At 44.3% G+C, this 555,450-nt stretch overlaps 6 protein-coding genes and 2 long non-coding RNA genes across 16 annotated transcripts; 5 read left to right on the forward strand and 3 right to left on the reverse strand.

Moving 5' to 3' along the window:
- Positions 1–458: 458 nt before the first annotated feature.
- On the reverse strand, positions 459–62,983 carry USP32 (ubiquitin specific peptidase 32). Of its 6 annotated transcripts, none has more exons than XM_048324440.1 (34): positions 62,864–62,983; positions 43,233–43,360; positions 39,537–39,642; positions 38,895–39,013; positions 35,899–36,058; positions 28,359–28,490; positions 26,921–27,028; positions 26,007–26,122; positions 25,544–25,606; positions 23,931–24,014; positions 21,522–21,583; positions 21,309–21,411; positions 19,973–20,018; positions 18,560–18,735; positions 17,730–17,870; positions 15,873–16,032; positions 13,555–13,709; positions 13,226–13,307; positions 12,657–12,731; positions 11,967–12,105; positions 11,605–11,710; positions 11,027–11,200; positions 10,356–10,530; positions 9,577–9,728; positions 8,863–9,046; positions 8,465–8,661; positions 7,949–8,133; positions 7,502–7,588; positions 6,449–6,569; positions 5,593–5,784; positions 4,741–5,032; positions 3,899–4,302; positions 3,515–3,607; positions 459–2,858 (listed from the first exon to the last, which is right to left on the reverse strand). In XM_048324440.1, the coding sequence occupies exons 1-34, from the start codon at positions 62,919–62,921 to the stop codon at positions 2,685–2,687; spliced, it is 4,749 nt and encodes a 1,582-aa protein (XP_048180397.1). In that variant the 5' UTR covers positions 62,922–62,983; the 3' UTR covers positions 459–2,684. The 6 variants fall into 6 exon arrangements, with proteins under 6 accessions (XP_048180397.1, XP_048180394.1, XP_048180395.1 ...); XM_048324437.1 differs by having other exon boundaries at positions 15,915–16,032; positions 19,826–20,018; XM_048324438.1 differs by having other exon boundaries at positions 8,863–8,974; positions 19,826–20,018.
- Positions 62,984–83,854: 20,871 nt separating this feature from the next.
- APPBP2 (amyloid beta precursor protein binding protein 2) lies at positions 83,855–107,176 on the reverse strand. Its single transcript, XM_048324503.1, has 13 exons — positions 107,012–107,176; positions 98,134–98,222; positions 97,257–97,408; positions 96,605–96,728; positions 92,258–92,426; positions 91,487–91,576; positions 90,971–91,038; positions 90,787–90,892; positions 90,388–90,512; positions 90,124–90,209; positions 89,593–89,783; positions 89,036–89,201; positions 83,855–88,838 (listed from the first exon to the last, which is right to left on the reverse strand). The coding sequence occupies exons 1-13, from the start codon at positions 107,150–107,152 to the stop codon at positions 88,585–88,587; spliced, it is 1,761 nt and encodes a 586-aa protein (XP_048180460.1). The 5' UTR covers positions 107,153–107,176; the 3' UTR covers positions 83,855–88,584.
- Positions 107,177–115,114: 7,938 nt separating this feature from the next.
- PPM1D (protein phosphatase, Mg2+/Mn2+ dependent 1D) lies at positions 115,115–133,952 on the forward strand. Its single transcript, XM_048324754.1, has 6 exons — positions 115,115–115,703; positions 119,980–120,208; positions 122,428–122,552; positions 128,122–128,312; positions 129,173–129,412; positions 132,551–133,952. Exons 1-6 carry the CDS (start codon positions 115,265–115,267, stop codon positions 133,094–133,096), a joined length of 1,770 nt encoding a protein of 589 aa, XP_048180711.1. The 5' UTR covers positions 115,115–115,264; the 3' UTR covers positions 133,097–133,952.
- A 2,703-nt stretch (positions 133,953–136,655) lies between these two features.
- On the forward strand, positions 136,656–436,337 carry BCAS3 (BCAS3 microtubule associated cell migration factor). The gene is given in 27 exon segments (XM_048324409.1): positions 136,656–137,487; positions 137,490–137,591; positions 137,694–137,781; positions 140,527–140,581; positions 141,937–142,009; positions 142,821–142,927; positions 150,303–150,384; positions 156,716–156,788; positions 169,808–169,915; positions 172,492–172,568; positions 183,159–183,235; positions 184,897–184,980; positions 189,903–190,073; positions 199,011–199,104; positions 209,993–210,126; positions 217,617–217,881; positions 233,126–233,276; positions 240,204–240,248; positions 245,938–246,062; positions 246,644–246,809; positions 247,939–248,039; positions 259,954–260,054; positions 263,126–263,322; positions 264,551–264,648; positions 414,892–415,059; positions 420,501–420,566; positions 435,458–436,337. Coding segments are annotated over 27 exon segments (3,075 nt in total). The 5' UTR covers positions 136,656–137,369; the 3' UTR covers positions 435,607–436,337.
- Positions 436,338–449,924: 13,587 nt separating this feature from the next.
- TBX2 (T-box transcription factor 2) lies at positions 449,925–459,931 on the forward strand. The gene is made up of 7 exons (XM_048324829.1): positions 449,925–450,385; positions 451,119–451,386; positions 453,931–454,077; positions 455,217–455,293; positions 455,371–455,540; positions 456,838–457,451; positions 458,323–459,931. The coding sequence occupies exons 1-7, from the start codon at positions 450,021–450,023 to the stop codon at positions 458,767–458,769; spliced, it is 2,088 nt and encodes a 695-aa protein (XP_048180786.1). The 5' UTR covers positions 449,925–450,020; the 3' UTR covers positions 458,770–459,931.
- Positions 459,932–460,060: 129 nt separating this feature from the next.
- On the forward strand, positions 460,061–481,871 carry LOC125336266. Of its 2 annotated transcripts, XR_007207716.1 has the most exons (5): positions 460,061–460,131; positions 461,498–461,741; positions 475,647–475,768; positions 478,994–479,285; positions 481,223–481,871. It is a non-coding gene; the product is annotated as an uncharacterized LOC125336266 (long non-coding RNA). The 2 variants fall into 2 exon arrangements; XR_007207715.1 differs by lacking the exon at positions 478,994–479,285.
- Positions 481,872–482,817: 946 nt separating this feature from the next.
- On the forward strand, positions 482,818–520,577 carry TBX4 (T-box transcription factor 4). 3 transcript variants are annotated; one of them, XM_048324624.1, is made up of 9 exons: positions 482,818–482,935; positions 487,712–487,870; positions 488,710–488,804; positions 500,514–500,633; positions 502,242–502,389; positions 513,246–513,398; positions 515,947–516,035; positions 516,370–516,611; positions 517,876–520,577. In XM_048324624.1, exons 2-9 carry the CDS (start codon positions 487,715–487,717, stop codon positions 518,496–518,498), a joined length of 1,626 nt encoding a protein of 541 aa, XP_048180581.1. In that variant the 5' UTR covers positions 482,818–482,935; positions 487,712–487,714; the 3' UTR covers positions 518,499–520,577. The 3 variants fall into 3 exon arrangements, with proteins under 3 accessions (XP_048180581.1, XP_048180580.1, XP_048180582.1); XM_048324623.1 differs by lacking the exon at positions 482,818–482,935 and adding an exon at positions 486,100–486,251; XM_048324625.1 differs by lacking the exon at positions 482,818–482,935 and adding an exon at positions 487,608–487,625.
- Positions 520,578–520,633: 56 nt separating this feature from the next.
- On the reverse strand, positions 520,634–529,972 carry LOC125336267. Its single transcript, XR_007207717.1, has 4 exons — positions 528,321–529,972; positions 526,600–526,731; positions 526,213–526,284; positions 520,634–523,639 (listed from the first exon to the last, which is right to left on the reverse strand). It is a non-coding gene; the product is annotated as an uncharacterized LOC125336267 (long non-coding RNA).
- Between the last annotated feature and the right edge of the window lie 25,478 nt (positions 529,973–555,450).

Genomic DNA, 555,450 nt, shown 5'->3' on the forward strand with positions numbered 1-555,450 from the left:
CTTTGGTCTGGTTGCCAACTCAACCAGATCCACTTCCTCCTTGGAGAAAAGCAGGGCTGTAACTGCAGCAGGGCTCTCCCATCACTGTCTGCTCAGGGGAAGGGTCTCTCACTGTCTGCAATCACCAACTACGTGAGCAAACAGCCCTGGCTGCAGCAGGGACACCTCAGGACTGGACATCAGGTACCTGCAGATCCTTTCCAAAGACACCAGAGCAAAACCTTCCTGTACTTAGGGATCACTTCACTGCTGGCACGGATTGTTTTCAAGTAATAAGTGTTATTATCATCAACAAAATACCCAATTTACCTTTTGTAAACAATGCAGAAGCTGCAAAGAATTGCTGGATGCACGTCCACACTTCAGCTTTTGGATTGACAAAGGCATTTAAGCTTCATGGAAGCAGCACAGACACTTCAAAGCAGGAAAACAGTTATTAAAAATTATCTGACAAGAAGTGACACTTCATCTGCATCCACAGTATTTAATTTGTTGGAATAATATAGTTACAGATAAACAGGTTCACTCCATATACAATTACCAATACCTTTGTTTTAATACAGCTCATATTCCAGTACATCAACACTATTTTATTTACAAGGCATTTATGTACATTAACATCTTTCTAAAGTCAGTGCATTGTCAATAAGTTTTATACAATAATTTACAAAGTGAATGTAGTTAATAGTTAACTTAATAAATTTACTACTAATTCTTGAATTAATTTAATTTAAAAAATTAATTACAACCAATGTAACAAACACAGAAGATCAAATAACATTAGTAGATTGTGCTACCTGCTTAAATAAAACATTTTAAAGTAAATCAGTTGAAAATCTTTCACTTTTCATGGAGTTTGCGGAGGGAGGAGTAGACAAGTGGGTGTTGAAAAAGCTTCTAACCTAGGAATTCACAAGTCATCTTTGCTTTTCTTTAGGCTCAATGTTCAGACCACTTTAAAGATAAAAGACCATAGAGGATAAGGAGCAACACCTGACATGTAAGACGAGACTCATTTTTGGAACAGATCTGCTGTCCCCAAAGAGGCACAACCTCCAAAGGCAGGGAGGGCTCTGCCTGGGCAAAGACAGCCAGACCAGCTGATATAAATTCTTAAATGGATAAACCCCAGATCCTCCTGGAAATGAGAAACTCACTGAAGGTTTGGCATTCTTGTCAAACACCCCAAAATGAACCCAAACATTAATTGCAGAGAACCACGTAAGTAACAGTTTTGTTAGTGAAGGTACAAAAATCTAGAGAACTGGGAAGATGATGTATGACAAAATTAATAAGCTGCTTAAACTCAGCTGAAGAACAAAAGGCCAAAAGAGTGAAAATTTTTATCTTCATTCAGATATGCAAACAATTTAACACTGAAAACGTCTGAAGAAATGCCTGCTCAAAAAAAAACAACCCTCTTTTTTCCAGTCTCTGCTAAGACTCAGTCACACTTCCCCTCATGCAAGAAGCCCCTTGAATTACAGAGCACGTTGCAAGGGCATGGAAAGCAAGTGTGGTTTAATTTCAAGTATTTGCATAACCTGCTGTAACAAAAAAAAGGAAAAAAAAAAAAAAGATAATTTGAAAAGGCAACCAAATTTTGAAAACAAGAAACTGAATTAGGAAACCAATAAAAAAACCCCTCCATCCACGAATGCTACAACAGCTACCCGACAGCCACAGCTTCTTCCTTTGAAATACACAGTGGATATTCACAGCCATTCACTCCAGAGCCCTTACAGCAACAACAACAAAAAACCAAACAAACTGTGGGTTTGAATTGAATCAGATGCATTTTCAAAAGTGCAAATTTCAAAAGCAACACCAGTCATGAAACATAAGCTCAAGCATCTCTCCTTCCAAAAGCTGGGAACGTTTTGTGCAATGTGCACGTTTTAAGACACCGTGAGTGTAATCACAACTACTCTCTCCAACCTGAAGTTTCTTCTTGAGGCAGCTCAAAAAAGTTTGAGCCAGCACTCTTCAGGCAGAAAAGCCATTCCTGAAACATGTTGATCTGCACAGCCAACACGTGGAGAAAACACAAGTATAATAAACCATTCAAGTGTAGAAATTAATCTCTTCTCAAATGATGATTTGGTTGTGCTCCCAACATACAGAAAGAAAGCAACTGACACACATTAGTGGTGGCAAAACTGGAAACTTCTCTTCCCCATGACAATAATTGTTTCCATTTGTGCACTTTTCCTTCTCTTGCCTTCCCTGTTTTGCCAATAAAATGCAATAAAACTGCAGGAAAAAGGAGGTAGCAATATCATGTTGTCCAAAGACAACACTACAAATTGTTTTTCCCCATTACCTTAAACCTAACAAGAGCCTCAGGGGGGTGTTAGAACAGTTGGTGAACTCTACACTACTCTGTTTAGCTCTTTTTTGGATGTTTAATTTAGCTCTTATTTGGTCCTAGTCAGCTTTTCTCAAACCATTGGATTTAAAGGCCAGTGGCAGTCTCAGATGTCCAACATCAGAAACGTTTCGAGCATGTAGTGAGAAAACAGAACAAAACGATACTACTGGGTATTAACTGCTTAACCAGGGGGTTCTTCTTGTGCTTTCAGCTCACAGGGGACAACCACAACCACAAGCTCTTATGGGTCTCAGTCCCACCTTCCCCAAGGGCACACCCCAGGGTTTCTCCCTCAGTCCATGGCAGCCCAGGCTCACTGCAGCACACAGTACTTCTTGTAGTCGGACTCGAAGTCCTCGTCCATGCTGCTCGTGTCTGCCATCTTCTTGCCATCGATCTTGGGCAGGAACTGGGCATAGTCCACCCCCTGCTGCTCGTAGAACAGAATGTAGGCAGAATCCGTGTCGATCTCATCCGGGTGCAACTCCTGACACAGGGAAAACACCCGGAAAACCACCATGGGATAATTGTGTCACTGTGCTTCAAACACACAACTGTTGCCCCAAAAAGTGTATTTTTAACTGGGTGTAACACAAGGAATCCCAATTTCTGTCTCCCTTCTTTGTTAGCTGGCTCCATGAATTACTTGAGAAGTCTGACAATTTTATAGTGATGAATGCAAATACTTAGAAGTGTCAGAACTGAGTTATTCACCAATTGAATACAAACTGCTGCCATCATGGAAATATATTCCTGGCTTTCCATTCTTAGTCATTTTCCCATCTTTGTACGAAACAAGCATCTTCCCTTAACTGTGGGAGCAGCTGATGAACAGATGTTACCTTGGAAAAAACCTCATGTACAATTTCAGTTAATAATTTTAGTATTTATCTGATGCAGCTTCGCAGGTGCTCATGATTTCAAACAGCAGCTCTCCACAAATGTCTGGTTTAATGGATGCTGTGAGGGGTGGAATGGGATGAGCTTTACGGTCCCTTCCAACCCAAACCATTCTGTGATTCTAAGACTTCTTTAGCCAGAATTTCTGATTCTGAATTTCTTTAGCTCTGGGTAACCAAAGCAAAAATTGTTTGAAATAATTAGAATAATTATGTGAAATAATGAGGAAAAGAAGTGCTTTACCTTGCAGCTGCTGTCATTGTAGCAGTACCACTTGTTGTTTGGGTTTTTGGCATAAGTGACATAATGACCCCCTCCCATAATTCCTGAATGGCACTGAAGAAAAACAAAGAAGAAAAGAAATCCTGGATCAAACATCAAATAAATGATTCCCAAATTCATTATCTCTGAGTGACAATGGCTCATGACAATCTAGACAGCTGGAGCTAACTTTATACACAGAAAGAGAACAAACTAGAGAGACTTAATTCGTACTCAGTTTTACAGCGAATTTATTGTGCTGACTTTTGCTCTCCTTCCCTACAGATCCCTGTGCTGGCACGAACACAACATTTGGTTAAACCAGAGTCCCAAAAAGGCAGTTTTGGCAGAGGAGCAGCCACCTACCGAGATTGCATATAGGTTGTAGATGGGGTTGACCCAGACGTCGTCTCTTTGGTCGTCGGCGGTGTCGTCCTCGCTGTGGTTGTCCCCCTGCCCGTTGCCGAGCGAGCTCTGCTCCCACAGGTACCCGTTGGCCAGAGCCCCCTCGCTGTCCTGCCCGGGGTACAGCTCGCCCTGGCTGCCCCCCAAAGCCTGTCCTTTAGTCAGAGCATCCCCCTGCTCGTGCTCAGCACCATTCTCTCTGTTTGCAGCCAGATTTTCCTTGCTGCTGGACAGTTTGTTTTTCCCCAGCTGGGGCAGCCGCAGGCGCCCTTTACCTCTCCCCAAAGTCCTTGGGCTGCTGTTGGGGCTGCTGTTTTTACTTGAAGGGCAGCTGGTTCCACTTTTCCTCCCCAAGGATGGAGATGCTAGGACAGAAAACATAGAGATTACTAAGACAGCACAAACACAGTCTGAATTTCTTTTCAAAGTGATTCTTTATAAAACCAACCATTAAACCCCACTCCTTCACTGCAGCTCACGAGTAAGATACAGAAGTAAAAACCCATCTTTGTGCACACACATCCATACACCTAGAAACTGAAATTTAACTCTTTTATGCAGGAGCACATCCCTCACTCTCACCCCAGCCCACTTACACAAGTACCAATATCTGTTGTCACTGAGCAACTTTTTAAATTTTCTTTCATTTTTTATGCTAAAACTTCACTAAGAAATGTTTCAAAGTGTAGTGCTTTGGCAAAGAATACCCTAAACATTAAAATTTTGTACATAATAACATTTTCCCTCTCCAAACACCAGCACTGAGTGGAATTTTCTCTAATCATTCCCTACCCATTCCCTACCTTTGACATTATTGAGGACAGTAGTGTTTAGGGAGGAGGGACTCCTGTTCAGTGTGTCCCCTTCTCCTGGTGTGCCACTGATCTGCACATCTGTTTTCCTGGTGTCCCCTTGGCCGGCCCGTGGTTCAGGAAGGCTGTCAACCTGCAGGGTGAGCTGCTTCCTTTGGAAATGACTCGGATCCCTTTGTACCAAAAAGGCACTTGGGTCAAAATTTTCTCTGGGAAATTTAACGATTTTCTGGGATTTTATCCAGCGGCCGTTGACAAACTGAAATCTTTTCAGGTGAATGATCTAAAGGGAAACATTATAGAGAAAATTATTAAAGGAAGGCAATGACATCCCAGTGAGCAATATCACTGTTTAAAGGGAGTTTTTCCTAAAACATACACATTTTATTCTTTGCTAGCAAAAATAATGCTCTGTGTGACAATTTGGATTTTGGGATCGAGCTGGTAAAATATGAAACTAATATTTTCATGTGGAAATGATGGCAAAGGTTGCTTCAATCCAGTGATTAGCACCGTCTGTTTTGAATAAGCTACCAAATATGAAAAATAAGAACTGCAGGTGTCCACAACCAGAGAGGAGATCGTGTCACCAGCTGAGCATGAGCTGTGTCAGAGCAGCTGACACTGAGCACAAACCACCACCATTTCCTGCAAGGCAGCAGCTAAAAACATTCAAAAGGATTTGAGGTTTCCTTTATTTGCCTGCACGAAGCAAACTCAGTCAGTGCCCCTCCTGAGAGCGTGAACAAAGCAAATCATCTTACTCAGAGCAAGGCAGCCTCAGATTTGGGAACAACGTGCTTTGGGTTTGCTGCTGAGGAGGAAAATTACCCAAGATCGTACCAAAATAGGGGGAAGTCTCCAAAGATCCAGTTTTTTGGTGGCCAAACAGTGGGTCTTGCACTTGGAGCAGTAGTACATCTCATCCTCCCCCAGTTCCTCCTCACTGGTGAAGGCTCTCAGACAACTGTCCAGGTTGATGGGCTCTGCTTGGGCTCGGCGGCTTTGTTCAACACTTTCATGTTCTTCCACGATCTGAAGGGAGAGAAAACTGTCTCTGACTTGGAAATGTAACACACTGCTCAGAGGAAGGCCCTCCTCACAGTATCACACAAATAACTTTACAGGGTTGAACAGAATTAAAGATAAAAATGAGACGTGCTAAGTTTTAGCAGGAATTTTATTTCAGTTATGAAGAGGCAGATAAAATAATTCACTGTTCTTATACTTGGGCTCTGTTTATAAATTATCCATAAAGCACAACTTTATAGATAAAACTCACAAACTGTACCAGTTATTCCAGATTAACCCAGCTACAGCCTTACCTTCAGATGTGTTTTGTTGACTCAATGAGGAAATAGGTTTACTCACATGCACAAATGTTTATAGTTACAGAAAATTTATCCAATTAAGATATTTTGTAATGTATTATGATATATTTTGACTAGCCTAAAAGCATCTCACAACAGACAGCAAATGCACTGCTGTGGCTCTTTAAAAGCCTCCCTTCCACACCATTAGACCACATAAGAGGCCGAACATCAAGACATCGATTTATCCAGAACACACTGCTCCACGATTACTGCCTTTTGGTTTAACAGAAAATAGAAAAAAGCAGCATCAAATAAATAAAAAGGCTGAAATGGGTGGTGTTTCAGAGGTGCTAACAAAGAACAAAGAGTTTCTGTTGGTATTTTACCCGTTCCTGCGAGGTTTGGTAGCGCAGGTGGAGCGCGGTGGGGTCCCAGTCTACGGCGATGTAGGCATTGCCCACACAAGCCCTGTCCTCTGTGCACTCAATCTTACAGCCCCGGCAGAATCTGAATCAAAAGGTTGGATGTGGTCAGTAAAGCGTCCAATCACTTCTCCATTAATTCAGTTCTGCTCCTTGCTCTGTAGCACCTGCACCCTCCAAGCTCCAGGCCTCGCCTTGAGTGTCAGACACGTTTTTACACAGCAATGCTCAGGGTAATTTGCATTTTTACTGCAGGACTTTAACAGAGTGAGAGATGGAAGCAGTTGGGTGAGCTCAACCATCTACCTGCACATGATCCAGTGGAAGGTGGTCCTGCCCATGGAAGGGGGCTGGAATGGGATGAGCTTTAAGGTTCCTTCCATTCCATTATGATCCAGCGCTGACCAAACCCAGCTATGACCCCAAAACCTCCACTGCTCTGTCTCCACAAGTTATTTGCACCATGATAACTAATTCTAAGAGGTATAAAACACTTTTTAAAAAAAACAGTTTATGGCCTGAATACCTTCCAGCAAGGGTCTGGAATTTTCCTTAGCAAGTCTTTGTTTATGGAAAATTCCAAGCGTTCTTCCAGGGTGAATTTCTTATTGCCCATTTTAGTTCTTACCCTTCAAATGGCACAGGAACTCACAGGGGTTGATGAATTACATCTAAAAATTCAGATTTGTGTGAATCCCCCACCAAACCATGCAAGTCTGTGGACATACAAGGCTGCACACAGACACAGAGTATTCTAAGGGGTTAACAGGTTTTGGATAATCTCATTTCTGTCTCCTAATTTAAAGTTTCTGTGGCAGCAGAACTTTCAGCTCTGCAAGTCATAAAAGCTGTGCTGCAGTACAAGTCTACCTGGAGAGAGTTCTGGTGAAATTACATTCCAGATTCTCATTGTTTGATATTACCTCTGAAGTCTGAAATGTACCACAGACCCATTACCATAAATTACCTTTCTGCTGGCGTGATTCCCTGCTGTAAATGGAAAAAAGGACAATTTACCTGTACCATGGACACCAAGCACAAGAATTTCCATCCTTCTGAACTACCCTGAGGGTGAAGGGGTACTGGTACCCCATGCTGTCATCACTGAAATAGAGGAGAACACAACATCAAACAGCAGCACTCTCACTGCAATTGTCTTCCTTCACTGGGCTTGTTATGATTACTTAAAAAAAAAAAAACCCTTAAAATGATAGTTTTGGTTACAATAAACTATTAAAAGCTGCGTTTCAATGGCTTAAATATGTCAGATATAAATAATCATCAATCTCTGGATAAGAACAAAGCCAACCTTTAAGTGCAGCTACATTTATCTGTACTAAAAAGGATTTAATTTTAATTATTGCCATTATTATGAGAAATCAAATTAATACAATTTTATATCTTGCAAGCAAGTCTAAGGCACTACATTCTAATTCAAATCCAAGGCTGAGGTGCCCAACTCACCAGTCCTGTGCATGGTTACTGGCTTCCTGAGGAGGGAGGGGGCTGGCCAGCCTGGAAACCTGGATCCACACAGCATCATAGAGGTCTCTTTTCCGTGTGTGAACTGTGCAGGGAACAATTAATGGCATTCCAAAGAGACTGGGCCGATTCTTCTGAGATGAGAGGAAATACAACTCTGTCCTCATCTGTGGGAAGCAGAAGGAGGAGTCAGACAGAAAGGTGCATTGACTCCCAGTACAATAATCACCTGCATTGCTGGCCTTGTGACTTATTTCAGGCCTTGGCAAGAATCCTTAATTGTATTAAAACTGCTCAAATTCCAATACCAAATACTGTAAATTTTGATCACTGACTTGAAAAATGTCTGTATTTTATGAAGTTATGGCGAGGTTATTTGACCACGTCAAACATAAACGTGTATAATTATCATGTGGACATTTAAAAACCCCTTGCTTTTTAGCAATTTCTTTCCAAGAGTGTAGCACAAGCACTGGATAACCGTGCAAGCCCACTGACCATTTTCCTGTGCACTGCAATGATGTACCCTGTGCAGGGGCTGTCACACAGCGAGGGCACGTGGCCGTTGAGGGTCCAGCTGGGCGGGCTGCGCTCGGTCCCACATGGCACCACAGTGTTTGGCATCCCGTTGGGAATGAGGCTTGGCTTGGGAACATCCCCGTTCATCAGGATGGTGGGAGCTCCAGTTGAGATGTCTGGAGGCAGACAATTAAATGATCAATTATCTACAGCAACCACAGCTGATCCCAGGACTTTTATCCCTTCCATTCCGTGTGGATACTGAGCACAACCCTCACTTGTCCTTTCTTTAATCCTCACTTAATAATAAAGTTTTGTCCCGAGTTGCTCAACACTCTGCAGTTTAGCTAAGCAGGAAAAGCAGAGTTTTCTCTCACCTGTCTGCACAGGGCTGGATGCTGACGTGGGGGAGCCTGGGATGGGGATCTCAAACGCGCACAGGAAGCCGCTCACGGACAGCCGGACCTTCTGGTTGTCCTGAGGGAAGTTCTTCAGGAGAGAGGGAAGGCTGGTCAGGCACTTGGATACCTTCATCTGGGACTCCAACCGTGTTCTGTTCTTCTGAAAACTGCATTTATCAGCTCCTCTCTCCCTCCCATCTGCCTTCTTACACCTTTCCAGAAGAATAAAGGAACCCAACCCCTCTGCAGCAGTTCTCAGTGGTTCTCTGAACACACCAAGAGCACCTCATTTAAGCACTTTTAATCTACAGCAACAAAATCTATCTGGAAATATCCATACACACTGTAGAGAACTAAGCCAGTCTTTACTTATGCCCCTGATGTCTCGACAGTGTTAAACTCACAACAGCACTTTGAGATTTATTATTGCCTCAAGGTGATTTTATACTTTTTTTTCCCTAAAAATATCATTAGCAATCAATTCTAATCTATTTACAGCAAGCCAAATTACTGTTTAAGAATGAAATAAAAGTTCGTATAGAGAGATAACTAAGCTGATTTTTTAATCATATTTTTAGTTAAATTATTTCACAGTTCTTGTAAGTAAAGTTTAAATGTTAAAAACAATAAAGAAGTAACAAAAATCCCCAAAGCATGTTGCAGCAATGATTAATCTTTTTTTCTTTTTACCTTTATATTGGAGCTGTGCACCTCTGCAAGCAGAATCTGCTCTGGTTTGAGGCCACAGAGTTCACTCAGCTGTTTTTTCAAGCCTGTGTACTTCTCATCCATGTTCAACCTCAGCCCGTATCGAACAGGAGTGGTACCATCTAATTTAATTACTTTAAAGGGGAAAAGAAACACACTGGTCAGCAACCCAGGCAAGTCTTAATGACAACAATGCATTACAGCTCCCCACTTAGTGGAGAATATTTTTCCCCCACTTCAATGGATGATTTATTTTATTTTCCCAGTCAATTTTTAAGGTCTGCAGGCAATGTCACAATGTCAGAAAAATCTCTTGCTGCACATAGGCAGTAGAAAATGCTTTCAAAATTCCTTTCACTTTTTCACCATCTTTTCTTTTGCCTCTTTTCCAGCAATCCACAGGTCCTTCAGAGCACAGTTCATGACCCATATCGTATTTTCCCCCAACCCTGGTTTTTCCTCTGGGCAGATTTAGGACAACCTCCACAAGAGGGGGAACAGAAGGAAAGTTCTCCAAATCCCCATTTTACACGTTTCTGTATTAAATCCTTCAATCAAGACTGAAAATGGGCCATCCATGTTCTGTTTCTAAAGGTTTTACCTTAGTTTCACCGTGTTCCAATGAAAATTCTTGCACTCTATTATATTAAAATGACTTAATTAAAATTCTTCTTAATAAGTAGTAACACAAAATTTGATCTTTTATAGCTTTTCCACTTCTACAAATTTTATTTTATAAATGTCAAGTTTACACTACTCACCTGTAATTTCTAGGTGCATGTAGCTGTCCATCGGCAAGGGCAAGGATAAAAAATTAAAAGGGTCAAACCTAACACTTATATGCCCACAAGTTTTACATTTCACTTGTGACTTCAGCTGCCCATGAAATAAATCTACAACAATGGATCTGTTTCTTCTCAGATGGTTTTCCCAGGCCTGAAATGAAGCACAAAAAAAATATAATACAAAGTTAGAAACTGAAGACTACTTCATTGGTGTCCAAAGTTTCCCTGGCCTATGGGAGTCAAATTACTCCCACAGAAGTTATTTGCTAATTTGTAATAAATAGGAAGTATTTAGTTACAGCACAAGTAAAGTTCTCAATTAACACAATAATCAAGGTATGACACAATTTAAAATATTTCTGATGGGATCATCAGGCATCTTGAAATATTTTGATACTCCCTAATTTTGAGGAGTTGTTCAAAATAGTTGTGAAATACCTTTATAATTTTATTACAACAATTAAAATTAGTTTTCAGCTCAAAGGTGAAACTGCCTCTGTAAATCACAGCTCTGACAAGATCCAAAAGGTGCTACAGTCCCAAAAATGTTGCCACAGGCAGCCTCATCAACAATTTCTCACCTTAGTACTATAAGGAAAAGAAAAAACACGCCAAAAAAGCCCAAAGGCAAAGATTTGAAGCCCTACCTCTGCTGCTACTTCCCAGTCTGGCCGACCATCACTGTCCTTCAGTTCCACATATGGCTTATCATGAACTCTGTTCAAATCCTCATGAAGCCCATCCAGAAGAAAAGCAAGAAGCTCCTGTGAGTCTTGCTGTTGAAAGCCATTAAATCTTGGAGCATATTTTGCTATTGTCCACTATAAAAAAACCACCAGAAAGTCATTTATAATCATGTAACAAATGTAAAAATAAAGCAAAATATTGTAGATGAGACATGTGCTGTCAATGAACACAAATTCTACTGCCAAGAGCTGAAGGGAACCCCTTTGCTTTCAGAACAAAAGCTCATTTACAGGTAAATGCATCATCTTTTGTCCCCAAAAAGGGCTGTAAAAGCCACTTCCTACAGCACAACCCCAGTCACACCAGGTAACTCCTCTGGCCTTACAACCACTAATTCCACCAGGACTGATGAACACTGGCCCCTTCTAGGGAAGACTCTGAGTCTCCAAACTGCTCCAACACAGGTAACATCAGGAAGAAGTGCATTGAATTTCTGCTTTTCCAAGAAATCCTTGTTTTCCACCTTGGAATAACTCACCCGCAGCTTTAAGGGGGCTATGTTCTTCTGGGTGCCACTCCACAGCTCCTGAACCAAATCCCCATAGCACTTGGCCATGTGTCCTTTCATTCCTATGGGATTTGTCCTAGAAATTACAAAAGAATTAATACCACATTAAAATTTAAACACAGCTCAAGCCTGGAGATGAAGAAGGAAGCAGAAAAGCTTCCTGCTCTCAGAAACAAGAGGCTGCATTTCCATGCCTCTAACGTAGTATCTGCTGCAGAGCTGGTAACACTGAATTTAAATGATTCCTTTACACTGAATTTCAGCTTTCAGAAGCAGCCAGCCTGAATAAATGTTCCAGCACCCAAAATGCCACTGTTCTCACACAGAATTACCTGTTCAGCTCATAGAGATGCCTTCCTGAGATGAAGTAGCGTGTCAGGGGCTGGGTGTTGCTGACACACTGGATGCTGGAGTTCATGAAGCACGTGTTCCCCAGATTGCTCAGGCCTGTAGCACCCTTCTCAGTAGGAACTGAATGAAAAAACATCATTAGAGCAGTTGTGCAGATGAGAAAATTCAGAATGTTTTAGCAGTGTCTCCTAACAGTAACCAGTTTAATTTAACCTGCTCCCAATTGTGACACTACACAGATGCAGCAGATGTTTAAAATATCTGCTCTCTCAACTCTGCTTCACAGAAATTGAGGCATTTTGTTGATGTGATCCACCACAGGCAGCAGTACAATCCATACAGAATACTTTCAGGTCATTATGATACTGAAAATTCTGGATTCACTTGTTAAAATCTTAAATATTCCTCGCCTTAACAAAATCCAAGGTAATAAACACAAAGTCCAAAATCTGCTGTGTACCATTTACTAAAGCTGTGTCTGAACATCTACAGATTTATCTTTACATCCCACATTCCCAGCATTTAAGTTAATATAAAGACCCAGCAAAGCAGCATAAAAGACCTCACCCAGTGTTAAAGGGACTTGTGTTAAAAAGAATTGTTTTAACATCTCAGTTGTTTCCTTGGGTTTTTCTTCTCATCATAATCCAGCGACTCTGTGAAAGACTCACCTTTGTGTCTGTCTATTTTACTGCTGTTTGCTATAAAAGACATCTCTTCTGGCCAGCTCATGTCTTTGTTTCGAACTAGAAAGGGACATGAAAAGGGGTTTTTAAAAATTGTTACTTACTCCAGAGAGCTTACACAGCTGAAGAGCTTTAATTAAAATTTTCTAATACTTGGGATTAGAAATTTGCTTACTTTTAGCTATTATTTTTGCTAGTTTTCATTTCAATGTTTCTAATCATTATTGGAACTCATTCTAACACTGGCATCCCTCCAAGCACACCAGTAACATCTTTAGAGAGCAGCCTTGGGATTGCTTTTGCTGTTGAATAGCAAATTTTTCAGTGCTTATTCTAATTCTCAATAAGGATCCACCAGGTCTGAACAAATCAGTTCATGAGCCATCACTAATATTTTTTGTTGTTGCCAACCAACAAAAGATCCTAAAGTACTTCAAAATAGGGACAAAATACATGCAAACTTTGCTAAATTAGCTTTGCCACCACCTGCCCATAGGTTCCCTCTGTAAATTTCTATTTTTAGTGCATAAACCAAATATAGCCCCTTTTTATACCTTCTATTACTAAATGCTGCTCATCTTGGATTTTAAGATATTCCAGTCTGTGATCTTCATCATCCAGCAAAGTGAGATAGTTCTGCAGGAGAAAAAACACCTCACAGAATTAGAGTTCTACACGTACAACACTCTGAGGATCCTTTCACCTCAAAGCAAGGGAATTAAAGCACAGAAAACTCTGAAAAATAAATAGCAAGAGTCTTTAACTGTAAAGGATATTTATGGCCACTCTTAATTTTTCTGTGCACATGTATTTAATAGTTTCTGGAAAGGACTAAAACACATCATGTCCAATAAAAAAAAGGAAGGCAAAGGAGCAAGATTACCTCACTGTTGTAGAGCCAGAGGCGCATGTCCTCCTCCTTGATCCGTAACCTCTGGGACAGATACTCGTGGATCTCTTTGATGGTTTGCATCCGACTGAAGCAGCCAGTGTAAGCCAGCACCCTTTTTAAAGGGGCATTTGGGGAAGGGACATTCCCTGGATTCACAGGGAGAGAAGGGGAGAAGAGAATGGATTTACCCCGAGGTCAGATCAATAACAACTTATACACTAAATACACTCTCTGCAAAAAGTAGTAGACACTTCTAGTGCTTGTGTTTATGGGTTAGGTGGAAACCCAGTTGTTATTGACCCTTTGGGACAACAAATTTGCTATCACAAAGCAGATAAAATACCTCCCTTCTTAGTAAAACCTATTAGAAAATGCTCCCCTGAGATTCTCATAGGAAATACAAAAAAATTTCAATGAAGTTTTATAAGTTTTCACAGTTCTTTTTGTCTCTTAAAGACACGGCAGGAGAGGCAAAGGGGATTTTCAAAATAAAGGGCTTCAAAATTTCATACAGATTTCCTTTTTGAGAGAACATTGTAAGTAAAAAATAAGGTAAAAAAAATCAGTTTGACTATTTTTGGAAGTAGCATGACTTTGCTTCAGCTCTTCTGTGAGGATGAATGTTGATCTGTGAACATGAAATCAGCCTGGCAGCTCACAATAAAAGTACTCTTAATAACTAAATTTCTTAATAACTAAATTCCTGACAGCTGACACCTGAAATTTCCACCAAAATTCTCAACAACCCCACATTTGCCACACAAATTAATTAATTGGTCAAGATTGTTGCTCTTCATAATGTGAGCTCATCTTTAAATAAAACATTTGCACTAGAGATGAGACCATGAGGGGGGTTTTTTTGAGTTTTTTTTAGTTTAAGCTTCAGAAGTTCCCCCCACTCCTTACAGAGACATGAAAAGCTTTTATTATCCAGCCAAACCCAAACTGGGCAACTGCAAAACTTAAGTAGCCTGAGAAGTGACACAATTCTATTTTCACTGTTAAAAGGTTACAGTAAAATAAACAGTACAGCATGAAAAGGTGCAGTGTTATATTATCACATGCAATTTGACAAGAGAGTAAATGATACCTTATAAATCAGCAAAGCATCAGTCTGGCTTCAGTGTACCAAGCAAAGTACTCAGGTTTTTTAAAAGAAAACAAACCAACATTTTCTGTGATTAGGGATCAGAGGATTAGTAGTAAGATTACAGCAAGAAAGCACATCTGAGAACTCCACAGGATTAATAACTGATTGGACAATCAAATTAGTGCAGTACAAAGTAATTCCAAATCAAGATCAAATTTGGCACATGAGAAGATTCTCTTCATTGGAATTTGGGCATTTTAGGATGTCCAAACAAAGCAGTTTCCATTTGATTAGGTCAGGCAGGAAAGCTGAATTTGGGCAGAGGCAGTTTGTGCAGAACTCGATGGCACAGGCAGCTGCTGACTACACAGAGGGTTTAGATCCTACCAAAGCAGTGAAAAATTGAGCATCTGCATGAGGGTTTTAACCACATTGTGACACAGCAAGGCTGAAGGATTGAATTTTCAGCAGTCAGGTGAGCCCATTTCCAGACATGTTGCTGTGGATGCAAATGTGTATCTGTGTGTGTCCAGATGTGAACAGCAGGGAGTCCTTCCAGCCTCTTGTGCGAGGCAAACTGCAAACTGGAGACAAATCCTGCAACACTGCCCAGCTGAAATGTGAAGCCACAACCTAAAGATTACTCTTGGCATAATCTTTTGGTGAGCACTACCACCACAGTTATGACAAAGAGATTTTAGCTGGGTGTTTATACTTTGTATTTAATTGTCTTTTTGAACTATGTCAAATAATAGTCTTCATATTCCATTCATTTAATCTCTCTCTAAAGAGCATTAAATAATTTTGGGCATCAAAGCCCAGCTGCCCAAGTAACTCAGAAGCAGTTGGCTGAGCATTAACTGAATTTATTGTGCCACTGCACTATCAGAGGCACAGAGGCACCTATTCCATGGCTACAGGAATCACTCCCAACGGGAATGCCCAGCTCTGGCTCTTCTGATCAGTTCAGCTTCTGCAGTGCTCATTTCTCACTCCCAACTCACCCATAACCATGGGAATTAACTGATTTCCCTGCAAATGCTCCCTGCTGCCTCTTCCCTTGAGGAGAGGGCAGGGAAAGCCCCTGGATGCTCCCGAGCGCCGGCTGTGCCGCAGGGCGATTGAGCTGGAGCACAAGCGCAGCGCAGGAAGCTCCCCCAGCCTGGGCTGGCCTAGAAACTGCACAGGGGTGGTGGTTCTTGCTGCATTCTTAAGTTACCTCTGGGCAAATGCTGAGGGAACATTCTGAGGCTCATCATACCCATATTGACCCAGACGTTGGACTGCTGGGTGCGCGTGGCCGGCTGCTGCCGCAGGAACAGCAGGTACCGAGGGAACAGCTCCAGCTCGGGCACGTTCGTCTTGCTGTTCTTGATCACCTGCAAAACATGTTTGCAACATCCTGGAGACTCACCTTGCAAGTGTGGAGGGAATACTAATAGAAACAGGAATGATTAAATCATTAAAAAATGACTGAATTATTAAAAATCCAAACTCTTTTATGAGGAGACAAAAAAATCCGAACTTCTCGTGGGGTTTTAGGCTAACATCCCCAGGAATGACAATTTCCTGATTCCTAAGCACTTTTTGAAGCTTATTAGCTGCAGGTTGTCAAAAGCAAACACCTTCTTTAGTGCAGCATCACCCTCTGCACCGCACCACAGAAGGAACGTTTTTATAATTCCTGGAATATATATGTGGATCCACAATGAGCCTCATTAATTCCACTCACTGTATACTTCCACATGAAAGTTTCACAGCTGTTGAAAAAACTGACAAATGCAGGATAAGACATTTGGTTTGAACTTTGTGAACCACAGGATTGACTTAAAACCTTCATACTGTACAAACAGGCTGCAACCTACTTTTGTTGCATCTTGCTGTGTTGACAGAAAAAGCTGAAATTACCCCCAAAACATGTTTTGCAGCTTTTCAGCCACCATTTCTACAAAGATTTTTGCCACCTAGATCTGCCCAAATATGCAAACAGAAATGGAAGGAATGTTCACTCTTTTTGTGACCATGTGAAGCAGAAGAAAACAGCTCAAGCTGTGGGAAGGAACATACCACACTGAAGTGCCACAGTATTAAACTGCAGCTACAACAAAAACATTGGTGATGACATTTTCTGAGAAAAAAAAGCACATTACTTTGTGTATAAAGTGATGTGGCCTTTTCTGGATCATGAAAGGTGTTTGTTTCCATGGAGAATGTGTGGGAGGAGGTAAGAAGCCAGTGATTTTTCCCATTAAAATAATTGTCTGCACTAGAGCCAACAGACCAAATTGTTAAAAATCATAGAAATAATCCTCTCCCATCTGTGACATGAATGTTTGTGACACCAACCACCAAGTATCTATTGCTACCATCACAAAACTCCCCTCATATCCATTTTTTGTAAGTGCATCTCCTACAAGAGACTACCTGACACAGAACAAACCAACCACTCTGTGGAATAAATACACTCAAGAGAAACAGAAGAAAAAGTTCCCAATGTTTCCAAGTGAGCAGACTCCTGCAGCTCCAGCTCCCAAGAGCTCCTGAGCAGCCATTCTGACAGAGAACAGTCTTAGCCTGTTCTCTTCCCTGGACTCACCCTATTGCCATCTGCTTTTGAGCTCTTCCCCCCGTTTTGCACATTGTGTTTCTGTGATGCTGAATCTGAAGCAGCAATTGTTGCCTTCCCCCCACTTCATGGAATTGCCAGAGAGCAGGGACAGGTTTTCAGAGCTGCACGTGTCCCACTTTTCATTTTATAGCTTTTAAACTTTCTCTCAGTTTTTAAAGGTGAGCGTTTTGATGCCAGGCCTTTTAAACTGACCTCAGGTTTACTTTTGTGTGCTTTAGCAAACACCAGCAGCTAAGCAGCACTTCTGCCCTGCCACGAGATCCCCTGGGATTGTGCTGCAAACCTCCTGCTGAACAGCCACAGCTTTCCATCCAGCACCAGTCTGGAGGCTGCTTTTTCCCAGTTTGCTCTTCTAGACACAGGCTGAAGTGGAAGATGACTCTAAGAGGTTACCTTGTACCACTGGACCAATCTGGTTGTTAAAAAGTGTCTAAAATCACAACTTACCGGCCTGGGCAAGGACAGGTTTGCTCCATACCAGTGGTAAAGTGCTCTCCAAACTGGTTCTGGCACCATGACATAGTCCTTTCCTTCCACCAGCTGTGGAGATCTCTTTAACCTTCCACCCTCCATTGTTAATGATGCAGCCTTTAAAAAGAAAGGAGTTTTGTCACATCTCAAGTGGAAAAATTAGTACACGGGCACAGAACTCTCTTTAATTATTAAAAGACTTCTAAGTAACAATTAGCAGCTGCTTTTCACACAGAGATGGTAGTTCAGTGTAACAGCAATTAACGTTCAAGTTTCATTATTTACTATTTCTCTAAAAGCTTGTGCAGTATAAAATTCATGTGTTTTGCTCTTGTGTCACCGACTCCAACAACTTTGGATGGAAAAATCCCATCTCTACTCAACATTGATGCTGCTGCTCTGTGTTCCATGTTTTATTTGCATTCATAGTGCAAAACCTGTCAGTTTTGTTTTACTATATTGTTATACAGCAGCAGTAAATTCCTATTTAGATGGAAACACTGAAGTGTTTGATTAACAAAGTATTTTACATTTAATGCTGCAAGCTGCCTTTTCATAAAAACCTTTCCCTTTGGTAAATTTTGTGTAAGAACATTTTGAATGTTTCTTTTCTCACAAAACACAAGAGTAGCCTTAGAAGCAGAACACAATTTTTCCTTAAAATAAGAGTAAGAAACCTAAATTTTGCTCTTTGACAGAGCAGTGTTAATTCAGAATTAAGCTCAAAAAGACCAACATAAAAAAGGTGTGACAAGAGAGAGCTAAAATATCCTTTTCCTCTATTCCCATGCCTTGGGTGCCTCTACCTTCACTGGCTCCTGGGTCACCAAGGGCTGGTTATCAATAGCTCCCGGTTTCTGGGGATTCAGCTGGAGCAGAGCATTCCCATTGGATCCAAGGAAACACTGGTTGTTATTGTCTGAAGTGTTGTGCTGCCTTGCAAAGCACACCTCAGAGCCTGGGGTGCCAGGGTACAGAGTGTCTGAGCACAAAGCAAGAGAAAAAAACAGAAATAATTCAGTTCCTGATCCCATAAACCAGAAAGGAACGAGTTACAATCTTGTATCCTTGCTTTAAAAAAGGTTGTTTAAGTTTGCTGTCCTTCGCCCTGCAGTGAAACATGCAACTCTTCCAACCCCAGGGGTAAATATATTATCTCTCAGAATGGGATTTCTGATTTGATATTATATTTTCTGTATTTTATATCATGATTACACAAACTCAGCTCTGAAACAGCCTAACCAGCTTTGCATGAGCAAATGTGGTGAGCAGTTAGTTGTCTGGATGTTTGAACATCAAACTGCTGAAAAACTCATCGACACAACTGAAGATATATCCAATAATGCATTATTTTATTTTTCCTTGAAAAGGCAATGCTTTTATTCTCATAGAAGCTGCTTTGGTCATGCAGAACTAAATGGAAATTTCAATTAAAATAAAAAGAAAGAACCTTTAAGCTAAAACTTGTCTCTCTTTCTGTCCTTTGTTTCCTCCAACCCCTATACCCAAAAAATATCACAGTAATTTATCTAATTTCAACTGAAGTTATGATTTTAAAATATCAGATGCAACCTTCAGCTGCCTTACAAGAAAAAAATCTCCAATTCTCACAAGAACTCATTGAAAATCAGGACTAAAATCACTTTGTTTGCCAGGATGGCTCTCAAGATCTGCACAAACTCATTCAAATTTAAATCACATGCCCTGTAAAACTACAACTCTGCTTTTCCTCATGGTTTTTAGCTGTTTCTTCCCTCTTTTATTGCATAGCAGAGTATAGGATCAACCAGATATGAGCTTAAAACAACTTAATGTGAAAGTAGGGGGAAAAATCCACTCAGAAAATAAATGATAGGACAAAAATAACTAACCCCAGCATAACAGATAAACTGCTGTTAAACATGACTTTGTGTTTAGCCACCACGCACTAAAAAATCCTAAAAAAAATCCTGGCAATCCTAAAAATCCTGCAATCCAAACTGTGTTATCTCTCTGGCTGGAGGGGTCCATGCAGTGTGCAGTTTTCCCAAAAGCTGTTCTACATTAAACCTCCAAGGAAATAAGATGCTTACTGCTGCTGGTGGACTCTGAGGCTTCTGAGGCAGTGGAAATATTATCTGAAAACTTTTCTTCTGGTGCACTGAAGTCATTAAGACCTCCCATTTTGTCTTCTCCCTGTTCTGGGGTATTGGCTGCAGCAGCTACGAGGGAATTCTTACCTCCACTCAAGACAGATGAAGGCTCTATCACAACAGGGTTTGCATCCTAGAGCAGGTAATAAATAGAGAAGTTAATTATGAGCCAAGATCAAAGATATGTCAGTCAAACCAGCCACCAAAAATTCAACTCTGTGACTACTTCTGCACATCACAAGATTTGCTGACGAAAAAACACTTTCTACATGTACCAGTGAAACATCAGCAGAAATAAACACCCCAAATTGTTAAAATAATCTAATAAACCATTCTGCACAGGATCCGAATTCCACACTTATTTTCCCTATCTAGCTACATAAAAATACACCTGGTTTTAAACAGCTATAATTACAGACTATAAATATTTGAAGATTTGTCCCTGTTGAATTTCATATGGTTAACTGAGAACAGCAAGCACAACAACAAAAACCACATTTTTTTCCTCAAACCTGCAACATTTTCACAGAAATTCTGAGGTTTTTTTTCTTAGCTTGAGAGGTGCAGTGAGTAATGGCCTTGTGCCATCATGCAAAGGATTAGGGATGAAATCCTGTGCACATCTGAGCACTTACACCAGGGTAAGGATCAAATTACCTGGCATTTCAGCCCTCATTTGTCCAATTCATTGTGCACAAAGAATACGGTCATTACATGGTTAGTTAATGCACACACTGCAGTTTTCTGAGTACTTCCAGCTATTTGTTTTTATAAAAAAAATCAAGTACTTATATGATTACTTATGAGGATATAAAAACTTTAGGTTTATTTCACTTGTTTAGCCTGTAACTAATATTTATTTCCAATTAAATTTTATTAAATTTATTAAGCATTCTGTGTTTTGTACAATTCAGTGGTGCTTTAGCTTAAATATTTTAGTTAAGGGGTGTTACAGAGCACCCTGTATCTATAAAGTTCTAGCAGGACTCCTTTTATTGGGTATCAGACTACATTTTGTCATTGCCTCTGAAGTAAGTTATACCAATTCCTCCTTTGTCCAGAAAATTCAGAGTGTATTTGTGGCCCAAGCCAAGTCAAACCCAAAGAGGGCAGCTTTATTATCAAAGGGCTCAGAAGACTGGAAAGAAATGCTCCTGTGAGCATGTTTTTATTCAAAAAATATTGTGAGCTGCAGGAATGATGAAAGAGATGAGAGTTTAATGAAATTACAGTGAAAAGCTCCCCACATAACAATGATTCAGCAGAAGAATTATCTTCCACCAAGAGACAGGAGCTGCTCAATTCTGAGCATTATTGGTTCAGCAGTCATTTCCTCCACACTGTTTTTTCCATCAACACATTCAGAAATACAAGAAATCACTTATTCAGTAGAGATTATTATTATTATTATTATGCTACTTACATATTTGACATATTCTTTCCACTGGTGCCACCAGGGCATAGCAATGAGGAACCAGTTGTGCCCTGGCTGGAGGCCATACCTGCTCTCTCTTTCCAACCAGCCTCTGCACAGAGAGAATATGAATCTTTAGCTGAAACAGGGAACTTCCAGTCCTTATGGAAATACTAAAAGGTGGATCTGAAAGCCATTGAAGCTTCTGAGCAAAGCACACACCTAATAATCTGTCCTTCCTCCTCTGGGGTGGCAGGTCGCAGTCCCAAAACTATGTGACACACCTGGAAAAAGAAAGTAATTCTTATTAACAGGCAAATAAAAGCAAAAAGCAACTCAAATGAGACTTTTCATCATTTAAAAATGGAGCGAGATTACTTAAATGTGAATAAATCACTAATAAAAAAGTTTTTTGAGCTATGAGATTCACAACCTGTTCCCACTGTTAAGATAAAAGCACCAAGAATCTCAAATGCCCCAAGACAAACATTAAGGTGAAGAGAAAAGCAGTTTTCATTATTTTCAGGCTGTGATATCACAGGACTGACATGGATCAGATACCCAGGTCAGGATGTCTGGGTGTGCTGGAGAGAGGGAAAGAGGAACTGGGAGAGTGCAAGTGGTTGGAAGAGGATGAACTAAAAGTTAAAAAGAATTGAAAGGGAAAAAACTGGGGAAGAGTGGTTCTAGATGGGATTGAAAGGGAAACAAGCCCTGGAGAGGCTGAGGGAGAAGCTCAAAGCAGAGCAACCAAACCAAACCACACCACAACCAAAACCACTCTGCAAAGTGCAGAGCATTCTCTGAATGTCTGCTGATGTTTTTCTTTCTCTTTTTATTTAGTTTTGAACTGAACCCAGAAGGAAGAGGCTCCATCTCCTGGACAGCTGCCTGGCCTGGGTGGGGTTTTATTCCCAGTACAAGCCAGTGTCAGATGGCTCCTATTTTACTCCTTTCCCAGTAAAGCTGGACAGGGAGTGAGGAGACTCCACAGGAACATTCCAGGCAGCAGGGGCAGCTCTCGACTCCCCCAGACGGTTTTGCTGCTCACACCATGATTTACAGTCTTCTCCTTATGTCTCTTTTGAGGCCATCAATTTGTATCTCAGCTGGAGATTTCTAATCACTGCTAAGATGTCTTATTTAAATTTATATTACAGTGAGAGAGACCATTTCACATTCTGAACGAAACAAAGGCCATTAGCCAAGGGGAAGCAACAGATTTTCCAGCACATACAACACAGCTGGGTCTGGTGTTTCTTTTTAAATTTCAGTAGCATTGAGCTCAAATGAGATTCTTCAGATAAACTAACCCCTCTGCAAACAAACCCATTTGTTGACAAGTTTTCCACTCAGAATATTTGGCTTTTCTGTCTGCAGATGAGGCACAGGACACCTCAAATAAATGCCCAGATAAATCAGTGGCAGACTCTGCCCTGTGCTTTACATGAGAAAGTTATTAAAAAAAAAAAAAAAAAGATTAAATTAAAATCTAAAATGAAAATACAGCAGCTATGCCAGGAGGAAAAAAATATTGTAAATGAGACTTCCAATGAGCAATGGGCAACACTGGTGATGTGCAATCAGCATTAAGACAGATTTATTACATCTTCATTCATTCTTTGCCAAGATTGCAGAGATATTGGTTAGTTCATCAATACTTAGTTATGAGGAGATATTTGATGCTAGACAGGGCAAAAATAAATACAGCCCTTCTTGAGAAGGTTGCAACTTCAGCAAACCTGATGTAATTACAGAGATAAAATGAATTTGAAGAACTTTCCGGTGTTATTCTTTCCAGCTGTGGTGTAGCTGATGGCCTCAGGATACTCTCACTCAGTCACCCTGAAGCTCTTGGGGAAGTATCATTCAAAATGCAATTTATAAAGGAGTCACAGGTCAATTATTATTATTATTATTATTATTATTATTATTATTATTTAAACTCCAAGTATCAGCCTCAATGGAAAACAGGTAAGGAACAAACTGCAGTGGATGAAAATACTCTTTGAGGGTTATTTTCTGCACCAAGTGAGCCAGAGCTAAAATACGGCTTTCAAGGATTTAGAAAAATCCAATTCAAGCTCAATTAAAACCCAATTCAGCACATACTTAATCCTCAGCTTTCTGCAAGTGAACAGTGATAGGACACCCCAGCTTTCAAGGACTGCCTCATTAAGGAAGCAATGAGAGGTACCTTAGAGGGCCTTAACAGAAAATGTAAAGGGAAACTGGTTGCAAAACGTAACAGTAAAGAATTAGAGATTTTTTTCTCATTCCCTGTGTTACTTTCTTGGCAAAGATTTGCCACAAAACCCATTTAAAACACAGCCTTTGTCTAATGGAAAATAGAACTGCTGATACACTCGACATTTCTGTTCATTTTCTGAACAGTGCACCAGGTTCTCTTGAACAGATGAGGCTTTAGGCATCTCCATGCACTGCAAGGAACAATAATCAAAGACAGAATCATTCTGCCAAGGCAGCCCAGAGCTGCAAACCCACATCCCCTCCTGCACAGCCCGAGCTGGAGTGTGTGCACACAGATGCTGATGCTGCACTTCGTGGCCATGCAGAAAGCTCAGCAGTTAATTACTGTAAATTACAACCTAAGATTTCCCCTAAACATACCTGAAAAAGCAGATTTAAAAATTCATTGGCAAGAGCACTCTTCACACTCCAGATCTGGTAGTCCTCCAGAGTGAGATGTCCGAGCTGGAACGGAGGAGAAGCAAAGGGGAAGGAAAAACCATCAAAACATGAACCTGGTTCTGGTAAGATGCTCATTACATGTTTCATACAAGGCATGACAAAACCAGGGATTTGATAAAAATTGGCATCTACTTTAAATAAAATTTGATCCAATGAAAAGAAACAAAATCCAGTTTTAGCATAACACAGGCAACCTAGAGAATTAAACAGCTCTGAGAGTACAGAGGGTGAGCCACTCCAGAGTGTGGAACCTCTGCTCCTGCTCTCCATCACTCACATCCAGTGTCCACCACCTGCACCCACTCACACACCCATCACCCTCCTCTGAGGGCTGGGAAAAACCAGTTTGGATCACCAAGCCCTTGTGATCTCACCTAACAACACAAATCCCATTAATTCTTAATCACCTGCCAGGTCACAGTGGTGTAACACTGACCATGGCAGAGGGATCTTCGATTCAGTGAAGGGATCAATCTGATTTTTTTATCTGGCAATATAATTCAGAGCCAATTTTACAGCACCGGCAGTTACTCTGCCTCTCCTTACAGACCATTTTCTCCAGAGTTCACCCAGGTCAAAGCTAGCACACGAAAAGAGGTTAAATAATTTATGTAATTACTGCACCATCAGCTCTTTCCAGCACTACACTGATGACGCAACTACAAAAACATTCTGAAGACTGAAGTCTTCTTTTTTAACTCTTTGTGGAATCAAGACTGCTGTACACAACCCTTTTTTCAGGAAGCCAAACAATAAAAACCTCAAAGGATGAAACAGAGAGAAGCCACAATTTCCACTGCTTTGGCAATTAAAGAATTACAATAACTATTTGCCCACCACTTTGTTGGCGTACAAGCAGGCAAGACAACTATTCAAACAAGTAATTAAGCATTTCTAGACATTCTTTATAGTTTTTCATAAATTATTTATCATTTCCAGACACTCTTCCCAATTAGTGAAGCAAAGGATGAAATAATGGAAGCAACTTCCACAATATTGTTTGTGGATATCTCCAAAGAGCAGAATTACAGATAATTCCAGATTTACACCCAGCTAAATTTAAAGCACAATATAAACTACCAAGACTTTTTGTTGTGTCATGACAGATGCCTCCATGAGAGGATAATGTCTTGAGACAGCATAAAATATAAGATAAACTTATGCACTCTCTCTTCAGATCAGTTTTAACAGGAAACAACAGTTTCTCCAAAACAGAAGTCAAGCAGCAGATTTAAAACTCGTGTTAGTTATGCACAGCAGAGCCTTGCAAACAGTGTAGGCTTCCACTTAATTTCATCTGGTTATGCATTTTGGGTTTAGCTTCATGTATTAAAATGGCTTATAAAATTCAAACATGTTCTTCCTTTCACAGAACAACGTGGTAAATTTTAATGGAAAACTGACATTTCTTGAAAAAAATTCTTTTATTGACACATCTCTGCTCTGAAGAAAGCACAAGGCTTTACTTCCTTATAAATCAACTGAAGATACTGGGCTATAAAAATGACAAGGGAAGAACAGCAAATTCCTACCTTTGTGTTATCATGCATATGCAAAATATCTTCTACGATTTCAGACAAACTCATGTCCAACTCCTTCAACAAAAGGATTAGAAAACAGAGTTACAGTCTCCCAGCAGAATGTGCTCAGAATAAAAATAAAACTGTAAGAGATGCTCAAAACTCTCAGTAATTCAACCAAGGGCTCCCAGACAAAAAGGCTGTGCTTTTGTACCTTTCTTTAGATGAAAGAACACACATTATAGACAAACCCTGGAGCTTTGGGCAGGTCAGGGACACACATTATAATCAAACCTTGTGCTTTGGGCAGGTCACAGCTCTGCAAGGCAGGGGACAGTTCCTTGTCCCCATCCCCAGCTGAGGGGCTCAGGGAAGCCTGTACCTCACTGACCCCCACCCAAATATCATGCACATTCCTCCTGTGGAAGGATGGCTTAAGGAAACAGAAGGAAATCAACCCCCAGACACCACTCACAGGTATTTTGTCCGTCCTGTTGTCCTTCCAGACCTCTAAGAGAGCCACCACCATGTCCTTGAGCTCGGTGCGAGACAAGACCCCATCCCGGTCCACGTCAAACACCTTGAAGCAAACTGAGGGAAAAGGGAATGACTTTGCTGTTAGAACCACTCCACAACGATTTCCTTTATTCCTTGCAGCCCTCTAAGCCTGCAGAGTCCCGAGCAGCTGATTTAGTGCTGACAGTTCTGAGGAGGGGATGCAGGTGTGGAGGTGAGGAAATGGAGCAGCTGTGTTTAATAAACTCAAATCCAGATTCCTGCAATCCTCTGCTGTGTTTGCTGATGGGACATAGCAGGGAACATATGTGCATCCAGAAATTTCCAGGGAATTACAGCTTGGAAGTTGCAACAATATGGCTTTGGAGAAGTAGGGAACAAAAAGTGTTTCAAAACACAGGAACCTTGCAGGGAGCCAGCTGGGAACTCGGCAGTGAGAAGCCACAACATGCTATTTACCACAAGACAATCAAATAGGACATTTGTTTTCTATTACAGATAATGAGTAGCTAAGTGTTTGCACTTTCTATATTGAGATACACACTTCTGCATCAAAATGCAGAACACTGCAAAAATAACTTCTGAAATGTAGTTTTTCCCAGTTAGATAATTTATATGAAACTACTGTAAAATACATAGAATATGTATAATAGATAAGCTGTAAAATACATAGAATTAGATTTAATTCTCCTTTATAAAAGGAAACCTTGGTATTTAAAATTCCTCTATTTTTTTTTTTACCTTCCAAAGTCACCTTTCACAGACATATACTTGTTTAGTGGGAAAAGAATCTCAAAAGGTGAAAACAACTAAACCTCATTGTTCAAACTGAAAAACTCCTCCCAAATTAACAGTTAAATTTTGCATACTTACACTTCTGTCTCTCTGCCAAGGGTCCCCTGCAACATGCTGAGAGCCCACAGGAAATTTCTTTAAAATCTATGTGATTGTCTCGGTTTTCATCAAAAGCATTAAACAAACCTGCAAACCACAAAAGCATCTCCTGTTACAGCACCTGAGAGACCCACCCAGCACCTCCACGAGGGGTCAATGGGGAACACGGGCAAGGAGAAGTACAAACACTTGTCATTTATTCTTATTAAGTGTAATAAAGGTAATTAAGCACTACTAAGTCCATTTAAAGGTGAATTAGATCTCTCAGGGATGGCTGATCCAGCCAGGGGTGGGGAGGGAATCAAGAATCCTGAACAGCTGCCTGATCCTCACACCCTTCTTGTCATGACGGATTTACAGTGGAGCTGAACCAGTATGGCCAGAATTTCCAACGTGCTTGATGGAAATTCCTATGGAAATCACTGAATTTCACTGCAAATTTGGCCCTGAGTTAAGAGCTGTAGTCACCAGCCTTCAAAGCATTTAAGAGTTCCAATCATTCAGCATTATTTACCCCATAATTTATTTTTTTTAGCAACAATGACTCCACAGAAGGCAAACAATGACCAGAGACCATTCAAGTTCCACCACAGCAGCTCTGTAACTTTAAACCACTGAGCAGATAAAACACACTTAGGAACAAAAGGATGTAGGGATACATCCCTAGAGAACTGGACATAAATTCTGATTTTTTACCATTGCAGATGAATTTCCCATTTGTCACTTACTGCTGCCACTTGTCACTAAAGCCAACCTTTTGGTAATAAAAAAATGGTCACTTCAGGACTGCAGACCAGAACTGGTGTGCAAGTGGAATGTCCCTGAATGTCCCCATGTCATGCAGCAAATGGCAATTAGACAACTGCAACCTCCAGTTATTACCAGAGTGGCCTCAGCTGGACAGACCAGTTTGGTTGTCAGTAGAAATAACAACCTACAAATCTCTTGACTGAGTCTCTTGAATAAAACCTTCCTTAATCTACATTATTAGGGAGGAGTGTTTCATTGGCTGCATGATACAACAGCTGACTTGCACACTAAGTTGCCATTTAATAGCTGAAAGTCACATTTTTCAGCTTAAAAATGGTCGATTTTCTCTCATTCAGGGCCAGCAGCTTATTTTGTCTTTACAGAATCTTAAGAAAAAAATTTAAGCAACTACGGGGCAACTTCTACAGAAAATCTGACATATTTCCTGCCAACTGATAGGAATGCAACACCTCCTTCAGCATTCCAGACTTCCCAACCAACAGAGATTTCTCAGGCCTCTTTTCCCATTTTTCAGAACTCAGTGAAGTTATTCTGTCATTCAAGCTTCAGAACAGAAGCTGTTCAGAACAGACACTTTTAAAGCTGTAACAGTTGTAAGTCAGCAGAGCAGCAGCAGTTCCTCACCCAGCTGACCCTCATTCCATACCTTCACTCAGGGATGGATGGATTGGAGGGGACACTAAGGGGGCAAACGTTTCCAAATCAAAGCGTCCAGTTCTCGATTGAGCTTTTAGCAGCCAGTATCGCTTTTCCAGGTCGATGATGTCCGATTCTTCCACTGTATCATCGAGAAAAATAAAACAAAATTACCTTCTTTGTCCACAGAACCTTCTTACCTATTCACCATCGAGGAGTTTGCCATCAGTAACATCACCAGAAGTGTGCAGAAGCACAGACATTAACTTCTCCCATCACTTTTCACCTATTTCTTTTTGGTGATTTGAACAGGCAGATTATATGTGCAGTGTCTTATTTTCTCAGGGTATTCAGCATTTAAATCCTCCAAAAAGATGTGAAGTAGCATTAAAAAAAGGTCTTTTATGGAAAAAATTATGCAGTACTTGGTTGCCCTTGAAAAACTCCTGTTGGAAATTTTTGGCTTTTTGATACAGTAATAAGGCTAAATTAATACAGCTAAATTTTAATGTGGCATTTAAACATTGTATGTCAGCATTTATTTTTTTCCAAATATAAAACAGTTTGTTTCATGTTATTATTTATACTTTAGAATTATTTACAATCCCAGTAAACACTGGGGAGTGGTTATACAAACCTACAAGACACTTTATGCAGAGGAACTTAAAAGGCAATTTAAAAAGGGGGGGAAAAAACCCCAAATCCCAAACCCAAGAAATAAAACAAGGTGCTAAGCAAGGATAGATAAAAATAGCCAGAGGAAGAATTTGTGTTTTCCCTCAAAACATTATATACAAACACTGGTCTCTTTATGCTTTATCCTTGAAATTAAATATATATATATATATATATATATATATATATAACAAGATTAAGTTTCTGCCCAACAATACTTTTAACCTTTTTACATATGCAAGTGTGTCACAACAGTGCTTTAGGTCAGTGCCAATTAATTGGTTCTCAAATAGATCTGTAATGACAAAGCTGTCTATATTAAGAACCACGATGTGTGATCTCATTCCCAGATGGTTCTGAGCCTTTAAATCCACGCCAGTTTTCTAATAGGTTTAACTTGAGCTATTTGGCCTGGTTTAGTGCACAGAAACAATAATAATCCTGTAAGGCTTAAGAACAGAAGGGCTCCACCTAAAAAGTTGTATGTCAAATTGAAATTTTATTGATTTCTTTCCCCATTTCTGTCATTAGTGGCAGTAATTTACTTAAAATAGTAACTTAGGTAACCTGCAATGAGTATGAAGTAGTTGTAACTACCCAGCAGGAACATCACATGATGCACCAAACCTTACACAACTCCTTACCCTCAGCAGCGGAAAGAGTGGAAAAATCTGAATCAAATATCTGGAGTTGGAGGAGTGGAAGGGGTTTGCATTTTCCTGTAAGGTGCTTTTAGACAGTCCAGCTGGAGAAGTGACACCAGTGACAACTGTCCCTTTCCTGTGTGCCTTCAGTGCAGTCACAGAGGTGACAACCCCAGCCCTGCCTCCCCAGCCCCAGCTCCCCAGGGCATCATTCCCAGCTCTTGTGCATTCACACAGTGAGAGAAGAGCTGATCCAGAAGAAAAACTCATTTCCTTTCTCGTCTCCCCCTCCTTCCTGGACAGATCAATCCCCTGATCTGTTCTACTATCCCGTGGCTCTTGGCTGGGTTGCAATCACAAAGTTATTTGCGTTGGAAGGGGCTTTAAAGGTCACCCCAACATCCTCCATGGACACCTTCCACTGGATCAGGATGCTCCATCCAACCCGGCCTGGAATGTTTCCAGGGATGGAGAATCCACCACATCATCACAAAAACTTTCTCCCTCACATCTACTCTTATTTTAAACCCATTACCCCATATCCTATCACTACAGGCCCTACTAAAAGTCTGTCCCCAATACATGAGGAAGCAGCAATCCCAATTTATAAAGGAATATTATTCTATTGGAAATCAAGAAAGAGGAACAGAGGAGTTCTTTGAAGATCAGCAGATAGAAATATCACAGATGTGAGAGCCCACAAGGAGTGAGGAGAATCCCAGGGCTCTTCCCCTTCCCAAACAATGGGAGAGGGGAGGTTGTGCTGCCATTTACAGGAACTGCACTTCCACATTACTGCTCTCATTAGCAAACACAAAAGCATTATTTATGTTCTCTTGTGCATGACCATGTAAATCACTTTGCTTCCCTTTAATCCACCTCTGCAAGTAGGAAGAATAACAAATGTGCGAGTTGCACTTCATTCTTCAAGTGATGCAACACTGAGAATATTTAAAAGCCAGCAGGAAGCTCAAATTGTCCTCACTGAAGAGTAAATCTGCAGAAACCTTTCCCTGGCAGGTGTAATATTTATCTTTAGTAATTAAGAACTGAAAGAATGTTTTATTTTACCAAAGAACCTCTCTCAAATATCTATAGTAGAAGTTAGTTGTATTCTGATTTTTTTTTGATTGTACTTCACAGATGTTTCTCCATCGTTTCATTATTTCATCTCAGAAAAGAAAGGCTATCACAAAGCATCTTGTCTGTATTTCTGTTCACAGGGGTTGAGTTGGCATGATCATTTAAAAGATACAGAATTTTCAAATAATCACCTTTAAAAGAATAGCTGATAAAAATGTAACACTCGTGCTGATACTTATCTGAGCCCCAGTGCACTGACTTTCTGCACAAGAGCCAAGCACTTTAGAAAGTAAAACTAAATAGAAAATAACATTCTTAGCACTGATTAGGCTTACACAAATCAGGTTAACCACAGGTAAAAATGTGACAAAAGAATACTTCTCATTCACAGTTATAACAAATTGTAGCTCAGTGCAACAGTTCCAGTGAATAAAAGGGAGCAGGATTTATTGGATTGCAGCACACGGGAAGTTTAACTGCAGCTGAGCAGCAGCTGTTGCACAATTTGATTTCTCCAGAGTGATTTTTTGCACATAATCTTGTAAATCAGTCTCAGGATATGCAGGGCACCATCTATTCCTCCATGAGTGCAAGCTAAAAGAAATCTCTGGCAATTTATGGTTATACACATAATCATATTTGTTACTGAAGTTAAATGAAGCATGGGAAAGGCACACTACACTTAATACCCAACCATATCAATGTGCATGACAAAACATCATATTTCACAGAGGTTTTGCAGAGATAAAGGATTTTATCTTTTCAAAATATAAACATTTTTCCTTAATGTCTGTTCAAATCACATCAAAGTGTAAACTGGGTTTTCATTCAGATTACTTAAAAAGATGTATATTATATACACAATACAGGCCAAAACCTCAGAACAGACAGGCTTTCTAGGCCAAGTAATTATTCATTTTGGTAACTAAATACATGATATGATTATTTGTGGTCACATGGACATGACACACCTGAGAAATTTAACCAGTTTACTACCACATGCTGATTTATGTCTCCCTCATCACTTGCCCATTAGAAATACGAAAAGCTTTCAGATCTGTAAAATTATGAATAATATTTTTTGTTTCAATTCTCTAAGAATTAGATTAATATAATCACAGGGATGATAATAAGTACAACTGAAGCACAGTCTTCTTCTTGTAAAGGAAGAACAAATAAACACTTTCAAGTCAAAATACCATCTAAAACTGTAAAACTACTAGAAATGAGTTAATTTAGAACATTGCCCAACAGGCAGGTGCATGACAGTGATAAACACTAAACCCCCATGCTACATCTTAATGCCATTCCCACAAAACATCCTTCTAAAGTATTCCATAGACAGCAAGCCATGAATAATCTTCTGCCTTCTGCAAATTTAAAAGCATGCTTTCATTTCAGCCACTGCTTATTACAATTCTTTATACGACCAGAACTCACCGAGTATTCCAATATATGAGGAAACTTCAATATTTACCCACCTATTGGTACAATCCTCTCTGGTTCACAGCAGCAGAAACATACCATATTCCCAACATTTTACCAAGCCTTGGATTGTCCCTCTGTTCACCATGAAGTGCTCCAGGCAGACCCCAGGCCCTGCTGGCAGGGAGGGCTCTTCATGGCGAGGCAGGAGCCCAAACAACTGACACCAAACACTGGTTCTGACTAAGAACTCTTGTTTGTGGCTTTCAAATTAACATCCAGAAGACTCTGGGACTGAGAGCTGCTTTGCAAGACATAAAATAGCCTGGGAACTAAGAGGATAACAAGTGGCAAAATACAGATTAAGTGACACTGAGGCTTTTACTTATTGGCCAGGGCTGCTGTCAGACTTTCATCTTTCTGCTTTTCCTAATTAAAAACAAACAAACAGAAAGGGGGATATAACCTCGACCAAGAGAGATCCGTGTGTGTGTCAGACATGACTATCCAGGTGTTCATGCTGCAGAACATGGATTATCAGCACCTTAAGGGGGGAACAGGGAGGTGTAAACAGGCACAGCTCCTCTCACAGCACAAGTGTTCACTCTTGGGAAAAGCAGCACAGAATGAAACGTGCCCTTAAAAGCAGCTTTAATAAAACCAAAATCTTCACAATTGGCTTCTAGTGGCTTCCACACATCCCTGTTCCCAGAGTGGGTGCCCCAGCTCCAGAACGTGGATTTAACACCCAGCCAGCCCTTTAATGTTCCCCTCACTGCTCTTCCCTTTCAGCCTCCCATCTTCATCCTCCCACAAAGTTGACAAACCCAGCTCTGACAGAAGTTGCTCCTTCCACAACATTCAGCTTCCATTTTGCTCTGTTTCAAAAACTGCCTCTTCCATTTCAACCACCCTGCCTGGTAATCCAGGGCTTCTCTCATTTATTGTACTAAACAAATGATAAATGTATATTCTAAAATATAATTATTTATACTGATTGCAGTCATAACTGCACCTCAGCAGGTGAGAGCTGTCAGAAAGAACAGAATGAATTTTTCTGACAACAGAGGAGTCTCTTCCATTGAAAGGGGAATTTGGCTGTTATTTAATCAGAACTCAGTGACACAAGAACTGTGTGACAAAGAAGTACAAATTAAACATTCTGTCAGTTCAAAAGCAGCAACCCCTCTGATGAGTGGAATTATTTTCCCCATGGAAAAGGGCTGAAAACCTGACTATCTAAGCCCATTACATGACACTGAGTCACACCAAAATGACACATAAAAAAGGCAACCAGCACCTATGTTGCAGCAGAAAAAATATTTCCAGCTAAATGAAGGAAATCAATGAGGTGTTCCCTGAGTCAGTGTGACAGAAATGTGAGATTTACAGGCTCCACTACAGTGCTGTTCAATATGATGGCTTAAAATATACATATTAAAAAAATGAATTTAAATGCATATGATTGTACTACAAAACTGAGAAAATCCAAACTACTGCTACTTGGTCATCCTCAGGTGTAAGACAAACTCATATCCCTGAAACAGCTTTTGTAGGAACAAAGGCCAGTTATTTTGGCAGCTTTCAAATAAAATTATTCATATTTCTGATTTAAGTGAAACGGAACAAAATTTGATTAAAAGCAGCAAGTGTGTGCAACTTCCTGTAACTTTAAAATTTCATTTCTAATTATGTGTTGAGAAATGTAATTAAAGTCATCTGCACACCAAAATAAATGTTATTTACAAATGAAAAATTAGTATTCCTTTGTTTCCCTGATAGCCTGGCTCATTAAGCAAATTTAAATGGAGTCACTGATGCTTTGCAGTGAAATGGTGGCTGTTTCTAAATCAATGGGAATAACTTTGCCTGTTTTTATCACTGCCATTTTTCATGGCTCTGACATATTGTTCAAGAAGCTGGATGGGAAGCACAGTGTGAGGTAAGGCTGAGGAGGGGGGTTTGAGGCTTGTGCCAGGAGATCCAGCGGGAATGAGAAGTTCCTGATTGCACCAGCGAGTGTCATGAATTACTTTGCATTTTACAGAAGAAAGTGAAAACCTTTCCCTCTTTCTCTGTATTATGGTGTTTGCCTCAGTTTACCAAACATTATCTCACTTCCTGGTCGTTCCAAAGGGAACCATTCTCCCAGGAAAAATATTAAGAACAAGCCTTCATTTAGAGCAAAGGAACTGTCACAACAGCTCTCAGTGTTTTACACATTCAGCTGTGTTAAAAATACTTCTGTACTGGATTTCTTACTCTTTGGAGTGACCTGATTAGGCTGAAATTACTTCCAAATGCTCAAGCACTTATATTTTCCTTAGTTTTGCATCTGTTGGATGAAATTCCTACACTGTTGTAAATCACATGGAAATTTAGTAAAATTTAATTTTATCTAGAGGTCCAAACATAACTGTCACATGAGCTTTCCAAATCTGTGGACAATAACCACATCACCTACATGGATTTCTGGAATTCACTAAAAAGCTCAATCCCAGCTCTGACACGATGGTAACAGTGACAGGGATATCAAAACCAGAAGTGAGAACAACATTAAACATGAAATAAAATCTATTAAAACAGCAGCTGTTAAATTTAATTCTTTTTTTAATTCCAAACCTCAGTTTCAGTAAAAATAAACTTTCTGTGAAAAGCTCAGTAAAAACTGTTCTGAAAGTTTCAATTTCAAAGCATACAAAAGAGCAGATCTCAGTTTGATACAGGTCAAGATCTTTCCCAGAACACTCAGAGGGTTGGGGTTTTTTCCATACACCTCTTTCTCTACCTTGTCTACGAGACCTCAGAATATTCGTGGTTTTCTGTAACCTCAATGTCTCCTGCAGCCTCTCATGTAATGTAAATAAATTACCTGTTCATAAACTCCCAACTTAATCATGCATTTTCATTTCAGATGGTCAGAAAATAGTTTGAATGCCCATATTTAAAACCAAGAGGATAAAAAAGGGCACACTGCTTTATTCAAGCAACCCACCCATTAGAGGATTAAATGCCACACTGACACCAAGGAGGAAAATCCGTGAGAGGACACAAAACACAACCAGACTGCTCAAATCCCTGACATCTCCACAACCAACTCCCTTCTCCCAGGGATCCTCAGGGATGGAATGGATGCTTGCATTACACTGGTACATGAAGTGTCATTTATCAGCCTTTTGTTTTTAGATTCAATTTAAAAACCAGCTGTTCCTTCTTTTACGTTAACACAGACATAAGGAAGCACTTCTCCTCTGGAGACAGTTCCTGAGGATGCTTCTCTTTAGTTAATTCAGTTCCCTGCCTCTACCACATGCCAGGAATATTATTTATTTTACTGGAGAAGCAAATTAAGAGGTAACACTTATTTTTGAAACAAATATTATTTTCTCAACTCTCTCAGTAGTTTTACAACCCACTATAAAGACCAAAAGTAAACCCAGTATTACCAGTCAGCCACTTCAGAAGATACTTTTTTTTTTAGCTTGCTTGGTAGCAAACTTCTATAGAAGTGTGGTAGCCTCAGCATTATTATCTCTTAAAAATAACAACCCAGTGTCCTTGTACACAACATTTTACACCACAGCATGGAAAGCAGAGAACAAATGAGCTCAGAGAAGGAATTTCTCTCGCCGAACCGAACGTAGCGGAGCAGGGAGATTGAATGAACAATGATTCTGCCTGTGAACTCTGGCAGGTTTTTTTAAGATGTGCACCTTTACTCACAGTGTGTGACCCCAGCCAGGGTCTGGTAGAAGGTTGGGGTGTCACTGTCATCAGTGAGGGTCACATACACCCCTCCCGAGAGCAGCCACCGCGAGAAGGTGAAAGCGTCTTTGTTGTGCAGCAGCCAAACCCTGAACTTCTCATAGTTCACCTTCTCACCCTGCAAGAAAAACCAGAAAATGGGAGCTGTTTTTCTCACAGCCAGTAAACAGGAACCATCCAGCTACATGAACAAAAACTGGGACAATCTCCTAGAAAAATAAGTGCTAATGTAATTTTTCTGCTTGGAGCCATGCCTGTTTTTCCCTTTCCTTTTGAAACGGCAATGGGAGGGAAATTAACTTTCAGTTCTCTCTGCATTTCAGCCACCTACTCAATGTGGCCTTTGGAAACTCATTTACCCTGAACCTCAGGTGAAAGGGATGAAAAGAAAAATGGTTACTTGCAATTCAAAACAGCAGAGGTTATTTTGATGAATTTAAATGTATTATTATAGATACCAGCTCTGCTGTACCAAAAAACAGGTGCTATAAAATCACAAACGTTCTGTTCTATCTGTGCAGGTATATCAACAACACAGAAAAATCAGATTTGGGAATAACTAATGCTGTGATTAATCACTGGAGGAACTTGTGGATTTTTTTGACGTGACATTCCCAGGATCTGCTCACTCTGTGCCTCTTGGAGCTCCCTGTTCAGGAATACATAAAATCTGCACACTCACAGAATTTCTGTGCTGTTTAAACCATTTATTTGAATCCTTGCCAAGCTGTGGCCATGAAACCATAGGGATCAGCAGACTAATTTTTACAGAACCTACAAAACTACCTCAAATAAAAGCAAACCCATTATCAGTAGACAAACTCATTATATGGAGAGTCTCATCTCCAGGGGAAATAAACAGGGGTCTGGAAAGTGGAAGAGGTTTCAAGTCATTGATTATTTAAACTCCCCTCATATCACAGACCATTAAACTTCACTGAATTACATCTCTACAGAATCCAACCATTTGCATTTGGCCACGGACTATCTGCAACTGCCAAATGCAGAAAATTGAAAATTCACTATATTCCCTTTGCCAGGCTGCTCCAATGGTTCATCACCAGCACTGCTAAAACATTTGCTTCCTATTCCCATTGCAGGGGATTGTTTCAGGTCCAGATACTCATTCTTTTTATGCCTCTTTTTCTAGACTAAAGAGTTTTATACTTTCATCCAACAAATCACAGAATGGTTTGGGTAGGAAAAGACATTAAAGCTCATCCAGTTCCACCCCCTGCCACAGGCAGGGACACCTCCCACTGTCCCAGGCTGCTCCAAGCCCCATCCAACCTGGCCTTGGACACTGCTAGGGATGGGGCAGCCCCAGCTGCTCTGGGCACCCTGTGCCAGGGCCTCCCCACCCTCACTTTTATTTCTTATTCTTTCATTTCTCCAACAGTTTGGATCAAGAGACAAGAACGTTTTCTCACTCCCTTTTCCACCCTTTCCCTCTACTTTTTGCACTGCTCTTTGTAAAGGCAGCGAGAGCTGTGTCATTAGAACTCCAATTTTCCCTGGAAGGACAATGAAGAGGGACAGAAAAACTTCAGACAGGAGGAAGAAAGCATTTGAAGCAAGCAATGATTACAGCTGAACTATGATGGAACTTGAGAAACAAAAGGAAAACTCAGATATATTCCAAAGCTTCTATTTCTAGCTGAGTACACGCAATGATTCTGATGAACAGAAGTACCTATAAACATTATGCTTGAAATCAAACCCATCCTCTCTCTATAAGGCAGGCAGGAAGGCCCACAGCAGGAACATTAAACTTTCTCACTCTCCAGCAATGACCGTGGATGATTAAGAGCCCAGTAAATCCTGCTGAGTGGGTTATTACACTATTTTCATTTTAAAAGAAAAATCAATATGCAGCATTTTCTTGAACAGGAAAATGCTCTGAAGCCCAGATTGATACTCATCTTCCTGCAAGTCTTCATAAAGTATTTCTGGATTTCTTGGACAGCGTGCAATTAACTTGCAGGGTGCAATTCATCACACCACACTGATGGGAAATTATAAATAGGAAATGGCACCGTGGGTCAGGTCCAGAAGCTGGACTGCAGTGGACACAGGATTTATGATTCCAGCCAGGACTGAGGAATGCAATCACTGCCTCCAAAGCCAACAGGACACCAGGGCCAGATCAGAGTCTGGCTCAGGCAGTGCCCACAGCCAGAGTTATCTCCAACACAGACCAATAAAATCTGAAGTAACTAAGTAACCTGACAGCCACAAATAAAGCTTCCAGTCAATCTGCTCAATGCTTTCGCCAGAGGAAGGTACAATGATGTCTCCATTCTGCTGATCTTAGTCCTCTGATAACAAACCAAGCAAAAACCACTGAAAATTCATCAGGATTCCTGGAGCCCAAGAATCACCTATGAATACAGGGAAGTACTAATTCCCTGGTTTAGAGGAAGACCTCAGCAAGCTCCATAAAGATTACATTTCTCAAACAACCTAAAGAATAATTAAATGTTGTAGCTCCTGGCAGGAACAGTGATACAAAAGCAATAATATAAAACTATTATTTTTAAGCAACCACTGCTGTCAGGCATTTTTAAATCCAGGGTGCAGATTTTCTTTCTTCTCAGCTCTGTATTCTAGATTTCTTCCCTGATTACAAAAAAATGTTCACATTAATGACTTAAGTTCCCACCAGCAATATTAGTATTTAAATTTACCTGATGACATGACTACCCTTGGGAAATGATCTCTTTCCAAGCAGCACAGTAAGTACAGGAGCACAGAGAATGCCTGCATTTATACACCAAATGCTGTTCACATCAATACAAATTACATGTAATACCACAACACAAAAAACCATGAGCTTTTACCCAATTTAAACAAGGTCAATTTGTTCCCATACGTGCACGAGTATGAAAAAGAAGCCACTTAATGTAATCTTGACTTTTTTGTAAATGCAACAGGAGAAGAGCTGCATGAAATACCTCAGAGAAGCATTTCTTGAGTGACTCTGGGACCTTCCCATCAACCACATGCAGCATCTTCTCCATCTCTTCACGGACAACATAACTCCCAGATTCATTAGAGAAGAGGCTGAAAATATCTGAGGAAATAGAGATTTGTGTAAACATCTCATGGCAGTGACATTTTTCAAATTTAAAGTTTACAACTGGCTGAGAATGTCAAAGGCTATGCAACAACTAAACGACTAAAAATTTAGGTTGCTCCAGTTTCAATACAGGTCCACAAGGTTTAGGTCAAGATCTCCCTTTTCTTTTACCATTGTAATCAAAGGGAAAATGAGTGTTATCAAGTCAGATTAACAGAGAAGACAAAACAACAGAAGTCAGTAGGCAGATGCTTTTATTTGTTTTGAAAAATATCAATGCCATCCTCCTTCCTCTGCCCACATACAGAGAGCATCAGGCTTTCTGCAGGATCCCAACACTGACATTTCATGATGACTTAGCAAATATTTCATTTTGAATGAATATAGAAAACAAAAATGCACTTAATTAAAAAAATACAGACAAAAATGTTTCCAAAAATCCTGTCTTTTATTGTAAAATGTGTGCTCATTTTACACTCACAGTCTTGTTGTTACTGTTTTAAGTTACATCACTTACATTTTGTTTTCTCCTCCTCTCTGCCTCTTGTAAGTAGAACTAATCCAACTATCAAGTTATTGAAGTGCAGCCCTTTGGATATTCCTCCAAATGAACAGTAGATAACCTAGAAGAATAAATTAGAGAAGTTAACCAAAAATAGAGAAGTTAACCAGAAACAGGGCAAACATGTCAGAAATAAGAAGAGCAGCTTGTACTGAGGCTCCATCTTATGTGGTTTTTAGGCTCATCACCTCACATTCAGCTAAACACACTTCAATTATTAATTCTGTTACACTTTTGTAGCTCTTCTGGTACCTATAAACAGCCTTTACTTAGGGAAACACAGGTACCAGTCATAAAGAGCAATATAAAAATCCCATGTTAGAACCCTCCAGTGAAGACACTTCTCACTTGCTCATGGTGTTGTTTCCCCACACTTCTTTATCAGGGCTGAAATCTCCTCCAGGCTGAGCTCTGATAATCTCAAAGGCATCAAGGAGATGCAGCAGGAATCCCCAAGCCCAGGCTGGTAGCAGAGAGGGGAACTCCAGAGCCCTGTGAGTCACGACACCATCACAGGGGTGGTTTCCACCACAGATCAAAATTAAGTCAGGACTGGGAGTGCTCAAACAAAACCAGTCCTGGGCCTGGCAAGGTTAGACCTGGCCAAGCCACACAGTGCTGTGGTGGCAAGAAGGTGATAAAGGAACACCTGACACAGAGTGGCTACACCAGATCTACTGCTGCTCCTGCAGACTGGCTGGAGACACCTCGACAGTGACCTGCAGAAATCCTCTCCTTGTCCACACGTCCATCTGTCCATCCATCCATCCATCCATCCATCCCTTCAGATTACTAAAATCTGTCTGCAGGCAGGGCAATGTAAATCAATGTACAGCAGGCTTTAATTCTCCAGAAAACATCCTGCAGAACCTCACTTCCATCCCACAGCATTACCCAAATTTAATTTCCACAGGGGGCCCAGACCAGCCTCTTCTGTTACTCCAACTTGAATCCATTTACGAATGCTTGAAGGGCTAAATTATTAAAGCTGAATTTGTGCTTTATTTGGACACAACAACTGCGCAGGCTTCAAGGCAGAGACTTGAATTCCACACTTTTTATGCCTAATCCTTCTGTCTTCACCAGATGCCTTCAAGGCTACACAGCCCATGTGGGCAATTTACCTTCATATTACGCTGGACTCATTACTTCTTTAAAATATGCAGCTAAAATATCCACTCACTTCTGCTGAACTTTGTACATCTCAGCTGCGATATCAGATGAGCACCAAATATTACATTTATACATTATTTCAACACAACACAAGAATTGCTCATGAGATAAACAGAGAAAAGGAATTCTATGGATAATATCCAAGGTATCAGTATTTAATATATGTAATTACAACCACGGGCAGCTGGCATTGCTTGGAGTTTAGCTGCTTAATCATTCCTTGGGAAAAGTTTATAAACACTGAGTAGTCACGTAACACATCAGTTTGCATTCCTAAGGAAGGAACTCCACATTTTTTCACATTGGTGTGGCACTTGGAAAACTCCTAACATGCACCATCAAAATGTGATGCAATTCTGTATTTTCCAAAATTACTTAATGCTGTTGCAGCTTTACTTAAAACAGCCACACCCAGAGAGAATCACAGCGATTTACACTTCAGGATGTAAAATTTACTGTAAGTATATGGCACATAGTCATTTTTTTCATAAAATTTAAGCCTGACATGTTCTGTTGCATGGGCAACTGAAGAGTATAACAAGATTTAAAAACAAAAGCTGTGCTCATGCTTGCCACCACCGGACCAGCTTTCTTGCACTTTAACAACACAGACACATCTCTAAATTTCCTTTTATTAACATCTTCAACTCCATTTTCCCAAGAGATCCTCCCAAGAACATTATTGTCCTGAACATTTAAAAAACGTTTTGTGTGCAGGACAATCACACAAACTGTTTGACCCAAGTTCCACTGGTTTCAGTCCTGTTTTATGTCCTAGTTAAAACTCCTGTGTTTTTAATTTAATAAATTCCTGAAGGCCTCTCACTCCTCAGGTATGAAAAACCATTATTCACAACATGCAGAGCACCCAGCCCAGCAACCTGAGGCTCCAAATGATCGGTTTTAATGAGTGAAAGGCAGAAAACTCAGGGGTTTTAGCTGCCTAATGACTTTGCCTGCCTCTCCCAAACCTGAATCCAGGATTTACAAAGCATCCCTTGACTCAAATCCCAATTTTGGCCCAATTTACAGTTTTCAAGTTCACAGATTTGATACTGCACTGCCTGAGTATGAATGCTACGAGTACATCATAATTTGTACTCGAATTTTGAGATGAGTTCTGATGAGAAGCCATCAAAAACCAATTATGAGTCTTCCATTAATTTTATTTCACCACCTGGAAACCAAGAACTGCTCTATAACCATAACGAGTGTTGAAAGAGACAATCTGTGTCTTTAAGGACAGATTTTTTAAAAAAATAAAATAGAAACTAGCCAGCAGACATTTGAAGCCCCAGAATTTCTGTTTGTGACCAAATCAGTAATTTAATCCTTAATACTGACATAAAAGGGATATAAAAGTACAAGTTAACTCGTACCATAAAATTCTCAGTATGTTACACTATTTCAAACCAACCATGCATTGTGAAAGATACATTTTTTGTTTCATCTTAGGGGTTATCAACTCTCAAAGCATCCAGAAAACACTCAAAAATTAATACTGAAGATAGGCTTTAAACTCCGGGAAAATCAGGCCCCTCTTTTTCCACTGCAAATTTTCCTGCTAAGCCTTAAACACCCACATAAAAAGCAAACTGTTTACAGAAGTAAGTAGTATCATCCTCTTTGCCAACACTTAGGAAAAACGGGGGAAAAAAAAGAATGGAGAAAAGACTAAGCTTAGGAAAAGGAACTCTGGCAGAGTGTAAAACCTTCAGCAATGCACACTTCAGCACTCACATTATCTAAATAAAACTGGGAGCTTGCACGCTGCCTCTGAGGTCAACAGCTCTGAGCATGCCAAAAATAGAAGCTGTGACTAGAAATGACATGAAGCAAGAGATCATTTGAAAGGTCTGCCTAATCTTTGTCTCTCTACCAATAATATTTTCATATCTCTCTCAAGAAAGGGGTAACTTCATACAAGACAATAACTTTGTAAACATGCAGGCGTGCAGGTTGGTATTACTATTTTTTTTTAGACATATACACAGGGATATATGTTTATATCCATGTAGTAAATTTTGATTCTGGCTATTTGTCAGTTCTTTTATACATTTGTTATGAACAAATTTATTTTTAAGAGCTCGTAAAGATTCATCTTCAGAAAATGAAGCAACAGCTACTGGAATCTCAGAGAAACCAACAGCAAGTGTTGTTGGAGTAAATAAAATCTGTTACAATGGTCTTGTTACAAATTCCCAATCTTTTAATTGCCCAACTTTCCATCTGGATATTCAGGTTTACTTCAAAGTCATCTACCAGGCATTAATATGGTTGGGAGCAGTAGCTCAGCTCATGCTGATTCCATGATCCAAGTCTGGAATATCATTTTCAGGCAGAGAAGGTGCATTGTGATGTTGCATAAAAAATGGGAGGCAATTCAATCAACTCCATAAACGTTTGTGTGTGCACCATCCAGCTGCCCATTATCCACTGCATTTGGCTTCCCAGGAAAACAGCAAGTTCACAGCTCACCTCAGCAACTTTGGGAGGGACCCCATCACCGAGAACTTCCCTGATGAAGCACTGCTGGGTCATATAATAGGAGAGGCCACAAGTTCTCTTGAAAGCATCTTTGAGCCGCTTCAGTTCTATGTCTGTAACTGAGAACAGAGCAAAGAAAAGAAGATTTGGTCAATAAAGATGTTACAGAAAGGTAATAGCTTAAGGAATCTCCAAATCCTCCCCTCCTTACATTTACCTTTACAATAAAAAGAGATGAAGAAATTAAATGCGTGATTTCCCCTAAAGAGTGGGAAAATGGAACTGGAGAAAATGAGATCTAATAAACTACTCTTGCTTGAAAAGAGAGAAGGGAAGCAGACCTACAGTTACCATCAATGTGAACAACAGCTCACTGCCTAAGTTTTCTGACTACAATAGTGGATTGTAATTTGTTCTAAATTCAGCACCATTCTTGTCGCACAAAGGAAAATAAGGCAGCTTTATGATCAATTTTGCATTGCATGTAAGCCAGAGAAATTATCTGCAACCAGCAGTGGTGAATATTATTAAGAGCAGCTCCAACAGCATCTTTCAGGCAGTTTCATCTGTTAATCAGCCTGCTTTTCTAAATTAAAACAAAGAGAGTACTTCACCACCACTACAAGTTCATGAGACAGTGCAGTGAGGTGTGATTTAATAGGAATAAAATGTTGGACTACATGTAATTCTTCACCCAAGATTCCCTTGCACATCCAAAATCTGCTTGCCAGCTATACCTGTTCAAGCTTGTTCACAACTGTAAAGGTGGAAAATGTGATGACATCCCGCTCATCCTGGGCTGGGAGCTCCCTGGAAAGCAGTGCTGCCTTCAGATTTTACAAGCACAAAGCAACTTTCTAAGAAAGTGTTTAAGAAAGGAAGGATCTCGTGGAACAAAACAAGCCCTCTGTCTAAAGCCAAGCTGCAGGGAATGGCACACGATGCCCTGGAAGTTCCTGTGGGGTGCAGGAGGAGTATTTACCATGCAGAAGCCCAGAGAAATGATGCTGCACATGGGAGCTGTGTCACTGTATTTATAGCAAGGCATTTTCTTTACCCTGCTATCACACGCCAGACAGAAACAACACTGCCACGGCCAAAGACTTGTGGAGCTTCTTGTCAGCCAAAAAAACCCAGAGCACCTGAGGGCTTCATCCAGCACTCAGTAAAACTTCTACTTTTCAATTAATTAATTCATTCATCAAAAGCAAAAATCAATCCTTAGAAGTAAATCACATTAAAACATTTCTCCCTAATTTTAATCCGAGTCAACACCGAAACAGATCTTGGCTTCACTTAGCAATTGTGTGTGGAAACAGAAATTGGGTTATGTTTCCTCTCAAATTTTATTACAGATTCTAGGTACTTCTGGCCATAAAGAAAAAATTCCAAGTATCTAAGGGATAAACCTCAATTGTGACCCACACAGCACCAGAGCTATCAATTAGCACAGTGGTGATTATCATTATCACACATCTTGTTTTACTAAAACGAGCCTGCTTTAATTACATGGCAGAAGAATGTTGGTTTCATACTGTTACCTGGCTTACGAGGTTTTTAAATTCCATTATTTCATATTAACATCTACCCAGAGTCACTGTGTGCCTTTCCATGTGATGCTTTAATGAACACTCAGGGAGGAAATGAAGAGAAGTGCTTCACCTCCTCTCACCTCTAAGCACAACGTCACTACAGCAAATCTTCAGCCAGCAGGGACAACTCCCCACACTTAATGAGTGGTGGGATTGCTTGGGGAACATGGATAGGAGAAGCTACTGGCTTTGTAATTTTGGCAAAGCAAAGCAAACAACCTGGATCCTAGACTAAATCAAGCAACAGTTCTTGGATGAAAATATTCTCATTTATTGCAGTTTTTAAATGCCTGCACACACACACACATTTTTAACAAAAATAGACTCTGTGTTCTGTTTTTTTCTCCCCCTCTGTTAATTTTTTGATCTCCTCACCATTTAATCCAATCTGGTTTGGGGTTATTTGGCAAAAGTTTCTATACAAACAAAGCATTTGCTAAGCTGATGCTTACAGCATCCATGACTGCCCAGTGTGCACCCCAGGCAGTGCTCAGGAGTAGGAAAATCCCATATAAATGTATTTCCCATAATCCATGGGAGTGATTGGAGCGTCAGTCAAGGTGAGGAGAAGGTTAGGCACAAGACTTGTCAAGCAATACTCCCAAGACTTTCAAAAAGAACCACACTATCAGTATATTTAACAGGCATGGTAAGTGGATGCTGCCAATCCATGTTACATTTCAAAAGCAAGTTATTATTGCCAGAGCCCACTCAGTATTATTGTTTGCAGGCAGAAACTACAAAAAAGGTCATAGAATAGCAGGAAAGGTAATTACTTCCATTCCTTCCCCAGGAGCCATTAAAATGACTGATGCTGGCCATTTAAAATCATCTGCAAAGCTTTGTAAAGGTAAGTTCATTATACATTTAGATCCATGCACATGAAAGTACAACTGAAATGAGAAGAGCATAAATCAAAAATATTATCAATGTTTACTACGAGTCTGGAAGGCAAAATATTTGAATACAAAATCCCAACACGAAAGCACCAATTATTCAACAGAGATAGAACACGATAGCGTGTTGAGAGGAAATAAAACTAAGTCTTCAATTATTAAAGGAACATTTCTAGAAGCAATACATCTATTACTATAATAATATTAGAAATTGGAGCACTCACATCCCCAGAAGCTGCCTTTTTTCTCTCAATTCCACAAGCCCAACACAGGAAGCACCACAGAACACAGAGGCGTTTTTCATCCTGCCTTTAGACACCAGGGTAGTTGACAAACCTGCCTCCTACACTGACTGAAGTTCTTTCATTAGCAATATTCACTTTTTCCAAAGGCACAGACTCCCCAAACACTTCCAGGAGCCAGTTGTCTACGAACACCTCTGAGAAGAGCATTCACAAGCTGCTGTCATTAGACACACGAGACAGACACTACACTATGGGGTGCACCCTTGTTGTATTCACAGCCTGACAGGGAAAAACAGACACTGACAACTTCCCAGAATAAGCTCATGGTAGCAAACACAGCAAAAACCATCTTTGCATCCCACCTGCCAATAACAGGTGGCACAACCTCAATATTGCTGCAGGGAAAGTGACTCAATTGGAAATGCACATTTAATTCTTTACACCTTGAGACCACACAAGCGACCTTTTGACTGTAAGGTTGATTCAAGGTAACAAAACCAAGTTTCACTAATTAGATATTGTGTGATAATTCTTTAAAAAAAAAAAAAAAAAAAATCTATCCGCCCACTTCCAAAAACCACCAATGAAGCAAAGTCCCAGACTGTCACTGTGTCTATGTTAACTTTGCTAACACAAACCTCCTGTGCCACCTCAGCTGAAGGGTTTCCAGTAAAGCTGCAGACAGTTTAACAGGAGATTAGTGCTGCATCCAACTCTCCAGGGAATATTCCAGCTCCAGTTTGTTTAATAAAGTTTAAATGAAACCACGCAACCTCAGCTAAAAATGTCACCCAGCTTAAAGTAATTGTAACAAACCTTCAGCTCACCAGCTGCCGAGGGTATTTTTAGTTTCCTAGTGTTACTTAAACTTCAGGCTGTTTATATGGATGTACTACTCCACATTTTTGTTTTAATGCCCATCTATCCAGATAACAAAATGCACAGTGCCTTCCAAAACTGGCCCATGCTGGAAAGCAACCACCTGGTTCTGCTCTGCCTTTACTCCATGTATTTATCACCAAATCACCCTGGAGTCTTCCTTTTGGGCTGAAACCATATCTGAAGCTCAGACTATGCAAGTCCAACTCTAGACTTAAACCTTGTTTTGCCACCCCTATAAAACTGTTCAAACCAAGCTGGAGGAAATCAACCCTTCCAGTGGAGCTTTGCAAGTTTTGCAGCCACATTCTCCATTCATTTTAGAATCTCTATTCACTTGAGACACTTCTTTCTTTCCACATCCTACAGCTCTAATCCCACTCCCACCTTCTTGACTTTTATCTGGGAAGGTTCTAAAATACCCTGTGGGCAGTGTATGGCTTGGGCTATGGCACCACCTCTGTCCCCTCCAAAGATCACACTGAAAGGACAATTTTAGACAACAAAAACTGGACAGCAAAATACCTGCCTCAGCAAAAGCTGCCCTGCTGTTACCAGGCTCCTAGTGAAAAATATTAAGAGTCATCATAAAAATATAACTTCATGACTAAATACACATAATATTGATATTTTTGCTCGTTCACGTCCTGTTTTGGAAAAAGAGAGAGAAGAAAATTGTTACATCAAAGCCAATTCCTCACTAAGCGAAGTACCTACACTGCACATTCTGTGATACTTCCTTAGAGGCTGCTGGATCTGAGCTAAGGTTTGCAAAAATTACCTCAATAAAGTGTTCTATTCAAATATCATAAGAAAGAACTTAAAATCTTCCTTAATTTTATATATATTTGATGATGTAACTATTGAATATAAGGAATATAAGAACTGCCACACACTACAGTCTCTGCTTAAAGGTTAAAAGAAGTGGCTGGACAGGCCTAGTGGAGTTATTACAATTTAAATAAAAATTATTATACACCTCACCTGTGATATATGCATCAAAAGCAAACACAATAAGTGTATTTTAAATTCCTATTTAATATTTATTTGCAAAGTCAGATCAGCCCCATAAACACCTTCCCTTATAATGCTTTTCCCCCCATCCTTCAAAATTGAAGCACACTGATGTAAAATGCTGAGAAATACAGGATGAGACCCCAACCACAGCTTTCCAAAGCAGCCACTTGTCTGATGGAGCAAAGGTGAAGAATAAAAGCATTTGAACTCTTAACACTGCCTGAGACACACAGGCAAGAGACACTTAACCTCTCCATGTCTTCTCTCAGCACTAAAATGGATATAAATTCCAGCCTGCATCAGACAGATGTGTGATAAATGAGCTAAGGTATTGTATAAAACCACTACAAGCTACTACTGAAATGCTGATTTAATCAGTGAAAAGGGCAGAATTCCAAGTGTTTAACTGAAGGAAGGTGGAATTAATCTGTCCTGGCTACTATAAACTGACCAATTAACATCAGGTAGAACTAATTGGACATGGAAACACCTCCAGAATCACAAAAGCTCCACACAAATCATCACTGCCATTAGGAGGAGTAGCAGTAACCACAACCAAAAAGCTGATTTCTGTCTCAAAAGCCTGAAATACTTCATTTGACTGCATGAAAAGAAAGGATTTATTCTGGTTCACAGGTTCCCAGCACAAAACCCAGACCAGCCCAACCAAGGCAGAAAACCACAATGTATCGACATCGCTGAAAGTCAAAACAGGAACAAAGTACTGCATACACAGGAAAAGAAAACACAGGATAAAAAGGTCAGTCAAGGTGAAGGGTCAAGAATCTTTCGAGCTCATCTGACTGAAGTACTGGTATTTTCCCCCAGAAATGGAAGCATCAAAATGCCCCTAATACTCTCCAAACACACCCCCAAAATCTGAATTTCTAATGTCACTACTGAACGAAAAGCAGCTTGCTAAGTCAGTGTCTTAAAAAACAAAATCCCACCAGCCCTGCACATCACAAGTACACAAAGCAAGCAGTAATTTGCAACTATCAGCATAACATTGCATTTATTCTTTACTAAAAATAACCAAATTTGAATTCTAATAAAACTAACAACTTGCTCATCCTTCAGAAAGCAAGAAAAAAAATCACCTGTCTCACATTCTTCCTCACTTCCAGCTCACGTTTTCATAATTCTAATATTTTGATTTTTAAGTGACAGTTTTAGAGGTTCAATATCAAACTCGCAGGGCATATAATTCTCTAACCAGACAATTATCTTCCCTGTAATCACTTGCTCAATATTTCCCTTAGGAATCTTCATCCTAGTTATACATGGAAATTTTATTACTTTTTTCATTAGTCTTTATTGTGACTTAATGGCTGTGGTTATGAAGTTGTCAAGAACCAAAGCAATTACTAAAAAGCTTCAAAGAGGTAAAATGTGCAAGTGAAAGTAAAGCGTGTTTGGGAACAACCCCAAATTGGAGGAACCAACTGCAAAACACAATTGAGATAAATGAACCAGCTATGACTAAAAAGTCAACCTCCACACCCACACACTCCTGCTAAAAAGGAATCCACTTGGGAATATTTTGGGAGAAAACACAGACAAAAAATTCCTGCCTTCCCTAATGGAAAAATGAATTCTCTCTTAAGGAATCTTTTGTAACTGGAACATCAGAAATTCAGTTGACAAAGGGCACCTCCATAAAGGCTTCATAGTCTTTAACATATTTACCAATAACAAGAATTAGAGGATAACAACACCACGGTTTGGGTATTTTAAAAAAAATGGAATTATTCAATCCAGCTGTATTTTTTCCTCCCACCTATTCTTTGCTTTTGGTAGCAGTGGCTCATCCTGTGCATAAAGCTTTCCCTGGTTCTATCAGACCTTCCCCTAATGCATATCAAAGGTTTAACATCTCTGTGCAGGGAGTGGAAGGAGATTTAGTCATTACAATAGGATTTGCCAATTTTCTGTAACACGAATACTTAGCATTTAGTGATGCTTTTAATCTTCAAAGAGCTTACTCCTCACAGTCCCCATCCCCAAAAGAATGCCAGCATTTCCAGCCTGTTTTATCCCCCTCTATCTCCATCAGGGCACGTTGCTGTTTGGATTAACTCTCCCAGTAAGCTCAGTGTGGAGAGGAACTGGTACATAACAGCCAGTGGGGGGGGGGGGGAAGGGGGGGAAGAAAAAAAAAAAAATAACAACAGTGAAATAATCCTCCCACCATCTGAGCTTGGAAATCTTATTGGCTATATTTTAGATCCTCAGGAATTAAAGGAGCTCCCTGGTCCAACCCTGTGAGCCACGGGATAAAAAGAACCTGAAAAGAACCTGAAAAGTCACAAAACTTTGCAGATCAGCAAAATCAAATTTACCATTTTTACAACTGCAAATTTAAGCAGAATCAACTGCAATATTAGGGACAAAAGTGGTTCCTGTTATCAAGTAAAGAACTGGTAAACTCATTCTCCAGGAGCAATTTCCAGCCATGGTTCATCCCAGGATGTCACCTTTCCCACCCATGGCCCCTGTCCTCTGCTGGCTGGGAAAAGGGGGACAAGTTTTAAAGAGCACAAACCATTCTGAGCAGCAGTACTGAGAACCCTGAACTCCCCTCCAAAATACAACATGGACTAAAAAATAATCAGGAGTCTGGGATGCCCATCTTCACCTGAGTTCCTCATCTTTTCCTTCCTTAACTTGCTTTCCCCTTCCACTGCTATTTTCCTCTGATGCACCTTCATAGTTGTGGTTTGTCCATGATTTCCCAGGTGAATGTTTCAGCCCTCAATCTTTTCAGCGTTTAGAATTAATATTTAGCCCTGTTTAGATTAGAAACTAAACTGTTTTTCCGAGCTGTCCCTTCCTTAATTTTCCTGGCAAATACACTGAAAGTTTGTATTGTTATAGGTGAGCAGAGCAGCTTCTGTCACAACTCAAAAAAGCTGCTTCTGCTTTATTACCACCATGAAAATCATCTAGACATTTATGCTTGTTAAGATTCACAAAATTACAATATATAACTCGTTTCCAAGAAATAAACACCCTGTTAAAATGAAAGGCAAGTGCCAACTATGTAAATGCAAACACCACATAAGGACTGGGCTACAAAATAAATTGTAATGTAACAAATATTTCATATCCTGTCTCCCAAGAGTGCCAAACATACTAAATGCAGCTGTAATATGAATTTTCTTTAAATAAAAAATAGAGTCTAAGCCTGAAAGTTAAACACAAGCTACAACTTCTACATAGGAAGGCAGAGTTTCCTATCACCTTCAGTGAGGATGAGAGGCAAGGAAGAAGCTCTAATTTGGGATTGCTGGTATATTTTGATCAAATATTCACTCCAGTCTTGGCCTCTGGCAGCTAGAAGAGCCAACTCTAGTAAAGCACAGTACTTACATACTATGACACGAATAATAAAAGATTCAGATAATATTTATACATTGCTACATCTTAATTTCTAAAGTCAGAGGAAAAACATGACTCACTTGCAAGTCAAGTGTTCTGGCACAAACACTCCACGTGTGTGTATTCATATGGCCAACAAAAGGCTCTCTGCTTCCAGCCTTCCTATTCCCAATTCTTGGGGACACATCTGTCTAAAATATAATCTCAAACTCAGATGTAAAGGGAATATTTTAGTGTCAGGTCCCAAATTTCTGTCTCCTGTCACACAGTTACAAACACGTAATGAAAAGTTTGCTACACGACCTGTGAATGGCTGAAAAATACCAGCAGAATCACAAATACAGACACTGGACTAGTGAGTGAAGAAATAAAATAAAAACCACCATGTGCTTAGTTCTGAGACCCCATTACATGTTTGGTAGAACACCAAGAACTGAATCAGAGCTTTATTTTCTAACAGACAATAGCAAACAACTAGCATTATTATTATTTCCAAACTCCATTTCCACTGCTGCATCTCCTGTTAAGAGAATCCTCAATTAACATCCTAGGATTCGTATTTAGGATTATCCTGAAAGATGCCATACTAGTTTTACATTATAGAATTTCTCACTGAAGATATTCAGCATTAGATGTACATTATTCCGAAGGCCCTCCATTGGGAAGGATGAAACAGCATATTTAGATCCACCCTGGAACAGCTGCATGGGAAAGCAGCTCCAAGTCATTCCAGTGCCACTGAGCAGCTCGGATGGATGGGATGACTCCAATTCCAGAGATTCATATGAACACACTGCCCATTGTTCCACAGAAACAGAAAAGGCACCAGAACGACTTTACACCAAAGAGCCCCAGTGCCCTGAACGGAGGCAGCAGCTGGAACCTCTCCCTGAATCCCTGAAGAGACTCACAAGATATCCTCAAGGACATTACAGTCTCTATTAGCAGCAGTACATTTACATAATAAATTATGAACATTCTGTGAGTCTATATTTATCAAATATTTTCTATTCTGCTTTTTAACCTCTATCCCTGTAACACTCTGGCCTCTGCAGATATTTATCCCGTGTTCTGCACTGGAATTAGTGCGTGTTGTGGTTCCTTCCTTCTCTGCCCTATCAACATTGCAATCTACTCATTATTTAAAGAATAACATTCGTTCTCACAACACATTTACACCACAATTCTTTATCCAAGGTGATCAGAAGACAATGCTAAATTGCAGGCAACAAAAAACCCGGGGAATTTATTAATGGCAAAAAGATCAATTATAATTCTTTAGGCAAAGACAAATCATGTTGTCAGCTGCAGGATTGGAAAACAGGGACCAAAACGTTCTCACATTACTCTACCACTGATAACAACCTTCCCTAAGATCCTGGCAAAACACAGACCAGGTTGCCCTGACTGCACCAACTGCTCATTTGTCCTAAAGCACTGCTGCTTCAGTGCAAATCCACTTTTTCAATTTTTAAACTAAAATCCAGGATTTAACTTATCACATCACGAGGGAAAACGTGCTAGAAATCTTGACAAGACTAGGAAATTTCCAGAGTAAGATTTGTGTTCTGGATAACACCTAACAGCTAGAAATGGGGATTGAAAAGAACTGCTTCTTCAGCCCAAAATACATTCATGATGCCACATTCAAGTTCATTTTTAGAACAAATTCAATCTGCAAAACTCAAGTTCTCATAATTACTATCCCAATACTTTCAGTTCTTTTTCCCCACATCCACAGACTTATTCAATCTGGTACTTCCTGTTCTGTTTAGGGCTCTGTGTTTCTTCCACTTTTTTATTTCATTCAAGGTCTCAGAATTTTAAAAGAACAAATTTTGCAAACTAATGGAGCAAAATTAATTATGTGAAACAATTCCAGCATCTGAAGGGAAGGACCCTTCATCAGGAACCGTAGTGGTAGCAATGGGTTCACACTGGAAGAGGGCAAGCTTAGATCAGAGAGAAATTCCTGTTAAAATATTTCAGCTCAGGAGAGTGTCACAAACCCTGAGCACTGCCATTATCATCATATATGAGATAAGGAACATCCATTCAAAACACAAAAGAAACATCAGCATCCATTCTATACTAAATACTTAACATGAAATTAAACTGTGAGTAGATGACAACTGAAAGACCAGCTAACAAAAAGATAGCTACAATGTGAATAAAATCACTGGTTTTGAGGAAAAATTCCAAAAGGCTTGCAGTAGATTTTATTTTGAAAGGATGAAGCCTACATTTTTATACAGAATGCAATTATCTCTTATTTTGGCCCAGTGACATTGCCTCTCATAGCTTGTGGGCCCAATTCAGATTCTAAACTAAGTGAAACAGCTTCAAAGGATTTGGACATTAAAAAAAAAAAAAAAAATCATCAAAATAAGTGTTAGAGATTCCTTTTGCCTTTGTAGCTGCTGGTTGGAAGCTCTGGCTCCGAGCAGCTCCCACTGCCTGGCCCTGCGGCTGCAGAGCCTGACCAGAAGGAAGTCAGATCTCTTTTTACAGTACAGACTGTCTCAGTGACTATTTAAAACCACTCTAAAAGTCAGAACTGCAGTGTCTGACAAAGCCAGACATTATTTCTGCCCATCCCATCACAGTTTGTCCAGTGCTTCCCATCACGAGGGAGGGGTGGCCCTGCTGGTTCCAAGAGCATCCCTGTCTCAGGAACTCTGGTTTGCAGAGAACTCCTCCTTGGTGGGCACATGAACCTGTGCAGTTTATTAACACCACCATTAATACCATGTTTTGCCCCAAACACACCCCATGGAAAGCACAGGTTGCCTCCAAATCACATTTCCATGAGATGAGAGAGGCTTGTCCTGGGTTGTGACACGTTGAAAGGAGAAGGAAAGGGAGGATTTGAACACCCTGGAGATCAGGGCATGTCACTCGATCTGCCAAGTCACCCTACCTGTGACAGCTGATCACTCCAGGGGAGGCAATGATTCAGTGAGGAACTGTTTCAGGGCTTGCACCAGTCCTGCATTAAGTAACATTTATACAGTGGGAAATAAACCCTGGTCATTACAAACTGCCTGATTATCCCTTGTCCAAACCTTTCTCAGCCACAGCCTCTTTTACACCACCAAATAAGGGCCTTGTAGCAAATGTCACCAGATTTTTATAAGAACAGTGGTTTTGTTAAACTATTGGATTATTTAACCAAGAATCTCACATCTCTAGAACTTAGGCACATGTCAGAAAAACACTAAAATAATTAAGGAATTTTCTTTAATTGACATTCTAATGAATGAATTAATGGGCTACATAGAAAAATTCTGATTGATAACTTGCATCAGTTTTTAAGCAGATTTGGTGAGCTACTACAAAACCCACATGCAGACACATTTTGTGCCAAACCAAGATCTGAACTCAGTTTATAGCCATTAAAAATCAGAAATACAGAAGGGCTTTTACACCAGTTTAATAAAACAGCATTTCAAAGCCATGCACTTTCCAAACACGCTCCACCTGTAGGGACCATGTCAGCCCTGCTCAACTGTAAACACAACCTCATAAAAACCCCACCTCTCAGAGGTGTTAAAATTCATTATGTAAAAAAGAAATGCCAACTACTATTACACAGCCCAGCTGAAAACACTAAAGCTACACAGCCTATGAGATATGGAGTCATCACTAACAAAAGGTAAGGTGTCCCTGAAGAAATCACAAAAGAAAATGTGCATTAGGATTTTGCCACTCTTTTTAGGCAAGCAGGGAATTTTATTCCAGTAAGTGCTAGCAATAATCCAGCATTCAAAAGTTTGGTGAATTAGGCCCTTTCAAACTCTTAGGCAGAATCTACCTTAATGGATTTTTCTTCTACATTCATCTTTGCCCAAAGGCTTCATTGTCTCATTATGTAAATGACCTTTTCATATGAAAATTAAATGTTAAAGATGCTTTTTTGTAGTTCTTCAATACTGCAAATATCACATGGACATTCACAATAATTCAGACTAAGTATAACTTATAGAAAAAGCACCTGCTTCAAGGAATGGAACAAATTAAGAAATAACTTGCTTTTAAATGCCTAAAAATTGAAAGTCTTAATTAGAATTAACCCACGGAACTTTCTTTTCTATACAGAAACTCAAACTAGGAAAGCATCAGGCAAAGAAGAGCCCTAAAGGAGGCCTGTAGGAGGCCCTAAAACCCCAACTGGGCAGTTCTGGTTTACATCAGGCTTGGAAATAACTAAAGTCAGTGGACAGAAACAATTCTGCTATTTGAAAATGCAACACTTGTCCTACCCCTCCTCCATCAGTCTTCCGTAAGCTCACAGCACTTGAAACTTCTTCTTGGACCAAAACAGAGCAGGATTATTTTAGTAATAGTTAACAACTAAGTCATACAGATGTCCTAAGAGCTCAAGACTCATTAGACCTCCTTGTATACCAAATGATTTATATCAATGTACGAATTCACAACCTAACCAAGATACACTCAATTTTCAGAAGATAGTGACACTTTTTGAATGACAGATATTAGTAACATCTGGGTTTTTAAATACAGACAAATCCTAAGCAGTCCTACCTCAAGGCAGGAGTCATACAATAATCTTAATTTACAGAATTCAATAGACACTTCATGCCTCACCTCATCACACTACTTCTTAATGCTATGTTCTTTTTCATTCTCACAAGGCTTGTTATCCCTTCAGAGGCCCATTTTTTGAATCTGATTTCATTTTCTTGAGTACTAAAGAACTGAATGCCTTACTTATTTTATGAAAGGAGACAGTGGGCCGAGTTCCCTTGAGCAGAGGAAAGGGGTGAGGGTTGTTGTACTCATTCCTGCCATAGTGCCAGCAGCCAGAAAGCCTGAGACTGTTATAAGTCAAGTAAACAGTATTCAAAGTAGCCCACTCTTATTTTTTTTTCTTTCACATTTCATTAGAGATGCTTCATCTCACTCTGAACAACTTCCTAGTTTCTATTTCTGTCTTCCCCCCCCCACCCCCCCCACCCCGTAAGACACTGTCAGGTAGATTTAGGACTTCATCAAAACAAGGCTTTCCAAAATTCAAGATGAACAGAAATATTTTATAGAATCTATCAGGTTGGAAAGTATCTCAGGAGGTCACTTGGTTCACCCTTGTGCTTGAAACTAGGTCAAGGCTGAATTCAAACCAGCTTCCGGAGGGTTTTGTCTAGGCAGAGCTTGGAAACCTCTAAGGATGAAAATTCAACAACTTTCTCCAGGCATGTATATTAAAAAAAAAAAACCAAAAGAAAAAAAAAAAGGCCTGGTGTTACAGGAGTAAAAACTAGAAACTGATTAGAAACCATGAAAATAACTGATGTCATTGATTAAAATACAAGAAATAAAGCTCAGTTTTATGACCCATGAGATATATAGGCATATAATCTATAATCCAAATAAATGTTTTGAGGACTCAGTTTTAGTCTACATCAAGGTAAGAAAATGTATTACACACAGAATAGCCTGATAGTGGTCTTTTCACTTATATCAAGATATTTAACACTCAAAATAAGGATTTGTTCAGCTTATCCTGTGACCTCCAGCCCCATGGCTGGAATGATATCTATTTAAACTCCCCTGGCAGCTTTCCTGACTGCTTTGATTGGAATCTCCAGTAACACGCTGACAGGACAAAACTGCAGCTAATATTGTGAGCCTGCTCATATTTAGAGACATGATTCACCTGAGAAGTGAGAAACCAGAGAATTCCCAACACTTACTGAATCATAATTCAACTTTTTGAGGGTTTTTGCCTTTAAGATGATCAACTTCTTCTTATTTATGGAACACCTACATTCTTAAATCCTCTTTTCTCAGACTTGCATCACTCTCTGCACATCCAGCATTTGAGCAATCACCAAGTTTCTACTGTGCTTGGGAACCATCTAAGAATTACTAAAAACCTACTAAAAGGATGCAATCATCTCCCACAGAACCACAGCATGCCCAGAAGCCCAAGCAGGTGGCAATATTTACCCCTAATTTATAAGTTTTCAACTGGCATTTCGTAAAGAGCCTCTAAAGACCACAAAAGGTATCTCAGGAAAGGAAAGTTACCGTTAGCTGAGTTTACTACACCATGTTCCTCATTTCCAATAGGAAATAACTTGGGTAGTTCTAAGCAAGAGGTTGAAACCCACTGAGTTCACTTCTCTAAACTTGGAACCTGAGGTAAAGGAGAAAGTGGTGGCTGCAATTTAGCAGCTGAAGAATTACAGATTAAAAACCAACTCTCTTCCAACAGATCAAGTGCAGTTGTAGGGAGAAAGGTTTGGGGGTGCTGGTGCAAGGGAGAGGCTGGACATGTGCTGTGTCCTGGGCTGATCCCACAGTGTGGGCAGCAGGAAAGGGGGCATTGTGCCCCTCTGCCCTCTCAGGTGAGACCCCACCTGCAGAGCTGCCTCCACCCTGACGTGCAACTCCAGAAGGAGGTGCAGCTCCACTTGGAGCTGCTGGAGTCCAGAGGAGGAGGCGGCACGGGGATGATCAGAGGGATGGAGCAGCTCTGCTGGGAGGAAAAGATGAGAGAATTGGAGTTGTTCAGCCTGGAAAAGAGAAGCTTTGGAGTGACCTAATTGCAGCCCTCCAGTACCTGAAGGAGCTGATAAGAAACACAGAGAGAGACTTTTTTCAAGAGCTCAGAGTGCCAGGACAAGGAGGAATGGCTTCACACTGACAGAGAGTGGGCTTATACTCAATATGAGGAAGAAATTCCTCCCTGTGAGAGTGGGGCAGCCCTGGCACAGGGTGCCCAGAGAAGCTGTGGCTGTCCCATCCCTGGAAGTGTCCAAGGCCAGGCTGGAGCAACCTGGTGTCACGGAAGGTGCCCATGGCAGGAGGGTGGAACAAGACGATCTTTGAGGCCCCTTCCAACCCAAACCACTCTGTGATTCTAAGAAGCATCTTCTCATCAGTTCGTGGAAGTTTCAGTGGAATTCCCCAAGTCACTCCTGCCTTGTAGTACATGCTCAGCAGAGACTACTGAGGTGCCCTCCCAAAACAAGCACCACAAATGAATGCCAGAGTTGTGAAATAATTACTGCTCTGTGAATTTGAGTGGCCACTTGTAGCTCTGCAGCTTTATAAACAGGAAGTGTGAAGCTCTGCATTCATACCTGCTTTCATCATATGACAGAGCCCTGAAGCCATCAAATACTGGCTGATATAACAAGCCTCGCTATAGAATCTAGACAGTCTCCACAGTGGATTCTATTCATTCTGGTAGCTAAAAAAAAGGCTATGAGACTTCTAGGCACTTTCACCACATGCCTCTGAAACTCAAGGCTCAGAAAGACACAGGTTTATACCCTTAGAAAACAACATATCCTGAAGAACCTTCACCTCCCTATCGTGGTCAAGCTCTGGTTTTCAGATATGGGAGAAAACAAAGCAGAGCAATCGCCTTTGTGGAATATAGAAAGAAGAGAATAAACCACTAAAATGGTTCCCTGATCGTTTTTCCTAAAAAGATGTCTGGGATTTAAAAAGTTAATTTCATAATCTGGAGTAATAAAAAGCAGTTTTCCATGGGCTCAAGGGCTGAGTCCATGGATTTGTCACCAGGCTGAGATCGACAGCCTCAAATAGATGATTATATATTTGCACAAGTTTTCCATCATCCTTTTGTCAGATTTATGACATCTGTACGCTTGAGGATGTTAATGATCAGACACCAGATATATTTGCCTTGATTTAAATAAAACAAATGTAGCTATTTTTCAAATTCAATCAAGACACAAAAGGTCATTAGCAAGATTTATCCTCTGCCCATCACACAACATTAGTCATTACTGGCACACGCTAACCAACCTTCTTGTGCATTAGAGTGGGTTTTTGTTACTTTGATGGGCTTGGTGTTGGTACCATCTCAGAGACGGACAACCAGGGGAGAAAACTGCCTTCAAAAACCACTATTCCATGAGCTCTCCAGAGGCAAAACCTGTGCAATTGATACACCTGAAAGTTTTGCTTCACTGTTAGCTGGCATTTTAACTGCATGTACATTTTCCAACAACAGCACTCTTTTTGTGCTTTCATTTTGCTCTTTTTCTCAGAGATCACTGTGCACAAGACCAAACACAATGAAATGGATTTATCAGCAGTCACCCATTTCTCCAAATTCTATGCTCACCGACCATGCTGATGTTGTGGCAGCTCCTCTTCTTCCACCCTGCACATATGAAACAAAAATTTTATCTTGCTTTGAGCAGAAGGAAAACTCTTCCTTCCTCTCCGGCCCAAATTTGACAGATTTGTGACTATTAACTGACATTTCTTTTAAGTGGTTCCCTGACTCAATAGTTAGCATAGATAATTTAGCTGGAAATGGCCTGAATTACACCTGCTCTAAGTAGCATTCACAGAAACTTTGACTACAGATTCTACGGTTTCATAATTCACAAGTACATACATAAATTTATGCTCAGTCTACGATTATCCTCTGAAAGTTACTGAAGCAGAACACATTAACAGCCACTGGAAAATACAGTCCTTAGGGATTTGAAATAAACTGGCCACCAATACCATGTAGGCATCTCTTTCCTGGAGAATTCTTATTAAAATATTCCATACACAACAGTGCATACACAGTACAGGAGCTGCTGTGCTGGAGCTAATACAATAGTGATAAAAAGTTCTTCCTTCTATAAAGTTTTATCGGCCCGAAGACAGCCCTTTAAGGAATTGGGTGTCAACACTGGCAGCAGGAGAACTAAAAGATAAGGCAGGCTTTAGAGCACCATCTCCTTGGCATAAGGCAAGGCCAGAGCACCCAGACAGCCTGATGGACAAGGAGGTAGGAGAAGAGTGGGAAATCAGAGGCAAACATTGGAAAAGGCACCAAAACTGACTGACTTGCAGCACTGCCCTAGGAAGAAAATTGTTGTTGGAGCTTAGGTCTAGGAAAAAAAGCAACAAGCGCAAGAGCCACAGTACCAGTTCATGCCATCACAAATTTAGTTTGATAAAATAACCAACAGTTTTATGCTCAGTTTGGAACAAAGCACTTCCTACTTCACCTCTAACAACCTGCCCAAGAATTTAATCTCCTCACAAAGAATCCATCCTCAGAAGGAGGTCCATGGGGTCAGGAATAGCTCTCCTCACTTCTCATCTCATACCTTTTCCACAGCAACATTACTTTGTGCCTCTGGCTACTATAAATAAGATGACCACAATTGGCAAAATTCATAAAAAGAGATGTCTAAAATAGCATCCCTTGCTTTCCATTGCCAAGCTGCACAGGCAGACACAGATCTCAGGGAGGCTGATGAGAGTCCTGTGACCTGCACTGGTGGACACAGGACAACTTCACTGTCCCCATCCACACGGCCACGTCACCACAGCAGTGTCAGCTGCCTGTGCCAAGGAGCAGGAAGAAAATAAAACAGCAGGACCATCTCCTGCTCAGGGGTGGAAAAGGCCATCAGCACCAGCCTGCTCTGGCACTTTCATCTCCTTGAACAGAAGTTACATTTTAGCTACAGTTATTTATATTGTGAGCCTTTAACTGCAATTCCCCTCACCTTCACAACCTTTGGCTACTACCAAAATGGAATTGCAATAAATGAAATTGCTTAAAAGTCGGCCTTATTTTCTGAAGCTTACAGAAGCACTGTTTTTCCAGATACTCTGAACAACTGAAATTCAAATTGGTGACTCAAAAATATGATCACAGCATTCTGAATGATTACCACAAGTACAGGTAACCACTACTGATTACTCATGAAGAATTTCCAGTTGAAAAATTTGAACAATATCACCTAATACAAAACTTTCTCAGCATTTAACAACCAGGAAACAATGCTAGAGAAGGTGGATCTAACTGGAAATAAATATATTTGGCTTTCTTTTTTTAACGTTTGCATTTATCTGTTATCTCTGTTTGTGTCCACAGAAATGCCACAAGTACCAGCAAGGTTCTGTGGAAGTAAGAATGGTCTAACAAATAACGTTTTGATAACTGGCCTGTTTTATACATACAGTGGTTCACTGGTTAAGTAAACAACATAGTTATTTAGCAAAACATTAATTTATAACAGAGTGCCTAAAACAACCTTTCTGGTCTCCTACAGAAAAACAGTATTGAATGTCTCATATAGAGAAGAAAAACATCCAAAAAATGACAAAGAAAAGTATTATATCCACTGCACCGAAATAATTTCAAATAACTTTTTCAGAAACCAATCTTATTAATTATGAAACATCCAGATCAACTCCCTTGATTTTGAAGCAGTGTGAGAGTTTAAATCTAACTTTAAAATTCAAAACACTTGTTTTTTCTTATTTAGGAACTTTGGAATATACATCGTGACCAAATGACTGTATTTTCCACCAAACAGCTTATTTCAAACGCCTCCTGATATATTTAACTTCACACCTCTACCAAGCTGCATTTTTAACTCCAGCTCTTCTAAAAATACATGCACCAAAGCTTTCAAAGACTTCCTATACTTTCACTAGCAGTGAAAATTCTTCAGGGCTGTTATGTTTAAAATCTGTAACACAAGTGACTTTGAATCATACATTTGTTTCTCCTGCTTGACACTACACTGCTCCATTTCCTATCTGACATGGCATCCCTCAGAGGCTCCACCAGAAAAAAACCAAAAAAACAAAAAAACCAACTAGAAGATATTTAACAAAAACCCAATTTCACATCAATTTGTTTCTCTTTCAGTTAACACGCAGTGGATTCCTCCTAGTTTTCCCTAATCCCTCCTGACATGCCTCTCACATGTAAGCAGGAATAAAAAGGGCAGCCATAGATTGGCTTGAGCTCATGAATTCTATCAGGGCTTTAAATATCAAACAGGTGAGCTGCTTTACCTGCACTGCATCACGTGAACGCACAATAGGGCAACAATTACAAACACCTGTCCTCCCTGCAAGCCATTTACTGCTGAAAATTCCTGTCCCTCTTTGTCCTTGGACTTGGCTATCAGTTCCAGAGTCAGGCAGCTTCTAGGGTGTAGCTTGCTGTCGCCTTGGAGCCCTGCAGCTGCAAGCATTCACCATTCAGCTTGTTTATGTTTTCCTTTCGCTAGTTCCTCTTTAAATTCTCCGGGAGGACCCTAAACCGGGCTAAAACAGCGACATCAACCCCGAACCACGCACGCCACATCCATCTTTCCATGCGGAGCTGCAGATGCGTGATCCCCGAGCACGGGGAAGTAAACACGAGGAGCGGGAGGGACGGCAGAGCCGGGAGCTGACAGCCCTGTCACACCGGGATGGCAGCGTTTCCCGATTTATCCCGGCTGCCCGCGAAGAGCCGGCCAGCGACAGGCGAAGGCCGGGCCGAGGCCGGCGGGAGGGGACGGCACCGGCGGCGGGGACCGGGCCCTGCCGGGGCCGCGTTAAATAAGGGGAGAGAGACAAATAAATAAATAGATAAGATAAATAAATAAATAAATAGCAGGGTGGGGGGCGAAGGGTGCGGGGAAGGAGCCCGAGGGAGCGCCCGTACGGCGCCAAGTGCCTCCGCGCGGAGTCCGTCATGGTGGTGCCGCCTCACCGCCCGCTGGCGGGGGGCAGCGCGGGGTGGCCCCCCCCCCCCCCCGCTCCTCCACCGCGCCAACCTCCACCCACCCTCCCGTCCTTCCCCGCCGCTCCCTCACCCCTCCGCAGGGCCTCGTCGTAGCCGAGGAAGCCGATGCGGGACTCCTTGGTGCCCATGGTGCCGCTCAGTCCATGGCCGCGGCGGCGCCCGCCGGAGCCGCTACCGACGGGGGGGGGGGCGGAGCCGCCCGGGGGGGGCAGGGGGAGGAGGAGGCGGCGGCCGCGCGCCCGCCCCGCCGCAGCAGCCTCCATCGCGGGTCACGTGGGGCGCGCGCGCCGCGTCACGTGGGGCGCGGGGACGAGGGGGCGGGGCTGTGATTGGCCATCGCCGCCTCCCCCCCGGTGCTCCCCCCGCCCCCTCCCGGCGCCGTCGCGCGTCCCCTCAGGGGCGGCTGAGCGGGAAGCGCAGCGGCGGCCGGGGCTCACGGTGCCTCGGCTCCGGGTTCGCCCATCGGCCGCAGAAGAAGGAGCTGTGAGGAGGAAGGACAAGGCTCTGCCCCGGCACGGGCTCTTCGGAATGTGTCGCTTGCGAAAGCTGTCAGCGCTTCCCGTAGCGTGCGCCGGGGAGAGGAGAAAGGCTGTGGTGCGGTGGGGCCCCCGGCGGAACAGCCCCAGTCTCCTGTGGGAGGGTGAGAGTTGCAGCGCCCTCAAACCGCAGAGGGAACGGCCCGTCAATCCCCTCGATCCTCGCAGGGAACAGCCCCTCAGCCCCCCAAACCTCACAGGGATCATCCCCTCAATGCCCTTAAACAGGGAATCAGCTCCTCAACCCCCAAAAAACTCATAGGGGATCAGCGTCTCAAACCTTACAGGATGAGCCCGTCAACCCCCTCGAACCTCTCAGAGGGAACAGCCCCTCAACCGCCTCAAACCTCTCAGGGCACGGTGGTTCTCCTCAAAAAGTCCTCTAAGTCGCAGGGCTGCAGGCCTGGGGTGACAGTAGGAGGTTCCTGTTCCATTAAAATGTCTTTTCACTGTCTGAAACAGAAACACGCGCTGAATTGTAAAAGGATCAAAACCACCACTGCCCTTTGCTGTTCTCCAGCGTGTTTGCTTTTAGTATTCAGCCCAGGACTGACACAGAATGGGAGGATTTCCCAAATGGCTTTGTTACAACATTAAGCCTGGTAACCTACCCTGGGTCACTCCCGAGCAGAAAATAAGGAGTTTGAAAGAAAACACTGATTTCTAAGGGCAGCTTGTTCCAAGGATTGTTCCTGCGCTGAAACAAAGCCTGTGAAAACACGAGTTGCGAGTCATTCCCTAAGTTACTGTTTCCGCACGGAATGATCTTGCCACATCAGAGCTGCAGAAAGGTCAAGCCGAAGTTTCTTTCTCGCTGATGTAAGTTCATGCGTAGGTATTTTTATAGCAAACATTCCAAACAAATTTCATATCTGATATGCAAAGCCAGGAATGCTGCTTACAGAGACGTGGGCTCGAAGGCCAAATTTCTCCTCATGTAACCCAAGTGCAAACACACTACAAATGAAATAAGCTTCATAAAGCCTCCTTATATCTTTTCTGAATCGGTTTTATCTTAGATTTGTGGCATATCAAAAAAACATGTAATTTTCAAGCATAAAAATCAGCCATGAGGGACTTTTTACCTCCCTGGAATATAGACTGTAAGGATGATAGGGAGAACTTAAGTGATTTTTTTTAAAATATAAATGAAATTGATGGAAATATACTTTCCCCCATCAGCCACTTGTTATGTATTTATCATTTAAAGAGTAAAGGTAAATGTAAAGGTAGCAGGGGAATAAGAGGATATAAGCTCCCTTGATACATGTCCTCCTATTCCTACCCTACTTTTACATATATCTTCTCAACATAGTCCCTCACCAAGCAGCTTTCAATTTAGATACAAAATAAACTTTCTAAAACATTTAAGAATTAATTCAACAAACATGACAACGTGTCAATCAAACGCCCAAGTTGGCAATACCAGAAACAGCTGGAGAAATCTGTTTTATGTTGTGATTAAGTGAAATATTCCATGACATTCCAAGAGTCATGCTCTGTTTGTGATGGATCCCATTCTTAAAGTATTAACTCTCAGCTGAGGAGATGGGGTATAATTCCTGACTGTGCTGTTGTGTTCCTCTGTGACCTCACGTCCAGTAACAATATTTTAATGTTTTGGTTTCTCCTCTGAATTACAAAGATAGTGATAGAGTCCCATTTTGCCTGGAACAAGCAGCACTGGGACACAGCCAGCCCCAAACTGGCAGAGCAGTTAGAGAAAGCAGTTAGAGCAGGAAGCAGCTACAGTGGTGGGGTAAGACAGCTCCACACCAATTCCTTCTGGTTTTCAGGCCAATTTCTCCATGACTATTTGTCCTAAGGCTCTTACTAGAGAGCAACAACAAACCCCTGAATACCAAGGCTCACCAGAGACCTGACACAACACTGCCAGGCCTGGCTCATCTGCACCCTGCAGTGAGGGGCCCTGCCAGGACAACTCTGACCTGGTGCCGCTACAGCCACCACAGTTTGCAAAATTATTCCATTTTTATCTGTTATGTCATGACAGAACCTCTACTTTTAGTTCACACAGACCCTGCTCTCAGGCAGCAGAGATTATCAGACAGTATAGGGGGTTTAATGACAGCTAAATCATGGAAAAAAAAGAGTGTCTGAAAATATAATTACAAATCAGATCCTGCCACCAGCTTAAAGTCACAGAGAGCTGACTGGGTATTTGGTGCAAATTAAGAAGCAGAACCCTCTAGTGAGGAGTTCCTTCCACTGTGGGAAGAAAAAGGGATTGGAGTGATGGTTCATAATAATGGTTAGCATTTCATATTAACCAAAAAACCCAGACCTCTTTCCAAAGAAAATGTATGACACTTCAAAGAAACCCCAACTAAAGTGGCATCCCTCATGTCCCAGAGGCACAGACGGTGTCCAAGAACCAGCAGAATTTTGTTTAAAGAGCGCTTCAAAATCATTTACTGGATGCCTTGTACACACCATGGCCTGCACTAAATTTAATCACAAAGATACTCTGGATTGGAAAGCCAGGCTGGAGGCTCCCGATGGCAGGCTTTGTTCAGATTAAATTAAGCATGTTCTCAAAGGCACTGAAGCAGGAACCCAGAGATAAGGCTGTGTGTGCTAACCGTGGATTAGATCTGGCAGTAAGTTTTTAGTGAAGCCTTGTTGGGGAGTACAAGATTATAGATGTTGCTGCTATTTAAATGCTGTGTCAAAGGTAAATCAAATTAAGATACAGCAAATTTAGACTTGCATTAGAGGAACTGAGCTCCTCTCTTGTCACAGAGAAGTGCTACGTATGCAAATTGAACTGGGCACGTGGCCTTTGGATTGCTAGAATTTATTTAATTATTCGCTAATCAAAAACTAATTCACAAGCACTTAGCCAATATCTTTAAGTGTCTCTGCATCGCTGTCTAGGATCTGAGGCAAAGCAGGTATTTACTGCTGCTCAGGAGCTGCGGGAGCCTCGCAGCACAGCAGCTGTTGGGCTCCAGGAGGGCTGCTGCAGTCCAAGGCTACAGGAACAGGCAAAAATCCACACACTCCAGCTCCAGCTCAGCCTGCAGCGGGCATCTGCAAGGAGAAGGTGTTCGGAGTCACAGTGGAAAGGCCTGAACTCAAAAGGGATGAGCCGAACAACAGTGGAACTGCTGCAGTGACTCAAAAACAGTTCTGAGAAGAGCAGTGTAAGGCCTTAGGATTTCCTGACTCACATTCACTAAAACAGAAGCCAAAAACGCAACTTTGAGGCCCTGCTCTGTTGTTGGCTTCTAAATCTGTGCCTCTTTCCCCAATACCTGTCTCCCCACCCTGGGATATTGTTAATTTTGTAAGGACTGTTCTGGGCACTGGACAAACACATGACAAGTTTTACCCCTTCCTGCTTCAGACAGCCTGACAGGAGTGCAGTAGAGCACACTCTAAGAAGAGCAGAAAGTGCAAGGTGCAATAAAAGCACTCAGTCACTGCAGGTCTGCAGTAGTCAGAGCTAAATGGTTTCATATCGAATTACAGTGAACTGGTGAATGAGCAAAATACCCCGAATCATCATCTGCCAGTCTGATTCTGATGTTATCAGGGGGAGAGGGGAAATACAAAATGCTTCCTCAAAGAACAACAGAACTACATATGCAAATTGAAACTTCTATCACATCCCACATTTTCTAGGAAACAAGTGGTTTAGAGTGGAAGCAGAGGGTGACATTTGCTACAGATTTATATGAACTAGGGGGGAAATAAAAGGAACAGATTCTTACCAGGTCCCTCCTATTATTGTCATATAAGTTGTACTCCCACACTATTGCCAGCATGAACTTTGTAGTGGAATACTGCAGGGGGAAATGAAAAATATAATTTAAAAAAATTTAAATTAAATTAAAATCATCCCCCTTGTTGAAGGGACATGTCAGTGAAGGCAGTGGTCACCAGAGCTGCAGTGTGGTGTAGCCAGGGGACTCTTGAAATGAATTGATTGGGATTTTCCCCCTCATTTCCAGTTTGAGGGCACTTCTCTTTTCACACTTGCCCTAGAGATCCTCTCTTCCCAGAACTCTCGTGACTTGTTGGAGCAGCTGCCCATCTCCACCCCCCGACACAGCTGCCCCTGCCCCAACAGCCAGGCCCTTGCCCTGGCATCATTCTCTGCTGCTTCCCGGCAGCAGCGGACACCTCATCCCCTCCTTTTCCTGCTGAGGTGCAAGCGGGGAGGGGACACGGGAGAGAACAGCGCGTCCCTCTGTCCCAGAGGGCTGAGCTCTGGTGACAGTACAGCGTGGGGGTGACAGCCACGGCTGTGCAGGCAGGAGTGACAGCCCTGCTCTGCACACCCACGCGTGCCGAACGCCAGACCTGTATATCAGGTTGTGGCAGATACGGGAACAGGGTTTGGGCAGCACTGCCCAGGCTCTGGAAAAGGCAGCAAGGGAAGTGGAAGCATCCCTCAGATCTCATTTGAGCTGGGGGCTACCTCTGTTTAATTCTCCCACCCCTTTATGAGGGAATTAACAAATGTTTCTGCTGAGCCACTTACCCCGGATGTTTTTGTTCAGGGAGCCCGTGACATGTTTAAAGCACTCAAAGTGCTGCTCACATTACTGCTCAATCCATGATTCCAGCTCCTGTTATTAATAGTGGGATCTACACAACCCAGGAAAGTGAGGCACGTCACACACGTTCACAGCTATTTTAAGGTTTGTGGGTAAGTGATCCCCCACTTTTCCTGCAGTTGCTTTGAAAGAGAAGAAAACACCATAAGGCACTCTCCGCTCTTGATATTTTCCTAAGTAAGGCTTCCCTGTGTGTGGAAGGGTGGCACAATCACGCTTGAGGCCCACAAACTCTTTTTTTCCTGGCAGACTTTGCTGATGCTCCTCCAACCCAGGAGCAACAAGGTGCCGCAGCTAATAGCAGTCACGAGGTAAGTGTAATGCACTGGATATTTATAAAAATATCACATCCTTCACGATTTTCTATCAACCTGTTTGATTATGCCTTATACAGGGAAAGTGTGACAGAATTAATCAGCCTGCTGGAGTGCACACTAAGAGAACAGATGAGCTTTGGCAAGGCTGTTGTTAGCACTGAAAAACTGTGACAAAAAAGAGGCAGATTGTAATCCAGACGTGTCATTCAGAAAGCGAGACATGCTATGATTTATCAGCGTACCAACAATTGATGGGAACAGAGATCTCCCATTTCAAAGTGTTGTCTCTGTGTAGATTAAGAGTAGTATCTGTCATCAGGAAACAATGGGAAAAGAAATATGTTTGATAAAAGCAATTCTGTGCTCTCTTGTAGACAGAAACCACTGCGGCGTTGGAATGGAGGTAAAGGATCTCTCTGCAGTTCCATCCAGGGCAGTTAAAAAAAAAAAAAGTGTTGTGACAAGAGGAAGTGCAAATAATTAATACCAGAAGATCAAATGAAAGGAGTGGCTTTGCAAGAAGTGACTAATGTTGACTCTGCTCCAGGAAGGTCCAGATTGCATTGTGGAAAGAGGAGCTTGCGTGGCCCCCGGAGCATGGTGCACAGCGGGCAGGGACCTGCCACAGTGGCACCACAGGGCACCTCTCCCCTTCAAAGAAAGGGCTGCTTTCTTCTCAGCTCAAAGGCTGCTGCTCACAGGGTCCCCAGCACCACAGCAGTTTGATTGTTGTGTACAGAGAAAGCAACACCAAACCATCAAACACGGACCAACTTGGGGAACATTCTGCCAGCAGCTGATACAGTGGGAAGCGCATCTCAAAACAGCGGGGCAGCAGAGTAAAACAAAAGCCACGGAGCCAGGACTGTTGTGTCATTTGATACATCCTGGCACTTCCCTTAATTCTGCTTCAGAACTTGGAAGGGAAGGCCAAAGCTTCTTATTTGCTAATTAAGGTTTCACCCGATTCAAACATTGAACAAAGGACATCCCCAAACAGAGAAACTTGCCAGCCTTCATGCCCCTGCCAACAGGCTGATGTCTCAGTTCAGTGCTCTCCCAACGTGGAGTAAAAGAGCTCTGGACAATGGCATATCCAAATGTGCACACACACACACATTTTTATGCTGGCAAGCACACATTACCTCTGATCAGGTTCCAGAAGTTCCACCTCCCTGTTTTTGTTAAGGACCCTCCAGACACCCTACAGACACGGGTGAAACAGGCATTAAAACAGCAGACCTCTATTTTATGGTGTCAAATGGCTAATAATAGTAATTAAGGATCTTAAAGTCCTTTATCAAGAGGCATTATCTAAGATGGCATCATGCCTGTAATCAGTCAGTGAAAAACTGCCTGATCAAGCCAAGAAGGCAACTAAAAGAGTCTGATGGGTTGCCATCTGCTCCAGCCACCTCACCCCCTGCATACAGCAGTGAGCCACTGCAGGACACCAATAACCAGGTTGTTTTGCTGTCGTTTCAGCTGAACACTCAGTGCCTGTTGATGTGTTCCGGAGGACTCCCAAACCCAAACGTGACAGATCGCTGCTGGATGCATGGGTCCAACATTTTACCTTGCCACTTCGGTGGATCGATTGTGCCCTTGCAGCAAGGTAAAGCATTTGGGGTTAATCAGAATTTTGCCTACTATATTAAGTATTTGCTTGTATATTTATTTTATAAAACATATGGTTAATTGATCCATAAAAGCCTTTGGCACTCACTCAGCCTCTGGGTAAAAATCCAGCTACTCCTAGAAAAGCTTTTGACCCAGCCATTGTAATAAAATTTAGGCCTGGAGTATGGAGTAGACTCTTGAGCAGATTCTTAGCAATAGAAGATAAGTTCAGGGTAGATGGAGGTTGCCAAATTGTCACAGTTTGAAAAAGAAAATTGGTACATTCAAGGAAGGAGCAATTTGAAGTTCTTTTAAAGCACTTGGACACCACAATGATGGGCAAGAGTTTCTTCACTCATTTCACTTTCTCTTATCACTTCCCAGCTGTTTCTTCCACTTTCAGGTAGTTGCAATTTATCCTTCTATTTTTACCCACACAGTTCACTAACAGCCTTTGAGTTGAGATTCTGCTGGCTTTAGTGATGAGGTGCCAGCTGTGCATCCCTGCAAGCTGGTGCATGTACGACCTTGAAATTTTCTGGGAAACCAATCAGGAGATGCTTTTAAACAGTTTCCTATTGCCCAGAGAGCATCTCTCTGTTTTTAGCTTTAGTTATATATCACATTATAACATCCAGATCATTGTGCAGACATTAGCCAGCTAACGCCAACCCAAATCCCTCCCAGCCTGTACCCTGTTATTGCCTAAGTAACAGCTCCTCCATTCCACTGAAGCCAGCCTAGGGAGTTCTTTCTGCTTCCTTCTCTGCAGGAATATTAAGTCAGAATGAGAATGAAGAGAGCTGTTAATTTTATGTCATGGTGAGGAAACTGAAGGTCTTCAGATCACACTTTCTCCCCAGTCTTTTAATTGCAAAATTATACTTCAAGATTTGACACAAGTTTCTCACCTCCCTGTTTTCAAGCTACTAGCAAGCAAAACCAGACAAAAGTAGCTCTTTTTTTTTTCTACTCTGCAGAGCTTGTTAATTTCAAATAGGTGAAATATTGCTAATTACTAGCATATTCTAACAGAACTTGTGATTTTACAGAGAGCTATGTCAAACTAAACCAAATTATGGGTCAGAATGTGCCAATCGTTGTCACTTTGTGGTTTATGTCCCTCCTCAACATGTGCCTTCCCAGGCTCTTGGAGCCTTTGGCTAGCACTGCTCAGCTGCTCCACAGTTATTCCTCACACCAGATCCAGCAACAAGATATTCACAGCACGCTCTTCTCACATTTTCTCTAAACATTAGGTACAATAGCAGAAATAGAAATTGGAGATTTAGAAGCAAGAGACACGGGAGCCTGGGTGGAAACAGATGACTAACAGAATTTTTACTAAATAAAAACATGAAAAGGGGTAAAAAAAAGATTCCTAAGCAGACATAATACCTTTCTTTTTCTGGATAAGTACTAATCTGGACCCTGGAATACTCCCACCTCTAGATAGGATGCTTACTAACCTGTTTCCAATTTCAAATTAAATTTTAATTAAAACAATGGGAATACTCCTTAAATAAGTTAGAATGTGACTGCCTGTGGTCCTCCTTCAGGCCTCACACTTTTTACCTTCACCATGAGACTTACATTAACTCCACAATGCTTGACCAGCAGTGTCCCATGACCCTTCTCTGTCATCCCTGCAGCCATCACAGTCTTTCCCTTTGATTAAACCTCACCTTCCAAGATGGAAATTCACGCCCTGCCTCTGGAGAACACCCTGCACAACGGAACCTGAGCATCTAGAGACCCCACTGGGAGTTACACAAGCAATAAAACATCAAACCCCATTTTTTGTGCAGATTAATGTTCTCTAAGTTACTCCTGCCATAAACAGCAGAAAATGCACTTCTTTGCATTCCAGCATGTTGTGGGAGATCATAAAGGCACTTAATATATTATTTAAGCCATTTAAGCGAGATAGCACAACTGCTGTAATTAGCAACAGTTCTCCAAATCCCCATATGCCAGACAAAGGCTCTCACTCAGCATTTCCAGGCTGGTAGGAGGGAATCAGAACACCATAGAAATGAAATGGCATGCTCTGCTTTTTTCTCCTCCTGCCAATCTCAGCAGAGCCTATGTTTCACTACAGCTACTCCCCTGCACCATCATACAAGAGACTCAAAGCATCACATAAAGAAGACTGCCCATTTTTGGTCTTAAGTATAACAGGCTACTCAAGGCTTTAAGAAAGAGAAATGAAGCCACTTCTCTTGACAGCTACATTCTGCAGGCTGGACAGGAATTTCCTTGCTTTTTCCTTTTAATAAAACCAAAATAGAAAGAAAATGAAAACAAAAACATTAGTTCCTCTAGAAAACCCACGAAGTGAAGTCAGTGTTAAGTGGGAATTTAGAAGCACTCCAAGCAGCAGCCACCCTTTGTGCATCCAGGGTCAGGCACGGGGCAGTGTGATGGGAGGCACAGGTATGGGCAGGAGAGAGGCAGGATGTGCACGCAAAGGGCAGCAGTGACAGCAGAGGGATGAGACCTGAATGCTGCCATGAGCCTGAACTGCATTACCCCATGGAACCCCAGGACACATCACATGCCCAAAGCCTCATCCCACCATGTGCTCCCTGGGAATTGCAGCCAGTCGGACACTCCTGTGCAAAGAACATTGCTGGGGGCAGATACCAAAATCTTCTAAAGGAGCAGGGAAAGGAGATACAGAACTGAGAGCCTCTGCCACCAAGGGAGGCTGTGAAATTGGGGGTGCCATGGCTCTGAGAGGGGAGATGCCATCCGCTGCCCCAGGCAGCACCAACTGGAAAATGTGTTATCAGTCTCATAATTTTCCAGACTTCTCTGATTCATTGGGGAGAGGAAGTGACCAAGGCTGGTATCACCCAGAGAGCTCATATTTCATTATCCAAAAGATTAACAAAAGATGTCAAATTTATTTTCAATACAAAGAGATACCCAACTCATTATAGATTTGATTTTATAAGCAGTACCTAAGGGATGGGCTCATTAACATCTTATTAATAATGCCTATTTTAATTTGCATAAACCCCTAAAAACTTATGAATCACAATAAAAAGAAAAGCCTTTAACTATCCTGTTTCTCACAGGCTGCAAGTTGAAGAAGTGTGGAGGAAGCTGATAATGCTCTTTCAGTTCCTGAGGACTTCAAGCAGCTATAAAAGTTATAGGACATTAGCAAACACCAACAATCAGCTCACAAACAGCTGGCTGAGAAGCTGAAGACAAACATCTACAGAACTGCTGAAGCATAAAATAGTGCAGGAACCCCTGAAGATACATCTATTGAGAGGGAACACCAGCACCAGCAGTGAGTCACTGGTACCTTTGGGCACTCTGGAAGGTTTGGCTGCCTTTGTCTGCCAGTCTGGGAACACTCAGAACACACCTGACTGGATTTTGCCAGAGGTGGATAAAAGAGATGCAGATGTGTTTATGGTTTCCCCGTGCCACTGGTCACCAATCACACTTGTGTTTATACCACATGAATTGCAAACAAGTGGTTAAATGAGCAGCTCCCCACAGGTACCAGAAAGGAACTCCTCTGGCCGTTCAGATCTCTCTAATGCCACACAGAAACAGTAACTGGCCCAAAATCTCTTTCAGATCCCTTCCCCTGACATAAGATTTGTTAACTGCAGGGAGAAGATCATCTTCATTACCCTTAAGCACCAGGAAAGGAATTTCCAGATGGAATTAGCAAAGCCTCCACCCCTACCGTCCGAGCAGTTGCTGAGTATCATTAATCACTCCATCAAAGGGAGCACTCACCACCCTCCTGGTAAGAACAGGTTGCTGGAAAACATTCCTCATTACAATTCGTATTTGGCATTACTGCAATACATCTGGCAATGGTGTTTGGGGTTTATGTTTAACTAAACCACATGTACAGTACAATGCAGAATACCTGTACATTTATCTGTGTTTATCAGCTCTCCTTCCTGTGACCTATCAGAACATAAATACCATATCAGATGCCTGCATATATTATATGCACCAGACTCATCACATCACACGTGGTAATCATGTTAAATCTGCCCAAAGCAGCAAATAACAACCAGCAGCAGACACAGAACATCTCCACAACTGCTTCCTTTTTGGCTCCATGCCTGCTCTGCACTGCAAGAGCTGCTGCACCAGAGGAGTTGGTTAATGTTTGCACTTGCACAGCTCCTGGAAGATGAAGGCACTCAAAGAGAGAAATTAATATTCACAGGAGAGCTGTCAGGGGAAAAGGAAGAGTTTTCCCCAAGGTGCACTGTTTCAGTACAATGTGTTTGACTGGCACTTGGGCTCCTTTCCTACACAGGCAGAAATAGGAGAAGCATAATCTGTTTGTACTCTGACTTTTCCCCATCCAATTAGAACATCCTTTCAAAGGATTCCTGTCGTAGGTAGGCAAGATAATCTGATAGATTTCTAGAGATGTGGTCTGCATTATGCCACCTTGCAGCAGGAGAAGATTCCAAGGAGAAGGCAGCGTTGTCTTCCAGAGGAGGGGGAAGGACACAGCCACAGGCTTCTCTCATGCCTGATCTCGCAGGAGTGAACCAGGTTGATGGACAACTTCTAAATACAGCGAGATCCTCACATGAAGGCTGGCCAGAGAAGTCCATCTGTGCCTCCCACTTGCATATCCCTGGCTTTGGCTGAGCTCCGAGTGCAGCGAACACTGAAAGGGAGAACAAAGACTTGGATTTGCAAGGGGAGCTCAAGGCCTTCTCAATCCTCTGCAAAGCAAAGTGTACTCATGATAAGCCAGGAGAACCATTCCATGCTGCAGTCACATGCCACGTGGAAGCTGTAATCTCACAAGGACACAGATATGGCCATGCAAATATGGGTTATGCCTGTGCTAACAACCAGTTTATGCCTCTGGAGCTCCTAAATGGCTTTAATCTGGCTGCTAATGCAGGTGAAAGCTTGTGCTGGGGAAGCTTCATTTCTCCTGGCTCTGATGAGCCAGGAACATGCTACCCTTTGGCACTTTGACTTGAGAGGTGAGGACATAAGCTGGCAACTCCTTGGTTTAAATCTTTGCAGGTGAGGAGGAGAGGAGCTGCCTGTCACAGTGGGGACAGGTGTCAGGACTGCAGGCAGCAGGCACAGCAAGAGGGCGGTTGGGAACAGGCGTTGAGAAACCAGCTGCATTTTCAACATCCCCTTCAACCAAACCACTTCTAACAGCGTCCTTACAACAACCAGGCTGAGGCAGCACAGCTACACTCACAGCTATCACCTCTGCTTCCCTCTGCAGAGCTTATCTTGTGTAAAGTAACACCTAACACCGTAAAATCCTGGTGTGGGTTAAACAATTGTAATGTACTTCAAATGGTCCAAGCAAACCTAGCTGCAAAGTTAGCAAGTAATTGCCTTTGCATCTGCTCAGCACCTGCCTGTGAAAGGCTCCTGCATCCAGAGCTGACAGCAAAATTCAGACGTGGGGGAGGAAGAAAGCAGACACAGGAGGGAAAATACCGGAGACGTCTTAAGGGGAGGGCTTGTCTTAATGGATTTTTGTCATTATTTCATTCAGCCATGGGTAAAAGCCAAACTTCCCTAAGACAGCCTGAAAACAAGGACCTGTCTCTATTTCAACACCCATCCATTGGTGCCTTCCCAAGGTGTTACCTGCACTGGGCATTTGGCTCAGTGGGAGCTCAGCACTGCCAGCTGCACGAGGAATTCCTGACCAAGATCATCCCAACTTCTACCAAGAGCAGCGCTGGGCCCTCAGCACAGCCGGGCCCGCAGAGCCCTCAGAGAGAGGGGCCTTTGTGCAGCCCTCGGGATGACTGAGGGTGCCAGAAGCAACCTGGCACAGGAGCACAGCTGAGTCACAGCTGCAGCAATTGCACCAATTGTCCCAGGGACACAACAATTGCACTTGTCTGACTGGTCAGGCCATGACAGCAGCACAGCGCAGTTCTCTGTGAAAGCATTTCGCCTGGAAGTAAATGTCCAAAACAAAATCCCTTTGACTCCAAGCCTTTCCAGACTTCTCCCTGGCAAGGGTAGTTTATTGAGAGATGTCATGCAGGAGAGAGAGACCTCACTGCTGTTAGCTTTCACCATCACCTGTGAAGGAGGTAACCCTGAGTTCCCATTACACTGGGATGGGAATTGAAGTCTCAACTCCAGCCAGCTCCCAAAGAACACCCAGGGCGCAGCCCAAGGTCCCCGTTCCCCACCAAATGGGACTGTCTGTTATGGAGATCACCCCCAGCTCAGGGCCAGTGCTTGCCCACAGCATGGCTCAGCATGGTCAGAGAAAGGCCCACCTTGGACTTGCTGGTGCCCAATCCTTAGAGGGAGCTGTGACTGCCCACACCGGGAGCTGTGCCCATGCTCACCAATAGCCAGAGTGGCACAGCCAAAGGTGTGACTCTGAGCTGCCCTTTGCACCTTCAGAGGCCAAAATAACCCTGAGTGATACATGCTTCCAGTGCTGGACTCACTGCAAGTACAAAACCAGCCCCAGCCAAGAGCCCCAGAGCTCCCCCCAAGCTCCCACAGGTGCAAACAGAGCAAAGTAAGGGACATTGCCACTGTCTGCTCCCAGCAAAGGGAAAATCCAGGGGTTTCTGCCTATTGTTTAGGACAACAAATCAGTGGCAAAACTGATGGGGAGAGGTGACTGCCCCAGAGGGCCGCAGTGCTGTGGGGCTGGGAGCCCCAGCTGCCCCCATTGTTCACAGAGTGTGGAGCTGGTGTCCAGACACCCGAGTTCCTGTGGTGACACCAGAACATTTTGGTCCAAACACGGCCCTGAGGCAGTTGTCCCTTACTACGTGGTGCAAGTGAGACCCCCTGGAATGGGAGAGGGGATCTGTGTCCCGTGGAGGAAATGGGATGAAGTGGATGGAGCCAGGACAAGGGACAGCAGTGGGGATGGCACAGCCAGGCAGGGAGATTGGGTCAAGTGAGAGCAAACCAGGGTCCAGCTACAATATCATCTCTAAAATATGTTTTAAATCAAATTTGCAGGGAAACAATTGTCCAAGGGACCAAAGCAAGGCAGGGAGAAGGACTTCTCTTCCTACACACTTGTGCATGTTTTAAGAGGCAACACAAGCTCGAGTTGAAGTCAGTTATGTAAGTGATGCTTTCCAAACGATGTGTGGAGGAGTTACCTACACAAACCTTGACAGAGGGAAAACAGCCCTTGCCTTTTGCAAGAGAAAACATCCCCCTCCCCAGCCCAGGGAGTTGCAGGCCCAGTGGCTGAGCATTTGGGGTTGTTTTGGCTTTGCAGCAGAGGTCAACCACAGTCCCTTTGCCCTCAATAAAAGCTGTGGACAGAGCAGAGTGGTGCTACAGTGAGCCCATCCTAACCACACAGTTCCACTTCCCAAGTGACTGCCAGCTCATGTGTGATTGATGCCATTAGGAACTGGTGGCCATTGTTTACTTTGTAATTTATTAGAGGCAGGATTTCCAAAAGGGAACTAAAGTAGGCACCTAATTCTTATGGACTTTTAATGATAATTGAATGCCTACTTCATTAAACAGCTCCGAAAACCCAATCTGAGATGACTTGGCAGGGACAGAAATGTTTCTGAGCCTTAGGACAGGGTTTGTCTTAAACAGTTTTTAAAGAGGGGATGAAAGATTTGCTTGAACTGGAAGAATAAGCTATGGCTTTGGCTATTTGAAGGATCTGGGCAGCACAGCAGAGGAGGCAGCTCTTGTATAGGGCAGTGAGAGTTCCACTGCAGGACCCTGATCATCTGCACAGACACCCTCAATCAGGAGACCTTAAAATTGTGAGGTACTGAGCAGAATTTAGCAGCAGAAAAATTGAGGGAGGGAGGAGAAAATAAATCCCTGGAATCTGGGGGAAGGGGAGAAGATAAAAAGCTGTGAAAAGGGCCTGTCAGTGGTTACACCCCCAAGCCAGACCTGGGGAGCAGAATGAGGAGGAGGAGGATGAAGTTTGTACCCACACGCACAATCCCCATCTTCTCTTCTGGTCTTTGGGGGGAGTTTGTCTCCCTCTTCTCAGGATGGACACAAAGCAACTGCACAATCTGTGTAAGCACATCAAGAGCAAGCAAATGGGTAATGCCTGGTGAGAAAATGGGCAAGTTAATCCCCAAAAGGGGTTCCTGCTGTACTTTTAGATGACAACCATACCCTGCAGCATCCGTGGCTGGATCCACGTCGAAGGAGAAGCCTCTTACTGAGAAATCTGCTTATCAGAAGTACTTTCCCCAGTGCTTTTTACAATCTTTGGAGCTGTTTGCTTATCCCATGCTTCCAGTCATGCTTTACAGATCCAATCTGACCCATAGCTTTATCTGATTCTATAGGAATTAAACTTTGAAACAGGCCACAAGTCCAGGTACAGCCTGGGTTTGCCAACAATGATCTCTGTGCCTGAGCAGCATCTCTACAAGGGAAGGAAATTGCATCAGGTTCCCTGAGAACACAAACTCCAGAGGGTTAACACCCAGAGCCAACCATATCTCCTGAGCAAAGACTGGGTGCACCAGGAAGTTCAAAGGTCCACAAGAAACATGTACTTTAGGGAGTTTATTAAAAAATAATTACAATCAGATCCACCCAAAAAAAAAAAAAAAAGATAGAAGAAGAAAAATAAAGAAAAAAGTGTCAACTAAGAAATTGTTTCAAGGAAATTAGAAAACAGGGATAACTTTGTTGGGTTACTGGGACATTTGCCTGCTTCAGGTTAAGAAGGGAGCTGTGGTCATTTGATAGCTGGCAGTGATAAGGCCACAAATAAGTGTGAGGCCGCAGGTAAACAGCTCTGTCCTCCAATTAGAGAGAAAGGGGAAGCCAGCCAGCTTTTGCTTTTAGCTCATGAGGAAACAAAACCATTTATTTCTTTTTAAGGGTCCAAAAAGATATTCCGCTCAGGAGGGAATCAAAGCTACTGTAAAGAAAACCCCAAAACAAATTCCTGCTGGCAGCACGAGACACCCGAGATTAACGGAGAGGCATGAAAAAAGCAACTGGCAGCCCAGGGAGGCAGGGGGTGACAGGTGTTCCTGCTCCCTGACACTTGTGAGGGCTGCAGAGATGGAATTCAGCTCCATTTCCAGCACAGCCCTTCCCGGAGGCCTGGGACACGACCTCAGCTAAGGACAAATCCCACTGCTCCCACAGGCCAAAGGCAGCTCCCCACTGCCCCTCAGACTAGTATTAAAAAGCAAATAACCCCTCAAACACCCTCCCATCCTTTTGCTCCCCTAAAAAACCACCACCAAACCACACAGCTCCACATCTTCCCGTACAAGGAGGTGAAAAAAAGGCCAGGCCTAGGTGCTGGGTGCAGGCATCAGTCACAGTGTGCCTTGGGGATACCCCGGCATGCTGAGGAGCCAGGACCAAGGAGGCTGTGCTGGGGATGGGAAAGGCCGGGAGAAGTGACAAATCCCGCCGTTATGTAACGGGTGACAAATGCCTTTTGTTATGCAAGACAAGTGGGAGAAAAATCAGCATCTTTGCGACTCCCTGCTCGAGCACAAACAACAGGCTGCGGCTCCGGGGGGCAGCGGCACGCTCCGAGCGGCAGAAATAGACTCCTTGGAAACGCCTCCTGATTTGGATGAGTCAACAGAAAAATACAGAGTTAATATTTAATTTTAAGGGATTGAGGTTGTCAGCACGGTAATTTGATAATTTTGGGGGTTTTGTTAAGAAGAGAGGCCAGTGGGCAGCCATCCACCAGCCTTGCTCATCAGACGTCTAAAATGAGGGATCTACATCCCCTTTGCTCAGCATTTGGGATTCTAGGAATTTTTAAGATTAAAAATCTAAATTAGTATAAGTATAATTTAATAATAAAACTAGTAAACCAAGAAGCCACACACATTTGAATTTAAGCACTGGTCCCAACTGTTCTTAGACTCGGTGAAAATCCCAGATCCAATTCTCAGCTTCGAGCTAGAACAGAGAATCCTCTGCCCTCTCCTGGCTCCTGTACGTGGCTGAAAGCTGCAGAAATCAGCCTCTGAGAAAGAAATTAAGCTCCTGGGCTCTCAGGCTCTGAAAGTGTTTGGTTTAAAAACAAAAATTCCAAGCAGCGACCTCTGGCGACACGAAGGTTCTTTTTCCCTAGGGATTGCCCGAGGGATGCGCAGCAGGCGCTGCTCCCCGTCCAACCTCCCTTGGGCTGCTCAGCGCAGGGACCCAGCGCCACCCCCTCTCCTCCCAGTGCCACACGGCGACAGTGACATCCAGTGGCAGCGCACACCCATCCACATCCCCCCGCCTGAGCCTCCCTGCAAGCGCAGAGCCCGGCAAATGCCAGTTCCCTGCGCCGGGAAAGGTCTGGATTTAAACCACGGGTGCAGAGCGGGCTGAGTGGCACACAGCGAGCAGGGACAGCAGGGACACACGGCTGGCACAGGCAGCAGCTCTGCCGGCACGGGATGGAGCCCCGGGTCCCCTCCGCAGGACAAACACAGCGGAGGTGAGGACGGGATCAGCCATCCCTCAGCTCAGTGCTGCTGCCACCCCACAGGGCCGAGGCCAGGCAAGAGTTATTGCCCAAGTGTGAGTCAGCCTGTGGCTCTCGCTCACAGAAATACCTCCAAAAGTGGTTTTATGTTCTTTTTTTTGTTTGTTTAAGCAATTCTGCTGTCCTTCAGAAAACCCTGAGTCAGTTCCAGAACTCTCAGGAAAGACTCTGAAACCGCTTTAAATCAGCTGTACCTTCAGGAACAGCCGGGTCAAAGAGAGCGTCACCTCCAGCAAGGTGCCCACCCAGCAGCGACAGGTAAGGCACTGTCACTGTCACACAGTCACTGTCACTTTGTCACCGAGCAGGACAAGCTTTTTCCTGCTCACACAGAGCCTTTACACCTAGAATTTTTGCAGAAAGATGAGCAGGTGAAGATGTGACCAGTGCTGGAGGAGCTGGGCAGGTTGAGCTGCTGTCCCAGACATGGGAGCAGGGAAAACAGCAGCTCCTACAGCCCAGGAGGGAGTGAGGAATGAGCCATCTCTTTGTTGTCAGCTGCTGGTAATTAGGGTGTCCCTACCTTGCAATCTGGATGCTCCAACATAGTTGTGGTTTGCTCTGCCCACCCCACCCCAGCCACACTTTTGTCTTCCCGAGCAAAAATGCAGCCCGACCTGTAGCAGGGGTGTTTGTGCCTCCCAGGCCCTGCACTGGTTACTCCTGCACCTGCACACCCCAAAGGTGGAATGAGACAGGGACGGGAGAGGCAACTGCTGACAGCATCAGCTCTGCCACAAACAGGTGCCACAGGCGGCCCGGGAAGGAGGATTTGTCCCACATAAGCCTCTTTTCAAGCTGCTAAAACACAGCCACCATGTCCTGTGGGAGTTCTCATGCACTCAGAACCAGCTCGCTTCTCATCGCTTTTCTCCCCAGTCTCTCTCTTTCCCTCTGAAATGTCCAATCTGGTCTGTAACAGCTCGGAGGGAGCACTTCAAATCTAAATTGGTAAACTAAAAGTCAAAACCCAAGAGCTGCCAGACAACGTGATCCGGGAGGCTGAGTAGGAGTCCCACAGTGCCCTGCCGGCTGCGCGGCTCCAGGCGATCCTCCCCCACCTGGCTGCTTCCCGCAGGGACGGGGAAAACACCAGGCAGCCAATTCCTACGGAGATAAAGGCACCAGAGACACAAAACGCGTGAAACGCCCCAAATCAGTGCCTTTGAAATGCAAGGGACATCCCAAGGGGTTGGGACTGTTCACTGCCCAGAGCCTGGGGATGGGCCAGCAGAACCGCCTGCAGTTCCTGCTGCTCCCGTGGATTTCTGGTGACAAGGTATCTGTGGGATGGAGCCACATGCAGAAGCCACCCAGTCAAATCCCCAGAGGACAGACTGGGCTCACCAGGATCAGTTCTGCCTTCCAGTTACTTTGAGGGGTTTTTAAGGTTTCCAGACCCCATTAGAGGTCAATGGACATTGATCAGTGCAGTATCCTCAGAACAAACAGCAGGGAATCCAGACTGTCTCCATGGTTTCCCGAAACCACAAACTCCTGCAATACTTGCAGTGTCATAGCAACAAGCTCCAGCCCAGCTAAACCAAAATTCTGTTATTTTAAACCATGGGATCTTACTCATGATGATCCTGGAGATCCCTAAGAGTTGTGCATCAACACCAAGACTGGATTAAGGCTCTGGAAGTACCAGACCTACCTTCAGTACATCATTCCTCTTGTATAAACCCCAATCATGGAAGAGCAGTGTTTGGAGGAAGCAGCAGCTGTGCTCCTTTCCTTGCTGGGGCAGAAACTCCTCTTCCAAGGAGTTGGCAGGGCTGGGTCACCATTGGGCTTGATGATCCCAAAGGTCTTGGGATTCTGAATGACTCTGGCTGGGCTTTGGGGTTGGCCACATTTGATTTATGGTTCAATCTAGGTTTCAAGAAACATCAGAAATATCAATAATTTGGCACAGAAATCTTTCAGTCTGACCAGTAAAAACCCCTAAGATCCTTCACTCCCACATGCTGGGAATGGGACAGCTGGGTGGGGGCTCAGTTACTGCCTTCAGCTCTGAACCCAAGCAAGAGAAACCCCTCCTAGATCCCTTTGGGACACCATTCTTAGAATCAGGACAACAGATTTCCTTTTTAAATGTGGATCCCATCCCCTGACCTGGGCAGGGGCCTGGGATCCCTGCCTGTGCAGGCCCTGGACACAGCCCTGTCCTCCAGAGGCTGTGGGAAGATGTTTTGTCTCACCCTCCTCCCAGGGCAGCAGAGCAGACACTTGTGTGGCGCAGACCTGGATCATGAGGAATTTTCTTTGGATGACAGAATAATTCCTCCAGCTAAAGGTAAAAGCCCAGTGTAGGAGTGTCTGTGGCTGCAGCAGGAAAACGCTGTCTGCCCTCAAAGTGTCACACTGGTTTAAGAGAGAACTTAGCAAGATTAAAGGCTGCTCAGGACTTGGATTATCCCACAATTTTTCCAGTAGGACTTGAGGTGACTTAGAAGTGACAGGAAAGCTCTCAAGGAAAACTGAGCTGTGCCAGAAATAACCTCCGTTTCCTGACCAGGTGACGTGGGCAAAGAGGAAGGATTTCACCTTCGAGGGTTCCTGCTCCAAGCAGGATCAGAAAATCTTTGGAATAAACTACAGGATGCAATGTTACAGGGACTGCCTTTCGTGCTGCTGCATTTTAGAAGACGGCAGAGGCAGCTGGACTTGCTCTCCCCAAAAATCAGCAGAACGGCCTCATTCATACCTCAGCTTTCCCTTCACCTGGGCAGAAGTTTCAGGGTTGCTGCTGTTAATTCTTCCTTCACACCAGCAAACAGAATTTTTTTGGAGTCTCCTGTTGTTGGCTTTTCTCGACAGTCTGGCTCTAGCACTCCCCAGTTGTCATTTCCCTGAGGAAAAGGGCAAGAATTGAGAAAGCTGCAGGGGCACACACAGACACCCAGGGATATCCACCTCCATTCATGGATTTCAGGCTACAGGACCAGAGCTGGCACTGCCACAACCCCAGGGACTCCAGGGTCACCCTCGGCCAAGGAGGTGAGCCTGGCTAAGGCCTGACCCGGGCTCTCAGAGCCAGGTGAGTGTTCCAGGGCATTTTGCCTTTGAAAATGGAAATCTCAGCCCTGTGAGATGAGGAGAGGCCTCTGCCTGAGCTCCACACACAGCTGGGGGGCTGCAGGTCACTCAAATGTCACAAACCTGATGGTTTAAAAATAAAACCCCAGAAATGCTGATTTTTAACCCACTGTGCTCAGGCAGCCACATGAGATGCTTTTGTGCTGCCACTGTTCACTTGCAGGAGACTTTGTGTTCCCATGGCTACTTTAGGGAGAAAAAAGACCAAGAAGCAGGGAAGGATCTGGGAAGGATCCGCATCTTGCGGGTACCATGGGCTCCCCCCTCCCACTGTTCACATTCCACAGGTATCCAACACAAGCCCCATCCCTAAGGATTTGCAGGATTTGCCCCCAAAGGCAGGGATGCCCTCCTTCTCCTGGCAAGGACAGGCACTGTGGGAACGGAAGTTGTAACCAATTCACTGCAGATACTCCAGGCTGCGGGAACACTCTATTTATTAGGTCAATATTTCATTTTAGCAATACAGTTACAGAATATCACAATGCTGGTTACAAACATAGGATGGCTCCATGGGTACAGAGGATGTCGGGCACTGCAGCTGGGGAGAGGTGGGGTACGAAAGTTCGTCCTGACACGACAGGGAGGGGGCTGCAAGGTCTAGTAATGATCAAGATACTTTTATATAAATGAACGTGGCACTACAGGTGGAGATTCTGGTTTAGAGGTGGGTTTGTGTAAGTAGTTCCATTTATACAGTTATACAGTTCAAGCAACATCTTTTTTTTTTTTTTAATGCTATTAAATTAAAATCCCCTGTAGTTCAATAAAGTATAAAAATAGTACTGAACCCGGTAATATTCAATAAAATGTAGAATTCATTCACATCATTAAGTAGTAAAGAAATTGTAAAGTTGTAGTTACCATGGCAACATTGCTTCCCAGAAAGGAATATACAGAAAAGAAAAGTTACACATATGGTACCTGCGACGAGTATTTAGCGATCCAACACTGAACTTGTGCACCACAAACCAAGTTTCTAAATATCTCTATATATTTATATAGTATATATCTTTTTCATCTTAAAATTTACTTCTGAAAAGAAAAAAAATGTGCACTTCAACAAACTCACTAAGGCCACTCATGCTATAGATACCGAGGATTGCAAGGAGAAGTGGAATACGAGACCCTAGAGCACACACTTTACATCACCCAGGGACACCTGTGTCACTGCCCAAAACGTTCCTGAGATTTAGGGACAAAAGCATTCCCACTGCTGCCAATTCTTTGTAGGTTTTTGAATTTACATCTAGATAAAGGAAATTTTCCCCACTTCTCCCCAAAGCCCTCCTGGGGCCCAGTGTCTTAAGAGCCCCAGGCCACGAGTGTCACACACACCCCCCACAATGCAGAAGAGGCTTTGCAGCTGACACTGGCCAGGAGTTTTCTTGTAAGGGAACGAGGACTTCTAGATGAAATCAGGCTCTGCACAGGCAGCAGAAGGAAGGATCTGCTGAAAGGTTGGTAACAGCAACACCTGCCCTGCACTGCCTGCTGCCAGCCTGAGTCACAGCCCAGCCACATCACCCCAGGGAGGTTTTGCCAACAGCTTCCCCCCTGTTCGAGGCACGGTGAGTTGTCCTTTTTGTGCTCTCCCACGTTTAGGACTGAAAAAGGGAATCGACTTCAATGTGCATTTTGTACCATGAGAAGCAGCAATGGCACCTTGAGCAAACTCGCCCCTCACTGATCCAAACAACCTCACGCTGAAAGTAAAATATTGAGGGTTTAACTTAATCAATAGTGAAAATAATTTACCTTGAGGTGACACCCGTCCTCACCACCTGCACCCAGTGGCTCTGGGGTGATTGCTTTACTCACCTTCAAGGAAAAGATGCATTTCACAGGATTTCCACTGCCAGCACCAAACAGCCCCCGCGTGGGCACGTTGTGCATCTAAAAATGCCAATCATTCATTCCTGGATCGATGTCCCACCGTGCTAGGCCCCACCCCAGTACTGACCCGGTTGTGCATGGAAAAGCTGCCCTGGGCTAGGGCAGGAGGGGAGAGAGGAGCCACGGGGCACTGGAAAACCCCACAGGAGGAGAACAGAGGGGACTGAAGCCCCTGCTTTCAGCTCTGCCCGGGACAGAGCGAGGGAGGACTGGAGTCGTGCTACAAGATCCACTCCAACGAGTCCTTTACCTCCATCCCAGCAGGGTCCCACTCCTCAAAAGCACCAAACAAACTGTAACAGCAGAGAGAGCAACAGAAACAGCAGCAGCACAGCATCCCAGACAGGCGCCAGGGGCCAACACAGAACCTGCCAACAGCTCCCTTTGGGAGACATGGAACCAAACCCCCATGGGGTCAGTTCTGTGCTGTCCCAGCCACGAGTGCAGGTCCCAAGCAGGGGCAGCAGAGCTGTCCCAGGCAGCTGCAGCATCATCCTGCCAACCCCCCGTGCTCCCCCAGTACCAGCAATCAGCCACAGCCACCCCGATCCAGAAGGGACCTGCCCCAGCACGATGGAGCTGCAGGGATGCTGCAGGAGCAGCTCAGCCCCACTCAGGATTCCCGGCAGGCACAGGAGGAACACACCAGAGCCCTCAAGGATCACAACGGCCCTTGGCCAAGTCCTCTACCAAAGGGAATTCCCAGAGAGCTTTAGGACCTTCCTTCCTCCCAGCCAAGCCAATGCACCGAGCAGGCAACGCGCTGAAGCAGCTTTAGGAAAGGACAAAGAGTAGCAGCCACCAGAGCTCAGACTGAAGCCACCAACAAACAAACAGAAGGGATGCATTTGGTTACGGAAGCGCAGCTCCTCCCCAAGCTGCCCACACCAGAAGCTCCCCTGGCTGCCCTGACCTGAGGGCAAGCCATGAACAGGGACACAACAAGGGCTGGAACAAGAGCAGTGGTTCCTGCAGGCCACTGACTGCTGTCGGTCAAACAATGCTCCTCATCCCAAACACAACCTCGACACTTTGGGATTCCTTAGTCAAAAGCTGGCGACCCAAGACTGGGAACACAGAGTGGATAAATGATCTCCAGACAAAGTCAGTGTAAATCCATGCACCCAGCTGGGAGCTTTAAACACTTCTGCAGTACAGAATCATCTTTAGGACAGCTTTAAGCCACTTCCCTGCCCAAATTCTGGCACCACTGTTACGTACTTTGTTTAACTTTAAATAACTTTTAATAGGACATTAAAATTCATAAGAAATTTATAACTTGTCAGTGCCATGGGCATTCAGGGAGAAGAAGGTTTTGCCTTGTATAGCTGAATTTGTCTGTAGCTCCTACACAGTCATAAACAAAAACTGCTATAAATAAATCACATTTTAAATCCACACATAAGTAAGTTGGATTTTCACTGAGCAGCTGTTGCAGACACACTGCAGTTAAGTCCTAATACCACAGGGGGTTTTATGCAAATACATCTTTTCACCTCAGTGAAGATATTCTAAATATGCAATCATTAATCTGCATCCACTAATTATGTCATTGCATTTTAAAGGTGATATTACTCAGCCTTTCCCCCCCAAAAAACACTTGAAGGCACCAAAATACAAACTATTGGCCTGTAAAATTTCACTTCTTAGAAGAGCCATTAAGCTCCACATCATGTCCAAAACCTCTATTTCCTCCCTGAAGATCATCCAGCACCTTTCCCTGCCACAAACCCCATAAAAACCAATGAAAAACCAGACCCCCAACAGAACATCCAGCCCCAGTCCTGCTGGAAGAGCCGGCTGAGCCCCGGCTGTGACTGGCCAAGGTACAAACCCCTGAAAAGAGGGGGAGAGAACCCCCAGACTGACAGAATCCACAGAATCCCAGATCCAGGGCACTGCTGGTGCCGCTGGCAGAGCTGAGGTAACAGCAGCGAGTCGCTTCTGGTTTGCGTTACACAGACTTTCAATATTACCCAACACCAGGAAATCAAACAAACCCCAGAACAACACCCGAACCCAAACCCACACAACCAAGCAGCCCCCAGCAGAAGAATTAAGACAAGCAAGTGAGAGAGGCATTCTCAGAGGGTCTGTACAGCTGAGCTCTGCTTCATAAATTAACATAAGGAATCGGTTTCTGGTTGTACTCTTGTTTAATGTAGAAATGAAGCATCACAAAAAAAAAGACCTGTTGTGCTTTTTGGCATTTTCCACTGACCCCTGCGAACTGTACAGTAAGTTGTGTTCTCCAGAAACAGAAAATGGAACTGGATTGGAATACAAAACTCTTCACTGGTATAAACAAGGTATGGCCTCTGTTAGCAGAGTAAGAGCCCGTGGGAAAGGAAAGGAGGAGTGGCTGCAGCAGAGTGGAGCGTGTGGAGCTGTGGCACTGCCAGGAATCTCTGCAGAAGCTCGCTGGGTACAGACAAACCATCATTTCACTTCCTAGCTCTGGATCTATTACATGGATATCATTTGCACTGATCAGACATCTAAATGAGAGTTCTACTGTCAAAGTGAATGCAGGGGCAGAAATACTAAATTAAAGCCACTGGTCCAAAACCGGTTTCTAGCAGGCTGGTCCACTGTGGTGTCCTGGTCCTGCTCAGGTGAGCACTGGTGGTGGCACCGAGGACACTGTGGTTGCTGGTCTATGGGATCTGTACTGGTCCAGTTCAGGGCATCCACAACAGCACAGGCAGCACTCAACGAGCGGATGGTGCTCTCCAAAGTGGGTCTTTGCCACTTTTCTTGGTAAGGCAGCAGCCAAGGCCAGCACATCCTCCCTTTGCTGGCTATTTACCATGAACTTTGCTACAGTGATACAGCAGAAAGACCTTTCTCTATAGCTCCTCAGAGTACAGCTTTTGTTCTCTCTGTGAATCAGCAGAAAGCTCTCGATGAAACCTTCCATCTGTAATAAGAATGCAACTCTTTTGAACTCAAACAGTTTTATTTAATGTTTTCTTGCAGACTTTCTGCAAAGTAGCTTCTTTTGAAACAAGAGAGAAAGAAGGGGGTTTTTTTGGGAATACCAAGTTAAAAATGTGAGCCGAACTAAACATGCCATACACATGCTGAGAGGAATTTAACACACATTCATCCGTATGGGCACTCTTCAGTAGACTGGACCAGTGTTTCAATGCAAATTCCAGCCCCCAGAGAACTACATGGTTTAGATTTCACAGTATGACTTTTCCCCCTGCAACCTGGGGAAAAAAACCTTAACTGGTTAATTGACCAAGTTCTTAGCTGCTCTGTCCATCGAGGTTCTGAGACATCAGAAAAGACTGGACCACTTCTTCTGTGGACTGGGGGCTGGTGCTGACGTCCTCCAGCGCATCCGTGACCGAGAACTGCCGGTCCCGCAACCGGTTCCAATTGGCCAAAATGTTGTGGTACTCAAACACCTTCTCATAATTGCCAATGGAATTGTACAGTTTAATGAGACCTCTGTAATCGTATTCAAGTCCACTGTATCCTTCACCAAAAAGCTTCTTTCCTAAAGAAACCCAAGAGAAAAACCAAATTGAGAGGTAAAATATCCATGTGCTGCATCTGAGTTCTCAGGTTATTTTTACCAACAAAGTTTGCCTACGTTCTCCATTTATGTTCTAGCCACAAAATGTTGTCTAAAGACTAACAGCCAAGTTATTTTCTAAAAACTTTAACACATTTAAGTTTCCTGTGGTCACTTACCAATTGCTATGGATCTCAGATAAAGCTTTTCAGCATTTTCATACTGGTTCATGTCATAGTTGTAGAGGGATGCGAGATGGCCCACGGAGAGGGCAACTTCGTAATCCTCCTGCCCCAGGAGCTGCTCCTTAATCTGGATGGCCTTGATGTGCATTTCCTCTGCTTCCTGTCAGGGCCAGATTCACACAGGTCAGTCAGACACCACTCACCAGCCCACAAAAAGAGGGGAAAGTTTAAACAAACTTAAGTATGTAGCAGCTTAAACAGTAGCATTTTGTAACAGGCAAAAAGGAACAAAGCCAAATATAAACCAAGTTCTCCAATTCTTTAGTTAAGTGGATCAGCAGATTGTAGCACCAAGCTCTGTCACCCTCTGAGAGCATCATCCATCTCCATGGATTATTTTTGCACAAAGCTTTTGAGGTGAATGATAAAGCACAAGTTTTCCAAGCACAGAACTACCAACTGAAGTTAGGAATTGTGGACACTGAAACCCATCATTTGCAGTGACAGATTTCAGCTGTCTTGCAGATTTTGGGTCACAAGTAAAGTCTTACCTTAAACTTCCTCATGGACTGATACAGTCTGCCCAGGTTGCCGTAGTGTTTGGCTGTTTGCACGTTGAACTCCCCAAAGGCTTTTTTAGCCAACTGGAGCGAGGAGAGGTGTAGGTCATGAGCCTCCTGCAGCAGCCTCTGCTCTGTCTCCTTGTTGTGACAGTCTATGGCAATCTCCTCCAGGATAAGTGCTGGGGGCAGGAGAGAGGAGCTGTTACTGTGTCCACACACAGCTCAAAGCCACAGACCCCAGACACCTCGGGACACAGCTCACCAGGCTTTGTGCCTGTCACAAACTGCTTTCACACTGCTGTCTCAAGCTCCCAACACTATTTTTATACTCTGTAATTTTACTGCCCCACACCAACTCTTCTGGCTAAGTCCTGAAGTTGGGATTTTTTTGTATTTACAAGTGTGCTGTAAACACCAAGGACTACAAACACCTCCACTGAAAAAGACCGCTCAAGCTACATTGCCTGGTAGGGACCAGGATGAACACATCCAAATGGTTCAAACAACAAAGGGAACTACCTTTAACTCTCTTTGAAGAGGCCAAGAGAAGATGGTCTTCTGGGAGAATGTGAGTGATAATGCCAATAGCACGTTCAGCATGGAATCTGAGAGAGTTGAAATAAAAAATTCAAGATACATTTATGTACATCAGCAGCTGACTGATAAAATATTAGAAATATTAATGCAATGAACATGCATTTAAATGATAGTCAAAGTCTGGGTCATTTCAGAACATTTTTCTCCATGTACAGCACTAACTGTGCTGCTGTGTGTTGTACTCACAGTGCATTGTCAAATTTCCCAGAGCTGTACTGGTGAACATACGAGGAATAAGCCAAGTCTTCATGAGCTGTAGCTACGTGGATGTTTTTACCTCCAAACACTGACTGCCGGATATCGAGCGCTGTCTGCAAGGGTTCCAAAAATACAATTTCATCAGTTAACACAGAAAAAAACCCCAATCTACTGGCTCTGAAATTCTCTTTTCTCTATTTGAGACACTAAATACATAAAACGAGTCAGAGGAAGACAAAGAAAGCAAAAACCCCATAGCTGGCGGTGTTCAGGGTTTTTGTAAACATCATCATTGCAGTCATTAAATCAACTATTCTCTACTTCCATGAATTAACTACAACATCTGAGAGATTAAAAATATCAAGAGAAACAAGTCCTGCTGCCTACCTGATAGATGGCAACAGATTGGCAGATATTGTCTACGTTGAGCAAGTAAAATCCGTAGTCTAGTAGCGTGTCAGAGTATTTGGGGTGCTTGGCTCCAAAATGCTCCCTGCACAAACACACTTCCATTAGAAATTGAGGCACGTTGAGTATAATTTTAAAAGGTTTTTTCTGGAATGCCCCTTACCTGGCAAGGTACACAGCGTGCTTTATGAGCTGCTCAGCCTTCTTGAACTCCCGTTTCACCACGCAGGCCTGGGCAGGGGAAGGGAAGCACGTGAGGAGCTGGGCACTCACAGCTCAGCCCCTCCAGACACTGCCACACTTACTGATGTTTTTAATTTCAAAATATCATTGTGGTTATTAAAGGACTTTTCAATTATTTAAGAAAAGGAGCACAGCATTAATAAACTGATTTTATCCTGCCTGACTGAAGGGACTGTGCTTGTACCTAGTCCAGATCAAAGAGGGAACAGAGCCCTTCTCAGGGAAGTTCGCAGGTTAACATTGTCACAAGGGTCACTTGTGCAGCTCTAACTCAGTCTCAGAGAGAAAGAAATAGAAACAAAACCCCCCACCCATTCTGAGACAAACACAAACAAGCCTTAGGGCTCCTGAGGAGAATTCTGGAGTTAACAACCTCTCTTCAGCCATTCTTGGCAGCAATTTAGTACCCAAAACAACAGGGAGATTTTAGATTCACCTTTGATGCTTGTCGTAGCACATCCACCACTACTTTTACAGGCAGCCCAACTGTGATCTCCTTCATGGCTTCTATGCACCACTTATAGGCCTGTGGGACAGAAAGGCACCAACACAATGAAGCTGGAACTTCACAGTGTTGTAACATTAAGAAAAAACATTACCTGCCTCTGAAAAGCTGGTCATTTACACTCCAAAATTTAAAATATGCTGTTTGATTGCTTATGTGTAATGAACTGTCCAGTTATGTCTTCAAAGACAGACTTAAAACCCACTTTTAAGGTTAACAGTGAATATGTAAGTATTTTATATTAATCTAAGGTTTATATTATTACAATTACATTTACAGACAGAACAGGGTATTTTATAATCTTTAAGCAATCCTCACAATTCCCAGTGTGCAGGACAACACCCTGTCAGTGAACTTAGGGGCTAAAGGAAAACCAGTTTATAGAGTAGTTTCACTTAAGACATAGTTTTACAAAACAGGTGCAAAGACTGACTTCTGCTATTCATTTTTACCCATTAAAATAAGCTTTTATAATATTTCATTGACAGATGACTAACAGGTACAGGCAAGGTAACACATATATCTTCATGTTGGTCAAAGTGCTGCAAAGAGCTTACAGACTAACACAGAACGATACATAGAAACAGCAGTGGATAAATGAATCGTTGCTCTGGCAGTGCCACACAGCTCCCAGGGAGAACAGAACCAGGACTAAGGAGGAGCACCCAGGCAGGTGCCAGTGCCCCCCCCAGGCCCCCTCACCTCGTCGTAGTGGCTCTTGGCGAAGAGCAGGGCGCACAGCTCCCCGTACAGCGCTGCCTTGTTGGCCTGCTGCCCGTGCTTGGCCAGCTTGTCCATGTAGGACTGTGCCAGCTTGAACGTCTCCTCTCCCAGGTGGTACTTGCAGTTCCCGTTCCGAACGTGCAGCAACCTTGGGGGATGCAGAGAGAGCTGCTGAGGGCGGCTGCAGGAACCGCTGCACGCACAGCGCCAGGGACCTGGTGGGGGACGCGCACACGGCTGGAGCTCTGCCAGCCCAGCACAACTGCCCTGCCTGGGGTCGGTCACACACCACAACAGGGCACAGGGCAGCTTCAGCAGAAATTTTTCCTGCTGGAAATGTCACAGGATTTTACCTATTGATGCAGTTTTGCATATCCAATGCACACTCTGGTGTGGTGTCTTTGTGTGTTAATTTTCATAAAATCCATTCTTCTCAATACTGATGCAATTCCTCTCCCAAAGCCCTGCCCTACACAGTCTGAAATCTCTCCCACCTCCTTCCCAAAGGGTGGTAACCCCAAACAGCCACAGTAAGTACAACACAGCTCATTTTCTGCACCCCTATGCTTTCCCCCCAAACTCTGAGTAGCTCCAAGTGGGCATTTTTGTGCTTTGGGCCTTGGGGGAGGTCTTCACAAAAGATTTAGTCACATCTATTCCACACACGTTCCAGCACCACCAGGAGAGACTATCTTATTGACCAAGTCCACAACAACTCCAACACCCCCTGCTCTTCCCTCTCCTACCCTGCTGCCTTCCCATCTCAAGGATCAACACCCAAATACAGCCAATAACACCACACACTGCTGAAACCTATTCCTGCTTCCCTAGAGAAGTAACAGTTCTAGCTGCTGGCACTTATTTAAAGTAAAAGTAAAGAATTTGCTCATTAACATAGGCTGATGCTCACTGGCTTTAACGAGGTGCATTTGGAATGGGTGTGTTAGGCTATTCCAAGCCCAAAGGGCAGAGCTGGATTCCCAGCCAGGGCAGCTGCTCCTGCTCCATGGCAAACACCTGCCAGTAAGCAGACGTGGAATTTTGGTGAATTAACCTCCACTGTCCCTGCTGGAAATGTGTCATTAGACAGTGAGTAACAGACTGAAAACACCAGGCAAGGCTGGGGAAATCAGGACAACACAGCACAGGGAGAGACCTGCACAGAGGGAAGGGAAGCAGAATGTGAAGCTGCATTGCAAAGAGGCTCAAACTCTGACCATGTGGGTTAATGTACAGGAACAGCATTTTAGTCCTGATATGATACATTAGGATAAAACTTCCAACCAATTGTTAAAGGGGAAGGAGTGAACAGTGAAGGTTTTGCTAATTTTTTTTTCTTTTCTAAACCTGTTTCCACTTGCTCCAAGTGGAGATTTAAGCTACTGCAGCCATGCCCCCTGTAATACAGCTCAGTTCACCCTAAAAACTCAGCCTGTCCAACACTGTCCCTCTGTTTCCCACCCAAATGCCTCACCAAACTCAAACAGTAATGAGAAAAGAAATAGAGTTTCCATTTTCCTAAGCAGGGCATGAAGGCAAGCACATGACAGATGTGTATTTGCTGCACAAAGAGAACATCAAAAGAAAAGCCCTTCAAAACCCTGCAAAAGCTACACAAGCTCCAGCTCTCCAGTGGGAAACAGCACCACGGCTCAAGAACAGACAGCAAAAAGCAACACCCACATTTTTCCTTAAATAAAGTCTCGGAACCAAACACAATGTACAAGTGCATTGTGTGCCTGGTCACAGGAACATTCCAGCAACAAGAGACAGGAATTATAATGAGACGAGAGAAGAATTAAGTAAACACTTTCCCGAAAGAGAAAAAAACATTTTGCCAACACCATTCAGTTGGGAGCTGCTCTGCAGCATCAAAACCACGGAGCCCAAATCCCATGTAATGGAATAAGCCAGTGGGGATAGCACTGCAATTTAGATAAGCTCCTGGGAAAGATCATATCCAATGTCTGGATGCTTCAGTGATAGTGTCTAGAAACAAAGAAATCTCCAAAAAAACCCAAGCTAAACCTAAGCCAATCCTCTAGGATAAGCAGAGTTTATGTGATCCAGTTCTGAGTAACAAAAAAATCCTTTATTAATCCAAAGGAATCTTAGGAGATAAAGCCAAGAGGAAGAGAGAAGGCCTCAAGACATTTATGCTAATAGCTCTGAACCTCTTTTGATGTCTGCAATAACAGCTTTTGGGGACTAACCTCCCCCAACAAACTCAGTCTCTCAGAGCCAACACAGCAGCTTAGGAAGTCTAAAACCACCAGAAGAAAACAACCTAAGAATCAGCCAAACGTGCAACAATGAAGTGGGAGAACCACGTATTTGTGTTATGCATTTGTACCTTACTGTTAACACAGAATAATGAGAGAAGGCAAACCAAAAGGAGCACCACACATGCAGGAAAGCAGTGTACAAGCTCAGAGGAACCTCCCACCTTCCCAGCTTCTCCACAGAATTTACTACTGCCAGGACAAGGAAACACCAAGTTGTGCTCAAATAACACAAAACTTCACACATTTTAAAAGTGTGTTCTATTAATAACACTGTGTATTAATTCAACCCCCAGAGAGTTGACTTGTTAGCTTTAGAGCAAGAGCTGCCACTTTAAAATAGTGTCATACTTTGAAAAGCTGGACTTGAATTTTGTTTCCTTAAAACTCCCCCTCACTCCAGTGCAAGCTCAGTGCACAAACATCACACCCTGCAGTGGGGATCAAGTGGTCACAACAGGAAGTTTATTCTCAAGTTGAGAGGCAGTAAGCTGAGTATAACGACTGCTCTCTTGCCACAGAAAGGTGTTCAGATTTTACAGATTTAGCCCTTCTCAAAGTGTTTGACATTCTTTCAGATTGGTACAACCCCAAACCAACGATGCCAAGTGTTTGGGAGATGCCAGAACATTTCCCACTCCCCCTGCTGCGCGGAGGGGTGATGTCCCACACAGGCCAGCAGCGTTCCCTAGAGAACAATGAATGTCTCTACCAAACAGAGCCAACACCTCCAGGTCAGAAGGGTTCATTCTAACACAGGATGCTTTCTTCTAGCAGGGAGTGAAAATCTCCTTTCCACAACTATTGTCCAGCAGAGACAGTTCCCTTTTTTCCCCTGCCTTTCTTTCCCTTCTTTTCATTTCTATTTGGAGAAGGTGACAGAGTTATTTTTAAGCAACTTCTCCAGCTTGCCAAAGAGCCTGATACAACAAGAAAACTTTTTTTAGATTAATTAGAAGGCAAAGGACCAAGCACTAACTGTGGCTCTATATCCATCACTCCCCAGTTCTAGGAAGCTGGATACGTGTGCCCAGGCTCCTGGCATCATTTCTGGAATGCCAGCCAGCAGAACCAGGCAGAGCAGCATTGCCATGGCCCTGGGGCTGGCACAGGACATCAGCAGCTCTTGGCAAAGCCTCTTTACTCTTCGTGTTTGCCCAACCATAAACAAGATGCAGGGCTTTTTTTGGAGCAGCTTTCCAAACAAGTTTTGCTCTATATTCAGATAAATACAGCACATGCTTTATTATTTGTTACAGCAGCCAAAAAAAAAAAAAAAAAAAAAAAAATCCTAATTTAAGTCTGCCCAGCAGCCTCCAGGTGCCCAAGGGCACATCTGGAGTGTGCAAAAACAGGTTGGTCATGGTGAGAGCAACAAAACCCAGCCAGCTCCTGCCTGCAGTTCATCACACCTCAACACACAGGAGGAAGAGCAACAGAGGCCTCTGTCAAGGGAATGTGAACCTCTGCAGGCCCTGAGAAACAAGGCAGCTTCAAGACTCTAGTAGCAAAAAATACCCTTTCCCAAATGTTTTCAGCTGTGGCTGGAGGTGCCCACAAGAATTGGACATCCAGATCTTTCTTTACCCAGGCCCAGAGCTAAGTACTCAGCATGGAACAAGAGAACTCGCTGGATGTGGAATCAGGAAAGGCAAGTTCTGATTTTATTTCTGCTCAACTGTATCTATTATTGCTTGCATTTGGATTTGGCAAATTCTACTTGTCATAAAAAGAACTTCAGCAAAGTCCAACACAGAACATTCCTTCACATGCAAAAATCCTTGAGAAAACAAGGACTCTGGACCACTCTTGTTATCCAGCAGTGTTCCCCATGAGAGATTACAAAGGACAGCAAAACATTGGGTTTTTTAATCCATTGTACTATGCTGCCAACTTAGAAGCTGAAAATCCAGGGATTAGTGTAAAACAAGCACCTCTTGATCTTCAGCTCTAGCCAGGAAAGTGTTTTGGTGCAGCAGAACACCAAAGGAGCATCTGGAGCTGGATGGCTCCAAGGTTTCCCAGGAATTCAAGGTGAGCTCACCTCACACAACACTCCACAGCACGGAACCAGTGAAGGATTTCATCGTGGAGGGTGCACAGCTGAAGGCAGGAAAGGAACACCTTCTCAGCATCACTGTACCAGCCTGCATCTGATAGGAACCCCCCTGGAAAAAAATCAGCAACAAACAGCAAAGTGAAGAGCAAAACACATCAGCAAGAGAAAAAAGGGTTTGCTCAAGTCTTGCAAAACGATCACCTATTTCATAGACCTGCTTCTACAGACAGAAATCCTGTCAAGGTCAAACCCTCCTGACCTGTAAAGGATGAAATGTAAGAGGAGAATTCTCCTACAGCTGAAGGAAATAATACTTTGGTTTAGGATGGCTTTTTGGTATTACAGAGTTTTCCTACAGATTTCTGTCAAGAAAAGCTTACCAACACCAAAATCATGCAAACTCCTCATCACATCTGCAAACCAATTTTAAACCTAAACTATTTGAACTAAAAAAAGTCTATATATTCTTAGATATTAAATCCAATATATTTCTTTTAAGACACCAAGTAGCTTTCCAAAAATTCCATTACAAAACACACGTTCTTTAAAAGGCCAATCTTTAACGGGGAAAAAAATTAATGTTAGATTAACTGAAGCTTGCAAGAGAGAAAGCAAAGAGCCCATGAGCAGCAGTTACCTAAAACAAACCCAATCTGGATTGCTTTTTCTTTCACAGCAGCATCTGACTCTGCAATGTAGGAGCACCGTCTGCTGAAGGAATAGGCCAGGACAGAAGCAACCTTGACTCCATGGTCCATCAGAGCCTGGAAACAGTGATGGAGCAGATGTCTGCAACAAAAGGAAGCACAGCTCGGTTACACGTGCAGGTTTGAAAGCAGTCAGTTGGCTCTCATGAATTCAGAGGAGACAAGTCAAGCCCAAGCCTCCCTCAAAACCCAAAGCAGATGAGTACAAGCCCCACTGTGAGGCTGCAGCTGATGGATCCCAGGTGCTGGGTGATCCAACACAAAGCGAGTGCACACCAAGTTCTTTGCAAGGACACCCTCCCGTGGGAGCCAAACACAAGCTGCCCACACAGGATTAAAACCGGGAAACAACAGTTTCCAGCTCAAACTCACCAGGGAGGAGGGCTCCAATCCCCCCTCCCCCAGCACTCGCAGACAAATGAGCAGTGATGGCTTCATTAACATCACACATGCTATGGGAGGAACCGGTGCCTGAAGACTCAAAGCTCATCCCGGTTAGAATGAAAGAATCTGATCTAAAACAGTCAAGTTCTGGAACACCACGAATTGGAATATTTAATGACAGGAAAACTCTTCAAACTGGGGCGATCCCTCAGGATTTGCTAAATCAGCAGGAAATGGGTGCTGTGACTGCCACTGCTCAGGGACTGTCTGAGCACCGACTTCTCTGTGTTGAGCATCTTGGGGGGGGGGGGGGGGGGGGGGGAGGTTTGCATTTTTTCTTGTTTGCACCTTTTTTAAATCTCTCTTCCTAGATGGAGAGATTAAGAGCTGAAATGAGAATTATTGATCTATTAAGATACTCACCTTTTATCTAAAGCTCGTAGCACCTTTGCAAAAACTTCTAGTTCACAAAATTCACTACCCAGCTGGCACAAGCGGCCCTGTTGGTAAAGCTGGGAAAAAAAAAAAAAACCAGGTAAGTTAATCTTAAAATTTAAGATCTGGGAAGTTCAGCTTACTAGCAAGGATAATTTACAATGAAATCTAGACCTTAAAGCATTGAAATAGAGCAGGCTAAAAAGTTCCAGTATCAGAAGATTTCACCACAGGAGTACAACTTCAATGTTTAAAAAAACTGAGCTATGAGAGGTCCATAGGTGGTTTCAAGGGGTTTTTTTTAAATCTACAGATGTATTTCCAGGTGTTTGTGTCCTCCTGCATCACCAAAACACTGCCACGTGTAAGCTACAAACCCAAGACAAAACCAAGAAACGACTGAAATCAGCAAAAAATACAACTGACAGCTGTGATACCAAGTACTTTCAAAACGTATTTAAATGGCACATAATCTAGGACACAGCAATGCAAATATATCAGATACAAATAAACCCAAACCCACAAGTTCTGCAAGGAGTGACTCACCAATACCCAGCACAAAGACAGGCACAAGCCCCGTCCCCATTTACACCTGAGCTTACACAGGTAATTCCCCCATCAGTCACTGGGAAAACTGGAGTCTGTTCGTGCATTTATTAAGAGCGCTGGCTTGTTTTATGCCCAAAGTGATTTGGGCCTACAGATAAACAAATTTATCAGCTGTGTTACTCATAACAAACCACTGACAGTTGTCCATGCAGTGCATGGTTAAGCTCTGCCACATCAGGCTATAAATGCTATGGATTTACACAAGTACAAAGGGACTGTGCAAATAAATGTCAGAGAAATCCACTGTGAACTATTAATTCCCATTATCTTGAAGGCCCTGACCCACAGATGAGCATAGGAGGGTACAGGACCTAAGGAAGCACCACTCCACACCTGCCACAGGCACCATCAGCGCTTAAATGAAAACATTAATATTCCTCCCACTTTTAATAATGCCTTAAAATGCTTCCAGTGATAAGCATCTGGTTCACCTTTTTCTCCACAAACACTGGGAGCTGATGAATTAATATTCCAAACACGGCACATGAGAACATCTCCAGCCTGATATTTAGTTTTAGTCAACTCTTCTTGTAAAAGCACACGACACTGGCTCTAGAGCACAGCAAATTTGTTATTTTAACAACACAACCTACAAAAAAACTTCAAAAATACTTTGACCTAATAATGTCAATTGCCAGAAATGAATGTTTTCCTTTTTGTTATCTATTTTTCTGGGGGAACATTAAAAAAAAAAAAAAAAAAGCAACTCTTTTAAAAACCAGAGCAAGTTTGCATGCAAAGTAACTGCTCAGATAAAGCAGCGTGTCCCTGCAGTTCAAAGGGATCAGAGCTCCTGCTGGAGCTGGATTCTCTCTGGCACTGAAGGAAGAGCCAGTCTGCTGTATTTAAAAGCTACAGTCATGGTTAAATGTTCTCATTTCTTCAGCACAGCTGTCTCACAGTAAATGTTCTATAAAACCTAAAATGTATCTTCTGCAGTAAAAAAAAAAAAAAAAAAAAAAGGGCTGTTTAAATTGCCTGGTATTCCATGCCCAAAGTGAAGGTGGGCATCCCATCAATAATTGGTGAGCTCATTTCTGGAGGAAGCTTAGACATCCCCAAGCTACTGTAGCAGGATTTAAGGCAACCAAAATTACTATCACATTTCACAGCTCTGAAGTACAGTATCACTCCCTCCTATCACCTTGCACTGCTAGCCAAAAATCCCAGAGATTCCTGGTTTATCAAATATTAACCATAATAAGACTTTTAATAATTTATATATTTATGAGGTTACATAAACATCTTGTAAGGAGAGAATCCCTCTTACATGAGATTCTGAAACTGCCAAGGAGTAAATGGCCTGGTGGGGTGGGAGGGAGGGGGAAGGTCCCACAGGACCCTCAGTTTTAGAACATCAATAATGTCGGGCACATGTCAAGTTTGGCTTGGGCCCCAAAGTCCAAGCTGCAATTTTTCACTGCTCTAACCTGAAATACAACATCTTTGAGACTTTTACTATCCCTGTAACCCCTTCCCTCAACATACTGGCAAACATTTTGAAGAATTAACTCAGCTGGAAGCCTCTTGGAACTGTTATGGTGGTTACAGCAATATTTTCAAACTAAATTTGACATGGAAATAGTGAGTATACATCAAACTGTGAAGTAATTCCAGGAGATCCAGTAACACTCATTGAGAAGCAGCTGGGAGGACTGAAGAAATGATTCTTGTGTCAAAGCTCCAGAGAGACAGAATCCCTGACCACAGCCTTGCTACATAACATGAAAACAAAACAGCGATTCAAGAAAAACATGCCCTGGCATGAACACAGAGCTGGGGACTTCTAAAGAACTATTCTGTTCTGAAGAGAGAAAAGTCCTTTAGACACCAGCTTAACCTATTTGGAACCTACCAGGGATTTATTTTTCTTTAACTATGGAAAAATGACTCAAAAACTGCAAGATGACTCCCAACTCCATCAGCTCACACTGACACATGAGTTCTGGCACTGAGGACAGCTATACATTTAATATATAGGTGGATTACCACACACATGCCCAATCCAGCTGTTGTGCACAGCTGTGAGAAACTCACCACGATCCTTCTTCAGGATCTAAGGCTGAATGTTGTAAAATAGAGTATAAAGCTGAGGTACAGGGGAATGTTTATAACACACCCACATCCAGGTGGGTGTGTTATAAAAGCTGCACGTTGTGGTGTCCCAAATTAAACATATTAATGACATTAACTTGTAACTTTAATATTATATTATAATTCTATTGAAGTTCTTGTCTTTCCCTGGGTAGATTAAGCTTAAAAAAACAACCAAACTTTCTATAAACATAATATTTTAAAAATCATTTTTCAAAGCAGATGGGGGTTAATTCCAGCCAGCTGTACAAAGATCCTCTAAAAGAGGAACTGAAGAAGACGCAATTTGAAAAATATGCTCCTGTTGCTCCAGTTTGGAAGAGGATTGAAAAGCATGGATAGTTCAGTAAGAATTACAGAGGAAATCCAAGAAGCACCCCAGCATATTTTGTAATGCCTAATAATGTAACATGGAGTATCAAGCCAGATTAGGGAAGGACAGTGTACTTAAAAAACAGCAGTATTTGGGAAAAAAGTTGGGCTGAAAGCACCATGTTCCTTCCCCACTCAACAAGGAAGGAAAAAGTTTTCCTGAGTCAACAGTTCACTGAAATCTCTTGACAAATGACTCATTACAGAAAATAAACAGTTCAAAATTTAGGTACATTCCATGCTTTTAAATCAATTTCAAAATCATCTACAAACCCTCTGCACAAGCACTGCTTCTACTGGATGCTGTTTAAGGCATTAAAAAAGAGGAAAATTCAGCTCTCCTTGGAAAGCACAATGCCAGCTACCAGGCTGATCTGTACAAACCTCAATCAAATAAATAACCAAGAAAGAAACCAATGTTACTGAACTAGCCTGACTTCAGAGACATCTTTTAGAGCCCAGTGCTTGCACAGCCCAAACATTCCCACCTGCTCTGCTCTCTGGGCCAGAGCAGCACAGTTTGTGTTTCACAGAGTCCAGCACAAGGGATACAAAGTCTGAGCCTCACAGTCACACATGTGTGAGATTCTCCTCAGGAACTGGGAAAACCCAGCCTGCTTTGAAGTTCAATCAGCCCAGAGGAAATGAAGTGGAAATAGGAATTATTGTTCAGCAGGAGCTCAACACCTCTGTTCATGATGTGACCTCATTATCTCAATTATGATGAGTTCTGGTGTCTCAGACTCAACAAGGATACTGAAAAGGAAGGGAAGTTGGAGGATATTGGGATGAGAAAACATGCCCACAGTTAGAGATTAAAAAAAAAAAGCAATCTGAGTAGCACAAGTTAGAAGACAAGAAGTTTCAAACTAGTAAAGACATAAGGAAAGACAGCTCAGTTCACATCTAAATTTAGACTACAGAAATAAGGCATGTGTTAATAATAACTGGCAAAAACTAACGAGGTAATGATTCTCCTCCACTGTGAGGCTTTAATTTGAAGAGGTGATAGAAGGCTCTGATTTAAGCCCAGCAGCATTCAGTGCAGTCCTGCTGCACACTGTGCCCCAGCCAGGTGACAGGAGAGGTTGTACACTGTGTGTGCGCACAGGCAGAAATCATCACTGCTTCCCACACACACATTTCAGTTCTGACCCCAGAAACAGCAGCACCAGGGGAGTTCAGTCTCTGTGAGCTCACCCTGGGGGTCACAGCAGAAGCCCTTCTTCAGAAGAAGGCTCTGGGATGCTCTGCCTCCCTCACACTCTGTGCTTGTGACCTTGATTGTGCTTCCCTGGGCAGGGAAGCTCAGAACTGAAGCAGCAGCACAGCCACACTTCATTTCAGGGGGAGCTCATCTTTCTCACTCTCATCAAATACCCTGCAGACTGAAGCCTTGGGACAAGCTTGTTTTATTCTGATGGACAGAAATTACACTTATAATGATTCTCCATCAGTAAACTCAACCTCTGCTGCAATGCAGAGAACGGACGTTCTACTTCTTGTTTTCAACTGTCAGCAAATTCCTGTTTGTTCATTTTCTTTGGTTCAAAGAATACCTAAACGTGACAGAAACCAAATGAATGTCCTCTCCAACTGTTCCTGTGGTTAATGATCTCACCAGAAAACATTCCAAGAACAAATTATTTTCAAGAAAAATCAATTGTAAGAAAAGAGAAACACACAATCCAGGAAAGACATTCCAAAAGGAAAATAAACATGGGATGAAACTCCTCATTAACCAATACAAGTCCAAGATGAGGCTGCCACTGTGTAACTGCAACAGATAGATGGGGCAGAGAACACTAAAGCAGTGAAGCACCTTGGGAATCAAAGTCATGAGATAATTATGTAAAATAGAGTATAAAGCTGAGGTACAGAGGGAGAGAACCAAAGTCTACATAAGACACTGACTTCTGCCAACAAAAACTTGATTCTCTATACAAACACCCTCCCCTCAAAACATTATCCTCACTGCAACAAACTACAAAATACAGTAAGTTGATTTTTTCACGTAGTTTTTTTTTTGTTGTTGATTTGGTTGTTTTGTTTTGGGTTCAGGGCTTTTCCTTTTTTTTTTTTTTTTTGAGGACTTGCAGTTTATTCCAGCTGTCACTACTTTTTAATATACAATTTTGGCATTTTGCTCATATGCTGAATCTCAGTTAAATGAGATCCAGCATATTTCTTTCTTTGGCTTCTAAAAACTACACACCCTCTCTCTCATCCTCCCCCCCAGAAAAACAAGCAAGAGAACCTAACTAGTTTAACTAGGAAAAAACCCAACCAGGATATACACAAACCTGGCAAACACCCAAAGGAAACAAAGTATGATATGTGTGCACATTTTTATTTCCCCCCCCAGAGGCAGGTGTTACTTGTAACAATACTAGTTATCAAGCTCCTCAAAATACAGCTGTGATTAATAAGACATTTAAATAATTTTTAGCTCAAATGTAGGCTTGGAAATTTCCAGGATATCCTCACAAGCATCCTGCTCTGCCTCTTATTTTTCTACTGGTTGCAAGGAAAAGTCAAACAGTGCTTGAAAAAAGAGATATGCACTGATACCCTGCTGAAGCAGTGCAGGTTTGTTGTTTTACCACAGTCATGATTATTTGATAGTACCTTGTTTTGAGTTTTAGTCACTGTTTGAGAATGCTCCAGAAAGATAAATATGCTCAGTATGAGGAACCTGCCTGTTCCTGTCACCTTGCAGCAGAACCCATTCCTTATCAAACCCACAAGAACATCCTGCAGCTATCCCAGATCGATTCCTCACCCAGGTTTATAAGGCACGTTCCAAAAGTTAACAATTCTGGAAGATGTAGAGGTAAAACAAATCAGATTTGTTAAGGAGTGGGAAATAAGGCAGTATGTTATGACAATAGAGCCAAACACTGGATTAGAGGGTACCCTGGGGAACAAAACCAAGACACTGCTGGCATCTTCTTCCCTTTTAAATAGCAGCACATTGACCATCTCTGCTATTGTATCTCACCTACAACTTCTGAATCAACCTGGACATGTTGGTTAAACTGGGCAAACCTGGTAAACATTAAGTTTGAGTGTTTATACCAATGAATATGATAAAAACATTTTTGTATAGCCACAGACAATTAACATCCATAGATCAAAACAAAATCTGACTGGTACCAGCTTTTACTTTTTTCAAAAATCAATGGCAAATCTCAAGTACCACAAACCATGATTAACATCTAGATAAAAAACTATTACTTACAAGTTATATGTGAAAGATTTGAAACATTTTTTATTCCTTTTCATCATCACAGAATGAAAGTGATATAGGATACTAACAACTAATTGACACCCCCCCAACACAGCAGCAACAAACACCACATAGTCAAACAAATACTTAGAGGTCTTCTAGTCTGTCTTACTCCAAAGACTGTTAATGGCTTTGGAAATTCTACTTCTGCTTTAAAGAACTCAATGGTCAGGACATATGGAATAGGCCTCACCATGATAAAATGGTATTTAATATCCACCTGACATTCAAAATAACTGCCCAAAAGCAAAACAAGCACCACACACACCGTGAGAGGGATGTTGTCCCCAGCTGAACCTAATTCAGCTGCCCCTGAATGATACCTTTGACATATTTGATGCTGTCATCATCCAAATAGAGACTCAAGAACCAGTAACCAAGTGTTTATAGGTGCACAGAGAATCACACAATGGTCTGAGAGGGAAGGGACCTTGAAGTAATTCCAACCCCTGCCAAGGGCAGGGATGCCATTCTCTAGACCGCGTTATTCCAGGCCCCATCCAAGTTGGTTGTCCTACACAGAAAAGATGACACTGAGGACATGGAAGCCCAGTCTACCCTTGCAGCCATGGAACACTCACTGCAGGTATGGCCCAGTTTGGTTTATTCTGAATGAGGACATCCCATAGATGCGGGTTGGTGAGAGGAATATCAGCTCACCTTACACAGTTCAAGAACTCCTGTTGTGAAACACAGAAATTACAGGAACAGCTTCAAAATGACAGAGAATAGAGAATAGGAAAAAATATCTACGGTGGGTGAGGCCCTGGCACAGGGTGCCCAGAGCAGCTGTGGCTGCCCCTGGATCCCTGGAGTGTCCAAGGCCAGGTTGGATGGGCTTGGAGCAGCCTGGGACAGTGGAAGGTGTCCCTGCCCATGGCAGGGGTGGAATGAGATGATCTTTAAAGTCCCTTCCAACCCAAACCAGTCTGTGATTCTATGCAGTCACTGTCATTAACAACAGCTGTACTGTCAGTACAACAGAAACACTGTTTTGGGGATAGGCACTTATCACCTTTATTATTGTCTGCCCAGCAAGATGACAAACCCATGTACACAAGCAGAAGAAAGAGAGTAAGAGAGTCTCCTCAGAAATCAGACATGCTGCTGGATCTTCTTCATCATGGAACAACTCCACGTGAACCTGATTCAAAGCAACCACTCAGGAGCACTAATAAAAGCATAAAAAGTCAATGATCTTAGCAAGCTCTCCTACAGACAAGTTTTTAAACAGCTAGGAATAACACATACTTGGATATTTCTATCATTAGAAGGAGGTTTTGTTTTATACTTTTAAAATTCACAGAGCACCATCCTCTCACCTGATTGAACATGAGGACCAGCAAGGCCAAGGAAGTTTATTTGCCAATGGTCATATTTACTAACACCTGAACGTAACCTCCCAAGTATTCTTCCACATTGTGATTTTTGTATCTTTAGTCTTTAGCTGATGACTACTATGTGTCAATCACATAGTTATCTGTGAGCATGCTCATATGTCATAAAAATAGGTTTCCATCCTTCTCAGCACCTAAGGCAGACATGAAATAACCAGGACGTGGAAAATGCACATGTCTGCTTCGATGCTAGAGAAGCAATTTCCCTGTCCCCTGTAAATACTACCAGTCTCCATGTATACCATGGGTCACTAACCCTGGTTCATAACGATCAGGCTAAAGAATTACTTCATTTAAAAACTCCTAAATTTTTAGAAATTCACTGGAAGAGGAAAGAAGGGTTATCCCTCATCTTACGTTTTTATAGACATTGTTTCTCCCCATGAATGCTCATTTACAGCTGTTCCTGCACATGAATGAAATGCCTGTTTAGGGGACAATAAGAAATTAATGGACCGTCTCAGTGCACCTTTTACACCAAATCCGTATATTCCAGGGGCAGCTGAACGAAGAACAGCCCTTGCACCAAAGAATGATTTAATACAAATAAACCACAGCATTAAACAACACTCGGTTCTTTCCATCTGGTTCCTACCAGATCATTAATACTAGACCACGGCAAACTGCTCTCTCAACCACTGACATCACCGTCTCCAATACATTATTAAAAAAATAAAGGGGAAAAAGAAAAAAAACATACTCCACCACAGCCAGCTCGGCCTCATCCTGCCCGCACCGCTCCCCAGTGGCGAGAGGCACCTTCCCCCGCGACCCCCACGGCCAGGCCCCGTCCCCGCGTCGCCCCCGGGGGCTCCCCAGCCCCTCACCGCGGCCTCGGGGCGGGTCCCGGGGGCAGCCACAAGGCCCCGGCACGGCCCGAGCCCGGAGCCGCCGCTCCTCCAGCCGCAGCTCGGGCGGCCCCACAGGCCCTGGGCCCCCGGCCCGTCCTTCGGGCCGTGCCCCGCGCCGGCGAGACCCCGCAGCCCCTCAGCCCCGCGCCCCCGACCAGGCCAGGGCAGGGCGGGCCCGGGCCGCCCCCCGGCCGCTTCTCCTTCCACGTCCCGCAGGCCCAGCCGGGCCCGGCCCCGCTCGGCCGCCGCCGTACCTTGTAGTACACGTCGAACTGGATGTTCTCGGGCAGCGAGCGGATGTCGCGGCGCCGCGCCCGCCCGTAGCTGTCCACGACGGCCGAGATGGCCGTGTTGTAGAGCGTCTCGGGGACCCACTCCAGCTCCACCGCCGCCATCTTGGCTGTGCGGAGCCGCCTTCCCCTCCCTCCCTCCGCCCCACCGCCGCCCGCCCGCTCCGCCTCACGGGGCTCCCGCCGCCCGCTCCGCCTTATGCCCCGGGGCTGCCGCGGCTCTCGCAGCCCTGCCCGCTCCGCCTCACGCCCCGCGGCTCCCTTAACGCTGCCCGCTCCGCCTCACGCCCCGCAGCTCTCGTCCCCCTGCCCGCCCGCTCTCCATCACGCCCCAGGGCTCTCGGGGCTCTTCATCTCCCTGCCCGCTCGCTCCCCTCACGGCCCGCGGCTCCCCGGGGTCCCGCAGCCCTGCCCGGACGGGCGGCAGCAGCGAGAACGGGGCATTATGAGGGAGGCACGAGGGAACCGACTTAAGGGGAAGTAGCGCAGCGCTGTGGGGTGGGGTTTTATGGAGGGTCTGGAGCATCTCTCTGATGAGGAGAAACTGCGGCAGCTGGGCCCGGTTAGTCTGGAGAAGACGGCGAGGGGATCTCGTTAACGCATATAAACATCTCAAAGGTGTCAGAGGATGGTGCTAGACTCCCTCCGGTGATGCCCAGCGACAGGATGAGGAGCAATGGCCATAAACTAGAACAGGAGAAGTTCTACCCCAAGATGAGGAAGAACTTTGCATGAGGGAGGTAAAGCTCTGGAACAGCTGCCCAGGGAGGGAGCGGAATCCCCCTCTCTGGAAACATCCCAAACCCACCTGGACACATTCCTGCTCCAGGTGATCCTGCCTTGGACTGGATGGTCTTTAAGGTCCCTTCTAAACCTATGGATTCTGTGAATCCCTGCAGGTAGCCATAGGGAGTGAGGTTGGATTGACCACCACGGCCCACACCAACCCGAGGGGCTTTATCTGCACAGGGAGAAGCGGCTGAGCACCAAATAACCAAATATCACCCCTCACACTCTGAGCCCCACCCAGCCCAAACCTCTCATAGAGCGTAAATATCATTTACAGCTCACCTGTGCTAACAGCCAGCTGATATTGGGCCACCTGTGACCTCCAGGTGTGTTGGCAGCTCGTGTGAGCACCATTTGGGCACCCAGAGTTTGCTATTACAGGACATCATGATCCTAAATATTAAAGGAGTTTCATTATTGTATGAATTTTCTGTTGCTGATGTTTTCTTAGTTAGTGTAGGATTGCTACTCTTTTTTGCTTTAAAAATTATAGGTGGCAGAGCTCCTGCTGTTTTGCTTTGGGCACATTACTTTTAATAACCCAAATTGTTGCTATTCCTCCCATTTTTGTGAGAGGACATTATTCTTTGTCCTTTACTTGCAGAAAGAAATGTTATGGGGTGGGAAGAAAGGAACGTGACATAAACAGACCATGGAAAATTGTTTTGTCCCTTTTTTTTTTTTTCTTTTCCTATTGGTGGCTTCAGATTTTTCTTTTATTTTCTGAAATGATGAGGATTTATTTCAGTTGAGGGAATACAGCTGGTTTCTGTTGGCAATTAGCCCCCCGGGGTAGAGGCTATTTAGCTCAGTTACTTTTAGAAGCCTGGTTTGGGAAGGTTGGAGGTTTGTAGAGAGCAGGACAGAGCTGGTTTCCAGGGCATGAAGTAAAAGGTTATTGATAACATATTGAAAAGAGTAACTTTTGAACTTACAATGCTCTTTTTTTTTTTGCTTTAAAGTATCTACTAAATTTGCTTTTAAAAATGGTGAAGGTAAATATACTTTTCAAGCACTGTAGCAATGGACTTTATCTTCTTGACAAATTACTATGTCTTGAAAAATGAGCTAGGCTGCACTTTCTACTGCCTGGTAATTTTTTTGCAGACAAATGTAGAGTGTGCCTATTTAGAAGAAGAAATAAATGTATCTGTGAAAGAAGAGCATTGTATAAGGCCTCTCTGGAGCATGTTACTCAATCTGTAACTTATTTTGGTGGAGCCTGAAAAATAATCTTCATAGCAAAGGCAATTTAATCTCAAAGTAGAATTTAAATATGCAAGAACTTGTTTTTTATTAATACTGTCTAACTTGATATATTTCTATACTGACCTACCTAGTGATTTTTTTATCATAAATAGCTACTTTGTTGTTAAAGGTGTTAGAGAGAGTTGGGGGAGTCCTCAGTCACTGTGCTGAGATAGTAGGTAAGCAGCAAAACTGACTTACAACAGACTTTTATTAAATAATTGGTTACTCCTTAGTTATCACATTTGTTTAATTCTTTTTTTTTTTCTTTTGTTCCCCCTTAAACCATATTGGGAGCTTATTAATAAAATGTCTTCATTCAATATTGTGCTTTTAAAAAATTTTTTTTAACATAATCACTCATTAATCATTGCAGATGTTGGAAAATCCTTCTGACTCCAGTCCTTGTTGGCAGAGCTTCTGATGGATATTCTTATCTTTGTTGGTATCTTTCTCTTTTTTTTTTTTTCTTTAATATGGGGAAATAGTTAAAGGACTTATACAAACTCTGCCAGTGCCTGAAAGCAGAATGGGGATGGATGTTGTTTGGGGAAAAGCCTTTAGTCAGTCTGGCTGCTGCAATCTGAGCTTTTGAAGATGCAGCTGGGTGTCTGAACCCCTCACATGTATGGCGTCTGGAACGTGGGACATCTGGGTGTCATTGGAGGGAAAGGGGATGCAGACAAGCCTCACAAGGGGTAAATGTAGAAAGAAAATCTAATCATGGTCTTCTATTGTCAAAAAAACCCCCGAAGTGCCCCCAGAGATCAAACAGCCTCTGGGTTGTCAGAGCTCGCTGTGTGGAAGGAGTTCGTATGGAAGAGATTTTATATCTGCAGACATGGCTGTGCGATTTCAGGAGAAAATAGATGGAGCCTGGTGATGTTCTGCCTCCCCCAAAAAAGCTCAAACCCTTAAAAAACCCCAAATCTCAACCAGATATTGGTACTGAGTTACTATTTCTGGACAGCAGTAAATTGCTGAAGTTCCCCTCTGCTAGAAGAGGCTGTTCCCATGAAAAGCTGAGAGTTGGGATTGCTCAGCCTGGAAAAGAGAAGCTTTAGGATGACCCAGCTTCAGCCTTCTAGCACCTGAAGGTGCCTGCAAGGAAGATGGGAGAGGGACTATTTACAAGGGCATGGAGGGAAAGGGCACAGGGAATGGCCTCACGCTGACAGAGGGTGGGTTTAGGTTAGATTTTAGGAAGAAATTCTTCTCTGTGGGGCTCATGAGGCCCTGGCAGGGATTGCCCTGAGAAGCTGGATGCCTGAAAATGTCCAAGGCCAGGTTGGACAGAGCTTGGAGCAACCTGGGCTAGTGGAAGGTGTCCCTGCCCACGGCAGGGGGTGAGAATGAGATGTTCTTTAAAGTCCCTTCCAATCCAAGCCATTCCATGATTTCTTTCCAAATCTGGATAGGTGACTAACAAGTCAATTTGGTCTGAAAATTACTGCAGAAAGTAGCAGTGTTGTCTTTCTCTCACAATTTTTGTTTCTGTGACTGAGCTGCAAACTGAAAAGAGGGGTTTGGTTGTTATTTTTTTTCCTGTTGTGCTCGTAGATTTATATCACGGCCAAATGAGGAGCTGTGTGTTCATTACAGATCATGCAGGAAGCAACAGAATTGCCTCTCCTACTGCTGCTTTTTTCTTACTGCTGTGTCCTCAGGTCAGGTTAAGTCACCTGCAGTTTCACCTGACTCATTTTTAACTGAAACCAATTAGGAAGCACTCACATAATGAGCATTTCTGGTGGGTAGATTTGAATGGTAATTTTTGTAAGGGAAGTGGTGATTAGTGTTTGGGAGCCCTCTCACTGACCCTCTGAGGACCTGAGAGGGGAGGCCTGTAGATGCTCTGCCTTTTATATGCCTGTCTCAAATGATTTTGTAAATAAATAAGTACTATTTTTTTTTTTCAGGAGTATAGTTCTAGAAAGCCTGGATGAAAAATATGGAATCTGTTTCATGTGTTGCTAGTAAGAGAATGTCACTTGCATGCTTTCCTCAAAGGTAAGAGACTTGTCAGAGAGTAAAAAAGCGTTTGTGAAATTTTGAAGAGGAAGTTCAATATGGATGTAGTTGAAAATTTGAGCAAATTCATCAATGGGAAATTAAGATTTGGATCATTATCTGGCACAGTTTAGGCTTTTCAGATTGGACCAGCAGTTCTTGTTTTGTCATGGGTTAAATGTGAGCTCTATTTTTTTAATTATTATAGCTGGGCATAGTTAGTGGAAAAAAGGGTTCTAAGAAAACAATAAAAACCTGCTGAATTTCCTTGCAATATGCTTATTTTGAAGTGGGAAGGAAGTGAACTGACGTGGATAACATATGAACCTACTATATCTCCTTGATGTGGATATTAAAGGAACCTTGAAAATAGTTTATGGGGAAGTTGTTGGAGGCTTCTAATTTTAAATTCTTAACAGGAAATCATTAAACTGTAGAGGAGCCAACATAACAGACTGTTGCTCTAAAACAAGAGCTAAATGCAGAGCATCCACATGAACTTGTCAGATCTTTTTTTAATGTTGGTTTTTTTCCCTTTCCTTTCATGTTTACTGCAACCCAGATAAATACATTTTCATTTCTGTTTTTCATATACATCAGTTCAGGGTCCCATTCTGAATGAGATGTGAAACCAGTGCCCTTATGGTCAGGCCTCAGGGCAAGTGCAGAAATTGTGATTATCCATCAGAGCCAGGGGTGTTAACTCCTTGTGTGGTCAGGTCCCACCTTCCTTCACTGACGGGGAAAAACCTTTAAAAATGTGGATGTTGCTCACTTTTAGTTTGTTCTTTTACATGAGATTTTCATGCTTTAGCTGAGCCCCTTGCTGAGATGATTGGCACGTTTCACTTCGGCTATGCAAGAGGTGTAACAACCTTTGGTCACTGTCAGCTGGGCTGATGAAGCTTAATTAGGGGCTTAATTAGGGGCTGGAGGAAGGAGAAACATTCTGAGGTGTCTGTAAGAGCTAAGACATGAAGGTGAGTCCCCAAATGCAGCTGGGAGATTATTTGCAAGTGAAGAAGGTTTTAAGAATGTGGATTTGCCAAAGCCAGGTGGGCACTGCTGCTTTCTGCTGTCCTATAGTTCATAAGTTGGTACCTAAATGATGAGCTTTTCTATAGCTGACATGAATTGTCGTGTGTTGATAATGATATATATTTAATCTGTCAGACAAAATGAGTCATGGCTTTTGCAAAATATAACTTGGAGTAACTTTAAAGCTTCTGGGGAAGAGAGGGCAGGGTGCTGCTCACCCAGCACCAGATTGTGATGTGGAATTAGGATGAAATTAAATGTACCTGTCTTGTTTCTTTTGATTGTCTGATGCAGCTGAGGAGAAGGAATTCTGTGGTAAAAATATGTAACTAATTTCTTTTAAGCCTATTTAAGTTTTTTTTTAAAGCCCCAGTTAAAAAAAAAACTAAACTTTTCATCACAAAAGAAATCAGGGCCTTTAATTTTGAGAAATTACTCGAGTCAGTTGAACCAGAGCATTCTGAGGTGGATTTATTTCAGTAACTGTTAGACAAAATGAGGATAAGCTATCATTAAGGTCAAGTAAATATCTGATTGTGTTTGGGTTAGAAACATTTCATGTGAAATGAATTTAACTATTACGTAAAAAAGCTTTTAACTGTGAGTGGTTTAACCTGCCTTCTGCATCTGAAATAAATAGCTGAGGAACCATGGGCAGTTTCTGCTTAGTGTTTGCTTCCTTTAAGCAGAAACCAAGAAAAGCACTCCCATTTTTATAAATGCATGAGAAGTGCATAAAAAATGCTAAATTGCCCTTCAGTTATTGCCTGTTCCTTAGGTCCTGGGCTGTGGAAACTGCAGTGGTACTTTCTGTCAAGCTCCATCTTTATTCAAAGTTTTTCTCCTTGCATCAAATTCATCTTTATTAGAAGTTTTTCTCCCTGCATCTTCAACTTTTATATGTTCCTATTTCTGCGAGGGTCTGGTTTAGCTGAAGGGGTTTTTTGTGAGCTGTAGGACTTCAGAAGAAAATGAGGAAATATGGTTTGAGTTGCCACAGGATCTGCTGGTTTTGTGCCCTGTAAATCTTGAAGCACTTTGCTGTTCCAGCAGCAGTTTGGAGAGTGTAGTTGTTGCAGGGAAAAACATCTTTAATGTATTGTAATTAGATTAAATTTGTGAGTGTAGGTATGATTTATATGGGTTGTTGTCTTGATTGTAGAAGTATTGACAGAAATAAGGCACTTTTTCACTTGAAAAGGCAAAAGCAATACTTGGATATAAAAAGACAGAAATACCTTGGGGTTTGAAAAGGAGTTTCTTCCATCATAACTGGTTTTTTCCTTTGTTTCCTTATTTTTACCAGATTACCTAGAGTATGTTTACATAAAGTGTAGGGGTGTAGGAGCCAATCTGTGTGGTTCTGTTCCTGGAGTAGCTTGTGATTTTCCACTCTAAATTGTTTAGGAAAGCATTACCTATATTGAATGGAATTAATCCTCACATGACAACATCTCTGGCTACATTTACCCAGCTACGAAATAGGGATATTGAACTCTTTTTGGAATAATGGGCTTTAGTTGTCCCTGTGATGACACAGGTCTGACAAAGTTATTTTGTCTTTTTTTTGTTGTTGTTGATAGTTTTAAGTCAGTTTGTTTGCTTTCTGGCTACTTTGTAATTAAAAATGTGCTGCAATGTGGGTGGCAGTGGATCTGCTGCAGGCCTGGCAATTGATGTGTCATGTCCATGGTTTTTATGTTAATTAAGAGGGAAATAGTGATACATTGTGATGTTTGGGATTGCATAAAGCTCAAATTAGTCTTTGTCTCCTTTACACACGGTTGAAATGCCCAATATACTTATATAAAATACTGTTATGAAACTTAATGGTCAGATTTTTAAAAGCAATTCTATATTGGGGCTGATGATCTGGTGGTTGATCTGATGGTATAAACACCTGTAAAGTAGGAAGGGATCATTACCTGATTGGATTAGTGTGGATTAATTCATTAATGGTTGGCAAATCCCTCAGCCCTCCAGGAATCCAAAGCTTTGTTGATATAGTTTTTATTTCTTAAATAATGCTGACTTTTATGTGGTTGATGGGAGGAAATCCAAAGGGCTTGCAGTCCTTAAGCCAAACAATTATCTCCAGGGAAGTATTTTTGCAAAATTCCATGGTGGTTTTTGCTATAGTGGGAAGGGGATCTGGGAGCTGGCAGTAAAACAATGTCTGGAATTTCAGCTATAAAAATGAAAGGCACAAACCCCTCCAGAGTGAAGGGAATGTCTTAAATAGTTACGGGCATAAAACGGTGCAGGGATGCGTAATTCCAGAGGGGTCATTGGTGGGAATCAAGTGGGAAAACAGGGATGAAAGTAAGGACCAGGGTTTGAGTAACAGTGGAGTTCCTGGAGCAGGGAAGGACGCAAGGGCTGAGTAACACCCAGGGGATTCCTGGAGCAAAGCGGAGAGAACCTTTTCTGGTTCTGCATCCTACTTGTAGTTACCGAATTCCGTGTGAAGCCTTTTTGGCGTGCCTGTCGTGGGGGACCCAGGGGACACTCATCGCTCTCTACAGCTTCCTGGGGAGGGCGAGAGGAGGGGCAGACACGGATCTCTCTGCTGAGCAGTGACAGCACCCGAGGGAACGGCCTGAAGCTGGGTCAGGGGAGGTTTAGGCGGGAGAGCAGGGAAAGGCGCTTCCCCCCAGAGGCTGCTGGGCACTGCCCAGGCTCCCCAGGGAATGGGCACGGCCCCGAGGCTGCCAGAGCTCCAGGAGCGTTCGGACAGCGCTGCCAGGGACGCCCAGCGGCGGGACGGTCGGGGTGTCGGTGCAGGGCCGGCGGTGGGACCGGATGGATCCCGGTGGGTCCCGTCCCGCCCGGGCTCCGGGGCGTTTCGGGGACCGCGGGCGCCTCTGCGCTCCCTCCCGCCGGCCGCAGGGGGCGCCGCGGAGCCCCGGCCGCGCCCGCCGCCCCTTCCCTTCCGCCGCGGCGGGGCCGGCAGGGGGCGCTGGGCGCGGCCGGGCCGGGCCCGTTCCCGTTCCGGCGGGCGCAGGGAGCGGCAGCGGGAGCGGCCCGGGGCCGCCGCGGACATGCCCGAGCGCCGCCGCCTGCTCCAGCAATAGTCGTCGGCGGGCGGGCAGCGGCGGGTGCCGCCGCGCGGAGCCGCCCCCCCTTCTCCCCATGGAGGGGCCGTACGCGCTCGGGGTGAGCGTGTTCTCCGACCAGGGCGGCAGGAAATACATGGAGGACGTGACCCACATCGTGGTGGAGCCCGAGCTACCGCCGGCCGGGGCGCACAAAGGCGGAGCGGCGCCCGCAGGCCCGAGCGGCGCCGAGCCCCCGGCCGAGAGCGGGCGGCGGCGGGGGGGGACCCCGCGGGCGGCCGAGGACGGGGCGCAGCCCCCCGGCACCGGCCCCGGGCGGCGGCCGCGCCGCTCCGTCGCCTTCTTCGCCGTTTGCGACGGGCACGGCGGGCGGGAGGCGGCCCAGTTCGCCCGGGAGAACCTGTGGGGCTTCATCAAGAAGCAGAAGGGCTTCTCCTCGGCGGAGCCGGCCGAGGTGTGCGCGGCCCTGCGCAAGGGCTTCATCGCCTGCCACCGCGCCATGTGGAAAAAGCTGCGTAAGTCCCAGCGCCCGCCGCGGACCCTCCGCGCCCTCCCGCGGGCTCCGCTCCCCCCCTGCCCGCCCCCGCTCCGCCCGCGCTGCGCCGCTTCCCAGCCGCCTTTTCCTCCCCCTCTCCCGCACTATTGTGAGCGCCTCCCTCCCTCCATCGCTGCCGTCCCCGCGCCGGGAATCGCGGCGGAGCGCGGGAGGGGATCCCAGCCGTTGAGTCGAGTAATTCGGCAAAACAAGAAAAACTGGAGGGCACGCTGGGAGAAGAAAGATGTAAACACAGGGCGAGGACACGCTGTTGTGTTACGTAGCTGGGAATGGTGCGATGGTAGGGCTGCAGTTTGTTTTCAGGGTGTTAGTACACGTCGATCTCCAAATTCGATTCATTGGGGAGGTCTTCATCTTGTTGCCTTGGAGAATCGGACTGAATTCCCCCTTAGATTTCCCTTGCATTATGAGAAGAAAAAAAAAAAAGTAATTTTAACAAACTGAAATGGGCCGGGAACGGGGTTTTTCCCTAACGGTGCTTCCAACTGTTTTTGTGAGTCCCGATGGAAGGATTGAAATGTGGCTGGTTTATAACTCGCTCACGTTGTGTGAGCATGGGGGAATACGCAGTGTCCCTGACAAAATAGAAAACACAGTTAGTATCCTGAGGATGATTTTGATGTATAAATATGTCATCGTTATGTATTTGTGCCTGTATTAGTTGTTTAACTGCAGTAGCATAGAAGTTGTGGTCGTAAATAAGTAAGTGTTAAGGAGAGGAGCATGCCCAGACAAGTGACAGTCATCGTTCCTATACTCATCCTTCTCCCCGAGGTCTTGTGAGGCTGCAGTTTGAGTTTCTGAAAGGGTTTTTTTCTTCGTAAGATGAAGGTTCTGACTTAGAGCGTGGTTGTTTATATAGAATGTGTAGAATGTGTGTGTATTGTTTAGGCATTTAGGCATTCAAAAACCTCAGAGAAAAAGCAAGAGCAGTGTACAGTGTGTGAGGAGAGGTGTGGAACACAGTAAAACTGGATCCAAAATAGTGACAGTGACAGTTTGGCTTGGGAGGGAAACCTGAAAAGCAAGAATTGCACTCAGAGTACCTCGGGCTTTCAACGAAGTGATTCAGGAGGGTGGGGGGAAATTATACTTTCAAAACAGTTTCATTTTCCTTTTTCTTGAATAGCAAAATAGAGAAGTTGTGCAAATGTCAGATACTTGAGGAGATAGAGGGGAAGGAACAGTGAGTTTGAGGGTGTACTGGTACTGAGCACAGAGGGAAGGGTGTGAATTTTAGAAGCCCCAGAACCTGACCACAGCCTTGGCAATGGGGTGTGGGACCTCCTGGGCTGCAGGGCTGGATGATAAGGAGCAAAATGTGTGAACAGGGGGCGATGGCATGGAGGGGGGAAGATAAGGAGTTCAGTTTTCTGGCTGCTGTGTCCCTGGTGTGGTATTTGTCACTGGAATTCTGGGTGAGCACCGAAGGCAGGGAGGAGAAGTGCCCGAGTGCAGGAAGCTCTGTTTAGTAATGAGTGTTTAGCAAACAGCACCGGGGTTGTGGAAGCAATTTAAATTGTTGTGAGAAACAACACAGCTCTGGCTGGGAGCCCTTGATGGCACTTCGAGGTGGGCTGTTTAGTAAACTCCAGAGCATGTTTGCTCCTCCTGATTCCTGCTGCACGTGCTTAATAGCCTGAGTTTTGTGGGACAAACCCATTATTATCTCTAGTTTATAACTTCATCCTGTGTTGCAGATTCCCAGCGTGAATTCTACTGACAGGCAATAATTTTCCATATTACCATGTGTAAAGCAGCTCTTTAGCTGTGTGTTGGTGACACTGTGGACATGAAATGGAGACTGGGTATGTTGGTATCTTGAAGTGTGTGGGAGAATGGTTTGGAATTTTGGGGTGGAGGACGGAGTCTTTATTGCTTGCAGTTGGCTGTTGGAAGGGAAGCTTGTACTCGACTGCTCTCTTGGTTGTTGGAAGTGCTGGTGTCATCCCGTCTATCCCTGATAGACACAAACCACAGGGATCATGACAGTAGCAGAAAAAGCAGAAAAACACCCCTTTACAGCTGGTGATCATTTTTGGTATTAATTCTATAGTAATAAAATTCTCTGAATTCTAAAGAGCTTCTAGAGTCAGAGTTCATTTTGGAGGCTACAGAATCAGTTGAGTTTATGAGTTCAAAGTTACAAAGCTGAGTGTGAAGGCCAGTGGTTTTCAAGTAGAGGGGAGAAAAATGTTTTAGAAAGATGTTCTGTTGATGCTCCTGATCCGTGGAGGACTTGGGTACATGGATTTGATTTTATTTAATACTTGAGCTCAGAAGAAAACCCAGCAGTTTTGACACTTTTGCTGGTTTCTGGTGAGACACAATCTCTAAAGAGAGAACTGAGCTGTATCTAATACTTATCTCTGAACAGGAGCAAGGCATGAACTACAGTCCCTGGATGACAGGCAGATAATTCCTGGTTTTGTTGAGCCTAAAATCTGAGGCTGCTGCATCAACTTTTCTCCCACAAGTGGGTGATTTCCTTCTCTCTGCTCCCCATCCCCATAACGACTGATTTGACTCTCTAATATATTTTATTGCTGTTCAGGGCTTGTTACACTGACAGAAACTCATTAGTTGCAGCTTGTTTTCTGTTAAGTGCATGGTTGAAGTCCTCATTACCACTTGGCTTCCTCCCTTGTTTGCTTTCCATTTGGAATGTGTTAGATTTAATATCCACAGTTAAAACTGCCAGACAAAGTACTTCCAATAAGCTGATTGAATGTTTGTGTTCTTGAAATAAAGCTGTTCCTAGGGAGAAAGTGTGTTTTAGTATTTAGAACACAAAGCTAGAACTGCTGGAACTTAAATGTTTAAATGATGCTGGATGTCTTGGTAGCTCACGCTGAGGAAATGCAGCTTTTGTCTTCATACTGCCTGTGAATTCTGCTTCTCCAAATTCTCCTTCTCCATCAGTTGTCTTCAGTGTCTTCTTCCCTCAGGCACCTGAACATCATTCAGTAGCACTAGAACTTTAATTCCTCTTTTTTTTTTTTTGATTCCGTTTAAAGCTTTAGAAGGTTAAAATACCTGTTTTCACAGAGGGTAAGGTGTAACTGTGTTTTTCTTTTCTTTCCTCGTGTGTTTATTTGCTGTGTGTTTGTTGTGCCACAGGCACAAGTAGAGAAATCAGTGCTTTGGCAGCCCGAGTTAGGTGTTTCCTGCAAACAGCTTGTGTCACAGTGGAATTTTTGTGTTGTGCTGTGTGAGCCTGACTTGTGAAGCGCAGGAGATAGAATGTGACAGGGAGATGAGGCTCCCTTTGGAGTTTGTCTGAAGACGTGAGTGGGTGCAGTGAAGAAGAAACATGAGGTTGCTGTTGACAGTTGGAATCAACTGATAACTGGGAGCTGAGCCTGGTTTTTGTGGGTGCTGAGGTGGGGAGGAGGATGGTGTGGCTGGGCTGGCTCAATGGGGGTGTTGATTCACCCAATTTGTGCAGTTTTGGGAGAAGATAAGTTTGAGTGTGTAGATAAAAAATAGGAAAGGCATGAAAGAGAAATTTGGATTGGATGTAACCGGGGAGAGTAATTTAACAGTGAGTTCATAGAAGTGGTTTGAGGACAAAGCAGTTGAGAGAGATTTCCCTGACCACGTGTAGTTGACACCAGTGTAGGTATGTTATTACTCTGAATTCCAGGGATATCTCCTGTAGAACTTAAGGAGAGCATACTTGAAGTAGCCTGAATTATTCAGCTCTCCAAAGGGAAATGTGAATAAAACATTTGAGACATTATTCAGCCTAAAATGCTGTTGTTCAGCCTATGAAAATAAAATAGCAGCTTTTCTCCCAGGGGAATCAGGAATGTCCACAAATCCTGACTGCCAATCAAATATCCAGGCAAATAACTGAATTTATGACGTTTCTACTACTTCAGACAGGGAAGTGGAGAGTAAATCTCAATGAAACACTTGGTTGATCCTGTTCAGCCCCCAAAGAGCACGTCTTCCCCTGTGTTCTTCTAGTGATGCTTGGGATATCAAACCAGAAGAAACAGCTTTTTGAACCCTATCGTGGTGCTTTGATGCTTGTGTCAGTTTAAGCTGAGGCTTGGGAGGGATGTTAAGGGAGTGGGGGGACCTGGGGACACTGCTTGGCCTGGCTGTGGTTAAGCTCAGGCTGTGTTGTAACATCCCACAAGCCTTTGAAACACCTTTCAAGGCACTCCCAGTTCCACAGAACTAAACCCACGGTTTTTGTTTGTTCCTTGCCTCGTTTCTCCTTGCAGCAGAGTGGCCCAAGACCATGACAGGCCTGCCCAGCACGTCGGGGACCACGGCCAGCGTGGTGATCATCCGCGGCTCCAAGATGTACGTGGCCCACGTGGGCGACTCGGGAGTGGTGCTGGGGGTCCAGGATGACCCCAAGGATGACTTTGTGAGAGCTGTGGAGGTCACACAGGACCACAAGCCAGAACTTCCCAAAGAAAGGGAGAGAATTGAAGGCCTTGGGGGCAGGTAAGTGTGTCTGCTTTCACTGAACTAAGCTTGAGCTTGTTTTGGGAGGGCACACGAGGAGCTGAATCTCAGCTGTTTCTCTTTTGTCCTCTTATTTTTTTGTTTTTAACAGCTTATTGGGGAATAAATTACAGGGATCCATTGTTAGACAGTTGTGGTTTTTGCTAGTGGTTTATAGTACACTCAGAATTTTAATTTCCTGGTGGATCATGCAGCTGAGGGGTGGTTACAATTCTAAATGTTCACCAACAGCTTTTTGCAAGTGGAGATGGTAATTTTTGGCCTATATCCCTTTAAATTCTGAGGAACTGGCGGGTTGGGCAAATTACCTTTCCCCACAGGTAAAATGATACGAGGTCTGGAATATCCAGTTTGTCACAACACTATAATTTCTCATTGTCCCTGAGATGACAATGGCAGCTGTTGAGTAAGCTTCTCAAAGCTTCTACTTAGGGAACATAAGAAAAATCCTGGATTTGAAACAAAACCCTGCCTTTGCTGTGTTTAAGGCCGTGGTTTAGCACCTGTCTTTCCAGGGGCCATTCCTTCCCTGGCGGGAACTGGCAGATGTTGGAACATCTGAGCTGGGGTGGGTACGTGTTCCCTGGGAGTGAGGGGAAGCAGGCAGGGCTCTGTCAGGTGGCACAAATATTTGGAGACAGCCCCCAGGGCTCAGATCTGGGAGCTCTGCGTCCTCCTGGTGCTGCACCACCAGGGTGCATGGATGGGCACGGTTTCCTCCTCGGAGCAGGGATCACTGAAGGTTTTCCTGTTGACATCATTCATCTGGGAACCCTGTCAGCCCATTAACCTTCAGATATTTGTGTCTGTGGCAGGTGGGAGTTGATCAGAGGCTGTTTTGCAGGAGGGATAACCTGCAGTTTTGCTGTAGGTTTCCAAGGTATTTCTTAGAGATTGGAGATCTCTGAAGGTTCAAAGAAAGCATTCCCCTGAAACTAGTATCTACAGGAATGGTTAATTTTAATTTTTTTTTTTTTCCCCTGGTGCCCCTCCTGATTTTTCCAGACTGGCTGTGAGGCACATGGTGGGAATGAGGTGGAACTGTGCAGCTGTGCTTGGGAATGTCTGGTCTTTCATGAGAGCAAACTGGGAGCAGTTAATGGGAGAGCATGATGGAATCTACCATTAAAATGATATTTCTCCCTGTAACGGTCTTAGTGTGGGATGAGGTTTTTTTTCCAATAGTGACTGAAGTGAGCTTTGTGTGGTCATTAGTTGTTCAAGTGGATGAGATCAAGTTTTAGGATGTGGTGTTTGTGACTTTGCCGTGCTCTGGATGGAGCTGAACATGCCCTTGTTGTTAATGCCTTTGAAGTGTCAGGAAGTACATCTTGAATGGCTTCAGCATGAGCAATCTTGAGGCTGTTCCAGAGCTGCTCAGTTTCTAATTACCAGTGGCTGTTTCTTGGATGAAAGGAACTTTCAAGTATCTAGTTCCTAGTTTGGTTGGGACCAAGCTTTGCTAGTTCCTGGTTTCATTAGCTCTTATTCCTTGATGGTTCATGCTCCATTCTTCTTTCTTCCCTGCCTGACACAGCTGCCCCAGTTATTTGCTCTGTAGCTGTTTTGACCCTCCAGTGCCATCTGGGAGAGCTAAACCAGTGCTCAGTGTCTCAGGGCAGGTGTTCACATGCAAATGCAGAGCTGTTCTCCCTATCTCCTGCTTCCTGCAGACACCAACTGGAGACAATTCCTCTTTTGTGCCTGCCTCCTGTTGGTGTTCCTTCCATTAAGCAAATCCTTTCAGGAGGCTGCTCCTTTCTTTTCTGTTGTTTCAACTATTCTGTGCTGCCCTGTACTGCCAAATTTGGGGAGATGGAGAAGACTGGAGCAGGAACTGTGTGATATTTAAGCCTGAGGTAGCTGGTGTTAACAGTCCTCATCTGAGGGAGGCAAATCCAGTTCTGCTCTGTCTCTGATAGATTAAAGACACTCTTGCATATGTTGTAACCAGCCAGAATTTCTTCCGGGTCTTCATTCCTTTGTTTTTTATTTTCCTCTGTCCTTCTCACTCTCCCCCTTGGCTTTATATGGAACTATTGAAGTGCTCTCGTGTGATTTGAAATACTTCATTGTGCTGTGGGCTTCCCTGAGGGTGCCATCTCTATTGCCTCCACTTTTGCATGTTTAACTGTTTTTGCCTCATTGATGCCAACTTCCTCATTCCTGTCTAACCTCTGCCTCTGTGGTGCTTTCAGTGTGATCAATAAGTCTGGTGTGAACCGCGTGGTGTGGAAGAGGCCGCGCTTGACCCACAACGGCCCCGTGCGCCGCAGCACCGTCATCGACCAGATCCCCTTCCTGGCTGTGGCCAGGGCCCTCGGTGAGTCCCCTGAGCTCAATTTATCCCCTGGCTTGCCAAAACAGGGAGTTTACAGGGGTTTCCTCACTTGCCTTCTGAAATTCTGGGCTTTTTAAGTGTATTTTAAATACGATGATTTATTTTTTGAATAAAGCTGTAAAAGGTGGCATTGGGGAGAGAAGAACGCGCCTTACAACTTGCAGGGTTTTCAGCCCCAGCCCTACAAAGGATGGGACTTAATTTTACCACCAAGTAATCAAAAATTACAGTCCCAAGAGAAAGAGACCAAAGTGCTCTCCCTCCTGGAGACACACAGGGCTTGTACGTTTTCATTTGTGTCAGAAATTCAGTTTTACTGGGTGGTGTATGAATTCCTTCAGTCTTTCTTTTGTGGAGAATTTTTTTTTAAAGACTTGGTGTAGAATGGGATGAAAGTCAAATCTGTTTAACTTGCCTTTATGGGAGCACTAGAAATGAGAAACTGTCTTTGAGGAGCATCTCATTCCGAGGACATAAAGGGATATTGCAGTACTAGAAAACTTGAGATGAATGGTTTTTGGGAAGTACTTCTTAAGTGAATTATTGGATGTATTTTACCCGTGAATGTTAGTGTTTCTGGTAATTTTTCCCCTTAAATTGCGTTGCAAAATGCCAATCTTTGGCTGTTCATTTTTTTTCTCTTTGTGCAGTGAAGAATCTTCTATGCAGATATACCCAGAATAGGTTTGATTTTATGGGATTGTGGTTTTTACCTGTAAGAGCTGTGCTGTGATGTAACTCCTTGCTGGCAGCTTGGCAGAGCCGTGGCAGTGCTGTCAGTGCTCCTGGGTCAGCTGGCAGTGCCCATGGGGACAGGCTGTCCTGGGACCAGGGTCTGGATCATTCCAGAGCCTTGCTGTGTCTGATTTCACGGGCAGGAATAGCTGTGCCACAGGGATTCGTCCAGGGTTAAGGAGAATTTTGCAGTGATAACACGGAAAAGACAGCTGCGTGTCAAGCAAAGAGTTATAGGTGCCTGAAAATTTAAAAGTTTAAAATTAAAGACTTTTTCTCAGTATCTGAAAGTCTCTTTATGTCCAATTTTAGATAGGATAGAGTTTATTTTGTGGTTAGGAAAACTTGAGAGTTTGAGTAAATCCTTTGGAGTTAATAGGTGAGTAGCAAACAAATCTTCGTCCCCTGAGCAGCATATCCTTGTTGTTCCCTCCTGCAGGACAGGGGAGTTGTTCCTCCTGGATTGCAAAAAGTGGACTCTTAATTTTGATGCATCTTTTGTTGCTGTGATTGCAACTGGGAGCCAGGCAGGAGGGGAGGCTGGCCCCAGCACTGTGGAAAAGTTGCATTGGTCAAATATTCAGCCAGCAGAAAATCCTGGTGCAGAAGAAATCCTTCTGGCCAGATTAATTCTGTTGACATCCCCTTTCCCATTCTGATTGTCAGAAGTGTCCTTCTGCCCTAAAATAAACATTTGTGGTATGCACAGTGGCTGTATTTAAGTATTTAAATAATGCTTAATTTATTTATAGCCCCATAACAAGTCAGAAATATTTAGGCTTTGTGCTGTCTCTGTAAGGCATCTGTAAGCTGCTTTAATGTACACAGCAGGTTTCTGTGGCTTCCAATGAAACATTTTAAGCTGTAGCAGAGTTCTGTATTTTCACAGCTACTTCTGCTGATCTTTTCTGGGCAATGAGAACATCTGGGTTTTTTATACTAATTTGCTTTGTAATAGATACTCATGAGTCTGTAGTGAGGGATCACCTGGCAGTGTTTGGGAGGTGTTTAAATGAATGAATGATGAAACCTGAGCCAGGAACCCGTTAGTTCAACCACTCCCTCCTGCAGGAACATGAACTCTGCTTTCCCTGTTTTTTCTGTAGGAATATAATAGACTCACCCCTGTGTTTTAGGTGGAGCAGCCTCCACCGTACAGGTGTGACTCTTCCTAAGAACAGGAATTTCCTGCTGCCCTCTAGGAGGAGTTCTGCACCAGAACAGGGACTCCATGTGGAGCTGCGGCAGGAATCTTTGACAGGGATAGGGAAGCTGTTTTCCAGAACAACTGACTGGGTGCCAGCACTGTTTTGTGATGCTCTCTGAATGCACATACCATGAAATCCTGCAGAAGAGGCTATGGCTGACCTCAAATGATCTGAGGAAATCCCTGTATAAGTTTTTAGGGGTTTTTTACATGCATTTAACTATTTTTTTTTTAAATTACCAAACAGAGTAGACACAGCTGCCACTCAGTTTTTCCTTCCTGCTCCATTGTAGGCCCCACCATGAAGATCAATCACATGGAATTCTATAAGTTGTATTTAAGTACTGCACAGCAATTTCCAGCTGCTGTTGCTAATTGCCTTTCTGTTTTATCTCTATAAAACCAGACAAACTTGGGGTGCATTTGGGATTCTTTTCCTGTCCATAGGATGTCTTGCCTTAGCTTGTACAATTTTCTTCAGCCCTGAGACAAAATAGTAAGTGTGCTGTGCTCTGGGGTTCTCTGTGTTGCACACATCCTATGAAGGCACCTGTGGCTCTTTGTGGAGAAAAACTTTGATTTTAAAAGCTCTGGGATTAATCAAACTGGGGTTTTGTTTTGGACTGAGTTATAAAAGTAGTTTTCTTTCCTCTATTAAAACCAAAAGCTGTTTTTATATGCAAAACAGCATCACCAGAAACAAAAGACTTGATTTATGTGATTTCTGGACATGCTTTTGCTCTAAGAAAGCTTTGGGCTTAATCCAATCCAGCCCACTTGTGTGATGGGTGCTTTTGTTTGTAACTTCAATTACTTCCCTGGCAGCAGTTGACTTAGAAGTAGGTTTGTTGTTGTATTTATAAGGTAACAGTAAGCAGATAAGAGAGACTGTAGAGTTTGATATATTCTTACAGGCAGCTGAATTAGTTTCCTGCTCCTTTAGTATCTGATTTCAAACATCTATTTCATTTTGTAGGATGTAGTGTAGATCTCTGTATGTTATTCTGGTTTGAGTCAGGACTAAGAAACAGGTTTTTCTGGAAGATATGGAAGGAACTACATTAATAATTTTTTTTTTTTGGAAAAGAAACGTGCAAACCTCACACTGAAAGAAATGCTCCCGGTGTGTAAGTTTTAAAAGAACAAGATTGTCAAGAGTTTTGTAAATGTTTGGGTTTTAATTGAGAACAAAAATAGTCTGGCTCCCAAATAGCAGCCTGAGAGCCTGGCATTCCAGCCCTGTAACACCAGCCTTTGGCACATCCCAGCTTCCCAGGCTGCCAGAGGGTCACTGCTCTGTCTGCTTGCTTTGGAACAGAATTAAAGACTTCAGAGCACTTTGAAATGCTCAGGGAAACGTGTTCTCTGCTTTCTGGCTGCTCTCCTCTGCCTTTTCCCTTCCCAGAGTTGTGACAGAGGCTGCCATGGAAAGCACCTCTCCAGGCTTGTGTTCCTGGGCTGCTGGGGACGCTGAGCTCTCCAGCTGGCCAGGGAGGGGACACAGCTGGCCACAGCTCCAGGAGGCTCTGGTTTAGGCTGGGGAGCTCTGCCCTTCGGAGGGGGAAAGAGAATGTCCCCCACCCTGTGAGATGGGTTGGCCTTGGTGGGCTCAGAGTGGACGGATCTGTGAGAGTCACTCTGTGCCTTCAGCAAGTTTATGACCCTCGGAGTCGGCCTTGTGGCCACTGTGATATTCCCAGTTATCCTTGCAAGGAGCCCTCTTCCTCTTGGAGCAGATCCCCTGAAATCAGTGCCATGGTTGCTTGGCTGCCTTCTCGGGAAGGGCAGCAGATGGACATGATGACGTGTGTGTAGATGAACCCAAATGAATGAACATCAGGTTATTTTTATCACCCAGCACAGTATTTTTAATTAAAAACCGATTCGCCTAATAACATGTTGTCATTTCTCCTACGTGAATATGAACAAAGTGGGAAATGGACGTGTAAAAATATTATGTACATTGGAAATAGATGCTGCTCCTGTTTATTTTACCTGCTGTGGCCGTGACAGAGCGATCGATGTGAGAAACTCTGAGTGCAGGAGGACTTTCCGTGGCAATTCACATCCAATAATTGCCGTGCCGGAGCTCAGCTCTCGTGTTACAGTATTTATTTTGATCTTGCTGCCAGCTGGCTTTGTTGGGAGCCTGTGGCAGCCGAGTGCACCTCTGTAGGAGCAGGCTTGGCTTTTAATTAGCTCTCATTAGCAGCATGTGCTTGCGGGGCTGCTGCTGCTGCAGCCGGGGAGAATCGGGGCTTTAATGAGGATGGGCCGGCCCTGCTGGCTGCGGTGGAGTGGGGTAATTGAGTTGAAGTATTCCCTTTCCTGATTCTGGAAAAGTCTTTTCAACTGGTTGATAGCTTAAGGCAAAGCTAATGGAGGCAAGGAGGAAGACAAAAAGCTTATTTATTGTCTTTAAAAGGGTGCTGATGGATGTGGAAGAAGCTTCAGGCTTTGTCCAGCAAAGGAAGAGCCTGACAAAACCTTACTCTTGAGTTTGAGTTGTTGAGCTTCTGTTTGCTGCTCAACTCTGACATTTTAATTAATTTCTGCTTTTAAAGCTGTGTGTTCTGCACAGAAAAATGTAGTCAGTGCTTGCAAGTAATAATAATAATAATAATGTTACTTTTTGTTGCTTATCACTATAGGAAGCTGTTTGTGAACATGGAAATAAATAAAAAGGAATTGTTAGGGCAAATAATTACCATTCTTGATTTGAAGGCCCAGCCTTAGAAAAGGTTTTTAATTTTTCAAGTATACTTGATAAATAGAATTGAAATAAATTGATGTGGAAATGCATTTTTCTGCTGGAGTGGTTTTTACTTGAGGATGGTTTGGAGGGAGCTCTTGAACCAGCGGATGATTTGACTCAGATGTGTTGTTCAGCTTTGTTTCTGGTGAGGTGACCCCAAACTCATTCACACAGTGAGAGAGATTTAAAAATAGAAATGTTCCCTGCATGAGGCCGTCCTAGGGAGAGGCTTGAGCTCTGATTTTCTGCCTTCCTGCTGGAGCTCAGGCAATGCCCGTGTTCCTGTGGCTTCTCTCCAGCTCCCAAACTTGGCACATGGTGTTCAGCTGCAGAGAGCCCTGTGTGGCTTTGCAAGTGATGCTCGTGCTGTGGGAGGAAAAGGAATGGCAAAGGGAATTTAACAGGGAAAAGGCTTCAGTCTCCTCCTCTGCTTTTTCCTTTGTCCCTTCCCTGTGGCACCTGCACACAAAAATATTTGCACATTTGGTGTGGGATCAACAAATCAAGGTTTTACTTTGGTTTAAGGAGAACTTGATTAATTCAAATAGGTTTTAGTTTGGACAGTGACTGAGATTTCACCATTTTTCTAGGTATTACTCTGTTCCATTTCTCCTTTTCCCACAAATACTTGTTTTAAGAGAGTAGAAGACCTCTGAATACAGCTTGGTTTAAGTTAAATATGATTGGAAGGTGGCAGCAGCTGAGCCGTGACTGGGCTGGAATATCTTTGTGTTCCTGCTGATGACTCAAGGCTGGTGGGGGATGGTTTTCCTGGGAACATTTTTCTCTATTTTCCAAGAGTGAGATGTCTCATGTGTTATGTAACAATTCCAACCCATTTTCTGCTTTGCCAGGTGATCTTTGGAGCTACGACTTCTACAGTGGGGAATTTGTTGTGTCCCCTGAGCCCGACACCAGCGTGCACACCATCGACCCCCAGAAGCACAAGTACATCATCCTTGGCAGTGACGGGCTCTGGAACATGATCCCACCTCAGGATGCCATCTCCATGTGCCAGGATCATGAGGAGAAGAAGTATTTCATGGTGAGAGCAGTGGCCAGAAGTCAGTGCGGAAATTTCATACTTGTTACCTCTAAAAATTGCTCAGTCTGGTAGGGATGAAAAGTACCCCACAGAGTTGGTGGGGTTTAGGCGTAGTGACGGTTTTGCCACATGATAAAAGTTGTTACAATGTGGCTGATGTTAAATACCAGGGATCTTAAGGTATTTGCTTTTTGTTTTGGGGAAATTTGACTAGCAGGGTGTTGTCTATGAGTAATAAAGGAGAGAATGAGTTTCTTCTCTAAGGAAGTTACTCAAAATGCTGTCTGAATATTAAATTTATTTTGCATTATTACATTAAGGCGCACGTTATAATGCAGACAGTTGTTTAGACTGAATTAAATTATTCTCTGATTTATTTTACAAAACAGTTGACAATTCATATGGAGCAACAGAGCGTAAACGCTCTGCAAACCCCGTGAGGGACTTTGGAAAGACTGTAGGTTGTGTTCCAACCTATTACAAGCTACTGATGAGTTACAAACTATTTACACTGTTTAAAGCACTGTATATATGTGGATTATACCACAAACCAATTTAAAAGGTGTATTTTGTTACGAAGGAAGATGTGTTTTGATTCGGATTTCTGAATGGAGGCACTTTGGGGCGTGGTTTATAGGAATGGTGGGTCTGTGTGGCATGAGGTGCCTCGCGGCTGTGTGTGTGGGTTGCCCTGTGTTGGTTGCCCCGTGTGTGGGTTGCCCCGTGTCCCGGGGCAGGTGCTGGTGGCTCTGTGTGACTCCCCGTGTCCCGGGGCAGGTGCTGGTGGCTCTGTGTGACTCCCCGTGTCCCGGGGCAGGTGCTGGTGGCTCTGTGTGACCCCCGTGTCCCCGTGTCCCCAGGGCGAGGCGCGGCAGTCGTGTGCGCGGATGCTGGTGGGGCGGGCGCTGGGCCGCTGGAGGCAGCGGATGCTGCGGGCGGACAACACGAGCGCCATCGTCATCTGCATCGCCCCCCTTCGCGAGCGCGGCCGCTGGGACGGCGACGAGGAGCTGGTGCTCAACCTGGCCGAGGGGCCCAGCTACAGCAGCCCCGATGCCTGCAGCCTCACCCCCTCCCGCTGCTGCACGCCCCCGCTCAAGGTAAGGGCTCTCTGTGGTCCCTTTCTGCCTTCCCCCAGCTCCCTGGAGCAATCAGAGCATTGCCAGAGATGAAGCAATACTTGTAGAAACTTTCCTGACCTGTCAGTTTACATCACCTTTTAATGTTGCTTTGTTTTAATTTTGAATGTTTACTGTGTATGTCTAGATAATCTATTGCTGAGGTTGGCTCAGTTGGCTAAAACATGGTGTCGCCATTCGATGACCCTTGTGGGTCTCCTCCAGCTCTGGATATTCTGTGAAAGCTACAGTTGTAATCCAGGAATTTAACATATCCTCAATAGTTCCACGTGCAAAGGTTTGGAGGAATGGACCAACTTTTAACAATGTTTCTTAAAAGACATTAACACTCGGCCTTCAGTGTTCCAATGTATGAATTTTCAGAATTGCTGATGGTTGTTTATTGGTAGTTGTTGATCTGTGCTCCCTCCCTAATGTGGGAGAAATTAGTACTGTAACTTCACAAACCTTGAAATGTATTGTTTCTTACAAGTAAGTTTTCTGAGATCCTCCCCAAAATCCAAGGCAGCCTTTTGAGAGAGAGAGGAACCAGAGTGGGGACCAGAGGTTCAGAAGAGCAAGAACCCAACACATCCCCTTAATTTTTAGGCTGGGCTGCAGTTTTTCATTCTGTCTTGCTTGTGTAGCTTGCCCAGCCCAGGGATTGCAGATTGTGAATGTGTTCCTGACAGGGGGTGCTTTGATTTGGGCTTGTTTGGTTGTGGTTGGGCTTTTATTTTATTTTTTAAGGTTAATTTGTTCCAACACATGTTGCTGTAAAGAACATTTTCTTCCTGTTCTGGGAGATCTCGTTATCATCCTTTGGTTGATTTGATGTTCTTTGTTGGAGGAAGAGACATTGTAACATAAGGTCTTTCTGGAGTTTAAGCCATTAACATAAAGCAGAGCTCTTCAGAGGGTTTTTGTTTTGCTGTTTTGTGGCTTTTTCCCCCCCTCTAAGAACTGGAGTGTAGTTCTGAGTGGCTGTTTGTTTCAGTAATTACCAGCTGCTCCTGATTTAAGTTACTGTCCTTTGATGTTCTGCAGTATCTTCAGATACTTTTCCTTTGGGCAAAGGAAAAGAAAGCAGAAATTAGAAAGGGAGTTTTGAACATTCCCTTGGGAGAAACAAGCCGCTAATAAAATGGCAAGCTTCAACTTTGTCTCCTCCCCTTTCATCTAGTGGAGCAAAAGCCATGAAAAGAGCTTTAAACCTAGCAAAATCTTGAAGAAAAAAATTAAATTGTAAATGCTCCTAAAATTTTCAGTCACAGTTTCTGTGAAGGAAGCAGGGATGGCCTTGATTCCTGACAGCTGCTACCTGCCAAAACAATTAATTTGGAAAGAGTTGGAGACCAAAGTTTCTTAATTAAACAAAAGTATTTCTTAATTGCTTATCCTTCTGGCAGCAATTACTAATACCAAATTAATTCCAGTATTCCTGAGGCCAGTGAGAAAGATAGATTGATTGGATTGTTGAGAAATTAAATTGGTGATTTGTGGGTTATTTTTCCTGTTTTGTTACATCACTCTCCAGCAGTCCATCCTCTGCCTTTCCTTGGCCTTCCCAAAGCCTTGTTCAGTCTCAGCTGTTTGCACCAGCAGGAGATGTTGGGGAAAAGAGCCACAACATTAAATGTCTTGCACAATAAAAAACATAAAACTGAGTTTTATGTGACACAATGTCAAAAATTACATTGAGCAGCTGAGGCAGCAGTGTTGCCAGAGCTGCTCTGCGTGTGTGATCTGGTGTCCTTCTGGGTTCTGCAGGAACTGAAATGAAGAGTAGCCTTTAAAATACCATTCTTAAAGGTCTTCCCTCTTGTGTTGCTAAATGTAGTAAAGGAATATTATCTAAATGGTTTTGTTGACACATGGGGAGCAACAGAGGAGTAGAGAGGAGTAGAAAACCAGTGTAGATGCTGGGAACAATCCCGATTATCTTTTCTTTTGGAGTGCATTTTATTAAACCTGGAGTTGTTCTGGGCTGTGACTTCAGAAGTGTCTGTTTATTCACCTGAGGTGTTGCCCTGACTGGTTCAGCTGTGTGCATTTCAGTTTCCAGCACATGATTTTCTTAAAATAATAGCTGCCATTTGCCTTCCACTGAGGGTGTGTAGTGTGGCCTTGAAATTTACTTTTGAAGGGCTCACTGAGTAACCAGGGATTTCTTCACAATTAAATCTTTAATAAGGTCAGAATTCCTATCTTCAGAGCACTGCATCAACACTAATTTTCATAATCCCCCCGTGGATAGTGAGAGCAAGTATTGTCCCCGTTTTCCTGTTGGTAAAACTGAGAATGAGGCAAAAACACTTCTCAGAGGCTGCAGAAGAGATGAGGGTCAGAGTTGAGGAAGTGCCTGGTTCTCAGGACATCTCTGTGACTGTGCTTCCCGGGGAGAGGCTGCGAGGGATGGAGCTGGAGGAATCCCTAGGCAATAAGAAGTGTAACTTTGCATAGTGAACAGGAACTGTTTTTAGATGGCTGTGTCTGACATTGCCCCTCTCTGTGGGCAGCGGGGAGAGCTGTGAGGAGGAGTTTGTCCAGCCCCTGCTAACCTGGTTGTGCAGAAACTGAGAGTGCTGAACGTAACGAAGGTCAGGAGCCTGTTCCTGCTGTTTGCCCTGATGGTGCTTGGCCAGGGACCGTGCAGAAATCAGAGGGCAGTGCAGTGCCTCTGTCGGTGTCTGATGGAGGGGAGTCCTGTCTGAGGGTTGGAAATGCTGCTGCTGAAAATTGCAGAGATTACAGGCACTGCTTCTTTCCTGAATTCCCAGCAGCTGCCTGCAGATCTGTGTTCTACAGCTGCAGTTCACCTCTCCCTCCACCTCTCAACAGGGAGAGGAATGAGTCTGCTTTGGAGTAGGATTCTTCTGCCTTTGATAAGGTTTAGGGAAATTCTAAAAGTGTCACACTTCTAAACACTGTCTCCACCCTCAAAGGATAAAGTCTGTCCCAAGGCCAGGTGGGACGGGGCTTGGAGCAAGCTGGGATAGCAGAAGGTGTCCCTGCTCATGACAGAGTTTGGAACTAAGAGATCTTTAAGGTCCCTTCCCAAATCATTCTGTGAGCCTGTGATTGTATTTATGCCTAAATATTTTGTTTCTTTTCCCTCAGCTTTTAGAAGATGACCCCTGGCCACGACTGAACGCTGCTGAGCCCATTCCTCCCCTCCTGCACAGCAACATGCTCTCAGAACAATACCTGGAGCTGCCAAACGAGATTGCCAAAAGCAATTTACCTTCCTCAGGAGGAACCCCGAAGGATTCAGGCCCCCAGGAGGAGAAGTGCAGCAAAGCCCTGGCTTTGAGGCTACAGGAATCCTACAGCAATGGTTTGTCAGTCAGCCTCTCCCCTTCCAACTCGGCCAATTCAGGCACGGACCAAAAAGGCTTCAAGGTGTCCCCTAACGGCCAAACAAAGGCGCAGGACGCGGAGCGGACGCCGCCGGCCAACTTTAAGCGGACATTGGAGGAATCCAACTCGGGCCCGGCGGTGAAGAAGCCGCGGCGGGGGCTGGGCCGGGGCCCGGGCGAGGGCGCGGCCGCCACCCCGCAGCGCAGGACGCCGTCCAAGCTGGCGATGCGGCGCAGCCTCCGCGGGCAGAAGAAGCTCGGCAGCTCCCTGTTCCACCCGCCCAGGAAAGCCGTGTGCGTCTGCTGAGCCAGCTTGCAAGTGGGTGCACAAGTTTGAAGCTCTTCCCGTTGATCTTTTTTTAAAGTAGGAACATTTTTTGGTATCCGACAGCTTTATCCCAGCCTTGTGCTTGCTTGTATTATAACTGTGAATTTTGTAGATGTGTAGGGTATAAGTCACTGTAAAATGTGTGTAAATTTGTATTCCTTCATATAAATGTAGTCTCTTTTCTTCCTTGTATAATTGTTACGGCGGGGCTAAGCCTTGTTTTAAAAAAACAAAAACAAAAAGTAAAATAATCCTTTTTGTTAATTTACTAAAGTCATCAATTTGTATACACTTCTTGTGAGGAGAATTTCACAACTTTTTAACTAAAGTAAATTATTAAACAGAATGGAAGATATGTATTTTCGTAGTCTGATACGTTCCACCTAAAGTGTGTCTTTTAGAGAATACACTAGGTCTATATTTTGGTTTTAAATTTTAGATTTCTCTACTCAGAAATGAAATGTATGTGGAAGCAGAGATTTGAGTCTTGCTTTACACACCTCAGTGTCGATTTTATGTTAATTAAAATACTATGCAGTATCTTATTTAGTTGTATTTTTTGTAACAATAATCGTCAAAAGTATTTAGCAAAAAAAGTGTGTTTTAAAAACTCCAACTCCCCAGAGCATCTGACAAAGTCATTCTCATCCCCTGTTCCAAACGATGGCATTTTATCCAGGCATAACCGCCCTTCTGAGATGTGTTTTCTGCTATTCCAATACCGATGGTGCTGCTAATACCTTTCAACACAAGTTCTTAAATTATTTTATGACTATTTTCATTGACTATGTGGACCATGTGTATGTTCACCTCAATAAAACACATGAAAATTTGATGGGGATGCTTTTTATTTTTTAATTTTTATTTCAAGCTTAAGGTCTGTTATTTATTCAGCAGTGAAATATGAATTTATTATTACAAAAAAATTCATATTTATCTGGTATTCATTAAAAATCTGAATACTCTCCCCTTTCTTACTGAGGCTTAGGAAACAAGACATCCCACTTAGATCTATCACAGAACTGATCTTGGCACTTTATCCTGAATGTTTAACTGTAGCAGTATATTAACTTTTAAAATTTTATTTTGATGGGAAAGCAAAAGGCCAGTACTTTATTCCAGTGGCCAGGATGGTTATTTATAGAACCCAGTTCTTTACTGCTGGAACAATAAAACACGGGTTAGAACCAGGCCTGCTATCTATACGTGTTACCATGGTTACAGAAATCCCAGGGGATTTTATTCCTGAAAATATTCTCTTTCATCCATGCTGAGAACACAGCGCTGCCTTAGGAGATGAAAGTAATAGCCTGTCCAAATTGCATCCTGCAAGAATTTATTTCTGTGTATGTGGGAAGTAACTTCAGTTAATAAAGTTTTGCTGTGATGTTGAAATTCTACCCCAGATGGGGAGGAAAGGCTACAGCGGCCACAACTGTGTGTGGCAACTACCTGGCAACAACCTTTGCAATGAACTAAGGTAATAATTACCTATTTGCAATTAATTTGCACTGAACCTTCTAAAGGTGAGTGTAACACCTTGATTAGATGACTGTACTATTGCTTATAAGGGAAATATGCGAAAGAAAAAAGATTTGTAGTGAATTTCTCAGGTTTTTTGCTCTACACAGAAGCAAAATTTAAATGTTCATAGAGCTCTGCTGCACTCAGAAATGGACCTCATTATCTGAAGTTTCCTCAAGCAGTTCTAAACTTGGGCTTCTCCAACTTTTGGCTTTTTTAACATTTAATAAATTATCCTAATCTTACAATTTTTGCTGGGAAAGCTGCTGGATGATGGTCAGAGTTAAACATTCAGATCTCCTCTGGACTGGACAGAAACTGGCAGCAGTTTGCTCCTGGGTGTACTGTGCCCACCTCTTTATCATTTGACTTCTCTGGAATTAATCTTCAAAGCTGAGACAGGGACTTTACACCTAGTAACTTTAACAGAGGCTCCTTTGGTGAAATCAAACCTGAGTTACAACTTTTTCTTGCGAAATAAAGCTCTGATCTGTGCAAACCTGGTAACAGCCACTTTGTGAATGCTTGCTGGGTTACTCTTCAGTAATTGTTTCATTCTTTTGGTATGTGGATGATGGTGTCACAGAAGTCAGGTGCATTACCAGAGCAGGTCAACCCCTCCTGACCTGGTGGTGCTGCTGTCTAGAAACCTGAACCAGGACCGAATGTGTCACCCTGAGGGCTCTGTGCAGGGCTGGACACCTGTAAACATAAATCACAGGCTGCTCTGGGCTGGAGGAGAGCTTAGAGGTCACCCATGGGCAGGGACACCTTCCACTGGCCCAGGCTGCTCCGAGCCCTGTCCATCCTGGCCTTGGGCACTTCCAGCGATCCAGGGGCAGCCACAGCTTCTCTTGTGGGGCAGCTTGTGCCAGGGCCTCCCCACCCCCACAGGGAACAATTTATTTCTATAATCAAAATCCACCCTCTATCAGTGTGAAGCCATTCCTTGTGTCGTGTCACTCCACGCCCTTGTCCAAAGTCTCTCTCCATGGCGCTTGGAGCCCCTTTGAGCACTGGAAGGCGCTCTAAGGCCCCTCCTCAGCCGCAGCAGCTCCTTCTCCTCACGAACCTGAGCTGTCCATGAGCGCTCCGGCCTGGAGACGCTCCAGCTGAGGGACGCCTCGGTCCTGCGGCCTCTCCCCCTGCGAGGACTCTCTGCCTGCAGCGTTCTGCTCGTCCCCCACCTTTTCCCGGCCCCGCTCACCCGCCCCGGGCCTGTCCCGGGCCCGTCCCGCCCCGAGCCGCCCTCAGCGCCCGCCCGCCCTCACGGCCCCCCACGGCCCCGCCCTCCACGTGACGTCACCGCGCACGGCCGCGCGCGGGCGGGGCCGCGCGCCCCCTCCCCGCCAATCCGGCGCGCGCGGCCCCGGGCGCGCGGCCCCGCCCCCCGCCCCTCCCCGCCCCACGTGCGCGGGGCCGGCCCCGGCGCGCGGCGGCTCTCGCGAGATCTCCGATGTAAACAAAGCCGCGGGGCGCGCGGCGGGCGGGGGGGGGCAGCACCGCCCGCCTTTCGCCGCCCCGGCCGCGTCCCGCCCACCGCCGGGCACCGCGGCCGCCCATTGGCTGAGAACGGCGCGCGGCCCGCCCTCGGCGCGCCCTGATTGGCTGCGGGCGCGGAGCGCTGGGTGTCATTGCCCGGGGGGTCCCAAACAGTGTCAGTGGCGCCGGCAGCCCGGCAGGTGAGGGGCGGCCCGGGCCGGGGCCGCGCTCGGGGCCGCGCTGCGGCGGCTCGGAGGGGCCGCGCGGGGAGCCCAGGCCGGGAAGCGGCCGGAGCGGGGGGCGGCGGGCAGGGCGGGCCCGGCCGCGAGGCCTGGGGGACCCCCGGCAGCTGCGGCCGGAAGGCGCGGGGTGTAAAGCGAGGGGCGGCCGGCGGGGTGGGCGCGCTCCGGGAGGCCGCGGCCCCGCTCACCGGGCGGCGGCGGGAGAGAGGCCGGGTAGGTCGGAGTGTTTGGGTGTGGAGTTTCTCAATAGCGGCGGCGGAGGGTGCCCAGGCCGGCCCGGCCGCTGTCAGGGCTCCGGAGGGGCCGCTCAGCCCCGCCGTGGCAGCTCCGCGGGTGTCCCGAGCTGAGGCGCGGCTGTGCCGAGGCCCAGATCAGGAGCTAAAATCTGCTCCGGTGCTCCCTTCCCTCAGGGTGGGGTGTCACAGGGTGTTGGTACTCAGGGCACGGCAGGCGCAGGTGTCCGTGGGGTGATTTCATCCTTTCCGTGATATTTCGGCTTTCAAGGTTCCTCGGCGTGTGTGTCAGGCTGCTGTTGTGTTGATGAACGTTCTGTTGTTAATTATTATTTCGTTACTAATTTCTGAGTGGTTATCCTGCCTCTCTTAATGAGCTGGCCCAGGCAAAGTCTGCCCTGACGTGAAATGATGGTGATAACCCATACCACGTTTGGGATTTGGGTTTTTCTTTTACTTTATGAACAGGTTTGGGGTGGGGGGACCCAACAGAGCAGCCGAGGGGTTCACTGAAGAGCTGGCTGGGATCTGTGGTGCTCCTCAAGTGCCTGCTGCCTTTAGGAATGTTACACAGCATTTTCCCCTGGAGAACAGAAGTGTGAAGGAAAGCTTGAGGATGGCACAAAAAGCTGACATCAAACAGTAGAATGTGTGAGCTGCAGTGTAACCCCCACTTTCAAGAGTACAGTACACTGCAATTGTGATTGCACGTTATTTTTATATAATTATTTTCCAAGACAGCAGCCCATTAGTAAATAGTGGGTTTATGTAATGGCGATGACAATTGTGTACCTGTACCACTATCATAGAATGGTTTGGGTTGGAGGGCTCCTTAAAGATCACCTGCTGCAGTTTGAGATAATTCTGCACTTTATCATGCAGATCTGTGGTTGGTTGTTTTCACAAACATTCCAGTGATTGAAGTTGCCACTTTGGTGCATGATTTTCTTTTCCTTATTAAAAAAAGTGCTGTAAAGAGGCCTACAGGTCTGTGTAAGTGGAGTTTCTCTCTTACTGCCTTGAAGAATACATCAAGAAGTAATGTAATCAATAATGCTGTGGGGATTTTATTCAAAGTGCCTGTGTTTGTTGCAGGTGTGTGCCCAGGAACGATGGCCACAGAGTCCCCGCGCCGCCCCAGTCGCTGCACTGGAGGAGTGGTGGTTCGCCCACAAGCTGCCACGTAAGAATCTTCTAGAAGAACAGCCTTTACTGAAATGGGTTTGATTTCCTTGTAGAAGAGCCCAGACTGAGCTGGTTTGGGGCTTTTTCCCCCCAAAGCCGGCTTGTGTTGACACTGCAGTTTTGTTGCGTTGAGTGTTGTTGTCCAATAAAGTCAACACACGTGGCATTTCTGTCTCCTGGGTGCCAGCTGGCTCCCTAAGTGGGATGCTTTGCACTTGTATACCAAAGCTGTATGTTTAAAAGCTAATATACTGCGAAGTTGTGTTGGTGTTTGCACCATTTTGCTGTACAAACATTGCAATGTAGAAAAGTGATGCCAACCTCTTCCTTAGGCCAGAGAGATGTGCCACACATGATCCTTTCTTGCTATTCTTTTTAATAACACCTTGTCCCAGGAGTGGATATATTAAAACATACAAAATTTGTCATTAAAATTCTCCAGGCAGGAGAATTTGGATTCTTTTTCTTTTTTTTTTTTTTACTTAAAAGAACAAAACCAAGCAAAAAGGAAGAAGCTCCATCCTTTTGGTCAGAGCACCTGACAGACAATTTTTGTGCTTGGGTATCCTGATTTTCACTGTGTTCTCATGGGGGTGCTCTCATGGCAGAGGAGCTTTTTGGCTGTAAGACAGCCTAGAAGATTTATGGTCTTTTCTCTGTCTATTAAAGGAGTTTTGTAGCAGTTTTTCTTTCTTCCTTGGGATGCTGATGCTGCTGCAAAATGGCACCGTATGGAAATGTCCACTTCAGGAGGTGTTGCTGTGCTCTTGGAGATAACTCTGTATTTCCAGAAACAAGACTCACTTTATTTTTATTGGAGAGCACAAGAAACTGATTGTTGTAGCACAAAAAGTTGTGTTAGAGGTTTGTCTTGCAGCCGTTTTTTTAATGTGGCAGAATTCCTCAACAGATGCATTTCTCTCTGTAATAACATTTTCTTCAAAATATGCTTAAAATATTATAATAGAAAAACACTGTAAAAAGATGATTATCTGCTTTTATTTTTTTTTAACTGTGGTGTCTTGTTCTTGAGGTACCTGTTCGTGCCTCAGAAATGTCACTCTTTGATGGATCTGTGTGTGCTCAGCACTCAGCAGCATTCATGTTAAGTTTCTATATCATTATTAAAAGAAGATTGGGCCTTTTTGTGGGTTATGTTGTTTTTAACCACTTTAAAGACATCTCCCTGGCAGTTTTTCAACTTCAGGAGAGATTTAGAGCACACACTCTGAATAAAACACCTCCTAAACATCAACTTTGGTTCAAGATGTGCTTGGGGAGAGGGGAAAAAAGTGCATTCCGTGAGCTGAACCATGAAGGCAGCATGACTCTGGCTGGTTGGCATTCCCAGGACAGCTTCAGACTCTGTGTTTAATACTCTACCTGTGGCCAGGCATTTTAATAAAGGTCTGCAGGGGCGGTGTGGGTGACCTACATAAATCAGAGAAGAATCAGCACAGAAGAAACCACAGCTTGTTTGTAAGGCCTCAGCCTAAAGCAGTGGGACAAACTGGGATGCAGAAGTCTTGGGATTGCTGAGCAAAATCTGGTTTGGTTGTGGGCTGGAGTAGGCTTTTGTGAGTGTAAAACTTTATCTTTTAGATTTATCTCTGTTCTCAAAGAGTTGTTGCAGCATTTGGGTTCAAGTATCTTTTGTATAGTTGTGTGTAGTGCTAAATTCTCCAGAGTGCTTCATTTTTCAGTGCTAAACACTCCTGTTTTTATTAAAACAATCTTGCACAGCTTCAGAAAAAAAGCACCTTTGGGCATTCAGAGTTCCTAATTTTCAGTTCTCCTTTGTTGCTATGAGAAATCTTGAGTTAGCACAGGAAAAATTGTGACAGCATAAAAATTAATTTCAGGGCTGCCAAAGCTGTTGCCTAAAGAAAACCTAAAGCCTTTCCTTAGATAGTTTCAGACTTTCTGAAGATAGTTCTTGTTGCCAGTGTCTCTCAGTGCTCCTCATGACACAAAGCACCAACTTTCTGCATGGTTTCAACACCATCTGTGTGTGCTGTGCTCAGCCCACGCTGTGGTTACTCAGCAGTTACACAAGGGACTCACCACTCGTGTAAGCTACTCAAAGCATTAGTTCAAAGCTGCCCCAACAAATGTATCTTGCACTATAAACTATCCTCAATCGATGCTGCTAATGAACTTCCAAGAAGGAATAAGCTTCCCAAGCTATAAAATCTCATCTGAAAATACCCCTCCTTGCTATTCTTAGGGAGGGTTTTGTTCCATCCCCTGCCCCTGAGCACTGCCACGTACTCCAGCATTGTCCATCGTGCACAGGAGCTCTGGAAGTTTGTTTGTCCCACCAGGAGAGCTCCAGTCGTCGTTTAAATCCTCATTTTCATGTTGTAAGAGCCAAATCAAGTAGAAAAATACTGAGGAATCATTTCCAAATCCCTGTACCACTTCAGGCCCCTCTGATGTGGAGAACATGGCTTATTCCTTGAACTTAGATTTTATACTTTGCCCCCAAGCAGTTATTCCATCAGCAGGTATCACTTAGCTTTTTTTACAAACTTTTATTACTTTTACTTAGTCCTTTCATTACTTACAAGCCACAATTTATATTATCAGAATTTGGCAGTAAAATTAAGTGCCTGCATTGCATACTTAGTATTTTGCTATGTGCTAAAGGTTGCCCATGTTTCCTTTTGCTGATCTGTCTAATTTAATGTATTCATGACCATTTCTGAACTTCTTTGGCTGAAATTCTCCTTCTGTTTTGCAGGGAACAGTCATACATGGAAAGTGTTGTTACCTTCCTGCAAGATGTTGTGCCACAGGTAGGGTGTGGATCTTTAAAACTGCTTCTTTCAGTGCACAAAGCAGTGTCGGGAATCCTCACTCTGCTTTGTAGATTTATTATTTCATCAAATAAATAAATTTATTATTTTAAAAGATATATATTTATATATTTGTTTATACTTATATATAATAAATATGGCACTGGAATGGTCCCTTCATGGTTGCCCACGGGCCTCCCAGTAGCAGAAGGGAACTGATTTTGTTTAACTCTTTGGGAAAGCTGCAGTCCATGGTAGAGGAGCACTGCAGCTGATTGTACCTTCAGGAAATAATCTTGATTCTGATTCCAAGGATTATCTTGGTTAGTTAGTGTCTTGTTTCCTCATTAATTTCCTCTTAGGAATTCTCAGTGCATTTATTCTGTAATAATATAAAAACAATGCCCTCACTAATATCAATTTGTGAAATGAATTTTGGGCTCAGGGTTAAAATTAAACATGTTTAAAGTTTCAATTAAGAGGTTGCTGCATTCAACAGCCTCCCATTCCCCCTCTCTGGTTAAAGGATACGGTCTGTGTTTTATTTTACATATCAGTTTGCCTTGGAAGGGTGGAATGTGATTTGTTTTGAAAAGTAAACCCCACATTTATTTTTTACATTTGTATTTTTAGTTCGTGTTATTGCTTTTCTGGCATGTATAAAGTGATTATACAAGATCTGTTCATATTTAATCCCAAATAGTGCTCAGTATTTTGTTATAATTCATTTGGCAGTGATGGTATTTCTGCTGTAGCTCACATTCCTGCTACCACAGCTTCTCCTGAGGACTGTAAAACCTCCAGTTTGGAAACACTGCAAGTCTCACTCCACAATTTCTTTTTGTATCTCATCTTTTTATGGGAATCTGTAGAACACAGGACTGAAACATGGATCTGTTCTCCTGGAATTGCAGTTTATTCTCTATTAAAAGACTATATTAAAGTTGTCACAAATAGAACTGAAAGGTGTCAGTAACATAAACTGTGTAGTAAAGGTTTCTTTCTTTCCTCAGTCTGGCTTGCAGTGCTTTTAAGTGAATTAAAGAGAATTTTAATGATAAAACACCTCATGTGAGAACGTCCAACACTGCTGAAGTTAAAGATTGTAGAAGCCACTGTGTTTAATTTTATTAACTCACTGTGAGTCATGTGGCATTTCTTACCTGCCCCAGAAGATTGATTGTGATAAATATTCCTACATCAGTGACTGATTTTCAGCATGCTTATGTTGTATGAATACTGGTGACAATAAGATCCATGAATCATGTTTGTGGTTTTTAATTAAATTCCTTCTTACAGGGGGAGAAAAAACAGTGTTAAACTTCCTTATTTCAACCCTTTTGCTTTTTGTCCAGGCCTACAGTGGAACCCCACCAGAAGAAAAGGAGAAAATCGTCTGGGTTAGATTTGAAAATGCAGATTTAAATGGTATGGCTTCTTTGTCTCTCACTCGTTTTTGTGAGTGTTGGGTCCCTGTGCAATAATTCCAGTCAGCTTTCTCTGTAATAAAAGAATCATAAACATAATGATTTTCTTGAGTAAAACTCCTCTTAAATGACATTTTCAACCATAAGAGAATGAACAAAGCTCAATGAAAGCATGGAAGCATCAGAGACAGAGAAGATTATTTGGGGTGATAAAAGAGGATGTTTCCAGGCCCAGTCAGAACAGGCTGCATAAAATAAAACACAACATGAAGGATTCTGAAGAACATGCTAAAGAGTTTGGTTATATAAACCTGAAAATGGTTTGAGATTTTTTTAAAAATAGAAAGAAAACAAACCCAGAAGCAAACAAACCTTAACTGGCCTAAAACTGGCCTAAAGATGGCCATAAAGCCATGTACAGATTATAGGTAATTTCGAGTTCTAATAACCCTGATTTAGGTCCTCTCTCAGTCCATCCCTAACCTTCCTTTTAAAAAAAAGGGAGCAGGGATAAACAGGTGGAAGAGCTCAGGGCTGAATGGGGAATCAATCACCCTTTTCTCTTAGACCATGTTGCTATCCAGAAAATTTTTCTCTGCCATTTTAAATGTTAAAGCTTTCTCTTTGTGAAACTTTAACAATTGATGTTTGCATGAAAGAATATATTCCAGTATTGGTCCAGCATAAAAATGTAAAGCACCTTGGTTGCTTTTAGTTCTAACAACTGAGGAAACACCATCTGGTGTTGCTGAGAGCAGCTGGGCTTGATCCTGACCTGCTAATAATGGCTCTGCTATTGAACCCCAATTCAGATACATCCAGGAATATGGAATTCCATGAAATCCACAGCACTGGGAATGAGCCCCCGTTGCTGCTGATGATTGGATACAGTGATGGGATGCAAGTCTGGAGCGTACCTGTGAGTACAGAGCTCACCTCACTCCTTCCTTCTCCTTTTTTTGGTCTATGTTCTGTTATAACTTTAATATTTTACCTTTAATTTTTCCCACTGGAGTGGAAAGAGCCAACACTTCCCATCAGTGTCATATGGATTGTGTGTACTGTGCTTATCTTCAGATAATCCTGAACACAGCTCAGACACTTCAGTTCGTGTGCCTTCAGATTTCTCAGGGCTTTTGACACATTATTCCTGCTAAGTACACTTCCAGACTCAAACTGGGAGCAGTGTTTGCCTTTCTGGAATAGTTTGTAGCCCCAAAAAAAGACAGATTTGTTCTTTAACAGGAAGGAATAAGGGTGGAAAAACACCCACAGGATTTGTTTGTCCCAGGAATTCAAGTATGACAGTATTAACAGCATTTTACAATCACGTGTTTGTCATGGACCTGATTTGCAATTTTAATTTTATGAAGGGCTCTGTGTACATGTGGGTTTGATTTCGTGTTGTCATCCCCACCCCCTGGTTTGTGTTGCAGAGTGGTTTATGAGCACATGGTCTTCATTTGGGGAATTTCCCCCAAATTTCTTGAAATGAGAGAATGAAGCTGAATACAGTAGGTCATAAAATTCTGAACTTAGAAAAAGCAAAACGGTTCACAACACCTTGTCCTTCAGAATAAAGCAGAGAGGATGGAGTTCTTTCCCTTTGTAAAATACACCGTTTTTTCCAGAAATGTGTGCATTTTACAACTTCTTGGGTAGCTATGTAGAACATGTGTTTATATACCAGTAGCTTAGGAAATAATGTTAATTTATACAGCAAAATTTCAGTTAAATTGAGTTTTATGGGTGTGGTAGAGCTTCCCCCCCTCTTTATTGCATCTTGTTATCCTCTTGATTGCGTCTCATTAGCTGGAATGAGGAAATAAGAAAGCTCCTGAACTTTGGCGTTTGAAAGAATGTTTAATAGAAATGGAGGGAGACCTAATATACTTCACTAAATTTCAGTATTTTGTAACCGTTTGCTAAAATTTAGGAACTTTTGACTGAAACTTGGGAACATTTCAGCCAAAATAGAGGGAATTTTCTCTCGCGTGCGTTACACAAACCGCCCACACGGTGGCGCTGGGACACCGAGCTAAGAGCGGCAGCACAACCTCATCAATCAATTAATTAATTAATTAATTAGGATACCCTGAGTATCACATCGGCTTGAGCGCAAGAATCCTTACAAAACACCCTGTTTTATCCAGCTGGAATGTTCTTATCCAAATGAACGCGTGTTTTCTAAAGAAAAAAAAAGACGTGTTGCCATGGGTGGAGTTTTTTCCTTTTTCTTTCTTTTTCTTTTCTTTTTTTTCTCTCTTTCTCCTTGTGTCTGGATGAGCCACAAGTTAGGCCACGGAATACCTGGTTTTGCCTTCTTTTCAGTAGGATCATACAAGCAGGCTGTCCTTTTTTTTTTCCCCCCCGAAGTATTTCACTTCTTCATAATTCCTAGCTTTTGATAGTATTTGCTATTTCAGGAAAACTAACAAAAATGAAATTGCAGGACAGCTTCTCTTAGTATTGTTCAACTTCTGCAGAAGTATGAGTTGAGGGGCAGTGCAGTGAAATGGAGAAAATGCCAAATGTGGAAACATTTTACCATCCGCCTTCAGAATGTCAGCTGTGGAGATATTGTATCACTTTGCCAGCCCTTCGTTTGTGTGTTCCGTGAAATTCTCAGAGCACAGCCAGGGAGGTGCAGCTTGGACCTGGGCACTTCGTGTTAGTCCAACCTCAGCGTTGGAGTGGCTCCTCTGTTAGTGGAGATTTTCACAGAACAATCATCTTTAACATCAGTTTTAAATATCTTTACAGAGCAGCGTTTGTATATCCAACAAATTTGGAGAGAACATAAACTGGAGGGTTTTTTTCACATTGTTGTCTCTTCTTTGCATTTTTTCCCTTGCTTAGCCTGAGCACAATAAAACCTGGCAGTTATGTGATTGACTAAATATTTAAGAGCTTATTTGGCAACACTTTTTTGTGTCCTTTACTATTACACAAACCTTTCTTCTTGGCCCTGCTGACTATTTAGCTTGTAATTAAGCAATATTATTCCAGCTAAGAAAAGAAAACCCCAACCCTGCCTTCTCCAGCATAATCTGCAAAAGCAACAATCTGACATTTATGTGCAAATCTCCTCAGGAAGGCTATTATCTGTAGCATTGTGCTTTTTTATTCCTACAATTGGCCCTCTATTCAGCACTTAATAATGTGTTGCAGGCAGCAGGGTTTGTGTGTGAGTGATTATGAAGTGTTTATGACAGCTCCTAAGCCGACACTCGGGCTAATGGTGTTACATTGACTTGCCCACACCTCGCAGCCTTTCCCCAGCGCTGTGTCTCTCGCAGGCTGAGTGCTTTCACATTAACATCTCCTTGGAGGAAGATCTTTTGACTGCACGAGTGTGGCTCGCAAATGGGAGATACCATTAGGGCGCCTTCAAAGGGCTGGGGTGGTGTTTGGGGGAGCCTGGCCTTGGAAGTGCAGCCGGAGGTGCACAAGGAGCGGAAGGTGTCCGTGCGAAGGGCTCTGCTTTGATCTCTGCTCTCAAACGGGGGTGGGAAGGTTAAAAGTGGGCTTAAAATATGCCTGGCTAAGTGGGGAGGAATCTGGGAATATGACTAGGAGTTCCTATTTGATAATGGTGCAGCGGAGCTTTGTGTTTTGTTTGGAATTTGTTTTCGCTTCGCTCCCAGTTTCATGTTTCAGAGACGATTGGAACTGGTTTCTGCCTGATGTGGTTTCCAAGTATCTGTTCTAGATGTTCCTGTTCAGGGAATGCACGTTGGCTGCTTTTTTTATTTTTTTCGTTGTAGGCTGGGAATTTCAGAGGTAGAAAAATCATCTTAATTTAATGGTTCTTGTTACAATTAAAAAAGAAACTTATCTCATCCCAAGCTGCAATCCAAACCTCTTTCTAGAGGGAACCACTTCCATTTATCACTCGGAAAAATGGAGCAATGGCCTGACTTAGTGAACCTGAAAAATGCCTGAGGACTTTGCAAAACATCTATGCAAATCATTTTCTGAGGCTCTGGGTTTTCTACACTTGAAGATGCACCAGCGTGCGAGAAATACGGTTTTATAAAACTTCTGATTCCATTAGCACTGCCATAATTTAAAGTACTACGTGCAACTTCATCCTCAATCCAGTCGCTAGAGTAACATTCTTTGAGCATTAGATTCTTACAATCTCTAGATAATTACAGAGATTTGGATTGAATGGAAAAGCTGAGTGAATTTCTAAACTAAAGTGATAAAATGTGTTCATTTTCTTCCAGTCCTTCATTGCTTTCTCAGAAGCACCATGACTGGAAGTTGTCTTTAACCCCTACACAGCAATATTTGGTGGTGGTGTCTATCAATTGCTTATTATCATATTTTAACATCATATCATGATATCTTCATGTTTAAAACATACAGCAGAATATTTAAAAACAGCCTTCTGATCGTTCCCTTTTCCTGTTACACATTCCCCAGTTTCCATTTCTAGAGTGGCACAGTAGGTCAAGCATTGAGTTCTAAACTCAAATTTCTGGTGTGTTTGGCTTTAGTTTTTTTTCACCATGTGAAAACCATTTTCTCTGGTTGGAAACTATTAGTTATCCTTGGTGTGAACAAAACTTTCTTTGTTCAGCTTTTTTTTTGTGGGTGCAAACTGGTGTGCTCCAAACAATACAGCTCTGTCATCAAAAATTAACCAGTGCTGCAGATTCCTGGGCTGTCATGTTTTAAGCAATAGCTCAAGATGTCTTAAGTGGAGGAGAGAGCTCTTCTTCCTCCTCCTTTAATTGGAAGAGAGCAATGAAAACTTTGTTGGGGGATTTGAATCCTTTGCTTCCAGCCCTCCCTGTAGGTCTGGGAGTTGTGGTCAATCCCATGTTTTGGGAAAGCTGAGATGTTCTACCAGACCAGCTTGGAGCCGTCATTTTGGATTCACTCTTCCCTACAACGAGTACCTGGTGCTGCTTTTACAGCTTAATATCCAATTCTTGAAACCTGTTTGGAAATATTCTTGGCTTTTGGAATGGGAAAGAAAAACTTTTAAGAGCTCTGAGAGCTGCCACGGGGGCTTGCTACTTAGCTGGATCCAATCCAAAATGGCAGCCACAGCCTCGTTTCTCACAGGTGCTTTTTGAAGAATTTAGAGCTCTGTTTTCAATTCATGAGCTCTATTTATATTTTGTCTGTGCATGTGAGACTGTGGAGCTCGAGGGACTGGTAATGGGATGTGGAGCCTTTGGCTGAGAGTTGCCAGCCCACATCTGATCCAGGCTGGCCGTTCTTCCCTCAGTGTGCAATTCCTTGTCCCACTTGAGTTCCTAGTGGGATAAGTGTCCCATTCACAGGGAGGATTGGCTGCCTGAGCAGTGAGATAAGGGCTGGAGTGGCAGGAAGATCAGGCCACACAATCTCTGTCCCCTGAAGATGGTGCTTGCAGGCAGATTGGATCTGTGTGGCCTCAGCAATGAAGTTTTATGTTGTCCACAGATAAATGAAGGGCATTAGCATTAACCACAGTTCATTCAGGGATTTATAAGACTGCAGATAGCAGAAGCTTCTGCTGGTGGTGGTGTTTGAAAGAAGTTCATTGGAATTCAAAGAAAATCTTGAACTCAAAGCCCTAATGCATTTTTCAGTGCCAAGCAAACCAAGGAACAACCAAGTTCTTACTAATTCATGACAGACAACAACAGGCAATGCCTTCTATGAGTCCCTGTCTCTACAGAACAGTTAAGGACACACAACTTAAATCCCCTAAAAAAGCTGTTACTTTATGAAACTATGCTAGATTAAATATTAGTGTTTTAATGTGATCCATGTTGTAGTGTCACATCAAGATTTTTTGGAAACTTTATTTGTGCCTGTTAGAGAATTTTGAATTTTCTTTACAAACGAGCTGCTGGTGGTTGGGTGGCATCTTGTATTTTCATTGCAAAGTCTCCAGTGGGGGTGTATCTTAAAATTTGCTCCTTTTTAGCTCCCAGGAGTCAGCAAGTGAGCTGTAGAGGCTGAACCCAAACCATTCCATGATTGAGAGTCCTACAGGGACTGAGCAAAGGACCTGTTAACCTACAGTGGTCTCAAAACAGGGGCTAAATACCTGTAATCTCATCTTTGTCACTGTTGGATCCTGTGGCTTTTGTTACTCCACTTAACCTTTCTGTAATTTTCCCCCAGTATAAAATAATAAATTATCTTTTACATAATGAATATTAATTATTCAAAAGTTAGTGCATTATATGCATGAGAAGAGCTGGGCTGGGATTTCCATGTTAAATGCTTCACTACAAACAAACTTCATTTGTACTTGGACATTTTAGGCTTTTCTTTGCAAGTCTCCAGTTTAAGCTCTACCAGGTCTTGGCACCCCAGGCTGGATAAACATGCTCCTGGAGTTCAGGATATTTAAGAGCAGAGCCTGAGTTAAGAAGGTTTGGCCTTCTCTGTGTATCTTCCTTTGGGGACTGGAACTTTGTTTGAAGTAGATTGGAGTTGGGGCTCGTGTGCTGGCAGATTTAGAAAGGAGAAGGAGGTGTCTGAGCTGGGCTGGGACATTTTATGGGGATCACTCCTTCCGTACCTTTGTTGTGCTGGTTCCTTTCCCTCTTGTTTTCATTCATAGCCAGAGATGTGCACACACGTGTGAAACAGCATGTTCATGATTTGGGGGAAAAAATCTTTAATTGCCAATAATAATAGTTCCAAACCCTTCTATTTTCCTTCTTTTCCATTTCCTCCTTTGCCTTTTCATAGAGCTGCTGTGTTCCAATGGACAGAAAACGTGCTGCTGTCTTAATTTTTTTAATCTCTTTATTACTCTGTCCCTCTTTAATTTTCCTCATTTTCTGCTTAGCTGTGCTTTACATTTTCCCAAGCTGTTTTTTCTGGATACAGATGTTTTCATCCAGAGGCTTTTTTTTTTTCTCCACTGCACTCCAAGCTCACGATCAGTTAAAAGCCATCAGCAAACCTTTGCTGAGTTGATTTCTGATCATCATTTCTGTGTCTTGTATAGAATCTGGTCAAGATGCTGCTCCTGAGGGAGAATTAAACTTGTTTTGCAAAAGCTGGAGTACTGCAGGGTTGTGTGTGCAGAGGGAAGAGAAGAATCTGCTGTGATTGGAACATCTGCCTCATAAAATAAGAGCAGGGTAGACCCAGGGATTAATTCTCATTTTGATTGCAGTTTGAAAAGTGTTGTGTTCATCAGGAATAATTCTGATACTGTCAGTAAAAGTGATATTAATTGATAAACTGCTGGGCTAAAACGGGTTAGAATGTTATTTCACCACATTTGTGTAGCTTGTGTGTAATTCCAGGCTTAACAGGGAAAAGCAGTACTTCTCTATATTGTGTGCAGGATGGTGGGTTAGCTCTGTAGTAAATGGTATTTTCAAAGTAATTTTATTTATAATTGTGCTTCATGGGGTGGGTTTCATTCTCCCCGATGACTTAGAGCAGTGATAATAAATAACCAGGCAGGACTGGATGTAAGCTGAGAGCCTGGAGTACTGTACTTGGGATTTGCTGGTCAAACAGTAGGAGTATTTTAACTTTTTGGACGTGTGAGCTGAAGTGCAGAAAGAAATGGAAACAGCCCTAAAATGACATTTCCAAAAGTTCACTTGAATTTATAGTTTATTGATTCCTAGGAACCTTATTCCAAATCATGTTCTGTTCTGATATTGTAAGCTGCTTGTTTGGCAAAACTTTATGCCAGCCTTGGCTGTGTTCTGAGGCTCATTACATCTGTTTTAAGTTGTTGGTTATTTGGAAATGAGCTTCATAATGTTTGCCATTTTCCTGGAGCTTGACGTTCCGTATCGGATCCATTACCAGGCAGTTATGAAAATACATTGAGTGACCATTGCAGGAAGTCTGGGAATTCATCTTGACTGCTTCTGGTTTAATCTTTTCAGCATTGCCATCAGTGGCAGGCTTAAGTAGCTTGACCACCTATTTTTAAACATGGTTTTCACACATGGTGAGTGTGAAATGAACCAATATATGAAATTCTCCCATCTTTTTCCACCCATGTTTGCCACTCTTGATCTCTGTTGAGTTGGCATTTTTCTTTAGAACCATGTGAAACGTGGGATAAATTTGTGTAAATTTTAGTCAGCTTCAAGTCTTGCTTCTTCCAAAACCTGGGTGGTCATGAACAATTAATTCGAGACTTCTAAGGCCTGTTCTCATTTACAGAAATGCCAGTGGTTGCTTAGGCAGAGTCTTACCAGTGTACTTCCCTACAATGCCTCTCTACCTACCTTCTTAGCTCCTAAATGTATATGTATTTGAAAGTATATATCTGCTTTTTGCATTGCTGTTGACATTTGCAGATCAGTGGAGAAGCCCAGGAGCTGTTCTCGGTGCGCCATGGGCCGGTTCGAGCCGCACGGATCCTCCCAGCCCCTCAGATCAGTGAGTACACAGTTCAAGAGATCATCATTCACCAGAGCTTTTCAAAAAGGCTGCTTTTCCACTCCAGTAAAACTAACAAGACAACAGAATTTGGTTTTTGGGGTGGCACTGGCTTCTGGTTTGTTCAATTTCTCCTTATTTTACATTAACTTTACTCACTTTGACCCTTTCAGTGGCTGAACTTTTATCATCCCTTGAGTGCAGCTCCTCTGTCACTGCTTAAATACTATTTTATCAAATTCTGAACCAAGCTGCTTAATTTAACAGGATTCTTCCAGAAGCTGAATTAACCCCCAGAAGAACTTGCTGCAAAATCTGAGCAACTGTGCATAAATGAGCAAATTCCACTGAAAAAATTACCCTGTTTCATCCAAACCCAATCTAATTGTAGACTTCTGCAAGAACTGTTGAGGTCTAAATTAAATGAGTTGTTTTACTTTGTGGATGAAAACAATGTCTTTCTAGTATGACCAAGGTGTTTGGGGATTATGCTGGGTTAGAATTTCTAGTAATATTTAATGAATTAATTAATGAACTCAAAAAACACAGCCTCAAATCTTATTTAAATTATTCATAGTAAATTATACTAATTTTGTGTGTTTCAAAGAAAGCAAACGAAGAAAGTTAAAGGTTTCATGGATGTATTATACATTGTTTTGGTGATTTCCTGAGCAGAGGAATATACAAAGTGTATGTGGCTGTGTAATTGTTACAGGTTAAACTAACTTACAGTAAAATACTTCCCAGGCCTGTTGTTCCTTTATTCCATTTACTGGAACACGGCATAATTCCCAACAAGCTGCTCTTCTGCTATTATGTGTGTCACTGAGTAATGGATGTCTGTGCCCCTTCCTCTCTCAAAGGAAAAAAAAAAAAGGAGGAAGAAAAGTGTAAATGGAAATGAAAATGAAGTAAATTAATTGAAGAACGTGGAAGTTCTGTTTTTTTCTGGTATTAAAACAGGTTTTTGATTTTTCAATCGAGTAAATTACACTCATGAACTCCTTCAAGCAGTTACTGTCCTTCTGCCCCTAAATTCCATATATTAGCATCTGACAATGATAGTTGTTACATTAGAAAACTATTCAAATTAGCTCATATTAAATTAAACCAAACCTTTTAAAAACATGTTTTGGTCTCTTTTTACATGGCTTGGTTTAAATAAATCTTTGATTAAAAGTACATGAATGTATCATTGACCAGTATCTGGAATCAGATAAAAGTAAAGCTGTAATAAGAGGCCTTAGATAACTAACTCATGAGCTTTAATGATTCTGAACAAAATAAAAGGAATTTGTAAAGGAGAAGCTGATTACCATCAGCAGGCTCAAACACTGTTTTACTGTAAAGCTGTAAAAAGGGAATTATTGAAAATAGGAGTCTCTTGGTGGATGGATTTGGCACGTTCCTAGAAACAGATCTTAGCTGGTGATAAGCAGCTCATTCCCAGGTGTGAAAGGAAAGCTCATGGCTTTAACTTGGTGACTTTACGGGAGCAGAACTTAATAGTTTGTCAACTATTTTGTTAAAAAACTGCAGTCCTTTGATGTTAGATCCTCTGCCTCATAGTGTGCCTCATGGCATAATGAAGCCTTGTTTCAGGGGGGTTAATTCATGCAGAGGATCTCCTTCAGCAGGTCCTGGGTGCTGCTGGCAGCAGGAGCCTGGGCAGGCTCTGGAGCTGCCCTGGGGCACTGCCAGCTGGGAGCTGGGCAGGTTTGTGAGCTCAGGAGCTGGGCCAGCTCTGGAACTGCTCGGACCTGGCAGCTCTGCTCTGCTCTGAGCCAACAGCCCTGGCCTGGCCCAGCTCTGCAGCATCACTTTGATGTCCTGGTGGCCGTGGCAGGGCTGCTCTGCAGCCTGCTGGAGATGTCCTTAAAACCCTGAGGGATTTCTGTAAATAATGCTAAACCCCACAGATACCAGCTCTTCTCTGTGGTCAGGTCATACCTACCTTCAATAAACAGGGCTTTAATTGTTCTGTACAGTTTACAATATAAACGCCCTTTTTGGAGACTGAAGGTTTGCACTGGGACCAGATTTTGGGCTTGCAGAGCTAATTTTTAGACTATGAGAACATCTCAGTCTGGACTCTGGCAGTGTTAGGGACAAGAATTCTGAGCTGTGCTATCTGCTGAGCCATCCTTGGCACAGCTGCTGGGCTGGCCTGGCTCTTCACTTCCAGACCTGGGTGCTGGGCTGGATTGAGGGGTGTTTCCATGTGCCCAGGTGTGCTGGGGGCTGGATTTTTGCTGTCAGTGCACTTATTTCAGTTACCTCTGCTGTTCTTTTACCTACAAAATCAGAATATTGATGCTTTCTGAGGTAAGCCAGTGCTACAGTCTCCCATTTTTTATTACTTCTCCCAGGTCATTTTACAAGCCCCTGGCCAAATACCTGCTTTGCCTTCTGCTGGCCCATTTGTTAAGGTGGAGCTGCATAGTTTAAAAATCAATCAAGAAACTCAGAAAGCCAGAGGAGCAGCTCTGTGTGTGGCAATTCCTGCTCAAAGAGACACGGTGACAGGCTGGTGTGGTGAAGTTTAGATCAGTGGTTGGCTGTAAAACCTATTTCCATGTCTCAGCATTATGAAAATAAATTCCTCCAGCAAGCTGAATTAATTTATTGCCATTTTCTAGATTATGTTGCTTGCAGAAAAGATGGTGTAATAGCCTTACATCTCTCAGTGAATTTGACTGTTCACTCAGATTGACTTATAAGGGGAAAAAAAGCAAATTAAAAATAAGTTAGAGGTACTAAAACCCATTGAGAGTTGAAATATTGCAGCAGATTTATCCCTGTTATCCACTGCTCCTATCTTTGATGTTGGTAAAATGCAGAGTTGAACCTCAAAAGCTGACTCAGGTTTATGTGCAGGTACACTTAAAGAGCTCTAATATTTAGGTTGCTCCCTAAAGGAAGGCAGATGGGAGGTTTGTGTATGTTCAGCCACTTGGGTGGCTCAGTGGTTTTCAATCCCCAGAGGCCAAAATAATCACAGGGGCTGTGTGGTGGAGAAACTGGCCCTGCACGATGGACAGGCGAGGTTTGGGGTGGTGTAGGTGGGTTTTGCAGGTGTGTGTTTGACTTTTGGTGTTCTCCCACTGTTCTGTGGGGTTTTTGGGGTAATGAATGGTAATGTCTGTGGATTACAGAAATTACAGACTGGAATTCTCCAAGTAAGGCTCTTAGAGATATTACAGGGGAGAATTTTGGAGTGCAACACTGTAAAATACTAATTTCTTTGAAGCTTTGGACTGACCTGTATTCCATCATCACATCACATCAGTGCTTTAGGCCAGTGCACCTGAAACTTTCACCCAGTTGGGCTGAGAGGGAATTCCAGCCTGGGGCATTCCCGGGTACTGCTTGGCTGCTGCACTGACGTGGGGCAGGACCCCAGATGCAACATGATTTCTAAGGAAAAGATGGAAATAAGAGGGGTTTAGTGGAGCAGGAGCTGCACTCCATTATTAGATGGGACTGATCAGTGGATTTACACACCAGAAAAATCCACTCCATTGTGCCTCTATGCCACTGCTAAATAGGTCAGAGTGTGAAATTCATCCAGTGTGTTTCCCCCCATGGGAAACCAGGGTGATTTCCATAGTTCTGAGCAGCTTTTGAGTTCCTGTGAAAATCACTGGGTTTCATTTTTATTCTGCATAAAGATGTGCTGCTGTTATTGTTGTTGTTGCTCTTTTATTATTGGCATTATTGAGAGGCCTTAGCAGGCCCGAGGTCTCTATTCACAGTTTCATCAGCAGGACAGGGCCTAAGCTGCTTTGAGCTTACATGTGGGTAACCTTTTGACTTCATCAACTTCTAAATGTTGATTTGTATGAAATTTCATTTAGCCACAGAGAGATATTTTTTTTCTTTTTTTTTTTTTCAATGTTAAGCACACCAACTGAAGTTAGGTTTTTAAAAAACCAAATGTATCATTTAGCTAAATGGAGCTGTAGATAAGGTGGTGCCTTGTTGGCAGGAAGGGCAGTTTTCATTACTTTAATTGTGTGATTTGTCAGGATTTCCAGCATTTTATAAATGCTGTAGTGTTATATGACAGAATTAAAAGGATTTAGAATAAAAGGAGTTTAAGAAAAAGACTTTGCAACAGGATTTCAATACTTTTTGTATTTGGGGGATTTAGGGAGCTGTTTTTCATTTCAATTTTGTTAAACACTGTGTGTGCAGCAGGTGTGTGCAACGTCAGCGCCTCGCACATGCAAATAAACACAATTTTACAAATGAAAATTAATCCAGCAGAACTTGGGGGATTAAATCCCACCCCAGAACTGGGAGAGGCTCCTGCTTCCATTAGAGCATGGCAGAGCCCAACACATGTCGCTCTGTGCAATCTCATGAATGGGACAGCTATTAACCTGATTTAATGCCCTCAGAGGCCTCCCAATAATGATCCTTTCCTGCAGTATTAATATTTACATTCTGAAAGTATTGAAATAGAAAATGGATTTTTTAAAATTGAGGGACTGGAGTTATTACAGACTGAAATCAGAAGTTTAAGCACCTGTTGCAGAATCTGTGCTGTGGGTATTAAAACTGGCATTCCTTTTTATTTTGGGCACTTGATTCCCTGGACTCCCCTCCACCTTTTTACTCCTTCTTTCCCCTTCCTTTCGTTAAACTGAGAGCTAGACCATAAAGAAACATCTGAATTCATGTCTCTAATACATCTTAGTGAAAAAAGAAGAAAAAAAGTAGAGTTAAATACTTCAGGTAAAGTCCTGGCTGCACTTAAATCAGTGTCAGAACTGCTGGTAGTCAGCATTTCCCCCTCAGTGCTGGGAACAGAACAAATGGAATTCATCTGTTACCTGGGTTGAAGGAAACAAATCGGTTGCCAGACTCTTAAGGAGACTTTATGTTTCATTTATCAATTTACAGGTCAGTACATACAGTACAGGTTTGACTCACCAAAGAGCTTGAAATAATAGGAATAAAAGGGAAATCCATCTGGCTGGTTTAGGTTCTTTGTAAAGCTATTGTTGATGGTGGAGTTATTGATGTGACCCATTTGACTTTATAAATACCCAAAGGTGTAGGAGGGAAGACTTATCCTTGTACAGATGAGAGGACTGAACAGTGTTTGTTACAAATTAAGTGCATGTACCTGAGTTATTAATAATTAACAGAGTCTGCTGTGTCAAAATGAATATTGTTAATTGTTGTGCCTTTCTGAATAAATGATTCAGGGCTGTACAGCAGTATTTGAGATTTAAATTTTGAGCAGGCTCTATCACTAATATTCTTTAGAGATCAAAGGGTTTAGTGTATAATGGAGAAAAAAAAAATTCCATTATTCACCACACACGTGCAGACCTATAGATAGATCATTAAAAAGGCAAAGGTTGAAAGAAAATGGAGGAAACTTCATAGTGGTGGTGTTGGTTGTTACTCAGTTATTTAAGTTGGGTAGAAACATACCCTGGAATTCAGTTAAACATTGTTCACAAGCAGAAATGAGATTTTTTGCTGTTGTTGTTTTTCCTTAAACTCAATTTTAGTTTTATTTCTGTTTATGCAGCAGTAAAGCAAAGTTCTCCAAACTCTTTAAAACCCCATTTTGAGAAGTGTGGCGTCTTTAACAATCTGCCTGTGCTGGGGTGAAGGTGTTACTGAGCCTGGGGGGACGACAGGCTGGGTTCTAGTGCCAGGGCTGGTGCCACTGGTGTGGGAATGGATCCCAGGGCAGGGACAACTGGCCCAGTTGTCACCTGGTGAAACCACCCCTAAATGTGGCTGGGGTGTGGTGTAGGAGTTGTGTTTTCACTTGGAGTCCCACTGGAGGTTGTTTTCTCTTAAAGGCTGGAATCTCCTGATGGTGGAACAGATGGATCTGGTTTGAATTTCATCTCCTGTTTGCTTGGGCACAGGGCAGGGGCTGCAGAGGCTGCTCTGAGGTTGGCACTCGTGTGTTCCACTTGCACAAACTGGAAGCCAAGGTGTGAACCCCAGGCAGAGCTGCTGAGGGCCTTAGTGCAGACAGCTTTATAAGGAACAATGAAAAGTGAGCAAGAATCACTTGTTACAGTCCCAGAATCCCAACCCCAAATGGGATGAACAGAAAATCACTCCCAAAGCCTGGCCACGTTTTGCTGCTTGTGTTGTTTCTCATTTTCACTCTGTCAAGAGCAGTTCTTCAGTGGTCACAGCTCTGCCTGGGATTTGAATTTCTGTCCCTCACCTTGCACAAGCTGTGAGTTTTGGGTTATATATTCAATATATTGGGCCCCAACCTGAACTTAGAAACTGTACAAACAGTGCATAGTAACTTCCTTTTGCTTTTCTCTTGTTTCCCTCTTCTCAGGTGCTCAGAAATGTGATAATTTTGCTGAGAAGCGGCCTCTGCTTGGTGTGTGCAAAAGCATTGGATCTTCTGGGTAAGAATATTTTTGTGTATGAAGTAATACATAAATTGTAATGTCATCTAAAAAGCCCAGTAGATGACATTGTTAAAGCTCTGCTCCTTTTTTCCTCATGGGATAACACTAAGATGTGGTTTTAAACTTTTTTTTGGTGCATCAACATACATTTTCCTATGACTTAAGCTTTTGGAAAGGAATAAAAAAGAGACTCTTGATATAAAATAAATAAAGGGGTATTTTAAGTTTATTTTATTCTCAGTGGAATCACAACTTTATAATTAACCTTTTCTGATATTAAACTGGGTCAGAATTATTACTGTGAAGTGTCTAAAGCAATCTCTATGTCTTAAAAAGTAATTTTTCAAGCAGCAAATGAATTACAAATACCAAGCATTTAATTGTTGCAGCCACACAGTGTTTATTAGCAAAATACATGTTAAACCTCCTTCTCTGAGTTAGAAAAATCAGTTTGCAGTCTTGTTTTGTGCTCTCTGGCCAAAATTGTTGTATCACTGCTCTTATAAAAGAGGCCCTTAAGACATTTTACGTTTGATTCAGACAATGCACAGGATTTATATCTCTACCTACAGGAAAATATTTGCTTTTCAGGAGTAATTCTCTACACAGCCATTTAATGGCTGAACAGTTGAAGTAAATCTTCTTACAGTTGTAAGGCTAATTCTGTGCCACACCTTTTTCAATTAAGAGTTTAATCACTGTGTGTGTGAAGGAAGAACTGTCAAATCTTTAACTTTCTCTGTTATTACTGTGTTAAATTGCAATATTAATGTTACCTGCCTTAAATGTTGAAATTAGAATCCACATAAGGCAGAGAAGTGATTTTTTTTTTCTTTATGTGTTTACAACTTGCAAAACCCAGTTTATGGTGATTTTTCTCCTTTTCTTCCCTGCCCCGTAAGTTTAACTATTTATAAATTAGAAATGCAAATACTGCTCTCATAGGAGTTTCAGCCTTTATCCAAACAGTGTATTTTAATATGTAAGGGATATGTTGGTTTGGTAAAAATCTTCCTTCAAACCCTTCTTTTAGAAGCTGAGATACCTGGGAAATGAACAGACCCTGAGGATCATTATTTTCATTGTGTTATTGTATTCCTCAGTTAATAGAAAATAATTCAGAGATTATGGGCAGTTTCTGCTTTCCTCAAAAAAAGCCCCTCATATGTTTTCAACGCCATAATATCATTTCCAAATAATTTTTTGTTGTTACCATTATTAATTAATTCCCAGATGAATTTGCTGATAATGGTTTTTGTTTTCTGTTCTCGTGTGTCATCATTTTATACTCATCAACAAGGTGGAATTTTTGCCTCATATCTGATTTTCTGGCTGGCTTTTGGTATGCACATTTTTGTCTTTTAAAAGTCACATTTTTCCAGCTAGTAAAGTGACTGAGATGTTTCACAGGGGGCTTGGACTGGATGATCTTTAAGGGTCCCCTTCCAACCCAAACTAGTCCGTGATTCACTAAATAATCTTTTCAAAATAATTGTTTTCACAGCCCCCCAAAACGGTGCAGTCCTGACACATAAATGGGAAACAGATTGTGGTTTTTGGCTGGTATTTCTCTGCTGCTTTAGAGGTTGGTTCAGGCAACTTCAGTCTTATATTACAAGATTTTCAAATTAAAAGGAAAACCAAAAAAGAAAGAATATCTGCCTAAATTTTGGGGTTGTGGAGGTTTGCAAAGACATGCCTGCTTGTTCCTGGTGATAAGACAAACAAATCTTTATACATACACAGAATTAATTGATGGGTTTGGTGCATATTAATGCATTTTCTTGGTGGTGAAACATTAAAATATCCTTGTTTTCCGCACATGGGTCATTGAAGCCATAGTTTGGAACATACTGGATCTGTAAAAACACTTTCAAATACGCCAGAGAGGTCCAAAATCCATTACTTTTGTTCTCTTCATAAGTAAATGTACCAATCTCTTTAAATTAAATAAACACTTCATTTTAACTAATGGAGAAATTTAAAGAGAAACTGAGCAGGATAATTTAGTTTTATTTTAGATTTTTAAAAACATAGTTGAGAATAGATGGAGACATTGCAAATTTGCCCTTCAGTAGATGATATAGGTAACAAGAAAGCTTAAAAAAACCCAGAAATAAACATTCCAGGAGGGAAATAAAGCACGTGAAGTAGCAGGGACAGGGAGGAGGGGCAGGGAAGCCTGAGCCCTTGTCCTGTCACTGCCTGCTCTTATAAATAGCCTTTGTCCATCTTTCTCCAGGTACTGGACCTCTAAGCCCTCCTTACAAAACATATTTGATATTTTGGTTCCCTTGTCCTGTGTCCAAATAGGCAAATTATTTTGCTGAAAGATCAGCAGATTATGCCAGAATCTTACATAGGCAAGTATGATAATCAGCTAATGATGCAAGCGTAACTAATTGAACAATCAGTACTAGAAGATTAAAAAGTAAGAGTTTGAAGCCAGTAGCCTTTAGGGAGAGTGCAGGAGCTCAGGCAGTGGCCCCTGCAGCAGCCTGTGTTGGCTTTCCAGCTTGTATTTTTAGAAAGATGAATTAATTTAATGATATCAAGTGGTGGAAAATTTTGGATGACTTGAAGAATTGGATAGAGGTCATTCAAGGGCATGAGAAGCAAGAGGTAATGTAATCTTTATTAATCATGGGAGGAGAGAGGAAATTAGGGTAAATTAAAGAAGGAGGAGTAGTTGGAGCAAAGAAAATGTGTAACTTTGGCTAGCCAGCATTTTTTTTCCCCTGCTGATCTGTTTACAAGGCAAATCAATTGGCAGCAGATTTTCAGGAAGCGTGTGCTTTATTCTCATGGCTACTGTAGATTAAATCCTGCTAACCTTAACCCAACTTCAACTCAGGAATGTGTTTATGGGAGTGCTCAGGTTTAGGGAGCAGCTTCACATGAGTAACAGCACAATTAAAGTATTAATATTTTCTCAGTGTTTCAGAGTTTCCCGAGCCTGTTCTGGGTCTGGCAAAGTCACTGGGCAGTGCTAAAATCCAGTGTCCACTTCTAAGTGTCCGTGGCTTTTAATGCTTAAAATGAGCTGGTTGGGAAATGATTTCTCAGACACAAACAGCAAAGCTCCTGGAAGGATCTCCCAAGAGGAGGAAACGAGCTCTGGTGAATGAAGTTCTTGTTCCCAGTCCTCACACTGCTCAGGGGAACTCTCCCTGGAATATTTCTCCTGGAATGCCCTTGCAAAGACAGTGGTGATGGCGAGGACTCACCTGGCTCAGTCCTGCCAGGGGGTGTGCAAAGGGTGTAGCCACTCCAGGTATAAAATGCAGTTTGCTTTCTGAAATCACTCAGAAAAACGGCTGGGCCAGATGGTTGTGATTTTCAATTGTATTGGGCACCATGAAATAGATTTCATGAAGTTTGTGAAATATTTGTGGGCTTTTATTGAGGACTGCGCAAAACTCAGATTTTGTGAAGACTCTCAAGCCTAGAGAGCAAACTTAATTTAGTGGGTTTTATTCTAAGAAGTACAGTAGGACCTCTAAAGTTGGGCAAAACTCTCCTGTTTCTCTGTTACCTTTGAGGATTTGAGTCCCAAAGGTTCTTGAGCTGCTGAATAACTGCAAAGCTTCACTTAACTGCAGAGTTGTGTGGTGTCAGCTGCCTTGCAAAGATTTCCTTCCCTTCCAGCAGATGAAAAACGTGTTCCTCTCTGATTTCTTTCAGGAAAATTCGGTTTAGCCTCAGCAGGTTGTCTGGTAGCTTTTAAGAGCCTGAGAGAGATCTCTGAATAAAGTAGTTTAAATTCCTTTTAGCAGTGCTGGTTGGGGTTGTTACGTGCTAAAGATGGAATATTCTCCATCTTAAAAAGAGCTTTCCAGATCCCAGTGTTTTTTCCTTGTAAGTTGATTCTGTGATTATAATAATGTACTTTTTGTAATGTTGAAGTGATGTTTGCTGGTAATTCTCTGAATTTTCTCATGGATTCAAATGCCAGGAGATGGAGCTTTAGTGGAATAAGGTGGTGTTTCCATGTGTAAATACCCAGGGCAGGAAAGCTCTGGAGTTCCTCTGATACACCAAATGTTTGTCTCAGTGAACCTAGAGTAAGAAAAAACCTTTGAACTATAGTAAACTGTTAATCTTGGATCAAAACTGGAAGAAAATGAGTATTTGGGGTCAAACCTTGACCAGTTGGTGAGAACCATGAGTAGTTTTGACCTTCTAAAGCTTTGATTTATGGAGCTGTAAAAAGATAAACCTTTTCCAAGCCATCCTTGGGATGGAGTGGAGGTTTGGGAGAGCAGATTTCCGAGCTGAGGCACGGTTTTGTTTTACTGCTGTTCCAACCTCTGTCTGTGTAGTGATGCAGGGAGGGGATGAAGGGATGGAGGGGATGGAGGGAAGGAAGTCCGGATAAAACCAGCTGGAGCACAAACCTGCCCCCAGTAACTTGTCAAAAGAAGCACCACAGGGAAAAGATAATGCACAGCACCATTACAGGCAGGGCTGCCGCTTCCAGGGCCACTTTAAATTCCACTTTAAATTATTAAATACTGTAAACGCTATAAAGTTAATTAGAAGAGGAACAAACTCTACAAAGATAAATGTGTTTTCAATATGTTTCTCAGGGAGGGTACAGTAGAAACCAGTGAATGAGAGGAAATTTATTTCTGGCAGCACTCTAGACATGGAGCTGTGGTTGAACTTTTTACCCTAATTACGTCCCCACTAATGCCTGCAGCGGTCTGGAATCAAAGTGGCCCTTCAGGCCCTGGAAAGTCTCTGATGTGGCGAGCGTTTGTTGTGTGCTGAGGGTTACTTCAGAAAAAACGGAATATTGTGACAGGATTTTTCAAAATTTCTCAGTTACCACCCACCTCACTTGTTGCCTACAAAAATAGAGTAATTGTTTGCATCTGTGTGTTTTTGTCTGTCTTAGAAATAACTGTTATAAATCAACGTGACAGACCCGGAGAGCAGTTGAGGATTATGTTTTCTTTTCTTATGTATTTTAAGGTTATTCCTGTGTTCTGTACTGTAGGAAGGATTTAAAGGACGTTGGAAACCAGAAATTTCAGGATGATTTAAGTTGTTCTCTTTTCCTGAGGACACTTAGAGCCATCAGATCCCAGTGGGTTCATAGAGGATGCTCTTTAATCTGTTTTTTCCTAAAAGAGTGCTGTCACTTCTTGCTCACAGTTGGAGCAGCTGATTGCAAACTGCTTCAATTTGCAGCCCTTGTATCTGTATTGTTACACAACTGCTGCCACTTGAGTAATTCCCTACAACTTGACAGTATTTGAACTTTTCATCTGTTACTAAATGCTGTTTTCTCCCTTACCATGGGCTCTCCCAAGTCGTTCTTGTGCTTTTCCTTTCTTTTCCTTCAAAAATGCTTAATATACAGAGAAAATGTCATGGGAGTTTGCTGAGCTCAACCATTCATACACGGATGAGCTCCTTTTAAAGTACAGTACTCTGAAGTACAGAAAAAAGACAATTAAAACACAATTTAAGAAATCTGGTATCATTATTCTTTTTCTTTAGTTCTGGTTTTTTTTTTTAAGAGTGAATATATTTTAGTAGCTTTAAATTTGCAAATTTCAGTGCATAACTCAGTAAATATTTCTTCAGTAATTCAAAATAGAGATTTAGAGGGCTCCTACTTTGTGAAAAAGCTGTAAAGCATGTGCTTAAAAAAAGATCTTGCTTAATGCCTTCTTTTTTTTGATTCTGACTAGGAAATGTATTAGAATACCACCTGAGGAGACCCCTCACACATTTTTGGATGGTTGCTCACAAACTTATTTTTAAAGCTAATGGTGTTTCAAATTATTAATAGAACATTTGTGCTGTATAATGATCATATTTTACAGTGAGACAATAATAAAATAAATCAATGTTTTAATCAATTCTGCCTGCACAGTTTGAACAAGTGCATCTCCCGTTTCAGCATCAGCTGTGTCAGGTGACTCTCTGGGGAGAATGCTGTGTTCCTGTGTGCCTTTCCTTAGCACTTGTAATTCCTCCTGGGTATATCAACCACCTTTAACTAGGAAATTCCTCCAAATTTAAAGAAAAGTGCTCCAGTAGAGGAGGTGGCTGCATTGTTGTCTTCCCTGAGAGAAAGGATATAACCTAAACTGATGTTTGTTTTTAATGTTAAGCAATTCATGGAGGGTTTCAACTTTAAGACCAATTTAAGGAAAAGCAGAATATTCCTTTTGCTGCTCATGGGGCTCCACAAGTAATTATTTCCAGGTATTATTTCATCATTTCAACCCAGCTTTTGGGGAGTTCAGCTACGGTGAGAACTCTGCACGTCTGTAGAACACGGTCTGTGATTCAAGTCATAAAACAGAGCAAGAAATACCTGAGAACATATAATTAATGGGCACTTGGGAAAATTCTGGCCTACCTGATGTGACCAGAACCTCAGAGCAGCTTTGCTGTTCGGAGCACTTTTCAAGTGCCTCAACCGTAAGATCTAAGCTCATTTCTGCTCAGCTTCAGTCATACACACTCTAAAACCCTCTAATTATTTCTTGGAAACAGGATTGTTTTCAAGCTCTTCAAAAATTGTAATTTGAGCCATAAACTGGCATATAAACAATTAAGGTTTAGCAGAGTCCTAAGCAGCTGACAGACATCTTCTAATGATCTCTGTCATGCAACTGGAGGCAGAGGCTGCTTAATACAGAGGTGATGAAGTGTTGCACAATCCCACCGGTTTCTTACGCTGTTAATGACACCGAGGGCAAAAGAATTTTAGCTCAGACAGGTTGGTGCAAGGTTTTGTGCTTAGTGGTGAAGCCCCAGAATGGTTCTGTGGGCTCTGGGACGGCGGCGTGGGCGGGCCTGGAGCCGCTGGCTTAACGTGGCCTTTGTTGGTGCTGATGGCATGTGAGGGGAGAGGGTGCCAAGGGGCCTGTGAGGCTCATGAATCATGAGGGAAAGCACAGAAAGGGAAAAAACGAACCTGAAATCTAAAGAAATTGGTTACAAGAACCAACAGGATGAAATATTTGGTCCTTCATAATAGTTTTAACACTAGCCGGTAAAGACTTTGCAGTGCTGGTTATTGAGTGTGCAGTCACACACGAGGTGGGGCTTTTAATGCACGCAGGTTGCAGAGGAACATGCCTCAAATATATACAATTAATTGGATATATGCTGAAATAATCAGCTGCCATCTGTGTTAACTGTGCTGTCTCCTGATACACCATTAATCAGAAAGTACTGTCAGTACAAATGCCTCAGAATAAAGGAAAAAGCTGTGCTATTGCTTTGGAGGGTTAGAAATATTGGCACTTTATAAAATCTGGGTCTAGCTGAGGCTGTAAGTGGCTCCACAAAATGCTCAGTTTGCGTTGTATATGTGCTTGGTGAAATTTGGCTGGAGCTGAGGTATTTCACCATCAGTTTGCCCTCAGAGTTGTGCTCCCAGAAATGTGAACTTTTCCTCTTAAGCTGTGACATGTGGCTGTCTCTTGATATGCAAAAATTTCTGCATTTTTGATTTTGATCCATTCTGGATGATCTTGGATATCTGTGTGGCTGTTACTGCAATACAAATGATGTGCATTTATTTCAGTGGTGAGTTCTGCTTCATTTGACAGTAGGAAGGGCAAGACAACTCTTTAATTTTGTATTTTTTGGAGAAACACATCAGATTGTGGCTTAATCAGCTGATCACAGAAATACTGGTTGTTGATAGAGGTATGATAAATGCAGTTGTATTCTGTCAGAACTTAATCTTTGCTCGTGTTCATGAAGATTTACAGAAATGTCTCCAGTTTCGTACATGTTCATAGAATGATCACTGCACAGCCAGTGCAGGTTCATAAATTGTGTATGAAAGGACTGTTTAGCTACACACAAGCAAAATCTAGTCCAGAATATACCAGAAAAAAAATGATCCTGCTCTGCAAGTGGAGCTCCAGCTGTACTTTCCCCTCAGTGATAGCCACGGTCAAGTAGATAAACAAATCTCCGGAGATGCCGCTAATCTTCCTGTATTAACTAACTGGAAATATGATGGGACAGCTCTGTTTTGTAACATGTGGCACGTCTCAGTGAAGTGGAAAGTGTGTCACACTCGGGTCTCCCTGCAAAGGCCACAGCTGAGAAGGCAGCTTGTGCTGTGTTTTACACTCCAGCGACAGGAGTGCCACATGCCGGGGACACCAAGGTGGCTGTGGGCTCTTGGATGGCTCTCATCAGCTCCATGCATCTTGAAATGTAAAAACAAACCCAGCAAAACCCCCTCAAACCTAGAAAGCCTCTTCTGATGATGAGAGTGAGGGATAACAGAGAACACAACAGTCGAAACGTGTTATGTGCTGCTGGATGTGGGAAGAGCTGCCAAAATAAGGAATTTGGAGGCTGCTAAGTATTCTGATATTTTTAAGGATTCCTCTTTTACTTTTCTCTTGCAGTATCTGTTGCAATAATCAATATTTGCGCAAACCCACTCTTAAATTTCCCCCCTCTTGTTGATGTCTGGCACCTTGACTACAGATGGGAAGCGAAGGAGTTGTTGGTTTCAGGGGACAGAAGTGGATTAATGGTTACTGAAAGTACTCAGAACTGGGAAAGTCTCTGTGAAGAACTGTGTGGAACCTCAGGTTCTCTCACAGATCATGGCCAGAGTTATGCAGGAGACAGAAACCAGTCCTTGAACCAATCCCTCAATCAATCCTTCAGCAGGTCCTTCCTGGGTCATTCCAGGTGCAGTTAGACCCTGCCCTGTGAAGAAATGCCTTAGTTATGAACTAACAGAAATAAAATTTACTCCTTATAATCAAAAAAAGGAGACTCCTGAGCCTGAAACCTGACTCATTTTACCTGTTACAAAATGGTTTCTGCAGAGTTGGTGACTTTTTGCGTCACGGGCAAGTAATAAAAATATTTTCAATGAAGATGGTGAAGTACAAGGATAAGGTGAAACTTTTTTTCCTGGGCTGACAGACTTGATCAGAACATTTGAGGAAGATGCAACGGTGAAGTTTGTATTTCTTGGTGTTTAACACAACTGTTTTAGTGCTGTATCAAATAATTCCCTCCCCTTTTTTTAAAGGATTAGATTTAGTAACGTCTGTCTAAGGTTGGTGCAGGTTTTTCTTACTTAGAAATTAATGTTTCCGTGCTTTTTGCAATTTGTGGTGCACTTAAAATGTCTCTGCTGCTTTGTAATTCAGTGCTGCACACACATTTTGGGGAAAGTGTCACTTTCTGAGAAATTTTGTGCTGCTTTTCCTGATTTTGAATGAACCTGTTAAGTACCATGAATTAGAAAATGACTTAGCGTGGAGTTTTCGAGCTTTTATTGTGAAAAGATGGGATGCAGAGAGCCTTTAGATGCTGAAAGTCCTAGTGGAATCTCTTTCTGCAGTGATGTTTAAGGAATAAAGAATTGAATTTTTTTTTTTTTTTTTTTTAGTTTTCATTCTGGTGTGCATCCCTCAGAAAGAAGAGGGGAGAATGGCAGTGCTGGAGAGGGCTCAGAGGAGTTTAGTGCTGGAAAACAAACCTGACAACTTAAGGCTTAAAAGTCTTTTTCACTTTATTGGTGCTTGGATTGCTGTAGGTGATCACTGACAAAAGATAACTGAAGGCAATGAGCCTTTTTGTGTTCTTGACAGAGACACAGAAGCCAAAAAGCAGAATATGTACAAGTTCTATCAGGCACTAAGAAGTCATTTCATAAAAATAAAAAGGATCAAAATGTTGGAACCACTCCCCATAAAAATAGAGGACTCATTGTTGGTCAAAGTCTTTTAAGACAAGATTAGATTGCTTGGTAAAAAGTCATTTCTTTGAGCTTCTGGGACATTTTGTGCAGGGCCTGGAAAGAGACGATGATCCTTCCAGAATTGAAATCTGTTAATCTGAGCAAACCTTCTTCAGGGCCCTTGAGGAGAACAGAATTGCCTTTGTGGTCTCACCATGTTCGTAATATTGCTGCAAAGATCATAATCAAATCTCATGCTTCAACTTTCCAGTGTAAAGGTTCAGGCAGGAATTTTTCCAATATTCAATTAATTAACTCTGTGCTTTGGTTTTGTTTTGCTTCTCTTCCCCTCTGAAGCACCAGAGAGGTAGAACCGGTCACTGGAGAATCATAACCACCCCTGCTGATTAAAAACTTGGGTTACTGTCAGCATCTTCTTCTTTCCTATATAGAAATAGTCTTTTTTTACCAGCAACTTACTGGTAGATTTGATGCTTTATAGAGTAGTAATTTTATAAAAAACTTGGAGGAGTAGTTTGCTGTGCAAATCCTTTGGATATATCTTGAACAGCCACTTCCTTGGAATTGCCGTCACTTTTCTCTCAGCTGTTGTCTCTACAAGTTTGAAAATTATATTCAATTTCAGGCTCTTAGCAACTTAATATTTACAGCAAAATCTATTTCTTTTTTAATTCTACAAGTTGTTAAAGCTGGGCCTAGTAAGAGATTATGTTGAACTATTATTTTGAATAGGATTTCAGTGTAAGTTTTAATATTTTTATCTCCTCTTAAAGGCACCAAAAGTAATTAATAAAAATAAGTCTGTGCTTTAAGCTGGGCTTTAAAAAAGCTTTGTGAAGGTGGTATAAAATGCAGTGATGTTGGCCAAAGAGATGATTTTATTAAAGGCCACAATTGCCTGGGAAGTCCTCACGTAAAGAACGTTTCATACAGGGCAGCTTTCCCAGCAAGTTTTATTTCAGTTTTACACCTCCAACCTCTTTTTTTTTCCTTTCTAGACCCATGAGCCCAACCTGTCACTGATGTCCATCTCTGAGTGGGATGTTCATCGTGTGGCAGAGCGGAGGAAAATCAACCCTTGGCAATAAAGCAAAGCCTTCAAGGCACAGAAAATTCGGCCTCATCTTGATTCCATCACTCTTCCCCTTTTAAAAACTTCTTTTCCATAAAAAAGCACGTGTGTTTTGTGTGGTGTGTTTGTCTCTCTGCAAACATTTTGCACAGAGCTTTTTGCCATGGTGAGACCCAGCAGATCTGGGAGGAGGTGATGCTGTCGTGTGGCACGAGCACAGATGTCACCAAGTGCCAGCTGGACGAGGCATCTGCTATTTCCCCTCCATCCCTGCACTGCAGCACTCAAACAGAAGAAGATACAAAAGCCTGAGTGTATTTATACATTTGTTAATGCCACATTTTAAAGTTGTTGGTGGATTTGTGTCCATTACCTTTAAGAAGTTGTTGATCTCTCTGCAGCTGTTTGAACAATCAGGATATGTAATTAATATTTGTTGATAATCTGTGGGACTAATTCACAAGAATTTTATTTGTGACAGAATTTCAGGGTATTTCTGACTTACCCATATAACATGTTCCAGGCTAGGTTGGACAGGACTTGGAGCAACCTGGGGCAGTGGAAAGTGCCCCTGCCCATGGCAGGGGGAGGAGCTGGGTGAGCTTTAAGGTCCCTTCCCACCCAACCCCAGTCTGGAATTCTGTGATTCCATGATATTTCTTGGTCACTGGCACTTGAACTCAAGGTTTTACCCTGTGTGGTTGAAAAAAGTATTAGTAGAATGGTCTTACCATGATCAGCCAAGAGATCATAATAATTAAGCCATAATAATAATTATGGATTTGAGTGACAGAATTATTACCCATAAATTGGAAAAAGTGTTCAACACAGGATGATGTAGAAATAGTAATCACTATTGAGTGTGTTGATACAGTTTTAGCTATATCTACTTCGGTGATTTCTGTTTTGAAATTTCCCTTCTATCAACATCATAATTTGCTAGAGGTAATAAACTACTTAATTTTAAAAAGTTTGTACATAGACCTTGCAGTGTTTTTTTGTGTTTTTGAGCAGCAGTGAACTTTAATGTGAAGGAGCTGGCTTGAGTCTCACTGGTTTAAAGGTGTTTTTGAAGGGCCTTTGAAGTGCTTGAAGTAATAAATTGCACCCTCTAGTTACTGGCCTAGAAAAATGTATATTTTGGGAAAAATTTCAGTGGGCAAAATGTCAAAACTTATTTTTTCTATTATTTTTCTGACAGTTGTCTTGCTGTGCATTTACTGTATATTATACATTACTATATAAACCATTTTATTATCTTGAGGCATTGGGGGTAAACAGTTGGCATTTGTCCTCCAGCTTTCCAGAAAATTCTCGAGCAGCTTGAGCAGATCCAAGAGACAAGCGAGTGTTGGGGCAGGAATTGTGTGAAACTCTGTAAAATAAAACAGATATGGGCAGGGGGGAACACCCTCTTTTACCAATGCTCAGGATATGTTTGTACAGCTGGCAATTTGTGCTCCTTCATATTCCTTGACCTAGAAATAGCCAAGGTTTTAATGCGTTCTTGGAGGGGGAGAAAGGTGTTGTGGAACAGAGCTGCCACATCAAAGCCTCTCCTCAGCCTCTAAAAGGGTTTCCACCACTGCCTTCCTCGGCCCTATCGAACACTCAGCACTTTTCCCACTCAGCCTTTTTATTAAGAAATGGCCTTAAGGCTTTTATTTATATTTAAATGATAAAAGTGACACAAAGCAGTTGAAAAGATCTACACGGTTCAAACAAAAGTCCATCAGGGACGTAATGTAAATTCTGGGTGAGGTGTCTCCATCTCCCCAAGTCATGCAGCTCAGCTGCTGCTCTGGGGAAGTCCTCCCTGTAGGAGAGAGTTACTCTGAGGAGTAGTTTTTAACTAGGATGTGGTTTAAAGCTTCATGGCTTTTTTTTTTTGCTGCTATTCCAAGGTCTTACTGGTGGTAAAAGAAACCAAGTGTTTGATAATCAGTTGCACAATACAGGTTCAGGACCGTCATGGAGATCATAATTCAGTTTTCCTTCTTAATGTAGAAGGCTTATATTGACCCTTTGTTCTCCAGGATTCTGCTGGGATTGCTGGAATTCTGAGTCCAAGACTTGATGTTCTTGGAGGTCTTTTCCAGCCTTAATAGTTCTGCGGTTCTGTGACTTTTCCTTTAGTGTGCTAAGCAATATTAGGAGGATGAAATCATTAAACCCCAATTTTAAAAATATCCTGATTACCATTAAAATATTTTTTGTTATTCCTTTCAGCACCAGCCCACCCTACTGCTGTGTGGATCTGTATTCCCTGAGAACAGGAGAGATGGTCAAGTCCATCCAGTTCAAAACTCCTATTTATGATCTGCATTGCAATAAGAGGTAAGGATGCTCATTCTGCGTGTCTTGTGTGTTAGGGCATGCCAGATTTTGGTAATAAATGCAATTTCTGGTGTATGACCTCCCTGATTTTCTTATTTTGACTTTCCTGTAAGCACAGCTCTGTTTCTCCATTTCTCAAGGAGTATTTCAGTATATTCAGAATCATTGTGCTTCCCCCATGGCTTTGGTTTAAGAAGCTCAAACCAAAAAATCATTTAAGCTTCTTTCAGTTGTGATAAAGAGTGAGCAGGAATCGCTGAAATCCTCGATGATCCACCTACAGCTGGAGAAATGGGATCACAGAGAGTTTAAAGAGCACAGAGCCCTAAGGAGTTTATGTCTCTCTTCTTCGTGTTGGTCTGTTGGATTTTGCCTTCCTGCACATCCAAAACATTCCTGGTGTGCAGTCTGTGGTTTGCAGGGAATAATGTTCCAGTGAGTCAAATAACAAAGCAGCATCTCTGGCTTGGGATAGAGAGAAAATGGCTCTGGAGGCTGAGGATCACAGAGCTCCAGCAGAACAGGAGCTGTTGTGTCCACGGAATCAAATTTTGCTGAGTTAACTTGAAATCCCCATCTCTCCCAGACACACAAAACTGAAGTTTTGTGGTTTGCTTTGTAGTTTGCTGCATCTTTTTAAGGCAGAAGAGAAATCTCAGGATCTCTGTGTGAGGATCCTGCTGATCCCTTGGCACTCCTGATGGGAGAATTTGGAGTGGTGACTTTGGTCCAAGCTCTGCTGACGTTCCTGCTCGCTTCACCCTCCCATTACTGCCTGAGTCACTGTGGCCTCAGGTGCCCTGGGGAAGTGGTGCAATCGAATTCCTGGGGTAAAGGTAGAGCTCTGGGTGAAGAAATTACTGCTTTTCTTTGAAAATACATATTGCCATGCCAAAATGGATGGTCCTTCAGTAAACAATAACACAAATAACTGAAAACATCAGAATGATAAGTTTTTTGTGCCTGGTTTTGTTGCAGATGGGAAGTAGATGAGTGTGCATCAAACTTGTGCAACTAATAAATGGATGAATAAATCCTCTGGAATCATCCATCTGGGGGGTTCATTTCTGCAGAAAGACACAGTGTCTTCAAAGAGGAGAAAACAAAAATAATCAGGATTGGGAAATACTCCCATCAAATACCCATAGGTTTTCAGTATATACACATTACACTTCCCCCTGCAGTCAAAGCCTCCCCATTATTCATTGGTTTCCTTTACTTTAGGCAATGTAGGAAAAGTTAAATTGATGTATTTTCTTCTGTTTTTCTCTCCTGCAGTTTCAGCAATTGGAAGATGTCTTTTAACTAAAACTACTAATTTGTCCAAAACTAATTTATATTAAAAATTTTGTATTAAAAATTTATATTAAAACTATTTATGTATCTGAAAACATCAGCAAGCATGAGGGGATGGTGTATGTTTTGATTTTAGTGTAGTCCTTCACAGGTATTGACCTCTTATAGGGTAAGAGGAAATTTTCTTACAGCAAAACAGGTAAAAATAGGGAAAAAGGGGTTAAAGGCTGATTTCACACTGCTGGGAGATAATCATCACCCTTTCCCCAAGGACAGGAGTTGAGACTGAGGTGATTCATCCCATTTTTAAAGGTGACTGTTCCAGGCTGCAATACACAATTGTAATGTTCACATGAAGCATTAGGTGTGTGTTTTAGTCAGTGAGAGATGTGATTAATTTTTTTCCACATTGTATCTTTACAATTAAAACTATTAAAACAATATTTAATAATGATCTATATTGACAGCTAATTAAAAATACTTTCTCACAGTCTGCCTAATGAGAGAATAACAGATTATTAATTATGTCATATTGCTAAATGTAGGTTTTATGTGTTGGCTTCCCAGGTGCTTCTTTCATGTCAGGCTTTTACAAACTTGGTTTTGGGAAGCCATCAGCGTGGGAGAAGGTGTTCCCTGGTTCTAAAACTTCCAAGATGCTCTTCTGCTTCCGCATTTGCATCTCTGGGCTCTCTTTTTTGAGGCAGCACCATGTTTCCTGCGTAGTTACCCTGTGGTTTTCGATCTTCACAATAAAAGTGTGTAATGTACAAGCAAGCACATAAACATACGTCTTTAATTTGCTAATTGACCCAAATTCTGCTTCTCTCAGCTCTGTTTGTGTGCTGATGTTCTTGGTATTACACCCCCTCTGCCTTTAGTAAATGAAATGCTTCAATAAATTTGCACTGAGGTGGGCAATGGGATTATTTCACATTTAGCTCGTGTTCTGCTGATTGTTGATTTGATTGTTGTTTGAGTCAGTGAGAGCAATTCAGGGTCTTTGCAGCTCCATTCTTGCTTTTTAATGGAGCTTTTACTGCAGGAGGTATATCACAAATGAGCTGTGTTGTTGTGGATCAGACCCCTGCACTTCCTGAAGTGGAGTTTATGTGGCTGGGAGGAGAGAGAACCCTCGATAACTGCCAGGGATTGGTAACCTGGCACTTCATCACTGTAGGATTTATATTGATGCTTTGGAAATAATTACATTTAGATATTGAATCTTTAAACCAATGCATTTAATGTCTAAAGTGGACGTTCCATTTCTGTGTTTTCAGGATCCTTGTTGTGGTCCTGCAGGAGAAAATCGCCGCCTTTGACAGCTGCACTTTCACCAAAAAGTTCTTCGTTACCAGTATGTACAATTTTGGCCTCAGAGGTGGACTGAGATTTTTTTGTTTGTTTCTTTTATTCCTAAATCCTCAAAGCAGGTCTTCATGACTTCGTTTGGAGCTTCAGGAAAACCTGCTTCAAAAAAACCCCAAATCCAGATGCTACTGTGTCAGTATTTAACTCTTTTCTATATTTATTGTAGCTGTAACTGTAAGTGTTAGGGGCACCCACACTGCCATCCATCAGTAGCTGAACAATTCTTTTGTTCTTTTTGCACAAATGTGTGTAAAAGCCTCAGGTGTGAGTTCCAGGTTATCACATCTGCAGCAATTAAACCCACAGCAATCTGCCCTCTGTTCATTTTCAGTTGTTCCTTAGGCACACTGGGTTTTTTTCATGTGTCTTTACAGTTCATAATTTACTTTGGAAAGGTCAGAGTTTTATTGTTGAAAAGAGTCTGCATTTTTCTGGATGTATTTTCAGTCACAATTAGAAAAGTTTAAATTATTTTTTTCTATTATCTGTGTATTTATAGAAAAAATCTCCCTAGGAGAAGATGTTTCTTGTCATAGTGTGAGGGAAAGCATCTTTATGCAGTAATATTAAAGTTGCCAATAGGTGTCAGTTTCTTCCTATCCATGGATGTAAGATACTGGGAATCTGCTGGGATTCAGCGACAAGATCCAAATGGGAAAGGACTTATTTGTGTCCTATTCATCACTTCCTTTTTATGCAGCAAGAATTAGGGTACAAGCCTTGCTTTATTTTACATGAAAAGTGAAGAAAACCTCTCAGTTAAATGTGTATTTTGAGAATTTTTGGGCTTATTTTGTTGGGTTTTTTTGGTTTTGTTTTTTTAAAGATACTGCAATTTATTTTTAAAAATGAATCCACTGAAGTTAATTTTGAGGAACAGAGATACCCTATTCTTAACTGTAACTCTGATTTGCAGTTTGTTTTGTGGAACAGCAGTGGAATTTAAAGAGGACAAATTAAAACTTTTGACGATAATTACCAAATTATTTTTTAAAAAATCCAAAAACTCCTGAAATGTCACCAATCCCAGTGTATTTCTCCAGCTGTGCTGCTTTTTGATACGAGAAACTCAAGATTTTCTCAAACTTTGTTCTGGTTTAATTAAGGACAACCTCATTTTTTGGGCATTTCGGATACCCCAACAGCCAGAGCTGGAGCCACCACAGCCCTTCCCTGTCCCCTCCCAGCTTGGTGGGCAGAGCCCTGTGTTTCTTCCCTGGATTTATGGGTTTTTGGGACCTGTCCTGAGGATTCCAAGCTCAGCCATTCCCTGGGTCCCGCTCCCAGGCGGGTGCCGTGCCCTGGCACGTCGGGGCTGCAGCAGAGCTTTTGGCTGAGCTTTCCCATTTCATGTGCTGAAATCTCCTCGACCTGAGAGTGTATCTTTAAAGGCTTAAGTTCCTCTGATGTGTTTGAAATTGGATGTAAATGAGCTCCCTCGTTAGCTGCAGGGATTTCTGGGAGGCAGCCAACTGGCCACGACTGGCTTCTTTGGCTGTGCCTTTTTTTAAAAAATTTATTAAAGGACAGCACCAGTATCAATTAAAAAAGCAGAAATCTTTGAAAAGGAAGCTCAGAGAAAGGTCTTAGAGGCCTTTTTGTTTGCATTATTGGAGCATCTCTGTGTGCAGGGCAGCCTGAGTCCTGCCCAGGCTCATCCTGGTGCACCTCAGCTGTGAGGATGTCACTGCCTGCCCAGAGAATTTGTCAGTATGAAAAAGATTCTCAATCTGACTGCTTTGGTCAGAAGTGAGGGCATAAAGGTCAGAAATACTACTGAGGGCCACTGACTCTTGGAAGGGTTTTCTGTTACTTTTAAGGAAAAGAAAACCTTTTATTTCAAGAAGATTTGGTGATGATGTGGAGATCACATCTTCCATCCCTATCAGCTAAGTGGTGTGGGAGCCTTAGAACCTCACTGAGACAGCACAAACATGAAGCAGCATCTCTGGTCTGTTTTGTTGATTATTTGTATGTAGAAATGAAATGCAGAATGTCCAATTAAAAGCAGTGTCAGGAATCCTGAGGTTCCTCAGAAATGCTAATGCAGCTGCCGTGCACATGAGGAGTGTTTGTCTTTCTGTTTTTGTTTTTGTGGTTGGATGTGTAGCTTAATATATTGTTACCATAAATATACCATAAAATATTCAGGATGTAGAACATGGTCAAGTTCGTGCTGCTGTTGGAATGTTTTAACTCCTGCATTTCCTGATTTTTCCTGAGCAAGTTTGACATAGAACTAACCTTTGTTTTCCCCTGCCTAGGATTACATGGAACTGTGCTGGTTTGACTTGGATGGCAGGGAGCCAGCACGTTTTATTTGTGCCTTTTGTAACAAAACCTCAGGGTACAGGTGCTCCAGACTGGGAGAGGGAATTTAAGACAGGTGCTTAAACGTGGAGGGAAAACATGCTGTAACTATTGTAGAAAAATTACCAGGATATCCTCTAATCTACCCTGTGGGGTGTTCTGATTTTAAATGTCTGCTAGGAGAAGGCAGAGCATCAGTCTCGTGGCAGTCACTTCCATCCATCACTGCTCTCCCTGTGCTTGGAGCCAGCTCCTTTTCCCTAAGAAAGAACTCACAGCAAGGAGAGGAGAAAGCCAAGCAGGAATTTCACATCCTGCACTGCTTTAAGTGCTCCTGTGGCCAAACTAAAAAAAAAAAAAAATAATGTTATGCTTATGTTAGGAATGTGTTTCCTTTGCTGGTTGTGAGTGTCAAGGTGTGGATTTTAAATAGATTCTTAAATAGCTCAGAGTTTTATTGTGGTTCACTTCAGATTTCCTTCAGAGCCTTTTCTGCACATGACTGAAGGATTAGAAACCAAACAGAAGCACGGAAACCAAAGTGATGCTCAGGCTTTTTTTGCCCCTACTTTGCTCTAAACAAAAGCTGCAGAAAAGCTGAATTCCATTGATTTCTATTACATCAGTGCCCCTCACCCCAAAACTGCTTACTTAGTGGAAAGCTGATGATTATGAATATGGCCTTATGGATACTTTCCTTCTCCATAAAGAATATCCTCCCCACCCCCTGGGCCCTGAGTCAAGATTCTCACAGATAACATCATGCATGTGGCATCATCCCTGTGTCCGATAACGAGGGCCTGCTCAGCTTCCCTGCCCCTTCCACTCCTCATATTGATATATTCTCCATCCATTATTCCCCAGGGATGGAGACAGTTATTGCAGCCATTAGCTGGCACCACATTTCTATTGATGCTGTTCAGTAGAGCCCTGAGAGGTAATTTTGCAGATTTTAGTCAGAGTACTTTATTGTATAGAAAGTCTCAAAAGGCTCTCCTCACCACAAGCCAAAAATCAGTCAGTGGATGTTAAATGCCCTGCACCTCTCCAAGTGAATAAAACCCCCAATCCAAATGGTGTTGGATGCTCTAATCTGCAGTTTGGATTTGGGATTCCTGTTTGCTCTCACATTGACACACGAGGAATAATTTGGTGGTTTCAGTTTGTCACAGGGCTGGTCTGGAAATCACCAAGGCTTTTTTGGACATTTCTGTTGGAATTCCTTTCCCTGCCGGGCTCACAGGGAGTAGTTTGAGCTCTTGACTTTGAAGTAAAAACACTGGATGTCCTATGAAGAGGTTTAATGCCTGAAGAGTCACATTCTTCAAGAAGTTCTGTGTGTTTCACTCCTCAGCTGTGGGCATTTCTCCTGGTTATCCCACACAGGATAATAATTGACAGGATTCCTGTGTCTGGGGGGGATCAGCTCAGATCGAAAGTCCTCAGGGCAGGTGGGAAGGGAGCTCCTGAGTCACAGGATTTTCTTGATCAGTGAAGAAGAGCCAAGTATGTCCCTGTGGATTGCTATAAGCACTTCTAATTTTTACACACACACATCTATATGAGCACCTGCCACTTCACAGCATTTTTCCCTGAGAAATGTTGATTTAATTTTGCTTATTCTTTTTAACAGTGGTATTTATAAATAAGAGTGTTTTTTTCCTGGCTGTGGGAACCAGTGTCTCACCATTCCAGGATAATGCTGGAACACTTTTTGGAGAGGTCTTCAGGGGCACCGTGGTGGATTTATGGGAACAAATGGCTTTGGTGCTTGCAGGAGGTTTTGCTCCACTGCAGGAAAGTGTAAATACAACAGAAAAGCTGCATAAAGCCACAACAGAGGCCTTAGTCCCCAAGATGTGTATCTTCATATCTCCTGGCTCTGACAGCTTTACAAATTAGATGTAAAGCAGGAAGTGCTCTTTGTTTCTATATAAGTTATTTTTATCTAAAGCCCCCAAATCCTCAATGTTAAAGGGCAAGCAAAGCCATCTTACATTGTCCTGCAGAGAAACAACAACCTCAGTGGCAACTTTATTATTTGTCACTGTCCAAGTCTGAACAAAAAAAGAAGGTAAACCTGAGATTAAACATTGCCCTGAAATCAGTCAGATTGGTGCTAAATTAAACAGCCAGGCCTAATGAACATGAAAGGCCACTGATATTTTTAGTAAAAGCTCTGGGATTGGGCTTGGACCTGTGGAGTAACAGTAAAAACATAAAATCATGGAATTCCTGAGTTGGAAGGGACCCACTGGGACCATCAAAGTGCAGATGCTTCAAACTGCCATGGTAGAGTGGACAGGGAAGGACATCTCTGTAGTAATAATAATAATAATAATAATAATAATATTAATAGCAACAGCAATGATAACATTTAAAAAAATTAATCTGTGGTCCTTCCATAAGCTTCTCTGAGGGAATTCAGTTCTTCTGATGCAGGATAGCACAAAATCATGGAATGGTTTGGGTTGGAAGGACCTTAACAGTGTGAAGCCATTCCCCTTGTCCTGGTGATCCAGACCCTTCTCCAAAGCCTCTCTCCAGCATTTATGGCTTTACTGTTTCAATTTATTTCTACTTGGTTTTTTTTTCCTTTTAGTATTTTAATAGCAGTAATGCCACTATGATTTAAAGTTAAATAAGGGAAAAAAACGGTTTGGGTGGCAAACCTGATTTCTCAGGGGGTGCAGCCTGCTCCTTTGCTCTTTTACTCCATTTTACGGGTGATACTTAAACAGAAGGAAGTACAAGAACAATAGAAGAGTTTTGGAAAGTATGTGACAGTGTGAGAGTAATAACATTTACACAGGGCCTTTCATCTAGAAGGAACCCAGAGGAATTTGTAAACAGTATTGCTTTATACAGTTTATAAACAACAAAAAAAATTGGTTTGCTAAAAACAACCAATAACCAAAAAACAAAAACACAACCAAACAAAAAAATATTAGATAAAACAACTTATATGATTTGTTTTCCTTGGAATAAACAATGTTTTTGCTACAACAGTATCACTCTACTCATTATTTATTGCATATTCCCTTTCTATGCTCTCCGTCATGGATCTGCTTTCTGGCTGCTCTGCGCTGCAAGAATTAAGGATGGAGTTTTGTAATTTCGTTCCTATGGAGTGCTCTGTGTTTTGTAAGACCCAGAAAAAGAATTACAGATTCATTATTAGGGATGTAGCATCACTTTAGTGGGTTCTTGGAGCTATTTATTTAAAAATACACAATGGCCCTGCTTCACTGATTTTTGAAGTGATAATCCAGCAAGTCCTTTGAATGATTAAAGGCAAAGAATTTCAGTTAAAATGAGTTACTTCTTTTGGAATTTGTTTAGAAAACTGTGTTTGAAACCACTGGACACTTCAGATGACATGTGTCATCTTTAATGAACCTTGCCAGGCACTGATCAGAAAAATTTTTGTGTCTCCAGAAATCAGGAAGGTTTCCTTAGGAGGGAGATGAGCCTGGGAATCTCTGCCTTCATGGCATTTCCTGTGACCCAAAAGATGCCATTTCTGCCTTATTTTGGGATTAGGGAAAGAATCCTAAAAGGATTTTCTATTAATAACTGCCCATCCTCTCAGCTTGAAATAAAACTGGACTCCTCTGGTATGGATTCCTCACAGGTACAAGCTGTGAGATATCCATTAAAATCCACCCCCTAGGAAACAGTAAATCAAAACTAGTTATAAAAAAGGATGAGCGTGTACCACTGCAAAGGAAACTGGAGAGGATTGGGGAAAAGAAAGCAGTGAAAACAATGGAAAAAGAAAGTCTTCCTATTAAACTGATAGGGAAAAAAGACTGAAACAAGACAGAAAAGAACTTAAAATGTTTTTCATTAAAAAGTAAGAACAAAGTCAGGATAGAGGGGATGAAAGTCTGGAAAATACCAAAAGCAGATTTTTTTTTCTGGACTATAAATGTTGTTGTAGGGAATAAAGTTCTTATAATGTGCTGTGAAATTAAAAATCAACCAGTAATGTCTTAAGGTAAACATGATGGGATGTGTTTGAAGGAAAGCAATGCTAGATGATTCTGATTCGGCTCTTTCATTCCCTCAGGTTTATTAATTCCATTGTTAATTTGCAGTGGTTTATCAGATGTCACTTTACAGTGTGTTTTAGTGAGGTTTGAGAAAGAAATAAAGTTGTGCTCTGGGTAAGGAATTCTGCAAACTGGAAATAAGCCCTGACTTAGCTTAGACAAGTTCTGACTGTTCATATCAGATTTTTCTAGAGAGAGTGTTGTATTCCTGTATTTCCTTTGAATCTTCATTTTATAAAAAAGCTGTGGAGATGCTGAAGAGCTGCCCCAGTTGAAATGGTTCAAGTTTTATTAGTGGTGTGTTTGGTGATTTATTGGCCCAAGCTCTGATCTAGCTGACACGGCTTGTAATGACTTTGTTCCTCTGAGCAGCATTTTCCCGATGTGCTGTTTGTTTAAAAGACAAGTGGGAGGACAGGAATGTGTTGCTTTTCTCCTCTTGGCTGCTCTCTTTGTGTTCACATTGGCATCACTGAAGATCCAGGATGAGCTTTTGGAAAACAATTCAAGGAAAGGACTGGAGCCTTAGTTTTCTGTAGGAGCTCAAGACTGATGGAAAGATCCAGAATCAGAGAAGGGGATATTTGTGTGAATTTTCAGAGCTGAGTAGAGGAGGTGATTTGGATTGTTATGGGATTATGGATATGAATCTCCAAAGGGTGGTACAGATTTTCATCATTACCACAAGGGTAGTAATTGAAAAATAATGTAAAATAACTCTTTTTGCTCACTCACAAAGCAAACATTTGTGTAGCTCTTTGGAGAACTTCAGGTAACGTGGGATTCCTATATCCTCAGCAAACCAAAATATATAAAATCATCTTCGAATGCAAATAATGACAAACCAGATGCTTATTTCAGTTACCATTTTATAACCCAGTTATTAACAAAAAAGCTAAGAAACTAAGAAATTGTAACACTGGAGAATTTCCCTATGGGGCTGTTTGTAGGCAACACTTCCATCTTGGAAGTGGAAAAAGCAAGGCACAGGATAGGAGGTCCCAGGGTGCCCTTAGCCATGGCCCTGTTCAGAAGGATCTTGGAGCCCATTTCTTATTCCTCACTGTTGCTTAGGGCAGCACCAGTTGGAGTTTTTGGGTGTAGGAACTTGATAAAATTAGCAGAAAAACTTGGACTTTGATTCTGATTTTCAAAATGCAATTTTTCTTCTTTTTTTCTGCAGCTTTGAAGTTACTCATTTCCTCTGCACAGAGGCAGAAGATCACTGTGTACTCAAAAGTTATGAAGTAGTTTCCAGTAGGTTTTCACCTATATTTTTGTGGGTGATAGGCCCAGTTAAGCTGGTTCTAAGATCAGATGTTTTTTAGTACTTGCTTGGTTTGCTGCACTTTTGGAAGGACTTTCCCTCAGTGATCCTTTCTTGGATGACCTCTCCATGCTGTCATTAAAACTTGGAAACTTTGGTCTTCTTGACAGTTAGTTCTGCATTCTCATTATGTTCATTCCTATTGTAAACACACTAAAGTTGCTGCTGTTATTGCTTAGAATGGCTTTTTCCTCTGTTGTTTTGAAGTCTAGTAGAAATAGAAGTTAATCTTTAAGAGAGTGGGGCTGGTGAGGATTGGATGGCCCAGCTCGATGGGTCACGCTGTGTCTGTCTTTTCATTTGCCTCATAGATGATGTTCTGCTGACTCCAGCTGTTTTTTTGGAAAGCAGAAAAACAATTTGCTTTTCCTTCCCATAAAGTATAACCCTTTGTTTATCCTTGTGCTGCTGCAAGTTTCCAAAATGCAAAGACTTGCAAAGAAAAGAAAGGGAGGAAATAGCTCCTTTTTTTATGCTGTTTTTCGTATCGGAGAGTAGAGTTTAGGACCGAGCTGAATTGTTGACCTTTGTGGAGTTTATTCTTAGAATTGGCTGATTTGTGTGTGGAGCCTGATTGACTGAGCCCAGTTCATGGGACAAACCACGGGCAGTGGGTTTGGGGAGGGCAGTCCCAGCTTTTCTAAGTGACTCTTCTATTCAGTGATCAATTTTGGATTTGAAGAATTCTTTTGCAGTTCTTCATTGACTTCAGTTCACTGAAGTAATTGAGAACAGCTCCCTTTTCCAAGCAAGACTTGTATTTTGCTGTGAGTTGTTGAATTGCTGAGGCTCCTTTAGTTTTCTCCTGCAGGGATGTTATGAGTTTGGGAAACGCAAGTCACTGCTTCCAAAGTCACTGTAGAGATTTACAGGACGAGGGTTATCATCTGGCAGCTTCTAATGCTGTATTTTATACATAAAAGGGAAGGTAAAAGAAAGGTTTGGGGGACCTGAATGCCTTTCCTGACCCAGATAAGAGCTGCCGAGGCAGAAGTCGGCATTAAAACCTCACTGGTCCTGATCTATAATGTCATCGGAAGAACACGTTTGTATTTACAACCCAGGCCTGTATTTACAACCTTTTTTTTGCTTGCTTTGTTCCTTAAGAGGCTCTGGCTACCCACATTTTATGCACTCCTGGAATGCAATAACAATTGTGGCATCATCTCTTCAGAATTCGTTTTCCTTCCTGAGATCAGGGCGGCGATAAGGCCTCACAAAACCCTCACTGGGTTCTGCCTCCCCGGCCTGACATGGGTTTAATTGGATGAATTAATTCTCTCCTTCCCTTGCTTTCTGACCTTTGAAACAGCTCGCTGTGATCTTTGGAATTTTGCAATACCCTCAGTGCTCTGCTCTGGAAAATGAAATCCAGGGTTGTTTATCTCGGCGGGGCCTACGCGGGCCCAAAAACACATCCAGAGTGTTGTCACATGTCCATTTAAACTTCCAGAAATGTCTCAACACCTCCCACACACCCACTCACCGCTCTGCAGGTGTGGAAAATGAACCCATTCCACTCGTGTAAGTCGTGCTGTCCTCAGTAAATGTTCTGGGCTGTTCTGGAGCCTGCTGGAGAAGAGCTGGATGTTTGCGGAGATCCGGGTGCTTTTCCTCGCTGTGGGTGCAGTGTCAGAGTCTCATACAAGAGATTTTGGGGAAATAGAAGCTTAACTGGCTGTGGCTGGGTTTGGGTTTTACTTATTTTTTTTGTTAGGATTTTATGCAATAAGCTGCAGAAAAGTTGTGTTGTACGTGTTCTTCTGAAACGCTGTTTGCCTGAGCCCGGCGCTCCTTCTGCCCGGGATACAGGAGCAGCTGCCCAGGGCTCCTTTAAATCAGACACACATGTCTGTAAGGTCTTCAATGTTTTGTTTCTTGGCCAATCAGTGAGAGAATTTAAATTGCAAAATTGACTCTATTAGCCTAAGAACTGATGAAAACTGAGATTAACCATTTGCTTGATAGCCTCCTCCTTCCCCCCGTTCTCTCCTCCTTATTTTTTCATGTAAAAGCGTATATTTTTAAATACAAATGATTTATTTTGTTTATAAAAATATTTATTTTACTTACAACATTTTATAAAAATACATATTTTAAAGACTTTATCTATGAAATGCCATTTAATACGGGCCTGATTCATTTTAAGCCTTGCCATGTTTTCATTCGCAGCTATTTTCTCTTATAGGTATTTTCATGTTTTAATCCTCAGGAATAATTCTCTTTTCTACACTCATTTTTATCCATATGTATCAATCTATTTTTAATGATAATATAAAGGTAATGGAAAGCAGGTGAACAGTGGAAACATTGCCACTGTTTTTAAAGGAATTACAAATTTTCCCACTGTGTAAAGTTAAGTTTGTGCAAAAGTATATTGGGAGGCTGAGGGCTTGTATATAGAATTGTTAAAATCAAAACCAAAAGCATTTTGAAAGGATGAGGGCTTATATATAGAATTATTAAAAACAAAACCAAGAGCACAATACATCCTTTCATTCAATAAAAATCTAGAAGAGCTTGAAGTGGACAAACTGTTCACCAACAGAAAGGTGGCAATCAAATAAAATGAATTAAAATGTGAAGATACACAACCAGTCGAGTCAAACATCGATATTCCCTCACCCCAAAATGCCATTTTTTTATCAAAATGGCATTAAAAATGCAAACATAAGGAGAAATTAATATTTACACATAATTAAGTGTTCAAAATAGCTCATCTAACCACAGCCTTATCTCCAGAAACAAAAATGCAAGCATCCACTGAGTGATATTAGCAACTGAAAGGCTTTTGTTTAGACTTTTTGTTTTCTTGGCAATAAATAAAATTCTTTGGAAGAAGTCATTAAGATATTTCTTAATGTTGCCTTTTCAAACTTTGCAGGCTGCTATCCTTGTCCAGGGCCAAACATGAATCCTATTGCTCTTGGAAGCCGTTGGCTTGCTTATGCAGAAAATAAGGTAAGGAGGGGTTTGATATCAAAAAATACTTCTAGATTTTTGTATATATATGGGGGAAAAGAAAAGGTCTCAGGAAAAAGGTACGTGCAAAAGAAGGTTTGTAAGAGGAGTTGCATTAAAATGACAGAACCTCAGTATTTTTATATATCAGATCTTTACTCTGCACATTTGATTTAAGCTCAGGAACTTGGAAGGCAGAGAAGACAGCCATCAACATGTGTTTCAGTGAGGTAACTCAATAATCAACCCATTTTGTGCTTTAAAAGTTTAAAGCATTTAATTACAGACACTTGTGAAGGTAGGCAAAAACCACTTCCTAAATTCTGTTTGGGGAAACTGAGTCTGGATAGAGCCTGGGTTTGTCTGAACCAACACAGCAGGGCACTCTGTAGGTTAGAAAACAGCATTAAATTGGCCACTTTTGAACATCTTTGAAAAAGTTAAGCTCCAGGGGAAAAAAAAAAAGAAAATGCTTGAAGACTTTTTCTTCTTTCTAGAGACAAAGGAAATAGGTCCCAAGCAAAGAAATGATCACTGCCGTTACCTAGAGAAGTGGTTGTGCATTTAAAGCTTGAAGCGAAGCCTCAATTCAGCTTCTAATGCGTTATTTTTATTTCAAAGCAGATGTTTTTTCTCCCTTCCACCTGTGACTGGAGAAGCTGTTTCTAGAGCTGAGCCAGAAATTTATCAGACTTTAGAGATGTATTTGCTGTTACACCTCCTCCAGCACAGCTGATTTCTTCCCAAATTCAAGCCTGCCTTTCCTTTAGTGCCACACCTTGCTGGTGCTGGAAAACTTGAACCCTTGTCAGCAAGTATTGCTGCCAAACATTAGCCACTGATCAGCAAAAGAATTGTATCACAAAAGGGATTTAAATGGCTTGTGTGTTCCCAGGTAACTTCACTGTGGGCTTTCCCTAGTTTAAGTATTTTTATTTAGATATGTAAATATAAGCAGGACAGAAAAGCCTCTAGAAACAAATGCATCTTACAGTAATGTTTAGTTTTATTTAGCTTAAATAGTTAAACAGGCAGCATGTTCTGTGTGCAAGCAATAAATACCTATTTTTTTTCTAATTTTACATAGAAGCACAGATTCTATTGTTAGCTAGGGTTCAAAGGCAAAACCTACTTTTGTAGGGTGATGGCAGGTACAAGAGTCTTGTTTTGATTTATTGATTTTGAAGGAAGGCAATAAAAAGCAAACCCCATGTACATTCCTTTAATCTGTTAAATGCAAAGTTTCAAACAACTCTTTTCCTTTGTCATTTCTTTGCTTGCTCGTCATAAAAAGGAGGGGAAAGCCACACTCGGATTCTTAGAATGTCTGATATTTAATGTTACATATACATGGCTAAAGCTTTTGATTATATTTATTTAAATTTATTTGTGGTATTGCTGCCAGACCAAAAATCCCACCATTTCAAAGTTTATGAATTCTTAGTGAGTACTCATCTGGTAATTGAAAACTGGAGCGGGGGACGCGACAGTCTGGGTGGCACCCAGAAGATTATAAAAAGGGGTTAAGTGTCTCAGCAGGGCTTTTTGCTATTTGTAGGAAAAAATACACCACTGTACATGATAAATAAGAGCTCTGGTAATGGGTTATGGGTTTGTGTAGTTTAATAGTAGTTACTTGGTTGCTGTCTTTCTTCTTGTAGCTGATCCGATGCCATCAATCCCGTGGTGGAGCCTGTGGAGACAACATTCAGTCTTACACTGCCACAGTCATTAGTGCTGCCAAAGTGAGTCCATCATCTGCCCTGGGAGAGCTGCTCGTGGAACATAATTATGAGGTTTCCCTGCTGAATTGTGCTGTGTGTCATCATCCCCCTCCCTTCACAGAGAGGAGAGCACGCTGAGAACCCTGCAGGCATCAGCACCGTGCCTGCACTCCCCATCCTGCAAATCTCTGACTGTAGCTTTCCACAAAGTGTTCCTGTTTCTGAACTGATTTTTTAAAATTTTATTTATTAGAAACAGATATTTATATTAGAGGGAAGTGACAGTGGGATGGATTTGTATAATGGCTATTCATAATGGTACAAGTTTATATGATTGGAAATCAACATTGTGAATTATTAGTCTTTTAGCATCATGAAAAGTGACTTTACAAGTGCCTGGTGCTTTCTGGACTCCATCACACCCCCATTATACATTTTGCTCTCTCTGAAGGGTGACAGCGCAGTACTGGAGCTAATGAATTACCTTCTTTGAAGGTTAGAGCTTATTAATGACTGTTTACATATAGGTTCCATTGCCTCGTTTTCTTACTTCAGATGATGTTATAAAATCCCTCTGTTTTCAGAGAAATGTCTGGGCTTTTGTAGTATCAAAAGAAGCCCATGGCTTGGAAAAATCTTAAACAAGACTGAGCACAACTTTTGTTTTACTGTCTCCCTCCCAGCTCCTTTCCTTGCTGCAACAACCATTTCTTTTTCACACACACACACACACACACAGTGAGTTTTGGCACTGTGGGCTGAACTCGGTGCTGATTACAAGCTTCCCTTGTTACCACCAGCCTTCTCATTTCTGATATGTGCAACAAAACAAACCTAATAATAGGAATGAAATGACAGCGCAGGACAGAAGGCTCAGTGGCACCGAAGAAAACAACAGTTAGGAGAAGCCACAAAGAGAGACACAGGGCAGGCCAGCTCATGTGAAAACAAAATATAAAAACAAACATATTCCATCACAATCACAGTGTGGCTGGAGAAGGAGAAAAATCACAGCTTTTTACATTGTTGAGGGGAACTGGAATTGCTCCTCTCCCGAGGCGATTCGCTGGATTTCTGTGTACTTTCACCATCAGCACAGTTAAAAAAAAGGTGTGTGAGGGGAAATCTCCCCAAATTCCTTCAATCTCAGCATCGTGAACATCTTTTTTATAGCACAGATAAGTTTGAAAAACTGACTGGCTTAGTGTGATCAGCCCCAGTTTGGATCAGATGTGGCAAAATCCTGCAAACAGATCACTGTAGCTGATGGCCTTCCCTGCTGAGTAGTACGAGCCAGGGATCATCATCCAGAAATTCTGCTGTTAAGCTGAATTTATCACACTGAAGTAGTGCTATTGCATCATGTGAATAGATACTGAAGATAAAATGTGTTTATAATCATAGGAAAGAAAAGATTGTTAGCCTCTGTACAGAGATAAACTCCCAGTGAGAGTTAGGAAAAGGGATAATCCCCAGGGCACGGTCGCTGTGCTACTCTGTATTTGCACAGCACATTGCTCATGCTCCTGCCTGTTGGATGTTACTGTAATAGACAAGATTAATACTAATATAGTTTTAAATATTTGCATGATTTGGCTCTTGAGGAGTGTCTCAGCCTTAGTGTATTAATTTGTTATCCACGAGTGCGCCACAGTAAATCTGCAATGTTTAATTTATTAGTGATTTCATTGAGTCTTGGCTTGCTATCTAGCAGGTTTTCATCTCTGATAACTGCAGGGCTGACTTTCTTGCTGGCAAATAGATGCTCCAAATATAAAGATGCTCCAAAGATAAAGAGCTCTTTGGAGTTGTTTGTCCATCTCATTGCCTCACCATCAACTTCACTCCCTCCTTACTTAATTCTTCATTTATGAACCTCTGCTGCTGTTGTGTCCTATCAGCTGCAGGGGTTTGTAATTCCTTTGCTTTGATCAGCACAGGATCAGCTTTTTGGGAAGTGGGTGTCCTTTCCTTTTCCCTGCACTGCTGCTTTTTGGTTCAGAAGTGGTTCCATTAAAGTTCTTGTTTTGCCAGGTTACAGCCTTTTGTCTGGTTGGCTTCCAGTTTCCTAATGAAGTGAAAGAACCTTCATATGAAAGAGAAGGAAAGCTGAGGGCTTTCAGCAGGGTCTCTTTGGAGAACTGCCTTTCAGATCCTCTCTAGAAGGTTCCTTCCATAGGATAAAGGTTTTTTTCAGTCCAGTTGGACAAACACAGTAGAATGGACATGGAATTTCTTTCAGAATAAACCCCATTATCACCTTGTTCAAACTGAGTGTGAGGCTCGGCCTCACTGTGTTGACACCCAAGGCAGATCTTTTTGATATGTCTTTCTGCTTTCTATAGATTTTTCGTTTGAAATTGAATAAATAATATAAAATACATTTATTATGAGAAACAGGAACAATATATTGTGTTGTCACTAAAAGGATGCAAGGCCTTTGTTGGAACAAAGCATCCTAACAGGCACTGAATGGTGCATTTTAATTCTTTTCATCTAATTAAAGTTGTACTTATTTTTCAATTAAATGAGGTATGAGGGCATACATTTATTTTAATTAAATATATGTATTTCTTTAAATGAATATGAGCAGCCATATTTTTAAGTAGATAGGGTACACATGAGCTTATAAATAATGTGTGTTTCTGCGCATTGTGAATCACTGGTTACAAAAGAAACTGGATCAAATATTTTAATTTTATTTATAAGCAAACTTCACTGGCAGGTTCCCATCAGTGACAAAGGAACTGGGACAGTGCAAACTTCAACCCATTTCATTTAAAATGTATTTGCTCTGTCACATGTCTCGCATCAAATTATAAACCAAGTCCTTCTCACCTCATAACTCCTTTGCCTGATTCCTTCTCCATATCTTTTAATCCTGTAGTGGTAAAGTGATTTAGCAAAGGCTGCATCTGTTTTCTCTTGTTACCTGATAACTTCTTAATGAGGACTAACAGCTTATGTGAGAGCAAGGTCATTAGCCCTAATGGATGGAGGGGACAGCTGATATGGCATGGGAAAGGTTAAAGATTACCCCAGAAGTTTTTGCAAATATACACAACAGCACAGGGCAGTAAGTGCTGTAATGGTTCTGCACTGATATTTCTGAGTTAATGGCCTTGGCCACATCTCTGCACACCTCTCCCTGCTGCAGGCCCACGTTGCTCCCACACGGAGCAGGGATTCAGCTGCCTGGACAAGCACGGTCATTTTTTTTCTAGAGAGCCATAAATTTATGTTTGGTACTTTGTCATCCCACTGCTCTCATTATAAATATTAAAGATATTTTCTAAAGCAGGTCAATTACAGTTTTTAGCCTTTCCCTTGCACAGGTATTTTGCTGTGTAGCATTTACTGCTTTCTCCTCCCTGCTGTATAAACTGAGAACGAATCATTTTCTAGGATTTTAACTACTGGCCAAAAAACTGCCTTGTCAGTTTTTGCCAGGAGAGCTGGAATGCATTCCTGTGATGGCACTGGGGCTATTTTAGGTTTATTCCTCAGCTATCAATATCTGCTTTATGTTACCTTTCCCAGCCTCCTGAATTCGCCACTGTTAAAACCCGTTTTATTCTCCTCTGTCGTAGCCGGGTATAAAAAGAAATAACAAGAAACAAATGGCAGGATATTACTAAAGACTTTAAACCCCCAAAGCCATTCCTGTGCTAAAGGCCTGGCTCGATTTTAAGTGGAAGTATCTCCATTAGCATTAATGGGGTGAGTCCATCAGCAGAGGCATCTCAGAGGTTAATCAGCCTTCCTGGCTGGCCATGGCCATCGATACTGTGTGGCGCCTGCTGCTGTTGGCCCTTCAGAGGTTTTCCTGACAACACACTAACAGACTTTGTGTAAGTCATTTCCCATGAATTATTAAAACAAACGTTTGGCTGCTAATTGATGAACACTAATGTGTTTTCTAATCACTGCAGTTTGAGATTTTAGCACTAAACAAAGCAGTTGCAATTGATTTGTGGCTGCTTCTTGGTTTCAGCCTGGGATCTGGACATTTTTTTCCTTTTCAATTTAGCAGGCAGCTTAGCTTGTCTTTTTAGTTAAGAATTGGCTTGTTACAGTGTCATTCCATTCTGATCTCTTTTGCTATTTCTTATTTATATTGCATAATAAATCTGCTCAATTCTTTACAGGCAAATAAGGCACAGTCCTTGGTTCAAGGAGAAAATATTTAAAGTTGTAGTTGGGCTTGTTTTTCTTTCAATCTGCATCTCTCCTACTGTGTCTACTCTGCCTCTTTCTCCAAATAAAGCAAAATAAAAACGATCTTCAGCATCTTTAGCTGCTAAAAGCTGGTGCTTTTTTGAATGTGTTTTGAAAGCCACGTCTGGGAAATGTGTAGAGCCTGGAAAGTCCCATTCCTTATGCTGGGATGTGCCTGGGAGTTGTCCTTTCTAGGACCTTGAGGGTGGCATTTTTAATTTTCTTGGGTTTGAGTCCCATACTCAGTTTTAATACTTGCTGAGGAAAAAATGAGTGTGTCAGATGTAGCCAAGGCCAAATTCTTGGTCTCTTGCATTGTGCAGAAGACAAAACTCTGTCAGCTTTGGGGACTGTTTGTATTTCTTTGTGAACACTGCCCTTCTCACACCCATCGTGGCCTCATCTTTGATCCTTCTGACCATCCATGCTCTTGGAGTAAGTAAAATCAAAGTAAAAAATCCCCCCAACACTGGAATACTTTAAATATGAAAACATTTTGAACATTAAAATACTTCTTTTTTCAATAATGCTTTGGCATAATTGAATTCCAAAATAAAGGTGAATTCTTCCATTTGCTAGGATGCCAAAGTTTTCAAGCTGTTTTGTTACAGCCTTTTGCAGCTGCTACATCACTCCTAAAAAAATGCATCTCTACAAAAAATCCAAGCCGAACCCACAGCACAGCCCTAAACATCTTTAAAGTTTTTATTTTCCTTTTTTTGCAGACAATAAAGACTGGGCTGACAATGGTGGGGAAGGTGGTGACACAGCTCACGGGGACGCTGCCGTCGGGAGCCACCGAGGAGGAAATCCTGGCTCACAGCAACCTCCGCCGGAGTCCCCTGGTGCCTGGGATCGTCACCATCATCGACACCGAGACCGTGGCAGAGGGACAGGTAACAGTGAGCACACAGACACAGCATGCATTTCCTCCACAATCCCAGGGAAATGGTTTTTGTGCTGTTGGGAATGAGAAATAAACCAGATTTTTTTCAGGGCAGGAATTTTACAGACCCACAGAACTGGGATAAAATCCTGTTTGGGCTTGAGATGCAGCCAAAATATATATTGTCCTTCCAGCATATTTATGTGACACTTTGACAAGATCAAGTGTGAAGTGTCGCATTTTGTCTCCCCATCACTTGCTCCTAATTGACATTGATTGATGCTGATCAGTCGAAGTGGAGATGTACTCTGATTATATTTATTAATACAGAACGTGCCTGGAACATGGGCTTGTTTAGGAATAGGGGGAATTGTTGAAATCCAGGTTAAAAAAAAATATGAGAGAAGTTGGGTATGAAGTGTAAAAGCTTATCATTTTATATAAATCCCAAATGCAATCGAGTGTGATGCTGTTTTGTGAGGCATTTGTACTTTTTTACTAATAATAAATTTACTGTACATAATAATACACAGTACAGTGCTTCAGGCAGGATCATTTGTTACATACTCCATACCATTATCAGACAATTTTTAAATTGCTGGATTTTCCTGTCTTTATGACAGAGAAGATATCCGTGTCTTTTTTTGTTTGTTTCTACCACTCATTTAATTTTAAAGTGTCTGGTCCTGAATTTAGTATTTATGCAGAACTCCCACACACTTCATTATTCTGTAACTAGTCTGTAATATTTTTTTCCTCATGGTCACATTTATTGAATTTAAAGCAGAAAAAATCTTTATTTTTTTCTTGTTTCACCCTATCTTTATGATGCTCATTGCAGGTAAGTTAGTGAGGTGTTAAGGACACATCAGAAGCCAAGTTATTTTCTTTTCTTTCCTGACAGGAAAATAAAATCTTTTACTTGAAAAAAAACCAAAGCAAAGAAAAACCTTGTTATGGTTGTTCCCTGAGAATTAATTTTGGAAGTACTTAGCCAAGCAATGTTGCATTGAAAGGGGATTATTCATAAAACAGAACAGACATTTTCTTCCAAAATTGAAATAAAAGAAAGAAGAAAATGGAAAATAAAATTAAGATCTTAGAGTCAGGTCTTAAAATAATTCTGTTGGCTGTTGGGGTTTGTTTGAGTTTCCAGGAAAAAAAAAAAAAAAAAAAAATCTTTTGGCTTTTTGTCTACAACAAGGAAAGAAAAAAAAAAGACAAATTTTACTTCATAAATTTCTGATGAAGCTGTTTAATGTGGTCATTATTTCTGCTGGTCTCTGTCTGTGCTTTGATTCTTCTGCATAGGCCTAGGGGGAAAAAATTATAGATCTTAGGTTTTTAAGGCTTGTTATGTATGATTTAGAGGTTTTATGAACTTGTCCTCTGACCCTAACAATACAGGGAGCTATCAAGGCCTAAAGGGCACTACAGGAGAGGAGCTGTAGAAATGATAACGCTTGTCTATCCCTGCTGCTCTAACATAAATAAGCCAGCAGCTCTAGGAAAATAAGTTTTGTCTTGAACCTCTAGAAAGTTGGATATCCTAATTGTATGTATGTATTGCATTCATATTTTTGTGATCTGAAGTTTTTAAACGTTGTTAAATTATATTATTTATTTGCAGTGCTGCAATTTGCTTTCAGAATTAGGGTTATATTTCTTCCAGGAAAAAGAAAATAACCTTTCTTTTGCATTGTTAGATTTTCATGGTGCAGGAGATGTTTTGACAATTTTTTCTTACTGAAATGTCCCTCTGGCAAAAAAAAAGTTGATTAAAAATAACTAAATGCACTTCGTAATTGATCATCCCACACTGCCCCAGTACAGAACCTTCTCATGTGAGGAGTGTCCTGGGTGCTCCCAGTCCCTCTGAGTCTTTTCCTGTCCCTCCAGCTCTATTTCCAGTGGAAATGTGAGTTTTTGTGCAGATGAGAACTGGTAGATCCTGATTTTGGCAGGGATCTTGGCATGTCCTGAGGAGCCTGGCAGGGATGTGATGCTGTGTGCTGGCAGGAGAATTCCTGCAAGGAATGCCAGCGTGGATGGCACTTGTTTGTACTGGCTGGGTAATCCTGGCTGGGTTTAAGGCAGAATTCATGGAAGTGTTTTAGCACATCTGACCTTTAAATGAGGCGAGAATCTCACTGAGCTCATCGTGGCTGCCCTGGACTCCAGCAGACACTGGAGCATGGAGCTGATCCCAAAAGTGTGAGCTCCTCATTCCTGGAATTTCTGAGATTGTTTTACTCTCCTGTGGAAAATCAGTTTGCTGGGAGTGGTCACCTGAGCTCCATCATCACTGTGGCTGAGATGGAGGGGTGATGGAGCAGGTTGGGGATGCCAAGTCCAGCCTCTCTGGTGTTTTAGGGTCATTCTCTGATTTCCATTTAAAAAAAAAAAAAATCTCTGGTTTTTTGAAAGTTATTGGTTTATAGAATCACAGATTAACAGAATCACTAAGTTTGGAAAAGACCTGCAAGATCATCAAGTTCAACCTTTGACTGAATCCTGCCATTCCCATGAAACCAAATTGCCACATCTGCTCATTTTTTGAACCCTCCTGGGGATGGTGACTCCACTTCCCTGTGGGGGAACTCCTCTTCCAGTGCTGAGCCACTCTCAGCAAAGGGATTTTTCCTCATCTTAGTTACCCCAGTTTTCAGATTCCTGAAAATAAAGAGTTCTGGGTGGAATCAACAGACACTTCCAGCTGGGAAGAGATGCCTGGTTTGGGATGTTCCACGGCTGTGCCTGTCAGGCTCTTCCTACACTCACTGGGAAACGCTGAATTAAAAATTCCAGTCAAATATTCTCTGGGCTAAATTAACACTTGGAAAGCCTTGAATCCCATTCAACAGGGTTTTGGTAGCAGCTCTGGGGATTGGTGTGTGCTCACATGGGTTTCAGCCTTGTCACAACTGAGGGGAATTGCAGAAGCAGGAAGGAGTTATTTTCTTATCATCACTACCCTCCTAATACAAAATAAATACCTCACCTCCTTCAGGTCAATAAAGATTTCTATCACTTGCACAGCCTGACTAAGAATTTGGGTATTGCAGTGAAAGAATACATTTTCCAAGTAGTTAAATATATCTGTAAAGTAAGATATAGTAAAGAAAGAGAAAGGAATAAATATGTTTTAAAAAGAGAAAATGGAAGACAACGACATAAATCTAAGGCAGGCAAACACATCATTTTGGAGGAGAAATAAGCATTTTGTTTGAGTGGAGAAGCTTTTTTTTTTTTTTAAAACAAATGTATCTAAAGTCTTGTAAATCTAAGTACTTCTTCAGTTATTTCAAGCACAGCACACAGCTTTCAAAGATGGACTGAGCTGCTCTGTGCCTGTGTACAAATATAACAATTTCTGTGCCAGTAGGGTGATGAAGGGACATGTTTGGGACACAAGCCAGGAGAGCTAACTACAGCTTTAAGTTTTCAGTAATTTTTTATCATTTCTCCCATTTCTAAGGCATCAAATACAAGGAATGTGAGGGGGAGCTCGATGTATCTCATTCACTGCCCTGCTCTGTGCTGCCATGGCAGAGGCTGAAATGCAAACTCACCACTGAAAAATACACAATTAAAGACCAAAGAACTCTCCTAATGTAATCTTGCAGGATTAAATATGCAGGGAAAGTATTTTTAATAAACCTTATGAATGTAGATACTGTACGAAACTCTCATCCCCAGCAGTTGTTTATGTGATAGCTCCTACTTTCAGAATTGGTGATACTTTAAGAAAATTTGAATTATGAGGTAATTAAATAAATGCAGAGGAATGCAGAATTATTGACGTTGGCTGTCAGGAGATATTTGTAAAAGGAATAAAAATAATTATCGAGATGCCCAAGTAACTTTGTGGTAAACCAAAATATGTTAACAAGGTTGTGTGCTTGTTTAAACTTCCTTCTAATGAAGTGTTAGCAAACTTTTCAGTTAGATGGAAGGACTATTTATTTGAATCCCTTAATTAGTTGAAATGGATAAACCTAAAGCTGTACAGATGTCCTCTTTTTCAGTAATTGGAATTAAATGTGTAAGACTTTATTGGCTTGGGTTTGAAAGAAAAATTATTTTCTTTCGACCTTTGTTTCTGTATTCTTAATTAATTCATCCACTGGGCCACCCACGTGCAGGCTGCAATAATGACCTTGCTCAAAAGTCACCAGTTTTGGGGCTGAATGTAAATCTGTTCAACATCTAACAGTTGGTTGACAGAGAAAGATGTGGCCATTTAAAAATACAGAACTCGATTCTGGGTGCTGCGTTCGCCGGAGCTGTGATTGATGAGATCTCGCCGCGCGCTCGCAGCTCATCCACAGCTCAGGCAAATATTGGAGGGAATATTTTCAAAACAGCTCAGCAAAACAAGATAACATGTTGATCTATTTATGTTTTAAAATGTGATCAGGGTGGGTTTTTTTTTTTTCCTGTTCCCTATTAACTTTTTATTGCATTAAAGAGGAATTTTCAGAAAAAAAGCAGCCGACTGCCGCCGTTTCCAAAGTTCATTTTCATTTGGTGAGGAGTTGATAGCAATTGAACCACATCAAGATGCTTATCAGGAGCAGGAATTGTTGTGAAACTTTGGTCTGAAGCAAAAAGAAGCTCAAAGAGTAAAGCATATTCAATAATAAAGCTTTAACTACAGACATAATTCCACTGGTCATTAACACCAGGGCTTTTATTTTAGGACCAGCTTTGGCAGAGGTTGATCTGATGTCCCAGTGCTCAGATATTTGGCCTCAATTTTCCTCACTTTTTATATCTACATGTATTACAGAAGAATTCTTTTTATATAGAAATATAAAAAGAGCTACAGGATTCCCTCAGAGCATAATACTGTCTGCCTCACTTTTATTAAAGGAGATCTGGTTTTTGTCAAGAAGACATTTTTGTCTCAGATAAATGGTTCAGGCTGAGCGCAAGGCTGGTTTGAGTTTATGCTGGATTCTATTAAAAGGAGTGCAGTAGTTAATGCCACAGATCTATCACTTTTAGCCCCTTTCCACTGAAGTTTGACCTTGGCTGTAACTTGGGGGAGGCTCTTTGTGTGGAGGAACTGAATCAAACTCCAGCTCTTTAAAGCATTGGGGATCTCAAGTGTACAGCAAATATTTGTGATATCATATTCATATTTATAATTATTGCCAAACCTATTTATTTTTATGATGATGGGGTTACTCTTTTCTTAATTGTATTAAGAGTAGGACCTGCCTGATTAGATTTGGGTCCATTTTTATTTGTGTTACTTTCATGTTTTATTTAAAAACATGTCTCCACTGGGATAAGTGGTGTAATTTGCCTTTAAAGATTAAAATAATTAAAGTCATAATTACGAGTGGCTTCTGTTCAGCAGTACGGAAAATACCACGGAGGAAGGAAAATATGGCACAGGAGAAAAAAGCTCTGGCTGCTGTTACCTCCTGCCCTCCAAGCAAACACCACTGGCTGGTAGTAAATGTAACGATGCCCTCGGTGTTTTGTCTCTTCTTTTAGAGTGAGATAAAGAGGATTTGATTAATCTTTGATAAACTTCAGAGTTTTGTAGTAACAGAGCTGCTTTGGGAGCTGGTTTGGCTTGGCACATCCAGCCCCGGGCTCTTTGGCTGGGCAGCTTTTGGGAAAATCCTGTTGCAGCTCTTGATAAAATAATTTTGGGCATCAGGAGCAGCTGAGGGCTTGTTCACAGGAGAGTCCTGGTAGAAGAGTCTCAGTGTTGGTCTCTTGTTGGGAGCTCTGCAGGGAGGATCCTGCTGAAGCTCAGTGACTCTGTGATTACCAGGGCAATGCTGAGATTTATGAACCTTTCTCAGTGAGAGACTTTGGAAGGTTTTTTACTCGGAACAGCAGAGTGGTTAGAGGCCACTACCTTGGAGAAGGAAGCCTGTTTGGGAGGAAGAAAATTGCAGCCTCAGGATTCCTGTGGGCTCTGCATGCTCTGGGAAGGAGAATGAGCTGCTTCCCTCGAGCTCCCTGACAGCACTTGCATGTGTTATTAGGGAAATTGTCCCTCTGTTTTGATTTTCAGGAAAAATTCCCAACTCCGCTGTTTTCAGGGGCATGAAACCCTCAGCTGGCTGGAGGAGCTGGTGGTACATTGGGAAGGTTTGGTTTGATATTCCTAAAGCACCGGCTGTTGTATCAGCATCATTTTGAGTTCCTTAAGTTCTGTAAAAAAGGGAAATTCCTGCTGGGATTTAAAGCTGTGCAAGCTCTGAACTGGGATGGGGACCAGGCTTTGGTTTGGTGGCATCTCTGGGAGGGACATTTGGTTGATGATGTAGTTAAGTCCAATTCCTTGGATTTTTTTTTCCCTCCTTCCATTGTAGTGTTGGAATTGTAAAAAGTGATGTTTGTTATCCCCAGCTGTGCAGTGCAGAAGAGCAGGGGGAGGACTGGACAAATTTCAATGGAAATTGGGGATTTAAAAAAAGCATTTTTCTCTGTTCCTAACGGATTTATTTTTTCATGCTGATTTTAAAAAGAAGAAGAATATTTTCTCATCTTTCCATGCACAAGCAAGTGTTGTTTCCATGTGTGTTCCCAAAGCCAGTTATGCCCATTCTGACACAGGGAGTGACACAGATCAGGTGCTGAGAAAGGAGCCCTGAATGTCCCATTCCCCACTGTCCAAGATTTCCAAATTTTTGAGTGATGAAGGTTCTTTTGTAGTTGGTTTTTTTGGCTTTTCTTTTGCTTTACTTGATTAGTGCAGGAGATGAACATACTTGAGTTTGAATCTGCAAAGGCCGACCTGCTGTACCTGAAAATCCGCGTTTGCAGTGAAAGGGGGAGATCTTTAACAACTCCTTTTGCACTGGGTTTTTTTTTCAAGAAGATCTTTTTAAGCAGTAAATGACAAAAAAACAAATGAAAGCATGGAATCAGTTAACATCACATAAAAAGAGAGATTTGGCCTTTTTGGGTTCTCAGATTTGTATGTCTAAGGTATTTTGCAGTTTTTAATGTTGTGACTTTTTGCTTTGTATCATGTTTCCAGAGGAAAAATATTTAAGGATCATGTTGCCATCCCGTGTTCCTGCCTGTTGGACAGGGGTTTAGTTGCAGGGGTGATAACAGCAGTGCATTTATAATTTTTATTTTTTCTCAAAGCCATGTTGAATTAATCCAGTTTACAGCCTGTAGAGGATGATGCATATGGAATATCCTATATAACTGTTCCTAGCAATGATTTAGATCCTGTGATACCTACACATTTCTGATTGAATATTTTTATTTAGCAGGCTAGACCCGCAAAAAAAACTCTTCGTAAAGCTGGTTTGTGGTGTTACTTTGTGATTATCATTTCTCTTTAATTAGAGCAAAACACTGAGGCTGAGCCCATGCTCCCTGGGAGTGGGAGCTGTGATAAATGATGGATGGGAGTGCCTGGGTGCAGTGTCTCGGGGCTGAGGGAGAGCTGTGCTCCTTTGAAAAGCCCTTCGGAAGATCTCCAGACCCTTTGGTTTCGTGGTTCTGGAAGGAGCACGAAATGCTGACGAGGGAGAGCAAAGCCATAATTGTGCTGTGTGCCAGTGCCAAAGCTCTGAGCTCTGACAGCCAGGCAGGCCCAGGCCCCTCCAGCCCCATTCCGTGACTGCTCAAAGCTCTGGGAGATGATTCCTCGTTTTTTTGAAGTGGAAAAATATCTTGAAATTATTTTGATATCTGTTTGGGATAGGAAGTATTAAAAACCTTGCAGATTATTTTGGAAGAGGCAGACCAATTATTCGGAACTTGAAACGGGTGGTTTTGCACTGTCTTAGTAAGAAGAGGTTTTTGCTCACCACAAAACCCCCTTTTAAAGTCCTTTTTTGATAGGTCTTTCTTTTTGTTTTACTTAGTTTAGCTTTTAAGAAGATGTAATCAAGGAATAAAATACTCCTACAACTCTTGCACGATTTTGTCCACACATCTTCTGGTTCTTTTCTATAAATCTAGGAATATCTTTGCTTTTCATACAATTAAACATTGATATTTTGTCTCTTTGTATGTCCTCACACTCAGCTTTAGTTTGACTGGCCCAGGAGTTTTATCAGCTTCAAACTGGCTTTTGTTTAAGACCCCAAAAGCTCATTCTTTGTGCCTTTTCCCAGAAGCTGTTGCACATCACAGATCTCAGCCCAGGTATTTCCTTTTCCACTGAATTTCCCTCTGCTGTGCAAACTCTCTCATATATTTTAATTCCTTTTTTGTTCACAAGGAGGTATTTTACGAGGGCATGATTTTTTGGTCACAACCTTTGTAATACTGTTACCTCATGTTCAGTGAGGCAGTTTCAAGTTGGAGAAAATCCATGTTAACTGTGAATTCCACAGTGCAGCTGCTTCTACACACACTCCCAGCCCTTGGCATTCCTTGCATCCTTTGGAAATCCAGATCCCTCAATTCCAGCACCACTGACAGCAGGATGGAAGCTGTGCTATTCTCACCTGAATGAAGGACTCATGGAAAGCAAATGCACTTTCTCTGGGGTTTGATTTGGTTTTCCACCCATTTGCCTTGTGCACTTGGAATCAAAATGCTGATTTATGTAAGGGTTAAATACTCCCTTTTCTTTCTAGGATGTGATTTTGTGATTTTGTTATTGGAAACTTTAACTGGAGCTTCCTGCACAGCATGGTGTAATGAGCTGCTGTGCAGTCAGCCATCATTTGTGGAGCAAAACAGGAATAGTTTTCTATTTTCCCTAATTTGAGTAAGGTAAATAAATAGGAAATGCAGGCATAAAGTGCATAATCCTTTCTGGTTGCTCCCAGGTTATTAGAGAAGGTCTCATGTCTCTGTATCTGAAAGAATTCCTGAGCATTGCTGGTGTTCAGCTGACAGGCTGTGAATGTGAACACCTTACAAACCAATCCCTGTGTCAGTCAATTGGGATTTCCCCCCTGGAGTGTTTTTCCCTCCTAATCCTGGGCTCTGTTCTGTTCCCCAGGTCCTGGTGAGCGAGGACTCGGACAGCGATGGCATCGTGGCCCATTTCCCTGCTCATGAGAAGCCCATTTGCTGCATGGCTTTTAACCCCAGTGGTAAGAGATTTTTCCAGTTACTGGGATAGATAAACAGGGCAGTAAATCCCATGGGAATGTGTCCCTTGGCTTTGGAGGGATTGCTGGTGCCACTGGGACACTGCAGGTGCCCATGACTGTCCTGCTCTGTGGAGGGTTGGATGTCCAGTTTGTCTTGTCTGGAAATTTCAAACTTTAGCAACTCTTTCACTGTGGTAGAAGGGAGGAGATTCAGTCCCTCTTCCACTGCTGAGGAATTCCTGTGTGTTGGGATCCTGCCAGCCAGGTGCACACATGTTGTGATACTCAGGTATCCAGAGGATCAGCACATGGATTAAATTGCAGTCCTCCATAAATACAGAAATAAAATCGTTTCACTGGTTTTTAAAGTAACTTATTATTGGTTTGCTGCTGAAGAGTTTGTGATCTTACCCTCTCTCCTGAGTGAAATCAGCTATAATCTGAAAATACTTGTAAGAAGCTCCTCAAAAGTACCTATTTCTTTCTTTCCTTTTTATCAGTGAACAGTCTCTGTGGGCAGCAGGGACAACTACAAACCTTGTGTATTAATAGATCTTATTAATCTGACAATTAACATTTCATTATCTGTAGATAAATAATGTTCTGGCTGATTGCAGCAACACTGAGGGAAATGGTCAGAGAATGAACAGCTTCCATTGCCTAAATTAACAATTTCTAAAATGCAGCAAATGCCATGAAGATCATGAGGGTGAAGTCACATTTCAGAGAATAGAACTGACTGTCTGTCATTTATGTTTTTCACTTTTGCTGACCAGTTGGTGTCATTCTGACACCCCATCTGTTGTGTCAGAACTCTTTAACAGTGCAGTGCAGTTCACTGGGAGTTTGTGACAGAAAAGCTGTATTCTCATCTGCCTGGATTTTCTTGGAAGGGAATTTTTTGTGGAGCTCTGCGCAGTGAACTGAGAATCCTCTATTCCAGAACAGTTATTTTGCTTTGTGCTCTGGAAGAAGGATGATACCCAGAGTGGAGCAATGCTAATTAAGTGAAATAAATAAGTGAAATAAATACAGCTGCTTAAATTAGAATGCTAAATAGATATTAATTAATTGCCTCCTTGAGAGGGTTTTTAGGATTGTGTATATTTAAAGGGCAGCAGAATGTCTATGCAAAACCAAATTAACTTGTTATTTTTCAAAAGGAAGGATATTTTTGCAAATTGCTGGGTACTTGTATTATGATGAAGTTCTTTGGTTTGCTCAGGTGCTGGAATGACAATAATTTAGAGAGTGACACTTAGATCTAATGGTGTTTAATGGCAAAACACTTCTTTAAGTGGTGTTATTTTTGGCTGCTTGCAAATGCTGTGTGCTGCAGGAGATTTGCAGGAGGGATGGGGACAAACCAGCAGAGGACTCTTCCCTCAGCTGCCTCCAGTGAGAGCAGCACTTAGCCCAGGGTTCTGTGTTCTTTATTTAACATCAAGGCAGGGTTTTGTTTGAAGCCAGGGCTGTAACATCATCCCAGCCCATTCTCTAGTGGTCTATTGGCAATCAGGCTGAGCTCATTACAGGGAACAAAACAAGAGGTGGCTTTTGATACTGTCCTCGGCTGCTTGCTCTGAAACCCCACTTTTACTCCTAATTTCAGGCAGTGTCTGTGTGTCTGCACCAGATCACAGCGACTGAAGAGCTGTGCTGGGGAGGCAAACAGGGAGCACTGCTCTGTTTCACTGAAAATTTTACTTTCTGGGGCTGATAAACCTCTTAATTCCATCGTGTCTCAGCCCAGGAGCTGCACAGGTGCTCAGGTCTGAGTTTTGGGAGGATCCCTTTATAGATTTTTACCGTGTTAAAAACAAGCAGAATCCTCCCTTCATTTGGGCAGATCAGAGGTATAAAGGCCTTTTTGGACTGTGATAATTAAAACCAACTTGTGTGTAAATGATCCCCTTCTCTCCATACTACAGGGATTGTTACATGTGCTTTTGAGAGTAATTTGAATAAAGTAATTTGAATAAATGCAGCTTTATTTCAGGCAATTGTCTTTACTCCACCACATTTAAAAGCAAATTATAGATGTTTTATTTGTGCTGAAGCTGAATATGATTTGCTAAATATGTTGTTGTCTACACTTGGGCAAGTTCTGCACAGCCATAGATAATACAGTAAAAACAGAGTCTGTAAGGAAGGAAATCAGATCAGTGCTTCAGAAATCAGTTCCAGACAGAGAGATTTCTACCTTATTTACCGGTTCTATTACCCAAATTTCATGATAACCTGTAAGTTTTGCCTCCATCCTCCAGGAAAACAGAAAAGTTAACAGCCGTGCCAAGCTTAATTATATTTTGCTGAAAATACTGGTATTTTTATTTTAATTCTTCAGTTCAATGTGGAATGTTTATATTTGTAATATCTAGGTATTTCTTACTGGTATTTGGAAGAAGCTGGTAAAGGAGCAAAGTGAACTATTTGTAATTTGAACATTACAGAGATCAAGGGTTTAATACAGATGACAGGGGTAGAACTCAGGGAATTTCTTTTTACCTCCCTCCTCATAAAATAAACGATGCTGGGTTGTAAATGGGACAGGAAATGGATGTTTCAGCCTAGACCAGCTGCTCATCTCTGCAGAAATGTTATCAACAGGCCCCAAAATAACCAACCTCCTCATTTTTATTTCTTTCTCTACATTTATTATTTTTTTAAGGCCCAAATCTGTTGCCTACATTAATATCTTTTGTCTACAAAACGTGGCTGGTGTGGGACAGGATTTTTGATACTGGAAAATGGAGCTTATTTCTGAGTGCTCGGAGTCACCGTTGTAGCTGACACATGCATTCTGTTTATTTGGAGTGGTTTAGGGTCATAAAATTGGGATTTTTCAGGATTTCTAGAAGTATGAAGCACAAGGATGAATATTCTTTTTAGGTTAACTTGAGTTACTGATTGGACTGGGTTTGATGCAACAAATGAAAGTGTTTTACCCAAAAGCTGCCAGTTCCTGCAGACACCGAGGGAGAGAAGGAAGTTGAATTGTGTATCAAGGCAGAACTAATAAATCACAGTTTTTACTTTCCATGGTTTATTTCCAGTAAAAAACAGTGAGCATAGCGATATGATCACATTTTTAGATGGAAATAATGTATTTTGTGATTGTTGCCTAAGAAAGTGCTTTTTCATTAATGAGATTTTTGTCACCAAGTCTTAGATGTCCCCAGCACTGCAGTTTTCAGCCAACAAATGTGTGACCCAATTCAGCTTGGCCCTTTTCTTTTCATGCCTAGGGAAACATTTCGTAATCACCTGTAGTTATTCCCATTCAAAGCAACTTTCTGGATGTCAGAAGTACTGATCATTGCACCCATTAATCTAGATTTTTGGTAAGCTTTTTGTACAGGATCTGGACAGCAGCTGTGGTTTATAACTTAAATTTTAGATGGTTGGGGACAGTTCTAGTGAAGGCTTTAAAATCATATTCATTTTGCTGTCTCTAACATCATTTTATCCCCAGCTAATGGACAATCTGTTCATTCAGCCCATGAAGTTTCTTTCTGCTGCCCCTGCAGAGGGGAGGAAGGGCCAGATCCTCTGGGCTCCCCAAGAAGGGCGTGGTTTGGGCACGAGGCCTTGAGGATGCAATGTGGGAACAAGTGGAACATAAAAACCTGTGGAGATGTCATTTTCACAATTTATAGATGAAATAAAGTGTGAAGAAATCAGCCCTAAGTTTTAGATATGATCAGTAGTTGTGGAGCCTTGGTGTTTGAGCTTTGAGTTTGGTGTCGGAGGACGCCAGGACATCTTCATGACTGTCTGGAGTTCCACTTTCCATGGGAGCCTTGAGTTATGCAGACCAATGCAGTGAATAATTCTGGAAGCTGGGCTGAGCTTCTGAGGCCACCAGAGCAGGGAATTGTGCTGGGATCCCAGTTCCTGTGGTGTCCTGTGGTCAGTGCAGAGCCTGACCTCGACGTGGCCTCCTGGGCTCCAGACAGGATTTCCAGGAGCATCCATACAAACCTCTCCATTCCTTGTGTCTGGTTTGGGAGGCAAGTTAAGTGTAGAAGTTTTCATGTCTATTCAGAGGTTGTTTAAATCATTCCTTCCTGGTTTTGGAAGGTTTGTGCCTCGTTTCCCCAGCAGGCTGCACTGCCAAGAACTATATGTACAACAAACCCTGTGGGCAGCCAGGAAAGATGAGAATTATCCCCTATTTGATTTTTTTAGAGCTTCTGCTTCAATTGCCAATTTGTTAAGGCAAGTAAGTAGCCTTAGAGCCTCTGAAAAGGACATTTTGTTACAAAAGCTGCCTGGTAGTCTTCTCCTACTGGATCAGCTTTTCCCAGTAGAAGCTTTTCTCTACGCGCAAATGCAGCATGGAGCGGTTTTCCAGCTGTAGGACTCGATCCTGGCTTCTCACCCATCTAGAGGGAGTGAAAGACACCCTATTCTTCAATACAAGCCCTTAAAACAAACTGAAAATACAATAATTAAAACACTTCTGTAGCTGTAGCTACATCCACACTCAATTTGGGAGTAGGACCAGCTGTTAAATCAATGGGATGGGGCAGGTACGTTCCAATTTTAGTGTCAAAGAGGAAAGTTTTCAAATAAGATTCTCAATTAGTAAATAGCTAAGAAATGGTGCTGGTTTATAAATATCTGGGGTTTTTTTTCTTTTAAATGTGGTAAATAAATGATCTGCTTTCCAGAAGTGTTGCTCATTCCAGCTTGGCAGCTGAGAGCTGTGAAGTGCAAGACATTGAAAATTTAAAATAATTACGCTTCCTTGGCTACAAAAGAGATTTTCCACCCATTAATAACGAGAAAATTAATGTTGGGCCAGCAGTAAAACAGAGTAAACTGTGTCCCCCTTGGGATGCCTGACTGCACCTTTAACAGACCTGAAATTGCTCTGATTATTTTAATGTTCTATATTGAAACGTGATGGTGGCCTTGAGTTAATAGTTAAAGAGGGTGAAATTGGAACATCTCTGCACAAATTTTTTCCCCATTGATCAGAGAAAGTGAGCAGGAAAACACTCACAGAGAGTAAAACAAGCTGTAATTATTTAATGACAGAATAGTTCTTTAGTTTTTCTGTTCATTTTCTTCTGGTTTTCAACTTGAATTATTGCTTTGGGAGACAAATACATTAAAATTAAGGCAGTTTAATGAGTTGCAGTTATAAATGTTGTGTCCCTGTGTCCCATGTCACCAGGAGGGGAGGAATCCTTGATGATTGATGGCTTGATCAAGTGTTGCATTTTGGGTTGGTTGTGAAGGAAGACCTGTAGCCATGGATTGTTTTAGGAGTTAGAAGAGTCATAGGGAGTAATTTATTCATAAAATAATATTTTATTTTGCTTCACTTTCTTTTGACTTCTTGGGATTTTAAAAATATTTATATTAAATGTTTACGTACTTGTGTTTATTTTGTGGTGAATTTCGCTAAAATCAGAATTTCATTATTTAGTTAAGGTTTTCTGAGACCCAGTTTTGTAACTGTAGCACATGGTCCGCTTGGAGTATCCAGGGGCCGAGCAGCTCTGATGTTTGGCTGTATTTTCACTTGCCTGGGAGAGGAGTTAAGTGAGTATAAATAAAGCTGCTGTTCTGGGTCGGGTCAGATGCTTCAGGAAACCATGGGCCTTATAAACTTTGTCACACAAGATATGAATGCGACTGCTCAGCCCAGGGAGCTGCAGTGGGACAGGAATCCTGTCCCAGTGAGCCTGTGGAAGGTGGGAATGCCAGGAAAAATCCATATGTGAACCAGGAGCGGCTCTAAGTCGCTGTGGTTCCCCTGAGCGCTCTGAGCCTCTAATTTGGGAACCTCCAAAGCTCAGTACCAGCCTTGTGTGGCATCCAAGTTCAGATTTCAAAACTGAAGTGTGAGAAGTTCATATTTTGAATCACTTTTTGGACAGACAGTGAGTTGGTGCAGTGACTGGACTGGTCTGTCTGTGGCCAGGCATGGAAATGAAAGAGTTGCATTCCTGAATTCAGTCTATCCATGGATACGCGTTTCCTCCATGCAGATGGGTGCCTGATTCCCAGCACTCGTGCCCTTGGTGTTTTGAAAATAAATCCACCGTAGCTGGAAGGTGTTGAGTCCTTCAGTGAGTACTGGCAGGGTGACACAGTTTGGGGAGATGGAAACCCTTCTGTCCCTCGGAAAATTGAAGGGAAGCTCCTGGTGAAACTCCAAAGCTGTGCGGACCTCATTTATATGCACGCAATCAACAGCTCTGCAATTAGGGAGGTGTTATAAATAGGATGTGGTGGGGCTGCTCAGCTTCCCCAGCACTCTCTAATTTGCCCACGGGGCTGCCAGGAGCTCGGTGCCCGGAGAACTCTGTGTCCCATCAGCAGCTCCAGTCCCACCCTGCAGGCCAAGCCTCATCTGTCAGAGGCGGCCGGGAGCGAGGGGAGGAAGCTCCCAGATAAACACGGCGCAGCCTCAGCTCCTAATCGCTCCCGGCTTCCGCTTCCAGGCCCTATAATTAGAAGTCCTTCTTTTCCTTGTATTCCCAGTTGACGCAAATGCTTTTTGTGGCTTGGCACCTCATTTAGGGCGTGGGCTTAGTTTATGGCCAGGCCAGAGTCTGGTTTAGTCTTCTGATACTGCATAAATAGCTCTTAACCCACAGTCTACATCTGTACTGGTTTTTCCTTTTATGCATATATTCCTCGTGTTTTTAGTTCTATCCTGAAAGAAGCTGATTGTTTCCCAAACAGAATGCAGGAAAAGTAGGAAGCTGTAAATTAGGGCAGGTAAAACAAAGCTTTGCTGATTTTTTTTTTCCCATCTAGGATATCTGTTTCTTTTAAGCTGGATTTTAATAATCTCTGTGGATTTAAAACAACCACACAGTAAAACAGTCATTAATTTAATCTGGCTGCACCCTCGCACTGTGGATAAGCAAAATCAGAATTTTTGCAGTGAGATATACACTAAATAAAGTCTGGTTTACACGTAAATTTCCACTGGGTCCTGTGTATGCAAGACTTCCAATGGATTTCAGCTGTTATCTGTTAAACAGGGATTAATGCCAGTTTGAAAAATAAGCAGGAAATCCTCAAGAATTATTCACTTTTCATCTCTGATTATTCATCCATAAAGTCCCTCATAAGAGAAAACATTTGGACTGAACTTAGCACAGCTTTAACCTGTATTTCCGTCTAAACAACTCTTTGGGAAAACTGTCACAAGGCCGCTTACGAAGCTTGAGTTGAAGTTTCCTGCGCGTGAAAGTGAAAGTGAGGTAGGACCAGGATTCCAGTTCGTACTCCTCCACTGGGATTAGGTATTCTTGCTGGGATGCTGCAGAGAGATGGAGAAAGAAACGAAATGGCTGAGCTGTGATAATGGGAAACTGGGATTCTTCAGTGTGAAGTAATGAGAGCTGGAAAATCCCACCACAAACCCCAGCCCAGTGTTCTGAAACACGGGTGATTTATTGTGTGAATAACAGGAGTGAGGAAGAGATTTCAAATGCTGATTTATAAATACACGTTCTTTCCCATCTGTGGTGTTGTGCTTGGGACCTCTGTGTTGATACAAGTCCTGCCAGAATATATTTGTACTTCAAGTGCAAATGTGGGTGTGAAAGGTCCTTCTTTAACTTACTGAAAAAGAGTCTCTAATACAAGTCAAAGGCCTGTTTTCCCTGGGCTTTCGTCTAATAAATGCATTTATTCCAAACAGTACAGCCAGCAGGAGTTTAGCTTAGACACAAACTGCCAAATCAGATACCACCCATCTTTCTATTTTTAAGCCAATTCCTTTCCAGCCACAAATGTATTATCTTTCACCTCAGTACTCCTTCAAGTTAGCAAAAACAGAGAAAAGAAACCCCAAACCAAAACCAGAAAACCCAAAGGCAAAGCACACATGGAACCAGGAGCTGGGAGCATCATCTGGAACTGCTCAGAGCCGCAGGTAGACGAGTGAACGTCACGGCTGCGGCCGTTGGGATCTGAGGTGTCACCGAGGGAACAAACAGGGACCACCGTGGGCTCTGGGGGCTTGTGTGCCGCAGGTTGTGGTGTTTGTGGCCAGGGTGAGCCCTGTGGCCAGGGTGAGCCCTGCTCAGCCTACAGACAGGGCTGTAGGGTTGGGAAGAAGCCTGTGAGGAGCAGGGTGGGATGATACCCTCCTTGTGCCGCCCGCAGACACCTGCGGCTCTCGCCAGCGCTGGAAACCAGATCCCGCTGAGCTGAACACCATGGATTGCATGGACAACGCAGGATGGTGATCCCGGTGTTTTCACTGGCTCGGGATTATCACACAGCTTTTTATCTCCAGTTCCAGACAGATTTTTGGCGCATTTCGAGGTTTTTTTATGATCTTCCATGCTCCGTGTGCTGGGATCCACACAAAGACCGCTCTGCTGGGATCTCTGGGTGCACTCAGCTGCGGGTCTGTATTTATAAAAGACTTCTCAAGCCTTGGGGGAAGAAAAAATATCTGCTTGCAGAGCCTGTCTGCTCAGCATTGAGAGAAGTCTTACGGATCCATCTCCTCCAGCTTCTCCTTTTCCAAAGGTCCTTTCCATTGGGAATAAGAGCACAAAAGGACCCAAAGTACCCATCACTTCCATATAAAGCTGTCAAATGCATGAGGAGAGAAAAATTGTCAAATGCATGAGGAGAGAATTTATCTTCTCTGTGGGAACAGAGAAGATAAATTCTTACTGGGTTGAATTAGATCTTTTGGAATATCCTTGCTCCAGTAACAGCAGCAGCCTAATTCCAGCACACAAACCCCTCTTTGCTTCCAGCTTTCTCTGCTGGAAATGCTATATATTATTGAGGACCGCACACTTCACTAGAAGGGAAGTGTAGTTTGTGATGTTGCAGAACAGAATTAATGCAAATTGTGTGCATAATCCCACACGAAAGGCTTGGCTGCCTTGCACCAGAGCAACTTGAGCTGTATTTCCTATCAACACAGTCACTACAAATCAAGGAAATTGCCAGTTAAGCCAACATTAACATCCAGACCAACCTCAGCTCACATGCCTTACCGCCCAAACATAATACCCCAATGCTCTCCCGGGTTTCTCAGCTCCATAACAAACTCCCTTTCATTTCTAACACTCGGGGCCGGAGGAACAGCCAGGAACAGTAAAAGTGTGTCTGCTGGAGGGAATCTTGCTGAGCTCAGATGTGAGATGGTGTGTTTGTGTGAGCTGCAGGAAATGCCTGGGTGCAGCGTGGGTGGCCTTGCCGGGCCCAGGCCCTGCCAGCCTCAGTGGTCAAGCTGAGGGGAAGCTTGTAGGCAGTCTTGTCTCCAAGTGCAATTTGGATTTCTCTGGTTTTGTACCTTGCTGCTGGTGGGCCTCATCGCCTTGGAAGTGCTGTTTGCCTTCACAGGATCCCTCTTTTCGGGAGATTTAAAGAGAAGCTGAGGTGTGCCCTGTTGGGGCCATACAGGGTGCCATGTTGCCCTGGGTGGGGAGTCAGGATGTTGGGCCCACAAGGTCAAGCCTCTGGCCACTGAAATTTTTCTGTCTGGGCCTAAAGGACCCAATCTCTTGGATTCCAGGATTGCCAAGGAGGGAAAACACTCAGGGTACTGATCTAGTGATGTAGTGGTGGTCCAGTAGAAAAGCTAATTACACTTCATCTGTACTCTGCTGCTTGGTACACTTTTTCCAGGTTAATTCTAAATTTTTCCAAGTGTCATAAGGTAGGACTTCAGTGGTAACTTGTGAGAGGTTTCGAACGTGTCCTGTTGGTATCTGGGGCAGCAGAGGGAAAGACAATTCCTGGTGCCACCTGTGAGTTCACTGAGACAGCAAACACTCATTTATGGCAGAAATAAGATAACCATTTATTCTGTGAATAAGTGTCCTGTAAAACATGGGAACTGAGTTCTCTTCCTGCAGAATAAAAGATTTCAGTTGTGCTTTATGTGGAGGATTGTTGCAACAGACCTGTGTGAGAACTCCTGGTTTTTCTTTAATACATGGGTACCTTGAAAATTATTCAGAATGTCACTGTTAAACTGCTAAAATTGCTTTGTACCTGATGTTAATTAAATGTCAGAGGTTTGGGTGATAATTTATTAAATTTCATTAATAACAGAAAAATAAATCTGTAGTTTGTAACTGTAGTCCTAAGTTCTGCCATGATGCTGTATTTTCCTCATATGTACAAAAATACTTGATTTTTGGTATTCAAATACGTTTGTAAATGTTTAAAAACTGGGTTATGGGCTGACACATTGTGGGATAAAAAAGCAAATAGCAAATGTAAGTTACTGTGGTTCTGCTGATCTTCTAATTGAATCATTTCAGTACCTCCACCAGTGACCTGTTTTCAATGAAGTTGGTACCTCATTTAATGTTTCATTTGAAAGCTCTCAACTCTGATTTGCTGACTTTCACCAATAAATCAGACAGTTTCTTTCATGATGTTTCTTCAGGATTAGTTTGCTATGGGCTCTTTTGGCTGGATTTCGATAATCTCTTCTTCCAAAAATTGTTACTGTGGAGACATCAATCTTTTTTTTAGACTGGCTCTTGCCCAGGGAAGAGCATTTTGGGGTTTCACTATAACATTCATCACTTCAATGCTTCATATTGGTTACACAGTTCTAAAATTTAGTTGGAATATTCAGATTTTTCAGATGTTTTTATAGATTTGTGTTGTAAAGTTATCTTAATAATATATTAATACTTAAGTAGTAGTGATATGATACTTAAGTACTGTGAATATGATTTCAGTTGAAGTTCTGATTCATTTTTATGAGGTGAATCCCTTTCAATTCAGTAATTATCTGTGTTTTCTTGTTTTCAAACCCCAAATGTAAGCCACATTCAGTGTTTTTTAAATAGACATTTTAAGCCTCTTCTTTTGCAGTGATTAATCTCTTGTGCTTTTGTGTTTCTTTTCTCTTTTTTTTTTTACCCAGGGATGTTGCTGGTCACCACTGACACGTTAGGCCATGATTTCCATGTTTTTCAAATCCTGACACATCCTTGGTCATCATCACAAAGTGCCGTCCATCATTTGTACACACTTCACAGGGGAGAGACTGAAGCCAAAGTAAGTTAAACTCTTTGCTGAAGAATAATCCCCAGACACCTTATACATTCTGTGTATGTTGGCACTTTAATGTTTGTTTCAGCACACAAAGAGCCTTTCTTGTGCTCCAGCCACAGAAGGGATAAGAGCAGAGCGTTTAACCTGGACAATAATAAATTCTTGCCCTTTGCAATGAGGTGCTGTCAGATTTATTCAGATCTGGCACTGCCTCCAAAGAGCCCTGATTATTGGCTGTGTTTGCACTTAACCTTTTCTCATGTAACATGTTCAGCATTTGTCTCGTGCCTGTGAAGGGACTGTCAGCGTTTGCTTGACTCTGATGGTAAAAGCCACAGACAGACAATTAAAGAGTTGAAAGGGAGAGTTAATCAAAAGGCTGTGATTAACTTTTCTTACCAAGGTGGGGGAACCTGCAGAGACTTCCCAGTTTAACTTCCCAGTTGAAAAATCCCCCTCTCAGAGATGGAAAACTAAGGATATTATCCAAGGGTGGAAAAGTCTGCAATTGTATTTTAAACAACGCTCAGTAAAGTGATTTGCTGGTGGAGGGGGAAAAGCGAGCTGGCTCTCACTGCCATGGCTGTGGCTGTGGCTATGGCTGTGGCTGTGGCTGTGGCTGTGGCTGTGGCTGTGGCTGTGGCTGTGGCTGTGGCAGCAGCACGTTCTGCTCGAGTCCTTGGCGGCGACGCTTTTGGGCACCAGCAGAGCCTCACCTTTGGAGCACTGAGTAACTGCTGAGGAACCTGCTTTAAATACAGGAATAAAAATGTCACCACAGGGTAAGAAATGAGTATTGCACTTGCTGATGCAATTACACACAGAAAGCACAGACTTGTGACAGCCTGGCAGACGTAAAGCACTGTGACAGGGAGAGCCTGGGGCTCTGTGATTATGACCCTGGCACTGGGAGCTCGGGTGGTTCTGGTACCCTGATTACAGTTCCTTCAAACCTTTTTTTTTTCCCTATGAGTTGAGCAGTTTAAGTTTCTTGCCATACCTTTGTAACAAGTAGAATGTGAAAGCTTTATTGAACGTAGCAGTGGCTGATAAAGTTTTGATCTGGGTGAATTTGCTTTACTGATATTTTAAATACTCTAAAGCTTTCCTGCTACCATTCTGGAGAAGTGTAATTGCTGTTACAGGCAATGGTTTACTGTAAGAAGGAATAACCAATCTGGAAAGTGAGAGGAAATTAGAAAAAACTGTTCATTTGGGATAATATATATAGTACTAACAAGTAATTTTTATAAATACTACAAAGAGCAATGAGATCTGTGTGTATACACATACTCTGCCATCTACTTGGGCATGTTCTATAATGTGTTTAATGTTTTAGAGTTATTTTTGTTCTCCCTTCATACAAAGACTCAATATTGAAGCCCAAAGCACAGGACTTCACTCATGAGGAACAAAGATGTTCTTCTGGTTTTTACAGCTGATAAATTTGTTTTCAAGGCACACATTGGAAACCAAACAGAGCATGTTTTAGAGAAGAAACCCTTATTGATACATGGTTTTTTGGGATATAGTATTAGCATCTCTGTGAAAGCATCACATTAAAATTCTCAGAATCAACATAGTAAAATTTTTTCCTAGTTTGCCACACAGTTTTCATTTGGGATGTGAACAGTATAGCTTTTGGAATGGCATAAAATGGAGAAAATTCTAACCAGTCTGAGGTGTGTTGGTGGATTTCACAACTCCCTAGATAATTAAACAATATTGCTTTGGTACCTGTGATTCTCAACACACATCATTTGAAATTTTTATTTAGTAAGATGGATTGTTTTACTTTTTTCTTTTGGAATAACAGCACTTGTAGCTGTTCAGTGAGAGGAGAGTTTGCTGGTGCTGCTCGTTTGTTGTGTGAATTTCACGTATGAGGAGCATTAGACAAGAATTTTGGAGACTGTTCAATATAAAACTCTCAGTGCAGCCCACACTGGGAGCCTCTGTACCTCCTTTCTGGTTAGAACAGTATTTATACATTTGCTACCAGCCCTTTTTCCTTTTTTCTTTTTTTTCCCCCTGGTTTAAAACTAACTGTGAATCAAGGCCAATGGTCTTAAAGGTCACCTTCTGTACTGGAGCTATAAAAAGTTCTAATTTGTGTTGATGGACATGAGTGATTATCAGTGTCAGAATTTGTTTAGCTAGTACCCATTATAAATTGTTTAAACATCATCATTATGGCCCATTATATGTGGGATTTTAATGTCCATGCTGAAATCAGCTTTTGTATGTGAGATTTTGGCTGACAGAGCTTCACCCCACATTTCCCAAAACCTTTATGTGATTCGGATGAAGATGGGGTGGAATGGAAGGTGGACTGCTGCCTCAGAAGGGAATTGTGAAGACAACGACCATGGAAGAATGTGAAGTGCTCAGATAATTCACTGAGTCCCAAGGTCACAACGTTCAAAGTCGCTTTCCCGCAAACACAGACTGAAGTCCCTGTTTCGGTTATATCAGATTAAGATCTTTTAGCTTTTAAGTGCCACTGGTACTTTAGATTTTATATTTTTTTGCCTTGAGAGGACAAAGAGCAGCACTGAGTAACACCAGGAAGGTCCATTGCAAGCACTGGTTGTGTTTAACTGAGCCAGAGAGAGAACTGAACCTCTCAGAGAATCTGTGCTTGCACAGTTCAGCTCTAAAGAGGAGAAATGTGCACATGTATGTGCTGCACATTTTGGTTAAGGATACATTTTCTTGTCCTCCAGCTCTTGCATTGTGAGGTGACATTTAATGCACTCATATTTTTACCCAAGAGCATTCTGGAAGGTTTTTAATGAAGGCATAGCATGTTCTGAACTGAGGAAGCCCATTTACTTGCGGATGAAAGTTAGCCTGTCACCTGATGATCCTTTCTCTTTGATCTGAAATTGTAAACAGCAAAAACAAAATCCCTGAAAACAGCATTATCTCAGCCTAGGACAAATAAACGTAACGATAGCATCAGCGGGCTGCTGGCCAGCTCCTCTGTAATCCTTTACTCTGTCAGACTTTTGTTATTCCCACTCCCAAACTGCAGCTAGAACTGACTTCAGTCGGAGAGGGTAAACAGAGGGAATGATAAAAACATTCCAGCCTGCGGAACACGCACGATTTGCCGCTTTTCCAGGGAACGCGCGAGTGTTTCGGTGACGTGACCACAGAGACTGTTCCAGGTTGTGTCACGTCCCGTGCCCAGGTAGCAGCAAAGTGTTGGAACAACTTCCAAACGTTGGATGTGAACCTCCATGGCCACGAGGAATTCCTTCCTGTCTTTTGACATGCTCATAGTTGCAATTATTGAAACAGTTTCTGGAAGAGAAACTTTGCTATTTCTAGGGAAGAAGCTGGGGATGGGCTTGGAATAATAAAGATTGATTTGGGGAAGTTGATCAGTCTCGGATGAGAGCTGACAAGAAGCTGCTGCAATTAGAAGTAGTTTGGCTGCCTTGAGGAGACAGAGCCCTGAGCAGCGGTGTTTGCAGGCTCAGTTATTAGTAGAGAGCTCAGCTCTGGTTAAAGGCCCCACGTGAATTTCTCACTGTGCCCACATTCTGCTCTTGCTTTTACACAAAACTGAGATCAGTGTTGAGGACTTGCGGAGACAGAGTTGGGTCTGTGTGTGTCTGATAAATCATATCATGTAGACCATGATTTTATTATTTTTTCATTTATGTTTGTTGCTACATCATTTCCTTAATTTTCTCAACCAAAAAAATTCACATACAGACTGGTTTTCTAATTTATTTTGACCCTTACCTCCTCAGGACTGCTGCTCTTTTTCATTGTTTAATGATACTGGTTTTTTCTTTCTGCCATCTCCCTGCACAGCATAATTAAATAGTTGAGTCCTGTGCTTCAAGTCAGGGTGTTTTTTCTCTGTGACACTGCACAGTGATCATGAACAGGTCATGTTCCTGTTGCAGCAGTGCTGGTCCTACTCTCAATGTTTAATTAAATGCAGTGAAATGCACAAGAATATACAGATTGCACCTGGTGTAACTCCACACAACTGACAGAGGGGTGGTAAGAAGAAAAAAAGAGTGCCAGGAAGATCAAAATGTGGTTTATTTCTTGATGTTATTATTAAAGTACAACGTTCAGCATTGTGAGGTTGGTTTTCTAGCTGCTGCCTGATTTACCTGGACACAGTCCTGTGCCATGTGCTCTGTACTGACCCTGTTTGAGCAGGGAGGTTGGACCAGATGAGCCTCTGTGGCCCCTTCCAACCCAACCCATTCTGTGATTCTGTGATTCTGTAGTATGAGAAATGATTTTTTTGATCTGTACAGTCTTGAAAGCTGATCCTCAGTAGAGCTGTTGACATGTGACGTGTCCTTGGAGGACTTTGTGTGTTAAATTACCCGACTGTGTCACTCGGGGCAGGCTCTGAGCAGTAGCTACATTGCTGGAGGATTTTACATCATAGTGGTAGAAACACAGGGAAATAGAAATGTGGAAGTTAGAGAGAAGCCTAGAAGAGTAATTGGAGGAAGACAGGAGAGGACAGGAAACATGTTGACCTTTTGGAGCAAGTCCAGAGGAGGCCACAATGTTTAGAGGGCTGGAGCCCCTCTCATATGAGGAAAGGCTGAGAGAATTGAGATTGTTCAGCCTGGAAAAGAGGAGGCTTTGAAACTGTGTACTTGTGGCCTTCCAGTACCTGAAGGGAGCCTGCAAGAAAGATGGAGAGAGTCTAGGACTGAAAAGAATTTGAAAATATCTTAAGGGTTCCCAAATTAAACAAAATCAGGTCTGTAATTCCCTGTACTGGTCCAGACAGAAGAGGATAGATGAAATTTTAAAATACAGCCGTGAATATTAAATGTGACATTGACCTTGAGCTATAGAATAAACTTTGCATCGTGAGAGATCTGGCGTACTTTGTCCTTTATTAACATATATCTGTAAACACTATGGGGTCTTGATTGATCTTTGGTATCTAAACATTACATCACAATTAACAACAAATCCAGAAATCTATTATAAATACATGAAATATTAGTACATTAACCTAAAGAACAGCAATAAATTGCAACGCTTAGCATAAACTTGAAAACCACTAATGGGCCACTGTGCAGTTTGTTTATACTCTGAGCAGTCAAGAACTCGGCGTAATGTACAGGAACGTGGTGGGGAACAGCACGGCCCAGGGCATAATTTATAGGGGTTTATTCATGGACACAGCTGATTTTTTGAAGTAGTTTCTGAGACTGCTATGATTAGCATTGTCCTTTCAGCCTGGTCCATGCCTTCTTCCAGTTCTCCTGGAGAGTTCTGGGCTCCTTCGTGTTGCACAGATGGATTTCTGCTGGTTCGATATGAGTGTGTTTAATTCATGCCCTTGGAATTGGAAATATTCTCTGAATCACCTCCTTGAACTTTCTGTGGTTCTGCTGCTCCTCATGTATCTCAAAGACAAACGAGGCCATGTTTGAGACCAGTGAGCAATAGGTGAATCACGGGTAACAGCAGCTTCCAAAATACTCTTTGTCACTGCTGAGTAGGGTTTCATAGCTCTGTTCCTATAAATCTTAATTCATTGCACACTCCTCTGTCAAAACTTTTTTCCTTGTTATTACTGAGCATTAAAACCCTTCTGCCTGTGTGGTTTCAGCCATGTTTTAGGCAATCATGGCCACGATGCCCACTCTGACTGCAGCGAGTGTTTGTGAGCGCTGTTTTAAAGAGAGCATTTGGGATTATGGAGTTCCACACTTTCTTCCTGTAGATTAGGAATACTTTTTTTCTGTGTAATGTTTACACTGAGGAAAAAAACATCCTGTAGTGATTGTTTCCCCGTTTCTTGGCTGGGATTATCATTTGCCAGGGCTGTTGTATGTAGTTTTTGAAACAACATGACCCTCAGGGTGCCAACTGGAAACTGAGTATTAAAGTAGAAACACACAGTTCTGTTACACAGTACAGTGAGATGGAGTTTTTTTCTCTGTCATCTCATAGTTCTGTTGTAACTGAGAATGGCAATTCTGTACACAGTTCATGTGTTTGATTTTCACCAGGAGAATTTGCCACTTCAACACCAAGTACTGAAATACTCTTGATGCCATCATTTTTCCCTGATTCCACGGCTTTAGGGGTTTTTTTGAGCCCTTACTAATCCCTGTGGGGTCTCTAATCCTTTCTGAGCAATCTATTAAGGTGAAACACTTTGTAAGCAAACTCGGAGCTCTGAGTGCTGCGACTGTAGGTCAGTAAGGGCTGAATACTGGAAGTGCAAAAGCTGTCAGGTTTTGGGGGGCTCTCTGACCTGCATCGTTGGCGGCTCGTTTAGGGATGTCACCAGGATTGAAAGGAGCAGGTGTGTAGTGCTGGGCTTTAGTTTATCTCTGTAACGTTGGTGAAGCATTTTGTGTCCTGACAGTCCGTCAACCAAATATCTTGTCACAAGTCACAAGACTTAAATCCTTTTTTTTATCTCTGAGGCTTCAGGGCTCCGTTGGAAACTTGCACTTTGATGAATACTTTGCTGCTTTTGTCTGGAATAGCTGGAGTGCATTTCTGGAATATTTGTCAAGATTTTATCAGTGTTTACTCCAATTTAAGTACCTAGTGTATTGTAAAACTGGCTTCAGTGAGATCTTAAAGAATTTTTTTTTTGGTTTATGCTGTTTAATAATATAATGAAAACTAATCCTTCATCTGTATGTTTGTTTGCTGTGGTAAATCCCACTTGTGTCCATGGTTCCTTTTAGTCAGCTTTTACCTTTAAAAACATTTTTGGAAGAATTGTTTTAGGACTTTTTTTCTCTATGATAAATCATTTTAACTTCGACTACTTGTTTTCTTGAGTTGCCTGCCAGGATGGGCTTGGAAACAAACTTTAATCTCTCTTTTAAAGCATTCCTTCAGGAACAAGAATTTGCTTTCCATCAAAGCATTGTGTAAAGCACACTTAAAAGAGAATTAAATCCTTCTGGACTTCGTATCTGAGATCTATGCAAGGAGTAACTGTGGTGGAAAATGTTTAACTGTATTTTTATATTTGCTTCAAAACTTACCATTTTAAGCTAAAATAAGACTTGTGCCAGTATTTGTCAAAATCAGGCCCAGTGGTGAGATCTCTCTCTTTTCTTCTCATCCCTCCCTTTTCCCCGTTTTGGGCAATCTCTAAAGATTAAACAAGCAAATACAAAACACGTAATTGAAACAATTTCCCAGCTCTTTTTAGAACTAAATTCTATTTGAAAACTACACCAAGATCTTGTGGCTTTCTGCAGCACTTTGCAGCATGGTTTGTTTGCATAATCTCAGAATATTTTGAAAAGTACATAAAATTTGGAACTGTGAATTGCAGTGCAGCTTATAATATACACTGAACACTAAGTTCATTGATAAAGGCACCAAAATTCAAGTTATTGCCTAAACTTGAGGGATTTTTTCCCCATTTTGAGTTCAGATTTGCGTTTAAGACATGAGCGCTCTGTTGGAGGTGTGCGCGTTGGTGGCTTCATTCCCATGTCGCCCCTGTTTTCCAGGTACAGGATATCTCCTTCAGCCACGACTGCCGCTGGGTGGTGGTCAGCACCCTCCGAGGCACTTCCCATGTTTTTCCCATCAATCCCTACGGAGGCCAGCCCTGTGTCAGGACTCACATGTCCCCACGGGTGGTCAATCGCATGAGCCGCTTCCAGAAGAGCGCGGGGCTGGAGGAGATTGAGCAGGAGCTGACGTCGAAGCAGGGAGGACGCTGCAGCCCCGTGCCTGGCCTGTCAAGCAGCCCCTCTGGCTCACCTCTCCATGGTAAATCCACTTTCTTCCTTTCTTTCCATCGTGAAGATAATATGAATTTCATAAAATGAGGTGCTGTAGGCATTGTGCAAAAATATGTGATGTATGCAGATATTACAGGAATGAGCCAAGGTGGAAACACTTCAGGAAGACAGTTCTAGTTTTGCAGCTTGCTTAAGTAAACGATGCTATCACAGGTGTGTTAATAATTTCCACTCTAAACTGACGGGTTGGGGGTCTTTAGGTTTCAAGTTTTGTTTCTATGCAGCACACAGTCAGTAAACTGCTCTGTATTTATTGCCTAAAATTCTCATTGCTCATCGGCCTTGATGAGCATGAAGCACATCTGGGTATCTACAATAAATACTGCTCGAGGAGAAATGCGGGAACAAGGCAGTGGGAAGCTGGTGGCACAGATTTTTGTCCATTTTTTTTGTGTGTGTGGGAACAATGTGACAAATGATGTGCAAAGGTGAAAGATCTGTAAGAACTGATCTGTCTATCCTGCTCCTGTGGTGGACGTGCTTTGGAGAAACTCGAAGGATGTGAAGGGGAGCCTCAAAAAATGTTCAAAAATTATCATTGTCACAGCTTTTCCAGTTTTGTCTTTTATTTCAGCCCTGCTCTTTCTGTGCTAGAAGCCATTTTGTTTGCATTCAGGATTTGCTGCATCCTTATGCTCCCTTTCTGTTGAGAGTTAAGTCACAAGTTCCATGGAAGTGGAAGTTTGAGTAGCAGTTTTTTTTGAGGTAGCCACCCTTTCCCAGTCTGAGAGTACTAAAAATGGCCAGGAACAGTCCCTCTTCCCTAATTATGAGCAGGATTAGGAGCTCTTGTGAAAGCCCAACTATGTGCTGGGCTTTCTGCTATAGAGAGAACCTTTGTGGGATTTCTGAATCAAAGGAACTGTTTTATGACTTGGTGATTATTAAGGGAACCAGACTTGCCTCAGAAGCAGCCTCTGTATTTTCGCCTTTCTTTGGACTTTTCTGAACAAAGGTTTGTGCGTGGCTGTTCTGGAGCCATCCTCTTCTGCCTGGAGCCACTGGAAGGCACCCAAAACGTGCTCTGAACTTTCTTCCTCCTTGGAGACAGTTGTGTATCTACCATTTTACTTCCTCTCATCTCTGTACAGCAGCTCAGCCTGAAACAGGCTGGGGAGTGCTCCGAAGGTTCGCTATGGCACATCCAACCCCTTTTAACTGTGGATATCATGGAGAGGAGAGGAAGGAACTGTCAGTTTGTGTGGCTATCACCCATCCAATTCTATTTTCTGTCAAGGGAAATTGCAGTAAGTTGTTGCCTTTACAGTACTCTGAGGTACATTTGAAGTTTTGAATAGATTTGACACTTCTTTTAAAGAAGAATCAGCAGTTTCAGGATGCTCAGTGGTGGAGGTAGGAGACAGGCATGCATGGACGAGTTACTGAGGGAAAGGCAGAGAGGGGAGTGTCTCAAGAGTTCTGAGGCTTCAGTTTGCAAATGTCTGTCTTGAAAGATAATAAATCAGATTTCTTTCAAGATCTCTGTGCAGTCATCACTGCTTGAAAAATTAACTCTGTTTAAACAATTGTCTCCACTGGAAGTCTGCACATGGGTGCTGAGAATTAAGGCAGGAAGGTGACTTAGATTCCTGGAGGACTTCACGCAGATTGTACTCATCACTTCCTCAGTGCAGAAGTTGGACATGTGCTAGGACTGTGTGTTGGTAACTTGCAAAACTTCATACGAACATTTTCCGTGAGAAATTTGTGGGGATTGTATAGAGGAGTTAACAGAGTTGTCTTTTAAAAAATTAGGAGAAAAAATAAAATAGTTGTGTTTGAAAGAGTCCATTTGGTAAAGTACTGTAATATTTTCAGTAATTTTATTGCTGCTTTTTCATTTCAGTAATCTTTCAGCTCCCCTGGCTGAAGGCAGGCAGGATATTGAGCCCTATTCTAAGCTTTTTATAAAAAGCCATTTATCATCAACTTGTAAAAAACCCCTGAAGTTCAGAGCGACTTTCAGCAGAGGGATTGTGTGTGTGTTGTGTGCCTGTGTGTGGCAGCAGGATTAGCCAGAGACCGATGATTATTTTAATTTGTGAGCTAAGATGTGTTTACTTAGATTGTAACAGCTCCTTACCATATTATAATGTTAAATTATTGTTGTTTGGAGGAGTCACGGCAGTCTGGTGACAGAAGTGTAAACGAGTACTCGAAACAGAAAAGAGCAGTTCTGGGTTCAATTCTTTGTTTTACTTCTCACTCTCTCTGCAGCCCTTGGTGAATTTTATTCAGCTGATTTTGTCTGTCAGCTTTCTGCTGTGTGACAACAATAATAATCCCTGAGTTCCCCGTGTGTGGAATGACTTCAATTTTGTAGCTCTCTTCAAGAAGAATAACTGTTATGTTCCTTAATCACCCCTCCAAGAGCGGCTGATTATAATGGAAATAAAGCCAAAGACCATGTCCTGGAGAGCACCATTGCTCTGGGACAAGGTGTTGATTAAGTGACTGATTCAGAGAAGATTGTGGCAAACTGGAGGATTTTTCCGTGCGGAGTCATGTCATCACGATTTTTCCTCTTACATCTTTTCCAATTTGCAGTAAACCCTACATTAAAAAAAACCTGCTCTTAATCCTTTTGCTGATACTCCTTTTGCGTTACAGTATCATTGCTACAGCCTTAGGCCGAAAGACTGCAGTGCTTATCTTCCCTTTTGATTGGCAATTGTAACTTATTGATGGTAATTTGCGATTAGCTTTTGTTCTTGTAAATATTTTCAGCGTTCAGGCTCTGTCATGTTTTTCTCGCTTGTTTTTTTGCCTCCTGGTTTCAAAATGAAACTGTTTGCTGTGTATATAGTAGCAAGGCAATTTATTTACATTGTGTTGGAGCACCCCAGGACTGTTTACCCGCACAATGTCAGCCTTTACTGGGGGTAGGGATGATTTCATTTCCAAATGAATCATCGTTTGGCTTTGTTCTTTTCAGCAGAATGAAGTAAACTGTTAAATAGAGGATGATAAAGAGATATTTCCTTTGCACCTTTTATAGCCGACAGAGATTTTGTTTGGGCTGTTCTGTCTGTTAATCCAGCGAGGTTGTATTTTTGTCATTCCCTTGGATTGCCAGAGTGTGTTGTCACGAATATCTGAGTTATGTTGGGATCCTTTTATGGGCTTTTACTCTTATAAGAGTGTTACAACATCGGTCGGTTGTTGGGGTGAACATTAGGGTAAAATACAGCCATACGTGGCCCTTTATTTGTATAAAATGGGGTTTATGGTTCCTTACCTGTCTCACAGGTACACCATAAGGATTAAAGGGCGAGTAGTTAAAGCAGAACTATGTCCTTGGTGATTCAAACTTCTCCCTATTCTCTTCAGGACACCAACATGTGAATAGCAAGGAGCATTTAGCTGTAGAAATGCAGTGCTTTACTTGGAAGGTTAAAAACTACATATAACTCCAATTATTTTAATCGTGCAAATTAAAATTTACAGAATGTTATTAATTCTTCCATCACCAGTAAGTGAATAAAGTCTCTGTAGCTCTGCTCACTTGGTTTTCTCTGTTGTTGGCTGCAGGAATTTCCAGTACCAGAACAAATAATAATCCAGTAAGTTAACATTGGATCTACAGCTACACATCCTCACCTACTAAAAATATTCCATAATAATATGATTCTCTCTGAATTTGTCTTGTATTTCATTGGGCATTGAAGTATTTATTTATTTGCCAAAAAACTGTTCATAGTATGCTATCGTTCTGTTTCAGATTTAATACTGATGCTGAGATGGAGTATATAAATTTAAAATTATGAAAAAACCATGTTGTTCTCGATACAGTGTGTTCAGGCTTGTATTTATCTCTTTATAAATATTTTAGTGTGACACATTTTTCATTGCAAAATCTTTTCTAAGTTTAAAAATCAAAAGGTTTTCTCTTGATTTTCCTTCATGTCACAATCGCAACATGATTAAAAGCCAAACATAAAACTGGAAGTTTGATAAACATGCAGCCTGAGATGCTTTACATATTTTCACGTTACTTTTCACTATTTCCCAGAGTGAAACTCCTTTTACTAGAAGAATTCTTATGGGAAAGCAGAGTTGAAAGGACTGACATCATCAGCCCTTCCTGAAAAACAGATTGGTTTCCTTTAAGTAACACTCACTTAAGAAACCACCTATTTAGAGAGAGGCAGACAAAAATAGTTTCAAAGAAAATTAACTGTATAATTACTTAAAGCACTGGAGGGCAGTTCCTTCACGGAGTTTAACACGAAACGCTGTGAACACGAGCTGAAAGCGCTTCTTCGAAAACTCCGTATTAAGTTTAATTTTTCTCTTTAGCGTCTCACGATAGAAACAGTTTGCGTGGAAACAGCAAAGCAAGCTGCGGCATCGCCCCACGTTGTTTTAACGTGCTTTTAACATTTCTATTTGTGTCACTGTCGTGTTTCTCCACAGCGTCACACTCGGCTCTTTTTTTATTTACGCGTCATTTCAGATAATTTCAAATAATTACTTTTCCAGCTCCGCTTCTTGGCGCAGGTTTCGCCCCGGACGCGTCTGCCCGCGCCGGGTCCCTCAGCGCTCCCGCCTCTGCCCGCCGCGGCCTGCAGGGGGCGCCCTCCCCCCGGCCATGGCGCCTCAGGCGGGGCCGGCCCCGAGAGGGGGACCTGGCGTGGAACCGCCGTAACACGGACAAATGGTGGAGATGAGGATAAAACCCTCTCTTTTTTCACTAATACAGACACTGAACTGCTCGTATAGGCATCATAAATATTTATTTATTTGCAAATATAAACCCTCCACGTTCACTGTGCTGCCTGAAGCACCCAGTGATTTTCTTCACGCTCTCACCTGAAGTTTCTCTTCACGGTTTTAAGGCAGTTGGGAAAAAAACAAAGTTAATTTATCTGGTGGGAATTTTCTGCTAGTGACTTTTAGAGACCATTCTGTGATGATTCCTTCTTTCTGGAGCAATCCCATCGCTGGCTTTGGAAGGGCCCAGAGCAAGCCCAGGTCCCACGTGTAGGGCTGGGAGAAGAGGTGGGAAGAGCTGGAATCACCAGTTTGGGAACCAGCCAGCAGCTTACTAGGTCTAAGGGAGCTGTGTTTGCTGTGTTTTAGCTGCCTTTTCCCCCCCACCTACTTTTTTTTTTGTAATCGGTAGAGAATCAGTGGAGTGAAAGAAGTGGGTGGTGTATTTTGGATAGTTTCTGAAGTGGAAGGAAAAGATCCATTCCCTTCAGATAAGTAGGGAAGTGTAGTGATAAATTTTGTCACAAGGGAAGTTCGTGTCTGTACATCAAGTGTTTCAGAAGCAGGTTTTAGTAAACAGCATAGATCGAAGACTGGGGCAAATACATGTTCACCTTGATATTTGAAAGAGAAGTTTCAAATATTACGGATAGATTGAAAATTGAAGGAGATGGACATCAGAAGGGAATTGCAGCTCTTGAGATACGGCACGTAAAAATCTATGACTGAGTGATTTAGCACAGCAAATGCTGTAGCAGTGGTCAGAGCAAACTGTTTCGGAAAGGTTGTGGGTAGGCAGGCGGAGAGGAAATAATCGGCAGCACACAGGAGACCGCGATGGCAGAGATGGATCGCGAGGTGAAAGGAAAGGGGAAGGCAGAGAGGAGTGGGATTACCGCAGATGTGAGCGTCCCCCTGAAGTTTTCCTGTCAAGATGGATGATTTCAGTCTTGGTAACATCAAATGGAAGGAAATTTTGAGAGGGTCAAGTGCTGATGTGTGAGAGTCAGGTACTGAGGGAGTCCAAGAAGTGGTAACTGGAATTTTAAGGGTTTATCTGAAAATGACTTAATGAATGACAGTTTGGAATTTTATGGTTATTTCAGTTGTTCCTTTGATTACTCCCTCTTAATTTACAGTAAACCCATGTTTTTCCATCTGCAAATCTCCCCAGCTAACCAGTACATAAAAGGCAGGCTGGTGCATTTCCTTCTCGTACACTGCAAGTAGTAACAACATCCTGCAGCTGATGCAGCACTTCGATAAGATTTTGCAGTTGCTAATTGGAAATTGATAAATAAGGATATTAATGATCCATGAGAAGGAACATGCTCGACTTTATGTCTTCTCAGTGTGTCAGTGCAGAGTTAGGTACACTTGTGTACAGCTGAAATGAGTGTGATCAGCATAAAACCCATCACTAGGATTGAGCTTTGGAGTAACAGTCCAGCTGAAAAGAGTTGGTCACTGAAGGAGTGATGCAGGAAAGATTCTGCGTGGTTCGTGTCCAAGGCACAAAGTGGAAAGGCTGGAATTAGGTCAGGAGAAGAGTGGACTAGCACAGGGGAGACATTGCTGTCCAGACATTTGCTGGTGGGTCAAGGAATGTAAGTGGTTCAAGGGAGCTGCCATCAGTGAAATGACAAAAAGTAGCTTTGCTCACCTGATACAAGCCTGTAATATATTGGATCAGAAGGTGAGAAAGTAGAATCTAGAGTTTTTCAAGAGACGGTATCAGCTGAAGGAGGAGGTTTAAGTATGGAGGGTGTTGCATGACAAGGGAGGTTTGGCATGAGGGAAGGTGAAAGCATGTGAAGCTCCATGTTAGTAACCAAGGAGGGGAAGGAATGGGACAAGAGCTGGTGGGAACAAACATTTTATCTGATGGACATGCTGAGTTCAAGCCCAAACACCTTCTGTTTCCCCTGGCAGTGGGTATTCTGGGAATCCAGGGCTGCTCCCTCATGTCTGCAGCCTGAATCAGACTCCCTGTCTATACGATTGGTGATGGATTATGCAGTAAATGGGTGTTGCCCTTGTTACCCTCCTTTTTTTCCAGCTTATTATTCTTAAGTAAGGCATTTAATCAACTGTGCATCTTTGGTAGCCTGAAAAATGTAAACACTTTATGGAAAGAAACGTAAGCATTAAGATTAGAAATAAAATATACTTCTGTCTTTTAAAAGGTTTATCTTTACCCCTAAATACGCTGATTGAGCTTATTCTTTTTTGCTTAGTCCTTGTGGGCTGTTAAATCAGTTGCTTTTTCCCATCTCAAGGAAATGCATCTTTGACACTTCTCATGACCTGAGTCACGATGCTGTCACGGAGCCAGAAAACATCCTCAGCAGTCATGGGTAAAAGAGCAGAGCTGCCGAGGGTGTGTGGCGGGTACAAGGGGGACAGATTGCCATGGTTTGTTTCAGTTCCTATTCTATGGGTGTTTCAGACAAGCCATTTATTATAATTACCCATGGATATTATTATCAAGTTCTCAAATGCAGTGGTTCTCAAGGCACTTTTTTTTTTTCCACATAACTCGGGATAAATCCCGTGTATTCAACCCGGGTTGAATTCAGGTGCTAAAATATTTGTTCTTGTGGTTGCAACTGGAGGGAAAATAAGGCAGAGATGGAAAGGTGGGGATAAAAATCACAGATGTGTTAACATGTAGTTTATCATCAATATTAAATTGGAGTAAGCTCAGCCCTTTGGGTAAGGGGCTGCCATTAAACTTTCCCTATCTCCTCCCTGAACACATCTGCACACAGAGATGTCCTTCAGAAATTCCCAGCCCGGTTCATTTTGTAGTTTCTAAGACAGGCTGATCAGTTTTTCTGACTGTGCTGTCCCAATACAAAAACAATTCAACTCATAAAGATAATTTTATTCTGTATCATTTGGAAGAAGAGTCTGAGACACCAAAATTTTCCGAAGTTTACAATGCTGAAGTGTCTCGGAGTCATCCCTGAAAGAAGGCTTTGAATTCAGAGCTGTGCTGATCTGAATTATGATGGATAGACACGACGAGGGGCAGCAATAGTGCATTCTTGTTTTCTCAAGCGCTTCATCATTCACCAGCAGACAGTGTTAACAAAATTCCCATGTGCAAGAAATCGGAGCAACAGAGTCTCTCCACAGCGCCCGGAGGCTGCCTGCACGATAACCTCATTAGTGCAGTGTTAGTCTGAGCTCACAGAGTCCTGTCCTCTGAAGAGTTTGCAAACTCCAGTCCAGTGCTGTGGTAGCCACAGCCTCTGGCCCACAGCTGGCTTACACCCACATGGAGGGGAGGATGGCACTGCTCCTTCATGTTTGTTTGCAAAATACTCTGCAGCTACACCCGTAGTAGTTACAAGAAACTCATCTTGCATTCTTCCCATCTGTGGATTGCTGAAGGTGCAAAATCTGTTTCAAAGAGGATGGACTCGGCCCTGGCTGTGCCTGGCCTTTGCTGGAGATGACCCAGCAAAGGGTGGCCAGTTTGGCTGATTTGGCTGGTAACACCATCTGGAATAGCCCAGCTTAAGCGCTGCCAGTGCTGCCTGCGCAAAGCCTGGAGCCAACAGCTGGCAAACCAGTTTGGTTGGGTTTATTTTGAGTTTTGCCCATACATGGACTTAAGCTTTGCACAAACAGTATTTTTAGTTAAATAAATCCTGAAAAATGATGATTATGCCAGACTTGTGTGTGTGGTGCTGGAGGGGTTGTTTTCTAAGGAAATGCCACGAGACACCTTTATTTTGCAGCTCTTTGAGCAGCTATAGCACAGCAAACCAGTGTCTGTACAAAGCGAGGAGGTGAAACAGCAAGGGAAGAAGCAGGTATTTGTGTCGGGTTTTCAAGGAGTTACTCTTTGCACAAGGCAGTTGACCCTGTAGGTGTCCTCACACCTGTTGTGAGAGGTGTCACAGGGCTCAAGACATTGTTGCTGTTCTGGCAGAATGGTTTCCTCTCCTTTCTGGTTCCTCTGGACTGTCAATGTAATTTCTTTTCCATACAGGAAAAGAAAAAATACACATGGAGCTAGTAGAAATGACCAACCATAGATCACTAATTGTGTAAGTAAAGGATAGGTTCAAATCCAGGTAGAGCTTGAGGTTGGAACTGTTCTTTCATGATCCATCTTTGGCCAGGTAGAGGCACAGGCAGCAGAGAGGTCGTGGGAGTTCCTCCTCTGCCGAGGACAAGAGGAGATTATTGGGTATCAGTGAGTGAGAGACTTCATAACTGATGACAGAGTTTCTGAAACTGAAGATAGCAGAAAAACTCCAGAAGGAAGGGACTGTTACTAGGCCACGTTCAGATTTTGAGTGGATGATGCTGAAGTTCAAGGAGCTCGGGTGAGAGGGCAGGGGACTCTGTCCGAGCAGTGACTGGGACACTTGGGCTGGCGCTTGTGCGTCTCGGCAGAGCCCTCTGACTTAGGAGCTGTCACCATCACATGCCTTGCCTAGATGCAAACAGAGAGCAAGCTCTGCTTTCTTAGGACAGCCATGAGATTTAGTGCAGCTGTGTTTCCAAAGGTTCCATATCAAACGGATTTAAATGTTACAAAAACAACCGGCTGCGTTATTTTCTCCCATCCATTCCAATGGAAGCAAGTTAGTGATAGGTTTAGCTCTGAGTAGCTACATGATGTGTGTGCATATGCTGTAGCTAAATCATAATATTCTTCCTTTAATGGGTCTGATTGTACTGGAAATATTGAGGGTTAGGGTGTGAAATGAGTTTAAATTTGATAGGACACAATTCAAGGAAATGGCAATGTAACTTTAATTGAGAGGCGATCGTTAACTAAAATAATTAGTTTCCTGACTTTTTCTAGGAAAATGTCTAACATTTTACAAAGAAAGATAACACATGTTGGACTGAATAAAACAAAACATGAAAGAAAAAGCCCACTTTGGCAGTAATTAGGGCTCTTGGTGCCGGGTGTGTTTCCCGGGCCGGTACTGAATTTGTCTGTCAGGCTCTTCCAAGGACTCTGTGAGCCAGCATTGCTTCCGCTGGGTTCTCTGCTCGGGTCACAAGGCAGCGTTTCTCACCAGGGCGCTGCTGTTTCCTCTTCCGACTGTAGTAGATTACAGATTATACTGGAACATGTCTGAGGAAAGGTCAGAAATGAGGGTGAAAGTCTTGGAACTGAAGCTGGGAAGCTTTCCATTCTCATCCGGGAAACTTTTTGTATTGAATAAAAAGCAAAGCAAAATAAACCAACACATCCATGACACTCCTGTTGTTCCTGCCATTTTTTGCCTAGCAGTACGAAAGGATTTTCTTTCCCTTGCATTATACAATGAGGGAATGTTTAGCTGAGGAATCCTCAGTGTTACACTAAACAGAAATAATGGCCAAACATAGTTCATTTTCCTGTAACTTGGCCTCCACATGATTGCATAGCCCGGAGTTACTGCGTTTTTATTTACCAAATTATAGATGTTTATATGTAGTGTTAATGTCAGTAGACTACGTGGTACTCTTTGAAATGGAGTCTGTTAAATACTGGAAGATATAAAACCTAATCAAGTGGGGTTTGAATTTTAATGACACTGCATTACTAAGCTTTTTGTATTGGAGTAATGGAAGAAAAATGGAAAAAAATCAACATAGAAGCATTTTATTATAAGGCTGAGAGGTGCTTGATACCACTTTAGTTTTTCAAATAAAGTGTATCGAGAAACTAAAATCCTTCTGATCATTACTTTCCTACCAGAAAAAATTCTCTGGGCCGAGTCCTTTTTGCTTTCCTCGCTGACAGTTTACACCAAAGAAAATCCTGTAGTGCCTGGAGACATGTCATACACATGCTGAAATGTAACGAGTAAAAGGGTTTAGTTTCAGTTTGTTGATAACTTAGTGTTTGCATCCCTTAGGTGTGAGGGTGTAGTTTTGGTTTTAAACTTGGCTGTGATTTAGGGAGCTCCATTTCCACGCACAGATGGGATCTGTGGTACTGGTAGATTCAAACTCAGTTGAAATCAGGTGAGAAGTGATTTGGTTGCGTCAATGTGGAACTATGCGTGGACTAAAGAGCAGAGTAACGGGAGCTGCATCCATACCATTCTTTCAGGATCCCATGAAGTATTTTTGCGACACTGTGTTGCAGCTGAACACTATCCCTGGGGCTGGGGAATGTCCCTGCCAAGCTGCATTTGGATGTATACTTTTGTCATTAGTAGTGCCAAAAATCAGGGTGTTTCTCCTCCTCTCTCCTCTGTTGATCTCTGACAGCAGTGCCCCCAAATGCTCCTCTCAAACACTGACCAGTTTGAAATCTGGCCTGAATTCATCAAGGCTCTTAGTTGATCAGAAGAGGACATGTAATTGTATTAATTGCTTTCAGTTGATTGATTGCTTTTTGAACAGTGTTAGAAGCTTGCAAGTCTTGAACATATTCCCCTTGATGTAGCTTTCCTTTCTTATCCAAAAATACAGTTTGAAAACTTAAAAAAGTGTAATTTGATCAAATGTTTAAATCTCATATTCAGGCCTAAAGAGTAACTTACAGATTTAACACTGATCGTAAATAAAATAATTGTAAGTAAAATTTTAGCTGTTGATAAATTGACATTGCAGTGGTGGAGGTGTGTGGAGAGCTGAGGGTGTCTCTGCCCAGGAGTTGAGGAGGGAAGCGATGCCATGGGACCACGAGCCTGTCTGGCCATACCTGGGAGCTTCTCCTGATGGCTTTTCCACAGATGTCCAGCTTTGTCAAAAAACACTAAATCTTGTGAAGTTTGTTTTCCTTATAGCATCTGTGTTTTATAATGGTGCTTTTAATTTGTTTTTTCTTTGTCTGCTGGGATTTCTTTTGTCCGGCACTTTCAGGCCTCCCTTTTTTCCTCACTGGAAGTGAGTCTGTTAGTGATGGCCGGTTTGGGAATACAGCTCGGCCCGGCCGGCCCGGCAGCCGCTCCCTCCCTCTGACAACAAAGCCCATTGTTGTTTTCTTTCTTCACTTTTATCCTCAACTTAATCTATTTCTGCTTTGAGTGTCAGTGGAATAAAATGTCTGGAAAAGCGTGGCTCAGGTTTTGTGGGGATGAGATGGTGGTGGTTTTGCAGACTCTCAGCAAACAGGTCCAAAACCAGAACCAAGGATTGGGTTTTCATGTCTCAGTAGGCAATGTTTACCCAACATAAGGCTGCACTTGCAAATAAACTTGTCAGACTCCAGAGCCACACAGCATCCTCAGCTTTTTGGAAGTCCTGTAGTAAAATCAGTAGGAGATTCACCAGCCTAGGCTGGCTTTAATATGTTCCATGCACAGCTCTGATACGAAAATCTTCTCTATGGCAGCCCATGGAAAGACAAATACTTGACCCCATGCCTTGCACGGGGTCCTGAGGGCTCTTGGTGATTACCAAAAGAAAAGTGCCCCCTTGCTTGGGATGCTCAACTGGAAATGATCCTTTAGAGGACACGTTTGCCATGGAATTGTGCTGGTGATGATTGATTGCAATAAAGGTATTCCTGGAGGAGTCTGTGGGATGTGATCTGTGTGTGTCAGTCTACAGCCATTTACAGTTAAATGCACTGTCCACATGTCGGGAGGTAACTTGAGTTCAGCATTCTGCTGGATGAAAAATACTGGATATTTCTACCCGACTTAAACTTTGGCTTATTTGTTGCTTGTCCTTTGACAGTGAATCAACAACGGCTTGAGCTGTAGAAATAATGTTGATGCTTGACTGCATTCTTTGTGCTCTTTTGGCCTGATCTGACAGCCCTGTGTGCACACAACTCCTGTTTGCTGCAGGAGTTTCGTACTTGGAAGGGCTGGAGGAACGGAAGGGTAATTTTTCGGATTCCTGGATGGGTACAGCAGCACACCAGAAAATTGGGGGGTTTTCTTTAACCTTAATCATCCCCTTCATCTTAATATTATTGTAGTCAGATTTTCAAGAACAACTTTCCTGTCAAAAATAATTTCTCTCCTCTTTGTAGCATTCCAACTTTTAATTTTTGTCTGGTATCACTTTTAATTACATTTTTTGCAGTTAAGCAACTGACTGTTGCAGCAGAAAATGCAGGTTGGCAGGCAATGGTTATTGTGACATATGTTTGGTATTTACAGCTTTTCCATTTGTCACAGCAGAATTTTTTTATCATGTTTGTGCTGTGAAGTGCTGTGTGTTATGAGGTCTGGTTTAGTTAATTTTTTATTGAGGTTTGTATATATCAGATTAAGCTACACTTCCAAATACATAGTTACAAATTAAATGCTTGACCTCCTAAATGTTTTTTGGTTTCTTTCTCCAAGAAGAATCATCTTACATTTTAGTCCCTTTCAGAATCTCTTTTACATTTTCATTCTTTTTTTTGTTTAGTACTTTTTTTTGGGTTTAATTATGTGTTCTTATAGGTGAGCCTTAGAATTTGTAAGATGTTGTTCCTATGATTAATAAAAAACTCTGAAGGGATGAGTTAATCCTGTAGTTTTCTAAGTATCCCAAACTGCCTTGGGAGTCCTCAACTTGTATGGAAGCGAAGCAGCTCATCCTTGTGTAGGAAGGACATCTGTAAATTCCTCATGTCTCTGTGTGCAAATATTCCATTGAAGGTTTTGCATGTGGAAAACCACATGAAGTTGGGAGCAGAGGGCTCTGAGACATTAAATGTGCCTTGAGAGGGGAGAGGGAGCTGTTCCAACACAGCCTTTGGATCAGTAGTTCAGAGTTAGTCATTATATTCTGAACAAGTAAAAGAAAACAAATTACGGACATTTAGAGCCCCCTCAGTAGATACTGTCAGTGTTTGCTGTGCCTGTGTGGATCCAGGGGAATATGGGAGAGGGAAACACTTCCAGGGAGGCCTTGGCTGCAGGAACAGTAACTAATTAGACAATAATGCACAAAACTATTCATATGTCTTCCTGCAAGAACCTAAAGTGCATTATTAAACTAATCTTTAAAAAAATTAATTGCATCTCAGTCTTATTTAAAACTGAGCTGGGATTTTTTTTCCTTTTCCCTTTTCTTTTTATTCCAAGTTGGTGCAGGAAAATTGCTATTAATGAAATCTGCTCTCTGGGAACTTCAATAGGCTTGTCCTTCATTAAAGCTTTGCTATTTTTCTTAAAACCTATTGATGGATGCTCAGGCCAGATACTTATCTCAAAATACACTTTGTAATTTCATCATTTCTATTACTGTGCTTCTCTGAGACACAGAGGTCTGGGGACTTTGCAGAAAAACCCAAATAAAACCCCCAAGCTTACAGTTATATAGTATTAAAAGAAGGGTGAAGGAAGCATTGAGTGTCTTTAGGATGATGAGACATTCATTAAGATTTTTCCGCCTTCCTTTTCCTATTTTCAATCCATCTGAAGTACCATTAAAGCTTTTCAGGCAGCTTCCTGTGAGAAACCCTTTGCTGTGCTGTTTTTCTTCCTTGAAAAAAGGTGGCTGCTCTTGAGGCAGATTGTATGGATTTGGCCTGGGATTTGTATAATATCTGTGTAGAATGCATCGGTTGTTTAGGAACCTAATTCCCAATATGGTTCCCTTTTGATTAAGAACAAAGCCAGCGTTTCACAGCATTATAGGAACACAGAAAAACAAGTTAATGATCTAAACCTTTTAATTCATGGTTGCTTGTCTATTTAAAGTACTTTTGATTCTGCTATAAACAGACTGGCCCCTTTTTTTGTTTAACTTTTTTCTTTGGTTTCTTCACATTTCTTTCTTTACTGTCCATGAAATTTGGAGCTAGTTTCCTTTTCCAACTGAAGAATGAAAGGTTGTGACTACAGAGTGATACAGCGAGTAAGAAAGCGTATCCAAACTGGGCGCCCATCCAGCACAGACCTCTTTGAAACCAGCTAAATTTAGGGTTGTTGAGGGTTTTTTTGTTATGTTTCTCTTTCCTTTTTTTCAGTACCTATGTTTCATTTTCGTCTTTTTGAAGGAATATGAAATTAGTTACTTTTTTGATACTTTCTTGATTTTTACATGTAGTTTAGTGTGGCTTTATTTGACATAGTTACTTGATATTTTCCTCCAGCCTTAGTTCTGCAGATGATTATTCTGCGTGTCTTTATCCATCGAGACAACAAAAGCGACCTTTTCAGGACTTCCAATTACCAACACTGTATGTGGTACTTTAGGAAAATAATTCCCTTCCAGATACTCCTTTTTTTAAGTAGGGAATTGGAATCCAGAGCTTGTCCTTCAAATTGAACTCGAAAACTTTTCGGTGAACAAAACTGCCAGGCAAGCAGCAGCAGCAGGAATAATTTCCCTTGCATGGAAAGGAATCCTTCCTTATCCCCATATGTAAAATTAGTAGTTGCTTCTTCCACTGTAATTTATTCTTTATCTGAAACAAAGAATAATTTTTTAGATCTTTTTCTTTTATTACAAAAGAAGTTTGTTATTTCTTTTTTCTTTTTTTTTTTTTTTGGTCTTTTTTATCTTATTTCAGGCAGATGTAGAAATGATAAATGAAGAAAAAATTCCAATAATGTGTTTTATTGCATCTCTATTCCATCAAGGTAAATTGAACAGCCAAGACACTTATAATAACTTCACAAACAACAATCCCGGGAATCCTCGACTCCTGCCGCTCCCAAGTTTGACTGTGGTGTTGCCTCTTGCTCAAATCAAGCAGCCAATGACATTAGGGACCATCACCAAACGCACAGGGTAAGTGGCACAAACCTTTCTTAGCCTTTATGATTCATGTACAAATCATTTGTGTTATTAGTGAGAATTAGTTTTATTCCGTATTTTAATTTCAGTATATGTAACTTCATGGCAGCAGAAGGGGGGGGTGGGAGGAAGAGGAGACTGAAAACATCAGATAAATAAATACAACCTGAAAACAAACCTCTGTAAATTCAGGAATATTCATTTGGGTGGGTCAGGAGAAGTTTTAACACCAGGAATTGGAATGAAACATAAGCAGAGCTGTATTCAATCAGAATAAAATATGGTTTTACTTTTTTTTCCAAGTTTGTTTATTTTGATTTCCAACCTTTTCAAGCAGAAATGATTTTTAACCATCAGAACTGGAAAGACAGTAAGCCAGGTTGAGCAGAAAGGCAAAACTTAATCCTGCTGTTTTCTTGACCTTATTTTTCCTCTGTTGCACTGTTCTGGACTGGGTAATTCATGTGTGGATTTCCACTCCAGAGCCAGCTGCACTTTGGTACTTCTCCTGTGCCATGATAAAGCACTTCAACATATTTGTTGGGAAAAGTTCCTCTAAACATATATATTATAAGATTTTATGAGCTTCATAAACCATAGCAATTTTAAATTAAGTTATACTGTCCAATAGTTGATATTTTTCTCTTGCTAAACTTGAAATATTCTTTTATTGTAATTAAAGCTGCTGGGCGATGATTACATTTTTCCTCTCTCATTTTCTGGTTGTTTGAATTCCTGAATATTTTCCAGTTAAAAATATGATAGATCCATTAGTTTACAGAGGGATTTTATATTTTTAAGGAAAGTAGATTGAGCATGGCATGTGGTTGGACAAAACAATTGAGAGTCCTGCAGCTTCCTAACCTTCTCCTGCATTTTGGCAAATGCAGGCACTGCCTCTCTTGCTTCAGTGCTTTCTTGCTCAAACCCTGCTCATGAGGTGAATTTTACCTTGTGTTTCATGAACCGGGAATTAATTTTCAGGCGAGAGCTTGTGAATATTCCCTCTCTCCCTGAGTAATTCCCATATTCTGTGCTTGAGTTCAGGACATACTGTAAAATCCCTTATTTGGGTGCCCTGGGTGTGCATGCTGACAGAAGCTGGGGTGTGTGCACGTGTGTATCCATTCGTGTCTATCCAACAATCCACTCCTGCCCTTGCGGGGAATTTCACGGGGCTTGTTGAGCCAAACGTGAACCACGAACACGCAGTTGCCCCAAGCACAGAGAGAAATTCCTGAACTTCACAGATAATTGTAAATGGAACTTAAGAAACAGTGAAGAAACAGTTTGAGGGTCATGTTGAGGTTTAGCTTCCTCCACAGACACATTTCAGTTGCTTATTTTTGCCTTTTTAGTTTTCTGCTCACAGTTTAAACACAGGCGAGGGAAAAAGATTGTGCTGCTGCTCAGGTGAATTTTGGAAGCATATCTGGGTGTGATCCTGGATGAGGATGGCAAGGGAGGTGGGATCAGGGGGAGGTTATCACAGGGCAGGAAGTCACAGTTCCTCAAAGAGGGGAAATACCAAAAACTTGACTTGAAGAATACGGCCAGTGAAGGACAGAAATGTAAATGTGGGCTCCCAGAACTGGAATAGACACTTAGAACCAGATGGGACACGGCAGAGAAAGAAATTAAAAATTCACCTGAGGGCCTGCCAGGGGAGGTAGGCGATAGGGGAGCAGTGAAGAGAAGGATTTGGTAAAAAGCTCTTGGTTTACAGTAGTAATTAGTGCAAAATTCATTACAAAGGTTTCCTTAATGCTGTGGCAATATTAGCAAACCTTTCTAAAACTACTACAATTGTAATAAGTGTGCAATATTTTATTTAATGTTTTATTCTTAAACATCTAAAACATAGTTGGAGTGTTCATATTCGTAGTTTTCCGGTAAATTATACTATTCACAAACTGTCTCTGTTTCATTTTATGTAATTTTTAAAACTAATTAAATTTAAAATGCTCAGTGAGGCTTATGTAAAGGGGAAAACAACAGTCATGGGAAATACCCTGCTATGTAAATAGAGTTTTCATGAATGAGGATCATAATTTTCAGCAGAGCCCACGTAGCCTTGTAATGCTAAGCCGAGAGCTTCCTTCATTTGTTCTGCATCCAAAATATTTGATGAAAGTACACAAAATTAACATGAAAAGCTGTTATTTATAAAGCAGGGATTTAAGAGGAATGCCTAGGATCCAAGAAGCCTGGCATGCCTAAAATGACCAAATTGAGACAGCAGCCTTAACTTAAACCTCCAGGGGGCAAAGCGTGTGTTTAACATATTTAACATCTGCCCTCATATTTCTGCAAACACATAGCACTGTAAGTCTGTGCAGTGTAATATTTCGACAGGACAGGGACCATCTGCCTCACTGGGAGAAGTGTAGGAGGCATGTATTACTGCAAATGGCAAAAGACAGATGTATTTACACCTACATGGTCAGCACCTCTAAGCACTGCTCCGAGGAAACAAGGCTCTTCCTTGGGAGCAGCTGCTTAACCTTGCGATTGTGCAGCGATCAGAAAAGGAGCCGGGCTCAGGATCACTCAGCTTTTACAGTCGCTGCTTAGCCGCCCTCAAAGCAAGATTCCTCTCCCGTGCTTGTGACTTTGAAAGAATTAAAAATTTAATCTGTTACAGCACATTTCTAAAAAGAAAAAGCAAGGCTAAAATACTGTATAATTAGAGGGCGGGATTTGTCAATTTTATTTGCTTTTAACATCAGTTGCTTTAATATGAAATCTTGATGAAGTCTTGTAGATTTTATTAACTAAAAGGTCGAGTTGGCGTTTGTTCTGCTGGTATCCAAGACAGCAAAATATTTTCCAGGTACTGAAAGAACTGATCAGTGCTCTTAATATCATGTGTCTGGAACAGAGCTGCAAAGCATGTCATGTTGCTTGACAGGTGGAATGGCAGTAAATTTTAAAAAAGTGTTCCCTGTAGCCCTATGGGAATGAAAGATGGAGTCTGGGATTGTGTCATGACCGTGCTGTTCATCACCGATGCTTTTTTCCCCCCTGCAAACATGCAGATTTTGGAACATGTTCTGATCAGTCACTGCTCGGAATACAAGCCCCATTGTCAGCATGAAGTATCTTGGAGCATCCCCTCCGCCTTCCATCGCTATCCTTTCCTTCTTCCCTGCCCTCTGCTTCTTCCCTTGCTTTTTCAAGTCTCCCACTGTAATTTCTGCACCTTCATCAAGCACTTAATTTTGTCCCTACATTTTGTCATCCCATTGACTGGCTTTCCTGTACAAGTTTGTGCTGTTGACACATTCTGAGGAGCAGGGAGGCTTCCCAAAGGGGCTCTAGCACTAATGAGTAAGGAAGCTTCTGATGTTTTAAAGATTAGGGGGGAATGCAAGACAGCACAAGAGCTGGATTTAATAAGTCTTTCCCTATCCCTGCCTCAGTTTCCCCTCTCAAAATTTTGATAGTAATGCTGCATTCCTTGTCAAGGCTGGTGAATGGGTTAATTCATTGCTCATTTACAAAGAGCTTATAGATTGGAAAGGGGAAGAGTTGTAGGATCTTTCTCGTTGTCTATAAAAGGCAGTGAATCAGAACATTCTAGAATTCAGCTTTGGGCCCTGCAGTAGCTCCATAAGCGTTCCTTGTGTTTGTGGAATGAGTTGTAGTTAGTTTTCAGTTGGATGAGCTGTAATGGGAATGAGAGAAAGAAAAGATAGAATAATTGCCCCAAAAGAAAAACTATTGTCAAAGTTGGCTCCTGTGACAGCAGCATTTGTTTTAACTTCCTCAAGGGACACGCTCATTATATTTGTATCATACTTCACTCCCCAGTTCATCCTGGCTGGAGTGAGCAGCAGGATGGAACCTGCATTAGCTGGGTCTTGTCAAAACACAGAAATCCAGTGTGCCTTACAGGAAAGGGATAAACCTTGCTTTTTTTCCAGCCAGGAGATTTAGATAGTGTATTTTTAAACATGAAACTCTATCCTTCTTCATCCCATCCCTCATTCCACCCTCAGTGAGGAAGGGGGAAGTAGGTAAAGTGTCTGATGCAATTTTATCATTTTAATTTTCTATACACAGAAAGTCACTGATATCTCTTGGGTTTATTTTGTCTCAGAGAGCTTCATTTATCCCAGGGCCAGCTACTGCAGCAAGCAAAAACAAGGAGTGCAAAATCATCACGTTATGGTACAATTAATAAGGAAAAAATAACTGAAAAAGTAGAGAAAAAAAAAGAAGTAAAGCTAAAGAATTCAGCACAGTTGTCTGAAGCCAGACATTCCCTTTCTGGCATGTCTCAGACGTGTTTTATATCACTTCCACTTTTTATATCACATTTTGGTAATAAAGCAACTGGTGTAATGATTTGTAATTGATAATAAATACAATTATTTGCTCTGAAGTTTGTTCAGATGTGACTGTTTATAAAAGGATTCTCAATATGGCAGCATAACATGATGAGGGTTAGAATAAATGCCTAGTGCACAGCTTATTAAAAGCTTAAATAGTTTTATTAAACATAACAACATGAAATCAAAGTATTTCAGTTTTCAACTTGCTAAAACTGAGAGTCAGCTAAGAAACTGAGAAAATTCCATCAGAACTTTGAATGGTAAATCATCTTCATTCCATAATTTCCTTTGGAATTTCTCCCTAGCTCTGGGAAATGGGAACCTGGGTGAGTTTTTGCCTTGGCATTGCTCTCTTGCTGTCACCAAGCACAGCCATCTGGTGCTGTCTCTTCAAGGTTGGGTTATCCTGTAATTTGTGGATTCTCTCTCTCTCTCAATTAGCATTCCATCCATATTATGTGAAGGAAATAGTGGAAAACAATTGCTTATATAAATATCATAGGGAAAAAATGGTCATCTTTAAAGAAATTAGGTCTTTTGAATGGAAAGGAGGTACTAAGTTGGTTTTCTCACACTTAAAGCATTTTAATAAGACTCTGCTGTAGTCTTTGGAAGTGTAATTACATTTTCTTCATGATACAAGATTTTCTACCCGTTTCCATCCATATTCTATCCAAAACTAACCGAACAAAAGCTTCAGTTGAAGCGTGGATCCACCTGGGCCAATTTGTAATTAAAATAAAGAGAATTTGGTAATTTGCAAGTATAATCAGGTCAATATAGTATGTTGTGGAAAAAGAAAAAGCCTGTGTTATCTTTGGAAATGTTTAATGGGCTCAGCTAAGTGTCATTTGCCTGATGTTTGCAGACAGAGCAACTGAGGCAGAGAAGAAAAAATAGTGTCCAAAACATCAATGATCATCATTTAGAAATTGAATTCTAAACTCTCAGGCAGATCTGACCACTCTCCAATGACTCTTCAAATTTACACTCAATACATTCTAGGTTTTAAATTATGTTGGCTTTGGGTTATGCAGGAGATTTAGCTTTCAATTAAATATTTAAGCAGTGCAGTAGTGCTGGACATCTTCTAGACTGGCCTTTGACTCGGGGACTGGATGTGCTGACTTTATAGGAGATCATTCAGTTCAGACAATTTAATTGGGTTTTACCACTGTTCAAAGATGATATATTAGGTCTAGAAGGGTGGTTGGTTCTACCAAATGAACTCTGTCCCCAAAATTGTTAATCAAACATTAATTAAATACAAAAAGTTAAAGGCTAGTCCCTTATATGGAGCTCAAAAATGTTTTTGGCCTATAGTACTAATTAAAAATAGGGGTTTTTTTCTGTAATATTCTATTCTTTACTGGATTTTTGCATCTTTGCATGTTGAAGAATGTATGTCTTAGATTTGTATCTTCATGTGAGTGTTTTTTTGAGAGGATCCCTTCATTCATTGATGTTATGCTCATGTCAGATTTAGCTCACTGAATTATTTTTTATCAGGCTGGTATCCTTTTAATTGTGTGGGTCTATGGCTGAGTGCTTTATACATCCTTCAGTGCTGGACCTTTTCAGGTAATTCATTGCCTTGTTTCACCTGTTTCAACTACCTAGAACTTATCGCTGAGTCAGAGTATGAAAAGAAAACTGAACCATTGGCATTTACAAAATCAATTATTCGGAGATTTTGTGGATGATGTTACTTTCCAAATGAGACTCAAAGAAGCCTTGAACATGTGAGCTCTAAATTTGCCTCCTGTTGCTCCTTTCCAGATTTTATGCAAATGTCTCTACAGCAATGGCTTTTTAAAGGGAGATATCCATTAAAAATGCCCTCGGATTAATGGGTTAAAAACTATCCACTGTGCAAAAATACTTGAACAAAACGTAAAATCAAATCGTGGTGTAACTCGTTGGGTGGCCAAAAGCACTCAGCTCTAGATCTGGGGATTTGAGCATCAAATACATTTGAAGTAAGTTAGGCCTCTCTTTCCTGCATCTGTGCAAGCTTTTAAAGGGGGGAAGAAGATTTCTGGGTTATACAGTTGAATTTCCTGGTGTGTTTCTGTCCTAGCAAAAGGCTGAGTAATTGTCCCTAAAAGGTTGTGATTGCACCTGTTGGTTTTATTTGACCTCCTCTCAGTAACTTTGTAAAACTGCCCCACTCAGCCCTTCCGTGTTCCATGGAAAACCCCCACCTATGATTGATTTCGATGCTAATTCCCTTTTCCTGTCAATTCTGACTTCAGTATCTGCTGCAGCCTCAGCTTTGGCAGCAGATTGGAGGCGGGGGCCCTGAGCTGTGCCTAACCCGAGCTCTGACTCTGAGCCCAGCTTGCACCGATGCCCCCCCGTGTGTCCCAGCATGCGGAGCCCTCCTGCCAGCTCCCGCCTCCGGGGCTGTGCCCTGGGCAGAGCTGCTCCCCTGGCAGGGCCTCAGCTCCTCCAGGGTATCAGCAAGGGTTCTAACAAGAATTTGTTCACTTTCTGCATAAATCTTAATAGCATGATATACAGTGTACTTGTTGGGAATTGAGTTCTCATCTAATTTCTGTGCATTTTTCCCCTTTACGTGAAGACCTTACCTGTTTGGAGCAGGATGTTTTTCCATAAAAGCTCCTTGGTGAGTTCCCAGTTCAAACCCAGCATGCCTATACTCCATTTGCTGTCCTCGCTGAAGATAACTCTGTGCTTAGACTTTTTAATTTTGGATTAATTTTTTGTTTTCATTTGTTTACCTGCATGGCTGATCTATAGGTTTCCACCCACATAATTTCACTTTTAAACTATGGATGCGTGTTCACCAGCAAGCATTGCAAGGAAATGAATTCACTGGTTTTTTTTCTTTTTTTTACCTTTGAGAGTGCATTTAATTTTTAAGTAGCAGGGAAGTTGAAAAAATAAATTACTTCTAAGTGGGCAGAAATGATTGCAATGTTTTTCCATACAAGCCTCTTTTTTTTTTTCCCTATATTGCTTCCTTTATTATTGTAGCACTAAGTTGCTTACAGACAGAAAACATCGATGATGACCTCTGAAAAATAAGCCAGATTAGCAGTGAGTAGGCAGTAAAGTACTGCAGTGAGAGGTGAAGCAGTAAAATGGGCATTGAAAAAAAAAAAGAAAAGCTGATTACTTTGGAGAAAAAAATCACAGAATGGTCTGGGGTGAAAGGGGCCTTCAAGATCATCTCATTCCAACATGGGAAACAGTTCCCTTAAAATTGGGGTATTTGAAATAAAAGGGGGCTTCATTTTAATGTGAAAAATTGCTGCATATTATAAGAGCAAAAGAAATTTTGAACAAGTTTCTTGACGTTGGAGCTTGGTTCAGTGTTTGGGCAGCTCTGCATCACCTCAGTCACCACTTTGTAATGGGATTGGGTTTAGGTGCTAGAAGTTTTGGATAATAAGAATGGAAGAAGTAGGAACATCTTAGAAAATTTTAAAACTTCCAGCTAGGAGTTTTTTGGGGGTTGGGTTTTGGAGGTTTTTTTTGTGGGTTTGGGATTTTCTCTCTGTTTTCAGTTTTGCTGAGGATATCTATTAACTATGCCCACCAGTATCTTTTAGAATATTCGTACATGGCTCTTGGTTTTGTTCTAGATGTTGGCTCCACATATATCACCCTCAATGTCTCTATCAAAAATACTCTCTTCAGGAAAAGAACTCATTAAGAGCTTTGTAGGACACAGAATTCCTAGAGAAAGGCTGGTGAGGGATATGGGAGCTGTACCAGGAGAAGCAAAGGCCCCTTTGCCTTATTCCTGGAGAATTTCTAATTCCTGAAGTACCTCCCTAAGAACCATTTCTAAATGTAGTTTATGATGCACCAGAGAGTTTTGCCTGATGGTGATCTAAGAAGTGCAAAGGCTTTGAAGGAAGAGTTTTGGCAGTGGATTGTCTGAGCAAAGGCTGTGTGGGTCACCCCTGCAAGAAGCAGGAGACGTCAACCAGAAATTATTTTAGACTGAAGCAAGATTAAAAGGCCGAGATTAAAGAGGGGAATATATGAAATAGGCTCCAAAATTGTTGCCTGTCTTTCACAAGACTCTTTTGTGGTTTGTTTAATGCCAGTGCTAGCTCAAAAGTATGGTCCTTACTAGTCTACAGAGAAATTAGGATAAAAAACAAACTTTGGGTGAGGGAAGAAATCATGTTGTTTCCATTAAGGTCTTAATGAGACCTACAATTCTGTAGACAAAATGAATGTTGATTTGACAGCTAAGTGCCTGGTGAATAAAGGATCCTACCATTGCTTTTCGTGCTTTTTCTTGCTTTATTCATAATCTGACAACTGGAAACATATTTGTTTTCGTGTTTCAGGCACAATGATAATTAAAATATATGGACTTAGAGACAGATTTTTTTTTGTAATTTTATGTGTAATTGCAAATTTCATGCAATATTTTTCTCCTGATACTTTTGTTGCTGCATGTGTAGTCAGGATAAAACTTTTTCTTTCAGCAGTCATAGATGTTTCCATTTCAGTGGGTTTAGTGTGGAATAAGTGCTTTTGTTTTTATGAATCTCATATATTTGAAGCCTGTTTGTTGGGAATATAAAATCAATGTGATTCTCAGTCTTTGCAGACTGGTACTATTTGACTATAAATATTTGAATATATAATAAGGCAGTTCCTTCATATCATATATATGCAATTTATTTATTGTTTTAAAGTCATGTCACTTGTTTGACAATGAATTTAAAGATACATTTAAGAGCCAGAAGAATTTTATGAGACATAAAGCTCCATCATAAACTGTGCAACCTCTGGTTTTCATAATATTTTGAAAGTATTAATTCTTTCTAGTAAAATCATAATTAAAATGTAAACTAGTTAAAATATTGTAACTATTTAGTATTTTTACAAAGAGCTAACACAATGCATTTCCAGAGATTATGGAAGTTTGATGTGTTACAAAGTCAAGAAGTGGGAGCTGTGAATAGTTTCAGTAGGTCTTAATCTGTTCTTACTGTGTTGGCAACATGAAAGAACTCACATGCTGAGCTCGGTCTCTTCATTGCTTTTTAAGTACTGACAAAGTGATGTCTTAATTTTCTTCTTTAGTTTCCTCCCTTCTCCTTTTGTGCCATTTCAGTAGAAAATGTCAGCTGGCCACGTCTGCATCTACATCTCAGTGCTCCTGCATTTAAAATAGAAATAATCCTCCAAAATTATGTTAGAGAATTTAATAATAATACAAGTTTCGCCAGATACATTGTATTCCTGATACAGATTTCTGCACAGATCTAATTGGGGTAAAACTACTGCCGTGTCTCGCTGAATTCCAGGTGGAGTAGATCCAGGGAGGAGAAAGCAAACTGCCTTTTCATCTTCCTGATGTCTTAAATACAGTGCTGTTGTTCCTAATTTTTGAAAGAAATGAAGAGTGAAATTATAATGGGGAATGTTTGGTCCCAGTTGCTTCACTGTCTCCTGATTTGAACGTTGACTCCCAACAATCTGAATTTCTTCCTGCATCCCTTGTCAGGAAAACTATGGTACAATCTTTTGGAAGTTACTATATTATGAAGATATTTTCAAAGTAACTGTTTTTAAAAGTGAGGCCAAATGTGCCTAAATTTCAGCTCTTGGAATAATTTATGAAGTGCTGACAAGCCAAGAGCAAGGAAAGAGCAGGAGTTCATAGCAGAAACAAGTCATTCACCACCTACCTTCAACATTATGGTTTAGTTATCATTTATAAAGCTGAGAGGGTGTTTGCATCTGCCGAGTAATGTGGATTTATAGTTTCCAAGTTGTTAAAATATCACAATGACATGTAAAGATATTTTTCTAATGGCATTACTGTTACTGAAAATAACTGGGCTTTGGAGGTTTGCTGAAGGAATGAAATTTGAGTTGGAATGTATTGATGAAAACTCAGGAATGGAGTAGAATGATGGTCAAATGAAAGATTCCTCAGTTACAAGAGAGTTCAGAATAGACTTGTTGACATCTCATCAGTATTTTCAGAAATCTTTCCAAACCAATAGGATGCACAAGTCTTTTTTGTTTGTTTGCTTGTCTTTGTTTGCTAGCAGGGCTGAGTTTAACCACATGAGTAATCGTGTTTTACAAGGGCTGCTCTTTCTGTCTACAAAACATCGTCCTCGAAGGGAAAAGCTTTTGGCACTGAAACCAACATTTAAGTGCTTGCCTTGATAGATGTACATCCTAAAGACAAGATGTAAATAGAACTGAGCTTAGACCATTTCCTCTAAGGCTGTTTATAATTGTATTTGGTTGTACACAGGTCTTGGGACTCAGAGTGTGGAGAACTCTGGAAAAATGTGTTGAGTCCCAGGTTCACTTTTGCTTCAAGGCTTGAAGTCAGTTCTGTCCCTGTAGAAGTTTACTCCAGTTTGTAGCTGAGAATAGCATTTGCTTCCAATTTTTTTCCCATTTTAAATTACTTCATTAACCTCGAAAAATCATTTTAATAACCTCAGACTGTGTTGAGTAAAAATTGAGAATATTAAGAATATTAGGACAGTACAGAAAGATTCTTTTGTCAAGAGGAAGTGAGTATGTCTGAGTCATACCTGTGCCCTTGGTTTGCTTTGTAGGGGTTGATGGGTGACACTGTCCTGAACAATCTTCTATATTAAACCAAATCATTTACTGATTGAAGTATAGATCAGTAAGCAGCACGACTCTCATTCATGGATACATTTATATTTTCATTTCTGAAGGAATATGAGTGTGTGAATACTTGGAAAGTGAGAGCTAAAATAATTCTCAATATACAATTTGATTAAAAATACTGTTTCTGTGACAGATGATCATTTTGAAGTGAAAGAAATCTGTTCTGATTTTTTATTAGTAGCTAATAAACACTTGTTAGTTAACACAATCTCAATTTGAATATTCTAATACAGAGTGTGATGTGCCACTGCAAGCAAGGGAATACATTTATAGTCAGGAACTTTTTGGAACACAGATTTCTGACCCAGTCATCTGTAGCTGGAGGTTTAACAGTTGGATATTAAATGCTTTGTGGTGGTTCAATACCAGAGTTACTGACTGTAAATTCCAACTGCTCTTTTGGGACATTCCAGCTTCTCCCTCATGTACGAGCTTCAGCTCTGATCCACATCCATGGAAGTTTGTCTGAACCTTTCCATGGATTCTGGTCATTGTGATGGAATTCCTTTGGAAAGAGTTTTTTTGTTTTAATTTCTAATTGATACATGTGACTGTAGGCTTGCCATGTGTGTGATCTGTTAGTATAAGTTAAATATCATAACTCTACAGTGTTTTAATTGATTTCTTCTGTTTAAAAATATTCTTCTAGTGCTGAATTCCATTGTAACACTTGCACTCCTTTGTTTGCACATAAATATATGCACACACACTTCTCAGAACTGGAAATTGTTATGTAAAAACCAGGTTAATGGGATGGTCGAATCACAGGCTGAAATTGTGTGGAACAGGAAATTAGGAGAAGAAAAATGGAAAGGAGGGGTGGGTAGGAAGAGAAGGGAGCAGTGAAATAGAGTAGAGAGAAAAATACGAAAAAATTTGATTAAATGGACTAGAACAAGGGGAAGATGAAAGAGGAATCTTGCGTGGGTTTCTCAAACAGCTTTTCTCTTAAAGAAAGGGTGAAATCCTGATTTAATGAAATGAGGCATGGACAATGCTCTAACCATAGTTTTGAGCTTCTGCAGAGCAGAATGTTATGTTCCTGCAGGTGCCTGTGAGGAGAAAGACAGGATGTCTCAATAAACATCCTCACACACCCCTGGATCTGCTCCATGCTCATCGTGGGGTCAAGGCAGCGTGTCTTAATCTGCTTTTCCATGATCGAATTCCTGATGTGTTCTAACACGTGGCTCATGAGTGTGTGCATCGTTTCCTTGCCCTGTACCCTCTGCATGTCATTCCCTCCCTCCCTTTGTCACACATATCCCCTGGTTATTCCTTTGGAAAAGACAAGGAAATATCAACCACCTGAAATGACTGACCCAAAATCTGTATTTTCATTCCCAAGGGATTTAGGATTTCTTTGTATTTACTTCAAAAGTTGTTTCTGTTGAATGCAAATATTCAATATTGGGTCTTCTAAACAATTCAATTCTCCGTTATGAGCCAGTGCCTTCCTCAAGTTAATGAGTTCAGTATTCCAGGGGAGTTTGGGACCTGTTATTGGAAAACACTGAGCATCTGTAAATTCTGCTGGCCCTTCTGGGAACTGCAGATATTCACCATTTCTGAAGTAATATCTTTAAATTGCTGTTAAGCAAGGGATATTGTAATTTTTTGAGAATTAACTTGCATAATTTTATTTTGTTCTTTCTTTAAAGCAAATCCAAACCAGCTCCACAGATTTCACCCAGTAAGTCTGTGGGAGGGGAGTTTTGTGTCGCTGCAGTCTTTGGATCTTCAAGGTCATGGTTTGCCAACAATTCTGGTCTCAAACGAGAAAAAGGTTGGTACCTTACAGGATTAGGATTTGCATTTAAACTTAAATTCTTATTTTATGACGGGTCCTGAGCAATTGGTGCTTGTTTGTGGATTTTGTTCTTTAAACTCAATGACAGTGGAGATTTTTAGGAACATGCTTGGGGTGCTTTTGGTAAAATTTGCAAGAAATTTTAATAAGTGAAATGAATAATTTATCTTTTATTATGATGCAGTGACAGGAACCCAACTTTGATAGTTCAGTCCAAAGGTACTGTGTGAAGTGGCACTGAAAAAATTGTGAGATAAAGATGAAACACCTTTGCTAAAGCAATTGTACAACATATGTTTTGGAATGTGTAATCACCTGAGTACAACTTGGTGAGAAATTTGTTCCACCTTCTCTTGTACGAGATATTCATACAATTGTGTGAAAATTATGTGTTTTGTACCATTTTTTCTCTGTCTCTCCAGCCCTTTCACTTCTTTTAAATCACATTTTTAGCTGCAAGCAAGAGACTTAAAAGAACACAGTCTGCTATTTCTGCAAAAGCTTTTTCTGTTCCTGCTGTGCTGTTGCAATGAGATTTTCTCTCTCTTTGCCCCCAGATCAGTCCAAGCAGTTTGTGGTGGAGTCGTTGTACATCATCAGCTGCTACGGGAGCCTGGTGGAGCACGTCCTGGAGCCGCGGCCGCTCAGCACCGCGCCCAAGATCAGCGATGACACCCCGCTGGAGATGGTCACCTGCCCCAGGGCCAGCTGGACTTTGGTTAGGTACCTCATTCCTGGAACTTTTCCTTCCTTTTGTCCACAGAATGCTCATGATCTTTCTTTTTGAACGATCTTTTTGCGTCGTGGTTGTCACGCATTTAAAGACTCTTAAAGTTCTGCATTGAAGGAGAGAAATTCAAGCCTTCCTTTCCATACGGTTCTGTCACTGTCCATGTCCCTCAATGAGAACTAAGCATTTAAATCCTTCTCTACATGTGGAACTACGTGAACATGTCTATGAATCAATAGAGATTCTTAGTAATTGGAGATTTTAAATGATCAGGTTGTAATTTTCTTTTTATATAAGGACTAGAAACAATTATTTTGGTAGTGTTGAAGTAAAGAATTCTGGTGTGAGACATGAGCAAGGTTCCCCCAATGAAGGATTGTGAGTTATCTTGTGAGCAGCTGAAGGTACCATTTCTTAAGACAGTAGAAGAAATTATTCCTGACATGTGGAAGAAAGTAAAGAAAAATTGATGAGAAAGTGTTGTCAGTGCTTTTGACGTTTTAAAATATTTTTCTATTGATTTTTCTTGGCTCCTACATTCCTTAGTGCTACTTATGGCTGGACTGGAGTGATCAATACTTGATTTACCCAGCTATTTAGGAATGGCCCACCCTAATTAAAATTACAACACAGACTTCAGGACCATTATTGTTGAAATGAGTAGGTTGTAATGGAATTGAAAATTCTAATTGGATCAATAATCCATAACTTTACACAGCTTTATTTTCACAGTTTGGAAATGCTCAATGACTTTACAGGATGGAAGCAGTGCTAGTTAACTGAACAAAAAAGTTCCCCAGTTTCTCTTGTGTGTTTATATAACGTCAGCATGACATACAATGGTCCTGAACATATTTACCAACTTAATCTAAACCTCCTTCCTGGGGTTTTTTACGCAATCCCTGCTGCAGTCAACAACCAAGTATTGTCTTTGCCTCACAATCTGCACGATTTGGCCCTGCTGCTCCACTGCCTGTGGTGGATTGCAGTGTTTGAACAAGCTAATTTAAATAATTACAAACATTTTGTGAGCTTGTATAGATAATTGCATGTGATGACAGAAACACTGATTTACATTCTCTGTATTAGCTTAAATATTAATAGTCTTGTGTTTTACCTCAGAACTCCTCAGTGGAATGAACTCCAACCACCATTTAATGCAAACCATCCACTGCTCCTGGCTACAGATGCTGTGCAGTACTACCAGTATCTTCTGGCTGGCTGTGAGTAGCTGACAACTTCTTGTCTTGTCTCATGTGCACGTTTTAAGCAGAGGGTGACTTTCTGAGTTGATTTTTCAGCCAATTTCAGTGTATGTTCAACCCCAGAGTAGGGCTGTGTGTAACTGTGTTGGTAAGGGTAGAGCAGTGAATGTAGTGTTGGGACTTCTGACATGAAGCAGAGTTGTGAGGCTGTGGGAGTGCTTGGCTGGCCTTGAGAGTGACCCACCAGGTCCCATGAAATCTTCAGGGTTTCCTCACCTCATTCCTCCTCATCCTTTTAGCCATTTCCTCCTGTGCATTCCATACTCAGTGACAAGCGAGTGCATCTGCATTTCCCCTCTCCCTGGGGACTCCTGGTTGCTGGGCTCCTTCCAGCCAGAGTCTCAGACAGCTGCTTCCCTCAGGAGCCTTGGCACTGCTTCCAGGGATGGTTGCCCACCTGCCTGTGTCTTGCCCAGCCACATCATTCCCAGGGAGTAAATACTTCATGGCATGGCACATTCAGAAACATTTATACACCTATAGCTATATATATATGGTGTATCTATATTATATAAAGACACAAACCCATGTAGTTTATAATGGTTTCATAGAAACATGAGTATTTTTCTTTTATTTGACAGTAAGACGACTAACAGTGAGGAGCAAGTTCTGTCTAGGATCAAAGTGATGTAGCAGTTGAAGTCTCACAAGGGAACAACTCCTGGCATCTGTCAGGGTGCTCCTAGGGAAACAAAAGCCTGTGCACAGTTGTCAGTGCAGGCAGCATTGTGTGACAGGGGCATTTCAAATGCACCAAGTGGCCATGTGGGACAGGAGGCACTTTGGATGGGACTGGTAAAAGGGGCGCTGGTGCCAGATTGGATCTGTTGCTTCTACCTGTCCATCTGCTGCATCTGAGTGTTATGGAAACCTGCAAGGTTGGAGTCTTCCTTCTTCCTTGCTGCATAGAAAATTGGGATAAAACTCAAAAGGTACAAAAGAAAATGAAAAAGTAATTAGCAGTGCACAGCACCATTAGATTTGCATTTTGGCTTGGTTTTTTTGCTAGATTCCTGCCTTGTTTCACTTGTATCCCACATAGTGAAATCAAGGATAGATGGAGCTCATTTTGTGTATTTTATTAACAATTTATTAACAGCTCAGATAGTGTTACCCAGTACAGTAGACACGTGTGTACAAATACACATTTTAAATGGTTTAGTACTGAAAACTTTTTAAAGAAAGAAGAATGAATGGTAGCTAAGTTCCAACAATTAATGAACTTGTGTTACTTGACTTCTAAGACTTATAATTCAGGTTTTAATTCACGCAATAGGAATTCTTTAAGCTGGATGTGAAATGGAAAGAATTATAGAATGATAACCACTAAAGACAGAAGAGTATCTAGAGGACAGTGCAGATGGCAATAACAGAGAAATTTGTGTCTGATAGTCTTTGAAGTTTTATTTGTTTTCTGGATTTATTCAGTCTGAAGCTCCTCAGTGAAGTCCCTGCAAACATGGACTCAAAGCAACTTTCCCGCAAAAGGCACCTGTTAAGGAGCTGCTAAGCCCAGCTCCGTGGCTCTGCTTACCTGCAGCTCTGCCCTGGGCTGGCTTTAGCTGCAGCCTGGGTTTGCCGTGCTCTCGCTCCCGTCGGGGACTTTAATTGCCAGCAAATGGCTAAGTCAGGGCTGAGGGGGGCTGTTCCATCTGTCTGCCACGTCAGTGCTGAGAGGAGCCGTGGCGCCGTTTCAGGGTCACTATTTGTATCTGTCTCTCGGAGGTAGAATGCAGCAGTTTCTCTCCGTTTCTGTATAGCATTTCTGCCAATTGTTTGGCTCCATTAAGTGTGCAGGGGAAATAAAAGCCTGAATGACCAAGTCACAAGGGGGTATGGATAGACCCTTTCTTTGTCCACACTCAGAACATTGCATTAGGTCTCATTATCCATTTATAATAAGTGACCTTTGCCCCCTGGGTCATTGAAAAACCCTCAGTGTGCTTTTTAGCACAGAGTACCTCTGTCAGCAGCCGGGCAGAACAATGAGACGTCTGGCGGGCTGCTTCGAGGGCTGCATGGCCAGGTTTTCATAAATAAGAGGTTTGATGCCAAAACACAGGGCCAAAATCTTCCTTAGTCTTTGAAAAATATAAACCAGCCTGGTGACTTCTTGTGTTAAACAGAATATTCCAAAAAATCCTGCGATAGGTTATTGACACATGGTTCAGCTTTTAATATTTTAAAAGAATCTGAAAGTTTTATTTGCTGCTAGAAAGGAACAAGGAACCATTGTTGGAAGAAATGTTCTGTACAACAAGTGTCCAAGACCTCTATCCCAAGGGTATTTGTAAGTGGATCAGCACAGCTGTTTCCTTGCTTTGAGGTCATCTGTGACATCTGCTGTAGAAACCTGCATCAGTGTGTGCAGCTCATGTCTACCTGAGCACATTATCACAGCTCAGGCTGCTGCACAGGTGAGAAAGTGGGAAGCAAGGGATTTACAGCTTTCTGTAAGTTCATGGCTTGAAAGTGAACTTGTATGGTAAATTCCACAACCTGCTGGCCTGCTGGTCAGTATCCTGCTCCAAGCTCTGCGGCTGGTCAGAGAGAATATAACCAGTCCTGAGAGCTCCTTCTGGCAGAGCAGATTCTAGGCTCACTGTTGTTCCCATGAGTTCATCCCACAAACCCCTGGATTAATTACAATCCTCAGGTTTTCAGTGCTGGGTGTTAGGCATCAGATATTTCTCTACACTCCCCACTTTCAGTACACAATATTCTACCTTATTTGTGTCTCTGATATTCCCTCTGTATTCTCCTGTGTCCTGAGCACATTTAAATCTAACCACAACAGAAGGAAATCTAAGTCACTTTTTTTTCTTCCTAGATGTTTTTGCTATAACATAAATACCATCGTGCAGTGTAGTTCAACTGTCCTAGCAGAGCTGGCAGTGGGAGGAGAGTCATGCAAGGCACTGCACAGGAGGGTTTTGGTGTCCACAGAACTTGCAATGTAAAAGCTTTCTCCGGAGAATTGCCAAGTTTTGTCATTACTTGCTCTTTAAATCCTGCTTTCTTCCTGCTGTTTGGTACTTAGGAATTAAGGTGCTTTTGGTTGTATAAACTCTTGAGGATGCTGTTAAGATGTCCTTTCCATGTCCATGACAATTCTCTGGCTGTGTTCAGGTTTCTTTCAAATGAATTCTTTCCTCTCTTTTACCAGGACCTGAGATTTTGCACATTTGATTGACTTACCCCTTGTTTCCTTTGTGTGACTTCTGTACCTTTCACATGTTTTTTGCATGTTTGAGTTTACACAGACAACGTTCATGGCACACAATGGAATTGCCATGGAAATAGGTGACTTTGCATTACCAGAAAGTCTAACATCCTCATTTCATATTTATTTCCTTTCTTCCTTATCTCTCCACTTTGAATTCACTTTTCAGTAGATTCACTTTGCAGTAGATGCAATATCTGAAACATGACCAATTAACACATTAATGAATAAACCTCCTAAAATTGGCCAAAAACTGCCCCAAAAAGATATTGAATAGATTGAGATCTGATTTTAATCCTCTGGCTCTGCAAAGGGCACCTTCACATTCCAGGCAAGAGTTTTGGCTCATCAGGACCAATTCCATGGACAGGGCCTGCAGTTGTCAAAAGTGGGCCAGTGACAAGAATTAATATATTAACTGGTGTGCAGTACTCTGACAAATTGCTTACTAAATACATCAAAATTGATTGGGCATTCTGTGTTTAAATTGACAAATGACTGCATTAGGGGAAGGAGGGAAATCCATTAATTACAGCTGCCCTCAACCATAGGAAATGTAATCGTATAAATATAGATTTTGTTAAAACAAAAGTCTGTACTTTACTCTGTGTTGCTGGTAAGTGTACTTGCACCTCTTTGCTATTAAACCTGCAATAGGAGGTTTTGGAGACAGATCTTTGCAATTGGCTTTTAAATAATCAAAGAGCATTTCTGTTGTGTTAAAAGGAATGATGCAGTGTTTCTGCATCCCACTCTGACCGCTTCTGGAAATTGTTTCTCTCTCAGAAAAATGGACCTGTAGCTGAGGCTTCTGCTGTCTCATTAATTGTTTATTCTAAATGCAATGTAATTTGTATTCCAAGATGTGAGGATTCAAACCAGCACTCTGTATTCTCCTTCCTTGTTCCTGTACTGCTCTCCAAGTCATACTTGCAGGGCTGTTACATTTTTCTGAGTAAGAATTTGCACTTGAGTTAGGCCTGAAGATATAATCAGTTTTATAGGCTTCGTTAAGGGATTCTTGAAAAGATTAAGGCCTGTATTTATAGCTGCCTTTGACTTTTGGCTGTTACAACAGATTTTCATTTCATTTCTGGACCAACTGTTGCACAGATCTTGTGTTTCACTGAAAATGGCTTTCATTAGAAGTCCAATTTAGTGACTGTCCATTGTCTTCAAAGGGAGGGGGTGAGCCTTTCCTTACTGTTTGTTTGGGTTAAATGATAACACCATTTATACAGATAATCTCTGTAGCTCTGACATCATGTTTGCACTTCCTGCTCCCTCTAATGAAAGCTGTGCACCCTGGGCAAGACTTCTGTCTCCAAGCAGCATTGTGGTTGTTTATGGCCTATTTTATATTCCTTTCATACATTCCATTGACAGAAATAAAAATTACATCCACAGAGCTAGTGAGTATTGTGGAAAGTCTTGAGGGTAAGATGGAGAGTGTATTAAATAACTGTGAATATGTGCTGTGAACACAGACGCTGTGAAAACCCAGCTGTGATGCCTGGAATCACAGCCAAGGAGTGCCACAGGAGGAATCTGGACATTCTGGTCCTCCAGCCCTTCTCTGTGCACAGCAGAGCGTGGTGCTGGTCTGGTCACAGGTGAATGAACTGGGACTGATAATCACATTAGGTGTTGTACCTCTTCCCTTCTCCTTGCATTCTTTTGAGTGTGCATCTTTAATAGTGGATTTGCCATCTCTGGGATGGAGGAATGTAGGTGACGGTGCATCCCTTATTATACATGTAACTCCAGTGTGTTACATGTAGGGGAGGCCAGAGCTGCTCTGGCTCTGGGTATGTTCAATGTCTGTCACAACGAGCTGGGTTTCAAACAGTAAAACTGATCAAAAGCAGAGCCTGTGCAGTAACAGCAATTACTCTGTCGTGTAGTTACGAGGTGTTCAAAGCCTTTCTGCTCTGGCTCTGTGGCAGGGCCACGCTCAAACAGGACTTTGGGGCAGTTTCAGTTGCTCCATTCCAGTGTCTCTGATAGGCTTTGCTGGTTCTGCACTTGGCCAGTTGAACATGACCCATTTCTGGAGTCCATCCTTATCCAAGCCAAGCTCTGACCTTGCCCTGAAGTGGGGGAGTTTCACCTGAGCTCACCTGAGCTGCCATGGGGTGCAGCCATAGCGGGGCTGGAACAAACCATGGGATGTGGGTGAACATTTCCACCTGCCTCATTTTCCTGTGCTGATCATGTGAATGGTGCCCAAACTCCAGCCCTTCAGCTGATCCCAGTGCCACAGGTGAGGGCTGTGCCACAAAGTTGTGTCTGTTGAGTGCTACAGGGTTAAAACTGCCACAGAATCCATTTTCTAGATTCCCACTTTGCCATTTTATTCTTTCTACCTGATGTTGCCTCTAGTCAGTAAATAATTTTCATTAAATTCTACTTTATTATAGCCATATAATAAAAGAATGAAACATATTCTTAAAAGAACTTCCTGTGACTCTTCATCAGTGGTCTCGAAAGAGTTGTGCAGATGTCCTGTAAAAATCCATATCCTTGGGGAAAAATTCATAATTCCTTGAAATTTCGAAGAGAGAAATGAGTTTCAGATTTTCCTATTCATTCCTATTCAGATTCATTCCTATTCAGGAAAATGAGTTTTAGGATTTCAGACAATTAATTCTCAATTATTAATCTCAGGTATTCTTTCTCTATATATATTACATGGAAATACAGGTATCTGTGTGAGCATGTAAGTGATAATGTAAGTGATACTGGTAAAATACATTCTAGAAGAATTTTGGTGATTTAAAATTTGGAATTTTTTACTGCATTTAAAACTGTTGCCGATCTTAAATATGTACGTTATAAATATAATATAACATAATAAATATAATATTAAATATAATAAATATGTATGTTATCTAATACATATATATATGTATGTATGGGGTTTTTTATGACTAAGGTTACAATATTACTGGAGAAGACTGATTCCAAGCAGGCATTTCTCATACAGAATGTGTTTGGGTTTTTCTGGCAATAGTCACAAACTGTGAAAATGGAATTTTCGAGTTTGCTTCTTACACTTGGAGGCGTGACAGATTGCAGGTTAATCTGCATCCCCTTCCCCTTCCAGAAAAGGTGTTTCTAATGAAATCGAGTCCATGGTATTTTTGTAAGGGAAAACTACCTTGCCCTAAAACTGTAGCCTGCACTTTCTGCTCCCTGCAGGAACCAGAACTGAGAAAGGAAGCAAATTTAATTTCTGACTGAGCACGGAGTGATTGGGGTGAAAAGGAGCGGGGCAGATGCATCACTGCATGAGCAGTGGAGTAAATCACGATACATTCTCCAGCCATGATTGCTATTTGTGAAATAATAAAGATGCAGATGAACTCTGTAAGGTGTATTGGCTGCTGGGAATGTGTCTGTTGAGGTTCTGATGCAGAGACACACCTGGGCCTGTGCATGGCTTCATCAGGTTACCCGCAGCTCGCCCGCCCTAATACGTGTTTTATAAACCGACCGCTGGAAACAGCGCTGGCACAGCAACTCAAATGCTTTCAGATGTGTACAAACAACAATAATGAACAAGGGCACATGCTGAAATGGTTCTTTCCTCCTCTTCCATGGTCATCTGGAAGTCCTTAGAGCGGGGTCCGTGAGCACGCAGGGGTCAGTTTTCAAAGCAGCGTACGGGGATTTTGCCGCGCGCCGCCCATTGCCGTTAATGGGAGTCAAACGGGTAAATCCCCACGCACCGCTTTGAAAATTTACTACTAAGCCTCTTGACTTCTCACTACATACTTTGATTGTAACAGTAATCCATGGTTAACATAATTTTCCCGACAATAATGTCAAACATACTTTTGAAGTCGGTGAATTATAGAAATAGTTACCTCTTCCATAATTCTTTAAAGATGGCCATCAGATGGATTTCACTGTGGGTTCGTGCAGTTGAAATTATTCTTTAACTCAGAAAAGAATATATTTGTTCTGTTTTGGTGCAGAACTGATTGTCTGCTCACAGTCTGAGTGTTGAGCAGCTTTAAGGTGCTCCATACTGGGAATAATACCAGGTTCTAGCTCTGCCCAGCTTTAAAAGCGCGTCGTACTTGACTGGCTTCCTAAGGGAACTTTGGAAATGGAAGCTGCAGTTAAGCACAGGGAATGTGTACCAGTCTTGCAGGAGTAATGGTGAGGTCTAAACACCTCAGCAGCACCTTTTTGGGGAAAAAAAATCCAGGCTGTTGACTATCAGACCAGTGTGAGTAATGAGCAAGTAAAGCAGTCATCAAAAAAAAAAAAAAAAAAAAACCACTAAGAAGAATTCAGCTCCTGATTGCAGACCTACCTATACCTTTATTAAAGTGCTGATACAGAGAGTGGATGGTCCATAAAGCACCTAATAAACTGTGGGCAATACACAAATAATGAATGAATCCAGCTCTAATCAATTGGTGGTGTGAAATAACTGTCAGTCTGGCTAAACTCCTGATTTATAGTGCTTTTTTAAGCTCAATTTTATTATTTTTCTGCATGTAAGAATCTCAGAAAGTCCTAACAGGAAAAAAATAGCAAGGAGTAGTTCTGGGTAAAAGAGGATATTTTAATTTGCGTGCCATGCTCCTGTAGCAGTTTACAAGCTGAAAACTGCATTAAAACCAGAACTTTATTCAGTAACATGCAGCCACAAGAAAAATTACATTGAGCATATCTCCAGCCTACAGACAGTTTATTGTTAACATGGCTGTGAGTGTTCTGCCCAAAATGAAAACCTGGCCTTCGCTTTGTTGTCACACTTGAGCAGAGGTAGAGCCAGAGGCACAGAGCACCAGCTCTGACACAAACCCATGAAGCACGTGTTGGATGTGACCTACACAGCTGTGGGACACCAGTACCAACCCCTGACAGAGGTGAAATCTCACCTCTAACAGGGAAGAAAGGTGAGTGTGGTGAATTGACTGTGTCTGCATGCAGACCTAAACCAGAACCATCGCAGTCTGTTGGTAATGCCATGGAACAAATGCATGAAGGAAATCATTCAAATTGTGGAGCTGAATTCCAACACAAGGAGCCCTGAAGTTTGTTGACAAGCATGTGATTACCTCAGGTCTCTAGACCACCTAGATGTAACTGAGGAACCAGAGAAAAAGCTTCAAAATCAGGTGTTAGGGTGGGATTTTTATGAAAACAAGGGATATGTCATTTTTATCCTGTGTACCTGTTCACCACAGACATGACTAGAGACTGAATGGGTTAGTCAAGAGTACATTGTCCTGTTTCCACTGCATTTTAGAAACTTATTTGACATTATGAATGTTAATTATATTAAATTATAATTATGGAAATGGAAAAGGCAAGCTCTCTGGGTGTCTGCAGGCATGTGCACGGCAGGCAGCACCAAACAAACAGGCTTTGTAGTGCTCAGATGCCTTTGTTTGCTCTTAATTTGGACAAACATCCAGCCCTTAGAGAAGAGCACATTGGGAATTTCATATATAACTCTCAATTAAACTGAATTGTGCAAAGCTTATTTCTATAAATGAGAAAATTAAAACCTTTTGGTTCAAGAAGTACACAAAACTAAGTAAAACTAATGATTTATTGTTCCCAAATTAAAGCCATAAGTGCACACACTACAGTTGAGCTGTAGTAGTTCTTTGTTCCAACACTTTTATGCTGCTGAAAGATGACAATTTATAATCTTTGAAGGAAGATTTGTCTTAGCTTTAGGTATTTATTGTATAATTAGCCCATCCATGAACAAACCCGGTGCGTGTTAATTCCAATATTCCTCCAATGTGTATTTATCTAGGCCTTGGTCGTGTGGCAGGAATGTCTATGCAAATCATTTGAGATTAATACGAACTGTTTGTTTTCTTTACTTGTCAGTAAATATCATGGAGAAGTTTCTAAACAATGAGGGGTTTTTTCATACTTATTCGTGGCACTGTGTGAATCAGGTCCTGGAATTCCAGAGAGATACCAGCTCTGCTGTATTTCAGCCTTTGCTTTGGCTTGTGTTGAAACTTGTGTCTCCACAGTCCCTCCTGTGCAGTTTTCCTGGCACTAACAATTATCACACAAATAACTTCATTTGTAATGGGGTTTTTTTCAGAGATAATCTTTCTTCAGTATAGTGGTAACATCAGTCCTGTAAGTGCAGAGAAGGGAGGCTGTAAGCTTTTCACTGGAAGGAGGACAGAGAGTAAAGGTGCCATTATTACTTTTGAGCAGCTCAAAGATGCTTTTTGCCCCTTGCTAAATATTGATGGCAAAACTCTGATTTTTGCAATAGGTGTCAGTCCAGTTTTTCAGAAGTGTCCTTGAATACTTATTTTTGGATTTGTAATAATGCCTTGATAAGCAGACTGCAGAAACTCATGTCCTGTCATACTGCACAGACAGAAGTTGTATGTTTTAATTCTCACCTTAGATTTTTAGTAAACGCTCTTTTCTTTGTACTTTTTCACTTCATGTTTGTGTATTTCTAGATTAAACAAACTCAGTTGCAGTCTGATATTTGATGTGTTTGTTCCAGATGTTGGTGTAAGAACAGAAAAAGTCAAAGTTGGCATAGCTCAGACACAAAGCATTGAATTGATTATTTTACCTTATTAAAGGTACAAACCACCTGCAATTGCAGTAAAATACGTCTGTGCAGCCAAGGCTTTCTTGCTCCTGCTCTGTCTGCTCCATTTGTGACTTTTCCCAATGAAAGAGAAATTACAGGAGAACCAGTCAAAACCACTACTTGCTACAAAGCTTTGCAAGAGTTGGAATTTTATTATTTGTTATCCTGCATGGTTGGGAAATTCCTCAGAAGCTGAAAATACTCTGTGTTGGAGCATCAGAATTACCTCGCTGATGGATGAGAGTCTGTTGTAATTTTCAGTGTGAGTTCAGATTTTCAAAGAATTAAGCTGGAAGATAAAAGATTACTCCTGAGCTCAAATTCCTGGAAATGTCCTTGCAGGCTTAAATTAATCTTGTCTTGGAACTTGATACCGATGTGAGAGGTGTGTGACCCAGAAATGGAGGAAAAAGGGGCTTTGCATTTTTACACCGTGTTTGTTCCTATAACTTCAAGGGCATTTTTAACTTGGAAAAATATGACCATAAATATGTGTGTAACAAGCAGCACAGCGATGGCAGATCTCCAGCAAGGATCTCTTGTCTTATAAGGTCACTTCTCCCAGCACACTGCACATTCCCACTGGGAAGGGTGGGAGTAGGGCCAGTGGTGAGCTGGGACTGGCATTACAGATCCCCCTATCCCAGCCAGCCCCTCTAAACGCTGCTTTTGTGATAGGTGTGGCACAGAAATGCTGGTTTATTAAACAGCCAAATAAATGACTGAGGGCTGACCTCAGCTGAGGCTTTATCACTGTTGCCCTGCTGGTGAACTCTCAGGCTGAGCTTTTCCATGGAATTCAGCATTTCATCACTTCTGGGTGGAAAGAGTTAACGCTGCGCTCGGAAGCTGCGCGGAAATGCAAGACCTGGGCAAAGCTCTGATTCCTCAGGGAAAGGCTTTCAGTGTAGCACCAAAACTAATCATTTATTCAGCTTTTTAGTTGTTTTTTCAAATTTCTTTCTCACTGTAAAGCCATCTTGAATCTCCAGTAAAATGTAAAAGTATTCCACAAGGGAGAAATACAGTGACCAAGCAGGGGGGATGCTGCTCCCTGGGCTGTGTTTTTGCAGCTTCCCTAATCTTGACAGCTCTGGTAGTTGCCCCTGGGATAGAAAGAACAAAAAAAATTCAGAACAGTCCATAAAGTTCCCGTTGGTTTGAAAGCAAAACCATCTGCTGGAGCCATGAAGTTTGTTAGGGAGTTCAATAACAGGAAAGTCTGCAATTGATCAGCTGTGCTCTCTGAAACAGGCAGGAGTTGTTTGAACACCTCCAGGGATGGTAACTCCACCGCTTCCCTGGGCAGCCTGTTCCAATGCTTTACCATTCTTTTTCAGTGAAGAAATTTTTCCTAGTATCCAGCCTGAGCTTCCTTTTTAAGAATATGTTGTAATTTATCTGACACTTTGAATAATTCTGGAATAAGTTGGGTCCTGAGCTGAATTTGAGAGTGCAGGTTTGAGAATATGGACACTGTGATCCAGAGGTATGAGAAATGGCTCTGTAGCTTCAGGTACTGACATACACAAAACTGGATGGAAATCCCTTTATTCCATGGAGTGTATGGATTTATGCAAAGCTAGTTACGTTACAGAGGCGCCATTCTGTGTTTATGGCTACCATTGTGTCTGCTTTGCCATTAAAACTCCAATTATTGGGGGTTTATTACATGGCTGTAAAAATCTGTAGTGGTTGGAAGCTTGACATATAAAGGTCAACCCTACAATAACAGAGTTTTTAAAAATTTTGCAGGAATATAAAAATATTTCAGTATTTTAAGAACTTCAGGTTAAAAGAAGAAGAGCCAATGGGTTACCCTGGTGGCTGTATGGATACATCCAAGTCAAAGAGCAGGAATCTTTTCAACCTTCTAATGTCAATATTTGAGCTCTTTCTGTACTTCCAGAAAATCTATTGCCACAGATTTAGGAAAACATATACATTGCTGTGCCATTAACTTATTTTAAAAGCTGTTGGTTTTTTTAAAATAAAGCATTTAACAGTAAATCTGATTTTTAATTTTCTGGGGTTTTTTTCAGTGGTGCCACCAGGGAGCCCTGGGCCCATCACCCGGCACGAGTCCTACGACAGCTTGGCCTCCGACCACAGCGGGCAGGAGGATGAGGAGTGGCTGTCACAGGTATGCCTTGGGGGGGGTTCCAGCTCAGGAAAAGAGGAATGGGAGCCACTGGGAGTAAAATTCACAACTTTTCCTCCAAGTGGGAAGTAAACATCCAATAGCCTGGGTATTGCTGTGTGTGAAACTGATTCCACTCCTGAGTGGGGTGTGAATCTGCTGGTGTCAAAGCAGATGAAGCCCCATCATTCCTGACTCAATCCCATCCCTGGGAAGCTCAGCACCAAGTGGGAAATTTCAGCTGGCAACAGCAAGTTACCTGTCTTCCTTTTTCTCCTGGTATGGTCCTTTTTGGGCAGGGATGAAGGAAGTTGGCAGGATGATGGTGTCTTTTGAGTGGTGGCCTGTGACTCCCTGCATCTGAACATAAACATGGGACAGTAGCTGGTTGACTTCCTTCCTTCCCTGGTTACCATTTCCAGCTGATAATTGCTTTGCCTTATGGCCAGATATAAATACTATATGGCTTTAGAACTGTCCTGCTTGGTGGAGGACTTTTACATGAGGTCAAATCTTTGTCTTTTTATCCAGTCTTGCTCTGTCTCAGTCAATGAAGCTTCTCTGTAAGAACTCAGTAAATACTTGACCATTTGGCTCAAAACAGAACTTCAGTGTAAGAGTGTAGGTCATGAATAATACACTGAGAATTAGTTCCTGTTAGAAATGAAAGGTTAGAGTTAAATAAATAAATAAAATTTACAAATGCTCTGGATTTGCCAAAGCAATTACAAGGTACCTGATCCATGGAATTCACCCTGACAAATTAGGTGGGTTTCCTCTGGTTTAAGAACAATGTTGTTATGGGAGTGATGCATTAAATGTGTTGCTGGGGTGTATGGCATAAATATGAAATATTTATGGCTGGGATTTGCTTCTCCCACTGGTGAATAAATCATACAGAGCTTTTTCCTAAAATGAGAGGTTAGGTTTCCACATGGACCTGTCCAGGAGGAGCATTCACTGGGGAATCCAGTCATGTGAATTTACTTACCTGTCTGAGGTTCCAGTTGTGGCTGCACATTGAGGTATCTCATTTATTTGGGCTGTGTCTGATTTCTCAGAGCACAAAGATGATGAAACTTCTCAGTCAGGGTAGTCAACCGGAATTTTATCTCTGAACTCTTTGGGACCAGATTTTACCTGTAGTTTTCCACCTCTCCAGGACTGTTTGGAGGTACTTGCATGTTTTACTGTTCTGGTGAAACCTCAGGAAAAAGAGATTATAGTAAACCCACCTTATGGGTGCTCGTTTATTAACAATTCTTGAAGATATAAGATGTCAACAGAACTTAGACTGCTTGAACTTCACCACATCCATCCCTCTAGAAGAGCAAATATATTTATAAAGGGGAAAAAAACCATCCCAGGTGATGTCACAGAACACAGATAACTCCGAGAATGCTCCTGGAATGTTTAATTCTTGCTGAGAGCAGGAGTGATGATAGCCCTTGGAGCACGGTAATGCTGGCGTTCTCTGAGCAAGCCACTTCAGATTAAGCCTAAAGTGCATGGATGTTTTTCAAAATTAAAGTGTTGTTATCAACAGTAACAGCAAGCAGTGAAAAAACACCACCCTTCACTTCAACTTTTCAATTAGAACAGTGGGTAATGTGTGCTGTCAGTGGGAAGTAGATACAATATGTTTGTCCTGCACACGACAGGAGAGTGAATAGGAACATCTGGCCGTAGCCTCAGTAAAATTGCAGAGGCATCTGTTTACCTCTCGGCTCTGTGACACTGATGGTTTCAAGCTTAAAATACACAGATTACTTTATCTGTGGCCTAATTTACACTGCTACATAAAAGCTACTTGCCTCAGAAACGGCTGCAGCCAAGCTGAGTTAGGCTGAGCTAAATGCAAAGATGGAAATAGAGCTGTGTAGGCTGTGGTTGTTGTCTGACATTAGCAGAGAACTGACATCATCCAGGGTTTCAAATTGCTTCTTAAAGATGGAGAATCACTACTAGTATACATCTATATACCTACACAAAAATCTGTTTTCATGAATTCCCTTGCTAAATTGCATTTCTGCTGTGAAGCTGATTGTTGTTTTAGCAGAAATTGATAGGAATTCAATAGTCTATTTTCTATTTTAAAAGTATGAGTTCACCAGAGCTTAATATTTTTATTCTGTGTTTCTTTTTTCTGATTTTTAAAAGCTCTTTTTGATTTTTAGTATTGTCTTGCACGGTCTTTCCAGCTTTAATGATTCTATTCTCTGATTACAGAAGTTCTATGCTTTGTTTACCCTTTTATTTACAAGGCCCAATTTTCCTGAGCACAAACAGCCTACTTCCATTGAATTGTCAGAATTTTGGTTAAATTGGTGTATTTGTGTGGACCCCGTGTGTGGCACATCCACGGTTGTGTTCCTCTGCTGAGCGTGACCTGGGCTCATCCCAGCGCTCTCCCCATCACTCTTGGTTATGGATCTTGTGCTTCTCACGAGATGCTCTGTGCCAGCCCTCTCCTCACATTTGCCAACAGGAATTAGGAGCTGTGATTTGAAATCCAGTTCTCACTGTATGCATGGGAAACAGTTTAAGGTGTGAACTTTCACAAAGCAGCTGTAACAAAGCAGGAACGAGCTCTCTGGAAGCGCATCCCTCACCCTGCTCAGGATGGGGGATGTCTGGGGGATGTGGGCTCTTGGTTCCTCTCTGTTCCATGCAGACTCAGGCAGAAATGTGTTCCCTGTTGGCCATAGCCTTTGAGTTTTGGGGTGCATTTCATCCTGGCAAGGGGAGGAAACAACAGGATCAGGTCAAGTGGTGGCCAGGATGAAGCATTGATCTTCAGAACAATTTAAGAACTGGGGTTCAGTGTCCTGAGACTGGTGGTTCACAAGCTTTCAAGTCTCTGCAAGAAGCTCTTGGCTTTGGCTAAAGTATCCATTCCCTAGCAAAGACATCCCGAATTTTCCCTTGTTAAACATTCCTCCAAACACCCTGGCTCAGAACACTCTTTTCACTTGGGAGCAGCAGTATTCCAGGAGCCCAGTGTCCTGAAGGAGCCATTCATTATATGAAGTTGCAGCTTTGCATTCATCATTTCCGATATCCCCTTCCCACAGGTGGAAATCGTGACTCACACTGGGCCTCATCGACGCCTGTGGATGGGCCCTCAGTTCCAGTTCAAAACCATCCACCCCTCAGGCCAAACCACCGTCATCTCCTCCAGCTCCTCCGTGCTGCAGTCGCACGGGCCCAGCGACACCCCGCAGCCTCTCCTGGACTTCGACACAGATGATCTTGATCTCAACAGCCTCAGGTAAAAACAAAACCCATTTCCCAGCTATCTCACATTTGTTGTGTGCAGAACTTGCCTCCTGCCACATGTGTGGGATGTGTCACAGTTTTCATCAGGCTTGTCCAGAGGAAAGTCTTGGAAGAGCGTGTGACGCACCAACGAGAAAAATCCATCCAGGCCAAGCAGCTCAGATTCCTTTTGCTGCCCCTTCTTGGGCACATGACAGGGAAAGACAGAACAAAGTCTGGTGGCCTTGCTCAGTGTCCTCTTGCTTTTCACAGTTTCTGCATTGCTTAATAAATTCATTTTCTCAGACGTGAGTGGGAGCTTTATGCCATCAATTTAGACAGCGGTCAGTGTGTTGGAACAGTAAGTGAACTTCTGCAATATTTTCCTCCTCCCTGTTTTTTTTCTTTTCCCATTCCTTTTCTTCCTTCCTTGTACTTCTTTTTAATGTATTTAATTCATCTGCTTTTGGACATTGGCTGATTTGGAATTGGGGGCAGGGGGTGGGCCTAAGGAAGGAAAGGAAGGAGTGGGTTTATATTTACTGGTGATTTGTAGAAGAGATTTATGCTCCAAGTGTTTGTCTCCTGCCCAGTAACTCCGGATTTAACAAGTTTCCATGCTCCTGACTCTGCATGTGATTTGAAGTCCAAAGTTCTGTGGTAGGGACTTGGATTGTTTGGGACTGTGTCTGAAACTCTTAGGAGTAAAGCAAAGAGATGGATAATATGACTAATCCCATTAAAAGTGGGCAGATTGTCCTTGGACTGGAAGTCCATGGGTTTGAAATGTGTGATTTCTCCTTGTGTGTAATTGCTGCCACGAGTAAGGATATAGCTGTCAAATATTTGATTTTTTTATTATATATGTGTATACGTGTGCAGAAAGAAAGTAGAAATAAAAAGAAATAAAACAGATCTATGTTACAAAAGGAATCAACAATTACAAATTAAAAGGCTGCTGTTGAGGAGGGTGATAGAGGCTTTTTAACCAGTTTGAGTAGGGTGAGGTTGTTCCTGTCAGGCTCCCTGAGAGCTCCCATCTGAGCCATCCTTTGGGAATACCCACTTTGTGTTAAGTCTCTGGGTGGATTATCCCCATCTCAGCTGCACCAAGTGAGGGAAGTTTTCAACAGCTTTCAAGCCATTTCCCAATTAAACTGCTGCTTGTCTCAGCAGATTCAGGTTGGGCTGGGATTGGGCCCTGCTGAGGTGGCCAGGTGCTGACTGTGTCTCGTTGCCAGGATCCAGCCGGTGCGCTCGGAGCCCGTCAGTATGCCGGGGTCACCGCGGCCTGCCGCCGACCGCAGGGGAGTCTCCACAGTCATCGATGCTACTTCAGGTAGGAGCACCTTCCTTTGCTATTTCACATTTGTGTCCATCAGTCTGGGCTTTTGTTTTGGCTGGTAACATGTTTGCTAATCATTGCCATAAAGGTTGTCCTGGTTTTCAGCTGCACCATGGGGTAAGTGCTGTCTTATGCAAATACTCAATCCTACCATAATGATGATTTTTTTCCCCCCCCCTTACCACTCAAATGTGAAGTCACAGCGTTGTGGTAAGATCTGGGCACACTATTTATGTAAAGTTTAACATGAGCTATAGAATGCTACAAACTGCCTAAACTAAAAAGCAGAACATTGACAAATACTAACACTGAAATGCTTTTATTAATGAATGCCTAAAGCATAGAATATTACAGTTCCATCTCATTTATAAAGTAGCTTTCATTGAAATGTAATCATAAATGTAATTGATTTCTGTGAACAGTCAGGACAACAGGAGAGTTTATCTAATGTTTGTGTAACAGGCACATTTTCACTGCTCTGCTCTGAGAAGAGTGTGTAGATTTAATACCACAGTGGTTGTGTTAATATCAACAGAGTAATAGATTTACTATAAAGTTCTCTTTTCCCCTCAGTGCTGGGGAATAGCCTGTCTAAAGAAACAAGGGCAGCAGAGCTTTATGTTCCAGTGCAGCTGTACAGCGTCTGAGGGTCCACACAGCAGGATTTTGTCAAATAAAATCTCTCACAAGTAGAATTATTAAACACACAGCATTAGTCAAACAGTCAAGAGGAGAGGATTTTAATCTTTAGCGATTTGAAAATCCCTGGAGACTCCTGATTGGATTGAGGTTAAACTGTAAAAAGAGACAGTCACACATACAGAAAGGGGTTTCTGAAGGTTGGTTTAAAGAGAGTTAAAATAAAAGCTCCTGTTTCAGACTCTGTTTGCTGTTTGATATAAATGCTGAGTCCAAGATACTTCATTGTTTGCCAAATGAATTTATTTGGGTATTACAGGATATTTCATGTATGTGTTTATAACAGAGTTCAATAGTAACCACGTTTACTTTGGCTATTGAGAATTGTCCTTATAAATTCAATTTTCAGCTATTTAAAAGTTGTTAAATTAATTCCTGTTGGGCTTAGACAAACATCTGATGCTGGTTATTGAAAGGGAATTTTGTTTGGTTTACTATATGACAAAGTAACTTTGAAAATAATTGTGTGATACAGAAGAAAATATCAATGCATCATAAGTTATAATTATTGTAATTATATAAGTTATAATAAGTTATGATTATTTTTTTGGCCTAGTTCACCTATGCTTATTGCTCCTAAAAGGTTACAAGTTGGAATCACAGGAGTGCTCAGGCTGTGTATGTGACACTTGAGATTCAGAGTGATTAATGGCAGAGCTGTGCCTCACTATCAGCTGATACAGAGATACCAGGGTGGAGATTTTTCCCTCCTGTGTAGGAGCAGTGCCTTCACCTGTAACAGGGATGTGCAATAATTCTGAAATGTGACCATTCTTTGACTGTAGCACTTCCTAAAGCTGTGTTACTCCATCTACAACAGAAACAATGGACGCACGGGACTGTGCCTCTTCCATGCTAAACAACTTCTCCTGGGGTGTGGATGGGGCTCTAATATGAACTGACTCATGTGAATGTGATGAAGCCCCATTTGTAATGCCTTTAGCATGTGTGTCCATATTAAAATTGCCAGAATTCATTGTATACATTGTTAGGACACTGAAAATGTATTTACTGTACAGCAGTGACTCAGTTTGGTTATAACACCTCATAAGTTTCTTATAAACAATACGTGGGTTTTGTTAGGGACATGCTGATGGCAGTATTTTATTTACTTCACCCAGACAGGTTGGGTTGGAATTGATTTTTGATTCAGGGATTTAGCATCTCTTTGCAGGTTTTGTATTGCTTGAGCCTCCCTCTTTCCTTTCCCATGCAGAACTTAGGGGTTCAAATTCTAGATTGTGTGATGGTGTGAGTTGTTACAGAGTAAAGGAGACACAAGTTAAAAACACACTCTGCGTTTGGAGATTTCAAGCTGTTCTTGTAGCAAGGCCCAGCAAAGGAAAGAAGAGTATTTTATGCTTATTTTCTTCTCTTCCTGCCTCTGAGATGTGCAGAAAACTCCATTAATCTCAGCTGTGGATGGGAAGGGTTTGGTTTTAAATACCACTCATGTACAGCATTGGGTTTTTTACAGCATTGGATTTTCCAGTCCACCACTTCAAGTATTCTCATTTCCTGCTCTTCCTACGGCATGCCCTACATGGCTGATGTTCTTTATAGAAAAGGCATTTTTAGGTTTGAAGGATTTTTAAGTAGGTCATAAATTTTTCCTGCCTGAGCTGAACCAGGAAGTGATTGTTCAGCTCTGGCCCTGCATTGGAGCCTGTTGAGCTCTATGAAGATGCTTATCTGGGGGTTTGATTGCCTGTTGCTTGGAGATGCAACCCGTGTGGCGCCTCTGCTTATCCGACTCATCACTTCTCCTTCCTATCAAAAGACTTCAAGTACATGTTTATCATCTGCCATTATCCTTCTGCCATTCTCAGTAGCTTCCTTCCTTCTCCCCCGTTGGCGACAATTCTGTTGTTGCATTTAATAAGCAGTTTGTTTGCTTTTTTTTAAGCATGCATCTGTAAAACTGTGGTGTACTAAGGACAATCTCCTAAGATCATTTGCAAAAGTCTTCATTTAAAAAGTGCAAAACTCTCATACTGTTATCAATAATGAAAATTTGCAATGGCATTCTCAAGGTGGATGACTGAATCTGTAAAGATTGCTTGGATATATTTTACAAATGTGTATTTCAATATGGTTCTCTCCATTCAAAATTCTCCTAAGACACTCTTCTTTGGTTTATTTTTTCAAGAAAAATCTGCAAAGATTCAGTCACCTAAAGCTACTGGACATTTGTCCCTCAATGCACACATTTTAGTCATATGCATCATAGAGAGAACATGCCCTCAAGGATTAAATGCACTGCAATTCCAGATGCTATTCCAGATCGGCAGTTGGAAATGTTAAAGGGACAACAGTGAGTTTAAATCTTTGTAAAGCAGGAAGCCTTTGGTGATAAGGCAGCAGCAGAACCACTGTACAGGTAGGAGCTGCTCGCTGTGTGTAGGTGTCCATCCTTCCCAAGGCTGTCCTCAGGCTGTGGGCTTGGCTTTGACACCGGTGGGTTAAGTCTTAGTAACTCAGGTTCCATTTAAGACTTTATTAGAGCCCAGAGATGAAAGAGAAACCTTAAAGAGTCCTCCTGTGTGCAGGAGATGCTGCAGCTGAAGGTCACGCTCTTTGCACACCAAAACCACCCAGGCACCTCTCTGAATTTTCATTCTATAACCTGTGGAGGAATGGCACACATCATATATATTACATACCTTAAAAATTAAACCTGGTAGAACTCTCTGAATAATGAATGATGCAGAAATTAAAGGTGCAGGAAGGTTGGGATATCTGTACAGTCAACCCTGAGCTTTCAGAGCTAGAAAACCTCTAGAGAAAGGATTTTGCAGCAGTTGCTGGTCAGTGAGTTTGCCCACACAGCTGCATTGAGTGTACACACAAGTGTTTCCCTTCAGCTTCACCCCAGGTGTGGGCTCAGGCCCTCAGGTGTGCTCAGTGACTCACTTCTGCTCATTTAAGAGAAGTGGCTGCATCTGTGTGTCTGGCTATGGAAAGCCTTGTTTGTTCCCTCACACAAAGGGGTTTTGGGCACTTACCCATCAGCCAAGTAATGATTTGGTTGCATTGCTAGTGGAGGATGAGAACACTGACGGAGAAATTGTCTGATCTCTTTTTTGCATCAACCTCTTCCTTTCCTGCTGGGAGGAGATCACAGAATAGAATCATAAATCTGTTCCTTTCTTGCTTAGGAAAAATGCAGAAATTGAGTGGGAAGGATTTCAGTGAACTGCGGCATTATTTAATGAATAAAATTAATTTTGTAGAAGAAAAAGATCCTGAGGATTTTTTTCATCTTTGCTTGTGTGTGGGGTGGGGGGGAGCCTTAATGTTCTCAACTGAAACTTGGAAAGTGCTGTGCTGCTGGGGGATGCACACATCATTTTTTAATGAAGATTGTTTATTACTGTTGTATGAAACTCTGACAATACTGAGCTCTCTTCTGGTTACTTCAATCAATGCCCACTTAAAATCAGCTTGTAATTTAGTACTTCCCTTTCTTTTGTGTGTGACTGGCTGGTCGTGGACAGAGAGCTCTGCCTGCAGAGGGTTTAATGAACAGAATTGACTGGGGTTTTGTGGGGGAGGGAATTGTCCTTTTATTGTTCATCACCACACCTGTGAGGCAGGGACCACGGGACGAATTTTTACTGTCCAGCACTGCTCTCACTTGGAATTTAATAAACACTTCTGCTGTCACACCTTAAACCATCTGAGCTCCTTTCTGTTGTATGCACGATCAAATATTTATTCCCAAACGCTGTACACCACAAAGTGCTGCCTCGGAGTAGCGGAGATCAGTTATTCAGGTAGTAAAGATGTGTGAATGCAGCTGGCAGATGAAGTCACCAACATTGTGAATTCCCAGGCTGTCCCTGCTGCCACAGGCAATAAGTGCCAGGCTGAGCCAGGGCTGGGTTCCCATTCCAGGAGCTCCGGTGTCACGGCTGCTCGAGCTGCCCTGCTTGAGTGGAGCCAGCCAGGGCTGCAGAGAGATGAAATCAATCCGGGCTGCAGTCCTTGACCTGAACCTGTAATTACCTGCATGGGATAAAGGTGGTTTGTTGTGGCAGATAGAGATTGCACTCAGGGCTGCAGAGTATAATGCTGAGCTTTGAAGGCAAGGAGGGGGTTTGGCCCCTGGGCTGTTCTTCACAGCAATTGAGAGGTTTTAATAATGGGCAGAGAACAAGCTGCTCTTAGGGGGCATCACCTGTTCAGTAACACAAAAACACGGACCCAGCACTGCTTGGTTTGCAGTTATGTGTCCTGTCAGCTTAAATTTACATGAGTTTAAGTTATGGTTCTTTCCTGGAATAACTTCTGTGCTGATCCTGTTAATATATCTATTTGAAATGCTTATTATGTTACCTATTTGCATAACATTTTATGCATTATTTCTGTGACTAGTGACAGCATGTGGGATATCTCAAGTATCTTTGTTTCCTCAGTGCAGTAGCACACACTCACATGTGCTCCTGCTCTCTCCATCCAGCTCATCTGCCTTGCTAAGTGTGTGTGTGCATGAGCTGCATAATGCAAAATTCTGGTACTTAGAATGTTTTCAACTTGATTTATTTAATCTAATTTGAGAAAATGTTATCTGATGATTTTTGAAGAGAGCCTTAAGACAGAACTGACTCCAACAGGCTCCAAGATGCCAATGCAGTGTACATGATTACATCTAGAAACAGCTATGCCCTATAGACTGGGGAGATGTGAGGAGAAATTAAAATGACCTGACACTACTGACTGGGCACTTGCTGCTGGATCATTGCCTGGACTGGGAAAAGACTCAGCTGCAGGGATACATGGAGTAGCATTAATGTCTTGAAACACTGGTGGGTGTTTTCTGGAGGCAGGAGAAGTACACTGGAGAGGACAAGCATGGGAGCAGTGAGTGAAAGGCAGCAGAACCATTAGATACTGATTTAATTTTCCACCCTGTGATGATTGTGGGTGGTTTAGTCAGTTGCAGAGATGGGAGCTCACTCCCCACAGCACAACGTGGTGATGTGGAGTAGCTTTACCCTGCAAGGGACAGAGGAGACTCCTCACCCCCGTTTGCCTCTGGTACAGCTGAGCAGTCTAATAGTGATTGAAGCAGTTGATCTCTTCTAAGATGATTGTGTTTCAAAACAAGTCTGTATCAGCTTCAAAAAATGGTGCTACATGTGTCTGATTTCACTGGTGAAAGTGAAAAATCAGCAATTTCTAGAGCCTGCTGTGCTGGGTGGAATTTGACTTTAAGCAGTTGAGGTTCCTGGAGGTGCTGCTCTCCTTGTTCATCTCCCCCATGTGATTTTTGGCCCAGCAGTTCCTCTGTTGATGTCACTGCTCCCTGAAAGCTGAACTGTGACGTCCCCAGCATCAGAACCAAATCCAAGGCAATGGGGTTTTTCCTCACATAGGAAGATAAGTTGCAGTGGGGCCCCCAGGGGCCCTGATAATGGTCACTGGCACAGTGCTGCTGCTCCCAGACAGTTGTTCTCGTGTCACACAACCTGCCTGACGTGTGTACAGGGCTCCCTTAATGCAGCCTCTGCAGTGTCTCACTGCTTAAGTGTGAGCTACTAACTTCCAGTTGGGGAAGCCACCTTCAGTTCATGTCAGCTGAAAAATAGCAGTAGACTGGAGCATGGTCTAAGCACAGAAATGCCTTGGGCTTATTTAGGGGAAAAAAAATAATCTTATTATCCTGGGTATTTTGCACTAGTTAACAAAACCTCCTTCTTAATATGAGATTCTTATGTGCCCCTTAATTATCTTTCATTAACAGCTGTTAATGTGGTGTGTAGGTAGCTTTAAAGCTCTGAATAAGTGGGAAGTGTTGATTCTAATCACATCTGACACCACAATCTTCTGTGGAACAACACATGAGCTGAGATTCCCGATGGGCTCCTGTAGGATACAATATTTATTATAGCTGGAGATCTAAGAGCTCCCAGCTACTGTTAAACTTACAAGAGATCCAGAAACCTCAGTGTCTGTACTTGTGTTTTGAGAGATTGCACAGAAATAACATACCACTGGTATTTGCAGGCAGCGTGTGCATTGACATTTCTGCTCTTTTCCTACCCTGCTTAAAGGAATCGTTTTGCAAATCTTTATATTTTTATAAGCTTGTAACATATTCTAAGCTCATCTATTAATCTGGACTGCTTAAAATGGGCTTAAAATGGATGTGCAAGTTAAAAGAAGAGTATTTGAATTTTGGAGTCAGTTTTGTTTCAGGGAAAGCTTCATTTGTAACCAGCTTATAATAGAAACATCCTTATTTAGTGATTTCACTAAATTAGGATTTATCTTTTGAAGTACTTGCTCACCATTTCCCATGTTTGCTTTGGAAAACATCTAAATATGCCTCATTATTTCTTGTTGCCACTTTGGCCTGCAGTCTGTGTTAGATGTTAAGGGTTTCAGCTATCAGGATTCTGGTTCTGGTCCTCTTTGAGATCCTCCAGCTTGTCCTCCCCTCTTTTCAGGAGGTGTTCCAGAACATCAGCCCTTGTCCTCAGGGCTCTGCAGACTCTTCCTTTTGTCTTTCCTCCTGCTGTTATTTCCAATGTAATATCAGCATAAGCACTTATTTTCACCACTGTTAGTCCAAAAAGAGCAGGTTTTAACGATTGTCTGTTATTATAAGGTGTAATAAGGATAAGTGAGCAGAAGTGTGGATTTAGGTGTGTGACACATATAACTGAGCTATTTGGCGTGATAAATTAGCCATTTAGGCATTTCATCTACTCTAAGGTGGAGTTTAGTTCCTTGAGAGTGTTCCAATCACAGCCTCCTCACCCTGGCTACTCGCTGGAGTAAAGATGTTCTCTGCTGGGAATAAATATTTTTATCTAAGTTGAAATACAGCCTGTTGGTGCTTACTTGTGTATATATTTTATTGCCTCGGTGACGTAAGGGGTAAAGAAACAGATGGAAAATATTTTGTTTTCCTTAATTATCCAACACTGTGGGATACCCATTGGCTTGGAGCTCTGGCTCCTCCCCTGCCTTGGACTCCATCCCTGGCATCACCCCAGCCAGATTTTAATAGTTCTTTATCTGCTGCTTGCACTGCTTTTAACTTTCACTTTTTATTACAACTCAGGCTAAATTGGGTGCTGGTTACTGCTCCAGCTCTGGTTGGAGAGCTCTGAAAAGCCAAAGCTGGTGCCAGCAAGTGGCTGCTGCAGAGAGCAGGGGGTGGGAGCACGGGGTGAAAGGAGTCCCTGCTTGTCACCATCCTCCTCCTCAGCTGCTCTTGTGTGCAAGGAGAGTCCCCAAGGTCCCAACCTCCAGCTGTGGGGCTTTTATTCCTGCTTGGAACAGCCCACCTGGGACTCACCTCCTTCCAAATGGAACGTGGAGTCTCCGAGGGAGCGCGTGAAGCCAAGCCCTCCATGTGTGCATAAACCTGGTGCTGAGCCCCTTGTGAAGGTGAAAACAAGCAGGGCAGTCAGCAAATGACAGAAAACAGGTTTGGGATTATTGGCATCATTATCCTGGGATTTGTCTCCAGGTGAGAGGTGGTCCCTGAGCCCTGGTGCCTCGAGTCTCTGCTCGGTGCGGGCCTGGAAAATGGAGCAGTGGGAAAGCAAAAGGTGCTGATAGGAACAACATATGGTTTTTGCTGGAGTTTGGCCACAGATTTAAGGCCTCAGAGTGGATTCCTGGGGCCTTCGTATCCTATCCCAAAACCAACACGAAAGCCTTTCCAAATATATTTTATAAGCTCTGCGATTGTAATAGTCCTATCAAAAATCCCATGTCCCCAGGTCAAGTGGGGTGCAGACTGTCCTCTTCTGAAATCCCAGGCTTGCCAAGCCTTTCTTCCCTGATACTTCCCTCCAGCAGCAGCGGGCAACCATTTGTGCCTGGTGTGGAGCACCCCGGGGGCTCCGGCACAGCTGCTTTCCCTGGGGCTCACATCTGCTCGGGAGCGGGGCTCGCCTGCCTGGCTGTTTGTCCCAGGCACAGCTGGCCCTGGCTCCCTACAACCCACCTGGACTGCAGGATAACTCCTGGAATTTGCGAGGCTTTGGCACGGGTTGGAGTGGTGGGAGTTTTGGTAACTGGCTCTGCCATCCCCTTTTGTGTTGCATTTCCTCTGCTCCAAGTCTCGGTGCTGTTGATGTGAGACAGGCAGAGAGCAGGAGCTGCAATCTCTGTCATTTTTAGCTTCTTTCAATTTTGGGACACTACAAAGAATCCTGACTATACCACTCCAGAAAGGTGCTACCTCCTTAATTTTGCCTTGATACAAAAAAGCAGGAGAAGCCACTCTTGCAGTAAGAATCCTGCTAGCTCCTTGCAGTTCCCATTAATTAGGCTTTTCACCTCTATTATTTACAGCAGGAATGCTGAGCAAACTTCTGTGTGCTCTACTGTTTGCCCATCACTTAAAATACATTTTAAAAGCAAGAATAATTTTACTTGTGACTGAATGTCAAATGTAATGAATGGCCAGAGATCATCTGCAAAGTTTTTGTGTTGCTGGTGGATTTTTAACAAGCAGAAAGTTGCTGTGAAAGAATTTGGAGAAGCAGAAAGTGCTCTGGTGTTAGTCCTTTGGTTTTGGTGTTTGTATTTAAGCTCTAAAAAAACCCCAACCAAATATACAGTGAAATGCTTACAGGGAGCTACGTTTTAGCCCTGAAGTTAGATAAAAAATTCACTGTATCATAAGTGAGCCATTTCCCCCTTGATTTGTGTCCAAAATATGAGGAAAAACCTTGCAGCTGCATTATGCATTTTACAAAAGAACATATGCATGCATTTAAATCATTTACATTTCATCTTTGCTTTCTCTTATTTTTAACCCATATTATGGTGAATGACAGTGTGTTTGGAAAACTGAGGCTGAAAGCAAAGTTTAAACTTTGATGCCCAGTAAGCTGAAATGCCAGCAGTGCTTCACTATTTCATGATTTTATTTCAAAGTTTGGCTCATGCTTTTTCCTTTCTATACAATGAAATGTGATTGCAACTTTGTGAATCTGCCTGACAAAAAGAAAATTAAATTATGTTGCAGTTGGTTTGTGCTGGTCCTAGAGTGCCTGCCAAGGAAGATAATCCATCCCTATGGAAGAAGGCCCTTGGGAGGATGCACAGCTTAAAGATGCTCAGTGAGATTATTAATTGGTGATCATTAGGTGGTATCAAATATTTCCCATGCTATAAAATTGTTTCTGATAGGGGATGAGGAGGGGAAGGTAGTGGGGCACCAGCTCTATCTGATCTGATTTTTCAGCCTTACCTGCTCTCTGTTAAACTTGTAACTGATGCACTTCTACAGCAGGAGTTGAAGAAGGTTTTGGACTGGGGGTGTGATGTTTTGCTTAGTGCCATCAGCAGGCAGCACTCCCCCGCTGCTGTGCGTGAACAAATAAAATTCAGCTTTATTGGCCTAGTTATGGCCTTTTAATAACCCTTCAGTGAGGATTGTGCAAGGCGTGAAGTGCGAACGCCCGCTCCGGGTCACGGCGCGTGACGGGAGGACACGGATCTGGCACAGGGATGGCAGGTGAGGGGTGCCCCCCTTTTTCAGGGGGACATGGAGGTGGGCTCTCAAGAGCAGCAGCACCATACAGAGGTACCAAATGGTGCTGGGGAGTGGGGTTTGTCACCTTCCCCTCGTCCCACAGAGCTGCCCTGCTGTGACACTCTCCCACCGGAGCGGTGGCAGGATACGGTGTCAACACTGAAACCCACCCTGTGTGAAGCCAGCCACAGCCTGGGCTCTGTCACACAGCCAGACTGGGTCCAGGGTACCTGAGCTTGGGTCCATTCCTGCCTCTGAGCCCTGGGCTTGTCAGGGACAGTTTGACACACACAGAGCCACAGGGTGTGCTTGTAAATGTAGGCTTGAAACTGGGATATTTGCACAGGCCTCTTCAATTCAGAGCTCAAAATACAGAGGGACTTTCATCCCTAACAACTTGCAGAAATTTTTCCTCATTGTCTTCACCTTCCACAAGAGTTAAACTTACAGTTCTTAATTTATTTTGCTGGTAAAGATTGACTTATAATTGAGGATATCACGTGGAGGACCTGTAACTTATTTGTATATCCATCCTTGCATGTTTAAAACCAAGTCAAGAAACTAATGAGGTTACAAAAATATTGCTGATCCTGAAGCAAATACAGTTGGAGAACATATGCTTTGGTTTTACATTTCTGCCTCTAAAAGGTGACATGTCCCGTGTTTGTCATTTAATTTAACATTCTATATATTTTTAAACGGCTGTATGATTTGAAATCTCCAGATGCCAGGCTTTGTGCTAAATGAGGTTGGCAGTTCAGTGATGTGGAAGGCCATTATCTCACCTTTGTGCTTCTAAACTGTAGCCACTTGCCTTTGCCTGCTCATAATGCATTTACTGCCTTACAGCCCAGGAATTTTTAACACCTATTGAAAGCATTAATTAGCTATGCCATACTGATGAGCACTTTAAGTGAAAAGCAAGAATTGATGCCGCTCTTTGAGTTGGTATTTCTCTCATTTCAGAGGACAAGGAGTACCTAGAGAAATTAAACCCTCGTATTCCTCAGGCACATTCTAGCCCTGACTGTTCCTGGCCATCACCACGAGTGACAGTGCCACATCAGAGCTTCTGTCCACGTCCCATCCCTGTCAGTGCCTGGGACATGAGGCCATGTCCTGATAAACAGCTCTAAATGGCTCTATCCTTGCCAGCTGGTGCTATCTATAAACCAATAAACCAAAATTCAGGCTTTTGCATCCCATTACTGCTGTCCTGAGTCAGCAGGTCTCAGAGAGAATCATTTTTCTCTACCCTTGGAAAATGGATAATCATTACTTGGCCTGTTGAAGTTCAGTAATACAAGAATAAGTCATAAATGTGTCACTTGTATCTTAAAAGCTCACCAGCTAGAGACTCTCCCTCTTGTCTGATCGGGCCTCCAGTGCCTTTGATCACCATTTTCTCCTCTTTCTCAGCAAACTTCTTGGTTTCCCCCCTTTTCCTGGGCCACTGTGACAGCGTTCTGCTGCAGATTACAGCTGTGCTCAGGCACCATAAGGTTTGTATGATTAGTCAGCATTTGGTTTCCATACATAGCAAAAGTACGTCTGGAGAAAATATTCTTATACATATTTCCAGGCAATAGGATCAAAGCCCTTTCTAGGTTCACAATTTTAATTTATCTCTTCTTGCTTGCTGTAGAAGGGACATCAAACGGAATCCGTGTTTGCGGGAGGGAAGGGAGCCCTTTGCTGTGTAGTTGTGGGAGCAGCGTTTGTCCCAAAGCTTCAAATCCTGCCCTTTCTTCCTCCATAGCATTGCCAAGCTCTGAACTTGGGGGTTTGTGCCTACGTTTCTACCCAGGTGTGCCTCCTTTCTTTGAATCCCAGGATCTCTCCCATTTTTGTTGCCTTTATCCTCAGGTTTTCCTCTTGTCTCCATGGTCCCAAGTCAGAGCTGCTGAGCGCATCTTCCACCTTTGTCGCAGCGTTTTCTGTAGTTATTAATCTCTGTGTTGGCTCCTCTTCTGCTGTAACACATGCACAGTTCACACCCCTGCATCGAAGGAATTCTTGTTCCTGTCTTATCTTTGGAGGTTTTTGGTAAATTCCCTGAACTTCTCTTCCTACTCCTAATATTTCTCAGTATTTGCCTGGAGAAGTGGCTGCCCCATCCCTGGAAGTGTCCAAGGCCAGGGCTTGGAGCAATCTGGGATCGTGGAAGGTGGCCCTGCCATGGCAGAGGATGGAACTGGATGGGCTTTAAGGTCCCTTCCAACCCAAACCATTCCATGGTTCTATGATTTACTTCTCCACAAGAAGCAAAGATCTGGAAAGTAAGATCTGAACCTTTTCCAGATACTCACTCATCCTTCAGGTGTCAACTCCCAAATACGTGACACACACCAGAAATGTGAGAACTAACAGCCCTTGGAGCTGGGTCTGTGTGAGGCGTTACCTGGGCAGGTGGATGTTGTGGTATTAGAAACTGTATTTATGTCAGCTTCATTAGATCCTTTTTTCTGTATCTTTCATTAGATTCTCACAGCAACAATTTGTAAACCTTGATGTTTTTGCAGTGTGGGCACTGCTGGAGACAGCCAGAGGTGACTGTCATTAGTGAAGAAGCAGAACACTTTAATTACACAAATCCTATAACATTTTCATCCGAGGAAGTTTTGTGAACTGTTAGCAGTGAGGTAAGCCAAGACATTCGAGCCCTTTTTTACATCACATTTTCAGAAAGGCCTTTTTTTTCCTCCTGATAGAAGATCTGTGTTAAAAAAAACCCCCCATAATTAGTTTGATTTCAGTCATCTACTCAACATTTCTAAGGCACTTGCCAAATGATCCCAGGTGTGGGATTGCAGCAGGTAATTTCCTGCGCTGTATTTGTGCGGATGATTTTCTGTGTTAGAAGATGATATCGGCTCACCTGGCCCCTCGGTGACAGAGAAATCCTTTGTTTATTCATTTAGTAGGCAGATTAACCCTAATGAATCTGGCTTCCTGGAAATAGATACAGGGGACAATAGCAGAGTGAGGAGTGGGGAGAAATGGGGCAAATTCCCTTTTCTTTCTTCACTTGTAAATAATGGTGGCTTTCAGAGCAGGGTGTTTTAAATCCGAAAGGAACGTGAAATATGTCAGCCAGAAATTCTTGATTTTGAACAAAAACTTTTCTTTTGTGCCTCAAAGAGCTACTGGGGCTTTCTTGGTGTGTCTGCTACAACTCTGCCCCGCTGAACCTGTTGGAATGTTTTGTTCTGTCAAAAATAAGAATGAAGTGAGATACTTGCACTTCGTTGTTGGAGAACCTCAGTGTGTGTTTTGTGGCATATAGGTTTTTTTTAAACTATTATTTCTATGAATTAGAGGTTCATAATATAATCTGTCTTTTAAATAAATCATACATTGTACTAGACAACCAGAGGAAAGCATTGAAGTCTTGATGGCTGAAATAATTTTATTCTTTTTCTTTCCTGGGAATAAAGCTGTGCAATGGTGTGTCAAGGTGTGCATCACGTTTCTGTTACTTGAGCAGGAGGCAATGCCTGTACAGGGTTAGGCTGCACATTTTGCTTTATTTTTGGTTGTCCTCCCATCTTGAGCTGGCCCAGAAAAGCCTCAAGGAGCATTTCAAACAGCTCAGTTCCTCTTGTTCCTGCCGTGAGATGCATCCAGGTGTTCTGCACCAGGCTCATGAAAGGCTGTGCCACTACCACGTTTATTTAAATAAATGAGTAATTTCTCAGCTCTTTTTGACATCACACTGGACTATTATTCATAGCACAATGTGAGAATTGCCTGGAAAAGCAGTGAATCCCAAAGCTCTCAGAAACAGAGGGAAAGATGGTCACTGACTTCAGGGGTATAAATCAGGCTCGTGGTGTCACAGGCAGAGTCACTGCAGTATCACTCAGTTTGTTTGAACAACATGAATAAATTAACTTATTCCAGCTCAAAGAGGGAATAATGCCATGGTGAATTAAGTTGTGTGTATGTTACTAATTATGTATTTTTTAATGCATGCACACGTTAAATAGTCAGGGTTTGAAACATTGTAGTTTGCTAGCTCAGATCTCTGCTGGAAGCTACCAGTCAAAGTGTAGACATGAGTACAATGAATGATTTGGCTGCCTTTGAGAGAGGAACAATTTCTTGCATTTTTATGTGACTGGTACTCGAGATACATTATTCCCAAGACATGGATGTGTAGACACAGATGTGAAAATCTCTTAACTTCAACCAAACTTTTCCAGATCTTATCACTATAATTTATTCTTTACTCTCTGTAGACTTGAAAAAATGTCTTCTTTAACTTAACTTTATACATTGGGGGGAAAGGAAAGTTCTGTTCTACCACATGGTAAGTGTTGAAGATGGGATACTGTTGGCTTTAACACGCTGACTTTTGTAGCTGCCTGTAAAAACTCTAGAGTTTCAGAGGGGAAGTGAAAAAACAGAATTTACCTTTCCACAAAGAATAAAAGTTTCCATTGTTCCTCAGTTCCATCGCTGGAAGTACAAGTGGGCAGGAACAGATAATTTTTTGGATTTAACATCTATACTTGGGTATGTGTATATGTGCATCGGGCAGCAATAAATTACAAATGAATATGTTTGCTTTGTATGGAGATTGTTTTATCCTTCTTAAAGCTACTATTTATATAACCTTTAACCAAACAGAGAGTAGCCAGAGGATTTTTGAGGGTGAGAACTGTTCTTCTGGCTGGGGTGGGGAACAACTCTCCCCCCTCCCCTCGTGCAGCAGGGACTCACCACGTTGACGTGCAGACAATTTGCCAGGGATTATTTTTTTCCCCCTCTGCACGTGAAAGCTCAAAATAGATACGTGTCACATTAGGTGTCATTAAAATAGAGCTTGTGATAACTAAATAATAAATGGAGTGGTACCTAATCACTTTCAGAAGATGTTGACACAGTTGCCAGAGACGACTGTCGCGGAGAGCCCTTGGAAGGAGCAGAGACTGTCTGTGCTGGAGGGGTTTTTTTTCCTTTTAGTGGAAACCAAAGGACAACAGTCATTATACGATTCTGTACTTTAAGTATTTTCATAATCCAACATAAATTGGCCCACCCAAGGATTATGTCTGTCTTATAAGGATGTGTTTATATAGTCATTGGGTGAAAGATTGCAGAAGTTGAACCACTAGTTTTGAAAGTTGAGCCAGACCAGGAAAAATCAGGATACAATTTGGCACTTATGGAGACTAAATGATTTCCTTTTTAGCTGCTGATTTCTACTGGGAAATGTATCCTTGGACTGAAAATTGCATCCGGAAAAATGTTTATGTAGTGTTTTTCAAATGACTGATTATTCCTGTAACCTTTAACACGCACTGTGTGTGATTTTCTTCCTTATTAACTCTTTCACAACCCAATGAATGATTTTCTTCACTGTAAATAAAATTAAGTATATATTTCAATGCATGCAATATTTTAGTGCTGTAATAACGCAGAAAAAGACAAGCTGGGGATTTTATTGAGTCAGTAACAGAGAAACCCAGCTCCTCTTGTGTCAGACGCTCCTGGAAGAGGAACGTCCTGCTTTGACAGTGAGGCAGGCAGAGCACATGAACTTTTTATCCTGATTACTGCAAAGAAGGAGGACAAATATGTTCCTAACATACCATCAGATGCAGATTTCTGCCAGCCAGGGGAGATTTCCCCAAGGCTTGTGGCTGAGGTCGAGGAACTGTGCTGCCAACTACTGGCTATTCCTGGCTGCTGAATCCAGTGAATGAATTCATTGTGGGCTTGGGGTTGTCTGCAGGGGAATTGATCAGTGCAGCTAGAACAGAACCAGGAGTTTCAGAGACAGGCACAGATGCTCTGTCTGGAGTTAAACTGTTTTCAGTGGTGTTACTTTCACATAAAGACAAACCATAATTCACTATAATCACACTGCCGGTATCCTCGTGTAGAAAATCCTCACAGGATCCCTTTCCTTGCATCCTGAACCTCATGGAATGCCGGGTGGGAGCTTGCACAGAGGCTGTGCTGCTTTCAGAGCAGCAGCCTGACCTCGCTGAGCTGCAGGCGCCATGTAAACATCACAGGGTGGGACTGAGCCACGAGTCTTTAAAAGGCATCCAAAGTGATTCTGCACGGAGTGCATCCCACACTAACAAATGAGTGGGTCTGGAGCCATAGCTTCCACTTTGGCAGAGCTGTCTGTGAATTATGGTTGGTGTTTTCCTATGCAGAAACATGTGAAATTGAAGATTATTTGTTGAGTTTCTGTAAAAAGCATCACCCAGTCGTGTTCTCTGTAAAAATGCCTTGAGTAGAGAAAGGGACGGAAGAAAAGCGCAGCAAGAATCTTATAATCATAGCTCCTGCTGGCCTGGCCCAAAAGGACAGGTTTATGTCCTGCAAGAGGAAGCAGAGTTGGAAAGAAATGGAATTCCAGCCCTGCCAGTCCTGGTGGATTGATGCAGAGATGTCCCCTGCTCCCCAGCTTGCCGGGCCCCGCGCCGGTAGTGCCGTTCGTGCTCGCCGTGGTGATCTGCCTGTGCCTCTGGCATCAGCTGGGGATGAACTGCTGGAAAACAAAAGCTGATATTCCTTGTGGCAATAGTCAGTCATTCTTGGCGTGTTGGGGATAAGGGGAAGTGCCTGGCAGCTGCTCTGTTCTTTCATCTCTTCTTCCAACTCTTTTTGATCGTTTTCTCCTGCAAAGTTTTAGGCTTGTGCAGGGAGATTTGTATTTATAAGCAAACAGAGGAGGCAGCCCTGCTTACCTCAGATAGCTTTTCCCAGGAGCAACAATTCCCAGGCAGTCTCTTGTATTTGAGGCAATAATGGGTTTAGGAAATTCATAGAATGTTAACAGTCAAATGGCTTTTAACCACCTATCGATGGAGTGAAATTTGGCAGATGACAGAGGAACCTCACATTTTATTTTTTAAAGCCTAAATAGCTTGTCAGCTGTGCAGAGCCCCTTGAATTTATGAGATCTGAATGTTGAGGTTTGGGGTTTTTTTTTCATGTGGAACCCAGCAGAGTCTCTGACGGAAACTGTTGACCCTTCTTTGTGCTGTTTCTTTACTGTCTCGTCAAACATCTGGAAAACAGCATGTTTGCAGTCATTTCACAACATAATTTTGCATTTACATCATGTGTTATCTGGTAAAAGTTTTCTTGTTTTTTCAAGGAGAGGGGGGATTAAAAAAAAAAAAAAAAAAAAAAAAGAAAAATCAGCAAGTCGAAGGCTGCCGTGAGGTCAAGTGGTGCCGGTGGATGCTGCCTGCACTGAACACATGTTCAGCTCCGAAAAGCTGAGGCAGTTCCCAAAAATTTGGTAACCATTAGAGCACTTCCTAAGTCAGTTCCGGATGTCAGGCCCAGGCTGGAGGGGGAAGGGGCGTTCCAGGAGAGGGATTGAGGCTGGCAGCTGATGCGGCCGGGGAGCAGAGCACGCAAGGCAGAGCGAGACAGGAAAGGGCTGCTTGGGGAGAGGATCAGGAGCTCAGCAGAGGAGCTGTGAACTTCACATGCGACCCCGGGCACGGGGCGCCGCGCGAGCCACCTGAGGGCTCGGGGATCAGAAAGGAAATTAAAGGATCATTTAAGTGGAGTGGGACCAGACAACTTAAAATGATGATTTTCATCTCTGAGAAAGGAGCACTGGGGTATATTGAATTCTTTGAAGTAACGGAGCATGGTTGGTGGAGGGAATATTTTTGCTGCATTCCACGCTCTGGTTTAGCAGCTCCTCTAATAGAACCCGGCTCTAACTTTCCTAAACCACCTATTTATAGTGCTCAAAAGATTGGACTTTGGAGCACAGTGTGTCCCCTTAACTGAATACTCCATGCTCCTACTTAGATAACTCAGAAATTCAAATGAGTATTAATTAGTAAGCATAATTAGTAGATTATTCACTTGTATTTTGATTACCATAGTAAATATTTTATGTTGCTTAGGGTAACCCCTTTAAGTGTAATAAACCTGAGTGTGAGCCTGGAACTCCGCAGAAGGTTCACAATGAGTTCACAGCAAAGGTTGCCTCTCTTTCTTTCCCTTTTTGGTGTTCAGGATTAAACCTTCAGTCAGAAGCTGCTCTATCCCAGTGGTGCTTTCTGTTGCTTTGGGAATAGTTTGGCAGAGGTCAGGCACAAAGTGCTGTCACTCTGGGTCATGAGGAGGCTTTTTAATACCCTCATGGAGACCCTCTTCACCTCCCAGCTCGAAGTGAATCCATCCTACAGTTTATATAGCCCAAAAATTCAAGGGAAGAAAGTAGACCACAGTAAATAATTCTGGTTTGTTGGTTTAGGACTGGAGGTTTTCCTACACTAACCTGAATTTCAGTGCTGGAGTCAGCTCGTTGGAGGGATGTGATTCCTGGACCTTCCTGAGCTTTGGATGTAGGAACAGTGGAAGATTCTTTTTTTTTCTGTGATCTTTCCATAATTGCTTTATCTCCGTGGGCCAGATTTCCAGGTACCATAGAGATGAGTCTTAACAGGGAAAAAAGCCCTAACACTGGATTGCAATTGTGGTTTTGGAAAAACTTGCTCCAGGATTTTTGTTCAACAGCCATTGGATGGGAGGATGCTTAGTTTGCTAATTTGGGTGCCAGTGCTCGGTTTTACAGCTCAGGGTTATTTCTCAGTGGTGCTGGCAGCTGAGGGAGGCACAAGGGCTTGGGTGTGCATTCAGCTTTTTTCTGTGATGTCCTTGGCAAGCACTGATGCAGAGCTGGGCATTTGGACAATTTTAAAGAATAATAACAACTATTGAAATATTAATTGTTTCTGCAGTTGGAACATCACGCAGAGTTTTAAAGGGATTGGATGCAGGAAGGTGGGTGTGAGCACAGATAACCTATGCAGATATTTTCCATTTGAGATGATGTTTGTTTAGTTGTGTTTATAAATAACCTTTGAAAACAAAAGAAATGGACAAAATCCTTTCTTCTTCCATTGCAGTAATACATGAGGTGCCTTGGGAATGTGTTATCTTCTATCCATTTCCTTTTCCTCCTCTTTCAGTTCATTGTACACTGATTTTTTTTTTTCCCTCTAGAAATGGTTTGATGGCAGCACGAGGTATCCATTACCAAGTTTGTTTCCCTGAATGCTTTCTGGCAGGAGGCACAAGTGCAATCCACTGAATTAGTGGAACCAAGCTCAAGGGTGAGAGCCCGTTCCCTCTTTATCAATAAAGTCCCTTTATCCAGTGAGAACAATTTGTGTGCAGAAGGCTTTTAAATAATATCTGCGAGTGCGAGTCATGCTAAGCCTAGAAGGTAGGGATGGTTCAGTGGCTGATTATTTTGATGTGGGCCGTTCTTCCTTGAGGCCACTGAGCCTTCAGGTTCCTCCAAGCCTTTAGTGGTCTGCACTTCACTGTTATTCTTTCCCTGAGAGTGCTGATTAGTGACTTGCGGTATGGATGCTGATTTATCGCAGCCGAGAGTTGCCCCTTGGGGGCTGAGCAGAAACACTCATGAAGGAGCCCTGATTAAAAAGAGTGGTAATGAAGACAAATGTTTCGGAGGGAGTCAAGAGCAAACCAGGCCTTGGCATTCCCACTGCTCCTCTGAGCTTTTGGAGAGGAGGTAACAGTGGCCAAAGGAAATATTTCCCCCTTGTTGTTTATTTCTCATGGCACTGGAAAAATTTTTCTTTTCCTCCTGGGTGTTCTAACTCTCACTTGTTAACTGCTTTTCATGCAGGGTTGCAATTAACCCTTGGCAGATACTTACCATGTTCCCTTTATATTCACTCTATACATAAAGAAGTTTTTATGTTTTGACCTGTTAACCATTTTAAGATTCTTTAAACTTGACAGTTTCATCTAATTTCTCACGTCATTAAATCGTACTTTATTTTCCAGCAGTCCATTCACAGGAGGTTTGGTGTTTGTTTGATATCTTTAATCATCTTTTTTCCTCACTGCCCTTTTTAATAAGGAAAAAGAATGACAAAAGTAATGCTTACAAACCAGGCTTTAAATCAGAGAGAGGTCAGAAAGTTCCTATCTAGTGCTGGACGTGTAACTAGGGACAAGTCTCAAAGGCACACTGGTAGGTTCTGCATGGTCTGACACTTCTATTAACAAGGAACTCAGAACAAAAATAAATGCAATTATTTCACCCTATTGTAGTTTTTTGGTTTTAATTCTTTGGGTTTTTCCACTTTTAGAGATCAGCCTGGGCTATAATTAGTGTATGAACTAAAAGCTGAGTATGTGGAAAAACGTGCCCTGCCTTTATTGGTCTTTGCATTCCGCTCTGCAGTTACTTTCTTGTCAGATTTGTGCTCGTGTGAGGATGCTGTTGATGCAGGGAGGACCTGTATTTGTTGTAGGAGTGTTCATCAGAGCAGCAGTGACACTGTGAGCTGTGCACGTGTTCCTGTGCCATCCCTACAGCAGTGCCAGCAGTCCTTGTTCCCTTCCTCTGGGAATCACATGCAGAGCTGGACACTTCCTGACCGGTGAGAATATGTGGATGGCCCTTTGCATTCAGTGAGAATTTCAGGGTATTTTCCAAATGTTAATTAACTTTCTAATGAAATTTGAGCTCATGCTTTGCTTTAGAACAACATTCTGACCTATTGTGCCGAAAGGTTGGGTTGTTTTCTTCCTAGAATAGTGTGATAAAGGAACAGTTCATCCAAGAAAAAATCAGGGAGAAGGGTTTTCTCTGATTGACTGGCCTTGTTCATGATGCACCCAAAAGGTCAAAGACTGTTTTGAGAAAGTATTTTAAAGGATGGGTCTGTGTTTTCTCTCTGTCTGAGAAGCTACTTACAACTTCCGTGGTAGTTCTTGCAGCGTTAAATGAACTCGCTGTGCATCTGAGGCTGCTCTTTAATCAGTCTTGTACTGATTCTAATTCTGATACTCCCAAAGTATTAGAATTTAAACATTGTTCAGCATCAGGTTGGAAAAAGAAAACAAAAATCAGGGTTCCTTAATATCTTTTTGTCCAACTGAATTACTTTTTAGGGTAGTGACATAAAATGAAGCAGCATTGGAGACTGTGATGAGTGAAGGGTTGTGTGATTTGATGCCAGGTTTCTTAACTTCATTTTAAAACTGTAATTGCTCACGTACTTAACTTTGAAAATCCTGATAGACATCAGCAGCTTTCAAAACTGGCTGTGAAATTTTAGAAGTGGCTTTTGAAAGTTTTAAAAGTTACTTTTGAAAGCACCATTTTGTACCCCTCCGAATTCCATTGTTTTAGTTCCGAGTGAACTAATCTGTTTGCTCCACAATCATAGAGAATTCAGGAAATGCTGATTACATGTGGCTAAGTGAAAAGTCATGTGAGTTGTTTGATGTGAGAAACTGAGTGTTTAGGGGAGCTACATCTCGTTAGTAGCAGTGTCTGGACCATGAAGAGATCACAGCAACTGGTGGAAGCTCGGTGGCACCAGCCTTTGTCCCTGAGCCATTGCACCAGTCAGAATTTTGGAAATTTTTGGGTTCAAATCTGATTAACTTGTGGGTGTTGGAGAGCTAGTTTGAGACTGGCATTGCTGCACTAGTCAGTTTGCATCACCATCAGCTGCCCACTAATTATCAGGAAATTTATAGCTGCATTAGGTAAATGTCACTTCACTGCAGTGGCCTGGAATAAGAGCGTTTTCTTCTCTGAATTAGCACCATGGGCACGTCTCAGTGAGAGTCTATCCATGCAAGGAAGGGTTTGATTTATGCACAGGCTTATTAGGGCTTTAAGAAAGGGTAGCTGAAAGATGATGTATTGCTTTTTTGAACCGTAACATCTCCCCGTCGTAAATGTGTGTTTGTTTATTCATTAGGCATAATCACATGTAAAGTGTTTAAAAATAATTTGCAAATTCCAGGATGGAGCTGTGTTCAGCAGTTTGGGATTCTGTGTGTGCTCCATCTGCAGGAGCTCTTCAGAAGGATCATCCAGAACAGGGATGGCTTGGTCTGAGTTCCTTCTGGTAAAATTCAGTGTTAGGGGATGTGATCCTTCTGCAAATCTCAGCAACTCTTCTCAGCTGTGCCAGAATTAAATGATATCTCCTGGATTCTTATTTCTGAGCTGCTCAGTAGCCTCTTCGACTGAGATTTTGGGCAAACAGTCTTCAAGTATGGACTCAAGGATGCACACTTGTCTGTTCTGATGCACAAACCTCTCTTGAAAAAAGTTGAAGGATCTCACATCCCTAAAGGCTCAATAGAAAAGAAAGTTGAATGTTCATAAAAACCCTACCTTCATTCTTAATGCACCAGAAATGAAGTCCCCAACTCTTCCCAGATGATTGTGGAAGTCATGGTGCTTCAGAACGATGCCAGAGTGTCTGACGAGTTGTCCCCATGAATTCTTCATAAATACCAGGGTGAGTGATGGCTGCTCCTCAGTGAATGATGACACCTCAGCAGTTCCAACACTACAGAAATAAAAGTAACCACTTAAGAAATGCTGGCTAAATTCTACACAAACTTACCCTTTACATCTGTTTTAAGGAACTAAGTAGCTTCAGTGGTGCTTTTGCACCAGCACCCAGCACCCACTGCTGTGACAAGGGAGGTTTGCTGCAGTTCATCAGGCAGTGGAAGAGGTTTAAAGGAAGTCGCTGTCCAGTATTAAGCACTTGGCTTCCCTTCTGTTCTCCCTCTTGCTGCTTTTATGGTTCAAAGTGATGCAGATCAGACACAGCTTTTGCTGCATTCAGCCACCCTTTCTTCTGTGTCAGGAGCACCAGCACCCAAACCACCTACTTCAAAAGGATCTTTGTATTAGATAAGAGCAGATACTTACACCCTGTGGCCAGAGGAGTAGCATTTTTACCAAAGACAATTCTGCCTGCTCAGGGTTGCTCAGGGTTGTATTGAAGTTGTTTCCCTTTGTTCTTCCTAAGATGCACCTCCTCAGCCCCCTTGTGCCAGAACTCCCAATTCCAGCTTGCAAGGGAAGGGTTGAAATTCTGGAAGTAAATTCAGCCCCAGACAGGTTCACTGCAGGCATAAAAACTGTCTTGTGAGGGAAGACCTCATCTCTTCCCCTTGCACAGTTGATGGCCTCGAGTTCTTCCCAGTGCAGTGACTGCTTTGGGGTTTATATATTGTGTGTTTCAATGTTTAATTACCTTGTCTTATGTGAGGGCTGGTTTTCCTTGGGAATTTCGAATTTGACTCGGGTGGAACGAGATCAAGCCATAAAAGCAGACATCAGTCACTGTACCTTGTAAGCCAGTTTGTGCCAAAGTACCAAATGTGGTTCTGATGCTCCCTGTCACCTGCTGAAAACTCTGTCTGCTCCTGGTGGTTTGCAGGACTCCAAGAGGCAGCCAGGGGAAACTCTGTTCTCCTCTGCAAGGCTGTATTTAACTGTTTGCATCTGAAACCTTAGTTTTCGTCATGGAATTTTATTTGACTTACCACTGTACCAGTCAGATGTTAAGGGTCAGTGAGAACTAAATATGAATCTTCTGTTTCTCTGGTCATTAATGCCCAACCTGCCAAAGTTTTATTTAAGTTCTATGTGCAAAAGAAGTTCCTTTTTCCTGGCTGGAGAAGTGCTCAGTGCTTGGCAAAGTTGAAATTCCACTGATGTAAATGGGTATCTTCAATCATAGCCTAAAATACCAGGGCTTTTTGCTGAAGATACTATTTCATGATTTGAAGCCAGTATTTGAAAGGGAATCTTGAAGCCTTCACATGAAAAGATGAAAGAGTCAAAATAAATAAAATTAAAGGATATGAGAGAGAATCTGCTGGAGTTAAAAGGTATTGTTACTGCATCTGTCTGTGTGCACACACCTCTGCATCTTTCCAGTTTGCTTTGCTTGCCTTGGAAGCAACAAATCACAGAATCGTGCGCTGTTTGGATTGGAAGGGACCTTAAAGCTCATCTAATTCTACTCCTGACACCTTCCACTGGACCAGGCTGCTCCACGTCCTGTCCAAGCTGTCCTATGCAGTCAATAAATTATTTATTGTTTAGTAGACAAACTGCACCTCCCTGTTCAGTAAATAGGAACTGTGTGGATAATTTGAGCTCAACAACGTGTAAATTACTTCTTTGAATGCTGATAGATCTCCACCACAACTTGGCAAAAGGAACTGTGTAAATCCTACAGCCTTTGCAAGGAGCTGACAGAGCAGGCAAAGGTCTGGAGCAGCTGCTGGCTCAGTTCCTTCAGCATCAGCTGATGTTTTAGGGCCTTTCCTTGGCCATTAGCAGTAGGTTGTGAGAAGTAAGTTTTTAATCTCTATTTCATATTCTCTGGTGATTCACAGTGATATTAAGCTTTGTTCCCAGTGGAAGAACAGGCAGCAAAGTCTGGATTCACTGGCAGAATTTTCCATTCCCTGGCAGTAGTGATGACCTGTCCAGGGATGACTTTCCCCTCACAGTTCTCCCTCACTGTTGCTCTGGGCACATCTGAGGGCTGCATTCATATTCTTTTTCAACCAAGATCATTCTCTGTTCCAGAAGTTAAAACATTCCTGAGATGGCAAATGGCTTGGAAGGTTTGCTTCAAAAGATGCCTAATTACTGTGTGTATTTATAGCCCTCATTGTAAATGCTGGTCTCCAGGGAAACAAGTAAGCACAGGGCGAGTGCTGGGAGAGGGAGAGGAGGCTCCTGCACAGACAGGAGAAGGGGCTGAGCCTTGGGGTGCCCCCAGCCTGGCATTCTGGAGGCTGGTTAATATTTTGTAAGCTGGGCAGGTTGCTTTTCTGGAATGCAGGAGTGTGTTGCATCCGTCCCTATAGCAGTCAGAGGAGGGTTTCTCATCTGCAATAGTAAATTAATAAACAGCCAGACTGTTCTGGCATCAAACTTTTATACCTGTGCTTTTCTATAAGAAATGACCTTATATAATTAGGTACATTACAGCGACACGAATTTATAATGTATGTATATAATGGAGCATTGGATATTGTAAAATCTTGTTATGTTCTAATTTGGAAGTGTTCTGACAAACACGTTTTCCTCTAAATTTAACCTGCTTGATGATTTTGCAAATGCGTTATTACTTTGATGCAAACAGAATTCCAGAATGGATAAACTAACTCCTCATGCACCACTAAAGCAGTTCTGATGCTGGTGATTTATTGCTGCCTTTTGCCATGTTTCATATAGAGCTGTTCAGAATTAAACATGCTGCTTTAAAAATACTTCGTGCAGCGTTCCCAGAACATACATAATTTTGAGCAACTTTACTGACAATTGCTTTTTTATGGGCCTTGATGGAAGCGAAGGACAATCTTCCCGTTCCCTGGAGGAGCGTCTGCCTTTGCAGACAGAGACACTGCTGTGATTTTATGCAGGGTCTGAGTACAGCCTCCCAGTTTGGGACCAGTTGGGGAGGTCGAGGTGGGGTGCAGGGATGTGGCAGCTGTCCCCTGGGAGGACTGGTGACATTGGAGTCTGCCTTGTGCCATTTGTGTAGGATGTGGCAGCCTGATTTTGATGGGATCCCAGAGATGGCTGCTCCCAGTCCAGCATCCTTTTAGCCAGGCCGCTGCTGAGTGGAGCCCCAGTTTGTTGTTTACCCACCCAGCTCTTAAATCCTTGTTAACCAGCTTGAAACATGAAAGCAAGACACGGGGGGTGTGTATTTGGTCAAAGTTTTGGGCACCATTGAGTGGGTCAGAAAGGAGAGAGCCAATGATTCCACAAGTGTCCCAGCCTCTCTCGTTTCTCAGGCTGGTGCTGGAGCAGTTCCTGCTCCCCATGACAGCTCGTTGAATGCAAATAATGAATGTTAATCCCACCTCATTGTTCCAGGGTCAAACACCAAAAAAAAGGACTCAGTCAGGGTGCCAGTGTGGTAAATCGTGTTTGTTTGCTTTGCGCATTAGGTTGGGTTCTGCCTCCTTCTTTTGAGCCATCGTTTCAGCGTGTGCTTTTCACTCCCAGTGTGTGTGAGAGAGCAGGACTCCAGCTGGGTTCACTCTTCCTCCCGAGGTGAGGACTTTTGTCCTCTATTTGTTGTTATGCAACATTGTGCTGCTTGCAGTGATGAAGGGGGGGAAAAATGGGCTGCCAATATGACTGTGATATTTGGATGATTTATCTCATTCCTCTTCTGAGTAACCTAACTTTGACATTATCCGTGAACTCCGAGCCTTGCTTGCGTTGTTCTTGCTGGTAGAAAACATAGCAAGGATGTAGTGGGTAATTGAACCCAGATGCACCGAGGGCTGCTCAGCCAGACTGTTATTTTAGCCTACACTAGTAGGTTTTTAATACGAGTTTGACCTTACTTTGAAACATTCTCAAAATACCATACTTTAATATCAATTTATACACTCTTGCTTTAAGAGTGGGGCAGAGTCACTGGAAAAAGTAATGAAACACTTTCTACCTGTTAATGCAGGAGATACAGAAAGAGTTTTGGAGTTAATTTATGTGTCTAAGGGACAAGCTTCACATGCTGCCTGTCTAATTGGGGCTTTATCCTGTGCCTGGGGTTGGGATTGGGATCATGACCATCAGGGAAAACCTATCTGTCAGCTGTCCCTGGGCCTGCCCCTGCAGAAGGAGGCACATTGGGCAGGGAGGCTTTAGGTACTCAGGGATAGGAAGATTTACCCTCAGTCCGTATCAGTAAGTTATTAAACAGAGTTTAATAGCCATGGTAAATATTAATCTTAATTATTTTTAATGGGAGGTAAATGCTTTGTGTACGTGTTCTGTGAGGTTAAGCTGCGTTAAACAGCACAGAAATTCATTCCTGATTTTAAAAAGAAAAATAACAAACCACCCCAACCAGCCCATGTTTCTCTGCCAGGATGGTAGTTTGATTTTGACATACATGTAATGTGCTTTCCATATCCACGCTGTGTTTTCCTAAAGGAGGAGCTGCTAATGGCAGGACAGAGCAGAGCCGTGGCTCCCTCCTCAATGCGTGCTTTGTCAGGAACAACTGAGCACACAAAAATCTGATGTATAATTAAATTTCCTGTGAAGATAGCATACCTATTTCTGCTTAAACAGAACTGGTTTTCTTTCATTATTGCTCCACTCAGGTGGAACCGAGGTTGCTGCCTTTCTAATGTGTCTGAGTAAGTAATCTTTAGGAAAGAATAATAAAGGAATTAAAGTTTTGTGGCTGTACATCAACAGCTTGAAGTAAAGTAATAGCGAAACAAGATTTTGTGGTAGATCTTGAAGTTAAATATTTAAACTGATTAATTTTTGAATTTCACTCTAATTTAGGGTTAATTCTTGTAATTGCTCGTGGTGAAATAGAGGAGGGATATTTAAGGGATATTGAGAGGGAGAGGGCTGAAGTTATTTTAAATTGTTCCTGGGGTATTGCTGTACCCAATGATGTTGTTCACTCCCAACCCTGGTCAGTGCTTGGCATAAAAACTGAGGCTTTAATCGGAGTTACGGTGGCAAACGGCTTCAAACCTGTTTGGCTTTGGGCACTGCAGCTTAAAATACAGAGAGCAAGAAATTAAAAATGGGTTAGTGTTTTTCTTTCTGTTCTCTTATCAGAAATGTTCACTCAGACTATAACAACTGTTAGAACAAGATAACAACTTCAGGCCAGCTGTCAAATGTTTACCATTATCAAACCTCTCCCTAGGGTAAGATGCGACTTTGGCTCGCCTCACCGGCAGTAATTTAATTTTTCCTTCGTTCTGACTCGGAAATGGCAGCATTTTTCAAAGCTTCCTCCCACTGATGGCTGAAATTTTCCTTGTGAAATGATTTCCACCAGTCTTGAATCTTTCTTGCTTCTGCCGTCTTCACCTTTACTGATGGTTCTGCAACTCATCACCAGCTATGCGAACTGACAGTTCACATCCTGGGGCAGCAGCCGGGGCTGGCCTGCAGAAAGGAGCAGCCTGACCAAATTTACGCTCACAAGATCTCTTAATTCACAAAAGCATTTGCTCCAGTTCCTGCTCTCTGCTGCAGGGGCTTTGGGGGGGTGAGCAGGAGCGGTCGGAGGGGAGAGAGGCTCTCTTCACACTCTGCTGAGTACACAGCCTTCCGAGATGAAAAACAGACGGAAAGAGACATTTCCAGCCATCTTGCTGATCTGTGCAGGGGTTCACTGAACTGTGCAACATAGCACCAGACCCATGTATCATTTAATGTGCTAATTTCTCCTTTTTTTTTTTTTTTTCTCTGAGTGAAGGAGTTTCTCATTTTGTTGACAAGCACATTAAAATTAAAAGTGGGAACAGTTGAAAGAGAACCTAAAAATGTAAACTCGATACCCACCGCTTCTTTCCTCCTTTGACATCAGAGCCATGCAGAGATCTGCTTAGTTTTGAAAAGCCTCTGACAAATGAGAATAGTCAGAATAAGTTTTCTATTTGGTCTGAACTGCATGGAACATCGTGATTTTCTTTTTTTTTTTTTTTTTTTTTTGCCTCCCTCACAACCTGAAACACATGCCATATGCTTGCCCAAATGCTTCCCCTTCTTGCACTGTGAGACAGATCCGAAACTTTTGTTCCATTCTTTTCCTGGAGAGGGATTTTGTTCCCTCTCCCACCCAAGGCAGTTTGCAGCCAGAGAAAAGTGATGCTTCCCCTGGCCACCGGCACGGCTGGCTGGGCTCGCTCCCTACCAAAAGGTCACTCAGACACTTTTTTTGGGATTCTTTGGCTCTCTCTTGAAAGCTTCTCTTAAGAATAACCCATTTTACATTTCTGTGCTTACTTTGGAGGAAAAAATGTGCTATAATACCATAATGTAAATGCAGGGGGAAGCAACATTCCAAGTAACCTGATCACACTCCTGTAGTATTTGCTTTGGTACTTTCCTATCATTTGCTATCCAGTTGCTTAAGGAGCAGCTGCACGGTCTGGTAAATTAATATATGTTGTAGGCAGAAGTTTAGACAGAAGGAAAAGTTAACGTGGTTTGTACTAACACAGATCCTGATCCTGTTAACTGGTGTTCTAATTGAGGGGGGAGGGATCTTCTTAGCCCTTTCCATGTGCAGAGTAGTCCTGTCTCTCAGTAAAGGTGGGGTTTTACAAAATAAATATATAGAAAATATATATTTGTAATGGCATCTCGTGTCCTCAGCATTAACTCTACTTGTATGTTCTGTTTTTGGAGCTTTGAGGCATTGTGAGAAATATATGAGAGATTTGCAAACAGGGGCGAGGAGGGGTCAGATGTATCAAATCCATGGATTCCAGCAAGCAGAGACCTTGCCTTAGAAACGTGAATTAATAGGACAGCTTCCTTCTGCACAGACTTGGAGGAGCACAAACTAGTGGTGACTGGTCGAGGTATTTGTCATCCTAATAAACTGACAAAATGGAAAAATAAACACCAATCTTATCAGTCTGCATTTTTTGTTGGGGATGAAAGTGTTTGAAGAAAAATCATAAAGGAATCCGTGGTAGCTCAAGGAGGTTAAACTCAACAGTTGTTCCCTTTGAAGTGTATGACCACGAGGTTAATTGCCAAAACTGCTCGTGGAAAAGGTGGTAACAATTTAACAAGACTGTACAACTGCAGGACTCAGATGAATATCAGGTGTTTGCAGATGGGGTTGTTTGGGGGTTGGGGTGTTGTTTTTTTTTTTTTTTTTTTTTTTTTGGTTGGGGTTTTTTTGGTTTGATTTGGGGTTTTTTTTGTTGTTTTTTTTTTTTTGCGCCTAACAGGAAAAGAGGAGAAAAAACCAGAATGAGAACCAGGGGCCAGGATGGGAGAAGAAAAGCCCGACTAAAGAGGCAATAATTCCCAATAATTCCTTGTTTGCTTTGCCAATGAGGCTGTAATTGGGCGGGAGGTCAGTGGCAGCCCCGGCACTGCCGCAGCCCTCGGAGCTCTCCCGTCCCTTCTCCCGGCTCCTGATTTATTCATCCCAGCCAAGCTGCTGCGAGGCCTTTACAGTTCAAGGCACGGGGGTTGTGTTTTTCCAGCCCAGTTTATTCCAGAATTTATACCTCTGTAGGTTCGTTTGTCCCTTTCTGAAATGGCCACACTTCCATATCTTTCTTAATTTAGTGGGAAAAAAGTCTTTAAGGCTGGAATTCCCTGAAGCCCTCCAGAAACCCAATTAGGTCAATGCAATATCATAATTGGGAAGCTGAAATCCCTTACCATTAGTTACACTGGGTAAACAGAGATGCAGAAGTGTGATATAAACAGAAGGAGAATAAATTCTTTTAATGTTGCTTTGCACTTCCAGAGAGGGAGAACCTTTATAATTTTAACAATATCATCAGGGTATTTTAATTTTGACATCCTTCTTGGAATTCAGCAGTGGGGTTTTTTTCCATGGTTACATTTTATATCTATAGCAGTTTGTGGAACTTGGAAAATGTGTACAAAGAGCAGCTTTTTCAAGCTATTTTCTTGTAGACAAAGAATTGGCAATGGCTGAAAACAATGAGAAAAAAAATCTTTAAATCGTTAACTAAACTCTTTGAACCTCAAAGAAAGTTTGTTTATGATGGAAAGCTTGCTCACCAGTCACAAATCCCAATTTACATTGGTTTTTCTGTCAGATACCCTTAATGAACTGCCAGTTTTATTAACAGCAACTCAGATAATACTTTCATGGCTCAGTGTTCAACTGAGCCACGGGCAAAACTTAGAAACCTTTGTAGTACAACACCATTTACATGCTCAAAGTAGCCAAAGCAGCAGCCTGGATCCTAAATTTAATGCAAGCTGTAATTTCTCCTGTGTTGTTTTGCTGTTTACATATTGGGCATTAAAAGCAAAACCTCTTGTGGGGAGAATCCTCCTTTCGCAGCAAATGGAACTCTGTGCTCCAGCTGGAGCATCCCGGGATGCTGCTGCTCCCCTCCCAGCAGCCAGGAAATGTTGTGTGCTGATGTTTGGGATGTAACTGAGGAGATTACATCTCCCTGATCTGGTGAAGAATTGGGAAGTTGGGTCAGGGGGGAGTCACCCAAATAATGACACTCTCAAGTACAGCTTTTAACCTGTTGCTTATTTTTATAAACAGAATTAAGTCCCAAAGTTGGGCATCTGTGAGAAGTGATTACAACCAAAGGGTGAGGATTTAGAAACCTCCAGTTTCATCCTTTCCTGTGAGATCTGACTGAGAGCTCAACTGGCTGTCAAACACCTTTAAATCTGCTGTGCCATCTTGTCCCTCATAAACCATTTACATTTTTACAATTCAATTATGGCTCTTCCACTGTTCCTGTGCCAGGGATGTTTTACAGGTGGCAGGAACCCCAATTCCAGCCCTCCAAAAGGTACCTGCCAGTCCTGCTTTTTTATTAAACATACAGTTTGTAGCAATGGTGTTACATAAATGCTGTAATTCACACCTCTGAGGGGCAGAAGAGCTCAGTTTACAGGGGTGATACCTCTGCAGTATTGATTGAGACTCTGCCCATGAAGACAATGGCATGATGAAACCAAATGTTGCTTAATACAGACCTTATTTTTACTATATTTTAAACTAAGGTGGTCTCTGATGGGATCCAGCAGGTCAGTGTGACTCAGCAGACAGCAAACCTTTGCTTTTTTGGGATGCCAAGCAAGTCTCAGCCAGAGCAGAGAGGAGCCAACCCTCATTCATCAGTTTTAAACTTTAATAATATTTCTTCTTCATTATAAAATCACAAACTCATTGCAACACAGGGGGGAAGATATTCTTCAACATCATTTTTATTTATTTAGAAAGGGGCAGGGGGAGAAGAGAAAAAACCAGGCTTTGCAATCTGCATATGCAAATCTTGCTGTGATTCTCCTAGACAGGAGGAAACCCTAACTCTCAATAGATATTTATTTTCTAAATTGGCGACAGACATGCAAGCGAGAACGTTCAAATGACTTCAGCTCTCTTTCTGCCTTCATTATGTCAGGCTTGCAGATCACATATGGCATTATGGAAATCACTAAATGAAAACCATATTGATCAGCATTGAGAACAAATGTAAAAAAGCTGGGCTGAAGGAGGAGAGGTGGAGAACTATGCTCCTCTCTTCAACCAGATAGGCCCTCGTTAAGGCCTTTAATCATTTATTAATGTAAACTCCCTCCTTCCCTTTCCACTCAAATTACCTCAGCCATAGAGCATCCTGCTCCATTTATCTTTTAATGTTTCCTTTATTTAATTTATTTTTAAGCTATACATTATACTTTTATTACAAAATCAAGGGTTTGGTGTTTTTTTTTTTTTGTTCTTTTCTAAAGGACAGTATTGAGCAACCAGATTTGATATAAATGCTCCTGCCTGAGCAGTGAGGGGAAGAAGCAGGAGCAGGAGTGGTTTTTCTGTGGATGGCAGCCTGGCGTGCCAGAGGACTGGCAGTGAAAAGGAGTGTGTGTTACAGAGCCTCCCCCCACTTCACGCTGTTTGTAATTAAGGTTGTGTCAGCGTTTCCATCATAAACCCTTGTTTACAGGGTTTATAATTCAGCTGTGAAAATTTGCTCCAGGCCAGATTTGACATACAAGGGCTCAACCTCACAGTAAAGGAGGTTTCTACCCTCCCTCCCTCCCTCAAACCTAAAAGCTACTCAGTTTCAAAAGAAGAAAAAGAAGAGGAAGGTGTAGCGGTGTGGTTTGGGGGAAAATTGAAAAATACTATTAACCAAAAAAAGCCTTGGGCCAATGTCCTACGTAACTCTTACGAATCACGTGGAGATTTTTACGTGACTGTGCTGTGCCAGTTTTGGGAGATTCGGGGTTTTTGGTCAGGCAGTGGATCACTGACTTGTAGTCATTCATCAAACTCTTGAGTGATGGACATCTCAATCCTGGTGTCCATTTTCTTGAGCACTCTGTCATTCCCCCACGGTTTAGTTTGCAATTTCCATGACAATAATGAAGGGGTTCTGCTCTGAAATTCGTGCTGGTTTCTGCTCCTGACGAAGCTCTCGCTGGCCTGTGGGGTATTTCCCAGTACCCTCTCAGCTGGGTAACGTAGGCTGTTCTTAGGGATAATAATATACTTTTTACTTGGAATCTTCATCTTTCCCACAGCAGAAATAGTTTCACTGGCATTTTTTAATCCACTTGGTTAAAAAAAAAGTCGGATTTGTGCATGCGTTTGGAGCAGTTGGGTGCCTGTTGCATGTTCATTTAGAAATAACTCATAACAATCATGAAGAGCAGTCAGAATAATCTCCATGTGCCCAGCGCAGATGAGGAAGGTGGAAGTAAGCAGGAAGCTGCACTGGTTGGGAGCCTTGCTCCGGGTCTGGCTCCCTGTGCCTCATGGGCTGCAGGATCCAGGCGCAGCGGCCACGCTGCTCTGGGAAAAGCTCGTCAGCCCAGGCTGGGAATTTCTGGGCTGCTGTCAGTTTTAGTTAAATCCTTACCATTTGAATGTGTTCATATTCTCTGTGATAACAGACTTCAAGTCAGAGCCGTGGAGATGGCTCCTGATGGATATGGAATGATCCTGGCGTCGCATGCTGCGGCGCGGACGTCTCATTTATTTTAAGTGGTATTCCAGATTTTTTTTTTTTTTTTTGGAGGGGACAATTCCTAAGGGGCAGCAAAGATATATACAGTGATGTATCTCTAAAATATGTGTGTAAAATGTATTCTGTCCTTCCTCCTTCTTGCACACTCACCCACTTCCAACTTCTTTTCCTCTTTGACTCGCATTACAATCCTACTTTCCTTCCCCTGCTCTCAACATCAAACAGTCTATAAATTACAGCGAGAGTGCTGTCTGTGGCAGACATACAGTCCTTGTTTGTGGCAGAAGAGCAGAGCATTAAACAGTGAGTGGACTATGCAGAGAGCTCTCTCTCTCTCCCCGTTCCCAGTGGGAGTGTTGTTTATAGAGCATTATAATTTATAACTGAAGAGAGTGGATTTAATTTCAGCGGAGGGGGCTCGCCAGCGGGGCGCCAGCCTGCAATCATATGAATCAGCAAGCTGCAAACTCTATTGAATGGAAAGTATTATCGCTGGCCACAAACGGACACTGTTTCTCCTTAAACAACTCCCTCGGTGCAGGAAGACGTTGTCTTCATTCATCTATTTTACATATCTACTCCTGGTTTAATTTTGCTGTTTCCTAAAAGACTTTTTCTTTTTCGGGCGCATCTTTTCTTTTTTGCTGCCTGACTTCCTGGTCTGACATTGGAAACTGATTATTGTCTGGATGTTGTTGATTTTGTAGCTCTTAAACTTGCCTTTGCTTCTTAGCATGTGTGTTTTGTTTTTAGTTTCCGAAATGCCATTTCCCTCTGATCCTGTGTACAAGCAGCTTTTATGGGAACCGAAGTTAAACATGCAAACAAGAGGATGATAATCCATTAGCATTAATATTGTAAAATGGTAGTCAGATTCAATCACAGGAAGTTTTATTTAATCATGGATGTTTTGTGCATTTCTCTTGCACAAATGGAAACTCTTTTTTTTTTCCCCCTGTCTCTTTAGCCTTGGAGAAGTTCAGCATTTTGTCCTTTGAAATAAGACCATCAAATCCATAACGAAGCCGGATGAGTTTCTGAAATACTTTCAGGCTGCCTTTGCTTCGATTACATTTTTTATCAATTGTTTTTGTGCTGTTCAGGAGAGGGCTGACTCGTGGGCTGATGTTTCCTATAAGGGCTTTATGCAGCTCTTGTAATTTATTAGACATTTGCAAGCAGAGCAGTAACACGATGCATTAACAGCCTATGGCAAATACCAGTTTTACACAGGTTACTATTTTTCTTTAGCTTTCTTTTCATGAAATAATGGCTAAGCTTTAAAAAATCCCCAACAGGATATAGGGCAGGTTGGATGGAATTATGGACTTGTGAGCTGGTTCCTGGCAGGTAACTGAGCAGCAGAACACCTGAGATGTATTCTCAGGCTATGTGTCTCCTTCAGAGCAAAGTTTCTGTTGAAGTTTGGGCATTTTTAAGGAACAGAACCTTTTTGTTTTCATCACAAGCCACAGGCACTGCACAGAAAGTGCTGGTGCTGTGTCCCACGGGGCTGGCCCAAGTGCTGCCCTGCCTGGGGAAGGGGTGCTGGGAGGGCACCACTCCCATGGAAACCCTCCAGAACTCCTCTCCCACTTCCCAAAGGAGGATTTCCCCTTGTAGGAGGGCACAGTGTGTTGGGGGAGTGTGTGTTAATTATCCAGCTCGTGTCCCACACAGCTGGGTGGGAGGATGGTCTTTCTTCTCCCTGCCCTACATAACTGATCTTCAGACCTGACTAAGGAGCTTTGTGTGTCTAGTGCTGATTGAGCCGTGGGGGCTGCCCCTTCTCCCCACCCTTCTCCGCAGCAGAATCTGTGCCATGGCATTCATTTGTGGGGATTCAGGAGGCTCCCTGATAATTGGCCTCATTCTGCACTCCTTCCCCAGGAAAAGCAGAGCCTTGGGATGGCAGATCTGCTGCCATGCACGTGTGAGAGGTGGCTCTGGAGGTGTTTCCTCCATAGAAACATCACTGCTGCGTTCCTGCAGCTTTCAGCAGTGACAAATGGCAGCTTATTGAATGTATTTTAAATAATTGTGGCTTTTTTGGTTCCATATGCTCTGTAATTTTGCCTGACTTAAAGCAAAGTTGTGCAGCTCCACAGTCTGATGGGTCTGATTGAAGTTGTGCTTTTGTTCAGCAGATAGAGCAGGGGCATCAGTCTCTGCTTGCTTTGCATTGCATTTATGAGCATAATAAAGTTATTGCCTTCGTTTTCACAGAGAGATTGTCCTGCATTAGCAAAAAAAGCCACATAAATTATTTGCAAATGAGTGGCTTGTTTTTGCCTATTGATTTCCCAGAAGTGGCAAAATGCTTTAGCTTATGTTCACGACTATTTATAAAATGTAAAATGTATTTTTCTCTCTGCCTCATGGCACAGACAGTGAAGTTTGTTAAAGGATTAAAGGCTACATCCTACTGTTCCTCCCTTCACCCTTCCACAGGCTTTTAAACAGTCTCCTTGACTGTATTTTCTGTGCTTAACTTCATGCTAAATTCCAAAGGTACGTGAAATAATCATAGCTCTTTAATTCCATAGCACCACATACGGCCCTTTTGGTCCCCTTAGGGGGAAAAAATGTTGTAAAATCCAAACCTGTAGGTAGATTGGAAAGATACAGCTCTGTACCTTCCAGTTTCACCTCATTACCTCTTTTGTATGTGTAAGAACTGTTCTGCACTCCAGAATGATCATATTTTATACTGTTTAAATCTGAGTCAGAGCTAGTAAATATTTTGGGCACACAGAGTAAACTAGTTATTGTTTAACTTTGGCTTTCAGAAACCAAGATGATTCACAGTGTTAACATTTTAATTTTTTGTTCTTTCTGAATGCAGTGGGAATGAATTAATTTTGGCATTTTAAATCATTACGGATTTAAGTTATGTTCCACCTTTTTTGTATCGTTTTCTCAGCACTTTTGAGAACATTTAAATGCTGGAGTACTGTAAAAATATTTTGCATTCTGTTTGGGAAATATGATGGTCTGTATCTGGAGCTTTCCTTTTCTCTAAAACAATGTATCTGCAACAAATGTGAGCAAAAACTGCTACGTGTTTAAAATGAACAGGAGCAATGTCACCTGAAGTACAGTCAGATGCAATTGTAGCATTTCGAGTGCAGCAGAGCAATCTCTTGAGGAATGCTCAGTTAGGGAGGTCTGGCTGGTTTTATGTAGTTCAAAATTACTTGATCAAAGAATTTCAAGAAATAAAATGCAGAGCTAATCTTTATTGAAAATATACTTTTATTTTACTAGGTGACTTACTACTGTATAACACCCCTTATTTCGGGTTACATGTGCTTCTGCTGTAGGTCTCACTATAATAAAGACATTTTTGGGTTTGCTTTGATGAAACTTCACAAGAGCCGTCTGTAGGGGAGAAATACAATTTCCCCTCTGCTTTAATTGTGCTCTGTCGTGTGTTTGGCTCAGTTAACCCAATCAAGGGAGCTGCATTCAGGGATCTGAGTGGATCTTATCAGCACTGGACTCTGGCTCCTATTTTTCCTCCGGTGCCCGTTTGAGAATTAAAATGAGCTGGGCAGTTTTATTCTCCCTCTCGGCGCAGGGAGCGGGGCGAGCGTGGTTTGGGGGCACGCAGGCACACGGATATCCCCCATTTCTGTGCCTCAAAAAGGGGTCATGTCCTTATCAGTGATTGTAATTGATAACAACGTGGTGGTTGGAGGCAGCCCGGTGACCTTGGCACCGCTTTCCTCACTCCCTCCTGCTTTGATGTGATCCGGCAGCTGACGGGGATGCGCAGGTCAGGCAGAGGCAGCTGCCTGGCAGCGCCACATTAAAACAGTTCTGACCCCCAAAAGTAACCAAAATGCCCATATTTCTTCATTTAGCATAATTAATACCTTGTATTTCCATTGACTTTGATAAACTGAATATTCTCTCCCCCCACCTCTCTTTTTTCCTTGATTATTTTATTCCCTGTAGCTTTCAGTAATGATTGCAGGAGATCTGCAGTTAAAATGTTTTACAGACTCTGAAGAATAACATGTTTGGGAAAAGCTCAGATCAAAAGTCTCAATTAGGTCGCAGCCTGGCAGGAAGCTTATGGCCACATTAAAATGGGAAAGTTATTTCATTTTTAGTATATTTGTGTTTTCAGTAGCCAGTGTAGTAAGCTCAAGGCAAAAAGACACATGTTGGAACTCTCACCAAGGAAATCCTCTTGCTCTTACGAATTTGTAATTAGGGAAGATATGCACAATAACTACAAGTGCTCGGTGTTTAACGTGGATCTTTCTCGAGGAGAACTTTCTGAAACAGCAGCTGGAGGAGCTGATGAAATACTTTTTTTTTTTTTTTTCTGTCATAAACGTTGCCTGTGAATTATTACTGTCACCTTTTAAAACCACTCTATAAAAAGTAGCTGAGGCGGGAGTGCCTGGGTCTGCGTGGATCAGCTCCGAGCATCAGCCTGAAAGGTCTCTAACAACGAACCTCAGAGCATCCACTCCAAACCCCCACCCCTCAGCTGATGGCTTCATTTAAAAACAACAACAAGGGCAAAGTGAGCCATCTGGAGGGCTGAGGTTTGCTGTGGGCCGGGATATTTGGAGCTGCTGGTGTCTCTTTTGGGGATGTGGGCAATGTGGGGAGGGCAGCGCGATCCCCGGCTCCGTGTGCCGTGGCACGGCGGCTGCAGAGGCAGAGCCGGGGAGAGATGAACAGCACTGATTTGTTGTGATGAATGGAGCTCGGGGAGCTTGCTCCTGGAAGGCAAGAAATATATTTTATGCCATAACCAAATTTGATTCCTTTTTACCAATAAATTTTTGGGATTGCGTTTAACAGCCAGATAAACGCGGAGCTTATTTTATTGCAGTTATGATTCTGGATATCTGTATTACATGTATTTCTATTGAACTTTGCATTAAGCACAGTAGATCTTCACTGTCAACAAATAAATTAAACTTGGAGCACAGAGTGTTTTCTTGTACATGCCATGGGTCAGTTTTTGCAGCATGTTTTTGTTATCCTGTGACAGCAGTATCAGAATACAATACCTGTGAGGTTTAAGTATCCTAAAATACTCCTTAAAGGAAGAGGTCCTGAGCTGTTCCCCATGGCAAAGCCCTTTCATTAGTGTAGGGAAATCATCTTTGCAGGAAGTATTGCAGGAAAAAAAAAAATCAATTAATTATGCAGGCAGTTTTTCTGTGTGCACAGAGTGACACAGAGATGGGCAGGAGGATGGACAAAGGGCCAGTATGATCTCATTTTATTCCCAAAATGTTGGGGTTCAACACTCCCCTTTTTAAACATGAAAAGTATTTTATACATTAAATTTAGTTCATCCTATAACTGAAGAATGTGCAGGAAGAAGGAAAATAAAAAATTAGTGTTTGACCAGCTTGTTATTTTTACTCTGAAAACATCATCTCTTTTTGAACTAGCTGATCCTTTCTCAAATCCTGATTGGATTTCCCTAATTTAGGAGTTCTCACCCTTTTCCATACCTCAAATCCCTTGCCTTACTGAGCTTTCTTATCCATATCAGGCTGTGGGGCTGGATTCCAGGTGCTGCCTCCTGGAAATTGCCAGCGAATTCCCAGCAGGGACAAGCTGGATTCAGCAGCACCAAAGCTGCTCTCACAGGCTGCACCTGCAGGTCTGGCATCTCCTCCACCTTCATGGAAACTAAAATAATCCAGACTCTTCGTGTTGCATAAAATGTGGCTTCACATTTCTTTGTGGCTTATTGATGAGTCTGACTTCCCTGTGAAATGTTTGATAAAGGGAGGGGGAATGGATGATCTCAGTCTGGTAGAAACAATGTGTGTAAATTAGGGCTGTTAGGGGAAGCAAGCTGCTTTCCAAAATCAGAGGAATCCTTGTTGGAATCTAAATTTCATCAAAACTGCTGCTTCTTTGACGCTCTGAACGTCTGTCATCTGTCTCAGTGACCATGAATGGGATTTGTGTGTGTCTGGGAAGTGTTGGGTGTTTGAGGTTTGTCAGCGTCTGTCGTTACTGTCGCTAATTCCGAGAGTGGCAAAAAATAGGGAATAAAAAAAAAATACCAGGGGACTTGTTCTCTTTTAGGGGATTCCTTCTCACCTGTGTTTGCAGCAATGCTGTTAAAAGCAGCAGCAATGCGGAGGATATTTATTTATCCACCAGCCAGGCTGCCGTGAGGCTCAGCACGACGTGCTCCCGTCCTTCCCCCTCCTGTGTGCCTGGTTTTGCACATGCTGGGCACAGGCATTCCCAACATGTGCATCACATCCAGGAGCATCAGAGCTACTGTGTGCCTGAGCTACTGCACATCCCCAGGCTCTGTCAGCACCCTGCACTGGCCAGCACAAAGCAAGTGTTCGCACAATCTGATTTTTAAACCAAAGCAAGGCTAGCTGAAATCTTGGGGGTCACTGCTGCCACTGCCCCAAATCCCTTGGGAAGGGAGTTCTGGGCACTCTGCTCTTGGATCCACCACCCTGAGGGGCTGCACAGAGCCCTTCAGCTGGAGATTTCACCCTTTCAGCTGAACATTTCCCTCCCACAGCTGGACATCCAGCCCCTTCCCTCTTCTGCTTCACTGTATGTGAAGACAAAAAAATGCTGCACTGAAAGAGAAAAAAAACCGAGGCTCAGATGTTGGGGACATTTTAATAAGCATCTAACTTAAGTTGCAAGTGGTTTTAAGTCTGTGAAGCTGCTCTTATGCTTAATAATAAACATCTGTGTATTTTTTTTCTACCCGAAGATTTCAGACAAGCCAATGTCTGAGGAGCTCACGGCTCAGCATAGATGATTTAAAGCTCAGGTCAGTATTAATGCACAGAACACTTGGGGAAGCAAAAACAGAAAACATCCAAGGAAACAGAGTGTTTCAGGGATGACATTAACAGTTCTGAGCAGGATATGTATCTGTGCTTGCATGTTCTATAGAAGTGTTTAAAAAAAAATCAGTTCAGACATGGCAAATCCAGTATTTAAGTGTATTTTGTGCTAATTCTTTCAAAAGAAGCCTACATTCCAGCATGTCTTCATTCAGTAATTTAATTGGGATGTAGGTCTTTGAGCTAGTGGCTGATTAGAAAACATGACCTGCTTGAGAGATCAAGAAGGTAAATTGATAAATGTTGTAGCAAAGGTTAGTAATGTGTGAGAGAGTAGAAGCTGCTCTGGGCTTTGAATCACTGATCAAGGTCAGCTGCAGTTCATTAAAACCTTTAGAGATTTAGATTCGCTGTAAATATACCCACATACCATAGTTTATCTTGTAAATCCTGCATATTGTTGGTTAGGAAGATTGCACATTATAGCAGAGGCTTTATGGTACTACATTTACACCAAGGTGCAGAGCAAAGTTCAAATATTTCAATTGAAAAAGCAGGATGGATACGGGTGATGAGACTCATCCCGTGTCCCTCAGACTTCACACCCCCATACTTTGTATTTAATCTTCTGAGGTACACCTGGGTCTGTGCCCATGCTGTCCTTTAGGTTAAGCAGTTTTTCCCTCCCTGGAGTGTCTGTGGAGCACAGCTGTGTGCTTGTCCTGGCTCCCAGCAAGAATGGGAAGGAGCCCTGCTGCTCCCATCCTTATCAGAGCCAGGGTCTCTGTTCCCCTCATCAGGCTGCTCTGTATCTCTTTCAAGTTTCCAGCTGGAACTGGGGTGTTGGTCCAAGTGTTTGAGGTGACATCTCACTGCTGAGCTGAGCAGGACAACATTCCTGTTTCCTGCTGTGCAGGAGCACGGCTGTGCCAGCCACTGTCCCATCCCTGTCCTTGGGCTCTGCTCCAGCCCCTGCATCCCCCACCTTGCACTCCCTGCTAATTCATCCTTTGATGGTTATGGTCCTCAGGAACTTCCCTCTCTTCTTGATGGTCCATCCTCATTATTGTTGTCCAGGTTTCTTACCTCTCTTTCCAAAAGCATGACATTTGGAGGCTGTGTAAAGACGTTTTTCATTGTCCTGTTTGACCAGTGTGGCCTGTTGGTCTCTCCCAGTTCATCCTGACTTTGCTAGAGCTTGCCTGGATGCTGTCACCTGTTTGGTGTCACTCCCCTGCTCTCTGCTTGTGTCTCCAGTGCCAGGCCCTGCCCCACAGCCTGGCTTCATGAAGCAAATGTCACACAGTTTTATGTGCACTTCATGTACCTGTATTGCTGAGGGAAGTGCATTTGCAGGTACCCTGGGAAGATCAGAGAAATATTCTTTAAAACTTGACCAAATACCTCTCCATAAGCTTATTCCTGGCTCAAATCTGTTGCCATGAGGTTAAAGTGATGTTAAATCTACTAAAAAAGTGCCTAACAGAAATACTTTGAAAGTACTTCTCTTGAAGCATAACTGTGAATCACTTTGAGCTTAATGGTTTTTAAAAAAATCCAGAACAAAAGAGTTTTTTCCCTACAACAGCTGTGCACTTTTATTAAAAATTTAAAGAAATCTTATGTGTCTAATCCTTTGAGCGGATGTGTAATTACTTGGCTTGGGCTCTTACACATGGATAACCTAGCTGTACTGTGAGACAAGATTCTTATGTTTAATTTAAAGAATCATGGGTGTGCTTTGGAGATTATCAACACCAAGCCTCATAAAGGAACACAAACCCAGAACAACTATTCTACATTATCATTTGTTATACAGATGTTACAAACCATCTGATGAGCAGATAGTGCAGTTTGCAATAGATTAGCAAATGACAGCAGGGTATGGAGAACAAAAAATGGGGAAAAATGGCTTTTTGGAGATGTTTTCACTTGCCCAACGTTTACGTTTTCCTCCTGTGGTTGGGTATTTGCATTTAATACGTGTTTGCTTTAGGTGAACCTGTTGCTTTTATAATCAGTTATTCAAAGTGAGTTATCACTTCCTTTGAGTGGTTATTTGATAAAAAGCCCCATCAGCAACGTCCTGGGGCTTGAACAAGCTGAATCTGGCCTGGGTGTAAATGCAGCTGCATTAAAATGAGTTTTGTATCTGTCACAATATAACTGCCAGAGGTTAGATGCTTTAAAAATTCATGTATTTTAAAGGTCCAAGAAAATGATCATCCATAAGCAGTTAAACCCCAGCTCATTTTGCTTTAGGTCATTTTATCAGGGTATCTACATTAGGTACTTCTGTCAGAATATGATTCATTATTTAAAATGGTGAAGAATTAACCCACATCTGAAATGAATTATAATCTCTTTCAATCAAGTTTGAGGTATCAGTCAAAATCACCCCTATGTGAGCAGGTACAGCTCCATTGAAGTCAAGTCTGCTTACAATCAAGCTGATTTTAGCCAAGGGACATTTTTTCCTTATTTTCTTTGGTTTCTTTCCCTTTATCCCCCACACTTATTAATCTCCTTCATATTAGTTGCATTTTTTTCTGTTACATTTGGCTGTAGTCACCTGGGGAGGACAGACACATATCATACAATTTTCTTCCCTGGAAATCATGTGTGCACATTATTTTCAAAATCTGTATTACAAAGTCTTTTATCCTTTTATTAGTTTAGTACTTAAGCCCTAGACATAAGAAAGAAGCCTATCAGTGAAAATCAATTGAAATGCAGTTAGATACAGATCTGATGTACTGGGCAAGGAGGCTTAGACACGGCACAATAAAATCAATTAAAGCCTTTCCAGCCCCACAGAGCTTTACCCATCCAATCACTTTTCACACATTCCCTCCATTACTTTTGCAAGAGGTTGGTTTTTTTTTAATATGAATTATGATGAATGAGACCCTTGTTATGAATATATAGATGGGTCATTACCCTACGAAATCCAGACTGCTGGTGCTTAGTGATTAAGGCTTTCTGCTGCTACTGTCAATAAAGTTCAAATCCCTCCACCTCAATCTATGATAGGGAAGCTGCAGCCATTGTTGTCTAATTCAGTTAACAATGTTTTAATTGTGATTTGGGTTTGTTTGTCACAATAATTTACATAAACCCTTTTGTATTTGGGAATAATTTGGATTAGTCATCAAGCTTAAGGAATGTAACAGATCAAATAAACAAAAGGGAAACGATAATAATATATCTTTAAAAGAAAAAAAAAAAAAAGAGGCACCAGGCCTACCCAGACAGATGTGAAGAGCAGATTAACAACTAGTTGTGTACGATGCCAAAAAATGAAATATTTTGGATTGAGAAGTTCAATATGTACAAAGTGCAGGTTGGATCCCGGGGCAGAGGTGGAACACCTTACTCCCAAAGCTCTTTTTCCCTTCTGGAGTGGATGGCATGGCCAGATTTGAATTTAAACCTTAAATATCAGCCAAGCCAGGGATAAGTGGCCAGACTGCTCTGGTATATGAATGTTTATGCAAATGAAGATGCAATAAAACAAGTCTCCTTCAAAAATCTGCCCCAGTAAATTAGCGGAAAATGCACCGCCATAAACAGCTGTTGCATTTTAATCAAGCATCTGTAGAGTATATTTTGCTTTGTGTTACAAACAAAACAAAACAAAAAACACCCAGATTGCAGCAACCTCATTTTATATTCAGAAATTAACCCGTTCTGCACTGCTCAAAAAGAGGAATTCCCAGGTCACAGCTTTGACGCACCGAGGGGGCAGAAGGATGTTGAACTCACTGACTTTCAGGTTACCTGGTTCAATTTTAAAAGCAACGCTTCTGACTGGAGGAATAATTATAAATTTTCCTTGTCTGTAATTTTTTGGGAGGTTTTTGTGATGTGATCTTGTACTTTGAAACACAATTTATACTGAAACCACTCCAAACAGGTTTCGAGTGTGCCTCTTCTGCACTCCTGGCTTTGCACAAATTAGAACTAATCTTGCAAAACAGTTCAGCTGTCAGGGCTGGTTAGAAAACATCGTTTTTATGAACATGATAGGAAATGGTGCATCTTGGTTTCCAAAGAGTTAATAAACACCCCGAGCCGTGCTGATCTTGTAGCTTTAGCGAGCCTTAATCTGTAAGCTTGATTACCTCCTAACCCTCAGTCGCCTGCCTCCCTCCTAACACAGCGGGAGTTTTACGGCAGCATTAGTGGCATTTTGCCCAGCTTTGGCTTTAGGGAAATCATTCAGTGAGAAGGAAAAGCAGAAGGACTGGATCTGTCTACTGCTGCGAGGTCATTAACGCACGGCCCGGCCGGGCGGCGCTGGCAGTGCCACCGCCACCCAACGGGTACCGCCACCGGCCCCGTGGGCTGTGGGCATCCCACCCAGACCCCAGCCCAAAACCAGCATCCAGGACAGCGTTGTTTTCCTTAAATATCTCCACAGCATATGGGCATCGGGGTGTGTGTGTGTGTCTTGGTCCTTCTAAGAGCAATATTCCTCCAGATTTATGTGCTCCGGGCTCTTTGTGCACACCAAGGCAGACAGGAATATTTAGTGGAGTTTGCTCTCACTCCAGGAAAAACTCACAAATGGGAATAACTCTTCCCCGTGGCACAGGCTGGATGTCCTTTATTTATAACAATGTGAGGAGCTGCCTTCTGCTGCTCTACTCCTGAGGAGTTCCCCCTCCACGGGGTGTGGAGTTGTGACTTTCTGGTTTCAGCACTGCCGTGCAGTGGGTTTGGTCACAGGGAGACACGGTGGTCTGTGATGTTAGATGCAAATGGGAGCTTTCCAGAAGTGACTCAGATTCTACCTGGTCACTAAAATGTGAGATCTAAAACCTGTCAGGGGTTTTGTATTCTCAGCAAGTAATTTTGTCACCATCCTAATTAAAGCTTACTGCATCACTTTTAACCTGGGTGTTTATTAAAGATGTGTGAGACTGATCTGAAATTAAACCCACAAAGACCCCAGCTCTTGTCTGAGATGTGTCCTGAGGAGAGCCCTGTGTCTCTGACTCCTCTCTTACAGCAGAAGCAGAGGGGTAATGTGCACCTTCCCCTTGGTATCTCCTGCACTTCTCTGGTGGCTGTTCAGAAATGGCTTTGGACTCACCAGCATTCACCAGTTCTTCAGCAACGTATTGGCTTAGAAACCAAAACCAAATTGCATGAACTCTGATTTGGATTTCTGGAGTGAAGCTGTTTGGGTTGGTAGCCTGTTGTCCACAGGGGATGGTAGCAGGACTTGGCTGTGAGAGGTCTCCAGGGAGCTTGAGGGCACCTTGGCAGTGAGACAAAGCACTTTTAGAGCCCCTCACTCATCTGGAATTTGTCCCTATCCTTGGTGCAAGTGTGTCCCTCCATGCTTTTTTGTTCTCAGTGGGAATTAAGACTTAAAGCCCTCAGGTGCTCCCTGACAGATTTGGGAGGAACTTTCCAAGTAGTTGGTCAAGGACACACCTCATCATCCTCACCTCCCTGGTGACAGAGCATCTTGCCTGTGGGCTTTAGCTGGCTTGTTTGCCGTGTTTATTTAATAAAAGTTCAGCCTTTGCAGCTGTTTTCAAACAGTAGGCATGTGTTTATCCTCATTTCAGCATGCTGTCAGCAAGTATTTCCTCAAAAATATCCTTACAGGACCATCCCCTCCTCTGCCATCATCTGCAGACATCTCCTGTTATGCAGTGAGGTTGAGAGCAGTGGCCAAAAGGTGCTGAGGGAACAACCCTGCACATACATTAATAGCAATTTCTCCTTGAAATGTTGTCTTTGTCTAATAATACTCCACAGAAAGTGTTGATGTTCCCCACCATCGAACCACCCCTGTTTTGTGCTGCTCCTCATCAAATCTGCTGTATTTTCCTTGAACTTGGAGGAATTTTTCTCCTCTCGTGGTGCAGGAGCAGCAAAGTGTCCGTGTCTGGGGAGAGGATGAGGATGGAGAATTTCCCTACTTGATGTAGAAACAAATGCCCTCATTAAATTCACGGCTTGGGTGACAACATTTCCTTTCGATTCTTGGGAAATAGTTGTGTGTGTTTAAATTAAGCTTTGAAGCTGTTGCTTTTTGTTCCACTTTTAACCTCTGTGATAGATTAAAATACATCCCAGTGTTCCAGGGTATTCCAGGTCAGTGTAGAGAATCCAGACAAATGAGAGGGTGATACCACTTTTGATGGCAGAAATTATATTCCAGGTAATTCTGGATATACACAGGGACCTGTCCCTGCTTCGCACCTGTAAATAAATTTCGGTAGCTGGGCTCAGTGCTTCTGTATATATTTCCTTTAACAAGCCACAGAAATGATCTATTTAGTGTCCTGGGTGTAGCAATTCCCAGCAATATAATATAAATCCTATGGGAAATGGAGAAATTGTATTTTCCTTAATGCCCTTCCAAGGACCAGACACACAATGCACTGAGCTGGGTTGCTTTAAAAGGGTTTTTTAAGGATTTCTTGTTTTTTAAAGAGGGGTTGCTTTAAAGTTTTGACTTCCAGCTACTGATAGCTAAGAATAAATACAGACTGTTTGCATATAAATTGCATGCGAGTTTAAAATCTTTTGATATCAGCCTGCAGTTTTGCACTGTTGTACATTGCTTGCCAGCATTTAATATCCTCTGTCTTTTCAGTGACCAAGCCGTGACCTTTCAAAATAAAAGTTGCAGATCGGAAGTAACTGGCTGAGAATTAGTGCTTGGTATATTCCAGTTTACATAGAAATGTCCTCAGTTAAAATATGGTTCATTCATCGGTCAAACCGTCCTTACTTCCTTTAATTGAATTAAGATGGGCAAATGAGAGATGTGTGCAAGGCAGAAAGAATTCTTTTGCAAATCACTGTTATCCTTTCGATAGTGTAAAACGAATCAATTAGAAACATGGCAAAGCATCTTTTACACAGGCACGACTTGGAAGCAAGGGAGTATTTCCTAAAAGTGGAAATTTAAATGGAAAATAGGGGAATGTAAATTAGATTTTGCAATTACACGTAATCTGATTTTTCTTTTTGGAGAAAGACAGATGACTGTTATTTGACCATATTTTATAGTTTGTTACATCTACTATAATCACTTTTATAACTTGCTCCTTTAGGAACACGTTCATGGACCTTTTGCCTCATCAAATTGTAGCAGCAGCAATAAGAAAAAATATATTTTAACTGATCACCATTAAATGCAAGATTCTGCCTGTTAGTTGACAGGACTTTGAGAAAGTCTTACGTTTTGCTGTTATATTTTCCTGAGGTGCTTCTCAGGAATCCACAGTTTTCCAGGGTGTGTGGGTTTTGTGCTCTTCATGGCCTTTGCAGGATTTCACAGTCCCTTGACAAGTTGGTGGAGATGATCAGAAGATTTCCAACTCGGGAATGTTTAAATCTGTCTGATATTTTTGGATTGGTGGTTTCCCCTTCGTTTCCCCTCTGTGTTTCCATCTGAGCCATTGCCAGGGGCTGGCAGAGTGAGGGGTGATGGGCACTGTGTGTGGGGCTGGGGACTCCAAAAGGGAGCCCTTATACCCTACATCGTTTCTAATTTGAAATAATTCACAAAAATTAAGCAAATCTGTATTTGCCATTGCAGTATCTCCAGTAAAAGATGCAGCTTTCAATCACAGGAACTCATGTTCTGGTGCAAAATATGGCTGTATATGTTGAAAATTTTAACTGTCGCTCTGTAATTCTAATCTGGATTAAAGTTTAATTTGCGATAAATTTAGGAATAAATTATTTAATTTAAAAAAAAACCCAGAGGATTTTAAGAGATGGGTGCAGTTTTAGAATCTGTCCTTTTGTCTTATTTTTATACAAAACATTCCAACAGGTTTTTGCTTTCTTTAAAGTTTGTTTGGGTTAACTTGTGGACAGCATGGGAACAAGAGTTTTCACAGTACCTCACAGCCAGGGACTTGCAAAAACCTTTATTTTCATCACAAGCCACATGGTTTTTCACTTGGAAGCTTTTAGAAAACAGGCTGTTCTGCTTGATCTATGGTGCAGGAGATTTTCCTGGGTTTTTTCATATTTGAAGGAGTACCTTGGAAGGTAGAAAATCCAGCTGTGGTCTGATGCTAATGGCAAACCTTATCCATCAACTGCCTTAATTTGGGTCTGTTTTCTTATTGGAAGCTTTTTGTTTGTCCCACAAATATAAGAGGAAAAGAAGAAAACCAGCACAAATGACACGAGCACTGCAAGAAGCTCTGAGCGCATTAACACCAGATTTGGAGTTATTTATTGATGGGTTTGCCCACTGGCGGCGTAAAATGTGTGTCAGTTGTCATCACCAGTAACAATTTCAGCACATTGTGTTCCTTTTTTATTTACACCAGTGGCAACACGCTTATAAACACCGTCACCAGGGGTGGGTCAGGAGGTCAGAGCTCGGGGTTAAGAATGGAAAGGGTCATCAGCTATTAACCTAAGTTTAGCAGCAAACAGTGCAGCCCTGGATGTGCCGGGGCCTCAGCACCTTCCAGACTTAGGAAAACTTCTGTATCTCAAAGAATTCGGCTGTAAAAGGGTTTTTTAGGGTTTGAATTTTAAGGTTTTTGGGAGTGTGAAGTCTCGTATATTTTGTGTCTATCCCTGTATGTTTTTATGGGCTTCCTGATCTTTGCACCAAAGAAAAACTACTCGTTTAGGGCTTAATTCTATTTGGAGGAAGGGGGAGTGCTCCATTGGCTTCAGCAGGACAGAGTCACACTAATCCGACACGTCACAGAATAAAAATGATCATCAGCAGCAGTGACTGAAATCTGAACTCAGAACTGATGAGGTGGAGGCTTGTTATAAAACAAAAAAAGTGAAGTTTTCCACTTTTGCCAGGTTTTTTTGGAAACGTGCAAGCCCAGAAGAGCCTGAAATAGGAGTTTGCAGCAGTGATGAGTAGTTGGGGTGAGCAGCCTGGCACGTTGAAGGGACCTGCCTTTGAGAAAGTGCAGCCCTCTAAAAACACTTCCCCTGAAGGTGTTTCCAAACGAGCTCTGAGAGGGAAAACACGGGAGTGCTGCCCAAAATATCCCGGGGATGGCTGTTACTCCCTTGTTTATTCAGAGCTCACCCGCTGCAACCGCGAGGCTTCAGGGGAGCGGAGAATTCCCCGAGGATCTCTCACCTCCTTGGCTTTTATAGATGCTGCTGCTTTTAATGCTCCAAAGGCAAAGTAATTTTTTATTGTATACTTTGTAAACTGTGTTTTCTGGAACCCTTAAGGGGCTTAAAAATTCATGCCAAGGAGTGCAAGGCTTCCCCTCTTTCACACACAGCGATGAAATCCATCAGCGCCGGTAGAAGAGACAAAACTGTTCCCATTAATGTTGCCTGTATTTACAAGTTACACTGTGTTTGGAATCGTGTACAGCCCTCAACATCCCTTCAGCAGGGCGCACTCGGAGAGTGAATGTACCTGTTTGAAATTCCCTCTGTTCCCATCTTTTCCATGCGTTTGACACAGCGGGGTTTTCCCGGGAGCTCTCCGCCTCCTCTGCCAGGCAGCCTCTGCTGCAGCACAAAAACCCTGTCTAGAAACCTTTAAAGAAAGCTGAAAATTCACAGTTGCAGTTAAACACGAGCTTAGTGTTTCCAAAGGTACCTCGTGGATTTGAATACACAGATCTAATGAATTTTAATGGAAATAGGCTTTGAATTATATAAAATACAGTGCGATGTTCGGCTTGAACCAAACACAAATAATCTTTTAAAGTAACATTTTAATACACAATTTATCTAACATAGATAATTTATACAAGTTTCTTCCAACCCCAAGTCTGTTCCAGGAAGCAGCACTTCTGCCAAAAAAGCTTTTCTTTTCCATACAGAATAAGGGGTTTTCTGGATTGTGCGGAAAAAGTTGTCCAAAGCTGCCTTTGCATTCTCCCAGCCCTCTTGTTTGGATGTTCAGAATTTGGTTTGTAAATAAAACTTGCAGCCTGCCTCCAATGGAGCCTTTGCTCATCCCTGAAAGCGGGTGGAGTGTGATCATCCTAAAAGAAGGATTTAATTCCTCGGCCGATACGTGCGAGGTAGCACTTACTGAGAGCAGGGGACTGCATTATTTATAGTCACTATATTTGCATAATACATGAAAGTTAAAAAAAAATTTTTTTTCACCTTTTTTGTTCTGTGGGGAGTGCTCGAAGTCCAGCTTTTCCCCACGAAACGAGTGAGTTCCCTGCCCTGGCGAGGGGTGAGCAGAGCAGGGCAGCCCCGGGCTCAGTGTTTGGTGGAATTACTCCCTCGTTACTCACACGATTTTATGGAAATCTTTTCCGAGGCACCATCAGTGTTCTCAGTGAGTGTAACCTACGGGGGAGTTACAAAAGGCCGGGTTGTGTAACAGGCCTACGTGTCTGGAATGCTGCAATCTGTGCACACCAATGGTGTTACTATTAATTTTCTGAATCAAATCCTGTGCGAGGGGCCAGATGGCTTGGGAGCATCTTGTCATCCTGACCGCTGCAAACACATCCAGCCAGGAAAAAAAGAAGATTGAACTGTGATTTCACAGATTTTGCATTAGTTAATCTGGGATAGAGAGGCTTCAAAGATCCCATCAGTTAATTCTCTCAGCACTTGTGGAAATTTCTGGCACATTGTGCTGAAGCTGGTTTGAAATCCAAGCGGAGAATCAGCGCCTTAAAGAAGCTGATCTCCTGCATGTGCCCAAATGAAAAAAAAAGATAAAATAACCCCTCCCTTGTGTGGATTTGGGTTGAAGCTGATGTTTGAGAAAACACTTTGAATACTTTCGGTATTATCCGAAGTAGTCACTGAAACTGTCAGGATGTGTAGTCGGTTTCATTCCAAATGCTTCCACAAAACGTTCGATAAATTGAAGTTTTTCCAACTCTACAAATTCTAAAGGAATTTTTTTTCCTTTTGGCTGGCTGTAATGCCACTTTCACCTTTGCAAACAGACCTACTAAATAATAATCACTTGCAATCTGTGAATTTCCCTCCCCTTATCAATTATTAAGTATCATAAACCTTCTGTTTGGATAATCTTGGCACCACTTTAAGCGTTAACAGTAAATTTATTTTTAATTAAATCTGTGCATTGAGAATAAAATGAGGCTCTTCTGCATACTAAACAGAACACATATGCCACCTCTACTTATTATCAAAAAATCTGATAATGCTTATGAAAGTTGTAAGGGCTGGATGGAGTTCATTGTCTGTGTCCCATTTAACTTCAGCAGTATTGGTTAGTGAGGTGCCAGCCAAGGTGAGTGGCTGCTGTTGCTTCAGAAGGGTTTGTTGAGAGAATTCCTTTTTTTACAGAGCATTTCTTTAATGGAGTTCAAAGCTTTTGTTTCAGCATAGCCACAGGTGACGGGGAAGCACAGACACACTCGGAGCAGTGCGTTGGGACACGGAGAAGGCGGTTTTCCTTCTCAGATGCATTTGATCTGAAAGTTTAAAATTGTTAGAGTAGAACCTTGTGATTTATTATTATTATTACTATTATTATTATTACTATTATTATTTGGCTGCAGTTTTTTGAGAACTTCAGGGAAGATCCATCAGCTTGAAGTTCCACAGGAGGAAAACCAAGACTAGGAAAAACAATTCAGGATGTTTTGACAGCTCAGCTCAGGAAACTTTCTGCTACCAAATAAGAGGTGGCCGAGTGAAACTGCCTTTCCACGTGTGTTTCCGTTAACCTTTTTGCTAATAGGAGCTGTATCTGAGACAAAAATGCCTCTCCACGTGTGTTTTTGTTAAACTTTTTGCTGATCCGAGTGTCTGAAACCGCCCAGCGCTTCTGCCGGGGACAGGAAGGCTCGGGCCAGTGCTGTGAATCTCATCATTTATTTTTCCTGAACACTGCTCCCAGCTCAGGGCTGGGGGGACTTTAGCCCAGAGGGAAACACCGGGGCAGCACTGGGCACCCATTGTGCTCCAGCTCGGGGCCGGGGCGCGTGAAGCTGTTTGCATAACGCGCTGCTCCGCCAGGGTCAGCCCCAGTCTGCGGCCGCCAGAAATGAAAAACATGCCCCAACCGGGCCGAGAGCAGGGTCAACAGCTGGCAAAGGATATGGCAATCATTTATATAAATATGCTTTCTCAAGCCCGCAAAAACAAAAAACCCAAAGCCAACAGCTGGGAAGGGTTGGAAGTAGCCCCAAGGCTGGTTAGTTCCCTTCCAGATGGGGAGGTTAGACCGGGGGTAGCCAGGCTGCTCCACATAGACTTCCGATTCGCATTAGGAATAAAAAGAGTGGAGGGAAGGAAAAAGGAAGAAAAGCTACAAGCATGACTGCTCTGTTTTTCACCTAACTTAATCAAATAAGTGAGGAGTTTCCGAGACGGAAGGCTTGAATTTATTAGTATTCACGCTCTGTTTTCTGTGTTTATCACGGTGTCTGATACACTCCTTAACTCTTTCAAAGGGGAGCAGATATATTCCAGGGAATAGTTTATATGTAATGTCATGGTCATTTGTAGACAGATTGAAGAATCATGTGAAGATTTATGCTCCGTTCACGTCTTCTGAGTGTTCGTATCATCAGATTCAACAGAAGGAGAGACAGAGAAGTTGCTGGTCGTGTCTCTGAGTTCTAAATCACAGATACAGTTTGTTCCTCCTACGATTTGCTTTTACCTGTACCTGTCCTCTTAGCATGTTTTGATCCGTGCAGTCAAAGATTTTATTTGTCCAGAAACCTGGGCATTAAATGTTCTTTCCCTCAGCATTGTTGCCATCCACACGGTGATGTCAGGGAAGGCTTTCCACAGTTGCTGCTGGTCTGTTTTGCGCTCATAAATTTTGCCTTCTACCTTTTGTTTCCTGCCATCCTGACCAGGGGTGTCAGTTCTTTGATGGTCATGATGTCATTACTTGAGCCTTCAAGTTGCAAACTGGGATTTCACTACTCTTTCATTCCTGGGGAGAGGATTTCTGTCCTTTCTGCTGCACGTGCAGATGCATAAAATCCCTCATGTGTGGCTAAAGCTCTGTTTTCCATCTGCAGTTGTCCCCGAGCCTGTCAGGATTTGGAAACCAACCTGGGGTCACACAAATTCATCTTTTGGTTCTGTGTATAGTCACTTGCAGAGAGGTTAAGAAAGCGCTCAATATCTGGGCAGCATTGAGCTCTTCTAACTGGGAAACCACAGTTGCTGGGGAGAGAAGAATTCTCAGCCTCTGAACATTCAGACTATTTACAGTGAGAAATAAGAAGTAAAGCTTGTGTTGGCTGTGTGTGTGTGTATTCATGTGGGTGATATGAATCTTCTGAATTTGATCTTATCTCTTTTCCTCTTGGAAAAGAGCAGTAAAACAAGGTAATTTAAAACTACCTGAACACATCCTTCCACCTTACTGCTGGGCCCTGAAGTCGTAACCTCCTGACCCTGGAGGTTATGGGTCTAGTGCTTTTTATCCACCCTGATTTCCCAGTATCTGCCCACTTCCTCTTGACATTGGAGCCTTGTTATATAAGGAAATTGGAAACACCGACCAGCTTGTCCAGCAATCTCCTCTGGAGATAAGAGCACTGGTGCAAGAGGGCTGGTTTTAAATAGAAATGTGCACCCAGGGTATGGGGGGAGCTGAATTGGCTTTGCAGTGCCAGTTAGGAATGTATTTACTGAAGAAATGGCTCTATATTTTTATATAGATACAGTCATTTAACTTTTTTTAAAGTGAAAAACGTACATTGAGACTTCTACAGCTTAAAAGAATGCACATAAAAATCAGAATATAAAAATCAGTATACTTTGGAGAGGTTCTAATTCCATAAAGGATTGGCAGGAGGATTAATAGAAATAATTATAAGCTGTTTGATTTCTTTTGTGGTTGCTTTCTCTATTTTTTCTCTTAACTCTTGTCTTTCTGAAGTGAGGTTTTGAAGATGAGGTGTCAGGGGTGATGTCCCAGCTGGGTGGTTGAGCTGAGCTCAGGTACAAGGCAATGAGTTCCATGGAAGGATTCAGCCTTGGAGGAGAAAAGTGAACAGGGTTCCATCAAATCCAAGCAGGGTCATTTCTTCTGGAGATTTCTACTGGACTTCTGTCTTGACAGAGTTAATTTTCTCAAGTGCACACTCATTTCATTTTGTGAAACAGAGCTCAGTAGTTTGAGTGTGGAGTCTGAACAGGACAAGAAGCTTAGAGCAGTAGATGGTGATGGTGTATCAAGTTAAAAACAGAGACATGCATTGTGTTGAAACCCAAAACTGGTCATTAAGAATTCTGCGTTGAAGGCTCTCTGTTTACAAAATAATAATTCAGGTAGACTACAAAAATGAAAGTATATGAAGCTTAATACATGCAGGAGTTACACTGACTGAGGGTGGCAGTTTTACTGCTGGAAACCCTCACAAATAGCAATGGTTGGACCAACTGTGACAAAACTATTGTAAATTTGTTTCTTTGCACTGTTCAATAGAAGCAGAAAGCAAAGTGAGAGAAAATTTAAAGTATTTCAAGTATATTACAGGAAATGACTGGTAGGAAGTGTCCAGGACTGGTAACGTCCATGGGATGTGCTTGAATAATTTCAAGTCCAGAATCCAGGTCAAATCAACTTCTCTTCCAGGGCGTTACAAAACCTAAGCAAGTCTGATTCCTGTTTCCTAAGCAAGTTTCTCCCTGTAACAAACAGGGAAATGTTCCTTGAGGCCGAGCCAAGGGAAATGTGGAGCCGGGCTGAGAACGCAGCTTCCACGGCCACAATCTGCAGCTTCTCCACAAGGAGCAGCCACCACCTGGAACAACAGGGCTCCATGGGAATGTCTGAGCTGCACCAGTTCCTTCTGAAGAGTATTTCAGGACAGTTTTAGCCTCGTTGGTAACAAATAAACAAATCCTGGTTCCTGGGAGATGGGGCGGGTTGGGATAGTCCCTAAATATCCTGGAGGCAGGAGAGGCACAAGAATATCCCAAATGCAGAAGTGGAAGGAAGGGCTGTGTGCTAAACAAGAGTGGCAAAATGGTATCAGGCAGCAAGAGTTTTCCTTTGACATTGTAGTCGTTAAATAGTGCATTTATTGTCAATTAATATCTCTGGTTCTTGGAGCACAATTCTGAAGCACATAAGATGGATTAAGGGAGGTAAAATTTAACTTATGTACTGGCAGCTTTAAACATATTGTTGATTTAATCTCATTGAACTGCTCAACTGATCCATAGTACTGACCAAAACCTGACCAGGAAGGACCAAAGAGGCAGAAAAGACTGAAAAATAAACTATACAGTAGCAGACATGCCCAAAGCTTTGTGGAATGAGTAAATAAGAAGATTTCATAAAATGAAACAGTAATTCCTTTCCAGAAGATTAACCAAATGGAAATGTTCAACATACAGGACTGGTTAATTAATAGTCAGGTCCATCAGTTCCCTGTAGGATTTTCCATTTAAGAAAGAGTCTCTCTTCTTAAAACAGATCCAGGTGAAATGCTTGAAGTTGCACTACTGTGACTTAATTATTTTAAGTCACTCTCAGGTTTATGTAGTACTAACCTAACCTCTGGCCCCAGTGTTCTCCTTTTCCTTGCCTTTAGGATAAATTTCCTCTTCCTCCTGTTGCACTGATTGCAGAGTTCTTGTTAAATATGATCATAATCATATAGAAAGTCCTGTTTCTATAAATGTAGTGTCAGAAGAGTTAGTGCTTTGCCATGTGCATACACATAATGTTGGCCTCAGTTTTTTATTATTTGCTGTTAACTTGATCCCTACAAGTCCCCTATAAATGTAACTTCACTCCTTAATTATTCTTTAGCACTTCCCTGGATGAAATTTATACTGTGAATATTTTTCCTTAGTAGTCATCTTTGGGTTTGAAGCAGCATAACCAGTGAAAATAATAACTTGAATGTAGCTTGAAGTCGTTTCCTTCCTTCCTTCCTTTTCCTTCACACTTCCAATGCACACCTGCACTGGAGCCCCCTGGCAAAGGGGGGTTTCTGTGGTGGCCCAGTGGACCTTGCTGGTGGCCCAGTGGTGGCTGCAGGACTAGAAGTGCCTTTAAGGGCAGTGTGAGTTTCATTGGCAAAGTTTAAATCTTTAGCTGTTTACCAACGCCCCAAAACACACCAAAAAAAAATAATTCTTGAGGGTTTGGTTGGGTTGGTGATAAGGAAAACCACTTTGACCACACTGTGTTTGTCCAAAAGATGTAGAATTTGGATTCAGGAGTCATTTTAACTGAAACTTCTCCTTTATGAAAAAAGCAGCAGAGTGAGACCAAAAGAAAGGATTCATGGTACAAAGCAGAAAAGGTAAAAGAAAAAGCTGCCCCCCTCAAATGGAATATTTCTTTCTTCCTACTTTTTTTTCCAGTAGGAAGCAGGAAAACATTTGTTACTGAACTTCACTGGCTTTGTGGGGCAGCCTATGGTTTAACAGGTGCTGAGCAAATAATTTCTTATTTAATCTCTCCCTCACCCACTGTGCTTATTCCAACTGCAGTGTCCCTTTTCTGCCACCTAAAGGAAGGAGCAGGGCCCCTTGGGTTCTTCTCAAAAAGCAAAAACTCTTTTCATCACTGCAGACCAGCTTTTGCTCCCCAGTTCCTGACAGTGTGGTGAGCAGAGGCACAGGACACTCAAAAACCTCATCATAAACTGTCATTTAAACCCCAGCATTTTAACACAGATGTCATATATAAGAAATTTTGAAGGATTTTTTTTTTTTTTATCATGGTTGTGCAGCATATAGGCCACAGTCCAGCAGAGCACTTAGGTCCATGCTTAACTTCAAACATGAGAGAGCTGAAGTCAAGTATGTGCTTAAGTGTTTCCTTTGCATTTGCTGCCAGCACCAGGACGGGGGGTTTGGGTCCTACGGTAGCAGGTGAGTCATTCCATAAATCTCTCCATATTATGAAGTGATTGCCTGACAACTTTTCAACTCCAAATAACCATTCCTGGCTTTTCTGGCATCAGATGAATTAAACTCTCGCTGTTCAAATGTGGGTTTGTAGTGTCTGTGTTTAAAAATGTGTAATTTCACCTTCTGGCTATGCCAGTTCTCGGATTTTTGGGGTTGTTTCTGTGTGTGAATTTAAAGCAAGAGCTCCAAGCTCCATTCCTGAGATAAAAGGTCAGGCAGTATCAATCTGTGGGGGAATCCAACTGCAGAGAATTTGATGATTTCGCAGCTCGTGCTCTGTTTGGTGAAACAGAACCGGGTACTGAAATGATCGATGTATGAGTGTGTCATCCTGGCAGAGCTCCTCAGTTTGAAACCCTGTAGGTTTCCCTTGCTTTCCAAGAGTTTGATTTGATTTTTAAATGAAGGTGGGGATGTGAAGAAGCCTAAGTGAGCGAGGAGCCGTGTGCATCCCCACCCTTTCCCAGCTGGGGTTTTGGCAAAGTGTCATTCCCGCTGTTAAACACGGTGACCTTGCTGCCTATGATTTACTAACTGTTTTACAAACATTTCCTCACTCTGTGAGGTTTGATATGTTCTCCATCCTCAACAGCTCAACAGAGCCACTCAACCACCGAGCCAAACCTGCCTTTGTTTACAGCTTTTCCGGAAATTTTCGCAGAGGGAAAAAACTTTCTCCTTTTCCAATGTTTTATTTTTAAGTCAACACTTTCTATGGTTTATTTGTGCAAAGCAACATTTGGGTACAAGGTATTGCACCGTGTCCAAGTGGGAATTGCTGCCTTTCTAAAAATAAATTGGGGGTCATGTGAACCAGTGCAGAAAAATCTGAAGATACCAAATATTACAGGACTTTTACATTTGGTGGTTCTTTTTTCTGTAATATTCTGGGCCTGGATTTTTCTGAACTTTTTTTCCCACATTAGTTTCTATAATAGAGCATAATGTAAAATGATGAAACACAGGAAGGAATCTTCTTTTAAACAAAATTATCAGTGTTAAAAATAACAGTCCTATTTTCCCTCAGTGTGCATTTTTTTCTTATAAGGGCTTTATTTAGTAGCCTTGCTATTAGATATAGCCGAAGAGCCCAGTAATATTTAAGTGACATTTTATTTCATTAAAAGCTTAATCTTCCTAAATGCTAATTTGCCTCATGTGCCTTGAAGTCCCACAGATTGGATTTCATGTTTTGGGCAGGGAACTTGAAACTCAGGGCACTTTGGAGAAGGAAATCAGGCAGCTGTGCCTGGTCTGTGCATTGAAACTTAGCGCAAATTAAAATTAGAATGGGATGGGAATGTTTTTATTAAATGTTTTCACAGTGGAGATATGTTTCATGGAAATGGCCTTGTTTTGATGATGGTTTCTCAGGGTCAGGGTGGAATTTCTAGGGAAAAAAGGGGACAAGAATAACCTGAGCTGCCTGGGGAAGGGCATGCGGGGCTCCTCGTGCCCAGGTAGCTGGGTGATCCCAGGAGTGGGAATTTCTCTCTGTTCTCTCTTTTCCTTTTAAAACATACATTTATTTAACATATTTATCATCTCTATTGAAAATGCTGCTAGTTTCAGCATCAGGACAGACATCCTGGCCTACAAAAAGTCCCTTTCAGTGTTCTTCATTCTGAAATATCATTTCTCTCTGGTGTTTCAGAGTAAGGAAATAAAAAGAGATCTTTCATGGAGTATTTTGTTGTTAATTGGCAATTGATGATACAAAAGGTGAGGAAGTTTGGGGAAGGTCATGTCCTCTATTAGGTGTACAGGTCGCTCAGGACTGGGTATTAGATTTAAATCTAGTTCCAAGTGAGAACTTAGTTTTATTTTCAGTCCTGATCAGTTTGTTCTTTAACCTCTATCCCACTGAACATGTTTTTTTCAGACCTATCTGAATAATAAATGTTCTCTTTGCATTTTACAGATTGGTAAAGTACAATTTAAATGACCTGGAGAGGTGTTGACATTGAACCCCTGCGCAACAGGAATGGATGTTGTTAAAATACCTCCTTGATCTGGTTGTGTTTCTGTCCCGTGGCTATATTGCATATATTGCATTTTTAATCCTGTGAAATACAAGTGAATTAGAATTCTAAATCTTCCTTTTAAATGCATTAGATTATTAATGCTGTTAAAGGAAATACCCACAAATGGAATTATTTCTGGAGGGTTTGTTTGCTTGTTTTAATCACTCAGAATCACTCAGGCATTCGAAGGGAATTTCTGTGCCAGGGTAAAGTCAAAATGAGAAAAGGAACCTTCACTAAAGGAAAACAACCTTTAGATATTGAGGAAAAATACTTCGAAAACACTTTGTGTCTAGAAATTGTAATTATTAATTTAATGTCTGTTATTTAACGCCAGTGTTACGATGAAAGCTAGAAGGAAATGGGTTTGAATACTGAAGTAAATGATTATTTACATCATGCAAATTAAGTAAATTCAAGTAAGGGAACATTTACTTCAGTTTCCAGACATATGTGGGATGGAAAAAAAAATGAAAGAAGGGAAACAAAAGTCACTTTGAGTGTGTCACAGCCCCACAGAGGCTGCAGCAGTGCCAGTCCCTGGCTGTCAGAGCAGGGCACTCCTGCATTCCCACTCTGCAGAAACCTGTTTCCTGTTTCAGCTTGGTGTGAAAAATCGAAGAATAAGTGAGTGTTAGGCAGCACATGCTCCAGCAGAAGGGAGTGAAAGTGTCAATGCTGAGTGTTGGGTTTGTGTGCCCGAGGATCAGGAAGGGCGGCCCCCTGTTCACCCCGTGATCCGAACGTTGCGTGTGACTGCAGGGGCATCGCGGGCAGCGCTGGCCCAGCAGCAAGGCTTCACTCAAATTCTTGAGGGTATTTGATAAACTGCTGCCTTTCTTGCTTTGTGCCTCTCCTCCAAGCAGCAAGCATCACTGAGTTTTAATCTTGCATTGCCGTTTTCCTTCTTTTTTGCAGTTGTTGTGATTAGAACAATGAATACTTACTGATGGATTCACTCATGTGAACCCTCTCAGGATTTGTTGGGTTTTTGTCTCTCTTTGAATGTGCTTTTAAAATATTCTTGTGCAGTTTGGAGGCTGTGTGACCTCATACCAGGAGAAGCAGAGTAGACAAACCAGCACCATCCTGCTGGATGTGCCTTGGCTATATCTGGATTTAAATCTGTAGCTCTGATCATGTCCATCACTCTAGTAGCGAAGAGAACAACCCAAGCCACGTGTTTAGCAAAATAAATAATTGATTAATGACTTCTTTCAAAGTAGGTGTCCACAAATCAAATAAGCAGGTACAAGTCCTGACTACAGGTGTGTTTCAGAAGAAATTTGGGATGAATCCTGATGGGAGGGAGGTGCAGGAAAGAGAAAGGGAAAATTACCCAGTTGCTTGTCCCTTGCTGCTGAGAACACTGCAGCCAGCTCACCGCTGCTCTCCACATGCTTGTGGTTCCAGGGGATGATACAAGTAGTGTGGAGTGGTTTTGTTGCTATGGGAAAAGTGCTAAAAAAGGCTGGATCTCTTGTAGAGCTCCGATCCTTTGGGTATTTAATGTACAATTTCTGCTAAGGACACTCAGAATTATACCTCTGATTCTCAATTGCTTAAATGTTGAAACATATGGTCTTGTGTGCTGTTCACTAGGAAACAACTGGCTGCTTCCAAGCTGCCAAATTCACATAAACTCGGGCTGTAGGAAGGGGGAATCTGCAGCAGCTCAGAGGAACTTTAAAAGAGATGGGTTTTTACTGAGAAGCCAACCTGACGTATAGAAAAATGCTAATTAAACTTAGTGCCATATATCGGTAACAGATAATTAAATGTTAATAGCTGAGAAGTTTTTCAATTAAAAATGAACTGTTTGTGTCCTCTTGATTTCTTCAGGGGGCCAGGGCCGTGTTGCTGTCGTTTGTGGTGTTCCCTGCTACAGTAATCATTTTAATAAAATGCAATTATCTGCATAATTAATTTCTTTGACTGCTCTGCTGTGTCCTTCTCTTGCAGAGGCCAGAATGTCAAAGATCAAGTAGACTGGAGAAAATAAAAAATTCACATTGTGAAAGGATATAAAAAATACTTGGAATTTCAATGCATTGGCTTCTATTTATCTCAAATGTCAAGGGCAGTGTAAAATGTATTTTTAAAATGTGTTTTTGTATGGTTTGAGCCCATTCTTGGCGTAGTTGCGAATCTAGAGGGGCCGTTGTTCTTTGAGAGAGTTTGAGGGGGTTTCTTTGTACAAAGTGACAAAAAGAAGACTTGGAGTACTGGGCTGCCATTGTTCCTGTGCGGCGCTGTAAAATTTGATTTGAAATTAGGACCTCGGGGCAAGCTCTTCAATAGGCAGTTTTTATTTTCTGCCAGCATTTTAATCACTCTTGGGCTTAAAGTGGATGACCAACATAATGCCTCTATGTTTAATAGAACAGTTCATATCTTGAAGGCCAGTTAACTGAATTCAGGGATCTGTCATCTGCCCAACATTAGTCTTTTCTGTTTCCTGTCTATTTATGAAGATAGCTCTGCACTCCAGCCAGCTCTCAAAGAAGAGCAACTCTTTCTTTCTCTCTCTTTCCTTTTTTTTTTTTCCCTTTCTTGTTTTTTTTTCCCCCTCTGAATTTCTTCAGAGCACTGACATCTCTTTTAGTGATCCCTTAAGGGAGCCGGGCGGGTGCTGCAGCGTCAGGCCCCGTTCATGTCACCAGATGGGGAAGGAAGGGAGGGACACATGGAAGGGTCAGATTTCCCAGAGAAACAGGGTGATGGGAAGGGAAAAGTGATACCTAAACCTCGTGCACCTCGTTGGGATTCACGTTCAGGAATGTGTGAGTAGAGAAAGGAGGAAAACTGGGGAGGAAATACAGGTTTTAAAGAGCTGATGATGTCTGGGTTGTGCTTAGGAGAACAAGAGACTGCAGAGTGTTTTGGTCAGGTTCCAAGGGTGGTTTGATGTGTTTGGGTTACTTGAACACTCTGGGTGGGTTCATCCTGGCAATCCACGTCCGTGTTTGCTGGGGAGGTACCGGGCTTGTGGCCTGGATGTTGGCTGCACATGGAGGAGCTCGGAATGTTGGGTGTGCTGTGGGCAGGTGACCCTGGTGTGCCCACAGTGAGGTCCTTGTGCAAATGAGGACTAAGCCAGGGATGTAGTTGAGGTTTAAAGCCCTTTAGTAAATAGGAAATAGCAAAGAGGAGGTTTTACTGGTTTAGAAGGAGCTGCTCTGGGAGTTGTTGTTCCTCCAGCACTGCTCAGCCTGAGTTCCTTGTACCCACCAGTGTCCTGCCCCACCTGTCCTTGGTGGGCATCACACAGGAGTTTGATGGGGTTTTCAAGGTGGTTGTAGGCAGAGGTGACATTTCAGAAAGCAGCAGTACAGTGCAAACTGCACTTTCCTAACAAAGACATAAGGATTGGAACAGAGGTTCCCTCAAAAATTTGGTTTGAGATTGCTGTACGAGTGCTAATTGTGACAGTGTGATTGGGGAAAGGACTCCAACCACGAGGCTGTTTCACACTGACCACTAACTGGTCATTAACTGGTGATGGTTTCTGATTGAATTAAAACTGGGCAAAGCTGACATCAGTAGCCCAAAGTAGAAGGGAAAATGTTTCGTATCCCATTACTAATCATGATCTGTTACACATGACAATTAATTCCAAGTAAGCTGAAATTCAGGGTTAGTTTGCCAGAAATGAAACAACTTCAGACACAGATTCGGATATTTCAGTCATAATCATCTGATGCCTTTGTCGTCTTTATTTGTCCGAAATCAACAGAATCCAGCTTGTTTTCCACGCTGTTCCTTGTGCAGATGCAGGAGCAGAGTGGCTCACCAGGGCTGGGGATCTGTGAGAGGTTAACATATTCAGCAGCATCAAGCAGAGCTTTTCATTCACGTTCAAATGGAGCTGTGTGGGTGGCTCCACAATGTGGGAAACGCTTTTCATTGAAGAATCTGAATATTTTGTAAGGAAGTGAATAGTTGCAAATAATCTTTTTTGTAACACTGAAATAAAGAACAAATGAGCTATTCTCAGAACATACTGAAGCGTTACTGTCTTCGGTGATTTAACAGAGCTATACAGAAAAAAATATTCCAAACTTGACAGATTCATATCCTAATCTTTTGCTCCTTCATCAGGAGACTGCATGGTTTGTGTAGCTGATACTGGTTAAAGCAGGAGGAGTTAAAAGGATACATTTGCTCCAGCACTGCATTTTGGGAAATACAACTCAATTTCTTAAATTGTAAATGTCAGATAGAACTCCAGTAGTCAACATGGGGCCCGTGGGCTGGGTACATCCCCGAAACACCCAGCAGCTCATGTGTGCCAGAATTTTGGCTCTTGCCAGGCCACTGAGGAGACTTCGGGGCTTCATGTAAATATGTCAGAGCACTGGCACAGCTGCCCGGGGCAGTGGGGGAATCCCCATCCCAGCAGGGATTTAAAGGATGTGCGGATGTGGCACTTGGGGACGTGGGTTCCTGGTGGCTTTGGCAGTAGAAGGGTTGGACCTGATGATCTTAGAGGGCTTTTCCAACCTCAGTGATTCCCTGCTAGAATGTAACAGTGAAATTCTGCTCTCATTATTTTCCTGAGTTGAAGTTTTTCCCTGACTTGCCTATCCCTGAGTGCAGGGTTTGAAGGACAGGGCCAGACTTCCGGAATCCCCAAATCACAATCCACAGCCCTGCTCTCCTGCATTCCCACCCCTGATCTCCAGCAGTGATGCTGCAGGGGTGAGATGGGACTTTCCCTGCATTCTGCACACGTAAAGCACCGCAGGAATCCAGGGCAGCTACAGCCCCGTGTGCTCTGTGTTCCCATCTAATAAAACTTCCAGCAAGTCTGGGGGATCTCCAAGGCAAGGCTGAGTAGGTCAGCATCAGCCTTCACTAAACATGATTAACTTTATCCATCTCCTGGTGTATTTCTGTCCAATCCACTCCAGTGCTTGATTTAATTTTCCTTTTATGTAAACTCCAAGATTTAGCTTCATTAGAATGATTGCAGGGATTCCCTGCTCACGGCCGGCTGCTTTCCTGATCCCTCGGGGGTTTCCTACCAACCCCTCCAGTCTGGTGATGTGGGGGCAAAACTGCCAGGGCATGGAAGAGCTGTCATGGAAAGGTTGTTTGGAGAAGAAACCTAGTTGGAATCCTGCTTGGGGAAATGAGCAGCAGGTTAGATCTGGTGGGGAGGAGAGGAGCAAGCCCTGGGACCCCAGTCAGGATCTCTGCTGGGATCCAGACTGGGGGAGGTTTGTGCCTGTTTTCTGAGCGTCCTGTGAATTAGGTGATCAGTAGATACTCTTTTAACAATTAAAGATTGGGTTTGAAATAATTTTTAACAGATTTTGTAAAAACAGTAGTGCCCTCATTCTGAATTACCCACTTTGCCTCTCCCCAGAAATGTATCATGTGCTACACGAGCCTTTAGCTGTTTTTACCTTTCTAACAAGTCCTCAAAACCCAGCCACGATTGTTCTCAAGCTTTAGGAGGTTAATATTGTATAGACGATTTTAACCACCATTTTAAATGTGTTTTCCCACCAAAAAAAAGAAGGACTTCTGGCTTTTACACAATATTAGATCTATCATATCAGAATCCTTTATTGAATATTTTATTGACCGTCTGCTTGCCCTATGCTAACCTGCCTGACATCCAAAGTTTCTCCCTCTCTGGAGAGGCCATGTCAGTTCCCATTAAGCAGCTGAGCATGAATTTTCCCTTCTATTTCCTGTGGATAAACTCCATCCCAGCAGGAGGAACCTGGGCCCTGGTGCATCCCAGGGACAGCCGGGGCCAGCATCAGCTCGAGGTGGATTTAAGGTGGCCTTGGCAGGGGTGGGCTCCACACATGAGGATCTTCCCTTTGGGGCTTGCATCAGCATTTTGTATAATTTTGCTTTACACAAATGTAAAGGTATTGAAGAGGAAAATTTCTTCCCCTGGCAAGTTAATTACTTGACTTCTCATAGAAGCAGAGCTTGAAGGAAAAGGGAAAAGGAAAGTGCATCTTCTGCTTAAATTAGGCAGCCTGTCCAGGGATGGAGGTTTGATGTACTGAGCTGTTGCAGCTTTAATTGTCTCGGTTAATTTTCCAAATTTTTTTATTTGTTATTAATATTTAATTTTACTTTCTGTACTGTTTCTTTTTTAAATTGTATAGTATTTAAAATCTACATTTTCTTTCTTCCTAGAAAACCAGAAGAAGGTGGCGTGTCCCTGTAGGGTTTTATGGCCATATATGCTCTGGCTGGGCATCTTTGAGAGCTCTGAGCTGAGCCTGATGCCCTCTCAATCATGTGCCCATGGTTTTTTGCTGTGCTATGTGACATTTACTAAATAGTTTTAATATGAAATAGGTATAAATCTTTCATAATTCCTTCGCTGACATGGTTGAAATAATGGACAATGTCATTATGTGCCTTCCTTCATATGCAACGATTGTTTGACAGACATTGTGGCGTCTCTGAGCAAAGCATCCAGGGCAAGGGAAAAGAGAATTTTCCTCCAAGCCATAAAATGTTTTAGGCCACCTTTCATGGTGCATTACTTAATTTTTTTTTTTAAGCAGAATCTCAAAATATTTAGAACATTTGTTTTCTTTCAAGGAGTAAGAATTGCACAAGAACTTACAACTCTACCTGAGCTTTACTATTCTTGAAAAGCTCTCAGAAAAAAAAATCAAATTTGGAAGAACAGATTCTTAGATTGTGTATCTTAAGTGTGTTTTCATTGTGGTGGAGTTGGAGGGGTGAACAAAGTTGGTTCAAATTATATCTCTGTGACTGCACTGTGTTGGCAGCTACATGTCTCTAACTCAAAATGCAATAAGAAAGGGAGGAAATTTAATTTTTTTTGTTGTGGTTATGGAGGTCTGTGGAGAAGGAGATCTATGGGTGCAGTTCTTGGGACATGTAAGGGTTAGGCAGCTTTGGGGTTTTAGTGCCTTTCTTTTCCAAACTTGGTGTCAGATGTTGTAACTTAATTTATTTTCCCATTAGCTTTTGCTAATGATACTAAAACTTCTTTTAAAAGCTTTCCTAATTAATGATCTTCTTGCTCCCAAACAAAAACTATATTGTCTTTGAGAAGTGCCTGAGTATTTTAAAAACAACGGGCTGTTGGTAGGTTTTATTGCCTCATGAATTTAGGGTCAACACACCTATTATTTGCCAGAGTTAATTTGTGCTGGGTTATTGACTGTCGGGTTGTTGGGGATATCTGACTCTTGTAAAAGTTACACTCATCTCAAGTGGTTGTAATTTTATTCTTCGTGCTCTGGTGCCACAATATTTAGCTAATAAAAGAAGGGGAACAGTTGTACAAAGGCAGGTATTTAACTTCAGGCTCGTGAGAGCGAGGGAATGAAGCTGTCATTACTTTTTGTATTCCTTTTCTCTAATGCTGAATGGGTTTAACTTTCCCTTAGATAAGGAGAGGGGGAGAGACAACTTTGTTAAAATCGTAAGGTGTAAAAAAGTACAAGGTACTGCTAGCATTTGTAAGTTTTTAATCAGACTTTTCAGGTGGCTCTTGCTGAGCTCAGGGTTTGTCCAAGAGGAAGTTTGGCCACTTGCAAGGGGCTCAGTGGCACTAAAATAACCAACTTCCCCCCCCCCCCCCCCCCCCAAAGATGGGAGAGCTTAGTTTGATGTGTAACTTTGTGTGTCAAGGTGAAAATATCCCCTTTGGACTCTCCAAACTGGAAGCATAACAGATAGTAAAGCTGGCAATTGGTTTAAAAATCCCCTAAGAAGCCATCTCTTCTGCATTTGCAATTCAGAATTAAATTGGGGAATTGTTCCTTCTGGTTTTCCAAGTGTCTGCTTCCATCCCAAATCTGAGCCATATGTCCTTGTGGGGTAAAAACCAGAGTTTTCTATAAACCAGCCTTCAAACACACAGTGCCAAGCCCAAAGTCTCTAGCTGTGCCTTGCTCTCTGAACTCCAGTCGATAAAAAGTTCCTCAGCAGAATCCAAATTAGCACCAGGAAGTCATGACCTGTAATGTGGGAGTTGGAAAATATCCATTTATTCTGCAGGGTGCACTGGGAAATCACGTGTTCCTGTGCAGGAACTTCAGGAGAGTGGTGAGCTTGATCCTGTTATCCCAGTGTTTTCCCAGTCCTCTTTTTTTTTTAATGTTATTATTCCTTTGCTTCATTCTGGGCTGACAGAAACAATTCAAAAGTATTCCTCAGCATGCTGGATCTGTGCAGATCCAGGGTGCCCCTGACAGGAGTTTGCTCTGAGACCCCCAGCACAGTCCCTTCCTATTAAGAAGTGGAGGGATATTCTGACCCCTAAACCCAGCACTGCTGAGCAGGTGGCAGTCTAATTCTTTGCTTGATTTGCAGCAAGCTCTGGCTTTTGGCTCTCTGCAGTGGGTATTTATTGCATAAAAAGGGGAAAGCATCTGAGACTGGTTGAAGTCAAGTCTAAGGGTTTCCCTGCCTGCCACAGCCATCCTGAGGAAGCACCTAAGGAGTTAAAGCATCTCTGCTTACCCTGCATTCAGCTGAGGTGCACACGATCTCCATCATGGTTGCTTTATAAATAACCACCCCGATCCTTCCTGAATTGTTTTTGCCAGTTTACAGTGTGTGTATAGCTTTTAAAACTGGAAAACCAAAAGCTGGCTGTGTTCATTTTCTCACGAAATTGTAGCCAGAGCAGTGAATTCATAGCTAAGCTCTTACTCAGTGGCTACTGTATTTATAAATAACTTCACCTTGGCCCTGTTTCTCCAGCCATTACTCACTGCGAGTAGCACTTACTCACGAGCAGAGTAGCAGAGAAGTAGATGATTCTGCTGTCATTACTCACAGTTTTAGTACCCTGGCACATCAGGAGGTCTATTTTCAAGCAAGGTGTCGCTTTCCTCTAGAAGTGGCAAGTTTTCCTACCTGGTAAGAATATACTTGCAAAAATTATCCCAAGGAATTAGTACTGAAGATCAATCAAAAATCAAAGCAGAGGAAAGTAGGGAGAAACTGTAGCCTGGGATATTTGGAAGGGTGTATGCATAAAAGTGGTGCTGTGGTTTTTCCTTGGGCACTGTCAGGAATGTGGAGCTGAGAAGCAGCTCAGGAGCACTGATGGGAGAGGCATCACCTCATCCCTCTTGCCTTCCCCTCACCATCACTCTGCTTTGCTGTCAAAGTGTAAATTAACTTAAAGGTTCAAAGCTTTTGGGAAAGATTCCAGAGGTCATCTTTTCTGGGTGGTTTATTGGCTGGCCTGTGTTTACCCACATCTCTAGTGTTTACCAGCTGAGGGGGTTTATGAAATTTTGATGCAGGAATTAGGTTGTTGCTCATCTTGTACCTTCTTGCTCATATTATTGACAGTACCACTGAACTGCTTGAGGCAGATAGTATCTCAGTGATCACTGTGCTATTTCAGCTCTCCACTGCTGACAACATCAGAAGTGTTTTAACAGGGTTTTAATGGGCAGGCTCTGTAGCTCCTTGGAGGGTTGCAAATAGCTGCCGTGAAAAAGCTTTTCTGCCGCTCTGAGCTGACGTGCCCTCCTTTCCTTCCCTTTCCTTCCCTTCCCTTCCCCATCCAGCTGCTGCCCATCTCTGTGGCTGCAGCACTGTTGACAAGTCCTCCTGATTTGGGCCAGGCACCATGCAAGTCCCTGCATCTTTCAGGGGAGCTGTGAAGAGGAGCAACACGGCTGTGAAACCGCTGGGAAGAGCAGGGAACCCAAACTGCGTCCACAAATCCCCTCCTCTGCAGCTCCTCCAAACACGATCAGACATTTACACCAGTGCACAACATGGAGCTTTCCCCTCCTGTTTTGCTGCTCACAACATGCTTTCCATGATACCCCAGAGCAAGACTTAACGGTTTTGAAGCAAACAACCTTTATTTTTCAGCAGAAAACAGAATAGGATGGAATAAATCCCCCCTTTCTCAAGACAAAGCGTTGATTTGATGGCAGCAGTTTCTAGCTGAGTGGTTGCCTTGCTCTGCTTGTTACCAGAAATGAGGCTTGGAGAACAGCTTTCTTTGGACTATGGAAAAGCTTTCTCCTCCCTATTTTGCTTAATATAACTATAATGTGCCCTTTATCACACTTCAACTTGAGTAATCCCGGTTTGGAAATAGTGCAGAAATACCCATGGGAAAAAGCACGAGAAACGTACATTATAAAAAACACACAGGCCAAGCTCAAAAGATCCACTGACATGTAAATTTAATTAAAAAATTATAGGTTTTCAATGAGGGCTTGTGTCTTCAATTTACCAGTTTCCGTGACTTCTTCAGCAAAAGTGTTTCTTTTTTGCATTCTTGGTGGAAAACACGCTGAGGGCTATTACAGTCTCCAAGAAAAGTCTCTATTCTGTGTCACAGGGAAAAAATAAAATTACCCAAAATATGTACACTTGAAATAAGTTAGACAAATATCCACTTTCCTGTTTCTGTTTTATTTCTATCCTCTAACAAAAGTTAAACTTTCCAGTAACCAGCAGTGCATGAAAAAGCATGTCCTAACTATGTGAATAAGTTTCCTTTTGATTGCATGTGCAAATTTTAGGGTATTTTGGTTCTTTCCATGAAAATTGTGTGAGATTGAATAAAACAGTGGTGAGTGGGTGAGCAGAAGAAGAGCTGATGGCCAAAGGTAGAGGCTCATGATATAAAATATCACTATTCAAAGAGGATTCTGTCTTAAATAAGGGAATCCCAAAGTGTTATTATTGAAAATTATTAATTTCTTCACCAACTGCATGTTTAAGGGAAGAAATCCCAGCAAGGGAACCCCACCTTCCTTGGTGTGTTGTCCCAGGACCAAGGGGTGTCCAAAATCGAGAGATTCTCCTCAGTGTCCTCAGTCTCAAATCCTGAGGGAAAGTAAAACGTGAATCTCTTGTGTGCTAAAACTTAAAAGCAAAATCCAAAGGTCTTTGGAACTCAGCAGGATTAAATGCTTTTCTTAACTCTATTCTTCCATCCACTCTTCTTTCAGCAAAGCCCTGTGCAGGCTGAACCTCTCAAATATCAGGGTATATAAAAGCTACTTCTGCTTAATACCCATTATTTCAGTTTTTAATGCACTAAAGGCAGTGGCTTTTGTGGTGCTTTCTTAAGTCCAAAGCAGCTGCTCAAAGGACCAAATCTTTAGGTTAAGAGAGAGGGAAAAAACCCTTTTCTCTGGAATTTCAGCCCCCCAGTAACTAAATGGAGGAGCTGTTCAGAGCAGAGCTCTGACTTTCACACTTTCTGCCTCCAAGCTTGTGGGTTCTGCTGCAAGTTGCAGCGCTGAGAACCACTGTGGGTTTGTTTCTCTAACTTAATAAATAAAAACAATTCATCAGTAGCTGATGCCTTTCAGAGTGGTTTTTCCCTGAGTCAGCTTATTGGGGAAGAGGTTCATTATAAATTACAATTAACAAAACAAAGAGAAATAGGCAGAATAAAGCTTCTGATGTGGTGGGCTTCTCGTAGCAGAGTTTATTTGAGGAAACTTGTAGCCAAAATGCTGCATTCTTGTTTATATACATTGTTCCATGTCTAAAATTTAAAAAAAGAGTTTAAATGAGCAAGAGCAGAAGGGACTAAGGGAAGGAAAAGGAGCTGGTGCTGCTTTAGACTTATTTTTATGCAGATTGTTTGTCACCTGTGCTGGTTCAGTGGCTGCTTTGAAGTTAGTCTGGCATTAATGTTGTGCCTTAGGCAAGATTGTTTGCTGCCTCTCTGTCCGTGTTACTTCACTTGCTTTTATGTTCACTTCTATCTCATAGATTTGCTCTGCCAATCTGGATATAATTGTATGAAACTTGGCTTTTCCTTTTATCCTGCAACTTTTGCTCACACCAGCCATCCTTACTCTGCAGAAAGACACTTGGTGAATAAAAGGCATTGGATTGGCCTGGTCATTCCTGAATTTCCCATAAACAAAAATGGAATGCTTTTAATCTTGTTTCTTAACACATTCTAAGCATGATCAAACCCAATTAGAAGTCAGAGGGTCAGAGACACATTAATTCAAAAAGGGGAGTCAGATGTAATTATGCCTCTTATGGTTGGACTCCATGATCCTGGAGGTCCTTTCCAACCTGGATGATCCCGTGGCTCATCTGGATGCGTGAAGTGATTCCAGTAGGTGTGTGAGGATCTGCCTATCCAATAGGTTTGGGCTGTGCAGGGTCAATGCAGAGATTTAAGGGATGAATTCCTCACTGCAGCTGTTTCTTGAACATCATGGAACAAAAACCAGCCTGCAATTGCACAGGTTATGTCACTACTTGAATCCTCCCTGTCTCCTTCCCTTTATTCCCAAATATGTTTTTATCCCACGTTTCTGGGGACAGGCAAGGTGCTGCATAGCCAAAGAGCACTTCCTTACTTCAGGGCTGAAGAGTTTCCTTAAAAACAGACCCTGTGTGTAACTCTAGGTTCAATCACACAAAATAATTGCTAAAATTTCCTCATGTTGCATGTGCTTCTTCAGCACGTGGAGCAAATGTAAACTGCGGGGCCTTAATTTTAAAAAAAAAGGCAAACAAAATGTCTGTTGTGCTTCCCTGAGATTCCCAGGTCCAGGGCACAGCACCCATCACCCCGGGTGCCCAGGCCAAGGCCACAGTGACAGACTGAGACTCTGGGTCATGGTTTGTAACATCCATTTGTATTTATGGCCTGATTCTGGATGGTATTAAATGTATAAAATATGTATGTTTAAATGATGTATTTGAATCTCCCAGTCACTCCACTGTTAATGTGCTTTTAAGTGTTTTCATGATGTGCTTAGGTAGGAACAAATTGAGCTTGTAGGGAAGTTTAGGGAAGATAAAATTTAGGATGCCTCGAGCTTCTTCAGATGGATTTAGCAGCAGGAGGGGGCAGGGCTGGAGTGGGGCTTTCCTTATGAGTTATTTTGTCTCCAGCGTGGGCCAGTCAGGTATAAAATAGAGATGTCAGTGAGCAGCTGATCAGTGCTGGCTTTGGCAGAGCTGAGGGTGTCCCTGCTTGTGGCTCTGGCCATCCCAAACCTCTGCCATGGCTCTGTGTTCTCCAGTGCCAGAGATGAGGCGACTCATCCTGCAAATATTTCCAGTCACATGCTGCAGAGCGTTTTAGGCAAATTTTGTTTAAGCAGCTGTCGGATGAGAACTATCAAAGCTCGGTTTTGTTCCTGGAGCTCTCAGAATATTCCTCATGGGTTCCCGGGGCTGAAAGCAGTCATGTGTGGTAAAGCCACACTGCCAGGCTCTTGTGCTCTGGAATTTAGAGGGAAATGAGGATCCTCTCCCTCTCATTTACTTCCAGTGCTGCCTCTTCCTTTATTTCCGTGCGCTGAGGTCTCGCAGTCACGGAACTGGGCAGCTCCTTTCTAAAATGCAATATTTACCCTCTGCCACTTCTGAGCCCGCATCCTCAGTGACAGAATTGATTGGTGCTGCTGCACTTTTAATGTTCCCTTTTATGTTCATGTTTGTTCCAACAGAGTGGCCACTAGCACAGACGACTTGAACTTGTATCACCCGCAAACTGACAACGCTGGAGCCACCAGTTTGTCATTATCCCTCCTAGTGTATCTGATTTAATTTTGCAACACTGGATTAATTCTTAAAATTGCAGTGCTTTTTGCTCGTTAATGGTCAGTAAATGATTCGGGGTGGGGAGGGGGTTGGTGGGGGAATGGAATTCATCAGTTTTGTAGTCATTTTAATTCTTCTCGTTTTAAGTTGTTCTATAAATATGTCTTTATGGATGTAGTTTTACTAGCTTAAAAACATCTAATTGAAAACAGTTGCTTAAATCTCTTTGGATCAAGGAGGCAGTAATAAGCAAAGAGAGTATCTTATCCCTGCAATCCAGAAACGCTTAGTGACTGGTATACTCAGTGCATGTGTAATCAGCTTCTTGTTTCATCTAAAAACCTTAGCTCTTTTGGTGTGATTTAGTCCTTCCCCAGCAGCATGGTTTTCCTTGTCTGTAAGATTATCAATGAGTGAAACAAAATATATAAACCAAAAATAGCCTAACAGGCAGAAGTGTTGTGAGAACTCTCTCGTTCATTTGTGCCCTCTCGTCGTGGGGCTGGTGCGTTGTAGCACATCCAGGCCTTGACCTGAGCCTCGTCAATTAACATTTCGTTGTACATTATGTAATGTTATTCTTATGACTTAACATTTGCATCAGGCAGGACTGATCTCTGCTGGTTTGTAAGGCCTCCCAGCAGATGAAGCCGTGGCTCTTAGAGGAGATCAGCCTGGGCATTTACCTACTGACGCTGCTTGGGAGTCCCAAACCACTGAGCTCCCAGGGATAAGAGCTCGGATATACCTCTGCTTCCTGAATTCCGTGGGATTGGGTTTGGCAAAGGGGGGTTGTTGCTGTGATTTGGGTTTGGGGCCTTGTCTACTGTTTGTTTAATGTCAGAAATGTGAATCCTTTCTGGCTGGTGAGATGTAATGACTGCAGATCCCCGTGCACGGTGGGGGGATACTTGGATTATGTGAATGCTCTAAATTATGATGTTAATACATTTAAACAAAAATTACTGATGACCACTCTGGCTGCTGGCCTGTTTTTTGAAGGCTCCTACCTGCGTCCCTCTGCTTTGAAATGTGGTCCCATTTTCTGAAGGGATCCTCAGAAAGTGCCCCACCGAACCTCGGAAGTCTGTAAATGATCCGTGGCTCATTTCCAAGCGGGGAAGCCACGGAAAGAAAGCCAGTCTGTGCTAGGGGAGAGGGAAGGAGAAACCACAAGTTTTTCTTCGTGCAAGTGGGAAGTAAAACAGGTTAAGTTACGTGAGCTCTAGTGATCATTTTTAACATCTGTGTTCATTCATCTGGGTTGGACTGTCCACGTGGTCCACTGTAATGTCTCACTAGGAGTCGTAATTAATGGAAGTGGTAATTCCATAAATTGCAAGCCCACATTTATTAAGATTTCATGTATCTTATTCCTTAAACAGGCAAACTGTGCCATGGACTTTACTCAGAAAGTTGTGTCGTTTTCCTTTTTTATTTATTTTCTTTTGAAATGTCAAATAATTTCACACAAATTCATCAATCTGAAGGATTCAAGAGCTGTGGCAGCACCACAGGACTAAGGAGCACACACTTGGCAGCATCTGATTCTTTGTCCAGGGTTAAAACTCAGAGTTCAACCCCTGAAAATTCTTTTTCCAAGTCTTTGTGATAAGCCAGCAGCACTTCACACAAGGCCTTTGTTGGAAATCACCCGTGGTCTGAGGCTTTAAGAAATGCCTAAGTGTGTTCTGCCCATCTAAAAGCCATCCATTACAAAAAATAATCAGACATCCTTTTTTTTTCTTGTACATTTGTGTCATTCTGCGAATCAGACGCATTTTGTGTGCTAAGGGCAATGTGCTTTGCTTTTGGAATTCCTGAGTTTCACTAAAACCCTGGGGCATAGTTTGTTCAGGAGACCTGAGGTGACCTGTAAATGGGAGCTGCTGTGTCCCTTTGCTGCTTAGCAAGATCATTTTAAAGAGAAAGTGAAATGCAGTGTCCAGATATAATGTGATAACATCATAATCCAAAGAGAAAAGCAGTATTTTTATATTAGGTGACCTCTTGAAAGCACATTCCTCTAAGATGGGCAGCTTCCTCATTTGGAAATGACAAATCTCAGATGGAAAATAAAAAAATTGGTGGCTTTCCTGTACCCAAAGAAACTCCTTATGCTGGCAGGACTGGGGCTGAAGAGTTCCTGTGGAGGTTTGGATTCTGTGTTGCTGCTTTGGATGCTGAGCTCTCTGCAGGCAGGGAAGGGGTAGGAGAAAGGAATATCTGGTTTGGTTAGGATAATGCGCTGTCCTGTTTGGGAACCAGCCTTACCATTCTTCTGGACTTAAAGCCTTCATTTTCCCCCGAAATCCCAGTGACTGACTGTCTATAAACACAGTGATAGCCTGAAAAATAATGAGGAGGGACCTGCTCCCTGTGCTCATTTCCCATGGAAAGCAGGAAACGTTGTGTTTGAGCTCCTGAGCTGCTGTCTGCAGTTTAATTCACCTTAAAATTAATTAAGAATCTTTATTGCCGTTGTCCTGAAGTTGGATTAGTTTCTAAACTCTAAACATTTGAGCTTCCCTCAAGGGAAGGGTGAATCTCTGTCTCCCTGTGGATGGGCTGTGGTGAGGACCCCCTGCATCCCAAAGTCGTGTCCATCCAGGGCAGCACGTCCCGTTCTGAGGTGCAAGATGAAGTTCTTGTACCAGTTGGGAATTTGGTGGAATTTGCTTCCATCTGACAGCGTTTCCAGATGGAAAGGAGCAACTGCTTGTTCCTGTATGGGGCCATTTCCATTCACTTCCACTGGCTTTGGGGTTGGGGAGGGGGATTGGCCACTCTGTTTTCGTAGTGTGAAACCAGATGTTATTTCACTGCACTATCTGGAAGCTTTTCCTCATCCCCCAGCCTTGCCATAGGTGCTTGTCTTTTGAACCAAGGCAAATTCCACTGGAAGTGTTAGAAAGTTCAGTTCCATTTCCAGGTTTTTTTAATGATTCCTCCCTTTTCTTGCACGGTGGGTTGGGAACGTGTTAAAGCCGGTGGTAAAGTAATTTATGAAGGGCAGCTGGAGTTCAAAAGGTTCAAATATACAAGTTCAGTTCCAGCATCGTTTGGATCTTCACACCTCAGTGTCCCAACAGAGAAACTGGATACTGAGTTTTTACAGGTTTTACTGTAAAAACTGAGCCCTCCAGAACTTTTAGTAACTAATGGATTTTGCAGGAGTGATTTGACTACCCTGGATGTCCATTAGCTGGTTTGCTTTGATGTCTTTGCTGGAAACCTAAATGGCTTTTACTTGCACTTTTTTTTTACCAGTTCTATGTTTGCAGGAGATGTCTTTTGTATCACAGTAGCCAGTAGGAAAAAAAGTGATGTACTCAAGAATCGTAGGAGCATTTAATCTCAGAATATCCTAACTAGAATTTAAACTGTGTGTTGTCAAGAAAGTTTCCATCTGTAGCTCACCAATCCCAAGCTGACTACATGCAGTTTTAATCTTCTGATTCTTGAATTCATTCTTTCCTGTGTGGCTTTGGTGGTGTTAAAATTTAATCCTCAGCAGCTACATTGTATTGAATCTGTATTTCTCTCCTTTCCCTCCTTGTCCTACTTCGTTACTGGCAATGGGGTTTGAAATACCCTGAAAAATCTGTGTTTTCTAATATGGAGATGATTGATAAAATACCTTGCTACCCCATGAGAAGTTTAAGAAAGCTTGCTCTTGTATTTATGGAGCTGCCAGGTACTTGGCATCATTAATTCCATATAATATACTGTTCCTATTAAAGGTGCACACCTTTGATGGGCAACTCTTAAAAATATCTTGCTGATTTAAAAGACTTTTTCATCATTATGTTCGTCATGTGCCACTTACACTGAATTTGTCTATTTCCCATCACCAGTGAGAATTAACTTTGTACAATAATATTAAGAGCAAACTTACTCTGTGTTGCAAAATAATACAGAATAATTTAAAAAAAAAAAACTAAAAGAATCTGTGGATATTCAGGTAAATGTGACAATTCTGGAAATTTTACATGTGTTAAGACTGGCTGGCACAAGAGCAGAGGAATAATCAAACCACTTCAATTTGGGGGAGGGGGCCTGGGATGGGCTGGGGGTGTTTCTCCCTGTCAGACAAGTACTTAGGAGGAAGGAGGTGTTGGAGCTGGTGTGGTTCCCCACACAAGGGTTTTATTTTGTGGTGGAAAATCTAATCTTTCCGAGACCATTTCTCTTGGGTCTAAGTCTGAAGTCTGCTTTATATTGGGAGATTGGCATGAAATCCACAGCACTTAAGAGGATAAAGGCCTTTGTCTCCAAAATGTACATTTTTTTTGGAACTGTAAAGGCAGTGGAACAAGAAATGGTTTTAAGTATATAATGCTAAGATTCAACCTTGTAATCCTTTCTCAAGTAAAAATATGTTGTAGATCAATTTTATCGATTCCTATATTTTTTCCAATGTGAACATTCCCTTCAAAAAAAAGGGAGCCTTCCACATTTAACTAATGATTGAAGAATTAAAAGAGTTAATTACAACTCATAAGGACCTACTGTCACTAATCAGAGTGGAATCTTCTGGTTCCTCTGTAGGCACCATTTGATATTGGGGAGAAGCATGGAAGACTTTAAAAATAAATTGAATAAAATACCATTTCTCTTATTGCCTTTTTTATTTGCATGGTCACTTTAAAGGACCCCAAAGCCTGTTTGTACATGAGGACACTGGCCAGCTCCTCAGCTTCAGTAAATTAAATAATATTTTGAGAACTGTTGTGCTGTAAATAACCTGCAATGTTTGGAGCTTTCTCTGCTTCCTTGAAATATCCCAGGAATATAAGACAAGAAATCCTGGGAAGAAAACAGGGCAGGGTGAGGAAGGGAAGAGCTGAGAGAGGAAAAGGTGGGGGCAGATGGCTCTCTCTGGATGTGTCTGTTCAGCTTTCAGTCTGCAGGCAGAGGGGACAGAAGAGACAAAGTCAAGAGAAGGAGGAGGAGTTTGAAAGGAATAAAAGAAAAGACTTAGTCAGTAAGTACATTAGAAATCATATCAGAGAAATAGATGAAAACAAGAGTAGAGCCCTGACTAATGCCAGTTCTTCTGGCACCACTGACTTAAATCAGTTTACACGAGCTCAGGATCGGGGCAGACTGCCTCAGATTAATTTTTTTAATCTGAACTTGCTTGTTTAGTATACTTAAATGCTGTGTTTTCAACTTCACAGATTAATATGCAACAGCAATAGAATTGCCACAGGTGCTCACACAGAGAGAAAAGTGTTAAAATAGGTCAGATGTCTGATGAGCTTTGATGTCAAACTGAAAGAGAGTGGGGTTGGATGGGATATTGGGAAGGAATTCTGGCAGAGGTTTCCCAGAGAAGCTGTGCCTGCCCCTGGATCCCTGGAAGTGTCCAAGGCCAGGCTGGACAGAGCTTGGAGCACCCTGGGCTAGTGGAAGGTGTCCCTGCCCATGGCAGGGGGTGGAACTGGATGAGCTTTAAGGTCCTTCCAACCCAAACTGCTCTGGGATTCTGTGTTTCTATCTATTTTTCCAAAAAGCCACACTCGTGGATTCCAAAGAAGAACCACAGCCTGTGACATTTTACAAGTGAGTTTTACTTCCCAAAATCCCTCACACACACACACAAGTATTTCTTCTGTTCGCACTCAGCTCTGGGGAAGGCAGCACCAGCTTCATGCTGGCCCTTGTGCTTTGTGCAGCTCAGGTCCTTGACCAACAAATAGAATTAAGAATTTTCTTTTCATAAATGCCTCATTTTGACAGGTGGTTTGTTGGCCACTGTTTTGCTTCCATGCAGATGTCAAATTTAGAGCAAAGCATGGGCAGTGTGGGATGCATTTTTGGTCAGTGAGCAGCAAAGGGCTTTGGCCATCCCTCCTCCAGCACTTTTAAGGCACCTCCTGGAGTCAGGCTGGAGTGCTTTTAAAGTGAGCCAGCATCACTTGGATGTGGGTGAGGTGCAGCAATTTGGGAATTGCTCCCAGCTGGTGGAGAAATGATTTCCAAGCAAGCTGGGTGGCTCTTTAACCACTCTTCGCAGTAGAAATAAGCTAAAATATATAAAAATGGTTGCTCTGACAAATAATCTAACGAGCCACTCAATTTGCTTTATGTATTGACTGTAGTTGCTTGACAGTTATTATTATTTTCTAATGATATTAAGTTATAAATTATTAACAAGTGTTTAATTTCAGTCCAAACAGACCCAACAAAAGGGATTTGTGCAGTTATGAATTGCAGCAAAATACAAAATTGTTGAGCTTTTAGTAAACGCAAACTTGGAGACCCTGGTTATTTCTCCCTCTTTCAACAGCCAGTCATGAAACTTTCTTGCCCTTTTCACCTTTAAACTTCATTTGAACTTGGAAAGAAGACTTGTGAATTGTGGAGGGGGGGGGAGGAAAAAAAAAAAAAAAGAGAAGAAAAGAAAAAGGGTGGGGGCTGGGGGGAGAGAAGCTCTGATTCTGTGTTACCGTAACAGTAATTCTGGCAAAATAATCCTCCTCTTGTGCATGAGTGTCTGCTACTGCTGCAGGGTAATCAGCTCACATGACATGCCTGGAGGCTAATGCTGGCCTGGGCTTTCTTTCTTTCTGTCTTTCTTTCCTTTTTTTTTTTTTTTTTTTTTTTTTAAGTCCATATTTAAACAAAGGCTGATTATCCAAACAAGAATTTGGACTGCATCAGCTGGACCAGTTAAATTATAGTTAGTAAAACTTGGCACCTTCCGAGCTTGGAATGTTACAATTACAGCTGGATCCTTGTTTGGTAGGAGCCATACAAAGTAATAAAAGTGGAGATTTTTATCTTTATAGGACATAGCTTAACTCTTTGAACGCAGAGGACTAAGTGCCAAATATTACAGTTAGTGCTCAGACACACAATTCCGGGCCAGGAAATGGGATAAACAGTTGTATCCACGCTCATGTATCCATGCCAGCACTCGGGTGGATGCTGTGGCACTTGGAGGGGATGTTCATTATCCTCCAGGATTCCTCTGAGATAAGGAGCAAGAATACCAGCAGCAATTTGTTGTTGAACTCCCTTGTCTTCCTGTTGTCTTTCTGACAGCATTGCTGTGGTTTTATTTGAATTTCTCTTCTTTTTGTGTTTCCTGTTGCTGTGAAAAAGGTTTGTGTTCCGTGTAGGATCTGGGTGATCCCTGGAATTGCTGTGATTTTCATTCCTCTGGAAAACTGTCTTCAGTACTGGCTTGAAATCCTGGTGGAGCTGCTCCAGGGTGGGCAGGAGGCAGGGGGTGTGAGGCAGAAGTTGGGTTTCATTTTAACAAACTGCTGTTGACCATTCCTGACTTGTTTTCCCTCCTCTCCTACGGAGAGGGCTTGCCTTTGATTAGTCACTTGCAAAGCCGAACTTTGGCTTTCTGGTTGTGTAATAAATAGCTCTGGTTGCCAGTCAGAAAATGAAAGTTCTTCTCCTAAAATTAAACCAAGAGCCCTTATCATTAGCCTAGAACAAATCAATGCCTTTGCATTAATTCCCATGGAGTGGGGCCAGTTGACAGCTTTCCCTGACGCAGCTCTGTGCATTGGTTTCTTTTTTAAGAAATTGTTTGTTGTTTGCATTTTCTGAAAACCTTAGTGAGGAATAAGGATTGAAATTCAAGCAATCAAGACTCTCCAGAGTGTTTGCAAGAGCCCATCTGCTAGATAATGTTTACCAGGCTGTACCTGGAGTTTTATCTTTGGTCTTCTTCGTACAGAATAAAAGTTCCCATTCATTAAAGCGTGGAAAAGTTTGTTTCCTTTCTCATGGCAGTTCTTCCCTGTCCCAGTGTACTTCTGTCAGTGACAAATAATATGGATAACATGTGATTGCTGCAGCCACAATGCTGTGGGAGCTGGGAGAACAGGGAGCAGGGTCTGTCTGAATGGAAGGACGTGGCTGTTCTTGCCTTGAAAACGGAGAAGTTAAAGATTTTTCATCAAGATAAACGTGCAGATCCATAAGGTGCAGCTTGGTCTGGGAGGAATGGTACCAACTGGAAGTAAGAAAGACCTAAGGAAAAATTGCAAGTTAATGTTTACTCTTGAATTACTGTTTTAATGGAGTGGCTTTACAACGTGACCTTCCCAGTGGTGGCTGCTCCAGAAAGGGGGATTTGGGTGCCGTGGGCTCCTGGGAAGGAGCAGGAGCTGTTGGCTTTGGATCCAACACTCAGCATTTTCCATGGCCATGGCTCAAGGAAGAACTTCTCCTTCTGGAACCAGGACAATGGGCAACTTTGATTTCTCAGCACTGGTTGAACACACAAAAATATTTGTAGCCTTCTGAGGATAGCAGGGATGCAAATGGTTTGGGAGTTGTTTAAATAAGATTTCTCAGTGCAGTTGGAGTCTTGGGCGAATGGAACAGCAGCCAGATCTGTTGGTTCTTGTGGGTTTATTGTTGTTTAAAGCTTAATTAAAGTAACTTTTGCTTAAAAAGAAGGAGGAAAACTCAAATTAAATGTCGATATTGTGATAACTCTGTGATGCAGCTTTTTTCTCACAAATTGTTCTTGGAATGGAGGTTTAGATAGATGGCCATAGCCGAAAATAATAATAAGGCAATTCTATTTATGCCACAAGTTAAGAATTCCCATCACCAGCAAATCCTAATTTACTACTTCATCTGATTTCTGATGGGAAAAATCTAATTGCTTTTGTACTGGAAATAAAGTTGATTGAACTCTGAGTTTTTCCAGTGGCTCCAAAGGTTATTTCCCAAGCTGTGCTCTTTTACAAACTGCAATGGTTTTTAATTTATCTGCTTTTTTTCAGCAGATGAACATTCAGTATTATTATATGTAGGGGAAGGGAGACTCTTAATTTTGATCTCTGTTAATGTATTGGTAGGTGGGACATTATTTGACTTCCAGAACTTCACATGAAATTTCCTATTAGAGATGTGATGGCAGAAACTCCCTGGAGATAAAACTGTGTGGTACAGGGAGCAGCTAAATATAATTTTTGTTGGTTTCATATCAAGCTCAGCAGTTTCCTTCTAGAAGGAAACACTTGAGGACTCCTGCTGCCTATAGGAACTGTTCAATCAGTATTAACAGGCAACTTGTCAGGAGCACAAGCCTTGGAAATACTTACTGAGGAGGTCCCTGAGGTTTGAATAGCAAATGTCAGTCATGAAAAAAAAGAGATTTATTTGTGGTTTTTAATTTTCTAAAGAATTACAGAATTTCTGTTTTGTTTAGGAAGTTAAAAAGTAAAAAACAAAATTGGTTTTGCCTTTTGTTTTCATAGAATCAGAAACAATTTACTCACATTTATTCCAGATAGTAATTTCTGTTGATTTAATAATTTCAGTTGACCTGAGTAGTACCTGCTGGTGAGAGGAGAACTGATCACAGGCCAGCAGCTTTATCACTCACCACAGTCTGCCTTGACAAACTATTTAACATGATCAGTAAAACCCAGCTTTTGTTGTGAGATATCCAACTCTCTCTGGTTTTGGCAAATCCCAAACTATTTGGAGCCTTGTGCTGCTGCAGGAAATCTTTGCTTTGTAGCAATCCCAGGGAGAAAGGCTCAAAGCAAGGGTGGTGGTATCCCTCAAACTGGGATCAAACCTTCCAAACCTCAAAGATTTATACCAAAAGCTGCACTTGAAAGCTGAGGTGGGTTTTCCTTCTCACAGAACTTGTTTTCCCTCTGGCAAATTCCATCGAGTCCTTTCACGCAGCAGGAATGGATCTGCCCTTGGAAAGGATTGCCATGAGGAATGGTGCTGGATTTTGTATGCATCAAGCACTGGGAAGCAGCACGTTGCTGAAAATGAGTCAAAACTACCCCAATGGCTTTGGTTGGGTTTGCTTTACATGTGGAGGAATTACTTAATTGGTGGAATTACGTAACTGGAGAAACCAGTTGTTTTTGTAATTTTGGTGATGTTTGTGTCTGCCAAGAGACTTCCTATGCAGCAGGTTTAAACTGATCCAATTAGTAACAAAATTGGGGTAATTAACCTATCCGTTAATGAAATGTGTGCACGCACGCTGCCCTCAGTCCCTGGTTTGGGGTTGGGTTCTTTGCATTATCCTACTACAGAAAGCAAATTTAGCTACATATAATCTGTATTTAAAGCATTTAGAGTCATAGAATAATTTAAATTGGAAAATACCTCTCAGATCATGGAGTCTAAGTGTTCCCCAGCACTGCCAAGGCCACCACTAACCCATGTCCCCAAGTGCCACATCCACACAGCTGTTAAATCCCTCCAGGGATGGCGTCTCCACCACTGCCCTGGGCAGCTGTGACAAGGCTGGACAGCCCGTAGAGTGAAGGAATTTCCCAAATATCCAACCTAAACCTCTCCTGGTGCCGCTTGAGGCCATTTCCTCTCACCCCATTGCTTGTTACCTGAGAGAAGAGGTGAACCCCACCTTGCCCCAAACCTCCTTTCACTGAGTTGTGGAGTGAGAAGGTCCCCCCTGAGCCTCCTTCTCTCCAGGCTGAGCCCCCCCAGCTCCCTCAGGCTCTCCTGGTGCTCCAGCCCCTTCCCCAGGCCTGTTCCCCTCTGGGGTGAGCCTCTCTCTGCCAGGTGATGGGGTGGAATATCCTTTTGAGGAGAACTTTGCTGATTCCTGAGGCTGGGGTTTCTCATGGCTCTGCACCCCGTGGCCTGAGGTCGGTGTGCAGTTGCACTTTGGGAGTGATGATCCTCCAGGGAGGGATGGTTCCCATCAAAAAGCCCAAAGATTAACTGGCACATGGAACAAATCAGCTATTTTTGATAGCAGGGACCATGATAAACACTGGACAGGGTTCCCCATAGTGTGGCTTGTTCAGTGCTCAGGGAACAGTTCAGGAAGAGTCACCCATGACTGGTCTCAGTGCAGAACTCACAGAAGCTCCTCCAAGACAAGGAGCTCTCTGGATAAACTCCTGTGTGCAGCACTATGGAAAATTTTACTCAGCAGTTGCCTTCCCTTGTAGTTGATTAATACAAGATTTCAGTGTTCCCAGTCCATTAATCTTCACAAGCACATCTGCATACTGAAAAATGTTTTTAAAAACAACATTAAAAAAAAAAAATTACGGGCTCTGATAATTCTGAAGATAAAAAGAACTTGAAAGAGCAACAATAAACTGCAGTTGACTTGCATGATGTGAATCCCAATCCAGCGTGAGAGAGGGGCTTTGCCACTTCAAATATTTTAATTGTATAAGAGGAAAACACTGGAAAGTGGTTGTTCTCCAGGCACTGGATGCAGTTCCCACTGCGAAATATCCTGGCCTGTGTTCTATCAAGTAATACAAGTCAAAAAGGTATTAGGGAAGTGTTAGAGACATCACAGGAGGAGTTGGAGGTGAAGTTTGGGCTGTTGAGAAAGTTAATTACCCTGAAAAGGAATTAATAGTGGAGGTGTGTAAGAACCAAATGCCAGGAGAGCAGGATTTGGGGTTTAAGGAGTGCACAGCTAAAACTGGATAGCTGAGCTGTTCTTTCCTAGCACGTTTGTTGGTACAAACAGGGTAACAGTGATGTCCAGATGCCTGATATTTCCTGAAATGGAGGATTTTAAGGGTTCCCTTCACCTTCTGAAACTGCAGCTTAACGAACAACAAACCCCATGGTGAGTTTTATGACCCTGGATTTCTATTTATTTTACCAAGTACTTTTCTAGTAAGGAGATACCTGGAAAGCCTGCCAGGTAACTCTGATCCCTTTCCCATTTATCCCAGAAGTACTGAAAGCCCTTATTGTACAAGGCAGCGTCTGCTTTGAGGGAAGACAGCACAACAAAACCTCCTGAACTCTGCTCAACACTTCCAGGGGGGAATTGCTTTGTGAAGAATTTGGGGCTTTCAGCTCAGGCAGGATCTTACCATGAACCAACCTTCATTTGGTGGGCTAGGACACTGCCAGGCACCTTCTGCCAGCTCTGGGGAGAGCTGTGACATCTCCAGTGCTGAATTCCTGTGTCCCTTCCCGAGCCAAGCGCCTTCAGCCATGACACAACCAAGAGCAAACCAAGCAGGGAAGGGCTGAAAATCTGGAAAATTCAGTTTAGCCCTTATTTAGTTCAGATTTTTACTGAAAGTAACTGGATCCTAAGTTCATTTAAAGAACTAATTTTCTAGATCCGAGTGTTTTTATAGCGAGAGGATGTTGTAAAGAAGTTGTTTATAATGGAGTTTATCTTAGGCATGGAACTTTTTGCCAGTCTAGTATCAGGAACGGTCTGGAAAAGCCTTCCAGTGGTGGTAGCTTAAGGAAGGTGAGGGGGGGGAACCAGGGTCGGGGAGAAAACCTAATAAAAATAGCTGAGATCATTCAACAGTTATCAAGAAACAGATACTGCAATTTTATAACAGAGAGCACTAAAAGTATATGCACTCTTAAAAGGCAATTAAAATGTATACTCCAAAACTATAAAACATTTTCTTTTCATCTGGAACATTGAGGGCAGATTACAACACATTAATAACGTTTTGTTTACAGTTCAGTTTCTGATGGCTTCCAAATGCAGTCTGTGTAGATTAACCAGAAGGAGTCCAGTTCTCTTTTAAGAGAGCTTGTAAAGGAAAGCAATGTGGTAAGATTGTTATGAAAAGCTGGTGTATTTAGGAAATAGCACTTAGCAGGGTCTCTCTGAATGGCTGCCAGGTCAGGAAGCTGAAGTGCAAGGCTTGGCCCTCGTTCAGGCCCCCCAGTCCCGGCTCCTTGACCACACAGTACGTCAGGAGCGAGGCCCGACGAGCCAGGAGCCCCACCACGCCCCCGCCGCTTGGCACACGCATTTTCACATAACCCAGGGCTCCGGGGGGAGGGAGGCACGCCGGGGCCGAGGGAACAGGCAGCTTATTAAAATAGAAATGGATAAATAAAACAGGCCTGGGAATGGAGCGGTGCCTCGGTCCCGCTGCCGAGGGCGCACGGCTCGGAGCCGGCCCTCGTCGCACTGCTCCTCCTCATCCTCATCCTCTGCCTTCCCCAGGCCTGTGCCAGCTGTACCTCCCGCTGCAGGAGTGGAGGAGCACCAGGATATTGTCCCAAGATCCGGATTAAATAGGGCAGGCGGTGACAGGACAAGGGGGAATGGCCTTGAGCTGAAGGAGGGTAGATTTAGATCAGATATACGGAAGGAATTGTTCCCTGAGAAGCTGTGGCTGCCCCATCCCTGGAAGTGTCCGAGGCCAGGTTGGAGCAACCTGGGATAGTGGACAATGTGGACAGGCTGTCAGGGCAAACAGGTGCTTGAGCTCCTCTCCTGCCCTCAGTGTGCTTTATCCACTGCAAGAACTTCTCCACAGAACCCTGCAAATTCTCGTTCCCATGCCAAAGTGTTTCTTCTATGCGGTATCTTCCTGATTTTTCTCTTCCTGGAATGAGGGAAAACAGCATTGGCCTGGAGTTAGTTTAGTTCATGATATCGTGACTTCTGCCACTCCTGAGGACTTTTTCATTGCTATTCTCTATTTGGAAAAGGTCAAAATGGGATACACTGCTGACCTAGCACACAGTGTCCCTCTTACAGTATCTGTGCTGTCCACGTTTCCCCCTTTTTCCCTGGCAGCCAGCTCTGTGTTAAGGAGAATAATACAACAGAGAAACTTTATTTTTCTGCAATGCTGCAATGGTATATTTTATGTTAAATGCAAAGGGAACACGATTGCTCTCCAGTTACTCCTTTGTGAGAGCTGTCCTTTGGCTGTGCTTCATTTCACTGTATAAGTAAATGCTGATCATTTGTACAGGCTGTTTTCAGGGCTCTCAAACCACTCTTTTGCCCTTAGAAATTGATCCCCTGGTTAGAAGAATCTGCTTTTCACAGCCGCTAAGTTCACCTCAAAAATATTTTTATAGAGAAATAGGGGGGATAAAGTGCATGGTTCCATTCAGTGCTTGGGTCCCTAATAACTCTGGCCTTTCCTTGGAAAGAGCCCTGGCTGTTTGCAACATGTTGTACATTAGCAACTCGTCCGTTTGAAGGGAAAAGCTAATAAATTGCTGTTACTCAGAACTGAGTAATTATACACAAAATTCAGTGTGTGCATATGAGAGAGGAACTTCAGCTTGTTCTTGGTTTCAGACAGTGACTCATTAAGCCACCCTAATGCCTCGGATATGCAGCAGAAGACTCCGAACGTTAACACTTCCATTCTCATCTCCATAAATGAGGATTTGAACACATAAATCCCTGAGATGAGTCTATACCTCTTGATTTTTATTTCTAAATCTATGCTCGACTGGCAGATGTTGAGGAATAGCTTTTAGCATTTTTTTTCATTTAGATTCTGATTAAAAGATACCCTTTTTTTTTTTTTTTCCTTAAAACCAGCAAAACTAATTATTCATGAGCTCAAAAATCATCATCCCTGACTAAGAGACATCTCAATTGAGGGTCAGCAGCAGATAACAAGAGGTCTGTAACAACTGTGTCCCAGAATGGTGTTTCTGGATTTCATTATCTGCAGGAATGGAGAAGAGGAGAAAGTTCAGGAGCTGCTCCTGCCGCTGCTCCCACCCGGCCGTGCTCAGATCCCGAGTGCTGCGTTGGGAGCCAGGGAATGTGGGTTTGCTTGGGGCTCTGGGGTTCCTCTGGTTCCCCTCCCTGGCCTTCAGCTCTCAGGGCATCATTCCCAGGGACTGAAAAGCTGAGGAAAGGCAAGGAGAAGGGAAAAACTGTTTTTTAAGCTGCTCCAGGGTGACTGGATTCCTTCAGCTGTCCGTGTACTCAAAGACCTACTCCTGGAATAGCAGTTTTCCCGTATTTATTATTCATATCCTGCCCAATTCCTGGTTATTTGTCACCACACTTTCATTACCATCAGGATGAAAACGTTTTCAGTTTCTTTGCAATATTCCTGGTTTGCTTCCTGATGTTGTGCAACACCTGAAATCGTGATCCTTTGGGCAGCAGGAGCAATGTGGAAGGATCCAGACTTGTACCACTGTGCGTTGTCTAAAACCCCTGACTCGGAGAAAAACAGTATATCTGATTTCATTAGCTGAGAGATCATAATCCAATTATTTTATTTTTAATTTCTCTTTCCTGAGCTCTTTTGCAGATGCTGCTTTTTGGCCCTTTGACAGAAGCCTTTCAGCCTTCCTTATGAAAATCCCAGATTGCAGCCTTCCGTGGGGGTATTTCTTGAGTTATAGAGTTAACCTGAGAAGGCAGAAAAAAGGCCTTATTACATTGCTACAAGCTGCCAGCTCCTCGCTAATATTTTAAAGGTGTGGGTGCATGTGTTGCTCTTGTGTAGTATCAGTTCTCTCTGATTTTGTAAACAGAGCCCTGTGAACCCTGAGTACCCAAACTGCGGTGTAAAGGCAAAACTAAAATTACTCATTTAAGGTCATCTGTTTTTACTGACACACCAAAGGTCTAGGAGAAGGAGTGAGCAAGCATCATATTTCTCAAATACAAAATTTTACAGTGGGAACGTGTTATAAAACATTCTGCCAGTGTTGTTTCCCTTGGGATTTAGAGTGAGAGACATGAAGGCTGACAACTCTCTTCCTGTTGTAGGTCAGAGCTTCAAGGAACTCTGTAATCTTCCCACCAGCTTTACTCTCTCCTGGAACTCACGGTTAAAATTAGATGCTGGCTGAACTTTAGCAGTTCAGTTTGAAAGCTTTTCGGAGGCAAAAGTAAAACAACTGCAGAGGGGAGTTTTCTCACAGTGCCATTTTGAGAACCACTTTGTGCGGAGGAACGTCCTCCGTGAACCGACGGCTCTCTTGCCTAGATGTTTTCATAAATCATGATTAACAGGAGAGGCCACTGGGCAGCATGGAAATAATCTCTGTGGGTTTTTCTCTTGCAGGGAGATATATTTCTTCAGGATGTTGTATTGCATTTTGGGTTGATTTTTGTTTCTCTCCCAGTTTCCCCTCGTGCCCCACCGGTTGTCAAGCAGTTTCTGCCCCAGCAGAAAGTCAAACATCAAACAAATAAGGGGGAAAGAGTGGGTGACAAGACTTTACAGTAAGTGCTGTGAGTTATGGACTGCAAAACCAGGAATTAGGCAGGAACTGGAGTTCCAGCAGCATGGGAAAGCCTGGGCACACAGTCCGGGAGGGTGAGGTGTTCTGCTTAGTCTCTGCTGCAGGATGCTGTGCCCGTCCCGCTCAGAGCCCAGCCTGCCTTGATTACCTCTTTTATTCAGGACTCAAAACAGCTTGTAAATTTTTTTATCATTCCTTCCCAGATTGTGTGGAGTGTATTGTAGCCTTCCCTTGCCTTTTCCCACATCTGTTTTCCAAACTCATTACTTTCATGTTATTAGGTTCATTGAAAGCACTGTGTTTATTTCCATCCTGAGAGTTTATTTTTTTATCTTTTGAATTAATGCAACAACTCCATCAAACGATGATTTATTTTAGAAAAGTCACCATCTATCAATTTTTCCTGCATATTACTTGTTGCTAGCACTGACTTTATCCACAGACTGATGCCCCCAACAGCACTGAGAAGCTGCATTTCTGTGTTCAGAGATGCTGTGCTGGGAATACTGTTCGTAATTTCAATTTCTTATAGTAATAATACAAATACTGTAATTTAGGAGGATGCTCTCCTGAGAAGAGCTTTTGTTCCCTGCTTGCTTGCACAGCACCTCACACAACATTTGTCTAATCCCAATTGAACTCAAGAGCTTTTCCTTAATACAAATATTAACCTGAGCTCATGGCCAGTCCAGCAGCTGTCTGAGGATGCTGAAATGTCTGTGACTATCACTTGCCAGGCTGATCATCGTGCCTCTCTCACTCTTATCTCGTGGGTTTGGCAGGTCTGTGTGTTATTTTTGCCACCTGTAGTTCCTCCTCCCAGTTTCGTAGCGGGGTGTTTGGGGTCTGGCTGATTTTTGGTCTGTAGTGGTCTGTAGTAATAAAATGCCTAAAATGTTTGCTTGGGCTGGGACCATCAAGTGCCTGTGCCACGGGAATAGTCGAAATGATCCCAAATTCCACACAGTGACACGAGGTGGGGTTAGCAGAGTTCTCCTGTGTTTAATCCAGCTTGGAATTTAAGATAAGGAATGCACAAACACGCCATGTGCTGTTTATCATTAATTTCTCCTTTTTCTCACTGCAACTATGGACGTTTCCTACAGATGAGAAAATTATGTATATGTGGTTAATCCCCCTTAAAAATGCAAGTGGTATTTGTTGCAAAATCTATGGAAAAGGGTTTTTTCCTGGAAAAACCCTGGGAGGAAACAGGCTCTGTCCTGTGACAGTGGCTGTGCTGCCAGCCTTGGTGCTGACGTGACTTTAGGAGAACCAACCAGGGCTCTGTGGGCTGAATTCCTTTGGACTCTGGGCACAGATCATGACCCCACAGGTGATTCTGGGTTTCCTGGACCGGTGTATAAATCACTGGAGATTTATAGCTGTTTGTACATAAACTGTCCATCCCAAAGGCATCCTGAAGGGATTCACAGTAAACTTCTGGCTATCCTCCCTCATCGTGTCCTACACAGACAAGTTCAAAGGGGTATAGAATTGTATTTTGTTATATTGTATTTTATCAAGACTTTTCTCCTTGTTGTCCTCAGGTACTTTATTTATTTAATTCAAGATGAAGGCACTGCACATTCTGGCTTAGAAACATTTGCTCTCCATTAGTATCCAGTAACCTCTGTTGGAAGTGCAGGAGAAGCCTTTGGCAACTATAAGCAATAGCTGGTTATTAATGCCAATGCTGTAAAAATGAAAATAGGAAGTCACTGCATAGGCTCTGAGTGTTAGTGTTGTTTACATTCCTAATTTGATTCACATATTAACCACAATTAACGTGCTCTCTAGATTTCAAGCATATGTTTCTTCTATCACAGAATGGGGTTTTTTTCCTCTCATGCTTTCCTCCAGATTGTTCCTAGCTGGAAAAGCTTTGGACAAAGTCAGCCAGTGGGGAAGAATTGTGATTTGCATTATTTTAGGGAATCGATTTTTTGGAATGGGGTGGGGATGTTCTGCTGTGCAGTGACACATTTAGCTGTGGCTGGGGGAGAGGTTTTTTTTAATTCACCTTTTTTGTCTCTCAGGCACTCCCAGATGGAGATGGTGCTCTTGATTACAACTGGAATAATAATAATAATAGTAATAGTTCCCTGAAGTCACACCACTGCTTGAATCCTGGTCCTTCCCTACTCCTGATAATCCCTCCTTTCTCACCCCACCCCCCTGATCTGATCTCCCTCATCCCCCCATTTTCCTTCGTAGCCCTGTGGGCTATGGAGGGATTAATTGTACCAATAAACACAACTTTATTTTATAGTTTTATAGCACGATTAGCTATCAAATACTCTGTGCTAAAATAACATTTGCTAGGCTGTTTCAAGACAAAGTTTTGTTAGGCACAGTGGGCCTTTAATCCCCGGAGGAGTTCGGCTAACTAAATATAATATTGGTTAACATACTTAACTGATGTTAAGAAAATACTTCTGTGCTACTAAGAGATCCTTAGTCGTGGTATTCCACTGCCAGTAATGGCTCTTTTCCTTTGCATGGAGTTTGTAAACTGGAGAACAATTTGGTTGATTAATTCTGTTCCTTCTTTTAATGGTGATAGATTTCTTCTATTGGAAATTCCCGTCAGCGTTACGGACAGCGCTTGATTCTGTCATCGTGCTATTAATTAAGATATTAGAGGAAATTGCTGTTTACATAAGCTTTTGAGAGCTCACAGTTAGGAACAGCACTTCATCCCTCTTGTGCCATTTTTCCACTGATCTAATTCCTCTGCCTTGGTTGGGCTCTTTGAGATTTCTCTCTGATACAATTCCCTTTACTCTGTGCCAAATCACAGGATCCCAGAATGGTTTGGGTTGGAAGGACCTTAAAGATCATCTCACCTTCCACTATCCCAGGCTGTCCCAAGTCTGTCCAACCTGGCCTTGGACACTTCCAGAGATGGGGCAGCCACAGCTGCTCTGGGTACCCTGTGCCAGGGCCTCACCAGCCTCACAGGGAGGAAATTCTTCTGTATATTGGCAATCAAAATTATTTATCCAGTATCCAGAGTATATTTTCCCAAGAACATCAGGGTTAAGCTACAGAATAATCTTCCAAGAGGTGACAACCTCACCGTGTAAAACATTTAAAGTGAGGCAGATGTCTTTGTATAGAACAGTGTTGTGTGTGAGGGAGGAAGAGATGAGATGGTTTTGCAATTTCTGAATGTACTTGGGGTTTATATGTGAGATCAAATGAGGAAGACTGAACCCAAACCCAAGGAAAGCATCAAGAAATATTCCAGTGGAATATTAGCTGGAACTTGGGGAGCTCCTTTACCTCCTAGGAAGGTTCTGTCATGTGTTAAGAGCAGGTGGGTGTCCCTGGCATGGGTTGTCTGTGATCTCAAGGGCTGGTCACTGCTGAGAGTGTCTCTGAGACTCTTGCATGTTAAGGGCTCTGAGAGTAAAACTCTCCAAAGTCTTTCAAGTGACCAGATTGTTATAAAATCCATGACTCAGTGGCGCCTTTCCTTCTGTCCTCATAGTGTCGACCGCCCTTTATGCTGTGTTAGAAACGCATATGTTTTGATCCAGTGTAATCCAAATGTATTTAGTCTGTATTTTATTCCACTTTGTAAACACGTTTTTTCCATAGCTGCAAATGTCTCCACAATTATTTGTTTCAATTTGTAAATTGAACAAAAGGCTTTAATAAACAACGTCCCCAGGCAGCCTTTCGTCTTCTTCTCATGAAGAAACATCATTTCTAAACCCGGCAGCGTGTAAACTCCGTAGAAATTCAAAGGGAAAGCTTCCACCATTTTGTCCAGCTTGGCCATTTAGAAATTCAGAGCACTTCTTGCCGTGAATAAACTCTGTAGCTGAGTTTGTAAATAAAGTTTGGAATGACAAGTTGGTATTTCGGAGCCTGCTGCTGGTGGCACTGCTCTCATCCAGTGGCACCGCGCATGACAGCAAGGAGTTGTTGGAGGAGACTACAGGGCACTTTATTGCTTGATTCAGTGTTCAGCTACGCTCTGTAGCTGACCAAAATGTTTGATTTTATACTTTGGATTTCTGCTTATGGCTGCTAAGCTGTAATTAGACAAGTATAAGCTCCATCAAGCAGCTCCTGGCTATGGATACTGTAAACATGGGAGTTTGGACGTCACGGCAGACTGGGATCGCCAGGACAAGCAAGGCTGCAAACTTTGCTGAAAATTCAAACTTCTTGTAGCATCCCAAGTCCACAGCTGTTTCCCTGCATTTTAGCAGTGGCTGAGACAGCCTTTAGCTTCCCTAGATCCTGAAGAATTTGAGCTGGAGAATTCCTGATTCATGTTGTTTAAATCAGTTACATAAAAGTGTGCGACGCACTCACTCATGTGTGTTGATAACATACGCACACCCATTCATAGGCAGGAATTCAATCTCCAAACATTGGAGTGCTTACAAAAGAAAGTAAATCTTGTGCTGGTTCAGCTCATCTCAAGATGAGGATGAAGGATTTGGGGAGGGAGAACATAAGAACAGCCAAAGCCCAACTAGAGCTTAATGTAGCTGCTGCCATAAAAGACACAAAAAATGCTTCTACAAATCCATCACCAACAAAAGGAGGGTGTGGAAGAGAATCTCCATCCTTTATTCAATTCAAAACGGATTTTCAGGGGAAAGGTGCTGGGGTTTTGCTGACAGATCACCAGCTGGTTTTCCAACCTTTATTAAATCTCTCTCCTTGGTACCTGTTGCAGACACACAGTGTTTCAGTGTATTTATCTGCCCGTGTTGGCTTTCCTGGCAACAGAAGGGGTGGGATTGTTTATTCTCTTGCTTTTTTTTTTTTTTTTAATTAAATCTTTTCTTACCACCCTTTCCTTGGGGATGGAACTGGTAATATATAATATTACATCTGTGGTTTCCTGCTAGGTGATACCGTGTTTCTCACAAGTCTGTTGCTCATTCTGTGCAAAATATGGCGTGTGAGGTTTTTGTTTTGGCTTTGGCCAGATTCTTCTCCCATTGACTTCATTGTTAGTGCTAATAAAACCATGGGAAATGTTTTGATGGGGAGGAGGTTGCAGGGACTTGAGGTTTAAGCTTTGATACTGTATTGGCTGCTGCACATAATCTTTGGTAAACCAAAGATAAAAAGCAAAGCTTGTTTTAGAAAGCCATGGGCTTTTCAGAATGACTCTTGGCAAATTTTGGTCCTCACTCTGTCAAGTATTTGTCCACATATCAGTAGTTTTGTGCCTGTGTTTACACTCATTTTGCCTCCAGGCTTGTTTTAGTAAGTTGGATAAAGTGTTTATTATGTGGGTTGCAAAATATGTTCCTAATGGTGACCTAACCCGTGGTGCCACAGAGACTGGGGGCTGTTGGGATCTCCTGTTGTGCAACAGAGCGTGGGGCAGGTAACCACAAGCCAGCCTTGGCCACCCTTTAGGGAGCCTGGATGGTTGTGGCAGGGCAGGACTTTGCTTTCCGCTCCCTCAGCGTTACCCGTTTGCTTGGCTTGGCTGGAGGCTCCTGGTAGGCTCTGCTCAAGTCTCTTCCATTGCCCAGAGCCTCCCCTCTTCAAAAATCAGTGCAAATTGCAGCAGCTCCAGGGACTGGGAATGGAATCACAGCAGTGTCAAGGCCGCTTGTCGTGCTCATTCTCGTGGCAGATTGTTTGGGGGGAGCTGGTGGGGAAAGGTCTGCAGGGCTCTCCTTACCCTTTAACCTCTCTTTGGCTTGGAGCTGCTCTGGTTTGTAGCCTGTTCAGACCAGTTGTGTGAACACTTACCAAAATTTCAGCTGAATTAAAGATGTGTTTTGGGAGTCTGTTTCCATCCCTTGTGTGGTTTCTCCCATGTGTCATCTCCCAGATAGCTCTGGGTGTTCAGGAACTTTCTCACTTACAAAAAGCTCTAACTAAAGCTCATTTAACAACTCTGAACCTAATGAAGGCTAAAGAATTTCCTCTAAAATATAAGTTAGGCCACGATCCTTCCAGAGCCAGAGTGCCTCCTGCAGATTCTCCTGGAAATAAATAACACTGAAAAAGTTTGCTCTCTTTAATGCAATAATATGTAGGAAGGTAGGTCTTGTATTAAATTACTTTATATGTGATAAGATGTGATTATAATAAAGAAAGAGATTTATGATTACTATAAAAAGAAATGTGATTGTATTATAGTTTAAATAAGTTATTTGCATTTCAGATTTATTTTGGAGCGGTGTCTTTAGGCACCAGCTGTACACTGGGTTCACATGTGCCAGGAGCTGTACAGAGAAAACAAGATTATTGCTGCTTCAGGAGCCTTGAGGGAAGTTGTGGCTTCCCAGGTTGTATCTGGAATAAAAGAGTGTTTCATGTGGGACCTTGTCCCTTCACTGCTGGCCAGTAAAAATTACTTCAGGAATGGAGTTGGAAGGTGTGTCATGATCAAAATCTAGTGGGACCCCCTAGGAGGCATCTTAGGAAATTCTTTTTTCCCCCACTTTAATATTTTTTTAAATTTTTAACTGTTACATTAAGTACAGACATTCATCCCCCAGCAGGTACAACTGAGATCCGAGGCTGTGTAAATAATGTAGGGTGAGCTGACTTGGATGAGGTGCAAATTGGGATCACAGTCTGCTGGAGTGGAGTGATTTACATTCTCTGGTTACAGCAGTTAATTGTGGGTGCCCTGATAAGACTTGTTTACTGCCACATCAGTTTGTCCCAGGCCTGCTGAGCATCAGCACGGGCCGATTGAAGGCTTGATTACCTATCCTGCTTACTGCTGCAAGGGTTTCATGCAGGGAAAATCAAAATGCCATCACCTACAGCCTGCTCAGGACCTGAAATTCCCATTTCAGAGTCTCCTCCGCAGACACCCTCAGGCAGCAGAAGTGTTAAAGGATTAAGTAATTTGAAAATGCACTTTGGGAGAAGAATTCTCAACTATAAACACCTTTTTGAACCTAATGAAGGGCAGAATCTGGTGCCTGCATGGAGTGACCCTGCCCATCACAGGGAACTTGGACACTTTAGGGAAGTGGCAGTGACCGTGCTCAGTCCCCAGAGCTGGGCTGTGGAGCAGATTGCCCAGACCATGGGGCCCATCCCTGTTCAGCTGTCAGGGATGGTGCTGGAGGCTCCAAGGAAAAGCCAGCTCGTTCCCCAGGCTCTGTCACCTCTTTGGTGTCATTCCCACGGAGCAGAACGGGAGCAGCTCAGCTCCGCGCCCGACCCTTGACTGCGCTCCTCGCTCCCAGCCTGCCAAGTTTCCACTCCTTTTGTAGGCACATGCTCGTGCCTGGGGATGGGAGGGAGAGGGCAGGATCTGAGGGCAGCTCCAGCACCCTTCCTTCCCTGGAAGTTTCACACGTGAGGGGAAGGATGAGCCTCCACAGGTGTGTGTGTGTGTGTGTGTGTGTGTGTGTGCAGGTGTGCGGGACACAGCTTGCGAGTCCATCCCCTTCCCCTTGTCCCCACAGGGGTTTTCTTTCCTTGGTGTTTTTCTCTTCCATCTTCCTCAGCTTGTGGCTGCCTCTGTGCTGTCTGCGGCAACACCAAGAAACCTTAAAATAAATTCTCATTAAACACCATTCCAGAGGGTGAGGGATGCTCCTAAACCATTCCTTGTGTGAAAAAAAATCTTAACCAAAGCTTTAAACCCCTCTCATACTCATATGAGAAGAGTTGGTTGTACCCAGCAGACTCAGATTGCTGTTTTTTCCCTAAATTGGAAGAAAAGTAGCATAGTGGCATGTGTTTTTGAACATTCTGGGTGTTCTTACACACCCTTGAACAATGCCACTCGAGCATCCATGGATATATCAAAGATCCAACGTGTAGAGTTGTGAAACAGCCTACAGAAAACCTTGGTGATAAAGGAACATCCTGTGATTATCTGAAATCTAAGATGGAAACACAGGAAAAGTGCCCTGTGAGCAGAGCATCCATATAGGAGTAATTTTATTCCCAAAGGTTGTCCCCAAGACACAGGAATTTCAGCCTCACTGGCAAGAGGAGGGGTGAGGAATGAGCTCAGTCACTCAAAGGAGAATTCAGCAAACTTTCAAATAATGCATCTTCAATGCCATGATATTGTATAGGTTGCAAGATGCTGGTTAATGAATGTTGGATTAGGATGTCAGTATGTCCATTCTCCAACCTTTTAGGGTAATTTTGCATGAATATTAAAAAAAAAGCCCTGAAACATCCAGCACATGTTTGTGCAGGATTCAGGTTTCAAGGGCAGCTTGATCTGGCCAGAAAGTTTCAGTCCAAGCAGTGGCAGCTAAAAGATGCCACTGTCACCTCAGTGGGTCTGGGAAAGTGCAGGGTGGTTCTGCACGTGTTTCGTGGCTTCTCTGTGTGTTCTGCAAATGGGAACATCAAAACCTATCAACATTGTGGTGAATTTTAGTTTGATTTTTGTGTTCTTATGTGGAGTCCTGCTGTGCTGGGATTGCTGGGATTCTGGAGAGAGGAGACCTCAAAGAGATACGAACACGGAGACAGGGAAGAGCATTTCTGGGCTTTAGGGGCACCTGGCTGTGATCTCCCCTGGTCTCAGAAGGGTCACCTGTGCAGGGGGAGGTGCCTGAGTGCCCAAGCATGACTTCACCAATGCCTGAAGTTGTATTCTTTGCACATCTGATCCTCTTGACCCAATGGAATTCCTGCTGGTGATGCAAATCTCCCAGCACTGAGTTCATGTTAGACCCAGGCTTAATTTTTTGGATGAGCAGCAGAGGCTTCTGTGGTTTTACAGTGCAGAAGTAACTGGTCATTTCCCTAAAAAATGATGGATTTGAAATCCATTCAAATGAGATATTTCTGTCTTGTGACAAGAGCTTAATAGCTTCTTGCATTTGTGTTTGGAAACATATTCTTTGAACTTTTGTGTAACGTTCAGCCAGTATAAGGCAAACATTCTTCTTCAGTTGGTAATAGGCTGTCTGGTGTCTGTAATTCAGTTATTTAGCTTTAAAATTAACTGTATATATTTGTAAGTTTTTAATTAAGATGTGTTTCTACTCGGAGCTTTTCAGAGCTTACTCAGAGGAGCATCAAACACTCCATAGTTTTGGTCTTTCCTCTCTGCCTATTAGCTTCTCCCCCTCTGCTTATAAATTTCTGATGACAGACATAAACATTTACCTCCGTGGGCATTACTTAACTCTGAGATCACTTTGTTCTATAAATACAAATAAATAAAAGGCCCTTTAATGGGTGAGGGGAAGCCAGCAGCGAAGTGGTTAAAGGTTTGTGCCGGCAGCCTGGCCAGCAGGAGCTGGCGGTGTGGAGCAAGGGGGACGCCAGCCTGTCTCTAAACTTTTTGGCCCTCCCTGAGTGCAGAGATGAAGGAAGAGCCCTCTATAAATCACTGGAGATTAGAGACCCTGTTCTTGCCGACTCTGCAGGGTTGCACTGCTTAATGTCAAAGCCTCACGTATTACTTTAACAGCACTCCTTTTCTTTATTAAATCCACTTTGAAATAAAAAAATGATGATCTTTCCAGTGAGGGGGAGAAGGTCTAACAGGATTTAGAAAGTATCTGTTATGTTACATTACGGAGACTAATAACTGCACAGGGAGTAGGTAACATTTTTGCACCATTTCAGAAAGTAAAATGAATAGACTTTACAGAGTTTGCCTCCGTCAAAATATTTATTGCTGTTGATTTTGAGGAACTTTTGTGGGCTCCTCAGTAAAGGTGGACTGAGCGTGAACGCCGGTGGGGATTTCCCTCCAGGTCTTCAAAATTAAATTTGCATCTTCATTTTTGCACGTTCTGCAGCATCTGGTTTTAGATTACTTTTTTTTAACCTTTGGATTTATTCTGGAGGAATTTTATTCTGTCTCTATCTCCATCTGAGTATGATGAAGACATATTTTAAACAGCTGTATCTGTGTCAAATGTCAGTGTTTGCTCGTAGCCTCGCTGTCTTGAGGACACTCAGAGGCTTCGAGGCACTGCATATTTATCTGCTATTATGACCTGATTTCTTCTGATTTGTGAAAGTCACATTAGGCAGGATATGATTTTTTTTTTAAAGTGTGAGGTTAATGGGATTGTTTTTATGTAAAACACTGTTATTTTTCCACATGTATTTAGTTACCTCCTTTAGTGCATTGCATCCCACCTAACAAATCTCCCGAGCCAGAGGAATTGCACATATGTATTTTTTCTGCACATAAGTGTTTCAGATCCTCCAGGTCATTTAGTATCCATTAGGACACTAAAGCTTCTTACTGTTTTCTCATTAATAGTCGAGTCTGTTACCACGACAAAAACAATTTCTGAGAGACAGGATTCTTTGAGAAACATCCCTGATGAAAGTCCTGGAAATCCTAACAACAAATGTTGTCAAGTTAGATTTCAGCGAAGCATTTCTGTTTCACTGTGCAGCATTATGCCCCAGGAATGTAGTTTTTCTTTTAGTCTCATGACTTTAAACACAACATTGGCATGAAACCCATTAAGAATAACAGATTTATAAGCTCTTGTTGATGGATTCTGTTCAAATGCAGTAGGATGGAAGGTGAAAATATTTTTAGTCTTTAAACGTATTAAAAATAAACTGTGATTATTTTAATTCTCTACATTTGAAGTCATTTGCTTCTTTGCCACCGTACCCGGAGTGTTTTTCTACCCGTTCACAGTTCATTTACGATACAGTTTTGAAGTTTGGAAATAGTTCACACCTATAAAATGCGGTTTTGCATTTGCCAGGGAAAATGAATATTGTTTTGCAATGCATCTTATCCAAAAGTTGACAAGTAACAGCTTTTTTGCTGCTTTACTCTGACAAACAGCTTGAAGGTATCACCTTTGTAGGCGGCTGCCGCAATGAACTGCAGATATTCATTTATAGCTGTTTGTACTCCGTGTGTTCTTTCATGTGTTCAGGAATATTGCCCAGTTCCAAAGTATGAGCTCTTAAAATAACTGGAAATGGGGGTGGGGTCAAGATTTTGTATAAACAGGGCGAGTTTCTGGGGCTGGATGGATGCATTGGAGGATCCCAAGAGCACGGCGTAACCGAGCAGGGAGCAGAGCAGGAGGTTATCACATCCCAGAGCAGCGATCCCGACGTTCCGACCGGCAGTTGGTGTTTTATTAGGAGAGAACAACTCTATAAAAGGAACAGGAGATTCAATCATAATATAGCGGGGTGACATGAAGGCAGTTGACAGCATGGCTTCAAAACCCATTTAAGATCCAAGAAAAGTTGCCACAAGTAATGTGCTGCAGCTGGGGAGAGCGTTTTGGAAAAAAGCAGAACCTGCCACAGCCCTGCGGATTCGCGTTCCCGAGCGGAGCCGTCGCCTCGCACGGAAAGGCCGGGCTGGGCTGGGCCCTGTTTACCACCCACAGGCAGGGCTGGGAAAGATCTCTCGCCCCGTGTTTGTGTGTGTGTTTTTCCTGCTGAAAGTGGTTTGGGGAGAAGTGGGAAGCAATGACCAGTCTGGTGGTTTGGGTTGGAAAGAGAGGGAATGAAGCGTTGGCTACGAGGTGGCGGAGCGTGTCCTTCTGGAGGGGGTTTGCTGGTGTAAGCAGATGCTTCCAAGAGGAGCCATTTTGAAAAGGGAAAGTGCTCCAATTAGGGAGTTTTTAACGATATGTGAAGAAGTGAAATGCAATTTAAAATGAAATAAAAAAATCTTACTTTTCTCCCCCTTTAATTTTTTCTGCTGTCTGGCAGTTCAGTAAGTCACTGTTCTTTGGGTCATCTCTGCTGGATGGAAGATTCCCCAGGGAAGTGATGGAGTCACCATCCTTGAAAGTGTCCAAAAAAATCAGTAGATGTGGCACTTCCCAGTGTGGTTTAGTGGGCATGGGGGTGTTAGTTCAAAGGTTGGACTTGATGATCTTGGAGGTCTTTTCCAACCCCAATAATTCTGGGATTCCATGATCAGCACTGACTGCCTTTCATCTCTCTTCCTTTGAAGCCCATGAGCCAAGTCCTGAGAGGTGCAAAGCCCTTCTAAATCTAAGGCAAAGACTGGAACATTTAAAAGTATAAACTTTGCTGTGCCAGAACTGGTTTGGTTTGGGACTGCTTAAACCCAAGTAGTTGGTAAGCTGAAATCATTTGGAAATAGGATCCTCTAGTGTGTAGAGCTTAAGACTGTATTTTTAAAGATTGTTAAATTTGCATTTTTACAAGAACTCTGCGAGAAGCTTTATGCCTGTTCTCGTGTGGCTTTACTGGGAAGTGATTGACAGCTGGATGGACTTTGCAAGGGATGGATTTTCCAAGGGCAGCAGTATCAGCAAGGGTGGTGTCTCTGTCTAGAGAGAAGTTGGCCAAATTTCTACTCAACTATGATCATAATCGAAATTAACTGATATTTTGGCTGGAAGTAGTGTGTCATTTATGTAAGAAAAGGTCGTCTTCTCCCTGGTAGAAGGTAATGCTAATTTAGGAATAAATAGCTTTTTTTTTTCAGTTGTTATTATGGAGGGTTCTGTCACACAAAAATACATTGCATGGAAAGGAGCTCAGAGAGGAGAAGCACAATTAAAACAAATATCACTGGGTTTTCTGAGTAATTGCAAGGAATTTCTGCATGTTCTCTTCTACAGGGGCAACACAAATACTGCATAAAGGAAATTTCAGAATTAACACACAGGTTTGTGATGCTTCTATAGAGGGGGAAGAAGTAGCCAGCAGTGAAAAAAATCCCTCCAACAAGCAAATCTTTCATTTTTAATTTACCTGTATTAGGAGCAAAATCAAAATAGTTACAGTAAGTGTTTGGGATTCCTTTTTTTATTAAAAAATTCCATGCTGATTGTATTTGTTGAAAAAACCAGAGGCATGGGTAGAGTTAGGAAATCCAGGCTACCCCATCAGCCTCAGCATTGCATGGAATTGACTTTAAATTGGGCACCTGGTGACACTGACACAGAGAGGTAAAAAATGAGCTCTGGAGTGGCAAAAGGTTTCCAAAGCTTCCTTGCCCTCTGTGGCATCTTCTGAGCGCTGGAAGTTTGGCATGGTTTGACCACAGAGTGCAATTGCAAGGACAACTTGATGAAAATATATGTTCTGTGCTCCTTCTGTCACTTGATTCCTTAGTTTGCCCTCCTTTTGGAATTCCCTGATTTCTCTTAGGTGCTGCATCTCATGCCAAAGATGGATCGAATGGGAATGGCTGATCTAAAAAAACCCTTCTGGGGGTGTGAAAAGTTGGGGGTTATTTGCTGTTGTTGTCTCCCCCCCATATTTATGCCTGGCAAGGTAACATAAAATTCCATGTGCTGCTTTGGCTCCCAGGGAATGCAGCCCTGCAAGGAGGTTGGGGTTATTAGCAAAGCAAGTATCTGTCATCCAGAAAACAAGGGGCTTAAAGATTATAGACTAATTTCACACTTCCTATGGCATAGCATTACTGGTGCAGAAAATGGATGGAGAATAAGCTGAGCACTCATTTGCCCATAAACCTACAGGGGGGTAATGTCCTAAAAAGCCACTGAAATTGGATATGTGGAAAATGAACTCATTTTTTAAGTGGGTCACAACATCTGTGATTATCTCGTTGGGATTACGAGCGTGATCCTGCTGTGGTAGCACCGACTGCTTCCTGTGGGCTTCTCCTCTCCCTACCCAGCTTGGCAGGGACTCCTGGAGTGTCCAGCCCATCCCCAGCCTGCCCTCGTGGGTGGATGGGTGAGAGAAGTATGGCAGGATGGCCTAGAAATGCTGAAAACTCCATCCCTGCCTTAAAAGCACCGATTTAAATTAGGGATACATTTTGGCCACTGTTAAAGTAATACCATGCTCTTCTCTGCTTTTGTCTTCTGCTCTCTTGTAGGCAACTTAATATTCACGAGGCTCAAAAATTATTTAGAAAATAGGAAATTTGTTTTAGAATCCACATGGAGCTTTGAGTCATGGTGTAGTGGACATGGACCTTCCTGTACTTGCCATCATCACGAGTCCTGCTGAAGGGGATCCAGTGTGTTTGTGTAGGGGGCAGAATATTTTCTCTGTGAGCAGTGTAGGTAGCAGGCCTGGTGTCAAAATTTAAGATAAATTCATATAAACCCTCCACTTCTGTTGAGCCGCCTTGCTTGTCAGGCAAAGGACATGCTCTTTTTAGGTCATTTGGATCCTTCCTTCACCCCACCTCAGAGCTGTCTCTCATTCCTCCTCTTGTAATCCCTTTGTGAATGTCTTTGGGGCAAACTATGAAGGATTTTAGCCTCTTAGCAGTTCTTCCTACACAGCCTTCTAAAAACAGTGCCTCGCTCTAGACCTCGAGGCACTTCAGGCTGTACATGTGGTGACTTAATCCTTGGAAGATGTGGGAATCCTCAAAACTGTGTGCTGGGATTTGGGGTGGAATCTCAATTTCCTTCCTCTCAGATAGAGTACCCTGAGAAAGGGCCGTGGTGGTGGCATCTGTTCCAAACGAGCCACCACTGCTCTCCCTGCTCAGCAGAGGGCTGCATCTTGCTCCCTGCTCCCTCTCCTCTGCCAGGAGATGAGGTGGGATAGGGGGGAGATCAGTCTTGACTCCAGAAGCCATGAAATTGGTGATTTTTTCATGCTCTAATGGTAATAGCAGCTTTGTGCAAAGAATCCTCTTTGCAGAGGCAACCTGTGCTCCCGGAATGGTGATCCTGAGAGGATTTAGAAACACAATTGACTGAAACTTGAAAAATGTGAAACACTCAGAGAAAAAGCTGCCTTCTGCTAGACTAGTTCTGTAGAAAAGAAAAAAAAAAAAACAGGATAAAAGCCAAAACTGGCGATCACACTTCTGCTGAAGGCTCTGAGCAGAGGCTGCCTGCCCTCACCAGAGCCCTCAGCTCCTTGTTGGGGCAAATCATGGCAAAAACCTGGTTTTACCAGGTTGTTTTGCTCTATGGCAGCAGTGGGGTCACAGGCTCCCAAAGGTTATTTCCTGCCCCACAGCCACCCAGCCAAACAACATTGTTCTTGGGGAGATCAACCCCAAACAACGCTGGACCCCCGTGCCTTGTTTACCTAACACCCACTTTTGCTTTATTTTTCTTCTGGTGGTGCTTTGTGTCTGTTCAGGCTCTCACAAACTAAATAGGAAATGGTAAAATACAAAGAAGCAGAGGGCAAAGCAGAGCAGAGCAAAGATTGATGCTGCTTTGGGGACAGAGGTGACGCCCACAAGGGTCTCTGAAACCCAAAAACTTCAGGTTTTATATATTTCAGCTTTGCATATAATTAGCTTAGAAGCACTTCATTGTTTTCAAACAGAGCAGGAAGCTGCAGAGAGCTGAGATCTGTGGTGAGATTTGTGAAGGAAGAGCCCGCAGAGCTTTCAGATGCTGTCTATAAATGTCATCCCTGTCCAAACCCACAGTGGGCTCGCACAGGAACCCAGGAGCAGAGGGGTCTTGTCCTGAAGCATGACAAAGCAATTATTGATCTCCCTGACAGGGAAAGCAGAGCTAAAAAAGCACGAGGGACAGCGGAGAGAGGGGTGGAACGTGACACGGAGACGGAAGGAGAGGCCAAGGACAGGTTACCAGAGGAGTGGGCCTGGATCCAAATACCCCAGATGCAAAATCCCTCAGTTTTGGTAAACTTGGATTAGCATGTAAGAACAAACAGAAGAACACAGCTGGCCTTCCAGCTCTATCATTGATTAAACAATATCTGCCGGGCTTTGAAGTCTGGAGAAGTTTGGGGAGCTCAGTCTCGCAGTTTATCTGCCAGGGTTGAAGTATTCCATCCTGGTTTTCTGTTTTAGCACCTCTGCAAAGGGCCTTTCTAATGAGCTAAATATATAGAAAGGTGTAGGGAGAAACTTGGGATTCGTGCATGGAAAAGATCTATTTAGAGAAGCCCTGTAGGAGCTGCACTGGAGGCAGTTTTTAGATGCTGTATCCAGGCCTTATCCTGCCCTGCTCCCAGCTCCCTGTGCAGCTTTCCTGTTGGCATTGCTTCCATCTTCCCACTCAGGATGTTGAGAGAGAGAAAATTTCTTCTGACTAGAAAACTACCTTCCCAAGTCTGTATACAAACACAGGGATTTTTCACTACTGGGAGGAGGGAGATGGACAAAAAACTGGATTTTGAGGCTGTTAATTGGTGTGTGGATACTTAAATTTAAAATTCAGAGATGTGGGGCAAGAAGAGAGAACTAGAGGGCAGAAGGGAGATGCAGGAAAAAGGAATTTTGTTCGTGATTCTTCCACTATTTTTCATGGTACATGGTTGAACTCACTCTTCCCTTAAAAACTGTGAGAGTAAGACTTAGTTCCATTCAGTGTTTTTAAATGACCATATGGGAGGCAATAAGTGTGAACTGTTACTATATCTGGAAAAAATTGTGGGTGATGATGAATGCCCGAAGGCCGGGATCCATCCCAGATAGGATTCAGCACCTGAGAAAAAGAGCTTGAATTGATCTATCACCTCCACTGACTTTTTAAGAAACTTACAGGAACTGTTGCCCTAATTTGGTCACCAGTTCTGTGCCTCAAACAAGGCAGGCAAAAAAAGTGTCTATTTTCTTGTCTGTCAGCAGTGAGCATTTCTTTTTTAGACGAGTTGGTGTGCAATCCCACTGTCCAAAATGCCAGCTTCCTCCAGTAGCCAAACTCTTTTCTGCTTTTGGAGCATCTCAATAGAGGAGATTAAAAACTTCTGCCTTAAATTCGGGGCAGTTGTGTCTCAGAGCAATTCTAACAGCTTCATAAGTAGGAATATCTTCAATATCTTGAAGGAGATGCTGTTTGCAGTGGCCACTGAAATCTTTATGGCTCATCTGAACAGGATGTTATAATCCAGCTGGATACCCCTGGTGACTCTGTGCAGATGCTGTATAGAGACATCTTCTTTATCAGTTAAAAAAAAAAGTTAAAAAGGATTTCTCTTCAGCCAGTGCTTTTAGAAGCAGTCTGGAACAATTCCAACACACAAAGAGTTCAGATTTTTTTTTTATGGGAGTAATAACCCACCTGCACATAAGTATTTGGGGTCAATTTAGTCTGTATTTGCTTCAGGTGGACTCACAGAGTGAGCTTTGTACCCCAAGTTCATGGAAATCGGCTTATTTTGACTGAGGAGTTGAGCAAAAGCCCTTCATTACTGTAACCACTGGTAGCAGTATTCCAGCCCTCCCCTTTCTCCAGGGCAGGCAGCAGGAAACCTTGGGATAACATGCCAATCCCTTATTAGAGAGGGGCTGAGTCCCACAGAATTGGAGCTCATTTGTCATGTCCTGGTGTCTGTTCCCAGACTGATTTTCATGCCTGATTTTATTTCCAAATCTTTCTTCATTTGTGTTCTCCTTGGCATTCTTTACTCACCCTCAGGTATCATTTCCTGAGGTTTGCAGGAGGTTTCCCACCACTTTTCCAGCAGCTCTCTGTCTGTTCATTCAAATCCCTCCTTAAAACTAACATCTTCCAGGAAATTCATCCTCCTCCACTGTCACTATAATCTCTCCTACTTCCTCCTTTATCATTGCTCCTATGTCCTGTTCTCTGTTTTCCTGTCAGACTTTTTGTGTCTGTTCAGATTATTCCTTACCCTGTTTATATTTTAATACATGCTATGAAATATTGTCCATACAATGAAATAAAAAAGAGAATCTTTTGCCTTTATAAATATTCACCAATACACCTCTGGTGATTTATACCATCCTAATTCAAAGGGTAGAAGGAAAGCACCAGTTCCTGCACAGCAGCGGGGTCTTACAGCTGCGTAATAATAAATATTATGAAAAAAGCAGCCCCTACTGTTTAGGAAATTAAGTGAAGTAGAATCAATTCGCATTTGATTCTATCATTTTCAGCTATGGACATGCTTAATGGACAAGCTGAGTCTGTATTTGGGGCTGGAAATGTGTTATATCTGACTGTAGGTGTACTGTTTATCTGTTCATGTATGCACAGTGTGTCCATGTGCACGTGCTCTGCATTAAAATACAAAAGTAACGTCACCAGATTTTTATTTTGCCTGGGTGTGCCATGAAGTAAGAACTCTCTCGTGTTAGACTACAGTAAAAGTGGTAATGAAAGCCTGGATTTTAGGCCTGTAGCTAAATCCTTGGTTACACATAAACATGCACACGTAGCTGAGAGCAAAGCAGAGATATGTGGGAGATAAAAGAGAACAAATGGGCAACTTACAATTACATGTATTTTAGTTCATCTGGTATCCAGATGATCATCCTCGCTTCTGATGGGTTTGACAAATCAGTTTATTAGGACTGTAAGTGTAACCCAGGGCTGTGCAGTAGGCAAGGGAACACTGTTTTGGGGGGTTTTTTAATTTTTTTTTTCATATTACATTCAGTCATTTCATTATTGGAGGTAAATACTGCTTGTACTTAGAAACACAACAGCTGGTCTCATGTGAGAAGGCAATCCACAGATTAACTTGCCAAATGTATTACCAGTTCATTTCACTAGACTGAGAACCTAAGGGTATTTTAATAGTTTTGACCTTGATCAGACAAGAAAACAAATGCCCTCGTTCTCAAGTTGAACCTGGGACTTAAGCACTGCTCTGCTCTGCTGCAGCGTGAAGAGTGCCCGGCAGCCCTGGCAGGCTGGGAACAGAGTGGTTTATGAAATAAATGGGGCAAATTCAGTGCTGAAAGTCGTGGTGGGGATTCTCAGGTTGCTCAGGAGCGGAGATGCTTTGATCGCTGCCTTGCTGGGCTCAGAGCTGTTTGCAGAGCAGCCACGCTCGGGTTGTTCTCTGCAAATTGGCTCTCGAGTGAGGAAGCATTTTTAGTCAGATGTTTACATGTCTGATTTGGCTTTAATGTAGATTTTTACATTAAAGAAAATCAATTTTATTCAAACTGAAAGGCCAGATGTGTGCAGCCTCTTCACTGGACCCCGGAGTCTCCCTCCTGCTGTTTGCAGACCATGCTGGCTGCAGGCTCGTGGCTGGATTTCACACACCTCTGGATGTGTCACAGAAAGCAGCCCCAGGGACAGGTGTGTGTCCAGCCCTGGGGAAGGGCCTTTAGTGGGAATTAAATTGCAGCAGATCTTCCAAAGAGAGACTGGTTTTTAATGACTTTTCTCTGTAACTTTTTTTGTTCCATGGGTGTCTTCCTCCGAGGGAGGCAGGGGGCTGGAGCCTGCACCCTGCGAGGGCCAGAGGGACCCTTTGCCAGCACTCTCGGACGTTGCTCTCCCTGAGCAACCTCTCCTGATGGGTGTGTCTGTTCCCAGGTTCTTCTCACGCTCTAAACTTGGGCAGGATTAAAAATTGGGCAGGATTAAGCTTTTTCAGAGGGTGAACTCACTTGTGGGGCTCATCCAGGTTCAGCCCCTTTAACTGAGGGCTCCAGTGCCTGCGTGGATACACAGACCTATCTGCTTTCCTTCAGGAAGAGTTACGAGCACGAAGGATTTAAGGATGAGTCTTTGGAAAGCTCTTGACATTGGCCTAATTCAGTTCCCTTTGAAGTCGGGGGAGCTTTGCTGTTGATGTTGTTGGAAGCCAGGCGCGGCAGGCGCCGGGCGCTTCCCGAGCACCATCCTCAGCTCCTGGTGCCGAGAAAAAAGGGATTGAACCTCTCTGATGGGAGCTGGGTGCTCTCATTTGAGGGGCCACCTGGTAAAACTACTTCTGCCTTTCCATTTTTGAATCTCTTCTTTCCTCTCTTTCCTTCTCCCTTGCTCCTTTCTGTGCCACAAGCAGACGTGAGCATGAACAGGTGGGTGACGAAACCTGGGGGGCACCAGCCAGTCCTGATGGTGGCTGAAGCCTCAACGCCCATTTGGTGCCAAATTTTTCTGTCTCATTTCCTAATCAGATCTTGGTCAAAATCTCGTGGTCACTTGTTATTAAGTTTCCATAAGAATTCTTTGAAATAATCAAGTTTGGAGATGTACGGCGGCCAAAAGCTCTGTAACACTTTTTCCATGAAAACTACATCTTATTTCACAGTCCTGTGATGGCTTTTAAAAATAGCTTCTTCTTACATCTCCAAAATCCCTTCTCCTGCTCCATGATCTTTGAAGTGAGATAAACCAGACAAATATCAGGATTTTTTTTCCCTTTTTTTTTTACTCTTTTATAACATTTACCAGATTAGCAAATGGGGATTTACTTTATGCTTCCCTTCTACTGTGCTGTTCCTGGAAGAGATAAGTTAAACTCTGTGTTGTACACAGCTCCCAGAGCCTTGAACTTGAATCTCAGCAACAAAACTCCTTCCATTTGATCTCTAAACCCATTTGTAATTGCCAGATCCATGTGCCTTTTCCATGCAGACTAGGTCCTGCCATCACTGATCCTACTGGTCCTTCTTTTACCTAAAGTTCAATGTATCAGTTTGGATTCAGAAAAAGCTTTTTTAATTTGGTTTTTATTTGGGGTTTTTGAGGGCATTTTTTCAGTAAATAATTAGAATATGCAGAAAACCCTAGATTTTAATTTACTGACATTTCAAATTAAAATAGAGGCTTTTCAATCATGGAATCATAGAATGTTTTAGCTTGGAAGGGACCTTAAAGATCGTCTAATTCCAACACCCCTGCTATGGGCAGGGACAGCTCCCACTGGACCAAGTTATTCAGAGCCATTCTTTCCATTCCATTATTTCCTTGGATTTAGAATAATTCTGTATCTAATTTTACTGAATGTTTAGGCTTCATTTAATAGTAGGAAGGCAAAAGTAGTTTCCTTACTGCTTTATTCTCCAACTGTGTTCACATTTTCCTAGTAACACAGATCTGTATTTCTTTCAGAATTTCAGGATGATTTAAGCATCCATTAATATCCACTTCAGCATGTTTTTACTGGTTTTGACATGTAATTTCCTGAACACACTGGCACTTCCCACCCTCATATTCTTAAGGCAAGCCTTGCTCCACCAACACCAATTTTCTTCCTTGTTCACTGAATTTTCCCTTTTGATTCTGGTTGCTGGCGATGAAATAAAGTTGAGTTGCCATTATCAGCTCTGATCAATAAATCTGAAGGAGGAAAAGGAGGAAACCCCAACTCAGGGGAGTCCCAGTCAGCAAACATTTACTGATAAAGAAAACACTCATATATCTGACACGTCAGCAGTTCCCAGTGTTTGCTCACACCCCGAGGATTTGTCGCTACAAGAAGGAACTCACGGCTGCCAGAGCTGGGTTTCCATGGACCCTCCAAGAGCTGCCTTTAGGCAGAGCTTTGGTTGTGAAGGATGGTGGAAACTGCTGTTTTCAAGGAATCTTCCTCAAAAGATGGGTGGTTTTAAGGGGTGCTTTCAGAAACCCACCCAAAGCTGACGGTGGGAATGAAGGAGCGTGTGCACCTTTACCTGAGTGTGGAGTGAACTCTACTGTCATGCTGGATGTTTTTCTGGCCCCTACTGCTGTGTCTCCTGGTTTTCTGGCCCTGATGTTGCAGCTGGATTGATACTTATTGTTGCCATTGGAATTTGATGTTAATTTAAAAAAAAAATCTGAGGATGGAATGATACTGGTAAGAGCAGGGAGTAACGCAGGCGAAGGATTAACTTCCCAGCCAGGGAGTCGTGCAGTAATGCTTTGGTGAGTGCTGTGTCCTGGTTGGATTTCAGACAGGCTCTTAGTCTCATCAGCTGGAAAATCTTGAAACAAATACAGCAGATTCAGTGGTGGTGTCTCCACTGAGGAACATTATCCACACGAGGAGTCCTAGGGGGATGCATGAAGTTGCTCGAGTGCTTTGGTTTAGGATTTAAGCTATCTTGCACTGCAAGTATCTGGAAAGAAATGAAAACTTTGTTTATTTTGCAGTGTGTTGCTTCTTTTAATTATTCAGCAGACCTCTGGCAACCACCTGAGTTACCTTCTCTTTGCCTTGCTGCTGTAGAAGCTGTGATCATCAGTTGGAGTTACACCTATGCAGATCAGTTTCTTTTTCCCCAGGAATTCCTTATGGCCACACGAGTGTGGCTCCTCTTTCCTGTTAATGCCTTAAAGTCATAGTAAATCTGTAGGTTGGTGTCTGTGTGAAGGGTTCTTTGCAAACAGAGCTTAAACCCATCCCAGTGTCTCTTGGGAGTGAAAGAAGTTTAATGCTGTTATTTTAGAGGGAGCCTGAATGTGTCATAGGCAACCTGATGAATAATGTTGCACCCTAAGTAGGGATTCCAGCTATAAATCTATTTTATATAGCATGGAGAAACACTTAGACCAGGCAGAGAGATGACGTGCCATGCTAGGAGTACAAGGTTTGCAAACATCTCTCTGAAATGAAGAATAGCACAGCTATGAATCCTGGCAGAGTTGCTCTGAAGGGTTTGCCTACCTCAGTTTCCCTGATTTTAATTAGATTTTGCAATTTCCAGTAGATCAGAGTGTCACTGTACAAATTGGGTGAAAGTTGAGATCTTCCCTCAGAAGATTGAGGACCTCCATGCACTTGATAGCCCTAATGTTTGCTCATTATTTTTGCAGGCAAATGGAGATTTAGCTTTGTTTATCTGTGGGATTAGTTGTTGTGATTGGCTTTGAAGCCCTGAGGATTATATTATGATGTTTGTGCACAACACTTCAGGAAATCTCTGCATTCCTGGGAGTATTACAAACAATGCTCACTGACACGGGGAGAACAGTTCAGTGGGAGCTGTGAAAGTGGCAGCTGGAGCACCCTGAGGTCTCTGTGCCTCCCCGGGGCACTGCAGGAGGGTAAAAGGAGCTGTTCTCCCTTCCTGGGGGAGCGGGATCAGCCCCTGATCCCCCACTTCCATCCACGCCAGCCCAGCCCAGGGGTGAGGATGCCAGGCACGGGCGATGCCAGGCATGGGCAAGGGAACCTTGTGGCACAGTGGTCACAGGTGGTGGCTGCTCACAGTCACAGCAAACCGGGCTGGCTTAAACCAGTGATTTAGAGCTGAAATCTCTGTGTCCTGGCCCCTGAGCATTCGAGTTTGTGCTCGGGCACACCTCATTAGTTTGATGGGCAGAGTTGGGTTTGATTCCCAGTGTTTGCCGATTTCTGCCCTTTCTGTCCCGTTTGCTTTCTCCACGGGATCCCTCTGATAATTCTCCATCTCATTAGAGCTCAGGTGAATTGGAAAAGGGCTCTTTTCAGTTTTTAAAGCCTGTTTCATGCTGTGGGACCATGTGTCCCCACAGGGTGTGAGGATGTGGCCGGGGAGGTTGGGAGCTGCCCTGCCTGGCTGGATGTGATGCTCAGGGAATCCTGGGCGTGTCAGGGATTTCAGGGGGTGGCTGCACAGGCAGAGGCTCTCCTGCCCTCACTTCAGCTGAGGTTTTACCACTGGGAGCAAATCTACTCCCCATAAATTCAAATAATGATCACGTCCTGTCTGAATTTCTATTTCTGATGATACCATTTCTGTTTCTGATGTTTCTGTTTCTGATTATGTAATTTCTCTTTTAATTTCATTTTCTCTCTAATTTCTCTGATGTACTCTGAGAATGGAGTCTTTGCTGGAGAGCTCAGTGTCTTCCTGAGCGCCGTTTGGTGAATCACTGAATGAAGTTCCCAAAGCTGAGGAGCCATGGAAACCAGAGCTCTTTGGGCTGTATTCCCTCAGATCAGAACCTGAAAAGATTATGAGGATTATTGACAGCTGCACACTTGAACCACCTGTTCTAGAAGTTGATGCAGCAATAAAAAAATGTAAAGCAGAAATAAGGATATCTGTGGGATAATAATACACAAAAGCCTGTCTTGCATTTTAACATTTTAACGTGGGTGATTTTTTTAAGTTCAGCAATTTATTAACCAGTAACATCCTAGAGGGTTCTTTTTTTTTTTTTTTTACTATTATTATCATCTTCATTTTTGCATTTGAGTGTTTATTCCTTTTTCTAGTTACAGCATCTCATTTTTTTTCTTTTCTTTCCTCTAGGAATAATGAAAACCAAAAATACCCCACAGTAATGAGAACCAATAGTGTACAAAGATTAACGTCACAAACCCATCACTGACCTCAATAACATTTCACAACATTTAGTTTTCATTACAGTGCAATGTTACTGCAGGCTTTTTTACATGAACTTCTGAAGAAAAATATATGATAGGGCTTTCCAAAAATACACACATGTTGGGAAATAAGACTTCTAAATCAAGAGTTTTACACATCCACTGATCACATTGGACGAATCAGATGTATGGTATTAATTACTCTGAATCACAGCAAAGCAGACTTAAACACTTAGAAAACAAAGATTTTCTGCTTTGCTGATACAGACACGTGTCATGCCTTCTTCAAAAGGTGCATTCTGACTTTTAGTGCTATTTGCTCCCTTTGGATGATGAAAGAACATTCAATTTTTAAATTGTATTTGTAAAAAGTATTGCTTGGCATGGAGTGTAGGAAAGAACATTTAGAACAGGTTGATCTGTAACACCACGAGCAGTCTGTTTCCTATCAGTGATTCCTAGCCAGCTTATTAAACAGATTTATACAATGAAAGAATCTAATAACAAAAACATTCACCTCCTTTATTACTTGGCATTATTTATGGCTCTTACTTTTTTTTAGCTACCTTTTTATATATCGGAATCTGCCAACATTGTATTTATAAAGTTTATGTACTAGCAGCATTTGTTGGGCAGGGATTTGGGTTATTTTATGTTTCTTTCCTCCTACACTTATTACTGAATCTATATACAAGTGATTGTAAAGATTAAAAAAAGACACCAAGGAAAATGTTCTGGAGAAGATGGAATGCTTGAAAAATTAATTAATTCTGGAGAAATGGAGTTTTTAATGTGCTTACATTTCAGATATTCTCTCAATAATAATAAAAAATAATGGTGCTTAAGACAAGAGGCTATTCCAAGGCTTAACTGTGCTCCCCAGAATCCTCAGTGTTGAATCATAGATGGGGAAGTGTTTACACACTGCAAAATCAAAAGTTCATCCTACGACTGTCCATTCAAAGCTCTAAATATCCATAATTGCTGTCCAAAGAACAACTTCGTCTTCTTTGGAAGAGCTCCTTCCTTCCTTCCTTCCCTCCTTCCTCCCTGCTGTCTGTCCCTCTGTCTCAAGGCGATGGAGCCACAATGGCACATTTGTCACCGTGGGTGGGAGTTCATGGCAGCCCCTGAGCGTTCCCCCGCCCGGCCCCCGGTGCCAGCACTTGGCTCGGGCATCCCGGCTGGGTTGGGCTGGCACAGACATAGCCATGGAATAACACAGTCTCCCTTCCCTATGGATTGTTCTCTCCTGGCCTGCCAGTTCAGCCAGTGCACTTAGAGCCTCTCCATGGGTCTGCTCAGAACAACCCAGCGTGGACACATCTGTTTTTCTAGAAAGCTCCTCCATGTGCACAGGGAAATCCTTTCACTGGAGTTAGAAACACCTTGAGATGTCCCTGCTGTATTTAGGGAGAGAAACAAGGGATCATATGGGGAAATAAGGGAAATGGGGACTGTGGAAGTCCTGTGGTAGCAAAGTCAGGACGAAGTGCGGGGTTTTTCCAGGCAGAGAGGAGCAGGGAATCCCTTGGAGATCTGTGCAGCAGGCACAGGGACCTGCAGGTTTCCCCAGGCAGACAATAGCAGTGAACTGTTCAAATAAATGAAAAGTGAGAAGTAGAAACAGGGGAGGTTTTGTATTGAACTCCCTTGGCTGAAAATCAGCTATTGGGAACTCCGGGGGCCGGTGTGTCCCCACGAGGGGTCAGCGAGTCCTTTGTGCCCCCTCCCACCTGAAGCTGTGTTGGTTTATAAATGATCTGTCTGATACTGGCTCTCGGTTTGCCTTTTGTCTCACCCTCCCAGGAACGTTCCTCCTGAATGCCCAGGCTCCAGCTATTTCAGAAGAAAACCTCTATTTTTTTTTTTTCCACTGAGGTTAACCAAGCCTCCTCCTGTTTTGCTGTGCTCAGCAGTTAAGGCCAAAGTTTACAAGAAAGGTAATTACAGTCTTACTTTTAATTGTAATTAACTAGAAGTAAAGAATCAAAATAATCCAGCTACTCTTTTGCTGAACCAGAGCATTATATATAGTGTGACAAGGAGAATGCTTTGCCCTTCAGCCATTAATTTTAGCAGCTCTGTTATTCCTAAATTACATAAACCTCTGGTGTCAGAGGGGAGAGAAAATGAATCAGCTCCGAGATTTCATTGGAATACTTCGCCCGTGGTTGTGTCAGAATGTGCAAGGCTTTTGAAGCACTTGAGGTTGTGATAAATTAGAAACACATAATGAAGAAAATCGGGAACTCCAAATAAAGAGGTCACGAGTGAAAAATGTTGGTAGTGAATTACAGGCATTTCTGGTCTCATGAAGACCAAAACTTGGGCTTTTGAAGGGAGTCTTTCCCTTTTATTTCCAAAGGTGTTGGAGCAGTGTGAGTGTGGCAGGGAGTTTAGGGGTTTAGGGACTGCAGTGCCCCAAGGAGATGTCGGTGGTGGTGGTGGTGGGAGAGACACATTTGTAGGAATAAGTGGATTCATAGTCAACACACGATAAAGATGGGAAACATTTTAGCTCTCAGATTCCTAACTGTATTCATTGATCATGACCCAGAACACAATTCTGAACGTTTGACAAATGCTGCTCTTTCCCAGCTCTTTATTTAACAGGGATTGAACTCCTGGTTTCTTACCTGGCATCGCCTTTACCGCGGTCACTTTTCCTGGGTAGGTGGCGGCCAGCCAAGCCCAGGGAACTGAGGGAGCACGAGGCTCAATGGCACCACTGGTGACAAAGAAAGGAGTTGAACCAAGCCTTGAAAAGGCAGTGAAATGTCAGATATCCACATTTAAAGCCCGGACCATGGCGGATTTTCCTTGTGCTGCAGCACTTCCACAGCCAAAAACCCAAGTGCCACGGACCTTGGCAACGTTATTGGGGGGATCTTCCTTTAAAGATGAGCTATTCTTGAACAATTTCTCCACTGTATGTGACACAAACAGGCTTTTCTTTGACACCAGACATGCATGTCTTCTTGCTCCAGCTATTTTTTTCTTGGACAAACATATGTATTGTAGCCAACGCAAGGAAAATCCCGCTCACTATTTATGTTTGAGTTCCCTGTGTCCCGTTAACAATATCCCAGTGTACTCCTGGCACCAGAGCATCTTGATCCAGATCCAGCACTGTTTTCCTGGATTCCCCTTTGGTCACTTAAGTGCCACAAACTAATCGGTCTTATTTAGTGACCTTCCATCCCAGAGGCTCTATTTTTTGGGCACTAAAATAGTTTCCTGTCCTTTATTTTTTTACAATTTTTACCGTTTTTTGCTCAGTAGGGAGCTCCTCTTACTGTGAATCTGAACTAAGAATAATTATCAGGACTAGGAGTTCCACTCCTTATACTCACAGATTTTATCTTCTATCCTGTGACTCTTCCACACATCCAGGCGGTCTCATTTTGGTGGGGCTCCTGACCACCAGGCAAAGATTTATTCTATGTGCACTATTTGAATATACTGAGAACTTCATGTGGCTCTCAAAAGGCAAAAAGCTTTCCACAGGGAAAAAGAATCATGGTGTTGGCACCCTTCCTTCAAGGCTGCTCTCCTTTGTATCAATATAGAGATGGAGATTAGATTTTATTTTTATTTCACTTCTTTTCCTGTTTTTCCCTTTTTTTTTCTTTTCCCTTTATTTTCCTTTTTTCCCTTCTTTTTTTTTTTCCCCATTTTCTCTTCTTTTCCTTTTTTTCCTTATTTTCCTTTTTTCTTTTCCTTCTTTTCCTATTTACCCCTTAATTTCCTTCTTCTTCCCCTTTTTTACCTTTTCTTTTTTAGTATAGAAGGTAGCCAGGCACGCTCTCCTTCCATAGAAATAAATACAGCCTTTGCATCAATTAAAAATAAGATGCAATGTTTTGGGCTCTCATTGCATACATTTATTGTAGAATACATTAATGCAGATTTATTTGGGGCTGGAATCTGACTGTTTTTCTTAGCTGAGCTTTGGAGAGCTGCATTTCAAAGCCACCCTCAGCTCCATAAGTTTTCTGTCCCGTCGATGTCAGCCATTGATTTATCCAAGGAGTCACGTTGTTTACAGCGGAGACATTAAATCATCAAACAACTTCCATTGTATCCTGTGCTCAGATAGGCAAAAGCACTTCCCAACTGTGAAACCAGCTGCTCTAATCTTTAATGACTTCGGTTCAGTGGCCAAATCTACTTCTTTGTGCTCTCCTAATGCACCATTAGATTAGTTACTGTCGCTGGAATTGCTGTCGTTCAGGCCCTGGTTAGGGAGGATCATGGCATTTTTCATAAATCATTTTTTTTCCCCTTCTTCTTTTACTGTTTAAAGGATAATAGTGCTGTAGCTTCGCAATTGTTTTATGAGGCTGTAATCTTGTTGCTGTGAGGATAAAGCGTGAGGCCAAAGGCAGTGCTTATCTCTGGAGAAGCCAGTTATTGCCCAGGAAATCTCTACAAAACATCAATTATCGCAGGTTCCAACCCTCTGAAACAGCAGCAGTGAGATTTTGTGTCCAAAATAGTCCAGAATGAAACCCAAATGCAATATTTGGCGGATTCTTTTGCAATTAGTTCCCAGGGTTCTGAAGTAAGTTTGTTTCACTAGCAAAGGCCGAAATCCCAGGATGTTACTCAGGGCTGCACGTGCAGCTCTGCTCACAGAGCATCCTCGGACTCCAGCATCCCCAAAGCCAACCAGAACAACCCATCCTCCTGGAACCAAGCAGAGAATTCCTGGTTTCTTATCTCCTTGGTTGTGTCTTTAACTCAGGCTGCAGGAGGAGGATTTCCTGCTGATGCAGCGCTGCGCTTGGAGCAACAGGAATTGAGAGCTCATTGCCTTTACCTAAACATTAATAACATTTTTTGGCCTTTCTGCATTTAAAAGCAAGCGAAGGGAGGCAGCTGACAGTGATAATCACAGTGCTGAGCCTGATTTTTGGGAAGGGAGAGTGATCCAGGCATGCTCCATCCTCAGGAATCCCGTACCACCTCCCGGGGAAACTGTTAAACACCCCGCGCTGATGCACTCTGTCTTTAAGAGGTTTATTCAATTAACCGTTTAAACTTTCATTCTATTTTGCCATTTGGTGAAGAGGATTCTTATGCATTTAATAGTTTTATGCATTTACCCATTAGCCCTTTTAAGTGGGCTCGCTGGGCCGAGCTGTGCCATTTCCCAGCGGCGCGGCAGCGGGCAGGGCAGACAGTGATCCATGGCACGTGTCACGGCCGTTTGCATCTCCCTGACCTCCCCAATCCATCTCCCTGAAGGTTGCTGTCCATTAATCCCACAGCAGCTGCTGGTGCAGCCACTCCGAGGTATCGGGGCAGGTAGCCAAGGCTTCAGGTAGCTGCCTGCCCAGGAGCCCAGATTGGCAGGATGTTTTCATCAAAACAGAAACTTAAAAGAAAATTACATATGTTCGTTAACCTAAGGTCTGCTAATCACTTTAAATACTTTAAATTAATCCAGCTTCATTTGTTAAAACTAGCATCATCTGCTTAGGGACTAAGGGAACACTGGGAACACTTCAAAACAGGCACCGCAGCAAATCTTCCGCTGCTGCCTCATGCAGGATTGTCTAAAACTCACTTTGCAGCAATATTGCTATTCTCTGTTTAGTCCTTATTCATGTTCCTTATTCACAGTCCTTTTTAAGTTCCTGCCATGCAGCACTGTGGCACTTTCCTTCCCTTTGCAGATATTTCTGGCCCTGCTCTGTCCGTGCAGCAGGTCAAGGATTTATTTATCTGCATCCTGGCTGCTTTGGAGGGAGCTGAGGGCAGGACTAGCCCATGCTCCACAGGTAAATTCAGGTACTCAATGTGCAGGTTCTTCCCATTATCAGGACCTTCTGTAAGCCAGTGTTTTAGGTCTGTTTGGCTTCCGATACAGGCTGAGAATGAAATGTTCCCTCAGGGGCTGGTGCCACCCTGTATTTTCCATTTGTCCCTTGTATTCAGGCTGAAGTTGAAGAAGAGAAACAAAATTGTTTAAATTTTATATGTTTTTATACTATAAATGGGCAGCAAGTAGTTACTTTTATTTCAGTTTTATAGGTGCTATTTGTTTATAAGTTCTCGGGTAAGGTCGATGTCAACAGAGATGTCAGAGCATTCAGCTGCCTTTAAAAATAATGAAAAATCCAGCAAAACTTGAGAGGATGATTTCTACATAATCTCACTGCTTCTGGCACCTTCTCCTAGTAATTATCTGTATCATTATAATACCTGTGTTAAATTGAGCAAAGTTAATTGATGTAATTTATGGGAATGTGAGTATTTGTCTTAAACACCGTTGATTTCTTTGAAGCAGCAGCTGACAGGGAAAGGAGGTGTCACATCCATGGTTTTGCATCAGCAGGCTTGGAAGGATCTCTGGGGTAGTTCAGCTTCAGAAATAAACCCAGCTGAACCATCCCTGCCAGCTCAAGTTGTTTCCTACCAAGGTAGAAAGGCTCAGGCCTTCCTTCCAGATCTGATGCTATGCACAGAGTTGGATTTGGGATTTAGTCCATGAGGAAGGTGTGGTTCTGTGGGGCTTAGTGGGGAATTTTGTGGAAATACCGATTATCTACAGGCCTTGGAGCAACCTGCTCTAGTGGAAGGTGTCCTTGCCCATGGACCAGCCGCTATCTAAGGTCCTTCCAACCCAAACCATTCATGTTCTGTGATTCCATCCCTCGTGTCCCACCCCAGAGCAGCTCCCCAGAGCCCTCTCCTCTCCCTCTCCAGCAGTGTTGTCTCAGGGCAGCTCCGTGCAGGCTCCTCGGCGGCAGATGTGTTCTCTCCAGCCAAACAACGACCACCTGCAAGTTTGTGCTGGTGTTAGCATTTTCATCTCCCATTATTCAAATCCAGCTGGCTTTCCCTTTGAAGTCCGTTCTCTCATGTTAAATGTTAACTCTAATTTCTCTTGGCCAAGGGAACAGATAGTGCATTCTTTCCTGTCTGTGTGATAATGGCCACAAGTGTGCTGGCTGCCTTCGGCCCTTCCCGCCGCTCCGGATCCTTGCTCTCCTCCAGAAGGAATTTCGAGGCCCAGCTCTGCTGCAGGGAGTGGGTTTGTCCTGCAAAAAACTCTCAGCCTAGCCTTGAGAACTGTCCTTACACATCCCCTATCTCGTATGGCCAAACCTCTCTTCCAAGACTGGCACAGGCTCAGCATAGAGAAAAATTACCAAAATATCACATTAAGGGGTAAATTTTGAGCAAGCCCAGGGTGTTTTGGGTTTTTCTCAGATTCTTGCAGGCTAATGTTTGGCTTTTTCCAGCTGCACTAGCATTTTTCTAAACATATTTCAGTGCTTATCCTTGTATTAAGCACAATAGCAATGGAGGGGGGGAGACTTGTGACCATTTGAACTTGAAATCCCCAGAGAGCTTTTTATTCTAATAAAACAGCAAAATATTGGATACATGACACCCCTTACATCAAACTTTATCATATTAGGGAAACCTTAGAACTCTGGTCTGCAGTCTGGCCTGATACATTACAATTCATCAGGGATCAGTATGAAAAATAATTACATCTATTTATTTATTCCACTGTCAGAATGTTGACACTAGTTTTTCATATTGTCTCTGTCACGAAGAATCCTAATTAAATAACATGTCAAACGCATTGATCATACATTTATAAATTTGTTTGATATATCATGGAGGCCTTTTGTTATTAGGAGATATCACAAGATTAAAATTAAAGTTTGCCAAGCCATCTAGCTCATTCTACACAGGACTTTTTCCTCCTAATTAACCACAGAATTTTGATGGCTTGTCATTCTGATACTGCACAAAGTAATCTCTTCCTTTTTGTTTCAAGTTCAGGATACCATTTCCCTTTAACCAAAATCTGGCCAGATTTGTACAATTATATTAAGCTATGAAATGACAGGCTCCTCTTGTATTTTTTTTTCCATTTTTCTGTCCTAATTCCTCTACTTAAGAGGCGCTGTCGTATCACAAAGAAGATCAGGAAGAGCTTGCCCTCTGTTCTTGTGCTTTCTGCACAAAACAGAGCAGGAGCCTTGACCACCCTCATTCTTTCCCCTCTTTTTGTAGCTGGGTTTGGACCCAACTCCAGTCAGGGTCCAGTTAGGTGGCCGTGAATCCATGAACATCCTTCCAGCTCCTCCACACTCACCCCTTTAGGAAAAACAGATTTTTGGGAAGGTGACAGGGACCAGAAAAATCAATACTTAAATAGTACAGTTTCTTCCCAAACAAATATAGTTTGCAAAGAATCATATTCTCTGTACATCCTACTTGAATGGATAAAAAGATGTCAATAAATAGGCATTTGTTTTCCCTTTTTGCTGTGTTTTCTCTTGTTTTCCATAAGAACATAAGCTAGGAGGGTTTTACACAGATTTGGTGGCAGAACACATGCATTAAGATTAAGTTTCTTTTTAAAATTTGCATTCTTTGCTTTGTGTGTTTCCTAAATGGGGCAAGAGGGTTTCTTAGTGTGTCTTAGTATTAAAATCTAAAGTAACAGACCTTCATTCTAATGAGCTTTGTAAATCTGACCTAAAAAGTGTCGCCTGGAGTCTTCGAAATGAGTTTCCTACAACTTCCTCTGATCTGATTGTGTGTTTTAGGGGAGGTTAAATGGGTTAAGATTCTTAGCTGTCCTAAAGCCATTGGAGTGATTCCTTATTAATCTTTTTCACCCCCTAAGACATCATCTACAGATCTAGGCGGATTTAGTACATAAGATAACATAGTCAGCCCTGCCATAACTATCCACACAGCTTCTGAAAGGACAAAAGGGTGACAAAAATATGTAGAAGCCCTTCCAAAGGTTCATGTTAACAATACTTCCCAGTCTTTCCCTTGCCTTTCTTCAGCCCTGGCTGGTCGCAGAAGGGAAGTTTTATCGTCACAGGATAATATCTCTGTAACTTGTGATCTAAATTACAAAGAAGTTTGTTGTGCTCCATGTCCTATGGCAAAACTTGTGAGCATAAGATGGGGTCTTCAATTAGCCCTGTCCCTGCTGATAACCAAGGGCTCCTTGTTCCTGCAGGAAGGGGGCTCAGCGCCCGTGCCAGCGGCTCCTCCTCCCTGCCGGCTCCCAAACGGATTTTCCTCCGAGTCTCCTCTTTCCTGCTCCCTGTCCAGGCTCTTAGAGGGGCTCTGCTGATGGAGAACTTTTCCAGAGCTTTAATCTGGGGAGAAAAACGGCCTTTTCACCAAGAAATTGGTGAAAAATTGGTGCCGTTCCTGAAAGCATTTGAGGCCAGGTTGGACGGAGCTTGGAGCAGCCTGGTCTAGTGCAAGGTGTCCCTGCCCATGGCAGGGGGGTTGGATTAGATCACCTTTAAATGTTCCTTCGAGTCCAAACTATTCTGTGATTCTAAATAGCAGGCAGAAAAAAAAAGTAAAAACACAGAGATAGTTTCATTTATCTGAGTGATTGATGCTTCTGTCTGAGGCATCCTTCGACATCACAGGGCAGTTCAGGGCCTTTGCCTCTGGTGGGAAGGTCATACAGTAGCACTGTAATACTTTTACCATAAATATGCTTATTTTTGGAAGAAAAAAATCCAGTTATCCTTTGACATGGACCATATATTTTACATGATTCTCTTTTACCCCATTCACATGGTATATCTGCATGGCAGCAACAGCATTTTCAGGTCCACTCTCTTCTGCTTGTGCTTATTTGTTCCTAATCGTTTGCTGTGCTAGAAAATGTGAGTGAGGTCCATGGCCAGAAGATTTTTATAGGTCTGTCCAGGGCATAACAGCATTTGGGATCCTGAGGTGTTGTACAAACAGTGGTAATACAATTTGAGGGATCAGCTGCCATTTAATCAATGTCAGGAGGTTGTCAATTCCTTCCATGATTTATGGTTGGGAAAATACAGAATGATTTGTAAAATAACAAGGAGCATCCCACCCCCCCCCACCCCCCTAACACCCCCCCCCCCCCGAATCGGGTATTTTGAAAACACAGCAAACTGAAACACAAAACTATTCTGGAAGAATTTTCTCAAGGTTTTGAAGTGCTTGCCTTAGCATTGAACTCCCTGTTGACATAAGTGTTCCTTAGTCCTTTGCAGGTGCTGCTGTAGTGTCACAGAGCTCTCAGGAGCCCCTTACAGTCTTTTGGCCTGGGAAAAAAAAAAAAAAAAAAAACCACTTTAAAATCATGAGTGGCTTCTTCAAAGCTGGAGCGCCCCGATAAGGAGCCCAAGTGTGTGGTTTTCCATGTGTTTTAACGCTTTCTGGATGTAAGACACACCCCATGGGGCCAGTGGTCCCCACAGGCTCCGTGCCACGGGGTCATCGCTCTGCCCCCACATCCAGAGTGTCCTTAAGTGTCTGCTTAGCTTCTTCCAGGCTGAGGAAAGCATTTAAGCACAGGTCTTAAATCAAATATTGTGTACCTAAAGCAGGGAGGTGGGACGCTACAGGACCTTTTCCAGCTCATCCACAAACTTGCCTGGGCCCCTGGAAGTGGCATTCAGACTTTCCACGTCTCTGAAAGGAGACTCCTGATTTTAGTTTCTTCCCGTGGTGCAGATATTGTAGGTGTTTATAAAAGGGATTCAGATCACCAGGCCATCAGCAACTTGTAAGTGCATGTGCCCATAGTTAGCTGGATCTGGGAGGGGGAGCAGGAGCAGGAGCTCTTCTCCAGGGAGATAGAGCTGTCACTCTTCCTCTTTAACGATATTCAAACAAGAAATTATTGAATTACACGTGTGTTTGGAAAGCTGTTTGGCCCATTGATGGCAGAGGATGAACAGCTCCCCCTTTTCCAGCAGCTGTGCAGCAAAAGCCGTGGCTGGTGGTGAGCTCTGCCCAATAAAGACACTTGCCTCCAGAATTCCCCTCCTGCTCCTTCTGACACCAGCACGCCAGGGATTTTTGTCTGCATGGAGACCAGCTTTGGAGTCTACAGAGATGTTCCAAGCAGAATCTGGGAGAGCTCAGGAATGTGTGCTTTATTAAAAAAAAAAAAAACACGCTGGAGGCAGTTGAGGTATTTAGCTCCTGAAGCATTTTTTGTATCTCTTAATTACTTATAATCTGACTTTTCTTTCTAATTGAGGCTCCCAGCATCTGTCTAGCTACCAATACTCTTAACTACTAATTTACATTGCAGTTGGCACCTGACCTTACATGACACATGTAAGACTCTTAGACAGATAATCCTGGCTTCTTCTTGAGACTTATGTCGCCATGGAGGGGTCAGTGGTGTGAGACAGCACAGCTTGAGGTGCAAAGTGCCACAGCAGCTCACACACTTTACCTTGCTGAGTCTGGGAATCCCTTAACAGGCTGATCCGGGCTTTTGCACAGCCAGTCCTCCTGCTTTTGTCCTGGGCAGGCATTTTTCTGCCTGTCACTTCCAGGCCTTAAAGCAGCATGTCTGTGTTGGTTAATTTGCAGACATCAGTAGACACATTTCACACTGAATTCCACCCTGTGGGGCCGTGTCTAATTGGACAAATTTGAGCAGCAGGCAGGAAAGTCACCGCAGCATGGAGTGGTGATATATGGGCACAGGGAAAAGGGCTGGGATCTTAAAGTCACAGCTCCTCTGCTCACCTGTCTGGCTCCCAAATTTGAAGCAGGATGGCTTTGAAAAGTGAGGTTTAATGTCCTGCACCATCTCCTTGCTACTCCAGGGTTTTCCAGAGTGGCTCTCTGTGCACTCATGGAGCTCTGAATCCCAGAATCACTGAGATTGGAAAAGCCCTCCAAGATTTTCGAATCCAACCTGGGACTGGTCATCACCTTGCCACAGCACTGAGTGCCACGTCCAGTCATTCCTTGGACACCTCCAGGGATGGGAACTCCACCACCTTCCACAGCCTGGAGCACCCTTTCCATGAGGAAAGCTCTGTGAGGAGCAGGCAAAGTGTCTGCACCTTTGGAATGGGACACAGGAACAGTCCAGCTCAAACCCCTGAAATAAAAGCCTTGTTCAGCTTTAGACTGCACAGCTGCCATCCACATTAGGGTTTTTTTTGGGGAATTTCCTGCAATATTGCAGCACCAAGGTAGAGTGGGGAGGCTGTTATTAGCAGAGAGAAAAGAGGAAAAAAGAATTTCAGAACCTTGGCAATAAAAGGGAGTCGAAGGGTTGTTTCTGGTCATAGATGTTTCTTTTCTATTTTATGTTGCTTAAGCATAATAAATGTCAGATGGCTGGCGTAGCATGTTTTATTAAAATAAGTGGATTTGGAGGTCAGGAGAGCACTGTGTTGGTAGCCCTGTGCACAGGATGGCTTTGTCTGGGTGAGGGACAAGTGCAGGGGTCCATCCCAGTGTGCAGGGACCAGTTTTAGAGGGAGAAATAGCCTGAAATCCTGTTTCTGTGTAATTTCTTTGGGTTTTGGTGGTCTCTGCTCAGCCAACAAATGAAAGTGCCATCTAATGACAACTGTGAAAAACCTTTTGAAATGTAAAACTGAAGAATATTACATGACCCCAGTATAATTGTTCCTTAGAATATATTTGTATTAGTGACATTTTGATCTGTTAGAGGTTCCCCATTTGGATTTTGCTTTTTTAAACATCTCTGAGAAGCATTGCTCCATATTCTGATTTTTCACAGATAATGGTAGGTCTGAAAAGGATCATATTAAGCACAAAAGCCAAGTGTTGAAAGACTTCCCAGAGGATGACTTTGGTGACAAGTCTTTATATTTTGCATCAGTCAGCCTGAAAATCTCTGCCTGACTCTTGAGCGTGCAGAGAACTCACTGGGTGCAGTTGCTCCAGAGAGAAAGGGAAAAAAAAGAAGTGGCTTGATGGCTTTCAAAGCATCTGGCCAGAGTTTTATGCTTTTACTACACTCTACTGATGCTCAGGGGTTTAAAGAAATAGATGCCTTCTGGCTCTGCCTGTGAGTAGAGTGAGTTGCCACAGCAGCAGAGTCGAGCAGTGTCTCTCACTGCCCTAAAATGCCAAATTATGGGGATGTCATGAAAAGGTCTTTGCCAAATGGCACGGAAGCGATGGCTTCAACAGATAGTAATTACTGTTTTTTCTCTGTGATGGATGTCTGTTTATATTTAATGTAGTCACTAGATGAAAATGGAGGTCTTTGGTTAATCAGATATGGGTTTAGAAACCAAAATTAAGTCATTCATGTGGATACGGTTGAATTTCCTCGCTTCCTTGTGACCTGTTCCTTCAATCCTGTAGCTTAGATCTGAGGGTTCGCTTTACTTAACTTTCCCCAAATTGAAATAAAAAGCAGCTTACTTTAACATATATCATGGGAACGCTGTGGATTTTTCCCCCTCTGGGCTACTCAAAACAAGCCCCAGGCCCAGCAGTTCTGAAAACTTGTGTGAAGCTGGAAGTGCAAGATTTAATGCCTTGTAACTTTACTCTGTCTCCACAATAAATTATTTATGCAGAACGTGTCATAAAGGCAGATGTGGCAGAGCAGCAAAAGTTACTGCTGTGGTGGGTGAAGGCAGGGGAGGTCGTGGTGCTGCCCAGGAGGGTGGCAGAGACACCAGCTGGGATCCAGGCTCTTCTCTCTGGTCACATTCCTGCTTTTCCTAAGGGAACAGTGCTCCTTCCCATGGCAGCTGATGGGAGTCTCCCAGTGGAAGCTCAGTCCCTCAGAAGTACCAGAACACCTATAAATACTGGAATGGCTTTAAAAACATGTGAAGTGTTAGACCAGCAGCTACCAGGGTATGAACAAGAAGGTCAGGAAAAACAAGGATCATAAATATTTAAGGAGCAGTTTTCACGCTGATGGGGAAGGGAGGGTCCTGCCGAGCATCCCTGGATCCTGACTCCATCACCCACTTACAAACCATCCAGCAGGAGTGACAGGACTTCTTCTGCCCTCCCCATCCCCTCTTCCTCCTTCTGTGCAGCGGGAAGTTCATCTCCCATCCCAGCAGGGTAACTGGTGAGGGTCCCAGCCCCGTGCAAGCCCCATTCAAGCTGCATCCCTCAGCAGCAGCACAAGTCACTTGCATAGAGGCTTGTAAATATGAATCCTTGCTCAAGTGCCAAAATTATAATTAAAAAGGTTTTGTCTTTTGGCTTTTGTCTACATACTTTCCTAATATTGTCACTTGGCAGGGCCGGGGTGTCTCTCGCAGTGTAATTGCCGCAGAACATTTCCTTGAAAGAGCAGCACCACCCCGCCTCCTCCTCACACTTGCATATGGAAAGCACCAACTGTTTTATAGGCATTAGTGAGTTATGCTCTGCAGTGCAAGGAGGTATTAACTGTCTGTGCAGCTGAGACAGCTGCGGAACAGCTTCGGAGATGGAGTGACCTGCCCGAGGCTGCGCTTCGGATGCTGTGGCAGAGGCGGGAGCTGCAGTTGTGCCTCTTCCAGAGGGAAAATACAGAGGCTTTGACAGGACAGTCTGTCTGGGAGTGTTGTTTTTCTTCTCTTCCTCCTCTGCAGGGGTCTGTGTGTAGGAAGGGACCTGTCTGGTCCCAGAGCATCAATGCCATGGGCTGTGTGAGCTGAGCCGTGTCCATGCTGCACCACGGCTTCAGCTCCCATCCTTCTGCCTCTCTGCCTGCTGTCCAGCGGGAAGCTGGGATTGCAGGGATGCCAGGCTTTCTTCTCAGGCACTTCTCAAGCATTTAGGTATTTAAAAAGCCAAAGGGCTCTCGTCCACCCCATTAAAGAGTGCCAGGTAATCCCTTTATGTAGTTAGGGGCATTTCCCTGCCAGGGCATCACCACCTGCATGAGGATGAGGAGTACAGGTGCCTCCCTGTGAGGGGCTGAATGGCAAGGAAACTCTTGGGATTCTTTTTTTTTTTAAAGAGCAGTTGTGGTAATATTAGAATAAGTAAATAAACAGAACAGATCTTTAAAATCAGTTGCAGAATATGCTTTCTATTTTTGGTCAAAACTCTGAAGGTCTGGAAATCGTCCAACTGTTTCGAAATGCAACCTTAAATTAAATCGATGGCTTGGAGGGGTTGTTTAATTTTATTTTAATCTTTAGTACCAAGAAAATTAATCTTCCAGACAGGGGTTACGTTTGAGGGAAGAGCAGTGCACGGGCAATTAGGACTTTTCCCCCCTTCAGAGTGGTGAAGCAAAGTTTGGGGTAGTGCAGGCTCAGGTCTTCAGCTGGGCTAAATTAGCCCAGCTCTGCTGAGGCTCCAGCTGTAGGCACATATTACTGCTCCATTGCAGCAGATCTCATTTATGACATGTTTTTAAAGCAGATCTGTGAAATGATCCAGCTTTAAAAAAATAACACTAATAAGGGTGTAGTTACATGAGCATCTTATCCTGCAGCAAAGCCAGTTTAAGAGGCTCCCAGCCCTTCCCTGACCCTGCCTTCTCCTTCCAACCCCACGCTTCATTTCCCCTCAGCTTTGCTGCTGCAACTTCTTGGTGTTTGTGGGTTTGGATTGGGTGTTTTTTTTGTGTTTCCTGCATTGTTTCAGTGATCAAGTAGGAGATGGAGCACGTGGTGTGATGCAGCAGAGGGAAGGCCATGAGGGACAAGGGGAAGGGCTGGGAAGGATGCAGCAGAGGCCATTTTTCAGATGGACTCTGGTGCCAGAACGGGTGTTCCTGCAGCTGCCACTAAACCCAAGTGACCTTGGGGGCTTTATTTGAAGAGCCAGGCAGGTGAGCAGCTGAGTGGGCACTGCCTGCAGCTCACACCCCACCAGAATCACAGAATGGTTTGGGTGGAAGGGACCTTTAAAGGCTCCTGCAGTGACCAGGCTGCTCAGAGCCTCACCCAGGCTGACATTTCCAGGGATGGGGCACCTTCCACCTCCTTGGGCAACTTGGATATTGGCTGAGCCCTTTGGCTCCTGGAGTCAGCTGGAGCACAGTTACAGTCAGTTCCTGGAGCTCTGCTGAGTTGGGGCCACAGCTATGAGTTATGAAGTGAATCACACAGATTTTTTTTTTCTCCACAGCAGTTTCCTTTCCCCAGAGTAGCACTGGTGTTAGTGCTGGAATAGAGGAGAACGAGTGGAGATTTCAAGGAATCTCGGAATACTTCACTCTACCAGGAAATCCAGCCTGCCCGGACTCTGCACTAGGCAGCAATGAGATCAAATGCTTTCCTAACCTATTTACTTTAAATGTATCTTGAATATTAGCAACGATGGAGTAAACAGGCAGCTCTTTGAAAAGCGTGGTGCCTGGTGAGTGTCTGACACAGTATTTAATGAGTGCAGGAAGGGTTTTTGTCCAACTGCCTTCAGTATGTGGAATGTGTTTTCCCCTTGTTTTGACTGGATGGGTCTTGTGGCTGATCTGTGTGAAAATACTGAACAGTTGCAGCAGCAGCACAACGTGGTGGTATCTTGGACCTGCACGTGGTGCAGATGAGGTGGGAACAGGGAACTTCCTTCAGCTGTGGTGTGGTTATCAGTGCTCCCCAAATCCTGCTGCCGATAGCATTCCACAGCCTTTCTAGAAGAGCTGAAAAACATGAGGACATGGAATGCCACCTCCCTGGGGTGGCAATTTGGCCTTTGGTGGGGAGCTCCTATCCTTGGAGTCCCCCAGCACAGTGTTGGCAGTAATGCCCATCATGGATTTGCTTGTCTGCTGCTCCCTGGGAGCAAGATCTATTGCTCACTCCTCTTACTCCTTTATACATTGCACAGAGTGGAAACAAAGATCAGATATAAGCACAGAGTCCATCAGTCATTACTAACCCAGAAGATAGACTGAGACAGTAAATCTTCTTTTGTCTTCTTCTTTCTGGTCTTTACACCCAGCACTGCAGCAAGTAGGAACACAAGGAGAATTAAGGTTTTTTTGTTTTATCCAGACCATTCCAGTGGCCACACCAGGGTGGGTACTGGAATGGTCTGGGTAAAACCAAAGGGGCTGTGAGGTGAGGTGTAGCAGTTCTGGTTTAGCTGAATCAGGAATAAAGTGCTTAACCACAGGCCCAGGTGGAGGCAATGCCCTGAATATCCCCTAAGTACAGATTGGGACCAGTGGCTTTGCCATTTGGATTTCTTTTAGTAATCATTTTTTGCAGCAGCACCAATGAGATCAGGGTGGTAAGAGGGGTTTGTTTGCATTTGGTGTTTGTGTGATTTCTTTTTTGATTAACGTTTTGTGTACTACAACTGTTCACTGCAATCCAGAGGGGGTTTATGAGTTGGGAATTTATGATAAAGTGCTCTAACACGAGGAATTGGAGCTGGGTGGGCATAGGTTATTGCAGCAGCGTTCACTCGCTTTCCTTCTTCCTGCAGTTCTGTGGATCCTAGTTATGTGATCATAAAATTCGTGTTAGAACATTAGCAAATGCAAATGTGTGGCCACGTTCTCGTCATTTACCCTAATTTGAATCCTTTGGATAAAGTACTTTGTTTTTATCAATTCACAGGCATGGAAGTGACAGGCCTGTTTATAACTATCAGTGATACAGAGCAGCAGCTCCAAAAAAGCCATGGGATTTTGGAATCAGCACTGAGAAACTTTTCCATAAATGCCAGGAATAACATTATATTTGAATATTTAACCCTTACCCAGGCAATTTGAGGACTGGAAACCATATGTGCTTTTCATGATGGGAGCCAAGATGACCCTACATAAAGATAAATATAACTACATAAAAGCACTCAGGAAGGATGGTGTTGTGGTTAAGAGCTGGGCAAGGACTGGGGAGCTCCAAGGTCTAATCCCAGCTCAGCCACAGGCTTCTTGGGTGATCCTGGGCATGTAACTGAATCCCTGCATATTTCAGTTTTTCCATTTGTGAATGAGAGATAATAGCACTGCCCCAAGCCGTGCCAGGAAGGGAAATGCTGCGTGGGAGGTGTGGGCTTGGAGATGGTGCTGGTGACCACCAGGAAAAGTCTGACCAGGTGCTCTGCTGCGGGCACATGCTACTCCACTGCCAGTGGGATTCAGTTTCTCCACTCCTTCTCCAAAGGCTGGATGAATAAACTCCTGCCTTAATTAGTCTGTCAAACCAGGGAAGCACACCTGAACTCTGGGAAGTCACATCCTTGGCAAACGTTCCTTGTTTGAACATAATCTAAATTCAAAGGCAGTGAGGGGGGAAAATAAGGAAAGGAAAGGGAAACCTGCAGTAGATGAGCCCATCTGGTTCTGTTTGAGTGCTACCTAAGTAAGTTGTGTTTATTGGTTATAGATTGGTGTTTGCTTTATACGCTCACGGGCCAGGTAGCTCTTGTTCTGCTCGTGACCTGGCATCCACTTCTGCCCTTTGAGAGGCTGCTCAGGAGGTACAAATCCTGGTCCTTTTCTCTGAAAAGGTGGGATCTTTCAGAGCAACCATCAACAAGGAGTCTGAATTGGCCGCTGAGAATTCCCACTTGCAGCCTATGTCTCCTATGGGATGTCATGCCACCACCGTAGGAGCCAAGGCAATGGGCTGGCAGCACATGACAGGCAGCCTGTGCAGCTGCTGGCATGAGGAGGGGTCCTGTTGGTGAAAAAAGGTCTGGAAGGAGCAGTCCCTGCTCTGGGAAGCAGGTAAAATCCTGTAAAATCCCCTGGATGCCGAGCAGCCGGCGCTGGGCCGCGTAAGGTGCGGGGGAGCGTGATCACCCATTGTTTGGAAGGAAGAGTTTTGATGTAATTATACCCTTCAGCCATTGCCACACTTTCCTCCCTTTCATCTCCAGGCAGGTCCACACGTTCAGATGTGAAGCTGGAAATGAAACACATCTGGCTATCCCAAAATGACAACAGACTTTTATTTGCTATTTTTGGTATACAACAAAAGCTTTGTATCTCACTAATTGAACATGTGGGCTCTCCCTTGCTTTCTTCCCCCTGCTAAACTCCACTTTTCCATGTGTCATCGTACGATTCCAGCATTTGATCTGTCGAGTCCATCTCGGGCCATGTGTTTGTTGTAATCTGCTACACATGTAGGCTTGTTTTCGTGTGCGTCCTGACCTCCAGTGAGAGCTGCAGTTGTTTCCATCATGGGTAGTGTTGAGGAGTTACACATCCTTTTTATCAGTGTTTTTGGCCACCGGCAGCTCCTTGCGGTGCGGCGCGGGGCTCCTGCCAAGCCTCTGAAAGCTCCGTGTTTGGGGCAGCCATATCTGTTTGTCTTGTGATACCAGATGCTGGCTTTCTTCAGTGGAACAGAAGGAGAAGGGGAAAATTCCCAAAATAGAAACTAGCCCTGTCAGTAAAACCCAGGGAAGCTGAGGGTCAGCATTAGCTGGAGCTGGAGCTTAAGGCAAGCATGGAGATGAATGGTTGGGAGATGACCACTGGACAGAAGGCAGGGAGCTCTTTGGGGTCAGAACAGTCTGTGGGATAAAGGGAGGAAAATGCCTCTCTTGCAGAGGAGGCCTGAGCCCTTCAAAGCAGGCGGTGTCATAAAAACCCACTGGGAACTTGGCCCCGCCGCACGGACGTTGGTGAGACTCGACTCATTACGGATCCAGGACCTCTTGATTAGCGTGAAAGATTCGTCATCAGAAATTTTTTTGTGCCTGTGGGGGATCCACTTAGTTATTTCCAACTTCAGCTCTAAATTGTTCCCATGCTTCATCGTGCTTTGATTAGCTAAAATCTTGCAGTAACTATTTGAGGCTCTTACCGTGACCAAAAAAAACAGGTGACAATGATCAAACCATAGGGTGTGGAGTGGGAACTCTTGGGGATTTAGGGTGTGGAGAAGGAGCTGCTGGGGCTTTGGGGTGCAGAGCTTGGATGGGGTTTGAAGCAACCCCTTTAGAGGTTCCTGAGCACTGAAGGACAAACCACCTGCAGCTCTCACCATGCTGTGTGTTGTTCCCTGGGAGAAATGGCAAATAAATGCCAAAAAAAAGGGCAACTGTGCTTTTAATTGCCCATGGAAACATGCAGGCATAGCCCCAGCCCCTGAGTCCCCATCATGTTCCAGCTGTGCTAATGGTCACCTTTCCTGTGGTAAATATTGGGCCCATTTCAATCACATTTGGCTTATGTTTGACACAGCACTTAAGCAATGGGGTTTTGGCTGCAATGAGGGAATGAGTCCATCTCTGTCTCGCCCCAAGGTGAGGGATGAGGAGCTGTGCGTGGGGTGTCCTGGCTGGAGGCTCCTCAGTCTGTGTTGCAACCCTCTGACTGCAGCAAAAATAAAATATTTGTGCTTAAAGACAGAGCTGAGGCAATTTCCACCAGGAATATACCATCTCTCACCACTTGAACAATACTCTACATTCATTGTGCTATTATTCTGTCCAGTTCTTGACATAAACTGCTGAGCAATTTTGTCTTGACCTCCCTTTTTAGCCAAGAGTATAAGCTTAAAAAATTTGAGGTTGCACTCGAGGACTTCCCAATCCACTGGGGAATGAACTCTGAAGCAGAAATTGTATTTAGGAAAATGGACTTACAATTATTATTCATAAATGCACAGGTTATGGCTGCAGTTGTTTCACTTCTTTCTTTTACAGCCCTATAAATTGTATACAGAACATAAAGGCTTTACTTCTTATATAAATGTTTTGCAGCCGCCATAAATTATCTTTCTTGCATTCATAATGAAAAAAAAAATCACTGTTTGATGTTTTATATCCTCTTCACTAAAATGTAAAATATGGTAGTTGGAGCCGGATTTTATCTCATTTGAAAATAAAAGAAGGTTCATTTCCTACTAATTTTTTTCAGTGTTAGGTTTGGAGTTCCCATGAAGTGTTGCCCAATCTGCAGAGCAGCATTACAATCAACTCTGCTTTAGCTGAGGCTTTGGGTTTGAGTTGTACCAGCACTAATAATCACCACTGTCAACTGAGTTATGAGCATAACCTGAATCTCTTTTATTATTTTTTTTAATCCCTGATGTTGTTATATTTGATCTTTCTACACCCCCTGATCACTGGCTGAATATCAGAGTGTTGAACTTCTCCCCACACCAGCCCTCAAGGACCCTGCCCCAGCCTGGCTGTCCTGGAAGCAGGCCTTGCTAAACTCCCAGCTCACTGGTTTGCAAAGCAAACTTCAGCCTTGTACTATTTACCTTGGCAAGTGCCCGACCAGATTGATGATCTGTAAAGTGGATTTGTTATTTGGCTGTTTGCTTTGGCAGTTCTTGAAAGGAGTTTGCTGATTACAGCCCCAGATGTCATTGCATACATTACTGCTCACTATAAGTTTCTTCTAAAGTTTTAATTTCAGCCACAAATACTATTAAGCTTTTTGCACCTTTGTGTATTTAGCTCATGAATATTAAATATCAAGAGCAGGCAGCCTTAATTTCCTTAATTTTTCCTCTTATTATCTTTGTTGGCCTCCTCCAGTCATCTCTGTAGTGCCAGGACAGGGAATGCTGCTTTGCCCTGGGTCAGTGCTGTGCCCAGCTGTGCCACAGGCAGTTGCAAGTTGGTCACACGCACAGTTTCCTAACTGTAGATAAGCTGGAAAATTGCCATAGCATTTTTATAAATTATCAGCTTTAACATGACCAAACACTTGGGTCAGTAGAGCAGAGATCAGGAGCGATGGTCACTAAAATCGCCCTGTGCCCCATTTGTGTCAGGGTAGGCACGAAAGGAACACGGTTTCCCTGGGTTATCTCCATCCCCTCTAACTATTATCTTGACTTTTAAAGGCTCTCAAACCTGATAAGCGATTTGGCAGATCAATGGGCTCAAAATCAATTTGTTTCTGACACGGGGTAATCCCGAGTTTGGCTCTGGTGCCAGCAGAGCTCTGCTCCCAACCCTATGCACGCGACCATCAGGATTAGGGATGGACAATAATGGGATGTTTTATTTTCCTGCTCCCTCAAAGTGCGTCTGCCTTTCTAAAGTCCAGTAAGAGGCACATGAAAAGCTCAGCTGGGTGTTTGCTGCTCCCCTGCCTCAGGTTCTGCAGGGCTGTCTGAGAGCAAAGCCTGGCACAGCCCAGCTTGGACAGATGCTGCTGGTCCTGGCTTTGAGCAGTTAAACCATCCTTTGTGGCCAGGAGCTTTGTTTTTTTCAGTGGGGGCACTTTCAGCTTTGAAATATTTAAGCTGAAGAAGTTAATTCACTTTAAGTAAGTTTAGTTTTCAAGGGGAGGATATCATTGTAGTATTTTTGGCCACTGCTTGAAAATTCCTCTAACCCTTTACTATAATAAGCAAATTGAGCAGATTAAAGACACATTATGCTGCCAAATGGTTTTTCTACACAGGGTGACATATATTTTTTCTGTGGAAAAGGTTGTGGGGGTTTTTGTGAGCTGCTATGCTTTTTTTAGCACTTCCTGTTTTATTGTGTTTGAAGTGTCTTTGTGGTGACCTGTTGGGGTAAGATTCTTCCATATGGAAGTGTTTCTTCAACTTTTAATCATTTTGTTTAAAAAAAAAAAAAAAAAAGGTTTTAAATCCGATTTGCAGATGTCTCTGGTTTTGTTTGCAGAGCGCTTGTCCAACTCACTACAGTGTTGTAGAAATAATGAATTGTTCATACACAACGTGATGGTGATATCCACGGAGCTGCACTCTCAGAATACCTGCTTTAAAATCTATTTAAAATATCTGTAGAAAAGCTTTTGTTTGTGTTTTAATGTATTTTTCTCTTTGAAACCCTGCCTTCACTGAATGCCTTGGCAAAACTCCTGGTGGTTTTGGTGGAACTGGGATTTCACTGGTAGACACCTGACTCGGTTGCAGGCATCTCTGAAGTCAGGTAATGTCAGGGTAACAAGCAAATCTGTGTCTATTCCTGGAGAAAATCTAGCTGGGGCTTCACAAAGGGTCAAAAAAAAGGTACAAGTTTATTTTTAAGTCTACAAGACAAAACCATTAAAGCACAACAGAATGCAGGTTGCCTGAGCTCCTACTGGACTCGCCAGGTCATAACTGAGACCAGAATTTGGACCACTGGAGCTGTGCTGTAGCTGCGTCCTGTTTCCTGTTAGTTCTGACACTAACATCTGAATTTCAAATTCCATCTTGTTTAGGGTGAGCTGCTCAATCAGTGCATACAACAGACACCTCAGGACCTCTCTGGAGCTGTCTGGCTTGCAGGGGATGTGAGGGCAGAGCTGGAGCTGCTGGGCACAGTGTGTTACCCAGGCAGTAGGGAATGTCCATCAGGCATCTCCAGACTTTCCCTCTGCATCATATCCTCGATGTTTCAACCTTAAGAAAACTGGCTCTGACAGTATTTTTGAGCCCACATGTGAATACCACATGTTGAGGTCTCATGTCTGCAGTTTCACTCCTAATTAAGTGTAGATGTAAGTACTGGGTATCGTATAAGGTCTTTGGCTCTCTGCAATTCACCACAAGCATCTAATTCCCACTTCCTTTGTCTTGGACCTGTTATTTATAGGAGAAGGGTAGGTGGACTTGGTGGTTACAAGTCTGTTGGATTATTATGTTTCTGTAGCTGTCATCCTGTCAAGGGTCCTGCAGAAATTTGCACTGTGGGCTCTTGGTAGTTTATTGGGAGTAAAATCCCCTCCTGTGCCGAAGGCTGGCCTTAGGTGTGTGTACCATGTAAGTCTTGCTAAGCCCTGAAAATGGGTCTTAAATGTTATATTGGCCTTCTCAGCACAGAGGTGAAGTGCATTCTGTGTGAACAGTGAGATTTCCAGTTCAGCTTAAACTGTTTGTCTGCTGCTGTGAGAATTAGGATGGGGTCTCTAAACCTGCTGAAAACTTTTGATGCTCAGCCTTCAGAAGCCAGGGCCTTGCAGCTTTCTGACCTAACAACAGCACAGTCTGGAAAAAGGCAGCTTTTTGATGTAGATGGGCACAGTACTCATCTGGTTTGGATTTTCAAGGTGTTCCAGAGTCATATTGTTAACTACAGGGGGTCTTCTGTGAGCAGCAATATGCACTGACTTACTGCTGAGACCTCAGAGCATTCCCAGATATTTATTTTTGGAAAACTGAAGTGAAGTAGCTCTTGTCTATTGGCCAGATGGAGAAACTGAGGCATAAGATGGACAGGTGACTTCCCTGGGCTGGTCAGAGCAGTATCAACAAGACTCAGAATTAAACTGGAGAGTTATCTTGCTACCTCCATTGCTCTGGTTTCCACAGTATTCGGTGTGTTGGAAACATTTCCAGTAAGGAGATCCTTACAGCCATATTTGCATCTCCCCAAAAAAGATCATATTGGTATAACCTTCTCAGGTGATGCTCTTCCTTGTCCCACCTGATGAACTGAAGTGTTCGGTTTTGGGTGTGGATTTGGCTCTGACTTTTGGAAAAGATGGAATTATGCCCATGAAGGTCATTATCATCTCCAGGCCATCTTCCCACAGCGCCCTGGCAGGGCCTCAGGGGCTCTGGGGACAGGGTGCCTTCAGCTCAGTGGCAACTCTCCAGTTTAAATATTTCACCAAAACACCTCCAATGTCTCCCACTTCCTCAGTAGTTTCCTAACAGTGTCCAACTAGATGAAAATTAGCCAGTGTCTTGGTGTGTAGAGCTACAAAGGTCAAATGTCCTGGAGAAACAAGGTGCTAAGATGCTAATTCTCTCCCTGGAATGGGAGGGCAGTTCTCTGCTCGATTGAGCAGAAAATGCAGGTGGGCTTAAACATCTCAATTTTTGCCTTCCGTTTTGAACACAATTAAATAAAATCTCCTGTGATTGCAGCAGGATAACCAGCTTCCAGTGCAATCCTAAATCCCATCCTAGCACCAGTTATGAGGCAAACAGCCTGGGGAGGCTGCAAATGTCCTGGGCTGGTCCCTGCCCCGTCAGTCCCCAGTGTGGGACACACAGGAAGTTCACCCTGAACTTCTGTTCTCACACTTCTCCTCTTGGAATCTTGTTTTCCACTTTTTGGAGATTTGTGAAACATATGCGTTGGAGGCTTCCCAATTTTTTTTCACAGCAAGAAGAGAATTGCTCTCTGCACTGTAAAAATTCTCACGAAAAAGGGCACTCCTTTCTAAAGGACCTGCCTGGTGCAGCTCAGCAATTCCCATTTCTCATCACTTCACAGTGTATTTTATAGGGTATAAAAATGGTGTTATGATCCGTGTTCCCAAACCTTGCCTCAGCTAGCAAGAACATCAATAAACATGGCTTGATAGACACCAGAGCTGCCCCGCTGTTCCCCCGGTGCTTTGAACGTGCCTTCACAGACTTTTGGAATCTATTCTCCATGTAAGAAACTCCTCGTGCCTCTGTTGAGCTTTTAATGTATCAAAGGTAATGATTGTGCTTAGGAAAAGTGACTTCTCCCAGGATACCTTCCCAGTCTGGTCACTTAATGGACTTAGAAATATTTCCTTTCCTTCATCTCGTGTCCTGTAGTTTTTTTCTCATTCCTTGATTTAAATTAATCTGCAGATTGGGACATCGGTGTTACCTGGATCTGGCAAATGATTTTACTTCATTTCTCCCTCTTCCCTTTTCCTTCTCCCTCTATAAAACTATTATTGTTATTTCTTCAGTTCACAGCTGAGATGATAGGTTTGAACAGCTTCATGCTCCATTCCAGGAAATTCTGTCTTTGTTCCAAGGCTTCCAGCGCAGAGGCTCCTTTCACCTTGATCTTTCAGCACAGCACTAAAACATTTGGCAAGTTTTTTGTCGTGTTTTTTGCTGCTGTCCAGGGCTTTTGAGAGATTCCCCTTGGACAACTTCCACCTTTGAGCTTGCCCACTGGAGGAAATACTTCCCCTTGAATTTACACAGCCACATCATCACGAGTGCTGCATCCCTCTCATATCTTCATTAGGTTCCTCGCCTCCTTGGATTTGCTTCTCTCTGGTTTAGAGTAAGTTTTTCCTGTTGAAGCCTTGAGCTGATGGGAGGATGGTTGGAGCTGGAGCAGCACTGGATCCAATGGGCTCACAGATCCTCCCCAAAGGAGGCGGTTCTGCAGGCTGCAGAAAGCAATTCCCTCTGCAAAACATCAGTGGTTTCACTCATAATTTTAGTCTGGAAAAGGTATGGGATCAGCTTCTACCTGAATTATATCAGTCTCCCTAATAATCAGCTTTCTTTTCCACATTAAATTCCCCAGAAACTTGTGATTAGCCCCACTTCTGAGAGTTCACCGCAGCTTAATTCTACTGTAAAACTGTCAACAGTGATTTTCTTGTTTAAAGACAGATTTTGGTTCTTGTACAGAACTACTTCTTGCTAAATTCCTCTTCAACCAAACACCCTTGTCATTTCTCAGCCATTAAAGACAATAAACTCCATCTTTGGATTTTTACATGCTGAACTTAGTTTGTAATGATGGATATTTGTTTATAACACACTGAAGATTTTTGTTAGCTTTCTGGCATTAAAATTGGAATCTTCTCTTTTGATTCGTGGTTATTAGTAGCAGGTTTATCCTTTCAAATATGTACAAGCCATGATTTAAGTGGAATATTTATTGTCCACCAGAATGGTTGACTGCAGCTCTCAGAATCCATCTTGCCTTTGCAAGCAGCATCTTTATAATTATCAAATAATTCAAGTGGGTTGAAGCTGATTTTGCAGCAGGATTTAGGTGTTGCAACCCAGCAAGTCACAGTGCTGGTTTTTGATGCTTTGGTCCATGAGGAGAGACCTGGGGCTCCTCTCCCCTGTGTTTTGGGGCAGCTCCAGCTCCAGGTGTGGATGATCCCACATTTCCTGGCATCCTTAAGCCAGTCGGTGCTATAAAGTGTATTTTGAAGGTGCTATAAAGCTGAATCAGGACCTCCTGGGGAAGTGGAAAGTGAGAAACACCCACTTGGACCATCCTGGGACTGGGCCACAGTGCTGTGGAAACTGGAGTGGTTCTTTCTAGATCCAAGGAAATCAGCCTGTTGGGTGCGGCAGGGATTTGGGGTGTTGTGGTTTGGACTTCCACCGAAATGTCTCCTTCTTCCCTCTCTCTGTACCAGGTGACTCCTGGTGGAATGGTCCATCCCAAATGACATTAGAGGTTTCATTGCATCATAAATCAGAGCAAAACACGTCCTTGCCATCAGTGCTCCAAAACAGGGTTTATTGAAGGAAGAAAAGAAAAAATTGACTATACAAAGCCAGTTCTTGTCCTTCCAACTTAGAGCTCACTGTGATTCATGAATTAACAGTATGAATTATCAGACTTTCCTCTTAACTGTGATTTATTTTGCATTATTTTGGGTTGGTGCACCCACTTTTGTCTTTTTTCTGGTTTTGTGGGAAGAAAAGTAAGAAAGAGTAAGAAAATTTGCCTTTTAATTCATCCCCATTAGGGTGCTGCCCTACAGGCACACCCTGCTAGTCACCTTTAGTGCTTGCTGCAGCAGGAGGTCAGTGCTGTTGTCAAGTGCTAAAATGCTGTTGTCACTCAAGGCAGTCAAAGACCTTGTGTGACTCTTTTTTTCAGGAGTTCTTGCTTGTTCCTGAGAGCTTTGCTGTCAGCCACGAACAGGGAGCCACGGCTGCCTGATACCTCTTTGCACTTGGAGTTGCTGCGGCCAGCATGGAGCTTGGGGAAGGGTGAATTCCCTGCCCTTTGAGTACAGGCTGTGCTGAGGATGAGAGGGAGATGAGTTAAATGACCGAAAGCCTTAGGCTGGGACGTGCCAGCTGCAATCATTTTTTCACTCCATCATCTCACCTTGCGACGTCGCTCTGCCTTATCCAGCCACCAGATGCCTGATGGATAACACAAGTGACAAGGGCAAAACCTCCTCGGTGGATGCAGAGGAAAACTTCAGGGGCTGCTGGCTCCTGCCCAGCTGTGTCTTTCCTGGCTGGAGTGAAATCCCTGCCTTGGATGGGGTTTGGGAGGAGATCAGACCTTGGTGCTGTTGAGTTCCCGAGTGCTCTGGCCCCGCTCCAGCAGCACACTTAAGCACACACTTAACTTTCAGCATATATATACTCCCATTGAAGTCACTGGGGCTGTTTGCATGCTTAAAAGTAAGTATATGCTTAAGCTGGCTCAGAACCAGAGATTTCAGTGCTTTGTAGGTCCAGTCGTTGCTGGAGCTCAGAAAATTTGCTCGTGCAACTTGGCACATGCTTTTAATGAATTCAGAATCGGGCCAAAAAAATTTATCTTCCCTGACTTGGAAAGCTTACAAGGAAACAAGTTTAAGGTTTTGTTGAGTTTTTATTACTTTCTAAACATCAAATTTCACGTTTCTCTGTAGTCCTTAAAGAAACACATTTTTCTAGTGTTCTTGGGGGGGATGTAGAGACTTGGGGCAATTTCCAAAATGCTCGGACCTGATGGAATAGTAGCTGCGAGGTGCTGCCTGGCCAGGGCAGGATGTGGTGGCTCTGGAGGTCCCATCCATGTTTTCACACCTTGTAGGAAGATGTGGGGTTGCACTGGGTTGTTGTCAGGTAGAAGATTTCATTGTGGTCACCTTGGTGAGTTACTTGAACCTCGATGTTCCGGCTCTTCTGTGGTGTAAACAATAAAATTCTCTGTATCAGCCCTGAAAACTCATTTTGCCTCAGTCCTTTAGGTGTGTTTTGTAGCCTCTCCTCCATTCCCTGATCTTTGTCACTCAGTTAAGAAGCTGCTGAGTTTCCAAGCCAGTTCCTGATGTTAATGGTGCTGTATCCTGGTGGCAGCTGCTCAGCTGCCCCAAACACAAACATTTCCATCACTCTGGTTTAACACTTGAATCCGTCTCGTGCTGGTTGTGAAATATGTTGAAATACTGAGGGGAAGTTGTGATTCCAGCAGGCCCTGCTCGTACTATTGGGTATAACCCTCATAAATTGAATGGTAACTCAGTGAGATTTGCTACAGAAGTGTCAGAAGGTTCATCGTTAGGAAGAAGCTCTTCCCTGTCAGGGTAGGGAGGCCCTGGCACAGGCTGCCCAGAGAATCTGTGGCTGCCCCATCCCTGGAAGTGTCCTAGGCCAGGTTGGACGGGGCTTGGAGCAACCTGGGATCGTGGAAGGTGTCCCTGACAATGACTGGATGGAATAGGATGGTCTTGAAGGTCCCTTCCAACCCAAACCATTCTGGAATCCTATACCTTGTGCTGCAGGAGCTGGTTACCCACTGCCACCCGTGTGTTGGGCACAAACCAGCAGGAAAAGTCACCCTGTGACCAATTCCCAAACACCCAGCTAGTGCCTGGTGTTTGCAAGTGAGATTTCTTTATCCCAAATCCAAGTGGTGATTAGACAGTAGCTTGGAACCAGCATGCACATTATCTCATACTGAGGTAAGACAAATAAATTACAACTTGGAAGCCCTGAGTGGGATCAGTGATCCACCTTAGGAAAATATTTTGGTTTCTGTTTATAAGTCAGATGGGTTGTGAAATGTTTCATCTGGGAAAGGTGATATGAGACCAGAGAAATATTTGCTCTTATAATGCAAAAAATATTCCAGTTTCTCTCTTAATGGGTTGTTAGTGATATAAACCAAATTCTGTGTTTCCAGAGCCTCGGTGCTCAGCTGCTTCCCCACAGATGCTCTGCCCTAAGCTCTCTCCTGACTGACAAGACACTGCCCATTATCTCCCCTTGTTTGTGGACATTTCTCAGCCTGCAAATTACTTAAAAAGAAGAAATGACCCCAAGCCCAGCAGAATTCCGTGTCTCTGGCGGACTGGGCATGCTGTGTGGAGGATGCTGAGGATACTGGGGCAGGATTTGGGCACTGAGCCACATCCCTCCCTGCTGTGCAGCTCCAGCCAGCTGGGATTGGGATGGGGAAGCTTTCACCCCTCCTTTGCAGCAGGTTTCAAATCCAGTATCCCCAATATTCAGCTGCAGATGAGCTGTACCCACAATGAACTTGGCTTTTCCACACTCTCTGTTGTTATTACACAAGAAGGAGTCTCCTGTTACAATTTGAGTGATATATTAGGACATAGCACAGTTCCAATGTTTTTTCAACACGAAGATTTTTTTTAATTCAAATGAAACAATCAGAATTAAATTCCTTGGCTCACACAGTCACCACTAAGTCTCAAGCAAGATGACAAATCCACACTTGTGTCTCGAAGTGTAACATAAGATCTCGGTTATCCCGAAAACCCTGATGAGTTGTCAGATCTTTCCTTACTTGTGGGTAAATATGAGCCTTTTCTAATCCATTATGGATCCTTTGTACATGTGTATATAGATATGCATTTGCACATGCCACGAGATTGATAATAAGCAAGATAAATCTGTTTTCTTAAGGGAAGTAATCTATTATTCCAGCCCCTGCAGTGGAATTGGCATATTTCTACCTCGTTAAGACAGGGTACGCCTGCAAACCTCTTCCCAAGAGTTCAGAAATGACTTGGCACATAAAGAAATAAGCATCATTATGTGGTGTCACAGAAATACCAGATGTATCCTTCCTGCATCTCACACAGCGTTTTCCTCACCGAAGCCAACACGAAAGGCTTCAGCATCCTAAAATCACCACTTTTATTCGGAGGAGAAGTCAAACAAAATAAAGACTCATCTAAAAAAGCCTCCACTGAGATTTAATGGAATTCATTGTGTGTTTAAATTTCCTAGGCATTGTTGAAAATCTCAATAATAATCCTATTGTAAGCTTAGCTAAGTCGTAGATCTTCAGAGAGTGGGAAATTTTACTAGGAGAAAAAAAAAACGTTACTGGATTTTCTAATTTTAAGAAGGACTGAGAATTATAAGTATGTGAATACCACAAGAAAACATTTCCAACCTTGCAAAAACGAAAAAGTGCTGAAGATCTTTTGCGAATCCTTTTTTAATGAAATTTCCAGACCTGGAGGTTGAAAGAACATCAGGTGAAGTTTTTCTGCTGTGCAGATTCGTACCTGGTAACGCACCCCCAGCCCAGTTTGTGCAGAGCCCTGGGTTCTTCAGGACACTCTGCTTTATGCCAGGATTAAATATAAAGAAATGTTAATCTCTAAGGGGGCTTGGGGCTGGCTGTAGCATTCCTGATTTTTTCCAGGCGTTCTGATTCTCTGAAGCGTTAAAATATGCACGAATCTTGCTGTTCAAGGGGGGGGGTGTTTAAAGTTTTTTCTTGGAAATTAATTTTATTACAAAGGGATATTTTGTTTTCAAAATCATAATAGCATCCAGTTATACTGTAGATTCCATCTCTTCTTGCTTTTGGGCAGCTAAATAAAGGGCAGCCAGTGTTGGAAAAATACGCTCAGCTGATTTTTCAGTGCGCTGTGCTCCTCAGGCTGTGGATGAGCTGCATCTTCTCTGTGGCTGCAACCTGTGGCAGCACCCACCTGTGCCCACCTGTGCCCCAGCCCCTGTGTTGTTCTTTCAGACAAGCTGACAACGCCTCGTGCTTCTGGTACTGCAAAACCACGGCATAAATTTCCCCGTTGACACCGAGCGCGCGTTTTGTTGCGTTTTCTCTTTTGAAGTCCTGCTTTGGACGGCTGTCACATCCTGCCTCCAGTTTTTAAACCATCTCGTGTCCTTCCACTAACCTCCATGCCTTGGGGAAGCCAGGAGCTCGGCAGTGCTGGAGGAGCTCCTGGCAGTGCTGGGGGAGGGGGGCTTTGAGGGGCTCCATTCAGCTTTTGGGGTCATGGGGCTGTGGCAGCGCCGAGCCCCTCGTTCGGTGGCCAGGTGTGCCGCCAGCAGGGATCTGCAGTTGGATGGCATCTGACAGGCTCTGGGAGCATTCAAGGCAAAGGCAGGGTTTAATAAATACACTTAATCATTTATGTTTTGACCTTAGCCCAGACTCGTACTCAGACACAGAAAGCGGAGAGTTGGAAACGCACTTTGTCAAGGCTCCTTTGGCAAAGCAGGGCAGCCCTGCTCTGAGGAAAGGCAGATCCTTCAGAAAGGAGAGTAAAAGGTCAGGACTAATCCGAAAGGACAAGCAGTGTATGTCTGTGTGTATATTGGGTTTCACATATGAAATCCAGTCATGATAAATCTGATGGCTTTAGAAACATCTACTTTGATTAATGAAAACATAGTTCCCATAGACCATGGGTTTCATACTTCAAAGTTCCCCTGGATTTAGGACCTTAGGTTTTGCTTATTCATATAACATGCAGGAAACTATTTTTAAATGAATAAGGGAGTTTAAAAAAAAGAATTTAAAAGGCAAATGTTTCAACATCGGTGGTACAGATAGGCTGTATAATAAGGAGCAAAATTAACAAACAACACACATTTTATTATGCATTTTACAATAATGTTTACATTCTTTTCTCTATATTTGTTTTTCCTTGAAAAGATTTATGTATTTATAAAAATATCTTGCCGCTCCAGCTCTGAAAATTGCAGCCTTGCTCGCATTTGAAAGCCTTCAAGGATGGCTGTGATGGCTGGGTATGCTCCTGATCATCCCAAATGCTTCTCCTGAGCCCCTGGTTACCCCCTTGTGCAGGAGTGGAGGAGATGGAGTTTTTCGGGATGTGGGGAGCAGCAGGAGGGTGGGATGGTCACTAAGGACCTGCACCATGATCCTGGACATTGCCATCATTGCCTGGGCCACTGTCCTGAGTTTGTGGCCATGTGGGACATGGGCAGTGGTTGGGCAACCTCCTTCCCAACCATCCATGGAGCTGCTGGGCACGGGGGCTCCCGAGGCCGCTCCGCTCCTCCCGTCAGCTTCACTTCTGCTCCAAACTCATTTAGAAATCCTGACAGAGGAATAAACAGCGGTTTTGTTTGCAAGTCTGTGGTGCTGAGGAGGGACAAGCAACCTCTCAGCCTCACTTAGCCAAGAGTTCAAAGGGATTTGGAAGTGTTGGTTGCCTGTGGGACTGGGTACCCCGGCTGAAGGCTCCATTAATTAAATGCACTCACAGGATACAGAGCTGGTGAGTAATGTCCTGTTTATAGGAGAACTGTGAGTGGTTCTGGAAAAAAAGAAACTCTGTGGGAGGGAAGATGACAGGGAGCAGAGTCATTCCAAAGGCTGTGGCTCCTGCCATGGTTTCCAAAGGCAATAATTAACACTCACACCTTGGTGTAACCGCGTTCTGTCCCATGCAAGCTGGTGTGCCATGGGAGAGCGGGCTGGCAGCGTGTGAGCCATGCACAGGAGGGGATCAGCAGCACGTGCCATGAGCACAGACATGCCAGATCCAGGGCAGGTCAGGGGGATATTGCTTCTCCACACTCAAGTAAGGAATTTGCCCGGATCCCCCTTCAAATGTTCAGAGCGGCCGCTTTGTGGCATTCCTGCTGGAATCACAAAGTTATGGCTTGCAGGGGAGTTGGCAGAGCCTGTAGGAAAGTTCAACCTTTAATGTTTAAATGGGGTATGTTACAGTTTGACTCACTGCTTTGGGCGAGGAGTTTCCGTGTGCTGGCTCCTCGCACGCCTGTGGGGTTCTCACTCCCGGCCGAGGAGTTTCTGGGCAGCTCCCTGTGGTCACCAGCGTATCCAGTGCCAGGAGGGTCAGGACTCCCTTCAGAGTCCACTCCTGCTTCTGAAAAGGCCAGGAGGAGCAGGAGAGGTGATGGGCAACCATTCTGTCCCTCTTGGTTGCACCTCAGGGTCCACCATCACGTGGGGTCAAGCCCCATCCCGTTGATCAGGATGCATCTTTTACCAACTAAAATTGCCAGGTCATTTCTCCTCCTCTTCACTCTGTTGTTTTTGCTCACACGTATGTTGCAATATGCAAGGTGAGGCTCAAAACTGTCAAGCTCTTTAATAGAACCATTACTGTATTTTTGGACAACGTTCTCTCTTTGATTTACTGTTCCTTAGAAGACAGGAAATGGAGCTACTTGATTTCATATTTTAAACAAAGCCGTCCAGAGGTTTAATGAAAAAAATTTCCCCTGGCTTTCGAATTAAAGAGCTATGGTGAAAGATTCAGCTTAGCTATTTTGACTTAGAAAAATAACACACTCAAAGCATTGAAACATTTTGTAAAAATACTTTTTACTACTAGATTTTTTTTTTTCAGAGAAGAAAAGAAGTTTCTCTGGTTTTCTCACTCTTGGTTGGTGGGGCTGTGAAATGAAAGGACATTTCCAAGGTTTAGGGTGTTGGTTTTTTTCCTTTCTTCTCTAGAATTTATTTTGCTTTTATATTAAAAGCCTTGAAACAATTGCAATGCTGAACACAAATCCTGTGTGTCTAAGGAAGGTAATTTGTTGTAATGATAGAAGCCTTTGCCATTAATAAAATGCAAGAAATGCTAAGCAGAAAGATGGGGACCTGATTCTGCTCCATCAGCAGTGGCAAGAGAAAAGGGTGGTGCTCCTTGGGAGGCAAATGTCTGTGGAAAGAGAGAAGTCAGAGATTGTTTTCAGGCAAAAACTGAAGTCTGAATAGAAAAATCCTGTGTGTGGAGCAGAATTAGCTCAGAGCATTTGGGGCTGGAATTGCAAAACAAAGCATTTTTGACCTATATGGTCAAGCCATGGGTCTTGCTCATTCCTTTCGGGTTGATGTGGAGTTCTGGGATGATGCTTGGACATCACACAGGGGAGGCTGGTGGTCTTCATTCCCACCCAGTTTCATCTTCAATAAATAAAGGAGAAGTGAGTGCTCTGCTGGCTTGAAAGCATGGTGCAATAGGATGAAATATTGACACAGTTTTAAGTCAATAAGATTTTTTTTTTCGGTGATTTAATGAAATTTCACCAGGATTTCACTAGTAATTGCTTGACTCACATAATGGGTCCTTTGCTCACTCTTGAGTTGTTCCTAAATGAATTGCTCCTTTTAGGTGGAACCTGTTCCCCAGCCAAAGCTGTATCCGGGCCAGGGGGACAGGGGAAAGTCTGGGCTTCACACGTCAGGGGCTGATATTGGTGGCTGTCAGTAGGGTTTCAGCAGGCTGTCAGCCTGCCTCCCCTCAGCCCTCAGTAATCCCTGGAATCAGCAGGAGCTTTCTCAGCCCTTTGGTTCTGCGGTTACGTTCTGGCTTTGGTGATTCTGAGAGCAGGACGCTCCACTGAGGTTTATTTGTAAACTCCTCGCTGGCCGGCGATGGGGAATTTGATACCTTATCAAGTGAGATACTGGGATTGAAAAGGGGAGAGCCAGGCAGCCAGGAGGAGAGATTACAATATAATAAATAGCAGAGATAGGGTGAGCTGCTATCAGTGGAAGTTTAATGCCATTAGCCCTTGCACCATTGGGAATGATGTACATAGGGAATGATGTAGGCAGGGCAGAGCAGCCAAAGGCTCCTGGGAGCAACCAGCCCATTGCCATGTCACACACTCCAGAGTCACTTTCCAAGGTGTAAAAATACCCAGAACTTAATTCTACCTTGAAAAAATTATTTAATTATTTTATTCTGATATGTGTGCTGTCTGCTGATGCACTGGCGAGACCAACAGGAAGGTCCATGACAATTAATCTTGTTTTTCCTGAAATAGTTTTGTTTTGCATCCGAGAGGGACAGAGCCAGGGATTTACAGGAGGAGAGGATTTGCCTGCTCAAGCAAGGTCCCCTTTTCTAGCCCCGTGTCCTGAATAACCTCAGTCACACTCTGCGTGTTCAGCTTTACCTGGAACGCACTTTGTCAGTGTCTGTGTTGAAGTAAGGGGGAATTTGTGGGTTCCAGGGCAGCACAGAGCAGATGACGGTGCAAGGACCTCCTCTGCCTGTTACAGGCAGTGATCACCCACGGGCTACAGCGGTGGCTGCTGAATCCCAGCTGGATGTCTGGATATCAATGGTCTTGCCAGATGTGCGCTGCTACCACGGAGAAGGAGTGAAAAGGGAGGAAAGATAAAACTACAGCTTCCCCAGCCCTACAGTTTTTTTACAAGCAAGTTTTCAGTGCAGTTAATCCCTCTAACCTGCATTTGCATTAACACTTGCAGCCTCACACATTGCTGCTAAGAAGTTTTGGCAGCTCCTGGCTCTGATTGCAGAGGTAACGCTGCACTTGTCTCCTTTGCTCTCACTCAAGTATCTCAGGAGCCAGAGCCCGGCGCTCCATGAAGTTTCTCCCTGTACACACAAGCAGGCATCTTGGCAGAGCTTCAAAAGCCATTTGCCTTATTATTCATATGTCTGCTTATAGGAGCAGAAATGCTCCCATTTCTCACTTTTGGAATAAGGGCTGACACCAGAAAAGAGGAGAGTTCTCATCTCTGGCGCAGCCCTGCAAACCTGTGGGAGCTCATCATGTCCCTGCTGCTTCCCTGAGGTTTGGGAAGCAGGTTTAAAAGTCCCCCTGATCATTCTCAGGGTATATTAAGAGCTCTGTCAAAAACACCTGAAGTCTGTGGGGTCTCAGGGTTGCATGAAACTGTAGAAGGATGACTTGGGGAAAAAAAGCTTCAAAAAAACCCCCAGATTTTGCTTTTCCTCTTGCCTTTAGGAGAGCTGACATCATGAAAATGTTGTAGAGATTTAAACATCATCGAAATTACTTTGCCTCCTCCCTGCATTTTCTCAAACAAGCTTTAAGAACCCTCGCTTTAAAACAAATTAGTGGACTGGAGCAACCTTATAAATCCAAAGAGCCATTAAAAGTTGAAATATTTGGTCATTCCTCCTCTCGGTTTAAACTGGGATTCATCCAGAGTTCAAGTGCATGTATCACACAAGAGCCACGGTCCCATTTTGTAGAGGTCCATTTTAGTGTTGATGGTTTTCTAGTGCCAGGAATCCACTCCGCAGCCAGGCTGAGGAGATAAATCAACGCCGTGCGCGCCGATGAAATTCAGGAGCCAGAAGTCACCATTGCAGCCCATATAAATCCCTGAATGCCAGCCCTGGTGCTTTTGTCCGTGCCATTAGAGTTCAGAATTATCTGCCCCTCTTTGCTGATGTATGGATTAACTGGCTGGCCGAGTGTTTACGAACGGTTATCACCCGGTACTTTGGACGTTATCAGAGGAAGGGCCGCCTGCCGCGGGGCTTGGTCTCTCACCCTTTCTATTACCACCTGTCAGTGGCAGGGAGTGTGCTGTGAAGCTGTACAGTCACAGACTACAAGTGTAGATAGTTTCTGACGGCTGATCAAAGGGGAAAACCAAAGGCCTGATAACAAGGACGTGTTTCATGTACTTTTAACTTTGAGAAACATTGGCATTTGCATTTTTTCCCCTCGGTAGGCTGGCAGAAACCAGGCACAATAAACGCTGCATATTCAGTTACCTAATAGTGGAGTAAATGGTATGTGCTTGAAGCAACAAAGCATAACTGTAATCTTGTTCCAAGTGGGAATGATTTAAGTAAGCCTTCGCAGAAGACTCGCTGTATAATAAAGGAGAATAATTTTAATTTGTACTTTGAAGTGATCCTGAATTCAGAATCTAATCTTTGCATTCGGCAGAACATCATACCCTGCTGTGAATGAGGTAATAACTGCAAGTCAAGGAATTATTTGAAGTATCTTTTGGAGGTACGTGCGCTCCCTCACAGGAGCCAGAGCCTTCAGTAGGCGCTGCTGGTGAAAGAGTCTCTGTTAGAGCACATTTGACCTAAAATTTCCCAGTGCAGGAGCACAGAAAACCCACAGATATCCCAGACTGAGGGAAGGGATCCATTTGTTCCTTTGTCAGAAACGAGGCAGCCCTGCCACGCTCTGCACTTCTCTGCTGCAGAGCAAGAAAGGGATTTTAGCTAAAGTTTCTTCCCATTAGCACAGACAAAATAACTTTGTTGTTTCCATTGTCCAGGATGAGGAGGGGAAAGAAGGATTTCAGCAGCAGCCCAGTGGAAGACTAACCAACTTTAAAAATAATTTCTACTTGTCTAACATAAAAATAAATGTATGCTATTCACATTTGTGTTGTTGCGCTGCTTTCCTGACTCTCACCAGTGTGAGACCAGAATTGGGTCTGTATTTTAATTTAACCATTTTTCTTACAGCTGCTTGGTCAAAGCTGGTCCATACTTTGGGTTCTGCTGTGCTGTGCTGTGCTGGTAACATAAACGTTTTAACTCCTGTGCTAAAAATCAGCTTTTCAGGCACCCAAAATGCACCACACATGGAAGGAGGTTGGTGCCAGGGTGTCCCACACGTGTCCCTTTTGTCTGTTGAAGGTGCCTTCGACCGGAGCGTGACCTTGCTGGAGGTGTGTGGGAGCTGGCCCGAGAACTTCGGTCTGCGCCACATGTCCTCCATGGAGCACGGCGAGGAGGGGCTGCGCGAGCGCCTGGCCGACGCCATGTGCGAATCCCCCAGCAGGGACATGGTGGGATCAGGAACAGGTACAAAGAAGAGGTGTGATCAGAGATCACGTACATCTCACCCAATGGTGATTTTTTTTTTGGTTTTTTTTTTTTAGTTTCGCCTTTCCTTTTTCTCTGTACGCTCCTCTCTCTCTCTGATTAATTTACTTTTGTGGGGATCTCAGTGGGATGGAAGCGGTAGATCGCATGGATACGGTCTGAGATGTTGGCACATGAAGCTTCCTTATCGTATAGCTGGGACAAGGGCTCTCCTTCCTCCCCTCCTGCCAGCTCAGGAGCATCCTTGTGCAGATTGCTGCCCTTGCCCACCCTGCTCCAAACAATGCAATAATCACACGTATCCTCATTTTGTGTCCTGAATAGAGCCACTGTGAAGCGCTGGTTCTGTAATCCAAATTAATCCATCTTCATCAGTGTCCATTATATTGATAAATTGTATCATCTGTTTAAGTAAATGGAATGGCACGTCAGAGATTAGGCTGTCAGAAGGGGCCCCGTGGTAGGAGATGCTCAGAAACTAAAGCGCGGTTACTGCAGGTTTATTGTCTCCATTAATTTCCACTTGTTCCAAAAAACACCTCCAGTAAAAACTCCTCATAGTGATGGTGGCTCCTAACATCAGCTGCCAACTCACTTGTCACTCTCCTGGCATCTTGCCTGGGAAGACAAAAGAGGAGAAACCAGCAGAAAGGTGTGGGAATGCCAACCTATGGATCTTTCAGGAAGAGCGGGAGCTGTCTCTTCCTTTTGCTCTTGCCCTCATGTATCACTGAGGATCTTGTGCTGCTCTGAGCTCTCCCTGCTCCTCAAGAAGTCTCTCCCATCAGGGCTCATCCTGCTTTGCAGGTGGGTCACTGTGGAGCAGGTAGCAAACTGCAGCAGCTTCCCACAGCCTGGAGGAGAAGGATGCAGAGGAGCAGGATTTTAGCCCTTGTCTGTAGGTACATGCAGCAGTAACCAGGCTGAGTAGTGCAGAAGCACCTTCATAACCCAGCTGGTCACCTTCTCAACTGTCCTCCGTCTGATTTCCATCGAGAGAGAGATGAAATCAAAGGATGGGTTGAGATTTGGTGTTAACAGAAGGAGTTGGTTGAACACTTAAGTGTGGGTCTGCTGCAGATCTGGTGCAAATTCTCACCAGCTTTTTGCCTTGGACAAGACACTTCACATGTCCATGACTCCAGAGCTCCATCAGTGCAGTGAGGATAGAGATGCCTCACATTGCTGCTGTGGACTTCAATCAGCTCATGTCTGTAAAGGGCTGGGAAGATAGAAAAAGCAGGCTGTGAAAATAGAGAAAGGCACATATTTCATCACTTACTGACCCATGCTGTGATCAGTGTGAACTTTGGGAGGGTATCCGCTGCCGATAATGGGTCAGCACCCCTCAGGCTGTGTATGGAAGGGGAAAGGTGAGTGGAATACCTCCTCTGAAAGCTGAAGCCTTCCAGATGTGCCAGGTTAGGGCGACTGACTGCCCTGGAGACTTGACAGTGTATTATATTGTAATTACATTATATTGAATATATTATATTATATTGTAAACCAAGAACTTTGTCAGAGACAGAGCTCTGTATTTCCCTTCCATTTTCACCAAATCCAGCTGATGGCAGCGAGTGCCAACTTCTTTGGCATAAGATGAGGCTTGCAGTACTGCAGGTGTAAAGACAGAAAGGAGCTGTTTATAGAGATGCCATCACTGAGTTAATATTCATCCAAAGAGATTTCTCCCAGCTCTTGCTCCAGACCCATAAATCTCCCTAATGAGTGTAAGATAGATGCCATCTCAGAGCAGCGATTGTACGCAGCAATAATGAGTAACATGAGCACTGACCCAACTCACCCCATCCCACCACCCTCCTCTCCCTGTCATTAACACTCTGTGTTTCCCTGCCTGTCGTGGGATTCTCTCCACCACTAACACCCTTTATTCTCAGGATTTGGGCATGTGGTGACTCAGAGCAGCAGAGAAAACCCGGTGATAAGACAGTGAACTCCCGTGCCCTTTCCACTTCCATCCCCTAACAGCTCTTGAGCTGTTCCTCTTTACCAGACAGACAGAAGAAGTTCTCTGCCGCTCAGATGTACCTGGAGAGCTGCTCTTGCCGAGGGAGTGGACTGGAGCTGGCTGCCAGCACCATTCCTCAGGCTGGGGAGCACAGGGAAGGGCTCACATCTGTCTGCTGCTTAACAAATGGGCAGAGATAAGTGTGGAGCTGCATTACCCTCACTTCAAAAAAGAGGTGTCTTTGTTGGCTCATAACAAGTAGGAGGGTTTTCACTTCCCCCAAACCACTTACATTATAACCAAGCTCGGCTGAACTGAATTATCTTTGAAAAAACTCAGTTTTCCTCCTTGGGTTCTCTGCTGCCCACTCCCCACAGTGAAATGACAGCAAAGAGTTCAGCAGAAAAGGGCACTGGAGGTTTGTTTGTTGGTAGCTGATTTCTATCTTGCTGCTGCTTTCAAAATCAGTGTTTATGTTTCTACATTGGACTCAAAATTGTGGAATTTATAATCCTTCTAATAATCCTAAAATAACTATTTTAATTTATTTATGCCTTTATGTTACTCATGCTTTAACCCCTGTTTGTGCTCCTTGGATTCTCTTCAGTCCTTAAATAGATTTTGCAGAGATTTAACAAAACTTGCAAAGTCTTTCTCAAACTTCAGCACAAATTAATGAACATTTCTAACTGGGAATGTGAAGATTTGTGCATGTGCAGGGCTGGGGTCCAACGTGTGGACAAAAACTGGGCGGTAGAGTGGACAGTGAGACTTTGTCAAGTGCTCAACTGGTCCTGACATGCACTTAATGGCAAGAGATAAATAGATTCTTTTAATGCCTTAACTGTTAGGGCATAGCTGACACGTAGGTTTATATAGAAATCAGGGCTGATAGGCTGCAGTGGTGTGGAGGAAGTGTGTGCTCGTGGTGCACAGACCACTTTGGGGAGCTGATATTCCCAGAATCTTTGTTTTGTACCTGCCTCATTGCCTTGCAAAGCAGGGATGGCGACACGAACCCTGGCTCTGGCTACTGGCAGAGGCAGAAAATGACCCAGAGATTGGTCATACCACAAACATCAAACTGGAGGGTGCTAAAAACATGAGGAGCAATCTGGCACTCGCAGGAAAGGGGGATTAGATGAGGCTTTTCCACCTCCGACTCCGACTGGGTGCCAAGGGCTGTCGGACAGTGGGTGGGAGAAGAACCAGGTCTGGAAAGTGACCCCCCCAAAAATCTCCTTTCCTTGTGACCTAAGTGATAACTCCAGTCGTCCAGCTAGTTGGCTTGATTGGGAAAACAGCTTTTCCCCTTGTTATCCAATTATTCAGACGACCCATGTCTATCTCAAGCGGAGTCTGCTTTACATAAGCTATCAGCCCAGATACACATTTAATTCCAAGGAAGGCGTAAATTGGCAAAGATGCAAAAAGATGCTTTTGCTGTTTCAGTTTCTGTCAAGCTCTCACTGAAAAGAAGAAATTATGAAAGTCTAGACACAAATGTTAGTGGTCAGTGCCCTCTTTTGCTTGCAAAGCTTTGTTTTCAAGCAGCTACAACATTTACATTTGCAGTGCAGTTCCTAAGTGTGTGCTGGAGCTTCATATTGCATTCCCCCCCCAAAAAAACCACCCTAGGACTGTGATTTATGAAACTCTGCTTCAGACAAATATCTCTGACAGGATTCCGCTCAAACTGGACAGGAGGAAATTGCCAGCCTAGGCTAGAAATCTTTCCCTCCAAAGATACTGTAATTAGTAAATCCTCTGATTCACCTGTTCCTTCAGCAAATACGTTTTTTAAGCTTTCCAATATATTTTGATCACTTCTAGGCTTAATATTTAAAATCAGTCTATAATAGGGGAGCAAGCCATTACAGCTTGAGCAACAGGATGGTTTTGGAAATGCATCTTTCTTCCAAAACTCCTGCAAACCTCCGAGTCTGTCAGCTCTCGCCCGTGGGAAGCCCGTGGCACAGTGAGGTGCACCTCTGGCCCTTGGAGGAAACCGTCTGGATTCCTTCCAAATTTCATGAACAAACTCAGAATGCACTGAAGGAAGCTCATATGTTGAAGCAAACTCTTTAACCTGATTAATGGGATGTAAGTAAGTGGAGCTAATTAGACGTGCTGTTAGGGGATGGCTGGGAGGAAACCCTGCACTGGGGCTCCAGGCACTTTGGATCCTGGTCCCCAGCCAAAGCTGTGTTGTTACACCAGCCCGAGCCTAACTTGGGTCTGGACACCTTTGAGCTTTGCAGAGGGATGGTTTTGAAATCTTCCTGTGAAATTTGGGAGTTGGAGAAGGGAAGTCACACGTTTTCTGGCATGCCTGGCTGAGGTGGGAAGCGGAGGGAGGAGGGCAAGCCAGTGGCTCTATGCAAGGACCAGCCTTCCTGGGGTTTTTTCCAGAGGAGAAAATACGCATACTCACAAGCTGTGTTCAAAGATCAGCAGCCACCTGGACACAGATGTAGCTGTACATTCAGTTTCAGGAATAGGATTAGCCCTTTATTGAGTCAGAGCTTCCAGTGGTACCTTCCCCTCCCTCTCTCCTTCCCTCCCTCCCTTCTTTCATTTCTTCCTTTCTTCCTCTCTTCCTCTTCCTTTTAATTTTTCCAAGGCAATTTTCTCCTTCTCTCTCCTCAGTTGGTTTTCATCCTAACTCAGACATGGGCTACAGGAACACAGAGCAAATGATTTTTCCCCTGAAGAGCATTTCTGCCAGGAGATTTCTGCGTAGGTTCAGTGCAAAACCAGCTTGGGCGGCAAACCCACTGGTGGATCAAATAACATCGATGCTAAAAGCAGCCTTTGAACTTTCAGAATATTCATCCCAGGGTCAGAGATTAAATTACCCCCTCCAATAAGTCTGAGAGCTCAGTGCAGTTCTTCCTACAAAAGGTTTATTTGGATGGGCCTGGTTGAAAAGAAAGGAAAATTCAGGCTCTTTAGGAGCCACCATTTCTGAAGTGCTGGATAAGAGGAGCACTGGCCTTGCACACATTTTGGGATATCAAGCACTTCAGTGTGGGTTTCTTGCTCTCTCCTGTCCAAGGGTCTCCCTGAGCAGCCCCATCACACAGCCCTGGGCAGGCCCAACAAAGGCATTTTTAATTTCCCAGTAATTTCCCTTGTCTCCAAATCCAATCTTGCCACCAGCCCTGGGAGTTTTTACTGGAATTTCTTCCAGGTCATACATTATTTAAGGAGGAGGGGTGTGACTGCTGATACCATGAATATTTCTAGTGTGAATTCAGGTTCTTGCTGTTTGTAGAAAAATTGTAAAGGGAGCACTGCTGCCACAAGACAACTCTGACTTTCTGCCATTTGATAACAACTTGATCAACTGCATTTGCTTTTTATCAATTGTGGTGTGGGGAGATTCCTTTTCTTTTTCTTCTTATTAAATCAAGGTATTTTTTTAAGAAATATTTTATTTTCGATACAGACACAGCCGGTGAAGTAGCAGTAAAAAACATCACCACAAAGAGGCACATGGCTTTGAAATGTTTTGGTATGTAACATAACTGTATTGTTATCAGGTCTTAACTTTTGCACAAAGAGTATTTTCCCTTGTTCTAAAAGCAAACCCTCTCTCATCTTTCCAAGAGCCACATACCTAACGTGGCCATAGGGGGACACACCAAAAAATATCAAAGTGTCTCAAGTCATTTCACAAATAACATTGTTCTGTTGCTCTCCTTAAATGAACAAGAGTTTCTTTGATTTTTTTTTTTTTTTAAGTCAAATTTAGGATTCTGCTGTTCGGAGCAGAGAGGTCACAAGGCCCTAATGTATTTAGCATTGACTGCCCTCTCTTGTAGTGCGTCTATTAGTCAGTAATTTGATTTGTACCTATTCATTTGCAGTCCCTGCAGGAGCTCTGAGCTGGCCCCAAGTATAATTGGTGCTGTCTCTATTTTTACATCATTAGATTAGCCCCGACTCCTGGCCACTTGTTGTCTGCGCTTGTCTGTCCATTTATACAACCTAATGTAACACAAAATTCATTACTGATCACATTACTTTCAACTCTGAAGCCAGCTTTGTGATAAACATTTTGTTAACCCTTCCCTGCCAGCGCACAGACCTGGGGGATAAATGCACTTTCCCTTGGCAGGAAAAATCAATATCATAATAAAACAAAGTGCAGTCACATTTCTGGATTTGTCATTCCTCCCAGAGAAAGAAATGGGGAGGAACATATAGGAGATGACTAAATGGTGTCTGCATGCAGGCATCTCACTCTGCTCGATATGAAATGAGCTCAGCAGTGTCCTTTCTACTGGAATATAAAGAAGTGACACGAGATAGGGCCAGCACTCAATTTAAAACTTAATTTCTTACTCATTGTTCTGCAAGTGTTTTAGCTCTTCTGGTCAGGCTGTAATCAGGTTATGACATTATTGGAACTGGACATTTTTCTTCCCATGCTTTGTCTCAAAAGCAGTGAACAGAGACACAGTTCCCTTTTTCCATAGAGATTTGTTGCTGTGTTGGGGTTTTTTTTTGTTTGCTTGGGGTTGTGGTTTTTCCTCCTAATGATTAGGCAAATTAACTGCAGCACTCCAGAATTTCACAGGAAAATTCAAAGCTCTGTCCTGTCTAGCTTGGCTTTGCTTACATTTGATTGTCTGCTGAGTCCCTCCTAAAGCATGAAGCTGTTTGCATCCCTGAGGGTTCTGCTGTTGATTCCAGGGGGAACAAGAGGAGAGCCATGGTAGGTATTGCAGCCAGGGCTGAGCATCCTCCCAGCTCTGCTTGCAGCATCCTGCCCAGGAGGCGATTCCTGCTACCCAAATATGTTTTGGTGCACGCAAAAGCTGTTGGGTTTTTAACAAGTTTTCTAAATTCATTTTCTGTTTGTACAGCTTGGCTTGGAAATCTGTTATTTTGGGTTTTCTAAATATTTAGAAATATTTCTCAGTGTTTATTAAATCTTCCCTTTAAAAGTCCGAGGCCTGAAGCCTGCCCCACACCGAGTGGTCCCACACTGGGAAGGGGGCAGGAGACAACAGGATTTTTCCATCTGTAATTCCTATAATTACCTTGTCATTCCTTTTAGGAGTCTTTCTATGGTGTTTTTGTGTAGGCTATGACTTATGGCAAGCATATCTCTCTCAGTAAGTATAAGAGCCCTCATCTCCCAGCATCTGAACCAGGACTGGTATTTTTACAGCTGTTTTGTGAGCCAAAACCTCTTGCAGCTGCTGAGGTGGTGGCAGAATAAAGACAAGACAGTTCCTGTCCCTCCTCCCAAGCCCAGCAGCCCCAGAGAGCCATTGAGTATTTGCTGATTTTTGGGATGTGCAGCACAGGCCGTCACAAAGCCCTCATAAACTATGCATTGCCCTCTCCAGGGGAGATGGGGGAGGAGGCTGTGGGATGGAAACCCATTTGTGCAATAAATTGTTAAGCAGTCAAACTGTTAAATGAACACTTATTAGAGGGGTAGGATGAAGTATGAGTCACCAAACAGCAAAATCCACATCAACACAGCAAAGCCTCTGCAGTAAATGGGAAGTCAAGAGCCAAAGCAATGCAAACGTTCCAGTGTGAGCCAACCCTCTGGTCCTGCAGCTTCCAGCCCTCTCAGCCTCTCTTCCAACACATGATCTGCTGCTGGTGCTTTGCACAGCAGGCACAGGTCCTTTGGGGAGCTGCAAAGTGCCACCTCTGCCAGCTCCAGGTCCTTCTCCCTTCGGATGTTGTATTGTTCCCTGTCATTGTGGTGTGGCCTGCAGCTGTGCCCTCACCTCCCAGCACCCCTGCACCTTTCTCTGACAGAATATCCCACAAAGAGTCACCTGATTTTCCCAGTAATCCTGCCTTGCTCTCCTTGGTGGAGTCTGAGAGGATCAGGCCTTGCTGGACAGTGATGGTGTTGGATTTTTGATGTTCATAGTGTGCCTCAGGGGTATGGTCAGGATGAAAGAGAGGGCCAGAGAAAAAGAGAAACAAACCCAAAAGGGATTTTGGCTGGGAGAGGATCTCGGTGATCAGTGGAGACTCCCTGGAGCATCCCCATGGGATCAGCTCCCCTGGCTGCCCCCAGAGGAAGGAGGGTTGTGGCCAGGTCCCTGGCAGTGCTGGGAATACTTAGTCCTCCTTGAAGTATATATCCTAATTTGTGGTATGAAAAGATTAGCTTTCCTTCCATTCCTAGCCTGTTGTCTCCCCACCATGGATAATACATAAAACAGTAGACTTTTATTCATTAACATTTATGGGAAAATGTTAATATTAAACTGTAAGTGAAAAGCCCCATCTTATTGAATTCTTCTGCTGTATTATTGGGAGCCTAATTTCATTTTGCATTTAAATAAAAACCAGATGACGTTCAGGACGGTCAGGCAAGCATTCTGTAAGTGAGAATTTATCTTGCGATCTGGGTAAACAATGTCTCATCATTTAACAGTTATTATAAATAATGGGGTTTTAAGCACTTTGCTGGGAGTTCATATTGGCTCCACACGGGTTGCACGAAGGGAGAGAGAATTTCAGTGACATCTTCCAGGCATCCGGTGAGGAGGAATCATATCCTGAGCTCACTTCTCAAGCTGCAGCAGTTTTCATCCTCCTCTAGTTATTATTGCTCAATATCATGTGTACCATCCACTGACCAAAAAAATGAAGAGGAAGGAAAATGACAAATTGGTTGGAAGCGTTTTGAAGATGAAGAAACCCTGTTTGCAGCTTCCCCATGAAAGGGGAAAGGGTTCAGGGCCATGCAGAGGTTCATGCAGGTAGCTGAGCCTCCAAAAGGGAGATTCTTTCAGTAAAAATGGGGCTGTGTAAAAGTTGTGCATTCACAGAGAATGAAAAAGATGTTGAGGGAAAACATAAAGACAAAAAGATCATAAAGCAGCTGCTTTTTTCTGTGTTTCTGCTGATGCCCTCTGAAATGACATCTGGTGGTTTTGTGCTTGGGAACGTGTGAGGTAATGTATAAAAAGAGTAAAAACTGCTAAAAAAAAGGTAAATAGGTTTTCCCTCACTCCTGTTGCTTCTGTTCTGCTTTTCAGTGCTGTTCCTTCACTGAGGTAGCAGCGCTTTGGTGCTCTCTGGCTTTGCTCTGTGTTCCTCAGACATCACCGAGAGCCTCGGAGATCCCTCTGAGGCATTTCCCACCACAGGCAGGGAGCAGCTTCCCTTCAATCTGTCCTGCATCCTGGGGAAGGGGGAATTAGTTTTCTATGCAGACAGGGGGTGAATTTTAGTAGCAACTATGTGCTGTTGTGGAGAGATCCTGAATTTGGGAGCTCGTGAGGCTGGCTGGTGACATGTCACCTCCCTGAGTCCACCTCAGGACATGAACTGCTTGCTGCCTTTTTCTGTGTGACCCATTTTATCCCATTTTCCAAAAAGACCCCCGCAGCTAAAACACCATCTTCTTTTTTTATTTATTTATTTCTTTATTTATTTTGGATATTTATTTGTTATTCCCTTGGTCATTGACTTTCTCAGTAACGGCCCAACACATGAACTTTGTGTTTACACCAAAATTTGATGGTGTTGTGAAAGACAAAGGGTCAGTATCACTTCTCTGACTCTTTCCAAAGATGTTTTTCTGGGAAGGCTGCAGGCAGGAAGGTGCTGGTGGGGTCAGCAGCCAGGACCTGCCCTGCTGCCTCTGCTCCAGCTCAGTGGGGATCCAGGAGCCAGAGGGGCTGGGGATGGAGAGATCTGGTTGGGATGAGTGCCGTGGAAATGGTGGCAGTTTCCTAAAAAGATTCCAATGCCCTGTGTTGTGGAGAATGCTTGGATGCTGTGCTGGAATTCTCCACAGCATTCCCATGGATGGCATCTCCCATCTATTCCCACATGCCACAGCTATTCCCACTGGGTGCTCCCACCTTGTCAGGTGGAAATGGCATTTAGAAGCATAAATCAAGAGACAAATTAACCCTGTAGCCTCCTTCCCTCATCTGCAGCCATGGAGGCAGGAGTGGGAGGTGAATTGTGCAGGGACAGATCCCTAATCTGAAATTTGGGGGTGCTTTTTTGCCTCTACTAAGGGCTACTTTTATCCACACCCTTTGGTAAAAACTCTTTTGATAATATCATGCCAGGACTGTGTTGTCTTTTTGGTTTATCTTTTGAAAAGATGGCTAGTCACCCATCAAAATATGAGCAAAAGGTCTGCACAAGAGCACAACACAAGGAGCAGGTAGTGATGTGAACTTCACTGCCAGGTGCCCGTATCCAAGGCAGAATCTGTCCAGCCTGAGATGACTTAAATTGCCTTTTCTGGGGGATGTGACCAGAGGAATGCCTTGGTTTGCCATTAGGTCTTTCAGATTTCACACAGGGTTACCTTCCACCAGCTCCTCCACCAGCTGCAGCTCATCCACACGTTTGTGAGTGCAGCTACAAAGATGAAATGTAAGAGAATCAGTGCTTAGAACAATTTTTAAAATACGACTTTCAAAAAGGAAAAATGTTGAATTTACTATTCCAGCTGCCTTCTGTATTCAGGAGCACAAATGTGAATTGCTGTGTTCAACAGCTCCATTAACAAAGGGACGAATTAAGCTTTGAATGTCATTTTTATCAAGGCTCTTTCATATTTACGTCTAACATCAGAATTTGGAGCTGTATAAATAAGAGAGAGTGTATTAAGAGCCTCAAGCAGCCCTGCAAGAGAGTGAGGCCACGAGACAGAGCTGTTGTTTTTCCAGGCTGGGTTAATACTCAGTCAAGGTAGAACCGTGATTTTAAGGGAATGACTGAGCTCCGAGTGCTTTGTAAAATTAGGGCTGTGTTTACAAAACTGGTCTGCTTGAAGCAGCCATGTCAACATAATCTTTAAAATAATTGAGTGAATAGACTAAATAAATTGCACTCGGAACTGGGATTATTTGGTTGGGTTTGGAGTTCTCAGTGACACTGAGCTACTGCCAGGCAAGTGGGAGGAGGAGACTCTGGTCCTGATCTCCACCTGAGCTCTCCCAACTCAAGAGCCTTGAACTGTTTAGATGAGCAGACAGGGCTGAGGCTGTGGTGACATCATTTCGTGAGCTTCAACAAAACTCCCCTGATTTGGACCAGCTGAGCATCTGCTCCCCCCCAAACTTCTTAACTTTTCCTTTGAATCAAACCCAAATTCCAGTCTGGTCTAGCTTCCTCCTCAGCATCAATCTGCACCGGGGGAGCAGCCCAGAGCCTCTCACTGGCCTGAAAGGCCACTCTGTGTCAGAAGTACTAGAAGTTGTGCCAGAATGACTTTGCTTTGTAATATTATACTTCTGCAATGAGCTCTGCAGTGTGTTTGTGTCAGCAGCACAGAGAGCACACGTGTGAGATGCACAGAGGCACACTCAGCACTGGAGTCCACCCCAGGGCTTGTCTTCCTACCTGAGAGGCTTTAAGGAGGCCCAGTGCTGAGGTGGCATCACAGAGAGGAGAGAATTAGGCCTTAGATGGGAAAGGAGCTGAAATTTGGAGGATCAGGTGTGAAATTCTCATGCAGAGTGTCAGCAGTCACTGCCCAGACCCTGAGGTCATCACCAGGTTTGTGGGTTTGACCTTCAGGCAGCTTTTCCTTACCCAGTTTTTCTGCTGGGATTGTTTGGCTGAGCCCAAGGAGGAGGAGAGGGGACCCCCAGCACTCCCTGAGGGCTCCTGACTATCCCTGTCTCTGCTTCAGCCACCTCTGGGACAGGACCCCCCTGTCCTGAGACTCGAGTGGCTCCAGCTCTGGAGGGAAGAGGGATGCCCAGATCCACACCTGCTTTGGATAGAAAATGTTCCAGGAATAGGAGCATTGCCTCCAACATTTCTGAGCAATATCCCCAGAGTTCAGTGGGTGCAGGACGTGGTAGGTGTCATAAACACGCATTTTACTCTGAATTTGTAATTTCCTTCGTGCAGTAGAGGCTGACAGAGGGGTCAGTGTTGAGCAATCGGAGGCACTCCTATAACCCTGGGAATGAGAGACCAAACCCAGGAATTTTAATACAGTGTTTTCTCTGCAAATGCTTTTGGTCTGATATACACAGATGTGCTGCTTGCGTAACTGGAGATGCAAGATAGTTCTGCCTAAATGCATTAAAAAACTTGTCTACACACACTGGTTGGCACAGGAAAGCATGTATTCCACATTGGATATCTTACAGGAATCTATAGTAGCAGCATAGTGAAACTTTCAGGATGGGGTAAGAGAGAATTCCTTTAAACCCAAGCAACCATCGCTGCATGTTCAGTGAAAAACCTCATCTCTAAATCTTGCACAAGGAGCTGTAGGCTTGCAGGATGTGATGGGCTACAGAAATGATTTTCTATTTGACTGTCATAGCTTTTGAAATTTTCACATGCTGGCTAAAATCAGCAACTCATCTTTCTGAAGAGCCATTTATGTAGGAAAACATCCTAAACCTCTTTACAAAAATATACAGCTCTAGGAAAATGGAGATTATTTTTTTAAAGCACTGGAAGTCATTGTGAAAGTGCCTATCTTGAGGAATATTCTCCCTCTAAATGCCAGTCCTTTATCTGGTGCACTTTTAACCTTCCATAAAATGCTGAGAGTCAAGTCTGGCAAGATGCCAGAGTCTTGAATCTCCCACTCCATGGGCTGGAGTCACATGGAGCTTTCTGGGTTCTCTTTTTAAAGGAGTAAACAACCTGTTTAGAAGTTTGTGCAGGAAAACGTTCTGTCCTTTTCTCAGCAATCTCTTTGTGCCTGAAGCAGACCCAGACATTTTTGTGAGCTCTGGTGTCCGCCCTGTTTTGTAAGTGTTGTTTGCCATCTCCGCAGTGAAATCAGGCACTAGAAATGAGATTTGGGGTCTCAGAGGGACTCTGATGTTCAGAAGGCTCAGTCTTCATTTCCCCTGGATCTCTCCTGCCTCCTGTACCTCCCCATCTCCTTGCTGGATCCTGCCACCTTTGTTCCAAGATGCCAGGTTTCATCTTCAGGTGCATGGCATGAGCCAACTCTGTGTGGATTCAGCACTGGAGTTACTGTAAGGTAGTTTGACAGGAACTAATATTTTACATAGGCCATTGAATCCTGATTTCACAGAAGTTGCTCAGGCAGTGTTTCCCAGTCTTCTTGACTTGCAAATTTAATGGAGGTGCTTTTGTGGTGCCTCAGCATCTTCCAGGTTGTGACAGGATGAGACAGTTCTAACACAGGAATTGATTTTCAATGTTCAAATGCCATCGTTTTATTTTTTTTTTAATTTCCTCATTTGAAAATAGTTTAAAATCTGTTTTCTGAAACTGCTGAGTTTATGAAAAAAGGAAAAAGAAACATTTCTGAGGAGCAGGTCTGTCACAGCCACCCAGAGCACGGCAGGAAGTTGGTCCCACTGCACTGGGTGTCAGTGCAGGTGAACAGGCACAAGGCTTGGGGCAGAGAGCAGCTTTAATTGACTTTTAAACATTATCATAACCATATGAAATTGTAATCATAGCAATATATAAAACTGAGAACTGACTTTTTGCTTGTGCTCCCTTTGGAAAGGAGCAACGCACATTTGCCCGGAAATTTCAGCCATCTCAAATTAAAGCCAGCTTGGAAAATTAAGATTTTTAATGAGGACTTGGTGCTTTCGTTTTGCTGGAATTTAATATTAACAATCTTTGTTCATCCAAATACCCAAAAGCACAGGTTCCCCCGGGGGTGCAGTGCCCCCCTGTGCCCTCCCTGCCAGCGGGTCCCTGGAACTGCCAGCAGGGCTGGAGCCCCTCGCTCCGAGCAGCCGCCGAGGGTGCTGGAGATGGATTATAATTAGAGCTCCCTCATTAGCATAATTGCATTTCATAACAAAAAATAAAGGGAAATACTCAAGAAAAACCTCCAAGTGCAGCAGCAGCGATGTAATTTCCAGGCATCCCGGTATTTCTGCATCCCAGTGTATTTTCCAAACTCACGTCAGCTTTTGAGCTCTTCTCCACCTTGTGTGTCCCAGGCAGCAGCAGCAGCTGCCCTGGGCACCAGTGGTGATGCTCAGAGTGAGTGTTCCTGCAGAAACAGTGCCAAAAGCATCCAGCAGAGTTTGAGATGTTGTCTAAATCCTGAAAGATGGAGTGTTTCCATGTACAAGTGCCCTGTTCGAGCTCCTCCCGGGGAGCACATCCCGCTCCCTTCAGCAGCAATCAGTGAAATTAAAATGTTTAACTCACCCATTCACTGGGGAGCGTTGTGTAAATTACAAACAGTTTAAGAGATCCTTAAGACTTCCATTGTGTTAATACAAATTGCCTTTTAGCGTTCCCTTTAAATAGGGCCCTTTTGAGTGAGAATCCAGATGGCAGAAGCTCCATAATTATTATTCATTACAGTTAATAAGTAACACTCGGGAAGCCCCAGTCAGTTCTGCAAGTCCCCCGTGATGGGCATTGTGTAGATGTAAGGGTGAAAAAATAGTCCTTGCCACAGAATCTGTCAGGATTTCAGTCAAAGACAAGGAGGTATGAAGGGCCCTTATGTGTGCCTGCCCCAGATCATGGACCAGGCTGGCATTCCCAGAGCCCTGTCTGCAGGGAATCTTCTCCAAAAGGGAGGGAATTGTCTTGGATTTTAAAGTGAGGCTTGAATTTTTGCCTTTTAGCTGTTTATTCAGAAGCCCCCGTGGATGGGGAGGGGTAGGTTTGGTGAGCAGCACCTTGTGTCTCTCCCCATGCCTGGAAAATGCCTGTCCCACATCCTCATTTCGGGAAGGGGCCGAGTGCATTCCTGCGTTTGTGGCCCCCTCGGCGCACGGCAGAGCCTGAGAAGTTCCCCAAAATAATTGCTGTGAATGACAGAAATGAAATCGAGGCGATTCGAGCTCTGCTGGCCATTACCCCACTTCCTGCATTCCTACTTGTTAATTGTCTTAATTCCTAACGAGTCTTCGGGCGTCTGATGGACTTTCTGATGCGTGCTCACTCCGATGCTTCCTTCCCTCCCCTCCCGGGCCTCATCCCTCACCAGAGACCTTGTTCCTTTAAAAATGTCATCCTTAAAAATCAGAAATACTCAGCCCAGCAAAAGGAAAAGGGAACTTGACATTAGTTGAGCTTGAAAGGCTCGGTGCTGTGAAAAGTGACTGACGTGTGAAAAGAGGCTACAATTAGTTCTTTCCCCGAGCACTCTCCCATTCAGTCCAGGGTCACTCCTTCAGCGAGCTGCAGCTTTGAGGGTAATGTGTTGTGACAGTTTGAGATGATGAAGAATAATTCTTGTATTCAGAGTTGCTGCCGCTTCCCCGCTGCCCTGACACATCAGGCTGCTGTCATTGTATCAGTTATCCCGGCCACGGCTCCGCCGAAGCCCGGGCAGCCCCTCTGTAGGTAAGAGGAAGGGGTCGGCTCTTCCAGAAAACGATTTGGGGAGGGTATTTTGAAACTGTGCTCAAGAGGGGAAGGCAAACAGAGAGGAAGGAAAAACCATTAGAAGAAATAATGCACTGGAGAGGAGATTTTTGAGTAGACGTAAAGGAGATACCAGGGCTTCGAGTGGGCCACTACAGGAGAGCACGGCTGAGAAAGGCAGCATAATTTATGAGTGTTCCGGGCAAAAGAGGGCTATATAGATTTTCTTCAGGCATTGAATTAATGTGCCCTATAAAATGGTTTCACATTTAGGCTTGGCAGGGCTTTGTACCTTTCTGGATTTGATGGGGTCCTTTTGACAGCTCCTGGAGCTTTCTGGAACGGAGGGTGCAGCCACCCCACTGGACCCCAAGCGGCACCACTCCCCCGGACCTGCGGACCCTGGGCTGTCCCCAGAGCAGCTCCTCCTCCTCCTCCTCTTCTTCCTCCTCCTCCTTCCACCTTGGCAGCCAGCTCAGGGAGAGCAGCGTGGCTCACCAGAGGACTGAGGGACAGGACAGCCTGGCCGCAGCATGGCGGTCGGGAATGTCAGCAGAAGGAAATGTTTCCTGGGAGGTTTCATTTTCAGTTCCTCGTGGAACGCCGTCCACGCCGCAGGAGGGCTGCGGGCAGCGCTGGCAGCGATGCCAAGCAGGGAGCAGCCAGCATCTGCTCCCAGCTCCTCTGGTGCCCCATTGCTGTCCCAGTGTTCCCGCAGGCCCGGGGCTGTGCTGTGAGAGGGGATGGCTGCCCTGGGGTGGGCCAGGGACTCAGGATGGCCACTTGCCATCCCACGCCAGCAGCCACGAGGATTTTTGCTGCTGCTGCCTCCACCATTGTGGAAAGTGTGTGTGCCCTGAAAATCCTGTTACTCAGGGACCCTGGGTGATGCCAGCGGTGCCCATTACTGTTACTGTCAAAAGCACAGGCAGGGCTGTTCCCAGCTCCCCTGAAGTGACTTTCTCCTCATGGCTTCAGCAGATGTTCCAGCTCCTTTGTCTTTTTTTCCTTTTTTTTTTTTTCTTTTTTTTTATTTTAGAGCAGGCAGGACTTTGTGAATCGTTTCCTCCGGGGACATGGGCAGGTTTTAGTATTTACGTTTCCAGTATTAGCATTTATTTGTATTTGTGTTTGTTTTTCACGGGCTTCTGAAAGCCTCAGGGAACCATTTATGGGGCCAAAATAATGCAAGTGCTGGTCTTCTCACAGTATTTCATTTCCTTGATGGTGGAAATGCTACGAGAAGAGCAGGTCTCATGTTATTTTGACCCCATAAATAGCTCCCAGAGGCCCCTTTCTTCCTTCTCCCACCCACTCCCCCCCAAATCAAATATTTAGGTTTCTGCAAAGCCTGACTTCTCAACCCTGGTTATCTTGCTTCAGCAGAAGCAAATTGCAGTTATTACAAAATAGCCAGAGAGTCTATAAGGCCGAATGGGTTTTATATGATGCACAATTTGTTGGCTACTGTACAAGTTCATTAAAGTGTATCATAAGAGGTTGTTTTACTGGTACATTTAAGGAAGTTAATACATCTCGACAGTGTATGCATGGGGGAATGCAGATACAATAACCCTCAGACTTGCTGGGGCCACGTCCATTCCTGGCGTAACTCCACCAGCGTGAACGGAATCACTGCCTGGGCAGCACTGTCCTGCTCTGCTGGAGTGCTGCTGTTCCCTGATCCTGCTGCTCTGGGCTCTGCTGACACCCAGTCCCATCTTTCCATGGAGGTTTGCTCCTATTTTGTGTTTTTCAGCATGTTCCCAGCACAGAGGACATCAGTGGCCTGACCGGTTGTGTGATGTGTCTTTTTAGGGTGGGAAGTGTTTCAGCTCCTTCAGCTGTGCCACGGGGGCTTGGCTGTCCCATCCCGGGGTGGCTTTAGGGACCTGCCTCTCCTGATAGCCAACAGCCCCACCATGCAACTCCTTCTACACTTGTTTGGTCCGTCCAGGTGCTGGGTCTATGAGAAAATTGTCCTCCAGTTTTCACTCTCTAACAGGAAGGGTGTCCCCATGTCATGGAGCCATTCCCAGTCTTGTCCAGGCTTCCCATGGGAATGGCGCTGAAGTTCCTCTGCCGTGCCCTTATCTGCTCTAAGGGCTGGGAGGAAGAAAAACAGTACACACTGGATTTATTTATTTATTTATTTATTTATTATTAATGAAACAGTCCAATTGGGGGAAACGCAGGCAGATGTGCTGCCTGTGGTGCTGGGGGTCAGCTGTGCGGGCAGGTAGCTCCTGGTGGCCATGTAATGGCTAATTGCCCCCCTCGTGTGACCCAGCCGTGCTCCAGAGCCGGCCCAGGGTGAGGGCAAGAGCCCAATTTCCTGAGCACAGCGGCAGCCGCGGCACTTTTACAGGGCTTCCTCAGGTATCAGAATACACCGCTCGTCTGCCCGGCCGGGTAATTAGTTCCAGAGCGAGCTGGAGCTGTTTGGGAGCACCCGGACTCGTATTCCACGGGGAATGTGTCCCCCGGGATGGCAGCTTGGATGTGGGAGTTCCCCGGGTTTTAGCCTGACACCCCCTAACCTAGATTGAGCTGGAAAATCCCCTCCAGTCCTTCCAGAGCCTCTGCACCTCCGGTACCCTGTCTTTTGTCCCTCTCCGTCAGGAATTGTCAGGTTTTCCTGCCGGACAGCAGCGAGGGGAGCTCGGGACAGCCGCGCTCGGAGCTGTGGGACGCAGCCAGGCCAGGGCTCCATCCAGGCCCTGTGCCCGCCGCTCTGCATCCCTGATTCCTGCTCCCTGCTTTTTCCCTGGCTGGCATCAGTCTCTGCAGTGCCACCCCCTGGCAGGCCCCCGCAGAGGTGACAGGAGCTGCCGGCTGCAGAAATCCTGCAGACCCCAGAAGAGCCCGAATCCCCCCCAAATCCCACCCGGACAGGGCGCTCGGTCCCGCGCCAGGCGCTGAGGGACGGGCAGGAGCTCGGCCCCCAGGGGCAGGAACAGCCGCGCAGGAGCCGCAGGAAAACAAAACTCCTCTCTCTGTCCCTCTCCCTTGTTTTGCTGGAAACACTTTGGAAATCAATTATAGCTGGAAAAGAGAGTGAAGTCACCCCGGGAGGAGCCGCTCCGGGGTTTGGGGGAGCCCGGCAATGCTGCCCAGCACCCCCAGCTCTGACGTGGGACCTTTAAGCAAAGCCAGCTGTGTGCTGAGGGAGATAAAAGCCCCAAATCAGACAGGATAAGCGCAGTATTAGTGTGGGATACGCCACTCATTTCTGATTTAAATTACTGTTTTTACTTCCTGGACTCTTGGGAGAGTAAGGATGTGAGGAAAATGAAGAGGTTTAGACATGGACATTCCTTTACAAAATACTGGCAAGAAATGGTGATGAATACAGCTGAGGTCATTACCAGCGCTGCTTTCAGGGTGATCAGCTTCCTGCTGATTTGTTTTCCTTGTATCCTGGGCAGTTTATCTCCGTTGCAGGTTACCTTCAGGATGAGGGATTAAATCCCACAGCCCTCACTGCTAGGTGTGTGCTCGCCTGGCTGCTGGCCCTGCAGTGCCCAGGTGCTGAGGGGAGCAGGGCAGTGCCAGAGGATGCTGGAGTGGGATGCTTTTTGTTTTAGGGAACAGCTGACTTTTTGCTGTTCCCTGTACTTTGTGTATAGATCTGTCCTTATCACGGAGTCCCACTGCAGCCAAAGGACCGCTGTGGTGTTTACAGGAGGTTAAATATCCCAGGTGAGGCAGTGGAAGTGGCGGAGGTGCAGGAATATTTAGCAGAGAGCAGAGCAGGCACTGCTCCTCCAGCTCCTGCAGCTCCTTTCCACCCCAGCCAATTCTTATATAGGACCAGAGAAAGGTTTGGGTTGGAAGGGACGTTAAAGCTCATCCCATTCCACCCCCTGCCATGGGCAGGGACACCTTCCATGATCCCAGGTTTGCTCCCAGCCCCATCCAGCCTGGCCTTGGACACTTCCAGGGATGAGGCAGCCACAGCTTCCCTGGGCACCCTGTGCCATGGCCTCACCACCCTGACAGGGAACAATTCTTTCCAAAATCCAGTCTAAACCTCTCTTCCAATTTAAAGCCATTCCACCTTGTCCTGTCACTCTGTGCCCTTATTTTTATAGGACTTTTTAGTCCTTCTCCAGCCCTCTTGTAGCCCCCTCAGGTCCTCTTTCCCCCTTGGCAGCAGATGAATTTGCCCAAAACTCCTGTCCCCATCCCGTCCCCTCCAGCCCAGGCTGCACAAAGTCCTGCTCAGCGTCGCACATCACAACTCCCCGGAATATTTCTTGTATCCTGTCACCACCATCACTCTGGGGGAGGATTCCTGTGCCATCCCTGGGGCTCTGCCTCATGTCCCTGCTGCATGCCACTGCTGAGTGCTGCTGGGGGGATGCTGCAAGTGGCCACCGAGTCAACTGCGGGGTTCAAGTGGCTCACAGAGAGGCCACGGTTGGAAACGATGCCCTGCACACCAAAAATCCTCCTGTTTGCAGATTAGGGAGCACTAAAGGCTTTGGAAGGTCAGAGAGGGGAGATGTCTGGGTGGGTGTGACCAGGAGAGGGACAGCCACAGCCTGGCTGCTTTCTCTTTTGCTGTGAGGCACGGCTGAGAAAAGGGGTATTTTCTCTTTGACTTGAAAAAGCAGTTATTTATGTCCATTTGGGCAGGATAAAGAGCTGTGGAAAGTCCCTGGTGTTCCCAAGGTGGGGAATGGCAGTGGTTATGCACTGCTGGTGCACACTGTGCCAATCCCCCTTCCCAGCATCATTGGGAGGGAAGATGTTCCCTCTTCTGCCCCCGTCCCCTTCATACCCTGCTCAGTTCAGCCATGAGATCCCCACTGTGGAGGCCTGATATGTCCTCAGTCAGCAGCCTCGACCCCGGGGAAGGGCAGCAGGTAATGTCTCCATCTTTGGCTCAGCTGAGCTGTGAGCCCAGCTGGAGAGAAGTAGAACCAGGAGCTGGCATTTCTCAGGAGCAATTCCCAAATCAGCCCCAAAAAGAAGGACGATGAGCAAACGTTTGAACAATGCAGCAGCAAAGGGATTTGTCAGTAAAGCATCTGTCTTGACACCGGGGGTTTATCCCAAACACTAACCAGGACCTGCTCTCTCTCTCCCTTGCAGAGCTTCAGCGAGAGGGAAGCATAGAGACGCTCAGTAACAGCTCCGGCTCCACCAGCGGCAGCATCCCCCGCAACTTCGATGGCTACCGGTCACCCCTCCCGACTAACGAGAACCAGCCCCTGAGCCTGTTCCCCACGGGATTCCCCTAAACGAGCCGCCCATCAGGGAGAGATCCAGACAGGGTAACGAGCCGCCTCTCCCCCAAACAATCCCGCTGTGTCTGTCACCTGCCAGCTCCCGGCAGCATGGGATGGTTCTCGTTACGCTGATGATTATTGACGACTCTTAAACCTTCCTGAAACATACTCATGAAATCTTGACTCTGTGTTCCTGTGCAATATGAAGAGGCTCCATCTTCAGTCCTGATAGCTCTGCGGCTTCTTTTCTCGCTGTCTTCAGGAAGAGGTTGGGTGAGGAGAAATATTCCTAAGCCATCTTGGGTCAAGCACGTGGTTTCACAGCTTGGTTTCTCTGCTTTTTTCATGCTGAGAGATGAATCTCCGTAACTCAGAGGAGCTCTCGCCGTTCGTGAAAGTGCCGAGCATTAATGGATGAACTGGAGAGACTGGAAACTGGAGGACTTTCTGTGGACAGGGTTGATGATGTTATTCCTTCCTCGTCACGTCTCCTTGCTGCCCTTCTTCCCCTCTGATACTCATCAATGCCAGGAGTATTGCAAATGGAAATGTTTCTTTTTGTTCTTTGGAAGAATTCTCTCTCTTTCTCCGTTTTTCTTCTAGTCATGTATTTTAGAAATGTACTTAATTGACTAACTGCAGTCACAGATTTCTCATATTTGGTTATAAAAGTTGTTCATTGGAACTCAGATATCTGTCCAGAAATGCATGTGTCATTGAATAAATCTAAGTTAAACAAGAAACTGCTTAAATGGCAATGTTCGTGGAGCGTTACTGGGCTGACTGTGGGCTTTGTGTATCTCCCTGGACCAGACTCTGTGCGTATTTACTGACTTGAGGGCTTTAATTAAAGCCATCAGTGGCTGTTATGCAGCCAGTCTAGCATGGTTTTGCCTCCCTATTTCCTTGTCCTCGTGTGCACAGGCAGGATTTTTAAAAACAAGGTGTTTAGGTGGTGTGCCTTGCACCCTCTTGGCACCTCTGAAAACCAGCACCCAGCTCCCTGCTTTGGTTGGGGCACTGCTTCTTCATCCCACTGATTTCAGTGGACAAGGACCAAGCGGTGGAAGCAGAGGCACCCACTTCCATCCGTTCTGTTGTAGGATCATGGATCAGCGGCTTTGCAGAACAGCCTGAACCTCTGCACCCTTCTGAACGTGCACAGTCAGAACTAGCACTGCATAACCCTGCTGATAAAACAGTCCTGGGCTCACACATCATAACCACACGAATTCCTACATCTCAGCCAACTTGTGTCTAGAAGCAGAGTGAGATGGGACTGTCAGCTTATGAAATTCCCTTCCCACTACTTGTTTTTAATAGAAGCCGTTTGAGTCATGGCAAGCAGAGGAAACTATCTAAACCCACAAATCTTACAGCTCCAGCCAGCTACACCAAGGGATGCAGAACCAACCACCCTCTTCCTACTCCATCCCCAAACACCCAGTTCAGTCTTGGGCTTGGTTTGGGGTTTTTTTTTTTTGCTTTGCTTTTAACTGTAACACAGCCACTCAGAAGGTTTTGTTTTCTTCAGGCTTGGAAACCGCTAATAAAAAGCGAGAGTTTATAGCAATAATTTCAGTTTCTTGCTTGGTTTTCAGTCAGTCTCTTCTCAAGCAAAAAAATAACTTCCTTGGGATGAAATCAGAGGAGAGTTTTGCCTCTAAGTAAGTACTTGCAGCTCCGGCCCGCTGGCTATATCTGCTGTAATGTTATGTTCCTTTTTGTCTGTAAAATAAAGGCTTGAAGTACGGGATTGAGGGCAGGACTGGCACCGCGGACAAATGGGACCGCAGGGTCAAGTCAGTCCACACCAGTCAGGGTTTTTCACACAGTTCAAGCCAAGGTCAGCTCCAAAAGTTCAAACAAAATCCAGATTAACACATACAGAAGGGATTGTGTTGTCACCGTGATGCTTGTTTCCTTTCAGGCTTTCCAAGGAGCAGGGTAAGGGACAAAGTTCTTGCAGAGGAAGGAAGGAGGCTCTTCTCCCTCCTGCCTGGGACAGCCTGGCTGGTTCTGACTGAGCACACAAAGTAGGATAGCACATAACACACAGTGGTGTCATTGCAAATGTATTTGTTGTTGGCAGGCATTAAATCACTTTTTATAAGTGCTGCAATATGGCCATGTGGAAATTCCCAGTCTGCAAGAAGCTCCTTTGAATCAGGATGTTTTGTTTAAAGTGGGGGGGGGGGGGGGGGGGGGGAGAGAGATTAAAAAAAACCCCTACAAACTGGGGCTGTACCAAAATATTTTCAGTCTGGTTCATTGAAAAGAATGTCCTAAATTCCCTGCTGTCGATCGCCCCATAGCCAAACTGTTAAGAAAGCTTAGAGCCTAAAAAAAAAATAAGCATTGCTATGAGGTGGCTAATTTAACTTTAATTTGATACTTTCACAGATGACCCAGCAGAATAACCAGTGAGTTCCAGCTCTTCTGTGAGCCAGAAAAAACTGAGTGTGTTGCAGTGATGACTGTATAGGATCTGATTCGTTGATAACTCCATAGGGTCTGAGTTATCACTAATTCTAAGGTCTTTAGGGTCTGATTTAATAATTTTATAGGATTTGGTTCAAGAATAACTCTATGGGGTCTGATTCATCAATAATTCTATTTGATGCAACACATCCCTGTGCCATGTTCTTCACTCACACCACACTCCTGCTCCCACCCATGGCCCTAAAAGCCCCCCATTTCAACTGGGTGCCAGGTGTTCTCATGCCACACAACCTTTCCTCCTCCTCAACCTCAGCAGCAATGTGAGAACTCATTTTCAGGCACCAGGATGGAATATTTCTGTTTCTTGATGAGTCTAGAAGCTGCTCTTAAGGGAGGTTTGCCCCTGACTTTAACACAACCAGGTTTTCAGTCTAGGGACTGGATCCAAACCCCACTTAAAAATAACCAGAGGCTCATGGTCTTTGCAGGATTTCGGGCAAGCGGCTCCTGTCGCTGTGGAAATTCTCCAGGTGAGTTTCTGACATGCCAGGTTCTCAAGCACAGCAGCTGGCAGCCCAGCAAGAATGTTGTGCCATGATATAAACCAAAGAGCCCAAGAGACACAGGGACTTGCAGGTTTTTAAACTGTTTCCAGTAGGCGTAAGCAGAGGGCTCCTGCTGAGTTCAAAAGGCAAAACGTCTCATTTAAAGCAGGGCGGACTGTATATCATTCTGGGCATAAAGTGGGGCTCCTCTATTAAAAGTTGAGTTCAGATTTCATGAATTAACATGAAATATTGCTTTCTTATCCTACCCTGGTTTCTGTAATAAACACACGCGTGTAGCGGGCTTAAATCATGGGAGGGAGATGTTGGGCTGCTTGAAAAGGAGTGGGAAGTCAAAGGTTCTCCAAATGTGACAGCTTGGAGTTCAAATGAAATCAAATCTCAGGACCAGTCCAGGGCCTGGGTGTAACCATCAGGGTTTCCTGGTGCTTTGCAGAGCGCGTGGAGCTCAGGATCTGGTGGCTTTGCTGGGGATGCTGAGCCCTGCTGAGCCCCAGCCCAGGCAAAGCCCATCCTGTCCCTGTCCCTCTGAGAGGACAGACTCTGGTGTGTCCTGCCCTGAGCAGCATTCCCCAGACCCAGAACATTTGCTGGGGACGAGGCTGGCAGAAGGCAAAGGACTGGCAAAATACTGCCAAGATCTCCATCCTCCTTCCTCAGCTGAGAGCCCAGAGCAGAGTTTTGCTGCTAAGTGCAGCTGTCAAATCCCTGAACGCTGCTCCCCGTCCTCTCTGACCGCCCAAGCGAGAGGGTAAATCCATGGTGCTCTCACCAGGGCTTCCTTAGTAATTTTTTGAGGATCCAAACCACGTCTGCGCCACGTCTCTACATTTATTTTCTCACTCCTTTGCTCTGGCTTGTTGCTGTGCAGGGTAGGAAAGTTTGCGCCATTTCCTGTTGTCTTTCCCTTATGCTCCTGAGATATTGTAAAAATGTTCGGTATCCTCCAGTAGGTTGTAATCACTTCGCCCTAATGTTTCACAGCTGCTAAGTGTAACTTTAAACCCAACCGTTTGAGTGCTTACAATTAGCGAGTCAATGGGGCTGAGATCGGGTCTTTGTGATTGCAAAAAGGAGAAAACGAAACTTTTCTTTTTTTACCCTGAGTTTTAATTGGATAAAACGGGAACAAAAGTTGTGGAGACGGGGGGAGTTTTAATGCAATAAATGATTAGTGGCTTGTGTGCTAGGAAGAAAAAAAATTGAATCCACTGCTTGGCCTGTTTCACAGATGGAAAAGGCACCGGGACAAGCATTTGTCTGCGGCAGCGCCTGTCCCGGGGACGGCAGGAGCCCCTCTCCGAGCTCTCCGCTCCCCGAGTGTAGGGGCAGAGCTGCTGGGAGCAGAACTGGGAAGAGACAAGAGGCTTCAGCTGTGCCCCTCACCTGTCCTTGCCCCGCGCAGCCGGGCAGAGCATCCCCTCTGTCCCCGCGGTGGAAAATCGTGGCACAGGGGCTGCTCGGTCTCCCGCTGTCCCGTGACATTAATGGAACGCCAGTGTAGATTTGGGCTCGTGCTCGAGAGTCCTCCGAGCCCGACAGGGTGAGACCTCCTCTGACTGATGTCACCGGGTTTGTTCCCGCTCGGCCCCCGCCTCCGGCACGTGCTGGGGACAGGTTTCAATTATCCCACAAAATGCCTTTACCCCGGTGGAAGCGAAGGGCAGGACCCAGTGGGGTACGAGTCACCAGCGCCGGAGCTGGACCGGGGACGTGGCGGGGACGCTGCCTCCCTGTCCCCTGGCTGCACCCAGGTCCTCCAACTCTGCCCAGGCCAAGCCCATCCTGTCCAGCGGCACTGCTGGACATGCCACATGTCCCCCCTGCCCGTGGGACACGCGGCCATTCCTGGCTGTGCCTGGGCATTGACACTGTCCCATCAATTGCCACCCATCCCTCCCTGGGCTCAGACCTAATTTGAAGCTGTGCATCTGTCAGTGAGTTCCCAGGCTGAAATTTTTGCCTTTCTTGGGAATTTCTGCCACAGGAAATTACACTAAAATACTGACAAAAGGGTCAGGGGCTTGCAGCATTCCCTGTCGCCTCCATCTCCTTCCCTCCATCACATCCCAGGGGATGGGCACAGTGCAGGGATGCTGCTCCCTGGAAGCCCTCCCTCCATGGAAAGCATTCCTGCCACCTGATCATAAATACTAATGAATAGCAAAACCCTGGTCTAAGTCAAGGAGGAGGCTCTGAATTTTCTTGGGAACTTTGCTGTCTGAAAGGTATCTGAAATATTCTCTAGCACTCAGCCTATCAGAGGGTCAACTATACGGTGAGCAGTCATACAAAGTTAATTTCTAATTTAATACAATGTTAAAAGGTTGTCAGGTTAAAATCTAATCTATAAACGAGACATGAAACGTCTCTTTAAAACAAGTGTTGCGAACCAGTCCTGGCTCAAACCACAGGCTGCTGCTTCTCTTATAGGATATAATTATTTCCCAGTGAGTATTTACAATATTATTACAGGACATTAATAAAAGGTGGTGCCACTGCCCATGTGGCAGCTCAGTGCCAGCTGGGCATTAATCCCACTCCCATCCAGCTCCTCTCCCTCCAGACCCTTCTCTGGAGAGGTGGGAAGTGTCAGCTCGTGGGGCCATGGGAAGCAGGACAGGAAGAGAACCAAGTGTATTTTCACTTAAAAAGTGGGGCTGTGGGAGGAGGGACCCCGTGATGTGTTCTGGAGGGATCACAGCATCCCTGCATCCCCCAAGGAGGAGGAGACTCTCCTGGGATGAGCCATAGGTGGCAGGGTGGGAACGATGGACGAGTGCATTCCTTCCTGAGCAATCTGGGGAGAGGACTTTGGCAAGGGTCTGCTGTGGGCTGAAGATTATGAACCATGTTCAGAGCAGCAGCTTCATTCAAGCAGAAAACCAGAGAGAGCACCTGCAGCCCAGGGTGAAGATCTGGCCCTGTACCCTGCTCCCCTTCCCACCTTGCACCCATTCCATGACTCCCAGTGGAAAGACCGGGCACGTCCCACTGCCTCTCCTTCCACCCAGGGTGCCCACACTGCAGCCACCTCTCAAGGTACACTGAATTTTGCTCTTTTTGCTGTCGAAAGGGGAAAGTCCAGCTGTCACGTGGGAGTGATGCCATTGTCCTGCCCGGGTGACTGACTGGACTATGAGACTCCTGTTCTTGGTAGTCCGCAGTGTCCGTGGGAGCTGGATCGGGGCTGCCCTTGCCAGGCTCAACCAAAAACCACCATGTGTCACCCTGCTGTGGGTCACATGATGAGCTTTGATATCATGTGGGTTTATTTTCCAGGAGGAATCTCACCAGCTCCAAAGGCTTGGATCGGGTGTCCGAGCTCCTCTTTATGCCCCTGAAGCCCAGCAAGGAAGGGTTTTCCAAAAGAAGACCAAGATTTTGATGGGAGCAGGTGACCCCCACCACAGCAAGGGCTGGAGGGGAATGTGAGGTAATGCAATGTAGTACTGGGGCTAAAATGGAGGGAATTGGTGATGTACTGTCTGAAGCTTCAAGGGATGTGTGGGCTCTTTGCTCCGGCCCTCCACCAGCGAGGACTCTTTCCCTTCCCTTCCCTGGGTTTTCTGGTAAATTCTGCTGCTCTCTGTAATTGCGAAAAGCTGCTGCTGAACATCTGCACAGGCACTGTCCTCTCGGAGCGGCTGCCGGGGCTGTGAGCCCTCCAGTGCTGCTGCCGGCGCTTTGATGTGCGTGTGATTCACGGCTTGGCCGGGGCCGCCCCGCAGATGCTGCCCCTGGGTGGTGCGGGACGGGACGGGACGGGACGGGACGGGATGGGATGGGATGTGGTGGGATGGGGTGGGATGGGATGGGGTGGGATGCCATGAGATGAGACAGCACCTGTGCAAACAGCAGCCCCCTGTGCCTCCTCACCAGGGCACACCAGGGTGTGACCTCTCCTGCTTCCACCTGCAGAGCAAAGGACCTGGAGGCATCCAGGGAGCCCAGCTCAGATGCTTCCCTGCATCCCACCAGCACCTGAAGGGCAGAGGGATGGGAATGCCCACTCACTGGCCACCTTGTTGGAGCAAAGGGGAGGGAGCAGAGCTCCAGGCAGGCAGAGCTGCAGCCGGGGGAGCACAATCTGTGGCCTTAATCCCGCCGTGTCCTGTGTGCTCTCAAATCCCCTTCACTTCAATGAGCGCTTGTAGTGTCAGGCCTGCGCCGGGCGAGACGGCACGCGGGGCTGGCGGGGAGGATTTGCTCAAGAGGCACTGTTTTTAAGGTGAGATTTGAAGGATGGAAGACAGATGGCAACTGGAGAGAACAAACGGATCAAGTGAAGGGTTTGTTTTCAGCGTGGAGGGGAAAACACAGGAGGGAATTACTGCTGGCTACAAAATGGGGGCTATTAATACCTGCAGCAACTCAAGCTTTGCACTTAACCCGGTGAGTCGGGACTCTCCCGGGCACCACGGCGGGGGCAGGAGCGTGGTTTTTCCAGGAGAGGTGAATTGATCCCAGCGTCACTTTGAGTGTACCCAGACAAAGCTGGGAGAAGGGTTATTAGTTAGCCAGCCGGGCCCCCGCCATTGTCCCCACTATCTTTTCTTCCCTTTCAGCCTCCCTCCCCGTGGCCCAGGTCTCAAAGACCATGTGTCAAGAGATTAGTGACCTACGTGAAGGGCAATTGCTTGCTTTGTGCCGGCAGCCCGGCGTCGGGGCTGTTATTTACTTGTTATTTGGGGCTGTCTCCGGTGAGGTATCCATGGAAAACACGCCCTGGAGAGCAATCTGCCAGCACTGCAGAGCTCGTGTGGGGCGAGGAGCTGGAAAAGAGGGGCTTGAGGGTGGCAAGTTTCAGCGTGTTGTGTTCCCATGCCAAGACCCCCAAATTCCCCAGGATGGTCAGTGCAAGAGCCCAGCACCTACAGAGAACTGAGGAAAAAGCTGGGCAATGAGAAATTAAGTGCAATGGAGAGGTGCCCGGGAATGGTGCTGGATGCAGGGCTGAGATGAGGCCTTGCCCCAGAGCAGTTTGAATTTCCAGACTGGTTTCAAGAATTGAAAGATGGGAAGAGCCTGTCCTGCCTGCAAAGGCATGTTCCACCTCTCTGCCTCTGGCAAAGAGTGGCTTGGAGGAGCACTGGGGTTTGGAGGAAATGTAAATAAAGATTATGAGAGTTGGCCCTTCCATGCAGTGCTGGTACACATCAAATTTGTCCATGATGAAACACCCAGGAAAGGGACAGGTGCAATGAAAAGTGTTTTTCCTGCCCAAGACCAGCTCGTGATTTATTCTGGCTGGTTTTATTCTCTCGCCAGTGAAATGCTGTCTCCTATAAACACGAGACAGTGATTTTCTGCAATTCTAAAAGTCAAACCTAGACCAAAACCACAACTCACGTGACGTGGGAGCAGCGGCGTCAGATCCTGCTTTAGATGTGATTCCAGACAAGTTCCCAGATCCCGTCTGAGGCAAACAGGCCAAGATGTGAGACCCTGTCAGCTCTGCCCACACAGGGCCAGCTCACTCATCCTTCCTTTGTTTCTGTAACTCCTGCCAAACTCCTGGCCCCAAACAGGGAGAAAAGGGATTCTGGGGATGCAAGGGGGCCTGGGGACCAGGAGGGCTGAGTGACCCTCGTGGGGCTGGGGGCTACCCTGCACCTTCCCCCTCCCAGAGGCAACAGGAGGGGACTGCATCCACCAGGAACAGTTTGAAAAATAAAACTAAGAAGGGAGAGAAACTGAGATGTCCCCTGTCTTCGAAGATTTTGTTGCCCGGGTACAGGCAGGGTCCCCTCCCAGAGGGCAGCTTTGTGGGGGTGGTGACTGGGGAGGTTGTATCGGGTGTGGAGCCCCCCAGTGATTTTTTTCTCTTCTCCCAGAACCGCCGATTCTGTCACTTTTCCCGTGTTCTGCCAGGACGTCTCCGGCTGCGGGAGTCAGGCGGCCTCGTCCCGGCCTCTCCGGGCACTGTGCAGCAGAACGAGCCCAAATCCTCGCTGTTAATCCGGAGAGGAAGCAGGACAGGGACCCCAACAGCATCATTTTATCAAATAACGCCGTTTGCTGGAGCTGTTTGATTTAAGAGACGAGCCCCGGCTCGCCCCTCCCGAGACCGGCTTCGCTCGGGGAACGCGGGAGGACCGCGGGACCCCGGTTATCGATGGGCGCCGATAGAGTCTCCGAGGGGGAACCAAGGGACCCGGGAGGGGCAGCGACACCGACCCCGGGCTCCCGACAAGGAGCACCCCGACGGAGCGGGGCGGATCTGCGGCTCCGTTTCCCCGCAGGACCGAGCCGCGGTCACGCGTGGCGGCGGGCGGGGGGTGCTCGCCCCCGGCCCCATCCCATGACGGCGATGAGGCGGCGATAATGCCATTAGTCCCGGGATTAGGCGCCTGCGCCGGGATGTGACACACTTTCTCAAATGGAAGTTTTTTAAACAGAGGGATTTGCATGATCCCGCACCGCGCCCCTCCATCCCCATCCCCGCACCCGTTCCCATCCCCATCATCGGTGCCAGCCCGGGTTCCAGGCAGGTCCCCCCGCTCTGGCACGACCCGGACCGGGGCTCCCGTCTCCTTTTAAGGCAGCGGGCTCAGTGCGGGCTCGGCAGCGCGCTCCGACGTGGAGAGCCCCGGGTGCGCGGGGCTGGAGGGGGTCACTCCGCCCCCCGCGCAGGGACAGCGCTCCGTAACTAAAAAACATAATAAATAATTTAAAATTCAATTTAGCGCAGGGCTGAGCAAGCTCACAGCTCCAAGCGGCGCGGAGTAACGGGGGGATGGAGGATGCGTGTGTCTCCTCCCGGCCGGGCCGGGGTCACTCGCCGCCCGCCCTGCCAAACAGGCTGGGAAATGTGTTTATAATTGTTCAAACTCTGGATAAACTTCAGCGGCGTTTGTGTCTGCGTCTCCCCGCATGTTGTTATTTTCCAGAAATCTGGATTACTGGAAATATTTTCTTTAAAGCTGGAGAGAAATCTAAACAGTCTGAGGGCAGGGGGATCTCAGATGGGGGGGGCGGCCCGGGGGGCTGCCGCGCTGGCGGGGTTCCGCGGGGTTCCTTGCGCACGGAAGGGGCGCGCAGCTCCGCGGGCCGCGCAGCGGGAGGAAAAGGAGGGTGGCGGTGTCAGAACCGAGCATCTCTCGGCGGCTGTCGGTAAAAGGGCATCAGCCGGGCCCCCGTGCCCGGTGACCCCTTCCCGTTCCCGTCCAGCGGGCACGGAGCACGGCGGGGGACAGAGTCGTTTTCCCGGGATCTCCGGGGATAAGGGGATGTCCACCGCGCCGAAGGGTGTGAGGGGAGATGCGGCGCCCCGGAGAAGGAAAGCGGAGGAGGGGTGTCCTGGGCGCGGGTGGGTGAGATCAAACGAGGACAGTTTCGTCACACGTGGGGTTCTTTTCCTCTCTAAGGTGGAGCGGAGAAGAGGGACCGAGGAAGCTGCTGAGGCTGCGGGGCCGCCCCTCGCCTCCTCCCCGCCTGCCCCACGGCCCAGATGAGGTTGCAGGGGGCAACCGGGGGACGCACCCCGGGGCTGGAGGGGCAATCGAGTCCCGCGAGGACCCGGTCCCCTTCGGGACGGAGGGAGCTCCCCCACCTCGCACCTGCGGCTTCGCTCGGGGCGTCTCTGACATCCCCAGGTCTGTCTGTCCGGCAGCTCCCGGGGAAGGATCGTGGAGCCCAACCCTGGGGCACCGTTTCTCTCCCTCCTGTTTCCACCCCCGTTCGACTCCCCCAGCTTGGGAAGGTGCGAGCAGCCGGCCCGCCCTTCCCAAGGGCCCGGGGGTCTCCTCTGGCCGTGGCATCACCGCCGGGAATGGGGGGCCCGATGGCTCGCCCTGGGCACAAGAAAACCCCTTTCGCCTGGAGCCCCTTTCGCGGCCGGCGCACCCCGTTGAGGGGGAGCGCTCCCCGGGGCACGGGGCCGCCGCAGCCCGGTGGAGCCGGGAGGAGGGGAAGGCGGAGGCCCGGCTGCTTGTGAGAATTGTTATTTTTCATCAATCACCCGCAATTTGTGTAAGTGCCCCGGACAGGACACCAGCCGTCCTGCTGGCTGGGGTCACGGAGACAACACAGCGATGGAGAAGAGCAAATTGCATTTGCTCACCAGCTCACAGATCCAAATTACGGCCCTCGCATGGCGCGGGGAAGGGAGCGAAAGGTCCATGTGACATGAGGGAAATATGAAGGACTTTGACAGGTCTTAAACGGCCTGGCGCCAAGGCCTAAGTCTACCGGCTAAAAATAGAAAAGGGATGATGAGTGGAGATGGGCAGAGATGAAAGGGGAAGAGCGAGCAGGGCCGCGATGCGGGGCGGGTGGGGGGCGGGGGGCGGCCCGACGGGACGATTTCCCCGGGCTGAACGGGGACGGATCCCAGGGCGGATCCCCGGGACGAATCCACGAGACAAACCGGGTCTCCATACGCCCAGCCTGGGGACCGCTGGCCAGCGCAGAGCCCAGCCCGCGGGCGGCCGGGACGGCTCCCAGGAGCCGGGCACGGTGGCCCCGAGCGCTGCAGCGCCCTGGGGCAGGTTGGAAAACCTTCCCTGGAAGGGGACTGCGCGGAAACACTTCTCGTCACCGTTCCTCGGGACGGGAACCGAGTCCGCTGGCTCCTCTCTCCCTGCCCGGTGCTCTGTCACCGACGGGCGATGCGCGGGCATGGCCCGTCCATCGGTGCAGGATCCTGGGTCATGTCTGCGCCTGTCGTGACCGGGGCCGCGAGGGGTAGCAGCGCAGTGGGTACCCCGGTCCCCAATGGTACCCGGTCCCCGTTAGCCCCCCATCCCCGCAGCCCCGCCGGCGGCCGTCGCTACGGAAGGTCGGGGAGACGAGGCTTCTCTGGATCGGTTTTATTCTGCAGGCGAGGCCGCTTGCGGCGTTACAGCGGTGCGGGGGGGCGCGGGCGGGGTGCCGGTGGGCCGGCAGGACGGGCGACCTTTCCCCTCGGGGACACGGCTGCTCCAGGCCCAGAAGGGCCGGGCCCCGCGTCTCCCCGTGGAGCAGCGGGCGAGGTGTCCGCGGGAGAACCGTGTCCCGGGGTGGGGAGATTCGCCCCGAGAAAATGAAAGGCTCCACTTTTCCTTCGTGAGGGGGGGAGAAATTGGAAAAAAAAATATACAAGCAAGCCCCACTTTTGCCAAAGCTGCCGTCAGCAGTTTTCCACGGCGGCGATGAAGCAAAGTCCAAACGGGGTTTAAATTTCAGTCCCCGTTGCCCGTTCAATGGTCAGCGGGACCCCCCCGGCCCCGCCGCCCCGGGCAGCCTCGGGGGGTGACGTGTGGTGCCCGCCCCGTAGGGCGCGGTGCGAGGCCGGGCGCGGTGCGGGCAGAGGTGAACCTGCCGCGGGACGCGGGCAGGTGGAGATCGGCCCCGAGAAGAGCCCGGGGATGGGGATGGGGCTCCGCCGGGGGCTGCGAGGGAGGGTCGCTATCAGCAGGATGAACCGGGGCGGAGGAATAAAGAGGAGAAGCGGAGATGGGAAGGGGGCACCCGGGGGTCCCCGCATCCCACCCTGCGCGGGGAGCAGCGACACAGGACCACGAGGGCTCCGAGCTGCTGCGGCCGCGCCTCGCTGCGCATCCGCGGAGCGAGAGGGCCCGGGGGCGGGGGGGGACAGGCCGGCGGGCAGAGGAGTGGGCCGGCGGCCACCCCCCCGTCCCGCCTGGTCGTAGCGCAGGCGGCGGGGGCAGGAGCCTTGGAAGGATGGCAGGGCGCTTTTTGAAGATTTGGGGGTAAATATGAAGTGACAAGAGACGGGTCTTTATTGTGAGGGCTCAGCCGCCTGGCGCCAGGGCCCTCTTCAGCCACCGCGGCCCTCAGTTAATCAGCGCAGATCTCCAAACCGGCCTCTCCGAGGGGACACCCACCGCGCCCGCCGCCCCCCCGGGCCCCGGCGCGGCGGGACCGGCCCTAATCCCTCAGCAAACAGCCCCGGAGTGTCCCCCCCTCCTCCTTATCTGCCTCCCCCCGCCCGGGTAAACAGCCCCTACGGCCGGGCACCGCCGCGCCGGCCCTCGGCCGCGTACCGACGCGCCTCGACGGCGGGGTCTGCGCCTCCGCCGCGGGCGCGGAGCTGCGGGCGGGACCCCCCCCGCCCCCGGTCGGAGCGGCTGCCGGCAGGGTGGGGGGCGACGGCTGGGAGCGACTCACCCGCGCTGGAGGTCGCCGCTCGGGGCCTCGCCGCCGCCCGCAACTCTCCGCCGGGCCGCGCTCCCGGCGGCCGCCCCGTCGGCGCTGCGCGGTTGTGCGCGGTTGTGCGCGGAGCGGCGGGCGGGGCGCGCCCCACCGCGATCCGCTCTCCAGGATCTGTCGTAAGGCGGCCGCAGCCGGGCTCCCCCGGCCTCTCCCCCCCTCCCCGGCCTGCCGCCCCCACGGAGACCGGCGGGGGCCTCTGCCGCCGCCCCCCGCCCCCGTGGCTCCGCTCCCCGCTCCGCCGAGGTGGCTCCGCGCTGGCCCCGCACCGGCGGCGCAGCCGGGGCTGACCCGGTATGCGGAAAGGAGCCGGGGGTGGGATTTCGAGCACTTTTCACTGTCATTGGTTAATATTTTATTCTGTTGACATGTTTTCTTACTGCCGATGCTTCCGACACCTTCTTCTTCTTTTTTTTTTTTTTTTTCCCTCCCTTTTTTTTCCTTCCCTTCTTCCCTTCCTCCCTCCCTCCGCGCCCCCCGCCCCCCCGCGCCCGGAGCTTGGCCGGAGCTGTCAAAACCCCGCCTATGCAGATCCACAATTGGTCTGAAACGCGTAAAATCAGCAATCAAGGGGGCTTGGCTCATTAGCGAGCGGATCAGAGCAGGAAGGACATGTGAGATAGTCACAGTTTTACAGAGATCAGGACAAGATCTCACCGTTCCCACTCGGCTCCTTTGGCCATGAGCAGCCCGAGCCCCAGCGCCGAGCGCGGAGCGCGGAGCCGGGCCGGCCCCGCCGGGGCGCAGCCCGGGCCCGCGGGGGTGTGAGGGCAGCGCGGCCGCCCCTGCCCCGCCGCGCCCCGCGCAGCCCCGCGCAGCCCCGACCCGGCTTTTGTTTCTATTTTAGTGTCGGGAAGGACTTTCCTGGGAGGGCTCGTTCCCTCGCTCGCTCTCCCTCGCTGCAACAACAACAACAACAAAAAATAAGGACCTACTGTCTCCCCTCCGCAGACCGGGAGTCCCTGGAGCCGGGAACTGCCTCGCTTTTCCTTTTTTTTTTTCCTTCTTATTTTTTTTTCTTTTTTTCTTTTTCCCGAATCTAGATCGGCTGATTTTCGCCTCTTTTTTTATGCTTTTTTTTTTTTTTTTTTTTTTTTTTTTGGAAAGTGTGTGCGTGTGTGTTGCTGATTTTCCTTCCTCTTCCAGAGACTCGAGCGAGTTCGCTGGGCAGGAGAGGGGAAAAAAAAAAAAACCAACAAATACACACACACGCATTTTCGTAAAGGGAATCCCTCTTTTTCTCCTGGATTTGTGGATGCACCGATGAGAGATCCAGCCTTCCCAGGGACTGCCATGGCTTACCACCCCTTCCACGCACCCCGGCCGGCTGACTTCCCCATGTCCGCTTTCCTCGCAGCCGCCCAGCCGTCCTTTTTCCCGGCTCTGGCTCTGCCTCCGGCGGCGCTGGCGAAGCCCATGCCGGACCCGGGGCTGGCCGGGGCGGCCGAGGCCGGGCTGCACGTCTCGGCCCTGGGACACCACCACCAAGCCGCCCATCTGCGCTCGCTCAAAAGCCTGGAGCCCGAGGAGGAGGTCGAGGACGACCCCAAAGTAACGCTGGAAGCCAAAGAGCTTTGGGACCAGTTTCACAAGCTGGGCACCGAGATGGTGATCACCAAGTCTGGGAGGTAAGAGCCGGCCCCGCACAGCCCCGCGCAGCCCCCCCAGCGCGCCCCGCACCTGCGCGGCCGCGCAGCGCCCTCGCCCCTCACTCCACCCCGCTTCCCATCCGTCCCCATGAATTAACGCGGGGAGTTTCGATCCCTGGAGTTTTTCGGAGGTGTTTCACCCCTTCTCCGAGCTTTCCCGTCACCGCTCCCACCCCCCCCACCCCCCCCCCCCCCCATTATTACTTTTCCGAGCGCGATCCCGAATTTAAATTCTTGCACGATAATTGAGCGCTCGGAATCCCCCGCTCCCGTTGTTTCCGCCGCTTCCTTCCCTTCTGCCAAACTTTCCCCACGTCCGGGGTCGTCCCCGGCCCTGCCCGTGGCCCCGGGCCCGGGGGAGGCAGCCGGGGGTGCTGAGCAAGCGGGTCGGCGAAGGGCAGAGAAATAGGGGAAAACAAGGATATGTTTTCGCCCCTTATTTCCCGAAATGGGTATTTTGAGCTTTTTCCTTGCTTTCTGCCACGGTGTGGGCAGCACCGTGGGATGAGAAGAGGGGGCACGTGAGGAAGGCTGGCAATCCTCAGCGAACTAAACTAAAAGATGGTGGTTTGGGAGCAGCAGCCTGGGCCGGGCGGTCCGGGGGGCTCGGTGGGGCCGGGGCCGGGCGGTGCCGGGGGCTCGGTGCGGCCGCAGCCGTCAGGGGTCGGCGGCGGGCGGGGGCAGCCCTGTAGCACTCTGGGTCTCTCCGCAGGAGGATGTTCCCCCCGTTCAAGGTGCGGGTGAGCGGCCTGGACAAGAAGGCCAAGTACATTTTGCTGATGGATATAGTGGCGGCCGACGATTGCCGGTACAAGTTCCACAACTCCCGCTGGATGGTGGCTGGAAAGGCCGACCCGGAGATGCCCAAACGCATGTACATCCACCCCGACAGCCCGGCCACGGGGGAGCAGTGGATGGCCAAACCTGTTGCCTTTCACAAGCTCAAGCTCACCAACAACATCTCGGATAAGCATGGCTTTGTAAGTGCGGCTGCGGGGCAGAGCGGAGCCCCTTGGGCAGGGATCACCGGGCAGGGACCCCGGGCAGGCGCGGGGTTTGCCCGGTGCGGGGTTTGCCCGGTGCGGAGGCTGCCCGTGATCTCCCCGGGGGAACCGCGGGGCCTCAGAGCCTCCTTCAGCTGGGCCGGGCTGGGCGGCGGGGCCTGGCCGGGCCTTGCGGTGGCCTGGCTGCCCCTCAGCCCCCAGCCCCTGGTCCTGCCCGGCACCGAGGGGCAGCTCCCGTTTTCCGGGGGAAAAAGGAGGGTTGGGCTGCCTCGGGCCTCGGGCTTCCCTTGGCTCCCGCATCCCCGGCCTCCACGGCCGGTCCTGCTGCTTCTTCCCAGCCTGCGAGGCTCCGTGGGGAGAGGAATTTAGGGAGGTGGATGTGCGGAGCCGAGGCCGTGCGGGGGCTGCAGCCGGGGAAGCCCCGACGGGGCGGCGGGCGGACAGGGGGCTGTCGCTGCCACCGGGGCCGAGCCGAGCCGGGCCGAGCCGGGGGGAGCGGAGCCGGGGCCGGCGGCACCTGCGCTGGGTTTCCGCAGCCGGGAGAAGGGTTGGAGTCGTTGGCAGCCGGACCATCTGCCTCTGAAAGCCCCTCTTTATTTCCCTGTTGATGATATCTGCATCACCTAAAGGTGGCAAAACAAAACAAAAAAAATAAGCCAAAAATCTACTAACAAAAAAAACCCCAAAAAACAACAAAAAAACCCCCCACCACCCAACCAACCAAAAAAAAAAAAAATACTAAGAAAGGAAGAATAGAGAGGGAGAGAGAAAAGAAAGACAGCGAAGAGTGTTGGGCATTTGCAGAGACCCGCAGAAAGCAGGGTCAGAACGGGAGGGGAGCGCGATCCTGCGGGAATGCACGGAGGGGGAAATCCCAGCGCCCCAGCCAGCTCTCCTTCCTCTGAGCAAGCATTTAGGGCGATAAAGGGAAAGTTCATCGTGCCGCGCTGCTGATACGGTAATTAGCGGGGAGCCGGGGCCGGCGGAGCCCGGGGCAGCCGCGCTGCGGGGGCTGCGGGACCCCCGCTCGGGTGGGGAGCGCGGAGCAGCTCCGCGACTCCCGGAGAACTTTCTCCTCTCTTTTTATTTTTTTCCCCTCTCTATTTTTTCCACTCTCTCTTTTTTTTTTTTTTTTTTTTTTTTAAATTTTTTTCTCTCTCGCTTTTATTTTTTTCTCTTAAGGCAGGAAACAGCGTCTTTGTTAAATAATACATTGCGGGGTTATTTATAGCCAGCAAGGTAAATCGATAGAGAAGGAGTCTAAAAAATACCTCTTTTTTTGTACTGATGAAAAACTAGTTTGGTTCAGTGCTTTTAACGGTTTGCCTCCTTCAATTAAAGATTTCTGGTATCTGTCGTTGTCCAAAATCCGGACTCTGTTAAATCTGGGAGACGAGGGTTTAGCCAGTGCCCATCTGGTCAGAGAGGGATGATTATTTTTTTTTAAAGGAATTCAGATTTGCACGCCTGAATGAGACTTTTTGCACCATTTTCATGATAAATCCCGTCTAGATTATATCAATAGAACAGCGATCCGACAGTTCATCAGCAGGTGATTATTGCTTGGGTTAAAAAAAAAGGGGGGGGATTTTTTTTATTACCTTCTAAACCGAAATGAAGTGATAATTATTTAGGCATTTGGCCGACGTTATTTGACAATAATTACTCAAGCTTTCGCCGTTCCTCTACGAATTCTGGGCAGTGAATTCTACATTTCAATCCGACCACAGCAGGTTGGGGAATTATTTCAACGTTATCGAGCAGGAAAACAGGCAGCGAGGGGCAAGGGGTCGGAGCGGCCCCAGGGGCGCGGCTTGGGGTGTTCAGCCGCTTCCAAAAATCCTCAGCCAAATCGCGGGGAATTCGGGTTTTATAAAAAAAAAAACCCAACAAACCAAACTCAAAAAATAAAACGAGAGGGTAGAGAACGGCTTTGAGTGTTGGCGAGGCTTTCAGACACCTGGTTGGAAAAAAAAAAAAAAAAAGGCTGTTCCTTCTGCAACGTTGCTCCGAGACATAAATTTGCTATGGCTCGTGGTGAAACGCTCCTTTCAGGTCGCAGGCTCTGGTTGGGGCTGGCACCGTCTCCTGCCGCCCCCGACACTAACCCAGAGCCTTTTAACATTATTTTTTTTGTGGTGGTGAGGGATAGTAATTTATTTTTAAGGACGGAAATATGAAAAGCGGTGAGAAACTTGTCAAAAAGTCGCCTCGCGTTTGCAGGGCTGTAATAAAACAGGGAGATCCCTTTTGCTGCTTTATTGCCGTGCTTAACACCCGCAAAGATGCTGTTGTGCCTGCGTTCCCTGACCTCCTTCTTTGGGGACAGATCCTGCAATGGCATCAACAACAGAAAAAAGAAATCCTCCTCTCTGGCATCTGCCAGTGAATTTGTGGGGTGCACTTTTTTTGGTTGTTTTCGGGAGAAAAGGGCTTTTTTTAGGGAGGGAGCTGGATGCGTGTGTCCCACAGAGTGTGGGGCTGATGGCAGCCGCGGGCTGTGCTCTCTCGCCCACCCAGACCATCCTGAATTCCATGCACAAGTACCAGCCCAGGTTCCACATAGTCCGGGCCAACGACATCCTCAAGCTGCCCTACAGCACCTTCCGCACCTACGTGTTCCCCGAGACCGACTTCATCGCCGTCACTGCCTACCAGAATGACAAGGTATGGCCAGGCAGCCCCTGTGCCTCTCCCTGCCCTCTCACTGTCCCTGTCCCATCACCCCTGTTCCATCCCCTACCCAGGATCAGGGTATTTTTGTGTGTGTGCGTGTTCGTGAGGATATTTCAGGGCAGAGCGGCCAAAAGGCAGCAACAGGAGAAAGGTTAAACCTCAAGCCCTCAGAGTAGGATGCACCCTCATACTGCTTGTATGATTATTGCTATTTTTAGTATTAATATCAATGCTATTGTCAGTATTTCTATTATTACTATTAATAATTCCCTCATGGAGTTTGTTGCACCTTTCTGGGCTGTGGAAGTCTTTGCTGCAGGCCCAGGCTGTGGAGAGCAGCACCAGGCCTGGGCAGCCTCACCGAGGAGGTGCCCAGGGCTCTGGAGGAGCCAAAAAATAGAGCCAGATAAGCTAATTTTAGTTGCTTTCGTGATTTAGCAAGTGTCACCCTGTGAGCAGGCAGAGCCAGGAGAGCACGATGGGGAGCAGAGAGCCTCTGCCATCCCCTTCCAAGAGTAGTGTGTGTGTTTTAACCCAAAAGGTGACCCCCACCTCCACCCCTGGCTGCTGATGCTAATTGACAGCTCTGTCTGAGGGTCCTGGTGGGCTTGTTTCCCTCGTAAAGTTTATGGCGAAGAGTCACAATCGATTAAAGAGCACTTTGTCTGCTCGCCCGCCGCAAGCTGCGCGGGGTGGCCGCCGGCCGTGGGCCCCGTCGGGCGGGGGATGCTCGGGCCGGGGGATGCTCGGGCCGGGGGTCGCGGCGGGGCCGGGCAGCCGGGCCTTTTCCAGCACCCCTCTCGGGGCCGTGTTTCAGAGCCATGCATTATTGAGCGCCCTGATGTCGCCGGCCCCAGCAGCCCGTGGCAGGGAGGGATAAGAATAGCTTTTAACCAGCGCCGCGCAGCTCAGTCGCCATCTTCCCTCCGGGGGGCCGTGAAAAATAACTTCCTATCATTAAGACGCTATTAATAATTCAAGCCCAAACCTCAGCATCATTTTTAATAAAGCATGCGGTGTGTTAACGCGGGTTCCGCAGCCTGCGCCGCGCACCCCGGGCTCCCCGACGGCTGCTGGGGAGAGCGGCCAGGGCTTCACGCCGCCCTCTCTCTCCTTCTCCGCCCTCACAGATTACCCAGCTGAAAATCGATAACAACCCCTTCGCCAAGGGCTTTCGGGACACGGGCAATGGCCGGCGGGAGAAGAGGTAAGGGGTGCGCCTGTTCCCCCGGCTCCGTGCCCGCGGGGGGACGGCCGGTGCCCGACGCTGCCTCTCGCCCGCAGGAAGCAGCTGTCCCTGCCGTCCCTGCGGATGTACGAGGAGCCCTGCAAGCCCGACCGTGACGGCGGCGAGTCAGACGCCTCCTCCTGCGAGCCCTCGGCCGTGCGCGATGCCCTCCACTCGCCCGTGGGTGCCCTCCCCAGCCCCCTGCGCCTCAAGGGCAGCGGCAGAGGTAACGCAGGAGTCGCGGTCCCCAAATGTCCCCAGATGTCCCCAGACAGTCGCGGTTCTGCTCCCTCAGGGCTGCTGCGTGCTGTTTTCCTGGGGGCACTGAGGCAAAACAGCGGGGAAAATAAAGACGGGGATGCGCGCAGGGAAGCACAAGGGTTGAAAGGACAAAAACAGCAAACGCAAATGGCATTCACGAGTTGAAATATTTTTCTCTTTATATATTTTATCTTGAATATATATTTGATCCTCTATACACCTGACATCTTGTATTTATATGATACAAGAAGAAATGGCAAAGCAGCCCATGTGCTTGCCACGTTAGCCCGGCTCCTCACCGGTGCGTGCCCTGCCTTCCATGGGAATCTCACACTTCCCCAAAAAAAAGAGAAAAAAGAGAAAAGAAAAGAAAAAATTAATGCATTTGAAAGAGGAAAAAATGTTGTAACTCCAGTGCTTCAAGCTGGTAAATGAAAGTAAACCAGCAGCTCCTACATTGCAGTTGTTCGATGCTGGGTTTTGTCTTGCCGCACTATCAATCTGCTCTTTAAACTTTTCACCAACTTGATTCCCTGCAAACCTTTATCAAAACTGCAACCCCCCACCCCGAGCTGGAGGCAGGGTTTATTACACCCCTCTCCACTTTCAAAGGCTTCCCCGAATATTTGCCCCAGCCTGCAGAGCTTCACCTCACCCGCACCAAAAGGCTTTTCTCGTTTAGTGCAGCCGTTCCAGCAGGGGCTCGGCTCCCCTCACCCTTGCCAGCCCCTCGCCTCGTATCCCCCTTCCTCCTCTGAGAGCTCAATGGGGTTTTTTAAATTGAAGCCCCTTTTTGGAAAGTCTGTACCATACTCCCTGCTTTAAAACTGCCTCTTTAACCTGTCTCAACCTGCACATTTGGAATAAATCCACAGCGCATTGGTGATCAGCTCCACGTAATTAAATATACGCAGGACCATTTCCTCCCGCGCTGTCCGCTGCCTGCTCTCCTCATCCCCGCTCTGCAGCCCGCTTGGAGTTTGCAGCTAACAAGAGCGATGCTGTAATAGATTCTGGTTCTCCATCAAGCATGTTTTTCCTGTTTAGCACAGCCACAGGACTTGCTGTTGTTAATCCCCTTTCCCCAGAGCGACCATAGCATGAGGGCCCATTTCTGCCCCCAAAATGAGTCTCTCCCATTAATAACAATACGGCTTCGCCATCACAACCTCTCCCTGACACCAGGGCTCTTGCAAGTGACCCCTTCCTCACCTCCCCTGGGTGCTTCTGCTCTGACCCTCTGCCCCTCCATCCCCTTGCAGAGGAGAAGCCAGGGGCTGACAGCGACGCGGAGGTGGAGAAGGCGCCTGAGGAGCGGCCGGTGGCAGCAGCCAGCCCCAGCGGGGAGGACGGGACGCCCCGTGGCAGCCCCCGGTGCCTGGAGGAACGAAGCAAGGAGAGGCACAGCCCAGAGAAAGCCAAGGATGGTGCATCCCCCCGGGAGGGTCCTGGCGAGGGCCTGTTCGGCACACGGAGTCTGGAGAAGGACAAGGTGGAAGGACGGAGGAAAGAGACGGACCCGGGCAAGAAGGACACGGAGGGCGGCGGGCTGGGCAAGGAGGCCTTCGCCCCGCTGATGGTGCACACGGACAGTCCCCCGCACCTGAGTGCCGGGCACCTGCAGAGCCTGGCTCTCTCCGGCCTCCACGGGCAGCAGTTCTTCAGCCCACTGGGCGCTGGGCAGCCCCTCTTCATCCACCCGGGACAGTTCGCCATGGCCCCCGGCGCCTTCTCTGCCATGGGCATGGGACACTTGCTGGCCTCTGTGACCGGTGGGGGCAGCCTGGAGAATGGAGCCCTCTCGTCCGCCCCGGGCGCGGCAGGGACGGCCACTCCCTTCCCTTTCCACCTTTCCCAGCATATGTTGGCCTCTCAGGTAAGGCCCTGCTCCTGCCCCGCATCCCTGTCCCTATCCCTGCTGCCCAGTTGGGCCCTGGAATCTCCTCTTCGTGTCTTCCCAAAAAGCTCCCTGAGTGAGCGGAGCACTTTGGGGATGCAGCTCAGGCCTGGCCAGTGTCACCCCCAGTGTGGAGACATGCAGGGTGGCCCCATTGCAGGGAAGGAGCTGTTGGTGTCCTCAGCCTCCCCCAGGCCCTCTGCAGCCCATGGGGACAAGGGAGTGACACACCCCTGACATGTTATCAGATGTGGCACAGGCAGAACGTGGGGGACATTTTGAAGGTGGCTTCAGGGTTGATTTGAGGAGGAATCTTGATTATTTTGCAGCTGCTATGGCTCCTCCACAGTCAAAGGCAGAGTCAGGAGCTGTGGCCCTGCCTGACCTGGCTGTCCCCATCCAGCAGCTCCCTGTCTTCCTGTCAGCTCTGAAACAGCTCCCACAATGCCTGTGCTGGTGTTGCCTTTCCCATCCCCTCTGATGAAATACATAAAGATGTCTTTGAACTCCCCTAATTTATCGATTCTGCTTAACAATGTGTTTTAATGTGGTTAAGGGGCTGTGATGCTGCACAGGCAAGGACATGCAGTGTGCAAGGAGGGGACAGGGTATATCTCAGAGAGGGGTTTGTGCTCGGTGTCACCAGCCTGGGTCGGGATGGGGTGGATGGGGCTCTACCACCTCCCTCAGCCTGTTACACGTGGACATCCCCACACTCTGTTTTTAGGATGACACTGGCTGTTCCAGATTTGCCTTGGCTTTCTTGAGGAAACATAGCTGGGAGGGCAGGCAGGAGAGGAGATGCAGCAAAGCGCCAGCACAGCTCTGACCCCTCTTTCTCTCTCCACAGGGAATCCCGATGCCCACCTTCGGCGGACTCTTCCCCTACCCCTACACCTACATGGCAGCAGCCGCAGCGGCCGCCTCGGCCATGCCGGCCACCAGCGCGGCCGCCGCTGGGCCGCTGTCCCGCAACCCTTTCCTGGGCAGCAGCCGGCCCCGCCTGCGCTTCAGCCCCTACCAGCTCCCGGTCACCATCCCGCCCAGCACCAACCTGCTGACCACCGGCCTGCCCACCAGCCTCAATCCCAGCTCCGAGGGCTCCAAGGCCGGCAGCAGCCGGGAATCCAGTCCCCTGCCCGAGGTGCCCCTGCACAAGGGGGGCAGCCAGCGCCCCACTGCCTCCCCCAAAGGCTCCCTGAAGGAGTCCCTCAATGAACTGCAGAACATCCAGAGACTGGTGAGCGGGCTGGAGAGCCAGCGGGAGCTGTCACCCGGCAGGGAGTCGCCAAAGTGACCGGCGGGGTGGGCAGCGAGCCCTCCCGGCAGGGCGAGAAGCACTGGTATTTTGTACAGCACAGTATAAATATTTATTGTGGAGCGAGGGGTGGGAGCAGACAGGGAGCAGGGTGCTGGAGCAGAGGGACGAACCTCACAGACCAAGCGGACCCACCACCCCAGAGGAGCCAGGAGGCAGCAGCTGGAGCGCAGGGCTTGCCCACCCCTTCGTCTGTGGGGCTGGGAGCGGCTCCCCTCACTCCACCGAGGCCCTGGAGCCCCCAGGACCCCTTCAATTCCCCGCTTCGGGTACTGGGCAGCTCGGAGGAGGGTGATGAGCTGGTGCTGAGACACCTGATGGACGGGGCAGCCCCAGCCCTTGCCTCGGTGGGGGGGTGAGAGGGGCCAAACCCTCATCTGTGCAAGGGGAGGGGGAAGGAAAAAGTAATTAAAAAAGAAAAAAAAAAGAGATAAGAAACAGAAGATGGAAACCAAACCGCCTCGGCAGCCACCGCCGCGCAGGGCGGGCACGGCGGGGGGAGCCTCGTGGGTACCTGGGCAGATATTTATGAAATAAATGGTAATTTGTGTAAATAAGCTATAAGGATCCCAGAATATGCAAATTGGTATTAATTTATTCAGAGTTGTACATTGGTGTGTACATAATATTTAGAGTTTAACTCCTTGCATTTAAGTTTTTTCTTTTTTTTTTTTTCATTTTACATGAACATATATATTGTAAATGAAAACTATTTAGCTCTTTGTGATTGAAGGAGATATCGGTTTCTCTGTGTTTTAAAATATTGTTTATCCCGCCTGTTCTCTAGGACAATCATGTGCCACTGATAAAACAATTTTTGGAGTCATTAAAACTAAGATTTCAATCCTTTAACGGACTTTTGCAAGAAAAAAATAAACTAACGAATCCAAAATGTAACTAAAATATTGCTACAGTGCGGGGTATAGAAAATGCAGGAATAAACCTCAGGTTTTTATTTTTCACTTCAGAACAAAAAAAAAAAAAGTATAATAAATTTAAATATCACAGGACTGTGCTCTATATTTGTTTTAAAATAAAAAGATACATGATTTGCAACGTGCTGGTTACTCGGGTATCTGTCTGTTCAGTTTTGATGAATTCTCACATCTTTCAATAAAAAAAAAATCTACTCGGAGAAGTCCTGCCGGCTCCCGCCTGTTTCATTCTCGCGGCCGCTCCGCCCCGCCGGGCCCGCCGCTCCTCCGCAGGTGCGCGGTGCTGAGAGCCGCCCCCTCCGCGGTGCGCGGAGCCTCCGTGGCTGACGGGGAAAGATGGGAACACCCCGGGCTGCGCGGCCGCCTCCAGGGCCTTGCTCGCCCCGCCGCGGGAGGGGCGCGGCAGGTGCGCGGGGAGGGGGCGCGGAGGCACTGCGGGTGCGGCGGGAGGTGGCACCGGGAGCCTCCGCGGGTGCCAGCCCTGTCCCCGGGGCGAGCCGGGGAAGAAAAGCCGGGGCCGCCGGGGCCGCGGCAGCGGCGGGGACGGGACCGGCGGCGACAGGCGAGCTCTGGTCACACCGGCACCGACAGGGATGGAGTGAGCGGGGCAGACCGGCACCGTCGGTCATGTGGAAGGGATGACGGGGAAGGGACGACCCGGGCACGCCGGTACCGTCCGGGACGGTGGCGGAGCGACCCGAGCGCGCGGGTACCGTCAGGGACGGGGCTACCGCGGGGCGTGGGCTTTAAGTCCCCACTTCTCCCCCGGCGCCCGGAGCCGGTCGGGGCGTCTCGGGGCGCGGCCGCGGAGGAACGAGCAGCTCTTTTCCTCACCAATTACCCTTCTCCCACTCGGGATTTACGGCCGCGGGCGCGGCGGGGGCGCGGCCCCCTCGGGCTGAGGCGCAGCGCCGGGCGCAGGGCGCCCTCTGCTGGCGCCGCCGCGCTCCCGCCGCCGCGCGGCCCCGACGGGGGGAACGGGGCGGGCGCGGCCCCTCCTCGGCCTCCCCCGCGCTCCCGTCCCGGCCTTCCGGGGGCTGCGGGCGGGGAAGGGGCTTTGAACCCCCCCAGTGACTGAGGACAGGTGCTGGGGCTGAGTTTCTCGACGACGGGAGAGGAGATGCTGCCTCTGTGACAATTTCCACTTGCAGGGGGGACTAGCAGGGTGGGAAAGTCTTCCCCTGGAGGAGGGACGTGTAGTGACTAAAGCTAGGCTTGCAGGATTATTTCCAAATAAACATCACTCAGGATGAGCAGCAATTTAATGGGCTCTATTTTTAGTGAGGGGGCGCAACGTGTGCCAGTGTGGGGGCTCCTCTGGCCCTTTTCTCTCTAATCCAACCATGCTGGATTTAGGCTAAGGTGGCTGGGACAATCACAGGGGGGAGAAGGTGACGATGCTGCAGGACGTGGTGGGGCAGCCTCACGATGGGTTCCTGCCGTCCTAGGGGGTCAGGGACAGCCCTGTCATCCATCCCGGCTTGTGGACCAAGCATTGGTGCCAGTGGGACATCCCCACGTACCCACTGAGCACAAAGCCACTCTTCACTGAGGAGGGGAATAGTGTTCTGTGGGTTCATGACAGTGACCCCAAGAAACAGTGCCCAAAGGCAGGGAGCAGGGCCTGGGCCCCCCAGCCAGGGTGTTTCAGCAGGAGCTGAGCTGCTCCACGTCTGCCTTTGCCATCCCCAGGCTCTGAGAAACCCTATTCAAGCAGCTCGATGAGCAGCTACCCATTAGTCACGCACTGTACTGGGATTTCTTTTCCTCAGCTATGAAAAGGCCGTGAGAGGCCCTGCGGAGGCACATCCAGCACAGCACCCCCGAGGCTCTGCTGCTCTGCACCTGGCAAGACCTGGCTTGGCTGTGTCACTGCGGTCACAATCAAGTCACAAAGGTGAAGTGCTGGGTGCTCCGGTGACTTCATGAACTGGTGTTTAACCAGCAGGTAACACAGGTGCCGTGCCACCAGAGCTGCGAGGTCCTCAAACACCGAAGTTTTCACTAGGTTTAGTGGTGAGTTCTGAATCTCTTCAGCTAAATGCACGAGGTGCTTGGCCAGACACTAAAAATAGCAGAGCTGCCCTGAGGGCTTCGTGGGCCTGGTGGACAAACCCTGGCCGACTTGGCCGCTGAGCTGCCGCGCAGCACAATAGTGCTGCTGGAAGGGCTCCACGGGCGGGTGTTTGTAAACAGGAACATGAACTCCTGCCAGAGCATCTCATGGCCCTGCAGAGGGGGAACGCTGCCACAGCTCTTGTCCCTGTGCAGCCCAGGGGGGCTTTGCAGGACCCCTTGGCCCTCATCTGGGCTGCCAGCCCTGCGTTCATCTGTTATCCCAGAGAATCAAAGAATGGTTGGGAGGAATCCTCTTTTTCCAACCGCCTGCTGTGGGTAGGGACACTTTCTACGAGTCCAGGTTGCTCCAAGCCCCATCCAGCCTGGCCTTGGACACTGCCAGGGATGGAACAGCCACTGCTTCTCTGGGCACCCTGTGCCAGGGCCTCACCACCCTCACAGGGAACAATTTCCTAGCAACATATAATCTAAATCTCTCCTCTTTTAGTTTTAAACCATCTTCCTTGACCTGTCATCTGCCTGTGTAAAAAGTCGTTCTCCTTTTTTTATAAGTCCCCCTTAAGTACTGAAAGTTGCAGAAGGGCCGAGAATGATGCCATGGGGCTGGGCATGCCGTGGTGCCAGGATCCTGCCCCAAATCAGGAGCTCCCCCAGCCCTGGGGAATCCCAAGGCCTGTCGCTGCCACACAGAGGACCAAATCCCCCGTTAGAACAATTCAATGAGCATCTGCCAGCCCCGACTGCGCGAGCGCGGGGTGCGGCTGCCGGGGAAGGGAGCCCCGGTCCGATGGGACCGGCAGCGGGTGGGCGGTGGGGCGGCAGCTCTTTATGTCGGGCTGGCGCCGTGCTGCCGCCGCGCCTCCTCCGCACCCGGGACAAAGCGGAGCGGGCCGAGCCCCGGCCCCGGCTCCCAATTAGGGCACCGCCGGCCCTGCCCCCCGCGGAGCGCAGGGGCGAGGGGGGCGCAGCCGCGGTCACGGCCCCGGAGCCCCAATTACCCCCGGGGCCGCCGCTCTGTCTGCGGCTCCCGATCGCGGATCAATAGACAAAGGGCAGCGGCGGGGCCCCGGCGGGCTCTGCACACACCCACTCCCCCCTTCCCCGTGAAGCCTCGCCCCCCATCCCGGCCGGGCATCCCTGCGCACCTGCGCGCCCGCCGCACCTGTGCGCTCGGGGCGGGATGCGCGGCTGCGGGGCTGAGCCCCGGTGTGGAATGCAGCCGGTCTCTGCCGGTGACTGTCCCCTCTGCCTGCTCCAGGACTGAGCCCCCGGAGCCTCTGCTTGGATCCTTCCTCCGGGCACCGGCATCTCAAAGGCTCTTAGCCCCACTCATCCGGTTCTGGCCCGCTATCCCCGCGGGGGCACGGTCCTTGTCCAGGGCCGGGGCTGTGGGAAGGACGCAGCAGCCGTCCAGGCTGTTCCCTGCCACAAGGTTCCCAGAGCCACTTTGATCCGTGTGGGTGTCTGGGGGGTGGAGGGAAGGAGGGGTAAAAACATTATCAGTGAAAAAGCAGCTGTTTATTTTGATACGAAGCCGGTTCTTAGCCGCAGGCACCGTTTGCTCCGTCCGTGCTCTTCAGGCAGGGTGGGAAAGGGGAAAGGGGAGGCTCTCGGTTTATTCCGGTTGTTTACAGCGGCGGGTGATGCCGAGGGACAGCCAGGTCCGTCGCCCCTCGGCGCCCGCCCGGGCCTTTTCCCAAGCCTTCCTCGGAGCCGCGCCGGGAAGGGAGGAGGCTCTGCTCGGGACATCCGACGGGATGGAGCGGAGGCTCCCGGCGGGGGGAGCCCAGCTGTCCCCTCCTTTGCTCTCCTAGCGGGGCCACACCGCTCCCAGCCCGCGCCTCAGGGCAGTGGCACTGGAACGGCACCGCTTGGTTGTGGGGTCGCAGGAAAACCCAAACCTAAACCCGGAATTTTCCCTGCCCGGGATATGCCCCAAATCCCGAGAATCCCGGCGCTTCCCCGAGCTCGCCGCCAGGTGGAACAGCGGCGCCGCGCCGAGGGGCGGTCCCGGGGGAGCGGACGTGTCGGGGGTCCCGGGGGGAGTCCCGGGGGTCTCCGGACGGTTCCTCGGAGGCAGCAGCCCGTACCGGTGGCACCGTCAGTGATCCCAGGGGTTTGGCTTCCTACAGACCGCAGGAGTGGGGGATCTGTGGCAGGTAGCCCGCATTGTGCCCACCCTCCAGTCCATCTGTCACCTGTGTCCTGCCACCTGCATGGCCATGTTGCACCTTTCTGAGGGCGTTTGTGTGGGTGTCTGTTCACTTTTCCTGTCATGTGCTCATGTGAACAACCACCCAGCTGATTGTCGAGGATCTGGCACTGTTCCCCGGTTTTGTGGGTTCTGCCAAAAGTGCACCTTCTACACCTCCAGAGCCCCTCAGAATGCAGAGAATAATCACTCCAAGGCACTTGAGGCCCAACAAGCAGCCTGAAGCAGTGATGCTCTGTCTTCTGAACGGAAGGTCTTACATTGGCCGAGGAATTAAGGGATGAAATCATGCGGGGAAGGCTGCTCCTCTCCCTTTGGCATTGCTGTAGCTGGTGACGTGAGCACAGGTACATCTGTCCTTCGCTTCCCATTGATTCCTGTAAATGGCCTTTGCCTCCAGCCTTGGGCCTGGCATGCTCGGTAATTCTCTGGAAATAAGATCTAATTAAAATGAGACAGCGCTGTTGAGGGACTACCTAATTGTCTTTGCAAAATAACGTTGTGGAGATCCTGGCTTGGTTCCCAGCAGAAAGGTGTTGTCAGTGCAAAATCCTGTGAGGCTTGGGGGAATCAGTTAAAGGCTTTTGGGAAATAATTCCCCAGGCTGGGAAATAATGAGCTGGTGGAGATACTGCAGTACTGCTGTCCCTGGGCCAGCTGTCCTCCCCTTCCAGACCATGTCAGGCCTCAGGGACCCCCTCAAAATGGCTTTAAAAGAGGCCAGTTCCACGTGGGGTTCAGCCAAGGTCAATGCCAGCAGGTATTCCTGGGGTTTCCCTCTACTCCCCCTGTACTCCTGTCTGCCCACATCAGCAAGAAGGGAAATCATTTGGCTGTTAAACCCTCAAATGCATCCAGGATCCTGGATGATGGACCTAGATATACATATATCTATGTTTATATATATGCCCCCAGCTCCAAGCTCACCCCATCCCATTCCTGCTGTGTCTCACTCATTCCAAAGGTCCCACTGGGAACCGAAGGCTGGCACTACAGGGATGCTGTGTAGTGCTGGGAGGGGAGGGTGTCACCAGCTCCCCTCATTCCTACAGAGCCTTGGGAAAGTTTTGGGACAAGACCTTTCCTGGTCTGCCAGACAGCACGAGAGCAGCCGGCCTCCACGAGAGGGAGCGTTTGCAGGGATTTTTATTCCAGCTGGATTGTTTTGGTTTTCCCCTGTTTTCAAGCACAGACCATCCCTCTGGCTGTCTGAGCCCTTTGCCTGCATGAAATGCCCGTTTTCCTGGGATGGGGGAGAACTGGGCAGAACTCTCAGCTTTCCTTTTCTTTTTGAGAGAGTTGTCATGTTGAATTAGTGCCATGACATGAGGGGAAACTCTTTGGTGACATGAGGAGAAACTGCTCTTTCCCTGGCTGGGTGGCAGGCTCCTGTCCCATGTGAACAGGAGGATGGATGTTTTCCTCCTTTTGGCCCTACTGCAGGGAGGAAGAAGTCCCTCTTACTAGGCTGTCTGGGGAATGTTGTGTGTGGTCTTGGTCAAGTGTGGGGCAGGGCATGAGTGGCCAAGCCAGCCCCTCACCATGGGGAGCACTGGAATGTGCTTCAGTGCTTGACCAGGTCCCCCAGGAAGGGATGGCTGGAGGGACCCTGGCCCTGGGACACCCCAGTGTGGCTTCTTGTGGCAAAAAAATGGCTTTGGCAGCTCACACACTTGGCCTGTGGCCTGGGGTGGTTTGCTGGGCCCTCATTTCAGGACTGGGAGGGGGATCCCACCCCTCCCCATCTCACTGCTCCCCTCTGCAAGTCACTTTGAGACCCCAGCAATGCTTGTGATCCTTCTAGAATGGGAACAAGCTGTTTATAATTTCCCAAGTGACTGCTACAAATCCAAGGCCAAAACTCCCACTTCTGGGGGCACAGGATCATGTCCTGGTGCCTTGGTGGCCACATGAGCCATGGGTGGTTTGGAAGGAAGATGCACAGCCAGCTCGAGGCTTGGGAGAGGACCTGGTCCTGGCTCCCCCTGCCCTCCCTGTGTGTCCCTGGAGCCTGGGAGAGCCTAGACTACCCTATCTGCAAATAGCAGAGCAGATTATCAGCGAGCACGTCTGAGATTAAAGACCCCTCTTTATGTCTGGTTCCCCCAGAGCCGGGGAGGCCGGAGCTGAGTTCGGTGCAGACTGTTTGGCACCACGGGACTGATTGCTGGGGTAACCTTTTCCTTGGCTGGGAGAAGAGAGGAGGGCTCAGACAATTTTCAGTCAAGGATAGAAAAAAAGAAAAAAAGAGAAGGGAACACACAACAACAACAACAGCAACAACAGTTTATTCCAGCAGGGTGTTGGGAGGAAATTCAGGCACAGCTCTGAGATGGTCCCAGTTTGTGTGATCTGAGCCAGGGAGTGAGTAACTGGGAGGGTTTGTCCCTGTGTTCTTCTTCAACAACCACTTGGTACTGGAAATTCTTGATGGAGAACCCAGTGAGAAGCCCAGAGGTGGTGGATTGGCAGCTGCAGGATGCAGAAAAGCCCTGGGGCTGCTCCTGCTTTGCTGTCCCGGCTGCACGTGCAGAGCTTACACGGGTGCAGCACATGAATCACAGAGCCTGGTGCTGTGCAGGGAGGGCATCCTCATCAACACAGAGTGAGATTTTTTTCTGAGAGTGCTCTGAGGGCTCTGGTTAGGAGGAATGGCAAAGATTTCTCTGTATTCTCTCAAGCAAAATGTGTGCCCAGCTGCTCTGAGCAAACCTCAGCCTCTGGAGGGTGCACAGCCGAGGCCGGCCCGGAGCTGGGATAGTCCTGGCCAGCCAGAGCGGCTTAACAGGCTTAGGGCAGCATAGTTCTTATAAACAATCACATGAATTAGCACAAATCTCATTAGATCCGTGCTTCTCCTGTGTTCCTAATGCCTCTTGTAGGGTCCTGTGCAGGCGATGACCGAAGAAATTCTTTCCAAGAGGAAAGAGCCGTGGCATTTTGGGTTTGCTTTTCTCAGAACCATTTCCATTACGCTTAATGGACAGGAGAGCAGAAATCTAATAGGTAAAAAGCCAGTCAAGGTCCTTGGGTATTTTAAACCTGATTTAAAGTTTTGGCTGCTCTGTTAGAGCAATGATTCAGCTGATGGTGCCCAGGGGTGCTCCACGTGTCTCCCCTGTGAAGCAACAGGGACTCGGTGATGTCTCTGCTCTGATGTGCCCCAGACAGCTCTGCTTTCCTTTGGCTCTTACTCTTGGCTGGCTGGTAGCCTGGCACCGTGGGGAATGGGCGTCTGGGCACGTTTTTATAGCATGTTCTGTTAGGAGTGTAGTGGAAGAGGTGGTCGGTGCCCAGAAAGCACAGGAATAGTAGATTCAGCCTGGAGTGCTTTGGGGAAGGGATTTTTCTCCTGTTGGTGCTGTGCATGTCTGCTGAATGCTGCCCACTCCTGGGCAGTGCCACTCTCCAGTCTCCCATTTCTCCTCTCAAATCACTCCAAGAAGCAACACAGAAGTTTCCTTCCCTTGTTCCAGAACCATAGGTGCTCCTGGGGTGAAGCACCTCGGCTGCTGCTTCAGGACTGGGCTCCTGGGAGTCGTGGCAGGAGACGCCACGGGATCTTTAATGACAAAAAAACCGTTTTTTACATCTCTGCTGAAAGTCTGTTGCTGCTTCACCTCTCGGCAGAGGAGGGATGTGAGCAGCAAGGAGCAGGCAGCAGAGCTTGAGAAAGCAGCTCCCCAGGGACTCGGTCTCTGGCGGAGCAGCCCGGGATAAACGAGCATGAGAAAAGCAGGCTTAGCCCTCCAGTCACCCTTTAGATGCGTTTCCGGCTGCTTTTCATCTCACTCCGAGTTTAAAAGCCATCTTATTCCAGCCCCGCCGCTGCCGCCAGCCTCGGCAGGGCTTCAAAGCGGGGCTGTCTGTGGCGGCCCGGAGGGAGCGGCGCGGGAGGGGCCGCGTCCCCACGGCACCTGCCAGCCCCGGACACGGGCACGGGGAGGGGCTGCCCTGCAGCAACCCCCCTGCACTGCCAGGCTCTTCCCTCCGTGTGTTTGTGGCCGCTCGGGAAAGCGTGGTGGGACCGGGCTGCTTGTGGGGGACATGGCAGAGGGGCTCTTTCTCCAGACCTTTTTTGTCCCGCTGGTGAGCTCAGCTTTGCACTGGGGAGTGGGGTCACTGCTAAGCCGGGGACCAGTGACTTCTTGGAGTTTTGCATTCCCTTTTTACATTCCCTCTTTTCTAAATTTCCTCTTCTCCCCTGCGGCTCCCTGTGGTGTGGCTGGGGACAACACCAGGAGTGGTTGGTGACACCGCTGTCACACACCCAGTGTTGGGGGGGATGCAGGGGAGTCCCACAGAGTGCGTTTGTGGGGTTCGGCATTTGGACCACCTGGAAATAAGAGGGTGGTGGGTAACAGTGTCCAGCAGAGCTGTGACTGTGTTGGCCATCAGGGTGGTGGCTGTGGCTGTCACAGCTCGGGGGGGGCCGGTGGATCCCCCCTATGACAGAGGGACCACTGCCTGGAGGACAGGGATTCTCCTGCGTCCAAGTGACGGCTGGCAATGGGATCTGCTCCTTCCTAGATCACGCACAAGTGATTTCACCCCACCAGCGCTCTGGGCAGAAGCCGGAGGCAACACCTGAATTTGGCAACAGAGAGAGGAGGGGCCAAGTCGTGTCAGAAACCCAGGATGAGCTGCAAACCTCTCTGATGGAAATGTGCTGCCCAATCTCTTTTTTTTGTTGTTGTTGTTTTATTTGTTTGCCAAGCCCACGGATGTGATTCTCCATTTTCTCCCAGAGTTTTTGCTTCAGCAGATCTGTCGGGAGAAGTGCACTTACTGCTCGGTGACAAAACACATTCTCGAGATGGAAAAAGCCCTTTTCAAGGAAAACATGACATTTCAATGGAAAAGTAACTTTGCATGCTGTTTCTAATTTTAAAGCTCTGCCTTGGAATGCTCCCATGGACTTTGAAATCAGAGCTGGCTCTTATGCTTTCCAGGTTTTATCCACCTTTCCCATATAATTTCAAATTGCTCCCTCTGTTAACGAGACAATATTAATTCTGCCTTGGTGGATTTTGCATAGACTGCTTCCAAAGCACAGTTTCCCTTATCCCATCCCTTTTTTCTGTGTTTTCTTTCCCCCAGCTCTAGACTATAAATACCTTTAGGCCAGACTGTGGGAACTGCACAAAGCCCTGTACCTGGCTGATGCCTCCTGAATGGATGAATGAGTGAATGTTCTTCCCGGTATTGCTCCGTACTGAGATTAACTCTTAAAGCCACATGCTACAAATTAATGCATCTGCTCATTCCTAAAGCATTTCATCTCCATTAAACCTGCTAGCATTAATTTCCCCCTGTTAATCTGACCTGTGCCATGAGGGAGGAATGCTGGTGGGCTTTTCCCCCTCTATTCCGTGCAGTCCTGGTTTGTCCTCACTGAGCTTAACTTTTAAAGCAGAGGAGCGAAACCAGCCGTGAGCCAACTGCTGCTGGAGCCAGCAGAGGGGAGGCGAGAGCAGAGATTCTGCCTTTCCCCACTTCGCAATAAATTTCAGGGGAAGGGAAAAATGGCTACTGGGTTATTTCTATCAATTTCCCCAAATAAGAGCGGTGCGGTCGAGCTGATAACGGCAGCGGTGTCAACAGCAATCGATGCCATGGCAAAGCAGCAGTGGCAGACGAAGCTGAGGGGCAGGGAGAGGATGGAGGGTTTTCCCCATCCCTTACCCCTGCTGAGAGCTGCTTTTCTCCTGCATTTCTCCTGCAGCATCCCAGTGCAGCCCTCGAATCCCACTGCCACCCCCTGCTCCCAGCTCTCGCATGAGCAGGGTGGATGCAGCACTAAACCACTTTGGCAGTGGTGGCCAAATTTGCCTGTGAGGGAAAGGCCGCATCCTTCCATCCCCTGAGGCACCTGGCATCCCTCTCCTTGGCACAGCTTCTGCCAGCCCTGTCCCACACTCTGGGAGAGCAGGGAATATTTACACTGGGAGATGCTATCGTGGTGCTGCTCGAGCTGTCCCTGGAGGTGAAGCACAAACAGGTTCACTGCAACGAGGTCACTCTTTTAACAGGTTTAAGTGGGTTTCACTGTAAAATGAATTTATTTCAACAAAACCTTTTTTGATAAATTAAACCAGCACCGCTCTGTATATAATTTCTATAAACAATCTTCTCTAACGTTTACCTAACCTGGGCATGCAGAAACTCTTGCACGTTAAATATTAGATGAAAAGGGGCTATGAAACATTTAAATAATTCCTTTTTTTTTTTTCCAAAGCAAGAAAGCCGACATACCATGGGAAAATACTCTGCTGCTGTTGAGCTGAGGTTTTCCTGGCTTCTGCCAAGAGCGAGGGGAGACAAACTCCTCGTGCTGCCATGGTCTGGTGTTGGTTTTTGTATTTCCAGGGCTGTAGCACGAGGCTCACTGCGACTTGCTGGGTGCCAGCACCCATCCACACTTCTCCCATGTATCTGGTGGCTGGTGATGTGGTGATTTAACTCCTGTGTCATGTTTGCAGGGTCCTGGGAAGCTTGGCACTCATTAATTAGTGAATTTACCTCAGAGCATTCATTAATTCATTAATTAAAGAATTACAGCCCTACTGCAGGTGCTGGTTGGGGGGAGCTGTGGACTGGTGGGATTTTATGTGCCATGGACTTGTGGTGGTTCAGGCTGTGCTGGGTCATTTGCTGAGTGATTTGGATGTTTTCCCTTAACCTCCCTGACTGCAGAGCACCCTGGAGAGATGGACATGACTTCAGTGAGAACAAACTGTCCAGCTCTTAAAAGAGAGCTGAGGTGAGTGAGAGATTAAAATAGAGGGAATGTAGTTTGCAATTAAATATAGTTTAATTGGGTTAGAGGGAGGACAGCAGAAATGTTTCTGCTAAATAATTCAGGATTTAGAGATACCCTCACAGCACGTCCTGCTCAGCTCTTCAGATCCTTGGATGGGGCTTGGAGCAGCCTGGGATAATGGAAGGTGACCCTGCCCATGGCAGGGGGTGGAAGGGGATGACCTTTAAGGTCCCTTCCAACCCAAACCATTCTGGGATTTATGAAAGGAATGATATAAAACCACACAGCAGATAGGAATGATATAAGGTAGGTTCCAGCTGATGGACTTGTGTGCTGTGAGAGTCCCCACCTGCCAGGGATGAGACCTGGACAGGCTCAAAGTGTCTTTTGTCACTGTCTTGAGTGCAAGTGCACAGAAACCCATTCTGCTTTAGGCAGGGAGAGCCTGCAATGAGCTCATGTGTTACTTGAGGGTTTTGTGGATACTGGGATTGCAGGATCTGTCCAAAATATGTGTTAAAAATCAGTTTATCTTCCAAATAAACCCTCAGAAATTCCAGTATCTCCAAGACGTGTTTGGAAGTGATTTATTCTTTTTGCTTTTGGTGTTTCCCTGACGCTTTCCAGCATTATTTTTAATGACACTGTGTTACCAGAGATCACTTCTGGTGGATAACACAGTATTTATGGAGAAACCAACAGCTAAATCTGGTTATCATTGACGTTGCTTATAAAATACACATAGCAACCAAGATACTGACCATGGCAGTAAATTGAAAATATATTGAAAACATAAAGCATTCTTCCAATTTATTAGTAATATTAAAAAATATTTGGGCAGGTTTTTCCCCCCCCTTGATAAAAAGAAAGATATAGAAGCTGTTGTGAGGAAATCTGTGGTAGTGCTGGTCCGAAGGCAGGCGTGGTGAGGAGGGTGAGAGGTGTGCTGGGTTTTGTGGGATTTCAGATAGCAAACAGCCCACTCTGGACATGCTGTGGCAATGCCTGGGGCACAGTTCCACTGCCAAAGTGCTTGTGGAGATGCTGCCGCAGGGTTTTTGCTGATCCTCCTGGCCCTGAGGCGTCCAGGAAGCAGGTTTAGGAGGGGTGGTGGCTTTCCTCTGCTGGCTGCAGCCCCTGGTTCTGGTTGAGGTCACCCTCTGCTCCCACAGCACTGCACAATTTGGGCACGTTGTTGAAAGGGTTAACCCTGGCAACTGCTGGGTAAGTGTAAAAATATTAATAAGGCTGCTGCAGGTCACCCTAAAATGGGAATTTATGGTGGTAGTCAAAGCTAATGTTTGGGATCAATGCAACATCCCTTCTCAGAATGAAAAAATAAATTAAACAGACCGTCATACAGAGGGTATGTAACCAAATCAATCATGTTTATGGCATTTAATCAAAACTTGATTCAGTTAAATTTATTCCATATGATAGCCCTGTGCTTCACAGGATGCACACCTTGCTGGTGAGGCTCAGCCAGCCCTGTGCTGCTCACCAGAGCCAGGGCTCAACCCTGTGTCATTACACGTTAATGAGATTAGGGGCATCCATTTGTGCAGGATGCTCTGAGCAGAGGGTGGGGGGTGTGTCTGTGCACCCAGAGAACTGATCACGGGGCTTTGCTGTGGGTAAATAATAGGTGTTTAGTGACAAATATCCCTCTGGCTCCTGCTGCAGGGCCCTGCTTGCTCACTGCTGGCTGTGTCTGGAGGGTGAGGTGGTGCATGGCCTCGTGGGCAGCTGTGGTGGGACAAAACGTGCCCCAAACCCCAGGTGGGGCAGCCCAGGCACACTGGTTTATGCCATGCTGAAATCGCAGCACTCATTGAATCCACCCATCCTGGCCAGATCCATCTATCCCTTCAGGAAGGCTCCTGCCACCATCCCACAGGAGCAGATCCTTGGAAGCAAGAGGTGCTCACACCTCCCTGCCTTCCTGCACCACCAGGAGCTGTGTTCCCGTCCTGGAAGGAGGATTTGATGCCACAGACCTTCCTTCTCCTCCTGGAAGTTGAATATTAGAATTCTTCCTAGCTGTGTATATAATTCAGTACATTAATCTTCCCTTAAAACATGCTCCTTCCACAAAGCCCCTCTGTATTGATCCAACAAAGACAATCATATATTATGGGGGGGAGGGGGAAACAGCTGAAATATTTGAGATTGGCCCTTCTGGGGGATTTATTACGTGTCTGAACTATAGTGTCTGCCTATTTTTTTATTCTAAGCCTCTATGACAGGGGTCAGGTCTTCCTCCATACACTGTACAGTGCTGTGCACTGCGATGGGGCTCTATGAAATGCTCAGGATGATTAATCACACCCTATAAACACACTTCTGGTGTGTTTGGAGGCATGCACGTGTGTGTACATCAGCAAACTCCAGCAACAGGTACTGCTTGTACCTGTCCAGTGCCCTTGTAGGGTCCTGAGCAGCATGGCCTGGCTGTGGGGTACTCCTTGGTGTGTGCAGGAGGTGCATCTGGAGACCTTTCTGAGCTGGATTTGTTTTGGTTCTCTGTTTTTCCCAGCCCCGTTGGTTTCAGTGATTTCCTGAGCGGGATGCAGTCCTAGGGCATGTCACAAAGGTGATGCAGAGCACAAGTCTGGGGGATTTTCTGGTGATTCCCTGCATGGGAGCCCATCACCCTCTGCCTCTGGGCATGGAGATCCAGGCTTGAGGATCTCCATGCAGAGTGGATGCCCTTTAGGAGAGGGGTCATGTTCCCTCTCCATCCATACCCCAAAATCAGGAGGCAAAGCAGACAAGCTGAGAACCTCGTGAGTCAGGGAATGAGAAAATAATGAATGAGCAGGATGGACTGTTTATAAATGTGTGTGAGATTAATGAGCAAAGGCTTCTCCATAACACAGAAGGCATGAAATCAATCCCGCGCTCCGAGAATAATGAGGGAATCAATAGGATTACGAGGTTAAGGCCGGAGTAAACCTGAATGACAGCTGCAAAATAAATTTTATTTGGAGGACGTGGCTGGGGTTAAATGAAATGTAATAAATAATGTAAAGCATTTAAGGGGTGGGGAAATGGTCCAGAGATGTAAGGAAGAACAGAAGGCCCTACAGTTGCTAAATCTGCCCAGTTCATACCCAAAGCACGTTTTTGCAGGCGAGTGATGGGTGTGACACACACCCTGCCTGTGGCACGGCGAGGTCGTGCCCTCTCCCCTCATGGTCCAGGACAGGGACAGGAGCAGGGAGGTGGCAGAGGTGGCACCAGGATCTGGGGCTGCAGCAGTGGCACCAAAGCAGGACAGGGATGTGTATGTGTGAGCTGCAGTCTGGGATGCATTTGGGGTTCAGCTCGTATGAACTGCAGCTTTGTGCATCCCTTTTCCCCTGTGTTTCTCTCCTGGTGTCCAACTATAAAAAGCCAACACTGCCTGCGTCCCACTTCCCACAGAACTCCTGGAGCTGCTGCACGGCACAGAGACCTTCCTCTGCCGAGCCCAAAGCAAAGCTCACACCTACCCCTATGCACAGATCCTCTGCCGTGGTCACTGCGGGGACAGGCACCCTTCTGGATGCAAGACCCTGAACTTGTTCCACTTTTGCCCTCACGGTGGGAATGTCTGCTCCTGCTCTGTGCTCCAGCAGGCACGAGATGTCCTGCTGACCTTGGCTTTGGGGATAAATCTGGGCAGGTGGGTGCAGCGCTGTGATTTCAGGTGCTCACCACCTTCTCCTGGTGGATGCTTTGGAGCTTGAAGCTTTTTGGAGATTGATACCGAGTCTGCTGCTCCCTGAGAGCCGAGACACTTCCAGTGCCTCAGTGAAAATTGAGCTGCTCTGAGAAACCGGCCACAGGAGTGGGTGCCAGACCAGTGTGAAGTTGTAAATGGCTGCCCTGATTTTTCCAGCATGATTAACTCCTGGTCCTGCTCCTCCTTGCTAGTTCTCAGGGAAGGCGATTTGGAGTTCCTGGGATGTGGTCAGTGCTTTAGAGGCAGAGCCCAGCCCAGGGAGGTGGCAGCTGCTTCTGCCCCCGAGGAAACACATATCCCACTCCAGGAGGAGCAGCTCCGAGTGGGGATGGGACAGCAGAGATTTTGCTCTTGAATCACCACGTAAAAAAACCCCTTCTGCTTCCTTCTGGGATTGGCTCCCCGGGATGCTTTTCCAGCAGGTTACCCCGTGCCCCAGGGCTTGCTCTCCCGGCCGGACCGTGCGTGTGCGGCTCAGCCCTGCTAATCACGGCTGCTCCGTGTGTTTTTCCAGTGGTTAAGGGGATGACTAATAGAGCTGTCCTGCCTGCGTAATGCACGCTGACAACAGCGAGCCTCAGGGGAGGCGAGCACAAAGAGAGGGATGTGAGGGAAATTGCTTCAATTTGTCCCCTGCCAGAGGATGGGTTTTCCCTGTGGTACATCCCTGCCGTGCTGGGGAGCTGGACTTGCCTCCTGCCACCCTTCCATTTGCAGCTGCCTGGAGCTGTGTGTCCGTCTGTCCATCCCAGGTCAGACAGTGCAGCACGGGGTCACTCCGTGTGGCACCTGCCCCGTGCGGGGGATGCCCCTGTGCATCCTGACCCTGCTGTGTGTTCGTGTCACTGCTGGTGCCAGCAGCACAGGCTGTCGATGGCACCCCTGGCTGTTGGTAGTTCACCCCACTACTGTGTGAGGAGGGGTTTGCAGATCTCTGCATGCACAGGTGGGTCCCCAGTGCCCGCTGCCCATGCATCCCTGTGTGTCCCTGCACACGTGTGCCCAGTCCTACAGACCCGCCTGCCTCCCACATGAAACTTTTCCTCAACAAGATGCAGAAAAATGCCTTTCAGTTGCCTTTTAATAGCTCCTGTAAATCTTATTTTATGCTAATGCTAAAGACACATTTATTATTGTCAGAAAGGAGGAAGAACTGGTGAATCCCTGGCTGGCCCCAAAGCGGGTGACTTGGAAAGAGCTGAGGGAGAAGGTTGAGAGCCACGGTTATCCCTCCTCATTTGGGGACACAGCAATGACACCAGGTAAGAACCTTGGGCTGCTGATGGGGTGCAGATCCCCATGCCTGGAATGGGCTCAAGGGGTCCTGGCTGCAGCACCTGGAGCTGTGGATCAGGCTCAGGAACCAGGCTGGGGACACTCATATCCAAGCACCCACGTGCTTGTTCTCTTCCAGCACCTTCCATGCCATAAGAAACCATGCAGGGTGTATATATATTTTTTAAATGTTTTTTATTTAATATTTTTAAACCATTGCACAGGCAACCTCAATCCCAAATCCCAGCCCGGAGGTCAGTGGAGAATTGGCCCTGCACCTGCAACCTGAAACCAGCTCTGCCTGGCTGGAGAGCCTCATGCTGCGCCACTAATGAAGGGTTCAGGGGGTTGTTTTTCTTTTCTATTTTATTTTGAGACGCTGTTTTGAAGCGCACGGCCAAGAGTGGGAATTTCATAGGGTAAACAGAAAAGCTGCTCTGAAGTTATTTATTGGTTCTGTTTTCCAGCTCGTGGACTAGTATTGATTTATTTTGCAGTGTCTCCAGAGGCTTCTTCAAGGTTAAAGTGTAGACATTGCATGTTAGGCTGGACTAAATACTGGCAGGAAAACACATTTGGCTCTTTTAATTGGAAAAACATACACCTTTTGTCACCCTGAGGCCAAGGCTCTACCACAGCAGCACAAGGAGGGCAGGGGAATGTACACAAGTGCGAGATGCTCTGGTTCACACTTGCTTGGGGAATTCACTGGGAGCACAAAGGTCCCCACAACTGGCTCTGGGGTCCCACCAGGCCCAGAAAGCAATTCCTCGAGAGAAGGTGCGGGCCAGCAGCTATTCCAGGTGGGGAAGCTGGGTGTGAGCCTCCTGCTGACCAAACTTAGGCTGCTTATAGGAGCCAACACAGCCAAGCTCGGTCCCAGCTTCAGTTTTGCCTCTGTGAGCTGCTCCCAAATGGCATCAGGGGCTCACCAGGCTCCCACAGCCCAGTGGGGACAATGCTGGTCCCCAGCAGTAGATGGCAGGGACTCATCCCAAGTGCCGATGCTCCACACCATGAGTAGGAGGGACTCACACATGCCAACCTCAGACCCCACTACCTTGTTTCCAGCCCATATATTTACAACCATTATTCAGTTGGAGAAGGGGGTGGAAAAGGAATTCTTCATCCCTAAGAAGTACTTACATCCTCAAAGTAATTTCCAGCCTCTGTGCTGCTTGTACCCCTTCCTTTGCCATGTTAAGGGACTTGCCCCAGGCCACTGAAGGAGGCAGTGTCGGGGACAGGGTGGCTGCTGCTGCCACAGGATCCCCTTCCCCGTCATTCCCGAGCCGGTAGCGACAGCGTGCAGCCAGGATGGAGGTGGGGAGCTCTGTTGGGAAGGTACAAGCTGAGGTTTAGAAATCATGATGTGTGAATTGAAATGGGAAGCAACGGATCTCAGGAATCACCGCAACTGCTACAAGGTGTTCCTGAAGCTGTCAGCAAGCCATCTGCCCGCTCGCCCTGGGTAAACACCGCGCTCCAGCCAGCCCTCCTTGGAAAACCGGGAAGCACATGGGTCCCATGGGGTGAACCCCTCCAGGGCAGCAGCGTGGGCCGGGTGGGAGCGGGAGGAAAGGGGCTCTGGAGCGTGCAGGCGAAGGGAGCGGCGTGGCCTCGATCGCGTTGGGGCTCTGGAGCAGAGCCCTGGCTGCGCCGCTCGCTCCTCGTAACTCATTGCGGAGACACCGCCGTGGGGAGGCCGCAGCGGCCGCGCTGGGCCCGGCCAGCAATTTATGGCTCCAGGGAAACACGGCAGCCGGTCTGGGAGCGGAGCAGAGCAGGAGGAGAGCGCCTGGGGTCAGGCGGCTGCCCAGTTCCTTTCACTCGCGCCTTGACTCTGCCCATCGCTCCCTGTGCGTGCCATGGTCACCCCAGGGGAGCGTGGGGAGCACACGTGCAGCAGGGCACTGGGTGGAAAGCCTGCCATGCTTCTGCCCCACTGCATGTCACAGCTCCTGGCACAGCTTGGGCAGTGGGGATGTCAGCCCCTTCCGTCGGGGACATGGGGCCCTGATGCCATCAGGCACCTACATGCACTGTGTGAGCTGGCACAGAGGCCACGTGGAAGTGGCCACAGGCTGGCCCCATTCACAGCCCCAGCACAGTGAGGCATGTGGCCCTGACTGAAAAAAGCTGGGTGACCTGGGATGACACGGGTGGCTGGTGTGTCAGTGCAGCCCCAGGAACGCCCCCGATGGGTCGGGACTGCAGCATCGCTGCCAGCCCCAAAGGCAGGAGCAGGAGGAAGGGCCCATGGCTGAGACAGACCTGTGGGAGAGGGCCTGGGGGGCCTGCTCGTGGTTCCTCACAGGGTTGGAGTGCAGCTCTGGTCAGTGTTCCCAGCCCTGTGCTTGCTCCGTGCTCCAAGACTGTTAATCATGCCGTGCCTCAGTTTCCCCTCTGTGCAGGGGACAGTGGTGCCCTTGTTCCCAGCTGCCCAGAGAAATATACTGAGCTTTGCTAAGTTCTGGGCTGAGTGAGCTGAGAAAAGCAAAACTGGGAAATTATGTGTATTTTTGCAAAACCAGTGCCGAAGTCCATCAGTGCCTGGTGCAGCCATGCAGGGAGGAGTGCCGAGGGTCCCGATTTCGGGGCTGAGCCCCCTCGTCAAGGATGCATGGTCCATGTTAGCCTGAGTCTTCCTGCAGTGCCAGCCAGCACTCTCAGCCTTCCCCCTCACTCACAATTCAAAATAAATACAGAGAGTGAACATGACCTTGAGTGTATAGTCTAAAGCTTTTAAAACTCTCCTCTAATTCTTTTAACTTCTCGCACATCTATCCTCTGCACCAGCCTCCTCATTTCTCTTTCTCTACAGTAAACTTATACCCTTTCTAAAGTGCCCGGAGAAGACGCTGCAGATGAAATGTTGCTTTAGCTTAATTTCCTATTCCTAACATATGCTTTAATTAATGTCATTTGCTTTGATTTGCTGCCAGCATGCCAGTGCAGCACTTCCTTCATTTTGCAACCTTAACCATAACCTTGTGGGAATGAGGATCAGGTGTTCCCGGCTGATTTCATCTGGTTCAGGGCATTTATCTCGAGCTCTGAGGCTTTTCTGTGCTTTGTCGGTGCCACCAGCACAGAGGCAAAACCACAGCGTTCTCCTTGGCTGGAGGTGCTGAGAATGTGTTGTACATGAAGGATGCTGGTATGGAAAGCACTGACCAGCATTTCTTATCCATGTTTTTTACACTTCTGAGGTTCGATCTTCCAAGGAACATGGCAAAACTGGAGAGAGGGGATGGGACCCCCCAGCTCCTGATTTCTCTGTGTCAGGATCAGAGAGGACCATCCTGCTGCTGGCTCTGTGCCTGTTGTCCCCATAGTCCCTGAGGCTCCATGGCCAGTGCTGGACCCCACTGGCCAAGGTGCTTCCTCAGGTTGATGTTCCCAGCCAAGGCAAGCATTTTCCAGCATGGAAATGGTTGAACATCGTGTGGCAGAGGTGCCCTCCTTCCAGCTGGAGCTGCCTTGTCCTCTCTGCACCACCAGGTCAGCGCTCTGAGCTGTTGTGTGAGAAAAAATTCCTAATTTGGGGGATCTTTTTCCTTCCCTTCTCCTGATGGAGCCAGCTTGGTCCCTCAACCCAGGCAGAAAAGCACCAGTAAGCTCCCGTGACTTTCTGTAACTGCTTTGCTTGAGAGCAGCTCCTTGCACAGCAGAACCTGGAGGAAATTTTAGCAATTGTCTGTTCTGGCCCCAAATCACTGGCACTTGTATACAGCAGGCCTGAAATGGCCCCTTTCCCAGACAGCTCCTTAAGCAAGGTTTTCTTGTCTCTTTATTTAATGAATCTCAGCCATCCTTTCTCTCCTTGCTGGAGCCAGGGGCAGATGCTGCTCCAGAATTTCATCACTCCCCTCTCTCCAGTTTCCCTCGTTCTACCTCCAGCAAATTTGGGGTCCCACAGCAAGTCATGTCCCACGAGGAAGAAATTCCCAGCTTCTGGGCCCCATCTCAGTTGGCTATTATTTCCCTTCATGTTTGCTTCTGTTGAGAACCTTCCCCAGGAATGGGAATGTGGGGCCTTTGTGCAGTTCTTGTCCCTTTACTGGGGAGCAAAGGCATCCCTAAGGTTGAGCCCTGCTTTCAGAGAAAGCCCTCTCCCTGGGCAGGGAGGAGAATGCCCAAAATGAAGAACAGCACTTGTCCCAGGCCTGGCCCTGCCCCACTGCAGCCCAAGGAATGTGTTTCACGTCAGTGTCCCGGGAGTGGGATGGAGGCATGGGAGGGATGTGACTGAGCAGGGAGCAAATTGCCACATCCCAGAGGCTGGCTGGTGATGCGTGCTGCCCTTGGAGGCAAAACCCTTCCCAGAGGTGGCCCCTTTCCCCCAGCCTCCTGTTCCCCAGACCCCCACAGCTCCCTTCCTCTCTGCTGTCATCTACCTCTCACCTTGCCTTCCTCCATCCCATTGTGCTGCCTCCTCTCCAGCAGCTGCACATCCGGGTGCACGTTTGTGCCTCTGCTCCAGCCCCTACGCTCCGGCCGGCTGCTCCCACTGCTCACTGCTCCCCTCTGCCCTTTTCAATCCCGGCTGCCTTCCCGTGCTCCGAAAGCCTCACGCCCCTAAACCTGCTCTGGGTGATTTAGCCAGGACCCAGGACAGGACTGATCTCTGGGAGGGTGATGCACGGCTCTCCTAGGCATCTGGCAAGGGTTTAAATCCCCGGGGCCCCTGTCTGCTCCTGGCTTAGTGTTTTCTGTTCCCTCCTCATAGTTCCAGGGCTGAGCCCTGCTCTGACCACTTACCACACTGCGGGTCTGGCCCTGGATGAGGGAGAAAGAGGAAAGATTCCCTCTGGGAAGCACCGTGGTCAAAAGGGACTGGCCAAAGAGAGCTGCAGGCTCTGGTGGGGTGCGAGGGCTTGCTGTGCTGCCTTGCTCAGGCTGTGGGTCAGAGGGGTCTGGCCCCTGAGGGGGCTCTGATGTTTGAATATGGTTGTTTGGCCCCACTGGCTCCGATTGCTGTGGCAGAGCATCATACTGTGCCACATGGAGGCTTGGACAGTGTCTGTGTCCAGATCCAGGGCAGAGACACAGCTGGCAGCTGGCTGCCTTCATTCCTCCTGCTGGGAATTTCTCACCCAGACCAGCATTTTCCTCTGTTTACCCTGGAGGACAGTGATTTCCCATAGTAATAACCCCCTCCTCATCCCCAGCACAAATTGAAAAAATCACTTTGGGCAGGACTCTCCCAGTCCCCCATCCCCTGCACGGTGATGGTTGGACAATGACAAGGACACCGTGCAGAGCCACAACACATTGCTCTGCCAGTGTGCCGGGCTGGGTTTGCAATACCTTAAGGCAGTTTCTTGCTCGGATGCAAGGCTTGAGACAAGCCTCTCCTCTTTTCTTCCTGCCTGGTGAGAAGTGACTTGCCGTGGTGTCACCTGGTGGATTGATGCGCCTCTCCTTTTTGCCCACAGCTCCAGTGCTCCAGAGCGGCTTCCCCCAGGAGGTTCCACGTGTCCTCACCAACTCCACCAACGTCCCCACAGGACACCAAGCTGCCCTGGGGCTGCTGTCCCCTCTCCATGCACACATCTGGCTGCCACCCTGACCCACACCACTGCCTGAGTCCCTTCTCTCCCAGGCTGTCCTCCAGGCCTCAGCAGTGCCGGTGACCACTGGGGGATTGTGTGACCAGAGCCACTGACCCGCTGTAAGTGGCAGAGCACCGGTGGCAGAGCCTGCTTGGCCCCCATCCTGTGCCAGTGGCAGGCCCTGCTCAGACCCCATCCCACAGCAGAGTTTGGAGGGTGCAGGAAGCAGAGCTGGGGCCGCTGTGGCACTGGAAGCCAGGCTGCAGAGAAACCGCAATGCTCCGAGCACTCGGCTTTGTTCTCCTTTTATTTTTTAAACCATCATTCCCATTCCAGCGTGGCTCCATTTGCCTGCTCCCATCCTCCAGCATGCTGTAGCTTTAGGGCTCTTTTCATTAAAAACCAAAAAAGTAATTGCAGTTTTGGGGTTTTTTGTATGTATGTATATCTTGAAGTTAAATCAGAGCTTTGGCTGGGAAATACCACTGGGGACTATCTCAGTCTGATGCTCACCAGGGCAGTGATCTCTGGACTATTCATTCTCACAAAGATTTTGCCAAGCTCATGGTAAAACCTCTTCCTTTAAAAAATGTGCAATGGATTTGAAACGTTCGTGTTTTAGATGCTACTTTAAAAAATAGTAAGTGTGCATACTGAAAAACAAAAATCCAGAGCATTTAGACAAAATTAGGGTTAGTTTTAAAAATTAGACCAATTCCACAATCGTCAGATTTTATTTCAAAAATACTTTAGCTTTAAAAAAATGTCTAGATACATGAATATTCGTTCATAGTTTAATTATTGCTGGACACAGGATTAACATTGCCGGGCTGCAACTCTCATAGCTTTGTTTGAAATTACAAGGGGTGAGTACACTTGGTACGCTGGGATAAAATTAACAAATACGCCCCCAAATATTTAAAAACAAATCGGAATATGGTTGTTCGTTTGATTTACCCGGTTCCAGTGGAGCTTGGTGCGAGACTGAGCAGCACATTCGTTTACAACGTTTTAAAACATTCGTTAAAATATTTACTTAACAGTTTAAAACAAAGCCTTAGAGCCCACAAACGTGCCCAGGTCAGGGAAATACATGTGGATAATTGGGCTGAACGATTTAGGAGCAGAGAATCACTTGCATTTCAAACCGTGCATATTTCAAATACCCCCTTAGTGCATCTATTTTAGGCAGATGCTTAAGATTAAAGGGCTGCATGTCAGCCAGTATCTTACCCACGCTTCCTTGTCATCGTTTCTTTGCGATTAAATTTTGTGTTTTCCTTTCAGCCTAGAAGTGTTTGGTACCAGTCTCTTGGCAAAAGAGCCTGAGGAATGGAAGGGTAAAGAAATATGACCCAGCTGCTATGCACAATGAGGTTTGTAAGTCCTTGTATGGTATAAATAAGCATATTACACAGTTATTAGAAATTTGGCACTGTCGCTGTTTAGAAGCAAGTCTCTGATGCTGTGTAATTCCTCCCGAGTCCGTGCATATCTCAGTATTAGCCTTCCATTCTTCCAGTCTTTTTACTGGCCAAATTCGGCAACTTTTTCTTTGTACTCATCCATTCAAACCCTTCTCAGCAGTGTAAACCGGTGAGTTTCCTCTCAAGTCAGTAAATCTACGCCAACCCATGCGGCCGAGGCTCGGTCCTGACTTTCCCCCTGCCGCCCTTCGCCTCGCACGGGGCTCTGAGGCGCCGCCGTCGGGGCCGCCCGGCTGCGCGGTTCTGTCGGGCGCGGGCTCGGGGCTCGCTTCTCCCCTCGTCTCCGTCGTGGCTGGCAGCTTTTCCTGGTGGGAAGAGAAGCAGGTTTTCTTTGGGGGAAGAGCAGCCGCTGAAAGGTTGCGGCGGCTGGAAGAGTGCTGCAGCATCCCGCGGAACGGATCCCACTCGGGTTTCCCCAGCCCGCGGACTAAGTGTAACTTTGGAGAAAAGCGACAGTAAACTTTTATTAATCGCCGGTGTTTAGGGCCAAGGCATGAGCGAGCTCGGTGACAGTGATGAGTGGTTTGGAGCGGTGGTCCCTGAAAGCGGGGCTTATCCTCCCACTGCTCCCTTGGCTCGGCGTTGATGAGCCGTGAATAGGAGCCACCCTGCCGTCGGGGATCCGGCCGTTTATCTGCCGGGTGATGACAGTCGGGCTGGTTTCGCCTCGCCGTCAATTGCCGGAGCCTTCGGGAAGCGCACGGAGCTGCCGCAGCCGGGGACTCCGTCCGACGAGGACGTTTCGCCCCTCGGTGGCGGCCCCGTCCCCCGGCCGGGGGATGAGGGAATCTGTGCCCTCCCGGAGGAACCGACCCCGGAGCCCGCTACGGGCAGGTGCTGTCCGGGCTCAGGGCACGGTGAACCGAGCGTGGCTGGACTCAACCGGGGCCGCACGGCGGGGAATGGGCCCGACCCCACCGCTCCAGCATCTCCGTACGCACCGACGGGGAAGTCTGAGACTGGAAGGAGGCCTGAAAGTTTTTGGATTTGCTTTAATTAAATCCTCCCCACCTGGGATTGCCCCCTCCGCCTTTTTTTTTTTTTTTTTTTTTTTTTTTTTTTGTTCAAGGGGGAAAAGACTGCATTTAAGGTCGGGAAGATCAGGCCGGTATTTCCCCTGTCCTTGCCGCGGTTGCGGGAGGAAGGGCTGAAGGGAGATTCACCCAGACAAAGCCGAGCCCCCGGTACCGGCTCACAGTCACACCAAAATTCACCTTGCCGTGGAGCCCGGCCCTCGGCAGCCGCCCCGGTCCCGCAGCCCGCGGGGACAGCCCGGCCCACAGGTGGGAACCGGCGGCGGGACGGAGCGGTCCAAGCGAGAGGCGGGCGCGGTGCTCGGCTGCGCGCACCCTCCGCGGCGGCGGGGTCGGGGCTCGGGCCCGTAGCTCAGAGGCAGCTGCGACCGCGGAACCAGCGGGGAACCGAGCAGGGCAGGTCAGCGGCGGGAGCAGCGCTCCCGGGAGCTCCCGGCTGCGCCGGGCCTCTCGCTGCCTCTCGCCGGGACGGCTCCTCACCCTTAGGCCCTTCTCAGCCCCTGCTCGGTCTGTGCGGGGGCGGGACGCTCGCGGCTCCCGTCTCGCCCCGGCCCCGTCGGTGCCCGCCGCGGCCCGGTCTCACCTGCCCCGTCCCGCTGGCTCCTGCGGAAACCGCTCTCAGCTCCCAAGCTCGCATCCCCCGGCCCGCCGGGGTCCTCTTTTTTTTTTTTTCTTCCCTTTCCTTCTTTCTTTTCTTTTCTCTCTTTTTTTTTTTTTTTTTTTTTTTTTTTTTTTTTTTTGGTAGGAGTGGGGAAAAGGTTCATTACGAGGTTGACCCCACTTTACTTTTTATTCTGCTCCTGTTCCCAATTTCGGCACCACGTGACGGTGGGAGTGAGTTTGGGTTTAAATTCACTTTCAAGAAAACCCCGATAAGACCCCTGCCCCGCGCAGCCCCGCCGGCCCATGGCGGGGTCCCTGTGAGCCCGGCGCTGCGGGAGCGAGCGGCGCCTCGGCGCCCGCCCGGGACCCCCGGCTCGGGTAAGGGCTCCTGCCCGCGGGCGCGGAGAGGGGCGGAGGGGATGCGCACGGGCTCGGGGGGCGCTGTGCAGAGCAGAGCCTGGCGGTGCTGTCGCGATATAGTCGCGGGGCACAGCAGTGGAGCTGTCGCGACAGGCGTATGTACAGGGGGTAGCGCGGGGGCCTGGGCGCGGTTCGGATGTGAGGGTCAGCTTAGCACAGGGGGGACAGCGCTGCGGGGGTATGAGTGTGTGTGGCTTGGTAATCGCGACAGCCGAGCTGAAGTGGCCCTTTCAGTCGCGACAGCACGCGGGGACTCTCCCGAGTGGGTTCTTCTCCTGATTTGGGGGTTTAGTGTGGTGGTGGGAGCTCCGAGCAGGCGGTGCCCGTGCCGTAGGGTGAGGGAGCTCCATCTGGGTGGTGTGAGGGGCCGCGCGCGCCTCTCCCCTTGCCGCCCTCACTTCGGGGCGGCCCTGACAGCCCGGCCTCGCCGTCGCTCTGTTGTGGCCGCCCAGCTCCTGCCTGCCTTGTGGCAAGGCTCGGGGCTGCCTGTCGCCACATGGGGAGGAGGGGGAGTCCTGTCCTCGTCCCCGAGGTCGCAGGGAGACCCGCAACCGAAGGCAGGCCGTAGACCGGCGGACACGGATGGTTCGGCTGCAGTGCAGGGTCAGGGAACCCGAAGGAGTTTTAGGCCCCTCCTGAGGCGGGACCCCTGCCCAGGCCTGATCCCGGCTCTTTCTCATCACCTCTCCCGGGCTACCCCGGCTCCCGCCGCAGGGTCCCGCCGAGCCAGGTGCCCTTCCAAGCGCGGCCTATGCCCCCCGCTGCAGCCCCTGCCGGGCCCGGCTCCCCGGCTGGCAGTGGAGAGCGCCAGGACCGTCGGGGCTGTGTGGGGGCGGTGGTGCCGAGGATGTCCCCTCTCCCCGGGCTCCCCCCGGAGCAGCGAGCGGCTCCGCTCGCCGCCAGGCCCGGCGCAGCGCCGAAGCAGGCCGGGGAAGGCCGTGACCGGCTCCGGTGCGCGGGGGCCGGGCGGCCGCAGCTGCCCCCGCCGGTGCCCCCCGGTGCGGACCGTCGGGCGGGCACGGGGCCGGGCCGGGCCGGGCCGGGCCGGGCGGAGCGGGACAGAGTCGGTGTAAGGGGATGTGATTGACAGCGGCAACGTCAGCAACAGGAGGGGAAGGGAAAAGGGAGGGGGGGGGAGACAAAGAGGGAGGGAGTCGAAAGGCCCCAAACTGGATCTTTATGGAACATTTTCCGCCGAGATCAAGGGAAAGTGAATCCGCGCAGCGGGGGATGCCCCGCACGCCGCTGCCATCGGGGGCCGCGGAGCCGCTCCCGGCCTGAGCGCCCCGCGGATGCCCTTCATGCCGCAGCCGCCCCCAGGCCAAGCCCGGAGCCCCCCTCTGCGCCTCCTGCCCCTCGGCCGGCCGTGTGAGTTCCCGGGGTGCGGGGGGAAGGACGAGAAGGAGCGGGGGTCCAAGGGTGCGGGGCTCCCTGCAGCCCGCCGAGCCCGGCCTGTGCCGGGACACTGCCGCCAGCCTGCCCCGCTGCTCCCTGCTGCTCCCCGCCAGCCAACCTGCTCCGTGCCGGGAGCACCGGGGTCCCAGTCCGGGACTGGAGCTTTGCCCTCGGGCTTCGCCGAGGATACCTCCCACCTGTGCCCTCCCGGTCACCCAGCTCCGCGGTGCGGTTGGACGCTGGGAAACCTCGGCGCTTCGGCCGGGCTGGGGCCACCCAGTCCCGACACCCCGAGCCGGGCAGAGGGACCTGCGGAGCTCTCGGGGCACCGGGCCCTGTACCGTGCTCCCCGCTCAGCGCTCCCTGACCCGGGGACTGCGGCTGGTCACTGGGGTATGTGTGTCCACTGGCACACAGCCGGGCTGGTTGTCTGGCTCCTCGGTGGGAGCTCTCACTGGAATTCTGGTGGGACTGGAGCTGGGAGTCTCAGTCCTGCTCACACCAGAGCTCTGCTGGAGCTGGAAATTGGGGTCCTAGCCCCGCTCTCCCTGGAGCTCTGCTGGAGCTGGAGTTTGGGGTCCCAGCCCTGCTCTCCCCCTGCATTTAACATCGGGACCACCACTGTCCTGAACAGTGGCTCGGCCTTGGCGGCTTGGGGCAGGGACTGGGGCTGTGGGCCGGGGACAGGAGCGCTCCCTCAGGCACCGCAGGTCCATGGCCAGCGCTGGTTTTGGCCCCTGGGATCGGCACCCCACAGCCTCCTCGGAGCTGCTCCCCCTCCATGCTGCTGCTGCCCGTCCGTCTGTCTGTCCATCCATCCGTCAAGCGGGGCGGGCAGCCGCGTCCCTCCGCGCTGTAAAAGTCGGCGTTGATGCGCGGCAGCCCCGGCGGAGCTGTCAGGCCTTATCTTTATTGGCTTTTCCCAGTCTCCGTCCAAGTTTAAGAGGGGCCCTTTTATCTCGGAGCCCAGCACTCCCCCTGTTTACACCGTCCGTCTCCGCCGCAGCGCTTCATCGTGGAGCCCCCGCAGCCCCGACGGGACGGGGCACAGAGACCGACCGGGCCGGGCTGCCCTCCCCAACGGGTACCGGAGGGGAGAGGAGGAGGGCAGAGGAGAGAGAGTTGGGGCTGGGGGGCTGCGGCCACACCAGAGATGAGCTGCCCTGGCCTCAAGCGGGAGCGCAGCCACGCGTGGGCGGCTCCCCCGCGGGGACCAGCGGGCCCGGCCTGGCTCTGCCGGGCAAGCGGCTTCCCCCGGGGCCGGCGGTGCCACATCCCAGTGTTGTTGCCGAGTGCCGCCGCCCGAGGAAAGACCACGGGCCGGATCGGGAGGGCCTGACCTCGCAGGTGGCTGTGTCCAGTGCTGGGCGAGGGGCAGGGGTTGGACATGGCCCCTGGTGCCGCGAGCTAACGTTGCACCTCTCTCCCCCAAGGAAATGCTCCAGGAGAAAAGCCTGTCTGAAACCGAGGAAGGGTTTCCAACAGCCCCCGCGCCCGGCCATGCGGACACCTCCGCCGGCTCCCCCGTCCTCGGCGTAGCCGGGGGGAGCACCACGCCGCTCAGCAGCCCGCAGCTCCCCGACCCTGAGCAGGTACGGACCATCCGGCCCCGCGTGCTGCCCTGCCCGCCAGCTGCGCCCTCACCCCCGCCACCAGCCCGGCCTGTAACCCGCGCATCTACCCTGGCGACGACACGGGGAGGGATTGCGAGGAAAGCGCATTTTTCTTCACTTTTTTTTGCTTTTATTTTGTTGTTATTATTTTGTTTTATTTTCCCTGTCCACAGCAGGCCACCCCGTGCCTGCTGTCGGTGCGCAGGGCGGTAAAGAGCGAGCACCGAGAGCCGCAGCCGGGTCCGACGGGTGGCAGAGCCGCCGCCGCTCCTCCCGGGGATGCGGCTCGGCAGGGGATTCACTGGGGTTTTTTCCAATCTCTAAATGAAACGCGACTTCTGTGACTTCGCCCCGCGCACAGCCGTGCCTCTGCGATGTTCCCAACATCCCGTGGAACGCACAAAGTGCGGCCCTGGACACAGAGCCATTGTCCCTGTGGGTGTCCTCACGGCTGCTCCTGGCCCTGGTTTTTGGGAGCCTTAGGGCGAGTCTACCCCAACAGACTTTTTTTCCCCTAGGGAAAAAAAAAGAAAAAAAAAGAAAAAAAAAAACTCCATTTAGCCGCAGTGTCCTGCCTGGTTGTGAAAGTCTGCAATTAAAACCGGCCTCCGTTTGTTTCTCTTACTTTTGGCAAAGGGCAGTGGAATTTTTGAGACTCCATCCTCCTCCCGCACAGGCTGGTGGCTTTGCCTGGAGCCTCGGCTGCAGCGTGGGCCCTGGGTGTCCCCAGCCTCAGCCCTTCCACGGCCCTTCCCAGCCCTTCTCCCAGGTTTTCTCCATCGTTTCTTGCTGTTCTCATTATCTTTATTTTTTTACAGACAATAGAAAATATCAAAGTCTATCTCCATGAGAAGGAGCTATGGAAGAAATTTCATGAAGCTGGCACAGAAATGATAATAACCAAAGCAGGCAGGTTAGTAAAAATTCCCTGCAGACATGTATTGCTTCTGATCTCTATGAAATGTCCTGACTGGGTTTTGAATTGCCAAGACTGGGTTTTGCAGAGCTGCCACAGCCAGTGACATTTAAAAAATATTGTGATTGCAGATTTTAGTAAGATCATTTTTTCAGTGTAAACTGTACATATGTTTGAGTGTGGCAATTGGACTGTAGATGCAAGAAAATGTGGAGTCGTTTGGAATATTTAGTCCCGATTCTCTCTGGTAATTTTTTTTAAAATTATTTTTTAATTAGGATATTAGCATAATTGTGGCTTTATTTTTTTTTCCCCACAAAGCAAACCCCTTTCCCTTTTCTGTGTCGTGTATCAAGACCTGTGCTGGGATATTTTACACCAGAGTTTTAGCAGTACGAAGGTTCTTTTAATCTCAAAATTGAAAGAGAAATGGGTGCCACTTCTGGGTAAAAAAAAAATCTGTTTTCCCTTGGAAACAATCTATTATTTTTACCAAATTAGAGCCCCCTCAGTGTGCACACCCAGGGAGGGAGACCAGAGTCTCACAGAGGCTTCAGTTCCCCAAAGGACTCAGCCCTGCATCTGCTCAGGGCTCCTTTCCTGCCCGGGCTGCTCTGGTGGGAGATAGCAGAATTAATGTCAGAAAATTAAGCATCAGAATTACACCTCAGACCATCACTGGCTCGGGAATCAGATAATTCCCAAGAAAATTAGCCGGGTGTCACCGTGGGCACCAAAGTGTCTGTCCTTGGCTTCTGCGGCAGCGGGCTCGCCTCGCTGCTGCTGGGAAAGAAAAACTGAGGTGTTAAAATTTAATTCCAGCACAGCTGAGAAGTTCTGCCATGCCCTGCGATTGCTTGTTTCACACCGTGCTAGCGAGCTGTGCAGGCAGACTCAAACAGCGGGGAGAAAACAGAGAAAAAACCCCACAAATAATTTCTATGCATTCTTTATTTCTCTGTTGTCTCTGATCCTTCGTGCAGGGCAGCCAGGGGTGCTCATAGAGTGTGTGTGTGTGACTTTCCTCCCCTGTTTGTTGCTCACACTGTGAGACCCAGAACCCAGCCCTCGGCACTGGATTTTTGGGATTGGTGAGCGTTCTCCCTCTGCTTTCCTCTGTCCCGGCAGTGCTGCTCTATGCAGCAGCTGGTCGGTGTAGGGAAGTTGTACTCTAATAAGCAAGATATTCCCGTTAGTCCCCCTGGAGAGGGTGTGTACGTCCCGGGAATCTTCCATTTATTTGCTGTGTGGCTGTTTATGAAGTGATTGTGCAGGTAACTCTGTCCTTATCACACCCTATTTTGGTGTATAAAATCTCAGGGCTTGTTCTGCAGCGTCTGCTGATGGGAAGAGCCGGATTCATTTGGATAGGTCTGCTCCCTGAGTCAGCTCAGATGAGGGGATCAAGACCTCAGATATTTCACCCTTAATTTATAGTATCTGAGTGTGTCTGTGAGGGGAACGTGTAATATCTTTACCAAATTCTAGACCTTAAGCATCCCAAACGTGCATGTTATCTCTTTGTAAGTCTTAACGTGGGTTGTTTAAACAACTCCATATGTATAGGGCTCAGTCCCACATTCCTTGTCCGGTGGAGCTGGCAGCGCACCTTTCAGGAGGATGGGATGGGGAGTAGACCACAAGATGTACAAAACTTCGTGGTTTTTAAGTTACCCGAGCCAAATTCTCCAATTGCGAAAATCAGTGCAGCGCCATCGAGCTAAGAGAAATTTAAATTTCTTTTTAGAAACAGTTTTGAATTTAAAAAAAAAGAAAAAGGAAGAAATGGCTGAAATGCTGATGAATAACACGAAACAAAAGGACCTTTTTTTTTCACTGGGTTGGGCTGCAAATGGTGTCAAAATACAGGGCGAGGGCTTTCTTTTATCGGTGTTTTTAGCAGGTTTTTAGCAGCGAGGCACAGCCCCGGAGCCTCCGCAGCGGGACCGCAGCCCCCGCGCCGCCGGTGCCAGGACCGGGCTCGGTCTCCCAGCCCGGGCTGGGCTCTGAGGCAGCATCGACAGCAAAAATACACAAAATAATTAGCATGAGAATGGCCGAAACAGCGAACAGCTTAAATCTCGTGGCGGCTCGAGTCTCGGTCCATAGCGATGCCGCGCGTGGCCGTGCTGAGGGCAGGGCAGCCCACGAGCTGGAATCTGCTGGTAATCCCCATGCAAAGGACAAAATGAAAATTATTACTTCATGCAGATTTTATTTTACCCAAGCTATTTAAACAGAGAGTCGCAATAATAAACCTCCTCTTGACCCAATTAAAAAAACCCATGGCTAATGGAGATTTGTGTGCACTTGCATTTAGCATTGGGAGGGTGTGGAAAGAGGGAAAGCGGCTAATTGCAGGCACTAATTAGGACTCTAATCCCCCTCCCAGCAGGCACAGAGATGCCCCTGAATGCCGTTAGTTGAAATCATTTAAACGTAGGTCTGTCTGACCTCAAGGGGCACAAACGAAAAGAAATGGAAGCCTGATTTTTAAATTTCAAACAACAAAAAAAAAGAGTGACTTTAATGACAAGTTCACTCAATGGAGAGGAAATGTAAAGCTCAGCGGAAGCGTTAATTCCATGGCAATGGTGTAAAATAGCTTTTTTGTATAAACAAGGCAAATATTGATAACTTAGTTGGGGGGGAAAGGGGGAGTCATTTGTTTCATTCTTTGTAGAGCTCCACAGAACGAGCCAACTATAAATTATCGAGAATTTAGGGCTGAGAATTACTTTAGGGGATTATTACTGCCTCTTAGGACTGATCTGTAGGAGATACTAGGAGAACACAGCAAGCTCAGCATTGAAATAGAAATCATGTTGTTGCCAAGGAAGTTTGATTTATAAAGTGGAAACATCTTTAAAATGCACTCGCTATCTTTTTAATGTCCGACTGCTTCATTGTGGGAGGGGAAAAAAAAAGAGATTATTTTATATTAAAAGGATCATCAAAAGATAAGAAGTTTATGTTAGCAAAGTTTCCTGAACTTTGGAGAAAAGCGCTCAGATCCCTTAGAGCACCCGTGGCAGCGCCCGCAGGATGGGCGCCGGCTCTATCCCTCAGAGCCTTCCTCTCCTTCCTCCTCTTTGAGGTGTGCTCTAATTACGGATTTCTCCTCCAGAGGATTATCCGGTGATGGTTTTAAAAGGCTGAATGGATGCGGTGCAGAGATTGCCGCGTCCCCGGCGCTGCCTGGAGCGCTGGGTACCCGCGGGCTGCCCGAACCGGAGGGGAACGGGAGGAAAAGCGGCAGCCACGGGTGATCCCTTCAGGCACTGCCCCGCTGGCAAGGGGCGTTTTGCAGGGCAGGTTTTTCGGGAGGCAGAGGGAATCCCGTTGTTCGGGGGGCTGGGAGCAGCCCCTCTCCGTGGAACCCCGGCGGGGCGGCCGCTCCTGGTCCGCGCTCCTGCATCCCGGTTCCATCCCTGCTCTCACCCAGCTGGGGCACTTTCCAGGGATGGGGGAATGAGTCCAGCACCCACAGCGAGCTGTGCATGCCTGGTTTTGGAAATAATTGTTCACAAACCCTCCCGTGTATATATATGCACATACACATATGTGTGTGTTAAAACAAACAAAAAACCTTCCAAAACCAAACCAACCAAAAAAATCCCTCCCCCCAGAAAAAATATTTAACCAAAAAATACCCTAAAAACCACCACCACTGAAAAGTTCCAGTCGATGAGGTCCTCTTCAATCAAATTAATCAAATCAATCTAGATGCTAATAAAGGGCACAGGGTGTATTAGAGGATGCAGATGCAGCTGCATATCTGGAGTCCTCCCCTCTGGCCGCCCTGCTGTGGGGGCATCGCTCTGTCCTAGCAGGGTGCACACCTTTCCTGTGGGATTTTAGGAATTCCATAGTTGTGAAATTGTACAAGGGGTGGGGAAAGCAGAAAGCAAATGAGGGACTTCATTATAAATCTGGCTTTCCGATTTCTTTCTCTTGCTTTTATGTGCTATTATTTAACTGAACAATTGTGATTTTTTTTGTAGCTCATGGCAAACCATTCTTTGTGAAATCTCATCTTTCAGACTTTATTTCTGCTGGAAGTTAATCTTTGCTTCCACAGTGTTCCTGGCTCAGGATTTCTTCTTTCTGTTAGATTATTTAGTTAGCTGTTCCCTAGGTTTTTTGCCATGGTGCCAGTCTTTGCAGCATTGCAATTTCTATCCAGGTATTGCCAAGGACAAACAGTTTGATATAGCTTTTGTCTAAGCAGTAAAAAATGCCAGTTCACAGGATGCCTGGTCACTTTTTTGTGAGCAGTTCCTGAAGAGAAAATAACATGTCATTTCTCTGTGGTAGCAGAACCATCCCTGAGATGTAACAGGAGGCTCGAGATACTGAATTTGAGTTTTGGCTGGAGTGCAGGATGTGCACAGGTACAAAGACAGCTTTGGTCTCTATGGTAGCAGGTTTTAAGAAGCGTATGTAGGAAAATGCTGCAGAGGAAAAAAATAGAATCAATAAAGCAGCTTGCATGTGTGGAAAAGATGCAAATCCTCTTTAGATGTTCAAGTTTCATTTTAAAAGTGGCTTATTTCAGTTGAAAAAAAATCTGTTCCTAATCAACTTTAGTAAACCAAAATAAAACTAGTTTTTAGGACATCAAGGTCTGAAGAAGTATAAATGCTTTGGCTAAGCTGGTGCAGCTTTCCTGTGTGAATAATCCTTTAAAAGTTAAATTTTCCATGGCTCTGTGGGGCATATGGATGCCCAGTTCTCATTACAATTAAAGGGAAATATTTGTCCAGAATCTTTTGAGGCAGTTACAAGAATTTCTGCTGAAGGTTTTTGATCCAAAAGCAAACCTTAATATCCAAGATCAACGAAGGAATGTGAGCCGTCAATTTAAAACATAGAAATAAAATAGATATTTGAGGAATGTTTGATCTGCTTGCTCCTAAATTTGGAGTCTTGGAATTATCCTGTTCGGGCAAACTCCTGCTTTTAGAGAAAAAGCAGGAGCAAACTCCAATGGCTCTTGGCTGTGCTGCTAAAGTTGTCGACAGCTTTGGCAAGGGAGACAGAGCTTGTGCACTCCGAGCAGGGCAGGGATGGGAATTTAGTTCCTAATACACTTCTCTGTTCAAGCAGCAATCCCTGCTTTTTAAAGACATGGGATGTTCATGGTTAAGGGTGTTCCCAAAGCTTTCCCTGCTTGTCCTTACACTGGAGCTGTGGCAGGGTGAGGGGAGGCTTTGGTCAAGGCCAGACCAGCTGGGGAAGGTCCCAACCGCTGCTGGGGCTCTGCTGCTGCCTCAAAGGCTCCTGGACACTGGGGCTATGGATCCACCAGTGCCGAGGCTGCCTCGGCTCCTCCGAAGCCCACGTGGAGCAGGAGGGGCTGCGCTGCCGAGGGAGCTGGGCTGGAGAGGGAGCAAACCTGCCCTGAACTGCTGTTGGTGGCCACGCTCCTGCCCAGGTTCTCTCTGAGGCACCTTTGTGCTGTGCTGCTGGTGCTGCTGGCACCACCTCTCCCATCCTCAGGCACGTTGGGACCTTCAGCTGTGGCAAAATGAAAGCCCAGAGAAGCAGCCCGTGGCCAGGAGCCTGCCTGTGCCTCGAGTCACCATGGGGCAAAGAGAGGAAATGTTTCTAGACCATGAAAGCAGCCATCCAGCTAACCAAGTTCTCAAGTATGTGAGAAACAATGTTTTATTTAAAAATTAGATGTGCTAGCCAGAAGGAAAAAATACAACCTCGCCATTCCAAAATATAAAAATCCCTTAACTGTCTGACCTTCTCATCACTAGGTCATGGTCCTGCCACCAGATAAATCTCTCCTATCTGCCCATAGACTGAGAGTTCAATGTTGCTTGTGTTAGTGACAGTGAATTTGGGGCTGAAAAATGAACTACTGATGAGAACTCCTGTTGAACCTGTATTGTTTGTTATTCTGAGGCAAGGATCTGGCATGGGCTAATCCAGCACTTCAAAGTTAACTGCTCTTACTTTGTATACAGAGCGTCATAACGGAGTGGCGTGGGTGATAAGAGAAATAAGGGACTGAGGGTTAGGATATACTGGGAAAATGGGACCCTGTTGAAAAACTCTTTGATCTCTCTAAAGTATTTTCTGAAAGCAAGAATCTATCAAAAAGGAAATGCCATTTAAAAGGCTAAAAGAAACAGCTGACATCCCCAAATTTGTTTCAATCTGCCCTGGAGAATATTATTTTTAAAGATGCGTTAAGTCAGTGGAAGAAATACTTGTCAAAAGAAGGGCAATTAGAAAAAAATGAAGAAAGGTCATCAGGACGGAGACATAGTTCTTGAAGCCTCCGGACACCATTCTTTTCCCTTCTAACAATGAAGACAAGGAGAAGCATCCTCAAGCAGCCATGGCCAATTCTCAAGAAGAATTTGGGGCCACATTAGTTGTTTTCAGGGATGCAGGTGTGTCATCTGCCTCGGTGTTCTGAAACCATCTCTGGTGGCATCTCAGCATGCCCAGCAGGTTCTGAGGAGGTGGTTGCTCAGCCATGACATGGCTTGTTAGCCAAAATGTTGAGTGAGCAGTACTTTTCTGATCCTTCTGCAGCCTGACCTGCCACAGGCAGCACCTTCCCAGGCAGCACCACACAGGAGCTTCCAAAAATCAGTCACTGCTTTACTTGACCACCCCAAAAGCAAGGACTGTAAAATCTTTGTCTGTCTTTGGAAATCTTTGTCTTATTGTCTTAAAAAATAGAACTTCAGCTAGTAAGTGCTTGGGGATGTTTTTAGCCCCTTGAAAGGACAGAAAGAAGCACGCTGTAGTATCTGAAGGACCATCCACATTCAGGGATGTGCAATGAGCACCAGTCCCCATAAACCCATGGGCCTCAGAGAGCACTGACAGCCTTGTCCGTGGTGAGGACATGGCTTGAGTTGCTCAGGTGTTTTGTTTCCATGCAGTTTCCTCTATGGAAATACTGTTTGAATTCCCTCCTTACCCTGTGCTGGTCAGAGACATCCCTTCCCAGCTAATGCATCCACAGGGACATCAGGAATGGTGTTGGCATCTAAGTGAAGGCCAGATTAAATCCTGGTGAGCAGGAGGCCAGTGAGGGTTTGTCACTGATGTGCAGCGTGGCACAGCACAGCCACGGCTCAGATGAGTATTTGAGCTCCTCAGTCAGCTCTGATCCTCTCCACTTTTCTGGTTTGCTATCCACTGCCCAAAAAATAAGATTTTATTGCACATGGGAGCTTTGCAGCCACCCATCTCTCCAGGATCAACCAGACCTGCTCATATGGGGATTAAAATACACGTGAGATGCCCACAAAGAGGCCAAGCTTGAAAGGCTGGGAACTGCTGCCCCAAAGGAAAGCAAAGCTTTCCTCTTATCGCTCACTTCCAAATCCAACCAGCCAATTACACATCAATTAAACTTTGTTTGAACATAATAGAAGCTTTGGCTCCATGTCAGCAGCTGCTCCACGGTTAAGGGGATTGGATAGTAATAGTATAAATAAATAAACAAGAGATGCTTATTCTAACAGTTCATTTTAAAACAATTTGTGAATATCATGTAGAGATAAAATGTGCCTAGCATAAACTTAGCTAAGCAGTGACTGCTTCATTATCAGAACAAATAATTCACTAGCACATCATCTTTGAAGCTTGGGAGGCCTGTGGAATTGTGCTGCTTGTTTATTTTCCTGGCTTTTACTGTTTTTGCTACATTTCATCTGCAGGGAAGGGTTTAGCTGGGGCTGTGGCAGTGTGGTGCCAAGCTCTGGTGATGCCAACCCTGCTCTCACTGCCCACGGTCCCCAGAGCCAGGCTCAGCCCCTCTGCTCTCCCCAGAGCATCACTGGGTGCCAGACTGTGAGATTTTAATGCCATGTGGGGTGTCCTGCTCACACAGGAGGCACCGTAGCCTTTCCCCACGATCGCTTTCTTTGAGGGTGCCTTTCTCTTGTGAGCATAAAAACCGATGTAAGGTTTGACCTGTGAAGGGCAGTGAGAGCTGCAGTGCAGGGAGTAGGACAGGAACGTGCCTGTCCAAGCCACTAAACCCAGCAGAGAGCTTTGAGGGGCACACAAGGCCCTCAGGACGGGTCTGGATGGTCCCTTCTGCTCTGGCTGGAGCTGGAGGGAGGGAGGGAGAAATGGGTTTGAATGTGCCTATAATTGGGGTCCTACCAATTTGGTGTTTTGCAGAAGAGGCTGCTGGGTCTGGTGCTTGGCTGCTTGTGCTGCATCCTTTGTGCGTCACACGGGTGTTCCGAGGGCTCGTGGCCGGTCCCTGAGTGGGCAGGGGAGCTGTGGGGCTGGTGGTGGCTGCTGGGCCCTGCTCCCTGAGTGGCCCTGCTGTCTCTGCCTAAGGTATGCTGCTGGGTTGGACATACACCTGGTGTGGCTTTCAAAAAAAGCAGTATAAATTGGAAGGAAATTGGTCCAGTGCTGGATGTCCCCACCCCAGGGATGGTGTTGTCATTGGCATTGGTTGTTCAGGGCATTTGCTCCAGCCCATGGACCCTGTGTCCAAACAGGTTTTGGGTCAGAACAAAAGATGATGAAGCCAGGAATTGCTGCAGTTAATATCCTCAGTATTGGTGGTTCAAACTTCACCAGAGAGTTGGGTTTTGCTGTGCTGCACTCGTGCTCAACACTGAACCTCGCTGAGCTGCCCCATTTGCCCAGGCAGGGCTGCAGCTCCCCTTGGCACAGGAGGTGCCCTGAGGAGCAGATGCCACCTGCTTGCAGATGCTCCTCAGGAAGCCTCAAATTCCCATTTTTTGTCCCCAGTTTCTGTGCAGCAAAGCTCTCCCCCAGTTTGGAGCCATGCAGGAAGGAGGGTGGATAAAACGGATCTGCCTGGGTCTTGCTTCAGACCTCCCACCAAAGCCAGGCTGAGCTTTCCCAGAGCTTGGCAAGACATTGGCAAGTTTTACTGCAGCACTGGGTGATTCTTGTGCCTCTGCTGGTCCCCGAGCAATGGATGATGAAGCAACCTATTGTCCAGGAGCTGGCCGGAGCGGAGCATCCTCCGCGGAGCCGCCCATCCGCCCTGGAGCTCCTGCCGGCACAGAGCTGCCAGAGGGGCTGCTCATGCAAAGCTACTGCTGAGCTGCAGCTTCTTGTGGCTGTGAGTAGCTCCATTGACCTGTAGTAAATTTGGGGAAGCAGGCAGGTTTTTGGCCCCTTCCCAGGGCTGACAGGGAGCTCTATAGAGCCACTGTAGGTACGGCCTCGCTCCCGGGCAGGGCTGGTGCAGCCCGGTGCCTCCATCGTGGTTTTCTGCTCCCTTCTTTCAAATGGGACATTTAATAAGGGCCAGGACATAATATTAGGTGCTGTCTCTTGCTTTTTTTTTCTTTTTAATTCAGTCTCTATGACTGCATTTCCTTGGCCCCAGCTCTCGGGTTTGTCATGCCTTCCCACCAGAAATGCACAACCCATGTTTGTATCATATTGCAAAGAGATATTTACTAAACGAGCCTCTGCCAAGGGGTTGAGAAATATGTTTTCATTAAGAAAATTAAACTGACAAGTCCCTGGACAGCACATTAGTCGCATATTTTTTATTTAAGGCCAAAATGCAGCAGCTAATAATAATGATGAAATGTCCACGCACAGCCAAATTACTAAAATCTACCCTGTGTTTTCCTGGAAAAGAATGTGGAGAGTTGGCAAACTTGGTTGTAGCTGGGTCTGTGGACTGCTGAGTACAATGCTACCACTGCGAGATAGTGAGTGGTTTGCAAGTTAAGCAACACCTTCAATCAGATGTGAGTCCCCATTTGTTATCCTTAAAGAATTTCAGCTGTATATATTATAGTAGTACTTTGGCTCTTTGTATTTATTTTAGAGGGCTATACTAAAGAACATTATAAACTCAGGCATGTCCATGCTATATGAACTCCATATGCTGAAGCTTAATTTTAAATGCCATTAAAAAAGCACTTAACATTTACAATATATCAGTTCAGCTACTTTAGCAGCTTGGATGTTCTACAGTAAATGAAATGATTGAGGAAAAAAGAAATTCAGAAGCTCAATGTTATAAAAATCCCCAGTGCAGGTATGACAAACTGTCAAATTGTGTCCATCTCATTTCTGGTTTTTAATAATTTTCTCCCCTTTTTTTTCTTTTTTTGTTTCATTTTTAAATGCCATTTTAAGACCTAATTAAAAAAAAAAAAATCTTGGCATTCAGATTGGATTCCTTATACAATTTTTTTCAATGTGTGAATTGGGCTGTGTATTCACAAATTGAAATGTCCTACTGTATTTACCCAGGTGCTTACCTGTAGGAGGACAAGGTTAAGAGGAGTGCAGAGTTTATGAATGAAAATCAAAGAGGGACATTGGTAAACCACCCCTTTTTAGTCCAGGCTAATTACATGGTAAACATCTGGAATTTATGCAGGGCGGTTAAAAGAGTCAATTGAAACGAATTTGAACAGGGCCCATTTTGTTGCCTTCTCCCCAAGCAGCGACAAAATGCTGCTGCAGACCTGGACCAGCTCAGGAAAAGAGGGATAAAGTGGGGGACAAAGTGGCCTCGATGTCTGATGGAGAAATGGCATCAGGATTTGGGCCCATCTTAATTCACGTAAATAGAAGGAGTCCAGGATGAGGCAGTTCTCATCCTCCATCCCCTTGTGCCGACGGGAAGGAGAACTTTGTGTCCTGGCCGGTGGCTGCAAAGCTGTGGTGAGCCAGTTTGCTCTATTGACTTGGGTGTTTTTACTGGATGAGGAGGAGGTGGGGAAGATGGAGCCAAGAAAATAGTTACTTGGAGGATGTGAAGTGCCTAATCCTGCAAATCCTGGCTGCTGACACAGTCTCAAGGGATTGGGAAGCCCATGGCAGTGTCAGTATCCCTTTGGGCCATCTCCTTTGGATTGCAAGACCAGACTGCGATGGAATCTGCTGTTTTCCCAGCTACAGCTTTATAAAAAGATACTATTTAGTACCACAAAGACTCTTTAGGTCTGTAAGACATGTAAATGTTCTGTAGTGATGCCCTGGTTTGTGTGGCTCTCTGGTTTGGTGTTGGTTGCTGAAGCCAGTGGCATGGGCACATTTGGTGGGAAGTTCTGCCATGCTCGTGGCTCCAGCAAGGTTTAATGGGCGTGCTGTGCATTTGGGAAATCTGGGAGGGCAAGAGGAGCCTGTCTGCACCACCACAGGGTTTAACCCTTTGTCTCCCACAGGCTTTGTTGATCCTCAGTTCTCAGTTTGTTGGAGGGAACACAGGAGTAGTGGGGGACCTGGTTGATATTGGGATCGTGTGAATGACAAAGCATGTCTCATTTTCCTCTGAAATGTAGTCAGGTCTCCTGACTTTCCAAACACTTCCACAGCAGCAAGAAATCTGCAATTTTGATGCTGCCATAAGCCAGGTAGAGCTTCCTGTAGAAGTGAGGGCTCCTTGTCCAAGCCTCCCACAAACAGGGGTGTGTTGATCCCCCCATATCTCTCTCTGCACTTTCCTTTTCCTGGCACTGCCCCATAGCCCCCCTTCACTATACCCTCATCAAAATTTGTGCCCCCTTTTGCACTCTCTCGAAAGAGAGAGTTTAATTCAGGGGACATAAAAGCAGCAATATTTTGTAGCTCATTTGTCCTCACGTGAATTCACTTGATGGTGGATCTGTTTTCTGGGCTGCTGCTCCACGCTTCCATCGTTCCAGTGCTTTGTGATAAGTACCAGTGCTTCCAGTGCTAACGTGATACCCCTCTGCTTTTCCTAAGGAGGATGTTTCCCAGTTACAAGGTCAAAGTGACTGGAATGAACCCCAAGACCAAGTACATTTTGTTGATCGACATCGTCCCGGCCGACGACCACCGGTACAAATTCTGTGACAATAAATGGTAAGACAACACTTCTGTTTGCCTTCTTTTCCATAGGAACATTGCAATTGGATCAACCATCTGTCATGCAAACTTAGAAACCGGCATAAACACCTTCCCATGGGAAGGATGCCAACATCCTGGAGCTCTTTTTGGTGGAACAATGATGGACACAAGAGCCAGGGCTGGAAGTTTAAAGGAGACAAATAGAAAATGAAATATTATTAACAGGCTGGGTGATTAACTGCTGGAAAAAAGTGCTGCTGGGGATGGTGAGTTGTCCATCCCCAAAGTGCTCTAGGCTGGGGAGTTTTCTTGGAGAAGATGCTTTAGGACAAGCACAGGTTATCCTACACGTGCAGGGTAGGAGGGTAAAACCACAGCCTGCCTTGTACCAGAGGCTGGACAGGATGATCATTTTGGCCCTCAAAATTAGGTCTCTATGTGACTCAAGAAAAGTTTTAAATTCCTTTCTTCTATAGTAATACTTTGCTTTTAAGAGAGCAGCTATAAAGTGAAATGTGGGGTGGTTTACTCAGAGCCCTGATTGTCTTCTGTTATTTTTCCCTTCCTTTCCCAGTGAAGTTACTTACCCGAGAGGCAGCTGGGATTTTTGCTTTCTGACAAAGGAAACGTGTTGTTTTCTCTTTTGATTTCCCCCCACAAAATGCCGGGCAGCCTCCCTCACTGCCACTATTCGCTGTGGTTTCCCCAAACCCTTCCACCGGCTGCTGCCTGGTGAAAAACAGTGAAAAATTTCACAGGCAACGAGGCCGGTGACATCCCAGAAAGCAGTAATAATTTACTTGCACTTAAACTGGCTGCTCCAGTTTAAAAACAAAATCCCTTTTCCGTGTGCTTTTGTCCCGGAATGCCGCTGGGGAAGAGGAGTGGAATGAGGGTCTCTGTGCCACAGTGGCCACTTCATGTGTTTCAGACATTGAACCCGAGATGATGGATAGTTGTTAACTCTGTTTAATTTAGTTTTTGCCAGCCCTAGAGCTGTTTCTCCATTTCCTTTTATTGCTGTGGAAAGTTTCTGTTGTTTTTGGTAATATTACTTTTATTGGGGTTTTATAAGAGGAGAACAATGTGGAGTAATGAGGGCGTTGCCACTAAATGATGTCTCATGGCTGGGCCTTGTGTCCATGAGAGCTGGTGGTGGTGTGGGGCAAGGGGAACTGCAAAAGGGTACTGGGAGCAGCCCCAGAGTGGGAAGCAGCCCCTTCCCACTGGGAAAGGCTGTGAAGGGTGCAGCCACACCAGTTCCACTCTTGCCCACAGGTACTTTCTCCTGGGGAGCTGTTCAGGGCCATCTCCCTTTGCAGAAAGTTCTTTGAAGGCTTCCAAAAACCCAGACAAGATCTCCTCCTTGACCAGTGCCAATGTGGAGACACTGCCCCAAGGAAATTCAACGTGGGAGCAGGGATGGGGTTACTCTGCCAGCCTGTGATGCTGAAACAAGGATCCCAAAAACCCCATGGGCAGCAGGAGCCTCCCCCAGTCCCCGTGTCCCAGTGCATCCCCCTAGGGCTGGCGAGAGGGTCGCTGGGATGCATCCAAGGACAAAAAGCTCTCCTGTGCCCGGGCTGTGCCAAGGTGATGCCATCTGTCCCTCTGTGTTTGCAGGATGGTGGCCGGGAAGGCCGAGCCGGCCATGCCAGGCCGGCTGTACGTGCACCCCGACTCCCCGGCCACGGGAGCCCACTGGATGCGGCAGCTGGTGTCCTTCCAGAAGCTAAAACTCACCAACAACCACCTGGATCCCTTTGGACATGTAAGAGAGACACTCTGCAAGGGGTTTGGGCCTGCAATGCTGAGTTTGTGTCTGGGCTGCTGGGCGGGATGTCACAGTTCATTTAATCATAAGGAACAACAGTGTTTTGTGCTGTGGGAGGTGTTTAATGCGAAGGGAAGGGTCCATGTGCTTCCCCTGCTCTTGGAAACAGCCATGACTGGCTCAGTTGTGTCCTGCTGGATGCTACCGACATTTTCTTTTGTGCCCAGGAGCTTTCCAGGCAGTGCTGTGGGATTTTGAGCCCGGCACGTGGTACATGCAGCTCACAGAAACAGGTTGCATAAACTCCTGATTTTCCAAGCTGGCTTTGGCAGCCCTATAAAAGATGAAGTATTTTATTTGGAAAATCTTGATTCATGTGTATTGGGCATGCAGAGGTGGGGAGCACACAGTTATCTTCCCCAATGCATTTAATAACTCAGACCAAGGACCCTTCCAGCCTGCCAGGAGAGTGAGTGCTCAGATACTGCATATAAAAACACAGACCTGTCTGGTTTGCACAATTTGAGCTGAAAGTCACATAAAAATAAACTGTCCTTGGTGAGAGGAAGGGAAGAGAGTTTAAAATTCTTCTAGGTATAGAGCCATCAGCTCCTCTTTGTACCACAGGTAAGAGAATCTAATTTATATCATCAAAATGTGATTTTTAACCTGATGGTGTTTTAAGCAGCAGCAGTTTGGGAGGCAAGGGAGGCTGTGAGAAGGGTGCAGAGTGGGAAGGGGTGTATCTGTCTTGCTTAAAGTGATTGTGCATCGAGCCTCTAAAGAGCAGCTTTTCATTTGGAGTCCACATCCTGATGCCTCCCAAAGCTGTCCAGAAAGTGCAATTCTGAAACAGCTAAATCAGCTGGAGCTTTAGGGGGTTGACTCCATAGGCAGGATGACCCCACCAGCTGAAAACACTGCTAAAAATCCAGAATTTTTGCCAGTGTTTGTAATTTTTTGCAGATTTTGAGCTTCCGAAAGCCGTGCGTTGGTGCCGCGCGTCGCCGGTGCCGGGGCCGCGCCGGGCTCTGGCAGGACCCGGTGATAACCCAGCCCCACGCTGGGCCCTGACCCCCTCCCCAACCTACTGACCCCACCGAAACATGTGTGAACTTCAAAGGCTCCCCGGCACCGTTTAATGCTGCTGTTATTAATCACAGCCCATCTCTGCTCCCCCTGAAGGGGGGAAGCACCACGGAAATGAAATGAAACAACTGCATCAGGGCTCGCACAGTAAAAGTGTCACAGAGCCACTCCTGCCACCGTTTCGGTGCCACAGCCATCCCGACCCCCTGGCTTCGCACGTGGCACTTTTTGCTCTCTGTTTTTCTCTTGGTTAACTCTGCAGCTTAATATACGACTGTTTATGCTGTAAAATGTAAACCATAAAACATACAGGATGTGCGATGTGGCTGTAAAACAAACAGGATGTGCCGTGTTGGTTTTGCAACTTTAAACGTTTGCTTTTCTTGACTTTGTCATTTTTTAACTGAGATTTTAATGCTGCATTTTAACAGGGGAGATTTTAAACACCCCCCCCCCCCTTTCCAATGAACAGCCTGCTTGTCTTCCCACAAGATTTCCCTAGTGAGACAGTAGGGACTCTAGTTGAGGTTTTGGGGTAATATCCACCATGCCATGGCTCCAGATGAGTCCTGCTCAGTGCCCTTGAGCCATGCCAGCCTTGTACCACTGCCCAGCACCTTTCCTCTGTCATTTATGGGAAAATGCCTGAAATAATCTATTTGAAGTGCCTGGTTTGCTGCTCAGTTCAGGCACTGACAACCTGCCTAAGTGGGATTGAGCCCATTCTCAGAGAGCTCCTCATTAGGCTTCTAAATTAATAATCTGCTTTAGAGACGTGGTGCTGCACTTTTTGTGGTGCATGTGGGGGAGAGCTGGACCCTGCACCAGGAGAGGGGGAATGCTCCCATCAACTCACACTGAGAGCTGTTGTGCTGTTGCAGGGGTGGCCGATGTCCCGGGGCCAGGCAGGGCCTGTCCCACGAAGGCATTACGTTAGGAATAATAACAGCTTCTCATTTCTAGGAATTTGTTCCCAGCGACTGCAAACACTTTCTTAAAGCTCCCTAAGAAAAACAAGTCAGAAAAGCCACAGGGTTTGTTTGCCTTCCCATGCGCCAGCGGAGCCTGCCTGCCTTTCCTTTTGTCTTTGATTTCCTCCAAACCTCAGAACCACGTGGAGTGAGGATTTCTGCAGCCTTGGCTGGGGCAGTTTTGGGTGTGTGGGCGGCTGCCCAGCCACTTGGCCACTGCAGTGTCCCCATCCCTATATGGGGTGCAGCTCCTCTGAGCCAGCTCCCAGGATCTCACCTGAAAGGCGGCAGAAATTTCACATTATTCCGTTGATAAATGAATCCATGCCCTGACTCTGTGCACTGCAATAGCTGCTTAATACCAGGGACAAGCAGCCCCATGGAGTTTATAAGAAGTGGAGGCACATTTGAGGCTTAAAATAAGTAAGATAAACATCTTAATTAATAAACTGTGGAGTTGAAGCCTTTGCTGCAATCCATGGAATTAGACTGGAGATTATTTACCGTGCTGGGGATGTGGGAAAGCCTCACTCTCTGACACCCAGCCCTTCCTCTCCAGCCTCACAAACCTCACTCCTGCTGCTTCCCCTGGCCTGTTACCTGTTGTGGTAAATTATTAGTTACAGCCAGAGGCATGGGAGGCATTTGTCAATGCAGGCAGGTAAAACTGAGCAGGTTTTATATCAGAACAAATTCAGAGCTCTGTAATCTGCCTCAAACCCCTGTGGCTGAGCAGGTTTTGTGGCAGGTAAGCCTGTGCCCAGCTCACACACCACAGCCTGAAAACGTGGGCTGTATATTTTGCTCCGGGGGGATTTTTCATCCATGAAAGGCTTCTTTCACAGCAGGCTTAACAACTGAGGAACGTTCATGTTGAGAATGGATTAAGAAATCAGCAGCCACTGTAATGTTTAGCTACAGTGAGGTCTATCTGATCCCAAAGAAAGCACTGTAAGCCACCTATGCTTAGAGTGAAATCTGAATTTATGTATTTTCAAAGCATTACATGCAGAGATAATCAGCCTGATAGAGCCTCTGATTTATGTGGGGCTGGTGAGTGATTATGAGCATGAGGGATGCTGGCGGGGCTGGTGCTTTGCTCTCTGATGCCAGGGGAGTAAGAGGGCATTTGCAGAGGTGAAAATTATCTTGTAAGTGCCAGCAAGGGTGGCACATCCCTTACCCAGTGGATGCTGCCTGGGAAATGCCTGGCTGTGTTTTCCAGGTGAAAAAACAGGAATTGCTCCATCACTCCAGGTTTTTTTGTGCTAATCTCAGCTGTAGAGGATGCACAAAAATCCCATCTCTGCTGGAAAGGGGAACATAACACCTGTACCTCTTTAGAAAGTCGATTCAGGGCAATATGGGAAAATAGCAAGTGTGTCTCTCCACAGTGATAAATCCTCAGGAATGGAATTCCACTTTATTCAGAGCTTTAAAGTACATAAACAGAGGGTGGAAGGTGCCCGTGAGATCATCCTTATGGAGCTGTGGGGCAGCTCCCAGCCCCGGCGGGTGAAGGGTGCACAGGGGGGTGTGAAGGGCCATGAGGGGGTGGCTGAGGGGCTGCAGCTCAGAGCTGCAGTGAGGTTGTAGGGAGGACATGGGGAGGCCTTTTGGGCATTGGCTGGAGGACTGACCACAACTGGTGGCTCCAGACATGTGCTGGCAGCTCAGGAGCCCGGGATCCTTCTCTGAGGATCTGAGGAATGGGGCTTTTAGTACCCAGAGGAGTTAACGATGAGCTGGATGGCAGCTGGGAGAAAACATTCCAGCCTTACTCCCAGGCCTCTCTTGCCTGGTTTTGGGCAGGCTGTGAGCGCTCAGAGTCACGTAAGGGCAGCGCTCACTGGCTGGAAAATGGGAGAGGAGCTAGAGCATCCCAGGAGGGGTTTGTGCTGTTGTTGTGCTGTTGTTGTCAGTGACTCCACTGAAATGAAACCTCTCTGCCAGAGGACTCAGGTCCTGCAGCCAGGCCAGCTTGGAAAGGGCAGGAGCATCACATCAGTGTTCCTGAGAGGTTCTGACTGGGACCAGATCAATTGGAAATTATTTTCTTGAAAAAAATATGAAGAATAGATTCTGGAATGTATAAAGGTATTCCTGCAGGGAAACAAGCAAACAAATGAAGGAGATAAGTAATAAATGGAGATTAGAAGTGGAGGTTGTGACAAATAAAAGTAAATATTTAATTTAATCCTCCTCAGCATTGCAGGGCTTGGTTTTGTTACAAGCCTTGTACCTACCTTGCTCCTGGGCTGCTGCTGGTGCCTTTTAATTGCCTTAATTACTGTATCTACTTTTAAAATAAAGCTTTCGTTGTAGTTTCTGAGATGTAACCAAGTGAGGTTTAAAGCTACAGGATATTATAGATGCCTTGTCACTCATGACAGCGTTTTAAGTGATATTCCTGTTTTTCTTGACCCAAATCTGCTGTTTACTGGCTTTACTCTTTAAAGCTGATGAGTTTGTTATTTCTTTTCAGATTTAATATTTGCACACTTGGTTTTATGTGATTATCACTGAAAGCCTTAATTTTTCCCCTAGTCCTGGGGTTTCCTTTTCATTTTTCTATTAATTAAATCTCAGCCTTTTTCTGCCTGTGCCCGTCAGACGCACTCAGGCGCTTTTAATTAGCTTCACGTCCTGCTAATCTTGCAAAACCCTAATTTTGATTCATAATTTTTTTATTTGTTTGCTTTATGACTTGTGGCCAAGCAGTTTCCTCTCGGGTGCTGGTGGGAGGTTTATGTGCTGCCTTGGAAGCAGCTTCCCCCCGGCACTGGGATCACCAGAGGGAGGGAGGGAGGGAGGGAGGGAGGGATGGGGCCACAGCAGCTCCCAGGGGCAATCCTGCCTGGGGGGAAAGGACACAGCCTCACCCCTCTTGTCCTGCTCAGAGCAATGCTGTGGTGTCTTTGTAGCAGGAGAGCACTTTCACGCCCTTATTTTCAGTAAAAAATGGCTTATATGTATATATATATGACATGTATTTTATATATGTGTATATATGATTTCTTTGTAATAGTATATATGATTTCTGATATATATATATAAGGAATATATGCAATATGTATTTATATTTATATTTATATTTATATTTATGATGTATAAGAGTTCATATATATATATATATATATATATAAAATCTCTCCCAGTACTAAACCACCTTTTTTCTCAGTCCATTTAAACCTTGGGAAAACCCTTTTGTCCAGCCCTAAATTTGCAGGCAGTTTTTTCAGAGCATCACTAAGCCTTCTGCTGAAAGAATATCCATGAAAAGATTATTTTCTTTTTTTTTTTTTTTTTTTCTTTTGGTACCCATTCATTTTTGGAAGTCAGAGCAATAGTGGTGCCCAAATAAATTACAAAGTCTGATGTGAAGTTTTACATTGTTTGCTGAGAAAAAAAGGGAGCGGAGCAGAACTGTGTGCCACTGGGAATGGTGTGTGTTCCACAGGGATGAATGGATCCAGGGTTTCCATTTAAATAGCTGGGGAAGAAGTGGCCAGTGGAGTTGGTGGTTGAAAAGAAGATTTACTTCTGTCTGTTAAATCTTTTTTTTGTTACATTGCTGCTTTATGTGAGTCAAATGCAGTGGATTTTGGTAAAATTTAACTGGAATCAGATCCTGAAATGGCCTAGTTTGGAGTGGGAGCCGGCCTGGGGAAGGGCAGGGGAAGAGGTCACTGTCTGGGCAGGGCAGGAGGGCAGGGGACAGCGTGGGGGTGACACTTGGGGTGTCCCAGGATGTCACACCTGGGGTCCCTCCAGAAAAACCCTCCCGTGCCAGAGTGGAGGTGGAATCCACCCCAAAGCTGTATCCCAAGGCCAGGAAACACCTGATGAATTCCAGCTGATGGGAGATGAAAAAGGACCGAGACAGAAAAAACCCAGAAATCCCAGCTTTGGCCATCTTGTAAGGAACTGTTTGTCTGAGCTCATGTTGAACCTTTTCCCAGGATTTTCCAGCCTTTCTTTTATTCCCTGCTGTGCCGACTGCCAGGACAAACGTGTGGATTTGGGAGGCTCCTCCACAGCCCTGCAGGAGCAGCCTGGCTGGACTCAGGACTGGGACTGGCTGGGAAGAGCCCAGCCTGTGCTGGTGGGGGCTGCAGCCTGTCCCTGCCTTGGGGCAGAGCAAAGGGAATCTTTCCCTGGAAAGGGAAAATCCACAGGATGAGATTCAGGGAATTTTAGACCTCGTGTTTTATCTGCTGGAGAGGGTGTGGGATATAATGTTTTATTTGGTGGAACTAGAGGATCTTAAGGGTCTTCCCCAATGTAAATGATGGTGTGATTTTCATGGCTGGCTTTGGGGTGAGGTGTCCCTGTGAGTCCCAGGATGCAGGAGGAGCTGTGATCCCACATCCCCCTGGACACATCCCGGGCAGCACAGCTGGGTCAGCTCTGGTGCTGATGGAGCACCTCCAAACCATTCACTCCTAAAAACCCCTTCAGTTTGGGATGCCTTATACCACTAAATGCTCTAAATATTAATTGAGATGATTCTGCAGAGCCTCCTTGATTAAAACACCATTTTTTCCATGCAAAAAACCGGGATTGTCAGGTTTTTGTTCTGGGCCGTCGCGCTCCAGCTCCGAGTCCCAATGCGGGACCAGGGCCAGCCTCAGCTCAAAGGCTTTTTCACTTTGAAAGAATAGAGGGAAGGAAGAAAGAAGCAGAAAATATATTGAAATGCAAGATTTTATATTAGTTATGTGATCCCCTGGGAGCAACCATAAAATTATGTGGCTTTTTCGTAGCCATTTACTATTCAATATAAAAAGGGGGGTTGCCATAGCAACCACTGCATCATATGACATCTGATACCTTGGCGAAACAGGGAGCTCTTAAATCAACTCCCCAAATTTCATATGAAAGTAAATACATTTTACTGGTGATTTCAAGGCGAGTTTGCCTTGTGACAAAGAATGTGGCACCATTTCCCCTGCTCAGCTCCCGGCCTTTGGGCCCCATCCTGCAAACTGGCTGAAGCCCTCGAGCCCTGGAGCTGACATTACTCAGCAGTGTGAGAGATTAGAAGTTAGAGGAGTTTGTTTTCCTAAGTAAAATTAAGTGAGAGGAGCAAATGACACCCTTTTTTTTGACATTTCTTGCTGATTGGGGAATGACAAAAAAATGAAGAAGTTGAGTTCTTTAACAGCTGAAATTCCAGGTGCAAGTGCGTGAGCAGCACAAAGGAGGGAGATGGGGGTGAAAGTAAAAATAAAAATTAAAAGGATGTTTGTATAAGCTCACATTGGACTTTGGGCTTGTGCTGTCTCACAGCCTGGTCAGCACGTGTGACATGGAGGGGGTAGCAGTGACATCACCCTGGGGATGCTCTGGCTCCTCTGCCAGCACTGAGGCAATTCCAGGGGCAGGGGAGCAGCCAAGAGGTGCAAAACATTTCTCAAAATATCCGGGAGCTCTTAGTGCAGCCCAGGAGGGTCCCCACTACTGGGTCCCTGCAGGTGGTTTCATTGCAGCCTTTTGGTGCTTCCCCAGTGATGCTCTTAGAGATGAAAGATGCCATTTCTCATATTTAAAATAGATTTTTTTCTTGGAATGTGTGTTTTCCAAGCAGAGAGAGTGTTGGGGTGGTGGTGGTGGGAGATGGAATCCCCACAGGGCCTGTGGCAGACTGTTGAGCCAATACTTCCTAAATTAGGCATGGTCCATCCATTAAGGATTCTGGTTGGGATATCTGTTTGGCTTACCATTTGTTGGTTTGGTTTGGTTTTGGTTTTAATACATTAAAAATATTATTATTTATTTATATATATTATCCATGTCTGGGCTGCTCTTTTGTGGACAAATGGACAAGAACACCAAGTTGCAGAGAGAAGCTTTCAGTTCCTGAATTTCCTCAGGAAACTGTTTTTCTCATTTCCCTTCCTAATTTTGTCTTTGTCCTTCATCATGCTCAAATTCCCTTCTAACCAACACACCAGCAGCAAGATGAGGCAACACCATTTCTTTTTTAGCATCCAGCCTATCCCAAACTCTCTACATTTTGTACAAAAACAATTTCAAAATGTTTGTGGCAGTGTCTGACACTGAATTAAGCTCCCCATGACCTTGCAATGAGAAAGGTAAGTGCAGGAGAATACAAGGTTATTGTTTCAGCATCACCTTTGAGGCTGAGGGCTCCTACGTCACTGCTCAGTGCTCTGTCCCATCCATTAAAATACTTCTCATTTTTGACACAATTCTTGAAGTTAATCTTTCCACTGATGTTTGTCACTGGAGTGGAATTTACATTTGTTTTGTGTATTTTTAGCTTTCCAAAGCAGCCTTGAAAACTATTTAGCCTGAATTGTTGGCCTTTCACTTTGCACAGACGCGGTGTTTTGTGGCTAAAGGTTGTTTTTGGGGTGGTTTGTAGGGATTTTGAAGGCACAGGGATTACAGCAAGCACAGGTGAGGAAGGTGTGTGGAGTTCTTGTTGTCAAGCCTGTGAAACGTTGGTTTTATGCAGAGAGTTGTTGCTGACCCCCCAAAAGATGTGAGAAATCCCCTGTGCAGCTGGTGGGGAGCCACACACTCAAATTCTGACAGGAATTACACTGAGACAGGTGGGCAAATACTCACTTTGGTGCAAGGGACAGAAATCCCAACCTTGTAAATGCAGTGGCAAAATTAGGCCATTTAGGGTTTTTTCCATGATGAACCTCCAGGCAGATTTGCAGGCACAACTGAAACATTGAGCATCTGTCAGAAACCCTTTCCTGAATTCTTCTATCAGGCTCCAAGAAGTTCATTTGTTCATTTTGGAAATTGTTTGGACTCCTTGGCTTTGAAGATGTTATTAAAAATACACTTACCTTTTTAAAGGGGTCGTTATAGCCCAGTGGATCCTGCTTTGGAGGGGGAACACAGGCTATTCATGCAGGGTGTATCAAAACTTGGGGTCCTTATTTTCCCTTTAGAAATCTCAGTTTAAAGTTGTTTTCTTCATCCTGAGGCTGAGTTGCTCTGGCTCTGGGGAAAAGTCACCTGTCCTGGGCAGTGTGGAACAGACAGTGAGGAGAGCTCAGCAAACCCCAGCTTTTGCTCCAGACAACCATTATTTATCAGCATGGCTCAACCCTTAATTACTGAGAATTGAAATGTCCCTTCTTATGACAGTCCTGTCCCTCGGGCGTTACTTTGTTTTATGAGTGGCTGGTACATGAAAGCAGCGAAAAAGCTCCAGCCCAAAACCTGAGCCGACCCTCTCAGGTCTACCCCCTGCACCTCAACAGCCACAAAGTAGTTCAGAGGCTTGATGCAAAGCTGATAAAATGCCAAAAATTCCTCGTTCTCTCTCTTGGGGAGCAGGGAGGGCTGTCTGGAAAACGTCAACAGTAAAAATTGCATTTAAGTGGTGCATAATGCAGCAGCTACTGTGGGCAGGGGGACCTGCAGCAGCAGAGGGGGTTTAGAGAGCACAAGCTCCATGCACTACCTCCCATCCCGGCTGGAGCACCTGGAGCTGCTGCTGTGAGCTCTCCTGGGCATGGGAATCATGGAGAAGAAAGGGTTCCTGAACACAAAGAGCAATCACAGAACAAAAACCTTCTGCTTCTTGGTAATTCTCATTTAAAACTGGCTAAACCCGTAATTAGTGTGAACTGATGGTGCTCTGCTACACTGTGCACATCCATCCATCCATGCATCCATGCATCCATGCATCCATCCATCCATCCCTCCCTTTTTTCATCCATCCACCCGTTTATTTACCACCAGTGGAAGACCCCACCCACCACAGTGTCCCCTTCTTGGCTCTTTGCCTGTCTCTGTCCTTGCTTTGGGCACCCCAGGGGTGACAGCCTGGCTGGAATCCCTCTCCCCCCGGAGCAGCCGGGCTCAATTAGCCCATTTGGGAGCGGAAAGAGGAGATTGGAAAGAATTATGCTGAGAAAACAAGGCAGCAATATTTCTTCTTTGCCCAGTAAAAGGAATAAAGGCTTTTCTTAAAACCATCCCACTTCTTAAAAGAAATTCCATTTCTTGAAGCCATTTCCTTCTGCAGTGTCTGGGCACATCCCTTCTTTGTGGAATCTCAATGCTGGGACGGGATGAGCCTGGACAGCCCCTCTGAGCCCTGAGAGCTCCACCAGAGGGGCCCTGTGCTGGAGCCAGGCTCTGATCCCTGCTGGACCTCAGCCCTTCCCCAGCCCCCCTGGCACCCTCCATAAAAAATCCCTTGGCCAGTCCTGCCTTTCACTGGCTGAGACTCGAGGAGGGGAGAGGTGCCTGGACCAGCCACCCACACTCAGCCACTCCACAAACAGCAGGAAAACCCAATCTGCTGCTTTGTAGTTTTATTTTTTTTTACCAGCAGATAAAAGAAAAATAACTTTCTAGCTTTCTTTCCCCTGTGGCTTCTGTGTTGTTTTTTTTTCCTCTGCTAAACTGTGTATTTTTCAGCTCAGTAAAGTATTTATTAGGAATCTTTACAGACCAGTCTGCTGGTGAATTATATATTGTACAGCTTCGGCGTGAGCTGGGAAAAAAAAATTATGACATTTTTTCCACCCAGACTGATTCTATCCAATAGCAATAGGAAAATGAGGGTTTACCAGGAAAGCTTTAAGTTCAGCTCTGCTTGCCAGAGCTGCAGATACCTTTTGTGCCTTGGTTCATGTGCATTTCTAGAATGTCAATTTTCCTTTTTAATTCGCAAGCAAAGCTAAAGCTGAGCTCTGCTGGGCTTTGGGTCCTGCTGCAAAGTGTCCAACAGCCATGGCTTGTCTCTTCTCTTTTTTGAATGGATTTCTCACTTCAGCATCAATTGTTTTTCAGATCATCCTTAATTCAATGCACAAATACCAGCCCCGGCTGCACATTGTGAAGGCGGACGAGAACAACGCGTTCGGCTCCAAGAACACGGCTTTCTGCACCCACGTTTTCCCAGAGACCTCCTTCATTTCAGTCACCTCCTACCAGAACCACAAGGTAGGCAGCTTTTTGGGTAGAAATGCTTCATTTCTGGTCAGGAACTTTGAGAGAGGATCTCCCTGTTCTGCTGCTTTAAAAGACAAGTTTCCATCCTGGCTTTAAGCACAAGGGATGAGCCAGGATGCAGCTCTGGAGGAGCAGGGATATTACTGGTAACAATATTTTGGCAAAGCCTGGGCTCTCCTGACTTGCTGTGCTCATAGAACTGAGATGTCATTCAAACAGCAAAGCACATCTAATAATGACCAGTAAAGCTTGCTCATAAATCTGCAGTGAAAAGTAATTATAGAATGTGTGTTTAGTGAGACAGACGAGGAATGTAACCATAAAAACGGAGCTCGGAGCTGGCTCTGTGGTTTGCACGGGCAGGCAGGAGGGGGTTGGGGTCTGGGAGGGTTTTTTGGGGGTGTAAAGTACAAAGGGCTCAGTTCTGTGCTCTGGGTGGGTGTCAGGGGCACCTGTGTGCTGTAGGGGCTGGTTTCTGCTCGGAGTGTGGTGTTACTTGTGCAGTGGGCAGAGTTCTGTCTGAGGGCTGGATCCCAGCAGGACTGACAGCAGTGGGACAGTAAATTGTCACCTCCCTGTGGCAGCAGGAGCACTGTCACCAGGGCAGGGACAGGGGAAGATGACAGCAGGGAATGGAAAGGCTTCAGATTCTATCCTGCTACTGCTCTGCCTTTGCACAAGCTCCTGCTCCCAGGCATTTTCCTAATGGGAAAGTGCAATTGCAGAGCTGTATGAGGAATAATTAATGAATTAATTGGAATTTTTAAAGTGGATCAGATTCATAACTAAAGGTGCAGAGTGAGGTAGTGCTGCCAGAGCCCTCCTGTCACCCTGAATGTGAAATCTGCCATATGTTACTGTACCAGTTCCTTTCCTACACATTCATAGGAAAATCCTGCAGGAACAGGAACAAGTGTGAAATTCTTCCTCCCCAATAACCTGACCAGAGCTTTTCCTCCCAAGCAGGATGCTTGTGTGCCCTTTGATGCCTGAAGCATAGAGTCCTTGCAAAAATTTTGCAATTAGTGAGCCAGTTAAGAGACTCAGAGCAGAAACAGGGATGTGGTGTGGCCAGGCAGGGTGGGGGAAAAGTGCCCATTAGGACACTGAAGGTAGAAAAGTTGTAGCTGTTGATGTAAAATGACCAATTGCCCAAACATGGTTAACCAAAAAGACTCACAAGAGCTTATATTTAATACATATTTAAAATGTCTGGTGTCAATGGTGCCTTTCATCCCTTAAGTTCCCAAAGTGCTCTATAAACTCTGTACTTGCACTGTCACTGCTGTACAGCTGCTGCTGGGGAGGTTTGTGGCTGGGGGGAGCACAGGGTGAGCCTGACAGATTTAGGGAAAATGTCCTAGATGAGCCCAAATTCTTTTCTGAAGATCCTGGGAGGAGCCTCTGTGGTGCTGCCCAGCTCCTGCCCTGGGATCTGCAGGCTGGGGGGGATGGACACTGCCCTGAGCAGGGGACACAGGGACCTGCAGCAGGTGACAAGAGGCAGGAGGTCTCACCATGACCTCACTGTGGTCTTGAAAAAACCTCAACCTCAAAAAAATACCGGAATGGTTTTATTTATTCTCTTGGGCATCAACAATTAAAAACCTGGTCTGGGTGTCTTTTAGAAGAAACAAACCACTGAACTATTTTTAGCTCAGAAATCTCCTGCTAGCAGGAAGTGTGGTTGTAAATAATTGTATTCCTAAAGAAAAAATGAGGAAGCTGAGGATAGAGGCTACCCCTGAGCATAGGTCAGGGAGGAAGGTGTGTGTTCACCCCAAATCCCCTCCTGGGCTGGATAAGGCCAGGGGAGGGTGACAAGGAGGGACTGAAGCTCTGATCCTGCTCACGTCAGAGGAAAACCACGGTCACTAAATAACAAAATGAAATGAAGATATACAAACCTGCTGTCAGGCTGTGGGTTTGGAAGGGTCCTGTGCTTCTTGTGGTTCATCAGCTGCTTGAGCTTCCCTGGAAGAGCCCGAGCCCTGGAGGCTGCTTAAATTCACATGTCACCACCTTCCCCTCCATCACTGATAGCCGCCAGCTGTGTTCTCAGGAGCTTTTTTGGTGAGGGATATTTTTCAACATTGCTAAAAGTGTAGTTGTTACTAACAGCAACACTCATGCAAAACCATCCCAAAGCAGAACTGGCTGCTCTCCTCAGCACTAAAATGGGATGCAGGGGGCTCACAGCAGGGAGAGGGGCTGTGCACTGAGTTGGGGTGCTTTTCACAGAGGAAAAATGTGTGAATGGTGGCCATAAAGGTGGATGAAATTGTTATGGGAATTAGGGAGAGCCACACCATGACAAGCAGGGCTCTCTACCATGGAAACATAGGAAACCTTTAAAATCAGACAAATATATTCTCTCTATCAGGAGTCCAGAAAAATAACACAGGGCCCAGAATAAGACTCAGACTCTGCATTTCTCAGGGGTCATCGGGACTGAACCCACCAGCTCAGCCCTGCTGCTGTTGCACTTTTGGTCTGATTTGCTTTCAAACACTTCATTCTTGGTTTTGTTCTTTTAAAGATAACCCAGCTGAAAATTGAAAACAATCCCTTTGCCAAGGGGTTCCGGGGCAGTGACGACAGCGACCTGCGCGTGGCACGGCTCCAAAGGTACTGCACTCCTTGTCCTGCTCCTCAGGGGCTGCAGCTCTTTGGAGAAGCAGCTTAAAGGTGCCAGAGCCACGGGCATTGTGTTTGCTTGTGCTTGAATGCCATTGATATCCTTCAAAAGCTCTCCCTGTAACGCTGTGACACACTCTGTGCTGTCAGTTCTTGCCCACACCCAGAGGAGTGCGGTGAGTTCATCGTCTGAAGCAAAGGGTGGTGAAGTCATTGGCTGGAGATGCTCTGGGGGAGCCAAACCAATATTTCATCATTCTGTTGATGAAATTCTGATGATGCTGGTCGCTGCCTAACCAGTCTTAATTTTTCTCACCTCTTTTAGCAAAGAATACCCAGTAATTTCCAAAAGCATCATGAGGCAGAGGTTGGTGTCCAGTCATGGCCAGCTGTCAGCAAAGCCAGATGTTAACCCACTCCATGGGAATCACCAGACCCTTCAGCATTATCAGTATGAGAATGGTGCTCACATGCAGTTTGCAGCTTCGGATACTCAAGATCTGCCACTCAACACCTTCACAGCACAGAGAGATTCAGGGCTCTTCTACCATTGTCTAAAAAGAAGAGGTAACTCGAGTTTACAGCTAGAAAAATATTACAGAAAATAAACCTGAGAGCATGAGTCCGGTTTGGATTGGTCTCTTGGGCTTTGATCTTCAAAAATACTGCTCTGATTGGAGTGATTTGGAGGGTCAGGAGCCAAGAGCTGCTGTTTGGGGCAGTTTTTAGTGAGTTTGTCCCTTAGAAGGTAAATTAAGACTCTGAGTCAGAGCTGAAACAATTAATTAGAATGTATAATTCAAACGGCATGGAGCTCCGGTGGAAAATGATCAGCTGAATTAGAAATTGTTTGCAGGAGGCCATTAGCATTACCAAAATTTTGCACTTTCCAAGGCAAAACCATGCGCAATTCCCTCAACGTCTGCAGACCAGTGGGACTGTGGGAGCTTGGTATAAGCAGCCCTTTCCTCTCATCCACTAATTCCCAAATTTAAGTGAGCTGTGACTGCATTCTCTTCCTTTTAGTCCAGCATCAGATGAGATCATGGCATGTTTTAAATTAAACGGAAAAATTTTGCACAGAAGAAAAAAATCCTTCTATTTGCATGTCTCACTGCCTGCTAATTTATTTAAGCTGGGAGAATGCTCTGATCATGGCCAAATGAAGAATCTAACAGCACCAGTAATGAAGGCTGCAAGGCAAATGTGTAATTTTAGCAGATGTTTAATGTGCAGATGAATTCACTAATTCATCCAGAGAGTATTCCTAATAAGCAACAGAAAGCTGCTGGGGAACAGGGCCATGGTCCTCACAGGAGAGGGGCTGTGCAAAGCTGAGGAAGGGCTGCTGAGTGGGAAAAGGCTCCTTTATCTGGAAATATTTCTGCAGCTTTTGACGTGAATATCTGGGAAATGTAGAGCCATTTTTGCAGTGACAGGAAGGCAGGCTGTGATAAGACCCTTTAAGAGACTTCTTGAATTTGTCAGGAGGAACCGTGCAGGAGTGTCAGGGCCCTCTGTTATCTGGATGAACGTGGAGTAATCCCTGATGTGAGAAGAGTAGCCCAGTCCCTCACTTAAGCTGACAAATGTCACCAGAGTGCTTTGAGGCGGGGGATTAACCTGACATTTGCAGCACAATGTCTTTTTGATGTTGTACATTGTTTGCCCAAACTAAAATGGTTTAACTGGATTAAGCTGAGAAAGGGCACCAGCTGAGTGAAATAATCGTGGCCGCACGCTCGGCCTCCAAGGGGACGCCCCAGTCCCAGCTCCAGCAGAGCTCTGTCAAACCCGGGAGCTGCTCCTGAATCTCAATTTGTTTTTGCAGAAAGCGCTCGGCACCTGGACCTGCCCTGCAAACGCTCCTACCTGGACGCCTCATCCTCGGTGGGGGACGATCACTATTTCCGCTCGCCGCCGCCCTACGAGCAGCAGATGCTGAGCCCGTCCTACTGCGGCGAGGTGGCCCCGCGGGAGGCCTGCATGTACTCTGGCTCCGGCGCCGACATCGCCGCCGTCTCGGCCGTCGACGATCTGCCGCCCCCGCCGCCCCCCCTGAGCTGCAATATGTGGACTTCAGTCGCACCTTACACCAGCTACAGCGTCCAGACAATGGAGACTGTCCCCTACCAGCCCTTCCCTCCTCACTTCACCGCCACCACCATGATGCCGCGGCTCCCGGCCATTGCGGGCCAGGGCTCGCAGCCGCCGGGCAACGGCCCCTTCAGCGTGTACAACCAGCTGTCCCAGTCTCAGGTCCGGGAGCGCGTTCCCGCCTCGTCCTTCCCCAGGGAAAGGGTGCACCCGTCCGTGTGCGAGAGGAAACCCCCCTCCCCGCACCTGAACGCGGCCAACGAGTTCCTGTACTCACAGAGCTTCTCCCTGTCCAGGGAGTCGTCGCTGCAGTATCATTCAGGGATGGGGACTGTGGAGAACTGGACTGACGGGTGACCCCAGGGCCCAGCGATGCCTCAGCCAACGTTACTGCTCCAGGACAGTGTTTAATCAGTGTTGATACCTGTGGGTAACTTGCACTTCAGTGAGACACATGTGCATTTCCAGAGGGATTTGTGTGGGTGAAGAGCTTGTATCTTCAGGCACACAGAGAATTCCATCTCCTGTCCCAGTGGGTTGGATTCATCAGGCTCTTACTAACTCCCAAATAAATTCATTCTCATGTCTTCATCCGGTAGAAACCATCTTCATGACTAATGAGTGATGTAGCTAGTCATGTTCTTTTGCTTGTAATGTTAAACATCCGTGAGCAAATTTTGGCTATTTGGGAAAAATATGAGCTTCACTTTTACGGTCCTTGGCTCATGAAGCCACAATCTCCCAAAACTCCAAGGAAAAACCCATTTGATCGGTTGCATAACTCAAGGACTGCCATGGCAGCACTTCTGTAGCCCTTTTGATCTGTAGAGATTCCTTGTTCCTCTGGAAGCGAGGGAGCAGTGGGAGCACGGGGGCCGGCAGGAGCGCGGGGTCCAGGAGCTGCGGGGTCCAGGAGCTGCGGGGTCAGGGAGCTGCGGTGCCGCCCCGGCGCCTCCCAGGCAGCGCAGGGTCCGTGCCACGGGCACAGAGGAGAAGGCACGGATGCACAAATGTCTCTTCTTGCCCCCACACCGCCGTCGGTCCTGGCTGTGGGAAGCAAAGAAGTGAAGAGTTAAGCCCGAGGCCAAACAGCAAATTAATTGCAGCATTAGGAACAGACCCAGTGTCTTCAGACTCCCATCCCTTGATTGAATCACACTTGCTTATTGCAATATATTTATGAAGTTTAAGCTTAAAAGTCGCTAATACTTTCCAGAACCAATTTCTGTATTTGCTGGTCCTTGATTTCTTTCGTATTCAGCTGAAACGTGCCTTTTGTGCTATGTTCTTTTCTTTTGCAGCTAACTCAGACAGAATTGTTTTCAGCCTAAAGGAGGCCTAGAGGAATGTTTTCTCAATGGCGGGGTGGGGAGGGAAGAGCTCCCAAGACCTGTCAGGCTCTACAGTGTACAAATCTTTGTAGAACAGGTCAAATCTGTAACCAGTGTATTCATTGCTCCTTTTGTTTACTGTGGAAGTGTCCAGAGCTGATTCCTTCAGGCTGGCTTTGCCCTCTGCAGTGTCCCTGTGAGTTGCTGAGGGGGGGTCGGTCACATTGGTTGGATCTGATGATCTTAGAGGTCGTTTCCAACTTCAGTGACTCTGTAAGGAGGCTGACACTCACGTGGCGAGGCAGTGGCATTCCTTCTGGGACAAAACTCCACTGCTCTCACTCACAAAGCTCCTGTCCCAGTCCGGCCTGCAGTGTCCATCCTGCTGAGCTCCCAGGCAATGCTGCCAAGGGACGGTGACACAGAGGTGATGCTGGAGTTTGGTTCCACTGAAGAGCACAATATTCAAGCTTTAGTCATTGCACAGTGGGGTTTTTTTAATTCTTCCCACTGCTTCCCAAACGAGCAAAGGCAAAAAGCTGAAATCCAGGTTTGGAAGTCGGGAAGTGCTTCTGTGTTTTGGTGAATCCATCCCAGGAAGGAGCCCGCTGGATGAGGGTGGCCGTGACACAGCCCCGAGGTCACATTTCAACCAGGACAGTTCCCTGCACCTACTCAGCAGAATTCGTGTGTGACTGGTGTGGATTTTGTAACCAGATTTTGGAAATCACTACAATTTTTGCATGCTGAATAGCTATTTATATACATATATATTTTATATATATATATATATATAAAATTATATATATCACAAATGCAGGCCACGTGTCCAATTCAGCTTTGCTTTTGACAAATGAAATACTTAATAAAAATGAATGTTGCAAAGGGGTTTTTTTTTTTGGAAAGACATCTATTTAAGATTTTTTTTTTATTACACACCTTTGATGTAAAAACTAAGAATTGGTTAGATAAAAAAAACATATACTACAGATAAATCTTTATTAGAAACCACAGTAGATACAGGCAGTATGAAATTTTTAAATGTTTGTTACATAGCATGGACATTTTATTTTACATATCAAAACATAAAGTCATTTTACTACTATAAGCTGTCTCTGGGTGCATTTCAATAATTAGTATAAAAATGTTCCATGGTGAATTAAGATGCCTCGTCTCTCTTCTGTCTCCTGCTGCCTGACTTCACCAACCTCACACTTGCCAAGGTGCACACCTGACCCTTTTTTCACCATCTCAAAGCTCCACCATCGGATTTTAGGTGCCCATGGCAGGGGTTTGGGTTTATTTGGCATTTTTCTGGTGTTTGTTTTAGAGGACACGTGAGTTGATCTGAGCACCGAGTTAAGAGCACCACTGATCAGCAGAGCACCAAAGCCACGTCCCTGTGCCCAGGGGCAGCTCAGTGACAGTGACAATGGTAAAGAATCAAAGGTTGGAGGGAGGGGGGAGAGGTCTGGGGGTGTCACGGCCCAGAATCTGAAGTGCTCAGTTCATTTCTCATCGTGACACTGGATCAACACTGAACCAGACAAATGCTGCCACTGTAACCCCAAAATGAGTGGGGTCAGCAGCCCAGGGTGCAAAGGAAAAGCTGCCTGGATCTTCTGCCTGTTTCACAAAGGTGACCAACACAATAACAATGCCATTTTTAATGAGCAATCACTGCTGCTATTTTTAACCATTTTTCATGTACCTTCTGCTCATCCATGCAGTATTTACTGATTTAAGGCAGTTTAAAAAATAATTCCTGTAAGAATCATCCCCGAACCTTTCAGCAGGGGGTGTAGAGAAAGCTTGGTCATGGAATTAATGCAAGTTTTACCTGGCAGCCTTTGCAAAGGGCACGGCCCAGGCTCTGTCCCAAAGCAGCCACTGGAGCTGAGCGAGTGCCCTGGGAATCCCTGTGCCAAATAATGAGCTTTTCCTTATAAAAATAGCACAGGAGATTTGTGAGCACAGGACCTGATTGGGAAAGGCTGAGTTAGCATAAAAATGTGCAAAATTTGGACATATGCTAATCTGGTCATCTGGGCTCCTTTTATAGGCACTGGAGAGAGATCAGACACTGAGATTACATGGGATGAATCATTCTCCAGTGATGATCTTTTTCCACTCAGAGGAATCCAGTTCAGCCACTTAAAGCAGATTTCCCATTTCCAAATGACTAAAAAGTCATGTTAGTGGGATCCCCCTCCTGTGTGACTTTGACAAAAACATTCAGGCAATATTGAATTATTTACATTACAAATCCTACTCAACCTGAGCACAGGAAAAATAAAAAAGCTGATTATATTCATTTATGGGATGGAAACAGGTTGTTCTTTTTCAGTTTGCTTTGTTTTCATTGCAAGATTTCTAACCTGGGTTATGTGTCCAGTCCCAATCCCAAGCCAAGGCTCCCAGGTGAGGCACCCAGGTTCCATTTGGTTTCTCCTGCTTTTCCCACCTGGAAAGGCTCGGCAGGTGCTGATCCTGATCGAGATCCTGGCTGAGCAGGATCATTCCCAGGGATGAAGAACCAGAGCACAGCAATCCCGAGTGTCCTGGAGGATCCACTCTGTTTGCTTTTCAAATCAGAAACACTAAACTGGGGACATCACTAAAAAAAAATCCCAACAACCTGCACAGCTTTAAAAGAGATCAAGTGTGCTTACTGTGTCCCAGTTTGATTTACTACAGTTTAAACAGCTTTTAATTCTCAAGAATGTGGAGGTTCATGTGTGTGGAGGCTTTTCCAGCCCCGGAGTTGCAGCCGGGAATGGCAATCCAAGCTCAGGGAAACCGGGCCCATTTCAAATCAGATTAAAGCAAAAATTAGCAAGTGAGAAAAACCTGAATACACACGAGGACCGTTTTCCATTGATGTGCTCTAATCTGTACTAAAAGGCCCAGGGAATTTTTTAATTCTGTTTTTCTTTAAGGTAGATGTCCAAATTTAATATTGGCTCAGGCAGCCTCAGTTCCACCAAGCCCAGCAGCACTCGGTGCCAGCACTGAGCTTGGACTTCCCTCTAAATAGAACAAATATTTGTATCAGCTTGCTGAGAATGTGAGTAATAGGAAAATTTGCCAAAATTTAAACAAGCTAAACTTCAGTCCTGCCAAAAGCCCCACCATTCAATTTGGCATCATTGGCAGCTCGCAGGCTCAAGAGGGGCCTAAGTCTGGAAGAGCTGGGGTGTTTTTGGCAAACATGAATTTATTTTTCTCTCTCTCCACATTTTGGAAAATTTGTGCCTCTCTGTATTAATTTATGATGTCATTAAATAATTCTTTTTGCAGCTTGTATAGAAAGAATGGTTCTTTTGAAGATGAGAACTCCCCTGAGGATGGTTATAGTGAAAAATTCCAGCCAGAGGGAAAAAAAACCCCTCCTTTCTCCTTGGCCACTCATGTTTCTGCAGTAGTGCTTCAACAGCAAAAAAATCTACAATATTTTAATTTAAGGACCTGCTCTAAGGAGGTGCCATGCACTTGACTGTGACAAGAGGCAGCCTAAATTCAATGTGATTGGAGGGGTTTTATTCCTGTGATAGCAGGCTGGAAGAGAAACCATGAGCCTGTGACTTGCTGATAGAAAACATCACGTTTTAAACTGAATTGCTCTCTGCAAAGAACAGGATCAAGATTAAAAATGAAAGAAAATAAAATACTGGGAGTGGTACAAACAAAGCACAAAACCTTGTCCAACATGAACCTTATTTACTGTGAAAACACTGCCACGAGAGAGAAATGCCTATAAAACCTCCCTGCAGATGCTGGGGTTTAGGTGGTGGTTTCATCACAGGGTTCACAGCCTCTCCTTGCACCAGCACTGGGCAGGACAGCCCAGCCTGTGTCCTACTTAAACCAAAATTAAATTTAAACCTGGCACGGGCTGCTCAGCCTCACTGAGAAATGGTTGGGGTAACAGCAAGGGAAAGTGGTGCCCTTGGGGCTTCGTGGCACCTTGCTGGGTGTTTGTGGCCTCCAAGCCCCCATTCCTGCCAGGAAGATCCTTTTCCTGGTCATGGCCAGCAAATGTTCCTGTCTGAGCCCTTTTGGGAACGCCAGGTCAGGTGTCACAGTGGATTTACAAAGAGTTGCAGCAAGGTACCTCCAGGATGGAAATTGCCCTCCTGAGCCCCAGCCCACCTTTGGAACCGGGTCCTGAGAGAAGGAAATAAAAAGTAGATTAATTAGTGCAAAGTGCTAGTAATGCTAATTCAGTTAAATTCAGGATAATTGCAACTTTTGTTAATTAGAAACTCATTTAATAAAAGAAAAGCAAACCCCACTGGAATGAGAAGAGGGGGAATAACTACAACAGGTCACAAGGCTCTTGTTCCACTGAAAAATACTGATGGGGAAGAGGTTTGAATGATACTTGGTAAAGGCCAATATTTTTTTTGTTCTAATTTCCCCTAGTTCTCAGGAAACACTAATTTTTGGCTTTGAACCATGCATTGCTGCAGTTTTGAGGAACATTTTCAGTGGGGTTGTATTTACAAACTGGTGGAAAGTTGACTTTTTAATAAGAAAAATGAGGTGGAATGTCAGCACTGTCTACTTGGGCAGCAATGATTTTAACAGTCCTGAAAGACAAAATTTGACACATGTATCTTCTAGTTGGGAGGTTCACACTGATAACAGGACATGGGGCCAGATTTGTGTACTAATCCTCAGCCCCTGCCAGCAGGGATGGACACATCCTCAAACAAGTATTTACTGGAGAACAACATGTACAGAGAACAATGTGTGCAACACCATTCCTGCCCTACACAGCCTTACGTCAGGCAGGCAGCAATGCCTGATCCAGTTCAGCAGAGATGAAAAGCAGTATTTTTGTGTTTTCATGCCAAAATCCTAAGGCTCAGTCCTATTTCTGTTGAAGTCAATAGGAAAACTTTTATAGACTTCAGTGTAGCAGGACCAGCCCTTTAATCTTCCCTTCAGCAAGCCCAGCCTGCAGCCTTGGCTGTGCAGTGCAGTTTAGGAATGAGCCACGGAGTATTTGAGTTTGATGGATGACACAGCCACACTGAAAATTGCAGTTTACTCATGCCCAGGGTATCTGAGCAGCTACTGAGAGAATAACAAAAGTCTGAATCTAAAACTGTGTCGTGTTTAATATCAGTTGTGGATCAAATACATGACAGGATAGCTGAAAACCTAACAGAATAATACTCAAACCATTGATTATCCCCTCTAAATCCAAGAGTTCATTTTAGCCTGAAACTTTGGAGCAGATTGCCCTGGACATGAGGAATCAATCACGGGACATCCTGGAAAGGTGATGAACTTGCCTGGTGCATCAGAGTAATCTGAAACAGTCGGTGTGTGAGGGCTGCCCAGGCTGAAGGCAGAGGGGACAGCTCCTGAGCAGCCACGTGCAGGGCAGGAATGGCAGTGGGAACAGGGAATCCTTTCCATTTACACTAAAAAAATCAAAGTAGCCACAGTGGCTCACCTGATCAGACATCTTTGGGCAAGGACTTGGTCTAAGCCTCACTCAGGAGAACACCAAAAGTGATGAAGAGTAAAAGGATTTTAGCCAAATAAAAATTCTGCTTGAAATGAGTCTGTTCTTCCTTCTCATCTTTCTGATGACACAGCCAGTTCAAAGCTTGGAGAGATCCTCCCACTCCCCCTCACCCTTTCCTTCCCACCATTTATCATTCTGAAGGCAAGGAGACAGGTTAGGGGCAGGAAAGCTTCCACTGGGATTTCTGTCCAGGATCACAGCGCAGGACTGGATTTACGCCCAGCATTAGAACCGAGCACATGCCTGTAGCCCCTCTCCCTTTCCCCACGAGTAACAGGAAGGGAGAAAGGGATTTTAACTCTGGATGAATATTGCCCAAGCTCTCCAAGCCTGGGAGGTGTCAGTGCAGTGGGCTGGAGGGGTTTGCTTGGAAAGCAAACACTGTCCTTTAAGACATACAGGACATTCAGCATGAGGCAGTGAGGGTTGGAATACTGATATCCCTGTGGATCCATTGACCATCCTCCCCGGGGTGACACAGAAATCTCAGAGCAGCAGAGACATTAAATCCAGAATGTGGAAACTGAAATGCCCCAAAGCTCTGAGAATTCAGGGGAGTAAGAGCTGAGTGAGCAGTGCTGTGAGCTCACTGCATTCAGTGTCTGCTGCACACAGTCCCCTCCCCTACCAAATGCTGGGTTAAACATGCAAAGAAGTCTCTACTAAGATCTCATTTAGACCAACTAAAACTGAAAATCAGCAGATGTGGAGCTAAACCCCCACACTGACCTGTATTCCTCTCAGCTGGGCAAACCAGCTTCCATGGCAGGCTATGGACTCCATGAAATTCAGGATTTACAAATGCTCCTACCCCCAGCAATGACCCAGCCCTTAGTGAATTATTTGTTTCTCTCATGCATAACACAGAAATAACATCCCCTCACCTCTGGGAAGTAGTTAATTAGATTGTCCCAAAATCAGTTTTCATCCTATTAACAGCAAAAGAAGGGGAAGCAGGAAGTCAGGGACTAGGAATTAAATACAGGGAAAATATGAGCTGGAAAACTTAAAGGAGGAGAGAAAGTGGGAAGAATAAAAATAAAAAAATTAAATATAAATGCTCTTTTCTTGCCCAGGAGCAAAAGCAACAGGCAAAGGAGTTGCAGTGTTGGATGGGTTATGAGTTGTGTTCAGTGCATCACTGAGTGTGGAGCCAAAAACGTCAGTGATACAGAGAGGCTGAGGTTGTTCTGCTCACTTCTTTTTGCTGCTTCTCTTCTCATCCTATGGGTAACACAGCCATGCTTCTCACAGCTTGAAAAACAGGTCTCTGAAAATGTGCAAAAAATGAGAAAAGTAACTTTTATCCCATTTAAGACAGACTAAACATCCCCTTCCTCCTGGGATCTCTTATTACTCCTTCGGTTAAGTTTCAATTTAGCAGGTACATGGGCCAGTCCTGATCATCACATTGATGCTAATAAAAAAAATCTTATTAATTTCCAAATGACAGGATATTCTCCTTCCACAGATCCTGTATGACCCTTTTCTGACAGGCTAATACAGAAATAATTCCTTACTTGGCTCCAGCACCACATTCAAAGGTTTCCTTGGAAATACTTTGTTCCTTTCTGTTGTTTCTTACTGTGGATTGAGATCCTTTGTGTGGCAGTGGCTCCTTGAATTGGTTTTCCACAGCTGAGCTTCTTTTGTGTCCTTCCCAGTTTTCCTTTCCACAGATACTGGAGTGCACCATTTCAATGAATCATGCTTTCTTCTAATAAAATATTATTTGAGTCCAATGCCAAAGGCCAGATTTCCATGAAAGAGATTCAGAATGAGAAATAAGTACAGCAAAAAGGATTTTTATTCTTCTGTGTTTCCCCCTTCACTCTCATTTTTGAGGGTCAGAGACTCCTTAGAAGACCAGTGGCATCAGAACTGATATACTTTAGTTTTGTTTAAGAGCTGCCTTTTCTGCTGGTCTGTCAGCTAAGCAGGGAGGTGTTTCCACCTTCCTCATCCTCCTGGGCAGGGGCATCAAGAGCCAGTTTAGTTCTTGATTCAATAGAATATCTCTTATTCCTCTGACCTTTCTCACCCCAGTTCCTAAAGCCAGAAGCCAGAGGCAGCTGCCAAGGGTCAGGACAGAGAACCACCAGGGGAAAAGCCTTTCCCCCAAGGGAAATCTCCTGGTGATGCCTCTCAGCCTCCCACCTCCCCTCTTGGCAAGGTGAAGACCCAACAGGAAAGTGTTCAAGCCAGTATTTGGGACATTTACAAGGCAGAGCAAAGCTGAGCCAGCCTCCCTGGCAGCAGGGATGGAGAGCTGGAATGAGGGATTTGGTTCCTGGCTGTGGATAACCACTGCCCAGAACTGCAGCGGGAGGATGGAAGTCAGCAGAGAGCACAGCAAACTCCAGCTTGCAAAAGTCACCCAAACTTAACAACAGGGATACACAGAGGAGCTGCTGTGTAGGACCCACAACCACAACTCCTCTGTCCCCTGCACACTGAGGGCTCCTCTGCTTTGGGTATTTGTTGCTGAACTGGCAACATCTTCAGCTTCTCAGGGTATCAACAATGCCTTTCATGTGTTGGTACCATGCCCTGAGCAGGGAACAACTGGGGATTGCCAGTGTAAAGTGATAGTAAAGGCTGTCCTCACATTTCATTTAATAGGGTACATTCCTTTTTGTAATATTGCTGAAAGTCCCTCAAATATAAGTGAAATAAAAACTGTTCTTTTACTTAACTGCTAATAACAGCCAGTCGTGCTGTCCTTGAGAGCCACATATAAAAACAGCAAAGAAATATTTTCAAATGGTAAAATACTGCACTATAAACGAGACTTCTGGAGATGTTACCTAAATTAGCCTCGTTCAAATGCCTTTGTGATATTTAATCATAATCATAAAAGTCAGAATGCTTTTGCCTTTCCATCAGAAACCAGCCTTATATGTTTTGCTAGTCCCAGCTCCACACTGGCTGGGTGTCGTGGTGTATAATTTCATAGACACAAAGACACTTCACTACCATAGCTCTCATTATTAAACAATATATTTTAATTGTCACCACCTTTCTCATATAGACATGGGCCAAATCTGCCCTTATTGGCTTCAACTGAGCTCCACAAGGGATGAATTTGGCTCAATATATATAAAAATACAGCAAGTCGAGTAATAAAAAGAAATGTTTGGGTTTCTTTTTTTATAGCAGCCGGGGTTTTTTTGCCATACGAACACACATGCCTGGCCAGTAAAATCCCCTGGTGAAGGACTAAAGTGTTTAAGACTTCATATGCAGAATAGCCCATGGTGTTTAATTACAATAGCAAAGATGCCATTCTATAAAAGCCTTTCTTACCTGGAGAAGGGATCCATGCTCTCCAATGAAGCTTAATTACCCAGGACATGCTGAGTTTTCCCCTCTGGCAATAACCTCTAACACCAATAACTCCGCTGGTTCTTTTGACATCTGAATAGCTGAATATTGTTAATTTTTGCTCTAATTTCCTTATTTGGATTACAGCTTTCCAGTGGTTTACTTCTGATGAAAGTATTGAGCATTAGAAGAGCTTCATTCCTGGGACATTCCTCTTTCTTTCTTCCACTTTTCCTTTGGAATTTCACGCTCTCTCAGCCTGCTCTGGCTCTCCTGCTCCCCCATCTCCTTCCCAGCATACTTGGCTCCAGATGGAGATTTATGCATTTCCCCTCCTGTGATCCTTTCCTGCTCCACCAGCAAGGTTTCAGCTTCATCCCAGGCCCAGAAGATGCAAATTTCTGCAGAATGAATTTACTTTAGACTTTAAAGGAAAAGCTTTACCTGGCTGCCAAGCACTCCCAAGTCATTGGTTTCACAGCTCTCTCACACACAAACACAGTGCACAGCACAGTAAAAATCCCCATCCAACTGATCTTATTTTGAGGAAACCAAATCTTTGTTATTTATTGAGTTCTATCAGATTTATAGCTCACATTTCTGCCGAACTTTCATTGATTCATAAGGAGAAGATTCCATTTTTACCTGGAAAACGCTGCTTTTTCGGGGAGGGGAGGAAACCTCTCCCTTGGAAAACGCTGGGATCTTGAGCCATGATTTAGAACCATCACCTGCATGATCCTCCTCATCCTCACTCCTGCATCCTCAGCTTTTGATGGAGCCAATTTCCTGAGTGCATGTGAAAGCCTGTGGCTGCAGCCTGGAACAATCCTACCTCAGTGCTTCCCTTCTGTTGTTGATCCTTTAATTTCCTCCAGCCGACTCCTGCAGGGGACTCGCAGTTTTATGCTACTCTTTTGGACTAATCATTTACAACTGACTTGAAAAAAAAATCCAAATCGCTTCTCTGCTGCTACTGCTCGATGGAAGGGTCACTAATTGGGATGTACTTCCAGCCAAAAGGCAACACAGGCTTAACAGCAATTCACAGCAACCTGAAAATTCTGCCCAAAGCTTTCTAACCAGACCAGTTATTTGGAATTTTACTCCAAAAATTAGGGTTGCAATCCATAAAATTCCTCTGCAGTGCAAATTTTCACACCTTGAAAAGCCAGGCGAGCAGGAGGTCATATAAAACTGATTAATGGATAAAATCACAGTAGCAAGATCTCTTCTGATGGTTGGGAATGTTACACACAGGGCTCTTATCATGGGCACAGGTCTGGGCATGAAAAATACAAAATTGAAAAGGATCTGCAATTACAGATCTGGAAGAAAGGCACAAGCTGGATTGGAAGTTTAAAAACTGTGCCTTAGGGGGAGTTGTTACCTAATGACAAAACAGGAAACAACATGAAATACAGAAGGGACATCCATTAATTTCTCTGAATTATTGATGTTAGTGCTCTGTAAAACAGAGATCAAAACAGCAATTTTATTGTGTAAGAAAACCAATATTCATTTAAGGCTGTTTTAGTAAAAATATGTATTAAATTCCAACTAAAAGCTGAGAATCTGACCAACTTTTAGGCAACAGCCTTATTAATTTATCAAGTTAATGATGTAATCACAGATGCACATCCTTCCAAATACTTTTTTTTAATACTGTAGCTTGTCTGAGCTGTGCTAATAACAACTATCACAACAGTTGTGACTGAAACACACAGACATAAATGATCAGTTATTATAATTCTTTTTTGTATTTCTACATTACAGGTGATAAAACTGTTCTTGAAGAATTATTTTATTGCATTAAAGGATAAATTTATACAACAGTTGGATGCATTTTACACACCAGCAACCACTACAAGCTATAGTTAAACCTTTAAATGAATACAAGCACATTACTTGAAGTGAAAACAAACCCACAGTAGATTTTCAAGACCAGAAATAGGGTTTGCAGCTATTTCTGGCTGAATCAGTCAGTCAGAATTTCCTACAAATCAGTAAATTCAACCCTTTCACGTGCTCATGATAAAAACCGGACATTCAATTAAAAAAATATTCTGGCCTCCTAAGCCAAGTGTATTCCAAGCTACTTTAGGGACCAGAAAGGAGATTTTAGGGGACAGAAAGGAGACTTTAGGGGACAGAAAGGAGGCGCTAGAAGGGCTGGAGGATGGTTTAAGGGTTGGCTGTGCATGGCAGGAACAGCACGAGTGCAGCCGATTTATGCGCTGCTAATTCCTCCCTTAGACGATCAGCCTTAGACCGGTCTGATTTCAGCAGGAAAATCTCTGCATGGAGATCAACACTGGGCTCAGGCATAAGATCCTAATTATTTGAAAGGCATTTGTTTTCATAGCTTTTTTTTTTTTTTATGTGTCCAAGTCGATGGCATTTTAATGCCTTATTAAAAGGTTGTTTTACAGCAGCCCGTCTGTTCGCTCTCGGTGCCCATGGCTGTGCTTTGTGCTGCAGGATTTCACCTTCCACGCTGGCCAAAGAAATATTTTCCAAATTCCCTGTAAAAGTCGTGGATATTTCCTAAGACAAATAGTGGGAGGTTTTTACCTGCTCTAATTTGCCATTGATAGGGGAGATAGGATATGGATGTGTGTGTATGTCCCTCTGTTTATGGCCTGCTTGCAAAAAGGGTTTGTGTTCATTAAAGGATATTCTTGCTAGCTCGGGCCCAGTTTTATAGGGCTTTTTTAGTTACATAAACAAATGGAAATGTTTTCATTTCTGGTTGTTTTTTTTTAATTCAGTTGAAATCACAGCAAGACAAAATATGCCAAGGCTCCCCCTACCACGTTTGCAGCCCAGACATTGCCATGTGGGCTCTCTAAATGCACAAGAAATTAAAAAATGAGGCAATTCAAACTTGGAATAAAATGGAATTGATGAGAAGTTTTTATATTCAATTAATTTGAAGGGCATGTAAGGTAAACAAACATTCAAAAGTGGAAAGGAAGATAAAAATATGTCTACCAGCATTCAGAAAATCCCAGTGAAATATTTCTTTTAAACATATGGTGAAGCCTTTGCTTTGTTGCAGTCAAATGGCAGAACCCCCACTGAGTTCAATGGGGCCAGAATTTGTACCCAGGTAGCTCCTTCCCATCCCTCACACACAAATACGGTGCTGAACACCAGCTTGGTTGGGGTTGGCATTAATTAATTAAAGTCCTTTACTTATCTGTCTCATTAGTCCTGATGAATGCATGGCATGGATCAGCAAAACTCTTCTAAGACAAAATATCATCTAAATTGCCTGGTTTCAGTTCTGGAGGGTTCTGTGGCAGCAAGCAATAATGAACAGATGAGGGAAGCAGCCAGACCTACAAAAGAAATAGTATTTTAAGAGGACTGTACTTAGGGAGAAAAAAGGGTTTGCCTTTGTACATAAAGAGCTCTATTCATTAAAAGAAGTTTTTACAAATGTGGTTATTTCAAATAGTCGAAAAGCGTGAAATACACTTAAAATGAGTAAAATTTGTGGGTTTTCCTATGGGTTAAATATGTGCCATACTAATAAAGCTCTCCTCACACCTCTTCCTACCTCAGAGTCTTTGGCCTCATTCTGCAAGATGTTTTGAATTGAGGGAGCTCAGCACTTCCCTGGAATGGACCATTAGCCCTGCAAGACCCAGCTCTGTAAAGATTTAAAGGAATCCTGAAGAAATCCTGTGAGCTGGACACTCAGTGAGGCACAGAGCAGTGTCCATGACACACAAAAGTGAGCTCCTGGGGAGGAGCTACTCTGAGGAGCAGCTGCTACACTGAGCAGCTCAGTAAAGGAGAAATCAGAACAGAGACCGAGTCACCCAAATCAGAAACATCCAGCAACCTCAAACCTTCTTGCAGGCAGCCCCCAGCAGGTCAAATTTTAAAACAAAAATTGCCTGAATTCTGTGTAGGTGCTCAGACCTCGTGTTACTGCAGGGCCCAAGCACCTCTCAAGTACAAATACATATACATATATATATATATATACACACACCTATATATGTGAGGTCACTGATTCAGAGACCCCAATATCAGGCACATGTCACACCTGAGTCTGCTATTTCATGACAATGTGCTGGTTTCCACAGGACCATCTCCCATATCCAGTGCTCTTCTTCCCATTCCTGTTTTTAAAACCTAACTGGCACTTACACTGTATAAAACCCACATCAACAGCTTGTACATGAAAAAAACATCCCTGCCTCAGGTTTCATGAAATGTGCCCCTGTGATGCAGGTCAGCATTCCTGGATAACCCAGAGGAACCCAGCAGGACCATGGATTTACATGGGAGCTCATTCAACAGAGGTTTTATAAAGTGATGAAGATCTTTACAGGACTGATTTTCCAGTGTTTCACCCTTCCTACTGGTTGAAGAAAGCTTCCAACAGCTTTAAAATGAAACAAAGATGTTAAAATCCGATTATATGTAAGTACCCAATTTCCAAGCCTTTTTCCTTGCAGTTTCCAGCCACACTGATGTGCAGAAGTTGAGATATCAGTGTTTAACATAAATGTGTTCAAACCCCTTTCCCCTCAGTTCTGTAACTCTGGTATCTGTTGCTGCACATGTCAGTGAGACACCTGAAATGTAACATGACATCTCCAGGGGAGATTAGGTACAGAAAAATAAGACATTTTGGAAAGCACAGCTTAGATATGAAAATCTAAAAGCTGAATCTCTGCTGTAGCAAAATCCCCTCAAATTTTCACAGCACTTGGTTTAATGTAGCAATTATCAGTCCATTACTTAGTTCACATGCATTGACACCAGGAATCATATGATATTTTATATATGAACAGGGATAAAAACACATTTGTTTCTGCCACATGGTATTGTAACAGCCCTCCACCAAGGTACAGATTTCCTTTGCTTCATCCAACAGTAGAGATGGAGAATTTAATAGCAGAATAATCTTCCTTAACACAAAAAAATTAATAATTTCAATTTTGTGCTGTATATTTATGTCAGGAGAGACTAGTGGAGGATAGAGCCACGTGTTTCCTCAACACAACCATGCTGTTTAACAAACAAAGTCCACAGCTGGAATCCCAGAACAGGAGCTGTTGTCTTCACCCACTGCTCCAAATTCCTGTCCCGAAGGGAAGACTTCCAGGAGAGCCACTTGGACAATCGGGCATCAGCTTTGTCAGGGGTTCCCAGGTGACCTTTTCCTGATGTTCTGTGATAGGCAGCGTTGGGGAGGAACCTCCAAGGTTGCTCTCTAGATGAAGCTGTGCCCGAGCCTGTCTCACACCACAGAATCCCAGTTCCTGCCTTCCACATCCTGCAGAGTCCCTGCAGCCTGCCAGGGTTTGGCCAACCCACACATCCCTCTCCAAAGGAACCACAGTGAAACCTTCTCTGGATTTAACCACTGTCAGATGTTCTTTGAGCAGAATATGTATTTCTCTCCTGAGAACAGGAACATTTTGTTGTAATAAGCCCCCCGTCCCCTCCAGTGCTTTGATTCCCTCTGGCAGTGCTGCCCCCAGGCTGGGAGCATTGGCATCTGTGTCCAGCCTGGAAGGTGTTTGGAACATGGGGAGGTGAAAATGGGAGCAGTTACAAGAGGTTTTGTTTAAAAACATTTTTGAAAACGTTAAATCACACTGTGCCAGCCACTGAAATGATTTCCTTCTCACCAAACTCACGCAGTGGTTTTACAATATTAACAAAGCCACAAAAAATTCGCCTGAAATAGCAGTAATCCTTGAAAAAAATCCTTAAAAAAGCCTTCACCTGAGTGGCACTGCTGGGGAGCTGCTCGGGATTGTCCTGCCTTCATTGTCCTTCTGTCTGTGAAACCATTCCCCGGCTGGCTGTGTACTCACAATTAACCACTTCTGCTTCCAACGATTCCCTTGCCCTTGGAACTGATGGCAGGCTGATGGCTTTCAGTGTACCACAGACCATTTGTAAATACATCAGTTCGCACCTCAGTGTTGTGCTTGGTACCAAGATACCATCTAGAGCTAATCTGATCCAGGCAGGCTGGAGCACAGCTCCTCCCCATCCTCAAAAGGCAGCAGGTGCTGGGCCAAACGTCATCTTTTAAAGTTGCAGTAGGTCTTGTCCTGCTCTGGAAGCTGTTCCCTCCCCTTTTTCTTGTAACTTGGCTCTGCAGGATCCACTCCAGCCACCATTTGACTTTAATCAGAACTGTGAGTGAGGTCCAAAAATTGTTGAAAGCTCATTTATCCATCCCAGTTCACTCCCTTGATGCCCAGTAGCACTTTTCTGACAGCGAGGTGCTGGGAATGGGTTGGTTTCCCTCAGAATCCATCTGTGGTACACCACTGTGTGCAGCCTGTGTGTTTATTGGATTCAGAGAACTGATTTTTGACTGGAAAAAACTTCTGGAAATCTAAACAGTGCCCTGGAACTGGGATTGTGGCACAGCTGTGGTAACTTTAGCCCTGTTCACACAAGTACCAGCAGCGATGGCACCTCTACCTTCAATAGAAGCTTGGAAGCTCTGTGGATCCTGGAGGTATTTCCTGGACCTTTAGGACTTGTATTGACCTCCAAGCTGTTGTATTTTCAAAGTTACAACTAGTTGTGAAAGCTGGAGCAAAGCCAGAGCAAGTATACCCACTACAGCATCATATGCTGCAGGGAAATCACCTGAAATCTCGCTGCAGCTCTGCCTTTAAAGGCATTTAGAATGTAAATTGCTTAGTGCCAGACAAAAACATCCCTCAGATCCAGCAGCAAAAGTTTCTGCAAATGCTTGGCCCTTAAAATACAATTCCCACCACTTTAGCCTTTACTTTGGTGAAGATATGCCACAAGTAGCTGCTGCAGTAGTTGCCTGCTGCACTAGGAAAATCTCCTCACTCCAAATCAGTTATCTGCAAATTCTGTGCTTCATCTGAGCCACATAATTAAAGAAAGTTTCCAGGGATTTCATTTGTAAGACAATACTTCCAGCTTGTATCACTCTATTACCAGCCATAATGATCTCCAAATCCTTCCATAGCCTATCCATCATTTTAGTTACATTTCTTGCTCAGAGAGGATGACTTTTCTAAATTAATTTCCCCACCTTTGGAAAGCCCCATGTCTGCCAGCAGTCACTCTCCCTGCTTGAGCCCAATTTATTCTTTTTCAGCCCACCTTGTCCAATAACTCCAGTTTGAGAAAAGGGACTTTATTCCATTCCTTTCCCAGATTCCAATATACATTCAGAAAGTAAACTGACCAAATCTAGAGAAAAGCTATAAGCTTTATCCTTATTCCTCTGGAGCTCAGCACTTTCAGCTTCATGTCCTCACATTCCCTGAACTGATTGAAGAACATTCCCCAGACATTTCTGAGGCTCTGTCCTGGCCAGCCTCAGAACAGATTTTATGGCCAATTTTTTCATAAGTCGAATATTTAACTGAACTACTTCCTTTATTTTTTTCCCAGCTGCCAATTCTCCTTGTTTTACAAACGAAGATTATCACTTTTCCTAATTGTACAGTGAGGCCAGGGATCAGATTAGGATTGCCCCTTTTCATCATTCATTTTACAAACAGGACTTGAGTTACAGGATTTGGCTGCCAGGAGCTCCAGTTTCTGCCCACCTTTCCAGTCATTCATCAGGGCTGTGATTTGAAAGGACCAGATGTGCTCCTCCTGAAGCCCAGAGCTCAGATGGAGAGGGTTTGTTAGTTTGTAGGTTGATCTGAAATATCCCATCAGAATTATTCTTAAATTTCAGATTAGAAGTTTGTTTTTCCTCCTAACTTCTCATCTCACAGGGATCACTGGCTGACAAGCATTTGTTACACTGTGGGCTTCAAATGCGATCCAAGATTCTTTGATTTGCTTCCAAAATGAGTATTTTAGCTTATATCTTCATCTGACCAAGACTTTCCTCCTTTCTGCAATTTTCTGGGAAGCTCTCTGGGTGATGGCAGTCAGACCTTGTTAGTTCAGCCTTGGGGGTCTGTATCCAGCCTTCCCACCTGGCCTGGGAATTCTCTAGATGTCCCCAGAACTTTCTTTCTTATCACAGGTCTCAGTCCTTCCAAAAACGGCTTCCAGATGTTGCAGATTCTTGTTGCAATTCCATCTGGCCACCTTTGATTTCTGAGTGAGTCCTGCAGAAAACAAGGGACTTGAGAAAAAAAAAAAAAAAGAGAAAAAAGAAGCAACAACTTTTCAGATACTGGTGTTTAAAAACACTGTCTGGATGTTCTGAATTAATATTGTGTTAGAAGAAGCCAAATGGCTGCATGCCAGGGCTCAACCCAAGGTGTATTTTTATGGCAAAGCTATAAACCCACAAAATAAGTGGTTTATAATGGAAATTCTGACACACTTTTAATACTAAGAGCAGAAATGTACTGGTTGTGGCAAGTAAGTATTTGACAGCTGCAGTACTCACCTGTCAGCTGCAGTGCCTGAACAATCCATCCTGATGGGAGGATTCCTCCTTTATCTCATCCTGCTTCAGTCACATGGTTTGGGGGCAGATGGGTCCAGCCCTACTCAGCCGTTCATCCTGGAGCCTTTCAACCCCCTTTTTCTGGCTGATTACAGGGAAAAGCAACAACTGGGATTCCCAGAGTTCTGCAGTGTGCTGGAGCTCAGACTTGGCTCCAGGCAGAGCAGCCTTCAGCAGCTGAAAGATGGGAGGTTTTCTGTGCCACTGCTCCTTTTGAGTGGCACTTCCCACAGGGAGACGAATTCAGGAAGAATTGTGGGACTGAGCTGTCAATCAAAACCAAAAACCATCCCTGGAAACTTGTTGATATCAGAATGAGCCCTGGAGAAAGAAGTAACCTGGAGCAATATTTAGGATACTCTATCAGTTTATACAGGCAGAAAGATCATTGATAAGCTGTCAGAGTGATAATAATAGAAAATATTTGCCACTATGAGAAAGGAGTAAAATGAATTTCGTAAGGCAGAAACATCACACAAATGAATACTATACCTAAGGCAGTTCAATTGGAGAAAAGACGAGGGACAGTTTTATTCCCACAGGAATGTTCTAACAGGTCACCTACACCAGCAGTCTCCCATCAATAAATCACTTACAACATATAAATATATATGTATGGGGAAAGCAGGAGGGAGAATTAGATATATCCAGTTGACAATATTCAATATAATGGTGTGTGCTGGCTCTAGATCTGATCTCTCTGCATGCCATGTAGGAAGCTGAGGTTTCCAAATATAATTAGGGAGGTTCTGGATGCTTTTGTCATTCCAAACATCTTGATTTGCAGTCATGTTCTTCAGGAAAACCCAGAAAGGAAGGAGCCAACCTTTGATTGCCAGAATGGAAGCAGAGACCTGTGTACACACACTTACACACACAGCTTGAACTTATTTCATACTTCACACAGCAGGCACAGAGAAAAGGCTGGGAGTCAAAGTGAAGGAAATCTAAACAGCTGACAAATAAACACAGGGTGATGGATTCAACTCCCCAAGTAGCATGAATGCCTTCTATGCTGTAAATTAGCTTCTGCCCCTCCTAATGCACAGATTAACTACAGCAGCAAAGAACAATGCAGAAGCTCTTTTAAATAAAATGAAGAGAAAATGAAAACCAAATCACACATGACTTAAAAATTATCTGTCTGGAGATGAACTAAAATATTTGTGAATATGAAGCAGAATTCATACCTTTACTTCCAGCATCTTCAATTAACACCCCTAGGAAATTTAACACAATTAAATTAAAGTTCTGGAGGGTGTGCTGGATCCAGGGAAGCAGAGCCTGGGGCACACTAACTGGCTGCAGTCTTTAGGAGAGTCTAAGAGCTTAAAGACATTTATACTTGCATCTTGAGGGTATTATTCACAAATGTACACTGGCTTAGCTTGGTGGATTCTAAGGGCATTTATAGCATGCCTAGAAATTAAATCAAAGCTAAAAAAAGCCATTGTTGTGTGTGAAATCACAAGCAGGCTGCTGGTCTCAGATGGGAAACGCTCCATGGTTCCCCACAGAACTTCCTGGAAAAACCAAATGCTGCCGTGATGATTGAAGGCAGGACTGAAACACCACTCCAGGACAAAAACAAAACGTGGAACACAGGGCAAGAATGGGATGGAGATGGAGAGACAGCACACAAAGGAATCTTAACAAAGGTATCCCGAGACACCTCAATAATTTGGCAATTTGAAGCTTTCAAAGGGCTGCAAATTCTGAAGAAAGTCAATGCTTGGACAAGTTTGTGCTTTCCACACTGGACACGAAGGAGGGTGAGCTAAACCCTGCCCAGACAGACAGACCAGGAACATCTCCGTGGTTCTGGGCTCTAGCGTTTGCCTTTGGAAATACAGCTGGAATGTGGCACTGAAATGGCCCGGCTCCCCCTTGGATTAGGAGATCGTTGTAAGGTAACACAGCCCCTCCTTTTATCACTCACAGCCAATGTTGGTTTAAAACGCGGCACAAAGCACGTTACTGTTCCCTTGATGGATCTCTAATATCTGTGTATCTACACACCTCTAAGTTAATTACTTTAGTGGCTCTTTTATGATAAAAGGTGAATGAGGGTATTTTTAATATTTTGGTGACGGAGGTTACGTTAACACAAACTTCTGTCACCAACACAAACACAGGATCCTGCCCTCATCCTGTGTCTTCTGAGCAAGTGGTGCCTTTTGTACTTCGGTTATTTCCTTCAGTAAAGCTTTTTGGGTGCCCAAAGTTAGAAATTAACACTAATTTTTAACCTATAAAATCAGCTCTAATGCTCTGGTGAGCTGAGGAACAGCATCAATGTGTCTGGGACAAGAGCTGGAGAGTTTACTTCGATTTTTGTGGAGATCAGGCTTTGCTTTGTGATTAGTCTCATATATTTCTTGGTGATTACTTAGGTTAATTTTAAAATATAAATTAATATTAGTTTAATCTCTGTTTGGATGCTATTGGAAAGGAACCCCAGGGTGGGTACAAGCCCAGCTGTGCCTTGCAAACGAGGAAAAGGAAGGGGATTGACAGCAGCTCTTGTTGCTCTCCAGCCCAGCTCTGCAGATCTCCAACAGCCACAGTGCTTTCCTTGGACCAGCTTCCCTCCTTTTATTAGCTCCTAGCTGCTTTTCTGGGGAAGAAAATCAATGGAAACTGGATTTCTCAAAATATTTGTTTTGGTGTAAAACAAAGATAGCCCAAGAAAAGTACTTCAGGCAGAAATTTCATGACTGAAAAATTAGACTGGTAAGATTTTAAGACCAAGTTAGAAGTTATAGGTTTTCTTGGGTTTACTTTCTTTGGAAGCAACAGAAACCTACAAACCCTTTTTTTGGTACAACAATGCTCAAGACCCTTGAGGGTCTCAGCATCACTTTCTAGCATGATTTAAATCACGAGATTTTTTGTAAATAATTTTAATTATTAGATTTAAATGATTTAGATTTCAAGACAGATACACAACTTCCACCACTGAGCTGTAAAAGTTTAACAACTCAGACCCCTACAGTCCAAGCAGCAGAAGAGCTCCAATATTCCCTCTATGGATGGGAGCAGGATATGGAAAGTTGGAAGGTCAATGGAAAAACTCTGTGCCATAGGAACTCCATTTTGTTCCATTTTGAAATCACATGGGGAAAATAAAGGGATGGAAGCCATGAGTACAAACACAACCCCAAGCAGGGGGAGTGCAGCAGTCAGGGAGCTGCTGCAGCTCCGGGGTTGTGGTGGGAATTTCGGAATTCTGCTTTGTCAGCCACTCACAGCACTGTGCAAACCCCATTTACCTGGGCACTGCACAGACAGCAGATCCAGGGCCTGTGAATGTGTCCCACAGAGTCTGGAGGGAGCAGAGAAGCCCTAAAGTCCCTGAGCCAAAGCTGCATCTGTTCCTTAGCCGTGTCCAGACTCCGGGAAGGTGGGCCATGTCCAGGGCTGGGCACACTGCATCGAGGCTGTGGCTGCACTGCCCGGCCCTGATGTGGCTTTGCAGGACCAGCGTTTGCCCAAAATCCCAACCCAGCCTGGGGGGACGAGGCTATCCTGCCAAAGCCAGAAAATGAGGCTTTGTTGAGCCCCTTATTCCCCATCTGCAGCCGAGGGAAGAAACCCCAACATTCCCACGGCGAGCACTTGGCTTTCCCAAAACACAGGAGGTCCTTTCCCCGGAGCAGAGGACAAGCCCAGGAATAATTGTGAAAATAAATACTTCAAAACTTGGCTCTCTTTCTTCACCTCCACAAAAAGGAACAGTTAAATCTATAACCCGAAGTTTCAGACTAACTTTTATAAATTATTTCTCCTCTGCAAGAGTTAAGCAGCATTTCTTTGATCTTTTTCTATGAAATATTTCAATTTTCAGGGTAATCACGGTCAATGTCCACTCTCATTTTAAAGTATAATTTGTGGCTTCAGTATTTACAATGTTATTTTGATGAAACACAAAAAATATAATTCATTCAATATTGTTTATGTCTGGTTTGAAGTCCCAGATGTTACAAATTGAAGTTCAGATATTCTGATTTTTCACATCTTTTGGAATTTTAAACTGTGCCTATGTGGGACAAAATTTTTGCCTTCCCAAGGCTCCTTCCCTGACTGACCTCCCACTGATTTCAGGGTGATTTGGCTTCTACCTGACAGTAGAAGACAGAAAGTGGCTAAAAGTAAATTCTGTGTCATATTAAGGATTATTTTGCTTCCCAAGTAACATTATCCTGGAAGTCTATACAGTATAAACCTCTACAGCAAAATTTATATATTAATTATTTCCATACAAAAAGAAACGGATTTTTCCTATCAGTGTAATTCATTATTGTACCACATACATGGGGCTGTCTGAAAAGGTGAAACCTGGGGTACAAGGTGGGAGAGAACACTTAGAGTTGAGATTAATGGAAAATAAAGAGCTGGAGGATGTTCATGGACTCTAACACGAAACACAGTAACAATTTAGACAAGGATCAATAAAATAAAAGTTTATATTGACAGAAATATTCCCTAATATAACACATGCCATTTTACATGTAGTAATAATTAAAAAAAGAAAAAAAGGATTGGCTCAACTCTGTAAATAATGGGAGCACCTACAACATTTTCATGTTTTCCTGTCTTACTTGTGATTTTGTAAGATTGGATAAATTGTACTAGCTTTAATTTCCTTAGGAAGAACACCTCAGTTTGAAAGGATAAGCTCTGCAACACCCCTCATGCAAACAAGGACTGGCCAAGGAGAGAGCAGTGTCTTTTTTGGGAATGACTTCACTGCAACCCTTCCAAAATAAAACTGGTATGAGAGAATAGAGAACTCCTTCAGGTACAAGCCAGTGTTTTATTTGTAGCAGCATTCATCTCATCCATTTTGAACAGACAGAAATCCAGAAGGACATCTCCAGAGCCCAGAAAGGAGAACAGCTCTTTGTCACCAGAGAATGAATTTTCCCAAGAGGCACCAACAAAATTCGAAATAGGTGGCAAAGATAAAGCCAATTAAATGCTTATAAAAAATATCCCCATCCACTATCTCTACTCCTTCCCAACAGCCCATCTGGAATTTATTGTTAGGATGCTCATTTCTCCTCACAGGTTCAACGCTCCCCATCTCACACCATGGAAGGACTGAAAGCTCTCGGAGTCCGGGGCCGGAGCAGCCAGAGCCCGGCGGATTTCCCAGGGATGCACTAATGTGTCAGACTTGTAAAATAGCTCTTAGTGCTGCAGCTCCATTTAGAGAAGGACGGAAACTCACTTTAAATACTTAAGGCTTTAATATCTAGTCCATTACTCTGCAGAAAGGTCTTGTAAAGAGTCAATTATGGGATACTTCTGATTTGATCCACATGCAAGGGAAATCCGCTCCTTTGCCTTTAAACCTCGGGACTAAGTGTCCTGTTTAAATAATTAGTGACACTTTTTCTTTGATCAAATTGATTCACATTGTTATTCTTTTATGTTAATTTAAAGCTTAATCCATGTAAAATCCAAGACAGATCTTAATCCATCATTCAGAGGGCTTTTACAAAAAGGCACCGTCATGAGATTGTCCAGAGAACACGACAGGTTAAAGACAGTAGTGCACCAAATTGAAGTAAAATGGTAAAATGCCCTTTTTTTTGGCCTTCTAAAAACCTGTGAATGACCAACCCAGTTAACAGCGGTAGCAGGGTAACAATTTGGAAATAATTGTGAGTGGAGACACAAAGCTGGCAGCTGCTCTAGCACAAACCCCATTCTCCAGCATGTTTAATAATGAAGCCAAAATCTGGGCGTTTCCTGCTATTAAAAATGTGTTAATAATGGAAAATATTTTAAAATAAACTGCAGTTACTTTAACTTATATTCTTATTTTCTCCTCAAAGCTTAGTTGCCCAGGTTACAGGGAAGTTACCAGCAACAAAGTTGGAATGGTTTTCAGACAGAGCTTGTTAAGGTGCTCAGTCAGTCGAGTATGTAGGAGAAAAACACCCTCGATATTTATAATTTCACGTCCATTTTTTGGTAAGATTTTTATAATCGACTAATGAGAGGCTGATAATAGTCACCTCTATAAGTGTATAAATATTTAAGTTTTTTCCATGCCCATAAATTCAAGAGGCCTTGACAGCTCTTGATTTGCTGTACGCATTCAAATAATTAAATTCAGAATCTCTAAGCTGAGGTAAAAATTAATTACAATCTTACTGGAAAGTGACCTGATAATTGCTAGATATCAGTTATATTCTAACCATAACATTTCACATGTTTGTGTGTTTTCTGATAATAATTAAAAAGTTGTGTTTCTAGACAGCAGCACTGCTGCAAAATGACAGATGAGGCACGAGAACTACTTTGCTAAAATACTGCTGGATGTGTCTTCAAAAGACTCCACGGAGGAATTAAACCCTCCAAGTGTCTCCCTAATTATTACTGCAACACTGCAAAGGAAATAACAGAAAATATGCCACAATAATAACAACAACAACAAAAAATCAAGGCAAACTAGATGACTGTTTTGTTTATCTCCATGACAAATCCACGAGCAAAATTATTTTCTAGTGACTAATCGAAGGTAATTGCTGCAAAATTCCCACTTGGGAATGAACAGCTGGGTCTGGAGGACCTCTGCTGTCCAGGGACTGTACAGCCACACATTCCCAACACCAGCTCTGCTCAGCAGCCACGGGGAACAACCTTCCCTTGTCTTCAGCAATTCCTCTGCCTGTACAATCACTGGGAATTTGTAAAAATTAGTTCATTTAGCATAATAAACTCAGTACTTCTGTAAAAAAGTGGCTCAGCCATCTCTCATTTATAAAGTTAGAGACTCTGAGAACTGCCATAGGACTATTTTGCTTCACCTGCTTAAATCTGTACACTGGCGATGAAACTTAGGGATTTGTGGATATTTTCCTTTCCCAATTTCAAATAGAGTGAAAAGAAATTTGCAGATGACATGGGGGACACCAAAGCAGCGAAGATCCAGCAGATCCAGTGTGGTCACACCAGACACAGCAGCTCCAGCCTGGTGAGCTGCACACTGGTGAATCCAGCTGGAGAGAGAACCTTCACAGAGTTCCTTCTGCACAGGAGCAATCTCCATCTTCTGGGAGAAATCAAAATACACAAGAGCTGGAGACAGTGGGACAAGCCTCAAGGCAACTCAAATGGCACAAAACCATTGGGATCCATCCCCCACTGACTGTCACAGACACAAATCCCTCTTATGTACAAGAGAAATAGAAAAGTTATGGCTACAAATGTCAGTAAGGAAAAGAACGCCTTGCTATTAAAGCAAGGAGGCATTTTAGGGAGCATGAGAAAGGTAAGCACTTTATTCTGCCCTTTAAGCTTTGGAGAGATTCCCCTGTGTGTAACATGTGAGCCCTGGGCATGCAGAGTTCATACACAATCAACAGACTTATAAAAGCAGCTGGGGTATAGTCTAATCTTGGTTAAGCTACTAATTTTCCTTTATTAAGGAATAGATTTTATTTTTCAGGAAAAGCTGGCCAGCAGAATGCTGCCCCAGCACTACTGAATGCCACGTGAAGGGAGGCTGCCAAGGCACTGCTCCGTCCTCTCCCTCGGTGTCCTGCCCTTGACAAGTATTCTCCTTTTAGAGGTATTAAATCTTGGCAACATCCACTGCAGTTCCCACTTAAGCTGAAGTAAGTACATGTACAGAAGGGCTCTGTCAACATATCTGAGTGGAAAGATGTTTGGATTAACTAAGAAAACCTATTTCAAATCTCAGATAATAAAATGTCCTCCTAAATCCTAATTGCAACTTTCATCTTGTGTCTTAGGCCTGGCAGCAGCTGATGTGCCGATACAGATCAAGTGTTTAGTTTGATAAATGCGGCTTACGAGGGTCTTGGTATTGCTGACTGACAGAGTAGCTGAATAGGATCCAGGCTTCTAAAGGTGATTATCTGCCTAAAGAAGGAAGAAGATGAGCACAGGACAACCTTGTTTGTCATTTTGTGCACTTAATCAGACAAAGCTCATAATGCTAAGAGCTTCTCTATACTATCAAAAATAAAACAAAAGCAGCTTTCAAATAAATTACACTACCATTTTACAGAGGGGAAATCCATAAGCATGCATTGGAGAATTATCTTTTAGTTGCTGTTTTCCAGCAGAAGAACTTGTAACTGGAACATTAAATCATATTCCCAGAGACTTTTCCTTACACTGCTGAGGCTGGAGTTGGTTGCAGCCAAATCTCACTATACAGGACACATAAAGCAGCTTTTTTGTTTTAAACAATATATCCTCGTAGAGTCATTAGATAGATAACAAGATCTGTCCCTTTAGGTTAAATTGCTATCTAAAAGAAACAGAAATATAATGTTCTTTCCAGGAAAATACCCACCCACTAATACCCCTTTTTCTGTACTGAGATAACACCAGGGGTATGTGGTCATTGCTTTAGCTTTGAGTCTGTACAAAAAAAAAATAATAATAAATGCAAGAATAAAGCAATTCTAGTGTAATCTGGCAGAGTTGTGCATTTCTCACTTATGGATTTCATTTACACAGCATTATGTTTAAAGAAGGTCAGTGAGAAGTGTCCTGTTACACCTTCCTTTCAGTTTGTTTTATATGACAAAGAAAAGAACAATTCATTTTCATGAAGGTCTCTTGATTTCAAAAGGGAAAATCTGAGAAGGGGAAAAAAGAAGATTTATTCCTGGTTCTGCTTTAAGGTTAATACAAAATCCACAGCTCTGTAACCAATTTCTATATGGTAAATATCTTCACATTTCTCTAACAAAACAAAGTAAACTTAAATTAGATTTAGTTAAATACTACTATAAATACAAATGCAGTATTAAAAGCAGACATATTCAAACTACAGACAAACAGCATTTTCAGTGTGGAGCTCTCCACCATTTAAATGACATAACAAAACCTCCAGGCTGAAGAAGCAATAAAGGTGCCTAAGGAACACAACTTTAATATTAGTGTTTAAAAAAATAGGAATCAAAATGTCAATTGAACTGCACTTAATCGAGAAAAATATTGCACCTTTAGAATTGCCAATAACTTGTTATTAGCAGCTGATGGCAATTAATGTTATTCTCATTTTTATCACAATCTAACAGCAATTGAATTCCTATTTCATATTGAAATACCAAGTCTGCACTTGTATACAGCAAATATCTATAATTATAAATATACTTTGTACAGCAAATATTTAAGCAGGCCAAATTCTGAAGTGAAGGGCATTTTCTATAAAGGATGTGAGCAGGCTCAGTGACAGGAGCACTCACACAGTGCCAGGGCCAGCGCTGACACCAAGAATTGCACTTTTTGGTCAATGACTGATAGCACAATAAACATATTTCAGTTCACAGTCACAACATTTTACAACGAATTATTTCCAATATCACTTATTCCTAATCATTTCATAGCTGAAAGGTTTTGATTATCAGCCCTGTCACTCCAAACAATTTCCAAGTGTCCTGTAATCACACCTAATTCTACATCTAAATCATTAGAAGGATAAAGTTGTTATACTTGTAATGGTATTTGTCCTACTTTGAACATTACCAAACTGTTTTCTCTAATCCTTTAGGAAACACCATAATGAGGCTCATCTAATGGCTTCTACTAGTCAGGGAGGCAAACTCAAAGATTTAGCTCCTCAGTCTGTCTCTAAATCTTCTAAGTGAAAGATGATTTACAGTTAAGCTATGAAAAATGTGACCACTCTCAAGTCTGGAAAGTCTCAATCTGATTGCAGCAAACTTCAATCCCGAGGAGAGATTGTGTCTCCCTCACTGGAGACTGCCTGACTTAGGGAATCAGCAGCTGGTGTGAAACATTCATTAACTTATAAAAGCTTTATAGACTTGTCTGAGCTTCTATTAGGGAAAAAATGGTCAGATTTTGCACTGAAAACACAGATCTGAAAGGTTAAGTTTATAGCTTCTGTGTTGGAGACTTAAACTAATGATTTTCTGTCCCACTTTCAAAAATGTTATAAAATCAAATAAAACTGAAATCGTTATTGTGAGAAAACACAGAGTCATCTCAATACATTAGGACAAACATTTACAGAAATTCAAAGAGAAAGTGGGGTGGTTCTTGTTATGATGAAGCCAAATCCCCATCCTTTTGGAACTGAATCCAAAGGGTCTGAAGAATAAAAGGGTAGGACTGACCTTACAGAAGCCATAAAACATTGATAAAGACAAGACTACCTTTTGTTTAGGACTTAAAGCAAAGATTTAATAAATAATTTCACAGTGAGCAAATCAGGAGGTGAGAAGGGGAATGGGATCTATGCAATTCAATTAAAATAAAAATTTATTTGTACCAAGCTTTTGAAGGTTCATGTTTGTCTTTTGCCTCGTCAGAGACCCACTCTCCATCCCACCCACTCCAAGCTCCATCCCCTGTTAACTGAGGCTCTACTCAGCATTCCCAAATCGGCTGGAACTTGCAGTACAGCTCTGCCCAGTTAAAACAGCACCAGCTGATCCAAATTAATAAAACTCAAGTCTCCAATAAACCAGTAGAAGCTGTTTTGTTAAACTGAAATTTTCATTTCATAATTAACCCCTGTGCAGGACAAAAAAGACAAAACTGAACCTGCAGCCAACTCAAAGGACCAGAACTGAAGAGCTGAATTTAGTGTATCAAGGCAAATGCTGACATATATATGTATGTAAAGAAATGGATTTCAAAAATCTGATAAATATATAAAAGCTTTTAAGTAAAACAGCCTAGGGAATATGCAAATGAAATCTCTGAAAGCAAATTTGGGGTTGATCCTAAAAACCACTCCTAATTAGAGTCAAAGAGGACTATTTCCTTGCAAAAATATTCTTCTGTCTTAAAGTTCTGTACACTGAGCAGGAATTTTATTACCAGTTTGATGGCCCAACAATAATCACCTCGGTGTATGAGCAACTCTGCTCGGGCTGACACCACTGTGCAGAATTTAAGCCTCTGCTCCCCTCCTTCTCCAGAAAAAAGAAATGGCTGGAAAGAAAAGCAGCACCTCAGAAAAGAAACTTTCGAATGGTTTAGAATAGAGGTGAATGCACATCCAATGTATTTATTTGTAAAACTACTTGGAACAGCCCCAAGTTCCTCATATGGAAATGAAAATTAAAGCAAAGATGAAAGCATATAAGTTTAGTGCCCATTTTGCCTTCCTCCTAAGAACATATTCCAACAGAAATCTGGGAAAGGAACTGTTTTGATGGCCCGTTCAAAGGGCCAAGCATTGTGCAGTGCTCAGAGGGTTTCAGTTTGAACAGCAGTATAAGCACACCTGCTGAAACATTATTCTTCAGTTAATGTTTACTTGGGGAATAAGAGTTTGGGGTTGCAGCTTCTTGCTATGACAACACCGCAGAGGTAATTTGAAAAGGTTATTTCAGTAGTTCCCTTTCAAGGACCAGCATTTGACTGTGGAGCTGCTCTGGGCTTTTGTCTGTTCTGCTGTGCTGATCCAAAGGAGCTGTTATTTGCAACTGGCTATTCAGAGAAGCTGTGAGAAGCTTAGTTTAACTAAAGATCAAATGAAAGCTTCTCCTGTGGCACTGGGTGTGACCCAAAATTGGCAGCTGTTCACTGTTATGTATCATTGCTTTGCACATTGATGGAATAAATTCTGTAGGAAAGCATTATCAGCACAGAAAAGCCCCTCCAGTGCTCAGGGTGTTCTAAAGCCCTGGGTTTATTCCTCTGAATAACAGCACTGACAGTCCCAGCCCAGGCTGATGTGTGACTCAGGCAGAGGAAAATGAACACCTCAAACAGCCCAGGGAAGCTGTGAATTGCTTATTTGTTCTGAAGAACATATTCAAAGTGTGCTTTGAACTCCTCTGTTCTCTGAATGGTGACCAGGAAGAACATGAGAAAGGGGAGAAAGAGCAAACAAATCCCATTTTCTGACTTACAGCTCCATTGTCCTCAATGGCGCTTTTTTCCCCACCTTTGCATTGGGAATAACTCCAGATTTAAGGGGAAGTTCCTTTATGCCATGGAAAGGTTTGATCCAATTCTCATCACAGCATTGTCAGTCTATCCACAGCACACATCAACAAGAAATTTGTATTTATAAATATTTCTATAGTATTTCAGATTTTTAGGGGGGAAAAAAAATTCTGATAAAAGATAGACACGGTATTATTGTTCTCAGTAGCAGCTCCAGTGAAAATGAATGTAAAACTACTGTCAAATAACACATGCAGAAGCTGCCTATATGTTTGTCAGAGATTCATTTTTTCATCTCCTACCTCTGATAATACAAATTATTCACACAATCTTCAGAGAAAGGAAGGCAAACAATATAAAATATTCACTCACAAGCAGCTTATATTTTGTATTATGGTGCCACTTACAAATATTTGTCTATGGTACAAAATTTTACAGGATTCTGTCCAAATATATCTGGCAAATCACCTGCTTATATTTAAAGTTACAGTGTTAATCTTACTAATGCTTAATATTCTCTGTTCTGGCTTTATACATAGAATATCAGTGATTTGGAGTTAAGTAAATATTTGTATTTCTGCAGGCAAAGAGTGAAAATCTCTGAACTCTGGCAGACCAGAATGCTCTGTAATACCAAAGAGAAAAATCACTCCTATTTGAAAAATAATTTTAAAAATATATATTTCCCAGTTGCAAACGAAAAAAATCATTTTTTTTCAACAGCATGATCAACTTTTATGTTAATAATTGGTTAGGAGTTCATTTAGACATTGGGGCTGGGTGGAAATAACACCAGTGTTCTGCTGCCACCTGCAGCTGAACCAGGAGGCCTCGTTTCTTCAGCAGCAACCCAAGTGTGCCTGAAGTTATATACTATACTCAACAATGAATATTATATATCCAGGGTTATTATCCCCAAATCTGGATGAGTTTTATTATCTTGCATTAGTGAAGAGAAAACTGGTGAGAAATTCAAAAGGCTGATGCAGATACTTGAGTAATTCAGGAGAATAAAGGTATTAAAGCATTGAAGAGTATGAATATGCATCTCTTAAGCATGGAATATTCAATACTTGCAGAAAATATTTCAACCTGGTCTTTATTTAATATTTAAAGTATTTTAACATGCTGTAAGGCCTCCTTTTGGTCTTCCCATATGGAAATCAGGACCAAATAAAAGAAAATACAAGAATTTTTTGCTCTTCTGTGTGGGCAATGATAAAAAAGGTAACACAAAAACTGAATTGCTTCTTCAGAGCAAGCTATTAAGAAAAAAAGGGTAAAGAAATAAACCTCAAGTAAACATGCTGTGTTTTAAACCTGTGAATGTTCAAAAATCAATGTATTCACTACTTGTTATTCTCATCATTTCTACAAGCCTTGGATCTGTTTAACCTTTCATTAATAAAACACTCCAAATACTTCTAGAGCCATCACAAACACACTTGTCACAACTCCTTGTGCTTTCCTTGTCACCACAATCTATACAAATAGCTTCCTGAGATTACAGGTCATTCCTCCAGGAATGAGGCAGCAGCAAAGATCTATTACAGCCTCCAACCACATCCTGATCCCTTTCTCTGGGTATGTTATTTCTAAATATTTATTAACATCCAGAAGTCACCCAAGACTTGAATCACACAGCCACAGAAATTAAATGAACAACCTCCCACTGATCTTTCAGCATTGTGGAAAATGCTCCTAATTTATCTGTAATCTTTAAAATAAACAAAGCCATTGCCAAGAGAGGCTTGGAAAGCTGGAGATTAAACCAGAAACTTTCTGTAACAGATCTCCAGCTTTGAATGGCCTAAATTCTTATAGAATTTATATAGAATTATTATAGAATGGAAGTCACTTAAATACACATATCCATGTCTTAATGCATGTGTGTATACCTACAAGTGTTTGTGTGCACCCATACTCATCTATTTTTAAAATAAAAGATATAAAGGTATTGCCTAAAGCAATGCAGATCCAAGGTATGAATGGCCAAAAAAATTAAATAGGTCATATCCTGCATAACTTATCACATGCTGTTTCTAGAAGGTCTAGATGTCAGCTAAACAGACATCAATATTAAACCAGAGGAATAGCTAAGAAATGGAAATAAAGCATTATCTTTTGAAAAAATATTTTATCTCAGTAGCATGAGTTTGAGCATCAGAAATGTGCCCAGCCATCAAACCAAGTGACAGGTGGTGTCAGTGCATGGAAGCCCTGGATCCTGTGAGGCCCAAAAAAGGAGCAGGGATTGCTCCGTGTTTCCCAGTCCGGGTGTCCCATTTGACAGGCTGGAACAGCACTGCCTGTCCCAGTGCTGGCTGCCTCCTTCCACCCAGTGTCAGAGCTGCTCTCTGCACCCTCCTGCCTCTGCTCTTCTCTCGTAAAATGGAGTGAGCCCCTCGTGGCATTTTCATTTCCTCAGAGCCCAGGAAGGGAGGCTGCCGTGCTGGCAGTGACTGACAGGGCCTGGGTCTCTGCTGTCATTGCCATGTCAGTCCCTGAGAACCACCCTGGCACAGGTTTACAGTGATCAAAGTCAGCTGATAGCAGTATCTTAGCACAGCTTTGACACCAGCGAAACGAGATTCGTGTTCTATATTCCCAAATGTGGGAATTACAGTGGATCACGGGGAGCTCTGATGGGTTTGAGAACACAGTGCTCTAACAACAAAACCATCAGGCAATGTTTGCTTATTAAACTCCAGGAGGATGCCATGGCTGGTCCTGGCACTCTCTCCGAAAGCTGTTCCTATTGATTTTGCAGCTTTCCATTTTATGAAATAATACATCTCCTCTCAGAGTGTGTGTGTGAAACTCATCACTTCTGCTAATGTCATCAGCCATGAATTATTGCTGTGCTACATCGAGACTTCTTTTAGAGTTTTTTTTGGCACTTCATGTGCTCACTTCCACTTTCTGTCTGAAGCATTGCAAGACCATTAACTAAATCTGGAATGCAATTGGAGAACACACAGGCTGACAGAAGGATCTGAACCTTAGATTCCAGAGAGAAAAATAACTTATCAGGCAGATATCCTTATTGCTTGAAATATCTGGCATGGTGTTCCCTGGGAAACCACTCTGGCTGAACGCCACAGCAACTCACATGAACTCATGCTGGGTTTACTGCAAATTCTTGATAGCAAAAAAATGCACACGTCTGGTAACAATCATAGCTGGGCATTATACCATCCTGTAATGCAATTCTGTGCACCCAGAGAGGTTCAAACTATCCTGACCCTTCTTATCCATGGCTGAGGAGGAATTTACCCAGGTACACTGCAAGAGCAATAAAGCTTTTCCCTCCATAAGTGAGTTTCATGTTCTGAGTCATGCCCACACGCTGGCAGAGTGGATCTGAGCATTCTTATCCTGACACACACAGAAAATACCCCAGGGATGCAGAATGACTGTGCAACTCCTCCTTTCTCTTGGTTATTTCTTTGTATTTCTTCACATGGAATCTCTCCAATGAGTGACCTGCTAAACAGGTCACAAAAGAGCTGCCAGTGCCAGTTTTTCCAGATCAGGTGAATACCTGGAGAGCTGGATGTGACTCTTTATCCCAGCTGAGAAGTGCAAAGCACACTCACATCAGAGGCAGCACTACCTGGGCCGTTCATTAGGAGGTGCAGAGCTGTCAGACTGCCCAGCTCTCTCTGGGGATGGATCTAAACATAAGACCAAATGAATTATCCAGCAGAACATTGCCAAGCTGAACTTTTTTTGATGGAAAAACAGGAAAAAATGTTAGAACTCCGGGAAACATTAAAAAGAAATTAGAAAAAGAGCAAGGAAAAAAGAGCCTGAGCTCTCTCTGCTCTGTCTTGTAGCAGCTACTGGCACTTCCTGGATGGTCACTTCATGAACTAATTGGTTCATCAAAAATGCTCTGTGCCTGGACAAGTTTTGCTTTTGTACTTATCTAATTCCTTCATCCTTTTACTGGCTTTAATGCAATTCAGTGCTGACTCAGTTCACGAAGGAGAGATGCAGAGTTTTCGTTTGGATAGGAATTAAGACGCTCTCCAGTAGCAGCAAGTTTTTCCTTCCTGCACAAAGTGTTTTTTCCCTTTAGCACGCCATCCTTCCATTGTGCCCCTAATCAAATAAACTGATGAAAGTAAACATCTGTAATTCAGGAGGCGTTTGATCACTGCATTTGAAGCCAGGGGCTCTTTTACAAGTGAGCTGCCCTCTCCCAGGGTGGGACACGTGATTACCCAAGTCCTGTTGTTACAACAGACATGCTTAAACCACCTATTGTGTGTTCTCCCCATAATTCTATTTGTGGTTTTGTTCTGTCCTGGCTCCTGCTCTGTGAGCTCCTGCCTCCCCTAATCCTCTTTAAATGAATGAGACACAGTTCTGAGGCCCAGAGATCTTGTTATCAACAATTACCAATTTCTGCCTTTTTGCAACACTTAAGGAATCAAAGGTACAAAGAGGATATTAAAGATCTTTCAAATACATGAATCAATAAGCCATATTGGATTAAAAGAATTTATCAGCAACCCTTTCATAAATCTGGAAGCATTAAAACTAAGAAATATTACAGTGACCCCAGGTTAAGTACAATAAGGAACAGAGCTGATGAAACATGGCTAATGATTGTATTTGAAATACATACACACAGGGGGCTGGAAAGGCAGTGGAGGTTGGCCCCCTCCCTCTTAATCTTGCCCCACACCATTATTTTCATTGTGCTGGTACAGCATGAATGTTCCCAGCCCACAGAACTAAATAAGGCAAAAAGCCCACTTTTCTTAACAGAAAACTCAAGAAATTGGAGGGACCCGCAGCCCTGCAAAGTCTGGTTTTAAAGCATTTGGGCCGCTTAAAAAAGAGTATTTCCTTGCTACCAGCCCAAACCAGCTCCATATCTGTTATTTATGAGTTTCGAATGTGCTACATCAGAGAACGCCATGTTTCCAAACATTGTTTAGACAAATACCTGGCAACTGCCAAGGAAAAGCAAAGCCCCCTCCCCACCATGGTTAGAACTGCAGGAAAAGGAGGAAAAGAATTTATTAAAACTAAAGTAACCCTGTGGCACCTTTATAATTGTGATAACCCAGTAAAGTTTTCTTTTGGTAATTCTGTAGCAAAACACAGGTTAAAGAACAGGAGGGGTTTATAATGCACAGCATGATTAAAATCAAAGTTGGGGAAGAAACCCTCTCTTCAAAGGTCAAATGTTTTTGATGTTTGATGGAAATTTGAAAAAGATCAGAATAATAAAAATTACATTGAATTTGGGACACTACAAAAAGTATAAAAAATTCCCTTCCATTAAGACAGTCTTGGTTTTGTGTCACTTATTTGATATCTAGAAAGTCTCATACCTTACTAAAGCTACCACCTACACCTCTATTGATTTAATTTATTTAAACAAACCACTGCAGGATTACTAAAATATATATTTGTTCCATTTCAATGAACATCTAAGTACCCTGTCCCTACAATAATCATATTCATTCCAGAGATAAATATTTTATAGCAAGACCTTACTATAAAGTTAGTATATTAACTCCATTCTTTATTCAAACACAAGAGACAAATTAATATCCACTCTATGCTGATACCACACATAAAAAGTACTTAATTTAATTGGAATAGCTGGTAGAGTAAAAGGAAAAAAAAAATTTTAAAGACTGCATTGGAATACTAACACTCTTTTACAGCCCATAGTATATTTATTTCTTTACTGCCTCACTCTGATGGGTTTATTTTCTTTTCTCTATATAGAACCTTTACCTCTAAGTTGGATTTGGGAGTTTAGAAAGTAGATGGAAATTTTTCATTGAAAGGGGCCAAATTCTGAAAGTCCTTTTAACTGAATAATTTAAAACCATGGGCAGACCTGCATGGGCATGTTCTGGGCAGCCTCTGTACAGTGCTTTAAGGTGACAAGAATTTAAAGATTCAGGTAACCAGAAAATCAGGTAAATTAGGTAAATCCAATCAGCAGCTTAATCCCATGCCCTGTCTCTAACAGGGTCCAGCATTATTTGATTCAGAGTCACACCTGAGGTGGCAGGGAGTGACAAAATTGAGGGGCACAGTTCTGGATCCCCAGTAATAAACTGGATAAAGTGGAGCCAGTTCAGCAGAGGGGCACCAGGGAGGGCAGGTGGAGGACAGAGTCCAGGACAAGGAGCTGGGAATGGGCTCACTGAGCCTGGAGAAGGGCAAGTTTAAAGGGGGGCACAGAAGCAGCTCCCTGGTCCCCCCAGGGTTCCCAAGCAGATGGAGCCATCTCCTCATGGATGGGCTGTGTGGGACAAGGGACTGAAACAGAAGGAATTCTCACTGGACTGAAGGAAACAAAACAAACAAAAGGTCCTCACTGAGGGCAACTGAGCAGTGCAATGGGCCAAGAGAGGCAGGGAAATCTCCACCCTTCCTCGAAAGTTTTTGAGATTGGACAAATTCCCAAGCAAGCTGGTCTGAATTAAACCCTGCTTTGAGCAGGAGGCTGGACTGTGGATCTCCCAAGGTCTCTACCAAGATGTTTTAGGTCAGGCTTAACATCCACCTGAATCCACAAGACCATTCTTCAGAGACTGACCATAAGTGACCAGGAAGAGAAAAAATTCAGGAGAATTATGATGACTCACAGGTCAGGCTCATCCAGTTTATGGATTTCCAGAGCTGGTAGGGTGTTCTGTCTCTATTAACATTTTGTTTTCAATTCTTGGAATAATTAAGTCAATTCTTGTTGCAGAGCTTTCTTCC

Source organism: Corvus hawaiiensis, chromosome 20 (assembly GCF_020740725.1).
Source record: "Corvus hawaiiensis isolate bCorHaw1 chromosome 20, bCorHaw1.pri.cur, whole genome shotgun sequence".
In the NCBI taxonomy this organism is placed as follows: Eukaryota; Metazoa; Chordata; class Aves; order Passeriformes; family Corvidae; genus Corvus; species Corvus hawaiiensis.

Coding starts and splice junctions, on each gene's coding strand:
- USP32 (XM_048324436.1), bottom strand. CDS start 62,921: ATGGGCACCAAGGAGTCCCGCATCGGCTTCCTCGGCTACGACGAGGCC. Junction 28,491..35,898: donor CCTGGCTGGGGTCACACACT/GTGAGTAAAGGT, acceptor TCGATGATACAG/TGGAAGAATCGGACATCATC. Junction 8,134..8,464: donor TTGCAGTGCACAGGAAAATG/GTCAGTGGGCTT, acceptor TGCTTCCCACAG/ATGAGGACAGAGTTGTATTT.
- APPBP2 (XM_048324503.1), bottom strand. CDS start 107,152: ATGGCGGCGGTGGAGCTGGAGTGGGTCCCCGAGACGCTCTACAACACG. Junction 91,039..91,486: donor TGCTACGACAAGCATCAAAG/GTGAATCTAAAA, acceptor TCCCCTGCCCAG/GCCTGCGTGGTGAAACGGGA. Junction 89,784..90,123: donor CTCTTCAAAGAGAGTTAAAG/GTAGTTCCCTTT, acceptor TCCTGCCCCCAG/CACTTATCCTGGAGGAGATT.
- PPM1D (XM_048324754.1), top strand. CDS start 115,265: ATGGAGGGGCCGTACGCGCTCGGGGTGAGCGTGTTCTCCGACCAGGGC. Junction 120,209..122,427: donor ATTGAAGGCCTTGGGGGCAG/GTAAGTGTGTCT, acceptor TGGTGCTTTCAG/TGTGATCAATAAGTCTGGTG. Junction 122,553..128,121: donor GGCTGTGGCCAGGGCCCTCG/GTGAGTCCCCTG, acceptor CTGCTTTGCCAG/GTGATCTTTGGAGCTACGAC.
- TBX2 (XM_048324829.1), top strand. CDS start 450,021: ATGAGAGATCCAGCCTTCCCAGGGACTGCCATGGCTTACCACCCCTTC. Junction 454,078..455,216: donor CTGCCTACCAGAATGACAAG/GTATGGCCAGGC, acceptor CCGCCCTCACAG/ATTACCCAGCTGAAAATCGA. Junction 455,294..455,370: donor AATGGCCGGCGGGAGAAGAG/GTAAGGGGTGCG, acceptor TCTCGCCCGCAG/GAAGCAGCTGTCCCTGCCGT.
- TBX4 (XM_048324624.1), top strand. CDS start 487,715: ATGCTCCAGGAGAAAAGCCTGTCTGAAACCGAGGAAGGGTTTCCAACA. Junction 488,805..500,513: donor ATAATAACCAAAGCAGGCAG/GTTAGTAAAAAT, acceptor GCTTTTCCTAAG/GAGGATGTTTCCCAGTTACA. Junction 500,634..502,241: donor AAATTCTGTGACAATAAATG/GTAAGACAACAC, acceptor CTGTGTTTGCAG/GATGGTGGCCGGGAAGGCCG.